Raw genomic sequence first — 576,716 nt, 5'->3', positions numbered from 1 at the left:
CTCTTTTTCTGAGGTCTGTGTACATTTTCGGTATCGCCTGCCTAGAGAAATGGAACCTAGATGGTTCAGTCTTAGTTCTATAGTTTTGCTGAGGTGCGCTCCCTGGGTTACTACGGGTGATGTCTCTTTGTTCAGATAGGGAAATTTTCATCTACAGATGGCTTATCGGCAGTACTTCCTTGTTCCAATGTTATACGATATCCTCAAAAAAGAATTAGTATATAGTGAAGTACCGTAGGGATCAAATGGGTTCACAAAAATTTCAATCGCATATATAATGTAATAGACAGCAGAAAATATTTTTCTATCCACCTGAATACGGTGGACCTACGTACCAGATTTAGTGGGGTGTCAATAGTGCCCACCCGATCGCGCATGTATTATCACTTCCTTTATCCTTGCAAACTCCGATAGCAATGCTTTTCTAACGCTCCTTCACCTCTCTGTCCAGAGATAATATGTCCGGAAATAGGAGGAAAATAGCAATATATAGTGAAGTACTGCTTATTGTGAAGTGCAAAATTGATTTATTTATAAAATGCAAAAGTAACATGAAACACTGGACGTCTTTTTTACGCCCCCTCTTTTCCCCCTTTTGGTAGTCTTTAAACGTGTATCATTCCCTCCTTGGGGATCGCCGGCCCCTTCCTAAAAAATACCGGCTATCCCTTGGGGTGGATGGATTCTCTTGTCTTAAGTTTTCCTCAATATATTTCCCTTCTGTGTTGGTATTACCCATATTTTTGTATATATCTTTCCTTCTTGTTGTATATTTTGGAGATTGATGATAATCCCTTCCCCCATCAGGTCTATCATATCTCCTTCTTGTATCAAAACTGGGGGGAGGTTTATCTAATGGTTGCCTCCTATCCCAATTCCGATAATGATTCCTTTGAGTAAACCCACTATTCCTATTGGTGGGGGAACCATGAAATTTTCTTCTGGAACCAATAGCTTTACCCCGCCATACTGGAGTAGAAACAGCTTGTTGTGCTACCTTCTGTTTCTTAGTGTTTGGTCTGATGGGCTCAGATAAAGTTCCCTCTTTAGGTTCATTGCAATCTCTCTGAAGTTTGCGTTTCTTCCTATATTTTAACTCCTTTGTTTCTTTTTCCAGTTGATAGAGTATCTCTTTCTCTTTCTCTCTTTCACTTCTTTTGATTCGATAAAGGGATCAACTAGTACCTTTAAAGATTCAATTTCCTTATTAGTCTCTATGAGAGTTTTCTTTCTCTCCTTTATAATTAGTTCTATTAGAGATAAACTACAGTGTGTTAGAATTTTTTCCCATTCCTTGGTGAATCCTTCATTTTCATTAGTGAATGATGATTTTTTTGATATTAGCAGGCCTTTGGGTACTAATTGATTAGCCAGATAGTACTCAAGTGTGGTCACCTCCCACCACAGCCTGTTTTCCTTAATCATATATTTTTCTAATTTGTTCAAAATGGTGGAGAGATCTTCATCCTCCAAAATCATTTCACTACAGGATTCATCTAGAAATCCTTTAGATAAATTCCTTCTAGTTTCTCTATACGAAAACATCCCTGCTGCTCGTCTTACTGATACAGTGTGTTTGAAACAATCCAAGTAAACAACAAAATGGTAGTACTTTCAAATGAGCGCAGTAAGTAATAGAGTGCTGCCCAGGTCCAAAAACAAAGGAGACAAACACAAATCTCCAGCAGTAGATACAAGAATAAAGTGATATTGGACCCCTGGCGCACTGTAATAGTAGATGCTATTTCTTACTCCTATTACTAAATAATGGAGTCAACATGTGCTGATTATCACACAACACTAGCAATATTTATTAAAACACAATCCCCAGCTGGGAATGGACAATGGTATTAAAACAAACAGGTAATAAAACAAATTTACAGAAATGCGGTGAATGGAAGGGAACCCAGTGCTTTCATAAAGTGCTTTCCGTGCTCAAAGTCCTTCTTAAATTGAGGAAAAATCTCTCACCATATTGCATAGCCGCGGTGGGCTAGCTTTAAAGAGATAGCTGGGGTCCTAGGCTGAATTGCCCAGCACCACCGCAGCAGGCGTATCAGCTTACAGTCACCGGTTCCCGAATCACCACCACGTCTGTCCTTATCCAATTAACGCGTTTCGGTCTTGTATTGGCTAATTACTGTATAACGAACAGTAATTCATTCCTCCTGTTACTTCCGGGATCGTCCACCGGAAGTGAGGCACATGCGTTCCAAATACCGGGGAAGATGTTGTTTTGCGTTCCACCGGCGATTCTGCTATTCTTCCCCGGTATTTGGAACGCATGTGCCTCACTTCCGGTGGACGATCCCGGAAGTAACAGGAGGAATGAATTACTGTTCGTTATACAGTAATTAGGAATGGAATAAAAAGCCAGCATAGAGGACATCCCTTATCCAACTTTGAGAAAGGCCAATACAAGACCGAAACGCGTTAATTGGATAAGGACAGACGTGGTGGTGATTCGGGAACCGGTGACTGTAAGCTGATATGCCTGCTGCGGTGGTGCTGGGCAATTCAGCCTAGGACCCCAGCTATCTCTTTAAAGCTAGCCCACCGCGGCTATGCAATATGGTGAGAGATTTTTCCTCAATTTAAGAAGGACTTTGAGCACGGAAAGCACTTTATGAAAGCACTGGGTTCCCTTCCATTCACCGCATTTCTGTAAATTTGTTTTATTACCTGTTTGTTTTAATACCATTGTCCATTCCCAGCTGGGGATTGTGTTTTAATAAATATTGCTAGTGTTGTGTGATAATCAGCACATGTTGACTCCATTATTTAGTAATAGGAGTAAGAAATAGCATCTACTATTACAGTGCGCCAGGGGTCCAATATCACTTTTTTCTTGTATCTACTGCTGGAGATTTGTGTTTGTCTCCTTTGTTTTTGGACCTGGGCAGCACTCTATTACTTACTGCGCTCATTTGAAAGTACTACCATTTTGTTGTTTACTTGGATTGTTTCAAACACACTGTATCAGTAAGACGAGCAGCAGGGATGTTTTCGTATAGAGAAACTAGAAGGAATTTATCTAAAGGATTTCTAGATGAATCCTGTAGTGAAATGATTTTGGAGGATGAAGATCTCTCCACCATTTTGAACAAATTAGAAAAATATATGATTAAGGAAAACAGGCTGTGGTGGGAGGTGACCACACTTGAGTACTATCTGGCTAATCAATTAGTACCCAAAGGCCTGCTAATATCAAAAAAATCATCATTCACTAATGAAAATGAAGGATTCACCAAAGAATGGGAAAAAATTCTAACACACTGTAGTTTATCTCTAATAGAACTAATTATAAAGGAGAGAAAGAAAACTCTCATAGAGACTAATAAGGAAATTGAATCTTTAAAGGTACTAGTTGATCCCTTTATCGAATCAAAAGAAGTGAAAGAGAGAGAGAAAGAGATACTCTATCAACTGGAAAAAGAAACAAAGGAGTTAAAAAATAGGAAGAAACGCAAACTTCAGAGAGATTGCAATGAACCTAAAGAGGGAACTTTATCTGAGCCCATCAGACCAAACACTAAGAAACAGAAGGTAGCACAACAAGCTGTTTCTACTCCAGTATGGCGGGGTAAAGCTATTGGTTCCAGAAGAAAATTTCATGGTTCCCCCACCAATAGGAATAGTGGGTTTACTCAAAGGAATCATTATCGGAATTGGGATAGGAGGCAACCATTAGATAAACCTCCCCCCAGTTTTGATACAAGAAGGAGATATGATAGACCTGATGGGGGAAGGGATTATCATCAATCTCCAAAATATACAACAAGAAGGAAAGATATATACAAAAATATGGGTAATACCAACACAGAAGGGAAATATATTGAGGAAAACTTAAGACAAGAGAATCCATCCACCCCGAGGGATAGCCGGTATTTTTTAGGAAGGGGCCGGCGATCCCCAAGGAGGGAATGATCATTACACGTTTAAAGACTACCAAAAGGGGGAAAAGAGGGGGCGTAAAAAAACCCCCAAAAAAACCCACAAAAAAGTGTAAGAAGCAAGTAGCTATTGACATTGTGAATACACAGATAGGAAATACTGAGTGTACTACTGAAACTGAGAGTAAAATATTTAATCTCAGTGGTCATGTCTTGACCCCTCATGAGCAAAGTGTACTTTTAAAGGGACTTAAATTTGCCCCATCTAGTGACCCCAATCCATTTGATCTTTTTATTGATCTCCAAAAATACATTAGGAAGATCACCCTTAAAAAATTCTTCTTGAGTAAGGAGCCGTCGGATAAGGAGGAAACTGCTGAGGTTTCAAAATTTAAGAAAAAGTCCAGCTTCTATCCTCAGCATATAAAAGGTGGAAGCATTAATTGTTTTAATTCCATTGTATCTAAGGAGCTGAGGACTATACCACGGTCAAAGAGAAAGAACCTTACAAAAAAGGAATTCCAGGCGATAGAGTCATTACAATCTAATGATGAAATTATAATAAAGCCAGCTGATAAGGGGGGAGGAGTTGTAGTAATGACAAAAGAATATTACCTAAAGGAAGTGTACAGACAGCTGGGAGATCAGGACACATATAAGAAACTGAAATCTGACCCAGAAAAAAGCATAATTGAAAAATTGAAGATGTTGACGAAAAGGGCAGTGGATAGTGGAGCCATCACAGAGATGCAGCAGGAGTTCATTAATGTGAGTGATCCCTCCACTCCTACCATCTACGTGTTACCTAAGGTACACAAGGATGCAAAAAATCCTCCAGGACGCCCGATAATTACCAGAACCAATAGTGTAACGTCCAATATCTCTGCAATGGTAGATTCTTTTTTACAGACTTTGGTAGTAACAACCAGTGCCTATTTGAAGGATACAGGAGACATATTGAGGAAACTAGAAGAGATACCTTGGGAAACGAATAGCACTTTAATGAGCGCAGATGTAAGCACTTTATATACAATCATTGATTGGGACAAAGGGAAAATAGCCATTGAGTATTTTTTAAACAAGAGTGATTTTAAAGAAGAAACCAAGTCTTTTTTAATGGAAGCGATTGACTTTATTCTTCGCAATAATTATTTTTATTTCGATGGCTCCTATTACTTACAAATAAGGGGGACCGCCATGGGCACCAGGTTCGCTCCCAGCTATGCAAATCTCTACATGGCCTATTGGGAGAGTCTCACCATAGATCAGGTTAGGGGGCAGGGAGCGGGCCTGGTTTGCTGGTGGCGGTTCATTGATGATATTTTTGCATTTGGAATGGAGATGATGAATCTTTGGGAGCTTTTAAAGAAATTTTAAACAACAACCAGTTTAATATTGTTTTAACATACACCCAGAGTAAAGAAGAATTGGTGTTCTTGGATCTAAGGGTATATATTCAAGATCAGACCATTTGCACAAAGACGCATCGTAAACCCACAGATTCAAATGCTTACCTTCACATAAATAGCGAACATCATTTTAGATGGCTAAATAACATTCCGGTGGGTCAATACAAACGACTAAAGAGGAACTGCACAGACCCTGTCATCTTAAATTCACAAATGGATGAAATGTCTAATAGGTTCTTAGAAAAAGGATATGACCCATCATTATTAGAAGCAGCAAAGAAGAAAGTTGAAATAATTGAAAGAAAAGATCTTCTGAAAGTAAAGGAGCCACAACCCTGTGGGGATAATCCCTACCAATGGGCCTTTATTACTCAGTATGGTGGAAACTATAAAAAGATAGAAAAAATCTTTAAAAACAACTGGCGCATTTTATTAGATGATCCAGTTTTGGGAAGTTATCTTCCGCCCAAACCTGTTTTTATCTACAAGAAAGCCAAGTCTATTAAGGACCATGTAGTACAAAGTAGTCTACAAGAAAAAAACACAGTGAGATCGTGTAATAAAGGGTTCCATCGTTGTGGGTCTTGTATCATGTGTCGGTCTACCACAAAAAAAGACGTTACAAGAAAAACAACTGAATTTGAATATAAGGGCAAATTGTTTAAAATTAATGACTTCATAACATGCCATTCTAAAAATGTCATTTACCTGCTGGAATGTGGATGTGGGCACGTGTACATTGGAAAAACATCTAGACCATTGAAGATGAGAGTGGCAGAACACGTGTACAATATCCAGAAAGGCCTCGATACACACCCTTTATCAGAACATTTCAGGACCGTTCACGGGAAATGTGAACGCCAAATTAAGAGGTATTTGGGTATACAACAAATTAGACCAAATTGGAGAAGTAACAATATAGAAACTAGATTAGCGAAGAGTGAGATGAAGTGGATTTACATGTTAAATACCATTAAACCAAACGGCCTCAACGTTGATTTTGAGTTGAAATGGTTTTTATGATTTTTTATCTTATATTCTGCATTTAGTATGAATTTGTCCCTTTCTAGGAGTCAAGTCCAGTTCTATCTTTCCAGTAATTATATTTTCCCATAATATTTCCCTAATTTTTAAATAATTCCTACAGATTTTTTAAACATTTTTTAAACATCATCGATTATCCTTTTTAATAAAGTTTTAAAAGTTTTTATATAATATTTGACTGATCCTGTATTAATCTTTTGATTATTTATTTCTTCCTCCACTTTACATATGGATTGATCGAATGGATATAAATGTGAAAATGACTTTACCCCATCTTGGTAATAGGGATGGACAGGTTGGGAATCAAGTACCACCTAGTTTGGTAGAGATGGGGTAAGTCAGATTACCAATCTACACATGATGTAAGGTGGAACGCATTGAGATCCGCTGTGAAGGAAGAGAGGTTTTGAACCGCAAATACGTCACTTCCGGTGACGTCTGACCCGCAAACACATGATTTTGCAGCGTGGATATGCGGATGTCGTGTGAGGACATAGCAGAATCGCTGGTGGAACGCAAAACAACATCTTCCCCGGTATTTGGAACGCATGTGCCTCACTTCCGGTGGACGATCCCGGAAGTAACAGGAGGAATGAATTACTGTTCGTTATACAGTAATTAGGAATGGAATAAAAAGCCAGCATAGAGGACATCCCTTATCCAACTTTGAGAAAGGCCAATACAAGACCGAAACGCGTTAATTGGATAAGGACAGACGTGGTGGTGATTCGGGAACCGGTGACTGTAAGCTGATACGCCTGCTGCGGTGGTGCTGGGCAATTCAGCCTAGGACCCCAGCTATCTCTTTAAAGCTAGCCCTCCGCGGCTATGCAATATGGTGAGAGATTTTTCCTCAATTTAAGAAGGACTTTGAGCACGGAAAGCACTTTATGAAAGCACTGGGTTCCCTTCCATTCACCGCATTTCTGTAAATTTGTTTTATTACCTGTTTGTTTTAATACCATTGTCCATTCCCAGCTGGGGATTGTGTTTTAATAAATATTGCTAGTGTTGTGTGATAATCAGCACATGTCGACTCCATTATTTAGTAATAGGAGTAAGAAATAGCATCTACTATTGCAGTGCGCCAGGGGTCCAATATCACTTTTTTCTTGTATCTATCTGAACAAAGAGACATCACCCGTAGTAACCCAGGGAGCGCACCTCAGCAAAACTATAGAACTAAGACTGAACCTTTTGGGAAATTGATGACCTTCCCGGCTGGGGGATTGCAGCACCTTTGAACTGAAGCGCCATCTGTACACATTTTTTTCCTGTTTACAATTATTTGGTCATTAGTATAAGATTGGCAGCATCATGCTGGGTTATAGGGGGCAAAGAAATTTACTCGTCAATTCAGTATTTACGTTAAACGCAGTAGATGAAATTCCCACTAATAAAGAGAAAGAAAAATTGGATATGAAAGACATAGAGAGCAATATGAAAAAATTGGAATATATTCTTCTTAAAGAAAGCAGGGTATGGTGGGAGACTACAACCTTAGAAAGATACAACACAGAGAAACTCATACCAAGAGGTCTAAAAATAGATAAAAGACCATCTTCAGATCAGGAAAGTAGGGAATTCTATGATCAATGGGACACAATCTTAGAAGAATGTTCTTCTGCACTGATGAATTTAATAATAAACGAAAGGAAAAAGAACTTAGCTCAATTAGAAACTCAGATAGAACAATTCACAGAGTTACTAGCACCATACAGAGATTTGGATGAATATATCCGAATAGAGGGGGAAATGGAAAGAAGGATAGTCAGAAAAGAAAAAGAGACTATATTAAGAAAGAAAAGGAAGTTCATTAGGGATAAATATGACAAAAACAGTGAAAACAACAATAAAGAGGAAGGAACACGGGATTCAGTGGAAGTGGTAAGAGAATATAGAGAAGAAACACCGTGTAATTGCGAATATAATCCCACCCCAGAAAGACCCACTAAACTAAGGTTCGATAATAGGACACACTATAATAGAAACCAAAACCCTGAGAGACTTAGAACTCCGCAATCTAGAAGAAGAACCTACAATCCAGGCAATAATAGAAGAAGAAACTACCAGATGACCAGAAATGTCAACAGAGGAGAGAGAACACGATATAACACAGAAAAAGAACACAGGCGAGATCAATCGGATCGGAGGAGATTTTACATAAAAGACGAATGGAGAGGAAGTCAGGAAAGACGATATACCTCACCTTCGAAAATGGAGAATAGATACCAACCCCTCAACAGGATTGATTTTTTTAGGTGGGAGCAGGAGGAAGCAAAGAAGGTTTTAGTTTTCAAACGCACAACTAAGAAAAGGGGAAAAAGAGGGAAGGGTCTGACAAAGATTAAAGTCACAAATGACAAAAATCCGACCCCAGAAAAAATAACCATGTTCAATCTGAGTAAACATCAACTTTCTAAAGATGAGAAGGATGTTCTTGAAAAAGGCCTTAAGTTTGCTCCTAACAATAAACTCAATAAATTCCAAACTTATTTGGATCTACAGAAATTTGTTAGGAAAGTTTCACTGAAAAAATACTTCCTGACACAAAAAGGGGAAACTACATCGGGCCGAGACCCCTTCAGACCCAAATCCACGTTCAACCCCACATTCAACCGTGGTTGTTTTATAGAAAGCTTTAATAAAGCTGTGACAGCTGATTTGGAAGACACCAACTTTAAGATGAAAGTACAACACAATACAACTAAATCTCAAAAATTAGCCATAAATAATCTAAGTGAGAACAACAACATTGTGATAAAACCAGCAGATAAGGGGGGGGGCATAGTCATCATGGATGTGGAGAAGTACGATGAAGAAATCCGAAAACAGCTGGAAGACAAAGAGACCTATATGACATTAAGAGGAAATCCGAGTGAGAGAATAGAAAAGAATTTGGCGCATTTATTGTCGAAATATAAAGAAGAAAAAGTGATTACCGAGAAAGAGGAACAATATATGAAAATTACGGATCCCAGTCTTCCAGTTTTTTACGTACTTCCTAAAATACACAAGGATGTAAAGATCCCCCCAGGGAGACCTATAGTCGCAGGAACAAATTCAGTAACATCTAATCTGTCCCACTTTATTGACCACCACCTGCAACCAGAGGTGTTAAAAATTAAGTCACACATCAAGGACACCGGAGATGTTCTAAATAAACTAAAAACAGTACTGTGGAATGAAAATTCCTTCCTCTGTACTGCAGATGTCCGGAGTCTGTACACAATTATAGATCATGAGAAAGGCATCCAGGCAGTGAAATACCATCTTGAGAAAAATGAAAATACTAGCACTTTAATCCCCTTTTTAATAGAAAGTATTAACTTTATTCTAAAAAATAATTTTTTCTGGTATAATGGGAAATTTTTTCAACAAACAAGAGGGACCGCAATGGGAACTCGTTTTGCGCCATCGTATGCGAACCTCTTCATGAGCCTATGGGAGGACAGCCACATTTGGGACAATAACATGTTCCTCCCACACATTAAATTTTGGTATAGGTTCATTGACGATATTATATTTATTTGGGAAGGAGAAAAAGAGTCACTGGATGAATTCTGCCAATCACTGAATTCTAATAGTTTTAATATTGACCTAACCTTCAATATAAGTAAGGAAGAAATGAATTTTTTAGATCTGACAATATATATTAAAGAGGGACTTATGCATACAAAATCTTTCTTCAAGCCTACGGATACCAACTCTTACATTCCCACAGGAAGTAATCACCATCCCAACTGGATTAAAAACATTCCCAAGAGCCAGTTTAGACGTATGAGGAGAAACTGTACGGAAATAGAAATATATAAAAAACAGGCGGATGATGTGAAAAATAAATTCCTTGCTAAAGGGTACCAGAAAGAATCTATGGATATACATATTGAAGAAATAGCAAGAATAGATAGGGAGGATATCTTGAGACCCAAAACACAGAGAGAAGAAGAGGGGGTCATGTTACCATTTATCACTACTTTTAATAGTCAATATAGAGAGATGGAAAATATCATTAGGAAACACTGGCACTTGTTATCTAGGGACCCCGTTTTAAAACCCCTAATAAAGCCACAACCAAAATTTATTTATCGAAGAGCCTCAAATCTGAGGCAGAGGATTGTGAAAAGTGCAATTCCTCCAAAGAAATCCAACAGAATAAAGACCAAGGGTTTTCACAGGTGTGGCTTATGTAAAATGTGCCAGACTCATAGAACGCAGGCATCAAAAACTGAACAATATCATTCTACATCTACAGGAATCAAATATGATATAAAAGAGTTCATCACTTGCAATACAAAAAATTGCATATATTTGATGGAATGCAGGTGTGGCTTGCAGTACATTGGACGTACTTCTAGATCATTAAAAACAAGATGGGCGGAGCACGTCAGAAATATAGAAAAGGGGCTAGTCACCCATTCTGTATCCAACCACTTTAAGGAAGTCCACAATAGTAAATGCGAGGGTTTAACCAATGTGATAGGAATTAGAGCTGTGCAAAACCATTGGAGAAGGAACAATGGAGAAGAGATACTAGCACAAACAGAAATGAAACTTATATATGAAATGGGTACCCTCAATCCAAAAGGGTTAAATATGGACTTTGAATTAAAATGGTTTTTATAAATATTCCTCATATATGTATTTTATAATGTAGTTTATTTATAATCTCACTTTGTATGTTAATTGCACTGTACATGTATTTCTATGTTTAGTAATGTGATTTTAATATTGGGCAATGAAGAAACCAACTCACAAGGAGAATAGTAATACTTCCACCTTGTGTATAATATATGTATGTTTCCCCTTTGTATATATGTCCATATCGTAAGGGAACAGGGATACACTGTGGAACGCAGGTTGCCCATGCGCTCCAGAATATACTACACAGAGACCTCGATCACGGAGACCCGCAGCGCTACACGCGGCGCTTCCTGTAAAAGGTCTAAACAGGAACCGGAAGCGGCGTGCGTTCCACGGACTGTGGAACGCACGCGCCCGGAAGTACAGTACAGCGTGCGCTCCACTGGCCGTGGAGCACACGCGACTGAATAAAACTTTAAAATCCCCAACCTCCCTTTTAAATAGTATAGTTATCAACCAAAGGGCACTGTTCTTTTAAGTCATTTTATCAGGATATTAACCAGGAAGTACATTTTAATAACATTTTAAATTGATTTGTACCTGTAAGGATCCCTCCAATCAGGACACACTGTGGGGTTTAAAAAGACCTACCACACACACACACCACACACCTTGACAAAGGCTCCTAGAGGGCAGAAACGCGTTGGTGACTGATTGGAGGTACCTGCAGAAACCAGAGGGAACACGCTGATTGCTGCTATATACCCCGGGGAGCAATACTGCGAGCACTTTCGGGTGGGCCACTGTGACACCCCAAAACCTCTGGTACGTGGGTCCACCAATCTGTGGTGGATTACAGTTTTTTATCTTTTGTGAATTTGCACTTTGTGATTCAGACGTCCAGTGTTTCATGTTACTTTTGCATTTTATAAATAAATCAATTTTGCACTTCACAATAAGCAGTACTTCACTATATATTGCTATTTTCCTCCTATTTCCGGACATATTATCTCTGGACGGAGAGGTGAAGGAGCGTTAGAAAAGCATTGCTATCGGAGTTTGCAAGGATAAAGGAAGTGATAATACATGCGTGATCGGGTGGGCACTATTGACACCCCACTAAATCTGGTACGTAGGTCCACCGTATTCAGGTGGATAGAAAAATATTTTCTGCTGTCTATTACTTTATATATGCGATTGAAATTTTTGTGAACCCATTTGATCCCTACGGTACTTCACTATATACTAATTCTTTTTTGAGGATATCGTATAACATTGGAACAAGAAAGTACTGCCGATAAGCCATCTGTAGATTAAAATTTCCCTATCTGAACAAAGAGACATCACCCGTAGTAACCCAGGGAGCGCACCTCAGCAAAACTATAGAACTAAGACTGAACCTTTTGGGAAATTGATGACCTTCCCGGCTGGGGGATTGCAGCACCTTTGAACTGAAGCGCCATCTGTACACATTTTTTTCCTGAACCTAGATGGTATTTGGTACCGGGGACACAGTACCTCAATCAAGTCTCTAGTTGCCTCTGAATTAACGGTGGATAACGGAACCACGTTTCTCACCGCCAAGGCTGCCAAGGCCTGAGTTATCTGCTTTGCAGCAGGGTGACTGCTGTGATATTTCATCTTCCTCGCAAAGGACTGTTGGACAGTCAATTGCTTACTGGAAGTAGTACAAGTGGTCTTCCGACTTCCCCTCTGGGATGACGATAGACTCCCAGCAGCAACAACAGCAGCGCCAGCAGCAGTAGGCGTTACACTCAAGGATGCATCGGAGGAATCCCAGGCAGGAGAAGACTCGTCAGACTTGACAGTGACATGGCCTGCAGGACTATTGGCTTTCCTGGGTAAGGAGGAAATTGACACTGAGGGAGTTGGTGGTGTGGTTTGCAGGAGCTTGGTTACAAGAGGAAGGGATTTAGTTGTCAGTGGACTCCTTCCGCTGTCACCCAAAGTTTTTGAACTTATCACTGACTTCTGATGAATGCGGTCCAGGTGACGTATAAGGGAGGATGTTCCTAGGTGGTTAACGTCCTTACCCCTACTTATTACAGCTTGACAAAGGCAACACACGGCTTGACACCTGTTGTCCGCATTTGTGTTGAAATAATTCCACACCGAAGAGCTGATTTTTTTTGTATTTTGACCAGGCATGTCAATGGCCATATTCGTCCCACGGACAACAGGTGTCTCCCCGGGTGCCTGACTTAAACAAACCACCTCACCATCAGAATCCTCCTTGTCAATTTCCTCCCCAGCGCCAGCAACACCCATATCCTCATCCTGGTGTACTTCAACAGTGACATCTTCAATTTGACTATCAGGAACTGGACTGCGGGTGCTCCTTCCAGCACTTGCAGGGGGTGTGCAAATGGTGGAAGGCGCAAGCTCTTCCCGTCCAGTGTTGGGAAGGTCAGGCATCGCAACCGACACAATTGGACTCTCCTTGGGGATTTGTGATTTAGAAGAACGCACAGTTCTTTGCTATGCTTTTGCCAGCTTAAGTCTTTTCATTTTTCTAGCGAGAGGATGAGTGCTTCAATCCTCATGTGAATCTGAACCACTAGCCATGAACATATGCCAGGGCCTCAGCCGTTCCTTGCCACTCCGTGTCGTAAATGGCATATTGGCAAGTTTACGCTTCTCCTCAGACGCTTTCAATTTTGATTTTTGGGTCATTTTACTGAACTTTTGTTTTTTGGATTTTACATGCTCTCTACTATGACATTGGGCATCGGACTTGGCAGACGACGTTGATGGCATTTCATCGTCTCGGCCATGACTAGTGGCAGCAGCTTCAGCACGAGGTGGAAGTGGATCTTGATCTTTCCCTATTTTAACCTCCACATTTTTGTTCTCCATTTTTTAATGTGTGGAATTATATGCCAGTATCAATAGCAATGGCCTACTACTATATATACTGCGCACAACTGAAATGCACCACAGGTATGGATGGATAGTATACTTGACGACACAGAGGTAGGTACAGCAGTGGCCTACTGTACCGTACTGCTATATATTATATACTGGTGGTCAGCAAACTGTGCAAAAATGAAATGCACCACAGGTATGGATGGATAGTATACTTGACGACACAGAGGTAGGTACAGCAGTGGCCTACTGTACCGTAATGCTATATATTATATACTGGTGGTCAGCAAACTGTGCAAAAATGAAATGCACCACAGGTATGGATGGATAGTATACTTGACGACACAGAGGTAGGTACAGCAGTGGCCTACTGTACCGTAATGCTATATATTATATACTGGTGGTCAGCAAACAGTGCAAAACTGAAATGCACCACAGGTATGGATGGATAGTATACTTGACGACACAGAGGTAGGTACAGCAGTGGCCTACTGTACCGTACTGCTATATATTATATACGGTCAGCAAACTGTGCAAAAATGAAATGCACCACAGGTATGGATGGATAGTATACTTGACGACACAGAGGTAGGTACAGCAGTGGCCTTCTGTACCGTACTCCTATATATTATATACTGGTGGTCAGCAAAATTATGCACTGTACTCCTACTATATACTGTCTACAATGCAGCACAGATATGGAGTGTTTTTCAGGCAGACAGCGTATACTGGTGGTCACTGGTCAGCAAAACTCTGCACTGTACTACTCCTCCTATATAATATTATACTGGTGGTCCCCAGTCCCCACAATAAAGCAGCACACTGAGCACAGATATGGAGTGTTTTTCAGGCAGACAACGTATACTGGTGGTCACTGTCAGCAAAACTCTGCACCGTACTCCTCCTATATAATACAGCTGCTCCCCAGTCCCCACAATAAAGCAGTGTGAGCACAGATATATGCAGCACACTGAGCACAGATAAGGAGCATTTTTTTCAGGCAGAGAACGGATAAAACTGGTGGTCACTGATCAGCAAAACTCTGCACTGTACTCCTCCTATATTATACAGCTGCTCCCCAGTCCTCCCCACAATTAAGCAATAAAGCACAATCAATCAAGTTCAACAATAAATGGAGAGGACGCCAGCCACGTCCTCTCCCTAACATTTCCAATGCACGAGTGAAAATGGCGGCGACGCGCGGCTGCTTATATAGAATCCGAATCTCGCGAGAATCCGACAGCAGGATGATGACGTTCGGGCGCGCTCGGGTTAACCAAGCCATACGGGAGAATCCGAGTATGCCTCGGACCCGTGTAAAATGGGTAAAGTTCGGGTGGGTTCGGTTTCCGAGTAACCGAACCCGCTCATCACTAATTAGAAGGACTTCCTATGTGGCCGTTTTAGTTCCATATACACTATACATATTTTATCTTATGTTACATTTTTAATAAATGATAATTTGTTTTAACTGAACCACAGTTTACATGTTTGTTCTATCCGAATAATCCCAAGCGCTTCCTTTCTTTTTGATTATTGTTTTATACTTAAAGAGATCCACAGAATCCTTTGGTGGCAGCTGGTAGTTGCGCCGTGACAGCCTTTGTTCTGTGTTTATGTTGCCTATAGTAAGTAGCAACCAATCAGATTCTACTTATTTATCTACCACCTTCTATAAGATAATATCAAGAATCTGATTGGTTACTATGGGCAACACCTCCACTTCTAGCAACCCGCACTTTAGTAAATATACCTATAAGAGTGCTGTAGACCTACTGTGGACAAATCTGGCCATCGTGGAAACCATTTCGGAGGACCAGCAGTGTTAACCGTACAATGGAGGGGACTATTACATACTGCGTTGCCTTTCATCGCTAAGGACCATAAATAGCTGGATACAGACTACTACAAGATATTTTACATCTGTCTGATTCCATAGTGATTTACCAAAAATGGACTTGTGAACTTATAGGGGGTAATTCTGAGTTGATCGCAGCAGGATTTTTGTTAGCAGTTGGGCAAAACCATGTGCACTGCAGGGGAGGTAGATATAACATGTGCAGAGAGAGTAAAGGGCCCTACAGACATGCCGATCCGCCACCGAGCTGCCCGACGGCGGATACGTCCGACGGGCGACCCGGCGGCGGGGGGGCAGTGACGGGGGGAGTGAAGTTTCTTCACTCCCCCGTCACGCGGCTCCATTGAAGTGCAGGCAAATATGGACGAGATCGTCCATATTGGCATGCATGCACAGCCGACGGGGGACCAGCGATGAACGAGTGCGGGGCCGCGCATCGTTCATCGCTGGAGCCTCCACACTGAAAGATATGAACGAGTTCTCGTTCATTTATGACGAGATCGTTCATATCTTTCAAACAAATCGGCATGTGTGTAGGGCCTATTAGATTTGGTTGTGGTGTGTTCAATCTGCAATCTAAATTGCAGTGTAAAAATAAAGCAGCCAGTATTTACCCTGCACAGAAACAAAATAACCCAACTCTCTCTGCACATGTTATATCTGCCTCCCCTGCAGTGCACATGGGCCCTCATTCCGAGTTGTTCGCTCGGTAATTTCTTCGCATCGCAGCGATTTTCCGCTAATTGCGCATGCGCAATGTTCGCACTGCGACTGCGCCAAGTAAATTTGCTAAGAAGGAGGTTTTTTCTTCGTTCTGGTGATCGTAATGTGATTGACAGGAAGTGGGTGTTTCTGGGCGGAAACTGGCCGTTTTATGGGAGTGTGTGAAAAAATGCTGCCGTTTCTGGGAAAAACACGGGAGTGGCTGGAGAAACGGGGGAGTGTCTGGGCGAACGCTGGGTGTGTTTGTGACGTCAAACCAGGAACGAAACTGACTGAACTGATCGCAGTGGCAGAGTAAGTGTCGAGCTACTCAGAAACTGCTAAGAAATTTCTATTTGCAATTTAGAGAATCTTTCGTTCGCAATTTTGCTAAGCTAAGATTCACTCCCAGTAGGCAGCGGCCTAGCGTGTGCAATGCTGCTAAAAGCAGCTTGCGAGCGAACAACTCGGAATGAGGGCCATGGTTTTGCCCAACTGCTAACAAAAATCCTGCTGCGATCAACTCAGAATTACCCCCATTATCAGTAATCCACATGCATTTGGTCCCTATACAGCACCTAATAAGAGCAATGGGAATAAGAGTGTGTCTTTTTAATACCTGTATATGTTTGTTTTAACTGAACTATTTTATTTGATTAAATTATTTTTAAATTGCATCCATATGTACTATGGTGTTAGAACTATCAGAATAGCGCTCTTATTTTATTATTTGCAAGGAATGAATATAAAAGACTGAAACATATGATTCAAAAGCACAAAGATAATTGAGCCTTAGTCTCTCGTCCTTAGCAGTAAAAGGGGATCCTAGCAGGACCTCATGGGTAATCAAGAAAATCCTAATATTTTTGGAGCCAGGGGCATTTTAAGAGAGGAGGGGGCCCATGTGCAGACTCCAGGTGGGCCCCCTCCTCTCCACGGAAAGGTGAGTATTAAAACAATATGGGTGCAATGTGTGCACACATTGCACCCATGATAGAAACGCCTATGGCCCTCATTCCGAGTTGATCGCTAGCTGCCGTTATTCGCAGCGCAGCAATCAGGATAAAAATCGGCACTTCTGCGCATGCGTACGGGCCGCAGTGCGCACGCGCAACGTACTTTCACACAAACCTATGCAGTTTCACACAAGGCCAAGCGACGCTTTTCAGTCGCTCTGCTGATCGTAGAGTGATTGACAGGAATGGGGTGTTTCTGGGTGGTATCTGGCCGTTTTTCGGGAGTGTGCTAAAAAAACACAGGCGTGTCAGGTAAAAACGCAGGCGTGCCTGGGGAAACGGGGAGTGGCTGGCCAAACGCTGGGCGTGTTTGTGACATCAAAGCAGGAACTAAACAGACTGAAGTGATCACATGGAAGGAGTAGGTCTGATGCTACTCTGAAACTGCTTGAAAAAATGTCAGCACTATTCTGCTAATCTTTCGTTCGCACTTCTGCTAAGCTAAGATACACTCCCAGAGGAAGGCGGTTTAGCGTTTCCACTGCTGCTAAAAGCAGCTAGCGAGCGATCAACTCGGAATGAGGGCCAATGTTTGGAGCTGTTATAAAGGAGTAATATTGCACATAAGTCCATGTAAAGGGCAGACCCTCATCAGTAGTGCAGAACCTATAATGAAAGGTAGGCCTTCCAAAACTGAGGTGACCTTCTTCTGCAGGTACTTTATATTGTTGTTGTTGTTGTTGTTGTTGTTGTTACATTCATAATTATAATAATACAGTATATGATACTAACAAACTTTTAGGGGTTTCCAATTACCTGCGATAGTGCCGCGGGCGCGAAAAAAATGAATGTGTTTCCCTTTTTCATCATCCTATACAATTAGGTCTAATGATGTGCACCGGACATTTTTCGGGTTTTGTGTTTTGGTTTTGGATTCGGTTCCGCGGCCATGTTTTGGATTCGGACGCGTTTTGGCAAAACCTCACCGAAAATTTTTTGTCGGATTCGGGTGTGTTTTGGATTCGGGTGTTTTTTAAAAAAAAAACCTAAAAAAACAGCTTAAATCATAGAATTTGGGGGTCATTTTGATCCCATAGTATTATTAACCTCAATAACCATAATTTCCACTCATTTCCAGTCTATTCTGAACACCTCACACCTCACAATATTATTTTTAGTCCTAAAATTTGTACCGAGGTCGCTAAATGGCTAAGCTAAGCGACACAAGTGGCCGACACAAAGACCTGGCCCATCTAGGAGTGGCACTGCAGTGTCAGGCATGATGGCACTTCAAAAAAATAGTCCCCAAACAGCACATGATGCAAAGAAAAAAAGAGGCGCACCAAGGTCGCTGTGTGACTAAGCTAAGCGACACAAGTGGCCGACACAAACACCTGGCCCATCTAGGAGTGGCACTGCAGTGTCAGGAAGGATGGCACTTCAAAACAATTGTCCCCAAACAGCAGATGATGCAAAGAAAAAAAGAGGTGCACCAAGGTCGCTGTGTGACTAAGCTAAGCGACACAAGTGGCTGACACAAAGACCTGGCCCATCTAGGAGTGGCACTGCAGTGTCAGGCAGGATGGCACTTCAAAAAAATTGTCCACAAACAGCACATGATGCAAAGAAAAATGAAAGAAAAAAGAGGTGCAAGATGGAATTGTCCTTGAGCCCTCCCACCCACCCTTATGTTGTATAAACAGGACATGCACACTTTAACGAACCCATCATTTCAGCGACAGGGTCTGCCACACGACTGTGACTGAAATGACTAGTTGGTTTGGGCCCCCACCAAAAAAAGAAGCAATCAATCTCTCCTTGCACAAACTGGCTCTACAGAGGCAAGATGTCCACCTCATCATCATCCTTCGATTCCTCACCCCTTTAACTGTGTACATCCCCCTCCTCACAGATTATTAATTCGTCCCCACTGGAATCCACCATCTCAGGTCCCTGTGTACTTTGTGGAGGCAATTGTGCTGCTGGTGAATGTCTCCACGGAGGAATTGATTATAATTCATTTTGATGAACATCATCTTCTCCACATTTTCTGGAAGTAACCTCGTACGCCGATTGCTGACAAGGTGAGCGGCTGCACTAAACACTCTTTCGGAGTACACACTGGAGGGAGGGCAACTTAGGTAGAATAAAGCCAGTTTGTGCAAGGGCCTCCAAATTGCCTCTTTTTCCTGCCAGTATACGTGCGGACTGTCTGACGTGCCTACTTGGATGCAGTCACTCATATAATCCTCCACCATTCTTTCAATGGTGAGAGAATCATTTGAAGTGACAGTAGACGACATGTCAGTAATCATTGGCAGGTCCTTCAGTCCGGACCAGATGCCAGCGGGTGGGCTCGGAATTCTTAGCCTTTTCCTCGCACCCCCAGTTGCGGGAGAATGTGAAGGAGGAGATGTTGACGGGTCACGTTCCGCTTGACTTGACAATTTTCTCACCAGCAGGTCTTTGAACCTCTGCAGACTTGTGTCTGCCGGAAAGAGAGATACAACGTAGGTTTTAAATCTAGGATCGAGCACGGTGGCCAAAATGTAGTGCTCTGATTTCAACAGATTGACCACCCGTGAATCCTGGTTAAGCGAATTAAGGGCTCCATCCACAAGTCCCACATGCCTAGCGGAATCGCTCTGTTTTAGCTCCTCCTTCAATGTCTCCAGCTTCTTCTGCAAAAGCCTGATGAGGGGAATGACCTGACTCAGGCTGGCAGTGTCTGAACTGACTTCACGTGTGGCAAGTTCAAAGGGTTGCAGAACCTTGCACAACGTTGAAATCATTCTCCACTGCGCTTGAGTCAGGTGCATTACCCTCCTTTGCCTATATCGTGGCCAGATGTATAGGCTTGAATGGCCTTTTGCTGCTCCTCCATCCTCTGAAGCATATAGAGGGTTGAATTCCACCTCGTTACCACCTCTTGCTTCAGATGATGGCAGGGCAGGTTCAGGATTGTTTGGTGGTGCTCCAGTCTTCTGTACGCGGTGGCTGAATGCCGAAAGTGGCCCGCAATTCTTCGGGCCACCGACAGCATCTCTTGCACGCCCCTGTCGTTTTTTAAATAATTCTGCACTACCAAATTCAATGTATGTGCAAAACATGGGACGTGCTGGAATTTGCCCAGATGTAATGCACGCACAATATTGGTGGCGTTGTCCGATGTCACAAATCCCCAGGAGAGTCCAATTGGGGTAAGCCATTCTGCGATGATCTTCCTCAGTTTCCGTAAGAGGTTGTCAGCTGTGTGCCTCTTCTGGAAAGCGGTGATACAAAGCGTAGCCTGCCTAGGAACGAGTTGGCGAGATGCTGCTACTGGTGCCGCCGCTGCTGTTCTTGCTGCGGGAGGCAATACATCTACCCAGTGGGCTGTCACAGTCATATAGTCCTGAGTCTGCCCTGCTCCACTTGTCCACATGTCCGTGGTTAAGGATATAACTACATTTTTTAGGACACTGGTGACTCTTTTTCTGAGGTCTGTGTACATTTTCGGTATCGCCTGCCTAGAGAAATGGAACCTAGATGGTATTTGGTACCGGGGACACAGTACCTCAATCAAGTCTCTAGTTGCCTCTGAATAAACGGTGGATACCGGAACCACGTTTCTCACCGCCCAGGCTGCCAAGGCCTGAGTTATCTGCTTTGCAGCAGGATGACTGCTGTGATATTTCATCTTCCTCGCAAAGGACTGTTGGACAGTCAATTGCTTACTGGAAGTAGTACAAGTGGTCTTCCGACTTCCCCTCTGGGATGACGATCGACTCCCAGCAGCTACAACAGCAGTGCCAGCAGCAGTAGTCGTTACACTCAAGGATGCATCGGAGGAATCCCAGGCAGGAGAGGACTCGTCAGACTTGCCAGTGACATGGCCTGCAGGACTATTGGCTTTCCTGGGTAAGGAGGAAATTGACACTGAGGGAGTTGGTGGTGTGGTTTGCAGGAGCTTGGTTACAAGAGGAAGGGATTTAGTGGTCAGTGGACTCCTTCCGCTGTCACCCAAAGTTTTTGAACTTGTCACTGACTTATGATGAATGCACTGCAGGTGACGTATAAGGGAGGATGTTCCGAGGTGGTTAATGTCCTTACCCCTACTTATTACAGCTTGACAAAGGCAACACACGGCTTGACACCTGCTGTCCGCATTTGTGTTGAAATAATTCCACACCGAAGAGCTGATTTTTTTTTTATTTTGACCAGGCATGTCAATGGCCATATTCGTCCCACGGACAACAGGTGTCTCCCTGGGTGCCTGACTTAAACAAACCACCTCACCATCAGAATCCTCCTTGTCAATTTCCTCCCCAGCGACAGCAACACCCATATCCTCATCCTGGTGTACTTCATCTTCAATTTGACTATCAGGAACTGGACTGCGGGTGCTCCTTCCAGCACTTGCAGGGGGCGTGCAAATGGTGGAAGGCGCAAGCTCTTCCCGTCCAGTGTTGGGAAGGTCAGGCATCATAACCGACACAATTGGACTCTCCTTGGGTATTTGTGATTTAGAAGAACGCACAGTTCTTTGCTGTGCTTTTGCCAGCTTAAGTCTTTTCATTTTTCTAGCGAGAGGATGAGTGCTTCCATCCTCATGTGAAGCTGAACCACTAGCCATGAGCATAGGCCAGGGCCTCAGCCGTTCCTTGCCACTCCGTGTCGTAAATGGCATATTGGCAAGTTTACGCTTCTCCTCAGACGCTTTTAATTTTGATTTTTGGGTCATTTTACTGAACTTTCGTTTTTTGGATTTTACATGCTCTCTACTATGACATTGGGCATCGGCCTTGGCAGACGACGTTGATGGCATTTCATCGTCTCGGCCATGACTAGTGGCAGCAGCTTCAGCACGAGGTGGAAGTGGATCTTGATCTTTCCCTATTTTAACCTCCACATTTTTGTTCTCCATATTTTAATGTGTGGAATTATATGCCAGTATCAATAGCAATGGCCTACTACTATATATACTGCGCACAACTAAAATGCACCACAGGTATAGAATGTAGATGGATAGTATACTTAATGACGACACAGAGGTAGGTACAGCAGTGGCCTTCCGTACCGTACTGCTATATATAGTATACTGGTGGTCACTGTGTCAGCAAACTGCAAAACTAAAATGCACCACAGGTATAGAATGTAGATGGATAGTATACTTAATGACGACACAGAGGTAGGTACAGCAGTGGCCTTCCGTACCGTACTGCTATATATAGTATACTGGTGGTCACTGTGTCAGCAAAACTCTGCACTGTACTCCTCCTATATAATATTATACTGGTGGTCCCGACTCCCCAGTCCCCACAATAAAGCAGCACGCTGAGCACAGATATGGAGTGTTTTTCAGGCAGACAACGTATAATGGTGGTCACTGTCAGCAAAACTCTGCACTGTACTCCTCCTATATAATATTAATTATACTTGTGGTCCCCAGTCCCCACATTAAAATAAAGCAGCACACTGAGGACAGATATGGAGTGTTTTTCAGGCAGACAACGTATACTGGTGGTCACTGTCAGCAAAACTCTGCACTGTACTCCTGCTATATAATACAGCTGCTCCCCAGTCCCCACAATTAAGCAGTGTGAGCACAGATATATATGCAGCACACTGAGCACAGATATGGAGCGTTTTTTTCAGGCAGAGAACGGATAACTGGTGGTCACTAATCAGCAAAACTCTGCACTGTACACCTCCTATATTATACAGCTGCTCCCCAGTCCTCCCCACAATGAATTAAGCAATAATGCACAATCAAATTCAACAATAACGGAGAGGACGCCAGCCACGTCCTCTCCATAACATTTGCAATGCACGAGTGAAAATGGCGGCGACGCGCGGCTGCTTATATAGAATCCGAATCTCGCGAGAATCCGACAGCGGGATGATGACATTCGGGCGTGCTCGGTTTACCCGAGCCATACGGGAGAATCCGAGTATGGCTCGGACCCGTGTAAAAAGGGTGAAGTTCGGGGGGGGGGGGTTCGGTTTCCGAGAAACCGAACCCGCTCATCACTAATTAGGTCCCACGAAGACCTACTGTATGTATTTTTGTGGCACTTATTGCGGGTCTAGGGGGCAATTATCGCAGATTATGCTTCGCATGCCTGAGGATTATGCTTTGCATGCCGATAAATGTGGGGTTGAGCGTGCCATATCGGGGCTAAATGGATGGCCCCGGCAAACCAATTAGCCGTGGTAAGTTATGGCGGCTAATTGGATACCCCCTTTGACTGGATCACAGATGTAAGAACTTCAACGTTTTAATTTAGCAATTGCTTGGGAGAGAAATGTTTATGAGTTGTTTTATCCATCTGTACACATTGATTTGCCACAATAATAATAAGTAGCAGCAAATAGTAAGCACTTTGCCATCAGATTAGCTAAAATGTAGTATAGCATGAATTATACAAAACATCTGACCAGAAGGGTACATTGCCTCATGCTACTTTCCCCATTCCTTGGTCCTGTCACTAGTGTTAAATAGTAACCAGGTATTTATCAGATTCGGTGGCACATTCCTTAGCTGCCCATTATTGCTTTTCTCTATCTCACTGTGACCTTTGCTTTTGAAGCAATAGAAGTGTAACCTAAAATAATTGTGTTGCTATACTGCATAAACCATATAAATTATATATGTTTGGAATAATGTACACCTCACGAGAAGTCTTTCAGGAGTCCCTTAGTTCTTTTATTATGCATGATGTACAAGGCCACAGGTACGCTTTTATGTTGTCAGAAATGTCAGGTAACTTCTATATATTAAAGGTTTTTAAGCTGCAACAAAATAAATTGCTCTGCATTTTCTAATAGAATATGGCAGTACAGAACTAGTTGCTTACCAACGTAGTAAAAAACTGGAATATATTCAAATGTGATATTTTTTTGTGAAGAAACAGATTGCAAAATGTAATTATAAACTTCTTGCCTCATGCTTAGATTGATTCAGGCAATACATGATCAACTACTGTAGCTTGGCAGAGTCCGAGGATGTCTATGTGTTTGGAACAAGGGGATTATAAATATGTCAGGGGAATTCCCTGTCCTATCTAACACTGAAATACTATCATTACTAGGAGTGTTTGAAAAACATGTTTGTTAGAGTTAATTATTATCTTTAAACAGCTTGTGTACATACATTTCCTTTCTGATCCCATTCTCCTAGCATTTTTCATTTCATTCATGGCAATCATATGTATTCCATTGATCACAGTATTTTTATTTTGGTTTTCAAAAAGTTCATCTTTTAGTCTTATAGGCCCTACACACTGGCCGATTTTTTGAAAGATATGAACGATCTCGTTCATAAATGAACGAGAACTCGTTCATATCTTTCAGTGTGGAGGCTCCAGCGATGAACGATGCGCGGTCCCGCGCTCGTTCATCGCTGGTCTCCCGTCGGCTGTGCATGCAGGCCAATATGGACGATCTCGTCCATATTTGCCTGCAGTTCTATGGAGCCGCGTGACGGGGGGAGTGAAGAAACTTCACTCCCCCCCGTCACTGCCCCCCCGCCGCCGGGTCGCTCGTCGGCCGTATCCGCCGTCGGGCAGCTCGGCGGCGGGTCGGCCAGTGTGTAGGGCCCCTTAATCTCTGATTAATTTTCAATGCTATATAAATTATGAATATAATGTACTTCTGGCTTTATTTTCTTTGTACAGAGGGGGTGACAACATGTACTGGTCATATCCTACATACATGTAGGAATGCACAACATCATCTGATCTGTCACATATGTGCACATGGCATGAACTGACATGGAGAATCAGGCATGAAGCTATTGGGTGCTGGTCTTCCAGGTCATGATGTGGTATCACAGCCAACTTTTGCCTGCCAAGATAAGAAACAGGGAGGGGGGGTACAGCTACCAAATGGGAGGCAGTGATAGTGTATTTGTAGAATAGTTACTATTGAAATATACATACAGCTCAGAGGCGTCGGAACTGGGGGGGCAAGGGGGCAGCTCGCCCCCCCCAAACATAGAGAGGCGCCGATCAGGATAGAGGAGGAGCGGAGGAGCGATGTGCGGTCAGGTGAAAGACCGCACATTACATCCTCCGCTCCGTGTAGTGAACATCCCGCGCCCAGTGTGGACCCCTCCCCCGTCATTTTCAGGCATTTTTTTGTTTGTTATAGCTGCCGCTGCGCTGCAAGTCACACAGCAGCAGCAGCAGCAGCAGCATCCCTGCAGCCAGAGGAGCTCCGCCTCCTTGAGTTCCGCTCTGCGAGGTGCGAGCATCCCGGCCGTCAGCTTGAGGGAGGAGGGGATCTCTCCGCGCGCGATGGATGCAGCCGATGGCGGATCTACTGAGCCTGGAGCTGGACAGGTGAGCGGGAACGGAGAGGGTGAGGAGGCTGGCTGTGGACTGTGCGGCTGGAGGCATCCCCGGGGACAGCGTGGGGGAGAGAGGGAAGAGACGGCTGGAGGCATCATCCCCTGTGACAGCGGGGGAGGGGGAGGAAGCTGCCTTAGACGCCGCTGGAAGCATCCCCTGTGACTAGGGGTAGAGGAGGCTGGCTGTGCCACTGGAGGCATCCTCTGTGCTCTGTGAAAGGGGGGGTGGGGGAGGAGGCTGTCAGTGCTGCTGGGAGGCATCCCCTGCCCCTGTCACCGTGCAGTGGGGGGGGGGGGTTAGGAGGCTGGCTGTGCCCTATCATTCACTATCCCCCTGTCACCCTCACCATGTCACCCACTATCCACCTGTCACCCTCACTATGTCACCCGCTATCCACCTGTCACCCTCACTATGTCACCCACTATCCACCTGTCACCCTCACCATGTCACCCACTATCGCCCTGTCGCCCTCACCATGTCACCCACTATCCCCCCGTCACCCTCACCATGTCACCCACTATCCCCCCCGTCACCCTCACCATGTCACCCACTATCCCCCGTCACCCTCACCATGTCACCCACTATCCACCTCTCACCATCACCATGTCACCCACTATTCCCGTCACCCTCACCATGTCACCCACTATCCCCCGTAACCCTCATGTCACCCACTATCCCCGTCACCCTCATTTCACCCACTATCCCCGTCACCCTCACCATGTCACCCACTATCCCCCCATCACCCTCACCATGTCACCCACTGTCACCCTCACCATGTCACCCACTATCCCCCCGTCACCCTCACCATGTCACCCATTATCCCCCGTCACCCTCATGTCACCCACTATCCCCGTCACCCTCACCATGTCACCCACTATCCCCCCATCACCCTCACCATGTCACCGACTATCCCCCTGTCACCCTCACCATGTCACCTACTAACCACCTCTCACCCTCACCTTGTCACCCACTATCCACCTGTCACCCTCACCATGTCACCCACTATCCCCCTGTCACCCTCACCATGTCACCCACTATCCCCCTGTCACCCACTATCCACCTGCCACCCTCACTATGTCACCCACTATCCACCTGTCACCCACACCATGTCACCCACTATCCACCTGTCACCCTCACCATATCACCCACTATCCCCCTGTCACCCTCACCATGTCACCCATTATCTCCCTGTAGCTCTCTCTCCCTGTCACCCTCTCTACCTTTCACCCAGTGTCTCCATCACCTAGTATCTCCCTGTCTCCCTCACCGTCACCCACTATTTTTCTGTCACCCAATGTCTTTTTGTAAGCCACTATTTCCCTGACACTTTCTATTTCCCTGTCACACCTCCTTGCTGAGAAATGCCTCATGAAAAGCAGCTCCCCCCTCTCTGCCTCCTTACTGAGGGAGCCGCACAGTTCTGCCTGTTGCTGCCGCTGCTGCCAGAGCCTGTCTCACTTACCACAGGCAGAGCAGCAGTGGCGATGGCGGCATGAAGAGATGTGCCGCTCACCCGCCCAGGAAGACCACACTATCTCAGGCAGCTCTAGGTACTCTCCGAGTCCCGAGCTCCGCCTCCCCAGTGGGCTGCTCTAAATCAAAGTGATAGCCGTAGCACACAGACAGAATCCCATGTGTGACAGGCTGCTGTCTCTTCCTAAAGAAAAGAGGAGGCGCTACTTACACTCCAAATATATGGTAATCAGCAGTCGGGGGGGGGGGGGGGGGGGGGTAGTGGCTCTCCGTATGTTATAATCTGTATGTGAATGTTTAATCCACACTTGGATTTAGAGTATTTCATTTGTTCTAATAAAGCTATTTTTATATGCCCCTTCCCTCACTCCCTGTAAGTCCATCCTCGGTGCCCCTGCCCTTACCCTCCCTGTAACTCCCCCCTCAGTGCCCCTGCCTTGACCCTCCCTTTAACACCCCATCAGCACCCATTCCCTCACCCTCCCTGTAACTCCCCGTCAGCATCCCTGCCCTCACCCTCCATGTTGCTCCCCCCTCAGTGTGCACTCATCCTCCTTCTAACTCCCCCCTCAGCATCCCTACTCTCACCCTCCCTGTAACTCTCCCCTCAGCGTCCCAGTCCTCATCCTTCCTGTAACTCGACCCTCAGTGCTCCTCATGCTCCTTCGAACTCCCTGTCAGCACCCATGCCCTCACCCTCCCTGTAACTCCCCGTCTGTGTCCCTGCCCTCACCCGCCATGTAACTACCCATCAGTGTCCCTGCCTCACCCGCCATGTAACGCCCCGTCAGCATCTCTGCCCTCACCCTCCCTGTAACTCCCCCCTCAGTGCTCCTCACGCTCCTTCTAACTCCCTGTCAGCACCCATGCCCTCACCCTCCCTGTAACTCCCCGTCTATGTCCCTGCCTTCACCCTCCCTGTAACTCCCATGGCCACTACTATCAGTCACCATGACGCCAGCACTGCACTGGTCACTGCTAGTGCTTGACCTACTCTCCCTGCTACATGGGGCACATGGTGGGAAACTAGAGTGGCATGGGAGAGCTGAGCTGCTTATTTTGCTGTTCTGTGTTCAAATAGTCGCCACCTCCAGGGGTAGTGTATATTTGCCGTGCAAGTGTTCGACTGCATGTGTACGCCGAGCTGCTAAAATCCACTAAAATCCACTTTGTGCAGTCTCTGCGCAGCCTACGACTTACTCCTATAGTGCGATCACATCAGGCTGATCGGGCCGGAGCTGACACCAGACACCCTCCCTGAAAACGCTTGGGCACACCTGCGGTTTTCCGGACACTCCCAGTAAACGGTCAGTTTCCACCCACAAACTGCCACTTCCTGTCAATCACCTTGCAAACGCCCGTGCCAACGGATTTTTCGCATCATCCCCTCGATGACCAGCGACACCCTTTGTTGCTGTCCAACGCCACTGCGCCGTTGATACCTGATTGCCCACTGTGTGAAAACATACAGCAGCGATCAGATCTGAATGACCCCCTTAGTGTGGATCTGGCCTTCTCAGTGTATTTCAGGTGGATCTGGCCTTTAGCGATTCAGCAATTTAGGGGCGCCAAAATGAGACTATATCTTGCCCCCCCCAACCTAAAAACGTTCTGACGCCCCTGATACAGCTAATACCCTACTCATGGGGACGTAACCTGCATGCTGGGTGCAGCAAAAGACCAAATCCTCTTGCAGGAGTCCCTGGTGAAAACCACCAGTGCATTAACTGAATAGAAAGAACCAACAATCTGACCACAAATCATATACTCCGACCATGCACTATATTTAGCCAGTGAGCCATCTCTTAAGGACCTGTTACATTAATTGATCACTTGTGCTGATAAACAAGAAACATACATAATCAAATAACGCATTGTCTACAATCAGTAATTCAGCACATTGATGCCGCTCCTTAATCCAGCAAGCCCACACCCAAATGCTGATAAGGGTTGAATTTCTCCGCACCCAAGTATGATTGAGATCCCAATACCTGCAGAGGATTCTTGATCCAATGTTCAATTTAGTTTGAACTTCAACCATGAAAGTTTTCAGTGGAAATGTATCAAAGCTTTGAGAGAGATAAACTGGAGAGAGATAAAGTACTAATCAATCCAAGCTTTTATAAATCTCTATCTTCCACTGAAAATCCAAGGTCGCTTTTATAATTACTTTGTTATCGGGTCAAGCTATGGCATGGTACTCAAAACTCTGTGAAAGGTATGTTTCTCTGTTACTTGATGTGTAGGATGGTTTTCCATGAACCAGGTCAGGTTAACTGCTGCTTCCAGTTTTCTCCATGTAAGACAAGGTAACCAAATGGCAAGGCAATAAACCATTTAGTTTCGAACTCATGCATCTGAACTCCAGTAGAACAATAAAGTTTTGGTGGTGACTTTCTAGCAAGGTTTGTCCTCAGCTTTAAGGGTGGATTGTCCCCCTGTTATTTGCCCAAAACCCTGAAATAACTCATTTTTCTTTGTAATAAAGTTGATTTACAGTTCAGAGACAGACGAAAGGAAAAGGAACATCTACACTTTTCCAGCTTCAGATTTGTTTCTCATAGCATTACACCAGTTACACATGTTGACAAGCCTATACAAGTTGGTAGAGCTTGAATTTCACCCAGACAATGTGAAATAAAATGTAGGGGCAACCTATGCCTCTAGAAATATGGACATCTCATCGGTTCTTCAAGAATATGGAATGCCTGGGTAACAAGAAAAGCTTAACGGTTTTGAGGAGGCTATGTGGGTCATTCTGACCTGTTCGCGCGCTGCCGTTTTTCGCAGCACAGGGATCAGGTCACTACTGCGCATGCATATGCACCGCAATGCGCAGGCGCGTCATACGGGTACAAAGCGGATCGTTGCTGAGCGATGGATTTAACAAAGACTCCATTCGCACGGCCGATTGCAAGTAGATTTACAGGAAGAGGAAGAAGGCGTTTATGGGTGTCAACTGACCATTTTCTTGGCGTGTTTGGAAAAACGCAGGCGTGTTCAAGCGTTTGCAGGGCGAGTATCTGACGTCAATTCCGGGACCAGACAGGCTGAAGTGATCGCAAGGGCTGACTAAGTTCAGACCTACTCAGAAACTGCACAAAATGTTTTTGCAGAGCTCGGTTGCACAGGTGTTCGCACACTTGCAAAGCGAAAATACACTCCCATATAGGAGTAGACTATTTGATCGCAGCACTGCAAAAAGTTGCTAGCAAGTGATCAACTCGGAATGACCCCCTATGTTAGGTACCATTCGTCCTCCTCATAATAACACTTCTACTCATCTAACTATGGGGGTCATTCCGAGTTGATCGTAGCTGTGCTAAATTTAGCACAGTTACGATCATGAACACAGACATGCGGGGGGACCAGAGCCGGCCATAGGCATAGGCAAACTAGGCAATGTCCTAGGGCATTTGGTATGCCTAGGGGCATCAGCAGCTTCTGCTGATTAAAATGATATGTGGCATGCCTATATTCTGTGTGTAGCATTTCATATGCAGATACAGCCACAGTCTCACACAGTATATAGGCATGCTGCATATCATTTTAATCAGTAGAAGCTGCTTGTGCATCCTAGCCACATAACAATGCAAATAAGATGCATTTTCATTAAAAAAAGGTGCCAGATATTAGCATTGAGGCAATATTTATGAGGACACATCTGTATCCAAGCAGAGGCAGAGGTCACAGTGTTAGTGGCAGTGGGAGTGCTGTGTGCATGTGAGTGGGTTGGTTGTGCAGTAGTGTTTGGAATATGTGTAAGGAGCATTATGTGTGTCATGTAAAAATGCATTAATAATGTGCAACATACGTGTAAGAGACACTATGCATGTCATTATGTGTATAAGGGCATTAATAATGTGCGGCATATGTGTAAAAGGGTACTACTGTATATGTGTCATTATGTGTATAGGGGCACTAATAATGTGCAGCAAATGTGTAGGGGGCACTATGTGTGTCATTATGTGTATAAGGGCATTAATAATGTGCAGCTTATGTGTAAGGGACATTATGTGAAAAAGGGCATTAATAAATGTTGTCATAATGTGTAAGGCGCATTATGTTTAAAAGGACATTAGTAATGTGTCTCATATGTGTAAAGGGCATTACTGTGTGGAATTATGTGTATAAATGCATTACTAACGTGTGGCATTATGTGTATAAGGTGCTCTACTAAGTGGCGTTGCATATTGAAAGGGCACTACTGTGTCGTTTAATGTGACTAAAGAGCAATAGGGTGTGATGTAATGTGAATAAGGAGCAATTCAGTGTGATGCAATGTGAATAAGGGGCTCTACTGTGAGGAGTAACGTTTATAAGGTAAAGTGATACTACTGTGGGATGTAATATGAATTATGAACACTATCGCATGATCAAATGTGAATGAAGTTGCAGTACTGTGTGGCGTAATTGGAATTGGAGTTACCATTGTGTGGCCATGCCCCTTGTCAGCAAAAACACACCCCTTTTTGGGCTGTGCGTCAAATGTGCGAACTGTTCCTATTTAAAATATAGGGGGTACAAACACCAATATAAGGACTGCTATGGGTGAGGGGTGATGATGCTGGGAAAGAGGTGCAAGGTCAGAGGCGGAACCAGCGGTGGTGCTAGGGGGCACCAGCCAAAATCTTGCCTAGGGCATCATATTGGTTAGGGCCGGCTCTGGGGGGGACGCCCAGCAGAGGGCTAGCCTGCCCTGCATGTCAGTCCCTGCCGCATCACTGAAGTACAAAAGCATCGCACAGTGGCGATGCTTTTGTACTTTAGGAGTAGCTCCCGGCAAGCGCAGCTTTTGCGTCCAGGCCGGGAGCTACTCGTCACTGCCTGACTCGCAGCGGCCGCATGTGACATCACGCAGCCACTGCGGTCCACCCCCTGCATGGTTCGGCCACGCCTGCGTTTGCCGGACCGTGCCCACACAACGGTGGGCAAACGCCACCGTGTCGCCCTCTCCCGCCCGGTGACCGTCTCTGCCTGTCAATCAGGCAGAGGCAATCGCTAGGCAACGACAGCCGTTGTCTGCCAGCCATGTGCCGGCGCACGGCGGCACCGGCGCATGTGCAGTTCAGACCTGAATGCTGCGCTGAGCAGAACTGCAGTGAGCGATCAGGTCAGAATGACTCCCTGTGAACTTAAGGGTCTATTTCCTTGTCAGTATTTATTGATAAAGCTGCCTATTAAGCCACTATCTAATAATATGTTTCTTACAGCTGTAAATGGGAGCAGAATCTCTGACAGAACCCTCTACCAAAACATCATAAAAAAATCTCAATAATCATTAAAATCTCAATAGTCTTTAGTAAACAGAAAACTGAGGAATTGACACCTCATTGCATAGAAGTGGTTAAGCTAGTAGGGATCCTGGCAGTCACAATGCCGATGCTGGAATCCTGACTAACGGTGAAATCCCGCCGCTGGAATACCGGCCCCACGCGCTATTCTGTTGTGGACACCCATAGAGGGAGAACATAACCTGTGTCGAGCGCAGCGAGCCACTGTGCCCGCAGTGTGGCGAGCACAGCAAGCCCACAAGGGGCTTTCTAGCCTTGCTGCCGGGATGGCTGGCATCCTGGTTGGCATCCCGGCTGCCAGTAATTCCTACTGAACCCTCATTGAGAATAGGACTTACCAATTAATTTTCTCCTGGGGACGATTCTGTTTGGTGGTAGAGTGATTCCATTATCATTGCTAGAATCTGAAGCCATTGCTGAATACATTAAAAATAACTTGCAAAAATCGAGCACACCACTGCATGTCATGCGGCCGCTGTCCCTGATTGTTTGACTCCCCCTTTGGGATGGATAGGCTGCACTGCACCGAGCTTCGACGGAGCTCCCTGGCCCAGCTTTGCCCACGCCTCTTTGCTGACCCCTCATGACCTTTCTCTAAACCTGCCACCCCACCGCCCCTGGTCCAGAGCTAAACTGTTGGAGCACTCTCCCTACCCTCTATTTTGTCGATTGCCCCCATTTCCACCTATTCAAGATGCCTAGAGGTGGTAAAAAGTCACAGGGGTCTGACCTCACACCTTTCCTTACTAAAAAAGCACCCCGGCCAAGAGCAGATCCGAAGTTTCTGAACACTCTCATGATCTCTTCGACTCCGACCCTGAAGACGATGATCTCACACCCCTTACCTGCTGAGACTTTCTCTCCCTACTTAAGGAGGTCAGTGATGTTAAGACCTCTGTAGAAGCTCGCCACTCCCTGAAGTCCGATATTGCGGAAATTAGCTCCAGAACTGATCACCTTGAATGATTGGTGGAAGAGGTGGTGACGTTCCAACAATCGGTTGAGACCGACCTCCATCAGATCCGCCAAGATGTTGCCCAATTGCGGGAGGAGCATGAAGACCAGGACAATAGGGCAAGGAGAAATAATTTGAGGATTCGGGGTATTCCTGAAGAGATTGAACCAGCCCACCTCGATCTTTACCTCAAGCGCCTCTTTACCCAGTTATCACCTGGTACCCCTGAAGATCATCTCCTTCTAGACCATGCTCATCGAGCCCTCCGGCATCGCTCCCAAGATTCTTCCCAACCTCGGGACGTCATTCTTAGAATGCATTATTTCACAGCGAAAGAGGCCATTATGAGAGAAGTTCACCGACTGTGATCTATAACCTTTCATGATGTCTCCCTACAGGTCTTCCAAGATCTCTCCCTGCTCACCCTGGCCAAACGTAGAGACTTTAAACCTATCACCTATCTGCTCTCCCAACATAACATCAAATACCACTAGGGTTTCCCCCTTCGCATCTTGGTATGGCATCAAGGAAAGCTACTCACGGCTAGGAACCCATCTGAGGCCCAATCGTTGTTATCCAAATTAGGCATTCATTCCAATGATCAGGACTTTTCTACTACACGCCTACCTCTGCGGTCACAGCGGAAGCCACCTCCCCCTCCGCGGTCGGAGTGGTTTACGGTTCTAGCATCTACGACCTCTCCAGCTCTGCCTCCAGTTCCTTGAGTTCACTTCAAGTTTTCTGACTTGATACTTTGTATTTTTATTTCTGTTGACCTATGTCGGTCATACTCCCTATTTGGGGAGTTGTTTCAACGAAGAGTTACCTTGTTCTGATTTTCCGAACCCTTGGTCGATTTTCAACTGTTATGTTATTGACCGTTATTGCAATGTGACATTCCGTCTCTTCTATGTTCTTCTTTTCTCTTCTTCTATTCTTCTCTGGCACTAGCGCTCCTTCTGCACTTCGATCTTGTTGTTTTTTTTCTAGCTTTTTCCCTCAGGCTCTTCAGGGAGGGTCTGTCTCCCAGCCGCTGCTGCGCGCTTTGTGATGCTCCGCCTGGATGCCTTGCTGCGCCCCGTTGGGGCTCATAGCCCCCTAGCTGACCTAGGTGCCCTTCCGACACCTAGTATCCCTTCCCCCTGTCAGCATCACCGGTCCTGGCCTCCACAGCCGGATGACCAGTTACACCTCTCTCCCGGTCCCCCCCCCTCCTCCCTTCCTTCTGACCACACAGTTTTATGCCTTTAATCCTTCTTACCTACTTCTTTACTTCCTTATGCTGCCACTACAGGTGTATATCTCTTCTATCCTGCCTGCTTCTCCACTGTTTGCCCATGGGTCTCCGGGTCCTTTCTTTTAATGTGAAGGGGCTCAATAGCCCCCAAAAATGGGGAAAGCTTTTTGCGTCTCTTAAACTCCATACGGGCGACTTGGTCTTTCTCCAGGAGACTTATTTCCTACATAATTCACACCCTGCACTCCAATGTAAACCTTATCCTGACTCCTTTTACGCATGCGACCATACAGCCAAAAAACGGGGAATCGCGATCCTGATTGCCCGTCACCTCACTTTTGAGCTTTTTGATACCCACGTCAACAAGGAGGGTCGGTTTCTTATTTTGGTGGGGAAACTTAACAACAAACTATGCACCTTAGCTAACGTATATGCCCCTAACCAGCAAGAGCTGTTTTTTGCCAAATTAGATACTCTCCTTACTCAAGTCCGATAGGGGGAACACATACTCGCCGGGGATTTTAACTCTGTTCTGAACCCTACCTTGGACCGCTCTCCCTCTCTGCCCTCTTCCTCAGCCACAAATTCGCTCTGAACCTCCATTCTGCCCATATTCGTCCGCTTATCTGGTCAGGCCATGCCCCTATATCCTGTGATCTCTCCGGCCTACTCTCTCGCCCTCGCCCCATGACATGGCATCTTAACTAGAGATGAGCGCCTGAAATTTTTCGGGTTTTGTGTTTTGGTTTTGGGTTCGGTTCCGCGGCCGTGTTTTGGGTTCGACCGCGTTTTGGCAAAACCTCACCGAATTTTTTTTGTCGGATTCGGGTGTGTTTTGGATTCGGGTGTTTTTTTCAAAAAACCCTAAAAAACAGCTTAAATCATAGAATTTGGGGGTCATTTTGATCCCATATTATTATTAACCTCAAAAACCATAATTTCCACTCATATTCAGTCTATTCTGAATACCTCACACCTCACAATATTATTTTTAGTCCTAAAATTTGCACCGAGGTCGCTGGATGACTAAGCTAAGCGACCCTAGTGGCCGACACAAACACCTGGCCCATCTAGGAGTGGCACTGCAGTGTCACGCAGGATGGCCCTTCCAAAAAACCCTCCCCAAACAGCACATGACGCAAAGAAAAAGAAAAGAAAAAAGAGGTGCAAGATGGAATTGTCCTCCCACCCACCCTTATGTTGTATAAACAGGACATGCACACTTTAACCAACCCATCATTTCAGTGACAGGGTCTGCCACACGACTGTGACTGATATGACGGGTTGGTTTGGACCCCCACCAAAAAAGAAGCAATTAATCTCTCCTTGCACAAACTGGCTCTACAGAGGCAAGATGTCCACCTCATCATCATCCTCCGATATATCACCGTGTACATCCCCCTCCTCACAGATTATCAATTCGTCCCCACTGGAATCCACCATCTCAGCTCCCTGTGTACTTTGTGGAGGCAATTGCTGCTGGTCAATGTCTCCGCGGAGGAATTGATTATAATTCATTTTAATGAACATCATCTTCTCCACATTTTCTGGATATAACCTCGTACGCCGATTGCTGACAAGGTGAGCGGCGGCACTAAACACTCTTTCGGAGTACACACTTGTGGGAGGGCAACTTAGGTATAATAAAGCCAGTTTGTGCAAGGGCCTCCAAATTGCCTCTTTTTCCTGCCAGTATAAGTACGGACTGTGTGACGTGCCTACTTGGATGCGGTCACTCATATAATCCTCCACCATTCTTTCAATGTTGAGAGAATCATATGCAGTGACAGTAGACGACATGTCCGTAATCGTTGTCAGGTCCTTCAGTCCGGACCAGATGTCAGCATCAGCAGTCGCTCCAGACTGCCCTGCATCACCGCCAGCGGGTGGGCTCGGAATTCTGAGCCTTTTCCTCGCACCCCCAGTTGCGGGAGAATGTGAAGGAGGAGATGTTGACAGGTCGCGTTCCGCTTGACTTGACAATTTTGTCACCAGCAGGTCTTTGCACCCCAGCAGACTTGTGTCTGCCGGAAAGAGAGATCCAAGGTAGGTTTTAAATCTAGGATCGAGCACGGTGGCCAAAATGTAGTGCTCTGATTTCAACAGATTGACCACCCGTGAATCCTTGTTAAGCGAATTAAGGGCTGCATCCACAAGTCCCACATGCCTAGCGGAATCGCTCCCTTTTAGCTCCTTCTTCAATGCCTCCAGCTTCTTCTGCAAAAGCCTGATGAGGGGAATGACCTGACTCAGGCTGGCAGTGTCTGAACTGACTTCACGTGTGGCAAGTTCAAAGGGCATCAGAACCTTGCACAACGTTGAAATCATTCTCCACTGCACTTGAGACAGGTGCATTCCACCTCCTATATCGTGCTCAATTGTATAGGCTTGAATGGCCTTTTGCTGCTCCTCCAACCTCTGAAGCATATAGAGGGTTGAATTCCACCTCGTTACCACTTCTTGCTTCAGATGATGGCAGGGCAGGTTCAGTAGTTTTTGGTGGTGCTCCAGTCTTCTGTACGTGGTGCCTGTACGCCGAAAGTGTCCCGCAATTCTTCTGGCCACCGACAGCATCTTTTGCACGCCCCTGTCGTTTTTAAAAAAATTCTGCACCACCAAATTCAAGGTATGTGCAAAACATGGGACGTGCTGGAATTTGCCCATATTTAATGCACACACAATATTGCTGGCGTTGTCCGATGCCACAAATCCACAGGAGAGTCCAATTGGGGTAAGCCATTCTGCGATGATCTTCCTCAGTTGCCGTAAGAGGATTTCAGCTGTGTGCGTATTCTGGAAAGCGGTGATACAAAGCGTAGCCTGCCTAGGAAAGAGTTGGCGTTTGCGAGATGCTGCTACTGGTGCCGCCGCTGCTGTTCTTGCGGCGGGAGTCCATACATCTACCCAGTGGGCTGTCACAGTCATATAGTCCTGACCCTGCCCTGCTCCACTTGTCCACATGTCCGTGGTTAAGTGGACATTGGGTACAACTGCATTTTTTAGGACACTGGTGAGTCTTTTTCTGACGTCCGTGTACATTCTCGGTATCGCCTGCCTACAGAAGTGGAACCTAGATGGTATTTGGTAACGGGGGCACACTGCCTCAATAAATTGTCTAGTTCCCTGTGAACTAACGGCGGATACCGGACGCACGTCTAACACCAACATAGTTGTCAAGGACTCAGTTATCCGCTTTGCAACAGGATGACTGCTGTGATATTTCATCTTCCTCGCAAAGGACTGTTGGACAGTCAATTGCTTACTGGAAGTAGTACAAGTGGGCTTACGACTTCCCCTCTGGGATGACCATCGACTCCCAGCAGCAACAACAGCAGCGCCAGCAGCAGTAGGCGTTACACGCAAGGATGCATCGGAGGAATCCCAGGCAGGAGAGGACTCGTCAGAATTGCCAGTGACATGGCCTGCAGGACTATTGGCATTCCTGGGGAAGGAGGAAATTGACACTGAGGGAGTTGGTGGGGTGGTTTGCGTGAGCTTGGTTACAAGAGGAAGGGATTTACTGGTCAGTGGACTGCTTCTGCTGTCGGCCCAAGTTTTTGAACTTGTCACTGACTTATTATGAATGCGCTGCAGGTGACGTATAAGGGAGGATGTTCCGAGGTGGTTAACGTCCTTACCCCTACTTATTACAGCTTGACAAAGGGAACACACGGCTTGACACCTGTTGTCCGCATTTCTGGTGAAATACTTCCACACCGAAGAGCTGATTTTTTTGGTATTTTCACCAGGCATGTCAACGGCCCTATTCCTCCCACGGACAACAGGTGTCTCCCCGGGTGCCTGACTTAAACAAACCACCTCACCATCAGAATCCTCCTGGTCAATTTCCTCCCCAGCGCCAGCAACACCCATATCCTCCTCATCCTGGTGTACTTCAACACTGACATCTTCAATCTGACTATCAGGAACTGGACTGCGGGTGCTCCTTCCAGCACTTGCAGGGGGCGTGCAAATGGTGGAAGGCGCATGCTCTTCACGTCCAGTGTTGGGAAGGTCAGGCATCGCAACCGACACAATTGGACTCTCCTTGTGGATTTGGGATTTCGAAAAACGCACAGTTCTTTGCGGTGCTACTGCTTTTGCCAGCTTGAGTCTTTTCATTTTTCTAGCGAGAGGCTGAGTGCCTCCATCCTCATGTGAAGCTGAACCACTAGCCATGAACATAGGCCAGGGCCTCAGCCGTTCCTTGCCACTCCGTGTGGTAAATGGCATATTGGCAAGTTTACGCTTCTCCGACGACAATTTTATTTTAGGTTTTGGAGTCCTTTTTTTACTGATATTTGGTGTTTTGGATTTGACATGCTCTGTACTATGACATTGGGCATCGGCCTTGGCAGACGACGTTGCTGGCATTTCATCGTCTCGGCCATGACTAGTGGCAGCAGCTTCAGCACGAGGTGGAAGTGGATCTTGATCTTTCCCTAATTTTGGAACCTCAACATTTTTGTTCTCCATATTTTAATAGGCACAACTAAAAGGCACCTCAGGTAAACAATGGAGATGGATGGATACTAGTATACAATTATGGATGGACTGCCGAGTGCCGACACAGAGGTAGCTACAGCCGTGGACTACCGTACTGTACTGTGTCTGCTGCTAATATAGACTGGTTGATAAAGAGATGTAGTAGTAGTATGTATGTATAAAGAAGAAAGAAAAAAAAACCACGGGTAGGTGGTATACAATTATGGACGGACTGCCGAGTGCCGACACAGAGGTAGCTACAGCCGTGGACTACCGTACTGTACTGTGTCTGCTGCTAATATAGACTGGTTGATAAAGAGATGTAGTAGTAGTATGTATGTATAAAGAAGAAAGAAAAAAAAACCACGGGTAGGTGGTATACAATTATGGACGGACTGCCCAGTGCCGACACAGAGGTAGCTACAGCCGTGGACTACCGTACTGTACTGTGTCTGCTGCTAATATAGACTGGTTGATAAAGAGATGTAGTAGTAGTATGTATGTATAAAGAAGAAAGAAAAAAAAAACACGGGTAGGTGGTATACAATTATGGACGGACTGCCGAGTGCCGACACAGAGGTAGCTACAGCCGTGGACTACCGTACTGTACTGTGTCTGCTGCTAATATAGACTGGTTGATAAAGAGATGTAGTAGTAGTATGTATGTATAAAGAAGAAAGAAAAAAAACCACGGGTAGGTGGTATACAATTATGGACGGACTGCCCAGTGCCGACACAGAGGTAGCTACAGCCGTGGACTACCGTACTGTACTGTGTCTGCTGCTAATATAGACTGGTTGATAAAGAGATGTAGTAGTAGTATGTATGTATAAAGAAGAAAGAAAAAAAAACCACGGGTAGGTGGTATACAATTATGGACGGACTGCCCAGTGCCGACACAGAGGTAGCTACAGCCGTGGACTACCGTACTGTACTGTGTCTGCTGCTAATATAGACTGGTTGATAAAGAGATGTAGTAGTAGTATGTATGTATAAAGAAGAAAGAAAAAAAAACCACGGGTAGGTGGTATACAATTATGGACGGACTGCCCAGTGCCGACACAGAGGTAGCTACAGCCGTGGACTACCGTACTGTACTGTGTCTGCTGCTAATATAGACTGGTTGATAAAGAGATGTAGTAGTAGTAGTATGTATGTATAAAGAAGAAAGAAAAAAAAACCACGGGTAGGTGGTATACAATTATGGATGGACTGCCCAGTGCCGACACAGAGGTAGCTACAGCCGTGGACTACCGTACTGTACTGTGTCTGCTGCTAATATAGACTGGTTGATAAAGAGATGTAGTAGTAGTATGTATGTATAAAGAAGAAAGAAAAAAAAACCACGGGTAGGTGGTATACAATTATGGACGGACTGCCCAGTGCCGACACAGAGGTAGCTACAGCCGTGGACTACCGTACTGTACTGTGTCTGCTGCTAATATAGACTGGTTGATAAAGAGATGTAGTAGTAGTAGTAGTATGTATGTATAAAGAAGAAAGAAAAAAAAACCACGGGTAGGTGGTATACAATTATGGACGGACTGCCGAGTGCCGACACAGAGGTAGCTACAGCCGTGGACTACCGTACTGTACTGTGTCTGCTGCTAATAAAGACTGGTTGATAAAGAGATGTAGTAGTAGTATGTATGTATGTATAAAGAAGAAAGAAAAAAAAACCACGGGTAGGTGGTATACAATTATGGACGGACTGCCGTGTGCCGACACAGAGGTAGCTACAGCCGTGAACTACCGTACTGTGTCTGCTGCGACTGGATGATAAATAATGATATAAAAAATATATATATATCACTACTGCAGCCGGACAGGTATATGTTATATAATGACGGACCTGCTGGACACTGTCTGTCAGCAGAATGAGTTTTTTATAGAATAAAAAAAAAAACACCACACAAGTGAAGTCACACGACGAGTGTTTAACTTTTTCAGGCAATCACAATATAGTATACTATACTACTAACTATACTGGTGGTCAGTGTGGTCAGGTCACTGGTCAGTCACACTGGCAGTGGCACTCCTGCAGCAAAAGTGTGCACTGTTTAATTTTAATAATAATATGTACTCCTGGCTCCTGCTATAACCTATAACTGGCACTGCAGTGCTCCCCAGTCTCCCCCACAATTATAAGATGTGTGAGCTGAGCACACTGGGCTGAGCAGTGCACACAGATATGGTATGTGACTGAGTCACTGTGTATCGTTTTTTTCAGGCAGAGAACGGATATATTAAATAAAACTGCACTGTCTGGTGGTCACTGTGGTCAGTCACTAGTAAACTCTGCACTCTCTACAGTTCTACAGTACTCCTAAGCTCCAGTAAATCAGGTCAATCTCTCTCTCTCTTCTAATCTAAATGGAGAGGACGCCAGCCACGTCCTCTCCCTATCAATCTCAATGCACGTGTGAAAATGGCGGCGACGCGCGGCTCCTTATATAGAATCCGAGTCTCGCGAGAATCCGACAGCGTCATGATGACGTTCGGGCGCGCTCGGGTTAACCGAGCAAGGCGGGAAGATCCGAGTCGCTCGGACCCGTGAAAAAAAACATGAAGTTCGTGCGGGTTCGGATTCAGAGAAACCGAACCCGCTCATCTCTAATCTTAACAACTCCCTACTTCAGTGGTTCCCAAACTTTTTTAGTCCAAGGCACCCTTTGGGTCTCCCTGACTTTTTCAAGGCACCCTTACGCCAAAATAATTACGATGTATAGTGATAAGTATCAATTTATTTTCCGTAGTGTACATGAATACTCCCCTATGGGGGTCATTCCGAGTTGGTCGCTCGCTAGCAGTTTTTTGCTGCCGTGCAAACGCTAAGCCACCGCCTTATGGGAGTGTATATTAGCTTTGCAGAAGTGCGAACGCTTTCATCTCAGAACGGCTACAAAAATAATTTGTGCAGTCTTATAGCAGCTCAAAACCTACTCAGCGCTTGCGATCACTTCAGACCATTCAGTTTCCGGATTTGACGTCACAAACATGCCCTGCGTTCACCCAGCCACGCCTGCGTTTTCCCTGACACGCCTGCGTATTTCCGAACACTCCCTGAAAACGGTCAGTTGCCACCCAGAAACGCCCACATCATGTCAATCACTCTGCGGCAGCCATTGCGACTGAAATGCATCGCTAGACCGTGTGAAACTACATCGGTCGTTGTACTAGTACGTCGCGCGTGCGTATTGCGACGCATACGCAGAAGTGCCGTTTTTTTAGCCTCATCGCCGCGCAGCGAACACCTGCATCCATTAAAAAAATAAAACCCAGGCTTTGTATAAAATAACAGTTTTTTTTGCAGTCAAATAAATCAATCTAAAAAGGCTCCTGTGCATCCATGCACCAAGACCAGCCCCCCAGCTGCTTACCAGCGTGTCGTCATGTAAAGGGGCCCTACATACACACTTAAAGATTTTACTGAACGATATGAACGTTCTCGTTCATTAATGAATGAGAACTCGTTCATATCTTTCAGTGTGTAGGCACCACCGATGAACGATGTGCGGCCCGGCGCTTGTCCATCGTTGGTGCCGGCTCGTTCATACCTGCAGGCCAATATGGACAATCTTGTCCATATTAGCATGCAGGGCTATGGAGCCGGGTCACGGGGGGAGTGAAGAAACTTCACTCCCCCCATCACCTCCCCCTCCACCGCCGGGTCGTTTGACGGCCATATCGGCCGTCAGGCAGCTCGGCGGCGGGTCGCCGAGTGTGTAGGGCCCTTAAGTCACTTACAGCAGGCACCCCCCTCCTATAGATTTCCTAATGCAGCATTACTCACTTTTTCAGCCAGCTCCTTGGCCACTGCAGCGCACTCCTTCGCCACTCCAGCCTGCTTGCAGCCGCACTCTCCACTGATTATTACACTCACAGGTTCCCCCTGCACACAAGCACATCCCGCATAACCACCCCTTACCTGCCAGGTGACTCCAGTCACCGGTTACCCCCCCTGTACCTGAGAGCACATCCTCCCCCCCCCCTGCACCTGAGAGCACAACATCCTCCCCCCTTCCCCTGCACCTGAGAGCACAACATCCCCCCCTGCAGCCGATCAACTGGCTGACTTCGGCTGTACCTAGCCGCAGACATCCCACACTCTCCTTCCCCCCCCCCCCCCCCCGGCGCCAGCTGATTACACATTGCTTACTAGACGGGCGCTCTAGCCGCCCGCACTCCCCCTTCCCCCGCTGATTACTTAATAGACGGCCGCTCCAGCCGCCCGTGCCCTGCCCCCACGCTGATTATTTACTTGTTGCTGCACCCCCCCCCCGGCTAACTACATACTGGACAGCCGCCCGCACTCCCCCCCCCCCCCGGCGGACTATTCACTGCCCGCCCGCCGCTCCTGCAGCACACAGTCTCCCCTTCCATCCTCCCTGTCAACGGCTAACTTCAGGCTGCGGCACCCCTGTGACAGCGCTGCGGCACCCCAGGGAGCCGCGGCGCACAGTTTAGGAAACCATGCCCTACTTCATAACCCGGAGATTCGGTCCAATCTTCGAGACAAGCTCTCCGACTACTTTGCCTTGAATGACTCCCCAGATATCTCTAGATCCACTCTCTGGTTAGCACATAAGGCAGTTCTTCGGGGATACATTATTAGCCTAGCCTCTAAGGCCAAAAACAGTCTCTTACCCAACTCCACACCCTTAAAGCTCAGCATAAGGCATCTTCCAACCAGGCTATTTTGTCTGAACTCCATAAAGTTAAAGCGGAACTTGATCTCCTTCTCTCCAGTCGAGTGGCCAAACGCCTTAAATGGCTTCGCCAGTCTTTCTATGAGAAGGAAGATAAAGCGGACAAACTCCTGGCGGCACACCTCCAATCCGCTAGGGCCAAAACAAATATTATCTCTATTAGAGAGCCCCGCAATCTTTTCGTTCATGATCCGCTTGCCATCAGGGCCGCCTTCCAATCCTACTACGATGGCTTGTACAATCTACCGTCCCCTTCGACTGCTTCATCTTCTCCATCTCATTCGGACCTGATCACTCACTTTCTCTCTGCTTCTAACCTGCCCAAACTTCCTCAGAATGCCATGGACCATTTTAACAGTGAGATCTCGGTGGAAGAAATTGGCCAGACTATACTCGCGCAGAAAATTGGCAAGTCTCCTGAACCGGATGGGTTTACGGCTTTGTACTATAGACATTTTTCCGACCTTCTCTCTCCCCACCTTCAGTCCCTGTTTAACAAGATTGTCCATGGCGACTCTTTTCCTCCTGAGATGTTAGATGCTAGAATTGTGGTGATCCCTAAGGAAGGCAAGGATGCCCTTAACTGTGCTAGTTATTGGCCTATCTCCTTTTGAACTTAGACTTAAAAATATTTGCTAAAATATTGGCTAACCGTCTAAACCCATATCTCCCTTCTCTCGTTCACTATGATCAAGTGGGGTTTATTCCAGGCCGCCAGGCGAGGGACAACACCAGACGTGCTATTGATCTTATCCACATCTCCAACTCCAGGAGATCCCCTACTATCATGGTCTCCTTAGATGCTGAAAAAGCTTTTGACTGGATCTCCTGGGGTTTCCTCAGAGCTGCCCTGGAGGCCTATGGCCTATCTGGTGTCTTTCTCACTGGTGTCCTGGCACTTTACTCCACCCCTACCACTACAGTCTTGATCAATGGCGTCCCGTCTGCCCCAGTCCGCATCTCTAATGGCACCCGTCAGGGATGCCCTCTGTTCCCATTAATATTTGCCCTTATTATTGAACCGCTTGCATCTCAAATTAGATCCCATCAGGGTATACATGGAATATGCGTGGGCCGTGCCAATCCCCAAATCTTCTCTTTGCGGATGACATCCTACTTTCTTTGACTCAGCCGCATATTTCACTCCCGAATTTATTCTCGGTACTCCACTCTTATAGTCTTATTTCGGGCAATAAGATCAACTACTCCAAATCAGAGGCTATGCTGCTTCATGTCCCCCCTAGGGAAGCTGACTCCCTTTGCACCAACTTCAACTTTAGATGGCAGCCTACAGTGATCAAATATCTGGGGATTTATTTGACCTCCCGCTATGACTCTCTTTTTCGCGAAAATTTTCCACCTCTTCTCACTAAAACTCAGGCTGATTTAACGTCATGGAATAGTCTGTTCATTTCGTGGCTGGGTAGGATTATAGCGGTTAAAATGAATATAATTCCCAAATGGCTCTATCTTTCCAGACCCTCCCTGTGGCTGTCCCTGCTTCCTTCCTTCGCAACATTCAGAAAACCCTTGTTCGTTTTATTTAGAATCACAGCCCCCCCCCCCGCATTGCCGCCAACACTCTGAAAAGACTGACCTCCGCCGGCGGTAGAGGTCTCCCCGATATCAAACTCTATTATCTGGCCTCCCATTTCTCTCATATTGTCACCTCTTACGCTCCTCCTGGCTCTGTCTCCTAGTTGGATATTGAGTCAACCTTTGTTAACCTCCCTGACCTGACCCCCTTGTGGGGTTTATCCTCCACTTCTCGACCCCCAACGTCCAAACTACTCCCACTATTAAATGTAATCTTAAAATTTGTGGCTTTCACTCTCTGAAGCTGAACCTCACCTCCACTCCCTCACCCTTGACACCTATTTGGCAGAACCCTCTGTTCCCTCCTGGTTTCTCGATTACAAGGTTCCGTGCATGGTCACAGTTGGGCTTTAAATTCCCAGTTGATCTTGCCGATCGGTGCCAATGGTTGTCCCTACCTGATCTTCAACAGAAGGTCCCTTCACACACACTTAATCCCTTTCAATTCCTGCAATTTCTGCACTTTTTATGTTCCTTGCCCTCTTCCGCTTTACTCCATGACCTCACTCCCTTTGAAAATATATGTAAAAACTCCCATCTCTCCAAAGGCTTGATATCCCAACTTTATTCTCTCTAGATTCTACCCTTTCCCCTACCAGATCCCACGAACTCGCTTGGGAGTGTGATCTTGGACCACCCCCGGAAAGTGAGGACTGGGACGACATGAGACTGTGGATAGCTGAGAGCTCTATTGCAACTGCTTTCAAAGAGACGGCATACAAGATTTACTATCGTTGGTACTATACCCCTGATAGACTCAATAAACTCTTCCCGTCTTCCTCCCCAAACTGTTGGAGGAATTGTGGATGTAGAGGCACTATGCTCCATATATGGTGGACTTGCCCAGTCATTGTTCCCTTCTGGAACCTAGTCCACTCCCTACTGAATTCCATTCTGGAATCTCCCGGTGTTGAAAGATCCCTGGACCTTTCTGCTATGTTATCCTCCCCCGATCCTTGATAAATTCTCCAAAAAACTGGCTACACACATCCTAACCACGGCCAAATCGCTGATTGCTCTCAATTGGAAAAACCATTCTCCCCCTTCTCTCCCCTCTCTTAAAGCCAACATTTGGCATATTGCATGTATGGAGAGGATTACGTACTACCTCCATGATCGGGATTATGCTTTTGAGCAGGCCTGGACTCCCTGGCTCCTTGCGGAGTGTAGATCACCCCCCCCCCCCCCCCAGTCCTTAGCTCTATCCGCAGACCCATGGGCGACAGCTACTATTTCTTCTCCATCCTTTCTCCTCTCTTCTTTCTTTCTTTTCTAGTCTGGCAGCTCTTAAAGGATCTACTGATATATGATTACATTGTGGTCCCCCCCTTTCTCCCCATCCCCCCTTCTTCCTCCCTCTCCCCCCTCCCCCCCTTCATTTGATACTTTATTGTCAATGTTTCCTTTTCATTTGTTCTTGTTCTTCATTTCAAAATTATGGTTCCTGTTGGAAGATGGTTATTTGGCGATCTGTCCCCTTTCATTGTTTTACCACTATGTTTGACCATACAAAAATAAAGAATTATAAAAAAAATAAAACTTGCAAAGAGGTTTTATTAGAGGGTCCAGTTTACCAGCTGGAGCAGCATTTTTCTTTGTGTAGAAAAAGCAGGGGGCCACCATCCTTGTATTGATTATCATGGTCCCGAAAGTGATAACTATTAAGGAATGCTATCTTTTATCACTCACCCCAAAACTGTTTGATAGAATAAATATTTTCACAAAACTGGATCTCAGAGAGGCTTACAGTTTAATCAAGATCAGAAAGGTCCATGAATGAAAGACTAGAAGTGTGCACTTTGAATAACTTCATTTCAGCCCCAATTGTGTGACAACCTGATGTTAGTGCTCCATTCTACGTGCAAGTTGAATGGGAGTGGTTCTCTCTCAAATGTATTTCACAGGCAAGTTTCATCCATGGCGATAAGGAACTACATTAGTGGCAATCAGGACTGCCATCAGAAATGGTGGGGCCCGGAGCTGACACTCACAAGACAGGGCCCCACCACCACCACCACACACCTGTCAGCTCTCCCCCCCCCCCCCTGCATTCTCCAACTTTACCTTTTGAGCGGGCCCGGAGATGGTTGTAGTCAGGATCGGGGGGGCGGGCAGCCACAGAGGGACAGAGCGCATCGGAAGGGCAACCATGGAGGGACAGAAGCAGAGCCGCGCCCCGCGCCCATATTCTTAATACAGAGCCGGCCGTGAGCCAATCGGAGCTCACAAACCGGTAGCTAATCAGGAGCTGCCGAATGGCAGCTACTGATTGGCTGCCGGCCCGTGAGCTCCGATTGGCTCACGGCCAGCTATGTATTAAGAACATGGCCGCGGTCCACGTCTTTGCCTCTCTGTCCGTGGCTGCCTGCCGATGCGCAGGCAGGCAGCTGACGTGCGTCCCTGAACCTGACTACAAGCACCCGGGCCCCATCTCAGTCCGGGCCCGGGCATAGAGTACCCACCGTCCCCCCTTGATGGCGGACCTGGTGGCACTTAAGGTTGCATTACCAAAATGGTGACATCTTCTGAAAAATGCAAAATATTCAGTTATGGTCTATACAGGCCATTAAAATTTACTTTCTCTCCAAACTGCTCAGTGTGTCAATCCACTTTAAATTCGTAATTCTCTTGTATTTACCCATTTTAGTCTCTTTATTACCTTCTGGCCTGGACAGAGCAACAAAAAGGCTGATTCTTAATCGCAGTCTTTTTAATTCTCTGAATAAAGAACCTTCAGTTAAAATCTACCCAATTTATGATCAATCCTGTTTCATATTTATAACCCAAAAGATACAGTGGGTAAAACGTTAGTGCCTCCCAAATATACTGTAGCACCAATATTGTGCAGTGGGGACATTTTTCCCAATTCTCGGATCATTCTGGAATTACAGTAAGAAGACATTAGAGATCATTCTTTGCATCATGGTGGCCATTCATATGATCCGATGTGAAGTACTATCGGGATATTTATTAAATCTTTGAGACAGATAAAGTGGAGAGAGATAAAGTACCAACAAATCAAACTGTCATTTTTCAAACACAGGCCACCACTTATCAACATTCATTTTATGTTATGTTAATTAACGTTACCATTGATGGGGATCCCAGCAGTTGGAATACCGTTGCCAGAACCCGACACTGGTTAGAAGTAGAGATGTGCGCTGACCCCGTGTTTTGGTTTTGAATTTGGTGTTGGATCTGTATCTTCATTGGGTTTTGGATCTGTATTTGGCTTTGCCAAAATCGCCCTTCTGTGTTTTAGTTTGGTTTGGATCTGTATTTCTGTAAAATAAAATCATAAAAACAGCAAAAATCACATAATTTGGGCCTGTTTTTGTTCCTACAGTATTATTAACGTCAATAACATTCATTTCCAGTCATGTCCAGTCAAATATGACCACCTCACAACTCACAATATTGTTTTCATCCATTTTAGGCCAAAGGCTGCAGCGAGCTGGCTGGTTACTAACTGGCAGAGCAATGGCACAAACACACGACAGTTTATAGCACATCTATGAAGCATTGCCATACAGCAGTGGCAGAAAAGAAAAGTGGTACAAGATGGAATTGTCCTTGGGCCTTCCCACCCACCTGCCCACATGATATTAAAAAGGACATCAACATTTTAACAAATCATGCACTTCAGTGACAGGGCTTGACACTTTTGTGTCTGAAGTGCTTGCTTCTTTTGGGCTCCCACAAAACTATTTTTTGGAAGGACTACCTCCAATCACTAATGAGGTTGATGATGAAGGTGTTAATTACATTATAATCTTGTACAATAAATCTCATTAACTCCCCGCAAATGATGTAACATGGAGGAGGTGCCTAGATGGCTAACGTCCCTACCTTTACTAACTTTGGCCTCACAAATGGAGCAGATGTCTTCACAAACATTGTAAGAATTTGGGTAAATATAATTCCACACCCAAGAGGTGGCTTTTTTGATCTTATGCCCAGGCATCACAATGACTTTTTTTTATCATGAGCAAGAACTGCAGCCACTGGTGGCTGACTTACACAAACAACATCATCATCAACATCCTTAGTGTCAGGTAGTAATACACACATATCCCCCTCATCCTATTCCACTTCCACACACGAATCCTCTATTTCTATTATGCCCTATTAATCACCATCTTTACTTTTACTACTCCCCACATGTGCAGATAGTGCAGAAATGGTGAAAGGAGGTGAAAGAGGCTTCTCTATGAGGACAGTGTGATAAATGTCAGACTCACACATAGTTGATGTGGACACGCCTTTCCACAGGAATGTGTGACGGTTCTGAATACACAGTGTGTTCAACTGCCTTAGTGGGATGTTGTTTTTTGACACCTCTTCTAGATTCTGGGTGAAAAGTTCTTGCATCATTATGAGATGCAGAAGAAGATGCCTCACTGACAGTTGCAGAACCACCACTTAAAGACCAAGACCTGAGTCTTTCTTTGCCACTTTCATGTTTCTCTGCAGCTAACTTTAATTTTGATGTTTTTTTATTTACCATTGTAAAATTAAATGCTTTTTTTTCATTTGACATGCCCTGTCTTAAATCCTCTATGCCCTTGGGCATCGGAATTAGTAGATGACACGGACATACTTGTAACGTCATGGCTGGTGGCAGCACCTGAAGCACTAGTATGTGCATCCTGCTCTCCTCTCAGTTGTTAGTCCTTTATATCTATCAACAAAAACAAACCAAGTGGGGTACAGCACACACCACAATTTGTACAAAAAATGTACCACCTCCAGTGTCACACAATACGTTAAAGAGTCAGAATTTATATTACACTGAGGTTTAATTTTACCAACAGTGTCACACAATAAGTGTATGAGTCAAAAATAGTAATCTAAAACTGCGGGTTAATTTCACCTACAGCGTCACACAATACGTGTATGGGTCAGAAATAGTAATTTAACACTGTGATTTAATTTCACCTACAGTATCACACAATATGTGCATGAGTCAGAAATAATAACACTGCGGTTCACTTTCACTTACAGTGTCACACAATACGTTTATGAGTCAGAAGTAGTATTCTAACACTGCTTTTTGATTTCACGTACAGCAGTGGTTCTCAAACTGTGTGCCTAGACACACTGGGGTGCCTCGGGGCGCTTTCACGGGTGCCTTTGATTGGTTGTCCAGGACCAAATCAAATTATTTACAATCAATGTATCAGGCAAAACCAGTGCTGGTGGCTATCAGTCATAAAATATGTGAACAAACAAAAGCAAATATTGTCCCTCACCACACAACTGAACCTAAGCATGACATATGAACAAAATTTACTTAATTTAATATTTCTTTCTACATTTCTCAGTAAGAAACTTTTGGCCTAGGAGTGCCATGAAAAAAAATCTGATACTCTAGGGATTAAAAAAAGTTTGGGAACCACCGACCTACAGTGTCACAAATTCACTACATATATGATTAAACACTGCAGTCTGACCAGCAGTGTCACAGAAATATGATAGTATAGTACACTGTGGTTTAGCACCAAAATAAATATATATATATATATATATATATATATATTAGCTTTGCACCCCTAGAATGGCAGAGGACCCTTTTATATAGCACGCACCACCTACAGTGTCACAATACATGTATGATTGATTATATACTGTGGTCTGATCGGCAGTGTCACAGAAAAATTATAGTATAGTACACTGGAGTTTAACAACAACAAAAATAAGAATTTACTTACCGATAATTCTATTTCTCATAGTCCGTAGTGGATGCTGGGACTCCGTAAGGACCATGGGGAATAGCGGCTCCGCAGGAGACTGGGCACAAAAGTAAAAGCTTGAACTAGCTGGTGTGCACTGGCTCCTCCCCCTATGACCCTCCTCCAAGCCTCAGTTAGGATACTGTGCCCGGATGAGCGTACATAATAAGGAAGGATCTTGAATCCCGGGTAAGACTCATACCAGCCACACCAATCACACCGTACAACCTGTGATCTGAACCCAGTTAACAGTATGATAAACGAAGGAGCCTCTGAAAAGATGGCTCACAACAATAATAACCCGAATTTTGTAACAATAACTATATACAAGTATTGCAGACAATCCGCACTTGGGATGGGCGCCCAGCATCCACTACGGACTATGAGAAATAGAATTATCGGTAAGTAAATTCTTATTTTCTCTAACGTCCTAAGTGGATGCTGGGACTCCGTAAGGACCATGGGGATTATACCAAAGCTCCCAAACGGGCGGGAGAGTGCGGATGACTCTGCAGCACCGAATGAGAGAACTCCAGGTCCTCCTCAGCCAGGGTATCAAATTTGTAGAATTTAGCAAACGTGTTTGCCCCTGACCAAGTAGCTGCTCGGCAAAGTTGTAAAGCCGAGACCCCTCGGGCAGCCGCCCAAGATGAGCCCACCTTCCTTGTGGAATGGGCTTTTACAGATTTTGGCTGTGGCAGGCCTGCCACAGAATGTGCAAGCTGAATTGTACTACAAATCCAACGAGCAATCGTCTGCTTAGAAGCAGGAGCACCCAGCTTGTTGGGTGCATACAGGATAAACAGCGAGTCAGATTTCCTGACTCCAGCCGTCCTGGAAATATATATTTTCAGGGCCCTGACTACGTCCAGTAACTTGGAGTCCTCCAAGTCCCTAGTAGCCGCAGGCACCACAATAGGCTGGTTCACGTGAAACGCCGAAACCACCTTTGGGAGAAATTGAGGACGAGTCCTCAATTCTGCCCTATCCGTGTGAAAAATCAGGTAAGGGCTTTTATAAGATAAAGCCGCCAATTCTGAGACACGCCTGGCTGAAGCCAGGGCTAACAGCATTACCACCTTCCATGTGAGATATTTTAATTCCACAGTGGTGAGTGGTTCAAACCAATGTGATTTTAGGAACCCCAAAACCACATTGAGATCCCAAGGTGCCACCGGGGGCACAAAAGGAGGCTGTATATGCAGAACCCCTTTGACAAACGTCTGGACTTCAGGCACTGAAGCCAGTTCTTTTTGGAAGAAAATCGACAGGGCCGAAATTTGAACCTTAATGGACCCTAATTTTAGGCCCATAGACAGTCCTGTTTGCAGGAAATGTAGGAAGCGACCCAGTTGAAATTCCTCTGTAGGGGCCTCTTTGGCCTCACACCACGCAACATATTTTCGCCAAATGCGGTGATAATGTTTTGCGGTTACATCCTTCCTGGCCTTTATCAGGGTAGGGATGACTTCTTCTGGAATGCCTTTTTCCTTCAGGATCCGGCGTTCAACCGCCATGCCGTCAAACGCAGCCGCGGTAAGTCTTGGAACAGACAAGGCCCCTGCTGGAGCAGGTCCTTTCTTAGAGGTAGAGGCCACGGTTCCTCCGTGAGCATCTCTTGAAGTTCCGGGTACCAAGTCCTTCTTGGCCAATCCGGAACCACGAGTATAGTTCTTACTCCTCTCCTTTTTATGATTCTCAGTACTTTTGGTATGAGAGGCAGAGGAGGGAACACATACACTGACTGGTACACCCATGGTGTTACCAGAGCGTCCACCGCTATTGCCTGAGGGTCCCTTGACCTGGCGCAATATCTGTCTAGTTTTTTGTTGAGACGGGACGCCATCATGTCCACCTTTGGTTTTTCCCAACGGTTTACCATCTCTTGGAAGACTTCTGGATGAAGTCCCCACTCCCCCGGGTGAAGGTCGTGTCTGCTGAGGAAGTCCGCTTCCCAGTTGTCCACTCCCGGAATGAACACTGCTGACAGTGCTATCACATGATTCTCCGCCCAGCGAAGAATCCTTGCAGCTTCTGCCATCGCCCTCCTGCTTCTCGTGCCGCCCTGTCTGTTTACGTGGGCGACTGACGTGATGTTGTCCGATTGGATCAATACCGCCTGACCCTGAAGCAGGGGTTTTGCTTGACTTAGGGCATTGTAAATGGCCCTTAGTTCCAGAATGTTTATATGAAGAGATGTTTCCATGCTTGACCACAAGCCCTGGAAATTTCGTCCCTGTGTGACTGCTCCCCAGCCTCTCAGGCTGGCATCCGTGGTCACCAGGATCCAATCCTGAATGCCGAATCTGCGGCCCTCTAGTAGATGAGCACTCTGCAGCCACCACAGAAGAGACACCCTTGTCCTTGGCGACAGGGTTATCCGCTGATGCATCTGAAGATGCGATCCGGACCATTTGTCCAGAAGATCCCACTGAAACGTTCTTGCATGGAATCTTCCGAATGGAATCGCTTCGTAAGAAGCCACCATTTTTCCCAGGACCCTCGTGCACTGATGCACTGACACCTGGCCTGGTTTTAGGAGATTCCTGACTAGCTCGGATTACTCCCTGGCCTTCTCCTCTGGGAGAAACACCTTTTTCTGGACTGTGTCCAGAATCATTCCTAGGAACAGGAGACGTGTTGTTGGAATCAGCTGCGATTTTGGAATATTTAGAATCCACCCGTGCTGACGTAACACTAACTGAGATAGTGCTACTCCGACTTCTAACTGTTCCCTGGACCTTGCCCTTATCAGGAGATCGTCCAAGTAAGGGATAATTAAAACGCCTTTTCTTCGAAGAAGAATCATCATTTCGGCCATTACCTTGGTAAAGACCCGAGGTGCCGTGGACAACCCAAACGGCAGCGTCTGAAACTGATAATGACAGTTTTGTACTACAAACCTGAGGTACCCTTGGTGAGAAGGGTAGATTGGGACGTGGAGATAAGCATCTTTGATGTCCAGAGACACCATATAGTCCCCTTCTTCCAGGTTTGCTATCACTGCTCTGAGTGACTCCATCTTGAATTTGAACCTCTTTATGTAAGTGTTCAAGGATTTTAGATTTAAAATTGGTCTCACCGAGCCGTCCGGCTTCGGTACCACAAACAGCGTGGAATAATACCCCTTTCCCTGTTGTAGGAGAGGTACCTTGATTATCACCTGCTGGGAATACAGCTTGTGAATGGCTTCCAAAACTGCCTCCCTGTCGGAGGGAGACTTTGGTAGAGCAGACTTCAGGAACCGGCGAGGGGGAGACGTCTCGAATTCCAGTTTGTACCCCTGTGATACTACCTGCAGAATCCAGGGGTCCACTTGCGAGTAAGCCCACTGCGCGCTGAAATTTTTGAGACGGGCCCCCACCGTGTCCGAGTCCGCTTGTAAAGCCCCAGCGTCATGCTGAAGAATTGGCAGAAGCAGAGGAGGGCTTCTGCTCCTGGGAAGAGGCTGCCTGGTGCAGTCTTTTTCCTCTTCCTCTGCCCCGGGGCAGAAATGAGTGGCCTTTTGCCCGCTTGTACTTATGGGAACGAAAGGACTGAGTTTGAAAAGACGGTGTCTTTTTCTGCTGAGAGGTGACCTGGGGTAAAAAGGTGGACTTTCCGGCCGTTGCCGTGGCCACCAGGTCCGATAGACCGGCCCCAAATAACCCCTCCCCTTTATACGGCAATACTTCCATATGTCGTTTGGAATCCGCATCCCCTGACCACTGTCGCGTCCATAACGCTCTTCTGGCAGAAATGGACATAGCACTCACTCTTGATGCCAGGGTGCAAATATCCCTCTGTGCATCACGCATATATAGTAATGCATCCTTCAAATGCTCTATAGTTAGTAATATACTGTCCCTATCCAGGGTATCAATATTTCCAGTCAGGGAATCCGACCACGCCACTCCAGCACTGCACATCCAGGCTGAGGCGATTGCTGGTCGCAGTATAACACCAGTATGTGTGTATATACCCTTCAGGATATTTTCCAGCCTTCTATCCGCTGGTTCTTTGAGGGCGGCCGTATCAGGAGACGGTAACGCTACTTGTTTAGATAAACGTGTGAGCGCTTTATCTACTCTAGGGGGTGTTTCCCAACGCGCCCTAACCTCTGGCGGGAAAGGGTATAGTGCCAATAATTTATTAGAAATTAGCACTTTTTTATCGGGGGAAACCCACGCTTTATCACACACCTCATTTAATTCATCTGACTCAGGAAAAGCTACTGGTAGTTTTTTTACTCCCCACATAATACCCTTCTTTGTGGTACTTGTAGTGTCAGAAATGTTCAATGCCTCCTTCATTGCCGTGATCATGTAACGTGTGGCCCTACTGGACATTACGTTTGTCTCCTCACCGTCGACACTGGACTCAGTATCTGTGTCTGGGTCTGTGTCGACCCACTGAGGTAACGGGCGTTTTATCGCCCCTGACGGTGTCTGAGACGCCTGGACAGGCACTAATTGATTTGTCGGCTGTCTCATGTCGTCAACAGTTTTTTGTAAAGTGCTGACATTGTCACGTAGTTCTTTAAATACAACCATCCAGTCAGGTGTCGACTCCCTAGGGGGTGACATCACTAACACAGGCAATTGCTCTGCTTCCACATCATTTTCCTCCTCATACATGTCGACACAATCGTACCGACACCCAGCACACACACAGGGAATGCTCTGATAGAGGACAGGACCCCACTAGCCCTTTGGGGAGACAGAGGGAGAGTTTGCCAGCACACACCAGAGCGCTATATATATATATATAGGGATAACCTTATATAAGTGTTACTCCCTTTTATAGCTGCTGTTTATAATTTAGCTGCCAATAGTGCCCCCCCTCTCTCGTTTTTACCATGATTCTGTAGGGACTGCAGGGGAGAGTCCAGCGGAACTGTGAGGGAAAATGGCGCTTGTGTGCTGAGGAGATAGGCTCCGCCCCTTCACGACGGCCTTATCTCCCGCTTTTTTCTGGAAAACTGGCAGGGGTTAAATACATCCATATAGCCCAGGAGCTATATGTGATGTATTTCTTTTGCCATCCTAAGGTATTTCAGTTTTTATTGCGTCTCAGGGCGCTCCCCCCCAGCGCCCTGCACCCTCAGTGACCGGAGTGTGAAGTGTGCTGAGAGCAATGGCGCACAGCTGCAGTGCTGTGCGCTACCTTAGTTGAAGACAGGAACGTCTTCTGCCACCGATTTCACCGGACCTCTTTGTTCTTCTGGCTCTGTAAGGGGGCCGGCGGCGCGGCTCCGGGACCCATCCAGGCTGAACCTGTGATCGTCCCTCTGGAGCTAATGTCCAGTAGCCTAAGAAGCCCAATCCACTCTGCACGCAGGTGAGTTCGCTTCTTCTCCCCTTAGTCCCACGATGCAGTGAGCCTGTTGCCAGCAGGACTCACTGAAAATAAAAAACCTAAAATAAACTTTTACTCTAAGCAGCTCAGGAGAGCCACCTAGCATGCACCCTTCTCGTTCGGGCACAAGAATCTAACTGAGGCTTGGAGGAGGGTCATAGGGGGAGGAGCCAGTGCACACCAGCTAATTCAAGCTTTTACTTTTGTGCCCAGTCTCCTGCGGAGCCGCTATTCCCCATGGTCCTTACGGAGTCCCAGCATCCACTTAGGACGTTAGAGAAATTAAAAGATAGATAGATAGATAGATATTTTTTTTATTATATATTTAGCTGTTAGAATTGGTGCAGAGCAACCCTAGATTGGCAGAAGACCTCTAGATTGACACAGCACCCCTTTATGTAAAATAAAGCATGGACCACCTATAGTGTCACAATATGTGTATGATTAATTATACACTGTATATTATACAGCAGCCCCTTTATAGACAGAGAGAGTACCCCTGGAGGGCACAGGAACACCTTTAGAAGCCCCAGCCCCTTGATGGACAAAACTGGGCAACTGAGCACCCCTGTAGCACCTCTGGATGGACACAGCATGGACCTGTCCATTCAATACAAGCTCCACAGCCGGAGTAAAATGACAGATCACCGGGGGCCTTATATAGAATCCAAAACCCGCAAGAATTCAACAGCGGGAAGATTACATTTTACCTCGATTTGGGATCCAAGTCAGGCAGGAAAACCCTAGCTGTGCTCGGATCACAGCTCCAATCGCAATGTTCGGGTTGGATCGGATCTCAGAGAACTGGATCCACCCATGTCTAGTCAGAAGACTTATGCCAGGATTCCGATCGCAAGTATGCCAGGGAGGTTTAGGGTTAGGCTGCGGGGGGTTTAGGCACTAGTGGGAGGGTTAGGGTAATGCTGCAGAGGTAAAGTTTAGGTTTAGGCACTAGAGGGAGGGTCAGGCTGCAGCTAGGGGGGCTTAGGTAGGGTAGTGAGGGAGGGTTAGCATACTAATGGTGTGTAGATCCTGAACATCGGGATGCTGCTGTCTGTCTTCTGTCCGCCGGCATCCTAAGCATCGGACTCCTTATACCATCCCATCTGCTTCATGATGCTACTTCTCCTTGTCTATTTAGTAAAAGAAGGATCTCTTAAAAGCAAAAGTACAATTTCTTTACAAATTAAAAAAGAAAAATTGTCCCACACTTTTACATGGTAACCATGTCTGGCTATCAGCCCAAAATTTACGCCTTTGAATACAGAGTTTGAAGTTTGCGCCTATGTTCTTTGGGCATTGAGGCATTGATAATATCATAAATAATCCTGTGGTTTATCATTTCTATTATCCTTTATTTATATGGTGCCACAAGGGTTCCACAGCGCACAACAAAGTACATAAACAATTGAACAAAAGAAGAAAAACAGCGACATACAGTAAAGACAATGTACATGGTATATAAACATTGCTGCATCAGTGGGCATGACACTGAAATAAGCATCAGGATGGCAGAAACTGAGGGTTAGGTGCTATTGTAGGGAATATGGCATAGGAGATAGTCTAAGTAAGAGAAGAAAATGCACATGAGTGGAGAGGCCCCTGCTCGTGAGAACTTACATTCTAAAGGGGAGGGGCAGACAGACAAAGATGACACAAATGGAGTAGACAGTGAACGTGGAACAGAGAGTTAGGATGAGACATGGCTAAGTTTGAAGACGAAGTTGGTCTTGAGAGCCCATTTGAAGCTTTGTAGAGAGGTGGAGAGTCTGATGGGGAAAGGTAGGGAACTCCAGAGTAATCAGTAGGCCAGACAGGCTGAAAGCATATATGGAGTGAAGAGGACAGCCAGGAGCGTAAAGGGAGATTAGGTCAGAGATGTAAATGGGAGAGGAATGGGTGAGGTCCTTATACAGTAAGTGAGTGTGAGCTTCAATTGAATTCTGAAGGGGAAGAGGAGCCAGTGTAGGGCTTGTAAGAGAGGGGAGGGACACGTAGTTTGGAGAGGAAGATGATCCGAGCAACAGCACTGAAGATAGAATGGAGTGAAGAGAGGTGGTTATCAGGGAGGCCATATAGAAAGAGATTACAGTACTCCAATCTAGAGATGATCACTCAGTGGATGAGGGTCTTAGTAGCATTCAGAGTGAGAAAGGGTCTGATCCTGGAAATATTTTTGAGATTAAAATGGCAGGAATGCAAAAGGTACTGAATGTGTGGTTTGAAGGAGAGGGAGGAGTCAAGGATAATTCCAAGACAGAGGAGGCAGGAGGAGATAGGTGTGCCATCAAAAGATAATGAAATTGTGGGAGGTGAGGTTCTGTGGGAAGGTGACAAGTTTATCAGAATAGTCATAGACATGTTAAGTTTAAGAAAGTGCTGGGACATACAAGCAGAGGCTGCAGAGAGACAGTTTGAGATACAGTATGACTGAGAAGAGAGAGGGAGCGGTCAGGAGAGGAAAGGTAGATTTGAGTATTATTAGCATAGAGATGATAATGGAAGTTAAAACATCTAATGAACTTACCTAAAGAGGACGAATAGCAAGAGAAAAGGAGAGGTCCAAGAAAAGAACCATGGGGGACACCTACCTAGTGGAAGTGGGGGAGTCATGAGAGAAGAATGAGAAGGAATGGTCAGAAAGGTAGGAGGACTGCCAGGAGAGGGCAGTATCATGCAGGCCAAGAAAGTGAAGGATTTCCAGGAGGAGAGGGTGGTCCACAGTGTCAAAAGCAGTACGAAGCCAGACTTAAATGGTTCAAGTAGGGATTGGGAGGAAAGAAAAGGAAGTAAGGCAATTGTAGATAATATTCTCAAGTAGTTTGGAGGCAAAAGGGAGGAGAGAGATGGATAGGTAGTTGAAGAGAGTCATACAATCAAGGGTAGGGTTTTTTTAGTGATGTGCACCGGAAATTTTTTGGGTTTTGTGGTTTGGTTTTGGATTCAGTTCCACGGCCGTGTTTTGGATTCGGACGCGTTTTGGCAAAACCTCCCTGAAAATTTTTTGACGGTTTCGGGTGTTTTTTTTTACAAAAAACCCTCAAAAACAGCTTAAATCATAGAATTTGGGGGTCATTTTGATCCCATAGTATTATTAGCCTCAATAACCATAATTTCCACTCATTTCCAGTCTATTCTGAACACCTCACACCTCACAATATTATTTTTAGTCCTAAAATTTGCACCGAGGTCGCTGGATGGCTAAGCTAAGTGACCCAAGTGGACGACACAAACACCTGGCCCATCTAGGAGTGGCACTGCAGTGTCAGACAGGATGGCCGATTTAAAAAATAGTCCCCAAACAGCACATTATGCAAAGAAATAAAGAGGTGCAATGAGGTAGCTGTGTGACTAAGCTAAGCGACCCAAGTGGCCGACACAAACACCTGGCCCATCTAGGAGTGGCACTGCAGTGTCAGACAGGATGGCCAATTTACAAAAATAGTCCCCAAACAGCACATGATGCAAAGAAAAAAAGAGGTGCGCCAAGGTCGCTGGATGGCTAAGCTAAGCGACCCAAGTGGCCGACACAAACACCTGGGCCATCTAGGAGTGGCATTGCAGTGTCAGACAGGATGGCAGATTTAAAAAATAGTCCCCAAACAGCACATGATGCAAAGAAAAAAAGAGTTGCAATGAGGTAGCTGTGTGACTAAGCTAAGCGACCCAAGTGGCCGACACAAACACCTGGGCCATCTAGGAGTGGCACTGCAGTGTCAGACAGGATGGCAGATTTAAAAAATAGTCCCCAAACAGCACATGATGCAAAGAAAAAAAGAGGTGCACCAAGGTCGCTGGATGGCTAAGCTAAGCGACCCAAGTGGCCGACACAAACACCTGGCCCATCTAGGAGTGGCACTGCAGTGTCAGACAGGATGGCAGATTTAAAAAATAGTCCCCAAATAGCACATGATGCAAAGAAATAAAGAGGTGCAATGAGGTAGCTGTGTGACTAAGCTAAGCGACCCAAGTGGCCGACACAAACACCTGGCCCATCTAGGAGTTGCACTGCAGTGTCAGACAGGATGGTAGATTTAAAAAATAGTCCCCAAACAGCACATGATGCAAAGAAAAAAAGAGGTGCAATGAGGTAGCTGTGCGGCTAAGCTAAGCGACCCAAGTGGCCGACACAAACACCTGGCTCATCTAGGAGTGGCACTGCAGTTTTCTAGCGAGAGGATGAGTGCTTCCATCCTCATGTGAATCTGAACCACTAGCCATGAACATAGGCCAGGGCCTCAGCCATTCCTTGCCACTCCGTGTCGTAAATGGCATATTGGCAAGTTTACGCTTCTCATCAGACGCTTTTAATTTTGATTTTTGGGTCATTTTACTGAACTTTTGTAGTATACTTGACGACACAGAGGTAGAGCAGTGGACTACTGTACCGTACTGCTATATATATATACTGGTGGTCACAGCAACATTCTGCACTGTCCACTCCTACTATATACTGCGCACAACTAAAATGCAGCACAGGTATGGATGCACAGTATACTTGACGACACAGAGGTAAAGCAGTGGACTACTGTACCGTACTGCTATATATATATACTGGTCAGAGCAACATTCTGCACTGTCCCCTCCTACTATATACTGCGCACAACTAAAATGCAGCACAGATATGGATGGATAGTATACTTGATGACACAGAGGTAGAGCAGTGGACTACTGTACCGTACTGCTATATATATTGGTGGTCACAGCAACATTCTGCACTGTCCCCTCCTACTATATACTGCGCACAACTAAAATGCAGCACAGGTATGGATGCATAGTATACTTGACGACACAGAGGTAGATCAATGGACTACTGTACCGTACTGCTATATATATACTGGTGGTCACAGCAACATTCTGCACTGTCCCCTCCTACTATATACTGCGCACAACTAAAATGCAGCACAGGTATGGATGCATAGTATACTTGACGACACAGAGGTAGGTAGAGCAGTGGACTACTGTATTGTACTGCTATATATATACTGGTGGTCACAGCAACATTCTGCACTGTCCTCCTACTATATACTACAATGCAGCACAGATATGGAGCATTTTTCAGGCAGAGAACGTTAGTGATGAGCGGGTTCGGTTTCTGGGAAACCGAACCCCCCCGAACTTCACCCTTTTTACACGGGTCCGAGGCATACTCGGATTCTCCCGTATGGCTCGGGTAACCCGAGCGCGCCCGAACGTCATCATCCCGCTGTCGGATTCTCGCGAGATTCGGATACTATATAAGCAGCTGCGCGTCGCCGCCATTTTCACTCGTGCATTGGAAATGTTAGGGAGAGGACGTGGCTGGCATCCTCTCCGTTATTGTTGAACTTGATTGTGCTGTGCACTATTGCTTAATTGTGGGGAGGGCTGGGGAGCAGCTGTATATAGGAGGAGTACAGTGCAGAGTTTTGCTGATCAGTGACCACCAGTTATCCGTTCTCTGCCTGAAAAAAACGCTCCATATCTGTGCTCACAGTGTGCTGCATATATCTGTGCTCACACTGCTTAATTGTGGGGACTGGGGAGCAGCTGTATTATATAGCAGGAGTACAGTGCAGAGTTTTGCTGACAGTGACCACCAGTATACGTTGTCTGCCTGAAAAACACTCCATATCTGTGCTCAGTGTGCTGCTTTATTGTGGGGACTGGGGACCACCAGTATAATATTATATAGGAGGAGTACAGTGCAGAGTTTTGCTGACCAGTGACCACCAGTATATAATATATAGCATTACGGTACAGTAGGCCACTGCTGTACCTACCTCTGTGTCGTCATTAAGTATACTATCCATCTACATTCTATACCTGTGGTGCATTTTAGTTTTGCAGTTTGCTGACACAGTGACCACCAGTATACTATATATAGCAGTACGGAAGGCCACTGCTGTACCTACCTCTGTGTCGTCATTAAGTATACTATCCATCTACATTCTATACCTGTGGTGCATTTTAGTTTTGCAGTTTGCTGACACAGTGACCACCAGTATACTATATATAGCAGTACGGAAGGCCACTGCTGTACCTACCTCTGTGTCGTCATTCATTAAGTATACTATCCATCTACATTCTATACATGTGGTGCATTTTAGTTTTGCAGTTTGCTGACACAGTGACCACCAGTATACTATAGCAGTACGGAAGGCCACTGCTGTACCTACCTCTGTGTCATCATTCATTAAGTATACTATCCATCTACATTCTATACCTGTGGTGCATTTTAGTTTTGCAGTTTGCTGACACAGTGACCACCAGTATACTATATATAGCAGTACGGTACGGAAGGCCACTGCTGTACCTACCTCTGTGTCGTCATTCATTAACTGTACTATCCATCTACATTCTATACCTGTGGTGCATTTTAGTTTTGCAGTTTGCGGACACAGTGACCACCAGTATACTATAGCAGTACGGAAGGCCACTGCTGTACCTACCTCTGTGTCGTCATTCATTATGTATACTATCCATCTACATTCTATACCTGTGGTGCATTTTAGTTTTGCAGTTTGCTGACACAGTGACCACCAGTATACTATATATAGCAGTACGGAAGGCCACTGCTGTACCTACCTCTGTGTCGTCATTCATTAAGTATACTATCCATCTCTTTTATCCGCCTCTTTTTTTCTTTGCATCATGTGCTGTTTGGGGACTATTTTTTTGAAGTGCCATCCTGCCTGACACTGCAGTGCCACTCCTAGATGGGCCAGGTGTTTGTGTCGGCCACTTGTGTCGCTTAGCTTAGTCTCACAGCCACCTTGGTGCGCCTCTTTTTTTCTTTGCATCATGTGCTGTTTGGGGACTATTTTTTTGAAGTGCCATCCTGCCTGACACTGCAGTGCCACTCCTAGATGGGCCAGGTGTTTGTGTCGGCCACTTGTGTCGCTTAGCTTAGTCTCACAGCGACCTTGGTGCGCCTCTTTTTTTCTTTGCATCATGTGCTGTTTGGGGACTATTTTTTTGAAGTGCCATCCTGTCTGACACTGCAGTGCCACTCCTAGATGGGCCAGGTGTTTGTGTCGGCCACTTGGGTCGCTTAGCTTAGCCATCCAAAACGCGTCCAAATCCAAAACACGGCCGCGGAACCGAATCCAAAACCAAAACACAAAACCCGAAAAATGTCCGGTGCACATCACAAGAGAACGTAGATATTTTCAGCACACTGAGCACAGATATTTGCAGCACACTGAGCAGATATTTGCAGCACACTGAACACAGAAACTGAGAGAACGCAGCCACGTCCTCTCGCTATCATCACCAAAGCACGAGTATAAATGGCGGCGACGCGCGGCTCCTTATATAGAATACGAATCTCGCGAGAATCCGACAGCGGGATGATGATGTTCGGGCGCGCTCGGGTTAACCGAGCAAGGCGGAAAGATTCGAGTCTGCCTCGGAACCGTGTAAAATGGGTGAAGTTCAGGGGGGTTCGGATCCCGAGGAACCGAACCCGCTCATCACTAATTTTTTTAAGAATAGTGCAGACAAGGGTATGCTTGAATGCAGAGGGGACCATGCCTGATGAGAGGGAGAGATTGAGGAGATGGGTTTATCATATGGATCATCCTCCATCTTTACAGTCTCTAATGCATTTCATGTGTCCCCACTCAAAACATTAGTAATCATCAGGTGCACATCTAATAAGACAATTTCTTCTAATGTCAGTGCCCACCAGCAAGAATAATATGAGGTGAAGCTAACTGCAGATTCAAGAATTGTTAGAAGTTCTGTATAATTTATAGTTTAGTTGAAGGGAAAGGCCAATTATATAGATGTTGGATTTTGATGCCCATGCCCCTCGTCTGTGCCTGTTTCACAAGATGTTTTCTCTCAAACTTTTTAAGGGGGGTTCAGATTCCACCGCTAGGAGGAGGGGTAATTTCTTAGGCACCGTGGGACTTGCTGAAACCTACCAGGTCAATGTTGTGGTCTTCCGGATGCTTTTGTTTGAAGGGGTCAATGGTCTACTGCAGCTCCTGCTTTGCTCTATTTGCTTCTTATACAGTACCTGTGTTAAGTTAAATGCTGGCTTCACCGGGGTAACAGGTTGGAACACCCGACACTATTTAAGATAGTTGCCAGAGTATTAGGACTTCATGCCCCTAGACTACAGCATACGAGAGAAGTACTTGTGATTACTGTGTCCAAACTTGCTTTTAACATCTCTCCTGTATTATATACGTTGGAGAGCGACAGCAGGAGAGTCCGATATCTGAACACGTCACTCAACCTGTGCCGACGGGTGTAAGTGCAGAGAAACGATGGGTTTTACAAAGAATCCATTCGCACAGCCGATCGCAAGAAAATTGACAGAAAGAAGGCATTTGTGGGTGTCAACTGACCGTTGGAAAAACGCAGGCGTGTCCAAGCATTTGCAGGGCGGGTGCAGAGCTTGCCTACGATGGACAGGGTCATGCTTTTATCAGAGCTCATGTCCCTACAAAAGTGTTTTTGATACATACCACTGAAAATGTTTTCTTCAAGTACAGTATATCATTCTATTACATTTCTTAGAAGAGTTGTCTGCAAATATATTTACTAATATAATGCAGTCATCCACACCTTGCCAATTACATTTGTCTAGTTAACTTCAGGTAAGTGGTTGCTGTGGGTAAATACACATTTGAATTTGTTAATAAATAAATATACATTTCTAGCTCTTCTCCTTAGATTATATGAACTTCGAACAGTACCTTTTAAATTGTGGATTTTGTAAATTGTAAAGAAATAGGATATTTATTACAGTTTATTTGTATAGTAGCACCATAATATGCAGCACTTTCCACAGAATACCGGAAAATTCATATCAGTCAATTACAGTCTAACAGTCCATTCTGCCAGCGACTTATTAGCCTACTAGTCTTATTTTTGACCGTGAGTTTAAATTAGACCATCCAAAGGAAGCTATGCAAACACAGGGTGAACATAGTGTTAGGAACTTGGACTTGCATGAAGAAGAGATTCTTGGTTTTGCAGAGAATAGGAATACTTGGACTTGAATAATATGGGAATTCCTTGGACTAGATGAATGTGAAGATCCTTGGACTTGATGACATTGTGGGGAACTCCAGAACTATTGGGGTGAGACTCCTAGAGCCCTCAAGAGGGTCTTCCGCCAATAACAACCCCCCGCTGTTCCCTTAGTACTTGTTACGTATACCGGTCCTTAGGGGCTGTCTGGGCTTAATACCTCCAGCAGTAGGAGCTCACGCAATAGTCTGGAGACCCTGAGTATCACTGAGTGACTGCTTAAGAATGAGGCACACTACCGCCGAGGTATGAGGCACTAGCTAGATAAGCCTACATCTAGGCAAGTGTACAGATGGTGTGTTAGCTCCGAGTCAAGGAGCTATGGTCGGCAGATGACAAACACCACTCCAAGTCTGGGTATGATAGGCAGGGCGGGATGCAGGACACCAACAGATGCAGATTCCGGCAGAGTATCAACAGGAAAAGGATTACTAAGAGTGACAGGGACCAGTGGTTTACATGGCAAGGGTAAACTTTAACCAGCACAGAAGGAGAGGTCAGCAAGGTATATAAAGGGTAACTGACCAATCAGCAAGCAGGCAGTGAGGGAAGCAGTAATTCTCTTAATGACATGCAGCTGCACTGCTGCACGTCCACTAAAACTAGGATGAGATCTGGAAGCTGCTTTAACCTGCATTGCCTAGCAACCGAGAACGCCATCTGCGCCTGGAGTCCCAGTTGCACTAGGTGGAGACTGTATGGCCAGGTGGCTGGAAAAGACGCAGCGTCCCGATTGCCTGGTAATGACAGGGACCTGCGTCTAACACAGCCCGGTAGGCTGTAACACATGCAAACTCACATATAGTGCCCTAATTGGAATTTGACTTTAGGCCCATACACACTAGAATACTTGAAAGATGAACAATTTGGAATATGAGCGATTTCTCTTGAACTCCCTGACAAGCAATATTGAGTGTACACACTGAGCGTTTTTACAAATGATCTGAAAGACAAACGATCTGCTCTGCTTGGATTAAAAGGATTGAACTGCATGCATGGAAGACTGACGACCTGCTTCAAACGAGCACGGGTGCTCGTATTGTTCATCGCTTGCTGTGTACACGCTAGACGTTTTGAATGGTAGAGCATTCAAAACTGTCGTTATCGCTCAAATTGATGGAAAAAATCTTCTAGTATGCATGGGCCTTTACAGTATGGTCCGAGAGCACAGAGGACAATGTAGTAGACATGCTAACCACTATGCCACTGTCTCTTATTTATCTAAGTGTTGCTATTGCTATCCAGCACCTGATTAGCCATTAGGCTTATCATGCTGCATTCTAGGGTGCAGGGGTGTCTCCCAGCCTGCCTTCTCTCTGAGTGGTTAGGTTAGGCGTCTTCTAAAAACTACTAAGAAGTGTAGGAGCAGCCAATACTGAGGCATTCAATGATCAGATTGGAACCAAACTACACAGTAGCCTCTGCTGCTCTCTGATTGGTTGAGTGACATCACATTTTACTCAGACAGTTGGAGCAAAGACCTACCCCCATCCTTCTCTGCTTGAGATATGGAAGAGCTGCAAATCAGGAAGAGAACAGTGTGTGTTTGTATATTAGGGGTCTATTTGTAGTAATAAAGAGCTTTTCCTCTACATATTAGCAGGAGAAAAGGTTTCATTTTATTTAAAAAGTAAAGAAATAGCACATACACAGATTGATGACCCCATAGGTGATAATGGGGTCCAGACACTTCCACAATTTAAAAAAGAAACAGTATTGTGATGTACTGTAGATGGCGCTCTATGTACTAACTTACCAGCACTGTGGAGAGAAGCAAGGAAAAGAATGATCTATTCTAGCTTCCTTCCCCAGTGGATGGATTGTCTTGTGAAATCACAAGAAATGCATTTACAGGACCACACTACGCAGGTGTGTCATCGGCGCCTGCACAGTAATATTAGTGATGTCTTTCACAAATGTAAAAGACATCAGCTGCTAATTGATACAGAGCTCGCTGGGACAGACTGTTAGCGCTTGGTCTATCCTGGTATTATAAATAAAACAATGTTTTTGAGAGAAATTTTTATTGAACATATTTAACAAGTTTTTAAATAGACTCCTTAGAGAGAGAAATGCTACGTATACACCTCAATGATCCGCTGCAGAATATCGTACAACAGATCCCATCTAATCAGATCCACACATGATTATCGGGCCTGGGTACTGCATTGGGTGCTGCATCGGCTCAGACAGACCAGCAGAGAATCAGCTGACCAGCCCGCTTATTGCACTATATCTAGCCCATTTATGAGACAGTCTTTTGAGAAAGGCAGTGTGTGCTAGTCTGTGTGTGTATGTTTATGAGAGAGTAAGCATGTGGTTAGTGCAGTGGTTTCCAAACTTTTTTGAATCACGACGCCCCAGAATATCAGAATTTTTTTCATGGCACCCCCAGGCCAAAAATGTCTTATTGACAAATTTAGAAAGAAATATTACATTAAGTAGATTGTGTTATGTCATCCTTAGGGTCAGTTGTGTGGTGACAGGGACAAGATTTGCTTCTGTTTGGCCACATATTTTATGACTGGCAGCCACCAGCACTGGTTTTGTCTATTATATTGACCATGAATAATTTGAATTGGTCCTGGACCACCAACCCAGGGCACCCCTGCAAGTGTCCTGAGCAGAGCCGGTGCAAGGTTTCTCGGCACCCTAGGCAAAACTTCTGCCTACTGCCCTTTCCCCCTACCTGATCTTCAGGAGAAAGGCCTACTGCTGCTCTCCCCCACCCCATCTGTTGTATGGCTGCTCTCTTCCCATCTCGCCAGTCTGTGTGGTCTCCTGCTGCCCCACCCCCCCAACCCCACTCTTTTAAATGTCTTCTGTTCTATCCCCTCCACCATCTGTGTGCATGCCAGCTGCTAATCTCCACCCCCCCCCCCACCCCCCAGACTGCTGCTCTCCCCCTGTTTTCTCTGCACTGTGCAGCCACCTTACCTGCAGGCTGCGATGAGGAGTTGGGACTGAGTAGTCTGTGAAAGAGCCTGGAATGAAGAGCAGCGCCGCATGTCACCCCCAGCCAAGACTCCAGGAGCTGTCAAAGCTACTGCCTGTGCCAGGTGGAGCTGGATGCTGCAATACAGGAGCTTGGCAGTCGCGGCTACTGTAGATACGAGTGCCAGGGAGATTGCGGCGGCTATGAGATGTAGGACCACACTACCTTTTTCATGCAGCTGTAGCAGACCGCCCCTTCAGGTCCCGGCGCTCCTAGGCAGCTGCCTAAAGCTGCCTAGTGAAAGCTCCAGCCCTGGTCCTGAGGCACCCCAGGGAGCCACGGCACACAGTTTGGGAACCTCTGGGTTAGGGGATTTAAAAAATTGACTCAGTCGGGCATATTGTTTAAATGCTGGGTATATATCACTGTTAAATAGCTGGTAGGTTCTTAATTTGATCATGTAAAAAATCTACAATTGTGGGGACTGTTTAAAAAAAATAAAAAATTATAGATTAAAAAAAAATGTACATTCCTATCAGAATCGCCAATGTAGCTGCTCCCCTCAGCAGTATCTGTACCTCTGAGCTCGGACTGCAGGACTACTTTTTAGGATCACCCTTCTCCTTATACCCTGGCCTGGAGGAGGAGAGAGTCAGTGCAACTGAGGATCTAGACTGCATGCATAGAGCCTGGCAGCTGCCAGAAGAGTAGCTTCCAGTAGCGAATGGCAGGCTTCTTTAACATGATCACATCAGATGCGACAATGCCAGAGAAAGCCCAGCTTGTTACTACTTGTATATAAGCTTTATAGTATCCACAAAGTGCAGGGCCGGCGCTACCATTAGGCAGCTTTAGGCTGCTCCCTAAGAGCAGCGGCCCTGGAGGGTGCCGCTGAGTCCACACGAAAAAAAATAATAAGGATTTCCCTTTCAGTACTGGCAAGCCCCAGGCGGCGGCACTGCACTCTTTCAGACCCTCCAACATTTTACATATGAAAATCGGTACAAATTTGGAAAGGGGGCGTGGCCACGGGTAACTTTTCCTATGCTTTCAATGGAAAAATGGAGAGTCAAAAATCGGTACAGACCATAGAAAAAAGATACTGTATCTGCCAAAAAGGTACAGTTGGAGGGTATGTTCTTACCTGTGAGTGCGGTAGACTAAAGTCATCAGCTGCGGCGGCCACCCCTTCACTCTCCTGCAATCCTCCTCTTCCCTCCAGGTGCTGCCAGCCTGTCACTCACAGTCACATAGGAAGCTCTGCCCTCTAAGCAACAAGAGGAGTTGCTGCTGCTGCATGGAGCCGACTAATTCATGTCTGTTATGCTTTTTTAGGAGAAAGGATTAATTGGGGTTAATGTGTCCTGGCAGTGTGAGTGTGTGTGTGGGGGTTGTGATGTTAGTGTATTAGAATGCTTACTATTTGTAGACACTCCCTTACTAACATGTGTAAGCCTGAATCATCAGTGATGGTCCCTAGGACCAGGGGGATGCTGGGAAGTGGGTGGTCCAGTGTGCAGTGTGCCTGGAGTTGGTGATGTAATAAAACAGCACAGCAGTGAACTCACATGTCTCTGTGTCCTGATGACTGGATTTACAAACTTATGAACAAAACATGGTGTCAGAAGAAGTTTAACTTGGACTGCTAGTGCTCTCAGAGTGTAAAAGAATCCTGCAGCAGTCTGTAAGGCAGTGATACTCTGTGTCTGCAAAGACTGCCGTGTGCTCCTCTCTTCAAACAGTGAGTAACCATGGATAAACTAGCTCCCCCAACCGGCATGCTGATGTCTGGTAACTTGTCTGAAAACTGGAAAAGATTTAAGCAAAGGCTTAATATATATCTTGCTGCATGTGGAGCTGATACAGAGGCTGACAAAACGAAGGCATCCATTTTCCTCCATGTGATAGGAGAGGATGTGCTGGACATTTATAATAGTTTTCAGTTTGATGAGGGGGCAGAATATGGTGCTATCTTCTATAATGCAAAAGTTTGAAGATTACTTTGTGCCAAGGAAAAATGTGACATATGAAAGATATAAGTTTTTCACATGTGATCAGAAGTCTGTAGATGGATTTGATCAGTATGTTACAGTGCTGCAATCACTCAGTAAAACCTGTGAGTTTGGTGATTTAAAGGATTCACTGATTAGAGATCGTATTGTCTGTGGAATACCTGATAATGGACTCAGAGAGAGATTGCTGAGATTGCAAGACCTAACACTAGAAAAGGCAGTGACTATGTGCAGATCTGCAGAAATAACTAGATTTCAAGCCAAAAACGTTACACAAGGAAGCTGATGCTGATGTACATGTAGTGCAGAAAACAGCGCCAAGCAAACCTCCATTCTCAAGAATGAAGCATTCTAAGCCACAGTCTAATAAGGAAATGTGTAGTAGATGTGGAAATGCTCACAATCCTAAAATGTGCCCTGCTTATGGTAAAACATGCATGAAATGTGGTAGACTTAATCACTTTGCCAAATGCTGTAAACTGAAAAGGGAAACAACCAATGTGCATGCTGTTAAACAAACAGAGGAATTCTTTGTGGATTGCATTGAACTTTGCAGTGCAGATAAGAAAGAATGGATTGTCCCTTTAACTGTGAACGAGATTGTCATTCCCTTTAAGCTTGATACTGGCGCGCAGGTGAATTTAATATCGTTTCAAGACTATAAGACTTTTAGAGTAAAACCTAAAATTCATCCAGCCAAAGTGAAAGTTACAGGGTACACTGGGGAGGAAATTCCTATGAAAGGTACATGCTTAGTGACACTGAAATATAAGGGACAACAGTTTAAAACATCTCTACTGACTGTGGATAAAAATGTGCAACCGATTCTAAGATTAAGTTCCTGTGAGAAACTAAGCTTGCTAAAGAAAGTTTTTATGGTGACATCACAAGTAGAAGATGACTGTAAATCAATGTTTACAGAATACAGAGACTTGTTTGAAGGTCTAGGTTGTTTGCCTGGAGAGCATAAAATAAATATAGACACGCAAGTTTCTTCAGTGATACACCCCTGTAGAAAAGTGCCGTTTGCGCTGAGAGAAAAACTGAAACAAGAGTTAAATCGCATGGAAGCCTTGGGTGTGATACAGAAAGTTGATGAGCCTACTGAATGGGTAAGCTTCTTAGTAATTGTTGAAAAGAAAAATGGACAACTCAGAATATGTCTAGACCCCAGAGATTTAAACAAAGCTATTAAACGAGAACATTTCAAACTACCAACCAGAGATGAAATCATGTTGCAATTTGCGGGAGCAAAAATGTTCAGTAAATTGGACGCATCTTCAGGATTCTGGCAAATGAAGCTAGATGAGGCCAGCTCAAAGCTTTGTACATTTAATACACCAGAAGGTCGATACAGATTTCTTTGACTGCCATATGGAATATTGTCTGCATCAGAAGTATATCACAAATAAATACACATGATTTTTGAACATATTCCAGGTGTTGAAACAATGATGGATGACATTATTGTCTGGGGATCTACAAAGGAAGAACATGATTCTAGATTGAGACAAGTAATGGAACTTGTCAAGAAAGTGAACAAGGACAAATGTGAATTTGGCGTGAATACACTTACCTTTATGGGCGACGTGGTCTCGGATCAAGGTGTTAAACCAGACTCAAGGAAAATATCAGCCATAGTGAACATGGAACGTCCTAACAACAAAAGACGACGTCAGAAGATTCCTAGGAATGATTACTTACTTAGGAAAGTTTATTTCTCAACTCTCTGAATGAACAGCCTCTCTTAGATGGTTGTTGGACAAAGATAACGAGTGGATGTGGTCACATGAACAAGAAGAAAGTTGGCAAACCTTGAAACAGATCATTACAGAGCAACCAGTGCTAAAATTCTTTGATCCTGTGAAAAGAATAAGAATTTCAGCAGATGCTTCGCAATTTGGCCTAGGCTCAGTGCTGTTACAAGAACATGAGGATACATGGCAACCAGTAATCTATGCATCAAGAGCACTGACAAGTGCTGAAACAAGGTATGCTCAGATAGAAAAAGAACTTGTAGCGATCACATATGCATGTGAGCGATTTCATCAGTTTGTGTATGGTCAAACATTTACAGTGGAAACTGACCACAAGCCATTGGTAGCCATCATGACTAAATCATTACATGACTGTCCCATGAGAATTCAACGAATGCTTATCAGACTACAGAAATATGATGTACACTTGCTGTACTGTCCCGGCAAATACATGTACATTGCTGATACACTTTCTCATGCTGTGGACAAAAGTGAAGGTTCCAAAAGTCTGATGGATGAAGAGATAGAAGCCTATGTTAATTTGATCGTAGCTTCTCTACCAGTGTCTCTTGCAATACAAGAACAGATTAGGAAAGAAACTGAGACAGATGACACAATGAAAGTGTTGAAAGATATCATTCTGAAAGGTTGGCCAGCAGAAAAACATGCGTGCCCGCTGTCTATCCATGATTATTGGATGTACCGCAGTGACCTTACAGTTGTCGATGGTATTATTTACAAAGGCAATAGGTTTGTCAAACCTGCACGACTAAGAAAAACTATGCTGTGCAAGATACATGAAGGCCACTTAGGAGAAGAAAAATGTAAGCGGAGAGCGCGTGAAGTTATGTATTGGCCAAGAATGAACCAAGACATAGCACAGACTACAACTACATGTGAATTATGTCTTACGTATAGACCGAAACAACAAGTCGAGCCACTGAGTCCTCACGCAGTGCCAGAGAGACCGTACCAGAAAGTTGGCGCAGATTTGTTTGATTGTAATGGGGAAAACGTACATTGTTGTGACTGTTTATTACTCTAACTACCCTGATGTGAAGACACTACATACAACTACTAGTATAGTCGTAATCAATTGCATGAAGTCAATCTTTGCAAGGCATGGTGTTCCTATGGAAGTGTTCACTGACAATGGTCCTCAGTTTTCCAGTGCTGAATTTAGACAATTTGCTGATAAGTGGGAATTTGTCCATACTACGTCAAGTCCCCACTATCCACGCTCAAATGGGTTGGTGGAAAGTTCAGTAAAAACCATAAAGAGTCTCATGAAAAAAGCTCAAGAAGGTAAAGAAGATTTCTACAAAAGTCTTTTAATCTACCGCAGTACACCTTTACAGAATGAACTTTCTCCTGCACAAATGCTGATGGGAAGGAGGATTAGAGCAAATCTCCCGATACATGATGAACTGCTTAATACACATTACTCAGCATTGATCAGACTGAGTAAGGAACATCAACAGGCGAAACAGAAACTGTTCCATGACAGGCGAGCAAAACGCTTATCTGATCTAAAATCGGGTGACCAAGTCCGTCTCAGAGATCACGAGAAAGGCATTTGGGTGCAGAAAGGTATTGTGCAAGCACAAGTAGCACCAAGATCTTATACTATACGTACAGAGCGTGGAACGGAAGTAAGAAGAAATCGGGTGGATTTAAGATCTCAACCTAACCATAATGAAGACAACATGACTGAAGAATACCCTTCATCTGACATGTATGATGATTCTGATAATGGTGAACAAACCACAATTCTAGAAAGGTCCAACATGGTCAATGAAACACAGACTGTGTATGAAAGACCCAAAAGGGAAATACAAAGACCTGAGAGACTCATTGAAACGTGTTAGATGATGTTCTTAATATGACATTGTTAATTGTTGCATTGAAGCGTATAGGGCTTATCTTTAAAGAAAAGAGGATGTGATGTTAGTGTATTAGAATGCTTAATATTTGTAGACACTCCCTTACTAACATGTGTAAGCCTGAATCTTCAGTGATGGTCCCTAGGACCAGGGGGATGCTGGGAAGTGGGTGGTCCAGTGTGCAGTGTGCCTGGAGTTGGTGATGGAATAAAAAGCACAGCAGTGAACTCACATGTCTCTGTGTCCTGATGACTGGATTTACAAACTTATTAACAAAACAGGGGTGGATTAATTAAGTGATTCTCCAGAAAGTGAACATAGTCATGTGTATCACACACTTTTAATTTTGTTTTCCTTTTTAACTGGTCTGTTAAGAAATTGTTCTTATATGAAAACTTAATTGCTTAGTAGCAATGCCTTACCCTATATCTTAAGCCCCACTAAAACCTTAGGATTTTGGAGGAGTATGTCTTTTAAATGTGTGTAGTTCATCACGGAGAATCTCCCTATTGAGTGCTGACAGGATGAGTGTGTGTGTAAAGTTTATGGTAAGGCTGGCAGGGTTTGTGGGTGTGGGTGTGGGCGAATGAGTGCTGGCAATGTGTGTGTTAATGAGTCCTATCAGGGTTAGTGTGTGTGCTGACATTTATTGGGGCACAGATGTGTAGCATAATAAATAAGTATTGGGGCACTGTATGACATAAATCACACTATGTGGCGTACAATAAACTTGGGGCACAAATATGTAGCCACTGGCGTATTTGTAATGGGTGCAGTGTGTGCGGTGCAAACGGGCCCCGCACCATATTCCCGGTGTTTTGCGAATGCACAGTAAGGAAATCACTGGGAAAATGTCCGCTGATCCAATTTCCCGGAGACCTGCGCATGCAGCGCTAGGCTTGCATAGTGACCTAGTGACCTAGTGCCCTGAGCTACGTTGCTGCCGGCTAGAGAGAAGGAGGCCCAGTCGGAGCCTGCATACGGGTATCCCCCTCTCTAGATGTGCCCCTGCGTGTGGCTTATTATGAATTGGAGGGAGCAGTAGCGGTTGGTAAAAAATTGCCAAGGGCGTCCAGAAACCTTGCACCGGCCCTGTCAGAGTGTATTAGAAAACACTGGCTGGGTCGCTGGCCCCAGGGATCAGCAGTGCCACTGTGTGTAAGACGGCCACCGCTGCATTGGCTGGGACACAGCACTCAGCTTCCCCTTCCTCTATAGCCTGCCCCCAGACTCCTCTGTAACTAACCAATGGAAGTCTGGGAGTTTTATAACACACTTTAAAAGGTACTAAACACTTATATACATAACTCCCAACATGACCCTCTCCAGGAGGGACACAATGCTCTGCTTCTGGACTTTTTTCTTAATTTATGAATGCCGGCACCTATGTTGAACTGGTTAATGGATAAGAAGGGTGTTTCAGCACAGGTGATGGCAATCATAAATTAAGAGAAAAGTCCAGGAGCAGAGCATTCTGTCCCTCCTGGAGAGGGTCATGTTGGGAGGTATGTATATATGAGTATTAACCTGCCCCTCCCCGCTACTGTATTTGTAGTCAGAGCTGCCGTCCATGGGCAGCAGTTAGATTTAGATTATTAGTGTTAGAGTATTAGTGTGTGGAGTTAGGAATAATAATAATAATAATAATAATAATAAAGGTTGAGTCTTCCATATCCAATATTCCAAAATACAGAATATTCTGAAATACAGATTTTTTTTTGTGTGATTGATACTCCTTTCACACATGCAGCTAAATCCTAAATTTTTGCATATAAACACGCATCAACCCGGGATTTCTGTATGTGTGAATGCAAACTACCAGGAATGACCCTGCTCTGAACCAGGGTCACGGAGCTGAGACCCGGGAATTTTCCAGCTTGCTAGACCCGGCAAATTCTTGAACCACATGTTTGAAAGTAGAAAGCGATAGTGAAATAGTGACACTTTGTTTTCTGATAGTTCAGTATACACAGACTTTGGGCTTTATTCAGACCTGATCGCAGCAGCAAATTTGTTCTCTAATGGGCAAAACCATTAGGGGGTAATTCAGATCTGAAGCTGTGATTTTGCTGCCCTGCGATCAGATAGTCACCGCCTACATGGGGAGGGTATAAGGTCTGTGCATTTGCTTTTGTAGCAGAGCTGCACAAACATCAGTTTGTGCAGTCTCTGCGCAGCCCAGGACTTACTCAGCCACTGCGATTGTTTCCTGATGATTGAGGCTGGAGCTGATGTCAGACACCCTCCCTGAAAACACCTGATCCCGCCTGCATATTTTCCGGACACTTCTGGAAAACGATCAGTTGCCACCCACAAACGGCCTCTTCCTATCAATCACCTTGCGAACGCACATGCGTTCGGATTTTTCACCCTTCCCATCGCTAGGCGCTGAAGACTGTCGCTGTTGAGCGACGCGCCGGCGCATTACAGCTCACATGCATGCGCAGTTCTGAATTACCACCCATGTGCACTACAGGTGGGGCAGATATAACATGTGCAGAGAGAGTTTGATTTGGGTGGGTTCTATTGTTTCTGTGCAGGGTAAATACTGGCTGCTTTATTTTTATACTGCAATTTAGATTTCAGTTTGAACACACCCCACCCAAATCTGTCTCTGCACATGTTATATCTGCCTCCCCTGCAGTGCACATGGTTTTGCCCATTGGAGAACAAATTTGCTGCTATGATCAGGTCTGAATTAGGCCCTTTGTTTCATACACAAAATTATTACAAATATTTAGCAAAATTATCTTCAGGCTTTGGGTTGTATCCTATTAGCCCAGATGCGATTTTGGCCTGTAAAAACCGCCGGATATCGCAATTAATGACCGATGGTCATTATTACGATATCCAATTAGAGGCCGTTTGTATCAGTGTTTTTCATATCAAAAAATATGGGATCTGAGATAAATCCCTAATCCCATCCCATGTGTTATCGTGGCTCTGGCAGTTGTTTATCGATTTCTGATAAATGCTGGCATCGCATGATAACAGAGCCAGCATCAGGGCTAATAGGATAGTGATCCTATTAGCAGCAGTAAACTACCGCTGCTAATAGGAAACCGCCGTATGTGCATAAGGTGGAATTGAAACATGAATGCATTCTATGTTCACACTTGGTTCAAATCCCCAAGATCAGTGCCGTAACTAGACATTTTATCGCTGTGTGCAAGAAACAGCATCAGCGCACCCCCCCCATATTTAAAATAGTGCCAGTGTGCGTCATAGACGCGTGCCAAAATTATAGGGGTGTGTCTTCATGGGGAAGGGGCGTGGTCACAAAATAATGCCAATTCATATTATGCTGTACAGTACTCTCCATTATTCATATTACACTTCACAGTTACACACATTGCACCAGGTAGAGCCCCTTTTACACATTATGCCAGATAGAGCCCTTGTCACACATTACACCAAGTAGAGCCCCATTTTACATATTACTGCAGGTAGAGCCCCTATCACACATTACTGCAGGTAGAGCCCCTATCACACTATATGACAGGTAGAGCCCCCTTTTAAACATTACGCCAGGTAGAGCACATGACTCATATTACGCCAGGTAGAGCTCCCATATACACATTACGCCAGGTAGAGCATGTTATATACATTATGCCAGGTAGAGCACATCATACATATGCCAGGTAGAGCCTCCTTAACACACACACATAAATATATATATATATATATATATATACAAAAAAGAATTTACCCTTCTCACGCGCTTCACAAGAGCAGCACCTCACGGTAGAACCCCTGTTAGCGGGAACGAAAACAATGTAGAAAAAGAATAACCCAGAGGGCGCTATAATATCACAGCCAATTGTCCATAAAACAAGTCCATATAGGTTGGTGAATCCGTTTTTTTCGTATTTCGATTGGACTCAATTGGGAAATCCAATCCGGTATCAAACTCCTGATCTCTTTCAAATCCAATGCTTTATTATGCTCAACCAATTGTTTCTCCTAGAAAATAGCATCTCACCAGAGAAGTATAAACAACCAAAAAATTAAATAAATCCTTAGATTAATACAATTCTAATGTTTATTAACAACATCCATAAAATAGTATGAATTTTCAACATTACATACAAGGTGTATTCAAAAGAACGACCAGGTTACATAGAGTGAATGTAAACATAAGTGCCACCAACCACCACAGGATGTGAGCTCAGTGGTGGAGACTTGTTAATGTATACCCAGGTGTCCTAATCACCTTGTTAGTTTAAAACACTACACGTTTCGGCCTTTCGGACTTCCTCAGGGGTATTTATACCCTTTAAGAAAAAATAAAAAGGGTGTCATAAAAGCTACAGATGATGATCATGGTGGAGGACTTCTAATATAAATTAAATGGTACATACCTAATTGCATATATTGCAATAGTAATTACCACCTGCTAGCCAGTTTATCAAAAAGGCAAGAAATAATATTACTTAGAATGGAAGAATCACATAAATTATGTAATATTTATTCCATCATCATATATAAATAATTATAATTTTAGTTTAAATAATGGTACATACCAGTAATGGTGCACAAGATGTGACACCTTCAATGGTAAAAAAATATGGCACCTTCACTGGCCCAATAGAATCTATAAATGTACATATTATAAGCGTAAAAATTAATCAACAATTGGTGTATCAAATAATTATTTTTCAAAAAGGCTGACTCTCATTTTGTACATACCCCAAATTTGCATTAGTTTTTTTACACTGGGAACAAACGTAGTTCCTTTCTAAAAACACTGATCAAACACATCTCAAGGGACCAGGAGGCACCTATATACAAAGGTATATAGTAAGAATGGTTATCTGATTACAAAAATTCTACCATCATAAATCTCCCTAAAGGCAGGACTATTCAAATTACTTTTCATAATAATATTCCTGTTATATAATTACAATATCCTAAATATATAATGGTTATAATTTATTCCTTTAAACCATATTGCAACACAATTTTCAAAACAGTTTTCAGAACAGTGGGGACTAATTCTTGAAAACTTCCATAATAGTATATACTTACAGAGCGCAAAATGATCCTATCTCCTCAGTGTCTGCAGTGCAAGTGAAAACCTGTTACCTGTGGCTGCTACTTATAGTGCCTAAATTCTGACATAATTTCCTATTGACATCAAAATAACTCAATTAAGCAAATTATGCTATTGCTAACAGAATATAAAGATTTAATGTATAAAGGTGACCTAAAATAAAATTAATGAAGATATAAATAGACAATCTGTTAATATGGATTTCTAAAAGTGAATCCTCCGTTTGTATTATTATTGATACCAAACTGCCCAGGTGGGTGGAGTGCAAATTGCACTTCACCTTCACCTGTAAGGTCCTTATGTTTATTAAATGGAAGTCCACGCTCCCAATTGCGGGACTTCCTGACTTCTTGTCTAGGTGGAACGCACTGCGCTCCACCCGACACTACCGCTAACATCACTTCCAGGAGCGGCATCCCCATGGAGCGCTAGGCACTACACATACTACTAATACTAGCGTTACTTCCGGAAACGATGCCCCGCTGGAACGCACGCTGCGCTCCACCCGATGTCTCTCTGTGTAAAACTTCTGGGTTCGGCCTCTTAGTGAGAGGGCCCTCCACTTCTGCCACTTTCAGACATATGGTTGCTGCTGAACCCACCAGGATCCATTTGTGAACTTTATTGAGGAAGTTTCAGTGCACATACCCTTTTGATTGTTAAATCAGCTATACTATCTTGACTCATATATCTTTGTGCCAGAACCTGAACTAGAACAGTTTTGGTCACAAGAGTTGGGTATTATATTCAGGTGGTTTTGTTAAAACACTGGCATACGTTGTCAGCATTCCTAAGAGGAGCTGCAATTAAGGCTTGCATAAGGAGCCATATAAGAAATGAATTTATTTCTAAGGTTGTGATCCTCTGTGTATAAACCTACTAGTTTCAAATAGGCATGATTTTTATATTGGTAGGTATTTACCTTAATTAAAATCCCTCATACCATATTCGGTGTTGGTCCTCGATTAAGGAAATTATCCTCATTTTGAATCATTTTTTCATTTATTCCCAAACAAGCTACTCCTGATGAAGTCATTTAGACGAAACGCGTTGGATCTGTCAGTCAAAAGCTATGAACCCTGTTTGTGAAGATACTCCCTTTGAGCTCACACCTTGAAAAAGCTGAGGGAGTATCTAGAGTTAACATCTTATATGAAACATACTGGACATAACTTTCTGGCATATTTATTTTATACAATTTTATATGCAAATATTATGTAATGAAGTATTTGGAACATCTATTTGTTCAAATCTGTGATATTAAAATAATATTTTACTAATTGGCCTTGGGCCTCTTGTATGGGTGACTATCTGGTGAGGGGTTGTCTGTTACAGGTCCCCAGATATAAGTATTCTCCAGTATACAATTTATATCCATGTGGGTTTCCTTGGAAGAATCATCGTAAATACGTTTCATATAGCGCACTTGGGAATTGTGTTTTATTTTGTATGTTATTGAGATCTGCCAACAGGGATCTCTCCCATAGTGCTGCTTTTGTTTAGATAAGATAAGGATACTGTTGTGTTTTACATATATTATATATATATATATATATATATACAAGATAACCCAGAACCTAAACTTAACCCTAAATACAGCGCCAGCCTTACTGTTTTTTTCACTCTGCTGGCAGGCTGCACACATATAACAAGAGAGCGAGAGTTCCTTCTCTGTCTCTACTCCACGCTGCAAAATACCTCCGCAGGGCGCTGGCTGGCTCCACAAGCCGTCCTCCTTGTTCCCTGCCAATGACTGAGCCACAGGCTGCTGTTCCGCATATTATTGGACAGTGCATTTGTGCTGTGGGCAAGGCGTTATTGGCACATACCTAGTTACGGCCCTGCCCAAGATATCTTATTGTGCTATGTAAATATTCCAAAAAACATAAAAATCTGATATCCAAAGTACTTCTGGTCGTAAGTCTTTTGGATATTGGAAACTCAATCAGTAAAAATTATTTTAATTGTTTAGCACAAGCGCACTTTCTCCAACAGGTCTTAAAGTGCCTGAGGTTGAGGGTTAAGGTATCAATGCTAGGGTATTAGGATTAAGGGTGAGGGTTAGGTATTAGCGTAAAGGTATAAGGATTAAGGTGTATACATTACCTGTTATAGGTATAGCTTGAAGCATTTAATATTATTTCAATATTGTTTTGTCATAATTGTTTTTATTGACTGCCCCAAACCCTAAAAACAGGATGCGGTTATGATTTCGGCAGTCAGCATACCAACGCCGGGATCCTGGCCATCACAATGCCGGCAGGGGGCCCTGGGCTATTCCCAATCGTGGGTGTCCACGACACCCATAGAGTGGAAATAGAACCTGTGGCGGGTGCAGCGAGCCACAGAGCCCACAAGGGACTTCATTGCACTCGCCCCCCTGCCAGCATTCTGGCGACTGGGATCCCGGCATCGTTATGCTGACCGGCGGGATACCGACTGCTGGTAAAGCATACCCAACACCTAAAAACTCATACAATGAATGCATCCCACGATGTGTACACACAAAGGCATATCTGAGATTGAGACACACGGTGTCGGAAATGTAATGTAAATGTGCTGGGTGTTCCTGGGCGGTGATTGGGATATGGTCATTCACATGCACGTAATGGTAGGTGTTATGGTAGTGTTGCAGATCTGTCACTGAAGAGGTTATGCACAGTGACGTTTCAGGTGAGATAATATATTAGAAATATCTTCTCGGTATTATTCTAATAATTTTTATTGTCAAAACTCTGAAGTAAAAAGTCTGTGGCACATGTGGCAGTGCCTCCCCTGCCTAACTTTTCTGCACATCTCTGATCAAAATTAACCAAATTTCCAGCGGTATATACTCCTGCACTTATGTATAATGCCAACATAAAACCTTTGGTTCATACATTATGTGGAAATCTGGCTCTGGTACTAGTTAGTGCCTCCTGAGCCATTTAACTCACTGCATGTCCCTGATGCACACAGACACTTAACTGCTCACACTGGAGTCACATTGCCATAGGACCGGTGCAAGTTTCAATGGTGCGAATGATGGTGGCGTTCCAAGCAGTATTACATTGTTTAGAATTAGTCACTTATCAATCAGACAACTGCCTGAGTGTCTTTGCCTCAACATCTCCTTTCTTAAATCCAGCAGGCGGATTGCCTGATAGATTGTTGGAATAGAAAGCCCATGCACGTCGTACCTCTATATAAAAACCTCCGTGATCCTCTCTGAAGGTAGTTCAAATAAATTATTTACTTTTCTCTTCTTGGGTGATTAACCTAAAAATAACTGGCTTCCTTTCTTAAATCCAGCAGGCGGATTGCCTGACAGATTGCTGGAATAGAAAGCCCATGCACCTTATACTTCTATTAAAACCTCTATGACCCTCTTTGAAGGTAGTTTAAATAAATTTATTTTTCTTTCCTTGGGTGTTTAACCTATAAATAACTAGGATAGAATACACGGGGCAATTTGGTTATGACACGGGTGCCTTGTATTCTTTCATCCTTGACGTAGGTGATTCAACACAAACCCTAACTCCTTGTCTTTTTATACAGGTGGTACCACTACTTCTGTCCTACTGACGACATGTTGTGACTTCTCATGTCTTGAAAGAAACCACTACATAGATACTCTCTCTACGTTCACTGGGCCACACGTTGATACATTAGTGTCCCAACTCAAAACAAACCCTCCAGTGACCTATGATTCAAAACTACTGCCCTGAGTATCTGTATATGGGCACATATATGATTAAGATGATGGTCACACTATCAAAATTTTGATTGATTATTTATTATATTCATGAGTAGGGAATCATTATACAGACGGACTCAAATAGAATCATCTGTCTTTGACTGAGGTCATTTAGATTAGATTACACATTTTTTTACATATTTTTGCAAGAAGATCACACATTTACTAGTTCACTCACATATGTTATATAAATTATTTTTAAGGCATACCAATAAAAATTTGAAATCTTAATATTTATAATAATTTCACATCAGTATCCTTTTTTCAAATATATTTTTGTATTGTTACCTCAGATAAGAGTGCTTCCAACCAGGGGTTTTTTTTGGTCTTCTTTGTGGTCAATTTTTATAATTTGTATCTCTATACCCTTGGGAGCACCACTGACCGTCATAATTCATTGTAACCATTATACCAATAGGTTAGAGGTATACAATTGATTAATAAAAGGGAAAGTAATATCCCAATAGTGTCAGTTTCTCTGAGGTAATTATAATTTGTTAAATAATTATTTTTCCTGTGCGGCCTATATCCCCAGTCCCCTTTTCCGTTTGTTTTTTACAATTGTCTAAAGACGTTCAGTCCTTGCACATTCAGACACACACCTGTACACTAGGGAAGGTCTAATACCAGCACCAGCATATAGTCACAGACAAACATCTGTACTCTGAGGTAACAGTCAATACCAGCACCCGCATATAGTCATATGATTTTACATCAACCATGAGAAAAATACATTGAGTATCTACAATATTATGTCCCAAACTTTACTTTCTTTAGATTTTTTTTATTTTACCTGCTCTGCTATCTTTGAGTAAACATACTTTACATTTTTGTAAATCTCTGATGTGCTCAGTGTTGCTGAACTTTTCTTTGACATTTTAGTTTGGCCTTATTGTTTTTAAAGGAACTAAAAACTGCCACTAGGTGTCATAGCTTCTAATTTTGGTAGAGGTCCTAAGAAGAGGACACAATGCTCTAGCAATGCCAAAAGATTTTTTCTATAGGAGATAATGACTTAAAAACAGCTGTCCAATGTTGTGATCACTATGCAGTGTCGGGAGATCGCGGGGCGATATTCTATTGACCCCCGTTATCGGGCTGATCGCGCCCATAAGAGACGGGTTTAGCCTCGTAAATCAGCTAAACCAGACTAAAGTCATGGGCGCGATCATGGAAAGTCCTGTTTGGGCATCCAAACGGGTCACTTTCCGCGCATTTCAGCTCACCACCCCTGGGGGTGGCGAGCTGAAATGCTGATATCGCACCCATTGGCAGCAACATTTGAATACTGCCGGCGAGCACAATGGGGGCAGGAGGGACAGATTTGAATCCTGCCCATTATATGGGTCATTCCATGAAATATAGGCAGTGGCAATTTTCCCATAAGGTACTTGAGGCACGTGCCTAGGGGTGGCACTTGTTTAGTTGCGGCACTTGGATGCTTCTGTTGGTAAAGTCAGCCCATAAAATACCAGTAACTGCAACATATTTCCACTGTGCTGTACCATATACCATCTTAAAAGGAGTGTAGAACTAGGTGGATGTGCCTGGAAAAATATCTGCCAGACTCTGGGACTCTAACCCTTTTTTCCCCTGCTCGGGGCCGTCTATGGGCCCCTGAAAAGCTGCCCCAGACTTACCTGCTCACCTTGTATAGGTGGGATTGCGCTGCGGAGCTGGGGGACGGGAATCCCATCCTTGCAGTTTGTGGCCTTCCCGCCTCTGTGAAGCTGGGACCTCAATTTCCCCAGCTTCCGTGTTGGCACCCTGGGGGTCTGAGGACAATCACCTGCCTCTCACCAACTGCCCTTGATCGTCCCAGGTCTGCTCTCCCCGCCGTGCCTGCTTGTCTGGGGTCCGGGCGGCGCTAGTGCAGTGCTGGCTTCTGTGTGCCGGGAGCCCTGACGTGCGGCGTGCGGAGAGGGTCCTCGCCGGAGATCGTGGGTGGCAGCCATCTGAGGAAGCGGACCGCTGACAGCGGCGGACTCTGTGGGCTGCGGCTCGCCAGCAGGACACCCTGTGTGGAAGACCTCGATCAGGCCTCCATCCTCCCTGGGGAGTTCCGTGGGTCCAGGGGGTGGTGAGTACAGGAGGGGAATCACTGCTCTCCTAGTGCTCCCCCCTCTCTTCTCTCTTGCCTTTTTATATATAAAAACCTCCATAGTGAAGGGGTTCTGAGCCTGTTGACTCCTCTGGGCTACAGTGGTGCTCCGTAATTAATCGGGGAGTTTTGATACTGAAGATACCTCTGGTGGTGGCCCCTTGCATTGCATCCTCCTTTTCCTATCCAACTTCAACCACAGCGTTTTTACACTAAGTGAGAAACAAAATTGTACAAAATCAATTAAAAAAAACAAGCCTTACAGGCATACCGACATCCACCACTTACTGTGGCTTTGCCTCTTCTTCCTGCCCCTTCTCACGGAGGGATACCGGAGACTACCCTCTGCCACTGTGGCCCCTTGAGGAACACAGCTTTGCACCTGGGTTTCGTGATCACCCTGAGGAGAACCCTGATGCCACAGACCTTACTCTCCAGAGATTATATGTAATGGTTCCTCGTCCGCCATGCCTTGCCACTAACAGGGGAATGTTCCCCTTGCCATCTTCTACTGATGTCGGTGCAGACTACTAAAATGGACTGTTTCACTACACTCTTCTAATGGTCAGGGACAAGAGACGTTCACAAGGGAAGAGCTCCCGATCATCGCGTCATAAAACCTCACAACCCAATCTTCGTTTCTGAGTCCCCCACGTCTGTGTCTGACGCCCCTGACTCCCCAAAAAAGGCTCAGTCCCCCTCTCCCGGTGACTTTCAAGCTCAAATGTCTCAACTGCAGGGGGAAATTGGGTAAATCCTGAGACATGTCCTTTCACTCCCTTCTAAGCAAGATATGCAGGCACTTGAATCTCGCTTTCAAGACTTTCTTCATACCCAGATAGCCTCAGTGCAATCAGATATTAAACACCTGGGGGCTAGAGTTGTTACGCTTGAAGAGGAGAAGGAGTCCGTGGATGACCAACTATCCCATCTCCACGAAGTCATCGCCCAAAATGCCCTTGAAACGAGGGCCATCCAAAACAAGCTAGACGACCTAAATAATAGAGTCGTCGTAATAATTTAAGGATTCGGTGCCTCCCAGAGATGGTTTCTCCAGCTGACCTCATCGATGCTCTAACTAAAATATTCAGGGAGATCCTGGGGCTCAGCCCTAATGAGTCCATTGAATTTGACCGTGCCCATAGAGCTCTCCGGCCTAGAGGTCCTGCTTCTGACCGACCAAGAGACGTTATTTGTAGGCTTCACTACTTCTCCCAAAAACAAGGGATCCTTCGAAAGATACGCGAGTTGGAGGGCGTGGAATGCAATGGAGTCCGTGTTCAGATTTTCCGGGATCTCTCGTGGCACACTCTCCAACAGAGACAACTGCTGAAACCCTTGACAGAAGCGCTTCGTAAAGTGAATCTGAAGTACAGATGGGGCTTCCCGTTCTCCTTACAGGTTATGCATGCTGGCAAGCTCCGGTCTCTCCAGCCTCTTGCAGACCTCCCTGAATTCTGTTCAGCATTGGGTTTAGAAGCCATCTCTCTCCCTGATTGGCAAGCTTTTCATCTGCCTACCTCTGTCCCTTTTACTCCAACCAAAAATGACAGGTAGCGACAAGGTCAGAATCCTAAAAAGAAATCCAAAAGTGATGGTCCTGTTCAGATGCCAGACCCTCCCTGACCGTATTGATGGGACTTCCCATATGCGTATACAGTTCAATTGCCGTCCTTTGGAATTTGCGGTCTTTAGTCCTCTGAGGCCGTCACTGACTTGATTTATTCCTCTGGCCATTTTCTACTAATTCGAGTTATACTTTTGTAATTGCTACTGTATTTAACAGTGATAGCTAATGTTACCTATATTATGTTGCTCTTTGTCGTACAGTTCTTTATGCATGTTCAGTATGAGTAGCTATGTTATATATTCCTTGTGACGGGCAGCATTGTCTTTCCTTTGCTGCGCCCACTCTGTCCCAGTTGACCCCTAGTCTGCATCTTATCCCTATTCAATATATTTCATTTGTTGTACTTTTTCTCTAGAAGATGGCGGGGCCGCGGCCCCCTAGTGTGCCCCGAAGTTTTAATTTTTTTCTCATCTCCAAGACATGGGATCCTGTAGGGTCCCCTTTTTGTCCGGATGCGGGTTTTTTTCTATCTTATTGGTATGCTTATATTGCATATTTTTGTTTCTTTCCTCTCTTTTTTTCTGCTGTATCTGACTAGGTTGTGTTTCCGTGACACTATGTTTCTTTCTTCCTTTCTTTCTATTCCTCTTTATTTCTATCCTGATCCGATCTCTCTTATTATCTGCTATACCTGACTGCCTTAACGTATGGCCCTTGTGCTTCGTGTAATATCAATTAATGCGAGGGGGCTGAATGTCCCTGAAAAAAGGTCCCAAGCCCTACGCTCCTTCTGGGCAGGTAAGGCAGACATTGTGTTAGTCCAAGAGACTCATTTCCGCCATTCCTCGGTCACACCTCAGTTTAGGAATCATTATTACCCCACTGCCTATTATTGTAATTATACTCAATCCAAGTCTAAGGGTGTAGCGATCCTGTTTGCCAAACATTTACCGGTCACTAATGTTAGGATACACCATTTGGGGAGGGGAGATGTCTTTTACTAATTTGCTCCATTTTTAATACCAGTTTTACAATCGTTAACATCTACGCGCCAAACCAAGGCCAACACCCATTCCTTGAGAAGATCTTAGACGAGACTGATTCTCTAAACAGGGAATTTTCATAGTGGGCGGTGACTTCAACTGGGCTCTAGACCATCACTTAGATGTCTCCTCGGGTTCTGCTTCCATTTCAGATCGCTCAGCGAGAAAATTGATGCACTTGCTCCATGCCCACCAGCTGTCTGATGCTTGGAGAATACTCCATCCTACTAACCGTGACTTCACACATTACTCTATCCCACATCACTCGTACTCTCGGATCGATTATATCCTAATAGGTCATAGACATCTGCAGATGGTTCAAGATGCATCCATAGGTCTCACGATTTGGTCTGACCACTCTCCGATCTCTCTTGACTTGGCGCTCGGTGCTCTGGATTCTATCCATCGCTCCTGGCGACTTAATGAATCGTTGCTAAATGACCCTTATTATAAGTCTCAGTTAGAGGACACTATAGATATGTACATAGACTGTAATGTCCCCTCTGAAGTCTCGAGCCTTACCATTTGGGAAGCTCATAAATGCGTTATTCGGGGCAAATGCATTCAATTGTGGTCCTTCCTTAAGAAACAACGACAGGGACAGATTGAGGGGTTGTTACAGAAATTGCACTTACTAGAATCCTCTCATAAAACTACCCTCTCCTCTGACACATATGCAGAACTTGTTTCCACGCGTTCTTCGCTCAACAAATTGCTCTTAGACAAAGTTAAATTCTCCTTTAGGAAATGCCATCATAGGTACTATCACTGGGGGAACAAACCGGGTAAGATGTTAGCTAGAGCCATACGTTCTCAGAGAACCCTCTCATTCATTCTCTCTATTAAAGATAAGCAAGGTCGTACTTTTCACGATACGGAGAAAATAGCTTAGACGTTTTGTTCTTACTATTCTTCCTTATACAACTTGCCCCACCCCCCTGTGACGTATGCAGGTATTGACGAGAAACAAAGAGTTATCCACTCCTATATTGCAAGGATTGGGTTCCGCAAGCTCTCGAAAGATGACAGTGATGACCTAGAGAACCCTTTTACCTCTCTGGAACTTGAAGAGGCTATTAAAACTACTCCTTCTGGAAAAAGTCCAGGCCCTGACGGCTTTGGTAGCTCTTATTATAAAGCCTTCAGAGACAAATTAATTCTCCTATTTTTGGAAGTCTGCAACACAGTCTCAGACAATAGCCCTTTTTCTCATCAATCCCTGGAAGCCCATATCACGGTCATCCCCAAAACTGGTAAGGACCCCTCCCTATGCCATAGCTACCGGCCTATCTCCCTCCTCAACACTGATGTAAAGCTCTTCGCAAAATTACTTGCAAATAGATTAAAATATCTCTTGCCTTCCCTTATACATAATGACCAAGTGGGGTTTGTCCCGGGCCACGAGGCTAAAGATAGTACTTCCAAAATGATAGCACTTATCCATCACATATCCTCTTCGGACTCCCCTGCAATCCTACTCTCTACAGATGCTGAATAGGCATTCAATAGAGTTGGTTGGGGTTTTATGGCCGGAATGCTGGGGCATTGCATGTCTCTAGCGCATATTAGCCCTTTATGGCTCCCCAATCGCAAAAATTCAGATTAATGGCTCACTGTTGGGTTAGTTTGTTATTAATAATGGTACCCAACAGGGTTGCCCACTCTCCCCCTTAATATTTATTCTTTGTATGGCGAGGGCAATTAGGCTTAATCCCAATATATCGAGTTTCACAATACAAAACACCGAATACAAGCTTGCTCTCTTTGCCGACGACTTGTTAGCCACTATTACAAATCCTGTAGTCTCTCTGCCTAACCTGATGGAAGAGTTCAAGACCTTCTGGCATCTCTCCAATTTTAAAATAAATTATTCTAAATCAGTAGCCCCGAACATAATGGCGTCTCCTGCTATGATATCAGGGCTTAAAATAGTATTCCCCTTTTCTTGGCACACTTCTCAACTTAAGTATCTGGGTGTTATCCTTACTAGAGACCTCTCGCGCCTGTTTGAGTTTAATTTTATTCCACTGCTAACACGTTTGCAAGCTGAGCTTCAGTCCTGGAAATCGAGGTCATTTTCCTGGTTTGGGAGACTGGGCATCCTTAAAATGAATTCCCTTCCAAAATGTATTTATTTACTACAGACTTTACCCATTAAAATCCCTCCAAAGTGGTTCCAAGATATCCAATCACTGATTAGAGATTTCAACTGGGGTGGTAAGAGACCACGTCTACGACTTAGTTTGATGTTCAGACAGAAAGACAGGGGTGGGGTACGCCTCCCTAATTTTCAGGGATACTATCAGGCCTGTCATTTGCACAGGATTCTGGAATGTCCCGGCCAGACCCTTCCAAACAATGGGTACACATAGACAAACATGCATTGCCGATTCCCATTGCTATAGTCCCATGGCTTCCCACCCTCATCCACCCTCCCCACCCCACTGTTGGTCCCAACTTAGCGTGTTGGAAAGTGCTAAGGAAAATGTCTTCCATCTCCTCCTTGACATCTTCTCACATGTCCTTTTTATTCAACGACAGCTTCCCCCCTGGTACCAACGCAAAGGCATTCCACTCTTGGTTTGCTATGGGTCTCTTCAGTATTGGTCAGCTGGTGGGTGGGGATGGAATTGTCCCTTTCTCTGACTTGCAGAATACATGGGGTCTGCCGTCAAGAGATTTCTTGTGCTATCTACAAGTGCTTCATTTCCTACAATCCCTCGGCTCCCTAAAAACTTGGTATACAGTGTTGACACCATTTGAACGTCTTTGTGCTAGTTCAGAGGTTCCATCACATTCTATTTCCAAGATTTATAATCTCTTGCTGGCAGACTCCAGCCGGGTTGTTCCCACCTTCACTAAGACGTGGAATAATGAGCTTGGTACAGATCTGGACGAGGACAAATGGGGGAAAATATTTAAACTAGCCCACGCTTGTTCAGCTAGCACATTAGTGATTGAGACTCAATACAAACTAATTTCAAGGTGGTATAGATATCCAGACACTCTCTCCAAAATGGGACTTGGTGTCCCTAATACTTGCTGGCGATGCTCTAACGCACCCGAAAATCCGTTTCACACTTGGTGGCTCTGCCCAGTTCTCCAACCCTACCGGAAAGAGGTTACTTCTCTCTCTGCGACGATTCTGGGGGAAGAAGTCCCCATAGACCCTGTTTTGACTCTTTCACTTCTCGTCTGGATCTATCTCCAGTTATAAAAAATCATTACTATGTAATTTAAGCAATGTTGCAAAGTTTGTGATCCCTGTACACTGGCGTTCTTCTCCCCCCCCCCAACGGTTGTAGATTGGTTTAATAGAATTGACCGGTACATGGAAATGGATGACATAACGTCTTCGGTTGAAGATGTCTACACTTCTTTCAGAGACACGTGGTTTAGATGGCTGAATTTTAAAGACTCCCCTATTTTCGGGAAGATCCTCACACCTTGGCCCTCATTCCGAGTCGTTCGCTCGGTAATTTTCTTCGCATCGCAGCGTTTTTCTGCTTAGTACGCATGCGCAATGTTCGCACTGCGACTGCGCCAAGTAATTTTGCTATGAAGATAGTTTTTTTACTCACGGCTTTTTCTTCGCTCCGGCGATCATAATGTGATTGACAGGAAATGGGTGTTACTGGGCGGAAACACTGCGTTTTATGGGCGTGTGGATAAAAACGCTACCGTTTCCGGAAAAAACGCGGGAGTGGCTGGAGAAACGGAGGAGTGTCTGGGCGAACGCTGGGTGTGTTTATGACGTCAAACCAGGAACGACAAGCAGTGAACTGATCGCAGATGCCGAGTAAGTCTGAAGCTACTCTGAAACTGCTAAGTAGTTTGTAATCGCAATATTGCGAATACATCGTTCGCAATTTTAAGAAGCTAAGATACACTCCCAGTAGGCGGCGGCTTAGCGTGTGTAACTCTGCTAAAATCGCCTTGCGAGCGAACAACTCGGAATGAGGGCCCTAGTACACCTTCGATCCCCTAGACATTCCTATAACTGGACGTTTTTCCTTTTGGCTCTCCTCTCTTTACTTTGTTATTTTCTTTTGTATATTAGATCAGGTTCTTTCTACTTTTCTTCTTTTTTTCTATTCTCTTTCCTCTTTATTTCTTCCCTTTCTTTTCCTTCTTATTGTCTTGGATTTCGGTCTCCTGTGTTTTCGTCATTTGTTTTACGGAAACAAAAACAAAAAATTCTATTGTTTATCTACATTTCTGTACTGTTCCATTTACTTCTCTGATGATTTATATGTATTTGAATGCGGTTACAGCAAAGTGTTAAGCTGTGTTTTCTTTGTCCTTTATTGATGACTATCTTGACGATTGTTGTTTACTATATTCACTATGTATTTTATAGTTTTGATTTGTCTATTTTATTGTGATGTTCCGAATTCAATCCAATAAAAATAATTTGCACTAAAAGGAGTGTAAATGGTAGGACATGCACATACTGCCTCTTTAAGCTGTCCCAGTTATATACATACAGTATATATACGTAATTAAAAATGATTCTATTAAATTGACTATCATCATATGAGGGCTTATAACTAATCAATAAAAATAAGGCAATTATGCAGGCGGGTTGTGACTGTTACTGTTGTGCGTAGGGGTGCCCTCACCCCTAAATCGACCCCTGAATATAGGACATAATACATGCAAATTTCACATAACCGCAAACATTTTAGTATATTTATGCTGCTAAAAGACTGTAGTATATTGTGTGTTATTTGAGAATCAATGGCCCTCATTCCGAGTTGATCGGTCGCAAGGCGAATTTAGCAGAGTTACACACGCTAAGCCGCCGCCTACTGGGAGTGTATCTTAGCATCTTAAAATTGCGACCGATGTATTCGCAATATTGCGATCACAAACTACTTAGCAGTTTTAGAGTAGCTCCACACTTACTCTGCCTGTGCGATCAGTTCAGTGCTTGTCGTTCCTGGTTTGACGTCACAAACACACCCAGCGTTCGCCCAACCACTCCCCCGTTTCTCCGGCCACTCCTGCGTTTTTTCCGGAAACGGTAGCGTTTTCATCCACACGCCCATAAAACGCCGTGTTTCCGCCCAGTAACACCCATTTCCTGTCAATCACATTACGATCGCCGGAGCGAGGAAAAAGCCGTGAGTAAAAATACTATCTTCATAGCAAAGATACTTGGCGCAGTCGCAGTGCGAATATTGCGCATGCGCACTATGCGGAATTTCACTGCGATGCGATGAAAAATACCGAGCGAACGACTCGGAATGAGGGCCAAAATACACTGCTCAAAAAAATAAAGGGAACACTAAAATAACACATCCTAGATCTGAATGAATGAAATATTCTTATTAAATACTTTGTTCTTTACATAGTTGAATGTGCTGACAACAAAATCAAACAAAAACTATCAATGGAAATCAAATTTATTAACCCATGGAGGTCTGGATTTGGAGTCACACTCAAAATTAAAGTGGAAAAACACACTACATGCTGATCCAACTTTAATGTAATGTCCTTAAAACAAGTCAAAATGAGGCTCAGTAGAGTGTGTGGCCTCCACGTGCCTATATGACCTCCCTACAACGCCTGGGCATGCTCCTGATGAGGTGGCGGATGGTCTCCTGAGGGATCTCCTCCCAGACCTGGACTAAAGCATCCGCCAACTTCTGGACAGTCTATGGTGCAACGTGGCGTTGGTGGATGGAGCGAGACATGATGTCCCAGATGTGCTCAACTGGATTCAGGTCTTAGGGAACGGGCGGGCCAGTCCATAGCATCAATGCCTTCGTCTTGCACGAACTGCTGAAACACTCCAGCCACATGAGGTCTAGCATTGTCTTGCATTAGGAGGAACCCAGGGCCAACCGCACCAACATATGGTCTCACAAGGGGTCTGAGGATTTCATCTCGGTACCTAATGGCAGTCAGGCTACCTCTGGCAAGCACATGGAGGGCTGTGCGGCCCCCCAAAGAAATGCCACCCCACACCATTACTGACCCATTGCCAAACCGGTCATGCTGGAGGATGTTGCAGGCAGCAGAATGTTCTCCTTGGCGTCTCCAGACTCTGTCACGTCTGTCACATGTGCTCAGTGAGAACCTGCTTTCATCTGTGAAGAGCACACGGCGCCAGTGGCAAATTTGCCAATCTTGGTGTTCTCTGGCAAATGCCAAACGTCCTGCACGGTGTTGGGCTGTAAGCACAACCCCCACCTGTGGACGTCGGGCCCTCATACCACCCTCATGGAGTCTGTTTCTGATCATTTGAGTAGACACATGCACATTTGTGGCTTGCTGGAGGTCATTTTGTAGGGCTCCGGCAGTGCTCCTCCTGTTTCTTCTTGCACAAAGGCGGAGGTAGCGGTCCTGTTGCTGGGTTGTTGCCCTCCTACGGCCTCCTTTCACGTCTCCTGATGTACTGGCCTGTCTCCTGGTAGCGTCTCCATGCTCTGGACACTACGCTGACAGACACAGCAAACCTTCTTGCCACAGTTCGCATTGATGTGCCATCCTGGATGAGCTGCACTACCTGAGCCACTTGTGTGGGTTGTAGACTCCGTCTCATGCTACCACTAGAGTGAAAGCACCGCCAGCTTTCAAAAGTGACCAAAACATCAGCCAGAAAGCATAGGAGCTGAGAAGTGGTCGGTGGTCACCACCTGCAGTTAAACTCCTTTATTGGGGGTGTCTTGCTAATTGCCTATAATTTCCACCTGTTGTCTATTCCATTTGCACAACAGCATGTGAAATTGATTGTCAATCAGTGTTGCTTCCTAAGTGGACAGTTTGATTTCACAGAAGTGTGATTGACTTGGAGTTACATTGTGTTGTTTAAGAGTTCCCTTTATTTTTTTGAGCAGTGTATTTATCACATATCTATTTCCCATGTGTGTAAATATTGAACATATAGTATATGGAATTTGTTGAAATGGATGCAAAACAGCTAATTTCCACGTATCATCACCATATGAAATATTTTATACATATTCACAATTAATTAGGAAGATAAACAGGCCTACATTGATTAAATCACGTGGATTCTATAGGTTTAAAGTAATTTGTATCAGAGCCCTTTGACTGGGGACAGAAATGTAATGTGAGTCACATTCGTACGTAACTTGAGTCACATGTCAAAACTGATTTTAAGTATAGCTTGGTTAACATTCAGTTTTTCTTTTGTGTGTCAATCATAAGTTTAGGGTCTTATAGTGCATAGTATAACAATCATATTGTAAAAATAATTAGGAGAGCAGGTTTAAATAAATATATACAGTAAGTCCCTTCAGTTCCTATGTCCATTCTGTTGTAACATGAGTCACATGCAGGGCCGGTTCTAGGGCATGGGGTGCCTGCGGACAGTTTTTCTGCAGAATTCCATGCGGTCTGGCCATCTGCATGAAGTACTGCTGTAAATGTCCCTCTCAGAATGACCGCCACCATAGAAGAGACAGATGCTAGAGTTCCTTCTGAACCTCAAGCGTCTGTAAAGTCACAGTGTGAACACTGTGTCGCTGATCCAGCCGGAGAAGCGGGGGCAGGTACAGCAGCATGAAACCCCTGACAATGAGCATGAAACCCCTGACCACGAGCAGGTAATTTAAAAAGAAATTTGCAGCCTTACTGTAGGGCATAATTTGTAAGGGGCATTATTATGTGTGGGGCAGAAAATGGTGTCCGGGGTTTAACTGTGTGGCATATTATGGTGTGTGGCATGATGTGTAATGGGTATTAGTGTGTGGCATATTGTTTAAGGGCATTATAGTGTGGCATAATGAGTAATGGGCATTGTGGTGTGTGGTATAATGTGTAAGGGGCATTGCGGTGTGTGGCACATTGTGTATAGGGCATTACAGTGTATGGCATAATGTGTAAAGGGCATTACAGTGTGTGGCACAATGTATAATGGGCATTACGATGTGTGGCATAAAGTGTAATGGGCATTTTTACGATGTGTGGCATAATGTGTAAAGGGCATTATTGTGTGTGGCACAATGTGTCATGGGCAGTACGGTATGTGGCAAAATGTGTCATGGGCATTACGGTGTGTGGCATAATGTGTAAAGGGCATCATGGTGTGTGTCATAACATGTAATGGGCATTACTATAAGGAGGAAAAATAACAAATAATGTAAGGGGCATGAATCAGGATTTTTTTTTCCGTGTGGGGGCCAATGTCTGAGCGTGCAGGTTGCAAAATTGGGTTTTAATGTAGTCTTTTTCTGCACGATCACACTCCTTGTAGTGAGTCCACACCCCTTACAGCGATGCTATACCGCCATTTCGAGATCGTGCTCGCCCTGAGGCAACTGTTCGCACTGGAGGCCAAATTGTCCCTGGTCAGATGGAATGATCCATATGTATTCTGCAAGTACACGGGCATTTCACAGTGCATAATACATAGACAAGCACTCCAACAAATCATCACTAAAAGTATTTATTGCATATTGGGACAAGATTTTATTTTGTTTTGTTCTGTCCCCATACCCTCTAGATACCATCATTTGCACCTGGGCAGAAGTGAATCCTGGGCAGTTCCTTTCTACATCTGAACTACAACTTCGCTAGTCAGTCAGGTTAGAGTTATCGTTTTTATTTTACAAAAGTGTGCGAGGGTCTAATACGTAAGGGTGTAAGATGGGTGGTAGGCTACATCTTTGCATAATAACACACACACATACACTGACCCATAGACACACACACACTGCCCAATAGACACACACAGTCACAGTCCCATAGACACACACACACACACGCACCTGTCTCTCCTTCTGCTCCCCCTGACCACTCGATAGCTCCTGATTAGCTGCTGGTCCGTGAGCTCCGATTGGCACATGGTTGGCTCTATAATCATACCACCATACCACCATGGCTCTGTCCCTTCTTGACTGCATGCCGGTGCACAGCAGGCCCGGCCTCTGATCCACACTGCTGCTACCCGGGCCCCATCTCGGTCTGCCCCCAGGTATCACCATGTATGAATGTCACCTTATCACCTCCACCTTCCCAGGGCCACAGTGTGTCTCCATGTCCCCTCTAGTCCCCAGCATATGTGTATCCATGCCCCCAGACCACAGTGTTTCTGTCTCCATGTCCCCTCCCCAGTGTGTCTCTTATAGTCCTTATGTGCGTCTGGTCTTCCGATTTCCTTTTTTGCCTGTGTCTCCCATTACTCCCCTTATTATATCTCTCCCCCCCAACCTACCTACTTTTACCATTTACCGACAAACATCTAGCCTGCTTTCTTCACAAACCACTGTTCCTCTTGTCCTGAAACTTCTTCAACCTCCCCATTTCTTCTTTCACTTCTGACCACTTCATCCCTTACCTTCATTAACCTCCTCTTCTGCTGAACGTGATAGAGATGGCGTCCTGCTGGCAGCCGTTAAGAAGCGATATGGATACACGTGACGATGGAAGGTATGCACAATCTTACAATCTTATAGCAGTGCTTCTTACCTAGTGTTAAAAGCTGGAAACGGTTTACATTCAATCGTGGGGTGTGGGTGTGGGGAGGGCATCAACATCTATCTTGCCTCCGGGCACCTGTGATGAAGTTACGCCACTGAGTGACTTGACCCTAAAGTTCGAACCTGTTTTCGGAAATGGGGAGAGAATTGTTAAAATATGAAAAAATGCTACCACTAGAGGGAGCAATGCAAAACCCAATGTCTGTTTGTCTTGCTGGGGAACTCCACTGATGTTGCCAGCAGGGTTATTGCCGACCTTGAAAATGAGATCTATATCACAGTTCAGAGGTCACATAGAGATTTGTAAACCTATATCATGAGGAAAATTGTATTGTTCAGAAGGATCTCCCTGTACATGAAGCAAGTTTTTCTCAGGTTCAGTGAAGATCTTATCCATCGCCAATGGTTACTACTAAGAATACTTACACTGGAGCTGCTACCTGTTTTAATAATTGCAGAAATGCCATTATAATTGTGGTACACAAAGGGTTAAAGGATCACTAAATTTAAAATACAAGATGTCTTATATAAAATCTATTGATAGCATTTTGAAATTTTTCAGACATGGACATATCTAAAACTGGATGCAAAGTATGTTGTGCACATGGACCCTCACCAGACACCCAATCACAGGCTGCGTTTCCCAAAGATCTGTACATGCACAGTAAGGAAATCACCAGGAGAATGGTGCGGGCACAGTAGATTCTGGCACAGAGACAGAGGGGGTAATTCAGAGTTGATCGCAGCAGCAAATTGCCCAATAGCAGTTGGGCAAAACCATGCAGAGCCGGCCTTAGGCATAGGCAAACTAGGTAAATGCCTAGGGCATTTGGTATGCTTAGCGGCACCAGCAGCTTCTGCTGATTAAAATGATATGTGGCATGCCTATATTCTGTGTGTGACTGCGGCTGTATCTGCATACGAAATGCTATATTGCAGTGTATTCCTGGAAATCACTGTAATGTAGCATTTCGTATGCAGATACAGCCGCAGTCGCACACAGAATATAGGCATGCTGCATATTATTTTAATCAGCAGAAGCTGCTTGTGCATATCCTAGCCACATAGTAATGCAAATAAGATGCATTTTCAGATACAAAAGGCACCAGACGTTAGCAGAGCTGCCAGATAACTCATGCCAGGAATCTCCTGCAGAACTAGTGGTGGTGCTAGGGGGCACCAGCCAAAATCTTGCCTAGGGCATCATATGTGTTAGGGCCGGCTCTGAAACCATGTGTACTGCAGGTGTGGCAGATATAACATTTGCAGAGAGTTAGATTTGGGTGGGTTAGTTTGTTTCTGTGCAGGGTAAATACTGTCTGCTTTATTTTTACACTGCAATTTAGATTTCAGTTTGAACACACCCCACCCAAATCTAACTCTCTCTGCACGTTATATCTGCCTCCCCTGCAGTGCACATGCTTTTGCCCATCTGCTAACAAATTTGCTGCTACGATCAGGTCTGAATTAGGCCCCATGGCGGTCATTCCGACCCGTTCGCACGCAGCGGTTTATTGCTGCGGTGCGAACAGGTACGGAATGCGCATGCGCGGCGGCCGCAGTGCACGTCGCGGCTAACGAAGGAAGCGGTCGCAGAGCCGACCGCAAAGAAGATTGACAGGAAGAACGCGTTCCAGGGCGGATCCGGACCGTTGCCTGCCGTTTTCAGGGAGTGGTGAGGAAAATGCAGGCGTGTCCAGGAGAACAAAGGGCGAATGTCTGACGTCAAAGCCGGCTCCAGCATCGCAGGGATCGTCGCACAGAGTAAGTAGGTATAGGCCTAGTTTTCTGTTGCTTGAATTTTTTTTAGCTTAGCAGGGCTGCACAAGTGATCGCAGCCCTGCTAAGCTAAAATACACTCCCCCATAGGCGTGTACTAGTTGATTGCAGCAGCAGCAAAAAGTTGCTGGCTGCGATCAACTCGGAATGACTACCCATGTGCACTGCAGGGGGGGGTAGATATAATATGTGCAGAGAGAGTTAGATTTGGGTGTGGTGTGTTCAAACTGAAGTCTAAATTGCAGTGCAAAAATAAAGCAGCCAGTATTTACCCTGCACAGAAACACTATAACCCACCCAAATCTAACTCTCTCTGCAAATGTTATATCTACCCCACCTGCAGTGCACATGGTTTTGCCCATTACAGAACTATTTTGCTGCTGCGATCAGGTCTGACTTAGGCCCAATGTTTAGGGCAATGCAGTGCAACAAGCATATAGAAGAAAGGAAAAGAAAGGAAAAATACCTGAAGCTCTGTCAAAATAAAAAGGCATGTATAGTTGTGTATGTAATTAACTGTTCTTTCTCTTACGTCCTAGGGGATACTGGGAATCCATTTAGTACTATGGGGTATAGGTGGTCATTCCGAGTTGTTCGCTCGTTATTTTTTTTTTGCAACGGAGCGATTAGTCGCTAATGCGCATGCGCAATGTCCGCAGTGCGACTGCGCCAAGTAAATTTGCTATGCAGTTAGGTTTTTTACTCACGGCATTACAAGGTTTTTTCTTCGTTCTGGTGATCGTAATGTGATTGACAGGAAGTGGGTGTTTCTGGGCGGAAACTGGCCGTTTTATGGGAGTGTGTGAAAAAACGCTACCGTTTCTGGGAAAAACTCGGGAGTGGCTGGAGAAACGGGGGAGTGTCTGGGCGAACGCTGGGTGTGTTTGTGACGTCAAACCAGGAACGAAACTGACTGAACTGATCGCAGTTGCCGAGTAAGTGTGGAGCTACTCAGAAACTGCTAAGAAGTGTCTATTCGCAATTCTGCTAATCTTTCGTTCGCAATTTTGATAAGCTAAGATTCACTCCCAGTAGGCGGCGGCTTAGCGTGTGCAAAGCTGCTAAAAGCAGCTTTCGAGCGAACAACTCGGAATGACCACCATAGATGGGTCTACTAGGAGCCTTGGGCACTTTAAGAATTTGATAGTGTGCGCTGGCTCCTCACTCTATGCCCCTCCTACCAGACTCATTTTAGAAAATGTGCCCGGAGGAGCCGGTCACGTCTCTGGAAGCTCCTGAAGAGGTTTCTGCATTTATTTTCTAAGTTTGTTATTTTCAGGCAGGACTGGATGGCATCAGCCTGCCTGCTTCATGGGACTTGGGGGGTTAATGGGCCCGTTCCCCGCTGACAGGACACTAGTTCCTGAGTGAACTATTCGCAAGCCACACCACGGCGAGCATACATTCCCGCAGCACGCCGCCACCCCTAACAGAGCCAGAAGAAAGAAGAGTGGTGAGTACTAAGCCGGCATCCCGGTTGGTGGGTCGCCGGCCATTATGGCGACATGAGGATACAGAGACGCAAGGTGTCTGATGGGGCGGACTGCGCCTCCCGCTGTGTAAGGACACAGACACTGAACAGCGGACACAGTACCCACTCTGGCCATAAAAGGAGTCTGTCTCCATTTTATGCACTCAGACACAAACAGCCAGTATAAAAAAGAGCGGGAAGACAGCGCGCCATTGGAGGGGCGGGGCTTTACTATGATCGGATCCAGCAGCTCACCAGCACCATTTTCCCTCTGCAGCTGACACAGACGCTGACTGACAGGGATGCACAGCTCCTCCGGAGAGACTCCAGATTACCTCAGCAGTACCAGGGGGTAATAGCAGGGGAGGAGTGGTTATTAGTGTGCTAAGTCTCTAATCTAGGTACTTAGTCTGCGACCCAGCTAAACTTGGCATTAGCGGTAAGTGTGCCATGTGCTGGCTCCATACTCTCTCTGTGTCTCCCTGGAAGGGCTCTTTGTGGGTTAATTGTGCATTTAACCTGTTCGTGTGTGTGTGTGTGTGTGTGTTTTCACTGTTCCAGTATATCAGGCAAAGAGTGTGTTTCATGTAAGGCACAGTGTTCCTCTTCTCCAGGGGCTTCACTAGTGTGTACTCAATGTAGTGTCCCTTCCCAGGCTAGCGGGGCAGAACCAGCATGGCTGGTCTCCATTAGGGGAATAATTTCCAACATTCTACTAAATTGTGCCGCAATGAGAAAGAGACACAATACTTAAGGCAATCTATGACTGAGTTTCTGAAAAGGGACTCAGTACCCAAACCAGCGTCTCAGAACCCTGCCATTTGTCCGCAAAAACTTTCTTTGGCCCATATCCCGCAGTCTGACTCTGAAGATGAGGGGTCAGACATGGAGGAGGAGGTGGACTCAGAGGTGGGGGAGGGTACTCTGTCACAGGGAATAGAGGCTCTCATGGAGGCTATCAGAGAAGTTCTGCATATCCCTGATAAGGTGACATAGGAGAGTGAGGAATATTATTTTAATATAAAAAATAAATCTTCAGCCACTTTTCCTATGTCAAAGGAACTAATACCCTGTTTGAAGAACCGTGGTTAATCCTGATAGGACATTTCAGATCCCTAAAAGGTTGCTATCATCTTATCCTCCTGAGGATAGGAAAAAATGAGAAAATCAACCGATAGTGGATGCATCAGTATCCAGACTGTCAGTGACGGACTGGGGCCTTAATTCGGCCCTGGCATTTGTGAACGCGCGCGCATCACAGGGGGCATGCATATGTCACAGGGGGCGTGCCGCACAATGTAAGGGGGTGTGCTGTGAGTCAAGGGGGCGTGGACTTGTGGCACACCCCCATTACCATGGCGACGGTTGCTGGGGGGGGGGGGGGCACCGCGAGTCTGGTGCCATGGACTCACGGCATGCCCCCATTTCCATGGAGACCATGGAACCAAAGAGCCGGAGGCCGCGCTGCGCGCAGCCTTCCAGCCTCTCTGAATGACCGGTTCGACCCACCTGTCCTTCTGGCTTGTGCCAGAAATGCCAGATGGCCAGTCCGGCCATGCAGACTGTCAAGAAAAACTCTATTGCCTGACCCGGGTGCAGCCTCCCTGAAAGAGGTGCTGATCGTAAAATTGAGACCACACTCAAATTAGAGATGAGCGGGTTCGGTTTCTCTGAATCCGAACCCGCCCGAACTTCATGTTTTTTTTCACGGGTCCGAGCGACTCGGATCTTCCCGCCTTGCTCGGTTAACCCGAGCGCGCCCGAACGTCATCATGACGCTGTCGGATTCTCGCGAGGCTCGGATTCTATCGCGAGACTCGGATTCTATATAAGGAGCCGCGCGTCGCCGCCATTTTCACACGTGCATTGAGATTGATAGGGAGAGGACGTGGCTGGCGTCCTCTCCATTTAGATTAGGGTTGAGAGAGAGAGAGAGAGATTGACCTGAGGCTGTGATACTGTAGAAGAGAGTGCAGAGTTTAGTGACTGACGACCACAGTGACCACCAGACAGTGCAGTTGTTTGTTTTATTTAATATATCCGTTCTCTGCCTGAAAAAAACGATACACACAGTGACTCAGTCACATACCATATCTGTGTGCACTGCTCAGCCCAGTGTGCTGCATCAATGTATATATATATCTGACTGTGCTCAGCTCACACAGCTTATAATTGTGGGGGAGACTGGGGAGCACTGCAGTGCCAGTTATAGGTTATAGCAGGAGCCAGGAGTACATAATATTATATTAAAATTAAACAGTGCACACTTTTGCTGCAGGAGTGCCACTGCCAGTGTGACTAGTGACCAGTGACCTGACCACCAGTATATATAATATTAGTAGTATACTATCTCTTTATCAACCAGTCTATATTAGCAGCAGACACAGTACAGTGCGGTAGTTCACGGCTGTGGCTACCTCTGTGTCGGCACTCGGCAGCCCGTCCATAATTGTATATACCACCTAACCGTGTTTTTTTTTTCTTTCTTTATAGTCATACTAGTTACGAGTATACTATCTCTTTATCAACCAGTCTATATTAGCAGCAGACACAGTACAGTGCGGTAGTTCACGGCTGTGGCTACCTCTGTGTCGGCACTCGGCAGCCCGTCCATAATTGTATATACCACCTAACCGTGGTTTTTTTTTCTTTCTTTATACATACATACTAGTTACGAGTATACTATCTCTTTATCAACCAGTCTATATATTAGCAGCAGACACAGTACAGTGCGGTAGTTCACGGCTGTGGCTACCTCTGTGTAGGCACTCGGCAGCCCGTCCATAATTGTATATACCACCTAACCGTGGTTTTTTTTTCTTTCTTTATAGTCATACTAGTTACGAGTATACTATCTCTTTATCAACCAGTCTATATTAGCAGCAGACACAGTACAGTGCGGTAGTTCACGGCTGTGGCTACCTCTGTGTCGGCACTCGGCAGCCCGTCCATAATTGTATATACCACCTAACCGTGGTTTTTTTTTCTTTCTTTATACATACATACTAGTTACGAGTATACTATCTCTTTATCAACCAGTCTATATTAGCAGCAGACACAGTACAGTGCGGTAGTTCACGGCTGTGGCTACCTCTGTGTCGGCACTCGGCAGCCCGTCCATAATTGTATATACCACCTAACCGTGGTTTTTTTTTCTTTCTTTATACATACATACTAGTTACGAGTATACTATCTCTTTATCAACCAGTCTATATATTAGCAGCAGACACAGTACAGTGCGGTAGTTCACGGCTGTGGCTACCTCTGTGTCGGCACTCGGCAGCCCGTCCATAATTGTATATACCACCTAACCGTGGTTTTTTTTTCTTTCTTTATACATACATACTAGTTACGAGTATACTATCTCTTTATCAACCAGTCTATATATTAGCAGCAGACACAGTACAGTGCGGTAGTTCACGGCTGTGGCTACCTCTGTGTCGGCACTCGGCAGCCCGTCCATAATTGTATACTAGTATCCAATCCATCCATCTCCATTGTTTACCTGAGGTGCCTTTTAGTTGTGCCTATTAAAATATGGAGAACAAAAATGTTGAGGTTCCAAAATTAGGGAAAGATCAAGATCCACTTCCACCTCGTGCTGAAGCTGCTGCCACTAGTCATGGCCGAGACGATGAAATGCCAGCAACGTCGTCTGCCAAGGCCGATGCCCAATGTCATAGTACAGAGCATGTCAAATCCAAAACACCAAATATCAGTAAAAAAAGGACTCCAAAACCTAAAATAAAATTGTCAGAGGAGAAGCGTAAACTTGCCAATATGCCATTTACCACACGGAGTGGCAAGGAACGGCTGAGGCCCTGACCTATGTTCATGGCTAGTGGTTCAGCTTCACATGAGGATGGAAGCACTCAGCCTCTCGCTAGAAAAATGAAAAGACTAAAGCTGGCAAAAGCAGTAGCACCGCAAAGAACTGTGCGTTCTTCGAAATCCCAAATCCACAAGGAGAGTCCGACTCCAATTGTGTCGGTTGCGATGCCTGACCTTCCCAACACTGGACGTGAAGAGCATGCGCCTTCCACCATTTGCACGCCCCCTGCAAGTGATGGAAGGAGCACCCGCAGTCCAGTTCCTGATAGTCAGATTGAAGATGTCAGTGTTGAAGTACACCAGGATGAGGAGGATATGGGTGTTGCTGGCGCTGGGGAGGAAATTGACCAGGAGGATTCTGATGGTGAGGTGGTTTGTTTAAGTCAGGCACCCGGGGAGACACCTGTTGTCCGTGGTAGGAATATGGCCGTTGACATGCCTGGTGAAAATACCAAAAAAATCAGCTCTTCGGTGTGGAAGTATTTCACCAGAAATGCGGACAACAGGTGTCAAGCCGTGTGTTCCCTTTGTCAAGCTGTAATAAGTAGGGGTAAGGACGTTAACCACCTCGGAACATCCTCCCTTATACGTCACCTGCAGCGCATTCATAATAAGTCAGTGACAAGTTCAAAAACTTTGGGTGACAGCGGAAGCAGTCCACTGACCAGTAAATCCCTTCCTCTTGTAACCAAGCTCACGCAAACCACCCCACCAACTCCCTCAGTGTCAATTTCCTCCTTCCCCAGGAATGCCAATAGTCCTGCAGGCAATGTCACTGGCAATTCTGACGAGTCCTCTCCTGCCTGGGATTCCTCCGATGCATCCTTGCGTGTAACGCCTACTGCTGCTGGCGCTGCTGTTGTTGCTGCTGGGAGTCGATGGTCATCCCAGAGGGGAAGTCGTAAGCCCACTTGTACTACTTCCAGTAAGCAATTGACTGTTCAACAGTCCTTTGCGAGGAAGATGAAATATCACAGCAGTCATCCTGCTGCAAAGCGGATAACTGAGGCCTTGACAACTATGTTGGTGTTAGACGTGCGTCCGGTATCCGCCGTTAGTTCACAGGGAACTAGACAATTTATTGAGGCAGTGTGCCCCCGTTACCAAATACCATCTAGGTTCCACTTCTCTAGGCAGGCGATACCGAGAATGTACACGGACGTCAGAAAAAGACTCACCAGTGTCCTAAAAAATGCAGTTGTACCCAATGTCCACTTAACCACGGACATGTGGACAAGTGGAGCAGGGCAGGGTCAGGACTATATGACTGTGACAGCCCACTGGGTAGATGTATGGACTCCCGCCGCAAGAACAGCAGCGGCGGCACCAGTAGCAGCATCTCGCAAACGCCAACTCTTTCCTAGGCAGGCTACGCTTTGTATCACCGCTTTCCAGAATACGCACACAGCTGAAAACCTCTTACGGCAACTGAGGAAGATCATCGCGGAATGGCTTACCCCAATTGGACTCTCCTGTGGATTTGTGGCATCGGACAACGCCAGCAATATTGTGTGTGCATTAAATATGGGCAAATTCCAGCACGTCCCATGTTTTGCACATACCTTGAATTTGGTGGTGCAGAATTTTTTAAAAAACGACAGGGGCGTGCAAGAGATGCTGTCGGTGGCCAGAAGAATTGCGGGACACTTTCGGCGTACAGGCACCACGTACAGAAGACTGGAGCACCACCAAAAACTACTGAACCTGCCCTGCCATCATCTGAAGCAAGAAGTGGTAACGAGGTGGAATTCAACCCTCTATATGCTTCAGAGGTTGGAGGAGCAGCAAAAGGCCATTCAAGCCTATACAATTGAGCACGATATAGTAGGTGGAATGCACCTGTCTCAAGCGCAGTGGAGAATGATTTCAACGTTGTGCAAGGTTCTGATACCCTTTGAACTTGCCACACGTGAAGTCAGTTCAGACACTGCCAGCCTGAGTCAGGTCATTCCCCTCATCAGGCTTTTGCAGAAGAAGCTGGAGACATTGAAGGAGGAGCTAACACGGAGCGATTCCGCTAGGCATGTGGGACTTGTGGATGGAGCCCTTAATTCGCTTAACAAGGATTCACGGGTGGTCAATCTGTTGAAATCAGAGCACTACATTTTGGCCACCGTGCTCGATCCTAGATTTAAAGCCTACCTTGGATCTCTCTTTCCGGCAGACACAAGTCTGCTGGGGTTGAAAGACCTGCTGGTGACAAAATTGTCAAGTCAAGCGGAACGCGACCTGTCAACATCTCCTCCTTCACATTCTCCCGCAACTGGGGGTGCGAGGAAAAGGCTCAGAATTCCGAGCCCACCCGCTGGCGGTGATGCAGGGCAGTCTGGAGCGACTGCTGATGCTGACATCTGGTCCGGACTGAAGGACCTGACAACGATTACGGACATGTCGTCTACTGTCACTGCATATGATTCTCTCAACATTGATAGAATGGTGGAGGATTATATGAGTGACCGCATCCAAGTAGGCACGTCACACAGTCCGTACTTATACTGGCAGGAAAAAGAGGCAATTTGGAGGCCCTTGCACAAACTGGCTTTATTCTACCTAAGTTGCCCTCCCACAAGTGTGTACTCCGAAAGAGTGTTTAGTGCCGCCGCTCACCTTGTCAGCAATCGGCGTACGAGGTTACATCCAGAAAATGTGGAGAAGATGATGTTCATTAAAATGAATTATAATCAATTCCTCCGCGGAGACATTGACCAGCAGCAATTGCCTCCACAAAGTACACAGGGAGCTGAGATGGTGGATTCCAGTGGGGACGAATTGATAATCTGTGAGGAGGGGGATGTACACGGTGATATATCGGAGGGTGATGATGAGGTGGACATCTTGCCTCTGTAGAGCCAGTTTGTGCAAGGAGAGATTAATTGCTTCTTTTTTGGGGGGGGTCCAAACCAACCCGTCATATCAGTCACAGTCGTGTGGCAGACCCTGTCACTGAAATGATGGGTTGGTTAAAGTGTGCATGTCCTGTTTTGTTTATACAACATAAGGGTGGGTGGGAGGGCCCAAGGACAATTCCATCTTGCACCTCTTTTTTCTTTTCTTTTTCTTTGCGTCATGTGCTGTTTGGGGAGGGTTTTTTGGAAGGGACATCCTGCGTGACACTGCAGTGCCACTCCTAGATGGGCCCGGTGTTTGTGTCGGCCACTAGGGTCGCTTATCTTACTCACACAGCTACCTCATTGCGCCTCTTTTTTTCTTTGCGTCATGTGCTGTTTGGGGAGGGTTTTTTGGAAGGGACATCCTGCGTGACACTGCAGTGACACTCCTAGATGGGCCCGGTGTTTGTGTCGGCCACTAGGGTCCCTTATCTTACTCACACAGCTACCTCATTGCGCCTCTTTTTTTCTTTGCGTCATGTGCTGTTTGGGGAGGGTTTTTTGGAAGGGCCATCCTGCGTGACACTGCAGTGCCACTCCTAGATGGGCCCGGTGTTTGTGTCGGCCACTAGGGTCGCTTATCTTACTCACACAGCGACCTCGGTGCAAATTTTAGGACTAAAAATAATATTGTGAGGTGTGAGGTATTCAGAATAGACTGAAAATGAGTGGAAATTATGGTTTTTGAGGTTAATAATACTTTGGGATCAAAATGACCGCCAAATTCTATGATTTAAGCTGTTTTTTAGGTTTTTTGGAAAAAAACACCCGAATCCAAAACACACCCGAATCCGACAAAAAAAATTCGGTGAGGTTTTGCCAAAACGCGGTCGAACCCAAAACACGGCCGCGGAACCGAACCCAAAACCAAAACACAAAACCCGAAAAATTTCCGGCGCTCATCTCTAACTCAAATCCTTGTATACATCTGCTGGGTTGGTCCAGAGACCCACTATAGAATGTGGGTGGATTACAAGAGCCATTGCCAAATGGTTCGGTAACCTAAATGAGGGGTTAGATACCTTAACTCAAGGGGAGATTGTTTTGCTCCTGCAACATATACAGGACTTTGCAAACTTTATGGTGGAAGCTATGGCATTGTCTGCACGCAGGGGTCTATGGCTACGCCAGTGGACTGCGGATGCGGACTCCAGAAAAGGCATGGAAGGCCTACCTTTCACAGGCGAGGCCTTATTTGGAGATTAACTATACAAATGGATCTCCAAAGCTATGGCGGGTAAGTCCACATATCTTCCTTCTGCAGCTCCCCCAGCTAGGAAGATTTACTCAGGTCACACTTTACAGTCCTTTCGGATGGCCAAGTTTAGGGGCAAACCCAGAGGTTCTTTTACAGCCACCAGAGACACTAGAGGTAAACCACGCAAACCAGCAACTGCCGCTTCACAGGAACAGAGCTCAAGCTCTGCTTCCTCAAAACCTTCAGCATGACAGTGGACCGTGATGCCTGGAAGACTGGCAGGTGGGAGCCCGACTAAAATTCTTCAGTCACATCTGGACAAGTTCATTCCAGGATCCCTGGGTCATAGATCTTATTTCCCAGGGCTACAGACTGGAGTTCCAGGAGCTCCCACCTCACAGATTCTTCAAATCAGGCTTACCAGTTTCACAAGAGGCAAGTATAACTTTACAGGACACCATTCAAAAACTGGTAAAGACTCAGGTCATTGTTCCAGTTCCACCTCATCTGCAAAACAATGGGTACTATTTCAACTTGTGTCAGGAATCGACTTACTGCAGCTGCACCTACCCGCCGGTGCAACCTCCGTCTGAGGCTCCCAAGTCTCGCTGCCACTGGTCACCTTGTTGCTAAATGCCATTCTGGGCCTAAGGACACTGCTGTTGTCAGCCGGCGTGCACGCAGGCCGCATTCCCGCCAAACCACAGCATGGGTGCCCCCATGACAGTCCCCGTCAGCTCTTCCGCATCATCCAATCCAGAGCCTGGCCGCACCTCCCGTGCACTCCCACCTATACCTGCAGACCAGGGGGTATATCAGGAGCAGCAGGGTGAGTCAGTCTTTGCCTTGGACTTTGTGTCATTCCTCTGACCTGTGTCTCTGGCTCCGTTCTCCAGTTCCTCTTGGTACCTGCACTGCTTTCCAGTCTGATCCTACACAGCCGTGGAACCACAAGCACCAGCAACCCGGGTACCTGTGATCAGCTTCACACCTTATCCAGCTACAGTGTGCTCCAGCCCTCTGCAGTAGGCAGGAGACTCTCCTCCAGGTGCATCTCGTTATCTACACCTGTTCGTCAGCCTGCAAGCTGCCAGTGTTATTCCAACCTGCACTGAGGATTTAAACCACTTATTCCTGTCTCCTGCAACAGTTACCTGGCTCTCTATTCCCACCATCATCCCTGCTGTGCTCCACGATCCAGGAACCATCGGTTCCCATACCGATACATCGGTCCCCTGATCGATTGTTACCCACGTCACAGACTTTGCCATAGACTTTCAGCTTCCACGCTGTTCCACCCACAATTGCATATCTTCTGTTGTCATCAGTTCTCCTGCTGCCATATTGTTTGTATCAATTGCTAAATAAACAACACAGTGCACATGCTCAGGAATCTTATCCAGCCTCCTCATTTTCTCCATCCCATCTCCACTGACCCACTAGTGCCCTCTCCGAGAACACAAACTAGACAGAGCCTGACAACTTGTTTGTAGTACAGAAACCGGACGGTTCGGTAAGACCGATTCTGAACCTCAAGTCGTTGAACCCATACTTACGAGTGTTAAAATTCAAGATGGAGTCTCTGAGAGCGGTGATCTCAAGTCTGGAGGAGGGGGAATTCCTAGTGTCTCTGGACATCAAGGATGCGTACCTTCACATTCTGATCTGGCTGCCTCATCAGGCTTATCTACGGTTTGTCACTACCAGTTCAAAGCCCTGCCATTTGGTCTCTCTACGGCACCGAGAGTGTTCACCAAAGTTATGGCAGAGATGATGTTTCTACTCCGCAAACTGGGAGTGAACATAATTCCGTACCTGGACGATCTTATGGTAAAGGCACCGTCCAGGGAGCGGTTGTTGGACAGCATTGGCCTCTCAACCAGACTACTCCTGTATCACGGGTGGATTCTGAACTTACCAAAATCTCACCTGGAACCGACTCAGGTCGGTTTCTTTCCTGGGAACGATATTGGACACAGAGTCTCAGAGAGTGTTCCTTCCCTTGGAGAAGGCTATTGTAATCCAGTCAATGGTTCGGGCTGTCCTGAAGCCAACCCAGATCTCAGTGTATCTGTGCATTCACCTTCTGGGGAAAATGGTGGCCTCTTACGTGGCGCTTCAGTACGGAAGGTTTCATGCGAGGCCCTTCCAGATAGATCTATTGGATAAATGGTCCAGATCACATCTTCACCAGAGGATCCGTCTGTCGCCAAGAGCCAGGATCTCCCTTCTGTGGTGGCTACAGACTTCTCACCTCGTCGAGGGTTGGAGGTTCGAGATTCAGAATGGATTCTGCTAACCACAGACGCAAGCCTCAGAGGTTGGAGTGCAGTTTCATGGAAGATGGTCAAATCAGGAAGTCGTCCTTCCAATAAACATCCTGGAACTCAGGGCTCTCTACAATGCCATTCTGCAGGCCTCCTCTCTAATTCAGAATCAGGTCATTCAAGTCCAGTCAGACAATGTGATGGCGGTAACGTACATAAACCGACAAGGCGGAACGAAAAGGAGAGCAGCAATGCACTCGGGAGGTGGGGCCTTCACCCGGAGGTGTTCCAGTGGTTGACACGTCGGTGGGTATATCCACAGATCGACATGATGGCCTCTCGACGCAAGAAGAAGCTCAAGCGGTATTGTTCCAGGTCGAGAGACCCACAAGCAGTGGCGGTAGACGCTCTGACAACTCCATGGATCTACCAGCTGGTGTACGTGTGTCCTCCACTTCCTCTGATCCCAAGAATTCTAAAGAGAATAAAAAGGGAAAAGGTTCAAGCAATACTCACTGCTCCAGACTGGCCATGAAGGGCCTGGTACGTGGATCTTCTCAAAATGCTGATTGAAGATCCATGGCCTTTACCTCTTCACAAGGATCTTCTGCAACAGGGTTCGTTCATCTATCAAGACTTACCGCGGCTACATTTAACGGCATGGAAGTTGAACGGCTGATTCTAGCCAAGAGAGGGATTCCTGACAAGGTCATCCTGACTATGATCCAAGCCAGGAAGGGGGTAACGTCTAAACATTACCACCATGTTTGGAAGAAGTATGTTTCTTAGGGTGAAAGCAGACAATATTCTGCAGTGGAATTTCATCTTTTCCACCGCAGAATATTATTTCCTGCTTTTTCTGCAGTCAGGAGTGGATGTGGGCCTACATCTAGGCTCCATTAAAGTCCAGATTTCGGCCTTGTCTGTTTACTTTCAAAAACAATTGGCTTCTCTCCCTGAGGTCCAGACGTTCTTGAAGGGTGTTTTGCACATCCAACCTACCTTTGTGCCTCCCATGGCACCTTGGGATCTCAATCTGGTTCTGCACTTCCTCCAATCGGACTGGTTTGAACCGTTACAGGAGGTTGACGTAAAGTACCTTACGAGGAAGACCGTCACACTGCTGGCTTTGGCTTCAGCAAGACATGTGTCGTAGCTGGGGGCATTGTCTTACAAGAGCCCCTATTTAATTTTCCATGAGGACAGAGCTGAATTCAGGACTCGTCAGCAAATTCTTCCTAAGGTGGTGGTGGCATTTCACATCAACCAACATATTGTGGTTCTGGTTGTTATGGACACCTCTGCTACTTCAAAGTCTTTGGATGTTGTGACGGCTTTGAAGGTATATTTAAAGAGGACAGCTTATCACAGGAAATCGGATTTGCTGTTTGTTCTTTATGATCAAAATAAAATTGGGTGTCCTGCTTCAAAGCAGTCAATTGCACACTGGATCAGGCTCACTAACCAGCATGCTTATTCCACGGCAGGCTTGCCAGTTCCAAAATCTGTACAGGCCCACTCTACTAGGTTGGTGGGTTCTTCATGGGCGGCTGCCCGGGGTGTCTCGGCTTTTCAGCTCTGCCGAGCAGCTACTTGGTCAGGTTCGAACATGTTTTACAAGTTCGATACTTTGGCCTCTGAGGACCTTCAGTTTGGTCAATCAGTTCTGCAGGAACCTCAGCACTCTCCCACCTGGTTTGGGAGCTTTGGTACTTCCCCATGGTACTAAATGGATTCCCAGTATCCCCTAAGACGTAAAAAAAAAAAATTGGATTTTAATTACCTACCGGTAAATCCTTTTCTCGTAGTCCGTAGGGGATACTGTGCGCCCGCCCGGTCCTTCGTTCTTCCTGCACTGTTGTGTGGTTCAGCTGTTGCTGTTCCTGGTTTCAAGTTTGGTTAGCATTGCTTTCCTCTTGTTTTGTGTGTGCTGGTTCGTAATCTCACCACTTTCCTTATCTATCCTTCTCTCAAAGTATGTCCGTCTCCTCAGGCACAGTTTCCTAGACTGAATCTGGTAGGAGGGGCATAGAGGGAGGAGCCAGCGCACACTATCAAATTCTTAAAGTGCCCAAGGCTCCTAGTGGACCCATCTATACCCCATGGTAGTAAATGGATTCCCAGTATCCCCTACGATCTATTAGAAAAGGATTTACCGGTAGGTAATTAAAATCCTATTTCTTTTTTTACGTCCTAGGGAATACTGGTAATCCATTTAGTACCATGGGGAAGTACCAAAGCTACCAAACCAAGTGGGAGAGTGCTGAGGTTCCTGCAGAACTGATTGACCAAACTGAAGGTCCTCAGAGGCCAAAGTATCGAACTTGTAAAACATTTTATATACATTTGCCTGGCTAATAGAGATCCTATCTACTGGAGGATCTGGCCAATGAATATGACGTGCAGATTTGTACCACGACCTTGTGTACATAGTAACATAGTAACATAGTATCTAAGGTTGAAAAAAGACAATTGTCCATGGGTTCAACCTATTTGTGTTCTCCTATGCACGATTATTTTGTATAAAATTTTGACTGAAGTTGCTGACTGCCGTTCCGATTATCCCCTCTTTTTTATAATAACCATAGTGCGTAACTATGCCCCGTAACCCTGGATATCCTTTTCCATTAGGAATTTATCTAACCCATTCTTAAAGGTGTTGACTGAGTCGGCCATTACAACTCCCTCAGGCAGGGAATTCCAAACACGTATCGTCCTTACCGTAAAAAAGCCTTTACGCCATATTGTGTGGAATCTCCTCTCCTCTAACCTGAGCGAGTGTCCACGAGTTCTCTGTGTTGATCTAACCAAAAACAGGTCCTGCGCAAGATCTGTATATTGTCCCCTTATATATTTGTAAATGTTGATCATGTCCCCTCTTAATTTCCTCTTTTCCAGTGTAAACATGCCTAGTCTTGCAAGCCTTTCCTCGTATTCCAGCGTCTCCATACCCTTAATTAGTTTGGTCGACCGCCTTTGAACCTTTTCTAGCTCCAGGATATCCTTTTTGTAGTAAGGTGCCCAGAATTGTACACAGTATTCAAGGTGTGGCCTCACAAGTGATTTATATAACGGGAGTATAATACTCTCGTCCTTAGCATCAATTCCCCGTTTTATGCATGCTAATATCTTATTAGCCTTCTTTGCTGCAGTCCTACTTTGGGTACTACTGCTTAGTTTGCTATCATGAGGACACCTAAGTCCTTTTCCAGTACAGAATCCCCTAATTTTACCCCATTTAGTAAGTAGGTGTTATTTTTGTTCTTGTTACCACAGTGCATTACCTTACACTTGTCTGTATTGAAGCGCATTCTCCATTTCGCTGCCCAAGCTTCTAATTTAACTAAGTCATTCTGAAGCGAATCAGCATCTCCCTCCGCATTTATAACTTTACACAATTTGGTATCATCTGCAAAAATTGACACCATGCTCTCTAGACCTTCTGTTAGGTCGTTAATGAAAATATTGAGCAATAGCGGTCCTAATACTGAGCCTTGCGGCACACCACTTAGCACTTCAGTCCAAGTTGAAAAAGATCCATTAACTACAACGCGCTGCTCCCTATTATGTAACCAGTTTTTGACCCAAGTGCATATTGTGCTTCCTAGCCCTGATTCTTGTAGCTTGTAGATAAGTCTCATGTGTGGTACAGTGTCGAACGCTTTGGCAAAATCTAAAAAGATTACATCCACCTCTTTACCCTGATCTAGGTTTGCGCTTACTGTTTCATAAAAGCCAAGTAAGTTGGTTTGACAGGATCTGTCCTTCATGAACCCATGTTGATTCCATTTAATGACCTTATTGACTTCAAGGAACTTCTGAATACTATCTCTTAGAATACCTTCCAATACTTTCCCCACTATAGATGTAAGACTAACTGGTCTACCTGGTTCAGCTTTACTTCCCTTTTTGAATATAGGCACTACTTCAACTATACGCCAGTCTTTGGGAACCATACCTGATATTACTGAATCCTTAAAGATCAAAAATAGCGGTTTTGCAAGTTCAGAGTGAAGCTCCATTAGAACCCTTGGGTGAATACCATCGGGACCTGGTGACTTATTAATCTTTAAATGTTTTAATCGGTCACAGACTACTTCCTCGCTTAAATAAGTACCTATCAGTGGGATATTCTCATTATTGAGATTATGTGTTAGTCCCTGATTTGGGTCCTCTCTAGTAAATACTGTTGAAAAAAACTCATTTAGTGTTTCCGCTATGTCATTATCATTTTTGCTTAAGACTCCCAACTTGTCTTTTAAAGGGCCTATACTCTCCTTCTTTAATCTCTTGCTATTAATGTATTTAAAGATTTTTTTGGGATTCACTTTGCTTTCCTTTGCTACTAGTTTTTCAGTTTCTACTTTAGCCGCTCTTATTTCCTTTTTGCATATTTTGTTACATTCCTTATAGTGCTGAAATGACTCTGCTTCCCCGTCAGATTTGTATTTTTTAAATGCTCGCCTACGGTGAGATTTATCCTGTCTCCCCTGCTATGGCATTATCCCCCCTGGCAGGTTCTGCTGGTGCTGGTTTTAGCAATGTATGGGGGACCACACTTTTTTCCCCCCAGATTGTATGGGGGGGGGGATGGTTAGCTGCCATTGCCTCCCCAGCTACTGACCCCACCACATGCCACTGGGCAATACTACACAGGGGCATTACCATTCAGGGCCTTACTACTGGGGGCACTACCAATGAGGGCATTGTAAAGAGGGCACTTCATAAGGGACCTCACTCCTGGGGACATAAGGGGCACTACTATTGCGTGCATTGCATAAGGGGAACCACTGCTATGGGCTCTATATAAGGGGCACTACCACTGTGGGCACTACCAATACAGTGGACATTGCATAAGGAGCACTACTACTGTGGGCATTGTATAAGGGGAGCTACTGCTGTGGGTATTATGGGGTGCTACCACTGTGGGCATTATTACTATTGTGTGACCACACCCCTTTCTTTTGAGTCCACGCCCCTTTTTTACGGAGCGCGCAATATCTTTATTACATGGGCACCGTGGGGAGGGGGGTGAGTTCCACCACCTCTCTAGGACCTCTTTCAGCACTGCCTGTGTGTATGCAGCTGCTTCCTGCGTATACTGAGACTCTGTGTTACCGCTGTACTGCTTCACATGTATACTGTGAGTTCCTGCTGCTGCAGAACATCTCCTATATACTACAAGCTGTTATCGCTGTTATCTTAATAAACCAATCATCCTGGTTGTGTGGACTAACATCCCTATCCGACATCACAACATTCTGCTAACAACAAAGCCCCAATGAGTGGAAAAGGGAATCTTTGGTCCCCCTTTGCCAAAGCTACGAGGGACCCATTGAATCTCTGACTTTCGGTGTCAAAAGGGGGCAAGAGTCTTCGGGCTTTCCTCCGCAGCAAGGCTCGGGGTTGTCCCTTTCTCCCCTGGGCTGGCCGAAGCTTCCCTCAGGGCAACAGATTCGTCTGCTCTCCCCTAGAAGGAGACAGCCTCAGGTGACTTGGGAACAGTGTCTTAAAAATGTTTTTACACTGCACTATGAGGTTGGGTAGGGATCCCGACTGTCAGGATGCTGACATTCAAAATACTGATAGCAGCATCCCGACTGTTAAAATCCCAACACATTTTGGTAAGTGCTATAACCCTAACAATAAAACACCCCTCCTGCAGCCTAACCCTAACTCCTTTGCTTCACTATGCATTGCAGATACACCAATCCACTATAATGTGTTTCATTTGTGTACTGCTATTTTCCACTGGTACTGGTTTCACTGGTTTTCGCTGAAACTACACCTCTGCACAACTCATTCTCATCTCAAACGTGCAACAAGGGGGCAGAGCCGGATGACTGGGGAGTACAGGGGGTGACTGCACCCTCTCTCATGCCCCCTCAAGACTCACTCTGAATAAGTTGCAAATATGCAAATAGAGTTGCGATCACATTTTGTGATTCTGGATGTAACTAACAATAAGGCCCTTTATGCTGCCAAGACTTCTCTTACTGTTTCCATAATATTTTTTTAAACAAAATATATAAAATGAGGACAGCACAAATATTTTTGTTTTTCTGTAATTACAGTTAAAGTGTCTAAAGGGGTTATTGAGCAAAGCTTTTATAGAGAAAAAATTGTGAGCGATAAAGTACAGACCAATCAGCTCCTGTCATTTTTCAAACACTGAGGCAGAAGCTGATTGGCTGGTACTTTATCTCTCATACCAAGGATATATTTACTATAACAGACATGAGTTACTGTACCATGCCTTACCTATTTATTACTTTCAAAAATGTGTATAAATGTCTCTAATATACATTTTTTAATATATCTTTATTTGATTGTGTGTTTAGTGCTACTTTATGCCTTTGTAAGTGCCTCTGCTGTGACACAATTTAGCTGATTTCTTTCTGTATCTTTCTTTTTCACCTACAGCAGAAATACACTAGACACTGTGAGCTAAGTTCTATGTGACTGACAAGGCTGGGGGTGGATTTATATGTGACAGCTACATCCTGATTGGCTGCACGGCTCTCCCACTGAATCAGCAACAGTTTCACACTGCTGCTGCCCGTGGTTCTCTGACAAGCTGTCAGCTGACAGGCATACTGACAAAATACAACCATGACTAGTGTGGAAGGGGTGGGACAAAACATTTTTGATGATGTCATAAATGAAGACGGCCAAGAATATAAACAAAACTGTGCAAAGTAGGGAAGGTAAAGTATAAACCTTGTAAAACCTTTCGCATAACTTTAAAAAAAAGGATCACTCTCGTCTACAATATTTCCACATAATAGTTGTTGGTTTTTTTTTTAACTGGCAATAGACGCCTTCTAGGAGTACAGTTACTGGAGACAGGAGACTTGAAATATGCTTCCACAGTATTGCTGGCCAGGATCATTGTTTAGCCAGAAAGTTGTACATAAATTTCCTTCTGTTTACCCTCCTATTATATCCCAGAATCGGCCAACACATTCCATTGCAATTCAATAGAAAAACACAAGAAGTCAATCTTGATAATGTAATACCATAACTAGACGTGCTGCTAAACCCATCATGAATAAAAGGGTCAGTTATAGGTTATAGTTACTGCATTGTGTGTAATATAGCATCTCTGTATCACACCAGGAGGAAGGTCAAATTAAGTTGTGTTTTTTTTACACACAGGTAACAAGTATTATTTTCACTTTCACAGCAGTTTCCTTTCCTAACTTTAATTATCCAAATAATTGCAAAAGTAATTCAACACAAACGCATACAGGCCCAAAATAAAACATTACTCATTTTCACTTGCCATCCATTTAGATGCAGATCTGTAATAGTCTTATAATAATGACAGCTGTGTATATGGCAGTACTGTAGGTGGTAAAAAGCAACAACACCACCACGGTGACTTGGAGATACAGTACATGTATCTTTAAACAGGGTTATCTGTCATTGCCGTTGTTTATGGTGCAATTCTTCGTCTGACCTCACTGGCCTCAAAACGGTTAAACTCATTGCGATTTCCTAAATGACGCTGACACGCACTATTCATCCCTGTGGACATTGAGCTTGGCTTGTACTCACAATTCCTACTCTATAACTCTCCTCCACCCCTCTCTTTCCAACAGAAGCACACACCCTGCTGTAATCAAATACATGCTCTTCCAAACTTTCTTTATTTGAACTCTTTTTCTCTTCCCTGTTCAACTTCATTCCTGATATATATATATATATATATATATATATATATATATATATAATGTATATGTGTGTGTATATGTGTGTATGTATGTATATATGTATATATATATATATATATATATATATGATTAACTCCAAGATAGATTTCTCTGAAGTAGTTACTATTCAATGAGGCGAGGACTTTAAACAACTCTATGCCATACTAGTGAAGAGTGCTAAAGAAAGGGTTAAGTGAGACCGCCCCAGCTCTGTTGTGCGTATGCAATAATCTGTGTGGCTGCCTTGGCTGTCTGCCAAAGTGTTGCCTTGCCTCCACACACTCCCCCCCCCCCCTTCTTCCCTTTTGCATGAAGTAGGATCCTTGAGCTGTTGCAGAGGCAGCCAACTGCTCCATATTTGGCTTCTATTACACATTTACATACTGGAGAGAGAGAGGAGAGAGCTGTACTGCAGACATCATTTCTACTACAGTACAGGAGACATACAAGACCTATCGTACTGAGAGGGAGGGGGGCAGAGTAAAAAAACGCAACAGCTCAGACACCCTCTTCCAGCAACAACCTCGCTACTGCACTTTACAGTAAGTCGATTTTATTTTCCTCTTTGCTGTTCTTTGTCGATGGTGGAAATCGCAGCAGACAAGACGTATACATGCATACGTATTCATGTGGATATTTATATACAGTACAACCTAAGGGAGCATAAGCTGGGCTTTCCCTTCCTGCTCTGAAAGACAAGCAGCAGCAGCAGCAGCAAATTGTGATCAGCCGGAGGTTCAGACATATTTTCTTTTTTTCTGCTCATTCTCCAAGATTGATTAAGAATTGTGTTTAACAAGGGTGGACGAGCAGATCTTGTTAATTAGGTAATTATGTGTATTCTTTTTGTGGATGTGATGGGCCCTGTCACTGCAAATTAACCCCTTCTGCGCTGTAGGTACCTGTAGTATTGTGGAGTAAAAGAGCAATTGAACGTTGACTAGTAGTAAGGGCACGATGCGTGCTTTCCCCATGGGGTGCTGAAAAGACTCTGCAAGGGGAGAGACTACGTGTGTATGTGTACGAGGTAGGAGACTGCACGTTTATGTCACCTCTGTCAATCCCCTCCTCCTGCCGTCTCATCTATCAGTCTGCTTCTCCTGTACAGAGACCACCTGGTTCCAGACCACAGGGGACAGGCAGCTTCAGTCTTCATGGTGTCCCACTATTAACGTTGGGTCGTGTCATTGTTGATGGTCACTGAAAGTAAAAGCTGAATCTAATCATTTATCAGTTCAGAAACAGCAAAGAGAGAAACTGAAACATCCATGTTTTGTGTGCCTGGCTTCATACTTACTTACCAGTCTTTATACTGTATGAACAGTAAATATACTATCTAGCTAACAAGCAGGATCTCTGATTAACCTGTCATCAAAAATGAGTCTTTCATCTAAGAATATTTGAGAGACTGAGACAAGTTTGGTATCACACACAGTATCGCCATTTTACAGATTATCAGCAACAAGAGTCTGCAGCCTATATTTAATATTTTGAAACTGTTTATAAGTGACCACTCAAAGCCACGTAGGCCCAAATTGTCAGTGCTCTGAGATACTGCTTGTGACTCCTATGAGGAAAATATATTATCTAGTATAAATGTGAGAGATGAGGAAGGTTATAACCAGTTAATGGTGTATTTGAGATTAGAAATCACTGTCCCTTTTATATAAACTAAGAGTATAATAATTCCAATTGATAAAACGGCCGGCCTGGAACAGTTGGAAGACTTAGTGCTCCACCCCACTATGCTGGCCTCTGCATTCAGTGCACCCAACCTGCCCTCCTGGAGAACAGTACGATCCTTCTCCGTTCCCCCAGAGTCACTTTTTAGATGGAGTCACTGACCTGTGTGAAATATATATATGAATGATTCCAAAATGGTTTTAATTAAGTCGATGCACTGGTTTTTTTTGTTTTTTTTGTGTGGAACCGTGCTAGAGTGAATTATGCATATACACAATATATACTGTAGCCTAATATTTGTACAAGCATGTGTCGCTTCAATGGCCACATGACTGATTTTCATGGTTAACTCTTAAAAGCTAAAATGAAAAACATGGGTGGACATTATTGTGGGTTAACATAATAATGTGTGCATAGATGTCGCCTGTATATAGAACAGGAAGAAATCGGTGACATCATTATAGAAATGAATAAAATAAGTGTCTGGAGACTTGTACAGACTATGGATGCTATATAAATCTTGAATCAACTTGTAACTTTAGGTGAGTACCTGCATCCCTTTTCATAGAAAAAAAATATTACTTTTATCAGATGGATATAGATCAAGGCAAAGAGTAAATTGATAACTGAAACTCAATAACCTTTGTGTGTTGACAAATATACATCAGTACAGAGTATAAACAATGCAAATGTAAAAGGCCCTAATTCTGAAAGTAAAGCAGAACCATTAGCTTAATGATACATTTGTATGTGGGAGTTCAAGCTACATGCAAGGTGTCTGTGTAGAATGTCAATCTGGTTTTACAACTGTCTGTATAGTACGTACGTGAAGCTGAGTGAGTAAGCATAGTGAAAGAGCTGTGTGTGTGTGTAGTGTAGTGTAGTGTAAAGATCCCTCCTCCCAGTGGGTGAGTACAGTGAGCCAGGCGTAGCTGGGAGGAGGATGCGGTGTGTGTGAAAGGAGACAGGGCCTCGGGGAAGGCTCAGCTAGGGGAAACGCTGCCTAGCTTTGCAAGGACAGACGTGCAACAGAATAAGCAGATTTCGTAAAACAAGAGTGTGGATGAAGTTGTCAAGCCCATTTTCAATCCCTAAAGTGCTTCTGTTAGCCATTGACTAAACGACAAGTGTCTTAAATGTAACCTATTTTCCAAGGTAAATATTTTCATTTTGCTAGCTGCTTGCACATCTCTTTGCTATAAAGCATTAAAGGGTTAAAACATACCTCTAATCTTTATAAAACCAAATTCAATATAGCTATACTAATAAACATAAATAATATATATTGCACAATATAATGAAATGTTTCTCGCTGAGTTTGCAAAATGTGCAAGAATGTGCACTGATTTATGCATAGGGTTATCTCATTAGCATGATAAGATGTGCTATTGTGTTTATGTATATGATTTCTTCCTCCAGTGACTAATAAATAGTGCAGTTTAAAAGCTCCTGCTTCGAAAGCTGCTGAACCTTGCTCATATCACAGTGTCACTGCCAACACTATGGGGGGTTTCCATGGTTTCCCAGGAAACAGGCCGTGCTGTAGTGTGGGCCCAAAGCCTTCTACAAAGAAAAAGGAGTTCTTGTATACAGAAACCTGTTCCTAGAAATGAGACAGGGGTCCACTGCAATGTGAGGCAGAATCGGTTGGTCCTGCCCAATCACCTCTTGCTGTGTGGTTCAATCACTGGTTAACTGTACATCTGCCAGTTCCTACGGCTCGGAGATTACTTACTGTATGTGTATAACTGGGTTTTATAAAATGCATGTTGTGCGATTATTCTGTTACAGTATGGAAACATATGCCTTTTTGCAGTAATCAGCAAATGTACAACTTACCTTCCGCCACAAGGGGCCGTAGCAAATGATATATTTCTGTATTACATTATTACATCATCAGTGCAAGCTGTATGGGCATGAAATACGTTACATGATGAATGTGAAGAAAAAAAAAGAATTTGTATGCTGAATTTTTTTTGCAATGAGGTGCTATAAACCAGTTGGAATACTTAGTTTTTTCTTTATCCCTTGATGTTGCTGATCAGAAAAGCTGCATTATTGTCAAATAGACTGTATAGAAGCCTGGTTTCTATAATGTGTCACAGTAGCTCTTTATAGAGGTCCAGGGAGATTCTATAGCCCCTTAAATTCCTCAGAAACCTGAATTTAACTCTCATGAACAATTTCTTAATTATAAACTAAAAGCTCATTACTTGTTAGTATAATTTAATATATACTTCTACAATGCTATATATACTGTACGTACAACGATATACATATATACAGTATGTATATAATAGCTAAAAAGAAACGGAGGGTATTACCACTGTATTCTCTCAAACTATAGCTATGATTTCATAAGATGAGTTATAAATGAGAGTATATGAATTTATAAAATGGGTTATTTAAAAAAACAAAAATACACTAAAGACCATTAGCCAATACCCAGATAGTACATGCTGTTGTACATAGTTACTATTAAATATTAGGCCCCAAAAACTTTGGAATGTCATGCGGTATCCTCACTGTGAGGAAGTGTTATCTGCATCTGAAAAGTGAAAATGATTTCTCTATAATCAAAGTCCTATTTCAAATATCTTTATCTATGATCCATTTTGAAACATTTAAATATTGTTTAGATGTAAATAATTCTAGGACTTTGGTGTTATTGCCAGGTGCATAAATATTACAGTACAGTTACAGAAAAAGAAATGCATTCATGTTAAGTTTCATACACACGGTGATACAGTATATTGACTAGCTCCGATTTTGACTATGCGATTTCCCCTGAAATCCCCAAAGCCCTGAACCACCGATACTGACTATCTTTTCTTGAGATTTTTGCTATGTGCCAATTTTGACTATACTACTGTATGTACTAGATTGTATACAATATAGTCAAGATTGACTTGCGATACCGACCCCACAGGAGCGCGCATCGGTATTGCAAGGTGTGTACACACGTGTGTATGCACCTTTACACTTTCTAATGACACACAATACAAACAATAGTGTTCCATGGCATTTGGGAAACTCATTCATCTCATAGCTAAAGATGGAGTAAAAGCTGCACAGCCCTAGCTGATGTAGTTACTTTGTCATCTAGAGCAGGGTAGACCAAGGGGTATATTAGCATCTTGTATCTTACTATCCTCCTCATTTCTGTAACCCAGGTGATATAACTGTGGGACCTGTTCTGCACCATTGTAAGGTCTGCTGGTTACTGCATAGTGTCATTGGAACCACCATGATTTGTGGTCTAAGCCAGGCCAAAAGTTTCCTATTGAGAACTTCAGAAAAAAATTAAAGTAAGGAAATTGTGTTTATATGTCAGCCTTCGGTTTGTTATGTGGTAAGGGTCAGAATTCACTTCTGCTTGTACACATATTTTATTACTGGAAGCCACAAGCACTGGTTTTGTCTATTACATTGACCATAAAAATAATTTGAATTGGTCTTGGACCACCAACCCAGGGCACTCCTCCAAGTGCCTTGAGCCACTCCTAGGTACCACGGCATCTAGTTTGGGAACCAGTGGTTTAAGTAGATTAAAGTGCAGTGCAGAAACATGGAAAATTATGCTATTGGACATAAAAACAAAACAAAATGTAATATTGAGGACACAAAACCACATAGGAAGGAAAGGAGCTCTGAATCTCTATTTCAGGTTGCTAGGTTGTATGGGAAGAGAAATTAATAGCAGAAAGATCAAAGTGGAGATGTCACTACTATATAGGTCATTGGTGAGACTACACCTAGACCTCACCTAGAATACTGTGTTCAGTTCTGGAGGACATACTTAAGTTAGAGATTGTGCAACAAGTGCTTACAATATTTTTGGATTATATTTATCAGAAACCTTAACAGTAAAGCCTTAGGGACTTTAGTGTGTATAGCTTAGAGAAGGAGGATATGACACGTGTTTTCAAATATAGCAAGGATTTTAACAAAGCACAGGAGGAAAGCAAACATGCAGTGAAACCATATGCTTTCAGGCTTTTTATTGAAGGGGTATTAGGGGGATGGAGTACCCTATTAGTAGTGGTGGTATTGGCTAATACAGTAGGTAGGCTTAAAAAGACATAAAGCTATATCTGTAAAAAAAAGCTGATGATCAAATAGGGTTTGAGGTTGGGCCCAACAGATGGGCCATGTGGTTCTTATCGGCTGTCAGATTCTATGTGCCAAAGTGCAGTGCTGCATATTCCTGCCCAAGATTGATGTGCTCAAATAAGGGATTACCACAATTCCCCAAAAAATATTGTGGGCAAGAAAATTCCTTGAAATATATAATGGATTCAAAGAGAAACATAGAAAGTTCTCTTCATATTTTATATATGTAAACTATTGTTAGCCTCAGAGGAAAGGTTCTGTCTGGCAGTAAAAACTAGCTGGAAGTTTGTTACATAACAAAAGTAAACTATGGTGCTAAAGCAATGGGTGAAGTCTATTTTCGCTAACATTCCTTCTATGTGTTTAATTCAATATGATCTTGTCTCACTGGTTGTACATGGAGAATTTAGAAAATACCATCATTCAAAAATATTGGCCTAGTGTTGTGGAGCTATAAGTCCCAGCATTCCAGGCGGTTGCTTGCAGTGCCCAGTACCACTAGAGGGCCCCTAGGTGGGTACTTCTATCTTTAGTACAAAATAAAGAGTGAAATGTACTAAGCAGTGATAACAGTGGAGAAGTGAGCCAGTGGAGAAGTTGCCCATGGCAACCAATCAGCTGCTCTGTATGCTTCTGTATACTTTTATAGTATGCAAATTATAAATGTTATGTCAATTCTGATTGGTTGCCATGGGCAGCTTCTCCACTGGCTCACATCTCCACTTTTATCACTGCTTAGTACATGTCCCCCAAAGTGCATTATAGGGGTATATTCAATTGAAGTCGGATCCATTGCGACATTCATTTGTCGGAATGGATCCGACCTGGGCAATGCATTATCAATTCGACTTTAAAAAAAGTCAAATTGAGATGCAGGAGAGGGGGAGACGGGGGAGAGCCGCGGGCAGACTGAGGAGAGCAGCGCTACAGCAGCAGCTATATAGCCGCCGCTGTAGCGCTGCTCTCCCCCGTCTGCCCGGGGCTCTCCCCCGTCTCCCCCCCTTGTATCTCTGCCTCTCCCCGTCCCTCCTCTCCCCATCCTCGCATCACAGCCACCGCTCACGGCAGCGTCCACCCGGCTCCCGCAAGCGAGGTCTCGTTTGCTGGAGCCGGGTGGACACTGCTGTGAGCGGCGGCTGTGACATCCTCCTGCTCTCCCCGTCTGGCTGCCCGCGGCTCTCCCTGTCACTGCTCCCACGTCCCACTCACTTCGACTTTTTAAAGTCGAAGTGAGATGGTCGAAAAGGGGGCCAAAACCGTTTTCGACACAAGCACGTGGATTGGCAGCTATTCCGCCGATCCACATGCTTTTCGACGAGTCGAATTCCTCGACTTGTTGAATATATTGAATAGGTCGGAACCCCTTCCGACCTAAAAAAGTCGAAAACTGCCGTCTGACAGACGCCAGCTTTCGACTTCAATTGAATATATCCCATAAACTCTTTAAGCAGATTTCTCTGACGTCCTAGTGGATGCTGGGACTCCGTAAGGACCATGGGGAATAGCGGCTCCGCAGGAGACAGGGCACAAAATAAAAGCTTAAGGATCAGGTGGTGTGCACTGGCTCCTCCCCCTATGACCCTCCTCCAAGCCTCAGTTAGATTTTTGTGCCCGGCCGAGAAGGGTGCAATCTAGGTGGCTCTCCTGAGCTGCTTAGAATAAAAGTTTAGTTTAGGTTTTTTTATTTTCAGTGAGTCCTGCTGGCAACAGGCTCACTGCATCGTGGGACTAAGGGGAGAAGAAACGGACTCACCTGAGTGCAGAGTGGATCGGGTTTCTTAGGCTACTGGACATTAGCTCCAGAGGGACGATCACAGGTTCAGCCTGGATGGGTCACCGGAGCCGCGCCGCCGTCCCCCTTACAGAGCCAGAAGAGACGAAGAGGTCCGGTGAAATCGGCGGCAGAAGACATCCTGTCTTCAGTCTAAGGTAGCGCACAGCACCGCAGCTGTGCGCCATTGCTCTCAGCACACTTCACACTCCGGTCACTGAGGGTGCAGGGCGCTGGGGGGGAGCGCCCTGAGACGCAATATAACAATATACCTTAGGTGGCAAAAAGAATACATCACATATAGCTCCTGGGCTATATGGATGTATTTTAATCCCCTGCCATTTTTACACAAAAAAGCGGGAGATAAGGACGTCGTGAAGGGGCGGAGCCTATCTCCTCAGCACACAAGCGCCATTTTCCCTCACAGCTCCGCTGGAAGGACGGCTCCCTGACTCTCCCCTGCAGTCCTGCTTCAGAATCAGGGTAAAAAAGAGAAGGGGGGGCATTTTTGGCAGCAAATAACGATAATAACAGCAGCTATAAGGGAATAACACTTTTATAAGGTTATCCCTGTATATATATATAGCGCTGGGTGTGTGCTGGCAGACTCTCCCTCTGTCTCTCCAAAGGGCTAAGTGGGGTCCTGTCCTCTATCAGAGCATTCCCGGTGTGTGTGCTGTGTGTCGGTACGCGTGTGTCGACATGTATGAGGAGGAAAATGATGTGGAGGCGGAGCAGTTGCCTGTGTTGGTGATGTCACCCCCTAGGGAGTCGACACCTGACTGGATGATTGTATTTAAACAATTAAGTGATAATGTCAGCAATTTGCAAAAAAACTGTTGACGACATGAGACAGCCGGCAAATCAATTAGTGCCTGTCCAGGCGTCTCAGACACCGTCAGGGGCGCTAAAACGCCCGTTACCTCAGTGGGTCGACACAGACCCTGACACAGATACTGAGTCTAGTGTCGACGGTGACGAGACAAACGTAATGTCCAGTAGGGCCACACGTTACATGATCACGGCAATGAAAGAGGCATTGAACCTTTCTGACACTACAAGTACCACAAAGAAGGGTATTATGTGGGGTGAGAAAAAACTACCAATAGTTTTTCCTGAGTCAGAGGAAATAAATGAGGTGTGTGAAAAAGCGTGGGTTTCCCCCGATAAAAAACAGCTAATTTCTAAAAAATTATTAGCATTATATCCCTTCCCGCCAGAGGTTAGGGCGCGTTGGGAAACACCCCCTAGGGTAGATAAGGCGCTCACACGTTTATCTAAACAAGTAGCGTTACCGTCTCCTGATACGGCCACCCTCAAAGAACCAGCTGATAGAAGGCTGGAAAATATCCTAAAAAGTATATACACACATACTGGTGTTATACTGCGACCAGCAATCGTCTCAGCCTGGATGTGCAGTGCTGGAGTCGCATGGTCGGATTCCCTGACTGAGAATATTGATACCCTGGATAGGGACAATATTTTGTTAACTATAGAACATTTAAAGGATGCATTACTATATATGCGTGATGCACAGAGGGATATTTGCACCCTGGCATCAAGAGTAAGTGCTATGTCCATCTCTGCCAGAAGAGCGTTATGGACGCGACAGTGGTCAGGGGATGCGGATTCCAAACGGCACATGGAAGTATTGCCGTATAAAGGGGAGGAGTTATTTGGGGCTGGTCTATCGGACCTGGTGGCCACGGCAACGGCTGGAAAATCCACCTTTTTACCCCAGGTCACTCCACATCAGCAGAAAAAGACACCGTCTTTTCAAACTCAGTCCTTTCGTTCCCATAAGTACAAGCGAGCAAAAGGCCACTCTTTTCTGCCCCGGGGCAGAGGAAGAGGAAAAAGACTGCACCATGCAGCCGCTTCACAGGAGCAGAAGCCCTCCCCTGCTTCTGCCAAGTCTTCAGCATGACGCTGGGGCTTTACAAGCAGACTCAGATATGGTGGGGGCCCGTCTCAAGAATTTCAACGCGCAGTGGGCTCACTCGCAAGTGGATCCCTGGATTCTACAGGTAGTATCGCAAGGGTACAAACTGGAATTCGAGGCGTTTCCCCCTCGTCGGTTCCTGAAGTCTGCTTTACCAAAGTCTCCCTCCGACAGGGAGGCAGTTTTGGAAGCCATTCACAAGCTGTATTCCCAGCAGGTGATAATCAAGGTACCCCTCCTGCAACAAGGAAAGGGGTATTATTCCACGCTGTTTGTGGTACCGAAGCCGGACGGCTCGGTGAGACCAATTTTAAATCTGAAATCCTTGAACACTTACATAAAAAGGTTCAAATTCAAGATGGAGTCACTCAGAGCAGTGATAGCGAACCTGGAAGAAGGGGACTATATGGTGTCTCTGGACATCAAAGATGCTTATCTCCACGTCCCAATATACCCTTCTCACCAAGGGTACCTCAGGTTTGTAGTACAAAACTGTCATTATCAGTTTCAGACGCTGCCGTTTGGATTGTCCACGGCACCTCGGGTCTTTACCAAGGTAATGGCCGAAATGATGATTCTTCTACGAAGAAAAGGCATTTTAATTATCCCTTACTTGGACGATCTCCTGATAAGGGCAAGATCCAGGGAACAGTTAGAAGTCGGAGTAGCACTATCTCAGGTAGTGTTACGTCAGCACGGGTGGATTCTAAATATTCCAAAATCGCAGCTGATTCCAACGACACGTCTACTGTTCCTAGGAATGATTCTGGACACAGTCCAGAAGAAGGTGTTTCTCCCGGAGGAGAAGGCCAGGGAGTTATCCGAGCTAGTCAGGAACCTCCTAAAACCAGGCCAGGTCTCAGTGCATCAGTGCACGAGGGTCCTGGGAAAAATGGTGGCTTCTTACGAAGCGATTCCATTCGGAAGATTCCATGCAAGAACATTTCAGTGGGATCTACTGGACAAATGGTCCGGATCGCATCTGCAGATGCATCAGCGGATAACCCTGTCGCCAAGGACAAGGGTGTCTCTCCTGTGGTGGCTGCAGAGTGCTCATCTACTAGAGGGCCGCAGATTTGGCATTCAGGATTGGATCCTGGTAACCACGGATGCCAGCCTGAGAGGCTGGGGAGCAGTCACACAGGGAAGGAATTTCCAGGGCTTGTGGTCAAGCATGGAAACATCTCTTCATATAAACATTCTGGAACTAAGGGCCATTTACAATGCCCTAAGTCAAGCAAAACCTCTGCTTCAGGGTCAGGCGGTGTTGATCCAATCAGTCGCCCACGTAAACAGACAGGGCGGCACGAGAAGCAGGAGGGCAATGGCAGAAGCTGCAAGGATTCTTCGCTGGGCGGAAAATCATGTGATAGCACTGTCAGCAGTGTTCATTCCGGGAGTGGACAACTGGGAAGCAGACTTCCTCAGCAGACACGACCTTCACCCGGGAGAGTGGGGACTTCACCCAGAAGTCTTCCACCTGATTGTAAACCGTTGGGAAAAACCAAAGGTGGACATGATGGCGTCACGTCTAAACAAAAAACTGGACAGATATTGCGCCAGGTCAAGGGACCCTCAGGCAATAGCAGTGGACGCTCTGGTAACGCCGTGGGTGTACCAGTCAGTGTATGTGTTCCCTCCTCGGCCTCTCATACCAAAAGTACTGAGAATCATAAGAAGGAGAGGAGTAAGAACTATACTCGTGGTCCCGGATTGGCCAAGAAGGACTTGGTACCCGGAACTTCAAGAGATGCTCACGGACGAACCGTGGCCTCTACCTCTAAGACAGGACCTGCTACTGCAGGGGCCTTGTCTGTTTCAAGACTTACCGCGGCTGCGTTTGACGGCATGGCGGTTGAACGCCGGATCCTGAGGGAAAAAGGCATTCCAGAAGAAGTCATTCCTACTCTGGTCAAAGCCAGGAAGGACGTAACCGCAAAACATTATCACCGCATTTGGCGTAAATATGTTGCGTGGTGTGAGGCCAAGAGGGCCCCTACAGAGGAATTTCAACTGGGTCGTTTCCTTCATTTCCTGCAAACAGGACTGTCTATGGGCCTAAAATTAGGGTCCATTAAGGTTCAAATTTCGGCCCTGTCGATTTTCTTCCAAAAAGAACTGGCTTCAGTACCTGAAGTTCAGACATTTGTAAAAGGGGTGCTGCACATACAGCCTCCTATTGTGCCTCCAGTGGCACCTTGGGATCTCAATGTGGTGTTGAGTTTTCTAAAGTCACATTGGTTTGAACCACTTTCCACTGTGGACTTAAAATATCTCACATGGAAGGTGTCGATGCTGTTAGCCTTGGCTTCAGCCAGGCGTGTGTCAGAATTGGCGGCTTTATCATATAAAAGCCCTTACTTAATTTTTCATTCTGACAGGGCGGAATTGAGGACTCGTCCTCAATTTCTACCTAAGGTGGTTTCTGCATTTCACATGAACCAACCTATTGTGGTACCTGCGGCTACCAGGGACTTAGAGGACTCTAAGTTGCTTGACGTTGTCAGGGCCTTGAAAATATATGTTTCCAGGACGGCTGGAGTCAGAAAATCTGACTCGCTGTTTATCCTGTTTGCACCTAACAAACTGGGTGCTCCTGCTTCTAAGCAGACGATTGCTCGTTGGATTTGTAGTACAATTCAGCTTGCACATTCTGTGGCAGGATTGCCACAGCCAAAATCAGTAAAAGCCCATTCCACAAGGAAAGTGGGCTCATCTTGGGCGGCTGCCCGAGGGGTCTCGGCTTTACAACTTTGCCGAGCAGCTACTTGGTCAGGGGCAAACACGTTTGCTAAATTCTACAAATTTGATACCCTGGCTGAGGAGGACCTGGAGTTCTCTCATTCGGTGCTGCAGAGTCATCCGCACTCTCCCGCCCGTTTGGGAGCTTTGGTATAATCCCCATGGTCCTTACGGAGTCCCAGCATCCACTAGGACGTCAGAGAAAATAAGATTTTACTTACCGATAAATCTATTTCTCATAGTCCGTAGTGGATGCTGGGCGCCCATCCCTAGTGCGGATTGTCTGCTATACTTGTATATAGTTATTGTTACAAAAATTCGGGTTATTATTGTTGTGAGCCATCTTTTCAGAGGCTCCCTTGCGTTTATCATACTGTTAACTGGGTTCAGATCACAAGTTGTACGGTGTGATTGGTGTGGCTGGTATGAGTCTTACCCGGGATTCAATATCCTTCCTTATTATGTACGCTCGTCCGGGCACAGTATCCTAACTGAGGCTTGGAGGAGGGTCATAGGGGGAGGAGCCAGTGCACACCACCTGATCCTTAAGCTTTTATTTTGTGCCCTGTCTCCTGCGGAGCCGCTATTCCCCATGGTCCTTACGGAGTCCCAGCATCCACTACGGACTATGAGAAATAGATTTATCGGTAAGTAAAATCTTATTTTTTTCTGCATAACACATATGCGCAGTACACTGGAAGGACGACCTTGGCCTAAAAATAATCTAGAACTTAAACTTTTTTTATTTCCTGTATTGTGCCTCTGTTATTGGCATGCCATCCTAAGATGGCGATAGTGGTAGGAGGACAATCTGCTGTAATTATCCCACCTCTGTCCTGTGATTTCTGTAAGACAATGTTTAGTACAGTAGTTTTCAAATTGTGTGCCGTGCCACCCTGGGGTGCCACAAGGCTCTTGCAGGGGTGCCTTGGATTGGTGATGCAATTCAAAATAGTTTATGGACAATGTAATAGGCAAAACCAGTGCTTGTGGCTGCCAATCATAAAATAGGTGGACAAACAGAAGCAATGCCTGTCCCTCACCACATAACTGTACCTACTAATGACATATAAACAACATGTACTTAATTTTATATTCTGTACAACATTTTTCAATAAGAAACTTTTGGCCTAGGGGTGCCGTGAAAAAAATTCTAATACTCTAAGGCGCCGTGACTCAAAAATGTTTGGTAACCACTGGTTTAGCAGTAGATGATTTTTTTTTACTACTTTCATCTGTAATTTTCATTTTCAAGACTGAGAGATTCATAATAACTTTGTAAGTATTACCGGCCAACTGGTGGTCTCTCTGGCAGATGTCATAGGTTAGGTGGATTCAAGCCATAATAAGTTAATTCTAATGTAGTATGAGATAATTTTAAGAACAGGATCTGGCTTATGAATCTATACTTGCAGTAAGCATACAGGAAGCTATTTGGCTGCACGGCTGTACAGAACTTGTGATTACATACTTCTGTAAGCCTATGGCACACTATTTCAATACTAATCCTGCAACAGTAAAGTGCATCATATGATTTCTTTAGTTTTCACATTTGTTTTCTGCTTTAACTGGTCAGATTTTAGTCCCAAATTTTTGTTTAGTTTAAAAGTATGAACATGCCACACTGATAAAATCCTCATTACTCCTGGCTTTTCTTATTAGCAGAGAATCTGTGCTGTTAAGTTTGGCTGACGCCACATGATGCAACTCCCTCAGGCCGATGGGAACAGGCACATGGTACAGTAGTTCTCCTGACATGCTGGAAGTGCACCATGTCGTCTGAAAGAATAAGTATAGTGTTCTAGTTATTTTAGCACTTTAATTGGTCATCGGGGTGTAATGAGAGTATTGATTAATCTCACACACACACTTGCACACACAATATTTATACGGAGGGGTTCTATTTAGTAATCTGCAGTGATATATAGATGATTTGCTATTGAGAAATCAGTTATTGATACAATACAATTTACAAGTGCAGTGGGCTAGAAGCTCAGACTTTCAAATAAAAGGCAATAAAAAAATGCAAAAAGTAATAATTTGCTTTAGAAAAAGTCTTTATTTACTTCAAGTATTTAGTCTTTGCCCTGCCCCCTCTTTTGCCATCTTGACATGGCTTTGGTGCCTATTTATCACCAGAATAAGGGCCCTTGCTGGCCAGGGTACTGTATGAATAAACCCTATATTTGGTTAAAAAAAAAATACTCTTTTGGCAATTGGGCTTACCTCTCTTTAATGTATAGTTAATATAATTTCTATTATTTTTCTGTACATTCGTATATACCATTCACCCAGGATTCATCTATGCTTTAAGACTAACAAATATTTCAGAGCACACTCATTTGCGTATCTATAATGGGGGAAGGGTGTGTGGTGCACACGGGCGCCTGTGTCCAGGGGGCCTCACATCACACAGGTTGGAAACGGTAAGTTTGGGAGATGAACTAGATGTGGGGGAGAGAAGATAGGGATAACACTCACAAATTAGACTTGGGGAAAGATGGAGAAGGGGAAAGAGAGGGGACCTTGGGTGGAGAAAAGATGACTACGGTTCTGAAAATGTTGCATTTTAGGTAGCATTGTGACATCCATACAGGAGGCGACACTGAAAAAGACACAAGGGGAGAGATCAAGGGAAGTAAGGTAAATTTGCGTATTACCGGTATTGAATGGATATTGGTGGTCAAAGGAACGGACGGAACCACGGGCATACTGCAGAAATGATTGCAGCGTTCCTAAAGCGTATTAAGTGTTAGTGTGATAGAAACCTAGCGTTTACATTATCTGTCATGTGCAGTCTAGATGAGGAGATAAAGGGTGCATTCCCGGTGCTAATATATACCAAGAGGCAATTGTGAGACTGCCTTTACATTGGTTAATTAATAATACCTAAAAATAACTGAAACAATAGAAGCAAGATCTGAATGTTTTAATAGTTATTATTACCATGTAAATGAATTAATAATTTATCTTCTGTAGCTTCCAAGAAAGGTAAAGATTAATGACTAATAAAAGAAATAAACGTGTAGCAATCTGGAGGTCAAGGTCAAATCTACCCTATTTGTAAGACTATTAAAAAGAGGTCTGATTTAGATTTCCACGCTGCTTCATTTAGCAGGCATATCCTGCAACTGTGACAAAGTGTATGCACCAATGGGTGAGTCATGGTTGTACATAACTCAGTGGAATCTCCACTAGCAGCTGAATGGGTGTAAGTGAGCACCAACAGGGCATTTGCATTTTTTTGCACATGGGCAAAGTATTCTGAGGGTGAGTCTTGAGCTTGCAGGCCAAGTGCGGGCTATGCTGAGAGCCATCTGATTTTGGACAGATCTCTTGCACCAGGTATATTGTGGAAATAAGTGCTGATAGTTATGACAGCTACATTCACAGGGCATAAAAGTCTGCATACAGGTGAATATCCGCATTTATTTCCATGTACACAATTAGCATATAATAGAGTATATTTACAGTTTGACTTGTGCTCTCAGCTGCTCTACATTCAGGATAACATAATGGTATTTTGCCCACAGAAATCTGTTTCCTCTGTGTATTTACAACTATACACATATGTAGATGCCTTTGATAGCAGCTGTATTTGGAACAGACCGGCTTATAAGAGCCAAATATGAATATTTCTCTATAGATAACTATACCAGCAGCTACACAGCAAAGGCAATATACAGAGTAAGTATCAGATTCTCTTTTATAAGCAAATACAGTTTTGGAATCGCCATATTGACAGTTATTTGTCTGCAGTGCTTTGGGTTGTTCTCTCTCTCCCTGCATTGAGTAATGGCTATTGTGATTCTTATTATATAATATTGAAATTGTTTTGAACTTTGCACGCTACTTTTTGACTGGACTTTCTTACTATTCAAAGACAAAAAGGTCCTTTTATGAACTGTGAAGAATGGACCCGCTCTGAGAAATCCAACCAATTAGAAGTAAAGAGCAAGATTTGGTGAAAAGGTGGCGGACAAATCAGGTTATTTTACCTAAACTTCTGTGCTTACTCTTGGATAATCCACCCTAAGGGGCTGATAGAGTTGCATGCAAGTTACCGTACAGTAATTACTTACACATTGCCTGCATAGAACCAAGTACCTACTTTAGCCCGTAAGCAGCCATACACAGCTCTATGCTTTGTTTGATAGCTGTTCTCATCATCATCATCAACAAAGTGTACTTGTACCAGCAGAAGGGTGCAAAAGATACGCATGGAAAAAAGGTTTATTTACACTGCGCCTGATTCAGGGATGGGCGGTATTTGCATCATGGCTGCATCCAAAGACCGCAAAAGTATGCTAATGCACATATGTTGTCTGAGCATAAAAGACGTCCTCTGCCAACATTGCAGATCCAAGTGCTGCATCTGAAGATGCAGCGTTGGATGACCATCGCGACCATCAGTCATGGCATTGTCCGTCTCTGCTCCATAGGCGAGGTCAGTATATCTGTGTCTGAAGATGCTGACAGTGGCTTTGCCACTCACAGAAAACGGAGGGGTGGCAAACACCCTCCCCATTTTTGGGAATGTTAGTTATCATTGGCCATTCCTTGTGACTAAACGGCGACAGGCACTGTGTCCGATGATGCAGGACCCGATGTGCGATTATGCAAAAAGGGTTCTTTGCATGCGCAGTTAGAAAACATTGGGGATGCAGTGGCGCACATAGGTGGGGTTTCCGAGTACCTGGAAACCCCACCTGACCAGCCAAACTTTTTATTTTTGAGACGGAGACAGCAGTGTCTCCGTATTAGTAAAAGCTGCGATCGCGACTGCGGAACTGCTCCTGCAGCAGAGAGCTACGTAGAGTAGCTCTCTGCATATAGAATGTCCGGGGGGAGCTGCTGGCTGCACATGCTCAGCCATAGCAGCGCCCTCTGTCCTCACAGTGACTGCCGCTAGTGTGCTCCTGCCTCCCAGACCCTGGTGCCTGGTGGTATGTATAACATATACAGTATGTATACTGTATATGAAGTTTGCGTGTTTGTATGTATTTGTAGGTATGTATTTATGTAAGTATGTGTTCTTGTGTATGTCTGTGTATTTGTGTATGTATGTATGCACGAATTTGTGTTCTATATATATAATTCTATCTATATCAGGCATGTCCAAACTGCGGCCCTCCAGCTGTTGAAAAACGACACATCCCAGCATACCCTGACACAGCTTTAGCATTCTCTGACAGCAAAACTGTGTCAGGGCATGCTGGTATATGTAGTTTCACAACAGCTGGAGGGCCGCAGTTTGGACATGCCTGATCTATATATATATACATAAACATACAGTGTACATATATATAAGTACATACAAACACGGAAACCCCCCTGACTAAATCCTGCGTTTGCCCCTGGGATGTATATAAACTAGTGGCATATCTAAACTGGTTGCAAGGTATGCGGTGCACACAGGTCCAGGGGGCCCATACCGCACACCCTGCACCCATATTCTTCAATACTGACCTCTCCAGAGTCTCGTGCTGACAGCAGCAGCTCTACAAAATCACCGGGTAAGTGGACCATTTTTTCGGCATTTTGTGGATGTGCAGTAGGGAAATTCCAGGGAAAGTGGCTGACCGGAACATACACAGTAGTCTATAGCACATTGCTAGCATCTAGTAGTGCTAGTCAGCACTGTCGGCAGCCGGGTAGAGATGAGGGGTCCCAGATGGAGGCTTCATATGGCCCCTGACTCTTTTAATATGCCTCTGACATAAACTGTTGGTTTGTTTACATCTCTGAATCAGGCTTATTGAATTCATATGACTAATACTAATATAGAGCCATATTTGTGTATGATTCTAAACATGTACACTAACAAAATATGCAAGATAAGCTCTGCAAACAGGTGTACGCTTCACTGTGTGTGTGTGTGTGTGTGTGTGTGTGTGTGTGTGTGTGTGTGTGTGTGTGTGTGTGTGTGTATGTGTGTGAATCTTCAAAGAAGGTTACCTGAGAAACCATTCATGGAAAGAGCTTATAGTGTAGTATGTGTATACAGTTTTCATTGTATGGTTCTGTCGTAGTCTGGTGTTGCTGCTGTATTCTCTTTAGTTTAGCTCTGCAGTAGTTCTGTAGATGGGCAATGACTTTTTTTTTTTCTACTTCATTATTCTTTTGCATTGAGACATTTTCCTTAAATGTAAGCTCAAATCAGAATAGGCTTGTACAATGAAGGCTTTAACCACTTAACTGACTAATTATTTTTCCAAAAACTGCTCAGAAATTGTTTTTTTATTTTAATGATTGAATTAGGCTAAGACAGAGCCGAAACTAGGATTTTTGGCACCCGGGGCAAGGCAGTAAATTGGCGTCCCCCATACACACACACACACACACACACACACACACACACACACACACACACACACACACACACACACACACACACACACACACACACACATTATGGAACCATGTAAAAAACACAGTAATAAATAGTTGGCAAAGTGACAACCAGCACTGCCAGGGTGCATCCAGCACACATTCCCTATGAAAATGGATAGGAACACAAGAAAACTAACATGCACCTCAGATAGAGTATTGTGGGGGACTCTGACTGGCCAACTGCTGTAGGAATACAAAACCCAGTATGCCAATCAAGACCTAGGACCAATTAAGGAGGAGTACCAACTTTCTGGGGAGAGGGGACACAATGTGGGTTATCCTGGTTGCAGAGAGGAGTCCCTAGGACTGGCTGGTGTTATAAACCTGATATAAGCCATGCAATTACTGTATCACATACATAGGAGGGGGAGGGAGATATGACTCCAACTGGCCAACTGCTGTATGACTACAAAGCCCTGTATGCCAGTTGGGACCTTGGACCATACTTTGGGGGGCAGCAGCTGTTTTGGCGTATAGAGACCTCAATTCACAGCGAGCACACTTTACGGAGTCCATTCAATTAGGGTCGCCCCGCGAGTACGTGCACAAATAGCCCATAGGGCTGGGTACAAAAATCAGCAAGTCTGTGGTGAGGAAAGGGTGAAAGTGCTGTTGATGGCTCACACCTAACTGAATCAGGATCCAGTCAGGATCCCGGCAGTCGAAATACCAACGGTGAAATCCCGATCTTACTCGGAATGCAGACACCACCATCACAAACAGGGTTAAAAGTCTGGTGACGGAACTCCGACTGCTGGGATCCCGAACAAGCATGTGGCGGACTGCAGGACAGGTAAGCCGCGGGGGATGTGGGGAGGATAGGTTTAGGTGGTGGGCAGGGCCGGATTAAGCCTTGGGGGTGCCCGGGGCACTTTATACAGGGAGGCCCCGGTGGAAGGGGGGGGACGGGGCTGTGTATACAATTCGGCATACCTCCCATCATGACCCATTCCAGGATGGACAAAATGCTCTTTACATTGACACTCCTCTTAATATATCATTGTAGTCACCTGTGTTGAACTATTTAATTGATAAGAAAGGTGATTGTAATCATACATTAAGAAGGAAGTCCAGGTAAAGAACATTTTGTCCCTCCTGGAATGGGTCATGTTGGGATGTATGGATTGTGTATATTAAATTTAGCCCAATGGTGTGTACTAGATTTAAACTAATAGTTTAACAATGCCTGGGTACTGTTTATAGCTCCACCTAATTGAAAGACAACTATTTTATAACGTTTTCCTGTTGTGGAACAAAGACAACTTGAACAACCTTAAAATACACATAGAAAAATAAAATCTATAATTTATATTGTCACATGCAAAAATAGCAGCAGCCTCTGTACTACTTACACCTGGGACAGGACTCAGGAGGACTGTGTGTGTGTGTGTGTGTGTGTGTGTGTGTGTGTGTGTGTGTGTGTGTGTGTGTCTCTTTCTCTTTCTTTCTTTCTTTCTTTCTCTCTCTCTCTCTCTCTCTCTCTCCACTGGCTCACTTCTCCGCTCTTATCACTGCTTAGTAAATGTACCCCTCAGACACCCAGGTGTGGAGAGAACCGAAAGTGACACAGGGATCCGACCCTGTGTCACTTACAGCCCTCTCCACCCTCCTTTCTCTCCTCTGGTTGGGAAGCTCCGTCGATAGTTCATGAAATCTGATACTCTCTGCCTGCACTGCATACTGTCCTGCTCGCATTATGCTGTCTGGTTCTGCTGCTGCATAAGTGGGAAAGCTAGTGATGTCAGTGTGCTCTGGTCAGGGGCCCCCTGACAGACGGGGGCCCGGGGTACAGTATACCCTGCTTTCCCCCCCTTAATCTGGCTATGGTGGTGGGGGGTGTTAGGGTTAGGCTGTGGTGGTGGGGGGAGCATAGTTTAGGCACCCGAGTGGAGTCAGGATGGGACGGGGTTAGGCTGCAGGAGGGGGAGGATTAGGTTTAGGCTGCTACAAGGGAGGATTAGGGGGCCATTGGATTCTCAATAGCGGGATGTTACGGTCGATACTCTGACTGCCAGCATCTCACCCGCCGGCATTTCAATCCCAAACCACTGAATCAACCATGCTCTGTTACAGGGGAAGACGGTGTATAAGGATTTGTCTTCACTTAACAGGTATCCTTGTGGGAGAGCCTGGATGTAGTCATCTATTCAGTCAAATAATCAATTCCTTGCAATATTTATGAACATCATTGGCAGAGCCCCACTTTCACTTGAAGGTCTGTAACATACAGGGTAGATGGCATAATTAAATTCTAAGACTGTTGGATCTTCAATGATTCACATGTACTGTAAGATCGGTGCAGTGAGTTTTTTTGAAGATCCATTTCTTTGTGTATCCATTTTTTAAGCAACAATTTTGTAGATCTCAATTACCCCACTTTGGAATAATGGACTGTGGGGGTCATTTCGAGTTGATCGGTAGCTGCCGTTGCTCGCAGCGCAGCGATCAGGCTAAAAATCGGCACTTCTGCGTATGGTGCGCACTGCCCATGCGCGGCATACTTTCACAAAAGCTGATGCAGTTTTACACAAGGTGATTGACAGGAAGTGGGTGTTTCTGGGTGGTAACTGACCGTTTTCGGGGAGTGTGTAAATAAACACAGATAAAAACGCAGGAGTGGCTGGAGAAACGGGGGAGTGGCTGGCCGAACGCAGGGCGTGTTTGTGACGTCAAAACAGGAACTAAATAGTCTGAAGTGATCGCAAGGTAGGAGTAGGTCTGCAGCTACTCTGAAACTGCACATTTTTTTTTTGTAGCAGCGCTGCGATCCTTTCGTTCGCACTTCTGCTAAGCTAAGATACACTCCCAGAGGGTGGCGGCTTAGCGTTTGCACTGCTGCTAAAAGCAGCTAGCGAGCGATGTATTCCAAGCACTGTTTTCACTATAGAAGTTTCCAAATTTGCATGAACAACTCCCGTAATATACTACGTGCATGTCACACCTAGCTAAACTGGTCCAGCAGGTAACGTGCGGTAATATAAAGTGGCCAATCATACATTTGCTTCCATTGTGTAACTTGTACTATACTAAGTTATATACTTTGTAGTAAATCATTTAGTAACTTGTGCTAGATTTAATGTAAGCTATGCATTCTGTAACACTCTCTACATACTCTCTGATACATTTTGCATGAACCTATGTGTGAAACATTTGCACTGACATATCATATGTAATCAGTTTTGGTTGGGTTTGTTTATGTAAAATATCTATTCCAAGTATAACATTCAAAACACACTACAATGTAATGCATATCATTTAAAAAACACATCTGAAATATGCTGCAATAATCTTCATGCAAAAACGGCATAAAATATTGGGGGTTATTCCGAGTTGATCGCTCGCTAGCTAGTTTTAGCAGCCGTGTAAACGCTATGCCGCCGCCCACTGGGGAATGTATTTTAACTTAGCAGAAGTGCGAACGCATGTGCAGTAGAGATCTGCAAAACCAGTTTGTGCAGCTCTGAACCTACTCAGCGCTTGCGATCACTTCAGCCTATTCTTGTCCGGATTTGACGTCATACACACGCCCAGCGAACGCCCAACCACGCCTGCGTTTTTTCAGACATGCCTGCATTTTTGCAAACACTCCCTGAAAACGGTCAGTTGACACCCAGAAACGCCCCCTTCCTGTCAATCTTCTTGCGGCCATCAGTGCGACTGAAAACTTCACTAGAACCTGTGCACAACCACAAAGGGATTTATACCCATACAACGCGCATGCGCATTGCGGAGCATACGTATGCGCAGAAATGCCGATTTGTAGCCTGATTGCTGCGCTGTGAACAACGGCAGCTAGCGATCAACTCTGAATGACCCCCATTGTTTTTCTCTTTTAGGGAGAATTCAATTCTCTTCACATGGATGTAGCTCCCAGGTTAAGAGCCTGGAGCCAAGGGTGTAGCTACCATAGGTGCAGGGAGTGCAGCTGCTATGGGGCCCAGAGCTGAGTGGGACCCACATTCCGTGTCACAGTTACGTGTTATATATATTTTTCACCATTGGGTGCTACATTTAGCCCTCACAAACTTTGGGACCTGCAATATATTTAGCTATGCCCTTAGACCGGGATGTAGTCAGGATCCCGGTGCTCAGACTACCCATTCCGGGATCCCGACCGCCAGAATGCCGGCAGCGCTGCCACAGCTATTCCCACTCCTGGGAATAGAACCTGTGATGAGTGCAGTGAGCCACTTAGCCCACAGCATGCAAGGGGCTTTGTTGTGATCGCTCCCCTGCCGGCATTCTGGCGGTCGGGATCTTGGCATCTGTATTCTGGCCACCGGGATCCCAGCCTGCTGGGATTCCCGTACCCAAACCTATGGACCTGCTCATTGTAATGTGGTATAAAATGAACTGGAGGGTTATAATGTTACAGAGGCCAAATTGATCAAACCTTGGAGACTGATAAATTGCACGGTGATAAAGTACAAACCAATCAGCTCATAACTGTCATTTTTCAAACAGTCTGTAACATGACAATTAGAAGCTGATTGATTGGTACTTTATCAGTCTGTAACATGACAATTAGAAGCTGATTGGTACTTTATCAGTCTGTAACATGAGAATTATGAGCTGATTGGTTGGTACTTTATTAGTCTGTAACATGACAATAAGAAACTGATTGGTTGGTACTTTATCACCGTGCAATTTATCACTCTCCAAGGCTTGATAAATCTGGACAATAATATGAACTGGGGACACTGTGTATGTCATAATGTGAATTGGGGATACTGTGTTGCATAATGTGTGCTAGCAGTCGTACAATCTGCAATAATGTTAGCTAGGGCACTAGGCTGGTTTCTAAAATAAACTAGGGCACTATTATGGTGCATAGCATTAACTAAGGCAAAACTATGGTGCACAACATGAACTAGGGCACTATAATGGGGCATTAAATTAATAACTGCGCAGATAGGTGTCTCTCTAGAAGCATTGGGACAGGGACCATTCAAAATTATGCTATGGGGCCCACAAAGTTCTGGCTACGTCCCTGCCTGGAGCTATTCAATTGACTGCATCGAATGCAGGAGATAGGCCTAACCAGGACTAATGCCCCAATCCTTAGTCCCAAGTAAAGTGCTTGGCACGATGCAGTTACTGTATACAAAATGTATGTGACTAGCCTTGAGGCACTAGTTAGTGCTGATTTCTGCTGACATCCACAGGAGTGTGCGAGCAAAAACCCACTAGTTATGGGTTTACAGTGCAAGGAATTAAATAGCTTCTGAGCACTTAAACTGGGAGCTACATCAGCACATACAGCACAGCCTTAATTTCTTATTAAATATGATGAATTGTCTTCAGTGTTGGCTAGGCCTTCCTAAGGCCAAGGAACTGATGAGAAATATATTTCAGCCTTATGAGTATTTCAAAGTTTTACCCATTGACTGTTCAAATCCAATAAACCTTTAAGACTATTTGGACTCCTTTGAAGAATTAAGCGCGGAAATAAGAATTTACTTACCGATAATTCTATTTCTCGTAGTCCGTAGTGGATGCTGGGGACTCCGTAAGGACCATGGGGAATAGCGGCTCCGCAGGAGACTGGGCACATCTAAAGAAAGCTTTAGGACTATCTGGTGTGCACTGGCTCCTCCCCCTATGACCCTCCTCCAAGCCTCAGTTAGGATACTGTGCCCGGACGAGCGTACACAATAAGGAAGGATCTTGAATCCCGGGTAAGACTCATACCAGCCACACCAATCACACCGTACAACTTGTGATCTGAACCCAGTTAACAGCATGATAACAGAGGAGCCTCTAGAAAAGATGGCTCACTACAGCAATAACCCGATTTTTTGGTAACAATAACTATGTACCAGTATTGCAGACAATCCGCACTTGGGATGGGCGCCCAGCATCCACTACGGACTACGAGAAATAGAATTATCGGTAAGTAAATTCTTATTTTCTCTAACGTCCTAAGTGGATGCTGGGGACTCCGTAAGGACCATGGGGATTATACCAAAGCTCCCAAACGGGCGGGAGAGTGCGGATGACTGCAGCACCAAATGAGAGAACTCCAGGTCCTCCTCAGCCAGGGTATCCATTTTGTAGAATTAAACAAACGTATTTGCTCCTGACCAAGTAGCTGCTCGGCAAAGTTGTAAAGCCGAGACCCCTCGGGCAGCCGCCCAAGATGAGCCCACCTTCCTTGTGGAGTGGGCATTTACAGATTTTTGGCTGTGGCAGGCCTGCCACAGAATGTGCAAGCTGAATTGTACTACAAATCCAACGAGCAATAGACTGCTTAGAAGCAGGAGCACCCAGCTTGTTTGGTGCATACAGGATAAACAGCGAGTCAGTTTTCCTGACTCCAGCCGTCCTGGAAACATATATTTTCAGGGCCCTGACAACGTCTAGCAACTTGGAGTCCTCCAAGTCCCTATTAGCCGCAGGCACCACAATAGGTTGGTTCAGGTGAAACGCTGAAACCACCTTAGGGAGAAACTGAGGACGAGTCCTCAATTCCGCCCTGTCCGAATGGAAAATCAGATAAGGGCTTTTACAGGATAAAGCCGCCAATTCTGACACGCGCCTGGCCCAGGCCAGGGCCAACAGCATGACCACTTTCCATGTGAGATATTTTAACTCCACAGATTTAAGTGGTTCAAACCAATGTGACTTTTGGAACCCAAAAACTACATTGAGATCCCAAAGTGCCACTGGAGGCACAAAAGGAGGCTGTATATGCAGTACCCCTTTTACAAACGTCTGAACTTCAGGGACTGAAGCTAGTTCTTTTTGGAAGAAAATTGACAGGGCCGAAATTTGAACCTTAATGGACCCCAATTTCAGGCCCATAGACACTCCTGTTTGCAGGAAATGTAGGAATCGACCCAGTTGAATTTCCTCCGTCGGGCCTTACTGGCCTCGCACCACGCAACATATTTTCGCCAAATGCGGTGATAATGTTTTGCGGTTACATCCTTCCTGGCTTTGATCAGGATAGGGATGACTTCATCCGGAATGCCTTTTTTCCTTCAGGATCCGGCGTTCAACCACCATGCCGTCAAACGCAGCCGCGGTAAGTCTTGGAATAGACAGGGTCCTTGCTGGAGCAGGTCCCTTCTTAGAGGTAGAGGCCACGGATCCTCCGTGAGCATCTCTTGAAGTTCCGGTTACCAAGTCCTTCTTGGCCAATCCGGAGCCACGAATATAGTGCTTACTCCTCTCCATCTTATCAATCTCAGTACCTTGGGTATGAGAGGCAGAGGAGGGAACACATACACTGACTGGTACACCCACGGTGTTACCAGAGCGTCTACAGCTATTGCCTGAGGGTCCCTTGACCTGGCGCAATACCTGTCGAGTTTTTCCCAACGGTTTATAATCATGTGGAAGACTTCTGGGTGAAGTCCCCACTCTCCCGGGTGGAGGTCGTGCTGAGGAAGTCTGCTTCCCAGTTGTCCACTCCCGGAATGAATACTGCTGACAGTGCTATCACATGATTTTCCGCCCAGCGAAGAATCCTTGCAGCTTCTGCCATTGCCCTCCTGCTTCTTGTGCCACCCTGTCTGTTTACGTGGGTGACTGCCGTGATGTTGTCCGACTGGATCAACACCGGCTGACCTTGAAGCAGAGGTCTTGCTAAGCTTAGAGCATTGTAAATGGTCCTTAGCTTCATGATATTTATGTGAAGTGATGTCTCCAGGCTTGACCATAAGCCCTGGATATTCCTGCCCTGTGTGACTGCTCCCCAGCCTCGCAGGCTGGCATCCGTGGTCACCAGGACCCAGTCCTGAATGCCGAATCTGCGGCCCTCTAGAAGATGAGCACTCTGCAACCACCACAGGAGGGACACCCTTGTCCTTGGTGACAGGGTTATCCGCTGATGCATCTGAAGATGCGACCCGGACCATTTGTCCAGCAGGTCCCACTGGAAAGTTCTTGCGTGGAATCTGCCGAATGGGATTGCTTCGTAGGAAGCCACCATTTTACCCAGAACCCTTGTGCATTGATGCACTGAGACTTGGCTCGGTTTTAGGAGGTTCCTGACTAGCTCGGATAACTCCCTGGCTTTCTCCTCCGGGAGAAACACCTTTTTCTGGACTGTGTCCAGGATCATCCCTAGGAACAGAAGACAAGTCGTCGGAACCAGCTGCGATTTTGGAATATTGAGAATCCAATCGTGCTGCCGCAACACTACCTGAGATAGTGCTACACCGACCTCCAACTGTTCCCTGGATCTTACCCTTATCAGGGAATCGTCCAAGTAAGGGATAACTAAAATTCCCTTCCTTCGAAGGAATATCATCATTTCGGCCATTACCTTGGTAAAGACCCGGGGTGCCATGGACCATCCATACGGCAGCGTCTGAACTGATAGTGACAGTTCTGTACCATAAACCTGAGGTATCCTTGATGAGAAGGGTAAATTTTGACATGAAGGTAAGCATCCTTGATGTCCCGAGACATCATGTAGTCCCCTTCTTCCAGGTTCGCAATCACTGCTCTGAGTGACTCAATCTTGAATTTGAACCTCTGTATGTAAGTGTTCAAAGATTTTAGATTTAGAATCGGTCTCACCGAGCCGTCCGGCTTCGGTACCACAACAGTGTGGAATAATACCCCGTTCCCTGTTGCAGGAGGGGTACCTTGATTATCACCTGCTGGGAATACAGCTTGTGAATGGCTTCCAAAACTGTCTCCCTGTCAGAAGGAGACATCGGTAAAGCCGACTTTAGGAAACGGCGAGGGGGAGACGTCTCGAATTCTAATTTGTACCCCTGAGATATCACCTGAAGGATCCAGGGGTCTACTTGCGAGTGAGCCCACTGCGCGCTGAAATTCATTGAGACGGGCCCCCCACCGTGCCTGATTCTGCTTGTAAAGCCCCAGCGTCATACTGAGGGCTTGGCAGAGGCGGGAGAGGGTTTCTGTTCCTGGGAACTGGCTGATTTCTGCAGCCTTTTTCCTCTCCCTCTGTCACGGGGCAGAAATGAGGAACCTTTTGCCCGCTTGTCCACGAAAAGACTGCGCCTGATAATACGGCGTCTTTTCATGTTGAGAGGCGACCTGGGGTACAAACGTGGATTTCCCAGCTGTTGCCGTGGCCACCAGGTCTGAAAGACCGACCCCAAATAACTCCTCCCTTTAATAAGGCAATATTTCCAAATGCCGTTTGGAATACGCATCACCTGACCACTGACGTGTCCATAACCTTCTACTGGTAGAAATGGACAACGCACTTAGACTTGATGCCAGTCGGCAAATATTCCGCTGTGCATCACGCATATATAGAAATGCATCTTTTAAATGCTCTATAGGCAAAAATATACTGTCCCTATCTAGGGTATCAATATTTTTAGTCAGGGAATCCGACCACGCCAACCCAGCACTGCACATCCAGGCTGAGGCGATTGCTGGTCGCAGTATAACACCAGTATGTGTGTAAATACATTTTAGGATACCCTCCTGCTTTCTATCAGCAGGATCCTTAAGGGCGGCCATCTCAGGAGAGGGTAGAGCCCTTACAAGCGTGTGAGCGCTTTATCCACCCTAGGAGGTGTTTCCCAACGCACCCTAACCTCTGGCGGGAAAGGATATAATGCCAATAACATTTTAGAAATTATCAGTTGTTATCGGGGGAAAACCACGCATCATCACACACCTCATTTAATTTCTCAGATTCAGGAAAACTACAGGTAGTTTTTCCTCACCGAACATAATACCCCTTTTTGGTGGTACTCGTATTATCAGAAATGTGTAAAACATTTTTCATTGCCTCAATCATGTAACGTGTGGCCCTACTGGAAGTCACATTTGTCTCTTCACCGTCGACACTGGAGTCAGTATCCGTGTCGGCGTCTATATCTGCCATCTGAGGTAACGGGCGCTTTAGAGCCCCTGACGGCCTATGAGACGTCTGGACAGGCCCAAGCTGAGTAGCCGGCTGTCTCATGTCAACCACTGTCTTTTATACAGAGCTGACACTGTCACGTAATTCCTTCCAACAGTTCATCCACTCAGGTGTCGACCCCCTAGGGGGTGACATCACTATTACAGGCAATCTGCTCCGTCTCCACATCATTTTTCTCCTCATATATGTCGACACAAACGTACCGACATACAGCACACACACAGGGAATGCTCTGATGGAGGACAGGACCCCACTAGCCCTTTGGGGAGACAGAGGGAGAGTTTGCCAGCACACACCAGAGCGCTATATATATACAGGGATAACCTTATAAGTGTTTTTCCCCTTATAGCTGCTGTATCTTTAATACTGCGCGTAATTAGTGCCCCCCCCCCCCCTCTCTTTTTTAACCCTTTCTGTAGTGTAGTGACTGCAGGGGAGAGACAGGGAGCTTCCCTCCAACGGAGCTGTGAGGGAAAATGGCGCCAGTGTGCTGAGGAGATAGGCTCCGCCCCCTTATCGGCGGCCTTATCTCCCGTTTTTCTATGTATTCTGGCAGGGGTTAAATGCATCCATATAGCCCAGGAGCTATATGTGATGCATTTTTTGCCATCCAAGGTGTTTTTTATTGCGTCTCAGGGCGCCCCCCCCCCCCAGCGCCCTGCACCCTCAGTGACCGGAGTGTGAAGTGTGCTGAGAGCAATGGCGCACAGCTGCAGTGCTGTGCGCTACCTTGTTGAAGACAGGACGTCTTCTGCCGCCGATTTTCCGGACCTCTTCAGTCTTCTGGCTATGTAAGGGGGCCGGCGGCGCGGCTCTGGGACCCATCCATGGCTGGGCCTGTGATCGTCCCTCTGGAGCTAATGTCCAGTAGCCTAAGAAGCCCAATCCACTCTGCACGCAGGTGAGTTCGCTTCTTCTCCCCTTAGTCCCTCGATGCAGTGAGCTTGTTGCCAGCAGGTCTCACTGAAAATAAAAAACCTAAACTAAAACTTTCACTAAGAAGCTCAGGAGAGCCCCTAGTGTGCACCCTTCTCGTTCGGGCACAAAGATCTAACTGAGGCTTGGAGGAGGGTCATAGGGGGAGGAGCCAGTGCACACCAGATAGTCCTAAAGCTTTCTTTAGATGTGCCCAGTCTCCTGCGGAGCCGCTATTCCCCATGGTCCTTACGGAGTCCCCAGCATCCACTTAGGACGTTAGAGAAATTGCAGACAACCAGGGCAAATCCCAAATCTACTTTTACTTGTGGCCAATTTAATAATAGGGAAGATATGACAACAGTTTCTGGCCTCAATATAAATATAAGCCTGTCATCTTGGCAGCATGATGATAAACCAGCCACCCAGCTACCATGTACTTTCTTCACTACGTCCTCTCTTGTGTCTGTTGGGTGAGTGGCAAGGCTGCCCCAGGTGTACTGGCGTGCGACTGAGTGTGCAGGTACTCAGAATCCCACTTTTTGCATTCCTGCGTGCATTAACACAGCCTTGAGACTCCACCATTGCGTGCACCATCAATTCTTGCAGCTGCCCTACAGCAAGTGCAGTTTTCCATCTGGCCACTATATAGGTAGCTGGGCATTGGAGAACGCAGCCACTGTCACTGGAATGCCTGCAACATACCCATGAGATGGGCTGTTTTTGTGTTCTCTTCAGGCCTCCAGGTAACCACCCAGAAATGTCCATCACTTCTCCACCACCTTTCCGATACCCTCTGAATAGAAAAGCACCTTTGTGTGTACACTCAGGGCCACTCATGCACCACTAGTGTTTCCAGAATATTCTGTGCGTGCACAGTAACAAATAATCGCTCAGTTACATAAATATGAATGCGTGTAGTTTGTGTACATCTATGGAACAGTCCCAAAGTCTAGAAGTTGCCCATAGCAACCAATCCGATTTTAGTTATAATGTACCTAGCACAGTCTATGAGGTGGCAGAAGCTGATTGGTTGCTATGGGAAACTTCCCTGCTTTTTCTCTCTTGAAGATTTGTACATCTGCCCATTGGATGGATGTTGATGTCCCCTCATCATGCAGATGATCCTGTCATTAGGCTCCACCCCCATTGCATCAAAACTGGGCTCCACCCAGTTTGTGGAGTGGGTGGCTCTCCCACAATAATTAATCAGGGAACTGTGGGGTCAACTGGGCAGACTTTTTTCATGAACACCTGTAATATAGTTCTAATACTATTATTAGTGTATAGTGTAAATTTGCTTACCAATCTGTGTTATAGTATGAGTTGGTAGTATACTGTTACTGTGACTCAATCTCCACTAAGTCATGGGATATTCAAATCTTTTTGTGAGGCTATAGATGCTTTGAGGTTCCCCACTAAACAGGGAATGTGCCCTCTCTACCCCTTGAAATTCAGCTAAATATTGTGTCTTCTAAAAAATATAGGGGCAGATGTATTAAGCCTGGAGAAGTGATAAAGCAGTGATAAGTGCAAGGTGATAACGCACCAGCCAATCAGTAAATTGACAGTTAGGAGCTGACTGGCTGGTGCATTATCACCTTGCACTTATCACACTGCTTTATCACTGCTTTATCTCTTCTCCATGCTTAATACATCTGCCCCTAAATCTTGTTGACTTTAAACATATATTTTAACGTGTACATCCATGAACTTCTCACAGTTGGACAAAATTTATGCTATATATTCTAGTAACAGAGAAACAGAGAATTTGACGGCAGATAAGAACCACATGGCCCATCCAGTCTGCCCTTTAGGGTGTTATTTTAAGGACTAAAGTATTATGGTTAATTCTGAGGTTTATACTGAACCAAATGTAAAATCATCTCCACATGATATACAAATATATTTGTATGACTTCATGAAATGTTGCACTTCTGATTTGTTGCTTTTGCTGGTTTGAGCTGTCATTCCATAGAAAGAATTTACCTAATAGGGGCCATATTTGGGATTGTGGGCCTTATGTAGACCCTGTCGCAGAATCTGTGACCAACTGTAAATGATGCTCTGTGGGCCTAATTCAGGTTGGATCGCAGCAAGCAATCCAATCGCAAATATTGAGAAAAAGATGCATGCGCAGTCGTGTGCGCCCGCATTTTCTGGAGCGGGACGCAGAAAATGCGATCGCCTCTGCCTGTCAATCAGGCAGAGGCAGTCGTGGGGGTCATTTCCAGGGAGAATTGCGGGGGTGGTGCGGCGCGAACGGGGGCGGAGGCGGCCAAATGGGGTTGTGATCATGGCGGCTGCATAACGTCACACACAGCTGCCGCTATCAGGAAGATGACGGCAGGCCTCCTGGGGGCGCCCCGCCGGAAGGAGGCTACCTTAGTTTCTGCTAACAAGCAGAAATTGCGATGCGTTCTGCTTGTTCAACGGTGGGAGGCTCTGGTCAGCATGCTGGGCGGCCTTGCCCAACGATGGGCGGCCCCCAGCATGTAATCCAAAGGATTGCAAATTCTGCTAATTAGCAGAATTTGCAATCCTTACTGATTTAGACTTTGTGTCTGCAAAGCTGTTAAACTCCTATATTACATGGGTTCAGTACGAAATACTGGCAGTAAGAAACCTACCAGTCAGGATGCTGACTGTGGCACCCCAACAGTCAAAATCCTGCGAGTATTTAAGCCCTACCTCTAATCATAGCCGCTCCCTGCTGCAGCCTAACCCTAACTGAACTCCCCATTATCCTGTAGCCTAACCATGGCCTTCATTCTGAGTTGATCGCTAGCTGCTTTCGGTCGCAGCGAAGAGATTAGGTGTAAAAGCGGCACTTCTGCGCATGCGTAGTACGCACGCGCGAAGTACTTTCACACAAAACTATGCAGTTTCACACAAGGTCGAGCAACGCTTTTCTGTCGCTCTGTTGATCGGTGAGTGAATGACAGGAAGTGGGTGTTTCTGGTTGGTAACTGAGTGTTTTCCGGGAGTGTGCTAAAGACGCAGGCGTGACAAGTAAAAACGCAGGCGTGCCTGGGGAAACGGGGGAGTGGCTGGTCGAACGCAGGGCGTGTTTGTGACGTCAAAGCAGGAACTAAACTGAGTGAAGTGATCGCAAGGAAGGAGTAGGTTTGGAGCTGCTCAGAAACTGCATGAAAATTTTTACGAGCAGTTCTGCTAACCTTTCGTTCGCACTTCTGCTAAGCTAAGATACGCTCCCAGAGGGCGGCGGCCTAGCGTGTGCACTGCTGCTAAAAGCAGCTAGCGAGCGATCAACTCGGAATGAGGGTCCATAAGCGCCCCAGGCCCATGCAGCAGGCTAACCCTAACCAGGAGGCCCTTTTTCACCCCTAATAATAGGTTTGGATTTGGATTTTGAATTTCTTGTGAAATAGAGTGGCAGATACACTGCAACGTTTGCATTTGTAGTACTATATTATGTATTATTTTTATTTATTTTGTGAATAAAATTAACACTTAAGGGGTATTCAATTAGTGTTGAAATCGCATTTTCACGGCAAAAAAATGTGAATTTACAGCAAATCACTGTAAGCTTGCGAATGTGCCTATTCAGTTGTCTGCAAAAAACGTTTTTGCTGTAATTTTAACGCAAATTTCAATTCACCAACTCTGAACAGGCGATAAACTTGGGGAAAATCCCTATTTTAAGTAAACAATGTCTGGATTTGGTTCTGAACACCTGGGACAACCCCCTGAATGACTAATTAGGCACTTAAAGGTTTTTATTTATTTTTAATTGGCCAGTAATGACATATAATTTTTGGGGTGAAAAAGTGTAAAGTGATGGAAATTAGGGTACAAGGTATGGGACAGGTATATCGGGGTGCTATGAGTGGGACAAGTGTTTTTAAACTTGCAGGTGGGAGTAATTGGTCTGTTTCCACTTTTTTTTTTTTTTTAAGTCCCCTAAAATTACCGAAATATATACTTATACCCAAGTTTAATTTTAGCACTTACCTTACAGGAAAAAAAACAGCTTTCTATAATTGTTTTCCCATTTAAAAAAAAGGCAAATAAACAGCCATTTGACCCAATTTATGTACCAGAAATACGTTTATTATAACCAATGATAAACCTTTATATCGTTATCTGAGGGTATGGACAGATTTACCTATTTTTCACTTTTCACTTTCGGCACCAATTTTCACGGCAATCCCATTTTCTCTAACGTCCTAGTGGATGCTGGGGACTCCGTAAGGACCATGGGGAATAGACGGGCTCCGCAGGAGACTGGGCACTCTAAAGAAAGATTAGGTACTATCTGGTGTGCATTGGCTCCTCCCTCTATGCCCCTCCTCCAGACCTCAGTTAGAATCTGTGCCCGGCCAGAGCTGGGTGCTCCTAGTGGGCTCTCCTGAGCCTGCTAGTAAAAGAAAGTATTTGTTAGGTTTTTTATTTTCAGTGAGCTTCTGCTGGCAACAGACTCACTGCTACGAGGGACTGAGGGGAGAGAAGCAAACCTACCTGTCTACAGCTAGGTTGCGCTTCTTAGGCTACTGGACACCATTAGCTCCAGAGGGTTCGAACACAGGCATCTGTCCTCGATCGTCCGTTCCCGGAGCCGCGCCGCCGTCCCCCTCGCAGAGCCAGAAGAACAGAATCTTGAAGACGGCGAAAACGGCGGCTGAAGACTCCTGTCTTCATTTAAGGTAGCGCACAGCACCGCAGCTGTGCGCCATTGCTCCCAGCACACTTTCACACTCCGGTCACTGTAGGGTGCAGGGCGCTGGGGGGGAGCACCCTGGGCAGCAATTGCAGTACCTTTTTGGCATAAAATACATATATACAGTCAGGCACTGTATATATGTAAAAACCCCCGCCATTTTTTCACACAGAAAGCGGGACAGAAGCCCGCCGCTGAGGGGGCGGGGCCTTCTTCCTCAGCACACCAGCACCATTTTCTATTCACAGCTCCGCTGGAAAGAAGCTCCCCCGGCTCTCCCCTGCAGTATCCAGATACACAAAGGGTGAAAAGAGGGGGGGGGGCACATAAATTTAGGCGCAAATTTGTATATACAGCAGCTACTGGGTAAACACTGAGTTGTAGTGTAATCCCTGGGTTATATAGCGCTGGGGTGTGTGCTGGCATACTCTCTCTCTGTCTTTCCAAAGGGCCTTGTGGGGGAACTGTCTTCAAATAGAGCATCCCCTGTGTGTGTGGTGTGTCGGTACGCGTATGTCGACATGTCTGAGGTAAAAGGCTCCCCTAAGGAGGAGATAGAGAAAATATGTGTGTGAGAGGGTGTCTCCGTCGACAACGCCGACACCTGTTTGGATATGTGTAAGTGCTGAGGTGAATTTATTGCACAAAAGATTAGAGAACAGACAGGAAATCTACCCATGTCTGTCCCTATGTCACAGAGACCTTCAGAGTCTCACAATGCTCACTATCCAAAATAATAAACACTGATATCGACACGGAGTTTGACTCCAGTGTCGACTACGATAATGCAAAGTTACAGCCAAAATAGCTGAAAGGTATTCAATATATGATTATTGTAATAAAAGATGATTTACATATCACTGATGACTCATTTGTCCCTGACACAAGGGTACACATGTTAAGGGGAAGAAAGTTGAGGTAAATTTCCCTCCTCTCATGAGGAAAAAGGGCGGGAATCTCCAGACAAGAAACTGCAGCTTCCCACAAGGAATTCTCAGGCAGTATCCTTTCCCCACTAGGGCCAGGATGTGATGGGAATCTTCCCCTAGGGCAGTGGTTCTCAATCTCTGTCCTCAGGACCCCACACGGTTCATGTTTTGCAGGTGACCTGTAGATTTTTTAAATGTGACAGTTGGTGATGCACAGTGCAGCTGCTGGGTGACATGGAAAACGTGAACTGTGTGGGGTCCTGAGGACCGAGTTTGAGAATCACTGCCCTAGGGTGTCACGTTTGCCCAGACGGTAGCACTAGCTGTTATCAGGGATCCTGCAGATAGCGTGCACATTCTAGTACACTACTCAGACCGGCGATTGTGTCGGCATGGGTTTATAGCGCTGTGGCAGCGTGGACAGGTACCTTATCAGCAGAGATTGAGACCCTAGTATGCATATAGATATTAGAGATGAGCGCCGGAAATTTTTCGGGTTTTGTGTTTTGGTTTTGGGTTCGGTTCCGCGGCCGTGTTTTGGGTTCGACCGCGTTTTGGCAAAACCTCACCGAATTTTTTTTGTCGGATTCGGGTGTGTTTTGGATTCGGGTGTTTTTTTCCAAAAAACCTAAAAAACAGCTTAAATCATAGAATTTGGCGGTCATTTTGATCCCAAAGTATTATTAACCTCAAAAACCATAATTTCCACTCATTTTCAGTCTATTCTGAATACCTCACACCTCACAATATTATTTTTAGTCCTAAAATTTGCACCGAGGTCGCTGTGTGAGTAAGATAAGCGACCCTAGTGGCCGACACAAACACCGGGCCCATCTAGGAGTGGCACTGCAGTGTCACGCAGGATGTCCCTTCCAAAAAACCCTCCCCAAACAGCACATGACGCAAAGAAAAAAAGAGGCGCAATGAGGTAGCTGTGTGAGTAAGATTAGCGACCCTAGTGGCCGACACAAACACCGGGCCCATCTAGGAGTGGCACTGCAGTGTCACGCAGGATGTCCCTTCCAAAAAACCCTCCCCAAACAGCACATGACGCAAAGAAAAAAAGAGGCGCAATGAGGTAGCTGTGTGAGTAAGATAAGCGACCCTAGTGGCCGACACAAACACCGGGCCCATCTAGGAGTGTCACTGCAGTGTCACGCAGGATGTCCCTTCCAAAAAACCCTCCCCAAACAGCACATGACGCAAAGAAAAAAAGAGGCGCAATGAGGTAGCTGTGTGAGTAAGATAAGCGACCCTAGTGGCCGACACAAACACCGGGCCCATCTAGGAGTGGCACTGCAGTGTCACGCAGGATGTCCCTTCCAAAAAACCCTCCCCAAACAGCACATGACGCAAAGAAAAAGAAAAGAAAAAAGAGGTGCAAGATGGAATTGTCCTTGGGCCCTCCCACCCACCCTTATGTTGTATAAACAAAACAGGACATGCACACTTTAACCAACCCATCATTTCAGTGACAGGGTCTGCCACACGACTGTGACTGATATGACGGGTTGGTTTGGACCCCCCCCAAAAAAGAAGCAATTAATCTCTCCTTGCACAAACTGGCTCTACAGAGGCAAGATGTCCACCTCATCATCACCCTCCGATATATCACCGTGTACATCCCCCTCCTCACAGATTATCAATTCGTCCCCACTGGAATCCACCATCTCAGCTCCCTGTGTACTTTGTGGAGGCAATTGCTGCTGGTCAATGTCTCCGCGGAGGAATTGATTATAATTCATTTTAATGAACATCATCTTCTCCACATTTTCTGGATGTAACCTCGTACGCCGATTGCTGACAAGGTGAGCGGCGGCACTAAACACTCTTTCGGAGTACACACTTGTGGGAGGGCAACTTAGGTAGAATAAAGCCAGTTTGTGCAAGGGCCTCCAAATTGCCTCTTTTTCCTGCCAGTATAAGTACGGACTGTGTGACGTGCCTACTTGGATGCGGTCACTCATATAATCCTCCACCATTCTATCAATGTTGAGAGAATCATATGCAGTGACAGTAGACGACATGTCCGTAATCGTTGTCAGGTCCTTCAGTCCGGACCAGATGTCAGCATCAGCAGTCGCTCCAGACTGCCCTGCATCACCGCCAGCGGGTGGGCTCGGAATTCTGAGCCTTTTCCTCGCACCCCCAGTTGCGGGAGAATGTGAAGGAGGAGATGTTGACAGGTCGCGTTCCGCTTGACTTGACAATTTTGTCACCAGCAGGTCTTTCAACCCCAGCAGACTTGTGTCTGCCGGAAAGAGAGATCCAAGGTAGGCTTTAAATCTAGGATCGAGCACGGTGGCCAAAATGTAGTGCTCTGATTTCAACAGATTGACCACCCGTGAATCCTTGTTAAGCGAATTAAGGGCTCCATCCACAAGTCCCACATGCCTAGCGGAATCGCTCCGTGTTAGCTCCTCCTTCAATGTCTCCAGCTTCTTCTGCAAAAGCCTGATGAGGGGAATGACCTGACTCAGGCTGGCAGTGTCTGAACTGACTTCACGTGTGGCAAGTTCAAAGGGCATCAGAACCTTGCACAACGTTGAAATCATTCTCCACTGCGCTTGAGACAGGTGCATTCCACCTACTATATCGTGCTCAATTGTATAGGCTTGAATGGCCTTTTGCTGCTCCTCCAACCTCTGAAGCATATAGAGGGTTGAATTCCACCTCGTTACCACTTCTTGCTTCAGATGATGGCAGGGCAGGTTCAGTAGTTTTTGGTGGTGCTCCAGTCTTCTGTACGTGGTGCCTGTACGCCGAAAGTGTCCCGCAATTCTTCTGGCCACCGACAGCATCTCTTGCACGCCCCTGTCGTTTTTTAAAAAATTCTGCACCACCAAATTCAAGGTATGTGCAAAACATGGGACGTGCTGGAATTTGCCCATATTTAATGCACACACAATATTGCTGGCGTTGTCCGATGCCACAAATCCACAGGAGAGTCCAATTGGGGTAAGCCATTCCGCGATGATCTTCCTCAGTTGCCGTAAGAGGTTTTCAGCTGTGTGCGTATTCTGGAAAGCGGTGATGCAAAGCGTAGCCTGCCTAGGAAAGAGTTGGCGTTTGCGAGATGCTGCTACTGGTGCCGCCGCTGCTGTTCTTGCGGCGGGAGTCCATACATCTACCCAGTGGGCTGTCACAGTCATATAGTCCTGACCCTGCCCTGCTCCACTTGTCCACATGTCCGTGGTTAAGTGGACATTGGGTACAACTGCATTTTTTAGGACACTGGTGAGTCTTTTTCTGACGTCCGTGTACATTCTCGGTATCGCCTGCCTAGAGAAGTGGAACCTAGATGGTATTTGGTAACGGGGGCACACTGCCTCAATAAATTGTCTAGTTCCCTGTGGACTAACGGCGGATACCGGACGCACGTCTAACACCAACATAGTTGTCAAGGCCTCAGTTATCCGCTTTGCAGCAGGATGACTGCTGTGATATTTCATCTTCCTCGCAAAGGACTGTTGAACAGTCAATTGCTTGCTGGAAGTAGTACAAGTGGGCTTACGACTTCCCCTCTGGGATGACGATCGACTCCCAGCAGCAACAACAGCAGCGCCAGCAGCAGTAGGCGTTACACGCAAGGATGCATCGGAGAAATCCCAGGCAGGAGAGGACTCGTCAGAATTGCCAGTGACATTGCCTGCAGGACTATTGGCATTCCTGGGGAAGGAGGAAATTGACACTGAGGGAGTTGGTGGGGTGGTTTGCGTGAGCTTGGTTACAAGAGGAAGGGATTTACTGGTCAGTGGACTGCTTCCGCTGTCACCCAAAGTTTTTGAACTTGTCACTGACTTATTATGAATGCGCTGCAGGTGACGTATAAGGGAGGATGTTCCGAGGTGGTTAACGTCCTTACCCCTACTTATTACAGCTTGACAAAGGGAACACATGGCTTGACACCTGTTGTCCGCATTTCTGGTGAAATACTTCCACACCGAAGAGCTGATTTTTTTGGTATTTTCACCAGGCATGTCAACGGCCATATTCCTACCACGGACAACAGGTGTCTCCCCGGGTGCCTGACTTAAACAAACCACCTCACCATCAGAATCCTCCTGGTCAATTTCCTCCCCAGCGCCAGCAACACCCATATCCTCCTCTTCCTGGTGTACTTCAACACTGACATCTTCAATCTGACTATCAGGAACTGGACTGCGGGTGCTCCTTCCATCACTTGCAGGGGGCGTGCAAATGGTGGAAGGCGCATGCTCTTCACGTCCAGTGTTGGGAAGGTCAGGCATCGCAACCGACACAATTGGAGTCGGACTCTCCTTGTGGATTTGGGATTTCGAAGAACGCACAGTTCTTTGCGGTGCTACTGCTTTTGCCAGCTTTAGTCTTTTCATTTTTCTAGCGAGAGGCTGAGTGCTTCCATCCTCATGTGAAGCTGAACCACTAGCCATGAACATAGGCCAGGGCCTCAGCCGTTCCTTGCCACTCCGTGTGGTAAATGGCTATTGGCAAGTTTACGCTTCTCCGACAATTTTATTTTAGGTTTTGGAGTCCTTTTTTTACTGATATTTGGTGTTTTGGATTTGACATGCTCTGTACTATGACATTGGGCATCGGCCTTGGCAGACGACGTTGCTGGCATTTCATCGTCTCGGCCATGACTAGTGGCAGCAGCTTCAGCACGAGGTGGAAGTGGATCTTGATCTTTCCCTAATTTTGGAACCTCAACATTTTTGTTCTCCATATTTTAATAGGCACAACTAAAAGGCACCTCAGGTAAACAATGGAGATGGATGGATTGGATACCAGTATACAATTATGGACGGGCTGCCGAGTGCCGACACAGAGGTAGCCACAGCCGTGAACTACCGCACTGTACTGTGTCTGCTGCTAATATATAGACTGGTTGATAAAGAGATAGTATACTCGTAACTAGTATGTATGTATAAAGAAAGAAAAAAAAACCACGGTTAGGTGGTATATACAATTATGGACGGGCTGCCGAGTGCCGACACAGACGTAGCCACAGCCGTGAACTACCGCACTGTACTGTGTCTGCTGCTAATATAGACTGGTTGATAAAGAGATAGTATACTCGTAACTAGTATGTATGTATAAAGAAAGAAAAAAAAACCACGGTTAGGTGGTATATACAATTATGGACGGGCTGCCGAGTGCCGACACAGAGGTAGCCACAGCCGTGAACTACCGCACTGTACTGTGTCTGCTGCTAATATATAGACTGGTTGATAAAGAGATAGTATACTCGTAACTAGTATGTATGTATAAAGAAAGAAAAAAAAACCACGGTTAGGTGGTATATACAATTATGGACGGGCTGCCGAGTGCCGACACAGAGGTAGCCACAGCCGTGAACTACCGCACTGTACTGTGTCTGCTGCTAATATATAGACTGGTTGATAAAGAGATAGTATACTCGTAACTAGTATGTATGTATAAAGAAAGAAAAAAAAACCACGGTTAGGTGGTATATACAATTATGGACGGGCTGCCGAGTGGCGACACAGAGGTAGCCACAGCCGTGAACTACCGCACTGTACTGTGTCTGCTGCTAATATATAGACTGGTTGATAAAGAGATAGTATACTCGTAACTAGTATGTATGTATAAAGAAAGAAAAAAAAACCACGGTTAGGTGGTATATACAATTATGGACGGGCTGCCGAGTGCCGACACAGAGGTAGCCACAGCCGTGAACTACCGCACTGTACTGTGTCTGCTGCTAATATATAGACTGGTTGATAAAGAGATAGTATACTCGTAACTAGTATGTATGTATAAAGAAAGAAAAAAAAACCACGGTTAGGTGGTATATACAATTATGGACGGGCTGCCGAGTGCCGACACAGAGGTAGCCACAGCCGTGAACTACCGCACTGTACTGTGTCTGCTGCTAATATAGACTGGTTGATAAAGAGATAGTATACTCGTAACTAGTATGTATGTATAAAGAAAGAAAAAAAAACCACGGTTAGGTGGTATATACAATTATGGACGGGCTGCCGAGTGCCGACACAGAGGTAGCCACAGCCGTGAACTACCGCACTGTACTGTGTCTGCTGCTAATATAGACTGGTTGATAAAGAGATAGTATACTCGTAACTAGTATGACTATAAAGAAAGAAAAAAAAACCACGGTTAGGTGGTATATACAATTATGGACGGGCTGCCGAGTGCCGACACAGAGGTAGCCACAGCCGCGAACTACCGCACTGTACTGTGTCTGCTGCTAATATAGACTGGTTGATAAAGAGATAGTATACTACTAATATTATATATACTGGTGGTCAGGTCACTGGTCACTAGTCACACTGGCAGTGGCACTCCTGCAGCAAAAGTGTGCACTGTTTAATTTTAATATAATATTATGTACTCCTGGCTCCTGCTATAACCTATAACTGGCACTGCAGTGCTCCCCAGTCTCCCCCACAATTATAAGCTGTGTGAGCTGAGCACAGTCAGATATATATATACATTGATGCAGCACACTGGGCTGAGCAGTGCACACAGATATGGTATGTGACTGAGTCACTGTGTGTATCGTTTTTTTCAGGCAGAGAACGGATATATTAAATAAAACAAACAACTGCACTGTCTGGTGGTCACTGTGGTCGTCAGTCACTAAACTCTGCACTCTCTTCTACAGTATCACAGCCTCAGGTCAATCTCTCTCTCTCTCTCTCAACCCTAATCTAAATGGAGAGGACGCCAGCCACGTCCTCTCCCTATCAATCTCAATGCACGTGTGAAAATGGCGGCGACGCGCGGCTCCTTATATAGAATCCGAGTCTCGCGATAGAATCCGAGCCTCGCGAGAATCCGACAGCGTCATGATGACGTTCGGGCGCGCTCGGGTTAACCGAGCAAGGCGGGAAGATCCGAGTCGCTCGGACCCGTGAAAAAAAACATGAAGTTCGGGCGGGTTCGGATTCAGAGAAACCAAACCCGCTCATCTCTAATAGATATATATATATATATATATATATATGTATATATATAGATATATACATATTGAAGATGCTGTCTTAAGAGATAGAGATATATATATATATATATATATATATATAAAACATGCCCAAAGAGACATGAGTATACTGGGTCCTGGAGTCAAAGCTATGTCGATTTCTGCTTGACGTGTCCTGTAGAATATGCAATGTACAGATGATGCCAACTTAAGAGGCATATGGAAGGCTGAGGATTGTGTGGAGAAGGGTTCTCGGACCTGGTCTCCTCAGCTTTAGCTGGTAAATTCTAATATTTTGCCTTATATTCCTGCACAGCCTAGGAAAGCACGACATTATCAAATGCAGCCTTTCGAATAAAGAAACAAGAAAGTCCGAGGTGCGTCCTTTCTTGCCAGAGGCGGCGGCAGAGGGAAGAAGCTGCACAACACAGCTAGTTCCCAGGAACAGAAGTCCTCCCCGGCCTCTACAAAAATCCACTGCATGTCGCTGGGGCTCCACAGGCGGAGCTAGGCCCGGTGGGGGCACGCCTTCGTAAGTTCAGCCACAAGTGGGTTCACTCCCTGTTAGATCCCTGGGCGATCGATATTGTGTCTCAGGGATATAAGCTGGACTTTGAGAAGATGCCCCCTCACCGACGGCCCTGCCGGCTTTCCCCCACGAGAGGGAAACAGTGTTAACTGCAATTCACAAATTGTATCTTCAACAGGCGGTGGTCAAGGTTCCCCTCCTTCAACAAGGAGGGGGTTATTATTCGACCATGTTGTAGTCCCGTAACCTGACGGTTCGGTCGGACCCATATTGAATTTAAAATCCCTGAACATATACCTGAAAAGGTTCAAGTTCAAGTTGGAATCGCTAAGAGCGGTTATTGCAAGCCTGAAAGGTGACTCGGGACATAAAGGATGCATACCTTCAGGTCCCCATTTATCCACCTCATCAGGCGTACCTCAGAATTACGGTACGGGATTGTCATTACCAATTTCAGAGGTTGCCGTTTGGTCTCTCCACGGCCTTGAGAATGTTCACCAAGGTAATGGCGGAAATGATGGTGCTCCTGCGGAAGCAAGGTGTCACTATTATCACGTACTTGGACGATCTCCTCATAAAAGCGAGATCAAGAGAGCAGTTGCTGAACAGCGTATCACTTTCTCTGGAAGTGTAACGGCAACACGGCTGGATTCTATATATTCCAAAGTCGCAGTGGGTTCTTACAGCTCATCTGCTTCTCCTAGGCATGATCCTAAACACAGACCAGAAAAGGGTTATCTCCCGATAGAGAGAGCTCAGGAGCTCGTGACATTGGTCAGGAATCTATTAAAACCAAAACAGGGGTCAGTGCATCACTGCACTCGAGTCCTGGGAAGGAGGGTGGCCTCATACGAGGCCATTCCCTTCGGCAGGTTCCATACGAGGTCCTTCCAATGGGACTTACTGGACAAATGGTCCGGATCACATCTTCAGATGCATCGGTTAATCACCCTATCCCCCAGGGCCAGGGTGTCTCTCCTGTGGTGGCGGCAGAGTGCTCACCTTCTCGAAGGTCGCAGATTCGGCATTCAGCACTGGGTCCTGGTGACCACGGATGCAAGCCTCCGAGGGTGGGGGGCAGTCACACAGGGACGAAATTTCCAGGGGCTATGGTCAAGTCAGGGGACTTGCCTTCACATCAACTAAGGGCCATATACAACGCCCTAAGTCAAGTGGAGATCCTGCTTCGCGACCAACTGGTTCTGATCCAGTCAGACCGCAGTGGCTCATGTAAACCGCCAAGGCGGCACAAGGAGCAGGGTGGCGATGGTAGAAGCCACCAGAATTCTTCGCTGGGCGGAGAATCACGTAAGCGCACTGTCAGCAGTGTTCATTCCGGGAGTGGACAACTGGAAAGCGGACTTCCTCAGCAGGCACGACCTCCACCCGGGAGAGTGGGGACTTCATCAGGAAGTCTTCACGCAGATTGCAAATTGGTGGGAACTGCCACAGGTGGACATGATGGCGTCCCGCCTCAACAAAGAGCTAAAAAGGTATTACTCAAGGTCAAGGGACCCTCAGGCGATAGCTGTGGACACACTAGTAACACCGTGGTGTTCCAGTCGGTCTATGTGTTTCTTCCTCTTCCTCTCATACCAAAGGTGCTGAGAATTGTAAGAAAAAGAGGAGTGAGAACAATACTCATCGTTCCGGATTGGCCAAGAAGGACTTGGTACCCAGAACTACAAGAGATGATCACAGAGGACCCATGGCCTCTGCCTCTCAGACAGGACCTGTTGCAACAGGGGGCCTGTCTGTTCCAAGACTTACCGCGGCTGCGTTTGACGGCATGGCGGTTGAACGCCGTATCCTAATGGAAAAGGGCATCCCGGATGAAGTGATTCCTATGCTGATAAAAGCTAGTAAGGATGTAACAGCTAAGCATTATCAACGTATATGGCGAATATATGTTGCTTGGTGTGAGGCCAGGATGGCCCCTACAGAGGAATTCCAGCTGGGTCGATTTCTGCACTTCCTACAGTCAGATGTGACTATGGGCCTGAAATTAGGGTCCATAAAGGTCCAGATTTCGGCCCTATCCATTTTCTTTCAAAAAGAACTGGCTTCACTGCCTGAGGTTCAGACGTTTGTAAAGGGAGTGCTGCATATTCAGCCCCCTTTTGTGCCACCAGTGGCACCTTGGGATCTTAACGTTTTGTTGGATTTCCTGAAATCCCACTGGTTTGAACCACTTAAGACCGTGGAACTAAAGTATCTCACGTGGAAAGTGGTCATGCTTTTGGCCTTAGCATCGGCGAGGCGTGTATCAGAATTGGCGGCTTTGTCATGTAAAAGCCCTTATTTGATATTCCATATGGACAGGGCAGAATTGCGGACTCGTCCCCAATTTCTCCCAAAGGTGGTATCATCGTTTCATTTGAACCAACCTATTGTGGTCCCTGCGGCTACTCGGGACTTGGAGGACTCCAAGTTGCTGGACGTAGTCCGGGCTTTGAAAATATATGTTTCCAGAACGGCTGGAGTCAGGAAGACTGACACGCTGTTTATTCTTTTATTCTGTATGCACCCAATAAGCTGGGTGCTCCTGCTTCAAAGCAAACTATTGCTCGCTGGATCTGTAGCACGATTCAGCTGGCTCATTCTGCGGCTGGATTGCCGCATCCAAAATCAGTGAAAGCCATTCCACAAGGAAGGTGGGCTCTTCTTGGGCGGCTGCCCGAGGGGTCTCGGCTTTACAGCTTTGCCGAGCGGCTACTTGGTCGGGTTCAAACACTTTTGCAAAGTTCTACAAGTTTGATACCCTGGCTGAGGAGGACCTTGTGTTTGCTCAATCGGTGCTGCAGAGTCATCCGCACTCTCCCGCCCGTTTGGGAGCTTTGGTATAATCCCCATGGTTCTTACGGAGTCCCCAGCATCCACTAGGACGTTAGAGAAAATAAGAATTTACTCACCGGTAATTCTATTTCTCGTAGTCCGTAGTGGATGCTGGGCGCCAGTCCGAAGTGCGGACTTTCTGCAATACGTGTATATAGTTATTGCTTAATAAAGGGTTATTGTTATGAGCCATCCGTTGAGTGATGCTCAGTTGTTGTTCATACTGTTAACTGGGTAAGGTTATCACGAGTTGTACGGTGTGATTGGTGTGGCTGGTATGAGTCTTACCCTGGATTCCAAAATCCTTTCCTTGTAGTGTCAGCTCTTCCGGGCACAGTTTCCCTAACTGAGGTCTGGAGGAGGGGCATAGAGGGAGGAGCCAGTGCACACCAGATAGTACCTAATCTTTCTTTAGAGTGCCCAGTCTCCTGCGGAGCCGTCTATTCCCCATGGTCCTTACGGAGTCCCCAGCATCCACTACGGACTACGAGAAATAGAATTACCGGTGAGTAAATTCTTATTTTCGCTAATTTGCATTTGAATTGTGCAAATCATGGGAACACACATACCCGTGAAAAGTCAGTTTTCGCCGGAAAAAAAAATACACAAAAATGGCAGTCACGGTAGTTTGCTGTGATTTTGCTGCTAATTGAATACCCCCCTTATAGTTCTAGGGGTATATTCAATAACTGTCGGAAGCTGCCGTCTTGTCGGAAAGACGGCAGCTTCCGACAGTTTTAGACCGGAAGGGGTTCCGACCTATTCATTACAGCCCCGTTTTTTCCGACAAGTCGGGAAACCCGACTTGTCGGAATGCACGCTGATCGGCGGCTTCAGCCACAGATCAGCGTGCATGGTCAGAAGCAGGGCCAAACTGACAGGTTTTAGCCCCGTTTCCGACAATCTCAATCCGACTTTAAAAAAAGTCGGATTGAGATGAGGGAGCTGAGACCAGGAGATGGGGGTAGCAGCGGGGAGAGCAGGAACCCAGCAGCAGCATCCACCCGGCTCCAGCAAGCAAGGTCCCGCTTGCTGGAGCCGGGTGGACGCTGCTGTGAGCCTCCGCTGCTGCAGCCGCTGCTCCCCCGTCTCCTCCCCCCGTCCGCTCCATCTCCTCCGCTGCTCTCCCCACTGCCGCAAACATCTCCTCACCCCCGGCGCCGCTGACAGATTCCCCTCACCCCCGGCGCCGCTGACAGATCCCCCTCACCCCCGGCACCGCTGACAGATCCCCCCTCACCGCCGGAACCGCTGACACCTCCCTCTGCCGCTGCTGTCAGCGCACCCGCAGGAAACCGGGAACGGCCAAATCCGACAGTCGGATTTGGCCACTCTTTTGAATAGGGGTTGTCGGGTCCATTCCGACAATTGCATGTCGGAATGGACCCGACTCTTATTGAATATACCCCCTAGGGAGAATAATCAGTACCTTGGCTGTTGGATCCTTCTCAGCATTCTCAGCTTGCCCTCTTTTACTAACCTGGTTATGACAAACAAAATACATTTATGAAACCAGCTTAGACTTTTATTTTGCTTACCCTCTAGAAGCTTAATCGTCTGGCTGCCATAGCAATAGACAGAATTTATCAGCTATTCAGGTGTCTTTTCTTGTTCCACAGACTACATCGGAAAATGCTTTACATTGTACAGCAAATAGATGTTACTATATTTTCAGTAATTATTTTTCAGTCCTTGGTAGTAATTTATTTCATCTTAAGACTCCATTACAGACAGCTGAAACTTCTCTCCCGTTATAGAATAGTGCCTGGATGGAATCTGAGACAGTTCAAGAACGTAACTGAGTTGCCCTGACATCCCTGACCCTGCCCTGTATATGAATCAACCCATCCACGCTATCCTCAAAGTAAAGCTGTGTCCTTGTCTTTCTGATTAGTTAGAAAAGCCACTCCCTCCCAAAAATGTCCTCCTGCGAAAGAGGGGTGATAGACAGTACAGTGAACAGATTTTTTTTTTTTTTAATTGTGTACTTTTTTATTGAAGTTTTCCAAGGTTTCAACATTTATAAGTACATAACAATACAAACGTGTACATGTCCAGTGTCCAGAAAAAATAAATAAATAAACAAATATTGCTTTAGGTATACAAATAATTAGTTTTTGTGTCCGAGCATCTTGTTACGTCTCAAATAAAGTTTGTATACGCATCTTACATACCTTTATACAATACAGATACATACGTACATTGGCCCTCATTCCGAGTTGTTCGCTCGTTGCCGAGTTTCGCTATATTGCGATTAGTCACTTACTGCGCATGCGCAAGGTTCGCAGAGCGCATGCGCTTAGTTATTTTACACAAAAGTTTGGTATTTTACTCACGGCATAACGAGGATTTTTCATCGTTCTGGATCATCGGAGTGTGATTGACAGGAAGGGGGTGTTTCTGGGCGGAAACTGACCGTTTTCTGGGCGTGTGCGAAAAAACGCTGGCGTTTCTGGGAAAAACGCGGGAGTGTCTGAAGAAACGGGGGAGTGTCTGGGCGAACGCTGGGTGTGTTTGTGACGTCAAACCAGGAACGAAACTGACTGAACTGATCGCAGTGGCAGAGTAAGTCTGGAGCTATATAGAGCCTCTATAGCCAGTCTCTGACCACCGACATTTTGATGTAAATGTGCACACCTCTTGGTATTAATAATGTCCCTGTGACCGGTCACAATATCAACAGGATCCTTAGTTTTATATATGCAGATGTATCCAATCTTGTGGTATAGTTACCAAAATTGCAGTGGATTGGCCGGGTATCCCACCTAGCGAGGGTCCAGAGGCTGTCTCCGATCCGACGCAGATGTATTTGGTGGTTTTCCCTCTGTTAATTTTCCACGTCCATAGATTGAAAATGTCCAAGATAGTAATATCTGCAATGGTATCCTGAAGGTGGCTATAGGGTGTCTGGGTCAGGGCTGGTTCGCTTACGCGTTTCGCTGGCGTTTGGCAGCTTTATCCGAGTTGTTCGCTCGCTAGCTGCTTTTAGCAGCATTGCACACGCTAAGCCGCCGCTCTCTGGGAGTGTATCTTAGCTTAGCAGAATTGCGAACGAAAGATTAGCAGAATTGCGAATAGAAATTTCTTAGCAGTTTCTGAGTAGCTCCAGACTTACTCAGCCATTGCGATCAGTTCAGTCAGTTTCGTTCCTGGTTTGACGTCACAAACACACCCAGCGTTCGCCCAGACACTCCCCCATTTCTTCAGACACTCCCGCATTTTTCCCAGAAACGCCAGCGTTTTTTCACACACGCCCAGAAAACGGCCAGTTTCCGCCCAGAAACACCCACTTCCTGTTAATCACACTGCGATCACCAGAACGATGAAAAATCCTCGTTATGCCGTGAGTAAAATACCTAACTTTTGTGTAAAATAACTAAGCGCATGCGCTCTGCGAACCTTGCGCATGCGCAGTAAGCGACTAATCGCAATATAGCAACGGCAACGAGCGAACAACTCGGAATGACAACCCATGTTCTTGTCCTGCATTGTCTTGTACTGTAAGTCACTTTTTTTCTTTTTTCTTGTTTTGCTCATTTGGTTATGTACTTTGTAAGGTGCTGTGGAACCCTTTGTGGCGCCATATAAATAAATAAATAAAATAATAATAATAATAATAATAATAATTTATTATTATTATTATGATGATGATGTAAGATAGTGGTTTTAACCATTTAAGATTTTCTGTCAGTAAAACTAATTAATAGCCAACAGATTTGTGATCAATTTCTGTTTTGGCATATTTGTATTAAATAAACTAGCACTTGGCATTCTGTGAGTATTTATTTTTATGCCAGCTGGTAATGGGGGTTTATTTTTCTTCTCAGTCCCTGTTTGATCTTTCATTTAAATGGCATTTTCTCCTATGAGTATCTAGAGACCGGCATACGAAAGAAGATTGCCACTTCTATGATGTAGGGCTTACTGATGAATACAGAAGATTAATTAACAGTTGAGATGACCTAATCAATTCATCATAGTTTAAGATTTTTTGATTTTTCAGGGTATAGGTACCACTATGCCACTATGTGACTTGGTAATTTATTGTTATTGTTGTGACACTACTTTACCAGGACCAGGAAGTTAATTGTGTTTAACTGAATGTGGTATGATGTGTTTTCACCAGGATTGGCTGGTTTAAACCGTGGTTTAAACCAAGTTTAAACCGTGGTTTAAACCAAATGTTTTTAGTTTTTTTTTAAATTACTGTTTTTTTTTAATTATGCTGTGACTGCTTAAAAAAAGCCTATATACTAAAACACTAGTTTTTATAAAAAAAAATTTCATTCCAGTGACATGCCCAGTGTTAATGCTTAACTTAGTGTGTGTGTGTGTGTGTGTGTGTGTGTGTGTGTGTGTGTGTGTGTGTGTGTGTGTGTGTGTGTGTGTGTGTGTGTCTGAAAAGTGATTTTGCATTTTCCATTTTGTATTAATATCACATTTATTTAATTATGATAAGTAATAAGTAGGACTAATGCTTAACATTAACTTGTTCTTATTTGAAATCTTTCTCTAATGGGCAAAAACCATGTGCACTGCAGGGGGGGGGACAGATATCACATGTGCAGAGAGAGTTAGATTTGGGTGGGGTGTGTTCAAACTGAAATCTAAATTGAAGTGTACAAATAAAGCAGCCAGTATTTAGTCTGCACAGAGACAATATAACCCACCCAAATCTAACTCTCTCTGCACATGTTACATCTGCCCCACCTGCAGTGCACATGGTTTTGCCTATTAGAGAAAGATTTAGCTTTTGCGATCCATGCGGATTTAGGCCCAAATGCAGAATATGATGAAAATATTGAAACTTGTACAAATGCATTAATAATGTGCACTTTTTTTGGTGTATATAGATCTGCTAAATGTAAAATATATCATTTGTCTGTAAATAGCATATGAAGTTCTAAGTCCTTAGGGAGTGGTTTCCACACTGGAAATGTTTGCATAACTATTCATGTGAAACAGATTCTTTCTATGAAGTGCTCCTATTATAAAGGCACACTCTTCTATTGTGGATATTAAGAATAAACTGAATGTTGGCTTTAAAGCAAAGGCTGTATTTATGGCTCAGTTACAGTGAATAACATTTGCCCAGAGGGGTTGGGTATGGGACGCCGGCGGTTAGATGACTGATGGCAGCATCCCAACGCGTAAATTTCCGACACTTGCTAGGTAAGTATTCTAATCCTCTTCCCCTACCTCCCTAACCCTCCTTACATCCCAGGTACCTGCAGCCTCAACCTAACCCACCCCTCCGCAGCCTAACCACTCCCTTAGTGCTTAACCCTCCCCTCCACGCAGCGTAACCCTAACCGTACCCCCTTATTGCCTAACCCTAATCCTCCCACCCTGCAGCCTAACCCTAACCACCCCCTTAGTGTCTAACCCTCCCCCACAGTCTTCCTCTAACCAGCCCTGGCATACTTACGTTCAGGATGCCGGCATTGGCATTGTTCCAGCGCCGGTCTTCTGGCCGGTGTCTGGATCCCAACTGCCGGCATCCCGAACGCCAGTATGCCGAACAAATCCTGCCCAAAGGACACCTGAATTTGCTATTGTATAGATTTTCCCACATGTCTATGTGGAACATTTTTACAGTACCACAGACATACTGGGACTTGATAAATAACCTGATGCAAAAACGAAAGATGTTCTTGTAAGGCATAGTCCTACCAATTAGATATTCACTCTAGCAGTCTTGTAATCACGCTAATTAAACATGGTATCTGACTGGTTGTTTTGGATTACAATCGTTGCCCCAATCTAATTTTTCTCTTTAACTGGCACATCTACATGATAAGACCTTTATTTTGATGCCTCAATCTTATGTTTACGTTCAGCCATTCTCTCAAAATTCTCTTTCACAGTAAAAAACCTTATAGAATGAATATAGAGATATAGATATAACATTTTCTGCAGCGGGTACACTGGTATTCCACAGGGAATAACATCGGGGTGTAGGGTTGGATCTTGATCCGAGGCACCAACAGGCTAAAGCTTTGACTGTTCCCAGGATGCACTGCACCGTCTCCTCTATAGCCCCGCCTCCAGGCACTGGAGCTCAGTTTGTAAATTGTAGACAGCCCTGAAAAGAGCTTTTTTAGAAGACTTCAAGGGCCGCAGCACTTTCTATGTATTTATGACATGCTGTGCTGCGACTCCATCACCTCCCTCAGCGGCGCTGCATACTCCCATTGCCTGGTTCCCGGGTACTTGCAGCGGAGACACACCGGTTTTCTTCAGGCACACCACCGCTGTTATTCTCCAGGATCGCGTGGCTGCACTTGAAGGGGTGAGGTAAGGTAAATCGCGATCCAGTTGTGGTCCCAGGAGATGGACCGCGCCGCTGGCGTGGACACTGTGTCGCACAGGGACCCCACTATATCCACCAGGGCAAGGAGCACAGGTCGGATTTATTAAAATCCATTTGCAAAAGGCTCAACAGTACCTGGTGGTGAAGTCCAGCAGAGCGAATAAGGTGCTGACCTGTAGCCTATCCCCCAGCTCCGGGCGCCATCAACTGCTGGTGTTCCCGCCCTGGAGCTGCATCTCTCTCTCTTCCTCACTCCCTGAAGAGATTTTGGCGCCATTACATAGCTGGGCACTGTCTCCTCTGTAAAGCCGCCAGTATCATCAGCGCTGTGCATTTACAGACACTTAAGTATTCTACATGTCATTTTAGACAGTGTTAGTTAGTGTACTGCTATCTGAATATTTAGTACAAGTAATCTGTGATATACATGCAGTGTTTACTGTGCATTGTTATATCTGTATACATACATATCTATGTGTAATTACTAGTCCAGTGCAGTTTTATTGTTATATGTGATCATTCCTGCATTGTACCTGGGACTGAGTGTGCCTAAAGCTGCTGTGTGGATTCCACTCTTGTGTATCACACGTTTGCAATCACTATTTCTCTAACGTCCTAGTGGATGCTGGGGACTCCGAAAGGACCATGGGGAATAGCGGCTCCGCAGGAGACTGGGCACAAAAGTAAAAAGCTTTAGGACTACCTGGTGTGCACTGGCTCCTCCCCCCATGACCCTCCTCCAAGCCCCAGTTAGATTTTTGTGCCCGAACGAGACGGGTGCAGGCTAAGGGGCTCTCCTGAGCTGCTTAGTGTAAAAGTTAGAGGTCGGAGTAGCACTATCTCAAGTAGTACTACGACAGCACGGATGGATTCTAAATATTCCAAAATCGCAGCTGATTCCGACGACACGTCTGCTGTTCCTAGGGATGATTCTGGACACAGTACAGAAAAAGGTGTTTCTCCCGGAGGAGAAAGCCAAGGAGTTATCCGACCTAGTCAGGAACCTCCTAAGACCAGGCCAAGTGTCAGTACACCAATGCACAAGGGTCCTGGGAAAGATGGTGGCTTCTTACGAAGCGATTCCATTTGGCAGATTCCACGCAAGAACTTTTCAGTGGGATCTGCTGGACAAATGGTCTGGATCGCATCTTCAAATGCATCAGCGGATAACCCTGTCTCCAAGGACAAGGGTGTCTCTCCTGTGGTGGTTACAGAGTGCTCATCTCCTAGATGGCCGCAGATTCGGCATTCAGGATTGGGTCCTGGTGACCACGGATGCCAGCCTGAGAGGCTGGGGAGCAGTCACACAGGGAAGAAATTTCCAGGGCTTGTGGTCAAGCATGGAAACGTCACTTCACATAAATATCCTGGAACTAAGGGCCATTTACAATGCCCTAAGTCAGGCAAGACCTCTGCTTCAGGGTCAGCCGGTGTTGATCCAGTCGGACAACATCACGGCAGTCGCCCACGTAAACAGACAGGGCGGCACAAGAAGCAGGAGGGCAATGATGGAAGTGGCAAGGATTCTTCGCTGGGCGGAGAATCATGTGATAGCACTGTCAGCAGTGTTCATTCCGGGAGTGGACAACTGGGAAGCAGACTTCCTCAGCAGACACGATCTTCACCCGGGGGAGTGGGGACTTCACCCAGAAGTCTTCCACATGATTGTGAACCGTTGGGAAAAACCAAAGGTGGACATGATGGCGTCCCGCCTCAACAAAAAACTGGACAGATATTGCGCCAGGTCAAGGGACCCTCAGGCAATAGCTGTGGACGCTCTGGTAACACCGTGGGTGTACCAGTCAGTGTATGTGTTCCCTCCTCTTCCTCTCATACCAAAAGTACTGAGAATCATAAGAAGGAGAGGAGTAAAGACTATACTCGTGGCTCCGGATTGGCCAAGAAGGACTTGGTACCCGGAAATTCAAGAGATGCTCACGGAAGACCCGTGGCCTCTACCTCTAAGAAAGGACCTGCTCCAGCAGGGACCATGTCTGTTCCAAGACTTACCGCGGCTGCGTTTGACGGCATGGCGGTTGAACGCCGGATCCTGAAGGAAAAAGGCATTCCGGATGAAGTCATCCCTACCCTGATCAAAGCCAGGAAGGATGTAACCGTACAACATTATCACCGTATTTGGCGTAAATATGTTGCGTGGTGCGAGGCCAGGAAGGCCCCTACAGAGGAATTTCAACTGGGTCGTTTCCTGCATTTCCTGCAAACAGGACTGTCTATGGGCCTCAAATTAGGGTCCATTAAGGTTCAAATTTCGGCCCTGTCAATATTCTTCCAAAAAGAACTGGCTTCTGTTCCTGAAGTTCAGACGTTTGTCAAGGGAGTACTGCATATACAGCCTCCTTTTGTGCCTCCAGTGGCACCTTGGGATCTCAATGTAGTTTTGGGATTCCTAAAATCACATTGGTTTGAACCACTCACCACTGTGGACTTAAAATATCTCACATGGAAAGTGGTAATGCTGTTAGCCCTGGCTTCAGCCAGGCATGTCTCAGAATTGGCGGCTTTATCCTATAAAAGCCCTTACCTAATTTTTCATACGGACAGGGCAGAATTGAGGACTCGTCCTCAATTTCTCCCTAAGGTGGTTTCAGCTTTTCACTTGAACCAGCCTATTGTGGTGCCTGCGGCTACTAGGGACTTGGAGGATTCCAAGTTGATGGACGTAGTCAGGGCCCTGAAAATGTATGTTTCCAGGACGGCTGGAGTCAGAAAATCTGATTCGCTGTTTATCCTGTATGCACCCAATAAGCTGGGTGCTCCTGCTTCTAAGCAGACGATTGCTCGTTGGATTTGTAGTACAATTCAGCTTGCACATTCTGTGGCAGGCCTGCCACAGACAAAATCTGTAAAAGCCCATTCCACACGGAAAGTGGGCTCATCTTGGGCGGCTGCCCGAGGGGTCTCGGCTTTACAACTTTGCCGAGCAGCTACTTGGTCAGGGGCAAACACGTTTGCTAAATTCTACAAATTTGATACCCTGGCTGAGGAGGACCTGGAGTTCTCTCATTCGGTGCTGCAGAGTCATCCGCACTCTCCCGCCCGTTTGGGAGCTTTGGTATAATCCCCATGGTCCTTTCGGAGTCCCCAGCATCCACTAGGACGTTAGAGAAAATAAGAATTTACTTACCGATAATTCTATTTCTCATAGTCCGTAGTGGATGCTGGGCGCCCATCCCAAGTGCGGATTGTCTGCATTACTTGTACATAGTTATTGTTACAAAATCGGGTTATTGTTGTTGTGAGCCATCTTTTCAGAGGCTCCTTCTGTTATCATGCTGTTAACTGGGTTCAGATCACAAGTTGTACGGTGTGATTGGTGTGGCTGGTATGAGTCTTACCCGGGATTCAAAATCCTTCCTTATTGTGTACGCTCGTCCGGGCACAGTATCCTAACTGAGGCTTGGAGGAGGGTCATGGGGGGAGGAGCCAGTGCACACCAGGTAGTCCTAAAGCTTTTTACTTTTGTGCCCAGTCTCCTGCGGAGCCGCTATTCCCCATGGTCCTTTCGGAGTCCCCAGCATCCACTACGTACTATGAGAAATAGAATTATCGGTAAGTAAATTCTTATTATTCTGCATACCCGCCAACATTTTACGGTAGAAACCCGGTACAAATTAGGAAAAGGGACGTGGCCACGTCCCCTTTCCTATACTCTTAATAGAGATTTAGTGAGTCAAAAATCGGTACAAAGCCCTTTTTGTCCGGTACAGACCATTAAAAAACGGTACTGTACCGGCCAAAAATGTACAGTTGGAGGGTATGTATTCTGTACCCTGGGGAACTAGGTGCTCCAGGGTTTCATATAATATACTGTATAGTGCTACACAGGGTATACTGTTTGTATTTCTTACTGTGTTTTTCAGTCACCCCACACCACTTATATCCTCTGTCACAAAACACAGGGGATTATTTGCAGATTTTTCTTGTGTTTGTCTGGCTATATTGTACTATTACATCCTAAGGCTACATCCCACATGGTGTCTGCTACACAGGGTGGGACATCCACGGACGCTCCTGCAGCATGCAGTGCTGTCGTCACGGATTCACCAGTGGGGGAAGTGTTAGCTGCTGGTTCAGGCGCTGGGGGTCATACACCTCCAAGTCCATCTGTGGCACCTGTGGTCAATTACCCCTCCCTTTCAAGCACCTGAAGTATATTGTCAAATTGATATGAGCAACTTGCATTCTGTTTGGAGGGCATGCTGGTTCCTACAGTGCCATATGGAGATCCCAGGGGTGGCTCCAGGTAAGTTAGCTCTCAATTTGGGTATATCTGTTAGGTGCCATTATCATGTGGCACTATATTTAGTATGACCCAGAAGGGCTATTATTATTATTATTATTATTATTATTATTAGTACTGGAAATGGGTCTGGGGTGCAGTTCCCCCTGATTGGAGTGGCTGGGCTGCTGTGGGGTAGCACACTATTATATTTATTTAGCACCCCCCTTAACACTGTTATTAATCCTTTAGGTCTTTTAATTACACCGTCACTAGTGTATCACTTTTTGTATACGGATTTTGCGTTCCCTTTAATTAACACATACTAACACTTTACCTTCTCACATGTGTGCTGCCCTGGGGTGGCTGGCCTGTGCCGGTCTGTGGGGTTCTGCACCCCAGGCCCAGATATAGTATTAGGTTTAGGACCACCAGCATCAGAGGAGCCTTGTCGAGGCCTGGTGGCTTTGCCATATTTCTGCAGATATATGTAACGAAGACCTCTGGATTTCTATTATATGTAGGTTTTCAAGTCATGTTACCCATATAGTTTGGTGTGCTGGGGGACACCAGGGGTTAATCCCCATCCTGTCTCGCACCTGTGGTCAATCAAGACCCACCTTGGGTAGCTTTTTTAAATATGCTGACTACGCTTGTAACACATCTCACGCCCCCTGTGCCACTGCAGCCACATATAGTCCCTGTGTTAATCCGCCTTGGGCGGATACTTTGTCTAGCCAGTCACAGCAATTAAATCAGACTTTGCTTAGACAAAAGTCCACCTCGCGTCCCTCTGGGGCCAAGGGGTCATCTAAGCGGGCCATTTCTTCCTCACAATCCACTAATATTTCGGATAATTCTTCTGATGAAGATGGGGAATATACTGATCCGTTAGACACTGATACAGTTGCTTCTGATTAGGAATCTACAACCCAGGTTGATGTTCCTGACCTTGTGGAGGCTATCAAGCTGATTCTCCAAATTGATGATGACATTGAGACTACTGTTACATCTAAGAAACCTGATAAGTTTAAACGTCAGAAGGTTGCTAAAGTAGTTTTAGCACATTCTGACCTCTTAATTGACATACATCAGGAATCCTGGTTATCTCCAGGAAATAAGTTTTCCCTGTCTAAAAAGATGCTAGCTCGTTATCCTATCCCTGCAGAGTTGAGCAACAAGTGGGAAACTCCACCGCCGGTGGACTCTCATGTTGCCCGTCTTGTGGTGTCCTGTACTCTGCCTGTCACCACTGTCACCTCACTGAAGGAACCGACAGATAAGCCTGTGGAGGGATGGCTGAAGTCTATTTACACTCTTACCGGTGCTGTACATAGACCCACTATGGCTGCCTCTTGGGCGGCAAAATGAATTGAAGCATGGGTTCAGGCAATTGAGGAGGAGCTACCTCAGGATTTTTCTGACACTGCCAGACAATATCTGTCATATATTACCACAGCCTCTCACTATATTCAGGAGGCGGCCTCTGATGCAGTGGTCATGGCGGCCAAGGCTTCTACTACGTCTATCCTGGCTCGCCGGATTCTGTGGTTGAGGTCCTGGAAAGTGGACCTGGACTCTAAAAAGATCTTGGAGGTACTCCCTTTCAAGGGAGACATCCTATTTGGGGAAGATCTGAAAAAGATTGTGACTGACTTGGCGATGGCCAGGACTGCATTTCTCCCAATTACTAATCCTTCTGCTCAGAAGGCTAAGAGTACCACTTTTCGTTCCTTTCAACCTCCAAGTAAAGCAAAAGGTCAGGCGTTCCCGAGACAGGCTCGTACTTCCAAAACCACTTAGCCCAAATCTAAACAATCCTGGTACCCCAGGGTGAGAGGCCGACTTCTGCAGTTCACCCAGGCCTGGTTAAATACCACTTCAGACGCCTGGGTACAGGAAGTTGTGTCTCACGGGTACACAATCTCTTTCAAGAGACGTCCCCTCGCCAGTTCTGTTCAACGGTTATCCCCTCGGATCTATTGAAAGCGCAACACTTGGTTGTACAATCCCTCCTGGAAACAGGAGTGGTAGTGCCGATACCTCTGTCCCAGAGAGGCACGGGATACTATTCAACCCTGTTTCTAGTTCCGAAACCAAATGGGTCTTTCCGGCCTATCCTCAACCTCAAATCATTGTTTGTAAGAGTGTCCAAATTCCGTATAGAAACTCTGCGCTCTATTCTGCTGGCCATGGAACCCGAGGACTATATGGTGTCCCTGGACATACAGGATGCTTACCTGCACATACCTATTGCCATTTTGCGTCAGCAATATCTGCGGTTTGCTATTTGCAACCTTCATTTTCAATTCCAGGCTCTGCCATTTGGGATGGCCATGGCACCTCTGATTTTCACCAAGGTCCATGATGGTGGCTTTTCTCCGTCGTCAGGGAATCAGAATCCTGCCATATCTGGACAACTTGCTGATTCTGGCGAACTGCAAAGATGTCCTCCTCAGTCAACTGGAGATGTCAGTCAAATTCCTTCAACCCCACGGGTGGCTCATCAATTGGAAGAAGTCCTTTCTGGTCCCTGCTCGGAGCATGGTGCACCTGGGGGCGCTGCTGGACACACACAGCCAAAGACTGTTTCTGTCTCCGGAGAAGGTCCTGAATCTTCAGGACAAGATCAGATGCTTCCTCTCTCACCAGAGAGTGTCGATACACTCGGCGATGCAAGTACTAGGCCTCATAGTGTCGGCTTTTGACATGGTAGAGTACGCTCAATTTCATTCCCGCCCTCTGCAGAAGTTAATCCTTTCCAAATGGGATGGCCTGCCTAATCGGATCAGGTCTCAAATGATCTCCTGGACTCCGGAGGTTCGTCTGTCACTGAGCTGGTGGCTACAGGACCAACAGTTGAGCAGGGGCCGTCCCTTCTGGATCTCCAACTGGGTCCTCCAGACAACGGATGCCAGTCTGAGAGGTTGTGGCGCGGTATTGGAGCAACACTCTCTCCAGGGTCGGCGGACCAGGGAGGAATCTCTCCTCCTGATAAATATTCTGGAATTGCGGGCAGTGTTCAATGCGTTGACACTGGCCCTGCCTCTGGTACAGAACAGGCCTGTTCAAGTACAATCAGATAACGCCACCATGGTGGTGTACATAAATCATCAAGGTGGCACTCGAAGCCGTATGGCAATGATGGAAGTGTCAAAAATTCTCCAATGGGTGGAACGCCATCTGCCAGCCATATCGGCAGTGTTCATTCCGGGAGTCCTCAACTGGGAAGCGGACTTCCTCAGTCATCAGGACGTGCACGCCGGAGAGTGGAGTCTTCATCCCAAAGTCTTTCAACTCTTAGTGGACAAGTGGGGCCTGCCAGATGTAGACATGATGGCATCTCGACATAATCACAAGGTTCCGGTCTTCGGAGCAAGGACAAGGGATTCTCAAGCAGCGTTCGTGGATGCACTGGCAATTCCATGGAACTTTTGGCTGCTATACGTGTTCCCTCCAGTGTCACTCCTGCCCAGGGTAATACGGAAGTTCAAGCAAGAAGGAGGAATACTGCTTCTAGTCGCTCCAGCATGGCCCAGACAACATTGGTTCTCAGACCTGCAGGGTCTCTTGATTGAGCGTCCTCTTCTACTTCCTCAACGCCCAGACCTCCTCGTTCAGGGCCCTTGTGTCTACTCGGACCTGGCCATATTAGCTTTGACGGCGTGGCTCTTAAAGCATCACTCCTGAGACCAAAAGGATTTTCTGAGGCGGTTATTCAAACTATGGTGAAAGCCCGTAAACCAGCTTCGGTTCGGATTTATTATAGGGTCTGGAATTCTTACTTCACATGGTGTGCTGCTAAGAATTATGATGCATATATGTTCAAAACTTCTAGACTTTTGGCTTTTCTACAACAAGGCCTGGACTTGGGCCTTCGTCTGGCCTCCAACAAGGTTCATATTTCTGCCTTGTCGGTGTGGTTTCAGAGAAAAATTGCATCTCTTCCTGACATTCACATTTTCACTCAGGGTGTTCTACGGATTCAGCCTCCCTATGTCTCTCCTGTGGGATCTGTCTGTCATCTTAAATGCCCTGCAAGAGTCTCCATTTGAACCTCTTGAGTCTGTGGACCTTAAATGCCTTACGCTTAAGGTCGTATTTCTGTTGACAATTGCCTCTGCTAGGAGGGTGTCGGACTTAGGCGCTTTGTCCTGTCACCCACCCTTTCTGATTTCTCACTGTGACCGGGCGGTTCTTCGAACTCGCCATGGTTATTTGCCTAAGGATGTATCATCTTTTCACCTTAACCAAGAGATTGTGGTTCCGGCCTTCAACTCTTCTGGTCTATCTTCCAAAGAAAATTCTTTGGATGTGGTACGGGCTCTCCGTGATTATGTGGAGAGGACTGCCTCCATCAGGTGGTCAGATTCCCTTTTTGTACTTTTTGTTTTTTTATAAACGTGGCTGGCCTGCGAATAAGCAGACCTTGGCCAGATGGATTAGAATGGTGATTGCACAAGCTTATGCACAGGCAACCAGCTCCTGCTGCTATCAAGTCCCATTCTACTCGGTTTGTTGGACCTTCTTGGGCGGCCCGCCGTGGCGCTGTCCGCTGAACAATTGTGCAAGGCGGCTACGTGGTCCTCTGTGAACATGTTCATCAGGTTCTATGCCTTTGATACTTCCGCCTCCCAGGATGCTTCCTTTGGATGCCGGGTTATTGTGCCTGCTACAGTGCGTCCCCTCCCATGAGGAACTACTTTAGGACATCCCCGATGTTATTTCCTGTGGAATATCAGTGTACCCCACTGCAGAAAAGGAGATTTATGGTAGACTTACCATTGTTAAATATTTTTCTGCGAGGTACACTGGATTCCACAGGGCGCCCACCCTGACGCACTTAGCTTCTTTTGGGCTTGTATGCCATTAGCCGCTAGTCCCTTCTCCTGTCGTGAGAATGTGGTTCTATGTGACTAACATCTACCGTCTCTCTTACCTCCTACTGCATTGGACTGGTTAACAAAACAAGTGCCTGGAGGCAGGGCTATAGAGGAGGCAGTGCAGTGCATACTGGGAACAGTTAAAGCATTAGCCTGTTGGTGCCTCGGATCAAGATCCAACTCTACACCCCGATGTTATTCCCTGTGGAATCCAGTGTACCTCGCAGAAAGAAATTTAACAATGGTAAGTCTACCATGAATCTCCTTTTTTATCAACAAATATTATGTATTTTTATTATTATGTTTTAGTAAAATGGAGTTTACATCCCAAATCTGACAGCTGGTATCACTCAGTGGCTCACTGCAATATATGTTATAGAAATTGCAACAATAAGGGATTTTTTTTTCAATGCTGATAGGATAAATAATTAGTAATTACAAATCTTACGCAAGCCCAAATCCCATTACAAATCTTATGAAAGCCCTCTGTCTGCTTGAATAACCTCTTTATTTTTTTTTAAATGGCAGTCTAGCTGGTGCTGCCACATCTGTGGTTTTATATAGGTTTGTATGTGGCAATGTATATGGCAGCTCCAACGTTTAATGTTGCTTTACATTTGCTGAAAGAAATGTTATCAGGCCACATGTATTGAAGGTCATGTTTGTTTCTTTTATGCATTTGTTTTTTGGGACATGGTGGAGGTGTGGTCGGGAGGGAGAATTACAGTATTTTTAGAGCTGTATTTTAGAGTTACGTGAAAAAGTACAACATTTTCTGTAAATCAATAAGCTGTTTCGTTGAGGTGCAAAGTTGCAGCAGTAAGATGATTTTGGTCTTGCTGTGACGTTGCATGGAATGCCACTTTGCACTGCATTTGTTAAAAAAAACAATGGCAGATAATTCGTTCTGCTGTGTTGCTGGGGTAGAGTTGGCCGTAGAGACAAGCAACATTTTGCAGCAGTGTAAGACAGATATGCTGCAGAAAATGTTGATAATCTCTTCACAGCATTCCTTTGTATTTCAAGGTATTGTGTCTTGGTGGTTAAGAAAACAATATCTGTCCTCATGTAGGAGGCACGCGGCTGTTTCCACACATAATGTGTAGACTTGTGAGTATTCTGTTGACTACCTGATTTCTGAAGGTTAGATATGTACTTGCAATACTTGTTTTACTAGCTCTGGAAAGAATTTGTGAACAAAGGACAAGGTTGCTATTTTATTTAAAGTGTATTATCAGCTGTTTGACATGAGAAAACTACAAGATAAGAAGCTATGGTCTCTTTTGTAACCTCTTTTCTCTTCTTATGAAGAGTGGGCCTGTGTTTGACATGTCTCTCTGTGTGATCATCCCTTCTTCTCGAGCTGTCTTGTCTTTCTGTGTCATAGGCAGAATAGAAAGTAAAAATTGGGGTAAACTTTTCAAAACACACAGCAACTGCAATTGCAACACATTTTGCACCTCTTTTCTATAAATATTCTACATTCTCTAAATGTTTTACATTGTTTACAATATAACACCGCTGCAAAACTTAAGACACAAAAGAAATTAGAATCCCGCCCCCCAAAAAAGTTTCAAGTGTTAAATGTATTCTTGAACAATTAGTAGAGAGAGCCCCATGGTCTAATGATGTAACATTTGGAAGCCCTTGAGTAAACATTTTAGAGTCTTCGTTAGGGCAGGAGGCATGTGAATACTAAGGAAACCAGATGCCGCCTGCAGGACGTTTACAAAGGGTTGTGCTTCATGTCCATAACCGTCGTGCTGGGTTTCGATGAGTGTGTATACATCTTTTTATTCCCCATTTATTGAGAAATAATGTAAACAGTTTGAGAAGAGAAATACACAGTAACATGAGTTACATTCGTAGCTGTTCCATTAGTTGTTTCACTTTGATTAGCAACATAAAAAGATATACTGCATTCAGGGTGCCAAATTCACAAGTTAATGGAACTAAGGCATACCTTACCTCCAGGGGTTCCGTAGCAGAGCTTAAGAGCATAGGACATAGGGAAGCTAGATATACACAAACACGTGTTTTGGTTATGAGGTGAATATTATTGGTAAACTGACCTGTCAGGAATCTCTTCATCCTTGTATCACATTAGAACTCTGTTTTTGTTCTGTTTGTCCTGTTAGAACAAATTCTGTATTTAATATGTTCCAGAGGGATGCAGTTAATATACCGGCTGTCGGGCTCCCGGCATTCAGGAGGCCGACGCCAGAATCCCGACAGCTGGTCAAATACCAATAGACGGAATCCCAACTAACGCAGGTTATTCCCACTCGGTTGGTGGGTCCACGGCACCGAAGGAGTGGGAATATAACCTGCAGCAAGCAAAGCGAGCCACTGTGCCTGAGGCAAGGTGAGTGCTGCGAACCTGCGACGGGACTCACTGCCTCACTGCCAGGATTCCGACAGACGGGATGCCGCTGTTTGCATACTGACAGCCGGCATCTCATCTGCCGGTAACACATACCGATCCCGTTCCAGATCAGTAGACATTTTATATAGAGATGAGCGGGTTCGGTTCCTCGGAATCCGAACCCGCCCGAACTTCATGTTTTTTTTCACGGGTCCGAGCGACTCGGATCTTCCCGCCTTGCTCGGTTAACCCGAGCGCGCCCGAACGTCATCATGACGCTGTCGGATTCTCGCGAGGCTCGGATTCTATCGCGAGACTCGGATTCTATATAAGGAGCCGCGCGTCGCCGCCATTTTCACTCGTGCATTGAGATTGATAGGGAGAGGACGTGTCTGGCGTCCTCTCCATTAGAATAGAGATAGATTAGATAGAGAGAGAGAGATTGTGCAGAGTCGCAGACAGAGTTAGTTTACCACAGTCAGTGACCAGTGCAGTTGCTAGTTAACTTTTATTTAATATAATATATCCGTTCACTTCTCTCTGCTATATCCGTTCTCTGCCTGAAAAAAAAAACGATACACAGCACAGTCAGTCACACAGTGTGACTCAGTCTGTGTGCACTCAGCTCAGCCCAGTGTGCTGCACAGTCATCAATGTATAAATTAAAAGCTTATAATTAATTGTGGGGGAGACTGGGGAGCACTGCAGGTTGTTAGCAGGAGCCAGGAGTACAATTATATTAATTAACAGTGCACACTTTTGCTGCAGGAGTGGTGACCAGTGCCTGACCACCAGTATAGTATTGTTGTATACTACTAATATCTCTTTAAATATCAACCAGTCTATATTAGCAGCAGACACAGTACAGTGCGGTAGTTCACGGCTGTGGCTACCTCTGTGTCGGCACACGGCAGGCAGTCCGTCCGACCAGAATTGTATTATTTATTATTATATACCTACCACCTAACCGTGGTTTTTTTTTCATTCTTTATACCGTCATAGTGTCATCCTAATTGTTACGAGTATACTACTATCTCTTTATCAACCAGTGTACAGTGCGGTAGTTCACGGCTGTGGCTACCTCTGTGTCGGCACACGGCAGGCAGTCCGTCCGACCAGAATTGTATTATTTATTATTATATACCTACCACCTAACCGTGGTTTTTTTTTTCATTCTTTATACCGTCATAGTGTCATCCTAATTGTTACGAGTATACTACTATCTCTTTATCAACCAGTGTACAGTGCGGTAGTTCACGGCTGTGGCTACCTCTGTGTCGGCACACGGCAGGCAGTCCGTCCGACCAGAATTGTATTATTTATTATTATATACCTACCACCTAACCGTGGTTTTTTTTTCCATTCTTTATACCGTCATAGTGTCATCCTAATTGTTACGAGTATACTACTATCTCTTTATCAACCAGTGTACAGTGCGGTAGTTCACGGCTGTGGCTACCTCTGTGTCGGCACACGGCAGGCAGTCCGTCCGACCAGAATTGTATTATTTATTATTATATACCTACCACCTAACCGTGGTTTTTTTTTCATTCTTTATACCGTCATAGTGTCATCCTAATTGTTACGAGTATACTACTATCTCTTTATCAACCAGTGTACAGTGCGGTAGTTCACGGCTGTGGCTACCTCTGTGTCGGCACACGGCAGGCAGTCCGTCCGACCAGAATTGTATTATTTATTATTATATACCTACCACCTAACCGTGGTTTTTTTTTCATTCTTTATACCGTCATAGTGTCATCCTAATTGTTACGAGTATACTACTATCTCTTTATCAACCAGTGTACAGTGCGGTAGTTCACGGCTGTGGCTACCTCTGTGTCGGCACACGGCAGGCAGTCCGTCCGACCAGAATTGTATTATTTATTATTATATACCTACCACCTAACCGTGGTTTTTTTTTTCATTCTTTATACCGTCATAGTGTCATCCTAATTGTTACGAGTATACTACTATCTCTTTATCAACCAGTGTACAGTGCGGTAGTTCACGGCTGTGGCTACCTCTGTGTCGGCACACGGCAGGCAGTCCGTCCGACCAGAATTGTATTATTTATTATTATATACCTACCACCTAACCGTGGTTTTTTTTTTCATTCTTTATATCGTCATAGTGTCATCCTAATTGTTACGAGTATACTACTATCTCTTTATCAACCAGTGTACAGTGCGGTAGTTCACGGCTGTGGCTACCTCTGTGTCGGCACACGGCAGGCAGTCCGTCCGACCAGAATTGTATTATTTATTATTATATACCTACCACCTAACCGTGGGTTTTTTTTTCATTCTTTATACCGTCATAGTGTCATCCTAATTGTTACGAGTATACTACTATCTCTTTATCAACCAGTGTACAGTGCGGTAGTTCACGGCTGTGGCTACCTCTGTGTCGGCACACGGCAGGCAGTCCGTCCGACCAGAATTGTATTATTTATTATTATATACCTACCACCTAACCGTGGTTTTTTTTTTCATTCTTTATACCGTCATAGTGTCATCCTAATTGTTACGAGTATACTACTATCTCTTTATCAACCAGTGTACAGTGCGGTAGTTCACGGCTGTGGCTACCTCTGTGTCGGCAGTCGGCAGGCAGTCCGTCCATCCATAATTGTATTATTATTATAATATATACCACCTAACCGTGGTTTTTTTTTCATTCTTTATACCGTCGTCATAGTGTCATACTAGTTGTTACGAGTATACTACTATCTCTTTATCAACCAGTGTACAGTGCGGTAGTTCACGGCTGTGGCTACCTCTGTGTCGGCAGTCGGCAGGCAGTCCGTCCATCCATAATTGTATTATTATTATAATATATACCACCTAACCGTGGTTTTTTTTTCATTCTTTATACCGTCGTCATAGTGTCATACTAGTTGTTACGAGTATACTACTATCTCTTTATCAACCAGTGTACAGTGCGGTAGTTCACGGCTGTGGCTACCTCTGTGTCGGCAGTCGGCAGGCAGTCCGTCCATCCATAATTGTATTATTATTATAATATATACCACCTAACCGTGGTTTTTTTTCCATTCTTTATACCGTCGTCATAGTGTCATACTAGTTGTTACGAGTATACTACTATCTCTTTATCAACCAGTGTACAGTGCGGTAGTTCACGGCTGTGGCTACCTCTGTGTCGGCAGTCGGCAGGCAGTCCGTCCATCCATAATTGTATTATTATTATAATATATACCACCTAACCGTGGTTTTTTTATACCACCTAACCGTGGCAGTCCGTCCATAATTGTATACTAGTATCCAATCCATCCATCTCCATTGTTTACCTGAGGTGCCTTTTAGTTCTGCCTATAAAATATGGAGAACAAAAAAGTTGAGGTTCCAAAATTAGGGAAAGATCAAGATCCACTTCCACCTCGTGCTGAAGCTGCTGCCACTAGTCATGGCCGAGACGATGAAATGCCAGCAACGTCGTCTGCCAAGGCCGATGCCCAATGTCATAGTACAGAGCATGTCAAATCCAAAACACCAAATATCAGAAAAAAAAGGACTCCAAAACCTAAAATAAAATTGTCGGAGGAGAAGCGTAAACTTGCCAATATGCCATTTACCACACGGAGTGGCAAGGAACGGCTGAGGCCCTGGCCTATGTTCATGGCTAGTGGTTCAGCTTCACATGAGGATGGAAGCACTCAGCCTCTCGCTAGAAAACTGAAAAGACTCAAGCTGGCAAAAGCACCGCAAAGAACTGTGCGTTCTTTGAAATCCCAAATCCACAAGGAGAGTCCAATTGTGTCATTTGCGATGCCTGACCTTCCCAACACTGGACGTGAAGAGCATGCGCCTTCCACTATTTGCATGCCCCCTGCAAGTGCTGGAAGGAGCACCCGCAGTCCAGTTCCTGATAGTCAGATTGAAGATGTCAGTGTTGAAGTACACCAGGATGAGGAGGATATGGGTGTTGCTGGCGCTGGGGAGGAAATTGACCAGGAGGATTCTGATGGTGAGGTGGTTTGTTTAAGTCAGGCACCCGGGGAGACACCTGTTGTCCGTGGGAGGAATATGGCCGTTGACATGCCAGGTGAAAATACCAAAAAAATCAGCTCTTCGGTGTGGAGGTATTTCACCAGAAATGCGGACAACAGGTGTCAAGCCGTGTGTTCCCTTTGTCAAGCTGTAATAAGTAGGGGTAAGGACGTTAACCACCTCGGAACATCCTCCCTTATACGTCACCTGCAGCGCATTCATAATAAGTCAGTGACAAGTTCAAAAACTTTGGGTGACAGCGGAAGCAGTCCACTGACCAGTAAATCCCTTCCTCTTGTAACCAAGCTCACGCAAACCACCCCACCAACTCCCTCAGTGTCAATTTCCTCCTTCCCCAGGAATGCCAATAGTCCTGCAGGCCATGTCACTGGCAAGTCTGACGAGTCCTTTCCTGCCTGGGATTCCTCCGATGCATCCTTGCGTGTAACGCCTACTGCTGCTGGCGCTGCTGTTGTTGCCGCTGGGAGTCGATGGTCATCCCAGAGGGGAAGTCGTAAGCCCACTTGTACTACTTCCAGTAAGCAATTGACTGTTCAACAGTCCTTTGCGAGGAAGATGAAATATCACAGCAGTCATCCTACTGCAAAGCGGATAACTGAGTCCTTGACAACTATGTTGGTGTTAGACGTGCGTCCGGTATCCGCCGTTAGTTCACAGGGAACTAGACAATTTATTGAGGCAGTGTGCCCCCGTTACCAAATACCATCTAGGTTCCACTTCTCTAGGCAGGCGATACCGAGAATGTACACGGACGTCAGAAAAAGAGTCACCAGTGTCCTAAAAAATGCAGTTGTACCCAATGTCCACTTAACCACGGACATGTGGACAAGTGGAGCAGGGCAGGGTCAGGACTATATGACTGTGACAGCCCACTGGGTAGATGTATGGACTCCCGCCGCAAGAACAGCAGCGGCGGCACCAGTAGCAGCATCTCGCAAACGCCAACTCTTTCCTAGGCAGGCTACGCTTTGTATCACCGCTTTCCAGAATACGCACACAGCTGAAAACCTCTTACGGCAACTGAGGAAGATCATCGCGGAATGGCTTACCCCAATTGGACTCTCCTGTGGATTTGTGGCATCGGACAACGCCAGCAATATTGTGTGTGCATTAAATATGGGCAAATTCCAGCACGTCCCATGTTTTGCACATACCTTGAATTTGGTGGTGCAGAATTTTTTAAAAAACGACAGGGGCGTGCAAGAGATGCTGTCGGTGGCCAGAAAAATTGCGGGACACTTTCGGCGTACAGGCACCACGTACAGAAGACTGGAGCACCACCAAAAACTACTGAACCTGCCCTGCCATCATCTGAAGCAAGAAGTGGTAACGAGGTGGAATTCAACCCTCTATATGCTTCAGAGGTTGGAGGAGCAGCAAAAGGCCATTCAAGCCTATACAATTGAGCACGATATAGGAGATGGAATGCACCTGTCTCAAGTGCAGTGGAGAATGATTTCAACGTTGTGCAAGGTTCTGATGCCCTTTGAACTTGCCACACGTGAAGTCAGTTCAGACACTGCCAGCCTGAGTCAGGTCATTCCCCTCATCAGGCTTTTGCAGAAGAAGCTGGAGGCATTGAAGAAGGAGCTAACACGGAGCGATTCCGCTAGGCATGTGGGACTTGTGGATGCAGCCCTTAATTCGCTTAACAAGGATTCACGGGTGGTCAATCTGTTGAAATCAGAGCACTACATTTTGGCCACCGTGCTCGATCCTAGATTTAAAGCCTACCTTGGATCTCTCTTTCCGGCAGACACAGGTCTGCTGGGGTTGAAAGACCTGCTGGTGACAAAATTGTCAAGTCAAGCGGAACGCGACCTGTCAACATCTCCTCCTTCACATTCTCCCGCAACTGGGGGTGCGAGGAAAAGGCTCAGAATTCCGAGCCCACCCGCTGGCGGTGATGCAGGGCAGTCTGGAGCGACTGCTGATGCTGACATCTGGTCCGGACTGAAGGACCTGACAACGATTACGGACATGTCGTCTACTGTCACTGCATATGATTCTCTCAACATTGATAGAATGGTGGAGGATTATATGAGTGACCGCATCCAAGTAGGCACGTCACACAGTCCGTACTTATACTGGCAGGAAAAAGAGGCAATTTGGAGGCCCTTGCACAAACTGGCTTTATTCTACCTAAGTTGCCCTCCCACAAGTGTGTACTCCGAAAGAGTGTTTAGTGCCGCCGCTCACCTTGTCAGCAATCGGCGTACGAGGTTACATCCAGAAAATGTGGAGAAGATGATGTTCATTAAAATGAATTATAATCAATTCCTCCGCGGAGACATTGACCAGCAGCAATTGCCTCCACAAAGTACACAGGGAGCTGAGATGGTGGATTCCAGTGGGGACGAATTGATAATCTGTGAGGAGGGGGATGTACACGGTGATATATCGGAGGGTGAAGATGAGGTGGACATCTTGCCTCTGTAGAGCCAGTTTGTGCAAGGAGAGATTAATTGCTTCTTTTTTGGGGGGGGTCCAAACCAACCCGTCATATCAGTCACAGTCGTGTGGCAGACCCTGTCACTGAAATGATGGGTTGGTTAAAGTGTGCATGTCCTGTTTTGTTTATACAACATAAGGGTGGGTGGGAGGGCCCAAGGATAATTCCATCTTGCACCTCTTTTTTCTTTTCTTTTTCTTTGCATCATGTGCTGATTGGGGAGGGTTTTTTGGAAGGGACATCCTGCGTGACACTGCAGTGCCACTCCTAGATGGGCCCGGTGTTTGTGTCGGCCACTAGGGTCGCTAATCTTACTCACACAGTCAGCTACCTCATTGCGCCTCTTTTTTTCTTTGCGTCATGTGCTGTTTGGGGAGGGTTTTTTGGAAGGGACATCCTGCGTGACACTGCAGTGCCACTCCTAGATGTGCCCGGTGTTTGTGTCGGCCACTAGGGTCGCTAATCTTACTCACACAGTCAGCTACCTCATTGCGCCTCTTTTTTTCTTTGCGTCATGTGCTGTTTGGGGAGGGTTTTTTGGAAGGGCCATCCTGCGTGACACTGCAGTGCCACTCCTAGATGGGCCCGGTGTTTGTGTCGGCCACTAGGGTCGCTTATCTTACTCACACAGCGACCTCGGTGCAAATTTTAGGACTAAAAATAATATTGTGAGGTGTGATGTGTTCAGAATAGGCTGAAAATGAGTGTAAATTATGTTTTTTGAGGTTAATAATACTTTGGGATCAAAATTACCCCCAAATTCTATGATTTAAGCTGTTTTTTAGGGTTTTTTGAAAAAAACACCCGAATCCAAAACACACCCGAATCCGACAAAAAAAATTCGGTGAGGTTTTGCCAAAACGCGGTCGAACCCAAAACACGGCCGCGGAACCGAACCCAAAACCAAAACACAAAACCCGAAAAATTTCCGGCGCTCATCTCTAATTTTATACTATCTTGCCCATTGGCATCCTGCTGCTTGAACATTATTTTACAGCATGTTTCCAAGCCTTAACTGTGAGTCAAGTTTGATTGTTGTGAGTTAGAAGTTGTGCCCCTTACACATATGTCCACAGGAGGGGCGAGAGTGCGGTACATACATGGGAGATCAACTTGAAGCTGCCGTCACCGCTGCTTGTCATAGAGCGTGACAGGTGCAGCGGGGAGGAGAGAGGAGGGAGCAGGAGGGACCTGACACTGAGAGCCACACTTCCCGATGCCGGCGCCGCTGCCTGTTTATACAGTGTGACAGGCGCAGCGGCAGCCAACAGCAGGGTAGCAAAGCAGGGAGAGCCCCTCCTCAGCCTGGTGCCTCCCTGCATGGCATACCTCTATGTGGCGGTATGCCAACTGCTTACAAAAAGCTGTGAATTTACACTTTCTAATATTAAGTGGAAAAATAAGATTTTACTTACCGGTAAATCTATTTCTCGTAGCCTGTAGAGGATGCTGGGGACTCCGTAAGGACCATGGGGATAGACGGGCTCCACAGGAGACATGGGCACTTTAAGAAAGAATTTAGTTCCTGGTGTGCACTGGCTCCTCCCTCTATGCCCCTCCTCCAGACCTCAGTTAGAGAAACTGTGCCCAGAGGAGATGGACAGTACAAGGAAAGGATTTTGTTAATCCAAGGGCAAGATTCATACCAGCCACACCAATCACACCGTATAACTTGTGATAACTACCCAGTTAACAGTATGAAAACAGCATATCATCAGTGCAAGACCGATGCAACTATAACGTAACCCTTATTGAAGCAATAACTATATACAAGTATTGCAGAAGAAGTCTGCACTTGGGACGGGCGCTCAGCATCCTCTGCGGACTACGAGAAATAGATTTACCGGTAAGTAGAATCTTATTTTCTCTAACGTCCTAGAGGATGCTGGGGACTCCGTAAGGACCATGGGGATTATACCAAAGCTCCCAAACGGGCGGGAGAGTGCGGATGACTCTGCAGCACCGATTGAGCAAACATGAGGTCCTCCTCAGCCAGGGTATCAAACCTATAGAATTTTGCAAAAGTGTTTGAACCCGACCAAGTAGCAGCTCGACACAGCTGTAGTGCCGAGACCCCCCGGGCAGCCGCCCAAGAAGAGCCCACCTTCCTAGTGGAATGGGCCTTGACCGATTTTGGTAACGGCAATCCAGCCGTAGAATGCGTTTGCTGAATCGTGTTACAAATACAGCGAGCAATAGTTTGCTTTGAAGCAGGGGCACCAATCTTGTTGGATGCATACAGGACAAACAGCGCTTCAGTTTTCCTGACTCTAGCCGTTCTGGCCACATAAATTTTCAAAGCCCTGACCACATCAAGTAACTCGGAATCCTCCAAGTCACGTGTAGCCACAGGCACCACAATAGGTTGGTTCATATGAAAAGATGAAACCACTGTCGGCAGAAATTGCGAACGGGTCCGCAATTCTGCTCTATCCATATAGAAAACCAGATAGGGGCTTTTATGTGACAAAGCCGCCAATTCTGACACACGTCTAGCCGAAGCCAAGGCTAATAACATGACCATCTTCCACGTGAGATATTTTAACTCCGCCGTTCTAAGTGGTTCAAACCAGTGTGACTTTAGGAAACTTAACACCACGTTAAGATCCCAAGGTGCCACCGGAGGCACAAAAAGAGGCTGAATACTCAGCACTCCTTTTACAAACGTCTGAACTTCTGGTAGAGAAGCCAACTCTTTTTGAAAAAAAAATGGATAGGGCCGAAATCTGAACCTTAATGGAGCCTAAGTTTTAGGCCCAAATTCACTCCAGTTTGTAGGAAGTGAAGGAAAGGGCCCAGATGGAATTCTTCCGTAGGAGCATTCCTGGCCTCACACCAAGAAACATATTTTCGCCATATACGGTGATAATGTTAAGATGTCACGTCCTTCCTAGCCTTTATCAGTGTAGGAATGACCTCATCTGGAATGCCTTTTTCCGCTAGGATCCAGCGTTCAACCGCCATGCCGTCAAACGCAGCCGCGGTAAGTCTTGGAACAGACATGGGCCCTGTTGCAACAGGTCCTGCCTTAGAGGAAGAGGCCACGGATTTTCTGTAAGCATTTCCTGCAGATCCGGATACCAGATCCTTCGTGGCCAATCTGGAACAATGAGGATTGTTCTCACTCATCCTTTTTCTTATTATTCTCAACCCTTGGGTATGAGAGGAAGAGGAGGAAATACATAGACTGACTGGAGCACCCACGGTGTCACTAGGGCATCTACCGCTACTGCCTGAGGGTCTCTTGACCAGGCGCAATAACTCTGCAGCTTTTTGTTGAGGCGGGACGCCATCCTGTCTATCTGTGGCAGTTCCCACCGAACTGCAATCTGTGCGAAGACTTCCTGATGAAGTCTCCACTCCAGGACGTATGTCTGGTGAGGAAGTCTGCTTCCCAGTTGTTCACTTCCGGAATGAACACTGTTGACAGTGCTCTTACATGATTCTCCGCCCAGCGAAGAATTCTGGTGGCTTTCGCCATCGCCACTCTGCTCCTTGTGCCGCCTTGGCGGTTTACATGAGCTACTGCAGTGACGTCTGACTGGATCAGAACCGGTTGGTCGCAAAGAAAGGTCTCCGCTTGACGTAGGGCGTTGTATATGGCCCTTAGTTCCAATATGTTGATGTGAAGACAAGTCTCTTGACTTGACCAAAGACCTTGGAAATTTCTTCCCTGTGTGACTGCTCCCCAGCCTCGGAGGCTCGCGTCCGTGGTCACCAGGATCTAGTCCTGAATGCCAAATCTGCGGCCCTCTAGAAGGTGAGCACTCTGCAGCCACCACAGGAGAGATACCCTGGCCCTGGGGGATAGGGTGATCAACTGATGAATCTGTAGATGTGACCCGGACCACTTGTCCAGTAGGTCCCGTTGGAAAATCCTCGCATGGAACCTGCTGAAGGGAATGTTTTTCCCAGGACTCGAGTGCAGTGATGCACTGACACCTGTCTTGGTTTCAATAGGTCCCTGACCAGAGTCATGAGTTCCTGGGCCTTCTCTATCTGAAGGTAAACCCATTTCTGGTCTGTATCCAGAATCATACCCAAGAAGGGCAGACGAGTTATAGGAACCAACTGTGACCTCGGGAAATTGAGAATCCAGCCGTGTTGCTGTGACACCTTCAGCGAAAGTGACACGCTGTTCAACAACTGCTCTTTTGATCTCGCCCTTATTAGGAGATCGTCCAAATATGGGACAACTGTGACTCCTTGCTTGCGTAGGAGCACCATTATTTCCGCCAATTACCCTGAAATTGGTAATGACAATCCTGTACCGCAATTGTCAGGTACGCCTGATGGGGTGGATAAATGGGAACATGAAGGTATGCAGCCTTTATGTTTAGATACACCATCAAATCCCCCCCTTCCAGGCTGGCGATGATCGCTCTGGGCGATTCCACTTTAAATTTGAACCTTTTCCCGTATAGGTTCAGAGATTTTAATTTTAAAAATAGGTCTGACCGAACCGTACGGTTTCGGGACTACAGCCAAGGTTGAGTCATATCGCCTTCCTTGTTGCAGGAGGGGAACCTTGAGCACCACCTGTTGGAGATACAATGTGTGAATTGTATTTAATATTATCTCCCTTCCTGGGGGAGAAGCCGGTAGGTCCGATAAGGAAAAACCGGCGAGGAGGCACCTTTCGAATTCCAGCTTGTAACCCTGAGAAACAATTTTTTATTGCCCCGGGAACCACCTGTGAGTGAACTCAGATGTGGCTGAAGAGTCGAAGACGTGCTCCCACTGGGGCGGACTCCCTTAACGGAGCTCCAGCGTCATGCGTTGGATGTAGTAGAGGCCGGGGAGGACTTCTGTTCCTGGGAACTAGCTGTGCCCTGTACCCTTACCTCTGGTAAGAAAGGACGCTCCTCGTACTTTCTTGTTATTCTGCGACCGAAAGGACTGCATTTGATAATGTCGTGCTTTCTTAGGCTGTGAGGGAATATAAGGCAAAAGATCAAAATTACCAGCTATAGCTGTGGAGACCAGGTCCGAGAGCCCTTCTCCACACAATTCCTCAGCCTTGTAAGGTAAACCTTCCATATGCCTCTTTTAGTCGGCATCACCTGTCCATTGCATGTTCCACAGGACACTTCTAGCAGAAATCGACATAGCGTTGACTCTAGAACCCAGTAGACTAATGTTTCTTAGAGCATGTTTTATATATATATAAGACAGCATCTTTTATATATATATATATATATATATATATATATACATATACCAGGGTCAATACCATGGTATCCTTATCTAGGGTTTCAATCTCCGCTGATAAGGTATCTGTCCACGCTGCTACAGTGCTATAAACCCATGCCGACACAATCGCCGGTCTGAGTAGTGTACCAGAATGTGTGTAAATGGACTTCAAAGTACTTTTACTGCAAGCTATCTGCAGGATCCCTGAGGATAGCTGTTAAGTCAGCGCTACCTTTTGGGTAAACGTGACAAAGCTTTGTCCACCCTAGGGGAAGATTCCCATCGTATCCTGGCCCTAGTAGGGAAAGGATACTCCCTAAGAATTCTTTTTGGGAAGCTGCACCTTCTTGTCTGGAGATTCCCGCTCTTTTTCTTCATGAGAGGAGGGAAATTACCTCAGCTTTCTTCCCCTTAAACATGTGTACCCTCGTGTCAGGGACAGATGAGTAATCAGTGATATGCAAAACATCTTTTATTACAATAATCATATATTGAATACTTTTCTGCCAGTTTTGGCTGTAACTTTGCATTATCGTAGTCGACACTGGAGTCAGACTCCGTGTCGATATCAGTGTCTATTATTTTGGATAGTGAGCATTGTGAGACTCTGAAGGTCTCTGCGACATAGGGACAGACCTGTTTAGATTCACTGTCTGTTCTCTAATCTTTTGTGCAATAAATTTATCTCAGCACTTTATTTCACATATCCAATCAGGTGTCGGCGTTGTCGACGGAGACACCACTTACACACACATTTTCTCCATCTCCTCCTTAGGGGAGCCTTTTACCTCAGACATGTCGACACACATGTACCGACACACCACACACTCAGGGAATGCTCATCTGAAGATAATTCCCCCACAAGGCCCTTTGGAGAGACAGAGAGAGAGTATGCCAGCACACACCCCAGCGCTATATGACCCAGGAAAAAACACAGCAATTTAATGTTTACCCAGTAGCGCTGTTATTATCTGCGCCGAATTATGTGCCCCCCCCCTCTTCTTTAAAACCCTCTCCTACCGTGGTATAAGCAGGGGAGAGTCCGGGGAGCTTCCTCTCAGCGGTGCTGTGGAGAAAAACATGGCGCTGGTGAGTGCTGAGGGAGAAGCCCCGCCCCCTCGACGGCGGGCTTCTGTCCCGCTAAAAGTGTAGAATTGGCGGGGGCTCATGCGTATATACAGTGTCCAGCTGTATATATGCTCCTTTTGCCAAATAAGAGGTTTATATTGCTGCCGAGGGCGCCCCCCCCCTGCGCCCTGCACCCTTACAGTGACCGGAGTATGTGAGGTGTGTGGGAGCAATGGCGCACAGCTGCAGTGCTGTGCGTTACCTCAGTGAAGATCATGAAGTCTTCTGCCGCCTCTGAAGTCTTCTTTACTTCTCATACTCACCCGGCTTCTATCTTCCGGCTCTGCGAGGGGGACGGCGGCGCGGCACCGGGACGGACGGCGAGGGTGAGATCCTGCGTACCAATCCCTCTGGAGCTAATGGTGTCCAGTAGCCTAAGAAGCAGGACCTAGCTTCAGAGAGTAGGGCTGCTTCTCTCCCCTCAGTCCCACGATGCAGGGAGTCTGTTGCCAGCAGAGCTCCCTGAAAATAAAAAAACTAACAAAATACTTTCTATCAGTAAACTCAGGAGAGCTCACTGAAAAGCACCCAGCTCGTCAGGGCACAGTATCAAACTGAGGTCTGGAGGAGGGGCATAGAGGGAGGAGCCAGTGCACACCAGGAACTAAATTCTTTCTTAAAGTGCCCATGTCTCCTGCGGAGCCCGTCTATCCCCCTGGTCCTTACGGAGTCCCCAGCATCCTCTAGGACGTTAGAGAAAGGTGGCTGTATTCTGCTAGTGACCTTATCAATACTAATAAGAGGAAGCTAAAACAATTACTTGCTTGTTATTCAACAATATTACTGCTTTCTTAGCAATTCTCATTGTATTGAAAGGATTTTAAAATAAATGTTATTTATCTATTTTATTAACCTTTCTGCTTATGGCAATGGCATGTACTTTTATTCCCCTGATATGTGCAGTGTTGTACAACTCTGAGATCATTTTAGAAACCAGCAAATACCGATGTAATGATGAGTACTCAAAAATAATAAAATATTAAATAAAATAAAAAACATGATACATATGTTCAAACCTGGGATTGTTCCTGCTGTGTACAATTCAGTTGTAATGCTGGCACAAAGCTAACAAAATTGGTATTCTGTAGTTATTAGTTATGTATCCCATGATGGTGTGCTATGATTAGTCGACATGAGAATGTCAACAGGGTCAGACTTTCAACATGCAGCAGGTTGGCATTCATTGTGACTATCTGTGTGATATGTCGACATGATGATCTGTTGACAAACCGTCCCTGGTGGTCCCTACATTATCCCGGGGGTAGCGGCAGCTCCCACGTCTACTTCTGGGTCCTGGTGGCCATGTGACAGCCACTTCAGTTGCGAACCTCTAATGTTTCAGAATTCTGATATTTCTCCCTCTATCCTTATTTCCTACCCCTAACCCTAACACTCCCCCTAGTGCCTAACCGTAACCCTCCCGGCGGCTTCTTACCCTAACTGTCAACATCCTGAAACTGCCGACATTTCACTTGGTGACATTTTGGATGTTGACATTGTGAACCTCTCAACAGTGTGTGAGGATGTCAACCTGGTGCCTATCAACAGTTTGAACCATGGTGATCTGTTAAACTTAGCTTAACTGCTCATTGTATCATAGGTATTTGGTATTGTGTGGTGGTTTCCACATTGTCTTATACTTACATTGTTTCTGCTATGGGAAAAAACACACATTTATAATTGTTTTAAGGATATGTCACTTTTTTTAATGACCATCTTGTTTTCCTTACTGCAATATCTTACACAGCAACAGGACACATGAGGTGTAGGCTAAAATTACTTTAGTGTCAATTGCAGTGTGTGACTTTGATTATGTACATAAAATAAATATACTGCTTTCACGGTGCCAAACTCAATAGTTACTGAACTAGGTGAAACCCCATTTTCTAGAGCACATCCTGTATTAATGATCAGTGTAGTGCTGTTTACTGACTGGTGAAGATAGGAAAGGTGCCACAGAGCAAAGAGCAATATTCAACCTTAACGTGTTTGAATTTAAAAAAATTTAGCGGTAGAATTATAATTATTTTTTTATATTATTGTTTTTTGGGGGGGCGGGGGGAGGGTTTGGTCCACTTACCTTATTTAAAGTGCACCCATATGCTTACACACATAGGTAAGACATGTGCACTAACCAATATTTAATCAACTATCAATGATTAGTAAAATAATAATGACACCTGACAAGTTGTCAGCTTGTGAGATTCCCAAGCTCCTCCTTAATATACACATCCAATTCCAGCCAGAATGCTGAGTAAATGGTACGGCCTGTACCTATGTGCTGGGGCAATCATTGCTGGCAAGTTCAGCTGACTGGAGCTAGGAAGATAAGAGCGTTTTATGTTTTGGGTATGGGCTGTCAGAGAAAGCCAAGGTCTTGTCACTCCTCTGATCTGTGTTGAACAGAAGAAGCTCAAAGAAAAGCCTGTTGACAGCATTCAGGGGAGTGACAAAGACCAGTTAGGAACAGAAAAGTTTGCATCATTGTTTCTATGATGATATGTTACAGTTCATTATGTTAGTAGTACTTGTGTTTGTGATAGTGAAACCACACATGCCTACTGAGAATTAACTTGTTGCTAGATTTCTCTGTAAACGTAAACCTGACATCATTTGTACTTTACCTGCGAGCTGCAACTATTTTCTTTTTAGTTGTTTAGCCGAGTAACAGATACTACACAGGTACAGGTAGTTTACAATCCATAGACAGTACATAATGTAAATAAAACTATAAAACCAGCAAGAAATTATAGAGGGAGGGAGGGAAACAACAGATTTTTAAAAAACACTTTTTGCAGCTGTAAAGCATATTTATAATTTGGTTTACATTTGGTACTGGTTTGTTATTACTCTCCACTGAATTGAGAGTAACATGTATGGACTAGACCAGACATGTCAAACTCACGGCCTGTAGGCAACATGCGGCCCACAATGCATACTTATGTGGCCCAAGTTTACTCTTTTAAAAATAATGGAATGCGGCCCACCACCACCGGATGAGTTACTTTTGGTACGTCTGTCGTGATCGGAGCTTTACTCCGATCGGGCAGCATTCACTGCTCTGCGCAAGAAGATAGTGATAGAGATGGGGAAATGTACAAAGCTCTGCCCCTGCCACAGCCCGCCTGCTCAGCGCCATTAGCACTGAAGCCGTCACACCCTGTACTTTTGTGTGTGCCCGTCTGCCCTGTGTACCCAGCTGCCCTAATTGCAGGAGGATTCTTCTGGAATCTGGATAGAAAAATGTCTCTCAGTGAAGAAGGTAAATTGGAGGGGGGCAGGTACAGGAGGCACAGAGGGCTTGTGGCTGGAGGGGACACAAGGAGCAAGAGGGGGGGTTCAGTATGATATCCCGATGGTCAGGAGACCGACGCCGGGTTTCCGACAGCCAGAATACTGGCGGCGAGTGCAGTGTGTCCCCTCGCGGGCTCGTTGCACTCACCAAGCTTCGGTCACCTTTGGTCGCCACAGGATTATAGTCCCCCTCGGGTGGTGGCATGGACCACCACCCAAGTGGGGATTCTGGCCGGCAGTCAGTATTCCAACCGCCAGTATTTCACCAGGTGTTGGGATTCTGCTATCGGTATCCTGAGAGCCGGTAAAATGATTGCCTCCCCATGAGGGGATACCAGGGGGCATGTGGCTGGACTGGAGGGATAGAGGGGGGCTGGAAGTGACACCTTTTACTAGCTCACTCTGATATGTATTATACAGAAGAGGGGTTCGCACAGTGATATGAGGGGGAATAACACAGCTCCCAGCTCACACTATTAAAGTTGCTTTCGTCCCGATAGTTGACATCTCTTTCATTATACTTTATTGCTGTTTTTTATTGCATATAAGACATTTTCTTTTCTTGTGGTCCATACAAGAATTAGACCATGATTAATTAGCCCAGTTGGGATTTTGAGTTTGACATGCCTGGGCTAGACTGTGCACAATTCTGCTTCACGGTAATCAAATTCAACCCTATGCTTAATATAATTGTTAGTTGTTAATTGGGTGCCAACCGATAAGTGTATATCATTTCACTCCTGTGGCATTGATACATATGCTGTAGGTACATATAATGCAGTGTAGATAATAAGAATTACATGGTTTGTTTTATATTTATTCATACAATAAAACATTAATATATCTTACTAGCTGCTGAGGTGCTATAGCTTGAATAATCTATTTGTGTTTGTACTATTGTATGTAGACCAAGTCAGATTGAATACTGAAATGGTATGTCCAAACTATTGATGTCCTCTGTAATGTAATTCCCAGGTGGCAAGAAATCTTTAAGGCAACAAGTATCTGTCTTATACCAAGACTGCACACTGTATAAACTGAATGAAAAATCCTCAATGGCATTAGTCACCTGAACAAGGCCCCATCTCACTCAAGTGGATTACTCCAAGTAATCTTACATATAAAAACATGGATTAATCCGCGGAGCATTTAGCTGTGTTACAGCCTGTACCTCCAATTTAAGGACTAATCCTATCTTTCCTATTACAGGTTGAGTATCCCTTATCCAAAATGCTTGGGACCAGGGGTATTTTGGATATCGGATTTTTCCGTATTTTGGAATAATTGCATACTATAATGAGATATCATGGCAATGGGACCTAAATCTAAGCACAGAATGCATTTATGTTACATATACACCTTATACACACAGCCTGAAGGTCATTTAATACAATATTATTAATAATTTTGTGTATTAAACAAAGTGTGTGTACATTCACACAATTAATTTATGTTTCATATACACCTTATACACACAGCCTGAAGGTCATTTAATACAATACTATTAATAACTTTGTGTATTAAACAAAGTTTGAGTACATTGAGCCACAGAAAACAAAGATTTCAGTATCTCACTCTCACTCAAAAAAGTCAGTATTTCGGAATATTTGGATATGGGATACTCGACCTGTAATTTGATGGCCTCAGTGCATAACAGAGTCAAAACTATTAATGAGGAGTATAATTTGCATGTTCCCAAAGTATAGTTTCTAAAGAGCCCATAAGCATAATTCCAATAGGTTGTAAAAGATTTATACACATTTACTGTGAAATTAACAAATGGAAGATTCTGCAAATACAGTATGTGCCTATTAACAGATTGAGAGATACTTCTAGTTATGGAACTAGGGGCCTGATTCAGATATGATGTATGTTTTAGTATTCCCACAGTTGGCGGTAGTACTGCACATGTGCAGGAGCCGCAGTGAGCATGTGCTGCTGTGCAGCTGTGCCCACGGTCGCAGTGTTGGGAAACCGATTGGGTTTGGGGAGGTTGTCGGCTCTGTATTCTGGTCATGACGATGCCAGAGACTGCGTATTCTGACACAGGTTTTCTAGCCTCAGCAGCGCAGTTCGAGCGGCCATTCTGGGTAAACTTAGGTTTACTCACATGGCTTATCGATGGTGCTCCGATGTTGCATGTTCGGATGCAGCAGAGGATCAGAGAAGCCGGCAGTGGGTGTCTTTTTCCTTAAGATGCCTCTGCAGCATTAGCATCATTTTGCACAGCCACTGCATACAAAGACGCAGCAGCTGTGTTAAGAACGTCCATATCTGAATCAGGCCTCAAGTCAGTGACTGAGTGTAAGGAGAGTGAAATTCAAATTTGTTGGTGCAAGCCTATATCTCTATATTACACCCAAGGCTGCTTGCTCACTCTTCTAGTGTTATGGAGCATTTATATGCCACGAGACAAATGTTCACACTAGCACCCTGCACCCTATCAGCAAGGAGGGCAACTTTTCATTTTTAAGGCCAGAATTGTATAGGTGGTGTATCACTATAGTAGCTGTAGCGATGCATCACATCTAAAATTTTGCCCTTCAAAATTAAAATCCTCACTGATTAGGTTATTTAGATCTAGGTATTGGGTGATTGGGCTGAGAAGGCGGGTTACACAGTGGACTTTTAGCGTAGTCTAAAATCGGCTATTTGGCGAGTGTATATGAACAGCAAAAATTTTCCTTATGCTGTTCTCAGGAATGAAAGCTTATATTGGGACCACTCTGATATTTATTTACCTATTGTGGTGATCAGGTTGCCACATATGTGAACGACATATGTCTTTCATTGCAAATTTTATTTTTAAATATTGAGAGAAGTATTAGTCAACCAATCATAGTCTTGTGAGACTCAGTACCGCATCAGCTTTTATTGATCAGAGTGCGATGTTCAGAAAGCTAAATGAGTAGGGTACGTTTATAAGTATTTGCACCTGCCTTTTTCTTTCTTTGCTTAAAATGAAACTGAAAATGTTAAGTACAGTCACAATCATTCTACAACTCAGCTTTCAAAATAGTCTTGTATTAGTATGAGTACGTGCAATAGGCTAATTAGGATAAGGAGGGAGCCTGTGGTGTGAGGAGTACGTGCAATAGGCAAATTAGGATAAGGAGGGAGCCTGTGGTGTGAGGAGTATATGCAATAGGCAAATTAGGATAAGGAGGGAGCCTGTGGTGTGAGGAGTACATGCAATAGGCTAATTAGGATAAGGAGGGAGCCTGTGGTGTGAGGAGTACGTGCAATAGGCAAATTAGGATAAGGAGGGAGCCTGTGGTGTGAGGAGTATATGCAATAGGCAAATTAGGATAAGGAGGGAGCCTGTGGTGTGAGGAGTACGTGCAATAGGCTAATTAGGATAAGGAGGGAGCCTGTGGTGTGAGGAGTACGTGCAATAGGCAAATTAGGATAAGGAGGGAGCCTGTGGTGTGAGGAGTATATGCAATAGGCTAATTAGGATAAGGAGGGAGCCTGTGGTGTGAGGAGTACATGCAATAGGCAAATTAGGATAAGGAGGGAGCCTGTGGTGTGAGGAGTACATGCAATAGGCAAATTAGGATAAGGAGGGAGCCTGTGGTGTGAGGAGTACATGCAATAGGCAAATTAGGATAAGGTGGGAGCCTGTGGTGTGAGGAGTACATGCAATAGGCTAATTAGGATAAGGAGGGAGCCTGTGGTGTGAGGAGTACATGCAATAGGCAAATTAGGATAAGGAGGGAGCCTGTGGTGTGAGGAGTACATGCAATAGGCTAATTAGGATAAGGAGGGAGCCTGTGGTGTGAGGAGTACATGCAATAGGCAAATTAGGATAAGGAGGGAGCCTGTGGTGTGAGGAGTACATGCAATAGGCAAATTAGGATAAGGAGGGAGCCTGTGGTGTGAGGAGTACGTGCAATAGGCAAATTAGGATAAGGAGGGAGCCTGTGGTGTGAGGAGTACATGCAATAGGCAAATTAGGATAAGGAGGGAGCCTGTGGTGTGAGGAGTACATGCAATAGGCAAATTAGGATAAGGAGGGAGCCTGTGGTGTGAGGAGTACATGTAATCAGGGCTGCCATCAGAAATTGTGGGGCCCGGGACTGACAAAATAGGCAGGGCCCCAGTCCCCCGAAAAATGAAATGCCCCTGACACCATATTATGCCCCCACAGTAATGCTCCTGTGTCACCATACTATACCCCCACAGTTATGCCCCTGTCATCAACAACATATTATGCCCACATAGTAAAAATGCCCCAATAGACACTACCTGCTCTCAGGGGGGTACTGCTTGTTGTCAGGAGTTTTGCTCGTTGTCAGGGGAACCCCTACCCTGCCGCCACCGCTGGTCCACAGTCCCGGCATGTGCTGTTGTACACACCTGCCCCTTTAAACCTTTTGAAAATGTCCCTCCCAAAATTACCTCTAGCATTTAAAATAACTGTGTCCTCTGAGGCAGTGGCCATTTTGAAAGGGACATTTTCAATACTTCCAACCGTGGCCCTCTCAGCAGTGGGCAGCGGTGGCAGGAGGCTGGCAGCCTGGGCCCTCCACTCTCCAGGGCCCCGGACAGTTGTGCCCCCTGCATACAGTAGGCAAATTAGGACAAAGAGGGAGCCTGTGGTAGGAGAAGTACATGCAATAGGCAAATTAGGACATGGAAGGGGCCTGTGGTATGAGGATGAAATGATCATGAAATGGACACAGTTTCCTAAGAGACAGCACCTTCCCAGCCATGGTATATGCTATCAAATGAACATTACACTGAATCATTAATTTACAAGTAAAAAAAAAAAAACCCAATGTATTTGTAGAAACACAATCCTAATTTGGTGACATTCTGGTTGTGAGATCAAACTACAGATGGGTCTGAATAGGGGAAATGTAATTTTGGGCATTCTGTATATGCAATTAGGATTCATTGTGGAAGTTACCCCTCTTCTCCTGTGTTGGATTTACATTTGTCCTCTTTGAAAAATATACTTCATTTCATCACACCACACCACACTACATATCAGCAGGATATTGGGGGTCATTCAGACCCGTTCGCACGTTGCATTTTCTCACAGCCGTGTGAACGGGTCTGAACTGCGCAGGAGTGTGGGCCGCAATGCGCAGGTGTGTTGTTGCCCGGCGACGGGGGGCGCCAGAGAGTGACGGCTTCTACAAAGATAGCGATCAGAGGGGCATTCGCAAGAAGGTTGACAGGCAGAAAGCATTCCTGGGTCGCAACTCACCGTTTTCTGGGAGTGTCGGAAGAAATGCAGGCGTGTCTGGCTGTTGCAGAGGAGGATCCCTGACATCAGCTGCTTCCTGGATCATCGCAGTGGGTGAGTTAGTCCTGGGCTGTGCAGAAACTGCACAAACTTTTGTTTGTGCAGCTCACTGCACAGCCCATCGCACCCCTGCAAAGCCCTTACCCCCTCCCCGTGTAGGTGGCGATTACCTGGTCGCAGCAGTACAAAAAATAGCCTGCGTGCGACCAGGACTGAATTACCCCCATTGACCAGGTCCAAATTCAATTAAGGATACAGCAAAGTCCGAGTTTGGTAACTTTTTGCACAAAGAGTATGAAACTGAGTATACACAAGTTTTGTATTCTATTTTGTGTCCTATACGTATGCCAGCTTTGCTTATAGATTTCCACTGTTATGTTCAGTGGGTTTATTTTGATGATATTAATTGGTTAGAACTTGAAGTCTGAAGCTGCAATGTGGCTGATCGCCTCGAGATGGTGGTCCCCCTTTCTGTGATTACATTTAACTTACTTATGACGAATGTACAGGACTATGTGGAGATTGTGCTTCTCATGCAGATTAATGAAAATTCATCTTAAAAATCTTCTTAAAAAACTTTTTTCTGTATCGCTGCTTAATGACTTATATTTTCACTGCTCCATCTAGATTCCTGTTCAATATAAGTTCTCTTGACAAGCCCTTGCATGTTTCATCCACAGTATTCCAGTTCTGCAATTTAAACCTAAACATTTGTTCTTCTGATTATGTGTAAACCAGTATCATCTTGTATGCCTTTTAAAAGCACAGAACACAAAGAACTGTCCAGGTATGTGTAGTTTGAAGTCACTCATCTGTTACTTGTCTCACAAGCCACTATATAGGGGTATATTCAATCACAGTCGGAAACTGCCATCTTGTCGGAAAGACGGCAGTTTCTGACTGGAATAGGTTGAAAGGAGTTCCAACCTATTCAATCCGGCCTCAATCTTTCTGACAAGTCAGGAAATCCGACTTGTTGGAAAGCACGTGGATCGGCGGAATGCCTGCCGAACTGCGTGCTTCTGTCGGGAAGGGGACCAAATCTGACAGGTTTTGGTCCCGTTTCCGACAATGTCAATCCGGCTTTGGGGAGCAGCGCCGGGGTGAGGGGAGCGGCGCGGGTGGGGGAAGCTGCGCCGGGGTTTAATGGAGCGGCGCCGGAGAGAGGGGAGGTGAGCAGCAGCCAAATCCGACAGTCGAATTTGGTCACTCTTTGAATAGGGGTTGTCGAATCCATTCCGACAAATGCGTGTCGGAATGGATCCGACTCTTATTGAATATACCCCTATGTCACTCATTTGTGATTCTCTGAGATAAATGAGTATTTACTACTCATTGTATTTGCATGATGCTGGAAGTGTGTGATGTAAGCCCACTGTCTTTACCAGGGCCGGATTAACAATGGGGCGGATGGAGCTGCAGCTTCGGCGAGCACAGAGCGCGCGCACGGGGCTCCGTTGCTCCTGTATGGTGCCTGGGCGTAGAAAAGTGAATTACTAAAGAGAGGCCAATGTTAATGTATTTACCTAATTTGTATTTCCAGGGTGGACTTATTTAATAACCAGTATAAACATTCTGGCAGACTTTGAAATAATAGTTTTCAAGGAGCTCCATTTTCTTATATCCCTTACTTTTCCTACTGGCTGCGCAGCCTGCAGAGGTAGAGGGGGCGGGCATGGAAACATGTGAGGAGCGGCTGCAATGCTGTAGACCTGTACTCTCTGACCTTTACTGAGCACCACGGCTGTAAAGTAAGGTGGGTAATGGAGGAGAGGACGGGCCAGAAAGTGAGGGATGGAGCAGAGTTATGGAGGAGAGGAAGGGCCAGAATGTGAGGGAAGTAGCAGAGTGATGGAGGAGAGGAGGGGCTGAAGTGTGAGGGAAGTAGCAGAGTTATGGAGGAGAAGAGGAGTCAGAGTGTGAGGAATGGAGCAGAGTGATGGCGGAGAAGATGGGGCCAGAGTGTGAGGGAAGGAGCAGTTGATGGAGGAGAGGAGGGGCCAGTGGGTGAGGGATGGAGCTGTGTTATGGAGGAGAGGAGGGTCTGGAGTGTGAGGGAAGTAGCAGAGTGATGGAGGAGAGGAGGGGCCGGAGTGTGAGGGATGGAGCAGAATTATGGTGGAGAGGAGGAGCTAGAGTGTGAGGGAAGGAGCAGAGTGATGGACGAAAAGAGGTGCCGGACTGTGAGGGTTGGAGCAGAGTGATGGAGGAGAGGAGGTACCAGAGTGTGAGGGAAGGAGCAGAGTGATGGAGTAGAGGAAGGGCTGGAGTGTGAGGGATGGAGGAGAGAAGGGGCTGGAGTGTGAGGGATGGAGCAGAGTGATGGAGGAGAAGAAGGGGCCGGGGTGTGAGGGAAGGAGCAGAGTGATGGAGGAGAGGAGGGGCCAGAGGATGAGGGATGGAGCTGAGTTATGGGGAAGAGGAGGGGCCGGAGTGTTAGGGAAGAAGCAGTTGATGGAAAATAGGAGGGGTCAAAGTCTGAGGGAAGGACCTGGTGATGGAGGAGAGGATGGGCCAGAGCGTGAGAGACAGAGCAGGGTGAAGTAGGAGATTGTGGGATAGGAGTATGAGGGAAGGAGCAGAGGGATGGAGGAGAGGAGGGGCCGGAGTATGAGGGAAGAAGCAGAGTGATTGAGGAGAGGATGGGCTGGAGTGTGAGGGATGGAGGAGAGGAGGGGCTGGAGTGTGATGGAAGGAGCAGGTGATGGAGGAGAGGACGAGCCAGAGCGTGAGGGAAGGAGCAGGATACTGTAGGAGAGTGTGAGGAATGTCCGTGTAGAGGAGCTAGAAGGGAGCAGTCACCAGGACTGTAAAGAAGATGTAGAGCACAGTTTGAAGTTAAGTAGTTAATGCTAATAATAATATGTATGATCCTGTATTGGTTTTGAGAGTTGCTGTTTTGGAGTATATTGGAGTTGGGTGTACGTGGGTCACGAGGAAAAGTCTCAGCTTGGAACCCCCTACCCCGCCTTTAGTACGTTTTATATGTGATCAGACCATCCAGATGCCCCTTATATGCCTTCAACTAGATACGCCCCCTCATAGACTCCACCCTCTATTTAGGGCTGCTTCAGAGATTTCCCTGGCTGGTTTTCCATCCCAATCTTCCCCTGCCTTCATGGATGTCAGAGCAGAGCTGGCGTGTAAAACCTGGCAAGTTGCAGCACACACTAGGCCCAGGGGTCTCCTCTCCTATATTTAAGTGGTGTCTGTGTCAGTAAGTTTATCTGTGTTGTCTGTGTCTTTAAGTAGCAGCTGTCATTAAGTGTGTGTGTCAGTAAGGGGTATCGATCATTAAGTGGTGTCTGTGTTAGTAAATTGTATATGTGTCAGTAAGTGGTGTCTGTCGTGTGTGCGTGTGTGTGTGTCATTAAGGGGTATCTATGTCAGTAAGAGTATCTGTCAGTAAGGGGTATCTGTGTCAATAAGTGTGTGTTTCAGGAAGTATGTCAGTGTCTGTGTCAAGAAGTGTGAATGTCTGTATGTTTGTCAGTGAGTAAGGGGTGTCTGTGTTAGTAAGTGGTATCTGTAAGGGTTGTTTGTGTCAGTAAATGTGTTTGTGTCAGCAAGGGGTGTCTGTGTCAGTAACAGGTGTTTGTTTATGTAAGTGTGTTTGTGTCATTAAGGGGTGTCTGTTTTGTTAAGTGTGTTTGTGTCAGTAAGGGTGTCTGTGTCAGAAAGGAGTGTCTGTGTCAGTAAATTGTATCTGTCAGTAAAGGCTGTTTGTGTCAGTAAATTGTATCTGTGGCAGTGAGGGGTGTCTGTCAATAAAATATGTATGTGCCAATAAGTGATGTCTGTGTCCGTATATTAGAAAATGGTGTCTGGGTCAATAAATGTGTGTCAGTAAGTCTGTGACAATGGTGTGTGTGTGTGTGTGTGTGTGTGTGTGTGTGTGTGTGTGTGTGTGTGTGTGTGTGTGTGTGTGTGTGTCGGTGTGTTTGTGTCAGTAAGTGAAATCTGTCAGTAAATGTATCTGTCAGTAAGTGGTGTTTGTGTCGGTAAGTGTGTCCCAGGAGCCCTCAGTTCCCGGTCTTCTCTGTATTGCCCCATCTTTTCTAATCTTTCCACATCTGCTCTGTTTTGCCCCTCATTGCTTCCCTTTCCACCTTCTTTGCATGTTGATACAGCTCTCTGTATTATATGGCGGTCACTGATGCTCTGTGTTATATGGTGGTCACAATCGTTTTCTTGTTATAGTTAACTATTAAGTGGTTGAAGGTAAGCACTAGCCATGACCTCCACGGTGATAGCCACACTTATGGCACAGGTCACACCCTCTATTTAGACCACACCCACATCAAACTGGTCAAATCACTACTCACACCACCAAAGCGCTTGTCACACCTCCTTCCAAGGCACACAATATGCCCTTCATAAATTTCAGCTCCAGGCCCATGTGGACCTTAATCTGGCACTCGTCTTTACCACCAATTGTCAAGTTTATTTGCCACATTCACAAACTGACTTCTTGTCATATTCATATATACTATTTATTAATGAGTTTAAATGTTTTATTTACTTGTAAGTAGAATGAGTGTGACAAAGGTTAATGACTGTTTGCAGGTTTTCCAAACATTAGCTGGACAGAAAGTAATCTGCTGAAAATATTATGAAGTGAACTGCTGTATAAAGTGAGCTTTTCCTTTCAATATACTGGGGAGATGTACTAAGCTGTGGAGAGAGAGAAAATACCAACCAGCTCCTCACTGTTAGATTACAGGCTGAGTTTGAAAAATGACAGTTAGGAGCTGATTGGTTGGTAGCTTATCTCTCTGAACTTTATCACTGTCCAAGGTTTGGGCTGGGTTCACACTTGGCAATATGCACCCGATATATTGTCCGGTGGATTGGACGATATATAATTCACATCGTCCATTGTGTATTCAGTATATCGTTAACAATGCATGCTCCCGCGGGTCGTTAACGATGTACAATATTGTTAGTTTTTAACTTGAAATCTATAGATATTGTACAAGACAGCATGCAGCTGGATGTGGGTGCATGCCGTCACTGACGAGAAGCAGACGATATCGTTCAGTGTGTATGAACGATATCATTTGTGGGGGGGATCTTGCACGAAGTGTGTACCCAGTACATCTTCCCCATTAATGGTTAATCAGTCTGTCTCAACTTTGTTTAAAAAAAGACAAGAATAAATTTGTGTCCATTTTAAAGATTTGTTGGATCAAATAGTGACTTGTAACTTCAAATAGTTTATTTGATATAATTTGATTTAGGTATAGTAGGGTATGCCGGCGGCCGGGCTCCCGGCGGCCAGCATACCGGCGCCGGAATCCCGACCGCCGGCATTCCAACAGCTGGGCAAGCGCAAATGAGCCCTTTGTGGGCTCGCTGCGCTCTCCACGCTGCGGGCGCGCGCCAAGCTATCCATTCTCCCTCCAGGGGGTTATCTATTCTCCCTCCAGGGGGATCGTGGACCCCCAAGAGGCAGAAAATGTGTCGGTATGCCGGCTGTCGGGATTCCGACGCCGGTATACTGTGCGCCGGGATCTTGACAGCCGGCAAACTGAAGACCACCCTTTTGATTGCACTACAAAGTTTCAAGCCAATATCTGATTGGTTTCTACTTAGATGGAGTGGCTTTCTGTTAGACAAGTGGTGTGATTGGTTGACTGTCACAGTGCACACAGAGAGCGCCACCTACTAATAGCCATGCCACATTCTCATAACAGTTTGTGAGTGCACAAAGCTAATGCAGGTCAATATGTCACATACACAGGAATCATATTACATACCTCCTAAGTATCCTGATTTCATCTTGTCAGTCGCAGTTTGGGGGAATGCCATTGTAACATTCATCTCCGAGTTATGTGGGTGTCATTGCAAGGTGTCATCTTGCCTTAGGCACTTCAGGTAGATGCCTCTAGTATTGCAGCTATAAAATAGCAGTTTCCTTATGCAGACCGGGGGCCGTGGCACACCCACTATTATGCAGCCACGTTTCCAGCTTGATGCAGCCACGACCCCTCCATTCTGATTTCAAAAGCCTAATGATTGGCAAGTATGTGATCACGTATCTTCTCTAAAAAAAAAAAAAGTTGTTTCTGTTGTAGTATAGAATTATTTTACCTTTATATGTCAAGTGTTCCCCAAAGCTATTTAATTGTATTTTCATTTGGGCATGTCCGGACCATATACACTACCTGTTTCATGTAATTGTAAATAATTTATGTCATGATCTCCATCAATGTACAGTGCTGTGTAAATTGTTTGCACTTTGTAAATAAAGGATAATTATAACAACAATTTTAGTGATTTTCTGTTACACCTGAAGGTGTAATGTATTATTTTTTTCCTTTTCTCTATTTTTAAGGGGTCCATTCATGAAGAAATGGAAAACAGACTTGTTACTTTTCACTATATACCGGCAGCTGAGCTGAGGGAGTCTGCAGTGGCTGCTGGGATATCAAGGGGGCAGAGCCAGAACGGATGCTGAGCAGAAGACAGGGAAGTAAGCAACTTCCCTGCCCATTATGCACCATACTTGCCGATATTGCTGCCCCCTCTTCCGGGAGGGGGCAGCCTGGTCAGCGAACAGGGGGGCGTGTCCGGTAGTGAGGGGGCATGTCCTGGGCGTGATGGCATAAAATACGTCATTGTGCTCCACCCCCCGCTATCCAGTGCCGAGGAAACAGGCGCTGGAGAGCGTGGGACGGAGCTATGATGACACAATTCAGCGCGAATCGCGTCATCGGGTCCTCCTCAGACCGCCCACTGGTGCTCCGTTGTGGGCAAGCAAGGGGGGGTGCAGGAGCAGCGGCGGATGTGGGACACTTTGCCTACTTTTCCGGGGGGCCGGGAGCGCCACCTGATTTTGGGGAGCCTCCCGGCCATTCCTGTTTTGCACTGATGTTCAGATTACGCTGTCCTGAGATGGTGAATCTGAACACACTGGAGAACCGGAAAGCAGAGCTTTTCTTTCTTTTATGAATCACAATCACGATACAAAAGTATGGTGATGCGATCCAGCCACGGAGCAGGGGTTCCGCTACAGAGGTCAAGAATTCTAAACAATAACCCACTCTGTGAATAGCACTAAGCAGAGTTCAGTCCTGTTTGACACAAAACAGGGCTGTTCTCTGCTCTATGAATAGACCCCTAAATGTGTTATTTGCTACATTAGAACTTTTTCAGTAATGTTTATACATTTCTTAAATATTTATTCAAACTTAAGCAGCATGTAAAATGCATTGTGAAGCACTGCCACTAGGTGAGCAAGTGTTAAGTAAAAACCAATGTTAGATAATAGAGCGTTAGAAGTGTGCTTCACAATGCTTCCCCATGTAGAGTGCTATATGTTTAGTGGGTGCTCCCATATTCTATTGTATTTGGCAAGGTTGAAATAGGCTCAAAGCAAATGCTTACGAGAAACTATATATCTACAGGTCCATTCACTTACATTATTGTTTTTTGGTCTGTCAGTGTTAAAGTGCATTTGATTGGCTTCAAACACATACATAGTGGCTGATGCAGAGTGAGACCTACTGTATGCCAGATTGTGTACCCTAAAATATGTAAAATGCCCTACGCATGCATACATGCCCATACAGATTTGTGTGAAACTGACACCTATGCCCTCTTAAGACTGCAAAGTTGGTAAAGGAGAGAGAGATAGCGTAGAAAAAAGACATGCGGGTCATCCCATGTCAAGTGGACTAGAGGACCCCAGTTGACCATGTAAGATGTTGATGTATATACTGTATAAATAACTAACTTTAGTATTATATATATACACACACACAAATAGAAAACCACAGCACTCACCTCAACCACCCCAGAAGTGGGGTACAGCAATGCACTTACCACTCATAGGTGGGGTGCACGTAACACAGCACTCGCCACCCCAGAAGCGGGGTACACAGCTGCACTTACCACTTATAGGGTGGGGTGCATGTAGCCTGTGACCACATCACTTAGTTTTATATATATATATATATATATATATATATATATATAAAACTAACTTTAGTATAATATATAATAATATAATAACTTTAATATATATTTATATTTAGTTATACATATCAGTGGTGTGCAGTTAGGTGAGGCAGAGCCTTTCCTATCATACTAATGTATACACCATAGTTTTGATTATTTAAAGTATATGAAAAATACAAAAATATATTATATTATTAACATATTATTAATATAATATTATTGTATTATTTATATAATTTTTATAGTCAAAACTCGGAAACAAAACATCTATGGCAGGTGAGGCAGTGCCGTGCCTATCTTTTTCACATACTCAAAACTCACCTAATTTACACAGTATGTACTGCTGACTCTTTATATGATGCCCACATTTACCCTTGGGCTCATATATTGTGTGTAAATGTAAATCTGGCTCTGGTACCAGTCAGTGCCTCCTCAGCCATTTACCTCACCGCATGTCCCTGAAATATACCAACCTTCATGCAAAATTTCATAAAAATCGGAGATGGTCAAGTGGGAACGATTTTCAAAATTGGTCCACTTGGCATGGAATGACTCGTGCATGTAATTGCAGACAGGTAAAAGATGCATATATTCCTGTCGAAGATGTATTTTTCTGGGTGCATGCAGGCAGGTGCAAGTGTATGCAAATGATGGTCACAACTTCTAGCAAACCTCTGACAGTAATAGGTGCGTTCTATGGGGGTCATTCCGAGTTGTTCGCTCGTTATTTTTTTCTCGCAACGGAGCGATTAGTTGCTAATGCGCATGCGCAATGTCCGCAGTGCGACTGCGCCAAGTAAATTTGCTATGGAGTTAGGTATTTTACTCACGGCATTACGAGGTTTTTTTCTTCGTTCTGGTGATCATAATGTGATTGACAGGAAGTGGGTGTTTCTGGGCGGAAACTGGCCGTTTTATGGGTGTGTGCGAAAAAACGCTACAGTTTCTGGGAAAAACGCGGGAGTGGCTGGAGAAACAGAGGAGTGTCTGGGCGAACGCTGGGTGTGTTTGTGACGTCAAACCAGGAACGAAACTGACTGAACTGATCGCAGATGCCGAGTAAGTCTGGAGCTACTCAGAAACTGCTAAGAAGTGTCTATTTGCAATTCTGCTAATCTTTTGTTCGCAATTTTGATAAGCTAAGATTCACTCCCAGTAGGCGGCGGCTTAGCGTGTGCAAAGCTGCTAAAAGCAGCTTGCGAGCGAACAACTCGGAATGACCCCAATGTTACTTGTTCATATATTGGGCTGGATATAATGCCATCCGAGTTGGCCAGAGGTGCACGCTGCCAGCCGAACTCAAAGGTTTTTTTAAAGAGGTAATCGTTTACACAAGCAAAACCATGCCTTGTAAAATTATTGTAGCTTTAAAAAAAGTCTGCCGGCAAACCGCACCTCTGGCCAACTCAACGGCATTACATCCCGCCTATTGTGTTCGTTTTAATACATTTTATTTTTGGAGAGTTGTTTATGCTATATTGGATTAGGTTTATTTTAAGTGTTCTTGAAGCCTAACAGCGAATGTGTAGTTTGGGAGCAAAACTATGTAATGTGGCGGGCAAACATTTGGCGCATATGCTACTGGTACAGACCCGCTTGCTACTTTGCATATGATCACATTTGTGGCTTTTTAGTTAACACGTTTTATGCATGCAGTTTGTTGCACTATTGCATTCAGATGATTCATCAGCCCTACAAAGTGCTGCAAATTAGCATGTATATCAATTAACATTTGGTGCTTTTATCAAAACACACAAAATTGTGAATGGAACCATGCTTCCCAAGCTTGTCTTTTGTATTTCTCTTGCGGTTTTGCCTTTTCTTACCACATAGGGGCATGTTGATGCATATTAGCACTAGTTTCTGTGGGGGAGATTCAGTTGTTTTTGACGTCCATTTTTACCCTGTAAACAGGACTGCTTAGATTCCCAAACAATTGTCAGGATTCAATTGTGTTTGGGCAGCTATGCATATCACGCATGTCATGCTCAAATAAGACAGGGTTTATCTGCGTAAGGCGTCTGAGGTGCGAGAAGAAATATCATGCCCGGGAAAACAAGTGACTTGGCCACTATGTGTTACATGAAGATTCTGAAACAAATTGAAGAGTTGCAGTAATATGGAGGTGATAGTTTAGCATTGTTTTCAAAGTGGGTTTTATTTTAATATTTTTAGCTTGGTGTTATTCACATACAGTGTTATTAAAACACACAAAGAATTGGTCTTGCCATCCTTGTACCATCTGAAGACAGGCGATTATCTGCTGCATACTTTTGTCTATTGCCACCCAGTTACGCCAATTCTGTCCTAGTGGAGATTTGTCTGATATGTGTACACCTGTGTACACCTGGAAATTGTATGTAAATGTAGCCTGCTATGGTGCAAAATTACTACACAAAATGAACTTGGATGACCCCAATAAAGCAGCAAGAAGGTAATGTGCTTAGTTCTACGAATGCTATTAATCATCTGGTATCCAATGAGTGTGCATACCAAGGAAGTGCACACATAAAAATGTGTCCACATCTTTGCTATATCCCACCATGTATGGCACGATTTTGCATGCAATAGACTAAGAGACAGGCCCGGTTCTACACCTTGTGGCGCCCAGTGCGAAAGTTACCACTGGCGCCCCCCCCTGCGGCAAAACAGTTAGTGTGCACAAAAAATAGGGGCGTGGCTTCATAGGGGAGGGGCGTGGCCACAGTTATGCTCCCAGTAGCTTTGCCCCAAGTAGTTGTGCCCCCCAGTTGACTTGCCCCCAGTAGATATGCCCCCTGTACAGTGGCGTAAGTTCGTCCCAGTTGCCCGGAGGCAAGATAAATATTGGTGACCCCCCCAATATTTAATATATGTATGTATGTGGGTGTAAATAAATAAATATATATATATATATATATATATATGTATATATTATAACTGTACAGTATGTGTGTGGAGTGTTCTGAGAAAAAAAATGTATATACATTTCATTGTCTTTTATTTTAAATCACACATTTCTTAGCAGTAATACCCAGGATTAGAACCCATGACCTGTTACACTGACAGCAGACGATTTACTGATGGAGCTATTTGCTCCTGTAAAGGAAGCATAAGAATTCTAACTATATGAAGTTATGTGTAATTGTCATTTCCTATACAGGAGCTTCATAAGTAAGGTGTCGGCTTCCAGTGTAATAGGTCGTGGTTTCTAATCCTGGGTATGACAAAATGTGTATCTACAGTATAATAAAAAGGGTGTGATTTGTAAGGTGCAAGGACCAGGGAGTAAGTCGCCCACTGAAGAGATGGCGGCAATTAACTTAATTGAATGGTGTCACAGAATGGGAGGAGAGGTGCCCCCCTTCAGAGCAGGAGCCCGGCGGCAGATGACTCCGTTGCCTCCCAGAGTTACGCCTCTGCCCCTGTAGCTGTTCCCCCCTGTAGCTATGCACCCTGTAGATGTGCCCCCAGTAGATATGCCCCCTGTAGCTATGCACCCTGTAGATATGCCCCCTGTAGCTGTGCCCCCAGTAGATATGCCCCCTGTAGCTGTGCCCCCAGTAGACTTGCCCCAGTAGTTGTGCCACCTGTAGCTGTGCTCCCAGTAGATTTGCCCCAGTAGTTGTGCCCCCTATAGCTATGCCCCCAGTAGTTGTGCCCCCTGTTGTTTTGACCCCAGTAGTTGTGCCCCCTGTTGCTTTGCCCCCAGTAGTTGTGCCCCCTCTTTCTTTGCCCCCAGTAGTTGTGCCTCCTGTTGCTTTGCCCCCAGTAGTTGTGCCCCATTTCTTTGCCCCCAGTAGTTGTGCCCCCTCTTTCTTTGCCCCCAGTAGTTGTGCCCCATTTCTTTGCCCCCAGTAGTTGTGCCCCCTCTTTCTTTGCCCCAGTAGTTGTGCCCCGTTTCTTTGCCCCCAGTAGTTGTGACCCCTCTTTCTTTGCCCCCAGTAGTTGTGCCCCATTTCTTTGCCCCCAGTAGTTGTGCCCCCTCTTTCTTTGCCCCCAGTAGTTGTGCCCCCTGTCGCCGCTTACAAACACACACACACAAAAATAAAAAAACAATACTTACCACTGCCCCGCTCCTGCTTCCCGACCGCTGCTGCTGCTCCGTCTCTGGCCGCCGGCTCCTCTCTATGGGAGAGACGTCATGACGTCTCTTCCATAGCAGCGCCGCACAGACACTAGAGGTCAATACTGACCTCTAGTGTCTGTCCCTGGATCCGGCTGCAGCGGACGCCCACACAGCCTACGGGGAGCGGGGTGCGGATAGGCGGCGGTGCCTGCGGGGTGACCGCGGCTGCGCCCCCAGGCCGCAGCGCCCCGGGCGAAAGGCACTGCTTGCCCGCACCAAGAACCGCTCCTGCTTAGAGATTTAGCCATGCCTTGTGATTTTTCTTCATTTGCTTCTTTAATATGTTACTTTATACATATTTTATTATGGCAAACAAAAATTTTAAAATCCATCCACTCGCTACTTGTGAAAAACAGCTTAGCCATTTTTTGCATGTTGTGCAAAATAGCAAAGATCTAAGTGGACACATCTGTATAGATGTATCCTCTTATACTTTTTGTGCCATACGGCGTGAGAAACATGACATGACTTTTACCCCTTTCAGACTAAATTTATAACCCAGGTTATTGCTAGGGCAGCCCGGGTTCAGGTTTGGTATGAAAGGGTCTTCCAGAGTTGTGTTACCCAGGAGTCTGACCCTGGTAGCTACAGGGTTGAACCTGGCACCAACCGTGTAACCTGTGGTGTGAACGGCGTGCCCTGTGTTATCCGACACGAGTCGCGCTAAAAGCATACAGAGAGCCAGATCACCAGCGCTTGGAGATAATGCCATCTCCAAGTGTTGGCAAAGGGAAGACCTGGCAATAACCATCCTGCGGTGTGACAGTGGTGTTAGACACTCCACAATGGGTAGCGATAACCAGACTTTTGTACTGTTTTCTGCATTTAGCATATTGGCCCTCATTCCAAATTGTTCGCTCGCAAGCTGCTTTTAGCAGCTTTGCACACGCTAAGCCGCCGCCTACTGGGAGTGAATCTTAGCATAGTAAAATTGCGAACGAAAGATTATCAGAATTGCGAATAGACACTTCTTAGCAGTTTCTGAGTAGCTCCCCACTTACTCGGCAACTGCGATCAGTTCAGTCAGTTTCGTTCCTGGTTTGACGTCACAAACACTCCCAGCGTTCGCCCAGACACTCCCCCGTTTCTTCAGACACTCCCGCGTTTTTCCCAGAAACGGCAGCGTTTTTTCACACACACCCATAAAACGGCCAGTTTCCGCCCAGAAACACCCACTTCCTGTCAATCACATTATGATCACCAGAACGAAGAAAAAACCTCGTAATGCCGTGAGTAAAATTCCTAACTGCATAGCAAATTTACTTGGCGTAGTCGCAATGCGAACATTGCGCATGCGCAATTAGTGGAAAATCGATGCGATGCGAAGAAAATTACCGAGCGAACAACTCGGAATGACCACCATTGTTCGCATTATAGCTACACGCAAAGTTGCTTATATTGTGCTAGGCACTTAGGATTAGTATTTTTGTCACAAAGGAATTAGTTTACGTTTCAGATTAAGCATGAAGTGTGGGGCATGGCATAACATGGCTCACTTGTATCGGTCCTCAGACTTTTGATTGTTTACCCAGGCTAGCATCTGAGTCGCACACAGTAACTGCGTGTAATGCCAGCCCAAGGGTACAGGGTACCCATGCATTGTACATTTGTCACATTAGTGATGCAAATAAGGATCATATTTTGTAAAAAAATAAAATACATTTTTTTTAAAGATATATTTAACATTGAAATGTGTCTAGACACTAGTGGGAGCTTGGCAGCAGACTACTTCAGGACAAAGAAGAGGAAGCAGAGAAACGGTGTGGTGAAGCGAGGACTGACACTACCTTTTGTTGTGCTTTGCTCTTGACTAGTGTTCCTTCTGCTAGGAGAGCAATCCATGAGGAAATCGTATTTTTTATGTAATATGCTACATTTTAATATGTAAGTGCAATACCTTAAAAGAAATGCCACTTTTATCTTAAAAGTGTTGTACTAGATTTCATCGGGTTGGTATCGCGTGACCGGTCACCATACCGATGCCGGGATCCCGGTATTGAGATGCCTGGCGAGGGAGCAAGTGCAACGAAGCCCCTTGCGGGCTCGGTGGCGAGCTGTGCTCTCCATAGGTTCTATTCCCGCGGACAGTCCCTGTTAGTCGGCATGCCGACTGTAGGGATTGTGAGGGGGCGGAATGTAGGTGCCGATATTGTGACAGCTGGTCACATAACTACATCCCATTTCATCATATATATGAGTATTTCGGAAGAGAGAAGGCTATTATCCATTTGTAGAATGACTTCATTAAGAATATTTAATTATCCACTATGGTGGGACCTGGTGAAACTACTGGACTAAAAGGCAATTCAATTGTGTAAACAGTCAGGATAATTAATGGGCGTCCATTCATTATCATACTTGTCATGACCAATCAGTCAAAACTCCTGGTTAGGGTGCCCAAACCACAGAGATTTTACGCATTTCTGTACGCCAGGTTGCAAGCAACAATATGTTGTCGTGTCGTTCCCCCTCCCCCGCACACCATCCTAGGCCCATGGCACTGCACTCACGCCCAAATGGAGCAACAATTCAATTACTCCATCAGGCGCCAGCTAGTGGCTACTGCGGAATAGATATTTTTATTTAGTTTAATTGTATTAATGGGGGTTATATGAAATTTTTTATAGTAGGGTAATATAGTATTTATATATTTTTCATTTAAGTTCATTCAAGTTTTTATGAGAAGAAATTTGTATTCCCAGTTCTTTAAATGTCTGAAGTGTCACTATTACTTGTTATCTGCAGTGTTTTATGGTATACACAAGTCTTATATAAATATTTTACATCATGAGAATGTAGTGCAGTTGATCAGTCAATATAGCTAGTGATAAATTTACTAAGATAGGGGTTCTCTTTAGGATGGCATGTTGCCCATAGCAATCAACCTGCTGGCGCATAAAACAATTGAATTACCCCCATATACTATCATTGAATTTATGAACAAATATAAGGTTGCCAAATCTGTATACATAGAGAACAAGTAGACAACAACAACAAAAAAATATTTGTCTCAAAAAAATGTGGCAGGTTTTTCATTACACTTTGTTTCACCCTGTTTGGGCCCTGGAAGCCCCCCCCCCCCCCAAAAAAAAAAAGTACCAGCGCTTCAACCTGTATTGCCTTGTATAATTGCACCACTAGTTTTGCTAACGTGTTTCACATTAAAAATTATATTCAGAACACTGTGGAATAGGCGTGTTGTGTAGTTTTCTGCGAACTTGTTGCTCTCCAACTGTTGTGAAACTACAAGTCCCAGCATGCCCTGTCACAGTTTTGCTGTTAAGGAATGCTAAAACTGTGGTAGGGCATGCTGAGATGTGTAGTTTCACAACAGCTGGAGAGTTCTTGTTTAGACATTTAAAAAAAATGATTAAGCCATTAGAGTCCAATGATGCTTGGTTTATACCCAAAGTAGATAATTCAGATGTTTCTTGCAGTACCACAGAATTTTACTTAAATAACAAATAATCTGGTTGTCCCTATTCTCTGCCTTTATTGTTTCTAACAACAAAACATTCCCCATATCAACAGGAAAGTCATTGTTATTGCAGGAAAGGCTTTCTTGTTGAATAGAGGGCATGGTGCAAAATATTTTTCACTATGTGCAATACACTGTGAAAGTGATTAAAGGTTACTGTTTGGCCTGTAGTAACTAATGTGATTCACTAGTACAAACTTACAGTATGTGAATAGGTTTTCTGTACCAATAGGTGTTTCAGTGAGTTTCTAATTAGAGACTGAGAATATATTTGCCTTGGCAATTTTGAAGTTCTATTTTCCTCATTGTTACCTCTTTTCATTTCAGCTGTTTTAATATTTTACTAACATCTTCATTGTTTGTATGAAACCACAAAACTGTACAGCCCTGGATAGGTGCAATAATGTATCATTCAATATACAAATCGGGTGTGGTATGTTAGGTAGATTAGATTTAGGTCGACAGTGTCTAGGTCGACTACTATTGGTCGACACAGACTCTAGATCGACATGAGAAAAGGCCGACATGAGGGGTTTTTTTTACTTTTTTTTACCCCAGTTAGTGCACCATGCCCCCTCGCATGGCTTCGAGCAAGGTGCCTTGCTGCGCTCGGCACAGGTTACCGTTTCCAATTGTAGTCCACGTGGATCGTAAAGTATGAAAAAGTTCAAAAAATAAAAAAAAAGTGAAAAACTCCTGTTGACCTTTTGTCATGTCAACCTAGAACATATCGACCTAGAGTCTGTCGACCTAGAAACCACGTCGACCTACTTACTGTCGACCAATAGGGGTCGACCTAGACAGTGTCGACCTACTTACTGTCGACCTAAAGACCATATCCCATACAAATCATACCGTACATAAAAACAGTACAAGTTCATATGAGGTTGAGGTGCAGCCATAAATCAGGGTAGAGAGGGCCCTGCTCATAAGAGCTGTTATATGCGTATTTATACATTATTTCCACCCAGAAATAATGCAAGAAGCAATATATCATATGCATCATCATAAATAAAAATTAAAAAAAGGTTGAGAAAGGTAAAATATTTCTTTTAGGTTTGCTTTACTGAGGTGGGTGTGTAAGTGAGCATAGCTAGATCCAACCAGCCACGTATACCCCTTTGGGTCTGAGACCCCCCCTTTTCACACTACACCAAAAACCTAGGAAATTCCCAGATCTTATGTGTTCATATTTAACCCGGGTCTGCCTCGGCATTTGTTGTGGATTTAAAGGGGACACGTTCACAGAAATGACATAGTCTCCCTGCAGATAAGTGCTGTGGCTGGAGAGTGGCTGGAGAATTCTGACTCTTCATACTGACTGGCAGCTCCCACTATCTCAAGAGATTGACGTTGTGTACAAACATCGCTACGATCAGTTCCCAACATGTCCCTGATGCATAAGATTACTACTCACAGGCAAAATGTGAAAACTGCAGCAAGCATGCGAGTGCCCCAATATACCATATGGATACATACTTCAGAGACTACAACATTTAAAGGGGATATTCCACCTTAAGGGTAGTTTTGCAATTAAAAAAAAAAGCTGTTTTCTAAAGAGCCGCAGTATAAAGCGATGTTACTTACATTGTGAGCTGCAGTTGATGTCTTCTGCAGGCACTGAACAGCCAATGAGAACGTTTTCTTAAAAGTCGGGTCTAAAAACCTGGGTTGGATGCGTTAACACTAGAAGCAACGTGGGTCGCACCCAGAACAAACCCTGGTAGAGAGCAGGGTCATAGACCCGGGACTTTGACCTGGGTAATTTCTACTCACACATAGCAAAACCCGGGCCAATGCACGTTCACGTGCAAAAACCCGGAGTATTTCTGTGTGTCTTATAACCCTTTCTGATATGTGACCCGGAATTTGTTGGGTCTAGTAAGCCGGCAAATTCCTGGGTCTCAGTCCCGACCATGGTAAAGAGCAGGGTCAGGTCCCCGGGGCTTAGTCCCAGGTAGTTTGCATTCACACATGCAGAGATCCCAGGTTAATGCGCATATATGTGTAACAACCCGGGATTTAGATGTATGTGTGAAAGAGGGGTAACAGACAACATAATGACAAAACTGTACCACCCTGAATTCAGTCACACAATAACATTTCACAGAATAATCACAAAAAGACCAACAGGCTTAGTACATTCAACAGGCCTAGGTCAACCTATAACCCATCAAGTAAGTAAAATGTTCACCTATCTGTAGCCAATTAAAGCTTTTTTTACAGATTAAAGGTTTTCAACTTCAATAGAAACAGAAATTGACATTTCTAAAACATTTATAAACCGCACCAATTTGATTTGGACAAATTACACAGCCTGCAAAGTGTTGAACTTGCTGTGATGGATGGATCCTGGTCACAACTTGTATATAAAATGAGACACTGTTTGAATAGACTGAACTAATTAACCTTTTATTACTAGATTTGTTGTAGCTCTGTTTATACAGTCTCTTAGGACGGTAGTCAATTGTTTGTTTCTGCTGGCAGATGGTAGATGGCACCCACAGAGATATTCAATTGTAGCTCCATTTGGGCATGAGTTCGCACCCACTTGCGGGTGGCAAGCTGAAATAAGCAAAAATTGACCCGTTAAGTGTTCAAACTGAACTTTTTGCATAGCGCCCATTACTTTGGTCAGGTTTAGCTGCTTTACGTGGCTAAACCCGACCTCTCTGGGCATGATAAAAATAAACAATTGAATAACGCCACCCCTGATCTCCTGTCACAATAAACAATTAAATATCGCCGTTATCGTGTTACATACTTATCCTGTGTATTGGGAAAACAGTTGTCCTGTATATAGTAATGAAAGTAATATACATTTATGGCTCTGAGCTATCATCGCCATGAGCATAAATGCAATCAGTTTAGTTTCATATGTTAAAAGAATATTATAGCTCTGTTGTTGCTAAGAGTGGTGACCTCTGGTACTGCATCCTGCTGCTGATTTGCCCAGCTGCATGAGACATATTTACTTTAATATATTGAGGTCAAGTTGAAGGTCACAGTTTGTAAAAAAAACATGTATTTGTGTGCTGGAATCATGTAATGGTCTGATTTGTCACAGTTCAAGGTTCATTTTGAACAGATGATTCAGTCATTATTTTAATGAGGATTTGCAGATTTAGAACAAGGGTGCTCAGAGAAAAATAAAATCTGAGCCACCTAAGCATTCAGTTAATTACAAAGGAAAACCCTGTCACTTACAAACGCATTCTCAAATGGAGTAATCAAACAAAAAATAAACAGTATAAGTGGCTGAAAGCATAGTAAACATTACCCCACGAATATGAAATGTACTCATTCGAGGTGTCAGGGACCATTAACACAAATATAAATACATAAAATGACGAAATACTTTTGACTTATAATCCACAGGATTCGAGAAACATCACACGTCTTATTACAGGATGTAACATCAATATGTGTAATAATGTCTACACAAGCAGATCAGCTTGTAGGTTTCGATGCTTAGGAAAATGTCAGGGGCACAGATTTTCCCAAAGACCAGAAACAGCACATTTTAATCAGCTCGTTTTTATGATGTCAGCTGGATCAATAGCCCAGTACATCATCTGTTTTTGCCCCAAGTCACCTCAGTTATTGATTTTTAAGTAATATACCTTAAATTAATAAACACCTCCACAATGTAAAGGATATCTAATTTAGAGATGAGCGCCTGAAATTTTTCGGGTTTTGTGTTTTGGTTTTGGGTTCGGTTCCGCGGCCGTGTTTTGGGTTCGAACGCGTTTTGGCAAAACCTCACCGAATTTTTTTTGTCGGATTCGGGTGTGTTTTGGATTCGGGTGTTTTTTTCAAAAAACACTAAAAAACAGCTTAAATCATAGAATTTGGGGGTCATTTTGATCCCAAAGTATTATTAACCTCAAAAACCATAATTTACACTCATTTTCAGTCTATTCTGAATACCTCACACCTCACAATATTATTTTTAGTCCTAAAATTTGCACCGAGGTCGCTGTGTGAGTAAGATAAGCGACCCTAGTGGCCGACACAAACACCGGGCCCATCTAGGAGTGGCACTGCAGTGTCACGCAGGATGTCCCTTCCAAAAAACCCTCCCCAAACAGCACATGACGCAAAGAAAAAAAGAGGCGCAATGAGGTAGCTGTGTGAGTAAGATTAGCGACCCTAGTGGCCGACACAAACACCGGGCCCATCTAGGAGTGGCACTGCAGTGTCACGCAGGATGGCCCTTCCAAAAAACCCTCCCCAAACAGCACATGACGCAAAGAAAAAAAGAGGCGCAATGAGGTAGCTGTGTGAGTAAGATTAGCGACCCTAGTGGCCGACACAAACACCGGGCCCATCTAGGAGTGGCACTGCAGTGTCACGCAGGATGTCCCTTCCAAAAAACCCTCCCCAAACAGCACATGACGCAAAGAAAAAAAGAGGCGCAATGAGGTAGCTGTGTGAGTAAGATTAGCGACCCTAGTGGCCGACACAAACACCGGGCCCATCTAGGAGTGGCACTGCAGTGTCACGCAGGATGTCCCTTCCAAAAAACCCTCCCCAATCAGCACATGATGCAAAGAAAAAGAAAAGAAAAAAGAGGTGCAAGATGGAATTGTCCTTGGGCCCTCCCACCCACCCTTATGTTGTATAAACAAAACAGGACATGCACACTTTAACCAACCCATCATTTCAGTGACAGGGTCTGCCACACGACTGTGACTGATATGACGGGTTGGTTTGGACCCCCCCCAAAAAAGAAGCAATTAATCTCTCCTTGCACAAACTGGCTCTACAGAGGCAAGATGTCCACCTCATCTTCACCCTCCGATATATCACCGTGTACATCCCCCTCCTCACAGATTATCAATTCGTCCCCACTGGAATCCACCATCTCAGCTCCCTGTGTACTTTGTGGAGGCAATTGCTGCTGGTCAATGTCTCCGCGGAGGAATTGATTATAATTCATTTTAATGAACATCATCTTCTCCACATTTTCTGGATGTAACCTCGTACGCCGATTGCTGACAAGGTGAGCGGCGGCACTAAACACTCTTTCGGAGTACACACTTGTGGGAGGGCAACTTAGGTAGAATAAAGCCAGTTTGTGCAAGGGCCTCCAAATTGCCTCTTTTTCCTGCCAGTATAAGTACGGACTGTGTGACGTGCCTACTTGGATGCGGTCACTCATATAATCCTCCACCATTCTATCAATGTTGAGAGAATCATATGCAGTGACAGTAGACGACATGTCCGTAATCGTTGTCAGGTCCTTCAGTCCGGACCAGATGTCAGCATCAGCAGTCGCTCCAGACTGCCCTGCATCACCGCCAGCGGGTGGGCTCGGAATTCTGAGCCTTTTCCTCGCACCCCCAGTTGCGGGAGAATGTGAAGGAGGAGATGTTGACAGGTCGCGTTCCGCTTGACTTGACAATTTTGTCACCAGCAGGTCTTTCAACCCCAGCAGACCTGTGTCTGCCGGAAAGAGAGATCCAAGGTAGGCTTTAAATCTAGGATCGAGCACGGTGGCCAAAATGTAGTGCTCTGATTTCAACAGATTGACCACCCGTGAATCCTTGTTAAGCGAATTAAGGGCTGCATCCACAAGTCCCACATGCCTAGCGGAATCGCTCCCTTTTAGCTCCTTCTTCAATGCCTCCAGCTTCTTCTGCAAAAGCCTGATGAGGGGAATGACCTGACTCAGGCTGGCAGTGTCTGAACTGACTTCACGTGTGGCAAGTTCAAAGGGCATCAGAACCTTGCACAACGTTGAAATCATTCTCCACTGCACTTGAGACAGGTGCATTCCACCTCCTATATCGTGCTCAATTGTATAGGCTTGAATGGCCTTTTGCTGCTCCTCCAACCTCTGAAGCATATAGAGGGTTGAATTCCACCTCGTTACCACTTCTTGCTTCAGATGATGGCAGGGCAGGTTCAGTAGTTTTTGGTGGTGCTCCAGTCTTCTGTACGTGGTGCCTGTACGCCGAAAGTGTCCCGCAATTTTTCTGGCCACCGACAGCATCTCTTGCACGCCCCTGTCGTTTTTTAAAAAATTCTGCACCACCAAATTCAAGGTATGTGCAAAACATGGGACGTGCTGGAATTTGCCCATATTTAATGCACACACAATATTGCTGGCGTTGTCCGATGCCACAAATCCACAGGAGAGTCCAATTGGGGTAAGCCATTCCGCGATGATCTTCCTCAGTTGCCGTAAGAGGTTTTCAGCTGTGTGCGTATTCTGGAAAGCGGTGATACAAAGCGTAGCCTGCCTAGGAAAGAGTTGGCGTTTGCGAGATGCTGCTACTGGTGCCGCCGCTGCTGTTCTTGCGGCGGGAGTCCATACATCTACCCAGTGGGCTGTCACAGTCATATAGTCCTGACCCTGCCCTGCTCCACTTGTCCACATGTCCGTGGTTAAGTGGACATTGGGTACAGCTGCATTTTTTAGGACACTGGTGACTCTTTTTCTGAGGTCTGTGTACATTTTCGGTATCGCCTGCCTAGAGAAATGGAACCTAGATGGTATTTGGTACCGGGGACACAGTACCTCCAACAAGTCTCTAGTTGGCTCTGCAGTAATGATGGATACCGGAACCACGTTTCTCACCACCCAGGATGCCAAGGCCTCAGTTATCCGCTTTGCAGTAGGATGACTGCTGTGATATTTCATCTTCCTCGCAAAGGACTGTTGAACAGTCAATTGCTTACTGGAAGTAGTACAAGTGGGCTTACGACTTCCCCTCTGGGATGACCATCGACTCCCAGCGGCAACAACAGCAGCGCCAGCAGCAGTAGGCGTTACACGCAAGGATGCATCGGAGGAATCCCAGGCAGGAGAGGACTCGTCAGAATTGCCAGTGACATGGCCTGCAGGACTATTGGCATTCCTGGGGAAGGAGGAAATTGACACTGAGGGAGTTGGTGGGGTGGTTTGCGTGAGCTTGGTTACAAGAGGAAGGGATTTACTGGTCAGTGGACTGCTTCCGCTGTCACCCAAAGTTTTTGAACTTGTCACTGACTTATTATGAATGCGCTGCAGGTGACGTATAAGGGAGGATGTTCCGAGGTGGTTAACGTCCTTACCCCTACTTATTACAGCTTGACAAAGGGAACACACGGCTTGACACCTGTTGTCCGCATTTCTGGTGAAATACCTCCACACCGAAGAGCTGATTTTTTTGGTATTTTCACCTGGCATGTCAACGGCCATATTCCTCCCACGGACAACAGGTGTCTCCCCGGGTGCCTGACTTAAACAAACCACCTCACCATCAGAATCCTCCTGGTCAATTTCCTCCCCAGCGCCAGCAACACCCATATCCTCCTCATCCTGGTGTACTTCAACACTGACATCTTCAATCTGACTATCAGGAACTGGACTGCGGGTGCTCCTTCCAGCACTTGCAGGGGGCGTGCAAATGGTGGAAGGCGCATGCTCTTCACGTCCAGTGTTGGGAAGGTCAGGCATCGCAACCGACACAATTGGACTCTCCTTGTGGATTTGGGATTTCGAAGAATGCACAGTTCTTTGCTGTGCTGCTTTTGCCAGCTTGAGTCTTTTCATTTTTCTAGCGAGAGGCTGAGTGCTTCCATCCTCATGTGAAGCTGAACCACTAGCCATGAACATAGGCCAGGGCCTCAGCCGTTCCTTGCCACTCCGTGTGGTAAATGGCATATTGGCAAGTTTACGCTTCTCCTCCGACAATTTTATTTTAGGTTTTGGAGTCCTTTTTTTACTGATATTTGGTGTTTTGGATTTGACATGCTCTGTACTATGACATTGGGCATCGGCCTTGGCAGACGACGTTGCTGGCATTTCATCGTCTCGGCCATGACTAGTGGCAGCAGCTTCAGCACGAGGTGGAAGTGGATCTTGATCTTTCCCTAATTTTGGAACCTCAACATTTTTGTTCTCCATATTTTAATAGGCACAACTAAAAGGCACCTCAGGTAAACAATGGAGATGGATGGATTGGATACTAGTATACAATTATGGACGGGCTGCCGAGTGCCGACACAGAGGTAGCCACAGCCGTGAACTACCGCACTGTACTGTGTCTGCTGCTAATATATAGACTGGTTGATAAAGAGATAGTATACTCGTAACTAGTATGTATGTATAAAGAAAGAAAAAAAAACCACGGTTAGGTGGTATATACAATTATGGACGGGCTGCCGAGTGCCGACACAGAGGTAGCCACAGCCGTGAACTACCACACTGTACTGTGTCTGCTGCTAATATATAGACTGGTTGATAAAGAGATAGTATACTCGTAACTAGTATGTATGTATAAAGAAAGAAAAAAAAACCACGGTTAGGTGGTATATACAATTATGGACGGGCTGCCGAGTGCCGACACAGAGGTAGCCACAGCCGTGAACTACCGCACTGTACTGTGTCTGCTGCTAATATATAGACTGGTTGATAAAGAGATAGTATACTCGTAACTAGTATGTATGTATAAAGAAAGAAAAAAAAACCACGGTTAGGTGGTATATACAATTATGGACGGGCTGCCGAGTGCCGACACAGAGGTAGCCACAGCCGTGAACTACCGCACTGTACTGTGTCTGCTGCTAATATATAGACTGGTTGATAAAGAGATAGTATACTCGTAACTAGTATGTATGTATAAAGAAAGAAAAAAAAACCACGGTTAGGTGGTATATACAATTATGGACGGGCTGCCGAGTGCCGACACAGAGGTAGCCACAGCCGTGAACTACCGCACTGTACTGTGTCTGCTGCTAATATATAGACTGGTTGATAAAGAGATAGTATACTCGTAACTAGTATGTATGTATAAAGAAAGGAAAAAAAACCACGGTTAGGTGGTATATACAATTATGGACGGGCTGCCGAGTGCCGACACAGAGGTAGCCACAGCCGTGAACTACCGCACTGTACTGTGTCTGCTGCTAATATAGACTGGTTGATAAAGAGATAGTATACTACTAATATTATATATACTGGTGGTCAGGTCACTGGTCACTAGTCACACTGGCAGTGGCACTCCTGCAGCAAAAGTGTGCACTGTTTAATTTTAATATAATATTATGTACTCCTGGCTCCTGCTATAACCTATAACTGGCACTGCAGTAGTGCTCCCCAGTCTCCCCCACAATTATAAGCTGTGTGAGCTGAGCAGTCAGACAGATATATAATATATATAGATGATGCAGCACACTGGCCTGAGCCTGAGCAGTGCACACAGATATGGTATGTGACTGACTGAGTCACTGTGTGTATCGCTTTTTTCAGGCAGAGAACGGATATATTAAATAAACTGCACTGTGTGTCTGGTGGTCACTCACTATATAATATATTATGTACTCCTGGCTCCTGCTATAACCTATAACTGGCACTGCAGTAGTGCTCCCCAGTCTCCCCCACAATTATAAGCTGTGTGAGCTGAGCAGTCAGACAGATATATATAATATTATATATAGATAATAGATGATGCAGCACACTGGCCTGAGCCTGAGCAGTGCACACAGATATGGTATGTGACTGAGTCACTGTGTGCTGTGTATCGCTTTTTTCAGGCAGAGAACGGATTATAAAGTAAACTGCACTGTCCTCACTAGTAAACTCTCTACTCAGTCTCTACACTTCTACAGTAACAGTACTCCTCCTAGTCAGCTCCAGTAAATCTCTCTCAGTCTCTTATAATCTAAATGGAGAGGACGCCAGCCACGTCCTCTCCCTATCAATCTCAATGCACGTGTGAAAATGGCGGCGACGCGCGGCTCCTTATATAGAATCCGAGTCTCGCGATAGAATCCGAGCCTCGCGAGAATCCGACAGCGTCATGATGACGTTCGGGCGCGCTCGGGTTAACCGAGCAAGGCGGGAAGATCCGAGTCGCTCGGACCCGTGAAAAAAAACATGAAGTTCTGGCGGGTTCGGATTCAGAGAAACCGAACCCGCTCATCTCTAATATCTATTTGACCTTTATTGTTAAGTATTCGGCAACCTTGCTCTTTCTACACTGAAGCTCTGTTACTGTTAATCTTAGATCTTAGGGTAATATTTTAGCGTAGAAAGAGCAAATAGACATGGCCTGAAGGTGACAGAGGAAGCTATTTCAGGAATACGATAGTTGTGGTGTGGATTATAGATTGTGTGTCAACTGTCTCTGATTTGCAGCATCAGCCTCTGTTCTTCATATTAATCTCTATGAAGGTTTTATTGCATATGCACTATATGGTCAGATTTATTTCAAATGCTAGATCATATTTTATGGACATGTTGGGAGCTGCCTGTACACATACACTTCAGTGATTTGCATAGATGTGTCTGTACATCAGCAAGTGTTCCTGGAATTTACAGTCACATTATGGTTACTATAGCAGATGACCTCGTAAACAATAAATGTAAGGCTATTGTAAATATTAAAAGGTGATCGTAGGAAATTACAATGCATGTAGTATGTGTATTAATAACTATGCTTGCACCAATGTTATATTCTGTAAAATATAGTAGTAATAATAGTAAATAATAATTACATCTGTGACTAGAACCTATTTGAATAAGAAAGGTCCCTTACTGTGGGGCTGTATTCTCTTCCAAGTATCTCCTGCTTTCCTGCACCTGCCAGCTGTGAGTCAGCTGGAATACACAGGATACCAGCAGAGGGCTGCAGCTTGCAGCACATACCCATCACTCGCCCTTTTTACAGCTGTAAAACTGGAAGCCTGCTAACAGCACAGATAATTCAGCAGGTGACTGTCAGATCGGGAACACACAGTCACTTTAGGCCCAGTCTGATAGGCCTATACAACACTAAGGTGTGAGCAAACTGTAAAGGGGGGTACACACGGAGGGATGGTCTTCAGTATGCCGACTGTCTGGATCCCGGCGCACAGTATACCGGCGCCGGAATCCCGACAGCCGGCATACCGACACTTTTTCTCCCTCGTGGGGGTCCACGACCCCCCTGGAGGGAGAATAAAATAGCGCGGCGCGCATAGCGCGCCACCATGCCCGCAGCGTGGCGAGCGCAGCGTGGCGAGCGCAGCGAGCCCGCAAGGGGCTCATTTGCGCTTGCCACGCTGTCGGTATGCCGGCGGTCGGGCTCCCGGCGCCGGTATGCTGGTCGCCGGGAGCCCGCCCGCCGGCATACCATACTACACCCCACACGGAGCGTTGTTCAACTAATTTCTAAGCAATCTGAAATCTCCCCGTCAGTACGACCCTTAAGACATCTTTAAAATCATATGGTTGTCATCTGTTAGCACCTTCACTTGTCTTACAAGCATGCTCCCAATAGGGGACCACCACCGTTGAAGTAAATGGAACAAATTCTGATTGTGTCCATGGGAAAACTACAATTTTTTTAATTTTCAATTAACAGAATTATTTTTAGGATAGTTTTATCTTTTAAATAGAAATATCTAGTATAAATTAAGACATACAGTACTTTGATTTTCTGCCATAGCCTCCATCACAGAAGGAAGAATAGGCATCTTTAGTCCTATAAATGCTAGCTAGGCATAATCAAGTGTCCTGTACGCTGCCACATAAAGAAGCTGATCTTTACGCGCTATAAAAATGCAGGCACATTCACTTGTTCTATTTGAATTTTACTTATTGAGGGAGATTTATCAAAGCTTGGAGACGGATAAAGTGGAGAAAGATAAAGTACCAACCAGTCAGCTCCTAACTGTCATTTTACTAATACAGCCTGCAAAGATTAGATAGTACTTTATCTCTTCACTTTATCACTGGCATCACTAGGGGTGGGGGGTGGGGTGGGGGGTCGGGGTTGTTGGCTACACCTGTGGAAGGGTGACACCAAAATGCTGGCTCCTCCTCAGTGACAGGAGCCAGGTCCTGCACTGTGACATTATTGTGCAGTGCCCGGCTTCTGTCACAAGTTGGCAGTGAGTGCAGAGTCTCCAGCAGCAGACCAGAATCTCCGGGAATGCTGGTCACGCTCCTAAAGCGTGCGCAAGGCCATTCTCCTTGACCCCAATGTCATGTCCCCCTTTTGGGCACGTGTCACCGACCCAAGTGATGCTACTGACTTTATCTTGCTATACTGTAAAGGCCCATACACACTGGGCGATTTTGAGCTGAAAGCAGGTCACTTTTGGTGTGTTGAGCTGCTTTCAGCTCAAAGCCGCCCAGTGTGTATGTACAAGCGATGAGCGGTGAGCGCTTCCGCTTCATCCCTGGCGGCTGCCGTTCATCTACTGGTATTACCTTTGAACGGCAGGGTGAGCGGCTTTCCATAGCGTCTCCTATGGAAAGCTGCTCACCCCCGCTACATCGCTGGCGGCCGCCGTTCATCTACTGGTATTACCTTTGAACGGCGGGGTGAGCGGCTTTCCATAGCATCGCCTATGGAAAGCTGCTCACCCCCGCTGACATCGCTGGGCAGGGGTGAAAAGCGCTCAGTGCATACACACTTTTCAGCCCAGCGATGTCAGCGATCATCGCTATGCATACACGCTGGGCAAAAACGTCTAGTGTGTGTATGCACCTTAAGCTTTGATATATCTCACAGATTTTCAGATGAATGTGATAATCAAAATATGCACCTAAACGGTTTTTCTCTGACGTCCTAGTGGATGCTGGGACTCCGTCAGGACCATGGGGATTAGCGGCTCCGCCGGAGACAGGGCACAAAAATAAAAGCTTTAGGACTAGGTGGTGTGCACTGGCTCCTCCCCCTATGACCCTCCTCCAAGCCTCAGTTAGGTTTTTGTGCCCGTCCGAGCAGGGTGCAATCTAGGTGGCTCTCCTAAAGAGCTGCTTAGAAAAAGTTATTAGGTTTTTTATTTTCAGTGAGTCCTGCTGGCAACAGGCTCACTGCAACGAGGGACTTAGGGGAGAAGAAGTGAACTCACCTGCGTGCAGGATGGATTGGCTTCTTAGGCTACTGGACACCATTAGCTCCAGAGGGATCGAACACAGGCCCAGCCATGGAGTCCGGTCCCGGAGCCGCGCCGCCGACCCCCTTGCAGATGCCGAAAAGTGAAGAGGTCCAGAAACCGGCGGCAGAAGACTTTTCAGTCTTCATGAGGTAGCGCACAGCACTGCAGCTGTGCGCCATTGTTGTCAGCACACTTCACACCAGCGGTCACTGAGGGTGCAGGGCGCTGGGGGGGGGCGCCCTGGGCAGCAATGATAATACCTTGTTCTGGCTAAAAATACATCACATATAGCCCCTGGGGCTATATGGATGTATTTAACCCCTGCCAGGTCTCACAAACACCGGGAGAAGAGCCCGCCGAAATAGGGGGCGGGGCCTATCTCCTCAGCACACAGCGCCATTTTCCTGCACAGCTCCGCTGCGAGGAAGGCTCCCAGGACTCTCCCCTGCACTGCACTACAGAAACAGGGTAAAAAAACAGAGAGGGGGGGCACTTTTTTGGCGATATTGATATATTAAGCTGCTATAAAGGAAACAACACTTCTGTAGGGTTGTTCCTATATATTTATAGCGCTTGGGTGTGTGCTGGCAAACTCTCCCTCTGTCTCCCCAAAGGGCTAGTGGGGTCCTGTCTTCGATAAGAGCATTCCCTGTGTGTCTGCTGTGTGTCGGTACGTGTGTGTCGACATGTATGAGGACGATGTTGGTGTGGAGGCGGAGCAATTGCCGGTAATGGTGATGTCACCCCCTAGGGAGTCGACACCGGAATGGATGGCTTTGTTTATGGAATTACGTGATAATGTCAGCACGTTACAAAAATCAGTTGACGACATGAGACGGCCGGCAAACCAGTTAGTACCTGTCCAGGCGTCTCAGACACCGTCAGGGGCTGTAAAACGCCCTTTACCTCAGTCGGTCGACACAGACCCAGACACGGACACCGAATCTAGTGTCGACGGTGAAGAAACAAACGTATTTTCCAGTAGGGCCACACGTTATATGATCACGGCAATGAAGGAGGCTTTGCATATCTCTGATACTGCAAGTACCACAAAAAGGGGTATTATGTGGGGTCTGAAAAAACTACCTGTAGTTTTTCCTGAATCAGAGGAATTGAATGAAGTGTGTGATGAAGCGTGGGTTAACCCCGATAGAAAACTGCTAATTTCAAAGAAGTTATTGGCATTATATCCTTTCCCGCCAGAGGTTAGGGCGCGCTGGGAAACACCCCCTAGGGTGGATAAGGCACTCACACGCTTATCAAAACAAGTGGCGTTACCGTCTCCTGAAACGGCCGCCCTCAAGGATCCAGCTGATAGGAGGCTGGAAACTACCCTGAAAAGTATATACACTCATACTGGTGTTATACTGCGACCAGCCATCGCCTCTGCATGGATGTGCAGTGCTGGGGTGGTTTGGTCGGATTCCCTGACTGAAAATATTGATACCCTGGATAGGGACAGTATTTTATTGACTATAGAGCAATTAAAGGATGCTTTTCTTTATATGCGAGATGCTCAGAGGGATATTTGCACTCTGGCATCGAGAGTAAGTGCGATGTCCATATCTGCCAGAAGAAGTTTATGGACGCGACAGTGGTCAGGTGATGCGGATTCCAAACGGCATATGGAAGTATTGCCGTATAAAGGGGAGGAATTATTTGGGGTCGGTCTATCGGATTTGGTGGCCACGGCAACAGCCGGGAAATCCACCTTTTTACCTCAGGTCCCCTCCCAACAGAAAAAGACACCGTCTTTTCAGTCGCAGTCCTTTCGTTCCTATAAGAACAAGCGGGCAAAAGGACAGTCATATCTGCCCCGAGGCAAAGGAAAGGGTAAGAGAGTGCACCAAGCAGCTCCCTCCCAGGAGCAGAAGCCCTCCCCGGCTTCTGCAAAGCCCTCAGCATGACGTTGGGGCTTTACAAGCGGACTCAGGGGCGGTGGGGGGTCGACTCAAGAATTTCAGCGCACAGTGGGCTCACTCACAGGTGGACCCCTGGATCCTGCAGGTAGTATCTCAGGGTTACAGGTTGGAATTCGAGAAGTCTCCCCCTCGCCGGTTCCTAAAGTTTGCTCTGCCAACGTCTCCCTCAGACAGGGCGACGGTATTGGAAGCCATTCACAAGCTGTATTCTCAGCAGGTGATAGTCAAGGTACCCCTCCTACAACAGGGAAAGGGGTATTATTCCACACTATTTGTGGTACCGAAGCCGGACGGCTCGGTAAGACCTATTCTAAATCTGAAATCTTTGAACCCGTACATACAAAAATTCAAGTTCAAGATGGTGTCACTCAGAGCAGTGATAGCGAATCTGGAAGAAGGGGACTTTATGGTGTCCCTGGACATCAAGGATGCTTACCTGCATGTCCCAATTTGCCCTTCACATCAAGGGTACCTCAGGTTCGTGGTGCAAAACTGTCATTATCAGTTTCAGACGCTGCCGTTTGGATTGTCCACGGCACCTCGGGTCTTTACCAAGGTAATGGCCGAAATGATGTTTCTTCTGCGAAGAAAAGGCGTATTAATTATCCCTTACTTGGACGATCTCCTGATAAGGGCAAGGTCCAGAGAACAGCTGGGGGACGTAATAGCACTAACCCAAGTAGTGCTGCAACAGCACGGGTGGATTCTGAATTTTCCAAAATCTCAATTGACCCCGACGACACGTCTGCTGTTCCTGGGAATGATTCTGGACACGGTTCAGAAAAAGGTGTTTCTTCCGGAGGAGAAAGCCAGGGAGTTATCCGAACTTGTCAGGAACCTCCTAAAACCAGGAAAAGTGTCTGTGCATCAATGCACAAGAGTCCTGGGAAAAATGGTGGCTTCTTACGAAGCGATTCCATTCGGCAGATTCCACGCACGAACTTTTCAGTGGGATCTGCTGGACAAATGGTCCGGATCGCATCTGCAGATGCATCAGCGGATAACTTTGTCTCCACGGACAAGGGTGTCTCTTCTGTGGTGGTTGCAGAGTGCTCATCTGTTAGAGGGCCGCAGATTCGGCATACAGGACTGGGTCCTGGTGACCACGGATGCCAGTCTGAGAGGCTGGGGAGCGGTCACACAGGGAAGAAACTTCCAGGGAGTGTGGTCAAGCCTGGAGATGTCTCTTCACATAAATATACTGGAGCTAAGAGCGATTTACAATGCTCTAAGCCTGGCAAAACCCCTGCTTCAGGGTCAGCCGGTGTTGATCCAGTCGGACAACATCACGGCAGTCGCCCATGTAAACAGACAGGGCGGCACAAGAAGCAGGAGGGCAATGGCAGAAGCTGCAAGGATTCTTCGCTGGGCGGAAGATCATGTGATAGCACTGTCAGCAGTGTTCATTCCGGGAGTGGACAACTGGGAAGCGGACTTCCTCAGCAGACACGATCTACACCCGGGAGAGTGGGGACTTCATCCAGAAGTCTTCCACATGATTGTGAACCGTTGGGAAAAACCAAAGGTGGATATGATGGCGTCCCGCCTCAACAAAAAACTGGACAGGTATTGCGCCAGGTCAAGAGACCCTCAGGCAATAGCTGTGGACGCTCTGGTAACACCGTGGGTGTTCCAGTCAGTGTATGTGTTTCCTCCTCTGCCTCTCATACCAAAAGTACTGAGAATTATACGGCAAAGGGGAGTAAGAACGATACTCGTGGCTCCGGATTGGCCAAGAAGAACTTGGTACCCGGAACTTCAGGAGATGCTCACGGAAGATCCGTGGCCTCTACCTCTAAGACGGGACCTGCTTCAGCAGGGACCGTGTCTATTCCAAGACTTACCGCGGCTGCGTTTGACGGCATGGCGGTTGAACGCCGAATTCTAAGGGAAAAAGGCATTCCGGAAGAGGTCATCCCTACCCTGGTAAAAGCCAGGAAGGAGGTGACTGCACAACATTATCACCGCATTTGGAGAAAATATGTTGCGTGGTGTGAGGCCAGGAAGGCCCCGACGGAGGAATTTCAACTGGGTCGATTCCTACATTTCCTGCAAACAGGATTGTCTATGGGCCTCAAATTAGAGTCCATTAAGGTTCAAATTTCGGCCCTGTCGATTTTCTTCCAGAAAGAATTGGCTTCAGTTCCTGAAGTCCAGACTTTTGTAAAAGGAGTACTACATATACAGCCCCCGGTTGTGCCCCCAGTGGCTCCGTGGGATCTTACTGTAGTTTTGGATTTTCTCAAATCCCATTGGTTTGAGCCACTCAAATCGGTGGATTTGAAATATCTTACATGGAAAGTAACCATGCTACTGGCCCTGGCTTCAGCCAGGAGAGTGTCAGAATTGGCGGCTTTATCGTATAAAAGCCCATATCTGATTTTCCATTCGGACAGGGCAGAACTGCGGACGCGTCCTCAGTTTCTGCCTAAGGTGGTTTCAGCGTTTCACCTGAACCAGCCTATTGTGGTGCCTGCGGCTACTAGCGATTTGGAGGATTCCAAGTTGCTGGACGTTGTCAGGGCATTGAAAATATATATTTCAAGGACGGCTGGAGTCAGAAAATCTGACTCGCTGTTTATACTGTATGCACCCAACAAGCTGGGTGCTCCTGCTTCTAAGCAGACGATTGCTCGTTGGATTTGTAGCACAATTCAACTTGCACATTCTGTGGCAGGCCTGCCACAGCCTAAATCTATCAAAGCCCATTCCACAAGGAAGGTGGGCTCATCTTGGGCGGCTGCCCGAGGGGTCTCGGCATTACAACTCTGCCGAGCAGCTACGTGGTCGGGGGAGAACACGTTTGTAAAATTCTACAAATTTGATACCCTGGCTAAAGAGGACCTGGAGTTCTCTCATTCGGTGCTGCAGAGTCATCCGCACTCTCCCGCCCATTTGGGAGCTTTGGTATAATCCCCATGGTCCTGACGGAGTCCCAGCATCCACTAGGACGTCAGAGAAAATAAGATTTTACTTACCGATAAATCTATTTCTCGTAGTCCGTAGTGGATGCTGGGCGCCCATCCCAAGTGCGTATTGTCTGCAATACTTGTACATAGTTATTGTTACAAAAAAAATCGGGTTGTTATTGTTGTGAGCCGTCTGTTCAGAGGCTCCTACGTTTGTCATACTGTTAACTGGGTTCAGATCAAAAGTTGTACGGTGTGATTGGTGTGGCTGGTATGAGTCTTACCCGGGATTCAAAATCCTTCCTTATTGTGTACGCTCGTCCGGGCACAGTATCCTAACTGAGGCTTGGAGGAGGGTCATAGGGGGAGGAGCCAGTGCACACCACCTAGTCCTAAAGCTTTTATTTTTGTGCCCTGTCTCCTGCGGAGCCGCTAATCCCCATGGTCCTGACGGAGTCCCAGCATCCACTACGGACTACGAGAAATAGATTTATCGGTAAGTAAAATCTTATTTATTATGGCATGTATTTCTTACTTGTGGTTTTTGCATTAATGTGGTTTACTCTAAATGAGCCTCATAATGTGTAAACATGAATTAATAGTTTGTATCATGTAATCAGGGAATGAGTACTCTTAAATTGATAGTTTAGGCATAGGTTGCATTTGACTCTACAGCACTCACTGACTAAAAACTCCAGATAGCTGTCAGAAAAGGATGAAAGAAATGGTACAACAGCTGCATAATCATGGTTTCATTAAGCAATTTTTACATGTAATTCTGATCAGTCTTTTTGTTCCTCAAGATTTTATAATAATATAACCCGGGGCTGGAAAAATCCCAGAAACCAAATAGCCAATATACTTTTATCACTAAACTGATGACATATTATAATTTTCTTATTTTTTTTTTAACTACATAAAAAAAAATATTTTTTAATTATTTAATTAAGTTCATGAAAAGAATATTAAAATATTTTAATGACAAAAAATACTCCTAGTGGGGTCCAGCACCACCCCAATGTCCATAGGTCCCCCCAATGTAACATTAACTCTACACCCGCCCCCCGCGCCTGCCCCCCGCCTAATCCACCCTTCCCTAGTAGTCATAGATTCCCATGTGACAATAGTTCATTGGCTTTTACCACCCAGTGGTAATAGATACATACCTCCCAACATTCATAAATTGGTGACTCCTGCAGTATGATGCAGTGTGATGTCTCACAACTCTGTTTCACATCACACTGAGGACGAGCCTGTCACAAGCCTTCATGCACGAGGCATCCTGATGGCTTGACAACAGGATCCTATGGCCCACGGGTAGTACCCGAAAAGCAAGACTGTCACGCTACAATTGGGTCTATTGAGAGCTATGTATATATCCTACTGCCCCAGCGAATTTGCCCCTTCCCTGCTCCCACTCCAGCCTTTTCTTGGTGCAAAATCTTTGAGGTCAGTGGTCCTAGGACCACGGCATGCAGTAGAAAATCAGTTCAGTGCAGATTTTCTATTTAAAGCGCTGGCGTCATAGACGGAGGGCACGGTTGCATGGGATGTAACTATGTCAGAGAAAGATGACTGTGGTTACATCCCATGCAATGTTCCCAGTAAAGTGGTAAAAAAAAATGCTGGTAAATAACTTTTCCTTGTTTTTTTGTTTTTTTCTATTAGTGTCTTACCCGACTCCTTAGAAAAGATTACAGCCAGCTCCAGTATTATCTTTTCACTGGCTTCTGAAATGTGAATTATGTTGTGCAGCACTGATGTAACCTTTCTCCTCCTTAGTCACTACATCTTGTTATTATGAAACTTTTTCAAGTTCCTCTTTCTCAAGTAATTTTATGATGTGTTCAGGTTTTCATGGCCTGTTTGAGCCTCCCACTTACACTGAAAAGTTTCTCCGTGAACGCTATCCTTTTTGACCCACACAGTGACAGATTATTTCAAATTTCAATCATCTTTTTTTTTTATTAATGAATTAAGTCTCTCACATCAACAATGAAAACAGATGACTAATGTACAATTGTGTATGAAATTATTGTATAAAATATTACTCAGCACCTAAAACCTAAAATGAGGACCCTAATGTAAATGGCATCCTTGAAGAAATTGCTTTTTAAAGGTGGAACAACTGGAAGATTAAATGGATGTTTCCAAAGACTGAGATACCCAGCACCCTGGGTAACATCTTGTACGCTGCCTTGTAGGCCTCTTCCAAATAGATTGGTTGCAGTATGAACAAAATGGATCTTTATACCTCACCCTTCTGAAAGAAATAGAAATCTAATAAGACATTAGTATTTGTCTAGCTATTGACAGTCAGTGATCGCTGTAAATGCTGAGTTAGGTGTTGTGTTCTTCGCCAGTAGCAAGTTGCCTAGGAATTCCTTGCTGTAGTCCTGGGTTCTGAATGAACCATGTGTCTGAGCCTATTTTTGTGAGTAGAACGTAACGAGGATTTGGTTTTAAGGATTTATGGACTAATCTGTGTGTGCGTATTTGGGTACTCAGTCTCATTTACATGACAATGATTACAAATGAGCCTAAAACAAAGTGTATAGGTAATGTTATGACTGAGTGGGTGGGTTTCTAATAATGAGGTGATGGTCATAGCTCTCAGCAGTTTCGAACACTTCCATTTATTTTGTAGTGTAACCTAATAACCAACTATTGTTACTATAGATGATAATTGCACATGAATACGTAGTTTTACATTTTCCATAGATATCTGTAATTGCATTGTTGTATTTCTTCTGCTGCTCTATCATGCTAATCCATGCTTTACCTCTATTTTCTTGTGTGGAGAGGAATGTGGCTCTCCTGTGTTCTTGGATTGCATGCAATATGTATACAGGGGAGGGGTCCTGGGGTGCACACCGGTAATGAGAGGTGCGACCCTGCGGAGACCTTTCAGTACTGCATACAAAGACAAGGTTAAAGGTGCACAATTCAAACATTACCAATTTATTAATAATAATCATTGCAATCAAATTTAGCATTTTGAGCGGGGTTCTTCACATAGTTATGGCCATAAGTAACCGCTTGCCCACCGCCTCCAGGTGACCTCATTAGTCGGGCAAGTCCCTAACATTTTGGGGGGTACAAATCTAGGTCGGACACCCCAAAATGAAGCAGCTGAGTGACCCCAGGGCAACACTAAAGTGAAAAAATCTATAGTGAAAAAGTGAAAATAGGTTAGTGAGAGAGGCTGCTGAAAAGAGCAGGGGTAAATTAGTGAGAGGTAACGAAGTGAGAAATAAAGTAGTGAGAGGTAAAGTAATGAAAAAGTGAAGGTAGGAAATGAGTTACATTGTAACAAAACACACAATAGGGATGAAAGTAAATATGAAAATAAGTGTTAATATGTGTTGCTCCTGAGGCCAAACAGCCACAGCAGTCCAGGGGGACCCACACCCCGGAAATCCACCCCCCATCTGATAATCCGATACACATTTGTGCAGGACTCACCTCATACTTACCGACTTTTCAGCTGCTCTCTCCGGGAGAGAGCAGCCAGGTCGGATCAGCAGGGGGCGGGGAAGGGTAGTGATGAGTAGAGAGGGCGGAGCAGAGGCGGAACGGGGGCGTGGTGGAGGTGGGTGGGGGCGTGGCTGAGGCATCACAACATTTAAGCCACGCCCCCACTGCATTATGCCGCTATTACCAGCATTATACTGCAGGGGGCGTGGCTATGATGACGCGATTCAACAAGAATCGCGTCATCGACTGCCCGGACCACCCACTTTACTCACTAAGTGGGCGGCCGGGCAGGGGGGGAGCACAGGAATCGTGAGACTTGCCTGCTTTTCCGGGGGGCCGGGAGGGTCACCCGATTTTCGGGAGCCTCCCGGCCATTCCGGGAGAGTAGACAAGTATGACTCAACTTGCTCTGCATGCAGTCTAAGAAATTTCAGGAACCTAATTAAAACCAATATATAGGACAGGTGGGCGTGGGTACTACCACCAGGCAGAAGGGGTCTCTGGCCTTCTATTGTGTATGTAATGCCCTGATTCTGAATTGTGTGCTACAAGCCAATGTTATGGGAGTTGTAGTGACTGTGTGATGACAGCCAATAAGATGGCTTGATCAGAGATGTTCGCTTATGCCTGCGCAGCTGTGTGTCAGTACACAGTGGGTGTGTGAAAATATGCAATTGTCGCAGTACCGGGATATGTACTGAGACACCCACTGGCGGCGTCTGAGATCTGCCATTTGTGTACCAAGGTCGATAATTGACCTTAAGAATAATACTGTGGGTGTACAGCATGGCTATCTGAAGTAACACGCAGACATGTCTGTGTTTGAGTGTCCACTCCACCGTTACTGCCCACAAATGGTCTCGGATTGTAAATCACTTTGCAAAAAAAATCCACTCTGCGACCGCCGCTGCAAGACTGTAACGTGCAGAGCGACTCCAGCACATGCACAATGGCAAAGAATCACTCCAGAGTGTACAACATCGACATTGTGTCCATCTCTGAATTAGGCTCCAGAGTCACACACTGCATTTTTATCACTGTTCTGTATTCGGCTTTTGTACAACAGTGCACATCTTTACTGTTCTACAACTACATGACAAGAGACTGAGGTGGTTTGAAGTGGATTGCAGTTTTTTTTTGGGGGGGGGTTTAAGTTAATTTTTTCTATCTTTCTCCAATAAACATGTCTAATTTAGTACTATGTTCCGGGACACACTCTGCTTCTATAGAAGACATGTAAACATTTAGAGTAAACTTGTGGTCAATAAGTCCTCCGAGGGGTTACTTAAGTATAATATAAGTGCATTTATCCTAGGAGAAAATCAATGATATTCATAAGGATCCAGAAATAAATGTAAGTCAATATGTGAGTATGAGCACTAATTCTAATGCACATGGTGGCATTCATTTCTCTAATGTACAGTAGTACTCACAAGTGGCTCGTATACGTTACCTCAAAGATTGGCTGCATGAGCGGGAAGTCTATTCCAATACATCCCTGGAGAGGGGAGAATTGTAACGTTTCTACACCTTCATGATCAGGAAGTCTGGTCTGGAATCTCGTTATGGAGAACCCGTGCTCTGGCCTCCTAGGAAATTGTGGCACACAATGCCCCACAAGCACAATATAAATTTGCATACATTGCTTTATCTCCCTTTTTATGCCCAACCCTGGTTTTCGGGAGGGCCAGGGTAGGCACCCTTTTAATATCTGGAGAGTTGGTGGGGCAATTAGTATCAGATGTTTGGTCAACACATCAACTCAATTGCCTTTCATGTTCTAGGAGGCACTGAGAATTTCCCTGTATTGACTGTATACCCTGTGGTTTTCTCTTGGCTGAACTTTATGTCAGTTTGACTATTCGACACTTTTCTCAAGTCGAACCCTGTAGACACCTTTCTCCAGTACTCACCAGACAGTAGAGGGGAGATTTGGGCATTAGGGCGACATGCACTAGGTCGACATGTACTAGGTCGACAGGTGAAAATGTCGACATGAGTTTTTGGACTTTTTTTGGTGTTGTCTTCTTCGTAAAGTGACGGGGAACCCCAATTAGTGTACCGTGTCCCCTCACATGGCTCGCTTTGCTCACCATGCTTTGGGCAAGGTGCCTCGCTCCACTACCGCTGCGCGTGGCACAGGTTACCGTTCCCAATTGTAGTCCACGTGGATCGTAAAGTATGAAAAAGTCCAAAAATTGATAATTAAAAAAAAACAAAACTAATGTCGACCTTTTGACCTGTCGACCTAGTGCATGTCGACCTAAAGCCCATGTCGACCTTCAGTGGTCGACCTAATGACTGTCAACCTAACGACCTCATCCCATAGTGATTGATATACAATATAGAGGCTATGTTAATGATCACATTACAATACAGAGAGTGTCCTAGTGACATACAGTATGTACATGTACGGTAGACAGAAATTGGGCTTAATCGCACAGCATAAGAGCTAATAAAATGTAAACTAACAGTATAATTTGATTTTTTACAAAACATTTACATTATGGTGCCCTACACAAGCACACACTAATCTGAAGGTTAGCTGCTGCATGTGTTACAGAGCTGTCAGCAGATTCAAGTATTTCTTCTAATGCTGCACTTGCTCTGCAGGCCTGCTCCCACTGTAATCTCTTCACCAGGACACCCGTCACTAGCGTTGGGGAGGGACAGAACCAAACCGCTTACTCCCCTCAGCTCACTGATTTCTCCCCAGCTCTGTCGTTTGGGGGTCATTCCGAGTTGATCGCTCGCTAGCTACTTTTTGCAGCAGTACAAAAACAGTTTATGCAGTTTCTGTGTAGGTCTGAACTTACTCAGCCGCTGTGAACACTTCAGCCTGTCCGGTCCCGGAATTGACGTCAGACACCCGCCCTGCAAAAGCTTGGACACTCCTGCGTTTTTCCAACCACTCCCTGGAAATGGTCAGTTGACACCCATAAACGCCTTCTTCCGGGGGGGAAGGGGGGGGGGAGGGGTGTTGTGGGGGAACGTGTGTGATTGGACACAGATTAAAGTCTACGTCCAGTCTGTCATAGAGCCATACCCTATTTCCTGCATGAAGACAGTTACCCGTAAAACACGTGTTCTTAACAAGTTAGGTTGTAGATACAGTTTTACAACAAACCTAAACATTCAACAATGTACATGTCAGTGTAGAAATAGCTTTAATTAGTCATGGTGCTACAGATAGCTAATGGATTTCTATAGGCTTTCTAGTGATTGTCAATGTAAGTGTTCAGTGAAATAGTGAAGCAGGTTGAGCATAGTGAGAAAGGTGGTTCACCAACAGCTTTTGGTGCTTGGTGACATGAATTAAAACATTTATAAGTCAGAAAATAATTTTGCTACTATGGCTCTTATAGTAAATGGGAAATAAGTGAATGATAGTAGCTATAGGGGCATATTTATCAATAACTCTTTTTTTTTTTTATTCTTTTTTATTTCAATTGAAGCATAACAAAGATTCACATCAAAGTACAGTGAAGTATACAATCAATAAGATCTATAGCATGAACACTGGTCTATCAAACAATAAAGACAAAGTAGCATTGTGATCCAATATGAGGACCAGTATACATATATAAGTCACGACAAAGTGTCTTTCAAGTAATCAATAACTCTTTTAATAAAATAATGTGAAAATGTGTTTTCACACTATTTTGAAATTATTTAAGCTTTATTTAGATTTATCAAGGGGCTTTTGAAGACGATTTCATAAAAATCCCCTCCATGCACTTTTAGAATGCTATTCGCATTTCCCATAACTCTAATGCAGTACAGATGGTGTAATGGTTGGCATTACTGCCTCACAGCACTGAGGTCATGGGTTTGATTCCCACCATGGCCCTAACTGTGTGGAGTTTGTATATTCTCCCCGTACTTGCGTGGGTTTCCTCCGGGTGCTCCAGTTTCCTCCCACATTCCAAAAATATACTGATAGGTTAATTGGCTGTCAACAAAATTAACCCTAGTGTGAATGTGTGTGTGCATGTACATGTGGTAGCGAATATAGATTGTAAGCTCCACTAGGGCAGGGACTGATGTGAATGGCCAAATATTCTCTGTGAAGCGCTGCGGGTTATGTGTGTGCTATATAAATAACCATTATTCAATTGCGAAAACATTTCAGAGGTAGCCAAGCCTCACTAAATTAATGCCATCCTCAGAGAGGCTTTTCCTCCGTTCTTCACCTGGGAGAGAGATCTTTGAAATCTCTTCCTCATTCTCCTCCCCTTCCCTCCTCTGCCATGATGACAGGCACAGGTGGAACCGGAGATTAGAGAGAGAAATAGAAATATATAAATTCTACTTACCTTGGATGGAGCAATGTTTTCTGTCTTCAGCCCATCCCAGTCATACGACAGATGCTGGTTGGCTCCCTCTGACTGCGCATGCCCTGTGTGAAAACCAGACTGATCCCTGAGTATTGAAGGTTTTATATTTACGAAAGTCAATGCCGAACTCTAAATTGTGCGAGAGCCGCCTGCTGCTTATTCGCCGGGACAGAACTTTCTCGCAAGCTCTGTTCCAGCAGCTTATCCTATATCATAAAAGGCTAACAATGCAACTCACCTCTATAGGGGGAATTCAAGTGTTTTGCGCGTGTTTTGGTGTCCAACAAAGTAGTTCACGTGTTGCTTTGTTTGGACTTACACAGCTGCCGGTGCTGACATTACTGTTATGTTGTTCTGTCATTTTGACAGGATGGAAACTAGTTTTTAATAAATTCTTGTGATATGTTCTAATTTCACAGTTTAAATTATAGCGAGAAATTTTCATCACAAACTCATATGAAGTGTGGATTATGATATAGGCCCCACAGACACAGATGTTAGCTAGGCATGTAAAGGGAAACAAATGATGTAATAAACTTTATTGATTAAAGAATTATATACATAACAACTGGTATCTAAATAGGCACTTTTAAACCAGTTGTACAGTTTGACAAGATAGAACAAACTGACAGGTTGCTGGAAAAGATAATGGAGAAGACATGAGCTAAGAGATGCCTGCATGATTAGACAACAGGCTATTGCCACTGAAAGGACCAGGCGGGTAGATTTGTGTGGGGTGTACTTTCAATATGTGTTCTTGTACCTTAATGCTTCATTTCATCTATCACTATTGCTAGTTACCACTGAAGAGGGATATTGGTGATACATTACATGCTGCTTCAGCTATTCAAATAAAATGAAATGTATTTTTTATTTTTTAATTGCTGCAGTTAAAGCAAACAGCCCATACTGTACATCAGGAGTGGACGGACTTTTGGGACCTGGGATCTACTTTTTGTTCACTTACTGGTGATCTACAGGCATGAAATAACACCAATAATAATGCTCACATTTAAAAATAGCATTAATAATGATTCCATCAAATAACTACACCAATAATAAGATAGCATTTAGAATGATATCAAATAACCCCTTTCTGAGCAAATCCCCCCCTTTGCAGATCCCCCCACTTGTGCAGATACCCCCCTTCCACTCTCCTGCATAATAGCCCCCTATACAATACCCTCCTCCGTGCAAATACCCAACTTTGCAGATACCCCCCTTCCAGTCCCCTGCATTATAGCCCCCTGTACAATAATCCCCTCTGTGCAGATCCTCCACCATTTGCAGATCCCCCTCCTTGTGTAAAAACAAAAAAAAACCTTTGTGAAGATACCACGCTCTGTGCAGATCCCCCCTTTGCATAAGATCGTTCCTCCCCTTGTGAATAAACCTCCCTTTGCATAACTTACCTGATGGGTTGTCACGCTGCCTAGCTTCAGTCCTCACTCTCCCCGCAGTCACGGCTCCCGCTTTCACGCTGCATGGCCTCCCGCTGGCTGCTTCTCCTGACATCGCCACCGCGGGCTGGATCAAACTGGATCCAACTAGCACCCAGGCTCCTCACATCGCACCTGGACACTGCACCCCTGGGAACTGTGAAGAGAAGCAGTGGTGGCTGCTTACCTTACAGTTATTTTCTATTAAGTCTGTCGCGATCTACCGGCGGATGCTCCGCGAGCTACCGGTAGATTGCGATCTACATTTTGGCCACCTCTGCTGTACATCAATTTAGTTTGTGTTTGGATTTGTATGAGCTTCTGTTTTATATGGGACATTTCAAAGTACAGTATTATATTGTCTCAAAGCCATAAAAATGACCAATAACTCAAATTTTTTTTTTTTTAAATCATCTGATCATCTACTGAATCCCATTCACTGTGTTATACATGTTTGGCAAAATAAGCATGTTATACCATTAAAGGTGCTAATACAAAAGGGATTATTGATACTGTGATGCAGCTGTAGGGTGGGGTCAGCATGTTGTTTCATGTTTCTTGCAGACTGCACAATACAGTCAGCTTCCAGAGCTATTTATAAACAGATGGTTAGAAGTTGAACACACTTTGAATGTATACCTTCTACTAACTGCGTGGCATGTTAAAAATGATTAGTGTTCACAAATATAGCATTTATCCTATGTAATGATAATTGCATTGTTTTACAATGGGGCATAATAAACTAATTGGCATGATTTTACAATGCAGGGACCATAGTGGCCATCAGGAGTTTACAGTACTATTTTTAGTGCCCTATTTACAGAAAGAAGAATTCAGTTGCCCCGGGTCTGCCGTATAACATGTTAGGCATTACACTACTTTATAAATAAAAACAGTGACTTAGTTATACTAGCAACCTACATTAAAATGTGAATTTTACAGCTAATAAATGTAAGAAGTGTGTGTGTGACATACAGTATACTGACTAAATTTTATATGGAGCAATTGATTAAATCTACCTCAAAGTGTCTGAAGAATAGGATTGTGTCTCACATCTTACAGTATGCAATGTGCTCATTTCTGTGATCTGTTTGCTAACATAATATTAAGATTTTTGAGCCATTAATATGATTCTGCGCAGCTGATGGACATAAAATTCAGTGTTATGGCTCTAAAGACATGAAGAGAGGAGGGAGGGGAGTGGTAAGAATCGGGATATAGGAGGAAATATGTGTTACCCAGACATTCCTGTAGAGAAGGCGAGTATGACCCAAACCCACAGTCTGCAATCTCAGCAGCTCAGCAGAGTTTTCCATTATGCCCAATCAGATGTGATTTTCTTTTTGTTTTTACACCTGACAGATGAGAGACAAACTGAGAAATTTGGGTTTTGCAATAAGTCCTAAACGTCAGTTCGGCCCCTTTCACACTTAGCAAAAAGTCTGGGGGAAGCCTGAGAAACCTGTCTCCTGTCTCTGTGAAATGTTCTACCTGGATCCAAATTGCCAGGGCCTCGACAGTGGTCGCTTCCAGAGTTATTCCCGGAACTGGCCCGGGTAGGCTGCGGTTCGAATGGTTAAGCGTCCCAGGCTACCTTTCAAAGCTGATGATTGGCAGTGTTTCTGGAGGCCTGCCTCAAGAGAGTATACACAGTGACATGCAGTGTAGACACAGGTGCAGGCACGGGTTTAAAATTAAACGGATATAGGCGCTAAGACCTGGGTCTAACCCATGTTCAGTACCCTGGGAAAAAGCAGGGTTGAAGCTCTAGAACTGTTCAGAAAGTTGTATAAATCATGCATCCAATAATGGAGCTTGGGCTGCCTGGTGTTGCTGCTGGTGTCTTAAGCTCAGTTGTTGTTTGCATGGATCCAAGAATATCGGGGTCTGTTTGGAAAAGAGATTCGTAGTATTTAATTCTTGGAATACTGGGCAATGAGCCAACACACTAGGCCATCCCCCCACCATACCAACAAGAAATCAATGTTGTTTGTTTATTTCACGAATTAAGGTTTATCCTGCACCAGACTAAATGTAAATAATTAATTAATTAATGATAACCAACTAGACAAAGAAAAATTAGGTCCCAATAGGCAACTGTTCTTATGTTGGAGGTGCTCCAGGAATTATGTAACAGATACACATTTATTTGGTGGGTGTGGAAAAACCCACAACTCACCAAAAGAGAAGAAATTCCTTTGTTAGGAGCACTCTTTTTTATGATATGTATGTAGATTATTTATTTAAAACATAACTTTTATTATTCAGTACTTGACTAAAAAATGAAAGGGGTATACTTTGAATATCATTTGGTGAATCCCTTTATGAACAGTGGTAAAAATATATGAGCAGATACTGTCGTCTTGAAATTCTGTATCTTGCTCAAAAAATAATAAAAATGTTTTTGAGCAAGATACAGAATTTCAAGACGACAGTATCTGCTCATATATATATTTTTACCACTGATCATAAGGGGATTCACCAAATGATATTCAAAGTATACCCCTTTCATTTTTTAGTCAAGTACTGAATAATAAAAGTTATGTTTTAAATAAATAATCTACGAATACATACATATCATAAAAAAAGAGTGCTCCAAACAAAGGAATTTCTTCTGTTTTGGTGAGTTGTGGGTTTTTCCACACCCACCAAATAAATGTGTACTTGTTTGTTTATTTTTAAATCATGTATTTTTTTTATAACGTTTTCGGAGTAACAATAAAGAACAGAGTAGCAGTAAACAAAAAAACAAAGAACACATAATAATTTACATCAAAATAGTACTTATGTTTAATTAATTATGCCTCTTTCCCACCAGCCAGGCCAAAAGTTAAATTAATTGTTTTATAAATATGCCAATTTCTCAGCAGCCAGTCCAAAAACTAAATAGCACCAAGTTCCAACGGTACCAACTTAAGGCATTCACATTTAGTAAAACTACCTCTTCTCTACTGCTGAGCCTGATATTACATTAATAACATTTACATTTAATAAACAGACCAAACCCCTTACATTAAAAAGACTTTAATAATTTGTATAAACAACCCTATTTCCCCTGCAAATACCAACATTAAATTACTAGGATTCCTCTTTTAATACGTAGATCTATGCTTATAACACTTAGGGGGACATGTACTAAGCAGTAATAAAAGTGAAGTGAGCCAGTGGAGAAGTTGCCTATGGCAACCAATCAGCTGCTCTGTATACTTGAATAGTATGCAAATTATAAATGTTACATCAATGCTGATTGGATGCCATGGGCAACTTGTCCACTGGCTCACTTCTCCACTTTTATCACTGCTCATGTCCCTTTTGAGAGAGAGAGAGAGAGAGAGAGAGAGAGAGAGAGAGAGAGAGAGATGGGAGGAGACAGATGCATGGGAGGAGAAAAAAGAGGAGCACTAATAAATGTAAATTTTAAGTTTGATCAGCGTTTTGCTAGAATGTCTTTCCATTGAGTAACTACTTACATCTTTTGGGGAGGCAGCCATTTTTGGTGGTGGATAGCTCTATAACATTTTAATTTCCTGCAGCTTTTGTGTTATTGTAAATTTTGGGTAGAGGAAGGGGTAGGAGAGAGGGGATGAGCGATGAGTGTCTTAGACTGTCGCTGTAAAGCAACTGTTACAATCAGAATGGCCCGCATCGTTCCTCACTGCCACCTGAGTCTAGTCGCATATGAAGCACAGCCTTATTTATGTCCTCGCATGTAAATGAAAACAAGATACAGGCTTGATACACACTGTTGTTCATCTTAATTTCTAATACAGTGATTGGACCTGTACACAGGAACTGTTTCTAGAAAAGCAGCCTCCTTGCATCAATTCCAGTATTGCCTGCATTGTGTTCCAAAGTGCTAACACTTAGAGCCTTTTTCAGAGTTGAAGTAACCCACCAAATTCTGGTCGTTATACAGCAATGGGACTTGGGAATTGCAGTGCAAACTATTTTAAGTATTTATATGTATGTATGTTTTATACTATTCAGTGATAGATTCAAATGTATTTTATATACTACACATACTGTATGTATATTGTACATGGAATTTCAATAAGGAATTATATGTATAGCACTGTTGCTATATTTTATCGTAGGGTGTGGTTCATCAAATCGACAGTGTCTAGGTCGACAATGTTTAGGTCGACCACTATAGGTCGACAGTCACTAGGTCGACATGGATGGAAGGTCGACAGGGTTTCTAGGTCGACGTGCTAGGTCGACAGGTCTAAAGGTCGACATGAGGATTTTTTTTGGTGTAGTTTTCTTCGTAGAGTGACCGGGATCCCAAATTAGTGCACCGCGTCCCCTCGCATGGCTCGCTTTGCTCGCCATGCTTCAGGCATGGTGCCTTCGCTCCGCTACCGCTTCGATCGGCACACTTTACCGTTCCAATCGTAGTCCACGTGGATCGTTAAGTACGAAAAAATAAAAAAAAAGTTTTTTTTTTTAAAAACTCATGTCGACCTTTAGACCTGTCGACCTAGCACATGTCGACCTTGAAACCCTGTCGACCTTCCATCCATGTCGACCTAGTGACTGTCGACCTATAGTGGTTGACCTAAACATTGTCGACCTAGACACTGTCGATCTTCAGACCGGATCCCTTTATCGTACTGTTTTCATTTATTGGAGAGGGACTTACAGCTACTTTTAGAACTACTGTACAGCCCTAAGTAGTTCACTTGGGTACTTATTACCTGCACTATACAGCCAGTTACTATAATGTGTATGTGACATTTAACATCTTGTGTACTCATACTGCAACCGCACCTCCTGTTGTGTTTCTGGCGCATCTAATAAGTACATGAAGAGGAGGGAGCCGCAGCTGCTGACTTGTGAATGCGACCTACTCTGTATAAGTCACAAATGCTAATTTTTTTACAACCATATTATGTGATTACATTTGCAACCAACTCTGTGTCAGGCCCTTAGTAAGCATGCCATTATAACACTATTGTAATCTACCTAGTAAGAGTGCACCTCGCTGCAGAGAAACATAGAGAATACAGTTTTATATACAGTTATAACAAGCATTATTTCTCAATGCAATGTGTGTGAGGCCACCAGAGATCAAGATCAACAGATTTATAAAACCTGTTCACTGGATAACTCTATTAGACCTGTATGTTTCATACAAGACTATTTTTTACACAACTGAAAGTAGAAACACCCACTTAATTTTCTGAAAACTATGTCATCAGCTACCTACTTATCACCAAATACGAAGCATCAAAGTAAAATATATTCTTCAGTCTTAACTTTTATTTAACAATTTATAATGCATATCGCAAGGTAAATAAATCACTAGACAGCTCAAAAAGATCAAATAACTGAGGTAGCAGGTCAGTCATCTCCCTTCAAACTCTAAAATATATCACAAGTTGTATCCTGTGGTTTTTGTGCCCTGTAAAAGTGGACCAATCAACAATTTAGAGAATAACAGGTTTCAAATGAAAAGGCTCAAGGCTTGCGGTGTATTAGTGTAACTCTCTTTGTGGTGTGTGATCAGTGTTATAACTGAGGATAAAAAGGCCTGGTTCAGAGGTTACAGTCCTAAGTGGCAGGGGATAAGAAGACATGGATAAGTAGTTATTGGCTAGTGACTAAACATAATTTATGAACCACTAGCGCCTTCAATACTACGCTGACTGCAATGTCCCAGCTATGTATGATACCATCAGTTGGTCCTCTGTGTTGGTAAGGATGAGAAACCTTCAAAAATTGTATCTGTATTCTCACGAATTGATGTCTATAGTACTGAAGAGAGCTCTGCCTGTTGAGTATCAGTGTATAGTGACATCTATGTACAGAGTACATCTGACAAAATTATTCACCATTCCCCGCAGCCCCATAAATTGGGCCAAATGCAGCTGGGATGGGGTTACGATCTAGTGCAGCGTGATCGCAGTGAGTATTAAAGAAATATGAGGTCCATTAGGGAGGGTTTCTGGGTACTCAGACCCCCCCCCCAGTGTGCGCTACCAACACTAGTACTCACCATGAGCAGACTGCTCCCCCAACACCTTTTTTTGCCTGTAACAAAAGATCTGTCATCAGCTGATTTTCTAGTGACCTACAACATGCAATCAGAGATAATTTACATAGTGCAATCTAAAGGTGCATACACACGGTGAGATATGGACTTATATGCGATTTTGACTATACAATATTGACTATGTGTGCTTGCAATTATGGCTATGGCCGATTTTAACTATACTTTGAACTAGATAGTCAAAATTGACTTGCCTGCACAGTCTATCTAATCTTGCGGGAGTGAGCATCGGGATCGAATCGGGATCGCAAGCTGGCTAACACCTTGCGATATGCACTAACTTTCCTTGCAATTTTGACTATATAGTCAAAATGCAAGGTAATATCGCACCGTATGTACATAGCATAATAGGCTGTACCGAACAAAATTGCTTATATATGTATACTGGAAATAATGGGGTCTACCGTGTTTTTAAGCATGGGGGCTGTATTATATATTTATAATGGATACAAAATTTGCAGAAAGAAAAACAGAAGCAGTCATTGAAAAATAATTGACATGGATAAAGAGATTTTCCTTTATGCATTTGGCCTTTGGTCCACATGACTTTTCTTTGCTTGTGCTTGCATTAAGCTGTTTATGAGTTTCACAGTAGTCTTCAACCGATTACAGTTGTCCCCTATGTAGTTTTGCTATGAGAGCAGAGAGGTTCAGTGTAATTCCTTAATGCTTTGTATTGCAGCAGAGTTGTGTTTTGGCTGGCAGTTTGTAAGGTATTCTGTTTCTGTTGCAATGGAGTTGATATTTTGGATTTAGAAATATGAAATGATTGCCCTGTAGTAGCATGCTTACTATTGTGGGAAACTCTAGTTATAGTTACCACTGAGGGAGCCACTATAAGGAGTGTTGTTTCTGCTTGTAGTGTTTGCTCCGTGATTGGAGCTGCGGCAGTTCTTGCTTGACACTTCATTATCACAAAGAAGTTCCGATATCTCGTTCATAGACTCGCCTGTTATTTTCCTTTTTATACCTACATTGTGTGAAAGCTGTCACAAGTCACACATAGTGCAGCAGTGAATAACTGGCTTTTTCTTTATTGTAACATTCATTTTTGGAAAACAACAAATTGGACCATACGCCACCATACACACAGTACTCACATAATTCAGGAGGGCTAATAAAATAAAGACTTCAGTGAAATGTAAGGGTGCTTGCTGTTATATGTAAAGTGTCATATTTGTATCCATAATATCTTTTTGCATTCTGCAGTGTTTATAGTTCATAAAAAAAATCAGGAAATGCTTGGATGCTCCTTTTTAACTATACGATTAGCTTCCTCAAATAACACAAAATAACAAGAAGGGTTGCTATAGAAACCTGTGTTTGATTGTATGTGTGGCATTTCCTGTCTTTCATGGGCTGGTCAGTGAAAAAACTATGTAAAGTCTGTGGAAATTGTCAAATATTCAGAACTACCAATTTTATATGAGACATAGTCCTGAGATTAGCTGCAATCCTAGTCTTTATTTTTATTAGTTGACTAAATATCTCTCCTTACATTGTTCCCAAATTAGCTGTGTTCGTAGTAAACTTGTTACATAAAGTATTTTAATAATAGTTACAATTAATATTAGATTCTCAATGCAGCCTCCAGTTGTGGTTCTTATTATTATATGTTGCATTACATTTCCACATGTACGTTTCCATGAAGGTTAATTTGAAAACTCCACCTGTCTGAAGTCACTTTGAGAGATTTTTGTAGTAGCCCAGAGTTACTCAAACCCCAGCAATATGGATTTAAGGATATCCATGCTTTAGTCCAGATGGTTAAATCAAATCAACTGAGGTAATAATTAAGGGCCTAATTCAGCATGAATTGTAGTTCTGAGAGAAATCGCAAAACTACAACTCATGTCTCTAGCATGCGGGGGACCGCCCTAGCACACAGGGCTAGGTCGCCCCACATGCAGGGTCCAAGTCCCCCCCCCCCATCGCTATACAGCGATGCGCTCACATCTTGAGGGTTGGCCCCTGCCTACGCAGCCTAGCTGTGAAGCCAGTCACTGGGCAGCCATGTTTTGGGTTGCAGCGGCTGCGTGTGCATGTGCAGAGCTGCTGAAATCACCAAATAGCGATTTCAGCACTTCTGCCATCCATGCTAAGGCCCTAAGTCACCTGTCCTCAAGCATAATGGTGGAGTTTGGGAAATTCTGTAGCTAGCCTTACAGTGAATACATCAGATAATAGATTAAGAACAGTGGTGGCTGCTGCCCCTGGGCTGCAGGGCCAGTGTCGGACTGGGACATGAAGGGCCCACTGGAGGAATGCAGTAGTAGCATACTTGCCTACCCTGCCGGGATGGCCGGGAGGCCCCCGAAAATCGGTTCACCCTCCCGGCCCCCTGGAAAGGTGGGCAAGTCTCCCGTTTTCCCTGTCAGGCCCTCCGCACCCCACCTCGGTCGCCCACAGGAGGAACAGGTGGGCAGTCCGAGGGGATCTGATGACACGATTCGGGTTGATCGGCACTGTATAGCGGGGGGCGGAGCCACGATGACGTGATCGTGATACCATGCCCCCGGACTGCCCACTTCCCAGTAATCATGCCCCCGGACAGCCCACATTGACTGACCACACCCCCTGGACAGCCCATCATGCCGTCGGCCACGCCCCCATGCACCTACAATGCTGGGGTTGTGGCCGACGGCAGCAAAGTAGGCAAGTATGAGTAGTATGGGCCCATGCTTAGGGGTGTAGCCAGTCTCCAGAGGGGGTGTGGCCTGTCACCGCAGAGGCTTGGCTAACCATTAGTGAGCGTATGGCCTTGGCCCCTTAATAAATATATACAGTAAATACTGCTAGTGCATGCTCAGTAATGTTTGTATCAGATTAATAGCAGCAATACACTGTACAAAATACATCAAAGTCTTGTGCAGTATATTGTATGCATAATGTATAATTAGTGTATAGTCTGGAACCTGATTCCTGCAGGAAAATAAGCTTTTTCTGACACAGCAATCTAGTCTCACGGACAAATGAACTTTAGGCTTTTGTGCACTGTTCACTATATTTCCCCACTCATGTTTTTCTAAAACTGTCTGCTTAGTTTCATCAAAGTAGATGGACAAATAGTATAGTGGACAGTTTTACTTAAATACAAGGCAACATCTAACATTATCCAGGAGTAGAAGGAGCTTTTAGTTGCGTGTCTTTGCCTTATTTTTCTCCACACATTCCTGTGTGACCAACACTCATGGGAAGACGTTTGGAAGTGGTCTAACATTTCAGGTCTTTTATTTAACTCCATAAGTCCTAAATACTGTAGACTACAATTATTGCACTAGGATGGGGTATTGCCTTTATTTTTTAGCGTTTATGAGTCTTATTGAGTATGGATTGCATCAGAGATGCGAATGCATACTGCTGATTTCCTGCCCAGTGCGCACGCGCAAGGCCCGTTCTACGAGGGCATGGCAGTGCGATTGCATTGATGCCAACGCCTCTGCCTGATTGACAGACAATCAGGCAGAGGCGTTCGCGGGGCAGTTGGGGGCGGAAACACAGCATTGCGGGCGCATGGTGTCAAAAGCAGGCGCATGGTGTCCGTCACAATTTCAAAGAAAATGGCGACGGCCTGACAGCCAGGCTGCACAGGCAGGGGGGCTTCCCTTATTCAGCAGCGATGCAATTGAATTGAGATTGCATCATTTGTGGGCATTAGCATGCTGGGCTGCCTTGCCCTCCAGCATGTGACTAATAGCAGTTGCAGTTTTGATAAATTAGTAAAACTGCAACTGAAGCTGAATAGGGTCCAATGTGTGTAAATTGTTCTGCACACCCAGGCATCTGTATTACACCTGAATATAGGTATGAGCACAATTTTCAAAATTTGCCTGTGAATTTTAACCTCCTTCTACGTTTGGGCAATTTTTGATGTTTCTTAGGTTACATGTTGTATTAAGTGTTTCACTGACAAATCACCTATCAAGATTATTATTATTATTATTATTATTATTATTATTATTAGGATCTCTTATTCCCCAGCCTAACTAATAAGCAGAATGTATTAACACAAGCTCTACATATAGACTATGAATAAATCAGAATGCAAATTGTACAAATGTAGTGCGAAAAGTCAAAGCAAAACCCAAACTGATTGATTGCTGAAACTTCTCTCCTCTGTGAAATGACCTGTTCTACCAGAGAATAGTGTGGGGTCTTCCTGCCATAATATGTACAGGCCCCTTCTGAATCCCCTGGTCTGTGGGGCCAGGGTGTGTGAAAGATAGAAAATGTCTGAAACGAGAAGCACCAAGTATGGCTGCTAAGAAACGTGTAGTTCCACAAACCAACAAATTGTAATAGAGAAACCGATTTGGTACAATTCTTTTTTCGTCTTCTATAAATACTCAAAAAACATGTTTTTAATTTATTGTATACTTATATCCATCATTCTGTATATCCCATTTTCTTCTGTCCTGTTGAAATTCAAGACTGTTCCAAGGAGGATTAGTTTATTAAAATGTAAATTATCTCAAAACTACTATTCTTGTAGGCTGTAGCTGCAAGTTTTACAATTCCTGGAAAGGCCATTGACTCTAAATAGACTGCGTGTCTTTACAGTAAGTAGTTTGAACTTAAAATACACCAATTCACATATGGTAGGACTGCATTATAATCATGTCCTCATCAAGGGATGATGGGAGTTGTGCTGAACTATTTAGACTTAATGTACACGAGGCCTAATTCAGAGTTGATTGCAGCAGCAAATTTGTTAGCATTTGGGCAAAACCTTGGGGGTCATTCCGAGTTGTTCGCTCGTTGCCGATTTTCGCAACAGAGCGATTAAGGCAAAAATGCGCATGCGCATGGTACGCAATGCGCATGGTACGCAATGCGCATGGTACGCAGTGCGCATGCAGCAAGTATTTTAGCACAAAACTTAGTAGATTTACTCACGTCCGAACGAAGAATTTTCATCGTTGAAGTGATCGGAGTGTGATTGACAGGAAGTGGGTGTTTCTGGGCGGAAAATGTCAGTTTTCTGGGAGTGGCTGGCCGAACGCAGGTCATGTTTGTGACGTCAAACCAGGAACGAAATGGCCTGAGCTGATCGCAGTCTGTGAGTAGGTCTGGAGCTACTCAGAAACTGCTAAGAATTTTCTATTCGCAATTCTGCTAATCTTTCGTTGGCTATTCTGCTAAGCTAAGATACACTCCCAGAGGGCGGCGGCCTAGCGTGTGCAATGCTGCTAAAATCTGCTAGCGAGCGAACAACTCGGAATGACCCCCCATGTGCACAGCAGGAGGGTTCAGATATAACATGTGCAGAGAGAGTTAGATTTGGGTGGGGTGTGTTCAAACTGAAATCTAAATTGCAGTGTAAAAATAAAGTAGCCAGTATTTACCCTGCACAGAAACATTATAACCCACCCAAGTCTAACGCCTGCTAATGTTATATCTACCTCCCCTGCAGTGCACATGGTTTTGCCTAACTGCTAACAAATTTGCTGCTGCGATAAACTCTGAATTACCCCCACTGTGTATTACATAATAATGGTCTGCAATTGTTTTAAATAAAATATGTTATCATATACATAACTTGTGTATTCAGCTACACAATGCAATAAAAAAAAACACTAATTTAGCAGCTGAGCCAAGTTTATATATTTGATATTATGCCAGACAGCATGCATTTTTTCCAGTGCCATGACATTGCATATTCTAGAATTCACTCAACAATGGGTGGAGAGTTGCAGGATATGTTTATAAGACATACGCCCAGCTTCTTACTGTATCTGTTTAGCATATCAGCTTTCTACATAGTTTATGTGACAATTATAATTGTTTTACCACATAAGGAACTCTTATGAATTGTGCACTATGTAAAATTAAGAATTGATATGTGACAGTCACAAACATAAAATAATCAGTGAAAAATCTACTATAGCATAGCTGTCATTTCTCTTACGTCCTAGAGGATGCTGAGGACTCCAAAAGGACCATGGGGTATAGACGGGATCCGCAGGAGCTTGGGCACACTGAAAAGACTTAAACTGGGTGTGAACTGGCTCCTCCCTCTATGCCCCTCCTCCAGACCCCAGTTAGACTTTGTGCCCAGGACTGCCTGGACACTCACTAGGGGAGCTCTCCTGAGTTTCTCTGGAAAAGACTTTTGGTAGGTTTTTTATTTTCAGGTAGACCTGCTGGCTACAGGCTCCCTGCATCGTGGGAGTGAGGGGAGAGAAGCAGACCTACTTCTTCTTAGTTTAAGGGCTCTGCTTCTCGGCTACTGGACACCATTAGCTCCAGAGGGTTCGATCACTTGGTGCGCCTAGCTGCTTGTTCCTGGAGCCACGCTGTCACTCCCCTCACAGAAGCCAGAAGACAGAAGTCGGGTGAGTATGAGAAGAACAGAAGACTTCAGGACGGCACAAGACTTCAGTAACCAGGTACAGCGCAGCGGTAACGCTGCGCTCCATACTCCCACACACACACTTCCTCCAGCACTCACAGGGTGCAGGGCGCCCTGGGCAGCATGTTACTGAGGTTTGTAGGGCCGGCAGATGCTTGTTCGGTGCCTCGGCACCTCGGCACCGTTTTCGGGACCCCCGCCGTCATTTTCACGATTTTGAATTTGGCGTACTGAAGCGCGCTGGGAGGGGGCGGAGCTTAGCCGCGCGGCTCACAGGCGCCATTTTCTCCTCACACGCGGCGTGCAGGAGACGCTGGTCCGGTTCCTCCACAAGCTCCATTGTAGTAACGGGGAGCTTATCGGGGGGGGGGGGGGGGGGGGGCACAGTAGCTGGTGCAGTTTGGTATTATTGAGGCAGCGCTAGTACATATATTCGTTGGGGGGATATATGGGCGCTGGGGTGTGAGCTGGCATACTCCCTCTGTGTTTCTCTATCCAGGCTTCCTTGTGGGCCTGTCCCCTGGCTGAGGCATTGTATGTGTGTGTCGGTGGGTCGATACTAGGTGTCGACAGGTCTGAGGCTGAATGTTATTCACTGGAGGAGGTTATTGGGGGGGCAGATGCGGGTCTGGAGTTGGCTCTGTCGGCGCAGCCGACACCTGATTTACTTGCACTGTTGAATACAATTAATTCTAATGTGACTTCTTTATCAAAGAGATTAGATAAATCTGAATCACAGACACAGGTGTGGAAAAAATCCATGGAGGATGCTTTGTCGCAGGTACAGACCCCTTCGGGGTCGACAAAGCGGCCGTTTACTCAAGAGGTAGATACTGATACCGAAACGGATTCGGAGTCCGATGTCGACTTCACTGAGGCTCCTTTACATCCAAGATTAGTTAAGAGTATTCAGTACATGATTGTGGCTATAAAAGATGTGTTACGCATTTCTGAGGAACCTGCCGTACAGGAAACAAGGATTTGCTTGTTTAAAGAGAAAAAACCTGAGGTGCAGTTTCCCCCCTCTCATGAGATGAATACTCTTTGTGAAAAGGCTTGGGAGTCGCCGGGCAAGAGGTGGCAGATTCCCAAGAGGATTTACATGGCGTATCCTTTCCCCTCTATTGATAGGGGAAAATGGGAGGCGTCTCCTAATGTTGATAAAGCTTTATCTCGTTTGTCTAAGAGGGTGGCGCTTCCGTCTCCTGACACGGCAGCTCTCAAGGATCCGGCGTATCGCAAGCTGGAGACGTCTCTGAAGTCCATTTTCACTAATACGGGTGCATTGCTCAGACCTGCGGTGGCGTCGGTATGGGTGTGTAGTGCTATTGCTAAATGGGCTGAGAATTTAGCTGCTGATATGGAAACCCTTGATAAAGATACTGTTCTTTTGACTCTTGGTTATATCAAGGACGCTGCAGATTACCTGAAGGATGCGGTGAGGGATGTTGGTCTCTTGGGGTCGAGAGCCAATGCCATGTCGATTTCGGCCAGGAGGGCGCTGTGGATCCATCAATGGAATGCTGATGCCGATTCCAAGAGAGCTATGGAAGCGTTACCCTTCAAAGGTAATGTCCTGTTTGGGGAAGGCTTGGCGGACCTGGTTTCTACCGCGACTGCGGGTAAGTCGTCTTTTCTTCCCTATGTTCCCACACAACACAAAAAGCCACCACATCAGCAGATGCAGTCCTTTCGTCCAAATAAATACAGGCGAGGAAAAGGTTCGTCCTTTCTCGCTTCAAAAGGTAGAGGAAGGGGAAAGAAGTCGCCTGCAGTGTCAGGCGCCCAGGACCAGAAGTCCGCCCCTGCCGCTACCAAGTCCACCGCATGACGCTGGGGCTTCCCTTGGTGAGTCCGAACCGGTGGGGGGCCGTCTGCAGTTCTTCAGTCGGGTCTGGGTCCTGTCGGACTTGGATCCGTGGGTTCTAGAGATTGTATCTCAGGGTTACAGGCTGGAGTTTCAGGAGACGCCCCCTCACCGGTTTTTCATGTCGGCCCTGCCAGTGTCTCTTCCGGACAGGGAGGTGGTGCTGGCAGCAATACAAAAGTTGTGTCATCAGAGGGTCATTGTTCCCGTTCCCCCGTCTCAACGGGGGGAGGGGTTCTACTCTAGCCTTTTTGTGGTGCCGAAACCGGACGGTTCGGTCAGACCGATTCTGAACCTAAAGTCCCTCAATCCATACTTGAAAGTTTTCAAGTTCAAGATGGAATCTCTTCGAGCGGTGATTGCCAGTCTAGAAGGGGGGGACTTTATGGCGTCAGTCGACATAAAGGATGCCTACTTACACGTCCCGATATATCCTCCGCATCAAGCTTTCCTAAGGTTTGCGGTACAGGATTCTCATTACCAATTTCAGACGTTGCCGTTTGGGCTTTTCACGGCCCCGAGGATTTTCACCAAGGTCAGGGCAGAAATGATGGTTCTCCTTCGCAGGCAAGGGGGTTACGATTATCCCGTACTTGGACGATCTCCTGATAAAGGCGAGGTCCAAGGAACGCTTGCTGAGGAGTGTGAATTTGGTACTGTTGGTGCTGCGACAGCACGGTTGGGTGCTAAATTTGCTGAAATCTCAGTTGATTCCGGCCTCTCGGCTGTCTTTTCTGGGCATGATTCTGGACACGGAGTTACGAAGAGTATTTCTTCCAGAAGAAAAAGCTCTAGAACTGCAGTCGATGGTCAGGGAACTTCTGCGGCCGAAGAGTGTGTCCATCCATCACTGTACTCGGGTTCTGGGGAAAATGGTTGCGGCGTACGAAGCCATTCCGTTTGGCAGGTTTCATGCCGGGTGTTTCAGTGGGATTTGCTGAGCAAATGGTCCGGGTCTCACCTGCACATTCCCGGGAAGATAAGTTTATCTCCCAGAGCCAGAATTTCTCTTCTGTGGTGGCTACAAAGTGCTCACCTCCTAGAAGGACGCCGTTTCGGTATCCTGGATTGGGTGCTTCTGACAACAGATGCAAGTCTCCGGGGCTGGGGTGCTGTCACCCAAGGAAGAAACTTCCAGGGGAGATGGTCGCTCCAGGAAGCGTCTCTCCACATAAATGTTCTCGAGTTGAAAGCCATTTACAACGGCCTGCTACAAGCAAGAAGCCTTCTTCAGGGTCGATCTGTCCTGGTACAGTCAGACAACATCACAGCGGTGGCACATATAAACCGTCAAGGCGGAACAAGGAGCAGGGCGGCTATGGCGGAGGCCACAAGAATCCTTCGCTGGGCGGAACAACATGCGAGCGCCCTGTCAGCAGTCTTCCTACCGGGAGTGGACAACTGGGAAGCAGATTTCCTCAGCAGACACGATCTCCATCCGGGAGAGTGGGCTCTTCACCAAGAGGTTTTTGCGGAAGTGACGAAGCGTTGGGGAATTCCGTTGATCGACATGATGGCGTCTCGTCTCAACAAGAAGCTCCCGAGGTATTGTTCCAGGTCAAGAGACCCCCAAGCCAGCGCGGTGGACGCCCTGGTGTCTCCGTGGGTGTTCAAGTCGGTGTTTGTGTTCCCTCCACTTCCTCTAATTCCAAAGGTACTGGGGATCATTCGTCGAGCAAGGGTTCAGGCGATTCTCGTCATTCCAGATTGGCCAAAAAGGGCCTGTTATCCGGATCTTCAGGAATTACTTGTGGAAGATCCTTGGCCGCTTCGTCTAAGAGAGGACCTGTTGTTGCAGGGTCCGTGTGTGTTTCCAGACTTACCGTGGCTGCGTTTGACGGCATGGAAGTTGAGCGCCAGATTTTAGCTCGTAAGGGTATTCCTGGGGAGGTCATTCCTACTCTCATTAAGGCTAGGAAGGAGGTTACGGCGAAACATTATCACCGTATTTGGAAGAAGTATGTTTCCTGGTGTGAGACTAAAATGGCTCCTGCGGAAGATTTTCATTTGGGTCGTGTTCTCCACTTTTTGCAGGCAGGTGTAGATGCAGGCCTGAAATTGGGCTCCATCAAAGTACAGATTTCGGCATTGTCTATTTTCTTTCAAAAGGACTTAGCTGTCCTCCCTGAGGTTCAGACGTTTGTGAAAGGAGTATTGCATATCAATCCTCCGTTTGTGCCTCCTGTGGCTCCAGGGGATCTTGACGTGGTCTTACAGTTTCTCATGTCTCCCTGGTTTGAACCTTCGCGTAAGGTTGAGTTGAAGTTTCTCACCTGGAAGGTAGTAATGTTGTTGGCGCTGGCGTCTGCCAGGCGGGTGTCTGAGTTGGCGGCCTTATCTCATAAGAGCCCGTACTTGATTTTTCATTCAGATAGGGCAGAATTGAGGACTCGTCAACAATTTTTACCGAAGGTGGTGTCTTCGTTTCACATTAACCAAACTATTGTGGTGCCGGTGGCTACAGATGCTGTGGCAGTTCCAAAGTCTCTGGATGTGGTGAAAGCTTTGAAGATCTACGTCGCCAGAACGGCTGTTGCCAGGAAAACGGAGGCGCTGTTTGTCCTGTATGCCTCTAACAAGATTGGTCATCCTGCTTCAAAACAGACTATTGCACGCTGGATTTGTAGTACGATTCAGCAGGCTCATTCTTCGGCCGGGCTACCCGTGCCGAAGTCGGTAAAAGCCCATTCCACCAGGAAAGTGGGCTCGTCTTGTGCGGCTGCCCGAGGCGTCTCGGCTTTACAGCTTTGCCGAGCGGCCACCTGGTCAGGTTCAAACACTTTTGTTAAGTTCTATAAGTTTGATACCCTGGCTGATGAGGACCTTGCGTTTGCTCAGTCGGTGCTGCAGAGTCGTCCGCACTCTCCCGCCCGGTCTGGAGCTTTGGTATAAACCCCATGGTCCTTTTGGAGTCCCCAGCATCCTCTAGGACGTAAGAGAAAATAGGATTTTGGTACTTACCGGTAAATCCTTTTCTCCTAGTCCGTAGAGGATGCTGGGCGCCCATCCCAGTGCGGACTGTTACTTGCAGTGTATTCTTGTAGGTTAACTTGGTTTATACACGGGTTGTGTATGTTTGGTTTTCAGCTTGTTGCTGTTGTTATTTCATACTGTTATCTGGTTTACTGTTACTCCGGTTGTACGGTATGTTTGTGGTGTGGGCTGGCATGTTTGTAGCCCTTAGTTTACACAAGAAAAATCCTTTCCTCGAAATGTCCGTCTCTCCTGGGCACAGTTCCTGTAACTGGGGTCTGGAGGAGGGGCATAGAGGGAGGAGCCAGTTCACACCCAGTTTAAGTCTTTTCAGCGTGCCCAAGCTCCTGCGGATCCCATCTATACCCCATGGTCCTTTTGGAGTCCCCAGCATCCTCTACGGACTAGGAGAAAAGGATTTACCGGTAAGTACCAAAATCCTATTTTTTGGTGTGCTTTCAGTTCTTAGGCTAAATTATGAAAATCAGACTTCCAGTCTTTGCATCTTACCCACAAAAAAAAAATTGTTTCCCGTTTTAAGTAAAAAGGTTGTCTATAATCAAAAACACCTCCTTCACAGAAGCTAAACTAATGGTGGTACAGCCGGTGCATTGCTCCGTGGCCTGCCACAGTGAAGGGGCCTGCAGTTGCTGGCTTTACAATGAGTTACACTGACTCATTATATACCACCACCCACTGCTAGTGCCACAGATTCAGTAATGCAGTGGCTGCCTGTTCCTTAAAATGAATATTGCTGACAGCGGCCCGAGCCTTTCTGGAGGGGAGAAGGGGCTGCTCTCCCCTCTCCTCTCAGCTCTTTCCCTTTACTCCTGGTAAAGACCCCAGTTTCCTCTGAAAATTTAGCTTCATACTCTTTCCTTAGCCTGCTGGTTAACTGCTCTCAGCAGCATCAGGCAGCTGGATCCCATCTGGAATAATGTGTAAGGGGCACTACTACTGTGTGGGCATAATGTGTAAGGGGCAATATTACTGTGTGGGCATAATGTGCAATGGGCAATACTACTGTGTGGCATAATGTGTAAGGGGCAATACTACTCTGTGGGAATAATGTGTAAGGGGCACTACTACTGTGTGAGCATAATGTGTAAAGGTCAAGCTACTACTCTGTGGGCATAATGTGTAAGGGGCACTTCTACTCTATAGGCATACTGTGTAAGGGACACTACTACTGTGTGGCATAAGGTGTATAAGGAGTAATACTGTGTGGCATAAAGTGTATAAGGAGTACTATTGTATGGTGTGACTGGGTAAGAGACACTACAGTGTGTGTGCCTATCCATACATAAATAAAGAGAAACCTATGTGCTAAGCAGTGGAGGGGCATATGTGTTAAGCCATGGAAAGTGATAAAGTAGAGAGAGATAAACTACCCACAATTCAGCTCCTGTCATTTTTCAAACACAGCCTTGTAACATGGCAATTAGTAGCTGAATGGCTGGTACTTCATCTCTCTCCTCCAAAGGCTTAGTACATCTGCCTAAATATGTTCATGTGTTGATTCAGACTTTTCCATAAATCAATATCTATTTGCAATATTACCCCACACATGTAAATTAAATGTGAACCAAACATACTTGACTAAGAGATAAGAGCATTCTTTTTCATGCTGACATGGACATGTCTAGTTGCAACTTTCTGCAAGAGGGCCATTCAGTTTTACATTTTCTTATGTGTATATGTACCGATAATACCATACTTGCTGAATTTGAAAAGCTCTCCTCAGGGAAAATCCAAAGGGGAGCTGCAAGTGGGATGTGTAGGAGTCGTGGACCTGCTAATCCAGTGGTTCACAAACACAGTCCTAAAGGCACCTCAACAGCCTAGGTTTTAAAAATATTCATGCTTGTGTACAGATGGTATAATGAAACTGATTGAGGTACTAATTAAGTCACCTGTGCTTTAGCATTGGTAGCTTTAAAACCTGGACTGTTGGGGTGCTTTGAGGACCAATTTGGGAACTACTGTGCTAATCACATCACTGCTGCCCCGCCCCCTACTGTGCAACACACCATTTGTGTAATCTGGCAGTGGGGGCGGTGCCATAAAGATGCAAACTGCATCATCAAGCCCCTGGACTGCCCACTTCTTTGGAAAATTAAGCAGGATTCAGGAGGCTGGTTTGCTCTGTCTTGTATATGTACAGAATTTCCTGTACATCCTTGGAGAGTAGGCAAGTAGGCCCGCCATCGGGGGAGCTAGGGGAAAACTGTCCCGGACCTGGCTACTCTGACAGAGAGTGGAGGGTCCGGACCGCATACTGCCCGTCGCCACTGCCCGTTACTGAGAGGGCCCCCACTCTGTGTTGAAAATGTCCCTCCCAAAATGGCCACAGCCTGAGATAAGACTATAATTTTAAATGCCAGAGGAGGCAGCGGGCATTTTGGGAGAGACATTTTCAAAAGATTGAAGGGGGCCAACGCGAACAGCGCCCCCCCCCCCTTCCCCAAGACCACAGACATGTGGCCGCGGCTGGGGGTGCCCCTGACAATGCGCAGAACCCCTGAGAGCAGGGCATTTTTACTATGTAGGCATAATATGGTGACAAGGGCATAACTGTGGGGGCATAGTGTGGTGACAAGGGCATTACTGTAGGGACTCAGTATGGTGTCAGGGGAATTACTATGGGGGCTCATTATGGTGCAAGGGGCATTACTTTGTGGGGCATAATATAGTGTTGCTCAGAGCATGTGCACAGTAATTTAGATAGATAGATAGATAGATAACTTTTAATTTTTCTCCTGCAGGGTCCACAGGTTATCCACAGCATAACGTTGGGATATGAGATAGCGACAATCGATTAGCACTAAATGATCAAAGCTTTCGGCCTCCCAGAATGCAACGGGCCCGTCCCCATATCCCCGCCTCTTGGCTCAGGCAATTCAGTTTTTGAGGCAGGAGCTGGACCATGGTCAATGGGCTGCTGGTTTTTAACAGCCAAAAGCTTTTTTTTATTTTTATGGAATGGTTTTCATCACACAATAAAAACACAGACTATGGTCCTTCCTCTGGAAGTAAGGAGGTAATTAGCCTGGTGGCTGCAGACATCCCATCTGGACAAAGGGAGACCCTTTTGGATATCAGATTGGGAAATTCTGACAACGGATGCCAGCCTTCAGGGCTGGGGAGCGGGGTCAGGAAGGAGTTGCTTACAGGGACAGTGGACTAAGGAAGAGAGTTGCCTTCGGGCTGTATATCTGGCAGTTATTCAGGCAAAGGACATCCTTCAGGGAAAACCAGTCCAAATCCGCTCGGACAATGCAACAGCAGTAGCGTACCTCAACCATCAGGGAGGAACTCACAGCCAAAATGCAATGAAGGAGGTAAGTCACGCGTTAAAGTGGGCAGAACTTCATCATCCAGCCTTGTCTGCAGTGTTCATTCCGGGAGTCCTAAACTGGGAAACAGATTTTCTCAGTCGACACTCCATTCATGCAAACGAATGGGCTTTACACCCCGAGGTCTTCCAAATTCTGGTAGACAAGGGGGGGTTACCGAAGATAGATCTCATGGCGCCCTGTCAGAACAACAAAGTTCCCGCATATGGTTCAAGAACAAAGGATCCCAAAGCTATCTTTGTGGATGCCCTGTCAGTGAGATGGGACTATCATCTGGCCTATGTGTTTCCACCAATCGCCCTGTTACCCAGGGTGATGCAAAAGGCAAAGCAAGGAAGGGGCGCCGTGATACTAATAGCTCCGGCTTGACCCAGAAGACATTGGTACACAGATCTGCAGAGGTTGCCGATGGATGCTCCATTCCTACTCCCTCAACATCCAGATCTACTGTCTCAGGGTCCTTGCTATCACAAGCACCTGGATCGACTGTCATTGACGACGTGTCTCTTGAGACTTCCATCCTGAAAGCAAGAGGATTCTCACAACAGGTAATTCAAAAAAATGCTCAGAGCAAGGAAACCTTCCTCAGCTTGCATTTATCACTGAATATGGCAAGCCTATATTCAGTGGTGCAGTGATCGAAAATTTGATACTAGGTCTTTCAGAGTTTCCAGAGTCCTAGCATTCCTTCAGTTAGGAATGGACAAAGGTCTAAGGGTGGCTTCCTTGAGAGTGCAAGTGTCTGCATTGACTGTATGGTTCCAAAAGAAAATTGCTAACCTACATGATGTGTGCACTTTTCTCCAGGGAATTCAGCATATTCAACCTCCTTTTGTTCCTCCTACAGTGCCTTGGGACTTAAGTTTAGTCCTAAAGGCCCAGCAAGTTGCCCCATTTGAACCACTAAAATGAGTGTAGTTTAAATGGTTGACAGCTAAAGTTCTCTTTCTACTGGCTATTGCTTCAGCTAGAAGAGTTTCAGATTTAGGGGCATTGTATGTCGCCCTCCTTTTCTGATTTTTTTATTCAGATAGAGCGGTTCTCAGAACCAAATCTGTGTATCTTTCTAAGGTGGTGTTTAAATTCCACCTTAACAAAGAAATTGTAGTCCCGGCCTTCCAAGGGCCATACCTTTCTGCAGGAGATGCATTGTTGGACGTAGTCCGTGCTTTAAGGATCTACGTGGATTGTACCAGTGCCATCAGAAAAACAGACACTCTCTTTGTTCTTTACGGTTTTCACAAGAGAGGATGGCCTGCTGACAAGCAGACACTGGCGTGGTGGCTTCGAATGACCATTTCAGAAGCGTATTCTCAAGCTGATTTCCCTATTCCGGGTAATGTCTCTGCTCACTGTACTCGTAAGGTAGGTCTGTCATGGGCAGCACAACGTGGTGCTTCAGCAGAACAGATATGTAAGGCAGCCACATGGTCTTCCATTAACACATTCATTAGACATTATGCTTTTGATACCTTTGCCTCTCAGGACGCTGAATTCGGGCAAAGGATTCTCCTGTCCAATCAGGAGCGTCCCCACCACTAAATTGCTTTGAGACATCCGAATGTTATCCTGTGGATAACCTGTGGACCCTGCAGGAGAAATAATCGTTATGGTAGACTTACAGTTGATAACTGTGTTTCTCCTAAGTCCACAGGATCCATAGGGATCCCACCCTGACGTACCTGATTTGAGGATCCTTTCACTTACTAACCTCATCCTGCTTGTACGGAATATTTTGTAAATATAATTATAATTATAACTATATAAGAGAGCGCAAGGTGCTGAATAGATAAATACAATTTATTAAAATGTTTTAAAAAAAATACATATAATCAATAAACAAGAAAATTGCTGATTAGGGAGCATAAGATCGACTGACCATCGCTAGTAATTAATAAGAATGTCCCATCTTTTGTGAAGCATAGAGTATCCAATAAATATTAATGGAACTAATACAGAGTGTTAATGAAGAGACGTCTCACTTCAAACTGTTTAGAGAACAAAGTCCACCGTGGATTATAAATGCCTCCGTATATGTTGTGCTGGAAAGGGTAGGTTTTGAAAGGAAATTTAGACGCCACCCTTATTGAGAATGATATTGTTATCTCCAAGCCAACGTACTGCTTCACTTTTCAACCCCCACACATAACAACTAGAGGCTCACCGCAGATGTAATGATGAACAGAAGCCGTGTCCTGTAGCACTCAGGAGGCCAGGCAATGCGGGAGCAGCGGTGTGGAGACGATGGCAGGTCTCAGGTGTCTATAGCACCGCAAGTGTGGAGACGATGGCAGGTCTCAGGTGTCTGCAACACCGCAAGTGTGATGATAGACAGAAGCCGTATCCTGTAGCACTCAGGAGGCCAGACAATGCGGGATATGTGGTGTGGAGACGATGGCAGGTCTCAGGTGTGGCAATGAGCGGACGTTGGCAGGTCCCGGGGGTGAAGCAGACGCGGCTGTAGGTGGCGGAGATGGTCGACAGTCAGCCCAGTAGCAAATGTGAAGATGGTCAGGACCATAAAGTTGTAGCTCCAGCCCTAATTAACGCGTTTCTCCGACTTAAGGGCAGTCGGTTTCATCAGAATAAGTTCCTGTGCTTTGGGAATAGCTGATATTTAAAGGGATCATTATCCAATGAAGACGCCTCCTAAGCACTTACTTTCTATTGAAAGCACCTGAATCAATCAATACCAGTGTGAACCTAGTGTGAACCTTAATACATATAATCTGATATACAGACCATAACAATTGTACTTTCAAATATATGGCAAAACCATTAACATTTATTAGATAATATCTTATACTTTCTAACTAAACAAATGCCTTTAAATATCAGCTATTCCCAAAGCACAGGAACTTATTCTGATGAAACCGACTGCCCTTAAGTCGTCTCCACACTTGCGGTGCTACAGACACCTGAGACCTGCCATCGTCTCCACACCGCTGCTCCCGCATTGCCTGGCCTCCTGAGTGCTACAGGACACGGCTTCTGTTCATCATTACATCTGCGGTGAGCCTCTAGTTGTTATGTGTGGGGGTTGAAAAGTGAAGCAGTACGTTGGCTTGGAGATAATAATATCATTCTCAATAAGGGTGGCGTCTAAATTTCCTTTCAAAACCTACCCTTTCCAGCACAACATATACGGAGGCATTTATAATCCACGGTGGACTTTGTTCTCTAAACAGAGTTTGAATTGAGACGTCTCTTCATTAACACTCTGTATTAGTTCCATTAATATTTATTGGATACTCTATGCTTCACAAAAGATGGGACATTTTTATTAATTACTAGCGATGGTCAGTCGATCTTATGCTCCCTAATCAGCAATTTTCTTGTTTATTGATTATATGTATTTTTAAAAAAACATTTTAATAAATTGTATTTATCTATTCAGCACCTTGCGCTCTCTTATATAGTTATAATTATAATTATATTTACAAAATATACTGTGTTTTTAGGTGTTGCAGACACCTTATATGGGAGCTGCAGTTTACATACTAATTTATTAGTGTGAACACATTTATTATTCCTATTTTATTATAGCGCCTGTATTGATTTTGCTTTATTAGTAACATCAATTTTAGTTGTTCCTTGTACGGAAGGATGTGCATGTGTGTTCTTCTCGCCTGATTAGGGCTCTCTATGATGCTCCTTCCTTGAGCTTTGGAAAACAACTGAATTGCCTGAGCCAGGAGGCGGGGATATAGGGATGGGCCCGTTGCATTCTGGGAGTCCAAAAGCTTTAATCGTTTGGTGCTAATACGCTGTCGCTATCTCATAGGTGTTAGTTGCACCTTATTATAGAGTATCTAACACATGTTTAGATACTTAAGTCCAGAAATGCACGTGAATTGGTAATATGAATCATATTAGCAGTGCCAATGATTATACTTGTATGTGTCTGATGGAGTATGGCGGTACTCTATACACTGCTAAATATTACTTTTAAATATGAATGTCACAGTATTTTAGGGTTATGCTTATGATAATGCAACATTTTGTTAAATGAGGAATGGGTAGACGTAGAAACTGTCCTGGAAAACACACATGGCACATACAGATAAATGTGTTCACAGGAATAAACACTAAAGTCATGGCAATCATGGCATACTTGATTACTTTTTTCTTGGGTTTAACGGAATGGTCAGACAGGTTGGCAGTGTGAGCAGGGGGGTGCAGCTAAGTGTATATGTGTGTGTTTTTGGGGTAGAGGTAGGGTAGGTGGTGTGATGCTACGATCAATGTTGCCTACTTTTCCAGGTGTCCGGGAGAGCCACCCAAGATTCAGTAGTTTCCTGGACATTCCAGGCGATTAGGCAAGTATGAGTCATGGGTGTAAAAATCTTTCACATTTTCTTGCTAGCGAGGAAACTTTCTCAATCCTCAAAGAACTTGACATACTCATTTACTTGTATATATATAAAAAAAAAAAAAACTTGAATGACAGAATATATTTTTAGTATCAGCAGCCATTGTTTTCCCAGCAAATTTGTTAGCAAATTGACAAATCCATGTGCACTGCAGGTGGGGCAGATGTAACATGCAGAGAGAGTTAAGGGCCCTATAGACTGGGCAACCCGCCACCAAGCTGCCCGACCGCCGATACGGCAGACGGGTGACCCGGCGGCATGGGGGAGGTGACGGGGGAGTGAAGTTTCTTCACTCCCCCTGTCACCCGGCTCCATAGCAATGCATGCTAATATGGACAATCTCGTCCATATTGGCCTGCATGCATAAGCGACGGGGCACCAACGATTAACAAGCGCGAGGCCACGCATCGTTAATTGTTGGTGCCTACACACTGCACTATATGAACGAGTTTTCTCGTTCATTAATGAATGAGAACGTTCATATCGTGCAGTGAGATCTGCCAGTGTGTAGGGCCCTTTAGATTTGGGTGGGGTATATTGTTTCTGTGCAGGGTAAATATTGGCTGCTTTATTATTACACTGCAATTTAGATTTCAGTTTGAACGCACCCCATCCAAATCTCTCTGAAAATGTTATACCTGCCCCACCCTGCAGTGCACATGGGGGGTAATTCCAAGTTGATCGCAGCAGGAATTTTGCGCAAAACCATGTGCACTGCAGGTGTGGCAGATATAATATGTGCAGATAGAGTTAGATTTGGCTGCTTTATTTTTACACTGCAATTTAGATTTCAGTTTGAATACACCCCACCCAATCTAACTCTCTCTGCACATGTTATATCTGCCCCTCCTGCAGTGCACATGGGGGGTAATTTCAAGTTGATCGCAGCAGCAAATTTGTTAGCAGTTGGGCAAAACCATGTGCACTGCAGGGGGGGCAGATATAACATTTGCAGAGAGAGTTAGATTTGGGTGGGTTATTTTGTTTCTGTGCAGGGTAAATACTGGCTGCTTTATTTTTACACTGCAATTTAGATTGCAGATTGAACACCCCCCACCCAAATCTAACTCTCTCTGCACATGTTATATCTGCCCCCCCTGCAGTGCACATGGTTTTGCCCAACTGCAAAAAAATTCCTGCTGCGATCAACTTGGAATTACCCCCATGGTTTTGCCCAACTGCTAACAAATATGCTGCTGCGATCAACTCAGAATTAGGCCCATGGTTTTGCCCATTAGCTAACAAATTTGCTGCTGCGATCAGGTCTGAATTAAGCCCTTGTGTTATAGTGTTTTTAATGTATACATTTATTTGAAAATGGCAAACTATGTCTTACAGTACATTGCACTTTACGCAGATGTGCCTAATTATGTGTTTCACGTATAAGAAACTAAAGTTCCACAGCACAGCAACATTCCGGGTTTTGTAATTGCCCTGTCAAATATAATGTTACTGGTGACCTTTTGCAGGTTTAGGGATGTGGCCGGAAATAAGCATAGTGGAAAGAGTAAAAATGTAACTTCAAAGTTGATCCTAGTGCGCATACTGCCAACGGATGGCGGTCGTTAGGTCGACAAGGATTAGGTCGACATACATTGGGTCGACCACTGAAGGTTGACATGCATTAGGTCGACATGATCACTATGTCGACATGTACTATGTCAACATGCAAAAAGGTTGACATGAGTTTTTCACAGTTTTGTTCATTTTTTGACCTTTTTCATACTTAACGATCCACGTGGACTACAATTGGGAACGGTAACCTGTGCTGGGCGCAGCTGTAGCGGAGCGAGGCGCCTTGCCTAAAGCTGCGAGGGGACACGGTGCAGTAATTGGGGTTCCCCGTCACTTTTAGAAGAAAACGACACCAAAAACAGTAAAAAAAAACTCATGTTGACCTTGTACATGTTGACCTAATGACCATGTCTACCTAATGATCATGTCGACCTAATGCATGTCGACCTTCAGTGGTCGACCCAATGTATGTTGACCTAATGCATGTCGACCTAATGAACCACAACCCCTGCCAACTACCTTTTATTCATTTCCAAATATTTTTTTTTTAATACTTACTGAAGTCTTAAAACAATCATGGAAGGCGGAAACATCAGGACTGTATCACATCAGATTAATTTAAATGTTACCTTTAATCACATTAATAAAATAAAGCATAGAAATGTATTAACCTATACAAAGTGAAAGGTGCTGAAAGCATCCCTGTGAAAGTATAGGACAAAGCATGGTTTCTTTCTACTACCATAACTTATTATTTGTCTGAATAACTTGCAACAAGGCAGTTCAGTTTTGTTTTAGGAGGGAGCTAGCGCCCCCTATTGGACAGTTTTATTTTGGTATTATGAAGCCTTTTACCCTTACTTGTATAGTAAGGAGCAATGACACAGACAATGTTACAGTGTCTATGTAAGACATAAGAACACAGACACAGGATTATTAAACACAAAGTTCCAAAATGAGTTATTTTAACAGGCAATAGGCTTTCTTTTTGTGGTACAGCCAGGGTTAGATAACTGTAGGCGAGAGGGTGTGAAATGATGCATTGCAATTGTACGGCCACATGATGTGTTTTGTGTGTCCACGTATTTACCCTTGTGAACTTGGCATGTGTAAGCTATATTTAGCTGCACACAGCAAGCAGGCAGGCTCAGATACACACGGAATACTGCAAGTAGCCTTTTGTACAGTGACTCATTGATTATATGACAATCACTTTGTGCTTATACTGCTGTCTATATATGAGACCTTATAGCATCAGTACACCAGCACTTTTGTACCTTTAGCCTAAAGCAGACAATCTTCACAAAACATCTACAGTAAAAGTCCCAGTCATTAATGCCAGGTTTGAAAGAGATATCTGTTTGGTATTTTATATTTACATTATTTAATCCATGAGCTGGATTGCCACGTCAGCCATTCAAAAATGGTTACATATGAACTATAGATGGTTATTAGGCTATAAGTAGACAGCATGCACCTGAAACAATTTCCATATAACTATTTATTGTGCATCTTACAAAGACAGGCATTGATGGAACTATTATCTTTCCAGAAAAGAGTTAATTTTAGAGAAGCCACAAGTATAAAATGGTGATGTTTCTTTTTTTAGCCATTGATTTTTCACAAGACTTACCAACACTCTGTCAGGCATTCTGGAGTATCAATAGAACCATTGATAACCCTTCCTGCTCAGTTTGTATATTATAGAGTTCAGACAGTTTCTTAGCATCAGACTAAACTTCTAGCTAAAACCAAGGAAACTTCACTTGTTTCAAGACACGCAGACTTATCCTGCCTCCATTCAGGTGGCTGATGTTTAAAGCAAACCTCAATCTGAGGACTGCTACATTGCAGCACATACGCTCCTATTGTACTGTAGTTCACTAGTCACGACAAGGATGGCACTGTAATCACTCCTAAGGGGAAGGTGTGACAGATGGAGAATGGCCAGCATTTTATAGGAGACCACAACATTTCTGATGTCAGTATGAGAGAAGCACATTTTTAACTTCCATGCTGCAAAATCTAGATTGGCAGTATCTACATATTGATAAATGTAATAATGATTAATCGTATTTTATAAACCTTTTTTGGATAAACTGAACATTGTTTTCATCTAAGGACAGATTAGACAGTGTACATGAATACGAAACATACACAAATATATGAAACAATAATTTTCAGCTTCTGAGGAATCCGTACATATTTACCCTAGGAAATGTATAAATGTTAACTGAGAATGTCAACTTAGGTTTTCTAACTACATATTGCCGCAAAAGTTATAGTATGCATTGCGTGATCATGACAAGAGAGAGGATCCTTAAAGCTGCATGTACACTGTCAAATCCATTCGCAGAACATCTCAGTAATAACATTGTAGGTCACTTTTGCCCATTTTGTCCTAAAATGAACAAAATTGGTCTTCCAAATCATTGCATGTATGGGCAGCTCTGTGTTTCAGAAATAAAGATTTTACTGCACTATTCCAGGTAGAGATGAGCGCCGGAAATTTTTCGGGTTTTGTGTTTTGGTTTTGGGTTCGGTTCCGCGGCCGTGTTTTGGGTTCGACCGCGTTTTGGCAAAACCTCACCGAATTTTTTTTGTCGGATTCGGGTGTGTTTTGGATTCGGGTGTTTTTTTCAAAAAACCCTAAAAAACAGCTTAAATCATAGAATTTGGGGGTAATTTTGATCCCAAAGTATTATTAACCTCAAAAAACATAATTTACACTCATTTTCAGCCTATTCTGAACACATCACACCTCACAATATTATTTTTAGTCCTAAAATTTGCACCGAGGTCGCTGTGTGAGTAAGATAAGCGACCCTAGTGGCCGACACAAACACCGGGCCCATCTAGGAGTGGCACTGCAGTGTCACGCAGGATGTCCCTTCCAAAAAACCCTCCCCAAACAGCACATGACGCAAAGAAAAAAAGAGGCGCAATGAGGTAGCTGTGTGAGTAAGATTAGCGACCCTAGTGGCCGACACAAACACCGGGCCCATCTAGGAGTGGCACTGCAGTGTCACGCAGGATGTCCCTTCCAAAAAACCCTCCCCAAACAGCACATGACGCAAAGAAAAAAAGAGGCGCAATGAGGTAGCTGACTGTGTGAGAAAGATAAGCGACCCTAGTGGCCGACACAAACACCGGGCCCATCTAGGAGTGGCACTGCAGTGTCACGCAGGATGTCCCTTCCAAAAAACCCTCCCCAAACAGCACATGACGCAAAGAAAAAAAGAGGCGCAATGAGGTAGCTGTGTGAGAAAGATAAGCGACCCTAGTGGCCGACACAAACACCGGGCCCATCTAGGAGTGGCACTGCAGTGTCACGCAGGATGTCCCTTCCAAAAAACCCTCCCCAAACAGCACATGACGCAAAGAAAAATAAAAGAAAAAAGAGGTGCAAGATGGAATTGTCCTTGGGCCCTTCCCACCCACCCTTATGTTGTATAAACAAAACAGGACATGCACACTTTAACCAACCCATCATTTCAGTGACAGGGTCTGCCACACGACTGTGACTGAAATGACGGGTTGGTTTGGACCCCCACCAAAAAAGAAGCAATTAATCTCTCCTTGCACAAACTGGCTCTACAGAGGCAAGATGTCCACCTCATCATCATCCTCCGATATATCACCGTGTACATCCCCCTCCTCACAGATTATCAATTCGTCCCCACTGGAATCCACCATGTCAGCTCCCTGTGTACTTTGTGGAGGCAATTGCTGCTGGTCAATGTCTCCGCGGAGGAATTGATTATAATTCATTTTAATGAACATCATCTTCTCCACATTTTCTGGATGTAACCTCGTACGCCGATTGCTGACAAGGTGAGCGGCGGCACTAAACACTCTTTCGGAGTACACACTTGTGGGAGGGCAACTTAGGTAGAATAAAGCCAGTTTGTGCAAGGGCCTCCAAATTGCCTCTTTTTCCTGCCAGTATAAGTACGGACTGTGTGACGTGCCTACTTGGATGCGGTCACTCATATAATCCTCCACCATTCTATCAATGGTGATAGAATCATATGCAGTGACAGTAGACGACATGTCCGTAATGGTTGTCAGGTCCTTCAGTCCGGACCAGATGTCAGCATCAGCAGTCGCTCCAGACTGCCCTGCATCACCGCCAGCGGGTGGGCTCGGAATTCTGAGCCTTTTCCTCGCACCCCCAGTTGCGGGAGAATGTGAAGGAGGAGATGTTGACAGGTCGCGTTCCGCTTGACTTGACAATTTTCTCACCAGCAGGTCTTTGAAACCCAGCAGACTTGTGTGCGCCGGAAAGAGAGATCCAAGGTAGGTTTTAAATCTAGGATCGAGCACGGTGGCCAAAATGTAGTGCTCTGATTTCAACAGATTGACCACCCGTGAATCCTTGTTAAGCGAATTAAGGGCTCCATCCACAAGTCCCACATGCCTAGCGGAATCGCTCTGTCTTAGCTCCTCCTTCAATGTCTCCAGCTTCTTCTGCAAAAGCCTGATGAGGGGAATGACCTGACTCAGGCTGGCAGTGTCTGAACTGACTTCACGTGTGGCAAGTTCAAAAGGTTGCAGAACCTTGCACAACGTTGAAATCATTCTCCACTGCGCTTGAGACAGGTGCATTCCACCTCCTATATCGTGGTCAGTTGTATAGGCTTGAATGGCCTTTTGCTGCTCCTCCAACCTCTGAAGCATATAGAGGGTTGAATTCCACCTCGTTACCACCTCCTGCTTCAGATGATGGCAGGGCAGGTTCAGGCGTTTTTGGTGGTGCTCCAGTCTTCTGTACGTGCTGCCTGTACGCCGAAAGTGTCCCGCAATTTTTCTGGCCACCGACAGCATCTCTTGCACGCCCCTGTCGTTTTTTAAAAAATTCTGCACCACCAAATTCAAGGTATGTGCAAAACATGGGACGTGCTGGAATTTGCCCAGATGTAATGCACGCACAATATTGCTGGCGTTGTCCGATGCCACAAATCCACAGGAGAGTCCAATTGGGGTAAGCCATTCCGCGATGATCTTCCTCAGTTGCCGTAAGAGGTTTTCAGCTGTGTGCGTATTCTGGAAACCGGTGATACAAAGCGTAGCCTGCCTAGGAACGAGTTGGCGTTTGCGAGATGCTGCTACTGGTGCCGCCGCTGCTGTTCTTGCGGCGGGAGTCCATACATCTACCCAGTGGGCTGTCACAGTCATATAGTCCTGACCCTGCCCTGCTCCACTTGTCCACATGTCCGTGGTTAAGTGGACATTGGGTACAGCTGCATTTTTTAGGACACTGGTGACTCTTTTTCTGAGGTCTGTGTACATTTTCGGTATCGCAACCCTAGAGAAATGGAACCTAGATGGTATTTGGTACCGGGGACACAGTACCTCCAACAAGTCTCTAGTTGGCTCTGCAGTAATGATGGATACCGGAACCACGTTTCTCACCACCCAGGATGTCAAGGCCTCAGTTATCCGCTTTGCAGTAGGATGACTGCTGTGATATTTAATCTTCCTCGCAAATGACTGTTGGACAGTCAATTGCTTGGTGGAAGTAGTAAAAGTGGTCTTACGACTTCCTCTCTGGGATGACCATCGACTCCCAGCAGCAACAACAGCAGCGCCAGCAGCAGTAGGCGTTACACGCAAGGATGCATCGGAGGAATCCCAGGCAGGAGAGGACTCGTCAGACTTGCCAGTGACATGGCCTGCAGGACTATTGGCATTCCTGGGGAAGGAGGAAATTGACACTGAGGGAGTTGGTGGGGTGGTTTGCGTGAGCTTGGTTACAAGAGGAAGGGATTTACTGGTCAGTGGAGTGCTTCCGCTGTCACCCAAAGTTTTTGAACTTGTCACTGACTTATTATGAATGCGCTGCAGGTGACGTATAAGGGAGGATGTTCCGAGGTGGTTAACGTCCTTACCCCTACTTATTACAGCTTGACAAAGGGAACACACGGCTTGACACCTGTTGTCCGCATTTCTGGTGAAATACCTCCACACCGAAGAGCTGATTTTTTTGGTATTTTCACCTGGCATGTCAACGGCCATATTCGTCCCACGGACAACAGGTGTCTCCCCGGGTGCCTGACTTAAACAAACCACCTCACCATCAGAATCCTCCTTGTCAATTTCCTCCCCAGCGCCAGCAACACCCATATCCTCCTCATCCTGGTGGACTTCAACACTGACATCTTCAATCTCACTATCAGGAACTGGACTGCAGGTGCTCCTTCCAGCACTTGCAGGGGGCGTGCAAATGGTGGAAGGCGCATGCTCTTCACATCCAGTGTTGGGAAGGTCAGGCATCGCAACCGACACAATTGGACTCTCCTTGTGGATTTGGGATTTCGAAGAACGCACAGTTCTTTGCTGTGCTTTTGCCAGCTTGAGTCGTTTCATTTTTCTAGCGAGAGGCTGAGTGCTTCCATCCTCATGTGAAGCTGAACCACTAGCCATGAACATAGGCCAGGGCCTCAGCCGTTCCTTGCCACTCCGTGTGGTAAATGGCATATTGGCAAGTTTACGCTTCTCCTCCGACAATTTTAGTTTAGGTTTTGGAGTCCTTTTTTTTCTGATATTTGGTGTTTTGGATTTGACATGCTCTGTACTATGACATTGGGCATCGGCCTTGGCAGACGACGTTGCTGGCATTTCATCGTCTCGGCCATGACTAGTGGCAGCAGCTTCAGCACGAGGTGGAAGTGGATCTTGATCTTTCCCTAATTTTGGAACCTCAACTTTTTTGTTCTCCATATTTTATAGGCAGAACTAAAAGGCACCTCAGGTAAACAATGGAGATGGATGGATTGGATACTAGTATACAATTATGGACGGACTGCCACGGTTAGGTGGTATAAAAAAACCACGGTTAGGTGGTATATATTATAATAATAATACAATTATGGATGGACGGACTGCCTGCCGACTGCCGACACAGAGGTAGCCACAGCCGTGAACTACCGCACTGTACACTGGTTGATAAAGAGATAGTAGTATACTCGTAACAACTAGTATGACACTATGACGACGGTATAAAGAATGAAAAAAAAACCACGGTTAGGTGGTATATATTATAATAATAATACAATTATGGATGGACGGACTGCCTGCCGACTGCCGACACAGAGGTAGCCACAGCCGTGAACTACCGCACTGTACACTGGTTGATAAAGAGATAGTAGTATACTCGTAACAACTAGTATGACACTATGACGACGGTATAAAGAAAGAAAAAAAAATACCACAGTTAGGTGGTATATATTATAATAATAATACAATTATGGATGGACGGACTGCCTGCCGACTGCCGACACAGAGGTAGCCACAGCCGTGAACTACCGCACTGTACACTGGTTGATAAAGAGATAGTAGTATACTCGTAACAACTAGTATGACACTATGACGACGGTATAAAGAATGAAAAAAAAACCACGGTTAGGTGGTATATATTATAATAATAATACAATTATGGATGGACGGACTGCCTGCCGACTGCCGACACAGAGGTAGCCACAGCCGTGAACTACCGCACTGTACACTGGTTGATAAAGAGATAGTAGTATACTCGTAACAACTAGTATGACACTATGACGACGGTATAAAGAAAGAAAAAAAAATACCACAGTTAGGTGGTATATATTATAATAATAATACAATTATGGATGGACGGACTGCCTGCCGACTGCCGACACAGAGGTAGCCACAGCCGTGAACTACCGCACTGTACACTGGTTGATAAAGAGATAGTAGTATACTCGTAACAACTAGTATGACACTATGACGACGGTATAAAGAATGAAAAAAAAACCACGGTTAGGTGGTATATATTATAATAATAATACAATTATGGATGGACGGACTGCCTGCCGACTGCCGACACAGAGGTAGCCACAGCCGTGAACTACCGCACTGTACACTGGTTGATAAAGAGATAGTAGTATACTCGTAACAACTAGTATGACACTATGACGACGGTATAAAGAATGAAAAAAAAACCACGGTTAGGTGGTATATATTATAATAATAATACAATTATGGATGGACGGACTGCCTGCCGACTGCCGACACAGAGGTAGCCACAGCCGTGAACTACCGCACTGTACACTGGTTGATAAAGAGATAGTAGTATACTCGTAACAACTAGTATGACACTATGACGACGGTATAAAGAATGAAAAAAAAACCACGGTTAGGTGGTATATATTATAATAATAATACAATTATGGATGGACGGACTGCCTGCCGACTGCCGACACAGAGGTAGCCACAGCCGTGAACTACCGCACTGTACACTGGTTGATAAAGAGATAGTAGTATACTCGTAACAACTAGTATGACACTATGACGGTATAAAGAATGAAAAAAAAACCACGGTTAGGTGGTATATATTATAATAATAATACAATTATGGATGGACGGACTGCCTGCCGACTGCCGACACAGAGGTAGCCACAGCCGTGAACTACCGCACTGTACACTGGTTGATAAAGAGATAGTAGTATACTCGTAACAACTAGTATGACACTATGACGACGGTATAAAGAAAGAAAAAAAAATACCACGGTTAGGTGGTATATATTGTAATACAATTATGGATGGACGGACTGCCTGCCGAGTTCCGACTGCCGACACAGAGGTAGCCACAGCCGTGAACTACCGCACTGTACTGTGTCTGCTGCTAATATAGACTGGTTGATAAAGAGATAGTATACAATACATACAACAATATACTACTATACTGGTGGTCAGGCACTGGTCACCACTAGTCACACTGGCAGTGGCACTCCTGCAGCAAAAGTGTGCACTGTTTAATTTTAAATTAATATAATATTATGTACTCCTGGGGGCTCCTGCTATAACAACCTGCAGTGCTCCCCAGTCTCCCCCACAATTATTATAAGCTTTGCCTTTTATACATTGATGTGCAGCACACTGGGCTGAGCTGAGTGCACACAGACTGAGTCACACTGTGTGACTGGCTGCTGCTGTGTATCGTTTTTTTTCAGGCAGAGAACGGATATAGCAGAGAACGGACGGATATATTATATTAAAATAAATAAAAGTTAACTAACAACAACTGCACTGGTCACTGTGGTAAACTCTGTCTGACTCTGCACAATCTCTCTCTCTCTTCTAATCTAATTTCTAATGGAGAGGACGCCAGCCACGTCCTCTCCCTATCAATCTCAATGCACGTGTGAAAATGGCGGCGACGCGCGGCTCCTTATATAGAATCCGAGTCTCGCGAGAATCCGACAGCGTCATGATGACGTTCGGGCGCGCTCGGGTTAACCGAGCAAGGCGGGAGGATCCGAGTCTGCTCGGACCCGTGAAAAAAAACATGAAGTTCGTGCGGGTTCGGTTTCAGAGAAACCGAACCCGCTCATCTCTAATTCCAGGTAATGTAACAGAAATAATGAATACAGACTAAATACATCTGTCTTTCAGAACTGAACTAATTACTTTAGCAATTCCCTCTTGGCAATTCCTCTATTACTTTCTAATGAGTTATTTAACATAGGTGTTGATTTTTTTCCCATTTATTTTTTTAAACACCAAGTTCATTATTTCACTGTGCCTCTTTGCTGAAAACCCCTATATTAAATGCTTTGACCATGGCATACATGGGAGTTGTTCACTGGGGAGGCAGTCAATTGACCGCCTGTTGGAAACCTGGCGGTCAGGATACCAAATGCCGGAATCCCGACACCAGCTGAAATACCGGCGGTCGGAGTCCTGACCGCCGGCTGGTTACCCCTCTTGGGTGGTGGTCCATGCCGCCACCCGGAGGGGAATAGTAACCTGTGGTGACCAAAGTGAGCCCACGAGGGGACACGCTGCGCACGCCGCCGGGATCCCAGCGTCTGTCTCCTGACCGCTGGGAACCTGACCGCCGGGATCTTGTACTGATCCCGTTCACTGTAAGGTTATATAGTGTCCACACTAGGCTGTTTTAGCAGAGCACCACGTCCTGCCCAATTTTTAAATGGCAAAATGCGCGGCGCCATGCCCTTTTAGCGTTGCCTTGCTGCTTTGCTAAAACAGCCTGCCCAGTGCTGTTCTGCCGTCGTGTGAGGCGGTGCGCATGGCATCTATTCACATCAAGGCAAGAGCTTGGGTTAAACCAAGCGCCTCTGTAAGTGCTGGTCACTCCCCTAAGATGTGACGCCAATGGCTGGGCATGCCCCCAATAGTGACACTGATGGGACTGTACCGCCCCTAGCAGTGACACCGGTGGGGCCAACCCCCTCCTTAGCCAACCATGCTCCCTTTTTAGGCACGCATGGCGATACTGTGCCCTCACCTCAGCGCCCTACCCGCATCCTAGCAGGAATATTATTTTACGTATTTATCCTTTAGTTAGTAGCACTTATATGCTATACATTGGATTGCCATACTCCTTATGGATCCTACTCCATCACCAAGGACTGCCATAATATCCCAGGCAGACTGCTACTATGCTAACGAGAGTAACTAGAAATTTTTGGGCATAAAAGCTAAATTTGAAGGGGCATCTGAAGTTTCTTGGGAGGAACAACCTCCTTTCACCTAAATGTAATATTGGAGCCCTAGAATATTGGCTTGTACACACAGCATCCTAGGTCTTCTAATGCTTTGCGGTATTCATGGTCACACTATAGAAAACTCACTAGGCTGTTTGTGGACGCTGAGCTTTAGGACAGGGCCAACAGCTGTACGAGTTCATTGTTATGGGTAAAGTTTTCCTTTTGTCTATTGTTTACCTGTGGTAAGCAAAATTTAAGATGATTAATCAGTTGTTAGGTAACATGTGGTGCTGTCTAGAAAATAAAATAAATCATGACATTTCCAGTTACACCCATTCAGCTAAAAGTACGGCTGAGACGCATAGGTGCGTAAGCTCAGCTGCCAACTATGCGCAGTACTAAAAAATGCAAGATCCATACGAAAAATGGACTTGGGAGCAAGTCTGAATCAGCTCCTAATTGTTGCGTGTATTGAAAACTTTACTGAAAAGGTTGAGGAAATAGTGATTGTGGAGTCTCAGATAGGTGTGCTGCAAGGAATATGTATGTACAGCCCCTAGGCAGATGGATCTCATACATTTTAGAGTTATGAGATGAAATAAAACTCAAATTGGAAATTCATGGGATAGTTGCATCAACACTATCTGATTTGTTTCAAACAAGCCAACCATGGAGGCATGGAACTATCACACAGCCTGGGGACAGAGTAATACAGTATAAGGTTAAGTTTGTTTTAGTTTTATGCCATCAGTCTATGGGGGAAATGTACTGCAAGATGCAGACATCATCAAGATTCCTGCATTTTTTTTTAGATTTCAGTACAGTTATCCTTTAACTTGAAGAGAAACCAGTGGCAAACGCAGGATTTGCATGTTTTTTTTTTTCCAGAACTGGGTGGAGCCAATCACGGGGGTTGGGACTGAGGTGACCCAGTATATGTTGGGTCCGTAAAACTAGTGTGTCTGTGTGTATATATATATATATATATATATATATATATATATAAATACACACATTTCTCTATCGTCCTAGTGGATGCTGGGGTTCCTGAAAGGACCATGGGGAATAGCGGCTCCGCAGGAGACAGGGCACAAAAGTAAAGCTTTCCGATCAGGTGGTGTGCACTGGCTCCTCCCCCTATGACCCTCCTCCAAGCCAGTTAGATTTTTGTGCCCGGCCGAGAAGGGTGCAATCTAGGTGGCTCTCCTAAAGAGCTGCTTAGAAAAGTTTAGCTTAGGTTTTTTTATTTTACAGTGAGTCCTGCTGGCAACAGGATCACTGCAACGAGGGACTTAGGGGAGAAGAAGTGAACTCACCTGCGTGCAGGATGGATTGGCTTCTTGGCTACTGGACATCAGCTCCAGAGGGACGATCACAGGTACAGCCTGGATGGTCACCGGAGCCTTGCCGCCGGCCCCCTTGCAGATGCTGAAGTAAGAAGAGGTCCAGAATCGGCGGCAGAAGACTCCTCAGTCTTCTAAAGGTAGCGCACAGCACTGCAGCTGTGCGCCATTTTCCTCTCAGCACACTTCACACGGCAGTCACTGAGGGTGCAGGGCGCTGGGAGGGGGGCGCCCTGGGAGGCAAAATGAATACCTATTTTGGCTAAAAATACCTCACATATAGCCTCCGGAGGCTATATGGAGATATTTAACCCCTGCCAGAATCCGTTAAGAGCGGGAGACGAGGCCGCCGAAAAAGGGGCGGGGCCTATCTACTCAGCACACAGCGCCATTTTCCCTCACAGAAAGGCTGGAGGGAAGGCTCCCAGGCTCTCCCCTGCACTGCACTACAGAAACAGGGTTAAAACAGAGAGGGGGGGCACTAATTTGGCGTTAGAAATATATAAAAAAGATGCTATAAGGGAAAACACTTATATAAGGTTGTCCCTATATAATTATAGCGTTTTTGGTGTGTGCTGGCAAACTCTCCCTCTGTCTCTCCAAAGGGCTAGTGGGTCCTGTCCTCTATCAGAGCATTCCCTGTGTGTGTGCTGTGTGTCGGTACGTGTGTGTCGACATGTAGGAGGACGATGTTGGTGAGGAGGCGGAGCAATTGCCTGTAATGGTGATGTCACTCTCTAGGGAGTCGACACCGGAATGGATGGCTTATTTAGGGAATTACGTGATAATGTCAACACGCTGCAAGGTCGGTTGACGACATGAGACGGCCGACAAACAATTAGTACCGGTCCAGACGTCTCAAAAACACCGTCAGGGGTTTTAAAACGCCCGTTTACTTTAGTCGGTCGACACAGACACAGACAGGGACACTGAATCCAGTGTCGACGGTGAATAAACAAACGTATTCCTTATTAGGGCCACACGTTAAAGGCAATGAAGGAGGTGTTACATATTTCTGATACTACAAGTACCACAAAAGAGGGTATTATGTGGGATGTGAAAAAACTACCATAGTTTTTCCTGAATCAGATAAATTAAATAAAGTGTGTGATGATGCGTGGGTTCCCCCCGATAGAAAATTATGGGCGGTATACCCTTTCCCGCCAGAAGTTAGGGCGCGTTGGGAAACACCCCTTAGGGTGGATAAGGCGCTCACACGCTTATCAAAACAAGTGGCGGTACCGTCTATAGATAGGGCCGTCCTCAAGGACCAGCTGACAGGAGGCTGGAAATTATCATAAAAAGTATATACACACATACTGGTGTTATACTGAGACCAGCGATCGCCTCAGCCTGGATGTGCAGAGCTGGGGTGGCTTGGTCGGATTCCCTGACTAAAAATATTGATACCCTTGACAGGGACAGTATTTTATTGACTATAGAGCATTTAAAGGATGCATTTCTATATATGCGAGATGCACAGAGGGATATTTGCACTCTGGCATCAAGAGTAAATGCGATGTCCATAACTGCCAGAAGATGTTATGGACACGACAGTGGTCAGGTGATGCAGATTCCAAACGGCACAAAGGTGTATTGCCGTATAAAGGAAGAGGAGTTATTTGGGGTCGGTCCATCGGACCTGGTGGCCACGGCAACTGCTGGAAAATCCACCGTTTTTACCCTAAGTCACATCTCTGCAGAAAAAGACACCGTCTTTTCAGCCTCAGTCCTTTCGTCCCTATAAGATCATATCTGCCCAGGGATAGAGGAAAGGGAAGAAGACTGCAGCAGGCAGCCCATTCCCAGGAACAGAAGCGTTCCACCGCTTCTGACAAGTTCTCAGCATGGCGCTGAGACCGTACAGGACCCCTGGATCCTACAAGTAGTATCCCAGGGGTACAGATTGGAATGTCGAGACGTTTCCCCTTCGCAGGCTCCTGAAGTCTGCTTTACCAAGGTCTCCCTCCGACAAGGAGGCAGTATGGGAAAAAATTCACAAGCTGTATTCCCAGCAGGTGATAATTAAATTACCCCTCCTACTACAAGAAAAGGGGTATTATTCCACACTATATTGTGGTACTGAAGCCAGAAGGCTAGGTGAGACTTATTCTAAAAAATTTTTTGAACACTTACAAAGGTTCAAATCAAGATGGAGTCACTCAGAGCAGTGATAACGAACCAGGAAGAAGGGGACTATATAGTGTCCCGGGACATCAGGGATGCTTACCTATATGTCCCAAATTTGCCCTTCTCACTAAGGGTACCTCAGGTTCGTGGTGCAGAACTGTCACTATCAGTTTCAGACGCTGCCGTTTGGATTGTCCACGGCACCCCGGGTCTTTACCAAGGTAATGGCCGAAATGATGATTCTTCTTCGAAGAAAAGGCGTCTTAATTATCCCTTACTTGGACGATCTCCTGATAAGGGCATAGTCCAGGGAACAGTTGGAGGTCGGAGTAGCACTATCTAGGATACTGCTACAACAGCACGGGTGGATTCTAAATATTCCAAAATCGCAGCTGATCCCGACGACACGTCTGCTGTGCCTAGGGATGATTCTGGACACAGTCCAGAAAAAGGTGTTTCTCCCGGAAGAGAAAGCCAGGGAGTTATCCGAGCTAGTCGGGAACCTCCTAAAAACAGTGCATCATTGCACAAGGGTCCTGGTAAAAATGGTGGCTTCCTACGAAGCAATTCCATTCGGCAGATTTCACGCAAGAACTTTTCAGTGGGATCTGCTGGACAAATGGTCCGGATCGCATCTTCAGATGCATCAGCGGATAACCCTATATCCAAGGACAAGGGTGTCTCTCCTGTGGTGGTTATAGAGTGCTCATCTTCTAGAGGGCCGCAGATTCGGCATTCAGGATTGGATGCTGGTGACCACGGAGCCCAGCCCGAGAGGCTGGGGAGCAGTCACACAAGGAAAAAAATTTCCAGGGAGTGTGATCAAGTCTGGAGACTTTTCTCCACATAAATATACTGGAGCTAAGGGTAAATTTATAATGCTCTAAGCTTAGCAAGACCTCTGCTTCAAGGTCAGCCGGTATTGTTCCAGTGGGAAAAACATCACGGCAGTCGCCCACGTAAACAGACAGGGCGACACAAGAAGCAGGAGGGCAATGGCAAAAACTGCAAGGACTTTTCGCTGGGCGGAAAATCATGTGATAGCACTGTCAGCAGTGTTTCATCCCGGGAATGGAAACTGGGAAGCAGACTTCCTCAGCAGGCACGACCTCCACCCGGGAGAGTGGAAACTTCATCGGGAAGTTTTTTCCACATGATTGTAAACCGTTGGGAAATACCAAAGGTGGACATGATGGCGTCCCGTCTGAACAAAAAACGGGACAGGTATTGCGCCAGGTCAAGAGACCCTCATGCAATAGCTGTGGACGTTCTGGTAACACCGTGGGTGTACCAGTCGGTGTATGTGTTCCCTCCTCTGCTTCTCATACCTAAGGTGCTGAGAATTATAAGACGTAGAGGAGTAAGAACTATACTCATGGCTCCGGATTGGCCAAGAAGGACTTGGTACCCGGAACTTCAAGAGATGCTTACAGAGGTCTTATGGCCTCTGCCGCTAAGAAGGGACTTGCTTCAGCAAGTACCATGTCTGTTCCAAGACTTACCGCAGCTGCGTTTGTCGGCATGGCGGTGGAAAGCCGGATCCTAAGGGAAAAAGGCATTCCGGAAGAGGTCATTCCTACCCTGGTCAAAGCCAGAAAGGAGGTGACCGCACAACATTATCACCACATGTGGCGAAAAAAATGTTGCGTGGTGTGAGGCCAGGAAGGGCCCACAAAGAAATTTCAACTCGGTCGTTTCCTGCATTTCCTGCAAACAGGAGTGTCTATGGGCCTCAGATTGGGGTCCATTAAGGTTCAAATTTCGGCCCTGTCGATTTTCTTCCAGAAAGAATTGGCTTCAGTTCCTGAAGTCCAGAAGTTTTGTAAAGGGAGTATTGCATATACAACCCCCTTTTGTGCCTCCAGTGGCACTGTGGGATCTCAACGTAGTTTTGGGATTCCTCAAATCACATTGGTTTAAAACCAGTCAAATCTGTGGATTTGAAGCATCTCACATGAAAAGTGACCATGCTCTTGGCCCTGGCCTGGACCAGGCGAGTGTCAAATTGGTGGTTTTTTCTCAAAAAAAGCCCATATCTGTTTGTCCATTCGGACAGGGCAGAGCTGCGGACTCGTCCCCAGTTCTCTCCCTAAGGTGGTGTCAGTGTTTCACCTGAACCAGCTTATTGTGGTGCCTTGCACCTACTAGGGACTTGGAGGACTCCAAGTTGCTAGATGTTGTCAGGGCCCTGAAAATATGTTCCAGGACGGCTGGAGTCAGGAAAACTGACTTGCTGTTATCCTGTATGCACCCAACAAACTGGGTGCTCTTGCTTCTAAGCAGACTATTGCTAGCTGGATGTGTAATACAATTCAGCTTGCACATTCTGTGGCAGGCCTGCCACAGCCAAAATATGTAAATGCCCATTCCACAAGGAAGGTGGGCTCATCTTGGGCGGCTGCCCGAGGGGTCTCGGCTTTACAACTTTGCCGAGCAGCTACTTGGTCAGGGGCAAACACGTTTGCTAAATTCTACAAATTTGATACCCTGGCTAAGGAGGACCTGGAGTTCTCTCATTCGGTGCTGCAGAGTCATCCGCACTCTCCCGCCCGTTTGGGAGCTTTGGTATAATCCCCATGGTCCTTTCAGGAACCCCAGCATCCACTAGGACGATAGAGAAAATAAGAATTTACTTACCGATAATTCTATTTCTCGGAGTCCGTAGTGGATGCTGGGCGCCCATCCCAAGTGCGGATTATCTGCAATACTTGTACATAGTTACAAAAATCGGGTTATTATTGTTGTGAGCCATCTTTTCAGAGGCTCCGCTGTTATCATACTGTTAACTGGGTTTAGATCACAAGTTGTACGGTGTGATTGGTGTGGCTGGTATGAGTCTTACCCGGGATTCAAAATTCCTCCCTTATTGTGTACGCTCGTCCGGGCACAGTACCTAACTGGCTTGGAGGAGGGTCATAGGGGGAGGAGCCAGTGCACACCACCTGATCGGAAAGCTTTACTTTTGTGCCCTGTCTCCTGCGGAGCCGCTATTCCCTATGGTCCTTTCAGGAACCCCAGCATCCACTACGGACTCCGAGAAATAGAATTATCGGTAAGTAAATTCTTATTATCTACACATATATATTCCGTATATACACATATATATATATATATATATATATATATATATACACACATACATATATACATAGCATTTTAAACATGCATATATATATATATATATATATACATACAGTACACGTATATATACACATGTGTATATATATCATATATGTGTGTGTTTATATGTATGTATATACTTGTGTATATATGTATGCACATGGATATATATGTACTATAATTAAAATAAAGTAAACTTTTATTAAGCACTTACAAGTGCCACCAGGAAGAGAGCAGGCTGCAGAGGACGCTAGACAGCCATTAATAATACTCATGCAGCCAAAAAAATAATTATATATATATATATATTATTATTATTATTATTTTTTTGGTGGAGGGGGGTTTCTGGGTGCTCGGAAACCCCCCCTGGGTACGCCACTGAGAAACAGTCACTGTAAGACTTTGGTTCCACCTTCTCCTATTTGATAACACTTACCAGTATTTATGACTTACTTATAATCTACACATTTTAGAACTGGGCCAGTACTGAAGCTGAATATAGTAGGAGCTTTATTGTTAGCTTACACCACAGTGTATCAAGCGTTCCTATTACCTTGTGTAAGATGGGAGACCTTCATTAAAGTTTCTAAAAACTGTTTAGGTCATTGATGGACATCTTCATGCATTCAAGGACCAGATATGTTGCTTTCCAACTTTCACAACAACTGCACATTAACCATAATTTCAGTATTAAAAAACAGCACCAAAACTACCCTGGCAGCCCCCCCACCCCACCCCTCATCATCACCACACAATTCCACCACATGCCAGCCAGACACCACATTTGCTCCAAAAATACCCCACAAAATACCACTTGCTCTAAATTTCCCTCAGTTCCAAATAGGGCCTGAGTCAGAGATGTAAGCAAATGCTGTTGCAGCTGCGATTCAGTACGTAGCAGCTGTGCGAAAATATGGAAATGTCGCAGCCGCCAGGACTTGTATTGAGACGCCCAGTGGAGGCGTATGAGATCCGAAGCTTGAGTGCAAAGACGCATCCAGCGAACAAACATCGTAGCTTATTTACCTTCTAAGTAATCCTGTTGTCACACAGCATGGAGTCATGTTATATGCATACGGGATCACAGTCGCAAGCAGTGATCAGGACACACCTGCATTTAAGAGGCCATCCCCTGTTACCACCCACACACTCCCTGTCTGTCGCTCACTTTGCAAATAAATCCTCACTGTAGATGCCATAACAGCATATGCGCAGTGCAACTTATACACAATGACGTGTCCATCTCTTAATCAGGCCCATAGACCCAGACTTGCCACAGAATGGTACCACATGTCCCCTGACAGCCATTGCCATAAAAGCCCTTCAAACAGACCTGTAGCCCTCACATGCAACTCAGACCTAATTCTCCTCATAAATTACCTAACATGCCCTCAAAGCAGTTGTGTGCTCTACAACATCCAGTGAAGAGGCCGCCTGTCACTCGCTGAATAGACGCTGTTCACAGAGACCAGAAGGACTGTGGCATGCCCAGCAGCTCACAGTGCTGGCCATGCCCCCACAGTGACAGAAGACGGGGGCATGGCTCGCAATCGCGAAGCCATGCCCCCTTTTACTCTGACCCCTTTTCCGAGGTGTGGTCTCAGTAAAAGGAGACTCGCTTCTTTCCTCCTGATAGTTGGGAGGTATGTCAGTATACATACATTTTATTAATAGCATCCTACAGTAAATATTGCTTACCTGCTGTCCAGAGCCTGCAGAAGAAGGAGGGAGAACATACTAACCTCTCCTCCTCCTCCTCTAGTGTGCTCTCCATGCAGTATATGGCAGTGGTCACATGATATGGAAGCCTGTTGCTCTTATTCAGGTTTGTCCTCTGGTTTATGAGCTGGAACTGATAATATTTTACAATGGTGGCATAGCGCTTGGTGTCACTAGTGAAGTCTTGTCACCATCATTAGATTAGGTTCTGAATTGTATCACACTGGCGGCAGAAACATATTGGACAATGCTGCAAATGAGCATAGCAGTGCAGTGACATTTCAGTACCACAAATAGTTTCATGACTATGACATGACTTGATGTAAGTTAGCTACTTTGTAAACTTCAGTAAACAAACTATTCTGGCTGAACAGCCCAGTCCTAACAATACCAGAACATCCTTGTAATTGTAGCTTTTGTATGTCACAAATATAATTCAGCTGTATATGTTACAGCACATGGACATGAAGCAACAATGTGATGAAAATCATGCCAAGAGGCTCAGACACTGGATTACGTATGTACAAAAAAGCTTGAAAGCAGTGTTGTGAAATGATTTTGGTCTCTGTTGTGACCTTTGTCTCAGGTATACCTTTGTACAATTAACCAGTCTTACAGTACAAATTGCAGTTGTTGTTAGGTACATAATTGTAGCTGCAAATTCTGTATTGGAGCCAAGTGTCTCTTACATCAACATTCCTGTCTATACTATACTACACATACAGGAATGTTCTGTATTCAAGTATTATAGTAATTATGTGTAGGCATTTATCACACTTATCATTGACTATCAAATCACATTTAGGTTTCTCTTCTGTGAGTGAAAATTAAAATTATTTTGTGGTAAAGACTTTTTTTTTTACATGCTTTTATCAGTAAAGCAGTTATCTCTGAAACATCTGGTAACATCTATTCTCTGGAATTGTGTATTTCAAGCATTAATGACCTCCTGAATTAGAACCATTACAATTCATGGTAGGTTTCATAGTCCACACTTACTTACTTACATACATACATACATACATACATACATACATACATATATACATACATACAAACACACATGCATACATACGTAGATCTCTTGAGTGACTTTTCTGAAGAATTTATCTGTCTTCAATATCAATTCTATATACATTGTCTTTGAAAATGTCAGTGTGTGTGACCGAAACTCCAGTTTGGAATAAAATTATATTTTTTACTTTACAATTTGGAAAGTACTAATTTTCTGTAATCAATAGATACTTGAGTGATGCTTGGTCCCCTCACCATGCACCATGCACCCCACCCTGAACTCCTGGAAGTGAGGAGCTACAACTGTTGTTTGTTTGTTTGTTTATATAATAGATGTACTATTATATATACTATTATATATATATAGATATATATATATATATATAGATATATATAGATATATATATAGATAGATAGATAGATACTGTATACATATATATATACTGTGTATATATATATATATATATATATATATATGTACTGTATCCTTCTGTCTCGTCTTGTAATCCCAGACAGACTCGATGATGTTGAGATCAGGGTTCTGTGGGGGCCATATTATCACTTCCAGGACTCTTTGTTCTTCTTTATGCTGAAGATAGTTCTTAATGACATTGGCTGTATGCTTGGGGTCATTGTCCTGCTACAGAATACATTTGGAGCCAATCAGATGCCTCCCTGATGGTACTGCATGATGGATAAGTACCTACTTGTATTTCTCTGCATTGAAGACACCATTAATCCTGACCAAATCCCCTACTGCATTTGCTGAAATGCAGACCCAAATTTGCAATGAACCTCCAACATGGGTCACTGTTGCCTGCAGACACTCATTATTGTCCCGCTCTCTAGTCCTTCAGCAAACAAACTGCCTTCTGTTATAGCCACATATTTAAAATTTTGACTTATCAGTCGAGAGCACCTACTGCCATTTTTCTGCACCCCAGTTTGTATGTTTTCGTGCGTAGTTGAGTCGCTTGGCCTTGTTTTCACATTGAAGGTATGGCTTTTTGGCCGCAATTCTTTCATAAAGACCACTTCTGGCCAGACTTCTCCAAACAGTAGATGGGTGTACCTGGGTCCCACTGGTTTCTGCCATTTAAAAAAACTAACTTATATTCAAGATGGCCGATTTCAAGATGGCGCCCATCTTCAGTACATACCCTAAAAGATAGCTCACCTCACCCATACCTTACTGGAGTATTCAGTTTTCCCAGTTCCTGCACAGTTTTTGAAACAAAAGGGTGTACTGCGACTCTTGAATCACCTTGCATGTAACCATACAGTGTGTGTGTGTGTATATATATATATATATATATATATATATATATATAGATAGATAGATAGATAGATAGCACAGCAGTCAGCAGCACTCAAAAATCAGACAGAGAATTGGTCTTAAATGTCAATGTTTCGATGTTGGTTTACAACATTTTCCTCAGGACACTAGCCGTAAGTGCTGCCAACTGCTATGTTACATCTCTAGTAACTATTATTAGTAATACTAGTGGAAGGCATTGGCTTTTTACTATCTATATTGCTTATGGAATGGAGTCCTGCTGACAGCTGTCATTTTGGGGGATACAACAACATTTCCTCGGGATACGACAAACAACAGTGCAGTGTGAACATAACATACATACTTTAAATAGCTTACCCAGCCATGAAACAGCTGCCACAGGTACACCGATCCAGGGTCTGGACCCCGCACTTCCGGTTACAGCCACCTCCCTTTCCTGCTGAATAAAATAGTTTTAAAAGGTTGAAATAACCTTATAAAGCCGTTTAGAGTGCCGCCCTGGGTCCACATATTTATATGCATCTTCTACACTATGTGTTGAAAGACACAAAGACACAGGTGAAGTGGTGTAGCATTGGCGTGTCGGCTCTGGGATATGCTATACATACAGAGTGTGTGTATGTGTTTTTATATATATATATATATATATATATTTATAGATATATAGATATACAAATTAAATAGTATGTGTTTGTGGTGAGGTGTGCACCTGTCACAAAAAAGAATCAAAAGCAACTGTGATAGTGAATTATCTGTATATCTATATATATATATATATATATATATATATATATGCGTACATAATTTTAATCATATTCAAATATACTCTTATCATTACTATAAAATATATAATGTGCATAGTATATACAATAAACATTGTGTTTTTTGTGGGGCCTAATTGGATATGGCGATAAATAAACATGAAAAACACAGTTTTTTCAGGGCCGCAGCACTATTGCAGGTAACTGGATACCCCCCTATGTATATTTTCTGATTATGTCATATTAGCCCATTAAATGTTAATTTTTAAAGCATTCCTTTTTTTTTGGTTCCAAACACAGAAGGTGTGTGTAATTAATAAATATGCTTATTTGCTTAGTAACCAGAATGTACTTCAATCAGTACTGAGCTGGACTTTCTGGACAGGACTAGTAGGATATATTTATTATTATTATTATTATTATTATTAGCATCATCGTTATTATTATTATTATTATTATTATTATTAATTTCTCTTTAATCTGCTAAACAAACAATGTGTAGTCACAATGCAGTTTAATTATATACATTTTCCAGCATTTTACACTTTCTTGCAATATACAACAATTTCTCTAGGGTTCACTGAAAATAAGGATTTATGCTGTTCCTCTAAAATGTGCAGTGCACAACTATCATGATTAAATATGTCTCCTCGAGGCCAGGATTCACCAGTCTGCACATTGCCTACACTAATACATGAAACAAGAAAATCTAAATTCTAACATCTCTTAAGAATTGTATTTCAGAGTAACAAACGCAACCTAGTTTCTAATGCTGTAATGGGCCAGATTCCTTCTAATATTTTTTATGAATGATCAATTACAGAGCTGTCTCTTCTGTTTCATATTAGTTACAATTTCCTTACAAAACCTTGTAGTATGCCCATACAATTGCAGGTTACCATGGTTTATCCTTAACTCATAAAGAAAGTGAAAGGCATGTTTTCAAGATTGTACAGATTCTTAAGGGTCACCTGGGTCTTAGCGATTGTTTCATCAACTTTTATTAAAAAGAGTAAATATATTTATGTATATTTGTAACTTTTTTTTTTGCAGTCACTACTGTAGACATTACAGTTCACTGGGATGCTATGTATGGGAGGCATTTGATATGCCGGCTGTCGGGATCCCGGCGCTCACCATACAGGCGCCAGGATCCCGACAGCCAGTATACTGACAACTAGTCACCCTCTTGGGGTGTCCACGACACCCCTGAAGGGAGCGCGCCACCGAGCCCGCTAGGGGCTCTTTTGCGCTCACCCAGCTGCCTGCATGCCGGCGGTCGGGATCCTGACGCCGGTATGCTGGGCGCCGGGATCCCAAGCGCCAGAAAAACGTAGTAGACCCCTATGTATGGCTTAATGCAATGCGTTATCAGAAGCATCCTAGGTCATAGGTGACTGTTTGATAAATGACAGTAAGGAGCTTTGCTAATACTCCCCCAATATCTTACTAAAAAGTTTGACAATAGGAAAATAAACCGGTAGCTTATAACTGCCTTTTACTCTTCTGAATAGCTTTGTGCTCTTCCTCCATTCATGAAGTGTGCAGCACCTTTAGCAGTTAACATTGTGGGGATTCTGATTGTGCACTTTAGGCTGCTTACCCAATAGTAAAATGCCTGTCACAAGCACAGTTGGGATGGTATCAGGACCCTGGAGCTTGGGATCTCGACACCTACTAGGTAAGTATGCTGTCCCTAATGCTCAAACCCCCTAACCCTCCCTCCCCCATAGCCTAACCCTAATCCTCCCTGGTGGTACCTGAACCTAACCCACCCACCTTCCAGCAGCCTAAACCTAACCCTCCCAATCCCGTAGCCTAACCCTAACCCTCCCACTGCAGCCTTAACCTAACCTCCCCCCAATCCCCCGGGGGCTGACCCTATGCAGCCCTGCATACTTTTATTTGGGATCCCAGGGTCTGGGATTCCGTCACTGGCATTGCGATCCATGACGCCATTCCAGTGCAGATATTCTGAGCAGTGTTGGGAATGCCGACTGCCGGGATTCCAAATGCGGGATCTTGACTGGATGCTGCACAATTGCATTTTATGTGGAGTAGTAACATGCACCTGCACATGTATTGGTAGAAGGTATTCATGCAGCACATGATTTTTGACCCCCCTTGCGCTCGCTTGCAGGGAACACAAATAGAGTAAGCACTATACAACATATGCTACTGCTACCTGTCATAGGATAAGCATTAGTTCTTAATAGAATTTAAAAAGTTATTGTACTAGAATTAAAAATCGGGATCCTGACCGCCGGAATGCCGGCAGCGTGGCGATGGCAAAAGAGCCCCTTGTGGGCTTGCAGTGCTCGCCACGCTGTGGGCACGGTGGCGCGCTCGCGCCATGCTATTTATTCTCCCTTCAGGGGTGTTGTGGACACCCCAAGAGGGAAAATAGTTGTCGGAATCCCGGCGCCGGTATGCTGAGCGCCGGGATCCCGACAGCTGGGAGATCGAGTGCCACACGTTGCTGACCACCTTTGCCAAACATCTTTGTAACAAAATCATCCTTTTAGTCTTCCCCCTTACAACATCTCATTATGTAATGCAAAACAATGCTTCCAATTATAGTAGGCAGTAATTCCCAAATGACATTTACTATATCGCAGCTGGACAATTCCTAAATTCTTACACATGTGCCCATTTTTTTTTTATTTTTTTTTTTAGCAAAGAATCAAAAGTAGAGTACAACTCAACATTTGTCGTCTTTGTGTGGTTATTTGCTAGACTGCAAACAGACGTCTGAGGACCGTACACTACCATTAGGAGCTATTAAGATTTCAAAGAACCGAGAATTCCAGGCTTAGTATTGTGAAAAATTATACATAATTACTTTATCACCTCAATGGGTCAGAAATGGTATGAAATTGTATGCGGCACTTGACATTTTCTCTTTTCAAGTTGTTCCTGCTGGGTTTTTAACCACACAAACAATTGTGTTTGATAGTGTGACAGCGAGACATTTTTAAATAATCCTTTGGTCAATTTGTAAAGTAAAGAAAATGTTTAGTGAGAGCTGTGACAAATGGCTTTTAGAATGAAAGGGGGGTAAAAATCTCAGAACTTGCTACTATACCCAAACTTTGTGATATGCTGTAAGTTTAGTAAAGTGCTTGTAATTCTGTGTTTATTGTAGAAAAAGGACAAATCCTTCTGTGCGCTGCAATTTTTTTTTTTAAAGAGAAACTCTATTCAAGGCTAAAAATGTTAGGAGTTCAAAAGGTTTCTGAGGAGTGTATTGTCCTCAAGTTTCTGGGATGAGCAATGGCTTTAATGGTTCCACACTGCTCTGTTCTCCTCTTTTGCACAGAGCATGCTTCTTAAGGTGGGTACACACTAATAGATATATCTCCAGATCAATTGATCTGCAGATATATCTATGGACCGATCGAGCAGTGTGTTCAGCATACACACTGCCTGATCCGTCGGGGACTGACGTCATGAACTGGGCGGGCGTGTACACACACCCGCCCAGTTCAGCTGTCAATCACCGCCGGTCGCCGCAGCATGTGTACGGGCGGTCGGCCGACCTCCCCGTACACACACAGCGACGCGCCAATATATCGGTAGATATATTGGCCGTCGGCTGTGCTGCGCGGTCGACGCGATACGTCTGTGAACGACGGAGTTCACAGACGTATCGGCCGTACACACTGGCCGACGGTCCCGCGATATATCGGCCCTTCAAGAGAACGGCCGATATATCGACCAGTGTGTACGGGCCTTAACAGGCCAAGCCAGTATCAATGCCCTTCTGGTGAACATTCCATGTGAATGCAGTTGCTGACAGGAAATTATGTCATAGACTGGCTCAATCAGAGAAGTCTAATGCAAATCTCTATAGGTTAACATGGTGGTTGTGTGCAAGCTGCATAACTAGCCATACAAACAATAATATAATATACTGGTAAATTGGCTTATTAAACAAAATGCTAAAAAGCAGCACCTGCACATCTGCCTCCTTGACAGGGACGTGCCTTCAGCCTACATGAAAGCAAGCTCTTGTCAGTCAGGCAGATGTGATTGTACCAGCAGATCAAATGCTGGATCTGCTGGGTAGTGGGCATATATGGGGGCAGGACACAGTGGAGGTTGTGGGCGTTACTGGTGGCGGGACCAGGTGGAGATAGTGTGCATGGCGGCAGACCTGGATCCTTGAGGATCCAGTCCCTTATGGCCATTCTGCAGAGTTCAGCAGCAGTTCCCATTTCAAAAATGGTTTCTCAGCGTAATTTTTTAAATTAAAGATGGCCACCGGGAGCTAATCATGGCTCGCTGCGTCATTGCCCCGCCCCCTATGGCTGGCTTATCTGAGTGGGGCTTAAATAGCCAGTGCCTCCCCAGCTATTGACTTCACTGCACGTCACTGCATTATGGAACTGCCTATAATGACCCAGCTGCTGTAAGGGAGGGTGATAACCTCCTGTGCTATAAGCAATATATAGGAAAAAATAAGTTCACAGCACTATGGGTACAGAGAAAATATATATGTAAACTTATTTTTAAATAACACAGTCCGGCTTGATGAAAAATACCAATACTGTATATCAATTTATTAATAAAAATGTTTGTCCTTTGATTTTGCTATAAAGGGCTAGTTGTGAAACTGTGGGGGAGACTTAGCAAAGATTGGAGACAGAGATATAGTATCAGTCAACCACTCCTGTCATTTTTCAAATACAGCCTGTGAAATGGCAGTTCGATTGGCTGGTACTTTATCTCTCTCCAAGGTTTAATACATCTACCCCCATGAGTAATAAATAAGTTATCTTTAAAAACTTTAAAAAATCTTTACAACTTTATTTACTTTTGTTTTCCAATTCTCGCACACATCCATACAATTGCTTACATAAAAAAATCTGTATAATATATAAGAGACATTAAAGAAATATGTCTATTTTATTAGAAACACAATAGCACTATTTCGCAAGACTGGTTGGTTTAAAAAATAAATAAATAGTATTTTTAAGATATAGTGCTCTATTCCAGCGACCTTGAACACACTAGATTCAACATTTTTCTATAATGTATTATATAATCATGAATTATGGTTTCTTGATGCAAGACATTAGGTTGTCACTTTGATGTTTTCCATGCTTAAAAGATTTACATTTCTTTTTTTGTACATTGTAACTGTCAAAAACTGAAAAAGAATAAGTACATTAGTAGCATGTCTCAAATCCAATTGGTGCTTAATGCATGTACAGCGATTAAAGTGGTACAAATGTATTCACAGTGTAACCAGTGAGGGTTGGATAGAAGTCTTTGCGGTGTTCAGCGCTAGCGATACAGACTCAGACACAATGGGAAATCACTCCAGACACAAAAAGGGCTTTAATGCACTTTATGTCTGGTACCGCAATACAGTATATGTGAAAATGCTTGCTCTTCTGATATTGGTGGTCATTACGAGTTGTTAGCTCGCTAGCAGTTTTTAGCAGCTGTGCAAATGCATTGTCGCCGCCCACTGGGAAGTGTATTTTCGCTTTGCAGAAGTGTGAACGCCTGTGCAGCAGAGCGCCTGCAAAAAAATTTTGTGCAAAACAAGACCAGCCCTGAACTTACTCTTCAAGTATGCGTTGATTCTAACGTTGGGGGGTTGGCTTTTGACATCACACGGCCGCCCAGCGTTCGACCAGCCACGCCTTTGTTATTCTAAGCACTCCTTGAAAACGGTCAGTTGACACCCAGAAACGCCCCTTTCCTGTCAATCTTTTTGCGGCCACCAGTTTGAAAGAAAATGTCGCTAGAACCTGTGCAAGACCACAAAAGCCTTTGTACACGTACGACGCGCGTGCGCTTTACGGTGCATACGCATGCGCAGAAATGACATTTTTTAGCCTAATCGCTGTGCTGCGTACAACGGCAGCTAGCGATCAACTCGGAATGACCCCCATTGTCCTCTTAATGTTTTATAGCTATAGAGATACAACAAAACATTAAATATCATAATGCTAGAAACTGAATAATAGTCTTTAAACTTGTGCAATTAGTTAATCCTGCATAGTCTTTAAACTTGTGCAATTAGTTAATACTTTACATGCAAGACACAAAGGCCCAAATGTATTAGGTCTTAAAAGGAGATTTATGGTAGACTTACCATGGTTAAATCTCTTTCTGCGAGGTACATTGGTTCCACAGGGAAACATCGGGGTGTAGAGATGGATCTTGATCCAGGCACCAACAGGCTAAAGCTTTAGAGTGTCCCAGGATGCATTGGAGCCTCCACTATATCCCCGCCTCCAGGCACTGTGAGCTCAGTTTTGTTAACCAGTCCAATGCAGGAGCAGGTAAAAGAGAAGGTAGATGTTAGTCACATAGAACCACGTTCTCACGACAGGAGAAGGGACTAGCTGCTAATGCCATACAAACCCATAGAAGCTAGGTGCGTCAGGGTGGGAGCCCTGTGGAACCAATGTACCTCGCAGAAAGAGATTTTACCATGGTAAGTCTGCCATAAATCTCCTTTTCTGCAGCGGAGTACATTGGTTTCCACAAGGAAACATTGGGGATGTCCTAAAGCAGTTCCTCATGGGAGGGGATGCACCATCGCGGGTATGAGAACACGGCGTCCAAAGGAAGCATCCTGGGAGGCGGAAGTATCGAAGGCATAGAACCTAATGAATGTGTTCACTGAGGACCACGAAGCCGCCTTGCACAACTGTTCAGCAGACGTGCCTCGGCGGGCCGCTCAGGGAGATCCAACAGACTGAGTAGAATGGGCTTTGATAGCAGCAGGAGCTGGGAGTCCAGCTAGCGCATAGGCTTGTGCAATCCCCATTCTAATCCATCTGGCCAAGGTTTGCCTATTCGCAGGCCAGCCATGTTTGTGAAAACCAAAAAGTACAAAAAGGGAATCTGACCTCTTGATAGAGGCAGTCCTCTCCACATAAATATGGAGAGCCCTTACCATATCCAAAGACCGCTCTTTGGAGGACAAATCAGAAGAGATAAAGGCCGTAACCACAATGTCTTGGTTAAGGTGAAAAGATGACACCACCTTAGGCAAATAACCAGGGCGAGTTCTAAGAACTGCCCGGTCACGGTGAAATATCAAAAAGGGTGGACGTCAGGACAGAGCGCCTAGGTCTGACACCCTTCTAGCATCGGCAATAGCCAGTAGGAACAGGACCTTGACCGTGAGCCATTTAAGGTCCGCTGACTCAAGAGGTTCAAATGGAGACTCTTGCAGGGCATTCAGGACAACAGGCAGATCCCATGGAGCCACAGGAGGGACATAAGGAGGCTGAATCCGTAAAACACCCTGAGTGAAAGTATGAACGTCAGGAATAGACGCAACTTTTCTCTGAAACTACACCGACAAGGCAGAGATATGAACCTTGTGGGAGGCCAGAAGAAGGCCTAAATCCAGGCCTTGTTGTAGAAAAGCCAAAAGTCTAGAAGTACTAAATTTGTAAGCATTGTAATTCTTAACAGCACACCAGGTGAAGTAAGAATTCCAGACCCTGTAATAAATCTGCGCAGATGTCGGTTTGTAGTCCTTCAGCATAGTTTGGATAACCACCACAGAGAATCCTTTGGCCCTCAGAAGTGAAGCTTCAAGAGCCACGCTGTCAAAGCCAGTCTGGCCAGGTCCGGGTAGACACAGGGGCCCTGAACCAGGAGGTCTGGGCATTGAGGAAGTAGAAGAGGATGCTCTATCGATAGACCCTAGAGGTCTGAGAACCAATGCCGTCTTGGCCACGCTGGAGCGACTAGAAGTAGTATTCCTCCTTCTTGTTTGAACTTCCGCAGTAGTGACACTAGAGGGAACACGTATGACAGCCGAAAGTTCCATGGAATTGCCAGTGCATCCACGAATGCTGCTTGAGGATCCCTGGTTCTTGATCCGAAGACCGGAACCTTGTGATTGTGTCGAGACGCCATCAGGTCTACATCTGGTATGCCCCACTTGTCCACTAGGAGTTAATAGACTTCCTGATGAAGACTCCACTTTCCGGCGTGCACGTCCTGATGACTGAGGAAATCCGCTTCCCAGTTGAGGACTCCCGGAATGAACACTGCCGATATTGCTGGCAGATGGCGTTCTGCCCAATGAAGGATTTTTGACACTTCCCTCATTGCCATGCGGCTTAGAGTGCCGCCTTGGTGGTTTATGTATTCCACCGTGGTGGCGTTGGCTGACCGTACTTGAACAGGCCTGTTCTGTATCAGAGGCAGGGCGAGAGACAAAGCATTGAACACTGCCCGCAATTCCAGAATGTTTATCGGGAGCAGTGGTTCCTCCATGATCCACTGACCCTGGAAAGAGTGTTGCTCCAACACCACGCCCCAACCCCTCAGACTGGCGTCCGTAGTCAGTAGGACCTAGTTGGGGATCCATAAGGGACGGCCCCTGCTCAACTGCTTGTCCTGTAGCCACCAGGTCAGCAACAGACGAACCTCCGGAGTCAAGGAGATCATGTGAGACCTGATCCGAGGAGGTAGGCTATCTCACTGGGAAAGGATTAACCTCTGCAGAGGGCGGGAATGAAACTGAGCGTACTCTACCATGTCGAACGCCGACACCATGAGGCCTAGTACTTGCATCGCTGAGTGTATCGACACTCTTGGGCAAGAGAGGAAGTATCTGATCCTGTCCTGAAGTTTGAGGACCTTCTCTGGAGACAGAAACAGCCGTTGACTGTGTGTGTCCAGCAGTGCCCCAGGTGCACCATGCTCCGAGCAGGGACCAGCGAGGACTTCTTCCAGTTGATGAGCCACCCGTAGGAAGTTTACCGTCAGTTGTAGATAACTGAGAGGGACATCATGGGAGTTTGCCAGAATCAGTAAGTTGTCCAGATACGGCAGGATCCTGAATCCCTGGCGATGGAGATGAGCCGTCATCACGGCCATAACCTTGGTGAAGATCCGAAGGGCAGTGGCCAGTCCAAACGGCAGAGCCTGAAATTGATAGTGAAGGTTGCCAATAGCAAACTGCAGATATTGCTGATGCGATTTGGCAATAGGTATATGCAGGTAAGCATCTTGTATATCCAGGGGTACCATATAGTCTTTAAAGAAGAAGAAGTATTGTCGCACAGACGGAAATTTCTTTCAAATTAATCGTGTGTATTTGTTCTTTCCCCGCTTATCATTAAGTGGATATCACAATGTTATCACCGGGGGGTGCTCCTGGAATAAAGTTCAGCATGTAGTATAACAAAAAAGAGAGAAGGTATTCCTTGCTAGGGCACACTCAGAAACAAATGTACTATTATTTACTTATAGTCAACACCCCTCCAAAGGGGGGGTGACCAATAATAGATTAAAATATAATTTTTATTGATATACGTTAAAGCTCACGAAATATGTGCAGGTGAAACAATAATGATAAATACAACAAAAAATAAATAAAAATAAAGTGTACAAAATGTCTGTGAATTAAAAAGCTAAACCACTGTAAATGTGTCTAGTGTCTAGTATTGTATCACTTATTTCTGTGGTTCCATCAGATGTTACTGCGGTTGTTACAATATTATTGCAACTTATGTTAGGGAGAAAAAGAATTTGTTACAATGTACTATGATGACCTCGTTCCTTTATGCCTGACTCTCCTCACATAGTGGCATGGAATATATGCGGTATCTAAATGTTATTGAGTCATAGCACATGTCCATCTCCCAACATGACTTTTTATATCTCAATTGTGTATTTCAATTATTTAATAAATATTTCGGGATGTACACACAGAAAAAGTAATAAATAAATAGATAAATAAATAGATAAACTGCTGCAGTCAATTAGTCAATATTGGATAGTGAGATTTCACTTATAGTACACAGTGGTCCTATATATTTTCAATATTGAGCATCCCCATCAACATTATATATCCTTAGTTGATTGAATGGGATACATATGGAAAATAACCTAATGGGTACACTTTCCATTGGACTAAACAGTGTAATGAGAATATATTGCCGAGTGGCTGAGATAACACATATAATATCTGGTCTATATTGGGAAAATATTCAAATAGTGGGCAGCAAAATTCTCACTAGGCACTGCAAATCTTTAACCTGCGCCCACGTTTTGGAGAGCAGGCTAGTTAATATACCCTAATAATAGTGATCAAATGATAAAGTGGCAGAGATCAGTATCCGCTGCCTCCAATATATAGTATATGATGTACTATACCCTGACGTATGATGCAAAGCTAATAGCAGCGGCGTCTCCCAGTGCTGACAGTTTAAATGTAATTATAAATATACACTTATAGTTTGACCTTATAAGTTGCAGCCGGCATTCCCCGGCTGCCACTATAAAGATATATAGAGAGATGTATTATGTATTAGCAGTAATCCGGCTGGCCGCAGCCGGCGTCTCCCGGATCTCGTGGTCAGACCAGATATGCCCAGGCTGTGTTGTATTCAATAAGCGTAATCCACACCCATATAGATCACAGGATCCGGCCAGCCGGATTACTGCTAATACATAATACATCTCTCTATATATCTTTATAGTGGCAGCCGGGGAATGCCGGCTGCAACTTATAAGGTCAAACTATAAGTGTATATTTATAATTACATTTAAACTGTCAGCACTGGGAGACGCCGCTGCTATTAGCTTTGCATCATACGTCAGGGTATAGTACATCATATACTATATATTGGAGGCAGCGGATACTGATCTCTGCCACTTTATCATTTGATCACTATTATTAGGGTATATTAACTAGCCTGCTCTCCAAAACGTGGGCGCAGGTTAAAGATTTGCAGTGCCTAGTGAGAATTTTGCTGCCCACTATTTGAATATTTTCCCAATATAGACCAGATATTATATGTGTTATCTCAGCCACTCGGCAATATATTCTCATTACACTGTTTAGTCCAATGGAAAGTGTACCCATTAGGTTATTTTCCATATGTATCCCATTCAATCAACTAAGGATATATAATGTTGATGGGGATGCTCAATATTGAAAATATATAGGACCACTGTGTACTATAAGTGAAATCTCACTATCCAATATTGACTAATTGACTGCAGCAGTTTATCTATTTATTTATCTATTTATTTATTACTTTTTCTGTGTGTACATCCCAAAATATTTATTAAATAATTGAAATACACAATTGAGATATAAAAAGTCATGTTGGGAGATGGACATGTGCTATGCCTCAATAACATTTAGATACCGCATATATTCCATGCCACTATGTGAGGAGAGTCAGGCATAAAGGAACGAGGTCATCATAGTACATTGTAACAAATTCTTTTTCTCCCTAACATAAGTTGCAATAATATTGTAACAACCGCAGTAACATCTGATGGAACCACAGAAATAAGTGATACAATACTAGACACTAGACACATTTACAGTGGTTTAGCTTTTTAATTCACAGACATTTTGTACACTTTATTTTTATTTATTTTTTGTTGTATTTATCATTATTGTTTCACCTGCACATATTTCGTGAGCTTTAACGTATATCAATAAAAGTTATATTTTAATCTATTATTGGTCACCCCCCCCCTTTGGAGGGGTGTTGACTATAAGTAAATAATAGTACATTTGTTTCTGAGTGTGCCCTAGCAAGGAATACCTTCTCTCTTTTTTGTTATACTACGTACCATATAGTCTCCAGGGTTCCATGGCCAGTACAGTAGAGTGCAGTGTTTCCATATGGAACTTGGACACTCTCACAAACTTGTTCAGTGATTTGAGGTTGAGTATAGGCCGGAAAGACCCATTGGGTTTTCGGGACTAGAAACAGGGTCGATTAGTATCCTCTGCCTCTCTGGGACAGAGGTACCAGCACCACCAATCCTGTATCCAGGAGAGAACGCACAACCAGTTGGAGAGCTTGCGCCTTCAACGTATCCGAAGGGATTACCGTTGTGCAGAACTGGTGAGGGGGACATCTCTTGAAAGAGACTGCGTACCCGTGAGAGACAACTTCTCGCACCCATGCGTCTGAAGTGGTCTTCAACCAGACCTGGGTGAATCGCAGAAGTCGGCCTCCCACCCTGGGATACCTCAGCGGGAGGCCTGCCACGTCATGCAGCAGGCTTGTCATGTTTAGGAGCAGGCTGACTGGCTGCCCAGGATTGTTTTGCCTTGGGCTTAGTGGTTTTGGGAGCACGAGATTGTCTCGGGTATGCCTGACCTTTTGCTTTCCCTTATAGTCGAAAGGAGCGAAAAGTAGTACCTTTTGCCTTCTGTGCAGAAGGATTAGTATTTGGGAGAAAAGAAGTCTTAGCAGCCGCTAAGTCAGTCATAATTTTATTGAGATCTTCCCCAAATAGGATGTCCACCTTTAAAAGAGAGTACCTCCAAGGTCTTTTTGGAGTCCAGGTCCACCTTCCATGACCTCAACCACAGAATACGGCGAGCCAGGATGGACGTAGTCGATGCCTTGGCCGCCAACACACCCGCCTCAGAGGACACCTCCTGAATGTAATAGGGTGCGGTAGTAATATGAGAGAGGTATTGTCTGGCAGTGTAAGAGATATCCTGAGGCAGCTCTTCCTCTCATGCCTGAACCATGCTTCAATTGCTTTTGCAGCCCAGGAGGCTGCTATAGTGGATCTATGTACAGCACCTGTAAGGGAGTAAATAGACTTCAGGCATCCCTCCACACGCTTATCTGTCGGTTCCATCAGTGAGCTGACAGTGGTGACAGGCAGAGTAGATGACACCACGAGACGGGTGACATGGAAATCCACCGGCGGTGAGTTTTCCCACTTGTTACATAACTCCGAAGGGAGAGGATAGCGAGCTACCATAGTTTTAGACAGGGAGAATTTATATCCTGGAGAAGACCAGCGTTCTTTACGTATATCTACTAAATGGTCAGAATGCGGTAATAAAGTTTTAGTTTCCTTCTGACGTTTAAACTTATCATGTTTCTTAGACACCGTAGTGGAATCCTCCTCATCATCAGTGATCTGTAGTATCTGCTTAATAGCAACCACTAAGTCAGGGACATCAACCTGAGTAGTAGATTCCTTGTCAGAAGCAGTTGTGTCAGTGTCTGACGGGACAGTATACTCCCCATCCTCATCAGAAGAATCTTCTGAGAGATTAGTGGATTGTGAGGAGGAAGTAGCCCGCTTAGATGACCCCGTGACACGAGAGTGACTTGGGGCAGTTTTATGTCTAACCAAGGATTGATTCAATTGCTGCAACTGGGTAGACAAATTATCCGCTCAAGGTGGATATACCATAGGGACAATATGTGGCTACAGTGGCACAGAAGGTCAGATAGGGGGCGTAAGGCGTGTCACAAGCATATTTAACATAGACGAGAATGCCGCTCAAGGTGGCTCCTGATATGTTACAGGAGCTGCGTACTGACTGGGAAATGTATGGCATATAGTACACAGGCCATCATTCAAAACTTCCCCCTCAGCAAATCCTTGGCACATGCTCTGCATGATACAGGAGCGTCCCCGGATTTCCTACCCTTTGTGTTAGACATTTTCAGTGAATTCAACCGGAGAGTGTATGAGTATGATACAGCCAGACAGAGTACAATATTTGCAAATAAATCCCCTAGTATGTGACAGCGCACACAGTACACAACACCTGCGAATAAATCCGGTACAATGTACACAGTACAGAGTACACAGTAATGCGTACACAGTACACAACACCTGCGAATAAGTCCGGTACAGTGTACACAGTACACAGTAATGCGTACACAGTACACATACACTAGCGAATATATCTGGCATGGAGTACACAGTAGAATACACTTAATGGTAAATACTGTGATGCACTATATATGGACCCAGACGCACCTAGGGCCTAATTCAGAGTTGATTGCAGCGGCAAATTTGTTAGCAGTTGGGCAGAACCATGTGCACTGCAGGGGGGCAGATATAACATGTGCAGAGAGAGTTAAATTTGTGTGTGGTGTGTTAAACCTGAAATCTCAATTGCACTGTAAAAATAAAGCAGTCAGTATTTATCCTGCACAGAAAAAAAATTACCCACCCAAATCTAACTCTCTCTGCAAATGTTATATCTGCCACACCTGCAGTTCACATGGTTTTGCCCAACTGCTAACAAATTTGCTGCTGCAATCAACTCTGAATTAGGCCCTAGGTGCGTCTGGGTCCATATATAGTCCATATATAGTGCTGCGATCAACTCTGATTTACCCCCCTAGTCCATTAGGGTACAGAATACATTGATAGCTTAGGCTGGGATATACTGAAAGTGAAAGCCACACAGCAGATACAGGCACACACAGTCACAGTGACAATGCAGATAATTATTTTAGTCAGACAATAAAACTGCACTGGACTAATAAATGTGTGCATGTATATGTGTATATATATATATATATATATATATATGTGTATATATATATATATATATATATATATATATATATATATACACAGTATACATATATATATATATATATATATATATATAAAACAATGCACAGTCTGAGACTGGGTGTATATATCAGAATACTTGTACCATATATTCTGGCACAGGTACACTTGTTCTTAACTAACGCTGTCTTAATATAGACATGTAGAATACTTAAATGTGTGTAAAATCATGGCGCTGATATACAGGCCGATTTACAGAGGAGACCTTGCCCTGCAGTCCCGGAGACCAGTCGCAGCTATTCTTAGAAGATGGCGCCAAGCGTATCAGTCAGGGAGTGAGGGAGAGTGTGAGGCAGCTCCAGGGTGAGAACACCAGCAGTAGATGGCGCCCGGAACTAAGGGAGAGGCTACAGGTCAAGCGCCTTCTCCCCAATGCTAGTCCTCACCACATGGTACTACGGAATCTTAATAAAGTGGGCATTAGTACACCCGACCTGTACTCCTATGTCCTGGTGGATATAGTGGGGTCCCTGCTCGGTTACAGTGTCCATGCTAGCGTCGCAGTCCATCTCCTTAGACTGCAATCAGAATGCTATTTAATGGGTCCCGTCTTGGGACCCTCTTACCTCCTCCCTTCTGTAGCAGCCACGCAAACCAGGAGAGCGTCTGCGACCGTGTGCCTAAGCCGGAGCGTCTCCGCCGTAAGTACCCGGTAACAGAGCCAGCGGGAGTATGTGATGCCACTGGGGAAGTGACGGAGCCACAGCACAGAATGTCACCCTGACATGTAAGTGCTGCAGCTCTTTGAAGTCTTCTAAAAGCTTTTTCAGGGCTGCCCAGTGCAGCCCCCTGTTGAAGTGACCTGGTCTGCAGGGCACCAACTCGAAACTGAGCTCACAGTGCCTGGAGGCGGGGTTATAGAGGAGGCCCCAATGCATCCTAGGACAGTCTAAAGCTTTAGCCTGTTGGTGCCTGAATCAAGATCCATCTCTACACCCCGATGTTTCCCTGCGGAAACCAATGTACCCCGCTGCAGAAAAAGTGATAAAGTGGAGATGGATAAATAGTAATAAATGACTAATAGTAATAAATAGTAATAATCAGCTTCCTATTTGCCATGTAACAGGCTGTGTTTGAAAAATAACTGGAGCTGATTGGCTGGTCTTTCATAAATCTTTATCCATCTCCACCTTATGACTTTTTAAAGCTTAATACATTTGAGCCAAAAGGTCCTACATAGCAGAGTTCTGTGGAATGTGTGGAATGTTTTCTAGTGTATGGTAAATTGCATTGAACTTCAAGAATTGGTTATACTACTTATAAATCTGCTACATTTATTAGAGTACCTAGAAGATGGACACGGGTTACATGTTTGGGCACCCACCTGTAGTGTTCCAGTTATACTTTAGGAACTACAGGAAAACTTTTTATTATTTTTTTCTTGTTTTTTTTTTAACAGATCAGCCTGATGGTCCAGTTAAGGGTTATTTCTAGTTAAGGTACTCAGGTTCTGCTCATTTCAACAGCCATAGGTAAAAGCAACCACTTGCTACCTAAGGGTAGCATATCTTTATACAACTAAGTTGACTTTAGTGCATATCTGAAAGAAATATTGAAGTACTTAAAATACAGTGGGCTCAAACCAATAAGGTGCAAGTGCGAGTTTGTTTCATGAAACTCGCAGACTTCACATGAATATGGACACCCGAGAATTCTCCAATCCAATTAAAAATTCCTATTTGCAGCAGGGGTGTGTGAATTTTCTACAATTTGCGATGTGGGAGACGTGCATGAAAAGTAGAGATATCTTTGTGGACCCCAGAAAAGTGACAATTTAGTTAGCAGAATCATATAGAAGGATGTTAGCGGGCAAATGGAAAATACTAGACACATTTAAAAGGTGTCCAATGGCTGATTTGTTGTTTGTTTTTGTTTGTTTGTTTGTTTGTTTGTTTTAAAGTAAAACAATGTAAAAGTTTAGGAATTTAATTTAATTACAAAGGAATTACTCAAAAAATGCCAAACAATTAGAACACATTGCTTTTGGAGTAATTTGCAACGATTTAAAGTAAAATATACAAAAATGGATCCAAAGCAATCATTTCGGGCTGAAATAAATGCTTTAATTAAATCTGGGGTGCATAATCTAATGAAAAAGTTGATTTGGGGGTAATTTGAGGCCATTTATTTTTTTAACCCCAAAAATGTCAAATGATTGACCCAATTAAGCTAATTAAAAACTTCCAAATGCAGATTCGCCCGTTAAAACATTGCTCACCACTCTAAATCAGAGGGAAAATATCTACCATGTATTCTGTTTTAAATGATAGATTTAGCCCGGATCAATTGCGTAATCTTCGTTCTAAGTGGGAAATTGATTTGGGACCTTTGTCTGATGAACAGTGGCTCCAAATTCTTGGATCCCTTAAATACACTACGCCTTGTATTAGATATAAGCAGGTGTTTTTTTTATGTATTGCATGGAGTATATCGCACTCCTCTAGCTATGCAAAGGGCTGGTCTCAGAGATAACTCTTTTTGCCCCAAATGCCAGACTGCTGATGCCGGGTGCTGGCACTAAATTTGGGATTGTCCTGTAGTTTCCCTTTTTTGGAGAGAGGTGTGGCAAGATCTAACTATGACAGCCCTTTCCCTTCCTGCACTGAATCCTAGTATTTGTATGTTTGGGTTAGACCTTGAAGAAACACACTCAGTCATAGTATATAAATATGTCCTCTGTCTTACTACCCTGGCAAAAGTTGTTATAGCGAGGGTGTGGTTTTCAGCTGACTCACGTAATATAAGCCAGTGGACAGCATTGGTGAACGATGTGGCCAGGCACGAGAGGCACGTGTACAAAATATGTGGATCTACTTCTCAGTTTATGGAAAAATGGGACCACTGGTGTAGCTCTAGGCTGGGCAGGCCTGAATTGTGCATGTAGATAATTTGATTTTACTGCCTATAATAGCGATGTCTATAAATGATAACTCAACACACACTCGCATTGGATACAATAAGTCTATTTATTGATGGCAAATGTTACAGTTAATGTTTCTGTTTGTTTCTTGTAATGTCTTGTTTGTTACAAAACTCAATAGAAAACTACTTGATTTAAAAAAACAACAACTTCCAAATGCATAGTTAGTCATTAGGTAGGCGAGGGGGCGTGTTCAAGGAGTTCTGAAGCAAGTTTTTATTACTTTGACTACTACAATGTGAGTTTGTAATTGGATTGCAAATTTTCGGTGAACATGGCAACTTGCAGCTTGCACCTAATTGGATTGACCCCAGTATCTCAAAAGGGAAATATCATATCCATTTCATTGCCTTGGCTTCTCTTTGTTGCTATAGTTTGCTGAAAAGGTTGGAATTACATATAGTATTTTTGGTTGTACCCTTTATGAGTTGCTTTTGGTTTATTGTAATATATATTTAATATGGTTAATAATATTTAATTTATTGTTATAGGTTCATCATTTTGATGGCCATCTCCATCTCTGCGATGGACAGAGACATTTACAGCATTGTATAATACATAAGGCACATCATTCACTTGTTAGTCGTTTTGCTCTGAAAACAGAATTATCTCATTTTTGGTTTATTGACATTTTCCCAGTTCTGTATGATATTTATAACAAAGCCATAATCTAATGTATAATATTTCTATTGGTGCTGTTACTTCACTGAGTTTTATATGCCGATATTAATATCATCATTCTATAATAATTATATAGCATTTACTTAACAAAATATATTATATAATGAGCAAATTGTACTATTTTTTTTTTTCAGTGTAAAAAAAAAAAAAAAAAGGTCAAGAAATTGAAGCAATGTTGCTGGATTAACCAGACATGATCATATTGTGGAGAAGAACCATGCTGGTGTTAAGAAGAATAAACAACCAGGTAAGTTATACAATTCTATTAACAATCACCTATCATTGCAGGATAATTACTATGTTGCCAGTCCGTTAAATACATATGTAGATACATATGTAGAGCATACGGTTGTGTCTGTGGCCTGCACAATACACATAGTGAAGCAAGAGAAATATAAATGCATACTGTTTATTAACAAGAAAGTCACAAAATTGCAGTAAAGAGCACGTTTCCAGTTACATGATCCAGGAAAGCATCTTGGAGTGAGTTGAGCATATACAGTATAATGTGTTGTAAAATTGCAGACATTACCAGAAAGAACAGTAGAAAGTATGTTAGGTATATAAGTGAGTTAGGGGCAGAGTAGAGAATGATTACTCTGTACTGTATCTGGGTGGCCCATTAAAAAGCTTTGAGAGATATGTGATGCTGAAAGCTGTGACAGTATCTTTATTATGGTATACGTTGGGCAGCTTAACAGCTGCATTCTTGTCATTGTTTCTCTTTATTGAAAATACCAGCTTGCTGCAGAAGTGTCTTTTGTAGAACGATCAGTGTTCCTGGAGAGCTCTTGTCTTGGAAATACTGTATATTATGCAGAAAGTCAAGTTACTGGATGCGCCTCTAAAAATACAAGAGCTTCAACTACCTATTCAAAAATGAAAGTGTAGTTGGTATCAAAATTACACAATATTCTTTTTAGAAGCATCCAGTACTTGTAGGATGCAGCACCAATTGTTCTAGAAATACCTATCAGTAATGCCAGTGTTGCTTGGCTTTTTTTAAATGTATTTTTTCTGTGTCTATACTGTTCGTTCTCTTGCTCTCCATCTCTCTCCTTCTCTTCCCCTGACACTTTCTCCCTATCTTACTCCCACCCCCCCCCCCGTCTCATCCTCTACCAAAGCTCTTTCTCCCTCCCCCAATATCTCTTTACCACCTTCTACTCACTCTGTCTAGTGTACAGTACCTCTGACACAGGTGGGTGGGGTCGGAGGTCATACCAATTGTCACTACATTCCATCTATGGTGGCCAATCCCGGGATCGGTGGGATCCCGGAATTTAGGGCCAAAAATGGCCGGGAAGCTCCAATCCCAGGGAATGAGGGATCAGCGTTGAGCGTCCACAGGATGCTCAGACACTGCCCGGCTTCCTCCTTCCGGGTCCCCAGCGCAGCGTGAGAGGTCATGCTGCGCTGTCAGCCGCTGCTGGGAGCCGCCAGCAGCGATCACAGGATGTTCCCCTCCCGCCCGCCCGCCCGCGGTATATGGCGGGGTGGGGTGGGGTGGGGCGGGGCGAGGGGGCGGCCAACTAGCTAAAAGCCAATCCCGGGTATCCCGATAATCCCGGGATTGGCCATTTTTCAATCCCGATACCCGGGATTGAAAAAATGGCCCGGGATTAGCTTCCCTAATTACAACATGATATTTTATCAGCAGTCAGTTTTATTATATACTGTAGATTAACTGTGTGTGACTTTATCAGATGTATACAGTACAGTATGAGTCATTTCTCCTGATCTGTGATTGCAGAGACATGTCCTTACTGTACTTGGTCTACATTTAGAATGCCCCCACTCCACATACCAAGGTGTAAATTACATAATCACGTCCATCTGCATGGGTGCATATGCATGAGCCCACTCTTGTGAGTGAATTCATACAAGATGTTACTCCAACTGCCATACAGCTCACTCCACATCAGCAACTTTGTTTTTATATGTTTGGCAGGTATTGTTACTAAACTGTGGTAATCTTCCATATAAACAATGCATTATCTGTAATTTTGTTTAGTTGATCCCATTTACAGGACAAAGGAAGGGGTGAAAGAAATAGTACCACTTTTACCCAGTATTTGCTTGTATGAGTGCATTTTTTGTTAGTAAACGTTTTCTTTAGTTTTGCTTCACATTTAGGACTGTTCAGGTTAGTGGTGGACAATAAACAGCCCTAGAATGGGTTACATGCAGCTTTCTTGACCAGTTATTTGCTTTCTTTGGCACTCTTCCCTATGTGTCTGATCCCCAAGAGTGATCACAGTGCATCCACACAGTCTGTGCAGCAGTTAGTGTGGGACGGTGATGTCTCTCAGCCAGTCTATTCAGTCATAGTTTAACCTACTATGTGAACTGTGAAAGCACTTCCTGCAGATGCTCTGATCTCATAATAGGGTTGAATTCCAGGAATCAAGTAAAAAATATAATGTTGCCTGTCACGATTCCAGCTTGATACCACAATCTAAGACAGCTGGATCATGGCAGTGCACTCACTTATAGAAACAGATGGTCACTTTGACCATGAAAGATCTTAAGGCATCTTTACGTTCTGCGCACAAATATTAATCGCTCATTAGGGGACACTGGAACTTAAGACACTGGGGGTATATAGACGGTGGATGAGTAAAGCTTGGCAATTTAAATTTATTAGAAGTGTGACTGGTTCTTCCCCCTCTAGCTGCTGCTATCTGCCGGCACCGCAGGAGCCGCTGAGTAAGGGACCTGCCACGGTTTGCTAAGGCCATTGCCCGAGTCCATGTCCTTACAGTCATCAATTTGGAAACCCGCCAAAGGCTTACTGCAGCTTGTGCCCGGACACCCATGTCCCCCTCCACCCCCCACCCCCCAACGGGCACACCCGGATGACTGCAGTGGTGAGTATGTCCCAGCCCCCTTGACTAGCAAGGAGGGGTGGACTGTTTGCTATACTAGACATGGGGACCCCCAGCCCTATCTCTGTGCAGCTGCTAGAAATGCTAGTGACAAACTATATAAATTGCAAAGTGTTACCTTAATAAGATAAGACCTATAAATTTATATAGTATGTCAGTTGTAGGATGATTTTTTGGGGGTATGGAGCTCCCTGAATGGCAAAGCTGGGCTGCTTCAGGGCATCACAGTATAACACTTATTTTAGCAATGTATAGCACTCCAATTGTTTTATACAGTATGTTACATTTTTCACACCATTATTTTTCACTCCTAACACATGCAGTAGCTGATCTTATCTATCTAACACTCACTTGCTCTACTTGTGTGATGCCCTGGGGTGGTTGGCTGGGCTCGTTTGGGGGTGTCCCATGCCCTAGACTTGAACCCATAGAATGTTAGGGACTTACCTGTACATGGTGGGTAAGCCCATAACCTTGGCCATGATTTTTCTAAAAACTTGTATTTATTGCACAATTTTAATTTAATTGTTCTGGTTTAATTTAATTGTTCTGGGCTGGGGGGAGGGGGGAGCTTCAGTGGCTGCACATCCAATCCCACATTGCTGCTTATTGCATGCGCATGTTCTGTATATGGTACGCAGCTCCTTATTCGCAGTCACTCAGCTCCGGGACTGCCTCCACCTGTAGGGCTGGCACATGTGCAGCGGTGCCATCTTCTCCTGTGTGTATGACCTGCGATCGGCACTGAACTTCATCAAAGCTGTTGCAGCTTTTTCAGCTACAGACCTCATGCCAGCATCTCCAGGAGCTGAACAATCAAAGGGCCATAAGCTGCACTGCGTGGTCTGGTTGGGAGTGAGACATAGCTATATTTGACTGTGCCATCTGAGGCCGACTACGTAACACTTCTCTATCGGATAACAAGCAATTGCTCTATGTGTGCTGTCCAGTTTTCTTAGTGTTTGTTTTGTGTATGTGAGATGCCTCTAACCAGGCTGCTGACTACCAGATCCTACCTGAGTACACTATGGCAGGAAAAGGCTCGGCACCAGACAAGAGTGCTTCTTAGAAGGCGGTTACTTGCACTAGGTGCAAGACAAAATTGCCACAGGCCAGCTTCGACAGAGTGTCCCTCTATGATTCCTATGAGTCTGATTGTTCAGCCCGTGGGGGGGCTCAGTTCGACACACCATACTCCATGAGCTGATCTGATCACTCTAGCTGAGCATATCCAAGAGTCAGCTGTTTACCTGGGATATGCCTCTGGGGATATTGGCCAGGTAGGTTCCAAAATCTTAGCCTCAGCGGTTGCAGCTCACAGTGCCCTATGGTTTCATGCCTGACAGGCCAATGCAGAATCAGCAGAATGTGGAGCCCCTCTGCCATTCATTGGGGATATCTTATGTGGTCCATAACTGGACAAATGGATTTCTCTGGTCATGGGTGGCAAGAGTACTTTTTTGCCTTCAACTACAACGGATCCGCACCGGTCCTATGCAGGAATTTCCTTTCAATCCTTTTGGGCCCCCACCAGATTTCAAGAGAAAAGCTAGAGGTGCCTCATCTGCAGTTAGAGGAGGCAGGGCCAGAGGTCTACAACCCAGTCCTTACGGTCATCAGGACCCTAAGCCTGCCAACAAACCAGTGGAATGATAGGCTCCTGTCCCACCTGTGGGCTCCCATGGTGGGTGCTAGTCTATTTTATTTCAAGGGGTCTTAGTCCCAGACTTGTTCTGAAGTTTGGGTTTGCAGTCTTGTATCTCACAGATATAAGATAGAGATTGTTCCTCCTCCCCCCATTACATTTTTCATCACAGATCTGCTCGTGGCAAAGCAAAAACAGGTAGTGTTGCAGCAGGCTTGCCTCCTGGGCAAGATGTGGCCTCTTTTAGTCTGGTTTTATTCAAGGCATTCCAGATGGATCTACTGTCTCATTGGTGGGGGTCGCATCTTCAGGTGCACCATCTGGTGTGTCTGTCCACTTGTGCCCGTATGTCTCTGCTCTGGTATCTTCAGTCCACTCATCTCTTGGAGGGTCACAGTTTCGGCATCTGGGATTGGATTCTTCTGACTACGGACACCAGCTTATGTGGAAAGGGGATGGTAGTACTGGTCAGCCAATTCAAAAGTTTATGGTTGTGTCAGGAGGTGCTTGTGCCCATCAATGTACTGGAACTCATGTCGGTGTACAATGTCCTACTTGCAGTGTCTCCCCACCTGAGAGGGGACTGCCAAATCAAGTGCAGTCAGACAATGCCACGACATACATCGACATATGGCGGCTGCATTTAAGAGTGTGGCTGTTGAGGCTGCAATCTTAAGACACCAGGGTATCCCAGAAGCAGTGATTTCCATCATCGTATTGGGAAGTCTTACGTGGCATAGTGTTAGGGGTGTGGGTTTCCCACTTCTCCGTACTGACTACCTTGCCTGCTACTCTTCCTACGGAACTATGGGGTTCGGTTGGGATCGCTGAAGGTTCAGTTGTCTGTCTGCCTTGTCATTCTCTTTTTTAAATTCTGATTGGTCCTGCATCCAGAAATTCAGACCTTTCTTCAGGGCATCCTTCGTGTCCACCCACCTTTTATTCTGCTACGGCTCCTTGGGATCTCAACCTAGTGTTGCCCTTACTCCAATCTGCTTTGAAATTGGTGTTTGAGCTTTTGAAAGAGGTTGACCTCAAGTACCTGTCCTGGAAGATGGTTCTCCTATCGGTTTTGGCTTCAGCTTGGAGGGGTGTGAGCTTAGGGTGTCATCTTGTCGCTCTCTCTACCTTATCTTCCATGATGATCAGGAAGATCTTTGCACAAAGCAAGCTTTCTTGCTGGAGGTGGTCTCCACTTTCCACATCAGCGAGCCTATCTTGGTGGATGGCTCTCCGTTTTCACACTCATTGGATTTGGCTTGGGCTCTCTACATCTATGGGGCCTGAATGGCAGCATTGCACAAATTGGAATCCCTGTTTTTGCTCTATGATGATGCATGGCATGATTGGCCTGCTTCCAAGCAGATGTTGGGCAGATGGATCCGTCTGGCTCTTTGTCTGGCTTATATAGCCACTACTCATCCTCTGTCTGTTCCATCTAGGCACACGATTCCACAGGGGACATTGGACAACCCAGCGCTGCCTTACCTGCCATTGTTCTGTTGTTCTGGTTATGTGACTGAATGTTGTTGTTGTTGTTGTCAACAGTGTGTTTGTTACCTTGTTTTCCTTTTTCCTTCTGTTCGGCCCTTGACGACTATAAATTTTGGATTCTCCTTTCACATTTTTCCTTCTAAGTGGTCTTGCTCTCTGTCTCCACTCAAGCTTGGTTTCTCTAACTGGAGCTGGTAAGGCATAGAGGGGGAGGATTTAAAGTGCCAGGTTTCACTTATCCACCATATATATCTCCAGTCTCTTAGCTTCGGTGTCCTCTGTGGAATTAGATTTATCGGTAGGTAACAAAATCCAGTTATTTCACATGTAATTACACATAGGTATGCAGCATTGGGCCTCACAGGCTTGCAAGTTCAACAAGAAACACAGGGAATACGCTAGATTAAAAGTATTTAATCTGAAACATAGTTCAAAGGTTTGGTTACAAAAAAATATTATAAACATGGACATGTATATTATTTTGCATTCATTTAAAGAAAAGAAAATAGGATGAAATGAGAAAAGAGTTCACTAACTTAAACAATCTGTTAGGACTCTGCTGTGAAATGAGTCATGTAAGAAAGGTTTGATTCATTACCAGTCTACAGACCCTCCTTTAGGTAATGGACACTTTGTGCTGGGAACATCTAACTCTTATCCTCCAGCAGCTGCACCTAGGCCCCCACCTTTAGGTTTAACTCTCCTAGCGACATATGTAAATAAATGAGTAACTTACTCCTAGTTAACGATCTCTTAGTAGTTGGGTGTATGGTTGGGACAACACAGATGGACACAAAATTATTCTAGAGGGAAACCATTGAATATTGGTACACCTCCCTAACCTCTTTCATAACCTCATTGAGATTTATAGTTATTGAACTGGCCTGAAAGATGATCTGGGTATTTGGGAGTAAAGTATATCTTTTAAATTTACAAACTTTTATGGCTAGTACAAGATTATTTTCTCGCCCCCATGTGCCTCAAAGAAGCCCATAAACTATCTTTTCTTCAGCCCTGCAAACAGGTCACATACAGGACACAGCATGTCAGTCATTTTGATACAAATAACTAGGTCACACCTAGGTCAAGAGAATACTATTTTTTTATACATACAAAATATGAAATATAATTTCTGGGGAATAACTTCTGAGTCTAACAACTACATTGCCCATCCTTGAATTACTTTAAGACTCTTTAGGTTCAGTGACTATTTTACTTTTACATGTATTTATATAGCCTCATACCTATTATATACATCAGTGACATAAAACCTCTGCTATGTTATAAGTCAGTGGTGGCCAACCAGTGGCTCTTGAGCCGCATGAGGCTCTTTCTTTATTTAAATGTGGCTCCCAACACTCTAAATCATGTGACCACAACAGATACAGAAACTGCTACACTCCAGCCAGACATGCAGCAGCACTACAGGGACTGAAAACTGAAGGAGCCAGATACTAGAGGCGAAACACCCACTGGCAAACAGAGAACACATTAGGGACTGCAACAATGGCACGACTTGGTGGGGGAACTTTAGTGACACATGAGGATGGGCTAAAGTGACACAAGGCGGAGCTGGCTGGAGTGACACAGAAGGGTCCTGGCAGGAGTGACACATGGAGGAGCTGGCTGGAGTGATGAAGGAGGGTGCTGGAAGTAGTGACACATGGGAAAGCTGGCTGGAGTGACATAGGAGGGTGCTAGCAGGAGTGTCACATGGGCAGCTGGCTGGAGTGACAGGGGGGTGCTAGCAGGAGTGTCACATGGGGAGCTGGCTGGAGTGACATAGGAGGGTGCTAGCAGGAGTGTCACATGGGCAGCTGGCTGGAGTGACATAGGAGGGTGCTAGCAGGAGTGTCACATGGGCAGCTGGATGGAGTGACATAGGAGGGTGCTAGCAGGAGTGTCACATGGGCAGCTGGATGGAGTGACATAGGAGGGTGCTAGCAGGAGTGTCACATGGGGAGCTGGCTGGAGTGACATAGGAGGGTTCTAGCAGGAGTGTCACATGGGGTGCTAGCTGGAGTGACAGGAGGGTGCAAGCAGGAGTGTCACATGGGCAGCTGGCTGGAGTGACATAGGAGGGTGCTAGCAGGAGTGTCACATGGGCAGCTGGCTGGAGTGACATAGGAGGGTGCTAGCAGGAGTGACACATGGGCAGCTGGCTGGAGTGACATAGGAGGGTGCTAGCAGGAGTGTCACATGGGCAGCTTGCTGGAGTGACATAGGAGGGTGCTAGCAGGAGTGACACATGGGCAGCTGGCTGGAGTGACATAGGAGGGTGCTAGCAGGAGTGTCACATGGGCAGCTGGCTGGAGTGACATAGGAGGGTGCTAGCAGGAGTGTCACATGGGCAGCTGGCTGGAGTGACATAGGAGGGTGCTAGCAGGAGTGACACATGGGGAGCTGGCTGGAGTGACATAGGAGGGTGCTAGCAGGAGTGACACATGGGCAGCTGGCTGGAGTGACATAGGAGGGTTCTAGCAGGAGTGTCACATGGGGAGCTGGCTGGAGTGAAACATGGGGGAACTTAAGTTTATTATGTGAATCTGGCTTTTTCAATTATTTTATGTGAAAGTGGCTTTTTCAATGGATCTGACTTTAAAATGTTTTATTTTATGTCGTTCTGGCTTTTTCAATGTATTTTATACCAGGGGCGTGGTCTAGCAGGCACAAGGCCACATTCCATTTTTGCATGCGCACCTTCGGCTCGATGTCGGCTCTTTGACGTACCTAACAAGGTTTTTTGGCTCTTTGTCACTGACTGGTTGGCCGCCCCTGTTATAAGTAATTACGATGACTATGATAAACCCCATATTTCTCTAGAACATGTTAATAACCATACATGAGTCCTTTCTGTGAGTTTAATGACCATCTTTTATATGTTGAGCTTTCCTTATATAAATAAATGCCTTCATTGTGCAAAAAAAAAGAAAAAGGGAACTGTGTCCTTGGCTTACTTTCTCAGAAATCTGTTAATCTATTTTTATTCCCCTATCTAAGACACCTGAGACACATAGTTCTGACTATCCTTTCACAGAGAAATGTCTGAAAATATAATAGCTCTTTAAATTATTCAACAGAAGTGCATATAGGATTACTAGAGTCTCTGCAACTGTCAGGACCTCAATGTCTCACATTAGACATCTCTGTCGTAAAGCTTCAGGAATTCCAGGGTAAGAGGATCTATTCTGTCCACCAACATCTTTTTTTCTGATAAAAAACAATTATTTTCATCCAGGCTTGTAAAGTCAGTATTATTTCAGAGATCACTCAAAAAAATATCTGGAAATAAAATACAGAGCTCTTTGCTAATATGAATTCTCTACACGAATTGGGAGTAACTCTGACAGAACTATTTTACCATGATGCTAATAGAATATCAGTCCAGCTCACTGCAGTAGTACTTGTAACCTGTTGTAAACTAATTATGCCTTACTATGCTCTGAGCCTAAGGCGATTACGCTATTTGCCTTTCGCAATCCTGAGTTACTTATAACATCATCTGTTTTCCCAGGCTAGTTCATCCAGTATTCTAAGCAGTATTTTTTGTTTTGATTGCTCCGCTTCTGGTTTCCCTCCACTGCAGAACATTAAGGGCATTGGCAGTGCAGATTTATTTGAGAGAGGTTAGTTCTGGGGAATCCACGTTGTTCATTTTATTGGTACTGTAAGCAAGATATGCATAATTAGGGATAGCAGAGTTCCTCCTGCACCAACCTTCTTCCTGTATGTCCGCTCTTTCAGCACTTCTTACTGGCCAAAAGGGCTGATACACAGAAGTTGGCTTGTTGAGCAGTGATGTGGTGAGGTGAGGCAGGTAATGCAGAGCCTTTCCTGTTATACTCCAGTATAATCCAGATTTTTTACTATATAAAGTACAATCGTGCCCAAAAGTTGTGAGAAAGACACAAGTTTTGGTTTTCACAAAGTTTGCTGCTTCGGTGTTTTTAGACCTTTTTGTCAGATGTTACTGTGGTATACTGAAATAAAATGACAAGCATTTCTTAAGTGTTAAAGGCTTTTATTGATAATTACCTTACGTTTATTGCAGTGTTGACCCTTCTTTTTCAAAACCTCTGCAATTCGCTCTGGCATACTGTCAATCAACTTCTGGGCCACACACTGACTGATGGCTGCCCACTCTTGCCTAATCAATTCTTGGAGTCTTCTTTTTATTTTCTTCTGTAATTCAATGTTTGGAGTTTGTCAGAATTTGTGGTTTTTTGTTTGTCCACACGCCTCTTGAGGATTGACCACAAGTTCTCTATGGGATAAAGATCTGGGGAGTTTCCTGGCCATGGACCCAAAACTTCAAAGTTTTGCTCACTGAGCCACATAGTTATCACTTTTACCTTATGGCAAGGTGCTCCATCATGCTGGAAAAGGCATTGTTCGTCACTAAACTGTTCTTTGATGGTTGGGAGAAGTTGCTCTTGGAGGATGTTTTGGTACCATTCTTTATTCATGGCTGTGTTCTTAGGCATAATTGTGAATGAGCCCACGCCCTTCGCTTAGAAGCAACCCCACACATGAATGGTCCCAGGATGCTTTACTGTTGGCATAACACAGGACTGATGGTGGTGCTCACCTTTCCTTCTCTGGACAAGTGTTTTTCCAGATACCCCAAACAATCTGAAAGGGGATTCATCAGAGAAAATACCTTTACCTCAGAACCCAGCAGTCCAATCCCTGTACCTTTTGTAGAATAGTACCTTTTGTAGAATATCAGACTGTGAATGATGTTTTTCCTGAAGGGAATTGTCTTCTTTGCTGTCCTTGCCCGGGGTAAAGTGTACTGGACTTTAAGCAACGAGAGGGGGGTTGCCTGGGCCTGCCTCTGTGGCTTGGCATGATGGATTATTATGGGATAGATGAGGCAACTGCATGGAAACTAGTGGGACACAAGATTTTCTGCACCATCCTCCCATCCAAGGCTGCATTTCATGTTATACAGAAGGAGAGATTGGTATTATGTGGCGTAGCAGCAGCTATTGCTACCACTGCAAGGGATGCACTTGCGTTTTCAAGGCTTCTTGTATTGCACCTGCTTTTTTCAAGGATGTGTGTGCTTTTGCTGTGAATTATACACTGAGGACAATAATAGCACAGATATTTACTTTATTTCACCCACCCAAAAATACTTTAGTCATTTAGCATAAATATAATGAGGGATAAGTATATTAATCTAGTTCCCTTAGTTGTTTATGTGACACACAGAGAATATAGGCATGCTGCATATCAATCATCAGAGTCAGTGTGTGCGTCCTATTCGCATAGCGATGCAAATAAGGCGCATTTACAGAAAAAAAAGATGCCTGACGCTAACAGAGTTGCACGGGACCTGTCAGCTCACTCACGCCAGGCATCTCCCGCTATGTTGTGGGATTAGGACAAGATGGATGAGGACACATCTGTATGCTGCCAGGAAAGAGCTGAGGTAATACCCACTTACATAGATGTTATATACCAAGCATTGTCATGCTCTTCTGTTCAGTGGTGTTGTCATTAGGGAGCTGCTCTGCTATTTTTGGTGTCACCGAGCAGTGGTGACGATGCGAGAGAGGCTGGGTCAATAGATCAACAGTATTGGTTCACATGCACATGGTCAACCTGGTCAAAAGGTCAACAGTAACAAAAGTTCAACATGTATACGGTAGATAATGAAATAGGTTGACAAGGACAAAGGGTCGACATAACAATGGTCTACACCTTGTTTTATTTTTGGCATACATTTTGATTCTGCTCTCATCTGTGGCTACCATTTGTTGAAACGCATCCCCTCGCGGGTCTCATTGCGCTTGCCACGCTTTGGGCATTGTGTCTCGCTTCTCTCACCACCACTAAAGGTTATGATTTGTGACATGGATAGTCAGTGAAGCAAAAAATTGCTAAAAACATGGAACCCCCCAAAACAACATGCGTTGACCAGTGTTATGCCAACCATTTGAACTGGTCGACGTTTTGAACCTGTTGACCTTAAACACGGTCTACTTTTTACCTGTTGACCTTTTGACTTTGTCAACCCATTGTACCTGTTGACCTAGTGCACATCGACCATATGATGTTGACCTAGTGACTGTCTATCTAGACACTGTCTACCTATAGTCTGGATACAGTTGCAAAAGGCATATATATACTGCAAGACAACCTACTTCAGTCCACTAGACTAGAGAATGGTCACCATTTAGCATCACAATGATCCCAAGTACAAGGCCAAAGCAACACTTAAGTGGTTGAACAATAACAATTTGAATGTTCTACAATAGCCAAGTTACAGTAAAGTCCAGATTTCAAACCAACTGAGGATCTCTGGCAGTATTTGAAAATTTCAGTCCCCAAACATCATCTGACCAACCTGAAACAAATCAGCGAGGAGGAACAGGCAAAAATCACTCCATGACAGCGCGGATACCTTGTGGGAAATTAACCCAGCAGACTAAAGCTGTCAATGACTCAAGTGGTGAGTCTAGCAAGTACTCGTCTACGGGGGTTGAATATGTATGCAATCACCATTTATTATTTTAGTTATGTTTTTTAAAAAAACTGCAGGCACATAATGAATTATGAACATTTACTTCAAGAGCTTACTGGTTTGCCATTAAAATACTGTCTGGAACAATCTGTGTCATTTTTAATACAGGCAATCTGTTGATTTTTTAATGGCTTGAATACTTTTGCAAACAGCTGTTAATGTTAATCAGCTGTATTTTTATTATATTTGTTTTTTCCTGATGTAACATGAGAACCGTGGGTTTTCTTGCTTTGTAAAACTCTGCAGGGAGATAATTCCAGAGGTGGAAAATAATAGAATAATTATGAAAAGAAAAAACATTACAATCATTCTAAGTGCTCGAAATTGAAAAAAATACATCTGGGCATAGGGAGTCTAAAACCTTTTCAACAAAGAAGAGTCTCATAAATTGTCTTTATACATGTAAACAAATATTGGGCCTGATTCAGATGTGGTTAGAGTTGCATTCACTGCTGATTCCTTGGAAGCAGCAGTGATAACGCTATATTGTAATGCAACAGTAAGTGTCTATTACACGCAGATGCCTCCTCCTGCAGTAGTGATTCGACCTGGGTCCTAAGATGCAGCATTGGATCACTGACTTACCATGGTGCCGCTTAAGCTGCCTATCGCAGAGGGCAGGAAATCTGTGTCCAGTGACGGAGATCCCTGACCTCCTACCTCCCTTTAAAAGGCGGCGGCATGCCTCTTTTTTTGCACCTGTAGGCAGTCTCTACCCCCTACCCGCCCCTAAGACGGCAGCAGACTGTCAATCACTTACAGTCTGCTACCATCCTGTTTTACAGGACCCGCGCAAGGGTAAAAACTGTCATGTGCATGTGCAAAGAACCAATAATCAGTACTTTGCGCCGCGGCATAGGGCACAGCTCAAACCACATCTGAATTAGGCCTATTGTACCTGCTTCCAGAAACATAGAAAAGACATGTATGACTTTGGTACAATTGTTAAAATTATAAGTGTCAGGTAAACAGGGGTTTTCGCAACCGTTTTAGTGCAGAGAAGAATAAACTTAGGGTGTGTACACACGGTGAGATCCTTGCTATGCCCGATTTTCACTTGCGATTTCCCTTGAACTCCCTGGAGCCCAGATAGCACAGATTTTGACTAACTTTTCTTGAGATATGGACTATGTGTGCTTACGATTTTGGCTTATGTGAGATGTCATTGACATGTGAGATGAACTAGATAGTACACCAATCTAGCAAGGATTGACTTGCCTGCACAGTCTATCTTTTCTTGTGATGCCGACCTGGCGGGACCGCGCATCGGGATCGAATCGGGATCGCAAGGTGACTTTCACCTAGCCATCTGCACTAACTTTTCTTGCGATTTTGACTATACGTATAGTCAAAATCGAAAGAAAATATCTCACCGTGTGTACACACCCTTAGTTTGGATACAGTTTTGGTGTCTTTCATACAGTATATGCTATTGTATCTATCAGGTGTTCCCCATACTTCTAAGTTTGTTCATATATGTCATTTTTTATGTGATTGTGTGTCGTCACATTAGTGTCCAGTGCAATTTAATATACTGGTGCTTTATAAATAAGGATAATAACAATAATTATGTATTAAGCAGATTTTAGCAAATTTATGTATGAATGTATGAAAAGTAAGATTGTGGAGAGGACGAGGTCAGAGGTTTCCCCATTGGTACATTCAGCTTCTGTGAATAACCCCAATCCCAGTCAGCAATGGCAGAAAAACATTATGGGTCAAAAAGTGTCACCTAACACAGCTCTGTCTGAGGATGGTGCTAACTTACCAGTCCCACTGCTGCTTCCAGATGTCTTTGTGTATGTATAGTTCTGTCTCCTAGAGATCTTGCTGCTTTGCGAGTGCATAACATGGCTGCCGAGAGCCATTCCATATCTGTTAGGAAAGGCTAACAAAGAGTTTTAATGCTTTCAATATCTAGATAATATGTTAGGCAACGTATGTTATTGCAGAATTTTTAAGTGAGAAAACTTTATAGATGCCTATAGGGGATCCGGTCAGTATCCCGGCTGTCGGGATCCTGGCAATCAGAATAACGACGCCAGATCCCTGACACTATTTGGAATGCCGACACCAGCATGCAGAATAGGTTCACCATCCAAGCATCGGAATCCCCTCAGCCGGGATGCCAAACAAACTGACAATGTGCCGTACGTGAGGTATGTCCCGTGGGGGGGAGGGGGGGGTTGATTAGGTTTAGGCTGCGGGGGGAGGGTGGAGTTAGGCTGCAGCCCTGGGGTTTAGGGTTAGGCTGCGAGGAGGGGGAGTTAGGGTTAGGCACCACCAGTTAGGGTTAGGCTGTGGGGAGGGGAGGGTGGGTTAGGGTGCCAGGGGGCGGTGGTAAGAATGCTTACACTTGGACCATCGGGATGCTGCGGTTGCTGTTCTGACCACCGCCATCCCATACGTTGGCAAATCAAACCCAACCCGCTCATAGCTTTTTTTTAAAAAAATGGAAAAACACCATTTGAATACAGCCCAACGGGCTTTTGAAAGTGACCATATCCTTGATGCTATTAACATGGGTTGGGTACGGGATCCCAGCGGTCGGAATCCCGACGGTAATAATACCTGTCGCCGGAATCCCGACCATCACAATGCCGACAGGGGGGGCGAGCGTAATGACGCCCCTTGCAGGCTCGCAATGCCCCATAGGTTCTATTCCCACTCCATGGGTGTCGTGGACACCCAGGAGTGGGAATAGCTGTGGTAGCACTGCCGGCATTCTGACAGTCGGGATTCCGGCGTGTGTATTTTTGACCGTCAGGATTCCGACCGCCAGTATTCCAACTACATCTCATTAACACAGCTTGTGTTGGTTAGTATTTGTAACTATTGTTTAGATATTTTGCTTTCATTTTTTTTCCCATTCATTTTTAACATCTTACTATATAACCATATATATATATATATATATATATATATATATATATATATATTTTTTTTATTATTCTGATAAGACAGTATATTTCAATTGGATGGCAGGAGAACAGTAAGCAATTTACACTCTTCACTACTGTATTTTGCATTTCTTCAAAAATAATGTAAGCACAGTTACCATTTACTTTTCTTGCTGCTTGTGTGTAGACAAAATTAAAATCGTTAAGATCACTATCAGGGCATGACGGGATTTGCCGTTGGAAGATGGCTGATATTGAGCTGGGTGTTATCTCTCATATTTACAGGCCTACACGAATCTGAAAGCAGTCCAATCACTATGGGCAATAGACAAAGGGTCAAATCCATGTGACACCACCCTATAAATAAAGTAAAGCCAGTGCCACTATTACTTAATTAAATATGTCCTCCATGCTCTTACTCTCGTCTATTAGAAGAGCGGCGCATAAGCAGTATGACTTCAGCACAAACTTTGCGCAATACGCAGTGCAAATTAATGTATTCATACACCGGGCCTTTGTCAGTGATGTCACAGCAAATCAGTTTCAGCATCTTATAACATTACTATATTACCCTAAGGACATCATACAGCATCGAATGCTAAATTCCATTAAATCCTCCAGAAACCTCCTGCAGAATTCTAATTAGCACTACAGATCGCAGTCCACTTTATTAATAATGGGGACTACAATCTGACACCTATGTACTAAGGGCCTTATTCAGCACACATCACTAATGCATTTCTCTAACGTCCTAAGTGGATGCTGGGGACTCCGTAAGGACCATGGGGAATAGCGGCTCCGCAGGAGACTGGGCACAAAAGTAAAAGCTTTAGGACTACCTGGTGTGCACTGGCTCCTCCCCCTATGACCCTCCTCCAAGCCTCAGTTAGATTTTTGTGCCCGAACGAGAAGGGTGCACACTAGGTGGCTCTCCTGAGCTGCTTAGTGAAAAGTTTAGTTTTAGGTTTTTTATTTTCAGTGAGACCTGCTGGCAACAGGCTCACTGCACCGAGGGACTAAGGGGAGAAGAAGCGAACTCACCTGCGTGCAGAGTGGATTGGGCTTCTTAGGCTACTGGACATTAGCTCCAGAGGGACGATCACAGGCCCAGCCATGGATGGGTCCCAGAGCCGCGCCGCCGGCCCCCTTACAGAGCCAGAAGACTGAAGAGGTCCGGGAAATCGGCGGCAGAAGACGTCCTGTCTTCAATAAGGTAGCGCACAGCACCACAGCTGTGCGCCATTGCTCTCAGCACACTTCACACTCCGGTCACTGAGGGTGCAGGGCGCTGGGGGGGGGGGCGCCCTGAGACGCAATAAAAACACCTTAGATGGCTAAAAATACATCACATATAGCTCCTGGGCTATATGGATGCATTTAACCCCTGCCAGTTTTTCCTTAAAAAAGCGGGAGAAAGGCCGCCGAGAAGGGGGCGGAGCCTATCTCCTCAGCACACAAGCGCCATTTTCCCTCACAGCTCCGTTGGAGGGAAGCTCCCTGACTCTCCCCTGCAGTCCTGCACTACAGAAACAGGGTAAAACAAGAGAGGGGGGGCACTAAATTTAGCAGATTAATAATACAGCAGCTATATAAGGGAAAAACACTTATATAAGGTTATCCCTGTATATATATATAGCGCTCTGGTGTGTGCTGGCAAACTCTCCCTCTGTCTCCCCAAAGGGCTAGTGGGGTCCTGTCCTCTATCAGAGCATTCCCTGTGTGTGTGCTGTGTGTCGGTACGTTGTGTCGACATGTATGAGGAGGAAAATGGTATTGAGGCGGAGCAATTGCCTGTAATAGTGATGTCACCCCCTAGGGAGTCGAGTGTCGACGGTGAGGAAACAAACGTATTTTCCAGTAGGGCCACACGTTACATGATCACGGCAATGAAGGAGGTTTTGAACATTTCTGATACTACAAGTACCACAAAAAAGGGTATTATGTGGGGTGTGAAAAAACTACCCGTAGTTTTTCCTGAATCAGATGAATTAAATGAGGTGTGTGATGAAGCGTGGGTTTCCCCCGATAAAAAACTGCTAATTTCTAAAAAATTATTGGCATTTTACCCTTTCCCGCCAGAGGTTAGGGCGCGTTGGGAAACACCCCCTAGGGTAGATAAGGCGCTCACACGCTTATCAAAACAAGTGGCGTTACCGTCTCCGGATACGGCCGCCCTCAAGGAGCCAGCTGATAGAAAGCTGGAAAATATCCTAAAAAGTATATACACACATACTGGTGTTCTACTGAGACCAGCAATCGCCTCAGCCTGGATGTGCAGTGCTGGGGTGGCTTGGTCGAATTCCCTGACTGAAAATATTGATACCCTGGACAGGGACAGTATATTATTGACTATAGAGCATTTAAAGGATGCATTTCTATATATGCGAGATGCACAGAGGGATATTTGCACTCTGGCATCAAGAGTAAGTGCGCTGTCCATTTCTGCCAGAAGAGGGTTATGGACGCGACAGTGGTCAGGTGATGCGGATTCCAAACGGCATATGGAAGTATTGCCGTATAAAGGGGAGGAGTTATTTGGGGTCGGTCTATCGGACCTGGTGGCAACGGCTGGGAAATCCACCTTTTTACCCCAGGTCACCTCTCAGCAGAAAAAGACACCGTCTTTTCAGGCTCAATCCTTTCGTCCCCATAAGGGCAAGCGGGCAAAAGGCCACTCATATCTGCCCCGGGGCAGAGGAAGGGGAAAAAGACTACAGCAGGCAGCCTCTTCCCAGGAACAGAAGCCCTCCCCCGCTTCTGCCAAGTCCTCAGCATGACGCTGGGGCCTTACAAGCGGACTCAGGTACGGTGGGGGGTCGTCTCAAGAATTTCAGCGCGCAGTGGGCTCACTCGCAAGTGGACCCCTGGATCCTGCAGGTAGTATCTCAGAGGTACAAATTGGAGTTCGAGACGTCTCCCCCTCGCCGGTTCCTGAAGTCTGCTTTACCAACGTCTCCCTCCGACAGGGAGGCGGTATTGGAAGACATTCACAAGCTGTATTCCCAGCAGGTGATAATCAAGGTACCCCTCCTACAACAGGGAAAGGGGTATTATTCCACGCTGTTTGTGGTACCGAAGCCGGACGGCTCGGTGAGACCTATTTTAAATCTGAAATCTTTGAACACTTACATACAAAGGTTCAAATTCAAGATGGAGTCACTCAGAGCAGTGATAGCGAACCTGGAAGAAGGGGACTATATGGTGTGTCTTGACATCAAGGATGCTTACCTCCATGTCCCAATTTGCCCTTCTCACCAAGGGTACCTCAGGTTTGTGGTACAGAACTGTCACTATCAGTTTCAGACGCTGCCGTTTGGATTGTCCACGGCACCCCGGGTCTTTACCAAGGTAATGGCCGAAATGATGATTCTTCTTCGAAGAAAAGGCGTCTTAATTATCCCTTACTTGGACGATCTCCTGATAAGGGCAAGGTCCAGGGAACAGTTAGAGGTCGGAGTAGCACTATCTCAAGTAGTGCTACGACAGCACGGGTACATTCTAAATATTCCAAAATCGCAGCTGATTCCGACGACACGTCTGCTGTTCCTAGGGATGATTCTGGACACAGTCCAGAAAAAGGTGTTTCTCCCGGAGGAGAAAGCCAGGGAGTTATCCGAGCTAGTCAGGAACCTCCTAAAACCAGGCCAAGTGTCAGTGCATCAATGCACAAGGGTCCTGGGAAAAATGGTGGCTTCTTACGAAGCGATTCCATTCGGCAGATTCCACGCAAGAACTTTTCAGTGGGATCTGCTGGACAAATGGTCCGGATCGCATCTTCAGATGCATCAGCGGATAACCCTGTCTCCAAGGACAAGGGTGTCTCTCCTGTGGAGGTTGCAGAGTGCTCATCTTCTAGAGGGCCGCAGATTCGGCATTCAGGACTGGGTCCTGGGGACCACGGATGCCAGCCTGAGAGGCTGGGGAGCAGTCACACAGGGAAGAAATTTCCAGGGCTTGTGGTCAAGCCTGGAGACATCACTTCACATAAATATCCTGGAGCTAAGAGCCATCTACAATGCTCTGAGCCTAGCAAGACCTCTGCTTCAAGGTCAGCCGGTGCTGATCCAGTCGGACAACATCACGGCAGTCGCCCACGTAAACAGACAGGGCGGCACAAGAAGCAGGAGGGCAATGACAGAAGTTGCAAGGATTCTTCGCTGGGCAGAAAATCATGTGATAGCACTGTCAGCAGTGTTCATTCCGGGTGTGGACAACTGGGAAGCAGACTTCCTCAGCAGACACGACCTCCACCCGGGGGAGTGGGGACTTCACCCAGAAGTCTTCCACATGATTGTGAACCATTGGGAAAAACCAAAGGTGGACATGATGGCGTCCCACCTCAACAAAAAACTAGACAGATATTGCGCCAGGTCAAGGGACCCTCAGGCAATAGCTGTGGACGCTCTGGTAACACCATGGGTGTACCAGTCAGTGTATGTGTTCCCTCCTCTGCCTCTCATACCCAAGGTACTGAGGATCATAAGAAGGAGAGGAGTAAGGACTATACTCGTGGCTCCGGATTGGCCAAGAAGGACTTGGTACCCGGAACTTCAAGAGATGCTCACAGAGGACCCGTGGCCTCTACCTCTAAGAAAGGACCTGCTCCAGCAGGGACCCTGTCTCTTCCAAGACTTACCGCGGCTGCGTTTGACGGCATGGCGGTTGAACGCCGGATCCTGAAGGAAAAAGGCATTCCGGATGAAGTCATCCCTACCCTGATCAAAGCCAGGAAGGATGTAACCGTACAACATTATCACCGTATTTGGCGTAAATATGTTGCGTGGTGCGAGGCCAGGAAGGCCCCTACAGAGGAATTTCAACTGGGTCGTTTCCTGCATTTCCTACAAACAGGACTGTCTATGGGCCTAAAATTAGGGTCCATTAAGGTTCAGATTTCGGCCCTGTCGATTTTCTTCCAAAAAGAACTGGCTTCAGTTCCTGAAGTACAGACGTTTGTCAAGGGGGTACTGCATATACAACCTCCTTTTGTGCCTCCAGTGGCACCTTGGGATCTAAATGTAGTTTTGGGATTCCTAAAATCACATTGGTTTGAACCACTTTCCACTGTGGACTTAAAATATCCCACATGGAAGGTGGTAATGCTGTTAGCCCTGGCTTCAGCCAGGCGTGTCTCAGAATTGGCGGCTTTATCCTATAAAAGCCCTTACCTAATTTTTCATACGGACAGGGCAGAATTGAGGACTCGTCCTCAATTTCTCCCTAAGGTGGTTTCAGCATTTCACTTGAACCAGCCTATTGTGGTGCCTGCGGCTACTAGGGACTTGGAGGACTCCAAGTTGCTGGACGTAGTCAGGGCCCTGAAAATATATGTTTCCAGGACGGCTGGAGTCAGAAAATCTGACTCGCTATTTATCCTGTATGCACCCAACAAGCTGGGTGCTCCTGCTTCTAAGCAGAATATTGCTCGCTGGATTTGTAGTACAATTCAGCTTGCACATTCTGTGGCAGGCCTGCCACAGCCAAAATCTGTAAATGCCCATTCCACAAGGAAGGTGGGCTCATCTTGGGCGGCTGCCCGAGGGGTCTCGGCTTTACAACTTTGCCGAGTTGCTACTTGGTCAGGGGCAAACACGTTTGCTAAATTCTACAAATTTGATACCCTGGCTGAGGAGGACCTGGAGTTCTCTCATTCGGTGCTGCAGAGTCATCCGCACTCTCCCGCCCGTTTGGGAGCTTTGGTATAATCCCCATGGTCCTTACGGAGTCCCCAGCATCCACTTAGGACGTTAGAGAAAATAAGAATTTACTTACCGATAATTCTATTTCTCATAGTCCGTAGTGGATGCTGGGCGCCCATCCCAAGTGCGGATTGTCTGCAATACTTGTACATAGTTATTGTTACAAAAATCGGGTTATTATTGTTGTGAGCCATCTTTTCAGAGGCTCCTCTGTTATCATGCTGTTAACTGGGTTCAGATCACAGGTTGTACGGTGTGATTGGTGTGGCTGGTATGAGTCTTACCCGGGATTCAATATCCTTCCTTATTGTGTACGCTCGTCCGGGCACAGTATCCTAACTGAGGCTTGGAGGAGGGTCATAGGGGGAGGAGCCAGTGCACACCAGGTAGTCCTAAAGCTTTTACTTTTGTGCCCAGTCTCCTGCGGAGCTGCTATTCCCCATGGTCCTTACGGAGTCCCCAGCATCCACTACGGACTATGAGAAATAGAATTATCGGTAAGTAAATTCTTATTTTTGCTGACTTTCAGGCCAGAGCACATGTGCCGGGCCCATTCTTCATGTACCCAGCCCGTGAAACGCGTTATATTGCAAACACCTCTGCCTGATTGACAGGCATAGGTGTTAGCGGGGCGGCGACGCATCATTATGGGGGTACGGTGATGAAAATACAGGCAGGTCCGGGTCGTTTTCGAGGCGGCCATGTGATGTCATGTGAGGCTGCTGTGAAACAAAACATGGCGCCTTTCTGCAGCCTCCATCTTGTGCTGGCACAGATTCTGGAATCTGACACTGTGCATGTGTGCAGTGTCAGATTCCCCTAGAGTAAAAATCTCCTCCAAAGTGCTGGGGAAGTAACTCGCAGGATGTTATCACTACCGCTGTCCCTGCGGGTTCCCTAAGTACATAGAGGGGATATTTTATTAAAGATGAAAATATCCTACACAAAACAGAGTGTTAATAATCACAGCAGTTCCACGATCACTAATATATATGCACTGATGTTATTTAACAATCAAAGGTTAATATTATTCTTTGATGGTCACCACTATTACATTATAAAGTGAACAATAATATGCAAAACAAATATATAGACCTCCTGAACCTGTTTCATGTCTGCTGCTGACTCATATAGTGTGACCTAAATTATTATTCTCACCGTCTGCCTCTTCCTGACCTAAATTGACATTAAAAATGGAAACTGCATATTGGGAGGCTGCAATGGTTTCTGTATAGCAATACATGGAGCTAAATCTCTGAAATGATTACTGTTTAAAATGGATTATTTCTGAACAAAACTGACACAAAATGAATTAATTGGATTTTAGTGCCTGCAATTAATTATATTAACAGCAGGTTTGCATCAGTAGAAGTATGATATATAATATCTTCATCTGTGTTTTTTTGTTTTTTTTAATACAGAGTAAAAAAGAAACTACAAACAGTAGTAGATCTGCATTTTGTTACACTGGGTCTTAGGTGGACACAGTGTAAAGTTATCTTCCCTACAATCAGTAGACAAGCCCTTGGATTACCACTGACAGCCTCCAGTCGTCTTGTGCCCAGGAGGTATTTCATTTGGCTCAGGGAATACGCAGGGCCGGTTCTAGACCTTGTGGCGCCCAGGTTGAAAGTTTCCTTTGGTGCCCTGCGTGGCTTTATGGGGAAGGGGCGTGGTCCCAGTTATACCCCCTGTAGCTGTGCCCTCAGTAGGTGTGCCCTCAGTACTGTGCCCCCTGTAGCTGTGCCGCCAGCAGTTGTGCCCCCAATACTGGGCCCCCTGTAGCTGTGCCGCTTACCAAAAAAAATAAAAATACTCACCATCTCCGCTCCTGCTTCCTGACCGCTGCTGTCCTCCGTCTCCGGCCGCCGGCACCGCATAGACACTAGTAGGTCAATTATGACCTCTAGCGTCTATGACCGCGTGGAAGTGAACAAAGAAACAACTCCCTGGGCACGGCGGATCTTGCCACGGATACAGCGGATCTTGCCACGGCGGCGACCAGAGCCGGCCCTAACCAATATGATGCCCTAGGCAAGATTTTGGCTAGTGCCCCCTAGCACCACTGCTGGTTCTGCCTCTGACCTTGCACTTCTTTCCCAGAACCATCACCCCTCAGCCATAGCAGTCCTTATTTTGGTGTTTGTACCCCCTATATTTTAAATAGGAACAGTTCGCACATTTGGCGCACAGCCCAAAAAGGGGTGTGTTTTTGCTGGCAAGGGGCATGGCCACACAATAGTAACCCCAATTCCAAATACGCCACACAGTACTGCACTTTATTCACATTTGATCATGCGATAGTTTCCATAATTCATATTACATCGCACAGTAGTATCACTTTACCTTATAAACGTTACTCCTCACAGTAGAGCCCCTTATTCACATTACATCACACTGAATTGCTCCTTATTCACATTACACTACACCCTATTGCTCTTTATTCACATTAGACGACACAGTAGTGCCCTTTCTATACGCAACACCACATAGAAGAGCACCTTAAACACATAATTCCACACAGTAATGCCCCTAACACATATGAGACACATTATTAATGTCCTTCTAAACATAATGTGCTTACACATTATGATGACAACCTTTATTAATGCCCTTTTACACATAATGTCCCTTACACATATGCCACACATTATTAATGCCCTAATACACATAATGACACACATAGTGCCCCCTGCACATTTGCTGCACATTGTTAGTGCCCCTATACATATAATGACACATACAGTAGTACCCTGTTACACATACAGTATGCCACACATTATTAATGTCCTTAAACACATAATGACACACATAGTGCCCCTTATACATATGTTGCACATTATTAATGCATTTTTACATGACACACATAATGCTCCTTACACATATTCCGAACACTACTGCACAACCAACCCACTCACATGCACACAGCACTCACACTGCCGCTAACACTGTGACCTCTGCCTCTGCTTGGATACAGATGTGTCCTCATAAATATTGCCTCAGTGCTAACGTCGGGCAAATTTTTTAATGAAAATGCATCTTATTTGCATTGTTATGTGGCTAGGATGCACAAGCAGCTTCTGCTGATTAAAATTATATACAGCATGCCTTTATACTGTGTGAGACTGTGGCTGTATCTGCATATGAATTGCTACACACAGAATATAGGCATGCCGCATATCATTTTAATCAGCAGAAGCTGCTGATGCCCCTGGGCATATCAAATGCCCTAGGCAATTGCCTAGTTTGCCTATAGCTATGGCCGGCTCTGGCGGCGACCTATGGACAGCGGCGCCCCAGACAAAAATCCTGCTTGCCCGTGGCAAGATCTGCTACTGGGAATATGACTAGTACACAGCTATCAACAGGAGTGTTGTGCCTTCAGTGTGGTAGGGGGCTTTGTGATGTGGGAACATTGTGATGTCATCAGGGACCTCCAGCAAAAACATCTGCACTGATCTGTGTTACTCCTGCAAACCAGAAATGAGAGATCACTAGAAACATCTAAAAATAAATTAAATGTAGGTGTGCTTCCTTCTTTTACCTCTTCTGTACCATGAGGCTGTGTATCCGATATTAGTGATATATTTTGTATGGTGTCATGCACACACACTGCAGTCATTTTCAGATTAAGGGGGCTCAGGTTATACTGTACCCCGGGCCCCCCACTGTCACGTGTTGTAATACCTTTCTTATAAATAAATCAATCACATTAAGAGGGATGTCCAAGTAAAGAGCATTTTGTCCCTCCTAGAATGGGTCATGCTAAGAGGTACGCACAATCAAATATACCCCCACCCCCTTTCCCCCAGGGCCCCCCGTCTTAAGTGCCCTGGGCTCCCCCCAAGGGCTTAATCCAGCCCTGACTGTAATGAGGCAACTGGGATGAATTATGCAGTGCAGAAGGATGATTTGGTGGGGAAGGAGGGTGGGCAACACAGAGGGGTCCTCACTAGTCTAATGCGTGACTGGACGTAGGGGGTAAGGCTGGCCCAGAAGGGGATCCAGTCCCCATAGCAACTATAGACCTGGTAGTTACTTTCTTGGATACAAACATTTGAAACAGCCAACATTTACCCTGCATGCTAAAAAATGTATAAATATATTTGCACCATTGCAATATACTGTAATTTGTCCAGGTTTGAAGTCGCTTTTTGCTTTGCTCCCAACTCAGAACCATCCCTTTGATGTACACATGGTATTACACCATTTCTACAGCTATATATCACGGTTGATATTACATCTGTGTTATATTGTAATGCAATCAATGACAGTTTTGATCTAAACTGAAATGGTAGGTTTTATACAAAGTGAAACATTTACTCCCTGCACTGCATTTAATGAGTTAAATCCAGATGGTGTCTTCTGTACTGTCTACGTGTGTTAGACAGCCAATGGGCAATGCCATTCTTTGGACTTGAGAATTTAAACCAAAGTAGTTCATTAATAGTGTAATAACTTGTATGTGTTGGGTTTTCTCTGCTCAGTAGAATGCAGAAGCTGGGTGATGAATGTTTTCCTGTATTGTTGTCATTCTATATGCGGTCTGCCTGTAGGAAGTGGGTAGAAGCCAAAAGCCCCCATTAATTTAGCTTCAACAATTTGTATCTAAGTATATTGTGGTTAATTTGAAAAAAAAAAAAGAAAAATCTCTTTATCACTAGTTACCAGCCTGTCAAAATTACGGAACAACATAACAGTAATGTCAATGCCAGCGGCTGTGCGCACCCGACTGAAGCAATACTTGAATCGCTCCGTCGGGCACCATTTGGTGGCCGCTGGTGCGCAAAGCACTTTAATTCCGGCCTTAGAGGTGAGGAGCAGCATTACACTTTTATTATATAGGATAATAGTTGATACAAGATACAACAGCATATCATGCACATAGGATCACCAATAAAACATTGTTTCCAAAGAATAATGTGTACAGCACTGACAATGTTCAATTGTTTATCTTTAAATATATTTTATAAAAGCCAAAACCTCCCAAAATTATAGTAACAAAAAGAGTGATATTGTGTGTGTGTGTGTGTGTGTGTGTGTGTGTGTGTGTGTGTGTGTGTGTGTGTGTGTGTGTGTGTGTGTGTGTGTGTGTGTGTCTGTCTGTGAGGGGGGGGGGGGGGGTAACATACAGTGCCCTACTCAACCCTGAGAGGATTGGGATTCATTTTTTAATAACTCCTACACATTTTTATTTTTTTTCAAGCTTCCAGATGAGTCACCTTCTTCCATACTAGCAATTGGCTTTTACACTGTCAGGATACTCTCAGCAACATAGAAAATAAGTAATATCAAAGTGAAGGTTTAATGTAAAAATGAATATGGATTATGGCATGATCACTGCCAAATTCTACAGTACGCCTCTCTCTCTCCCTCTATACTGTATATACATATACATTGATTAGTGTATTGGCGCCTTTTACCTGATCTTTGTAGTTATGTATCAATGCCATGTCTCTATAAAGAAGAAACTGGTAGTTTCATTCCAGTCTTTCACATGCACAGATTACAGTTCTGGTACCTGCACAGGTATCGGCGAGGCCTAACACATTACACTGCTGGGTTTCCTCGTAGCAGTGTTACTGTGCCTGTGTCTACGGGTTTTTACTTGTTTTTTGTTTTTTTTTACTATCCACTTGACTGCGTATCATTAAGTCAGAATTATTGTAAAATCTAACTATTTCGATATCTCTGATCCCAACAGCGAAAGTATAGCTTTATTGGTTGTGCTCCCAAAACTAGAATATGGAATACATAAGTAAAAAGAAAAAAACAGAAGAATAAAAACATGCAGACAGGAAAAATAGTCAAAATGTCACAGCTTCAACCCTACTGAAATAGGCGTTTCTCTTTGCCTAGTCTTGATACCTCCATCCAGCCTGATGCCATACCCTCCAACATTTTACACAGAAAAATCGGTACAAATCCGGAAAAGGGGCGTGGCCGCGTGTAAAGGGGGCGTGGCCACGCCCCTTTTCCTATACTTTCAATGGAAGTTTGGAGAGGCAAAAATCGGTACAGACCATGGAAAAAAGGTACTGTACCTATTAAAAAGGTACAGTTGGAGGGTATGTGATGCCTGTGAATCATGCTCCAGTCCTTTCAGTTTTCTTGAATGAATACTGACCAGTTGCAGATTATAATTTAGTTTGTTTCCACAGGCGAATCTATAATGGGTTCAGTGTGTGCGGTGCACACGGGCTCTTGGGTCCAGAGGGAGCCCACACCGCACACACTGCACCCACTTCTATACTTACCTTTCCGGCATCCATCGGCGACTGTGTGTGTGGGCCCCCTCCTCTCCTGTAGCCGTCACCGCCGCTGATAGCGCAGTGAGTGCTAGAGACACTGGCACAGTGCCAGAGTCTACAGCGCATGCGCAGGACTCCGGAAAAATGGCGCCGCGGCCATTTTTTGGAGTCCTGCACATGCACTGTAGACTCTGGCACTGTGCCAGAGTCTGAGCGCTGAGAGCGCTAGCAGCGACGGTGACGGCTACAGGAGAGGAGGGGGCCCACACACGGTGTCTGCACATGGGTCCCCTCCTCTCTAGAAACGCTGCTGTTTGTTTAATTTGTATTTAGTAACTTTATATGCTTTACAAACGTATCAAGTATTGAATGGGAGTATTTAATAAAGTCTAACCATGTTCGGTTGGTATGTGTTCTGGGGATTGTGCTATTCCTGTGTCAGCCTAGACAGCCTATGCCAGATCTGCTTGGATGCACATACGCAGTAGCAGACAGTGACTGGAAATTGTTTTCAGGTTTTATCAGGTATTCTGTAGCATCAGAGTAGGCTTAGAGTAGAAGAGTTACTGAAATAGTGTCAATTTTACACCGTATCAGTTGAAAAACATTATTATTTTTTTAAGTAATCATTTTTGTAGTACAGGTATGTATAAAATGGTGGTAAATGTAACGTCATTCTGGAAAATGGTGTTGAGATGCTGATAATCATATTGCATAAATAGTATTTTAGAAAAAGGGTTGAAAATATAATTAAAATGTCATTATACCTCCATTGCAATTTCAATGAAGCATTTTTTAATTAAAGATACAGTTCTTTATTTAAACAGTTTTAAATCTACCTTCTAGTGCATTATTATGTGTTGTAAAGTTTTTTGTTTGTTTGTTTTGAATATATAATAAAACAGTGTTTCCTTTGATAACCTTTTGACTTTGTCTATAAGGTTATATGATGTGCCAAACTCATTAGAAGATTAATAATTGTTGGTCTTTTTGGATAAATACAAATAACACCTTTGTAGAAAATGGTCCCTTGATCAACTATGCGTTGAAGAGTTGTATGTCATTTGTATAAAGAGAACATATACACTATAATGGGTGGGTGTAAAAGTGGCTTCCTTGCAATATCAGTTACAATATTATGGCTTTTGCTATTTATTGTTACTGTGTAGGAAGATGGGTACAGTCCCTGACCTTGTATTAGTTTCAGCTGTTAGATGTTTCTTAGATTTCTGCCTTGCAACACTGCGCATACAGTATATATTGGGGAACTACAATAGAACAGCTGCTGTATGCCCTTGATATAAAACTATAACACAAGATAGGACCACAATAAATACTGGTGCAAATGACAAAGGTGGTTTTGACAAAATGTTGCTTTCATTTCAGTGCCATGGAAAAGTAATCATTAGAATCTTTGGTTTGCTGTGGGCTAAACAAGATTTTGTATATACTGTGTGGCAACATTTTCATGATGTGATATTAGTCAGTGTTTTATTAAATGTTTGGTTGTGTGATTGGTGACATTCTTGTATTTGCCAACGACCCTTTTAACATTACATATTAGCGTTACCTGGTAAAAAGTAAATAAATGACTATCGCTGGTTAATGTTCTGCTCTCAGTATACTGATTTAATGATTAATAACTTCATTCTGTTTTATATGGGGATGGATACAACAGTTTGAATCTAGGAAGAATGGTTGAAAGAGAACTGTAGTGTTTATGGCATTAAAGGAAAAAATAAGGATTATTCATCCAGAGCCGTTTTGTTTCATCTGTGTATATACGGGGCCAGATTAAGGGCCACATGGGTCTGAGGCTGAAAACAAAGGGGCCTGTTGTGAGAGGAGGAGCTGTGACCAGTGCATGTTGGCATTTACATGACCTACACTACAAGCTCTGATGTTTCACTAAATAGGTAAAAGTCAGTGTCAAACGCAGGATTTCTAGAGGAGGGTCTTCAAATGCAATCCACAATCTCCTGTTCTTGGAGCACGTGTGGGAATCTGGAGGAGCAGTAGAAGAAACTAGTACCAACCCTGGAACATATATTTGCACAGTAGTCTTTTCAAACACTAGATAGTGTATGGAATGCAGTGTTAATGATTAACACTGTAGATGGTCTATTGCAGTGGTCTCCAACCTCAATTGGGGTGTGAGCTACTCGAGAAAAATTAAACCACCTGAGGAGCTACTAAAGTTTTTGAAAAAAATGCTATACTTGAATTGTTGCTTGGACTCCCTCAGTGTTAAGAATAGACTTGTTGGCAGTGGTGCAGCTATAAATTTTGCACTCCCCTGCCCAAAAAGTTTCTGGTGCCCCTCCCATTGTCATATGAAAAGTAAAGAATTAGCGCTCCAAAAACAGGGAGTGGTCTCCCTGCAAGGGGCCTGGCATTGCAGAAATTGACTACCTTATACCCCAGTTTTGCAACCTGCACACCAAGACATTGGCCACCTCAAGGAAAAAAAATACAGATTCATGCCCCTTACATTATTTGTAATTTTTCCTCCTTATAGTAATGCCCATGACACATTATGCCACAGAACACAATGCCCCTGACACATTATTACAAACACCATAATGCCCCTGACACATGCCACACACTGCAATGCCCGTAATACATTATGCCACAAAACATAATGCCTGTGACACATTATGCCACCTACTGCAATGCCCTTGCTAAATTATGCCACACACTGCAATGCCCATGGTACATTATGCCATACACTGTAATGCCCATTACACATTATGCCCCACAGTAAGGCATAATAAGTAAGTAATTACTTATAAATGACCTGCTCATTGCTAGGGGTCTGATGCTCGTTGTCAGGGGTTTCATGCTCGTTGCCAGGGGTTTCATGCTCTGGGTGTCATGCTTGTTGCCAGGGGTGTAATACTCTGGGTGTCATGTTTATTGCCACGGGTGTCATGCTCGTTGCCAGGGGTCTTGTTGCCAGGAGTGTAATGCTCTGAGTGTCATGCTCATTACCAGGGGTCTTGTAGCCAGAGGTGTAATGTTCATTGCCAGGGGTCTTGTTGCCAAGGGTGTAATGTTCGTTGCCAGGGGTCTTGTTACCAGGGATGTAATGTTTATTGTCAGGGGTCTTGTTGCAAGGGGTGTAATACTCGTTGTCAGGGGTGTAATTGTGTTGCCAGAGGTCTTGTTGCCAGAGGTGTAATGCTCATTGTCAGGGTGTAATTGCGTTGCCAGGGGTCTTGTTGCCAGAGGTGTAATGCTCGTTGTCAGGGGTGTAATTTAATTGCCAGATGTCTTGTTGCCAGAGGTGTAATGCTCATTGTCAGGGATGTCATTTTATTGCCAGGGATCTTGATGCCAGAGGTGTAACGCTTGTTGTCAGGTGTGTAATTGCATTGCCAGGGGTATTGTTGCCAGAGGTGTAATGCTCACTGAGCGCTGCTGGCACTTCCAGGTAGCCATAGTGATGTGCTGCCTGACAGACGCTAGAGGTCACGTATGACCTGGTTGGCGACCGCTGGTCTATAGTATAGATTGTATCAAAGATATTTAACTAATATAAATAATATAAGTGGTCAGTAAAAGGTTAAACATCCCATAATAAATAAATAAATACACAAACATAATAGAACCAGTAGATATAAAACTGCACTTTTTCCAAGCTCACATTCTCCCACCTTATGGTGAGGCGCCTGCCTTTTCTTCCTAGCAGCTACTCTCTGGTCCAATGCACTGATTAAGCACTCACGTCCACACACACAACAAACCCTGTCGAAGACGCTTCTACCACTGGGCATGTGCAGAAGCTCTGCTCTGTCCCTTAAACTGCATGATGTGGCGGCAGCTCTTGTAATCGTTTTATATGCTATTGTTATAATTGGAGATGCTGGCCAATAGGAGGGGTGTTTCTGGACAACCAAAACCAGAACTTCCATTCTATACTTGCTACCCCTACCCCTTTTGGGTGATATTTTAACAATGAGTCACTCCAAACTTTTAGCAATATATATATATATATATATATATATATATATATATATATATCAGAGTTGATCGCAGCAACTCTCTCTGCAAATGTTATATCTTCCACACCTGCAGTGCACATAGTTTTGCCCAACTGCTAACAAATTTGCTGCTGCGATCATCTCTTTATTACCCCCCATGTGCACTGCAGGGGGGGTCAAATATAACATATGCAGAGAGAGTTAGATTTGGGTGGGCTATATTGTTTCTGTGCAGGGTAAGTACTGACTGATTTATTTTTACACTGCAATTTAAATTTCAGTTTGAGCACACCCCACTCAAATCTAACTCTCTCTGTTATATCTGCCTCCCCTGCAGTGCACATGGTTTTGCCCATTAGCTAATAAATTTGCTGCTGCGATCAGGTCTGAATTAGGCCCTAAGTGATGTAATTATGTGGCAGAAGGGAAATACAGGCCCACCTAGTCTAACCTTTCTGTCTGCATTTGGTTTTATTTAGTATTTTTGTCATTTTTCTTAAACAGTAAGATATGTGTATCAGCAGACTTTTACTGAATTACTCATGTATTGCTCAGTATAGTTTTCACCTAAATTTGCTACCAATACAAAAAAATGCAGATGATTGAGTCGCACGCAAAGTGACTGCAGTTGCAGGTGGCCCCCAGAAGTCAGATTTACTACCTTATACTAATGCAAGAATTCATACAGCTCATGCAGGAGTTATTGCGTTTTCAAGTGTAAGCCAGTACCGCTCATTGATTTTCTGCAAGCTGACTCAACTGTCATCATTAGTATCTGCTATGGCACCATGAAAGTTGCCAGATATCCGTCAGAAATACAAGACAGAATTGCATGGAGCTTTAGATACACTCCCATGACACGCCTAGGACACTCCTACAAGTTCAACATACTCATGACACTAGCCCGACACACCCATGACACTCCCACAACACGGCCATTACACACCCATGGTAGGGCTGTCTTTTCGTATTGCATAAGGACCCTGAGCTTATAGCTGAGGGTCCCCATTTCCAGGGGTACCAGAATTTTGAAAATCGGATCTGGGGAACCGGAGATATCCAATTTCAAAGCAGTGATCCCCATCCGAGCCTGTTAATTGCTACTTCCAGCCACATATCTTGGGTTCTGTCTGACTTAGAGAGTTTTTCTGAGGATATAGTTAAAAAGCTGGGACTCTCCCCTTTCGGTGGATACTGTCTGCTTGTCTCTACTATAAACAGAACAAGATATATCAGCCTTCCAGCAGCTGATCCCTGATCAAGCTCCACACGCCTGGTATGCAGTTTAATATTATCATTGGTGGATTGCTCTGGCTCCTGAACTTTGGTCCCAGTACCTCCTGAAAGGTGGGACTCTAGTTTTTTTATCACATTAAAAGCTAATAAATCTATTTCCGGGAACTGGAGATATCTGCACTCAAGCAAGTTGCCCTCCCAAAATTATGAATTATAAACCCACTCCACTATCCACCACTACCCTGCATATTACACCCCCTCTACCACCCTGGAAGTCATGTACCGGGGCCCCTTCATTCAGCCCAATACCCCTTTCTACAGTTTAGTGTTCTCTCTCCCACCCCATCTCCCACCATCTGTGCAGTAAAGGAGTAATTAGCATTAATTACTGCTCCAGGTCCTACATGCTGAGCTGAATATAGAACAAAACCTTCCGCCCGAGGGACATCAAAGCTGCCTCTGATAGCACCTCCCATCCCTACTGCTGGCGGATGGGTAGGAGTTAAGTGCAGTTTTCTTTGCCCAGGGGCCTACACTGCTGTTAAGACGTCCCTGTACCACAGGACACGGCGGTTCCATGCACTCACATTGTCAATGCCCAATTTCATGCAAAGACCAATCTGGCAGAGTTCCATACGACACAGAATAAAAAGGACATGTGCAAATATATGTACGTTTGCATCTGCACATGCGCTGTATGCAAATACTCTCCATTCGCACACGTGCACAGAGATCCGACCTTCTCAGAATCAGCTCCAGTGTGTTGTTTCGTTGTTTTAAGATTTTATTACTCAGTTAATAGACAAAATTTGTAAGCTGTAACTACTCATTTGCATACCATTACACATATCAGGCTTATATGGTTGCAAGGCTGAGTGATTCAGATTAAATATGTTGTAGCTATACCGAAATTAATATATTATAACTTTTTGTCCTTTTGTATCTTTTAGTCTGTCCCCACGACTGTCCCAGTTTGCATCCCCCCGCTTCCTCCTAGCTACACTTACCCCCACTACTGCCGTGGGAGCTGTTGAGGAAAGGGGGCTCTCTCACTGAGCATGGCTAAGACGGGAGAAACCTCGGTTGATTATTATATGATTATTATATGCTTTTTCTTTTATTAGTTCATCCTACACAAAACAAATTTTCAGTAATCTGCCCCTTTTATGCAGTTTGTGTTTTAAATGGCACATCCTTAAGCAAGCCTTAATACGAATGGCCATTGGTGCGCTCACCATCAATGGTTGCAAACTATGCAATAGAGGACCATCAATGGTTTTACCCACCGATGGTCATCCCTGCTCTTTCACTCACAAGCCTGTGGGCCAATCAGAACCTGAAGGCAGGGCTCCGTTAGTGCATCGGGGTGCGGGGCTAGGCTCCGTGTCCCGGCAGCAACTAAGGTGGTGGTGTGTGTGTGTGTGTGGGGGGATCTCTGTACCATCTATAGTTGATAAACATTGGCTCTATACCATCGATGGTGAAACTACCTAATATTGGCATTAAACCATCAATGGTTTGTAATAATCAATGGTCGAGGTCAACTCTAAGCCTTATGTATCTAACTGAATTCTTCATTCTGTCTATTCTTAATTCAATCTCACAATGTAACAGTTTTGAGCAAAATGGAAAGTCTGGTTTAGATGGGTATTGATTTAGAAATAGTCATACAAATAATATAAGGTGAAATGAAGGGCTTCAAATGAAAGTAAAAAAAAATATGTACAGACTAAATAAAACATATTCAAAAATCTACAGTTTATTTGTACTGGTTACTACTATATGATAGATTTCCTTATGAGAGTACGTTGCTCACTAACACTGCACAGCAAAGCAGTCTGCCAGTGGATAAGACTCTTGGCTTTGCATGTATGTGAGTGGAATCTGTTTATTTGCGGGATGATTGGTCATGTGTTGCTGAATCTCATCACTGAAATAAATGAATCATTCACATAGGATTTTCCTGTGTGGGCTACATTTTGGGCCCTAATCTTACAATTAAGTGAAAATATGGCTCATTCAGAAGCAAACTGTATTGTGTGTAGCTACAGTGTAGCTGTAGAAAATGTTATGTGTATGTACATGTCGTTGTGCTTGTTTTAAGGGTTGCAGTTATGTGGCCAGCAGTCAGGAGACCGCCGGTGACAATACCGGCCCCTGAATCCCGCCCGCTCACATTCACGATGGTCGGCATGCCGACCAACAGGGACTACTCCTACTTGTGGGTGTCCACGATACCCATAGAGCGGGAATAGAACCTGTGACGAGCGCAGCGAGCCCGCAAGGGGCTTGTTTTGCTTACCTTCCCCCACCCCCGTGCCAGCATTTCACTGCCTGGATACCGGTGTCGGTATACTGAGACCACCGGTCACGCATACCCAACCATGTTTTAATATATGATCTGGTACAGGTGACGTAAAACACTTAAAGGTCCTTGAAATTAAGCCTACATTGATATAAAATGGACTGTTTCTTGAACCGAATTAATTTTGTTAGAGAACAGAATAATCTATATTTTTTTCAATGTATATTCCTATATATTTCCCCAAATTCAAAATGTATTTCCCTGTAGTGCCAAAAAGAAAGTCTTTTCTCTCCTGCCTATAACTATTACATTTAGTAGAGTGATGAAAATACATTTTATTTCCGGCAAAATGGACCCAATTTGAAAAATTTAAAAAACCTTGAGGCATCCTGAGCTGTTGCTTTGGGATAAACCCCTGGAAGTAAAATGGTTAGTGGCATAGAATGGTATTAATGTAGGGATCAGACTTTGCAATGCCGGGCACTATAGAACAACCTTGTATTGCAATATATTGGAGAATGGTATCACAACAGTCTGCAGGGTTTTTCCCTCAAAGTAACAGCAAAAGTGATTTATTTCCATAATCATTTCAGTCTGTTCTGTACTGCGAAATCAAATTGTGAATATATAGAGAACAGCAAAGGCAGAAGACATTTATAATAATGGGGCAATAACGCAAGGCCTGACAGCTATAAGGTGGGAGCTTGATCTCCGCAGTTACACAAATTGCATTGCATGCTGTTGTTTTGCGATGACAAATCAAACAGATGATCTTTTAGTTAAGAGTAAAGGGCCTATATTCTAAGGTGAGGAAACAACTGCACGGTCGGTAAGATGTCCAAAATACTACAGTTTATCTGTTTGGCTGCAGTGTGTGGAAAAGTTGTAGCAACTACACTAAGGGGCCTATTTTGTAATCAATGATGCTATTAAATATGAGAAAACTGCTGATTCTGTATGATTAAGCGAAGAAGTGCTGTAAGTAGCTCTTAAATGTAACAATTTTCTAAGGGGACCGTATTTAACAAGATCCGCCAATTACCTGCAATGGAGCTGCTCTGCCATTTAGGGATCTTGGGAACACTCTTTGGTGGGCTGCAAAAAGCCCCGCTGTGCATTGTGGGGGTTTCCGCATTGGTCATGCACAGCTCAAAATTCACGCTTGTGCAGTTGCCACAAGGAGGGCTGTAAATAAAGTGATCACTTATGAACTTTGCTTCTTCCTGATCTATGGGACAGACTCTTATTGGAGCCAATGCCCCAGCAATTCAGATTGCCAGATCTCAGCAAAAAAAAGAGTCCTTATTGCCACAATCTGCGACAATAAGGATTCTTAATATTTGGGGCTAGCGACACATTTTAATAAATATGCCCACTTGCTCACAGACAGCTGAAAGGCAAAGGTTTGGAAAATGATGGACATAATGTGCCTGATTCAAATTGCTGTATTGTGGTCACACAAATCAATGTGTATATTCACCTGTTTTCAGAGTTGCATTTAGCTGTGCTGCCATCCAGGGGTGTAATTTCATCCCAGTTGCCCGGAGGCAAGTTGGAGTTTAGTGCTCTCCCCTAAAAAAACAACAAAAAAACACACACACAAGGGTCATTCCATGTCAGTTCAACCAGGCGTGTCCACCACCCATCTTGGATTTTCATGAACATTTTTTAGTTAAGAGAGGATGTCAAACAACTGTTTCTGCCAAATATCTCGACTGACAATTTGTTTATTAAATATTGATTTTTCAATTTATTAAGTTATTTACTAATCGCGGCTTCTTTATCCAATTTATTTGAAGTATCACGGGTGTTTATTAAGGAATCATCACAAAATTTGAACCCTAAGGTAACTCTTTCTCCTGAATCCATAAATCCAAACCAAATCACTTTATCTGCCTTACATTTTGAGTTACGGCAAAAACGCACATTTTTCGAAAATACTTAAAAACACTAGGTTCAATCAGCATTAGATATCCCAATTTTTTTTAGGTGCTTAATAAAGGTATACATTACTACCACACAAAAAATTAGCATGGTACTCTGTTTCATAGTGGAGAATAAAAATCATGAAGTTGACATTCAGTTACTGTTGTACCGCATACATAATTAACACAATAACCATGACATTTAAACATTTAAACATAACTTGAGTCCATAACTTAGGTTGAGTCAACAATGGCATTATCCTTCCCTTGTTTGGAACCTGTTGTAACGGTCTGTAATTTTCCTTAAAGTGTCAGCAGACAGTGGCTTCCAATACTTCCTTGAATATTGGGCACTTCCGTTACACAGGGGACATGAATAAAAGGAACAAAACACTGAAGGCCAGGGTAACACATTTGTTGATTGGTTTCGTTTCATGAAGTGTACCAACACATCTTGTTCCTCCTCATTACATTGAATAATATACCCAATGTACCATATGTTATTGTACACTGCTTCTATGTATGTTCCAAGTTGCAGATCACTTTTGTCTACATTTTTTGTGACTGTGGTCATAGTGACACTATTGGGGTTATGCAATTAGCCATGGTAAATGAACGCGGATAATTGTCTCGCCGGGGACTATCCAATTAGCCCCTTTAAAGTCGTGGCTCGCGACGGCTTATCAGGGATTTTGTTTCACCTGAACATGTGTGTTTTTGGGAGATAATGTATTTTTTTTACAGGCGACCACATTGGATAACCTGTAAAAAAATATGGGTGAAATATTGGGAAAAAGTATTTTCACCTGTAATTGGATAACCCCCAAACTGTGGTTCCTACTGTCTTTATGTCTTCTGATGACAATCAGAATATGTGTAGTTCATTTTAACTAATAGGCTGAAATTGATGATGAGCAAGTGTTCCTACCAGTCTTTGCTGTTTTTAGATGGCTATGCAGCTTGGATTTGCAGTCTTGTATTTCATTTTGTGACACGTACAAAAACTTTATGCCATGTATCTTTTCAGCCCAGCTACAGTATATAGGTCCAAAGGTGTCAAGATGTGATGAGTTTCCACTGCTTGCAGACTGGTGCGGGTGGCTATACATTTACTAGCACCATCACTAGTGAACATACTTCAATTTTAGTAATACTTCTGCTAAGTGTTTCATAATTACCGTAATGAAGGCATGCATAGTTATGGCTACATGGTCACAGGTATCACTTATAACACACAGACTCACAGTTTAAAGTGTCACACAATCATCTTGCCTAAAAAACAGATGTAGCCACGCTAAATGTTGCCTTGCGGCAAGTGTGCCCGCAAATGCACACGTATGCACATCAGTGGATGCCTATGGAGCGAACGCCGTCTGTGATCAGTCGTAGCATAGCGCATTTGCACTATGCTGCGATGCGTATGCCGTGAGCATGCATTGCAGCATAGATGTGCATGGCTCTATCTGTATACAGCAAATGGGTGAAGTGTTTCTTGTGAAGTGTCCCAGTGGAATCCTTGAATTGCATCCTGACAGAAATTAATAATTTTCAGCAAAATCTAGTAACACATAGTTTCTGTTTCTGGGCGAATGGTTTCCTTCAACTTGCATAGGTATTCAGCCTGGGACTTTGCTGTATACAGGTGGGCTGTTGTATCATCAACAGCACTACAAATAACTTCACGGAATTGTTCCATATTACTAGTGATTGTAACAATTTTACTTTGGTCAGTGTGGACCCACTGCTTATAAACAACTGTGTCCTCACCATCCATGTCACTATCATGAAAAAGTTTTTCAACTATTTTCTGAAGTGCTTCCAGTCCTGGGCACTTATATCACATCGATGAAGCATACAAGTTTTTGAGACTGAAGAACAAACAAGGATTTCAGTTAGGTCTTTGTGGTCCATCTTTAGTGGTAGAGCAGCAACCGATATATTTTTGCATATAAAGAAGCCACAATTTTTTGGATAAAGAAGCCGCAATTAGTAAATAATTTAATAAATTGAAAAATCAATATTTAATAAACAAATTGTCAGACAGTCAAGATATTTGGCCGAAGTAGTTGTTTTGACATCCTCTCATATCTAAAAAAAAAAAAATTGTACAAATCTGAGATGGGTGGAGGACATTTCACTTGTTTTTTGGGTGATTTGATGTGGAATGAAACATGACTTACATAATTAGATAGCGCTCCCAGCTGGTCTACAGGGACTGGAGCCTTAGGCATTTCTATAATGGGTGCAGTGTGTGCCTACACCACACTCCCTGCACCCATATATTATACTTATCACTCCAGAGTCCGGCGGCCACGGCCCTGCACTGTGGACACAAACCACTTGTAAAATGGCCACTGCAGCTATTTTCGAGTGATTTGCACATGCGCACTGGAGATGTGCCTGGGAACAAGGAGCAGACGCCATTTTCCTGGAGACCTGCATATGCGCAGTAGGTTTTGGCATTATGCCAGTCTACTCACTGCCGGAGAAGAGGGGACCTGCAATGAATGCTGCACGCGAGTCCTCTCCTCTCTTAAAACATCCCTGACTAGAGCACACAGTGGCATGGCTCCAGTTGCACTGTGAATCAGCCATTTGCAGCAGGCAAAGTCAGCGCTCACCGGTGGGTTCCATCTCACAGTCCAGCAGCAGTGGCGTGTGAACGATCACTTGCTGCAGCGCAGGCTGAGCAGTACCAAGTGGGAGCCGTCCTCTCCCCTATTGCAGGTGTTAGCAGGGCTCCTGGGACAGAGCCGATTAACTCTGCAGCAGTAGTAGCAGTGAGTGCATCGCAGAGCTCCATTGGAAGAGCAGCGGTCACATTTGGATCCCTCTGTGAACCACACAGGTGCTTCTGTACATGCAGGTGCCACTTCAGGGCTTAGAGCTTGGAGGCAGGCATCTTCATTGCCTCTGAGAGTTACGCCCCTGCTGCCATCACTATCAGTGCAGATGTACAAGAGATCAGTCTGCAGTCAGACGGATCTCTGTGTGTGCTCATATGTGCATAGACTGCAATTCTGTCACCACTTCCATTGTGAAAAATGGCCAGATCCTTCCACAAAACAGACTTGTGTCCAACTCTGAAACAGGACAAATGTCTTTTAGAGCTACTTATATGTGCACTGTGCTTCTTACAAAAATGCTTGTTTTAAACAACCTCTATGCAAAAGCAACTAAAGCCAATGTTTACTGTCTGTCTTGCAGTGTTTCAAGAATGGTGGTAGACAAGCCTCATAAATCACATATTCACAGTGATGCCAAGAATACAGAGACTGGTAAGGACAAAGCATGTGTAATTCTCATTGTTTTCAGATATTATTATGTGTTCACAAATAAGCTGACCATGTTCTAAGTGCAGAAAGAATCTGCAACAGGTTACAAGTACTTTTTGATGACTACTGATGGCTCATAGGAAGTTAGACAAGGTTCTCTTATTCTTTTCCTTTTCTTTTAATATTGAGCTCCACAGAGATGGATGAAGGCCTGCATGGGCCTGGGGTATGGAAATGAGTAATAGTCTATAGGGAGAAGCATAAGAGGTGTGGCCAATTCTGTGTGGGTGTGGCCAGTTCTATGTGGGCTTGTACACCTCCTATGCTATCAGCCCCAGTGTCTTCTAAATACTAGAGATGAGCGGGTTCGGTTTTACTCGGATTTACTCGGATTTACCCGAATCTCCTTATTGGCTATCGGACGTCACGTGGTTTGGTTAGCCAATAAGAAAAATCCAGAAAATATGAAATGGCGATAATGCTGGCGTAAAGAACCGAGTAAATCCGAACCCGCTCATCTCTACTAAATACGTAGGGAAAGAAGTAGAAAATTTGCATTTTGTGTGGAAAATATAAATACATTTTTAATATTTTGATTTATGCCCCACCATGGGTCAGCTGGGTGGCTGGTCATCATCTTGCTGTCATGATGATGGGCCTATTTTTATGTGAAGACCTGGAGATGTACAGTAGCTCCATCCATCCCATTGTTAATCTGGCTCCGGAGATCCTGATGAAGTATACCTCACTGTATTAATTCACCAGTATATTAGCTTCACAATCTTGCCTTAAATGTGATACTTTTATTATTGATGCTTAGTTGCTGAGTGATGGACAACTGTGTTTGCCCTGATAATGATGTGTCATTTATATTGCATACTGGGCACTATTGCTTAATATGCTATCCTGTTTCTTCTTTTATATATTTTGTTATAATGTGTCTGTATGTGTAAGATTTGGATTTATTTTCTTATTGTACCGAAACATAAAATAAATAAAAAAAATAAATAAGTGAAAGTTATAATTCTATCTTTATTACAAATTGTAGTGACATGAATAGCAGATTTTTTACATGGAATAATGTGCTTTTTAGCTGTTTATGGAAGTGATCGGTGTGATACTGTAATATTCTAGGTCAGCGGTACTGAAACACGGTCCTTAAGGCACCCTAACAGTCCAGGTTTTAAAGATATCCATGCTAAAGCACAGGTGACTTACAGTAATTTGTACCTCAGTTAGTTTGATTATAACATTTGTGCACAAGCATGGATATCTTTAAAACCTGGACTGTTATGGTGCCTTGAGGACCATGTTTGGGAAACACTGTTCTAGGTTATAGACTCATAGGATGACTTTTGTAATATTATTATCTTTATGTCTTTTTAACCTTGTTTAAATTACATTTTACATTCGGTTTTACAAATTTAGGCGGCATTGTTAAATTTAACTGACCTAAAAAATAGGGGCTTCTTTATAAGTTAACATTTCATGGCAATATGTACAATCCTTGAGTGTGTGAAAATGGACCATGTGCCACAAAGATAGAAAATAAAAGAACATAGAATACTGTATTGTACAATACCAGTAATTATTCTTATTCCAAGTTCACATTACATTTCCACATTCATGAAACGTTGTGTTTGGAATGTTCATTTCAAGCTACAATATTATGTTGAATATATTATTAGTGTAAGATTTTAGTTAACAGTGGATTTTCTGCACGTGGGATTTCATATGCAGCTTTTATAGCCGAGACCCACAACTACAATAATGAGTACTAGCAATATAAAGACTTCATAAATATGCCCCATATAAAGGCAAAATTAACACACTGACCACACTGGCTTCATTTCAAATGTAGCGCCATCCGCAAGCCAACTGGAGCTGGCGGACCGGCAGCCAATCAGGGAAGAAGCAGCGGCTCCTGATTGGCAACTGGACTGCCAGTTCTGACTAGCTGGCAGCCAGCGCTACATTTGAAATGCCGCTGTCAGTGTGACCATGGTTGCCCGCCTAATAGTAAGTACACTCCTGAGTCCCTACATCCACCCATTATCATTGCTCTCTATTCCTGCCCTTCCTCACTGCTACCTGCACCATTGCTCCTTGCTCCCTAAACCCACCTGCCTTCACTGCTCCCTACATCCTCCCTGCTCACCATACCCACCCGTCCCTCCCTGCTCATCACACCCACCCTCCCTCGCTGCTCCCTACACCCTCACTCCCTGCTCCCTACACCCACCCTCCCTCCCTGCTCCCTACACCCACACTCCCTCCCTGCTCCCTACACCCACACTCCCTGCTCCCTACACCCACCCTCCCTTCCTGCTCCTTGCACCCACCCTCCGCCCTGCTTCCTACATCCTCCTTGCTCACTACACCCACCCACCCTGCTCCCTACACCTACCCTTTCTACCTGCTCCCTACACCCACCCTCCCTCGCTACTCCCTACCTGCTTCCTCACTGCCCTCCACATCCACTCTACCTGCTCCCTACACCAATCCCTACTGCAATCCCAAATACCGGGATTGAAAATATGGCCCGAGATTGTCCTTCCTACTAGTAAACAATCAAACAACCACATGCAGTATGTGCTATATGCATTCTGTGCATTACTGCTTAATGCACAGAACTCCACTCTGATCTCAGCATCAGTCCTCATCTGTGACAATAAGGATAATGTCCCTTCTTCCCTTCTTGCCAGCCTTACTAGCAAGGCCCGGCTAGCCATCTGGCAATTCTGTCAAATTCCAGAAGGGTCGAAGGCCGGAAAGGCTGGTCCAGCTTTCTGGAGGCCTGTCCGAGCAGTTTATCACTCGGTACTATATTTGGTCAGCATGTTGAGCTGGGACATACTGTAACGCAAGACAACACTGTCACTACTCGTGGCCATGCCCTCTATTTCTGTGAATGACCACGCCATGGAAATGCCTGGGCCGATTCTCAGCCATGGTCCGCCCCTGTTTGCTAAAGTCTGTTTGTATTGTGAAATCACTTAGACTAAAGAAATACTAGATAACAGTCAGGGAGCCAACTTTTTATTCTGTTTCGGAGACTTCTGCTTGCTCAAGAGCACATTTAAATAACTAACTTAATTTACACCGATTGTGCTCCTTCACTGTGTTCTCATGGAAAATACATATTCCCATCTGATTCACTGTTTTAATTGGAACGATTTTCCTGATAGGGATGACAGAACATGTCAAAGTGGGAAAAATAAATTAAGCAACAACAAGCAATTTTCTTTTCAGCAGTTCAGTACAGTGTAGTATGGAATGGAACACAGTATTCCTTGTAGGGCTTTGTGTTCTATTATTGACTTCATCAAATTTTGGATTAAAGAAAGTAATAAAAATGGGGACCTAAGCAGATTGTTAGATCATTTACTCCTTTTTTCATTCTCTTAAATAGTATAGTATGCCGAGGCTTAGCCAGAACTTTATGGGCCCCATAGCAACATTTTGAAGGACCCCCCGTCCCAATGCTTCTAGAGAGACACTTCTCTGCAGCAGTTGTTAATTTTATTACCTATAATAGTGCCCTAGTTCATTTTCTGAACCATAGTAGAGACTTACTTAATGTCCCTCATTCCGAGTTGATCGCTCGCTTGCTGCTTTTAGCAGCAGTGCAAACGCTAAGCCGCCGCCCTCTGGGAGTGTATCTTAGCTTAGCAGAAGTGCGAATGAAAGGTTAGCAGAACAGTGCTGAATTTTTTTCAAGCAATTTCAGAGTAGCTGCAGACCTACTCCTACCTTGCGATCACTTCAGTCTGTTTAGTTCCTGCTTTGACGTCACAAACACGCCCTGCGTTCGGCCAGCCACTCCCCCGTTTCCTCAGGCACGCCTGCGTTTTTACCTGGCACGCCTGTGTTTTTTAGCACACTCCTGGAAAACGTCCAGTTACCACCCAGAAACACCCACTTCCTGTCAATCACTCACCGACCAACAGAGCAACGGAAAAGAGTCAGTAGACCTTGTGTAAAACTGCATAGTTTTGTGTGAAAGTACGTTGCGCGTGCGCACTGTGGCCCGTACGCATGCGCAGAAATGCCGAATTTTAGCCTGATTGCTACGCTGCGAACAACGGCAGCTAGCGATCAACTCGGAATGACCCCCAATGTTATGCCCCATAGTAGTTCCCTAGTTTATTTTAAGAATCGCAGTAGTGCTTACGTTCACCCTATGTCGCATTTCAGAGCTGCCAGTACACATTATGCCGCACAGTACCCTCAATTCACATTATGATATATAGCGCTCCCCGTTCATATTCTGCCTCATTACAGTGCTGTGGTTCATATGATATAACATTAAAATGCCATCCAGTTAATTTTATACCACACTACAATGAGCAGGTCCAGGGGCATACCTAGATATATTGCAGGCCCCAAGGAAAAAGTTTGGAAGGGCCCTTATGTACCACACAATGGTGAAAAATGTATATAACACATGTAACTTTGACAGGGAAGGTGGGCCCCTCTCAGCTCTGGGCCCTATAGCAGCTGCACTGCCTGCACCTATGGTAGCTATGCCCTTGATAGTATGCACTTCTTCCACTAGTGTCCGTCATTACTATGGCTGTGTATTGCACACTCATCAGGAAGGATTCTGTTCTATGAGTACAGTCATAACCATCAGCTTTACCAAATCACAAATCTATTACACTTAGGGGGTCATTCAGACCTGATCGCACGCTATGGTTTTTTTGCTGCGCTGCGATCAGGTCAGAACTGAGCATGCGTATGCTCCGCAATGTGCAGGCGCGTCTCCCACCGTCGACGGGGATCGCTGGAGAGCGACAGACTTACCGAAGAAAGCGATCGCAAGGGGATTGACAGGAAGAGGCTGTTTGTGGGTGTCAACTGACCGTTTCCAGGGAGTGTCAGAAGAAATGCAGGCGTGTCCAGACGTTTTAAGGGAGGTTTCCTGATGTCAGCTCCAGACAGGATCATCGCAGCGGCTGAGTAAGTCCTGAGCTGTGCAGAGACTGCACAAACTTTTATTTGTGCAGCTCTCTGCACATGCATTAGCACCCCTGCACAGCGATTACCCCCTCCCCCTGTAGGCGGCGACTACCTGGTTGCAGCAGTGCAAAAAATGCCTGCTTACGACCAGGTTTGAATTAGGCCCTTAATAAATTCCATAACAGTTTCCAGTTAGGGAATGAGGGCATGATCTTGTAACAGTTTTGCTTATAGTGTTGGACAATATTTTCTAAACATAAATAAAAATTGTTATGGGCTAGCAAGTATGAGGTTAACTGCTATTAGAAATAAAGGATGTGACAATAAAACATTAATAAGTCTTTTGCTATTAAATCTTTAACAGCGATAGTAAATTTGCTGTCACTAATGCTGGGCATATAAAATTATCTGGGCAATTCACCTAATATCTGCGGATTGCCCAGATAATTGTACTGTATATGTGCACGACCGTTCTGAAAATATTGATTAGTTGGGTATGCCGAATCGGGCAGCATGTCTGCAAATCAGCCGTATCGGACAATATATACACTGCCGCGGCCGACCAATTGACATTTCCCCTGTTTCTTCAAAATGGAGGGCGGAGGAACACAGATATGGGACAAAATGTAATAGCCTGTGAGCTGCCGGACATACGGGACTTTGTCCAAGAATGCCCGTATTTTTGAAGCTGCAATCATTTACATTGGTTTTGCCTTGTAAATGATTGCTGATTTAAAAATACGGGCATTCTTGCACAAAGTTCCGCACCTCTGGCAGCTCGCAGGCTATTACATGTAGCCCCTGGGTGTCCATACACTGAGATATCTCACAGTGGGCGGGATGTACTAAAGGGAAAATGCGGTAAAACCCCGTTTTACCGCATTTTCGTATGTACTAACCCCCGACCGCCGCGTTTTCGCCCCATAGGGTATCGCCATCTTTTTATGGCGATACCCTATAAAAGCCTATGGGATTCTTACCGCCGCATCCCGCCGCTCCCCCCCCCGCGCCGCACACGACGACCCTTCTCCCCCGGCATACCTGTGCTGCTGCGGGCCCCCTCCTCCTTCTCCCCCGCAGCACAGCCTTATCTCCTTCGGGCTACAGGGGGGAGGAGGAGGAGCCCGGGGACTCCCTGAACACGTCACCTCCCGGGTCTGGGAGGTGACGGAGACCCGTGCTGACCCCCGCCGACCCCTGCAAACATCATCGCGGGGACCTCCTATACCGCATTGCGATACTAATCGCATATGTTAGTACATATGCGATTAGTATCACTGCGGTAGGTGGCGAGGGGCGGCGATGACATATAGTACATCCCGCCCAGTGTATGCCCATAATATCTGCTAGGTGACAGGCTGTCAGATAAAATGTCTGTTGGTCTGACAGGCATTTAGTCTGGCCATGTATGCCCTTCATAAGATTTATTTAGAAAATAGCACTAGAGCAACTGAGTGATACTCAACCGTTCAGTGATACAGGCCCTAATTCAGACTTGTTCGTAGATATGCAAAAAAATGCAATCTATGATCAAAATCTTTGGCATGTGGTGGGACGCCCAGCACAGGGAAAGTCCGCCCTGCATGCCGCGTCCTGTGACCTCAAGAGGAAGTCTCTCCCCATAGGTGCTTACTGCTGTGCGAGGTGCCCTGCTCCTGCAGATCACATTCATTTCCACCACGCCACAGCACTGTGCCTGGGCTCCCTGCTTATTCCTACTCTGGGGCACATAATGCAGAGCCTGGAGTTTGCCCCCATCAAGGCTGGAGCCCGGAGGCAACTGTCTTCCATTGTCTCCTGTATTTACACCCCTGGTGTGAACAGGAGGGAGAATCACAAGCCACAATATTTAGTCATTTGTTTTTAAGCTTCTGTTTGTTCTTTCTGCTCACATTTCCTTTTCCTCAGTTTTCAGCCTGGGCTGTAAGAGAAATTGCTGCATAGATCAGCCTGTGGTACTCCAATCTGGGGTCACTTAGGATACATGTTTCCTTAGTAGTAGTGCAGAACATGGCCCTGGCAGGGTGCTTCAGTCTGAGTCCTTCCTTTCTCATTTGGTGCAAAAGGGACATGCTTTCCTGTGCATGTATCTGTTAACTGAGTGCAGGGTCGGATCAGGGGGTCTATTCATGAAGCAGTGAAAAGTGTGGAGAGGTGAGCCAGTGGAGAAGTTGCCCATGGCAACCAATCAGCTGCTACATATAATTTTATATAATTAATTTTATAAATGTTAACACAACACTGATTGGTTACCATGGGCAACTTCTCGGCTTTCTCACTTCCCCACACTTTTCATTGCTTCATGGATAGACCCCTAAGCCTTGTGGGGTGCCCGGGGCACTTGAGACAGGGGGGCCCAGGTCGAGGGGGGTATATTAGATTATGCATACCCCCCAACATGAGCCACTCCAGGAGTGACAAAATGCTCTCTACCCACTTAATATATGATTTGTGTCACCTGTGTTGAACTACTTAATTGTTAAAAAAAAAGGTGTTTAAACACAGGTGATTGCAATCATAACTTAAGAAGGAAGTCCAGGTAGAGAGCATTTTGTCCCTCCTGGAATGGGTCATGTTGGAAGGTGTGGATTGTGTATATTAAATTTAAACCAATGGTGTATATAAGATTTAAACTAATAGTTTAATAATGCCTGGGTACTGTTTATAGTGCCACCTAATTGAAAGATAACTATTTTATACAATTTTCTTGTAGTGGAACAAAGGCAGCTTAACCAACCTCAAAATACACATGAAAAATAAAATCTATAATTAATCTTGTCACATGCCTCTGTACTACTTACACATCGGGACAGGACTCAGGAAGTCTCTCTCTAGACCCTCAATAGATAACAGGTTACACAGGACCCAGGCAGGAGAGGCTGGGATCCCTGTGTCACTTGCAGCTCTCTCCACACTCATATGTCTCCTCTGGTCCGAAAGCTTCTAAGGTAGCTCATGAAACCTGACACTCCTCTGTCTCTGTACCTGCACGGCATACTGTCCTGCTCGCATTCTGGCTGCCTGGTTCCGCTGCTGCATAAGAGGGAAAGCTAGTGATGTCAGTGACCTTCGGCTGGTGGGCCCTCTGACCAACGGGTCCAGGGTACTGTACCTTTTGAGATTAATTTTCTTGTTAAATGTGCATGTAAGACAGGAAAGAGAATTTAGTCACTTCTGGAAATTTAGATGATAGTGTTTAAACTAGAGATAAGCGGGTTTGGTTCCTCGAGATCCGTACACCCCCCCCCCCCCCCCCCGAACTTCACATATTTTACACGGGTCCGAGGCAGCCTCGGATCTTCCCGCCTTGCGCGGTTTACCTGAACGAGGCCGAACGTCATCATCCCGCTGTCGGATTCTCACAAGATTTGTATTCTATATAAAGAGCCGGGCGTCGCCGCCATTTTCACTCGTGCATTGTCGATTGAGCAGAGAGGACGTGGCTATGTTCTCTGCCTGAAAAGCTCAATATCTGTGCTCAGTGTGCTGCAAATATCTGTGCTCAGTGTGCTGCAAATATCTACGTTCTCTGCCTGAAAAGCTCCATATCTGTGCTCAGTGTGCTGCAAATATCTGTGCTCAGTGTGCTTCATTTGGTGACCAACAGTATATAGTTGTACAGTACATTAGGCCATTGCTGTAGTATCTTGCAGCTCAGTGTCACTGCAAGTATCCATTCCATATCTGTGCTGCATTTTTGTGAGCAGTATATATAGTATTACAGTGCAGCATTTTGGTGACCAACAGTATATAGTTGTACAGTAGGCCATTGCTGTATCTTGCAGCTCTGTGTCACTGCAAGTATCCATTCCATATCTGTGCTGAATTTTTGTGAGCAGTATATATAGTATTACAGTGCAGCATTTTGGTGACCAACAGTATATAGTTGTACAGTACATTAGGCCATTGCTGTAGTATCTTGCAGCTCTGTGTCACTGCGAGTATCCATCCCATATCTGTGCTGCATTTTTGTGAGCAGTATATATAGTATTACAGTGCAAAATTTTGGTGACCAACAGTATATAGTTGTACAGTACAGTAGGCCATTGCTGTAGTATCTTGCAGCTCTATGTCACTGCAAGTATCCATTCCATATCTGTGCTGCATTTTTGTGAGCAGTATATATAGTATTACAGTGCAGCATTTTGGAGACCAACAGTATATAGTTGTACAGTAGGCCATTGCTGTATCTTGCAGCTCTGTGTCACTGCAAGTTTCCATTTCATATCTGTGCTGCATTTTTGTGAGCAGTATATATAGTATTACAGTGCAGCATTTTGGTGACCAACAGTATACATATATAGTACAGTACATTAGGCCATTGCTGTTGATATATTACTGGCATATAATTCCACACATTAAAAAATGGAGAACAAAAATGTGGAGGGTAAAATAGGGAAAGATCAAGATCCACTTCCACCTCGTGCTGAAGCTGCTGCTACTAGTTATGGCCGAGACGATGAAATGCCATCAACGTCGTCTGCCAAGGCCGATGCCTAATGTCATAGTAGAGAGCATGTAAAATACAAAAAACAAAAGTTCAGTAAAATGATCCAAAAATCTAAATTAAAAGCGTCTGAGGAGAAGAGTAAACTTGCCAATATGCCATTTAAGATACGGAGTGGCAAGGAACGGCTGAGGCCCTGGCCTATGTTCATGGCTAGTGGTTCAGCTTCACATGAGGATGGAAGCACTCATCCTCCCGCTAGAAAACTGAAAAGACTTAAGCTGGCAAAAGCACAGCAAAGAACTGTGCGTTCTTCTAAATCACAAATCCCCAAGGAGAGTCCAATTGTGTCAGTTGCGATGCCTGACCTTCCCAATACTGGACGGGAAGAGGTGGCGCCTTCCACCATTTGCACACCCCCTGCAAGTGCTGGAAGGAGCACCCACAGTCCAGTTCATAATAGTCAAATTGAAGATGTCACTGAGTACACCAGGATGAGGATATGGGTGTTGCTGGCGCTGAGGAGGAAATTGACAAGGAGGATTCTGATGGTGAGGTGGTTTGTTTAAGTCAGGCACCCGGGGAGACACCTGTTGTCCGTGGGATGAATATGGCCATTGACATGCCTGGTCAAATTACAAAAAAAATCACCTCTTCGGTGTGGAATTATTTTAACAGAAATGTGGACAACAGGTGTCAAGCCGTGTGTTGCCTTTGCCAAGCTGTAATAAGTAGGGGTAATGACGTTAACCACCTAGGAACATCCTCCCTTATACGTCACCTGCAGCGTATTCATCAGAAGTCATTGAAAAGTTCAAAAACTTTGGGTGACAGTGGAAGCAGTCCACTGACAACTAAATCCCTTCCTCTTGTACACAAGCTCCTGCAAACCACATTCCCAACTCCCTCAGTGTCAATTTCCTCCTTAGACAGGAAAGCCAATAGTCCTGCAGGCCATGTCACTGGCAAGTCTGACGAGTCCTCTCCTGTCTGGGATTCCTCCGATGGATTCTTGAGTGTAACGCTTACTGCTCCTGGCTCTGCTGTTGTTGCTGCTGGGAGTCGATCATCATCCCAGAGGGGAAGTCGGAAGACCACTTGTACTACTTCCAGTAAACAATTGACTGTCCAACAGTCCTTTGCGAGGAAGATGAAATATCACAGCAGTCATCCTGCTGCAAAGCGGATAACTCAGGCCTTGGCAGCTGAGTTGGTGTTAAACGTGTGTCCGGTATCCACCGTTAATTCACAGGGAATTAGAGAATTTCTTGAGGTAGTGTAACAAATACCATCTAGGTTCCACTTCTCTAGGCAGGCGATACCGAGAATGTACACAGATGTCAGAAAAAGAGTCACCAGTGTCCTAAAAAATGCAGTTGTACCCAATGTCCACTTAACCACGGACATGTGGACAAGTGGAGCAGGGCAGACTCAGGACTATATGACTATGACAGCCCACTGGGTAGATGTATTGCCTCCCGCAGCAAGAACAGCAGCGGCGGCACCAGTAACAGCATCTCGCAAACGCCAACTCGTTCCTAGGCAGGCTATGCCTTGTATCACCGCTTTCCATAATAGGCACACAGCTGACAACCTCTTACGGAAACTGAGGAACATCATCGCAGAATGGCTTACCCCAATTGGACTCTCCTGGGGATTTGTGACATCGGACAATGCCACCAATATTGTGCATGTATTACATGTGGGCAAATTCCAGCACGTCCCATGTTTTGCACATACATTGAATTTGGTGGTGCAGAATTTTTTATAAAACGACAGGGGCGTGCAAGAGATGCTGTCGGTGGCCCGAAGAATTGCGGGCCACTTTCGGCATTCAGCAACCGCGTGCCGAAGACTGGAGCACCAGCAAACAGTCCTGAACCTGCCCTGCCATCATCTGAAGCAAGAGGTGGTAACGAGGTGGAATTCAACCCTCTATATGCTTCAGAGGATGGAGGGGCAGCAAAAGGCCATTCAAGCCTATACATCTGCCTACAATATAGACAAAAGAGGGGGACTGCACCTGACTCAAGCGCAGTGGAGAATGATTTCAACGTTGTGCAAGGTTCTGCAACCCTTTGAACTTGCCACACGTGAAGTCAGTTCAGACACTGCCAGCCTGAGTCAGGTCATTCCCCTCATCAGGCTTTTGCAGAAGAAGCTGGAGAGATTGAAGGAGGAGCTAAAACGGAGCGATTCCGCTAAGCATGTGGGACTTGTGGATGGATCCCTTAATTCGCTTAACCAGGATTCACGGGTGGTCAATCTGTTGAAATCAGAGCACTACATTTTTTCCACCGTGCTCGATCCTAGGTTTAAAGCCTACGTTGTATCTCTCTTTCCGGCAGACACAAGTCTGCAGATGTTCAAAGACCTGCTGGTGAGACACTTGTCAAGTCAAGCGGAACGTGACCCGTCAATAGCTCCTCCTTCACATTCTCCCGCAACTGGGGCTGCGAGGAAAAGGCTAAGAATTCCGAGCCCACCCGCTGGCGGTGATGCAGGGCAGTCTGGAGCGAGTGCTGACATCTGGTCCGGACTGGAGGACCTGCCAACGATTACTGACATGTCGTCTGCTGTCACTGCATATGATTCTGTCACCATTGAAAGAGTGATGGAGGATTATATGAGTGACCGCATCCAGGTAGGCACATCAGGCAGCCCGTACGTATACTGGCAGGAAAAAGAGGCAATTTGGAGGCCCTTGCACAAACTGGCTTTATTTTACCTAAGTTGCCCCCCCCCCCCCCTCCAGTGTGTACTCCGAAAGAGTGTTTAGTGCAGCCGGTCACCTTGTCCGCAATCGGCGTACGAGGTAACTTCCAGAAAATGTGGAGAAGATGATGTTCATCAAAATGAATTATAATCAATTCCTCCGGAGAGACATTCACCAGCAATTGCCTCCAGAAAGTACACAGGGACCTGAGATGGTGGATTCCAGTGGGGACGAATTAATACTCTGTGAGGAGGGGGATGTACACAGTGAAAGGGGTGAGGAATCGGACGATGAGGAGGAGGTGGACATCTTGCCTCTGTAGAGCCAGTTTGTGCAAGGAGAGATTGAGTGCTTCTTTTTTGGTGGGGGCCCAAACCAACCAGTCATTTCAGCCACAGTCGTGTGGCAGACCCTGTGGCTGAAATGATGGGTTTGTTAAAGTGTGCATGTCCTGTTTATACAACATAAGGGTGGGTGGGAGGGCCCAAGGACAATTCCATCTTGCACCTCTTTTTTTTATCTCTGCATCATGTGATGTTTGGGGCTAATTTTTTTAAGTGCCATCCTGTCTGACACTGCAGTGCCACTCCTAGATGGGCCAGGTGTTTGTGCCGCCCACTTGGGTCGCTTAGCTTAGTCATCCAGCGGCCACGGTGCAAATTTTAGGACTAAAAATAATATTGTGATGTGTGAGGTGTTCAGAATAGACTGGAAATGAGTGGAAATTATGGTTATTGAGGTTAATAGTACTGTGGGATCAAAATTACCCCCAAATTCTATGATTTAAGCTGTTTTTGAGGGGTTTTTGCAAAAAAACACCCAAATCCAAAACACACCCGAATCCGACAAATAATTTTCAAAATGCGTCCGAATCCATAACATGGCCGCGGAACCGAATCCAAAACCAAAACCTGAAAAATTTCCGGTGCACATCTCTAGTTTTAACTGGTTGAACATTTGGAATCCTGTATGATTCTAGATATTGGCAACTTCAAAATACTGCTATAGTGTTTATGAAACCCATGCTTTTTCTACAAAATCCAGCCGTTATTACTAGAGATGAGCGGGTTCGGTTTCTCTGAAACCGAACCCGCACGAACTTCATGTTTTTTTCACGGGTCCGAGCAGACTCGGATCCTCCCGCCTTGCTCGGTTAACCCGAGCGCGCCCGAACGTCATCATGACGCTGTCGGATTCTCGCGAGACTCGGATTCTATATAAGGAGCCGCGCGTCGCCGCCATTTTCACACGTGCATTGAGATTGATAGGGAGAGGACGTGGCTGGCGTCCTCTCCATTAGAAATTAGATTAGAAGAGAGAGAGAGATTGTGCAGAGTCAGACAGAGTTTACCACAGTGACCAGTGCAGTTGTTGTTAGTTAACTTTTATTTATTTTAATATATCCGTTCTCTGCTATATCCGTTCTCTGCCTGAAAAAAAACGATACACAGCAGCAGCCAGTCACACAGTGTGACTCAGTCTGTGTGCACTCAGCTCAGCCCAGTGTGCTGCACATCAATGTATAAAAGGCAAAGCTTATAATAATTGTGGGGGAGACTGGGGAGCACTGCAGGTTGTTATAGCAGGAGCCCCCAGGAGTACATAATATTATATTAATTTAAAATTAAACAGTGCACACTTTTGCTGCAGGAGTGCCACTGCCAGTGTGACTAGTGGTGACCAGTGCCTGACCACCAGTATAGTAGTATATTGTTGTATGTATTGTATACTATCTCTTTATCAACCAGTCTATATTAGCAGCAGACACAGTACAGTGCGGTAGTTCACGGCTGTGGCTACCTCTGTGTCGGCAGTCGGAACTCGGCAGGCAGTCCGTCCATCCATAATTGTATTACAATATATACCACCTAACCGTGGTATTTTTTTTTCTTTCTTTATACCGTCGTCATAGTGTCATACTAGTTGTTACGAGTATACTACTATCTCTTTATCAACCAGTGTACAGTGCGGTAGTTCACGGCTGTGGCTACCTCTGTGTCGGCAGTCGGCAGGCAGTCCGTCCATCCATAATTGTATTATTATTATAATATATACCACCTAACCGTGGTTTTTTTTTCATTCTTTATACCGTCATAGTGTCATACTAGTTGTTACGAGTATACTACTATCTCTTTATCAACCAGTGTACAGTGCGGTAGTTCACGGCTGTGGCTACCTCTGTGTCGGCAGTCGGCAGGCAGTCCGTCCATCCATAATTGTATTATTATTATAATATATACCACCTAACCGTGGTTTTTTTTTCATTCTTTATACCGTCATAGTGTCATACTAGTTGTTACGAGTATACTACTATCTCTTTATCAACCAGTGTACAGTGCGGTAGTTCACGGCTGTGGCTACCTCTGTGTCGGCAGTCGGCAGGCAGTCCGTCCATCCATAATTGTATTATTATTATAATATATACCACCTAACCGTGGTTTTTTTTTCATTCTTTATACCGTCGTCATAGTGTCATACTAGTTGTTACGAGTATACTACTATCTCTTTATCAACCAGTGTACAGTGCGGTAGTTCACGGCTGTGGCTACCTCTGTGTCGGCAGTCGGCAGGCAGTCCGTCCATCCATAATTGTATTATTATTATAATATATACCACCTAACCGTGGTTTTTTTTCCATTCTTTATACCGTCGTCATAGTGTCATACTAGTTGTTACGAGTATACTACTATCTCTTTATCAACCAGTGTACAGTGCGGTAGTTCACGGCTGTGGCTACCTCTGTGTCGGCAGTCGGCAGGCAGTCCGTCCATCCATAATTGTATTATTATTATAATATATACCACCTAACCGTGGTTTTTTTTCCATTCTTTATACCGTCGTCATAGTGTCATACTAGTTGTTACGAGTATACTACTATCTCTTTATCAACCAGTGTACAGTGCGGTAGTTCACGGCTGTGGCTACCTCTGTGTCGGCAGTCGGCAGGCAGTCCGTCCATCCATAATTGTATTATTATTATAATATATACCACCTAACCGTGGTTTTTTTTCCATTCTTTATACCGTCGTCATAGTGTCATACTAGTTGTTACGAGTATACTACTATCTCTTTATCAACCAGTGTACAGTGCGGTAGTTCACGGCTGTGGCTACCTCTGTGTCGGCAGTCGGCAGGCAGTCCGTCCATCCATAATTGTATTATTATTATAATATATACCACCTAACCGTGGTTTTTTTTTCATTCTTTATACCGTCGTCATAGTGTCATACTAGTTGTTACGAGTATACTACTATCTCTTTATCAACCAGTGTACAGTGCGGTAGTTCACGGCTGTGGCTACCTCTGTGTCGGCAGTCGGCAGGCAGTCCGTCCATCCATAATTGTATTATTATTATAATATATACCACCTAACCGTGGTTTTTTTTCCATTCTTTATACCGTCGTCATAGTGTCATACTAGTTGTTACGAGTATACTACTATCTCTTTATCAACCAGTGTACAGTGCGGTAGTTCACGGCTGTGGCTACCTCTGTGTCGGCAGTCGGCAGGCAGTCCGTCCATCCATAATTGTATTATTATTATAATATATACCACCTAACCGTGGTTTTTTTTCCATTCTTTATACCGTCGTCATAGTGTCATACTAGTTGTTACGAGTATACTACTATCTCTTTATCAACCAGTGTACAGTGCGGTAGTTCACGGCTGTGGCTACCTCTGTGTCGGCAGTCGGCAGGCAGTCCGTCCATCCATAATTGTATTATTATTATAATATATACCACCTAACCGTGGTTTTTTTTGCATTCTTTATACCGTCGTCATAGTGTCATACTAGTTGTTACGAGTATACTACTATCTCTTTATCAACCAGTGTACAGTGCGGTAGTTCACGGCTGTGGCTACCTCTGTGTCGGCAGTCGGCAGGCAGTCCGTCCATCCATAATTGTATTATTATTATAATATATACCACCTAACCGTGGTTTTTTTTCCATTCTTTATACCGTCGTCATAGTGTCATACTAGTTGTTACGAGTATACTACTATCTCTTTATCAACCAGTGTACAGTGCGGTAGTTCACGGCTGTGGCTACCTCTGTGTCGGCAGTCGGCAGGCAGTCCGTCCATCCATAATTGTATTATTATTATAATATATACCACCTAACCGTGGTTTTTTTATACCACCTAACCGTGGCAGTCCGTCCATAATTGTATACTAGTATCCAATCCATCCATCTCCATTGTTTACCTGAGGTGCCTTTTAGTTCTGCCTATAAAATATGGAGAACAAAAAAGTTGAGGTTCCAAAATTAGGGAAAGATCAAGATCCACTTCCACCTCGTGCTGAAGCTGCTGCCACTAGTCATGGCCGAGACGATGAAATGCCAGCAACGTCGTCTGCCAAGGCCGATGCCCAATGTCATAGTACAGAGCATGTCAAATCCAAAACACCAAATATCAGAAAAAAAAGGACTCCAAAACCTAAAATAAAATTGTCGGAGGAGAAGCGTAAACTTGCCAATATGCCATTTACCACACGGAGTGGCAAGGAACGGCTGAGGCCCTGGCCTATGTTCATGGCTAGTGGTTCAGCTTCACATGAGGATGGAAGCACTCAGCCTCTCGCTAGAAAACTGAAAAGACTCAAGCTGGCAAAAGCACCGCAAAGAACTGTGCGTTCTTTGAAATCCCAAATCCACAAGGAGAGTCCAATTGTGTCGTTTGCGATGCCTGACCTTCCCAACACTGGACGTGAAGAGCATGCGCCTTCCACCATTTGCACGCCCCCTGCAAGTGCTGGAAGGAGCACCCGCAGTCCAGTTCCTGATAGTCAGATTGAAGATGTCAGTGTTGAAGTACACCAGGATGAGGAGGATATGGGTGTTGCTGGCGCTGGGGAGGAAATTGACCAGGAGGATTCTGATGGTGAGGTGGTTTGTTTAAGTCAGGCACCCGGGGAGACACCTGTTGTCCGTGGGAGGAATATGGCCGTTGACATGCCAGGTGAAAATACCAAAAAAATCAGCTCTTCGGTGTGGAGGTATTTCACCAGAAATGCGGACAACAGGTGTCAAGCCGTGTGTTCCCTTTGTCAAGCTGTAATAAGTAGGGGTAAGGACGTTAACCACCTCGGAACATCCTCCCTTATACGTCACCTGCAGCGCATTCATAATAAGTCAGTGACAAGTTCAAAAACTTTGGGTGACAGCGGAAGCAGTCCACTGACCAGTAAATCCCTTCCTCTTGTAACCAAGCTCACGCAAACCACCCCACCAACTCCCTCAGTGTCAATTTCCTCCTTCCCCAGGAATGCCAATAGTCCTGCAGGCCATGTCACTGGCAAGTCTGACGAGTCCTCTCCTGCCTGGGATTCCTCCGATGCATCCTTGCGTGTAACGCCTACTGCTGCTGGCGCTGCTGTTGTTGCCGCTGGGAGTCGATGGTCATCCCAGAGGGGAAGTCGTAAGCCCACTTGTACTACTTCCAGTAAGCAATTGACTGTTCAACAGTCCTTTGCGAGGAAGATGAAATATCACAGCAGTCATCCTACTGCAAAGCGGATAACTGAGGCCTTGGCATCCTGGGTGGTGAGAAACGTGGTTCCGGTATCCATCATTACTGCAGAGCCAACTAGAGACTTGTTGGAGGTACTGTGTCCCCGGTACCAAATACCATCTAGGTTCCATTTCTCTAGGCAGGCGATACCGAAAATGTACACAGACCTCAGAAAAAGAGTCACCAGTGTCCTAAAAAATGCAGCTGTACCCAATGTCCACTTAACCACGGACATGTGGACAAGTGGAGCAGGGCAGGGTCAGGACTATATGACTGTGACAGCCCACTGGGTAGATGTATGGACTCCCGCCGCAAGAACAGCAGCGGCGGCACCAGTAGCAGCATCTCGCAAACGCCAACTCTTTCCTAGGCAGGCTACGCTTTGTATCACCGCTTTCCAGAATACGCACACAGCTGAAAACCTCTTACGGCAACTGAGGAAGATCATCGCGGAATGGCTTACCCCAATTGGACTCTCCTGTGGATTTGTGGCATCGGACAACGCCAGCAATATTGTGTGTGCATTAAATCTGGGCCAATTCCAGCACGTCCCATGTTTTGCACATACCTTGAATTTGGTGGTGCAGAATTTTTTAAAAAACGACAGGGGCGTGCAAGAGATGCTGTCGGTGGCCAGAAGAATTGCGGGACACTTTCGGCGTACAGGCACCACGTACAGAAAACTGGAGCACCACCAAAAACTACTGAACCTGCCCTGCCATCATCTGAAGCAAGAAGTGGTAACGAGGTGGAATTCAACCCTCTATATGCTTCAGAGGTTGGAGGAGCAGCAAAAGGCCATTCAAGCCTATACAATTGAGCACGATATAGTAGGTGGAATGCACCTGTCTCAAGTGCAGTGGAGAATGATTTCAACGTTGTGCAAGGTTCTGATGCCCTTTGAACTTGCCACACGTGAAGTCAGTTCAGACACTGCCAGCCTGAGTCAGGTCATTCCCCTCATCAGGCTTTTGCAGAAGAAGCTGGAGGCATTGAAGAAGGAGCTAACACGGAGCGATTCCGCTAGGCATGTGGGACTTGTGGATGCAGCCCTTAATTCGCTTAACAAGGATTCACGGGTGGTCAATCTGTTGAAATCAGAGCACTACATTTTGGCCACCGTGCTCGATCCTAGATTTAAAGCCTACCTTGGATCTCTCTTTCCGGCAGACACAGGTCTGCTGGGGTTGAAAGACCTGCTGGTGACAAAATTGTCAAGTCAAGCGGAACGCGACCTGTCAACATCTCCTCCTTCACATTCTCCCGCAACTGGGGGTGCGAGGAAAAGGCTCAGAATTCCGAGCCCACCCGCTGGCGGTGATGCAGGGCAGTCTGGAGCGACTGCTGATGCTGACATCTGGTCCGGACTGAAGGACCTGACAACGATTACGGACATGTCGTCTACTGTCACTGCATATGATTCTCTCAACATTGATAGAATGGTGGAGGATTATATGAGTGACCGCATCCAAGTAGGCACGTCACACAGTCCGTACTTATACTGGCAGGAAAAAGAGGCAATTTGGAGGCCCTTGCACAAACTGGCTTTATTCTACCTAAGTTGCCCTCCCACAAGTGTGTACTCCGAAAGAGTGTTTAGTGCCGCCGCTCACCTTGTCAGCAATCGGCGTACGAGGTTACATCCAGAAAATGTGGAGAAGATGATGTTCATTAAAATGAATTATAATCAATTCCTCCGCGGAGACATTGACCAGCAGCAATTGCCTCCACAAAGTACACAGGGAGCTGAGATGGTGGATTCCAGTGGGGACGAATTGATAATCTGTGAGGAGGGGGATGTACACGGTGATATATCGGAGGGTGAAGATGAGGTGGACATCTTGCCTCTGTAGAGCCAGTTTGTGCAAGGAGAGATTAATTGCTTCTTTTTTGGGGGGGGTCCAAACCAACCCGTCATATCAGTCACAGTCGTGTGGCAGACCCTGTCACTGAAATGATGGGTTGGTTAAAGTGTGCATGTCCTGTTTTGTTTATACAACATAAGGGTGGGTGGGAGGGCCCAAGGATAATTCCATCTTGCACCTCTTTTTTCTTTTCTTTTTCTTTGCATCATGTGCTGATTGGGGAGGGTTTTTTGGAAGGGACATCCTGCGTGACACTGCAGTGCCACTCCTAGATGGGCCCGGTGTTTGTGTCGGCCACTAGGGTCGCTAATCTTACTCACACAGCTACCTCATTGCGCCTCTTTTTTTCTTTGCGTCATGTGCTGTTTGGGGAGGGTTTTTTGGAAGGGACATCCTGCGTGACACTGCAGTGCCACTCCTAGATGTGCCCGGTGTTTGTGTCGGCCACTAGGGTCGCTAATCTTACTCACACAGTCAGCTACCTCATTGCGCCTCTTTTTTTCTTTGCGTCATGTGCTGTTTGGGGAGGGTTTTTTGGAAGGGCCATCCTGCGTGACACTGCAGTGCCACTCCTAGATGGGCCCGGTGTTTGTGTCGGCCACTAGGGTCGCTTATCTTTCTCACACAGTCAGCTACCTCATTGCGCCTCTTTTTTTCTTTGCGTCATGTGCTGTTTGGGGAGGGTTTTTTGGAAGGGACATCCTGCGTGACACTGCAGTGCCACTCCTAGATGGGCCCGGTGTTTGTGTCGGCCACTAGGGTCGCTAATCTTACTCACACAGCTACCTCATTGCGCCTCTTTTTTTCTTTGCGTCATGTGCTGTTTGGGGAGGGTTTTTTGGAAGGGACATCCTGCGTGACACTGCAGTGCCACTCCTAGATGGGCCCGGTGTTTGTGTCGGCCACTAGGGTCGCTTATCTTACTCACACAGCGACCTCGGTGCAAATTTTAGGACTAAAAATAATATTGTGAGGTGTGATGTGTTCAGAATAGGCTGAAAATGAGTGTAAATTATGTTTTTTGAGGTTAATAATACTTTGGGATCAAAATTACCCCCAAATTCTATGATTTAAGCTGTTTTTTAGGGTTTTTTGAAAAAAACACCCGAATCCAAAACACACCCGAATCCGACAAAAAAAATTCGGTGAGGTTTTGCCAAAACGCGGTCGAACCCAAAACACGCCCGCGGAACCGAACCCAAAACCAAAACACAAAACCCGAAAAATTTCCGGCGCTCATCTCTATTACCGTATGAAACAACCAAAACAGTTTCCTACAGTATGTCCATTTTATTAATGTTATTCCTTCATTGGAGTAAAACTAATTCTGTTAAACAAAACTTTGGGACCATTCACCGGAAAGGAGACATGTTGTCTTATAAAGGTATTTTATAATATTATATAATATAAATTTATATTTTTTAATTATTAATATTAATTAAATTATTAATAATAATAATATATAATTTATAATATATATTTATAATAATAATAATAAATAAATAAAAATAATTATTAATATACATTAAATATTTTAAATTATTAATATAAATTTACATTTTTATTATATAATTACATAATATAAAATTTACAATATTTATAAAGGTAGTCAGGGATGTATAAAACATTCCGTCTAAGAGAAGCTCTGTGCAAATTTTCTGCCCTGAGGATTTTTGTAGTGAGGTATATAACACTGATATGATTTCAATAATGCTATACAAAAGCAAATCTAGCACTCGATCACTGTTGCACTGCATACTGAATACTGCACAGGTGACAGCAGCGTTCAGCGTGTGATTACTGCATAGCAGAGCAGTATCTTAATACTAAATAAAGTGTAGTCAGTGAGTCTGGGGGCAACCCGGTTGCTCTGGGAGCTCATATGTTGGGAGTGCCCCTTTTTTGATTACCTGTACCCATCATGCTCTGCCATGTAGTTGATAGCTGGTAGGGTATGCAGAGACTTGTATATACACAGCATCTGGAGAGTCACAGGTTGTGTAGGCCTTGTGTACAGTAGTCCTATAACCTACATTTCACATGCTAGATTATCCTTTATGGTACTAATATAATATATTTAAGGTAGTCCTATGTGCCCGGGAGTCCATCTGCACATGCATCAACTGACGCGTATGCTGCTTGGGGTGCTGGGAGGGATCTGATTGGATCCCCCTCTCTGAGGTCAATGCAGATATAAGTCCATAGGTGTAAAGATGGCATTACTCACCAGGTCCCAAGATGCCACACTGTGTGCCGCGGCTCACTCGTGCCAGGTGTTTTTCACCACATTGTGTATTGAGGCTAGGTGTATGAGGACAAATCAGTATCTGTATCTTATATAGCCAGAGAAATCTGTTTGGGATAACTATTACTTCATCTTTATGATTTTTATTGGATGTATTAAACCTTTGACAGCAGTAAAGTGGAGAAGTTAAACATAACAATCAATCAGGTTTGCCATTTTCTAGACTGTGCTACATAAATAACAGAAGCCAATGGTTGCTATGTTCAACTTCTCCACTGTATCGCTCTCAAAGGTTTGATACATTTCCCTTTATATGTATATTACACAAGTGGTGTTGTCCAAACACTGTAAAATATATTTGGATCTTTGTCACTCATTATGAAAGACAGCAATACATCATACAAGTGGCATGAGTGTATCTAAACGATTGCTTAAAATGCATTTTTCTGTTTGGCGAGTAGTGATGTCATATGACTTTAAAAGTGTTTCTTGGTGGAAAAAGTAACTCTTAGTGAAAGTAAAATTCAACCTGATATACAGTACAGTATGTCATTGGCTATATTTTAAATGTAAAGTTTTATCATGTAAGAAATATTATGCTCTTTCATTAAAATAAAATGGATATTAGAAATTACCTTGAAGTTCTGTGAGAATTCTTTAGCTACCTCATTATGATTATAAAATGCTATATTCTTTGCAATGACACTAGATATTAGCAATTGGCCTTGTGGTAAGTACTAGTTTTGCTGGGGGGTTTTTGGTCTGTTGGTATGAACCAAATGGAAGAATAAATGATTGCGCAATCTATCGACCTGACCAGCATGTTACAAATCTGGAAATGAATCGCTCTCCATTAAATTGTATAATTCCCATGGAATGCAGAGCCAGGGATAATCTCCGGGGCTGAATGTTCTTTTCACAGTAGACACATTTGGTAACAATTAGATCTCCATAGCATATACTGTATATGATTATAACATGTACATTGTAATTTGCTATTAACATGGTGGTTGCTAAAGCAAATAAATACTTCTTTAAATTGCAGTTGCTTTTGTTGGATATATACTGTATGTATGATAAATCCCTAAAGGAGGATGACCAATATCAGCAAAAATTATTTAAAGAACACCCTCTTTTATTTGACTCACTAAGATCTGCTGTGTAGCAAAGCTACTAGTACTGTATGTACGGGTATGTATGTATGCAGTATATAAAATGTAAGTTTTTAAAGCTATTTGAAGTAAGATTGTGATCATGGTTGGCCTTAAGGCAAGACCCCTACTAAGGATGCCGGCTGAGTAGAGCGATGGGAGTCAGAGCTGTTCGGTGATGGCACACCTGCCTATCGGCCCATCTGTCATTTTGCCAGAATTGCCAGGCCTGCCGTGGTACAGTTGAAGGAGTCTCTTAGGACCTAAATTTGCTGGCAACAGAAAAAAATAACGACTTGCTCTTATCTAAACAACAGGGGTAGCAATAGGGTGAGTTATATTTGTAATTATGGTAGCTTTTACATATATACATAGAGAGTCAAAATGGGGCATGAAGGGCCCACCGGGGGAATTTAGTGGTAGGGGGTTTTGCTTATGGCGTGTGGTTATCCACCATATGGGGTGTGGCCAGCCACCACAGAGGCTTGGACAACCGTTAGAGTGGATATGGCTTGAATAAAACATAGATACTACAGTGCATGGTCTGAGCCCCTTTATAAATAAATATATATACAGTAAATTAGTAGCAATAGATTAATCGCGCAACTTCAAGATAGTCCGTATATTTACAGGTAAGTTTTTCAAGCTCCTGATTGGTCCTTGTTCACTGAAAAGTTGTCCCCTGCAGCTTCCTCCAAGTAAAGCCGTACCACGGGCTTATTCGTGTACATGTAGAAAAAACAGATGAGGGGTGCAATGAATAAGTATATGATTGTAAGCTCTTGTAATAAAAGTATATGTATACATACATCTTAGTTAAAATATTGCGGCTCAGTAGATCGGCAATAGCGCTCCCGGACAACACCAGAACAGAACCGCTAGCCGTCGCTTATCAACCGATGCCAGTCTGGGACCACACACAGTCAGGACAGCAAAGGTAACGTGGATACGTCCAGTGTCTCGCTACCACGCCAACGCGTGTAGACTGCTTGGCTTTCTATTACAGCAGAGGTTGCCAAATTAAGTCTTTAAGATTCCCTTATGGTCCAGGATTTAAGAATATTCATGATTGATCACATGTGAATTAATTAGTACCTTAGTCAGTTTGATTTCATCATAAGCCCTCAGACATGGACATCCTTAAAACCTAGACTGTTAGGGTGCCTTGTGGACTGTGTCTGGGAACCACTGTACAACAACATTTACCATAAGCTAAAACAATAGCCCGCTAGGGATCTTAGGTTATAGACTAGTGGAAACAATATTTCCTCCTCTTTCTTTCTGTCAAAGCGCTGATGTTTACTGCAGATAAAAATATATTTTGTACTAATTAGATGTACTGTTCTTGTCAGATTTCATCCTTATTGCATGACTTAAAGTACAGCTGCTGGAAAACTGGCTGTAGTGTTCACTGCAAATTTGTGTATTTTATTATCTACAGTATATTGTGTGGCTTTTAATATACTGTACCCCTTGTTTTTTTGTTATGAATCCATTGTGTACATTGTTTGACATCAGCAGTAAAGTATTTAGGTAGAGAAACTGTATATAAAATGCTATAATGGATGAAAGCCATTCAGCACTCCACTTCTGGGTAAACTAGTGATGCAGATTTTGAACTAGAATATAATTAATAATTTACCCACAGTTGACTAAGGGACCCACGACTGTAATAGGTGGTCAACTCAATTATCTCACCCCCTCGATTCTGTGTAACCAGGGCTGTTTCTAGCCAATTTGGCTCCCAGTGCAGGATTTAAAAATGCACGCCTCCCCCCACCCCCACATTGACATAAAAAAATAAATGCGCGTGGCCTCGTTAAAATGGGCGTGACCTCGTCTGAAAAGACTACCTTACACCCCAGTTTTTGACCCTGCACCAACAGATCATGGCCACCATAGGAAAAAAAACTACCATATTAAGCCCCATATAGTAATGTCCCCTGCACCATATTATGCCACACACCGCAATGCCCTTGATACATTAAATCCCCACATTACAGCAGGCAAGAGTCCCCATTTTACACATTACGGCAGGCAACTGTCCCCATTTTACACATTACGGCAGGCAAGAGTCCCCATTTTACACATTACGGCAGGAAAGAGTCCCCATGTTACACATTACGGCAGGCAAGTGTCCCCATTTTACACATTATGGCAGGCAAAAGTCCCCATTTTACACATTACGGCAGGCAAATGTCCCCATTTTGCACATTATGGCAGGCAAGAGTCCCCATTTTACACATTACGGCAGGCAAGTGTCCCCATTTTAAACATTATGGCAGGCAAGTTTCCCCATGTTCCACATTACGCCAGGCAAGTGTCCCCATGTTACACATTACGGCAGGCAAGTGTCCCCATTTTACACATTATGGCAGGCAAGTGTCCCCATTTTACACATTATGGCAGGCAAGTGTCCCCATTTTACACATTATGGCAGGCAAGTGTCCCCATTTTACACATTGCGGCATGCAAGAGTCCCCATTTTACACATTACGGCAGGTAAGTGTCCCCTTTTTACACATTACGGCCGGCAAGAGTCCCCATTTTACACATTACGGCAGGCAAGTGTCCCCATTTGTGTCCCCATTTTACACATTACGGCAGGCAAGTGTCCTCATTTTACACATTACGGCCGGCAAGAGTCCCCATTTTACACATTACGGCAGGCAAGTGCCTCCATTTTACACATTACGGCAGGCAAGTGTCCTTATTTTACACATTATGGCCAGCAAAGTCCCCATCGAGAGAGAGAGATATCAATACTTACGTTTTGCAGAGGCGCTTCCCGCTCTTTGGCCCGCCTCTCCAGTCCCTCCTCGCGCCGGCCACCTCTCCCTCCTTGTAACTTGGAAGCCGCTCCCCCTCCTCCTCAGTACTCCGCTTGGGGTGGGAGGAGTTTCACGGAATGATGTCATTCCGCGAAACTCCGCCCCCCAAGCGGGTTACTCTGGAAGAGGGAGGAGGGGGAAGCAAGGAGTCACAGAAGTGCCGTGGTGGGCACCCCGTGCGATTGCACGGCTCGCCCACCGCAAGAAACGGCACTGTGTGTAACTAGCTGCACTTCTAATAGCTCCGGACTTGCTGATTTTTGTTCTCAGCACCATAGGGCTGTATACAAAAATCTGTGACTCCAGGACAAGATCAGGCTGTGAGGGGGGCGAGAGGAAGTGCCATTGCTGGGGTTTCTACTCTGTTGTCAATAATACAGACTTAACATCACTGCTGATAATCTGAAGATTTTGTGCTTACTAGTGGCCAATTGGAAGTCTGCCTTGTCTACTTTGTATCACGCCTAATGACAATGATAGTCAGTGTTGCTGGGCAATTTTGCCAATAGCTTATAACCATGAATACAGCTGAATGCCTGACTGCAGTAAGCAAAACTACCAATGGTGCAGATAAAGCTGAAATTTGCTTCTTGAGTTAGTGGTAGACGCTGCTGCTGCTGCTAATTTCTGGCTTCCCCTGTTGTATAATTGTGCATCTGAATGTGCAAGCAATGAGAAGCCCACAGTCCGCCTCTATGCACTATGTAACACAACCTCTGATTTTAGGCACACCATCACTACTTGTACATGCCCTATGGTAGGTGCAGTGTCTCCCCTGAACATGGCCACTGTGGAAACGGTTGTGCATCTGATAACGCAGCCTCTTTTACTGATACACACGCTACATTCCCCTAATACTCCCACCAGACTGACTTTTAAATTCACTTTAGACTACTGCCCAGGAATGCCCATCACTTGCTCTCCATTTTTGATACCATCTGACCCAATTGCATGGCACCTTTGTATATGTAACGCATGCGCCGTAGTAGGTTTCTGAATTTTTTGCTCAGTAGTGGATAATCGTTCAACTACGGGAACATTGGCATTACGTGCGTCTCAGAATCAGTGTCTGTATGCTTGTTACATCTGACAGACCTGTTATTTGTGTGATTTGCTAGTGAAGCCTGCAAAGAAAGGTTGAGAATCCAGGGGGTTTATTTACTAAGCGTTGGGCTCTAAAATATTGTGTTTCCAAAAAAAGTTTGTGCCTGAAATTCAAAAGGGTAATGCTTTCACTAGCACTTTTTTGGAAGAAAATGAATTGCCCTTTTTATTCATAAACACTATTGGAAGCACTGAGTTTTAAAAGAACCCAACTCTTGGTAATTAAACCCCCAAAACTAGAAAGTAAACTTGCTGGTCACTAAGTTTTTCAGCATATTTTCAGTTTGAGGTGGTAACATTTTTCACTGACTCAAACTATGTGCAGCCATGTACTGCGATGGTTACAAGCTAGGTGGCACTAGTTTACCACTTGTTCAGACCATGGAATTTGGTATCCTTTCATTCAAGATTAAAAAGGTATGCAACCACAAGTATCTGCAGGAGAATATATGTCTCACATAGAAGCTGTATATTTCTATGTGTGTCATGCAAAAGGCAGGAAACTAGGACCAGTTGGAGACCGACAAGACGGGTGTACATTTTTGAGTCCCACAGCAACATTTTTAATGTGCCTCCCTTTCAAATCCTTTAGAGAAATACTTCTCTTTACAGCAATTATTCATTTTATGCCCCATAGTCATGCATTAGTAAGTTTATTTTATGCTCCATAGTTGTGCCCTAGTTCATTTTATATCCCATAGCAGTGCCCCCAGTTCACACAATGCCCCATTGTAGTGCCCTCTGTTTCCATTATGCCAATTTTAGTTTCCTCGGTTCACATTATGGGTGCCCCACTACACATTATGCCTTACAGTGCCCTCAATTCATATTATACCACTACCCATTTCATATTATGCCAAATTGTAGTACCCCCAGTTCACATTATGTCCCATTGGTGTTGCCACCAAGTCACAGTATGCCACATTGTAGTTACCCCAGTTCACATTATGCTACAGTACATTGTATTGTTCCCAGTTCACAATATGACAGTACCACAGTTCACATTGCAACTTGCAAGGAGATTACAGTGTGCCAAATTGGAGTGCCCCTTGTTCACAATATGCCACATTGTAGTGTTCTCAATTTGCATTATCCCACACAGTACTTCCTGTTCACATATAATAGTCACATTGTATCCACAATTCACATTATGCCACTACCATGTTTATATTTTGCCACATTGCAGTGCCCACAGTTCATGTTAGGCCACAAACTGCCCCTGTTCAATGTAACATATAGTGACCACACTTCACATTGGCGGTCTCCTTACTGACAGCCTGTGATAGAGGGGAATTACTCTTCACCTTTTGGTTCCTCAGTCTGTATGCATCCTCTCAGAGCCCTAAGTTCACATTACAGATGTGTCCTCCTCATACGCTATGCAGCATAAGATGTCTTGCGTGAGTGTTTAATTTGATATATGACACTTGTATATTGTGTGTGACTGAGACTGTACACAGAGCAGAACAGAATGTGTATTGGAAAGAAGCTGCGGCTGCTATATTGTAGCACTCTATGCATGGATTCAGCGACTCAGTTGCACACAGATATAGAATTAATCAGCACAGTCTACTCATGTGTCCTAGTCACATTGCACTGCTACTAAGATGCATTTTCGGCAAAAAGATGCCTGACACTAGAAGATTCTCACGCGACCTGGCGTGCCAAGAGGGGCTTTTTGGTGTGACTGCAGCAAAGATGTATGAAAACACATCTGTATGCCACGCCCTATTTATTTTTATTATGCAGCATTCAAGGGCGTAGCTACAATAAGTGCAGGGGGTGCAGCTGTCTCTAAGGCCTGGCCCCCCCTCTGCACCGAGGTGGGCTTCCAGCAGATGGGCACTCCCCTCCAGAGCTCCATAGCTGCCTTTAGTAATGTGGCAACTTTTTAGGGGTTCCCGTCGACGATACCACAAAAAATATATTTCCCCCTATGTCTTTCAACCACCTTATTGTGTATATATTGTATACTTGAAGGTAGACTCCTTCACTCTGATATTACCACCCCTTCAATTTACCCTCAGGTGTTTTAATTAGCACAGGTTCCTATTTTCCAAACACACATTAATAAGGGCTATATTTGAAGGTAAGACCTAGATGAATTTATATAATGTGACAGTATAAGAGATGTTAGGGACCCATGTAATGAAGTCACGGTGCATGGGCCCTCATATTTGCGCAAATGTGTGCGAAGGACTTCACTTATACTCCATGTTAATTGTGAGGGTTTATCAAAATTATTTGTACGATCAGTGGGGCAGATGTATTAACCTGGAGAAGGCATAAGGAAGTGATAAACCAGTGATATGTGCAAGGTGATAAAGGCACCAGCCAATCAGATCCTAACTGTTAATTTACATATTGGAGCTGATTGGCTGGTGGCTTTATCACCTTGCACATATCACTGATTTATCACTTCCTTATGCCTTCTCCAGGTTAATACATCTGCCCCAGTGTTCTTAATGCTAATGAGTGTCTATCAGCATTTTTCTTCCTCCAAATAACATGTGTCCAGTAATCAATGTACAAACATAGTATACCCAGAAGACAGAAGTGAGCATACCTAAGCACACATTCGACCACCTCATGCTTGGCAGCTGCTTGTACCACTGTCTGGGAAGAAAGGGGATTTCTTGGCAACTAGAACTATTCCCCCTGCATTTGCCTATTATATGCTCATTCCATACCTTACATTTTACTCCTTATGCATATTTTATACCTATGAGGACTCATATAAGTTAGACCACTGAAAATTGCATTTACATTCATGATGAGCCCATTACTGATATATATACTTAAAAAAAAAAAGTATGTGGACACCCCTTCTAATCAGTGTGTTTGGCCATTTCACTGACACCCATTGCGACATGTTCATAAAACCAGGCATACAGCCATGCAATCTCCTTCGTCAGACATTAGCAGTAGAATGGGTTATACTGATGATGTGTGCTATCATATGATACTACCTTTCCAACTAGTCAGTTTATCACTTTTCTGCTCTGCTAGACCATCCCCACTCAGCTGTACATGCTATTGTTGTGAAGTGGAAACATCAAGAAGCAATAGCAGCTAATCCTGAAAAGCATTTGGCCAAACAAGCTGGCAGAATAGGACTAGCAAAGGCTAAAGCATGTAAAGATCACCTGTCCTAACACTCCCATGCAGACTCCCTGAAATAGTAGCAATCTCCCTCACTCCCTGAATAGACCACCAATCTCCCTGATTGCACCTTAACCCCATTATGCAGCTGTTACATTCTTGGGGGGGGGGGGGGAGGAATCAGAGATATATAAATTAAAATGGGCTCATCAGTGCCATTTACCTGCATTGGTTATAAGGCACAATGATCCCTATGGCTACATGCGTTTTAAATAAGGTTTCTCATGGCCAATTACAGTATATGGAACCTCTTTTAAAACACAATACACAAACAAATTCTGCAAAATATCAGTGAATTTTCTTCAACAATGTAGATTACTAACTTTGGGGCTCATTTACATTTGGATCTAAGTCGTTATTATGACACGCCTCTCACATGTAGCAGTACACGTTCGTGCTGATAGGTGTTACTTTCACAATCTCCCTGACAGGCTTTATCAAAAGTAGGCAAGTATGCTCCCATGTGGCTCCAAGCTGCCTTTGGAAGCTGCATCAGCAAAGGGGGGCACCAACACTCATACTGTATATGGGTGTATTGGTTGGGTGACCATATGCTTTATGGTCATCAAGTGTACGAATGTGTCAGGTTTACGTCAGGAGTAACAAGTGTTAATCCTTGGGCCCCATGATGGCATTCAGCTCTGTGCAGTGAATACTGTATGTAATCCTTCTCATCAGTCCCTGTCCCCTTGAGGCTTACAGTCTAATTCCTCTACAACTGTGACTGTATAATAGTTATATTACCTAGTTAATACAAGCTGTATTTAATGCTGTATTTGAACCAGCCATTTTGTTATAGCTTCTACAGTGATATAAGTAAACTTATGATGACAACTATTTGATTTATGACCCAATGAAAACTAAGTTTATTTTATTCGATAAATGTGGCATTTCTTTCCCAGCAATTAATTCCCAGGAGGTGAAGTACTGTATGCTTGACATCCCATAACAATATTTTGTTGATTGTGCATGTATCGAGGGCCGGATTAAGCCTTCAGGAGGCCTGGGGCACTGAAAACAGGTTGGCCCCTTCCCCCATGTCAGGATATAATAACCTTCTCTCACCCCCACTTTATAAAATGTTTATTTCCCTACCCTCCCATATCTTTATATACTCACTGATCTCTGCTGACAGGCAGCTTCAGAGTCCAGCAGCCACCCAAGTCTCGCTCCTCACTGCCTTCTTAGAGGATGAAACTTTATGATGTCTCCACCCCCAGTGTCTTTTGCGTAGCGCATCTACTCAAAACTAGCGCTACAGATGGGGGGAATCAAGCAAGCATGCGAGCACAGAGTTAAGGACAGGGCGGTTTCTTGACATTCCCAGTGCAAACAGTAAAAATGCGCCCCCGCTCCCCCACACTTGATATTTGAAAAATGCAGCAAACCAGCAGCCAGTGTCCCAAACACTTAACTATGCACTTGTTGCTGCCTGAGCTGGGTATGTGCCCTCCTGTGCTGCACTACAGCCTGCGCCCAGCACTCTCCCCCATCAGTCCCCTCTAGTCTAACCTGCTATTGCTCCTCAGAGTCCCTCAACTAATCCCTCACCTAAAAGCATGAGCTGCTGCTGCGGCGGGAGTTCGGGACTTGGGACAGATAGCAGGGCAATGAGGAGGCGGGTGCATTCCTAGCAATCCCCACTTCCACTCCAATGACTCCTGTGTGCTGGGGCAGGCCAAGACGCAGACAGCGGCCACGGCGTGCAGCTGAAAGTAGGCGCAATGTGCAACAGAGAACATTAATGGTGCAGGCGTCTGGGATGATTCTCTTTCTCTGCAGGCTCTGCCGCGGGCAGCAGCTCTCCCAGCAGCTGCTGCTGGAAGTGCTGCTATTGGCGGTGGAGCTCGGAGACAAGCAGGATCATCAGTGGACAGCAGCTTCGGCTGGGGGGCCCTTTGAGATTGGGGGGCCCGAGGTGTTTACTCCCTGGGCCCCCCCTTAATCCAGCACTGCATGTATCTATCTATCTATCATTCTTTCAGAAATATGATCTACACAGAACACTAAAGCCACTTAATATAGATAAAATATAATATAATTTTATTTCCAGATCTTTTGCAGTGTACTTACAAAACAAAACAGAAAAATAGTGCGCTGACCTACTCATGGAGATTTGGAAAAAGAGTTAATAGATATTTTCTTTTGTATACAACTGTATCTCCCCGTGGCATCAATTGCTGCTTCCCCGAATGGAGGTAATTGCAAACCCCCTTTTGAATAGACGAAATTATAATAATGGTGTTTGGGAGCACTGCTGACACCAATTGAAGACCCTATTCACCAATTATTACTCTATATGCGGTATCTCCTTATTGGCTTCCATCACTTTGTGCCATGCACGCCATTTGGAACATTGCATGATACAAAGTGATGCAAGCCAATAGGGAAATTAATGTGGCCTTTTTTTTCTATCTTTTTAAGATATTGGAAACTATATATTAATATTCGAAATCTGTGTATGAATTTTTGTATATTTGTTTTCTTTTTAGGTGATATTAAATGTCTCTTTTTATGGTAAACTACCGCAAAATAATTGGTGAATAGTGTCTCCAATTAATGTTTTGCAGTGTGACCACTTCCATGGTAAAAGTGCATGTTTTGTGAGTGTTACAGTATTCTGGGAGAGAAGTGGAGAGACAAAAAGGACTAACCAATCAGCTTCTAATGCTAGGCATACACGGCCAGATAAAGTGCAACAGACAGTTTATCTGGCAGCCTGATTCCCTGCAGTTATCATGGCCATACACTGTGAGATATCTCAATGGGGCGGGATGTAATAAACCTGATAATCTGGCCAAAACTGTAAAAGCGTAGTTTTCTGAGTTTTGACTGCATTCCCATATGTACCAAGCTCCAGAATGCGGTACATTCCAAAGCTTGGACCCCATGGGCAATGCGTTCTTTAGATGACGTTGCCCAGTAGAAGCCTTTGGGCTTCTTTTTGCATTCCTTTTGAAAGAGATCCAATTGGATCCATCTCCGTGTTACCTGCGGCACAATCTGCAGAAGGACTTCCGGGTCATAAACTCGGAAGTCCTTCTTTCTTTCTTTCTTTCTTTCTTTCTTTCTTTCTTTCTTTCTTTCTTTCTTTCTTTCTTTCTTTCTTTCTTTCTTTCCTTTGCAATTTTAATTGAATTTCTAGGTACATACTGACGTTATTAACGCCAGTATGCACCCGATAAGTGGCTGGGTGTATCGCATCTACAATGTGATGCATAGTACATCTCGTCCTGTGTATGGCACCCAATATCTGCTCTTCTCCCCTGGAGGAGAGACATTTCCCTGTCCCTTCTCTGTGAAGGAACAGGGGAACTGTCCGTAGGTTGGATGCGGCTGTGCATAATCTGCCCGATGGGGGACTATCAACTTTGAAATGATCACATCAGACGGACATGCTGCCCAAATAAACAATATTTTTGGATCAGTTGGCCATATGCAATGAATAATTATCTGGGCAATTTGCCAATATCGGGCGGAATGGCCAGATAATTGCGTGTATGCCTAGCATAACTGCCATGATATGGGCTATCTTTTAAAACGTACAGGAGCTGATTGCTTGGTACTTTATTTCCCTGCACTGTAGCTCTCTACAAGCTTTGCTAAATCTCCCCCTCAGTTCCATATGAGTGTTATAGCATTCTATTCCATATGCAGACCTATAGATAATTATAAATAATTGTCAGTGTAATTACCAGAAGTTATATTCCGCTATGTTGCATTTGTAATGGATTGCACACACAGACAGCTTGAACAGTGGGAAAAAAAAGAAGAGGAAAGAATATAAGCATAGTTATTTTTAAAATACGTATGAATGTGCCCTTTTTTTTAATGTTCAGAGACTCTATCGAACCCTAGTTCTGAAATATCCTCTCAAAAAGCAGACAGTGCTGCCTTGATTAACCTAGCTCAGAAACCAACACACAAACCTGCCTTGCATTCTGTCTCCCTGATAGGGTTCTCTCTCTGTCTGAGGCATAATCAGCTGGCAGAAGCAGATCGGGAAGGTGGGGGGGGGGGGGGGATTCAATTACTGTGGGCTAATTGATCCCCCGGGGGTATCCAATTAGCACCGAAGTTAGTCTGACGCCGGCAATTATTGGGGATTACCTGTTTCCATGATTACGGCAGTGAAAACACATAGGTCGGTGAACTTATCACAGATGTGTTTTTGCCTTAAAAATGATTGGGGCTAATTAAATTCCCCCCTCCATATTTCAAATTTTGAAGTGAAAGAGTTAATATAATTATATAGAAGGAGGTTTTCTTTTACCAAAACAGAAGGCCCATACTAGAGTCTGACCAGATGATAAATAAGTTATAAATGCCACTTTGGCATGTTCAAATTTTTTTTTACAGTGGGTGGATCATTGATTCTACAAGGCCTAGAAGCCTGTGGGTCTCCATAACAATGAGGAAGGAAATACGTTTGCAGGTTAGCTGCGCATGATACAGAACTGGTGTTGATGGGTGCAGAAACACCAGAGAAAGTGGCATGAAACGCAGCCCGGTGTCTAGAAAAACCTTGCAGAAATGGAATTATCTGGATCCATTCATTTCCTTTATACTCTGACAGCTGCTGCAATGGGATGGTATTGGGATCCCGACGCTTTGGATGCCAACAGCCAGAATACTGACAGCGGCATTCCGGTAGGTGTCAATGTCTGCCAAACAGCATTTTTGATCACCGATCGGCGTAATCAAAAGATGTATGGGCCCCATAACATACTGTAATTATAACATTGCTAAACACCTATCACATAATTAGAATACACACACTTTAAATAAATTGATTTGGATCACTTCCTATTAAATTATTCCACTTTTCCTATCAATTTGATTTAGACATTTAGGAATGATAGTGTGTAATAGATTGTGTTTTTACTGTACATGAAAATCTCATATTACATATGCTCAGCAGCAAAGTGTCCATATTACTAAAAAAAAGTTGGCAACTATATACGGTCTATGTATCTCCTAGTGCAGTGTGTACATACACACCTACTATTGTGGAGCTCTTCTCCTTAATTGTACACTGTCTCCCTGTATTGTACACTGTTGTCCGTGGCTAGCATGCAGCCTACAGCTCCCACATGGATAGGATACATATGTAGAGAATATTAGCCTTAGACAAAGAGAAAGGAAAGAGAGATACAGTGGTAGATGTATGAACAGTCGGTATGGAGAGGGAGAGAAGGTATCAGCGCACGTTATGTGAGCAGATATTGCTTCCTCCCCAAGTATGAATGCCACGGTGTGTGCTTAGTGACAGGGTGCTATGCGCCCCTGTCATTATCGGCGCTGCTATCTAAAAGTTAACACGCCGATATGCAGGGCAATGTAAGAACAGTCAGTTGCACTGATTGTTCTCACACCTGAAGCTATGGATTTCGACAGCTGCAGGTGTAGTTGCCCTATCTCCACAGCAGGGACAGCGCTGTCCCTGGCTGTGGAGGGTACTGTCTCCGGGCTACATGTAAGATCTTACCATAGTATAGAGCTCTCTCACATGCGCAGTGAAGCCGCAGAGCTGGGAGACACAGCGTGTCATCTCTAAGCTGATGACATGTGGGCTCAGTTGGGGTTCGCCAGATGGGGGATTTTTCACTCTTCCGCTTCGGCAGTCAAGCTATTCATACATCTTGTCGATGTAGCTTCCGGCTTCGCCTTGGTAATGAGGCAAAACAGGAAGTGCTATAGCGGCATGATCCGTGCTACTGTAATACATCTCTCCCCACAAATTGAGCATACTTGCCTATTTAAGTTTCCTGCCGAGGAGAAGCCCGGAGAGGAGATGAAGGTGGGTGGTGATGGGTGCAAGACCAGACAAGTCACGTCGTTAGACCCAGCCCACTCATGATGGATTTGTATTATTCTCCCCATTCTGCCCACTTCATTAGGAAGTGAACGGAATGCGGGAGGAGTACCTACTCTTCCGGGGGAGCAGGGTACTACCGGACCAATCGATGGTCTCCCGCAGGTACCGGGAGAATTGGCAAGTATGAGGTGAGTCCCCCATATCCAAATTACTTGGGAACAGAAGTATTTTGGATATTGGATTTTTCCTTATCTTATAATATTTGTGTACCATAATGAGATTTAGGAGATTAATATATTTCATATACACCATATACTGTATACACAGCCCGAAGATAAATTTATACAATATTTTTTTAAGATTTTATGTGTAATAAACAAAGAACCATTGAACCATCAAAAAGCAAATGTTTCACTTTCTCAGACATGCTCAAACAATAACGAATTTCGGATATGGAAGACTCATTCTGTACTAAGCTTTTGGGGTACTCTGTCTATGTAATAGTAATAATTCAAATGTAATTTTTATTTAATCATGTAAAAATTTCTATAACAGGACTTGGGGCCTATTTATCAATGCAATGTTTCATAAAATGATGCAGAAACTATAGTTTCTGCATAATTTAATGTATCACTGCTAGGTACGGATATCCTGATGTAGGAGATTTCACATACAGTAAATCTCTGCAAAAGGCTAAATTAGTGTTGCAGATTGCAGTCCCCATTAATATGAATGGAGACTACGATCTGACCCCATGTAGCAGATTTGTCCCCTTTGGTTTACGCCATCCTTAGATGGCATAAACTGCTTTATGCTTTCAACCAGCTTCAGAACATAACCCAGTGTGCATGTCAGTCTCAAATCCCCTGGAGGAGTCTATCTCAAATGTGAAAGACTCCTCTGATATGTCAGGGATGTAATTTACAGGTATAGCAGTTATCCCTACCGATGTCCCAGCACGTTAACTTTAGTACATAGAAGGGAAAATATCCATTGTGATACAGATTGTTATCAATAATCAATAGACCCCTAAAATAAGCACATCATAGGAGGTGTATATAATTTTACACAGGAAAGTTATGCAAAATAATAGTAGTCACATAGATCATAAAACAAGAGGAAGATACTGAAGCACGAACTTGAAAAAGATGATTATTACACTTCTAAGGTGTGGAGATTCTTTTTAGGTCAGGGAACTCAGAATGTGTTATGGTTCTAACCTCCCTTTGCTAAGTCTTTACATGCATAGATATCAGTGTGACTACATTATTAGCTAAACAGGTTGAGTCTCCACTATCTGAAATGCTTGGGGCCAGAATCATTTTAGATTTCTGTTTTTTTATTTTTTATTTTGGAGTACCTAGTAGGTGGCAGCTCGGGCTGAGAACGGAGGCAGCAACAGCAGAAGAGGGACTCGGGTCACTCCAGACAACAGGCCGCAGATGATCTGGCGGATGAGATGGCCAAGCAGGAATGTAGTTCCCCGAGTCTGCTGCCATTTAGAATGGCTACCAAGTCACGCTCATGCTCCGACCCTGGTCACTCCAGATGTGAGTCAGGCCATGGGATGGTCCAATGGGTGCGACGGAATAATCCAGCGAGGTGGAGTAGTTTAGGCACAAATGGAGCCAGAGTTTCCCGGTGTCTGCTGCCACTGAGAATGGCTGCCAAGCCATGCCCCCAGTCTTAGGTTACAGATATCAGATGACGTCATGACGCTGGGTCACTTGTCACGGCTATCCGAAAACGGAGGTTTTCTTAATATTTTGGATTTTAGTATATATAGATAAGGGAGACTCAACCTGTATGTAATTATATTATCAATAAAACAGACTTTGCTGCTTCAGATAGATGTTTTTATTTTTGCAACTTGACTAAAACTAAAGTTGTGAATGCCTTAGCGCGTATTCACTTTGAGAGATAAAATGATAAATGTATGTACTATTATAAGCTGTGAAATGAAATGAGATTCCAGAGCAGAGAGTGTGCAGGGTGGAAGGCCAGCCGATAACTTCACACAGTGACATACAAAGATAATGTGACCCAGTGGGTCTTTCTGTCTGCTGTCTTCATGCTCGTAGGACTGCTGTAATCGTCTCTCTGATAATATCACCAAAACAATACGTACATGCAGTTCAAGCATCTGTCACAGTCTTACACTTGACATTTTCAGTTGTGATAGCTGGAAATGCTACTTGTACAAAAATGCTGAGCCTATCGCTACCATACTGGCTTTAAAGTTGCCATAATACCATAATAATAAACCACATAATGCAGATTTATTTTATATTTTACGCAATGACTAGTTTTTTAGGGTTTGAATATGTACTGTCTTGAAGAGGACTGCTTAATATGTATTGCAGAATGGGATGTAGTTATGTGACCGGTGGTCGGGATCCCGCTGCTCACTATACCAACGCCGGAATCCCGATCTCTGCCCAACCCGTCAGTCGGCATGCCAACTAACAGGGACTATTCCCACTCGTGGGTATCCACGGACACCCATAGACTGGGAATAGAACCTGTGCCGAGCCCACAAGGGGCTTCCTTGCGCTCGCCAATCTGGTGACCTCCGGCATCCCGACCTCCGGTTTCCTGATAACAACCCTGCAGAACATGCACTAGTATTGCTTTTAATAATAAAACAGTTTTAATATGGCCCCAGGAAGTTTGGATTTAGGCATAATCATAGTGATGTCCGTGTTTGTGTTATGTTATTTAACAGTGGTGGATTTTACCTAGGGGCTGCAGAACTCCTCCCCCCACCTCCCCAGTAAAATCTGCCTCCTGCAGGGACCGCCAAGCAGTGGCAGTGACTTCCCATATAAATCACTCACTGCTAATCACAGCCAGACAGCCAATCCCATGGGGTTGTGTTCTCTGCCCCTGGGACTGCCATAGCATAGAGAGCACTTTCCATGCAAAGCCACTCCCCTGCCCTAACGTCAGCCCTATCTGACTTCTATGGGCTGCATCCGATGCAGTCCATAGAAGCCAGGCTGCTTAGCTTTACTTTCCCAGTGACTACAATGTTGTGAAGAGTGCCCTGCCTACAGCAATGTAGTGCGTATCAGTGGCGTAACTAGAAATTGTTCTCCCCCAAGCCAAAACATTCTCTGGCCTCCCCCCCCCATAATTGGCATTAGTAAAGTGCTGAATCTGCACGCACCACAAAAAGGGGCGTGGCCTTGCTGAAATGGGCGGAACTTTGCATAAAGGGGTGTGACATTGCAGGAAAAGACTACCTTATACCCCAGTTTTGCAACCTGCACACCCAGACGTTGGCCACCACAGGAAAAAAAATAATCCTGATTCATGCACCTTACATTATTTGTCATTTTTCCTCCTTATAGTAATGCCCAGTATACAGTATGCCACATACTGCAGTGGTCCTTAGACATTATGCCACACACAATAATGCCCATGACACAATATGCCACACACCATAATGCCCCCGACACATTGTGCCACACACCATAATGCCTGTGACACATTATGCCACACATCGTAATGCCCGTTATACATTATGTTACACACTGCAATGCCCCTGATACATTATAGCACATACAATGCCTGTGACACATTATGACACACACCGCAATGTCCATGATACATTATGCCACACACTGCAATGTCCATGATACATTATGCCACACACTGCAATGACCCTGAGACATTATACCACATACCACAATGCCCATGATATAGTATGCCACTCACCGTAATGCCTGTGACACATTATGACACACTGCAATGCCCATTACATATTAAGTCCTACAGTAAGGCTTCTAATTACTTTTAAATTACCTGCTTGTTGCCAGGGGTTTCATGCTGTTGGTTCCATGCACGGTGCCAGGGGTTTTCATGCTCAGGGTGTCATTCTCGTTGCCAGGGGTTTCATGTGGTAGGTGTTATGCTTGTTGCCAGAGGTATCATGTGCTGGGTTTCAAGCTTGCTTCCAGGAGGTAATATTCGTTGCCAGGGGTTTCATGCACTGGGTGTCATGCTCGTTGCTAGGAGGTAATGCTTGTTGCCAGGGATTTCATGAGCTGTGTGTTGTGCTTGTAACCAGGGGGTAATGCTTATTGCTAGGACTGTGCTCCCAGTGCCAGATATTCCCCCATAGTGCCAGGTACACATATGCCCCCAGTGCCCTATATGCCCCCCCCCCCCCAGTGCCAGGTACACGTATACCACCAGTGCCAAATACGCCCCCCGGTGCCAAATATGCCCCCCCAGTGCCAAATATGCTCCCCCAATGCCAAATATGCTTCCCCAGTGCCAAAGATGCCCCCCAGTGCCAAATATGCACCCCCAGTGCCAGGTACACCCCCCCCCCCCCCCCCCCCCGGGCTCCCACGCGGCTGTGCATTTTACGAAGGAGGACATGGAGGGCACAGTGCGCGCCTCTCCTGTGTGTCCCTCCTGTGTCTCCGGGGGCGTGTCTGTCAAATGAAGTGCCGGTTCGTGAGCCAATCAGAGCTCACGAACGGGCACTTCATTTAACGGACACGCCGCTAGCCGCCAAAAGCAGTCCTTCACAAATTGTACTAAAGTAGAGAAGTAGGAACATGTGACACTTCTTTGTAATCTCATTACTACGGGGTAAACTTGTGGTTTCATCAGCCATGAGCACTGAAAGTGACACTTCTTTTCCTGAATCATCTCTTCAACAAAATTGCTTTTGTTTTATGTCAGTAATCCCACACAATAACCTTTAGATTTATATATACATATGAAGGGTGACAGTTCTTTTTATGTTTTCTCTTCTTCCTAACTGAATGTTATTAACCTACTATTCTTTCATATCTCACAACAGGTCTGTTCATTTACAAAGTGGACCTGCAGTTCACAAACGCTTCTTGTTTGTACAACGTATAAAATAAAGTACAACGTATAAAATAAAGTAATGATAATGGGCCAGATTCAGATGTGGAGTATGCGTCTAACATACCACCCGTGGGGATCCCGGCGGTCGCAATACTGAAGCCAGGATCCCGATGGGGGTACAATGCCGCTGCCGGAATACCGGCGAGGTAGGTGATTCTCCCTCTGTGGGTGTCCACGACACCCATAGAGGGAGAATAGAACCTGTGGCGAGCGAAGTGACCCATCATGCCCGCAGCATGGCCCAGGGGCCTTCATATGCTCGCCCCGTTGCCAGCATTCTGGCAGATGGGATGCTGCTATCGGTATAGTGACATCTGTGCGCTGGGATCCCATACCAATCCCAGATGTGGTTGTTCTTGCTGTTGCTATCATTTGCCGTACACAATTGCGATTATATGCTACTATGGGCAGAAACTAGCCGGAGCATAGCACCCACTGCAGTCGCATCATTTCTGTCCAACAGCGTATATTTGCTGATTAATCGGTACCACTGTTGCAAATCAGGTTATGTCACAGAATCTGTGTGCCTCTGTAGATGTGCTGACTGAGCTGTTCTCCTGGTACGCAGAGGGTTGCGGCCATGAAACGCCTGCATTTAGCCGACCATTCCCCGATACCACCCCCAAACGCTGTTTTCCTATCACTAACTTTCCGACTAATTCTTCTGTGCAACCACTATAGCAATTCAATCGCTATGTGTGAGCACTGCGGCTCAGACGCATGCGCAGTAAGAAAACATTGGCTGATTTGCTTACAGTAGCAGCATTGCGACTGCATCTGAATGAGGCCCAATAATTGTACAAATAAAAATTGAATGTAGTATTGTAGAGAAAAAACAAAATATGGTAAAGTGCCAATAGTCTCTGGCATTTCAGAGGACAGAGTAGGATACAGTACATCAGCTGCTCAACCATGCACACAATGAGGCTCTGGGAACCTGTCAGTGCTGCTTTTGGGTTTCTGGGCCTCATGCTGAGATGAATGTACACCAGTTGGCAGCGTGTATCATGTGTGTTTTCACCAAATCACCTGCAGTTTTGGGTTCTGGGATGTTTTGGTTTGCTGTTAAGATATGGTGTAGCACATACTTGCCAAGCTTTTGGAGAAGGTAGCCAGGTCTGCACTGCGGAAAGGGAGGAGTTGTAGGGAGCTGGCGTGTCAAAAGTGGTGGTCAAAGTGATGGTGTGGGTGCATCAACACGATTGAACATGAATCACGTCATCAGCTGTTTGTACTGAGAAGATGGGTGGTTGCAGCCCACTTAGCCCCTGTAGGCAAGTATGGTGTAGTTTTACCTGTAATGTACCAGTATGTTTTTGTATTGTGGGAGAACACCGGAGCACCCAGAGAAAATCCACCCAAACATGTGGAGAATACATACACTCTGCACAGATAGGGCCATAGTGGGAACAGTAGCGGATCTTGCCACGGGCAAGCAGGACTTTTGCCTGGGGCGCCGCCTTCCGGAGGGCACCAGCGCCATCCGGAGGGCGCCGCACCACGGCAAGATCCGCTGCTGCTGTGCCCCCTGCTGCCGTTGTCCCCGCTGCCCGCTGTCCTGCTGTGAAGGGAAACTAGACGCTACGCGTCTAGTTTCCCTTCGTGGAGAGGACCTTTTCTGTAATGATGTGCGGTGCGCGTTGACGTCATCGCGCACCGCACAGCAAAGGTCCTCTCCACGAAGGGAACTAGACGCATAGCCTCTAGTTTTCCTTCGTGGAGAGGACCTTTGCTGTGCGGTGCGCGATGACGTCATCGCGCACCGCACATCGTTTCAGCGGCACTACTACTGTACAGGGGGCGTAACTGACCACGCCCCCTGTATGAAGCCACGCCCCCTATGGCCGCCCGGGGCGCTCAAAGACCCTGAGCCGGCCCTGAGTGGGAATGGAACTCATGACCTCAGTACTGTGAGGCCACAAGCTAATCATTGCTCCATCATGCTGCCCTGTATAGCCTCCTGTAACCTTGAAATTGTTATTAAATGCTAAACTTTTTTAAAGAGAAAAGAAATTACAATTACCAGCAGACGTTTTAAAAAGTTACAGTGACATACTGTATTAGTAAGAGTAAAATTATTGATGGATGAGGCAGACACTATACCATTTACCTGTACCAATTTCCCTGTCAGAAATGACAACATAAGATCAAACTCTGTCTGCGCAGGAACAATACTTTGAAGTCAAATTGCTATTTTATTCTATTTTTGGGGTATGAAATGGCTTTTATGAAGTATCATTTGTATTACTGAGACACCGTAACTTTAATTTGCAAGGAATGGGTATGGAATCTTTTTTAACAGAAATATGGAGATTTGGGATATTCTGGATATTTTTACATCATTTGCCTCACAATGATTAGTTTTTACTAAGACAAGTTTACATTTTAAAATGACCCCTTTATTTTTCCATACTAATGACTTTGCTTAGCATTGTTTCTCCAGATACAGGGCTGATGCAAATGCGCACTGATAGTGATGATGGCGTCTATCAAATGTGGATCATTAGAGAGTTGCTGTGGCCAACTCTAAACACAGGTGAAGATCTGCATTTATTTCCAAGCTGCATCTGCGACTCACTGACTCGGGTGCAGTAGCGTAACAGGGTGGCAATGCACCCTGTGCCGGCAACACCCCCCTGGGCACTTGACAACATTTAGCCGCACAGAGGGGGCCTGGCCACCAGCACAAGAAAGTGCAGCACTGTAGTTGTACAGACTGCAGTATGTACGCTTGGGGTGTTCAAAGAAAACTCTGGGTGGCAATGCAGCAGTGATTCTACTAGCCAGAAGCAAGGAACATGGGAACAGGGACAATGTCGCCACCAAAGCAACTCTGGATCAAGCACTTCATGTTTAAGAGAAAATACAGCTTAAGGGAACTTGTATAGTTCATTGCCAAATTATAATGCCAAATTTGCAGAAACAATTGTTGCAATGCAATACCAGTACAACATGTGTTTATCAAGGTGCATAATTTCACCTTTCAGCTGGAGTTAAGTTTTATGAGGCCCAGTGTCTGTAGGAGGCTGCACATGGTAATCATGCCTATGTGTATGAGGCCCATTGTATGTAGGAGGCTGCACATGGTAATCATGCCAACGTGTATGAGGCCCAGTGTATGTAGGAGGCTGCACATGGTAATCATGCTTACAGGTATGAGGCCCAGTGTCTGTAGGAGGCTGCACATGGTAATCATGCTTACAGGTATGAGGCCCATTGTATGTAGGAGGCTGCACATGGTAATCATGCTTACAGGTATGAGGCCCAGTGTATGTAGGAGACTGCACATGGTAATCATGCTTACAGGTATAAGGCCCAGTGTATGTAGGAGGCTGCACATGGTAATCATGCTTACAGGTATAAGGCCCAGTGTATGTAGGAGGCTGCGCATGGTAATCATGCTTACAGGTATAAGGCCCAGTGTATGTAGGAGGCTGTACACAGTGCCAGCAACACAAATCTTGGGTCCTGGTACAGTGATATTTCTGGGGCACCCTCAGATTATATATATTAAAGCGCAACAGAATTTGCTGAGCTATATAAGAAATTGATTGTGTATATATATATATATATATATATATATATATATACTGTATATCCCACAATCTGTCTCTCCCCAATGACTCCATGCTGCATTCCCAGCTCACCCACCCCATCCCAAAGCCCTGTATCCCCCACCAAGCCACTCTTACCCTGGGGAGAGACTCACCTGCGCTGCACTTCCCAGTATCTAGACCCAAACACTGCACAGCAGACCCCACCAGAAGAGGCTGGTGCAGTGCATGGGAATCCTGCCCAGTGGAGCTGCTGCCATGTCCCGTAACTACCTGCAACAGAGCTGAACCCAGAAGCGTGAGCACACACTGGCGATGCACAGTCACTGTGTGTGAGAGGCTCCAGTCACTCTGAGGCTGCACTCCCATCGCCAACAGCTCGCAGCCCTATTTGGACAAGAGGGCTCATATCCCTGCCGGGCACTAAGCAGCATATTCTTGGGGCCCCTTTAGCTCTTGGGCCCAATACAAGTGTCCCCTTTGACTCCCCCTGTCACCGGCCAAGGATGCACATGGTAATCATGCCTATGTGTAAGAGGCCCAGTCTCTGTAGGAGGCTGCACATGGTAATTATGCCTAGGTGTATGACATTATCACAGAGAAGTAGCAATTATTATTTATTTTTTTATTATTATTTTTTTCTTTTACTTCCTGGCTTTTACCATTTTTTAGATATTGGTCCTTGAATAAAAAAATCTATGCATGAATATGCAGTAATGTCCACTTGTAAGATGCAAGTCATGTGATGGCAGGGACATGGAGAGAGTTTTTATAGGGCTCAAGAGTTCGGAAAACCTGTCTGGAGGTGTGGATGATCATTTTTAGTTTAAGTCCATCCCAATCTGGTATGAGGCAATACAGAGTTTGGGGAATACCAAATGATCTCAACTGTTGGCATTAGTCTAATGTTACTGGTTGAGCAGTGCTCTGTTAATTCTAAGTATGCTTGAATCCCAAAGGATCCAGAGCGCCAAGAGATCACAACAGTTTATGACGGAGTGTGAGGTCAAAGCTGGAGACTGCTTTGACCTGAGAACTGAGAGGCACCTAACTCATTCAGAGACTGTATTTGCCTATACCCTAAGTGTAGCCTGGAACAATGCTAGGAGAGAGTTATTGTTGCCAAGGACTGTAAAGTTCTTCCGAGTTCACATGGGATAACTAATAGTGTGGTGGAGCAAGAAGATGTGTATTACCAAATATCTTACAGCAACTAACTGGTTTGTGATGGATAAAAGAAGGTAATAGGACTTCTAAGAAAGTAAAGCTGCTCATTTAATGTATTCAGTCAAGACGGCCTGGTGGCCACTTATTTTATAAATGGTGACTGTACACTGTTGTAGCTGCGTCAGCTACACTACAGTCTGAGGTGGTGAGAGACACCAAGTACATTGGGGCTCAAGATCGACACTATGTGTTGATGGTTACCTAGGGAGCAGCTAATACACTAATATTCAGTGTTTTCTAATGTCCATGGGTCACCCCCACATAGGACACTGACTGCTGTCATGAAGGGAAAGGCGCCAGCAGCTTCTTACATGGCGCCGTGGTGCTTTGCTATGATGTTGCAGCCAAGCGCCACAGAACAGATGATGACACCTTCACCTTTAGCCTGCTATGGTAAGATGCAGCGGGAGTGTTAGTGCAGTGCACTGGCAAATGGGCAGTTAGGTTCCTGTAAGGCAGTGATTTTCAACCTTTTTTTACTTGCGGCACACCGAACAGTATTTTATTATTGCCAAGGCACACCATCCGTTCCCCACAGAAATTAAGCAAAAAACACACATTGGCCCTCACAGTAAAAAAAAATCCACACATGCATTGGCCTACACAGAAAAAACAATCACATTGCTCCCCACATAAATCATATTGTTCCCCACATGAATTATTCACATTGTTCCCCCCATAAATCCTTATTCTACCCACATAAATCCTATTGTTTCCCACAGGAGAAATAAAATAACAAATATTAGCCCCTACCGGTCAGCTGTCCTCCTCCCTGTTCCTCAGTGGCGGGGGTTGTTCATAGTGGAGTGCTGCGAATACTGAGCAGCGGTCAGTCGGGCAGGTGTGGATGTGGGTGGGCAAGGAAAGCTGTGTATGCAGGCAGGAACTGGAAGATGTGTATGCAGGCAGGTGGGCTGGCTGGGTGGTGAGAAGTGGCGGCCGTGACCTAGGATATCACACGGCTGCGTCTTCAAGGCATAAGTCATGGCCGGAGCACGACTGCTCCTCTAAGAAGAGCCCGGGCCAGCAGTTCACTCTGAAGGTGCACGAAGCGGCTCTGGCTCCGCGGCACACCTTGCAACTGGTCGCGGCACACTAGTGTGCCATGGCACACTGGTTGAAAAAGCCTGCTGTAAGGCATGGATCACCCTTTTAAAGTTTGGGCTTGAACATGCCAGGAAGAAGCATCAGTACAAGCAGATGATTAGTAAATACAGTAAATTGATAAATGGCAAGTAAACATGGATCTTTATTAGCACCAAGGCCATTTTAATGCTAGGCAGCTTCCCAGGTCCCCACGATTTTAGGGGCATTTTGTGCCTAGTGCCTCCAGAGCTTCTTGTGAGGAAGTTAGAGAATGCTGACCAGATGCACCGATTGTGAGTTACACACCATCAGAGCGACTAGGCAGCATTCTCTACCTGCCTCCCAGCTTACAGCCAGATAGTGAATTGCTGTGAGCATGCTTATTGGTGGATGGCTGGAGCTATTCACCAATCAGAGTGCTGACAGCAATTTATTGTATGGAAGCATGTAGAGAGACAGCACACGACCGCAGGAGGGGTACATTTTTTTATTTTATTTTTTAAATGTATTCCCATGAATGGGTAGGCAGGGTTTCCAGGGGATTGCTTTGCCCTTAAGACGGCTGTGATTAGCCCCTTGCGAGAAATGTAATACCTTGTGACTGCATCAGCAACATCCTGCGGAGTCTGCCCAATGTTTTAAATATTTGCCACCGTAAAACATTGGGTAGACTCATCAGAATCTCGAGGCTATTACATTTCCCCCTTATGTGATTTTATTTTATTTTTCTACTGCATCACCATAATCAGGCGGTATGTTTATTACAGCACTCTGTAGTTTGCTGCCTAGAAACCCCCTCCAGTTTTATAGGCTCAGTAAATCTAAAGTAAATAAAGATGTTATTAACATTCCCAGATGTATATGTAGCCTATATGTATTCACAATAACAACGTTTTTTAGAAATGTTATTTTTGTAACCTTTTCAGATCCCAAACTGTATTTTCTGTCTCATAAGAGAAACACCCTGTATACTATTACATTATTGCAGGACTCATAAATTACTTGTAGACATGTCTGTCTACATTTGATAGTGCCAATGCTATGTTGAATATTATTTAATGTTACTATACAGATTTATAGTACTTACGGAAATGGCATTTCTAATTTATCTAGATGTATGGCTGCATCATAAGGAACATGATGTATTAAAACAAAGCTCATTTCCCTGTTAGCTTGTAATGCTGTTCAATTAACACTTGCTTTGGAAAGCTGGTTTAGCATGTAAAAATAGAAAAATATGAATAATTGTACACCATTACACAATTTACATAACACCCAAATGGAAGATTCTGCAGCAGCATGTACAAAGCATTTGCCTAATGTGCTTTGATAGAGAGCTAGAAGGTCATTGATGTATTTGGTATGACCTGGATGGGGTCAGTATGTATATTGCATGCAACTCTGATGGGGAGACGTATCAAACCTTGGTGACAGATAAAGTACAAGGCAGTCAGTGTCTGTAATTTACAGGCAGTGTTTGAAAAATGACAGGAGCTGATTGGTCGGTACTTTATCTCTCTCCCAGCTTTGATACATCTCATGCAACTCTGTTATTTGACCGGTCTTGCCATTTTTAGGACTGTGCTTGCTCTGTGGCTGAGCTTTACACAACTACGAGCAACTATAGAAGATTCTGAGTTATGCACATCTGAGGCATATCTCCAGCTGAATGAGTGTAACTGGGCAGCAACAGGGCATTTGGTTCTGAGGGTGCATTGTGGGCATGTAGGTGGCATTGCAGATGTACTGAGCTGAGTGTACTGAGATATCTGTATTCACACGGATCTCTTGCACCATGTATGGCTGCTGCAACGCACACTGGTAATGATGGCTACTTTCACAAGCCAATGTACAGTATGTGACCCAACTCTACATATATGCTATGATCTACACTTATTTCAGTGCACTCAAGGTGGACCACTTTCCTACAACTCTGAATCAGACCCTTAGGGGTAAATGTAATAGTTAATTAATTAATTATATTTACAGCCGTCTCACAAGCTACCTCTTTGACAACTCCATTCTCAATCCACTACAATCTGGCTTTCGCCCACTCCACTCCACTGAGACTGCCCTGGTGAAAGTCACCAATGACCTGCTTTCGGCCAAATCCAGGGGTCACTTCTCCCTGGTCATCCTTCTGGACCTCTCTGCTGCCTTTGAGATCATCTTCTCCTCCTCCGCACACTCCAAAACATTGGCCTCTCTAGCACTGTCCTTGACTGGTTTTCCTCTTACCTCACTAACCGCTCTTTCTCTGTGTCTGCTTCCGGCACCACCTCACACCCTTCCATCCTTCCTTTTGGTGTCCCTCAGGGTTCTGTCCTAGGCCCCCTTCTGTTCTCGCTGTACACCTCTTCCCTGGGTGCGCTCATTAACTCCTTTGACCTCTCCTCTACTGATCTGTCCCCCTCTGTCCTCTCTCAGGTTTCCAGCTGCCTCTCCGCAATCTCCTCCTGGATGTCTGAGCACTCTCTGAAGCTCAACATGGACAAAACTGAACTCATCATCTTTCACCCATCCAGAGCACCACCCCCTACCAATATCCCTATCAGGGTTGACAACACCTTCATCTCCCCCGTTCCCCAACTCTGCTGCTTGGGCATCACTCTTGACTCCTCCCTCTCCTTTGCATCCCACATCCAAGCTCTGGCACAATCCTGTCGGTTCCAGCTACGCAACATTGCTCGCATCAGGCCATTCCTCTCCCAGAGTGAAACTAAACTTATCATTTCACTGGTCATCTCACAACTCGACTACTGCAATGTTCTCCTCACTGGCCTTGCTTGCTCCCATCTTGCTCCTCTCCAATCTGTCCTGAACTCCGTAGCTAGGCTTAGCTCCTCTCCCGCCGCTACACATCTGCCACTCCCCTTCGACAAAATCTACACTGGCTCCCATTCTCCTACAGAATCCTCTTCAGACACCTCACCCTCACATACAAGGCCATCTATAATTCCACTGCTCCCTACATCTCCAACCTCCTCTCCCTTCATACACCCTCCTGCCCCCTACGGTCGGCCAATGACTGTCGCCTTTTCACTGCCCTGTTCACTGCTTCCCATGCGTGAGTTCAAGACTATGCCCGTGCTACACCCCTTCAGTGGAATGCTCTTCCCTGCTCCACTAGACTCTCTCCGACCTTGCAAAGCTTCAAACGGGCACTAAAAACCAACCTATTCATCAAAGCATACCCTCCTGATCCATAACCTAGTCCTGAGGCTGCTCCTCCATCCCCCTGCCTCATGCCTTGAACATCTCGGCTTTGCTTACATACTGCCATCAGGATACCTCCCGCTTGCTTGCACCTCATGTCATCTGGCTGTCGCCCCTTCCCACTAGATTGTTAGCTCTTCAGAGCAAGGCCCTCTTTCCTCTTGTTGTCTAAGTGCTCTTCTCGATACATTTCACTCGCAGCTCTCTCCTACTCAGCGACCATCTTTACCCGCTTTTTCTCCTGCTGGTAATGGCTCATCTCCATCTATGGCCACCAGGCCCAAGTAGTACAATGGTTACTCCCTTGCTACTTACACTTTAGCTGTTTTTATGTTTTGAGAATTGTGGTGCTCTTTGTTACCTGTACTCTATTTTTGTTATTTATTTACTGTAATGCTAAGTTTTGTCTCCCTGTACTGTCCTTTGTACGATGCAGCGAAACACTTGTGGTGCCTTATAAATAAAATGTAAATAATAATAATAATAATAAATGCTAAAAATAAATACTTTATCACCATTTTGTTAATTCAGCCCATAGTAGATATAGTGGAAGGTTGGACAGCTAGATATTTAATACCAGGTGATAAATGGTCTGTTGTATGTATGAAGTATTTAAAATGTTATCAATGTACTGTAGAAAGTATGTATTCAGCAAATGTGTGACAATCTGTGGTCTACTACATTTACCTCCACTTTCTCATTAGATAAAAATGCATTAATAATACCACAATCAGCACTTCAATGGTAATTACTTTTGAAACTGTAAGCATTTTATCAACATTGAATAGAATATGGCATTTCGTAATTGACAAATACTGACAACTTGTCCTCATTTGCACTGTCACAGCCTGCTATAGAACTCCTCTGCCTGTCTTAGGCAATGTCTTCTTTTAGTAGATCAAAACTATGAAACATCACTGAACATACTGCTCCTTCCTGAAGCCAAATTAATGATGGTGATATTGCCAGGATGACATAATATTAGTCACTGAGAGCAAGTCAGTGCATTATTAATCTGAATAATTTACTACTATCTTAGAGAGTTACCTATAACAGAACATAGGTTGATGGAGTAAGCTTGAATCTTTATACTGGGGTTTGAGTGTCTCATTGCTTTTAATGTATGCAATGCCGCTTGTGACATTCAGAGTACTTTAGAGAGATTTTGTGGGCATCATAGCCACAAATCTTTTGAAAGGGTCCTGGAAGTCGGGACTATACATTGTTTTCATGTATCTATTGTACTTAGACTCAAGTCTATTGTATCTATTGTACTTAGACTCAAGTCTATTATACTGCTGGTAAATTGTATTTTGCCATTGTCAGCTGTAGGACACATACAGGGGGTGTAGTATGGTATACCAGCGGCCGGGCTCCCGGCAGCCAGCATACCGGCGCCAGGATCCTGATCACCAGCATACCAACAGCTGGGCGAGCGCAAATGAGCCCCTTGCGGGCTCACTGCACTCGCCTCGCTGCGGGCGTGGTGGCGCGCTATCACGCTATTTATTCTCCCTCCAGGGGGGTCGTGGACCCTCAAGAGGGAGAATAGTTGTCGGCATGCCGGGTGTCGGGATTCCGGCGCTGGTATACTGAGCGCCGGGATCCCAACAGCCGGCATACTGAATACCACCCCATACAAGAAATGTCTGTTTTCTGTGCTAATCCTCATGCAAGGAACCTTGAACTTGGAGCACTGTGTGTGCACAAAGTCTTCCCACGGTATATTATCAAGCCTTAACCAATGCAGGTTGCTGAATTTGTTATAAGATAATACAAACATAACAAATAAAGAAGTATAAAGTTCAGCCATTGGATATTTATGTTGGCAGTTACTGTAGCGTAACCCAGTGGTTCACAAACTCTTTTGAATCACAGCACCCTAGAGTATCAGAATTGTTTTCACGGCATCCCTAGGCCAAAAGTTTTTATTGAGAAAAAAATAAAATTAATTTAAATGTTATCCTTAGATTCAAGTTTGTGGTGAGGGACAGGATTCACTTGTGTTTGTCCACATATTTTATGATTGGAAGCCACAAACACTGGTTTTGTTTATTACGTTGATTGTAAATAATATGAATTGGTTCAATAATATGCAAGTGCCCCAAGGTTCAGAAGGGTGCCTAGGCACTCAAAGATAAGTGGTTAAGCAGTGGTTCTCAGACAGGAGTTTTATACACATTCTGTAAATCAGTGTTTTGTACTGTTTGGCTGTATGTATTTATCCCAAACAATTGTTGAGCCACTGCTGTCAATGATAGCCTACTGTATATATCTAATAATTGATTTGGCTCATGGATCCCTGATTGCTGGCACACAGTGTTTTAAAGATAGAGGTGTCCAGTTACATCATCATAACTCTCAAAAGACCGCTGAGTGACTGCTGCACAATATTATTCAGACCAAACCAGCTGTAATATGATGTCGCACTGTAAAAAGAAAGTGTACCTGTAATATTGGTGGATGTGGTTTAATACAGTTGGAAGATGACTTTACATCTGGCGATTACACAAAAAGCCCCAGTCATGGCTGCATCTATTCTTGTTTGCACATACATATCCATGTTTGTGTTTGTATAGCTTAAAGTCTACACAACCTGGATATCATAGCTACGAGCATGATACAGGTATGTGCAGTCAGAATCAGATGACATTGGATCTTGTACAACTAATGAGAGTAAAGACCCTGTTACAAACTAGAATTAAATAAAATTATTTCATAGTATGAATGTCATGCAGAAAGGAGTCACCATAAAATGGTGACAGTTCCCCCAGCATTTGTCTGTCCAACCTCATCAGATATTTCACACGTTTAGGAGAAAAGTCTTTCAAAACTGAAATGTAATCTTTGTTAATGATGACAATTATAATAATGTTTATGTACATAGCACTTTCAGTGGCGCTAGCAGGAGGGGTTTCTGAGTACCCAGACCCCCATTATGGACCAAATGATGATTGAGCGGTCCCTTGGCCTGTGATTGGAGCCCGCAACCTCATGGCAATATGCCGCCATTTGTGGACCTGTGATACATGAAGAATCATGCTCCCTTCCCACAGGCCTGCAAATCACTACATTATGCCATGGGGATGGTACCTAATGATGAAAAGTTCCTGGCCCAGCCCTCCATCAGTGACCTACTGCTCATTTAGTAAGTGTATGTATGTATGTAAGTGTGTATGTATGTATGTATGTATATATATATATATATATATATAATGTATATATCAGGGACTTAAGGTGAGGTAAATGGCTCAGGAGGCGTGGCTAGTATTAGAGCCAGATTTACGCACAATATATGAGCCACAGGGTTCATGTGGACATTATACACATGTGCAGCAGTATAAACTCTTGAAAATCTGGTGAGCTTTGATCAGAGATGAGCGGAAAAGATTGGCAGGTACTGCCTGACCTGCCATAGACTTTTTACTCCAGAGTTCTGACTATAAAAATTATAAGAATAACACAAAGAAGACATTTCTAAGATATTCTTTGTATTTGTCATGTACATTATACAGTCAAAACTCTGGCGCAAACATTAGTATGTCAGGAAAGGCTCTGCCTCATCTGCATCACCCCACCACACATCACTGGTGTGTGTGTGTGTGTGTGTGTGTGTGTGTGTGTGTGTGTGTGTGTGTGTGTGTGTGTGTGTATATATATATATATATATACACACACACACTAGCTGAAGTACCTGGCATTGCCCATGTTTATATTTTCCAGTTATTAAGTTGTCATTGGGTTGGAATTAACTGTCAACATATTAAAAGTAATTAGTAGCTTAGTAGCTCTTCCAACACACCCTTGAGGTGGCTGCCCAGTGTCGTTTTTTTTGTTTTTGGGGTGTCGCCAGTAGCCCTGATTCCCAGCTTTTCATTCTGTTCATTTTTATAATCACTTTTCCATTGAGAGATGAGTTAATACATTTCCTTCTGTTACCAATGTTGCTATTACAAGGCTTTTGGGTACACAACATTTTTTGTCTTCCTACCTCCATTTCTGTCAGTTATTTTAGTTAATTGATTTATGGTTATTTCAGGTCATTGAATTATGGTTATTTTTGACAGTTATTACAGTTCATTAAAATTTTCATCCAAATCCATCCAGTGGAACACCCATAAGTTTCCCTGGGTCCCAGTTTACCATGAGGTTCGACCGATCCCAACCCCCTAGCATGTCTTCTGGGATGCAGTGCTTCTACTCTGTGAAGTTTTCTTCCAAATCCTTCCAGTGGCAGGTCCAGAACAGGTTCCTTGGGTCAAAGTTATGGACACCATACACTAACTGTCTGACCAGGACCCACACCCCCTAATATGTCTTCTGGGACCCAATGTTACCACCCTGCAAAGTTTTCTTCCAAATCCATCCAGTTGAAGGCTCAGAATAAGCTCCGTGGATCAAACTGCTTCCCAGCGCATTCCACTGTGAGGTCTGACCGGACCGACGCCTTTAAAACCTGTCCAGGATCCAACTGGACCACCTCACATTGGTTTTATCCTAATCGGTGCTGGGGTGTCCGAATGCATAACCTGACAGACAAACAAACAAACCATTGAATTTGATATATATATCAGCTATATGACCCTAGCCCCGAAAGCGGTGGATTTTCTTATTAGTTTAATACTCACTAGTATTTTAAGTTGAATAATGAAGAGTTTGTTCCAGATCCCTCATGTCATGTAGGAGCCTATGAAGAACAAATATATGTACTTTCACTTTCATATACAGTATAAATAAATAAATAAATAAATAAATATACACACACACACACACACACACACACACGCATAGTGGGAACCCCTCCATCCCTCATAAACCCCGCATTTGCCCATAACTTTTCTCTTAAGGGACCCAAAGCATTTTCCTTTTGCAGGAAATAAACCATAGTACAGAAAAGGTCATCTAGGGTGCAGTGGGCTCATTCAAAATATTAAATACAAAGTGTAAGATGAAAGGTGCCAAAAGAATCATTAGTTCCGTAGATTGTTTGTCCCACCCATTCATGTAACACTGGAGGCAGCCATCTTGTGAATATTACATAGGTCACAATTAATAAGATAAGCAGTACACAGAGATATGATTACACTTTGGGAAGATAGAAGGCACAAAATATAATATATAGACAACAGAGTCATCAGTTCGGCAAATTGTTCATCCTAGCCACAACCAGACCAGGTCAGTATTGGTTTTAGAATGTTGGATAAGCAATGCCTGAAAATGTGCTCCACACTAGTGGACTACAAAATACAGAAATTTAGAAACTAAAAAGCTGATACCCACGGACTAATCCATTCCACAGATTGTTCATCCTACACACAAGCATACCAGACCAGGCAGTTTTCTTGGATGCACTACTGTGTATGGGTTACAATGAGCAAGATAAGCAATACATGGAGATGTGATCCATAAAGGGGAAGTAGAAAAAATAAATACATAGTAAATGCAGAATACAATGAGTGCTATTGGAAAAACAAGTAACCCAAGAAACATCAGTTCCACATGCTTTTCATACTGCAGTGTGTGTGTGTGTGAATGTGGGTAGCTTTAACTTCTGTGCCACCGGAGCCCACTTCTTGCATTCACGGAAGCCTGTGACACTCCTCTAAATAATGTTACAAACCATATGCTCTATACATATATGTCCGCCTAGCCTCATCACATACTGTAGCTCTCTGCTAAATACAGTATATCACTGTGAACACTGATGCCAAGGTGGGGGAGCAGGTACTAATTACCCTGGCCTGGTATTGTTAAAGGGGCCAGTGTCTGCTACCCCACCCTCCGAGTATACTTACCTTGGTTCAGGAAGCGAGTTCCTCCTCTACGGCTCCATTTTCCCAGTGACATCTTTGGAAGATGGCGCCTCACAGTGAAAGCAACCAGAGTCTTTGCTCTCTAGTGCACATGCGCCATCTACCAAAATATCACTGGGAGGAGGTACCTGCTTCCCGGAGCAAGCAAGGTAAGATGACATCCCCCCACCGGATCTGCACGACCCCCCCCCAACCTTGCGGCCCTGCTCCCATTTTCTTGAAATCTTCCCCCTCCAGAGTGCTGCATTGGCGCTGCAGAAATCACTGTATAAATTGTGCGGCATCCATTTTCCTGGTGCTTGGAGCATGCGCAGTTTGAAAGTCACTGAGAAAATGGCCATTGTGCCATTTCCCTGGAGACCTGCGCATGTGCACTAGAGATCGCTAAGGTCTCCTAGTGACATTAATGCTCAGAGTCTGTACCTCGCTACCGGCTAGAGAATGGGTCCCAAACAGAGATTGCACATGGGACCCCTCCTTTCTTAATACACTGCTGAGTAGGGAAGCAGTTAAAGTAACCTTTAAAGTGTACACATTTGTAAAAGTAAAAAGGAATCATTGTAACTCATGTAAATATGTTATTAAATTGTTTAGCTTTAAACTATATTTTTATTGCACCTGGCTTTAATTTTTATTTATTTTTTAATTATTATACATTTATACAATACATACATTGTATATAAACAGTTTTCAGTTAGGTGGGGTTTTTTTTATTTCAACTGAGTATAACTGACTCATGATAGGATTTTAGATGACTTAGTATAAACAGTGCCCACTCTTGCATAACAATTGACAAATACATATGTAACAATTATGTAATGCTGTATCGTTGCTTCTCTTCTCTGTCTGACTAATTCTTCACACTATTTGCTCTGACCCACTTTTAGAACTATGAGTTATATAACTATTATTTGTCTTTTTATGGTATAGTTTGCTTTGATTCAACATTACAAGAAACAGTAGTGATAGTAAACCTGAAAAAAAGAAAAACAGCTGCATCAGATCCTCATCAACACAAAAAAAAGCAGGACAATATTTCTGAGAGGGCCAAAGAGAAACTGTGCCAGATTGAATCCACTCACCATAAATAGGTCACTATAGAAAATAGTGGATTGAGTACAGCCTTGTATAACTGTAATTACGTTTTAACCTTACCCCAAGCAATGCAAGACACATCTGCAAATTTGGAGCTTTTGTGCTGAGCATTTTCTTTGAAAAGCAAAATAAAATGATTCTTGCAGATTTACAGTGCAAACTGTTACCTTGATTGGAATCTTAAATTGTTCCTTTAAATACCAAATATTATTATTATCAAAAATAGGATTTTACTTACCGGTAAATCTATTTCTCGTAGTCCGTAGAGGATGCTGGGGACTCCGTAAGGACCATGGGGAATAGACGGGCTCCGTAGGAGATAGGGCACTTTAAGAAAGCTTTGGATTCTGGGTGTGCACTGGCTCCTCCCTCTATGTCCCTCCTCCAGACCGCAGTTAGAGAAACTGTGCCCAGAGGATATGAACAGTACGAGGAAAGGATTTATGTAACCTAAGGGCAAGATTAATACCAGCTACACCAATCACACCGTATAACTTGTGATAAACTACCCAGTTAACAGTATGAACAAGTAACATAGCCTCGGTTCAAGACCGACCAACTATAACATAACCCTTATGTAAGCAATAACTATATACAAGTATTGCAGAAGAAGTCCGCACTTGGGACGGGCGCCCAGCATCCTCTACGGACTACGAGAAATAGATTTACCGGTAAGTAAAATCCTATTTTCTCTAACGTCCTAGAGGATGCTGGGGACTCCGTAAGGACCATGGGGATTATACCAAAGCTCCCAAACGGGCGGGAGAGTGCGGATGACTCTGCAGCACCGATTGAGCAAACGGGAGGTCCTCCTCAGCCAGGGTATCAAACTTATAGAACTTTGCAAAGGTGTTTTACCCCGACCAAGTAGCAGCTCGGCACAGTTGTAGTGCCGAGACCCCTCGGGCAGCCGCCCAAGACGAGCCCACCTTCCTAGTGGAATGGGCCTTAACCGATTTAGGCAATGGCAATCCTGCCGTAGAATGCGCCTGCTAAATCGTGTTACAGATCCAGCGAGCAATTGTCTGCTTTGAAGCAGGAGCGCCAACCTTGTTGGCCACATACAGAACAAACAGAGTTTCAGTCTTCCTGATCCTAGCTGTTCTGGTCACATAAATCTTCAAAGCCCTGACCACATCCAGGGACTCGGAGTCCTCCAAGTCCCGTGTAGCCACAGGCACGACAATAGGTTGGTTCATATGAAAAGATGAGACCACTTTGGGCAGAAATTGAGGACGAGTCCTCAACTCTGCCCTATCCACGTGAAAAATCAGGTATGGGCTTTTATATATCCGAAACACGCCTTGCAGAAGCTAAGGCCAACAACATGACCACTTTCCAAGTGAGGTATTTCAACTCCACTGTTTTGAGTGGTTCAAACCAAGGTGACTTGAGGAAACTTAATACCACGTTAAGATCCCAAGGCGCCACCGGAGGTACAAAGGGAGGCTGAATATGCAGCACTCCCTTCACAAAAGTCTGTACTTCAGGAAGAGAAGCCAATTTTTTTTGAAAGAAAATGGATAAGGCCGAAATTTGGACCTATATGGACCCTAATTTTAGGCCCAAATTCACTCACGTTTGAAGGAAGTGAAGCAGACGGCCCAAATGGAACTCCTCCGTAGGAGCAGCTCTGGCCTCACACCAAGAAACATATTTCCGCCATATACGGTGATAATGTTTCGATGTCACATCCTTCCTAGCCTTGACCAGGATAGGAATGACCTCCTCCGGAATCCCTTTTTCAGCTAGGATCCGGCGTTCAACCGCCATGCCGTCAAACGCAGCCGCGGTAAGTCTTGGAACAGACAGGGCCCCTGCTGCAGCAGGTCCTGCCTTAGAGGAAGAGGCCACGGATCTTTTGTGAGCAACTCTTGCAGATCCGGATACCAAGTCCTCCTTGGCCAATCTGGAACAATGAGAATTGTTCTGACCCTTCTTAGTCTTATTAATCTCAACACCTTGGGTATGAGAGGCAGAGGAGGAAACACTTAGACCGATCTGAACAACCATGGTGTCACCAGAGCGTCTACCGCTACCGCCTGAGGGTCTCTTGACCTGGCGCAATACCTCTTTAGCTTTTTGTTGAGACGGGACGCCATCATGTCTATTTGAGGCAGTCCCCACCAATCCACGATCTGTGTGAAGACTTCTTGATGAAGTCCCCACTCTCCCGGATGCAGGTCGTGCCTGCTGAGGAAGTCCGCCTCCCAGTTGTCCACCCCCGGGATGAACACTGCTGATAGTGCGCTTACATGGCCTTCCGCCCAGCGCAGAATCCTGGTCGCCTCTGCCATGGCCACTCTGCTCCTTGTGCCGCCTTGGCGGTTTACATGAGCCACTGCCGTGATATTGTCCGACTGAATCAGAACCGGTTTGTTCTGAAGCCACTCCTCTGCCTGGCGTAGGGCATTGTAAATGGCCCCTAACTCCAGGACATTGATGTGGAGACAAATCTCTAGGCTTGACCAGAGACCTTGGAAATTTCTTCCCAGTGCGACAGCCCCCCAACCTCGGAGGCTCGCGTCCGTGGTCACCAGGATCCAGTCCTGAATGCCGAACCTGCGACCCTCTAGGAGGTGAGCACTGTGCAGCCACCACAGGAGAGATACCCTGGCCCTGGGAGACAGGGTGATCCGTTTCTGCATCTGTAGATGGGACCCGGCCCATTTGTCCTATAGGTCCCATTGGAAAGTCCTCGCATGGAACCTGCTGAAGGGGATGTCCTCGTATGAAGCCACCATCTTCCCCAGAACCTTTGTGCAATGAAGCACCAAAAGCTTTTTTGGCTTTAAAAGGTTCCTGACCAGGGCTATGAGCTCCTGAGCCTTCTCCACCGGAAGAAAAACTTTTTTGGTCTGTGTCTAGAATCAGGCCCAAAAAGGTCAGACGCGTTGCAGGTACTAGCTGGGATTTCGGTAAATTGAGAATCCAGCCGTGCATCTGCAACGTCTTCACGGACAGAGACACGCTGTCCAGCAACTTCTCCCGAGATCTCGGCTTTATAAGGAGATCGTCCAAGTACGGGATAATTGTGACTCCCTGCTTGCGCAGGAGCACCATCATTTCCGCCATTACCTTGGTGAAAATTCTCGGGGCCGTGGAAAGACCAAACGGCAACGTCTGAAATTGGTAGTGACAATCCTGTACTGCAAATCTCAGAAACGCCTGGTGAGGGGGGCAAATCGGAACATGAAGGTACGCATCCTTTATGTCCAGGGACACCATCCAATCCCCTCCCTCCAGGCTGGCGATGACCATTCTGAGCGATTCCATTTTGAACTTGAACCTCTTCAAGTACAGGTTCAGGGATTTTAGATTTAGAATGGGTCTGACCGAACCGTCCGGTTTCGGTACCACAAACAGGGATGAATAACAACCCTCTCCTTGCTGGAGATGAGGAACCTTGATTATCACCTGTTGAATGTACAATTTGTGAATTGCCGCTAACACTAGCTCCCTCTCTGACGGGGAAGCCGGCAGAGCCGATTTGAAAAACCGGCGAGGGGGCATGTCTTTGAATTCCAGTCTGTATCCCTGGGAAACAATCTCTATTGCCCAGGGATCCACCTGTGATTGAACCCAGACGTGGCTGAAAAGACGAAGATGTGCCCCCACTTGATCTGACCCCCCCCCCCCCCCCCCCCGGAAAGCCCCAGCATCTTCCTGTGGACTTTGCGGAAGTAGGGGAGGACTTCTGCTCCTGGGAACTAGCTGAGTGCAGCTTTTTTCCCTTGCCTTTACCTCTGGCAACGAAGGACGATCCTCGTACCTTCTTGTTTTTATTGGAACGAAAGGACTGCATTTGATAATGTGGTACCTTCTTAGAATGCTACGGGGGAACATAAGGTAAAAAATTTGATTTACCGGCCGTAGCAGTAGAGACTAGGTCCGAGAGGCCTTCTCCAAACAACTCCTCCCCCTTGTAAGGCAATGACTCCATATGCCGCTTTGAGTCGGCGTCTCCCATCCACTGTCGGGTCCACAAGAGCCGCCTAGCAGAAATAGACATAGCGTTTATTCTAGAGCTTAGTAAACAAATGTCTCTCTGAGCATCCCTCATATACAAGGCAGCATCTCTGATATGCTCCATGGTCATTAGAATGGTATCCCTATCTAAGGTGTCCATCTCCGTAGATAAGGAGTATGCCCATGCCACGACAGCACTACAAACCCAGGCCGACGCCATGGCCGGCCTAACTATAGTTCCTGAATGTGTGTAAATGTGCTTCATGGTAATTTCCTGCTTGCGATCAGCAGGATCCTTGAGGGAAGCAGTATCCGGAGAAGGCAGTGCCACCTTCTTGGATAAGCGTGTCAGCGCCTTGTCTACTTTAGGCGCAGATTCCCATCGTATCCGATCCTTCTGTGGAAAAGGATACGCCATGAGAATCCTTTTGGGAACATGGAGTCTCCTATCCGGAGATTCCCAAGCCTTTTCGCATAATTCGCTTAGCTCAAATGAGGACGGAAACGTGACCTCAGGCTTTTTCCCTTTATACATGTGAACCCTCGTGTCAGGGACAGGGGGTTCCTCCGTGATATGCAAAACCTCCTTTATGGCAATAATCATGTACCTAATACCTTTTGCCACCTTCGGCTGTAAGTTTGCATCCTCATAGTCGATACTAGAGTCAGTATCTGTGTCGGTATCTGTGTCAGCGACCTGGAATATGGGGCGCTTTTGAGACCCTGAAGGTCCTGGCACCACAGGGACAGGCACGGACTGGCTACCTGACTGATCCCTAGCTTCAGCTTTGTCTAATCTTTTATGCAGGAGATTTACATTTGCATTCAAGACATTCAGCATATCCACCCAGTCCGGTGTCGGCGTTGCCGACGGCGACCTGACATTCAAGCACTCCCCCTCCACATTAAGCGAGCCTTCCTCATCAAACATGTCGACACACACGTACCGACACACTGCACACACCCAGGGAAACTTTTTCTGAAGACAGTATCCCCTGAAAGGCCTTTTGGAGAGACAGAGAGAGAGTATGCCAGCACACACCCCAGCGCAACAACCTGGAGACCAACACAGAATGCTTTTCCCCAGCAGCGCTGTATTATACTTTATCCGCCAATTATGTGCCCCCCCCCCTCTCTTTTTAAACTCCCTTCACCGTGTGTAAGCAGGGGAGAGTCCGGGGAGCTTCCTCTCAGCGTTCTGTGGAGAGAGAAACGGCGCTGGTGAGTGCTGAGGGAGAAGCCCCGCCCCCTCGGCTGCAGGCTTCTGTCCCGCTCAAAATCGTGTAAAATGGCGGGGGCTCAATTATATACATGTACAGAGCCCAGCTGTACATGTATATACCTATTTGCCATCTAAGAGGTGTTATTATTGCTGCCCAGGGCGCCCCCCCCCCCCCCCTGCGCCCTGCTCCCATACAGTGACCGGAGTGTGTAAGGTGATGTGGAGCAATGACGCACAGCTGCAGTGCTGTGCGTTACCTCTGTGAAGCTGAAGGCTTCTGCCGCCTGAGACGTCTTCTTGCTGAGGTTCTTCTGGCTCTGTGAGGAGAACGGCGGCGTGGCTCCGGGGGTGGACGCCCAGGACGAACCTGTGTTCACCCCCTCTGAAGCTAATGGTGTCCAGTAGCCGGGGAAGCAGATCCTATCAGTTAAGTAGGTCTGCCCCTCTCTCCTCAGTCCCTCGATGCAGGGAGCCTGTTGCCAGCAGTGCTCCCTGTGAAAAAAGTAAAAATCCAAACAAAAATGCTTTCTGTAGCAAAGAACTCAAGAGAGCTCCTTGCAGTGCGCCGTTCATCCTCTGGGCACAGTGTAAAACTGAGGTCTGGAGGAGGGACATAGAGGGAGGAGCCAGTGCACACCCAGAATCCAAAGCTTTCTTAAAGTGCCCTATCTCCTGCGGAGCCCGTCTATTCCCCATGGTCCTTACGGAGTCCCCAGCATCCTCTAGAACGTTAGAGAAATATGTGTTATTAGTGTAGAAATTTCACTATTTTGAAAGTAAAATTTTATTACTACCATTTCATGCAGATGGTCTTGCTCTGCTGGCAGGTACATATTGGGGATGCGGTCAAGATGCCGCCGGACGGAATCCCGGCGGTCGAAATACCGACGCCGGAATCCCGACCGCCACAATCCCGACATATTCTCCCTCCGTGGGTGTCCACGACACCCATAGAGGAAGAATATAATAGTGTGCCGAGCGTAGCGAGGCACCGTGCCCGCAGCGTGGCGAGCGAAGCGAGCCCGCAAGGGGCTGCGTTCCGCTCACCACCCCTGTCGGGATTATGTGGTCGGGATTCTGGCGTCGGTATTTCGACCGTCGGGATTCCGACCGGCGGCATTTAGTACTGATCCCACATATTGCAGGGAAATTACGTTATTGCTTGAGCAATCTGAGTGGACTTACTTCACCAGGATGCCCTCGCACCATCAGTTACTGCCTATACTCCCACTGTATCATGGTCATGTCAGGAGATTATGCGTGTGCGTCGGCCATTGCCGTGAAGGTCTTCCGGTACATTTTGCAGAATGTAGCCCATAGACTACAGTTGCTAATACACTCTTCAGATAGGATTAACTGACAGCTTTACAGCCCCTATAGAAACCTATGGGAGCTGCGGCTGTTGTTGGAGAAGGTGGAACCGTGGCAGATATGGAGGTACTGTATCTGCTGCCGTCCATCCATGGTACATTGTGGTGAAATTTAATATTTGGGGATTGTTTTCGAGGGATATGCTGCAAATATTGAATGATAAATAGGCCTCAAAGACCTTCTTTTATACAGATTTTTGTTGGTGGGGGATAAACCAGACCCCCACATCTTTAAACCAGTTAGGACTAGTTTACAAATTTTGCATTTAAAATTAGCATCAGGAAAAAATGCCTTCTAAAATTATGTATAACTGTGAGTGACAGCTAACCTGTCAGCTGCGTCCATCCTCAATATTTACCTTATATTCAGTCCTCATTAGGCGCATAATGCTGTTTACACTGCAGCACTAAAGGTTATGCCATGGTGGCCATCTTGGCTGCATGGTTTAGGCCTCCAGCCACACTTGTGCTTACCTGCTTACTACAGATGTTTTCTTAAGTAAGAATGAATAACAAATATTTAAAAAGCAAACACATTTTTTTATCAATAATAGTGTAATACGATTGATATAATAAAGTATTTTCATGTAATGAAAGAATCAGCCAGCAATGAGTGGTATCAGCACTTGTGTTTTTTGGAAGGAGGAAAAGGAGCAAGGATCGATACACAGATAAGCGAGGACATTTTTAATTAAAATTCTGTGTGATGGATATGCATGAAATAGTCTAAGTTAGTGAAGTGAAATAAGAATAATTTATATAAAAAATAATTTTTATAAATAAAAATGTGAAAATTGGCATGTGCATATGTATTCACCTCCTTTGCTATGAAGCCCCTCAAAAGTTATAGTGCAACTAATTACCTTCAGAAGTCACATAATTAGTGAAATGAAGTCCACCTGTGTGCAATCTAAGTGTCACATGATCTGTCAGTATAAAAACACCTTTTCTGAAAGGCCCCATAGGCTGCAACAACACTAAGCAAGAGGCATCACACCATGAAGATCAAGGAGCTCTCCAAACAAGTCAGGGTCAAAGTTGTTGAGAAGTACAAGTCAGGGTCGGGTTATAAAAAAATATCCAAATCTTTGATGATCCGCCGGAGCACCATCAAATCCATCATCTTCAAGTGGAAAGAAAATGGTACCACAACACACCTGCCAAGAGAGGGCCAGCCACCAAAACTCACAGACCGGGCAAGGAGGGCATTAATCAGAGAGGCAGCACAGAGACCAAAGGTAACCCTGAAGGAGCTGCAGAGTTGCACAGCAGAGACTGGTGTATCTGCGTATGTGACCTTAATAAGCCGTACACTCTATAGAGCTGGCCTTTATGGAGGAGTAGCCAGATAAAAAAAACGTTACTTAGTGTAAAAAATAAGAAGGCACGTTTTGATTTTTCCAAAAGGCATGTGGACGACTCCCCAAATGTGTGGAAGAAGGTGCTCTTGTCAGATGAGACTAAAATTTAACTTTTCGGCCACTAAGGAAAACGTTATGTCTGGCGCAAACCCAACACATCCCATCACTCCAAGAACACCATCCCCACAGTGAAACATGGTGGTGGCCGCATCATCCTGTGGGGATGTTTTCAGCAGCAGGGACTGGGAAACTGTTTCGCATTGAAGGAAAGAAGGATGGTACTAAATACAGGGATATTCTTGAGCAAAACCTGTTTCAGTATGCCTGTGATTTGAGACTGGGACGGAGGTTCACCTTCCAGCAGGACAATGACCCGAAGCATACCGATAAAGCAACACTCGACTGGTTTAAGGGGAAACATTTAAATGTGTTGGAGTGGCCTAGTCAAAGCCCAGCTCTCAATCCAATTGAGAATCTGTGGTCAGACTTGAAGATTACTGTTCACAAGCGGAAACCATCCAACATGAATGAGCTGGAGCAGTTTTGCCTTGAGAATGGGCAAAAATCCCAGTGGCAAGATGTGGCAAGCTCATAGAGACTTATCCAAAGCGACTTGCAGCTGTAATTGCCGCAAAATGTTGCTCTACAAAGTACTGACTTTAGGAAGGTGAATAGTTATATACACGCTGACGTTTTCTGTTATTTTGTCCTATTTGTTTTCTTCACAATAAAACAAATGAAAAAATCTTCAAAGTTGTAGCCATGTTCTTTGAATGAAATGATGCAAGGTTTCAAACAATCCATTTTAATCCCAGGTTGTGATTCAACAAAACATCAAAAAAGCAAAGGGGGGTGAATACTTTAGCAATGCACTATATATATATATATATATATATATATATATATAAAGGAGGGGATGAGGGTAAATAGCGACCTCGGTGTCCGTAAAAGATATAAAATTGCCAGTATGTATAAAAGTATTAAAAGTCTATTTATTAACATAAAATTCAAACATAAAAGAGATACATAAAACTATGGGACAATATAAAACACAACTAAACTAAAAGCACCAAATAAAAGAGTTAAAGTATCCTTATCTTAGAGAGAGGTAGGTACAGGTCACCCAACGCGTTTCGTCTGATGAGACTTCTTCACATAGATGGATAGATAGATAGATAGATAGATAGATAGATAGATAGATAGATAGATAGATTTAATATAAGCCATAAGAGCCTTGACGCACAGTGTAATCTGGGGGAGAGTGGGCATAATAACACTGTGGTGCAAATGTGTGAACCTTCTGAAGAGTGGTGAAGTGGGTCTACTCTTTAGAACTTCTAAAGAGTAGACAAGTGCTGAAGTTGCTCATAGCATTTATTCTATAAAACAGGTCGAACCTGATGGGTTACTATTGGCAACCATAGGTTTGATACATTTGTCCATGTTTGTTGATCAATTATACGGTTTGTGTCAAGTTATTTGCAAACAGCTCTCTTCCATCAGGGCATAGTATAATTATTATTCTTTTTAAAGTGGCAAGTCCTTTTGTGACACTCAGCTGCCCATTGTTAAACCTACTAGCTGTACCTTAGACTGACCTTTATTGTATATTGTTTAGAATTGGGCAAGAGTTCTCCTATTACCAAAGCACTGTTGGCACACAAGTATGAGGCAAGCAGATACCCAGAAATGGTGACGTAAAAAATGATGGAGTGCTTTTGCAAGTACAAGTATGGATTTACGGAGAGAATGATGTGTCTTGTTGCTCATGGAAGTCTGCCGGCCAACAGTGACAACTGAGGTGACCATTATGTGTACTGTGGGTGTGCTATTGTTTCTCAAAGAGCGCCAGGTTTTTCTACATTGTCTGTTGGCCTTCACTACCCTGTTTCTTCCAGTCTCTCAAATGAATGTTGGCAGCTAAAAATAGTCTTGATTTTTGCTGTGCACATTCTTTAGTGAGGAGGAGAGCGTGCACATCAGAGTCAGTGAGTTCAGTTTGTTGTGTGTCTGTGTTTGCTGTTTAAACAGAGCTGCACACACTATGTAATAACTTTTTAATAATTTCTTTCCATGACCATGCATGCAAACACCCCACTTTCTGTGCTAAATTATTAGTTTCAGACATTCTTTATTCTGTGATCACCACAGCACATTCAGGTTAACTCTTTATGGAGTGTAAACTTACTGGAGCTAGATGGAAAAACAATCATTAAGTAATTAGCACAGTCAGCGTAACAGTAATTGTCTGATTCTGTATTTATTTATTTTTTATTGATCACAGAACTTTGTTTTCTACCACTTGGAAAATTGTTTATATATTATGGACCCTAAATGATCTTAGAAAGTGGGTAATGTAGCTGAGGAACACTGTGGCATCACAGGGTATACGCCCCTTACCTTTGGAGGGTACTTCCCGTGGACTGCAGTTATTATATTGGTCAGAGTTGTTCCACTAGTCCTAAAATGTTTTCAAAATATCCAAAGTTTAGGGAAGATTGAATAACTGGAACATGATTGCAAGGGTCATGCTTTGCAGAGGGTTGATGACGGGATGGCCATGAAGATATGATTTGTGTCATCCGACCTGCTCCCACACTTACACCCTTGGATTTCCCCTCCATAACGTAGGCAAGTATGGATGTGTGAATAGGGTTCCACAATTTCAGACAGAACTCACTATTAAAAGACCATTCTAATATTACTATGGTTGGCTGGCTCATATTGGCCCTACTGTGCTGTTAAAAGCTTATTACTTGTGATATTACAGTCCTCGTAAGTTTGGGAATAAACACTGCAATGCAATGTTTGTCAGCAGTAACCCAGAGAGAAATACTGTAGGTGCCACAAGTATCCATGCCATAGCTGTATATAGCATCTCATGTAGGAGGCTGGTTCTGCTTCAACATATTTCCGTCATTAATAGAATTGTACACAAATAACTGTAGGGCACTATCACACACACATCCTGTCAGCACACTGCCTGACATTCTGTAATCTAAGGTTTAGAAATCACTTTGCTGCAATTGCTTGACAGTCAGTCATCAGAATCACTCACAAGAGAAACTAAAGGAAATTGGAGAGTTCCACAGGTAATCAATGGACAAATGGGCAATTGCTCCTGGTCACTTGTTGTTTTTACAAATGAGGGTTTAGGTCAGGGCTTCTGTTCGTGATAGAGTTTGCTCACTAAGCACAGAACAGGAGTATTATATAACACTGCTTGCACCTGTTTATTATGTCTCACTGGCTAATACCTGCAGTCACACATCACACAAGGCTTTAGAAGAGGAAACAGATAAAACTATGATTATCCTGCAGGCTACCATGACTGCCAGCTCACTGTGTGATGCTAGCTCTACATTCCTTCCCATAGCAACCTGCTAGTACTATTAACGTGTGAGTGGGCGATGCTGTACCCCTGGTCACACACTTGTGGTTTCCCCCAAGGCCAGACATTCCCAGGCCTCTTGAGGAAAGCCTCATTGTTCACGTTTTTAGTAAAACACATTAAAACTAGAATGTTTACTCAGTAATTTCTACTATATGTACAATAAAAGTCAATTGATTACTTAATTATACTTTCCAGACAGAAAATAAAGGTCATATTTACTAATTATCTTGTGTTCGACCTTATAAGTAGAATTCTTTTCGCCAGTATTCATGGCAATAAGCACTTTAAATTGGCCCAAATTTATTAAAAAGTCACATGCAGGTACAGTTCGGAGCCTGTCCCTGCGATGTGTAAAGAAGTGAAATCGCAAAGGTATCATTTCACTTACTGGGGCTGTTCTGTGCATTTGCTACCTGCTGACCACACATGTGCACAGCCATTGCAGAGGAGAGTTCCGGTAAATTCTGCAGACTATAGCCCATAGGCTACTATGGATAACGCCATCCGGAGAGGACATTATCTATCGGGGCCAGCTGCAGAGCTTGTTGAGGTCCCTACATGGTACATTTGGGGGGATACTTAATATTTGAGGTTATACCCTGATAAATAAAATAATTACGTATGTTTGGAAAGTTGCTGGTAGATATAGATTTCTTACCTCGCCTTCTGTTTCACTTACTCTTTATTCCCCCGTCTCTCTCTATCTCTCTCTCTGTCTCTTCTTTTTCTTTTATACCCTTTTCCTGCAGACTCTCTCTCTCTCTCTCTCTCTCCTCTCTCTCTTTTATACCCTTTTCCTGCAGACTGTCTCTCCCTCTCTCTGTCTCTCTCTCTCTGTCTCTCATAGTCTAGAGTCACAGTCATGTTTATTATTTTTTTTTAATCCAAATTCCTGCTCTAAACTGTTTCTAAACTCACCCAGCCAAATGGAAAAACACAGGAATTTCCGCAGCCACATTAACTTGCCCACATTTGTTTTATCTGTAACTGTAAAGCATCACCAGGGATGATTTTACCGTGACTCTACAATAGTAAGCCTATTTAAGTATAGAAATAAAGATACATCAATGCAATAGAAACAGTTTGATAAATATGCCCTCTAAAGTTAAGATGCTGCATTTCCCTGCATCCCTCTAGTTGCTTCCACGCCTCATTGAAGTGTGCTGCTACCATAATGTGAACCTAGGGGGTTACATGAGCCCGGAGGTGTCTGGAAACATTGAATTAGTGATATGATATTACTTATCTTGTGTTGTTAATACCCCTGCTGCACCTCCACATGAAGCACCAGCTAATGATGTGAGGGAGATACATATATGATGGCACACAGCCCAGTGCTACACTCCCAGTTTGAGAATCAGAAGATGCATGCCTGCCTCCAATAGGGGCACGGATGCTGCCTCCTGTAGGGGAGGTATTACCCCTGAGTCCAAGAGGGGCACTGTAGCCAGGTGAGACAGGGGTATAGTTTCCAAATGGAGAAGACATGCTTCCCCAGAGGTCTAGGAGCAGTGACTAGGTCATCCAAAGCGTTTCCAGCCCTTACTACACCTACACCTGAAATGCACTATTGTTTGCAATCAAATATTTTCTTTAAGTTTCTGAAACAAATATTCTTTATCTATTTACAGATTAAACCTTTTCTCTTTGGGGACTTTTAAGAAAGCATTTAAATATTACTCTTATAAAATTAAATAAAAAATGTCCTTTTTAAACATTCATAGCCTAGATTCTTTTTATAGCAAGAGCTTTTTAAGTGACTCACTGTAAGGGGATGGTATCGAAATCCCAGCTGTTGAAATCCTGATGGGCAGAATGCTGACAGCAACATCTCAACTTTCCATATCCCGACGGATCCTGGTGAGTATTTAAACCCTAACCCACCTGTCCTGCAGACTAACCCTAACTGTACCCCCCACAGCCCTGCCCCTAGTGCTTAACCATAAGACCGAGTACACATAGTATGCACAGCTGGCAGTCTCACCAATGGTTGGGGTGATTTCCCTTCGGCTCAGAACATAGCACATTGCCGGTACACGTGCTGCACGGCCGACCAGAAGATGTCGCATGCAACCCGCTGGAGCTTCCAATCGGGCATACGAATTACACTATAAGCACAATTTCTCATTTATGATATGGCAAATCGTGCCGATATCAGACAAATTTGTACGTGGCCTAAACCTAACCTTATCCCCAGTACTTGCCGTCATGATCCGCCGGGATTCAACTTTCGGCATTCTGACCACTGGGAGTTCAACCACTGATATCCTGACCACATCCGAGAATAAGTTGTATCTTGTAGGTTACTATAAACCCTAACATGATATGAACATAAGATTTAATTAAAATCTAAGGATTAGTTACTTTGTTGATATTCTTGCACTTGACAGTCAATATCTCGACATTGTCCTATTTATATCAAGCTGTCGACATATTGACTGTTGAGAGCATGAACATCAACATTAAGTATAAATCCCATATTATAATAGTATTTAAATGATCCGTTTAAACTTGTACAAGACAAAAATTAATGATAGAAATTATGAATTTGACATTTTTTAGAACATGACATGTTAGTATACAGTCATCCATTTACTTAGTATTTAGTAAGAAAGGATGCCAGTACTTACATCCAGCGTACAAACTACTAATCATGCATACAAAATAGGGATGAGAACAAATTGTGAGAATGAACCTTCCATATAATATATGACAAGTGGTACTATGGGCCTGATTCTGTTTGATTCTGCCACAGCATCAATTGGGTGGCAGAGTAGTCACGGTAGCAGCTAGACCCCCTTCGGACAATGTAGACTCTGATGTCATGAGACCACGTGAACCATGGGACATACCATTACAACTATGATGGCACGAGGAAAAGCAAGGTCGGTGGGCTACCAGTTTTACTATCCACGTTAACATCTGTTCCCTTTAGTAGCCTGTGGCGAGCACAGTGAGCTACCAAGCCCGAAGCATGGCAAGCGGAGTGAGCCCACGAAGGTACACTTTGTGTCACCATGTTACAGTTTGGAACCCATGTTCTGAACCTTCTCCTCCCCCTGCCGTCAAAGTTCACATGGTATGTCCCATGGTTCAAGTGGTCTGATTCGGAATGCGGTAACATTTATTGTAGGGGAGATAGACATAACCGAACAGTAACAGCCTCAATATGTGTCACTCCTATGAGACTGCTGCTGATCTTCACGGGTCAGAGGAGTATGTGATGGGCTACTTTAATCAGCGCTCAGCACATGCTCCTCTGATCCCTCAGCACAGTCTCATGAGAGTTATTACCAGGTAGTGCATTGCCCCAGTAATTACCCCATTACCTGCCTGCAGCTGCTGCCGTGTCAGTCAAAACTCAAAACAGCCTTGATGACTGACCCTCCAAGCATCTGCCTTGTAGCATCGGATTGTGTATATATGGAGTGTGGCGTTGGCCCTTCTCCCAGCAGAGCCATTTTAATTGGGGGACTGTGAGAGGGTTCAGGGGGAGCAGCTGGCCCTGAAGTCTGTCCGGGCCCCATAGCAGCCACATCTCCTACACCAACAGTAGTTACATCACTGACTCACTGCACTCTAGGTGGTTGATGATTGTACAGACCAATCAGAGTTTATAATCTGCACAATCATGAATTGTGGGGTGAACACTTAATTGTGGGGTGAACACTTGTGGTTCCAGTGGCAGTTGTAGAGGTGGGGCTGCAGCACAGTCCAAAATTCAAACAGAGGAGCCACATCAACTGCCAGTGAGTCCCAGCTGGTTATGTGTGGCAGTTGGTATGGATCCACGATTTGAATTTAGAACTGTCTCTGGAGCTACTACAGTGGAATTATTTACAAGCTGATCAGTTTATTTCAGCCTTTAGTGTTATGTGACTACTTCACCTGCAGTGTGTCACTTTTACTGTAAGAGTACTAGTTGGTTACAAAATGTAGTCATATGAACTAAAAGTAAATTGAGGGGATTGATTTATTTTTCTTAAAAAGAACCATGATTGAAGCACATGAACTGCTGCAGAGATTGTATTGAGGATGTTGATGGTCCAGTCCTTTACACTCTTTAGGTGGGATGTATCAAGCCCTGGAGAGAAAAAAAGTAGAGTGGCTGTCCAAAGCAACCAATCACCATCTAACCGTCATTTTAAAGACTTCGAGATTAATAACAAAAGCTGATTGGTTGCTTTGGGGGATGATTTACGGGAGGGATGCCGGCTGTCCTTATCCTAATAGCGGCATCCAGCACGCCAGAATGCCGGCAGCAGGGCAAGCGCAAAGAGTCCCCTTGAGGGCTTGCTGCGTGCTCCGTGGTTTGCTGCGCTCGGCACAGGATCTAGTCCCGCTCTATGGGTGTCATGGGAATAGTCCTGTTTTGCCGGGATTCTGGCTGGCGGCATTGTCGGCTGATCCTGACAGCTGGCAAATTTAATGCATCCTGCTTTTGGGCAACTTCTCCACTTTATCTTTCTCTAAGACTTGATACAATATATCTCCCCCAAGGCTTGATACATCCCCCTTTATATTTGTATTGGTCAGACAGTGATAACTGGGCATCTAGCACACATTATTATTAGATAAGATAACAGTGACATTTCTTGGAAAGCCAGAAATTATTAACCTGCTTGCGAGTCCCTAATAATGCAAAAAAATTATAATTATCGTCAGTTATTCATTGATTTTTAGATACTAATTGTAAGTAGCTCATGTTTATTACTTGACCTCAGCCAGGTACTAACTGACTGTAGTGGAATGTGATGACCATTTACCAGTCATAAGCCATACTTAACTACTTTTATGGTCTCTTCTCTGGGAGAAGCCTGGAGGGGAGGCCCTACAGAACACATCCCAGGTATATTCTCCTCATTCGGCCCACTTCACTAGGAAGCGGGCGGGTTGCGGGACATTCGGCCACCCTTCAATGGATATGGGGGGGGGGGGGGGAGGATGAAAAATTGTGAGTATCCCGCAGTTTACTGGAGATTATGCAAGTATGGTTATAAGCTTTGCAATTGCAGAGCACTCACATGAAGCCACCCAATGCTGCCATCACAAATTGTGGGACCAAATACAAATGTAACAGGCAAGGGCCCTCGCACGCTCCTCCCTTTACCTGGCCCAATGGGCACTACTAATCAGTAGGTTAATTTACAGTATACTTGATGCACACGGATTGTTAATCAATCTGTGTCCAAATTCGCAACGTGACCGCCGTTGCAAGGCTGACGCATGCGCAGTAAGTACAAAAGAAAATTCTGATTTTAGACTTATCTCTTGCATAGGGCTGGTGCAGGCGAGGTAGAGGTGCCCTGCGTAGATCTCCCTTTGTAATGTGGATGCATCTGCAGCTGACTTGTGCACAGCTCTTATTCAGGCCCATTAATGTGTTCCTCTGACATTTGGCAGTTGCAGTGCACCCATTCTGTGCTGACAGGCCCAATCGCTGGCACATCAGCAGGGGGGCAAAATTCATAACTTTGTTAAATCAGTCAGTGCTAACAATTGCCAGAGCAGGCTTCACCAACCCTATTTATCAAGTGTAAATGCAATAGGTACTACCATAATATCTGTTGGCCATTACCATCTCAGGGAATGTAGTCAAGAGGTTGACAGTGCCTATGTAAAAATTCATAATGTACCACAGTGTCGACAGTTATAATGCCAACATTGTCAAATGTTGACTGGCAATGTGTTGATATTTCCAGAAACTTGACAGGTGTTTGGTGGCAGGGGGAGGTCAAGTTTAGGCTGCAGGGTGTAGTTAGGTGTAGGGATTAGGGTTACATATAAGAGACAGATACCTGAATTACGGAGGATCAGAGATCTGACCTTGAAGTCACAATCACATGAGTGCCGGTACCGGTAAGACACAGGTGGAGTTGCAGCAGCAGGGACTACATATCAACATTCTAATATGTTGACATTCCTATGTGACTATTAGACTGTTGACATATCATACCCAACCCCCATTTCAGCAAGATGGTAATAGACCAAAAGCATTTGTTAATTCATTAATGTTTAAAAAAAAAAAATTGTACAGTACATTTTCAAACCAATGCGTCTGAGTCGCACCGAGCATGTGTCTCAATGGGGTCAATTCAATTCACCGACAGTTGAATAGCTCCGGGAGTTAGCTCCCGTTGCTATTCAATTCAGCTCAAGTTAAGTTGGCCCGTTCTCCCGGACTTAACAGGTTGAATTGTCGGGAAAACAGGCATTCTCCGACTTAACTCCCAGCCGCGATGCTGATTCCCAACAGAATCAGCCTCGCGCCGGCCGCGCGGCAGCACTTTTGTCGGATTTCTTCTCTCATCCCCCTGGGGTGAGAGAAGAATTCCCGACAAATGAGGGTCACTTGTCTCTGTATTGAATAGCGCCAGGAGCTAATTCCCAGCGCTATTCAACTGTCGGTGAATTGAATCGACCCCAGTAGTTGAGAGATGGCGCCGCAGGAAGAATTTAGACACAGTGATATTGAGAGACAGGGAGCATATCTGGGAGGTATGGGTGTTTGGCTCCAAAAATGCAGGGATGTTATAACCGTTTTGTGGGCATGTCACAGCCATCAACTGCGTCCTTGTATGCAGTTTCACTGGTCCCAACGATGTGATGGTCATTCTGAGCAACTTGAGGTCTGATGGTGCGTACAATGCTGCATGTTTGTGCACAAGCGGTGGATCTGATACGCCGGTGGTGGGTGTCTCTGTATACAAGGCATCATTTCTCAGTTCCGCTGCATACAAAGATTCAATGAATTTTGGGTCTGACACTGAATCGGGTCCAGAACGAGTATCCTAAGAGCTGCTGGCTATGGCACCGCTGCCTCTGCAATATTGTGTTTGACAATTGGTGATGGTAACTGTTTGTTTGTTTTTTTGCACCATTTAAGCAAATCAAGTATAGCTATGCCCCAAAGCCTAATTTCTATTTTTCCAGAGTTCTCAGTTTATAATAATCTCCGGTAAGGAGAATTTTCTCTAACTGTCTCTTCTTCATTAAAGTATAGTTTAATAATTGCAGTACTGTATTTGAATAAATATTTATAAAGAAGGAGAAAGGGCTGGTACAGTCTGCCCCTACATATTCTAGCTCTTACAGTTTCCAAACTGGGTGTATCCTTGTTCTGGTCTAAACTGTAAATGGATATTATGCATTGTCAAACTAAAACAGTACTGGAAGAGTACTTAAAATTATGTCATCACTTTTATTTAGCGACCCAACCTGTACTGTACCTCTACCCTCTAGCATCCCAGGAGGGGTGTTACTTACTTTCCAGGAACAGGCCATTATAAGGTGATATGCATATTTCCACTTAATCCTACTTTTGACTGCAGAACTTAAATATTTCTGTGAATCGCAAAATGATAGAAACAGGCAATAGGGACTTTTCTTTATGTGCCTCTAATAGCTTTGCATTTAAATCTGAAATAAAGGTAATTTGTGAAAGTATCCAGTTCTAGGTAGGTTTTTGCAAACCGCAAAGTACCTTGGTGAACACTATATAATCGCCTTTTTTTTGGCACAGATTCTACGTGTCAGATCACATATTTATGAAACAGATGCTTTTCAAATTGCAGGAAGATTGCCTGTTTTTTCAAACCAAGTTCATAGTCTGGATACTGTCTTAAAACAAGCAAGACTTGTAATATGATTAGTAGCAATTTTGGACCTACATTTTCTACATGGAGCTCTATTTGCAGATTAAAATTATGTAATGAATGATTCCATAGAGATAGATGGCAAGGTCATCATCTAGAAAAACCTTCTTTCCTTGCACGCATGAATTGGATGAAGCAAATTTAGCCTTCTAAATAAACTCAGATTTACTTGAAAATGTTAAGGATTTTTAGTGCAGAGCCCTTAAAGGCCTGGAGAGTGTAGGAAATTTTTGTGGCGTAATCAATGAGATCGGTTAAGTTTAATAAACTTTTACAGTACATAATCGTTAATACAATATGAGTAGGTGTCTTGCAACATTTACATATGTTGGTAATGCACATTAAGAGTTCATACCTTTTACAGTTACTATAGCTATCTATTCACAAACATGTGCATGCCTACGTGCTACGCGCTAGTACTAAAACAAGACAGATTTCTAAAACAAGACTAGTTAACAGTATTGCTTGAAATTATTGTGTGTTTGACAATGCGTTTACATGCCAATGGGACCCGCTCAGTAAAGGGATGCAGTGCAGCTAGGCGCCAGGCAGGAGAGGCGCTCTCCCTACTCTGCATCCCTGTGCTGTGCGCTATTGCTGTCGGCTGCCGCTGTGCCTGTGGCAGACAGCGGAGCCGGCAGCATGAGGTACGGCTCTTCTAGACAACCCATGCCACTGATGTGTCAGTGCAGTTGCGACAGCGGGAGGATAGGGGGAGTTGGAAGGGTCTGTTGTAACAAAGAGCAAGTGATGGATCAGAGAGCTTCTGTTACTGCTAACTGCAGAACTGCCAGGGGCCTTCTCCATAGAGTCATCTCACCTGCCTGAAGGAACAATAGATAGAGTGAGATAGGGATGGCCATCTGTGTGTTTGCCATCGATGGTTTCCGTGATGGTGAAATTATGAGTGGCCATCGATGTTTATTAACTATGCTATGGGAGACCATCGATGGTTTCACTCATCGATGGCCATCCCTGTTATTTCTGTATATGGCCAATCACAGACCAGGGGCTGGACTTCACAGGTGCTGGGGCAGAGCTATGCTCCATGTCCCAGCATCTTTAAAAAAAATATTTGTTTAAGCTAAGCCATCGATGGAGAGAAACCATCTGGTTCTCTCCCATCGATGACAAAATTATTAGACATCGGCCTTAAACCATCGATGATTCTGTAGAGGAACTTCAACTAAGTGAGTTTGTTTTTCTGTGTGATTATCCCTCTCTCTCTCTCTCTCTCTCTCTCTCTCTCTCTCTCTCTCTCTCTCTCTATCTATCATCTGTACAGTTTCTATCTGTTTGTGTATCTAATCTATCTATAGCTGTCTGCCTATATCAAGCAATCTCAATATATGTGGGGGCGGATATATACATATATATACAGTGGTGTAACTGTTATGTATAATTTGTTTATATAGAAAAAATACATCCTTGTATCAAATTGTGCTGTATAAAAGTGCTGTTGTCACTGTGCGACAATTAATGTCAGTTCATGTGACTATTTTGCAACCAAATCTATACAAATTATACATAACAGTGTTTGCAATTGCTTGAATAATCAGTTATATTGTTACAGCTTCATTGCCACATATACATATATCATGTATTCAGTGATATAGCATTTACATTGTTTTTAATTAATTCTATTTTATAAATAGTTTTTGGACTTCTTTGGCTGATATACTTCAGGAGCTCAATATATAGAGTTTATGAGCGCTTCTATCTTCCTTTTTAACGGTGTCTGAAAAAACGCAGGCGTGGCTGGGCGTTCGCTGGGCATTCGCTGGGCGGGTTTATGACGTCTACTCCGGACACGAATAGGCTGAAGTGATCGCAAGCGCTGAGTAGGTTCAAAGCTACTCAGAAACTGCACAAACTGTTTTTGCAGATCTCGGCTGCACATGCGTTCGCACTTCTGCTAAGCTAAAATACACTCCCCAGTGGGCGGCGGAATAGCGTTTGCACGGCTGCTAAAACTAGGCAGCGAGCGATCAACTCGAAATGAGGGCCATTATGTGCGGGAGCCATCACCCACTAGTAGAGCACCAGAGCCAGTAATTGACTGACCGGAGTGCCAGGACTTATTGCATGTGTGTGTGTGTGTGTGTGTGTGTGTGTGTGTGTGTGTGTGTGTGTGTATATATTGTATGTCCGGCACTCCAAACTGTGTAGAAAAGTAGTTGCATGGTGCCCTTCAATGTAAATATTGAGTAGGTCGCAGTGGTGGCGGCACTCATGGTCATACAAGGAACATTTTATAAATTGCTTCTATGTTTCGGTTTTATTAAAAATCATTGTCAGGAATTGTGACTATTTTTAATGAAACCAAAACGTAGAAGCAATTTATAGCACTTTTCTTGTATGACAGTGAGTGCCGCCACCATTGCAACCTACTACAGTATATTGGTACTATTGTGTGGCCACGCTACACCTGTTTTTTGTCCCTTTGTTATGTATGGGAGGGAGGCTGCACATTTATAGTTTGCAGGGGGGTGCCAAACACCTTTGCACCGGCCCTGCGTTTACTGTATCCCAAAATGTAATTGTATCCCAAAATTTTAGTGTATCCCAAAAGTTTACTGTATACCGAAAGTGTTAGAAATAATTTATTATAGCAGCTGAATTTAGAGCAGAAAAATAATTGGCAAGGGCTTCGCTGCAATTTACAACCTAAAGGGAAAAAACGCTACCCCCTCTCAATGCTTTTTTTGCAGGAAAAAAATCACAACCTTGATGTATTATCCCTCAACAACCTGACTGCTTTTGCAACATTATTGCACATCTACATCACACACCCTATCGAATGACACCTAAACCATCAAAATCGGTGTTGAGATTGTGGAGTAATTGCTCTCACAAGAAAATAGCTTAGCCGATTAAATATATAGATTTCATACATTGGATATTAAAATAAGATACAAGGGTTTGAGAGAGTACAAACTTGCAAGCATTCACAATTTTGTTTTTTCACTGTGCAAAATTTCATTGTTGTGATGCACAATATTGTTACTCAGAGTCTGGTGGATAAGGGCATTCCTCAACCATAATTGAGGAGCATGTGCTGAGTGCCTCCAGTCCAAACAAGGCCCATCATGTGATCCTGTGACCCCTGGTGCTCAGTCTCACATGTCTGACAGGGGAAAGATAGAGTAGAGCAGCGGTCGCCAAGCGATGGGTAGCTCGCTGCTGTAATCAGCTTAGCTCGCCCGGCATATAGACATGAATGGGGACTTGATACTCGGCGGTGTGCATGCACTGCTATGCACAGCCGGGCGTAGCTGTATGCGGCTGTGCGTGACCGGGCGTGGCTGTACGCAGCTGTGCATGGCTGTACACTGGAGAGCTGGCGGCGCCATTACAGTACCTCCTCCATCTTTGCCCCTGAGCAGCCGCACGGAGCCCGCACCACATGCCATCCGAACCCTCCAAACGGGGAGTGCTAGCAGCATTTAGTCTGGGTTAGTCTGTCATAGTGATAATACATGGCTTCTGTGTGTGTGTGGTGTATATGTGGTGATAGCCGCAATAATCAGCAGAAATGCATTGTGTATATTGCTGATAAAGCATAATGTGGCTGTGCCACAAGCTCATTATGCTCCAATATGCTCCATCAGTATACACATGCATTGTGCTGATTTTTGCAGCCATCACCTCACTTTAAATAGGTGTGGTGATGGCGGCAAAAATCAGCACAATGCATGTGTATACTGATGGAGCATATTGGAGCATAATTTGGCTGTCGGTTTATTTGGCTCCTTCTAGGTGTGGTGATAACAGCAATAATCAGCACAATGCAGGTGTATATTACTGATGGAGCATATTGGAGCACAATGTAACTTTACAGTTTGTGTTGGCTCTAAATAGGTGCGGCTGTGCGCAGCCGTACACGGGAGAGCTGATGGCGCCAATACCTCCATCTTTGCCCCTGAGCAGCCGCACCCATTACCAGATTTTCGTTCCAACCATCCATATTGGAAGATAAATCTTTAGGTGTATGGGCACCTTGAGGCTGAGGTCCCTGCTGCAGCCATGCCACCCCCAGTGACAGTCTCTTCCCCCTCTTCCAGTCAACAGTAATGGGAATCCCTCATGAACGCCGACTCCATGCTACACTTGATGAAAAAAATATTGAAATCAATAATTTGGGGAGCAAAAAGTTGCTGTGTACACTAATCAGTTTGCTTGTACTGACACCCTGAAGTGACTGATAAACACTCCTCTGAGTCACTCAGCAACAACTGTCTGGTGGGTTCTGTTGAGCTGCAAAGATGAGGAAGTATGTGTCGGAGACACCACATAACGGGGTCATTTTACTATTATGCAGTGATAAAAAAAAAAAACCAGTTTTTGTCAAACTGTACCTAGAAACGATCATCAGAGCAGCTGAGTGATACTGGCTAGAAATTGTTACACAAGTCTTAGCACTTTGCCAACCAGTCTTTGCCAGTGATGTTGGCTGGCAGTGGTTACACAACTCTTAGTACTTTATTGACCAGACTTTACCAGTGATACTGGCTGGCAATGGTTACACAATTCTTAACACTTCGATGACCAGACAATACCAGTGATACTGGCTAGCACTGGTTAGAGAAATCTTAGCATTTCAACGATCAGGCTTTGCCAGTGATGTTGGCTGGCAGAGGTTACAGAAGTCTTAGCACTTTTCTGACCAGGCTTTACCAGCTCACACATGCAAAGTGGAACTGGAAACCCAGACTTGATCTACCAGTTCCACTTGTAAAATAAATATAAAATGTTTAAAAATATTACATTTATTAAACTAATAGTTTATATTTTAATAAATAACATTTAAATAAGCAAAGCATTTCTTTAATCATTATAGCCTGCTTTCTTCATCTTGAATTGTTAATAACAAAAGGAGGCAAATGCAGTGTACTTTGGGGGTGATTCAGACCTGATTGCTGGGCTGCAAACCTTGCTGTCCTGTGATCAGAAACCATGCAAGGGCGATCGCATGTGTATGCCGAGCTGCGAAAATCCACTGTGTGCAGTCTGTACGCAGCCCAGGACTTACTCCTACAGTGCGATGAGAACAGGCTGATCGGGTCCGGGGCTGACATCAGACACCCTCCCTGAAAACGCTTGGGAATGTCTGCGTTTTTCCGGACACTCCCAATAAACGTTCAGTTACCACCCACAAGGGGCTTCCTCCTGTCAATCGCCTTGTGAATGCCGTGAGATTGGATTTTTTGCACCATCCCGTCGCTGACCGGCGATGCCCTTTGTTGTTGTACGACGCACGTGCACATTGCGGTGCATACGCACGCGCAGTTAGTACCTGATCGCCCGCTGTGCAAAAACGCACAGCAGCGATCAGACCTGAATCACCCCCTTTGGTCAAAAGGCTATCAGAGGAGAGAGACAGCGAATGATTCAATCAGCAAATCTCCCATCAAGGCAGCCATGGCCCTTGGAAGATAGAGTGTAGCTTTCTCTGGAGTAAGGGCTTTTCTCTTATTTATAAATAGTCCCAAGTAGTAACCAGTAATGGTGACTAATAATGACACGTACCAATAATTACATACCATTCTATAGCTTTGTCAAATAGTAATGAGTACAGAACCGCCAACCTGGAGCACAAATGTTGTTTCTGATATATCATGCAGATATTTAAATGCTTCGGTTTTTGTGTAAGCACATGGAAACACGTTAGATGAGCTTTGGCTCTAGATTTGCATTTCACAATTTTATGCTATTAGCACATGAATGACTATATAATTGAATTTATAATACAATCATTAAGGGATTTCATGGCATACTGTACTTGAATGTAGTAATGTCTGCCGATACGCTTTATCTTCTTCTTGCTGGGACAGCTCACCAGTACCCAGCTGTCCCTGGGATGACCTGGCGTTCAGGTTTCTGGCCCAGCCAGGGGGTTGATATGCACACTCTACTTTAGGCTGCCATAGCCAATTCCATCTAATGATGATAGCTAGCTGGCACTAGAGACGTAAGGTTATGCTTTCTGGAGCTTGATGCATGCGACCACATCGTAGCCCAATAACACCCTGTGGGTACTGCTGTGCCGTAAAACCATAGCAGATATCTCGGATATCTACTGCCAACCATTTTCAAACATATGGGTAACACTAACTATATACTGTAGATGTGGTAAAACCTCAGAAAACTGCAATTTTCTGGAGGTTTTACACAGTGGTGCAAGTAGAAATATTTTCTTAGTGGTACTGAGTGCTTGAAAATGGGCGTGGTCATGTGTTGTGAGGGGGTGTGGCCACATGCTGCTAGTGGGAGTGGCTACATGACACTAGCGGCACACGCTAGCCCCCTTTTTTGGGGGGAATCTGGAGGCAATGCTAAAAATATATAGTTTTGCCTCCAGTATAATAGAAATATACAGTAATACCTCCAGTATAATAGAAATATATAGTAATGCCCCCAATTTAATAACAATATATAGTAATGCCTCCATTATAACAGGAAAATACAGCCACTGTCGCACTCCCAGTAACCCTGACAAAGTGGGAGGAGACGTCATGGTGCCAAGCACCATGGTCTTGTTGCTTTGTGGCACATTATAATTGTGGTAATGGCAAAGTGTGTGGCAGGTGGCACTGCGTACCCGCTGCCAAATTCTTAAGGGTACTCCATACCCGAGCATACCCACATACTTGCACCGCTGGTTTTACAGCAAAAAGTCTTTAATACAGCACTGATCCCTTCATTGCTAAATTTTAATGGGCAAATGTATTTGTCTCTTAAAGGGCTTAACATAGGCCCTCATTCCGAGTTGATCGCTCGCAAGGCGATTTTAGCAGAGTTACACACGCTAAGCCGCCGCCTACTGGGAGTGAATCTTAGCTTCTTAAAATTGCGACCGATGTATTCGCAATATTGCGATTACTAACTACTTAGCAGTTTCAGAGTAGCTTCAGACTTACTCTGCCTGTGCGATCAGTTCAGTGCTTGTCGTTCCTGTTTTGACGTCACAAACACACCCAGCGTTCGCCCAGACACTCCCCCGTTTCCCCGGCCACTCCTGCGTTTTTTCCGGAAACGGTAGCGTTTTTTCCCGCACGCCCATAAAACGGCCTGTTTCCGCCCAGTAACACCCATTTCCTGTCAATCACATTACGATCGCCGGAGCGATGAAAAAGCCGTGAGTAAAAATACTATCTCCATTGTAAAATTACTTGGCGCAGTCGCAGTGCGAATATTGCGCATGCGTACTAAGCGGAATTTCACTGCGATGCGATGAAAAATACCGAGCGATCAACTCGGAATGAGGGCCCTAGATCACTGGTAGAGATCCTGTACAGAGATCCTATACTCTATTCTGTACTCTGTTCTGTACGGTCTAGACGAGAGCTGCATTCAAACAAGTCAAACAAAACACTGTGCCAGTCAGCCTTATTTAAAGAAAAGAGGGAGCTCTTAGAGGGGAGATGTATCAAACCTTGGAGAGAGATAAAGTATCAACCAGTCAGCTTCTGTTTTTTTTTTTTTGTTGATGTTTTTTTCTCTCCCAACCACAGACTGTTACATGGCAGGAGCTGGTATTTTAATTCTCTCCACTCTCCCTGTTTTGATACATCTCACCCTTCAGTAGAAAAAGACATGGGTCTAAAACCATTCAATAAGTATAGATCTGGGGTGAAACTTAGGGTTTATAAAGGTGTTATTTTCCTGTGGATATGGCGATTGATGCTGAATAACAGCAAAGTGTATAGTATTAGCTAGAGATGAGCGCCTGAAATTTTTCGGGTTTTGTGTTTTGGTTTTGGGTTCGGTTCCGCGGCCGTGTTTTGGGTTCGAACGCGTTTTGGCAAAACCTCACCGAATTATTTTTGTCGGATTCGGGTGTGTTTTGGATTCGGGTGTTTTTTTCAAAAAACCCTAAAAAACAGCTTAAATCATAGAATTTGGGGGTAATTTTGATCCCAAAGTATTATTAACCTCAAAAAACATAATTTACACTCATTTTCAGCCTATTCTGAACACATCACACCTCACAATATTATTTTTAGTCCTAAAATTTGCACCGAGGTCGCTGTGTGAGTAAGATAAGCGACCCTAGTGGCCGACACAAACACCGGGCCCATCTAGGAGTGGCACTGCAGTGTCACGCAGGATGTCCCTTCCAAAAAACCCTCCCCAAACAGCACATGACGCAAAGAAAAAAGAGGCGCAATGAGGTAGCTGTGTGAGTAAGATTAGCGACCCTAGTGGCCGACACAAACACCGGGCCCATCTAGGAGTGGCACTGCAGTGTCACGCAGGATGGCCCTTCCAAAAAACCCTCCCCAAACAGCACATGACGCAAAGAAAAAAAGAGGCGCAATGAGGTAGCTGTGTGAGTAAGATTAGCGACCCTAGTGGCCGACACAAACACCGGGCCCATCTAGGAGTGGCACTGCAGTGTCACGCAGGATGGCCCTTCCAAAAAACCCTCCCCAAACAGCACATGACGCAAAGAAAAAAAGAGGCGCAATGAGGTAGCTGACTGTGTGAGTAAGATTAGCGACCCTAGTGGCCGACACAAACACCGGGCACATCTAGGAGTGGCACTGCAGTGTCACGCAGGATGTCCCTTCCAAAAAACCCTCCCCAAACAGCACATGACGCAAAGAAAAAAAGAGGCGCAATGAGGTAGCTGTGTGAGTAAGATTAGCGACCCTAGTGGCCGACACAAACACCGGGCCCATCTAGGAGTGGCACTGCAGTGTCACGCAGGATGTCCCTTCCAAAAAACCCTCCCCAATCAGCACATGATGCAAAGAAAAAGAAAAGAAAAAAGAGGTGCAAGATGGAATTATCCTTGGGCCCTCCCACCCACCCTTATGTTGTATAAACAAAACAGGACATGCACACTTTAACCAACCCATCATTTCAGTGACAGGGTCTGCCACACGACTGTGACTGATATGACGGGTTGGTTTGGACCCCCCCCAAAAAAGAAGCAATTAATCTCTCCTTGCACAAACTGGCTCTACAGAGGCAAGATGTCCACCTCATCTTCACCCTCCGATATATCACCGTGTACATCCCCCTCCTCACAGATTATCAATTCGTCCCCACTGGAATCCACCATCTCAGCTCCCTGTGTACTTTGTGGAGGCAATTGCTGCTGGTCAATGTCTCCGCGGAGGAATTGATTATAATTCATTTTAATGAACATCATCTTCTCCACATTTTCTGGATGTAACCTCGTACGCCGATTGCTGACAAGGTGAGCGGCGGCACTAAACACTCTTTCGGAGTACACACTTGTGGGAGGGCAACTTAGGTAGAATAAAGCCAGTTTGTGCAAGGGCCTCCAAATTGCCTCTTTTTCCTGCCAGTATAAGTACGGACTGTGTGACGTGCCTACTTGGATGCGGTCACTCATATAATCCTCCACCATTCTATCAATGTTGAGAGAATCATATGCAGTGACAGTAGACGACATGTCCGTAATCGTTGTCAGGTCCTTCAGTCCGGACCAGATGTCAGCATCAGCAGTCGCTCCAGACTGCCCTGCATCACCGCCAGCGGGTGGGCTCGGAATTCTGAGCCTTTTCCTCGCACCCCCAGTTGCGGGAGAATGTGAAGGAGGAGATGTTGACAGGTCGCATTCCGCTTGACTTGACAATTTTGTCACCAGCAGGTCTTTCAACCCCAGCAGACCTGTGTCTGCCGGAAAGAGAGATCCAAGGTAGGCTTTAAATCTAGGATCGAGCACGGTGGCCAAAATGTAGTGCTCTGATTTCAACAGATTGACCACCCGTGAATCCTTGTTAAGCGAATTAAGGGCTGCATCCACAAGTCCCACATGCCTAGCGGAATCGCTCCGTGTTAGCTCCTTCTTCAATGCCTCCAGCTTCTTCTGCAAAAGCCTGATGAGGGGAATGACCTGACTCAGGCTGGCAGTGTCTGAACTGACTTCACGTGTGGCAAGTTCAAAGGGCATCAGAACCTTGCACAACGTTGAAATCATTCTCCACTGCACTTGAGACAGGTGCATTCCATCTCCTATATCGTGCTCAATTGTATAGGCTTGAATGGCCTTTTGCTGCTCCTCCAACCTCTGAAGCATATAGAGGGTTGAATTCCACCTCGTTACCACTTCTTGCTTCAGATGATGGCAGGGCAGGTTCAGTAGTTTTTGGTGGTGCTCCAGTCTTCTGTACGTGGTGCCTGTACGCCGAAAGTGTCCCGCAATTTTTCTGGCCACCGACAGCATCTCTTGCACGCCCCTGTCGTTTTTTAAAAAATTCTGCACCACCAAATTCAAGGTATGTGCAAAACATGGGACGTGCTGGAATTTGCCCATATTTAATGCACACACAATATTGCTGGCGTTGTCCGATGCCACAAATCCACAGGAGAGTCCAATTGGGGTAAGCCATTCCGCGATGATCTTCCTCAGTTGCCGTAAGAGGTTTTCAGCTGTGTGCGTATTCTGGAAAGCGGTGATACAAAGCGTAGCCTGCCTAGGAAAGAGTTGGCGTTTGCGAGATGCTGCTACTGGTGCCGCCGCTGCTGTTCTTGCGGCGGGAGTCCATACATCTACCCAGTGGGCTGTCACAGTCATATAGTCCTGACCCTGACCTGCTCCACTTGTCCACATGTCCGTGGTTAAGTGGACATTGGGTACAACTGCATTTTTTAGGACACTGGTGAGTCTTTTTCTGACGTCCGTGTACATTCTCGGTATCGCCTGCCTAGAGAAGTGGAACCTAGATGGTATTTGGTAACGGGGGCACACTGCCTCAATAAATTGTCTAGTTCCCTGTGAACTAACGGCGGATACCGGACGCACGTCTAACACCAACATAGTTGTCAAGGACTCAGTTATCCGCTTTGCAGTAGGATGACTGCTGTGATATTTCATCTTCCTCGCAAAGGACTGTTGAACAGTCAATTGCTTACTGGAAGTAGTACAAGTGGGCTTACGACTTCCCCTCTGGGATGACCATCGACTCCCAGCGGCAACAACAGCAGCGCCAGCAGCAGTAGGCGTTACACGCAAGGATGCATCGGAGGAATCCCAGGCAGGAAAGGACTCGTCAGACTTGCCAGTGACATGGCCTGCAGGACTATTGGCATTCCTGGGGAAGGAGGAAATTGACACTGAGGGAGTTGGTGGGGTGGTTTGCGTGAGCTTGGTTACAAGAGGAAGGGATTTACTGGTCAGTGGACTGCTTCCGCTGTCACCCAAAGTTTTTGAACTTGTCACTGACTTATTATGAATGCGCTGCAGGTGACGTATAAGGGAGGATGTTCCGAGGTGGTTAACGTCCTTACCCCTACTTATTACAGCTTGACAAAGGGAACACACGGCTTGACACCTGTTGTCCGCATTTCTGGTGAAATACCTCCACACCGAAGAGCTGATTTTTTTGGTATTTTCACCTGGCATGTCAACGGCCATATTCCTCCCACGGACAACAGGTGTCTCCCCGGGTGCCTGACTTAAACAAACCACCTCACCATCAGAATCCTCCTGGTCAATTTCCTCCCCAGCGCCAGCAACACCCATATCCTCCTCATCCTGGTGTACTTCAACACTGACATCTTCAATCTGACTATCAGGAACTGGACTGCGGGTGCTCCTTCCAGCACTTGCAGGGGGCATGCAAATAGTGGAAGGCGCATGCTCTTCACGTCCAGTGTTGGGAAGGTCAGGCATCGCAAACGACACAATTGGACTCTCCTTGTGGATTTGGGATTTCAAAGAACGCACAGTTCTTTGCGGTGCTTTTGCCAGCTTGAGTCTTTTCAGTTTTCTAGCGAGAGGCTGAGTGCTTCCATCCTCATGTGAAGCTGAACCACTAGCCATGAACATAGGCCAGGGCCTCAGCCGTTCCTTGCCACTCCGTGTGGTAAATGGCATATTGGCAAGTTTACGCTTCTCCTCCGACAATTTTATTTTAGGTTTTGGAGTCCTTTTTTTTCTGATATTTGGTGTTTTGGATTTGACATGCTCTGTACTATGACATTGGGCATCGGCCTTGGCAGACGACGTTGCTGGCATTTCATCGTCTCGGCCATGACTAGTGGCAGCAGCTTCAGCACGAGGTGGAAGTGGATCTTGATCTTTCCCTAATTTTGGAACCTCAACTTTTTTGTTCTCCATATTTTATAGGCAGAACTAAAAGGCACCTCAGGTAAACAATGGAGATGGATGGATTGGATAGTTTACTAGTATACAATTATGGACGGACTGCCACGGTTAGGTGGTATAAAAAAACCACGGTTAGGTGGTATATATTATAATAATAATACAATTATGGATGGACGGACTGCCTGCCGACTGCCGACACAGAGGTAGCCACAGCCGTGAACTACCGCACTGTACACTGGTTGATAAAGAGATAGTAGTATACTCGTAACAACTAGTATGACACTATGACGACGGTATAAAGAATGGAAAAAAAACCACGGTTAGGTGGTATATATTATAATAATAATACAATTATGGATGGACGGACTGCCTGCCGACTGCCGACACAGAGGTAGCCACAGCCGTGAACTACCGCACTGTACACTGGTTGATAAAGAGATAGTAGTATACTCGTAACAACTAGTATGACACTATGACGACGGTATAAAGAATGCAAAAAAAACCACGGTTAGGTGGTATATATTATAATAATAATACAATTATGGATGGACGGACTGCCTGCCGACTGCCGACACAGAGGTAGCCACAGCCGTGAACTACCGCACTGTACACTGGTTGATAAAGAGATAGTAGTATACTCGTAACAACTAGTATGACACTATGACGACGGTATAAAGAATGGAAAAAAAACCACGGTTAGGTGGTATATATTATAATAATAATACAATTATGGATGGACGGACTGCCTGCCGACTGCCGACACAGAGGTAGCCACAGCCGTGAACTACCGCACTGTACACTGGTTGATAAAGAGATAGTAGTATACTCGTAACAACTAGTATGACACTATGACGACGGTATAAAGAATGCAAAAAAAACCACGGTTAGGTGGTATATATTATAATAATAATACAATTATGGATGGACGGACTGCCTGCCGACTGCCGACACAGAGGTAGCCACAGCCGTGAACTACCGCACTGTACACTGGTTGATAAAGAGATAGTAGTATACTCGTAACAACTAGTATGACACTATGACGACGGTATAAAGAATGAAAAAAAAACCACGGTTAGGTGGTATATATTATAATAATAATACAATTATGGATGGACGGACTGCCTGCCGACTGCCGACACAGAGGTAGCCACAGCCGTGAACTACCGCACTGTACACTGGTTGATAAAGAGATAGTAGTATACTCGTAACAATTAGGATGACACTATGACGGTATAAAGAATGAAAAAAAAACCACGGTTAGGTGGTAGGTATATAATAATAAATAATACAATTCTGGTCGGACGGACTGCCTGCCGTGTGCCGACACAGAGGTAGCCACAGCCGTGAACTACCGCACTGTACACTGGTTGATAAAGAGATAGTAGTATACTCGTAACAATTAGGATGACACTATGACGGTATAAAGAATGAAAAAAAAACCACGGTTAGGTGGTAGGTATATAATAATAAATAATACAATTCTGGTCGGACGGACTGCCTGCCGTGTGCCGACACAGAGGTAGCCACAGCCGTGAACTACCGCACTGTACACTGGTTGATAAAGAGATAGTAGTATACTCGTAACAATTAGGATGACACTATGACGGTATAAAGAATGAAAAAAAAACCACGGTTAGGTGGTAGGTATATAATAATAAATAATACAATTCTGGTCGGACGGACTGCCTGCCGTGTGCCGACACAGAGGTAGCCACAGCCGTGAACTACCGCACTGTACACTGGTTGATAAAGAGATAGTAGTATACTCGTAACAATTAGGATGACACTATGACGGTATAAAGAATGAAAAAAAAAACACGGTTAGGTGGTAGGTATATAATAATAAATAATACAATTCTGGTCGGACGGACTGCCTGCCGTGTGCCGACACAGAGGTAGCCACAGCCGTGAACTACCGCACTGTACACTGGTTGATAAAGAGATAGTAGTATACTCGTAACAATTAGGATGACACTATGACGGTATAAAGAATGAAAAAAAAACCACGGTTAGGTGGTAGGTATATAATAATAAATAATACAATTCTGGTCGGACGGACTGCCTGCCGTGTGCCGACACAGAGGTAGCCACAGCCGTGAACTACCGCACTGTACACTGGTTGATAAAGAGATAGTAGTATACTCGTAACAATTAGGATGACACTATGACGGTATAAAGAATGAAAAAAAAACCACGGTTAGGTGGTAGGTATATAATAATAAATAATACAATTCTGGTCGGACGGACTGCCTGCCGTGTGCCGACACAGAGGTAGCCACAGCCGTGAACTACCGCACTGTACACTGGTTGATAAAGAGATAGTAGTATACTCGTAACAATTAGGATGACACTATGACGGTATAAAGAATGAAAAAAAAACCACGGTTAGGTGGTAGGTATATAATAATAAATAATACAATTCTGGTCGGACGGACTGCCTGCCGTGTGCCGACACAGAGGTAGCCACAGCCGTGAACTACCGCACTGTACTGTGTCTGCTGCTAATATAGACTGGTTGATATTTAAAGAGATATTAGTAGTATACAACAATACTATACTGGTGGTCAGGCACTGGTCACCACTCCTGCAGCAAAAGTGTGCACTGTTAATTAATATAATTGTACTCCTGGCTCCTGCTAACAACCTGCAGTGCTCCCCAGTCTCCCCCACAATTAATTATAAGCTTTTAATTTATACATTGATGACTGTGCAGCACACTGGGCTGAGCTGAGTGCACACAGACTGAGTCACACTGTGTGACTGACTGTGCTGTGTATCGTTTTTTTTTTCAGGCAGAGAACGGATATAGCAGAGAGAACTGAACGGATATATTATATTAAATAAAAGTTAACTAGCAACTGCACTGGTCACTGACTGTGGTAAACTAACTCTGTCTGCGACTCTGCACAATCTCTCTCTATCTAATCTATCTATCTCTATTCTAATGGAGAGGACGCCAGACACGTCCTCTCCCTATCAATCTCAATGCACGAGTGAAAATGGCGGCGACGCGCGGCTCCTTATATAGAATCCGAGTCTCGCGATAGAATCCGAGCCTCGCGAGAATCCGACAGCGTCATGATGACGTTCGGGCGCGCTCGGGTTAACCGAGCAAGGCGGGAAGATCCGAGTCGCTCGGACCCGTGGAAAAAAAAGTGAAGTTCGTGCGGGTTCGGATTCAAAGAAACCGAACCCGCTCATCTCTAGTATTAGCTTGGTGCTAGGAATTGCCAAGATACTTGCCTACTCTCCTGGATCTTGCGGGAGACACCCAGTTTATTTTCGTGTAGTCCCCCGCCACCCCTCCCACATTCTGCTCACTTCCTAGGGGAAATAAACAGAGTTAATGTCTGGTTCCAGTGGAGAGGGCAGGGCCTAATGATGTGATTCTATGTTAATTGTGTCATTTTATCCCTGCCCCTATGCAAGTTCTCTCCAATCACGTCGGTTTCCCAGTGAGGGGCGATGACTAATGATGCAAAAGTTGGCAAGTATGTGTTATTATCTTCTCTCGAGAGAAGTGGCAGGTGATGATGATAGACAATTTATGTCATTAGGCCCCACCCTCTCATGGGTAAAATGCAGCAAATCATGCTAATATGAAAAAGGGTGGGGCCAAATTACATAATTATCATAGAAACACATCATATTAGCCTTGTCCACTACATACAGACCTGCAATTAACAATATTATTGTCCCTATCCTGGGATGTGGGAGAAAGAACCACTCTTCCGCAGATGTTGGGGACTACCCGAAAAATTGTCCGTCTCCAGCAGGTTTCAGGAGAGTAGGTAAGTATGAATGAGATATGTGATTGCATGTTGTGTGACTTCCTAATAATTCATTGTATCATTGTTTCAACAAAAATACATTGTGATCATCATCTTGAAGGTTCCAGTGCTAAGATTTTAGCAGGCCTTAAGATATTCAAGATGAAGGGGGCCGTTGTCCTACAAATGGCAGACTTCCTGTCCTCTTCCCAACCTAAACGGCTGATAAACAGCAATCAGTCACACATATATTAATGAGATGTGAAATACCTAAAGCTTCTTTTATGTAAGAGGAACTTATATTATACTATAAATAACTAGAGTATTTGTGAGTTATAACCTGCATCAACTAATGTTTAGGACACACATTGTACCTGGTGCATATAGTCAGTAAAATGTATAAAATACATAATCCCATTATGTAATTATACCACCTCTAACATGAGCAAGCTGACTATCTCTTAAATAGAAGTCAATAGCACTTTGCAATGTACTGACGTGTATTTCTGTAATAGGGCTCTCCATAAATATTAAAACATGTTACAATGAGGTAAAAAAACATGCAATCTGTATTTTTCAGAACTGTTATAGAGACAAATGTCAAAGATATATACAGGTTGAGTATCCCTTATCCAAAATGCTTGGGACCAGCAGTATTTTGGATATTGGATTTTTCCGTGTTTTGGAATAATTGCATACCATAATGAGATATCATGGCGATGGGACCCAAGTCTAAGCACAGCATGCATTTATGTTTCATATACACCTTATACACACAGCCTGAAGGTCATTTTAGCCAATATTTTAATAACTGTGTGTATTAAACAAAGTTTGTGTATATTGAGCCATCAGAAAACAAAGGTTTCACTATCTCACTTTCACTCAAAAAATTCTGTATTTCGGAATATTCCGTATTACGGAATATTTGGATATGGGATACTCAACATGTACTGTAAAAATTCTGTGTGTAGTACATTAGACTTGTTGGAACAGTGTAATATAATATGGTAATCTGTTTCACATGCTAGGCATAATTATCACACAAATACACTGCGGTGATGCTTATGCAGTGCTTTAAATGCCTGGTCTACAACCATTTTGTCTCTGCTAGATGATTGGAAGATTAAGGCTGGAATGAATAAGGTTCATTGGGCCTGGTTCAGAGATGGGCACTTTGCAAAAATGCTAAAGCCTGCAGGAGGTGCCTGAAGGAAAAGATACCTCCTGCCAGCATCTGAGGTATGAGGATCGGATCAACACAGCGGCCATCTGTGGCAATATTTGCGGCATTGGCCATCTGAGTAAACCTAACCTAACTCACAATGCCACCTCCTGCCCCATTGCTATTAAAACCTTCTCTAGTAGAGAATTCTCTATCTTTACTGCCCTCACTGTGAAGAAACCTTTTCTTCACTGGTTATGAAAATTCCTCTCCTCTAACCGTTGGGAGTGACCGCGTGTCCTGCGTACAGCTCTCTCGATAAACAAATAGTCTGATAATTCCATATTTGTCGATATCAATCATATCTCCTCTTAATCGCCTCTATTTGTAATGTAAACATATCTAACCTGTTGGAGAGGAGAGCACTCAGTAATCTGTCTCAGTCCCAGTTCTAGAGTCAGCTCCCCTGCTCTATTGTTTTCCCCCTAGTGTTGGCTAATGCAGTAGGATGTGCCTGATGGTACTGTCCGGGCGGGAGTTCTTCCTGGGAGAGTCTGACTGTACAGACATGCAGCTTATAGTCTTCCGCGTACAAAGAGAGACCTTACCTGAACACAACCTCACCCCGCATAGTTATAGCTGCTGTGTAACTACTGTGTCACCCTGTCATCTTGACGTAAGTTCCTGCTGCTGCAGAGCCTCTTCTGTGTATATCAAAGCGTTCCTATCGCTAAGCGTTTTGAAAAGTAACAGTTAAAAAAACAGTTGAACAAACATTGAACAACATCAAGAAAGAAATCCAGAACATTATGTGGACTCATCAAACCTCTGAAATGAAATCACCAGGACTATGCCCACTAACCCTCTGGCAGAGAACATCAGTAGTACCTTACAGGCCTACCCGTCAAGGATGGACTACTCCACCCAGGGTAATTCTACGCAGTGCGCCGAAGATGGTTGCCGCACCTGGTACCCTATGAGGGTGGAATACACAGCCCATGGAAGTTATTACCCAAAATGCCTACACCAATCATGCATTATTCTTTCTGTATCTTTTTTTTTTGTCTGTGTGGTTTATCTTTTGATGTGTAATACTTAAATCTTCTGTATTATGTGCATTGTTTGAGTTCTAGTTGGCGCCGCGGATGGCTGCCTCGGTGCTGCTCTGCCAAGCAGCCTTCGTTTTTAGTCTTACATATATAATATGTCGAGTCTATTGTACAGTTGCAATGTGCAGTATGAACTTATATGTGTAATGTTTGTAATGTATGCTATGTTTTTCCCCCTTCTTATGCCATGTATTCCCCTTTCATGTTGCTGCTTGGCGATGCATTGTACCACAAACAATTCCTAGTGTATGCGAGTACACCTGGCCAATAAAGCTGATTCTGATTCTGATCAAACTGTTACCTCCTGTTCTCTAAATAAACCAATAATCTGGTTAAGTGCATTTGAGTGGACTAACATCCCTATCCAACACCACAGCACTCTGCCAACTTAACCTAGTTAGCCTTTCTTCAGAAACCAATGACTTTTAAGTCCTTAATCAAATGTGTAGCCATTCTCTGCACTTTTTCAAGTTCCAATATGTCTTGTATATAGTGTGGTGCCCAAAACTGTATATTCTAGATGCGGCCGTACCAATGATTTATACAGTGGCAGGATTACACTTTCTTGTCTCTATACCCCGTTTTATGCATGCTTTTTGCCTTTGCTGCTGCACCCTGAAACTGGTCTACTGTCAATGAGCACTCCTAGATCTTTCTCCATTACCGATTCCCCTACATTTTCCCCATTTAATTTATAAAATGCATGTTTGTTCTTAGTCCCAAAATGCATAACTTTACATTTCTCTATATTGAACCTCATACTCCACTTTGCTGCCCAAACTTCCAGTTTGATTAAGTCATTCTGTAGACAGTCAATATCTCGATCTGATTTAATTATTTTACACAGTTTAATGTCTTCTGCGAAAATGGACACTTTGTTCTTAAGACCGTCTCCCAGTTCATTTATAAATATGTTTAACAGAAGTGTCCCTAGTAAAGACCCTTGAGGTACACCATTTAATACTTTAGCCCAGCTAGAATACTTTACATTGAGCACAATTCTCTGTTTCTTATTTTCCAACCAATTTTTGATCCAAGTACAAATTGTGCTTCCTAGACCAAGTTCTCTTAGTTTGTATATCAATCTCATGTGTAGCACAGTGTCAAAGGCTTTAGCAAAGTCTAAATAGACCACATCCACTGCATTCACTCTCACTTCCTCATAGACGCTAATTAAGCTTGTTTGACATGACCTATCCCTCACAAACCCATGCTGGATCCTGCTGATTATCCTGCAGGACCCCAAGTACTCCAGAATGCTATCCCTTAAAATACCTTCTAATATTTTCACCACTGTAGATGTCAGACTTACCGGTCTATAGTTTCCAGGATGTGTTTTGCTTCCCTTTTTTAATAATGGCACTACATATGCTATTCCCCAGTACCTCGGTACCAGTCCTGACGTAAATGAATCACTGAAAATTAAGTATAGAGGTCTGTGCTTAAATCCATTAAAACCTTTAGGTGAAGTCCATCTGGGCCAGGAGATATATTACTCTTAATTTTGCAAAGTCACTCACATACTTCTTCCTCACTAAAATGAGTTTTAAATAATGGGGCATTAACATTTCCATTTTTTATATAATATTCCCACCATTTTATAACCTCTAGTAAAATCCGACACTAAAAATTTGTTAAATTTCTCTGCTTATTCCTTGTCGTCAATAATCAAAACACCTAACTCACTTTTTAAAGGTCCTATATTGTCTGTTTTTTTTTTTTTTTTACCTTTTACCGTTGTTATAGACTTAAAGAAATTTTTTGAGTTGGTTTTGCTTTCCTTTGCAGTTTGCTTTTCATTATCAATTTTAGCAGTTCTGATTTCCTTTTTGCCATTTTTACTACATTCCTTGTAGGGGGGAATGATCCCATATTTCCATCTGACGTGAATGCTTTAAATGCACGCATCTTTTTTCCTACTTTCTCCCTTACCTTCTTGTTGAGCCACATTGATTTATACTTAGCACTCTTGCCTTTACTGCCCATGGCTATGAACTAATTTGTATATTTGTCTAGCAACATTTAAAAGCTTCCCACATTTCGACAGTGTTCTTACCTTTAAACAATTATTCCCAATATTACCTCCACATTAGTTGTTATTACTAGGTCCAGTATATTCCTACTTCTAGTTGGTTCCTCAATTATTTGGACAAGTAGTGATCTTTTAATGTGTTTAAAAACCTGTTACCTCTAGCTGTAGTTTATTTCTGCATAATTAAAATCCCCCATATTTAACACATCCCCCATTCCTGCAGCTGTTTCGAATTGCTGTAGAAGTTGCGCTTCCTCAGTCACACTAATATCTGACGGTTTATAGCATGTCCCTATTAGTAGCTTTTTTAAACATTTACTTCCACTTGATATTTCCACCCATAATTGCTCTATGTTATCCTCTCTCCTCCCCCATTGTTCTTACTACACCCCATTTTACTGCTTTTTTTGAACATCCTAAAACTTCTTGCTATTACCTCCCCCCGAATGCCTAGTTTAAAATCTCCTCCAACCTTCTAATCATCCTGTCCCCAAGCACTGCTGCCCCCTCCTCGTTCAGGTGCAATCCGTCATGACAAAAAAGACGGCGCCTGAGCGAGAAATCTGCCCAGTGTTCCAAGCAGTCAAATCCTGCCTTAAGTTTACGGCCTAGATCCCTGTAATCATTTTTGAGGACATACTATTGGATGATTTCCTCCATTGGAGTTTGGTAAACATTTTTGGAATATCCAGACCTTTCAAACCTTTTATTATTATAAGAATTATTATTATTATTATTATTATTATTAATGATAATAATAATATTATTATTATTATTATTTTTCTCTGGAGTTAATTTTTTATGATTCTCACACAGGCAATGTCTAGATGTCCCCATAGTAAAGAACATTTAAGTGCCAGGCCCATCACTGTAATTTGTGCAATAGCCGTAGGATGTATGTAGGCTTTATGTGAACTACACATTATGTGTCTATACATTTGCGTTTTATCTCTGAGTGAGAGGAAAATGTTTTTCATGTCACATAGTGCATCCGTTCCCGAAGAACAGAAACAACAAATAACAATTGAGACTTGTGTTCTGAGAGGATACACCAAAGCCTTTTATGAGAAAGATGCCCTCTAATGCATTTTGTGCCTGTAGAGAAGTAACCCAATTCTGAAGTACAAAGGGATGCTCCTGCAACGGCAGAGTCCTCCTTATCGATTGCTGATATAACCGGCCTGTTGTAGGGGATGATGTAATGCTCATCAAGTTACTAGGAAAAGTGACCTTGAAGGAGATCAAATGTCTGCACATCATAGGTAGATGAATGCTAACAAAGTTACCTTGTTTCTTGCTAAATTGGCAATATCCTTACACTCACATTGCAGAAACAGATTACAGAAGCAATCATGCTTAACCTAATAATAGAGGCTATCTATTAGTGAAACAGGAGATTCGACATAAAAGCATCTAAAAGCTGCATTACACAGCAGCTTTGCATTAAACGCCAATTCACACTAAGGCAAATATATGTCTCCCTTTGTAGAGTGAATTCTCATTTAATTTTCTGTTCTAACAGATATTTTTCTTATAACAGGTAACTGCTAAAATGACATTGACTTTTAGATGCAGCAACACTATTCCTGTGTGAGCCACAAGGCCTACGATACAATTTTTTATTTTTTATGGGGGGAAAAAAAAGGGAGAGAGGCAGGTTGGTGGTCTTCTGGATTGCCTGAGGGTTCTGTACTTTCACAAGGAAATAGTCTCTTATTGCCCAGGTGTTGGGCCTCCATGTTATGTTGTTCTCAGTAGTGGCTATATTCCACCTATATCGTCCTACAGTCCCGCCCCATGACAGGTACATACATTCTTATTGCTAACCCAAGCTATTATAGGGATGCGGTCAAGATGCCACTGGCCGGAATCCCGGCGGTCGAAATACCGACGCCGGAATCCCGACCGCCACAATCCCGACATATTCTCCCTCCGCGGGTGTCCACGACACCCATAGAGGGAGAATATAATAGTGTGCCGAGTGTAGCGAGACACCGTGCCCGCAAGGGGCTACGTTCCGCTCGCCACCCCTGTCGGGATTGTGTGGTCGGGATTCCGGCGTCGGTATTTCGACCGCCGGGATTCCGGCCGGCGGCATTTAGTACTGATCCCCTATTATAATATAGCTTGTGTGGGGAGTAATGGGGGTACTAATCACCTAGGCCTGGACCTGTTGGAGGGACCAGATCAGCTCCTGAGGGGGACCCCTTTGCTGTGCTTATTGGTGGCACACATAGTATTTTACTTTTTTTTTCCAGAGGGAGCACAGCAAGCTTTGAGCACGTTGGTTTCATCTTTTCCTGTCCTGGATTTGTCTAATAATAAAAATGTTTAATCCTTTTACACACCAGAGGAAGGGATTGTCAATTGTGTGATGATTGTTCCTTGTGTAATAAAGTACTGTAGTACGCATAGTGGGAGATTGTAGATTGTATTTGGAAACCTCCCTCTAGAATTCCTGCGTTTGCCACTGATTGGGCCTAATTCAGTTTGAGTTATAGCTCTTTTCTTTAACATGCGGTTGCCCGCCCAGCACTGGGATGATATTCTATTACTGTGTTAACTGGTAAATCATACCTACTTTTGTAGCCCTTTTAATTTGCTTCCAAACTTGAAATTGTTAGTACTGTAAGTAAATAAATATTCCCTGTATGAAAGCCCTGTAGTTGTGTGAGAAAATGTAATAGGTACATCAATAGGTACATTGTAGATTTTGTGTAGTAGAGACAAAAGCAGAATATTTGCTTTTTTTATTTGAATTTACTTCAAGAAACAAATATATTGTACTATAAATCTATATGTTGAAGGCAATTCCTGCTGATTAGGTCTCCGGCTACAGTATGCTAATAAGGCTTTAGTAAAAGGGTTAATCATTTGGTTGTTGTGGTTCTCAGGATATCCTGATTTTGCACTGTATACCATTCTAAGAAAATAGATTTTGTAGGAGTTAATGAATAATAAGTGTGTAGTGAAAACCGAGCAAGAAGGGCATTTAGTGTTTGTGTTAATATATAAACTGTAGTAGTGATGTAGAGGTTTGTGGTTTTGAGTTGTTAGGGAGGCATGTAACTGAATGTATTAATGTATACTTTTATACAGTAACTGTATAAAGCCTAGATGTGTTGGTAATTTCAGCTATTGCAGCAAGTCCAATTTGCAGTATTTAGCAGCACTTACCAACATCCCGAAGGTGAGTACCAGGGTATGGGTTAGGGCCCGGGCTGGGTGGGCTAGGGTTAGGCACTAGGGCTGTGGTTAGCCATAGCTGCCACCCCCCCAAGGGTTAGTGGTAGTCGCCACGCCCGAAGGATTATCCATAGCTGCCACCCCAGGAGGGTTAACGTAGGAGATGGGGGAGGGGTAGAGTACTTACCCTGTACATACCCCTCCTGGTGTCAGGATCATCACTGTGAGTATCCAGCTGTCGGTCATGTGACCACTGGCATCCCGACCACTGGGATAAAATACCCGACCTGCATTAGATGATGGTAATCTAAGTAGTCCAGTTCTATGATTGTACTCCACCAAGTACAGTGCATCCAGAAAGTATTCACAGCGCTTCACTTTTTCCACATTTTGTTGTGTTACATCCTTATCCCAAACTGGAATAAATAATTTTTTCCCCTCAAAATGTTACACACAATACCCCATAATGACAGTGTGAAAAAAGTTTTTTTGACATTTTTGCAAATTTATTAAAAATAAAAAAATAAAGAAATCACATGCACATAAGTATTCACCAGCGGGCGCCCGGCTTCCTCTTCACATCGGCAGCCGGAGCTCACTCCTGAGCTCCGGCTTCTGGCTTTTGCACTGCTGTGTGCGGCGTGCGCTATGGGAGAGACGTCATGACGTCTCTCCCATAGTTCCAAGGAGCGGGCGGCAAGGAAAAAGGACATCAGCGGTCGGACGCAGGAGTGGGGCTTCAGGTAAGTATATTGTTTTTGTTTTTTTGTGTGTAAGCGGCACTACTAAAGGGGGCATATCTACAGGGGGCAAAACTAAAGGGGTGCAAAACTAAAGGGGGCATACCTATAGGGGGTAAAACTAAAGGGGGCATATCTACAGGGGTGCACAACTAAAGGGGGTGTAACTACAGGTGGCAAAACTAAAGGGGGCATATCTAGAGGGGGCAAAAACTAAATGGGGCATATCTACAGGGGGCATAACTACTGGGGGCATATCTACAGGGGGCAAAACTAAAGGGACCATATCTACAGGGGCCATATCTTAAGGGGACATAACTACTGAGGGCATATCTACAGGGGGCAAAACTAAATGGGGCATATCTACAGGGGGCATAACTACTGGGGGCAAATCTACAGGGCGCATAACTAAAGGGGCCACATCTACAGGTGGAAAACTAAAGGGGGCATATCTACAGGGGACTAAACTAAAGGGGCAATATCTACAGGGGGCAAAATTAAAGGGGCATATCTACAGGGGGCAAAACTAAAGGGGGCATGTCTACAGGGGCCACATTTACAGGGGACAAAACTAAAGGGGGAATATCTGCTGGGGGCAAAGCTAAAGGGGGCATAACTAAAAGGGACATAACTAAAGGGGGCATATCTACAAGGGGCATATCTACAGCTAACATCTACAGGGGCAAAACTTAAGGGGGCATATCTACTGGGGGGAAAACTAAAGGGCATAGCTACTGGGAGCATAACTAAATGGGACATATCTACTGGGGGCAATACTACATGGGGGAATTACTACATGGGGGCACTACTAATTAGGGCATTGCATAGGGGGCACTTCATAAGAGGCATCACTTCTGGGGACATAAGGGGCACTACTACTGGGGGCATTGCGTAAGTAGCACCAATACTATGGGCTCTACATAAGGGGCACTACCACTACAGTGGCCATTGCATAAGGGGCACTACTACTGTGGGCATTATGTGTATTTGGGGTGCTGTGGGATTTCTGTATAAGAGGCACTAACTAATGTGTGTCATAACTTGAATAAGGGACACTACTATGTGGTGTAATATGAATAAGATTGCGCTACTGTGCATCGTAATTTGAATTGGGAATACTATTGGGTGACCACACCCCTTTCTATTTGAGACCATGCCCCTTTTTCGTGGCGCGCGTTGCAGGCGCACACGTGCTGGTGGGAAAGTGAGTTCCACCACCTCCCTAGGACCATTTTAAGCACTGGTATTCACAGACTTTGCTCAATACTTTGTTGATGCACCTTTAGCAGCAATTACAGCCTCAAGTCTTTTTGAATATGATGCCACAAGCTGGGCACCCCTATCTTTGGGCAGTTGCACCCATTCCTCTTTGCAGCACTTCTCAAGCACCATCAGGTTGGATGGGAAACGTCGGTGCACAGCCATTTTCAGATCTCTCCAGAGATGTTCAATCGGATTCAAGTCTGGGCTCTGGCTGGGCCACTCAAGGACATTCGCAGAGTTGTCCTGATGCCACTTCTTTGATATCTTGGCTGTGTGCTTAGGGCCGTTGTCCTGCTGAAAGATGAACCGTCGCCCCAGTCTGAGGTCAAGAGTGTTCTGGAGCAAGTTTTCATCCAGGATGTCTCTGTACATTGCTGCATTCATCTTTCCCTTTATCCTGACTAGTCTCCTAGTTCCTGCCCCTGAAAAACGTCCCCACAGCATGATGCCACCACCATGCTTCACTGTAGGGTTTCCGTCAAACAAGACGCCTGGCATTCATGCCAGAGTTCAAGCTTTTTCTCATCAGACCAGAGAATTTTGTTTCTCATGGTCTGAGAGTCCTTCTGGTGCATTTTGGCAAACTCCAGGCGGGCTGCCATGTGCTTTTTATTAAGGAGTGGCTTCCGTCTGGCCACTCTACCATACAGGCCTGATTGGTGGATTGCTGCAGAGATGGTTGTCCTTCTGGAAGGTTCTCCTCTCTCCACAGAGGAATGCTGTAGCTATGACAGAGTGACCATTGGGTTCTTGGTCACCTCCCTGACTAGGGCACTTCTCTCCCGATCGCTCAGTTTAGATGGCCGGCCAGCTCTAGGAAGAGTCCTGGTGGTTCCGAACTTCCATTTACGGATTATGGAGGTCACTGTGCTCATTGGGACCTTCAAAGCAGCAGATATTTTTCTGTACCCTTCCCCAGATTTGTGCCTCGAGACAATCATGTCTCGGAAGTCTTCTGACAATTCCTTTGACTTCATGCTTGGTTTGTGCTCAGACATGCACTGTCAAGTGTGGGACCTTATATAGACAGGTGTGTGCCTTTCCAAATCATGTCCAGTCAACTGAATTTACCACAGTTGGACTCTAATTTAGCTGTAGGAACATCTCAAGGATGATCAGTGGAAACAGGATACACCTGAGCTTAATTTTGCGCTTCATGGCAAAGGCTGTGAATGCTTATGTACATGTGATTTCTTAGGGGGTAATTCTGAGTTGATCGCAGCAGCAAGTTTGTTGGCAATTGAGCAAAACCATGTGCATTGCAGGGGGGCAGATATAACATGTGCAGAGAGATTTAGATTTGGGTGGGGTGTATTCAAACTGAAATCTAAATTGCATTGTAAAAATAAAGCAGCCAGTATTTACCCTGCACAGAAACAATATAACCCACCCAAATCTAACTCTCTCTGCACATGTTATATCTGCCCCACCTGCAGTGCACATGGTTTTGCCCAATTGCTCACAAACTTTCTGCTGCGATCAACTCAGAATTACCTCCTTAGTTTTTTATTTTTAATAAGTGCAAAAATCTCAAAAAATTTTTTTTAACGTTGTCATTATGGGGTATTGTGTGTAGAATTTTGAGGGAAAAAATTAATTTATTCCATTTTGGAATAAGGTTGTAACATTACAAAATGTGGAAAAAGTTAAGTGCTGTGAATACTTTCCGGATGCACTGTAAGTCCAAGTGAGTGGCATAAGTATAGATGTTTGGTTTAGATCTATGTGAGTATGCCCTAAAACAGTTCTGTGAGAATTGTTTATTACATGGTCTGAGACAGGTAATACATTTTAAGATCATTGTTTATATAAATGAAAATTTAAAAAAGAAATGTAGTTGTAAGAGGGTGGCGGTGGCGCGGTGCGTGTAGTGCCTGCTGCCGTGCAGGTGTAGGTTCACCACTTACCAGGCGCAGCACTCTCTCACCTTCAGGTACCGGAACCTTCAACGACCTGGAAGATCTTCGGTCGGACCCGGACACGATGACCTAGGAGGAAGGAGATTGCTGAGTGCCGTCCTCCTGACTGTGGACCGAAACGCCATCTGGAAACCAAGAAAAATAACGCTTTCGGGCTAGGTGAGGGTCATCCCAGGCGTACGCCTCAGAGCCCGAATTTCACCTATTGGCACTCTCGCACCAGGTGGAAATTCTACCTTGCACCGACGTGCAAGGCTCACCGTTCGCCCTGAAGGAAGGGAGACAGATAGGGACAAACACAGAAGGAACACACAGACAGATGTTACTCACCGTCCTACATCTTGTACTCCGATCTTCTCCACTTACAGGTCCCTGTAAGGAGGCAAAGAGAGAAACAGCCGTGCAGGGCCTATCTCTAACCTAGTGTGCATCCGCTACACTAGCTACATAAACAAAGCCCTCAAACTGGCTCAAGTGTGGGTGGTGCAACACAAACTATGCACAAACTCGAAAACAACACTTTGCCCTGCACGGTAACAACACACATATCAGAGTACAACATCAAATGGTGCTGTTCCTTTAAATCCCTACCTACCGCTGGAAGGGGGGTGGGCGCTGCACAGCCTGCCCACCTCCTGTACACTTCCTACTATGGGGCTCAGGTCAAGCGGACCTGCCTACCTAAACACCTCAGGGTGGCCTGGGCCTAGTGCCCAGTGCCACCTTTATTCACCTTGGGGGGGCACTTATTCACTGGGCCTAGCGCCCCCTGACTGCACACAGGCCGGAGGCCTGACTTCATCCCTCGGGCCTAGCGCCCGCCTAACTGGTCGCCCGTTGGGTGACCTGGGCCTAATGCCCGGGTCACCTTATATCCCTAACCTTCAAAATACACTAGGGCCTAATGCGCTCTAATGTCCCACACGCCTTTGCCTGAATTGCCCCTCGGGCCTAATGTCCGCCTATCTGGTACCACAGGCCTGTGGCCTGACTATTCCTACGGGCCTAGTGCCCAAACTGTTCCCCAGGCCTAGTGCCTGCCTATCAGGGACCACGAGCCGGGGGCCCCGACTAAACGTGCCCACGGGCAGAGAGGGCCCGACTAAATGTCCACAGGCCGGAAGGGCCTGACTGTGCCCACGGGCCTAATGCCCGAACACCCGGTGGTCTAGGGAGGAAAGGGGAGGGTGTGAAGGTAGCCTCACTGAGGCCTCACCTGATCCGGGGGTCTCCGGCGCCCTCTTCTGCCGCTGACCCGTCCTGGCTAGCGGCGCTGCCTCCGCTCTTCCGCGTCCAGCCGCCGCTGGACATCTTCTTTTCTCTGGAGCTCGACGTCTTCTGGCCTCTTCAACGGCCACCGGAGCTCTTCTTCCCGCGGCCGACGTCTTCTCTCCTGCGCCGATTTCCTTCTCCGGGTCCCGGCCGCTTCTTCTTCTTCCGCGCTCTTCTGCGCGCTTCTCGTCTCCTCTTCCCGCCCGGCGTCTGATGTCAGACGCCGTGGGCGGGGCCTGTGACGCGGCGAGCGCCGATTGGCTCGCCGCGCCCGCTTCTGATTGGACGGCGCCCCGCGATTGGCTCGCGAACGGCGCCGGATTTCAAATCCCGCCGCCGCTGTAAGTCTGGTGCAGGGAAAAGTCTAATCCCTGCACTGGACACCCGCCGCTGTTGGTTACTGACAGGCGCTAGGGACAGACACACTGTCCCAGCGCTGTCAGAGACGCCCTCCCGCAGGGGACACAGATCCCCTGCGTGTTGTAGCTGGGTTGTGTCCTGCGGAACAGGACACATCTCCACATAGTCACCAGTGTCTGGGCTCCCAGTTACATACGTACATACCAAGGGCTAATTGTAATAGCCTGCGAGAAGCAGGAAGTGCGGAATTTCGTCTCAGTCTGGCCGGAGTGTCAGTCTTTTGCACGGCCCTGATTTAAAAATCTGTCCATACTCACACGAAATCCTGCACTAACTGCTTCTCGCAGGCTATTACCTTTAGCCCCAATACTCCAAATGTTACAATCAAGACTTGCCTTTCTTCTACTCTGGCTACTGCATCTCATGCTTGAATCCAAGATTTCGCTCTTGTGACCCCCCTACACAGGAACGAGCTACCTCACTCTATCAGGCTTTCCCAGCCTTTCATAGCTTCAAACGTGCACTAAAAACCCACCTGTTGATCAAAGCTTACCATTCCACCACATACTGTAACCTTGTCTCACCAGGTCGCTCACTCCACCCACCTACCTCGGCCAGCACTACCCCGCCTATTTCCTGCCCTCAGGTCCCTATCCACATGCTCACTCCTCATGTCATTTGTCTGCCTCCCCTAGATTATAAATTCTTAGCATCAGGGTCATCCTCCCTGCTGTTCTCACAGCCCTCCTTTCTAGCATTTCATTGACAGCCTTCACCTACTTAGTGGCCATTTAGCCTGGAAATTCCTCTCGCTCATAGCCGTTTGTCTCTTCCAGTGGCTAGTTATACTGTCACTATTGGATACAGGTTCAACGCTTCACGATGACTCCCTCACTCAGCTTGCTTCCCAGCGGTATTAGTACGGAGAATTGTGGTGCTAGTTGTTACTTGTGCTCTGTTTACTGTAATGTAATGTTCTGTGCTACTGTCACCAGATGTACAGCGCTGCCGTCCAAGTGTGGTACCTTCTAAATAAAATGTAATAATAATATACAGTCACCCTAGCATTGAATCTGCCAGCTGTACACAAAGTGCACAACCTTTGCCTACAGTAGCTTAGCACATACCTGTAATTATTATTATTATTACTACCAGTCATTTATATAGTGCACACATATTCCGCCATTCACATCAGTCCCTGCCCCAGTGGAGCTTACAATCTATATTCCCTACCACATGTACACGCACACACATTCACATTAGGGTTAATTTTGTTGGGAGCCAATACAGTAATGAGGCATTTCCCATCAGGCAGCAACCATTTTGGAGTGTACATAGACTGCAAGATGTGCATAATATAATGTAACAAAAATGAAAATTTTCTTTCTGAAAAAGTGTCAGTAAGTGCCTTTTATTCAAATGTAACATTTATTAAAGTAACCATATGTTTGTGATCTTTAGTTCACACCACACTACTATACATGTTTGTAAGTATAAAGGTTGTTTATTTTTACTGTCTGCTTCAGGCAGCAATAGGTGTCAGTCTACTTCTACCTGGATCTGTTATGTCAATAATCACTGATTACAGTGTCATCACATTAGCTAGTATGGAGTGTGTACGGACACCGCATGTAACTGTGAGTGTTGTTCCCTCTGGTGGGTTGGAGTGGGATAAGCTGCATCAGAAGAGGCTGCTGAGAAAAATTCTTACACAATAAAATGCATTTATTATCCAAAGGAAGCTTTCACGAGCAGGGTCCCCTTCCCTCATGGTAGATGCTAGCAGGGGCGTATCTAGGGGTCTGAGCACCCCTGGCAAAGTAGGGGACTGGCGCCCCCCCCCCCCCCCCACACACACACACACATATTTGAAATAGGGGCGCAGCCACGCAATACTTACTGTCGTCAGATATATATTTCTAAAGACAAAGTTGAAAGGAAAATGCACTCATAGTGCAGATTATATTTATTATTATAAAAGCAATATTACAATATTTTCAGGACAGGCCAAAAGTATTAGTAAGTCTCGTACCATGAATACCCACATGGTGTTGAAACGTTGGGATCCTTGATGCTGTATTTGCACTATTATATTTATATACAAGTCTGTCGAATTCCGCATGTGTCTTTTTGTGTGTCAGGAAGGTGCAAACTTCACACAGCAAACCATACCAGGCTATATCATTATGCAAGGAGGGCACCCTGGCACCGGCAGCTAATCGTATTTTCACTGAGTGCAGAACATCCACACACAAAAAATATTTTTTTCTACAAATATATATATATATATATATATATAATATACATATACACAGTGGTCAAAGTGGAAATTTTGAAGTGGGGGTATGGAAAAGTTAAGGACACGTCACCCAAAAGGGGGCATGTCCAGTGTAGTAGAACCCCTTATACTATCTAGTACTGGTGCCCCTTTCATCTTATAGCACACAATACGAGCTGAAATTCACATTATAGCACACTGAATGAGCCGGAATTCACATTATAGCACACTGAATGAGCCGTAATTCACATTATAGCACACTGAATGAGCCGAAATTCACATTGTAGCACACTGAATGAGCCGAAATTCACATTGTAGCACACTGAATGAGCCAAAATTCACATTGTAGCACACTGAATGAGCCGACATTCACATTATAGCACACTGAATGAGCCGAAATTCACATTATAGCACACTGAATGAGCCGAAATTCACATTATAGCACACTGATTGAGCCGAAATTCACATTGTAGCACACTGAATGAGCCGAAATTCACATTGTAGCACACTGAATGAGCCAAAATTCACATTGTAGCACACTGAATGAGCCGACATTCACATTCTAGCACACTGAATGAGCCGAAATTCACATTATAGCACACTGAATGAGCCGAAATTCACATTATAGCACACTGAATGAGCCGGAATTCACATTATAGCACACTGAATGAGCCGAAATTCACATTATAGCACACTGAATGAGCCGAAATTCACATTATAGCCCACTGAATGAGCTGAAATTGTGACAACAGGGACAGCCAGAGTGACAGCAGGGACAGGTAGAGAGAGTGACAACAGGGAGAGAGAGAGTGACGACAGGGAGAGAGAGAGTGACGACAGTGACAGCAGGGAGAGAGAGAGTGACGACAGTGACAGCAGGGAGAGAGAGAGTGACGACAGTGACAGCAGGGAGAGAGAGAGTTACGACAGTGACAGCAGGGAGAGAGAGAGTGACGACAGTGACAGCAGGGAGAGTGAGAGTGACAACAGTGACAGCAGGGAGAGTGAAAGTGACGACAGGGAGAGAGGGTGACAGCAGGGGACCATTACCTGACTGTGGTCGGCAGAGACACCCATGGGCAGCGGTGGTGAAGTCCCTTTGACCGCCATTTGTTGCAGGTGGCGGCTGGTGGTGGTGAGCGGTGGGCGGCGGTGAGCTAGTACAGCGCTCTACACAGCCACCGAGCAGGGACGGGAGTACCATGTGCAGCAGAATGGCCACTTCCCTCACCTCCTGCTGCACTTTAATTTCCGGGTCAGTGGAAGAAGTGGCGGTATACCACACCGCCGTATACCACCCCACTTCGACCACTGTATATATATATATATATATATATATATACACACACACACATATATAATATATACATATATATACATACATATATATATATATATACACACACACATATATAATATATACATATATATATATATATATATATATATATACACACACATATATAATATATACATATATACAATATATATATATATATATATATATACATACACATTTGTTGTTGTTTTTTATTATTTTGTCTCTCCTGTCTTCCCCCACTCCCCTTCAGGCAGTTGCTCACCTACAGTGATGCACAGCAGGCAGCAGCGGCGGCATCCACTGTTCCGGTGTCCGTCCAACACTGCACCGCACTACAATCAAAAAGCTCTGCAAAAACTACAGCTCCCAGCAGCCTTTGCGGCTGGGAGCTCTCAGCAGGAAGGGCTGCTGGGAGCTGTAGTTTCTACACATGTTCTTGATTGTAGTGCGGTGCAAGTGCCGGACACCAGCATCAAGAACGGGGGCTGCGGCTGCTGTTGTCGCTAACTTCACTGCGGGTGAGGAGAGGTTGGGGAGCGGAAGGGGGGGGGGGGCGCGCGCGGCGTCAGACAGGTGATCCCGCAGCCTCTGCAATGGGAATCTACCCCATGGCCTCGGATGGCACCGCTGGGCGGCGCCCCTCCTTGGCTGGCGCCCCTGGCGAGTGCCATCCCGGCCAATGGGTAGATACGCCCCTGGATGCTAGAATCAAGTGGGCTAAGGGACCTTTTCCGTCTGGGGGAGGAGTCATTACACAAGGGGGAGGAGCTAGGCCAGCGGGATAGTTCCTCTACTATCCACGCCACCAACTATTACCTTTAGTAATCAGGTGGCGAGCGGAGCGAGCCACCGAGCCCGAAGCGCGGCGAGCGAAGCGAGCCCGCGAGGGTACTTTTCGGGTACCCTGTCGGCCGTAGCTCCTCCCCCTGGTGACGTGTCTCCTCCCCTAGGTACGTCAGAAGGTCCCTTCTCCCACTCCGATATAGAACCAACCCTTCCCTCATGTGCTTTTACATCTCTTACTTAACCTATCTTCTTTTCAATACTCTCTTTGATGGCACCAAATCCCTTGGTTTTCTGCCACCCTGATACAGCAGTCATATGTAGGGAAGCTTTTCTGTATGAGATATGCTGTGCGGTAGGCTGTGGGACCCTTTCACTGGGTGTTAGACATTTACAGAGAATGTAATAAGACATCTGTTAGGAAGTAACCAGCAATATAAGCAGTGACGTTCCTAGATCTATAAGGTACTTCAGTGGTCAAGTGACAAAAATTATTTTCTTTTTCATTTATTTATTTTTTTAAAGTCAGAAACGATTGACTACAACACTGTTTTCTTTATTGTAACAAAAAGAATAATATAGTTAATTTGTGTTTTATTTCAGTTTAATGAAGAAGCTGGAACTTCCTCTACCTGAGACCCAGAAACAATTTCCCCCAGTAGGTAAGTAATGTGGAGGTGCTGATTTGTGCCATTTGAAACTTCATCAACAACACACCAACATGTAAACTGCAACCAACAAATGCGGGGGTGGTTCAGTCAGATGCAGCGGCATTCATATGTGCATCTTTTACCTCAGTTACATCTGAAACTTTATGCTGAATACTGGCCCTCCATGATGTGCTTCCTTGTGTCTGACTGTGCAAGGCCTACGACGCCTAATTTTGTGTCTGGAGATGCTACAATATTGCTTGATTCGTCTTTAGACGCAATCATCGGACGCACCATCAATATTTGCACCTGCTCCATGCTAGGTGCAGAATGTCCATCACAACATGGCCTCCAATGTAGGTGATAAAGCATATGGGGGCCTGATTCATGTTTGTAAGTAAAGCAAAAAAGCACACAACTGGGCCAAACCATGCTGCATTGCAGGTGGGACAGATGTAACATGTGCAGAGTGATTTAGATTTGGGTGGGGTATGTTCATGCTGAAATCTAAATTGCAGTGTAAAAATAAAGCTGTCTAACTTGTGTGGGCTACGTGCAAATACAGCCAGTGTTTACCCTGCACAGAAACAAACAGTCAGTTTCAATCATTGTAAGATGCATGGTAAAAAATATTGACCATTACTGTGAATATTTGCAATGCGTCTCACTATGATCAGCGATTAAGAAAAATGTAAGTTATTATGAATAATATAATAATAATAAATATAATAATAATAATAATAATAATAATATAATAATGTCAAACTCTTATATCACTGATAATACGCTATATGAGTTACATTGTGTAATGTAGTTTAAAGAATCCTTAGCAAACACAAATATTCATTCTAAGAATGCAAATATGACTCAAATAACCAGCAGGTTATGTAGCTACAATGGCCGGTATACTGTATTATGCAACCAAATATAGTAAAAAATATAGAAGCAGAGTACAGATCGAACTAATAGCTGTATGCATAATACACAAGCAGATTATATATATATATGACATAACTGTTTAATGTAAAAGGTCTCAATAGCCCTCAGAAATGTAGTAAACTTATCACCGTCAACTTGTATAGAGGAGATGTGGTCTAGGAGAGTCACTTTGTGCAAGTTGTCCACCTGGAATTATGTTCTATGGCTTATCCCACCACCTACCATGTTTATGATTTTAAGCAAAAAAGCGAGGAGTGGCTATCCTTTTCCCTCAACTCCTTACATTTGATTTGATTGACTCTTCTCAAGAAAGGGATGGCCATTTCTTATTCTTATAAGCAGCCTTAACAACTCCACATGTACAATTGTTAATATTTAATGTTTATGCCCCTAACCAAGGCCAACATGCCTTTTTTACAAGATTGGATGCACTCCTTTCTCACCAGCAGTGGGGTGCCCTTGTTCTTTTGGGGAATTTAAATGCGGTGCTGAACCCTATACTGGATAGGTCTACTCAGGGTCAGGCTGGCCCACAGGGGTACAGGGGAAACCACCGGTGGGCCCCACTGCCTGGGGGCCCACTCCTTCCTCTAGGGATCAGGTTCCAGACTGTGCACTTGTATTATACATAGCAGATATGTTGCATTACACTGCACAAGTCTATTGTGTATTTCAAGCTTCTGTGGAGGCTGGTCACACCCCCTTTGTAGGCTGGCCACACACCCAAGTTTGGGCCCCTATAACTGCATTCCCCCGGTGGGCCCTTCATGACCCAGTCAGACACTGGGTCTACTCCAGGGGCCGCTACCCCAGGCAGAACATATCTCTACAACTCTAAAGCCTTCCTCAATCTCATGAAATCTTACCTTCATTATTACTCTTGGTAGGTTCATGAATACAACTCCTACTACCGTATAGATAGGATCCTGCTCGGTTATGACCTGAAGTAACTGCTTATTCTTCTCTAAATGTATGCACCATGCTTTCTTTCATTCATCTGCATAAGTTGGGGTTAGGGCCATGCTATTAGGGAGGGACTTTTCCAACAGCCTTGCGGATCCCATTAGGGAACTGTGGGGCAGATTTAACAAAGTTTGGAGAGAGATAAAATACCAGCCAATCAGCCCCTGTGATTTTACAGGCTGTATATGAAAAAATGATAGAAGCTGATTGGTTGGTACTTTAACTAGCTCTACTTTTTCTTTCTCCAAGCTTGATAAATCCTACCACTGTATTCCTAAAGATGGGCAGATCTTCTGCTGTCTGTTATGCAGTGGAGAGGTCATACTTTTTGTAAGTTTCTGCGCTACAAAGAGAAATAACTGCTGTACCTTGTTACGCACCTCAAAATGTCAGCACTGTTGTGCCTACCATCTTTTCTAGTGTTAATGGTATGGTGAAATCCCTAGCACGAAGTCTGTCCTTGTCAGTGTATTTGGGAGATACTCCCTTGTCACAATTCTAGTTTCGTTGAGAGATTTTGAACTTGCTGTTGTCATTTGTAGCCCCCACTGTCCCACTCCTAATTTCACTGTCTCCCAATATACCAACTACGTTTCCTACCTGAGCTGGAGCAGGAGCTTCTATTTTGGACATTGTTGGAAACTTCCACACCTCTGAGAGAAAAAAATAAGCGAATTGTGTATTGCCTAACTGTCGTTTCCTTTGAAATGTGCGATCCCCATTTACTTTGAAAGACCATATGCTGACAACTGGGACCTTTACGCTCCCAGATGTCCATACTTCTAGTGGCCTGGCAGTCTTTGCCTGCCAATGTCTTAAGCGGGCCCTACGCCCAGGAGCTTGCCCCACCCAACCTTTTTTATCTTTATAATTTTTTCAAGCTCCCTGCTCTGATCATGCGCCACCAGCTTGGTTCATATTGGGTGGTTTTGTCCCTATCATTACAGTTTTCCCTATGGTAAAGCAGCACAAGATGTGTTTGCAACAAACAGATACTGCATAAGAATATTCTTAAATGAAAGACCCTATATAACATGGACTTTCAGGTGTAATCAGACAGGGTTGACACTCTAACACCAGTTTCCTAACCTGCTTATACTGTTGAGGAGAACGCTCCGGCTCTCTCCTAGTAGCTGCTGTGGTTCCCATAGTAATGGAGGTGTGCTATTAAGCATGCGCTACCTCTAACCCAGTGCACCTACAGTGCTCCAGATAGTAAGAACATGCTCCTGCGTGTCTCCAAAGAGGAGATAGTGCTACTGACACTCCTGGGTACATCAAAGGCTACTGTGTCTCCACTGTTTACCATCCAGTGTGTTCTGCAACCAACACTGCATGTATCTCCAGGTACGTGTTCTCTTCCACCACCCGCCACCTGCATTAACCTGCTCCTGGCTGGATCTGTCTTATACTGCATGTTCCTGCATTGTGCTGCATTAACCCTGTGTTGTCTTACATCCTGCTGTTCTACCTGGTTAGTAAACCAGTCCCTGGTTAAGCCATTCATCATGTAGACTGACCTCAATCACACACCGCAGACATCCATCAACATAGGTTCTGCTGATGCATACGACAATATGGAGAGGCCAAGTTTTTATTTTACTTTAGTAATCCACTCCTGATCCAGAGACATTTTTTTTTTTTTACCAGAGAATTCAGTTGATTTCACAATTCACCGAGAAAGCTGCTAATCTTTGCTAGACCTGGGAAGTAATGATAGATCACCTTATAAGATCTACAGTAATTGGTAAATCTGTGCCTGGAGTCTTTTTGCTGGCTCTTCTAGAGCAAAAGAGACATGAATGTGAGGTTTATATTTCACCTAAGTAGACATTACATAAAGTAGAACTCAGTGGCAATATTTCTTCTTTAGAATTTCATCAGCCATGTAACTATGTTGTAAAAAGTGATATATATTGTAATATTTGTTTCAGTAAATTGCCAGCCTGGGGTATCTTAAACTGTGAATACAAGTGAGCTGGAAATGTATATAGATGAAGCATCAGCTATGTTCTCTCCAGGGGCGTAACTAGAGACTTTATGGGTCCCATAGCTACATTTGTCTGGGGCCGCCAATACTTATACAGACACACCTCTCTCACAGTGCTCCCCAAAGTGGACATGCCTGTTACTGCCTAGGGCAGTGGTTCTCAACTTTTTTGAGTCACGGCGCCCTAGAGTATCAGAATTTTTTTCATGGCACTCCTAGGCCAAAAGTTTCTTATTGAGAAATTTAGAAAGAAATATTAAATTAAGATAATTGTGTTTATATGTCCTTAGGTTCAATTGTGTGGTGAGGGACAAGATTTGCTTCTATTTGTCCACATATTTTATGATTGACAGCCACTAGCACTGGTTTTGCCTATTACATTAACCATAAATAATTTCAATTGGTCCCGGACCACAAACCCTGGGCACACCTGCAAGTGTCCTGAGGCACCACAGGGTGCCACGGCACACAGTTTGAGAACCACTGGCCCTTACTGGTGTCTATCAATGCAATATTTGGTGCTTTGGTCGGTGTTAGAGTGCAAACAAGTCTCTTATACTCCTTGTCCACTTACTTCAAAATCCCGGGGTTTTGTGCATGAACGCGCATCAACCCAGGATTTTGGTAAGTATAAAAGCAAACTAGACCCTGCTCTTTACCAATTTCCTGGCTAACAGACCCAGCAATTTCCCAGGTCCTAAGTGGAAGAGCGGTATTAGTGTGTTATTAGCTATATACTGGGTGTGCAGTGTAAAGTGCTCAATGCTTGTATTAAAATGTAATTAAGTGCAATGGGGAATGGCTAAGAATAAAGACATTTATTTATTGTAAAACATAGAATCAAAAAACATAGCATCATACTGTATATAATAGTTTAAAACAAACTGTTATACCAACAGAGGGCACTTTAGATTTTTACTTTGTTAAATGTGCAGAGAATATGTAAAACTAATTCATATACAGGTATACATAAACTTATGATGAAAGCAATAATTGATAAGTTTAAAATTGTGCCTTAAAGGATAATACATTTAATACAATCATTTACCATTTACTCTGTACTAAATACCAGGGTTGGCCGGTTTAAACCACATTTGTTTAAAGCATTGTTTACTCAAAATGGGTTTTTAAAAAAACAAACACAAAAAAAACTTTGTATTTTAATTTTGCGGTGTCTACAGGCACAGCATTGTGACTTCTTAAAAACTGCCTATTATAAGGGGCCCCCCTGGTATTATTCAACATACAACAGATATATAGGGGGGGTGAACCAGTACAGGTACGAAATCTGCTTAGCATCAGCTAAGACTCTTCAAACTCCTCCTAACAATCATATGGGACAGGAGAAAATCATTACTAACATTCTCAACCTTAAGGGGTAAACAACTCCAACACATTGAAGAGGCAATGCACATGACCTCATGGTTTAATCTCCTCCATGTTTATTTTATTCAAAACCTTCAGTACTATTGAGATGCATACCCTCCAATGTTTTACACATAAAACCCGGTACAATTTAGGAAAAGGGGCGTGACCACGGTCAAAAGGTTCCTATACTTTCAATGTTAATTTGGACAGTCAAAAATTGGTACAAAGCCCTTTTTGGCAGGTACAGACCATAAAAAAAAGGTACTGTACCTGCCTAAAAGGTACAGTTGGAGGGTGTGATTGTATGTTTTAATTTGCAGTCTATATTTATTCAGATGTGATAGGAATAATAAGCAGTAAAAAATTGCTTTATTGAAAGATGTAAAATAAATCATATCAAGCATAATAACTTTGGATTGTTAATGTTAGAAATCATTAAAGCATGGTTGATCAAGGCTTCTAATATATAGCAATATTTCACATTATCAATATAATTTGTAGGATTACATTTTTAAAACATTATTGCAAAAATAAAATGTTTTAAACCTAGAAAAAAAACGCTTTAAACAAATTTTTTTTTTAAAACCTGTTGTTTTTTCCCCCAACACTGCTACATACACATTACCCATTAGCGTATATAGCCAATTTAATGCACCAATTCGGACTGTAGAAATATTATAAAAATAATTGTTCAGTCATAGCCTAGGGCACATAGGGGGTCATTCCGAGTTGATCGCTCGCTAGGAACTTTTTGCAGCGCTGCGATCAGGTTAAATCTCTGCAAAACTGTGCATGCTTATGCACCGCAATGCGCAGGCAGGTTGTATGGGTACAAAGAGGATCGGTGCTGGGCGATGGATTTAACAAAGAATCCATTCGCACAGCCGATCTCAAGGTGATTGACAGAAAGAGGGCGTTTGTGGGTGCCAACTGACCGTTTTCTGGGAGTGTTTGCAAAAATGCAGGCGTGTCCAAGCGTTTGCAGGGCGGGTGTCTGACGTCAATTCCGGGACCAAAAATACTGAAGTGATCGCAGCAGCTGAGTAAGTCCAGATCTACAGTACTCTGAAACTGCAAAAATCTTTTTTTGTGCCGTCCGCTGCAAAAGCGTTCGCACACTTGCAAAGTGAAAATACACTCCCCCATGGGCGGCAACTATCTGATCACAGCGCTGCAAAAAGTTGCTAGCGAGCGACCAACTCGGAATGACCCTCCGTGATAATACATTGTTTGTGTTTTTAAAAATAGAAATCTGTAAATTACAATAATATTTTCTCAGAATGTCATCTTTTAACTTAATTGGAGCAATTAGATTAACAGATGTAGGGATTAGATTTTATAACATCCAATGAAATGTGGCTTTTATAGACAGATCATTTGATACAGTAAAACATACCTATGTAAGTTCAGTACCTAGAGGAGCCCATGCCCTACACTACTGAACTCTCTATACCTTACTCTACAGAACTCTCTATACCCGTTATTACATCACTGACCCCTCTGTATCATGTATTACATCACTGACCCCTATACCTGCCACTAAATCACTGACCCCTCTATACCATACAATTATTGACCTTTCTATACACTACACTCACTGGCATGGTGGCTATTTCCCCATTGTTTTACTCATGCGCAATAAGAAAATTTATGGGAAAATGTCCACCACACCATTTTTGGTAGACCTGCACATGTGCACTAGAATCTGGGACAGTGCAAGGACCCTAGTGCCCAAAGTCTACAGCCTAGCGCTGTGTTTTCTAGTCACTGACTATATTTACTGAAGATTTTTTTTCCACAAAAACCGCTCCAAAATTGTTGGGGGGGGTTTATGAGTGAATTAGGTGAGAAACATGAATTTAACCCTATCCAAAATTATTTTAGTTAAAAAAAAAAAAAAACTTTGTAAAAAATTTTTTTATTAAAAAAAAATATATATATTTTTTTAAACATTGAAACATCGATCGGGAACAACGCGACCTTCGGAACATCGCAACCATGGCGGCTTTGATTTTGGAAGCCTCCAGGTATACAAGGGGGGTCTGGGGGTGGCTTGGGGGGGTTAATTTACACTTCCCCAGTTGCTGCTATTTTCTGCAGCTGCTGGAGGGGGGTCCTGCCGTGCTGACCGATCAGCAGTGATCGGCAGCACGGCAATCAGTAGGGGAGAGTTCAGGGAGGCAGAGGGACCTTCTGGTCCCTCTGACAGCAGCAGCAGAGGGAAGTTTCCCTTCCCTGCCGCTGCTAACAGTTTATCTGACTGGTAGCATCCTATGCGACCAGGTCAGATAAAGCACTTGCAGGCATGGTCGCATCTGATGCAGGGCCGGATTAAGGCTCCACAGGGCCCGGGGTACTTAAGACAAGGGGGCCCCCTGAGGGCCATATATAGTGTATATAAGGGCAGGGGGGGGGGGGTGTTTATATATATATATATATATATATATATATATTACACACATATAAGCAGGAAGCTGTTAGAGGCAGTAAGTATATATTATTGAACAGAAAAATAGAAAGCACGTTTATCCATTGTAGAAAAAGAAAAACAATATCACACTGTCACATAGTAGGTGGTATAGTATGATGTAAGGGAACACTCTGCTAGCATGTAAGGGCACGCAAGCTACTGGTTACAATAGTACAGGTCTATATAATCTGCCTGTCCCAAAATGAATTTTCAGACAACCCTACTTCAATATGAAAACTTAATACACACGCACATAGCATACAGTACACACACACACGTGACACACCATACACACACCATACACACACACACACACACACACACACACACACACACACACACACACACACACACACACACACACACACACCATGCCTACAAATAAACACACATACTGTAGCATACACACACACACACACACACACACCATAAAGCACCAACCATACCAAGAGAGAAGAGGAGGAGATTGTCACTGCCGGAGTCTATAGGAGCGGAGCTTCTGCTGCACATACTCAGTAGCTCCCTCTGCTGTATACAATGTATCCAGTGCTGCAGAGAGGTTTGCTGATCACAGCTCTCTGTGAGGAGCAGCCGTGCTTGCGCGGCAGCTGAGATCGTGACTGCAGGTGTGCCCGGCCAGTGCAGAGATCTCTGGAAAACAAATTTGAATCGTGCGGGAGTGTGTGTGTGTGTGTGTGTGTGTGTGTGTGTGTGTGTGTGTGTGTGTGTGGGGGGGGATGTTCCTGCACCACTGCCACCAATGGCAGAACTTTACTTAAAAAAACATCATGTTAACACATCCAGTGCTTTATGGCAGGCAGGGGGCCCCCAAAATAAAGGGGGCCTGGGGTACTGTGCCCCCTGGGCACCCCCCTTAATCCGGCTCTGATCTGATGCGACCATGCCAGGCAAGTGGTTAAAGAACAACAGAACTTATTATGGAAAAAGCCTCAGCTGCTGTATCGGAGCAATTCGTATAGAGATTCAGAGACTCAGTCGCACACAGATTTACAAGTGTCATATATCAAATGAATCAGCACAGTCTCCTTGTGTGTCCTAGTCGCATTTGGCAAAAAAAGACGCATGACGCTAGCAGAGTTGCATGGGACCTTTCCGCTCACTTATGCCAGGCATCTTGCACTGTGTGTTCTAGTCACATCATGTTGCATCTAAGATTAATTTTTGGCAAAGCAGACACCTGGCGTTAGCAGAATTTTATGAGACGTGGCATGATGCAACAAAGATGTATGAGGACACATCTATAAACAGGATACACATATAACACTGCATATAGGGCCTGATAAGGAGATGTACATAAACCAGGTAGTTTACGCATGTCTTTGATGGTGGGGCACATGTGCAGTGCTGGTCCTGTGTACAGGCAGTGCCCCTAAGCTGCAACCTGATTGACATGACGGAATGGGGGGCGAGGGTGGGTGGAGCTGGGCAGCATTTCTAGAAAATAGTTTTTTTGGAGTGGCAGGGCAAGGGTCTGTATTTTCAGAGAAATATTGCATAGCCCCAGCAGCATGAGCAGCCTGGCCACCCTGTGTGACTTGAAGAACTTAGGTGGCCGGTGGTAACACAGAGTGATCCCATGCTATGACGCATCAGTGGATTACACAAGCTTGCAGGAAGCGTCTATGCACACAGGACACCTCCTGCTGCTTAATTCAGTTATCACTGCAATTTAACAAGAAAATATTTCTGAGTGATACCGTGCTGCTATAGTGACTGTGATACCGGCTGGAGCAGTAAACCATCTTACTGATACGCAGTGGTACTAAAAGCCCAGATTGGAGATTTCAATCCCATTAATGTGGAAAAGAGTTTAAAACTAGAATTTATTTTAATAATTACAAAAATAAAAAACCTACATGTATTAATAAAAACATAAGTGAAACTTAGCACCATCATCTTTCTTGTATTGGTAGACATGTAAAATGAGTTCTTATAAGTCTGTACCTTAGTACCTTCATATCTTCTTACTTTACCAATGTTTAATAACAGAAAATATAAATAACATTGAATAGATAACAATGAAACAGCATAAAATGAAAACATTCTAACCAATATAGAAATGGGAACAGTGCAATAAGTTGGTGGTTTACGTATTACATGTTAATTTTATCTGCACCACTTTAACTCATCAATGCCTTTTTGAGCCATGGTGCCCTAATGAAGTTCCAAGAGCCCAAAAACGCTGACATGATAATATATATACAGTAGTTATTTAAAGCAGAAGGATATTTGAAGACAGTAGTTCAAGCGGAAGAAGTGTGTTTCGCACATGATATAATTAACAAATACCATTAATTTTCCAAAAACAAATCAAATGTGGCCATCATAACATATTTGACAGCTAACCACTTTGGCGGAGGCGCCAGTCCCTTCACATCATTAGGTCTTGGCAAAATGCAGCAAATCGTGGGTCTGTGGTATAGGGGCGGGGCTAAAGCAACATGATTTGAGTGATTTCTTACACTTGGAACAGTGCCAGGGACTCTTCTCTGTTCTGCACATGCCCCAGGTGCCATATTGGTGCCTCTCTTGTCACTTTTGTCTGAATCTGTGGCGGAAAACCACCAATTTCATACTTCCCCAACTCCACCAAATATGATGGGGACTGTTTAAAAGGTTTTACACAATTTAGCCTAAAACGTATGTTCGCCAGTACTGTATGTTAAGTTGTACCAATATTTGTGGGTGCTGCTGGATTTTATCCATACGCATATTCTTATTGCCAATATGCATATCCTCACTGTCATCACGATGCACTGCAACCAGTCTATACTTAAGAGACAAAGGGGTATATGCAATTGCGGTCGAATTCGCGGCAATTTTCGCCGTTTTTTAATTCGACTCAATTCGACAGGTGAATCCCGGAAGGTGGCTTCCGGAATTCACCATATTCAATGAAAAACGGATTCGCCAGAGTCGCGGGCGAAAATCGGCCGATTTGGCGGATTTTGCCGCGATTTTAAAAAACGGTAAAAAAACGTGAAAAACCCGAAAAAAAAATGGCGTGGGGTCCCCCCTCCAAAGCATAACCAGCCTCGGGCTCATCGAGCTGGTCCTGGTTCTAAAAATGCAGGGGAAAAATTGGCCAGGGATCCCCCGTATTTTTAAAACCAGCACCGGGCTCTGCGCCTGGTGCTGGTGCCAAAAATACGGGGGACAAAAAGAGTAGGGGTCCCCCGTATTTTTAACACCAGCATCGGGCTCCACTAGCTGGACAGATAATGCCACAGCCGGGGGTCACTTTTATGCCGTGCCCTGCGGCCGTGGCATTAAATATCCAACTAGTCACCCCTGGCCGGGGTACCCTGGGGGAGTGGGGACCCCTTCAATCAAGGGGTCCCCCCCCCCCCAGCCACCCAAGGGCCAGGGGTGAAGCCCGAGGCTGTCCCCCCCCATCCAATGGGCTGCGGATGGGGGGGCTGATAGCCTTTTGTGATAATAAAAAGATATTGTTTTTTCCAGCAGTACTACAAGTCCCAGCAAGCCTCCCCCGCAAGCTGGTACTTGGAGAACCACAAGTACCAGCATGCGGGAGAAAAACGGGTCCGCTGGTACCTGTAGTACTACTGGGGAAAAAATACCCAAATAAAAACAGGACACACACACCTTGATAGTAAAACTTTATTACACACTACCGACACACACATACTTACCTATGTTGACACGCCGACTGCCACGGTCTCCGACGATCCGAGGGTACCTGTGAAAAAATTATACTCACCTTCCAGCGTCCAGAGATAAATCCACGTCCAGAGAGTAAAATCCACGTACTTGTTTAAAAAAAAACCCGCAAAAACCCGCTCCATACCGGACTAGAAAGGGGTCCAATGCTTTCACATCAGACCCCTTTCTCCCGAATGCCGGGAGTTCCCACCATTGAAAGTAATGGAGCGGCTTTGCGATGTGCTGTCACAGTACAGACAGCGCACAGCCAATCAGGTGAGCGCAACGAAGTTGCGCTTCCTGATTGGCTTAGAGACCTTTCTGTGACAGCTGTCACTGACAGGTCTCATTCGTGGAAAGGTGTCCCATGTGTCAGCATGGGACCCCTTTCAGTCCGGCATGGAGCGGGTGTTCGGTTTGTTTTTTTGCCAAGTACGTGGATTTATCTCTGGACCATGGCTGAGGTGAGTATATTGATCTTTTCTTTTCAGGTATCCGTGGATTCTACATGGAGAAGAGGACCGATGTCGGCGTGTGAACATAGGTAAGTATGTGTGTGTCGACGTATGAAATAAAGTTTTACTGTCGACGGTGTGTGTGTCCTGTTTTTATTTGGGTATTTTTTTCCCAGTAGTACTACAGGTACCAGCGGGCCCATTTTTCTCCCGCATGCTGGTACTTGTGGTTCTCCAAGTACCAGCTTGCGGGGGAGGCTGGCTGGGACTTGTAGTACTACTGGAAAAAACAATATCTTTTTATTATCACAAAAGGCTATCAGCCCCCCCATCCGCAGCCCATTGGATGGGGGGGGACAGCCTCGGGCTTCACCCCTGGCCCTTGGGTGGCTGGGGGGGGGGACCCCTTGATTGAAGGGGTCCCCACTCCCCCAGGGTACCCCGGCCAGGGGTGACTAGTTGGATATTTAATGCCACGGCCGCAGGGCACGGCATAAAAGTGACCCCCGGCTGTGGCATTATCTGTCCAGCTAGTGGAGCCCGATGCTGGTGTTAAAAATACGGGGGACCCCTACTCTTTTTGTCCCCCGTATTTTTGGCACCAGCACCAGGCGCAGAGCCCGGTGCTGGTTTTAAAAATACGGGGGATCCCCTGTCAATTTTTTCCCCGCATTTTTAGAACCAGGACCAGCTCGAAGAGCCCGAGGTTGGTTATGCTTTGGAGGGGGGACCCCACGCCATTTTTTTTTATGATTTCACCGTTCCAGCATAAAAAAAAAATAAAAAAAAATATTTTAAAAAATATATAAATAATATTTGTGCCTCCAAAAAAAAAAAAAAAAAAGTACCTAATCCCTTCTAATATAAATAGATCTGCTATTCCCCCCCAAAAAAACACAAAAAAAAACATGTTTAAATTTTTTTTATTTGTTTTCACCCTCCAAAGTGTGGCGGATTGAAAATGACGAATTTGCTGTCTAAAAGCACTGCTGTCGAATTTCCAAACTTGAATTGAATATGCTTTGGTCGAATTGCAGCACTTGTATCATTGCAGAAAAGTCGAATTTGCAAAAAGTCGAATTTCAAAAAGTCGAATTTTGAAAGTCCGTTTTTTGGTCGGAAAGCACTGAATTGCATAGGCGATTTTTTTTTTTTGGTCGAAAATGACACGAAATTCGACAATTTCGGGAATTCGACCGCAATTGCATATACCCCAAAGAGATGAATAGGCCCATTATAGATTGTTCTCTGAGAAAAGTTATAGAGTAGAAATATCTCTTTATAGCTTTTAAAAATAATAATTTTTGGAGTAAGCAAAAAGTGGTCACCATCTCTGAACCATTCTGCTTCTCAAATGTTTCTCCATTAGACAGCTGCCCAAAATCGAATACTGTATATAAGATTCAGTCTGACCAAATCCTTCTACAACAATCCAATGAGAAATTTTTAAATCTGGGAATAATTCCAATAAACGAGAGACAACTGGCAGCTATGATTTAAGGTTCGGTCCTTTTTGCCATGTTGAAAATATAATGTAGCTCATGATGTATGCTAAATAATGAGTAACTCAATTGTTGTAAATTTTAGATGAAAATGCACAGACAAAAAATCCCATAATGATTTTCAGTTCATGAAATACTGTAATATGAAAGAAAAAGCAGTGCATTTGTTCAGGGATTTAGAGAAATTACTTGTAATAACAAGATTCTTGGGAATAATGTGTAGAAATATATGGATTTACTGATTACAAGCAAAACCGCTTTTAAACATGCTTTTTTGTCATAGTATATTCATTTAATTTATCTCATCTGCCAGGCAGTGGCTAGATGTGAAATAAACTTGCTTTTTAAAACATTTATTGAACTGTTAGTTTTCAGTGTGCAATGTAAGAGAATATTATTAAATAAGTCATGTTTTAGTAATGGGAAAGCAATTGGAGCAGCATTAGACATGAGTGACAGCAAAGATGTGGATAACGTGGGATCCAGAGCATTGATTTCCATGGGGAAGCACATTGTTATCTCTAGTTGTATGGTGGTGTCACCAGAGATCTCAGTTGCATCTTGACACTTTTTACCCAATATGTGCAATATTTGTGCTTCAAGCAATTTCCATATGTACTCTACCATGCAAAACTGTGACTTCCGCAAGGCTTCACTGTGTAGTGAGATTCCTGTTCTGCAGAAAGCAAGGTTAGATGTACTGTACATAGAGGGCTTTTACCCATGAAGAACATGGTTTATAACAGCTTATACATTTTTAGTTGTACAGTATTTACTTGCGGTTTTGACCAATTATCCACTACTTTCAACAGAAAACTGCATCATTTTTGAGGAATCAGTAAATTGAATTGGATTTTAGTGGATTTGAAAAATGTGTGTTGGAGTAATGCTGTGGATGTGTGGTCACAGAGGTAGTTCCATTCGCTTGGCCTTCTCTTTTATCCCAGATGTCTCTCTGCCATCTCCATCTGGAAGTCTCAACCCTACCTAAAGTCCAGTAAGAAGGTCCCACACCATTGATCCTATCACACTTGTCCCGGTCCTCTATATACACTTGTTTGGGGTAATGCGTGTTTTAAATATCTCCTCAGTATTACAAATATGATAATTAGCAACCAGTGGATCTTTTAAAATGTATCTGCCAGTAACTAAGACACGTGTGTGCACCAGCTCAGGCAGGATGTCCCAACTGCCACATCTAATGGCTTACTGTGTGTGATCTCTGGTCCTGTATATGTCGGAATTATGACATACAGTACATTGCACTTTGTATGATGCATGTTTCAGCTGCTTCAGTGCTAATTACAGTATGACCTCTTCATGGACTGGCCATATGCATTCTAACATCAAGCCTTTGGGAACCCCCGTCGAAAAGTGCTGCGCTTGCCACTGTACTGTATACTAAAATGCAGCAACAGTGTGTTTTGAATTGAATTGTTGTTGTAGTGTGGGCTGTAGCCACATACAGTGTTGGTTTATATAGAACTGCATTATAACACTATTTATATCCGCATAAAAACTGTACATCTGTGGTATTAATGTCACATAGAAAACAGAGAAAATAGGATTGTTTTGCAAGGCGCACAAAATACATAAAAAATACAACTTTATCATTAAAAGTTATATTTTATACAGTATGTATTTTGTGCACCTTGCAGGACAATCCTGTTCTCTCTGTTGTGTGTTCTGAAATTAATTCCATTGATTGTCAGAGGCAGCAACCCTGATGTCTTATACCACTTTCAGACAGAAAAATCTCAAATTCACGGGTTTTTCCGGTTTTGTGAACCCGGGAAAAACCCGTGTTACAGTTCCTAACCCCCTTTCACACAGCACATTTAACCCGGATTATTCCCGGGTCGACTCCTTTCAGACAGAACCCGTGTCAGCCCTGCAGTAGACCAGGGGAAGCATCAACTACTGCAAGACCATCGAGTCGTGCAGGAGACTGGCGATTGTGTTGTGGTGGTATGCAACCCCGGGGGAATACAGCACCATCTCCTGCTTGTTCGGTGTTGGCATATCGACGGTGTATGTGCTAGTGAGGGAAGTGACCCAGGTAAAGAATACACATGAACATTTTCAAAAAGACAGAAGACGAAGAATAAAGATTATTTGCCACTGTAGGCACATAAATAGAGGGCATAATGCTTGTACATTTAGCCTAACGTACACCCGCAATCTGTAGAAGTGGCTGAGGTAATGGGCAGGTATGGGCAGGACACTTGACAGGCCTGTAAAGTGCTGAATACACATGAACACTTTCAAAAAGACAAAAAATGAAGAAAAAATATTATTTACATCTGTCTGCAAGAAGTGCTGGGCCAGTGGACGGTTGTGAGTAGTGCCATCTGGATAAGTATGCTCAGTGCCATGTGGAGGATTATTCCCTGTGCCACCTGGATAAGTACACTATACACAGTGCCATGTGGAGTATTATTCCCTGTGCCATCTGGATAAGTACACTATACACAGTGCCATGTGGAGGATTATTCCCTGTGCCACCTGGATAAGTACACTATACACAGTGCCATGTGGAGGATTATTCCCTGTGCCACCTGGATAAGTACACTATACACAGTGCCATGTGGAGTATTATTCCCTGTGCCATCTGGATAAGTACACTATACACAGTGCCATGTGGAGGATTATTCCCTGTGCCATCTGGATAAGTACACTATACACAGTGCCATGTGGAGTATTATTCCCTGTGCCATCTGGATAAGTACACTATACACAGTGCCATGTGGAGGATTATTCCCTGTGCCATCTTAATAAGTACACTATACACAGTGCCATGTGGAGTATTATTCCCTGTGCCATCTGGATAAGTACACTATACACAGTGCCATGTGGAGGATTATTCCCTGTGCCATCTGGATAAGTACACTATACACAGTGCCATGTGGAGGATTATTCCCTGTGCCATCTGGATAAGTACACTATACACAGTGCCATGTGGAGTATTATTCCCTGTGCCATCTGGACTATTATGCACAGTGGTATGTGGACTGCTATGCACTGTACCATCAGGATAAGCCAGTATAAACTTATAAGGACCGCGCGCCATTACGGGTGCGGGGCTTCCCGGAGAGCGGGACCAGAGGCGGGAAGGCGCCATTTCCTGCTGGGCCCTGTGAAAAATGATTCCTTGTGCCATCTAGATAACTATGCAGCCATAGTGAGTAGTATTCCCTGTGCCACCTGGACTATTATGCACAGTGCCTTGTGGAGTAGCATTAGGTGGATTTGAGGGGTTTGTTTCCATAAACTGCATGCCTCTGCTATGATACTGGTAGTTGGAACAATGTCTCTCAAAATAGTGAGGAGGATACACTGGATAAGGGTGTGGAGGGTGCGGATTGTGTAATGTAGACACCAGACCATTCAGAAAGGACATCTGTGCCTCTCTGTTTTCCCTAGAAATGTGTTCATGCATACCCACAAGTTGCGTGAGAAATGAATTTTGTAACTCTTTCTCGTTGTCAAAAACGTGTTGGAGTCATTTCAGCATTGGAATCTCGCAGCTGATTGACTAGGATTCTTGTCATTATGCGCGTAGCTTGCTCCATCTTTGAAGATTTTCTCTTCCGTTCAGGTACGTCAAAGACTAGAAATGGAGGTAAAAAAACAATGTTGGCATATGTGTGATGTCTGCATATATGTGCTTGAGGACTCCTACCTCTTGCGCACTAGCTACACACTGCAATATATACATTTTTAGTATCGGTCAAGTCAAAGATATCATGTGTGATGGAAGTGCGCAGTTGTACAAACAGTGCATGCTATGCACAATGTGTCCTTTCTAAAGGTTAATTTGTGCTATTCGTGCAGGTGTGTACAGGCCTATGATGTTGTTAGCAGTCGTTATTACTCATAAATGGTCCAACAGCTTATGTGGCCTTCTGATATTGATGAAATACATGACAGTCAGGAACTGAATGTGTAATGCAGCATTTAAAAATAATAACAAGTGCAAACAACATCATTGTGGAATATGGCCCATACTGTAATCTGGATTTTAAATAAAAATAAAATCTTAAGTGTATGTAAAGTAAAACAAAAACAACTTACCGTTCCTACGCAACTTTGGGGTCTCACTCTGCGCAGTAGTTGGTGTTCCAGCCGGAGTCCCTGTGCTACTTCCGCTGGCATCGACCTCAATAGTATTGGTGACTGGGTCCCCTATATCAGCCATCGGATCGGTGTTGCTGATCTCAGTGATGTCATCACAGAACATTGGTGGTGTCGGTGGAATGGATTGGCTGTTCTCCGGGGTAGCGCTTCGTGAGGACGCACAACTGGACAATGAAATGGCAATGGGATTAACCAGTGCAGAATTGCCAAAAACTTCATTGCACTGATCATAGTAAGCCCACTCCATTCTAGCAGCACCACTTTTCCTCCTGTTGTGGTCGTGAACTTTGTTGTAGTATTTTCTGAGTGCTTTAAATTTATTCACTACCTGCTGCTGTGTGCTCTCAATACCCCTTGAGGGTAAGTATCTTGGCAGTGTTGGTGTACACTGTGGCGTCCTTCACTGTCCCAGTGACTTGCTTCCGGATCGCCTCCTCCCCTCTAATAGCAAGCAGCTCCCTGATCTCTTCCTCCTTCCAGTGCGCCATGCTGTCTCTCTCATTCGTCTCCCCTGCAGCACAATTGTGACCTCACACGCCAGTGCCAGTGCCACGACCGCTCAGCCAATCAGAGAGACTCTGCTGCTCAGCCAATCGCCAGTGCCCCGCCAGCTCAGCCAATCAGCGCTGTTAACCATGACCCGTTTCTAAAATCCTGGGTCAGACCCTTTCAGACAGCCGGCAACCCGTGTACGATCCGGGAAAAACCCAGGTAGAAACCTGAGTTGAAGTCACGGGAATTCAGTCCCGTGTTGACCCTTTCAGACAGAAAAAAATCCCAGGTCGACCCTTCCAGAGCTGGGAAATGACCGGGTTCTTTTCTCTGTCTGAAAGGGGTATTAATGAACTACGCAGAGACAACCAGTGCAGAAGTATTTTTGTGTGTGCAGAATGGTGATCTGTGGTATGAAAATGCAATCTCATGTAGTATTAATATTAAACACAAAAGTACATGAATTAGTATATTTCAACCAAAGGTCAATCCAAAGGTAATTATTTTTCTGGGGTTTTTTTGTTTGTTTTTTAATACAATTTAATGTTGACATTCAGAATCGTTATGAATGTTTTAACTGTAGATGTTCAGTCCACAGCTGTCAACAGCTAAGGCACTTACAGTATATTGCTTTCCTTAAAACAGAATGATTATACTCAGATCTTACATTACAACTAATGTTCAGTGCCCATGTATTATATATATATTTTTTTTTTCATTTCTACCACACGGTAATTATAATTTGACACTATAAAAATAGAGGTGTGGTATTCAGTGTACCGGTTGTTGGGATCCCGGCGCACAGTATACCGGCGCCGGAATCCCGGCATACCGACACCTTTTCTCCCTCTTGGGAGTCCACGACCCCCGTGGAGGGAGAATAGATAGCGTGGCGTCCCGCAAGGGACTCATTTGCGCTCGCCCTGCTGTCAGCAAGCTGGCGGTCAGGATCCCGGTGCCGGTATGCTGGCCGCCGGCAACTCATACCACACCCAAATAGAGAACATACGGGGATCTGAATTGTTGACACATTCAGTTCTGTAAAAAAATTTCCCCAAGAACTATTAGATGTTTATTTGAAAAATCAGACTCTATAACCTTTATCATTTATCTGTTAACCGATTGATCCAACAATGGAAACACAAATAGTGAAACCAGACTATGAATGTATTAATCTAGTGCTCCTATTATTGCACTAATACAAACAGCAGTCTACATGACATCATGAGCCAAATGTAATAGAGTGAGAGTTTCAGAAAGTGAGAGATTTGGTAAGGTTTTGCAGTTTTTTTTTAAAGTGGCAATCATTTACACTGCAAAACCAGCTTGATCTTGCTGTGTAAATGATTGCCACTTTAAAAAAAACTGCAAAACCTTACCAAATCTCCCACTTTCTGAAACTCTCACTCTGTTACATTTGGCCCCATATGTTTTTCTTCACTTTTAACACGGTTATGTGTGTACCGATTGGTAATTGTAAGTTCTAGGCATACATCCTAAATAACATAAGTGACGATGTGTCTTGAGGGAAAGCAGTCAGGATTCCGGCTGTCGGGATCCCGAAAGTCAGAATACCGACACCAGAATCCCTACACTATTCTGAATACCGACACTGGCATCCAGAATGGGTCCACCATACCAGGGCCGAAATCCTAGGCTGCAGGGAGGGGGGGTTAGGCAGCGGGGACGGGGGGTTAGGTTTAGGCACCTTTGGGGGGTGGATAGGCTTAGGCACTTAGGGAGGAGGTTAGGGTTAGGCTGCGGGTAGGTAGGGTTAGGGGAGAGAGAACACTCCTTATTTACCCCTGTCGTCTTTTTACTCAGTGGGATCCTGGCTGTTCCCGTGTCTTGAGAGTCTTTTTATCTGCATCATGTCCTGGAGATTGTGCTGGAGATAATGTTTAATATGGTCATAATGCTACTGTATTCTGTGTGCTCCTTGACAGTACTCTTAAAGAAATGCTTTAGATGGCTTGTTTACTTACAGTATTTTATCTGGTATACATAGAGGAATGTCATTGGTAAACCTATTATTTGCTTGCCATACGCAATCAAATTCCAATGAAATATTTAAACCATACAAAATAACATATGCTCTCAATTGCCTGTGTATACACATCACACTTTCAAGATAAATCAAAATACCTATTTACGCTATCTTAGTGACAGTTGACATCATTCCATGATCAGGAAATAAGGACCTATAGGTAGTAGCAAAAGCTGGGGAGCGATCAGAAACCTCAAACTCTACTGTAGAACAAGATTTTGGAACAGATTCAACAACAAGTGATATTCTTGTTATCACTCGTTACGAATGATAAATGGTGCTCCAACTGTCATTTTTTCAAACACATGACTGGCGCTGATTGGCTGGAGCACCATTTATCATTTGTAACGTGTGATAACAAAAATATTGCTCGTTGTTAAATTTGCCCTTTAGTCTTTGTTTTGAACTGGTCAGTTTCAAATAGCAACCAGCACTTAATGGCTTCAGCAGTAAGGTAGGCATCTGGCTGACACGAAATAACAAAAATTATTGTACTGTATGTCATAAAAGTTGCCTGTTATAGATTCTGAAACATGGAACAGTATTCTTTATAGTACATAACTCAATAAGCTTGTGTTGTGTCATATGACCGCCTGATGAGAGACACAGTTTGCTTACATAACACTCAAATGCTGCTTTACTTAGAATTAAAGCATAACCGCACAATCAGTGATTCCAAATGATTTGGTACTTTTGTGCTATTTTTGCATAAGATATATCGCATGCGATTGATGAAGCCGCTATACATTTTATGCATTATATGGTACGGCATACAATTGTACCATGAGATATATCTGATGGGCTGGATAGAGGGCTACGGGGGCTGGGAGTGTCCTGAGAATGCCAGTCAAACTTCCCTGTGACACATCACATGCAATAAATCACATGCACAAAAAACACACTTTTTTCATCCGATTCCATCCAATTCCGATATATCATTAGTGCAGCACCAACGACCTAGGGGATCCTATCCGACAGCCACGGGGATGCGTCTCAGGTTGGATACGATCTAAAACACATATGATTGTACACAATTTCATACAATATATCAGACAGATATATCGGAATTGTATGAAATCGTGCAAAATCGTCCTAGTGTATGGGACCCTAAACAGACCATAAATATGCACTTGCACTTGAAAGGGCCACTGGGGGAATGCAGTGGTAGGGGCCCATGTTTAGCAGTGTGGCCAGCCAACATATTGGATTACCTAACCAGTAGAGAGTGCATGAGCTGGGCTCTTTGACAAATATATATAGAATATTTCTGATAGCACATGCACGATAATGTACCAGATTAAAACCAGAAATGCACTGTAGTAAATAGTCCATAGTCCCGTGCAGTATAGAGGATAGAGGGCTACGGGGGCTGGGAGTGCCCTGAGAATGCCAGTCAAACTTCCTTGTGATACATCACATGCAATAAATCACATGCACAAAAAACACACTTTTTTCATCCGATTCCAATGCAGTGGAAGGGGCCCATGTTTAGCAGTGTGGCCAGCCAACATATTGGATTACCTAACCAGTAGAGAGTGCATGAGCTGGGCTCTTTGACAAATATATATAGAATATTTCTGATAGCACATGCACGATAATGTACCAGATTAAAACCAGAAATGCACTGTAGTAAATAGTCCACAGTCCCGTGCAGTATAAGGAAACATATGTACAATTTATAAGTTAAGTACAAAGTCTGGAACCTGATCCCTAGAAGAGGAGTAGGGCCCCCAGGCAGTAGGGCCCACCCCTACTTCCCCCAAAGAAGCATGCCTGTATACTCCCAAGGGGGTGGGGATGGGATCCTGACAGTCAGGATGCTGGCAGCTGCATCCCAAAGGTCAGAGTCCAGACACATTTTAGTAAGTCTGCCAACCCTTCTCTTTACTGCCCCTAACCCTCCCTACCCACAGCCTAACCCTCTAGTCCCGCAGCCTAACCCTAACCCCCCCCCCCTCTAGTGCCTAACCTTAACCCCCTCTGCAGACTAACCCTAAAACTTTCTGGCATATCTAGGTTTAGGATGCTAACTGTCGTGATTCCGTCGTCGAGTTTCTGAGCGGTGTCGGGATTCCGGCGCCGTTCTTCTGACTGCTGGCATCTTTACTGTTGGGATGCCAACTACATTCCACCCTAAACACTGTGCAGTGAAGTGCACATATGTCATTGCCTATATGGTGTTAGCCTTGTTTAAAACATTTACAATTAAACATTCAAAGGGCCTGATTGTCAACCTTCTCCTGTCTGAGACTAGCCAACCTTTGAGGTGGCCACATACATATTACAGGTTGAGTATCCCTTATCCAAAATGCTTGGGGCCAGAAGTATTTTGGATATGGGATTTTTCCGTATTTTGGAATAATTAGATACCATAAAGAGATATCATGGTGATGGGACCTAAATCTAAGCACAGAATGCATTTATGTTACATATACACCCTATACACACAGCCTGAAGGTAATTTTAGCCAATATTTTTTATAACTTTGTGCATTAAACAAAGTGTGTGTACATTCACACAATTCATTTATGTTTCATATACACCTTATACACACAGCCTGAAGGTCATTTAATACAATATTATTAATAACTTTGTGTATTAAACAAAGTTTGTGTACATTGAGCCATCAAAAAACAAAGGTTTCACTATCTCACTCTCACTCAAAAAAGTCCGTATTTCGGAATATTCCGTATTTCGGAATATTTGGATATGGGATACTCAACCTGTACCAGTATTCGTGAAATTATGCCAGGTGACTGGATGGCAAGTCATAAGACAGATGATGCAAACTAAACATGTGTAAAGCCACCAGTTGATGTGTGTAACAAGTTCCCTGATGATACATTACTTCGGGGCATATCAAAGTAAACATAAGTTTTTTCCAACAAAACGTAACGCAGTTATCATGCCCAATTTTTCATTACCACAGCTAGGCAAAACATATAGGGAATTCGACTTGTACCCTAAAAAACTAATCTTCAAATAAGTATTGTGTAACAGTATAGTTGTCTGTTAATGTCTCAAAGAACAATATTTAGAGATTAAAAATGTTTAAAATGGCTGATTTTTTTGGAAGACTTGGGGTGCATGAAATGTAATTTAAAAATTGATTTTGTAGTAATTTGAGACCACTTAAAATAAAAACACAAAAAAACACAAAACATGTAAATCCCACCTGCAAAGTTTAGACCATCTGTCCCATCCACATGTAATTATTGGCTTAATTAAGCTAGCTGAAAACTTCCATTTGACTAATTAGTCCTTAGGAAGGGGGGTCAAAAGGGATATGAACCAAATCCCAATATTTCCTTACAATAATGATTTCTCCAAAATGTGCACCAGCTCTGAAGCTGCGAGATAAAAGCTGTGTTATTTCCTATAGAAAGTACCCCAGCTAAAATTCTCGTGTCTAATTGATCAGCAAAACCCTAGAGCTGCCCACAACATAAATAAAATGACTACATTCAGTATGCCCCTTTGGGTGATTTAGTATTAGAAAAAAACTTGATGTCTCCATATATCTGCCCATGTGTGTTCCCCGGTTCTGAAGAGTGACCTTATAATAGTTATGTAGCCTCCATGATATAGAAGTTACTAATCTCACTGGATGCTGAATGTTCCATGAATGCAGCAGATGGTCTGTCCACTGTGCATATTTATCATATTTTGCGGGGTCCGACTTAAGCTGAGTTCACATTCCGGTGATTACATTGCTGGGCATTGTAGCATGGCTAGATGATTAACCACCCTTGCATATAAAACCTCAAACTACAAGTGCAGTCTATAGGAAACTAAATCTATTCATTGAAGCAATAGCTTATGGGATAACTGTAGTCTGTGGTGGATTGTAATAGTCTAGATTTTTTGGGAATAATGTGCTGGAGAACCACTGTTTTGCTGATATAGACTACATATACAGCTGCAACACGGTTTGCTGCTAGCATGCCAGGGTGCGACTATTCACAGCCTGGCATTCCATATAGCATACCTTGATGCAGCATCCCGAATCGAAGTAAGATGAGCATGGCTACATCTGTATATATGTGTGTATATAGACCAACCTTTGGCTACAGAGTTATACAAGTATATAAAGGACAACAACGGTGACTTTAGCATTGAACACATAACATAATGGGTATTGGGGTGGGCGGGGGGGGGGGGGGGGTTTAGGGAGGAGTGCTGAGAGGGTCGACCTAGAGGAAAAGAAAAAGCAAGAATACAAGGCAATTAGGAAAAAAGAAAAAGGGAGAAGAACCAGGACAATCTGGGAGACCTGAGCAGATAGGAGGACAGAAAAATAATAAATTGTTCTAAGGGAAGGAAAGATGTTATATATATATATATATATATATATATATATCATTAGTTTGAGTGTATTGTAAATGTGGTCAGGATGCATAAGGTAAATAATATATATGGCAAATTAAATGACTGAAAAATAAACCAGTATAAAGTTGGAACACAGCTATTATGAAAACAAAATGATTAAACCAATAAATATAATGAAACATTGTCATATAAACTATTATGACTTGGGAAATGATTACAAAATTATGGATGTTAATCCGCTATTGCACGGAGCCCTCGAAATTCTATGCCACGGAACTCAGTTTGGGAACCACTACAGTAAAATATGTTCTACTTTTCAGTTATCTTCTCAAGCTGCAAATTGGAGAAGCAGAGGTGCAACGTCATTTGAGCTGATGTGTTTCTCTAATCATTATTTTATTATCATGAGTTCTATGTATGTACATGTTCAGGTAGTGTGGAATCAAACTAATTCACTAGATAGTCATTACTATTGATTCCAAACTACTAAATATTATTTCATTTCCTAGTGTAATTTTGATGGGATATCATTTGCGAAAGATCTGGTAATGAAAAGCTTATGTTGCCTGCGGTTGGGTACACAATGTGCTAGGTTAGAATGGAAGACCCAGTACAAGAGGACCCTTTATGTGTATTATCCCTCAGCTTTCATTGATAGATTGCATATGGCTGTGAACAGCACATTAGGTCCTGCATTCAAAACTCTCATCTAAAATGCATTTGGTACAACAATCATTTGGCGGCTGCCGCTAATATGTTAAGCAATTAAATGTAGTTATCTCCTCCTTTGTGTTCTTTGTTTAGGTATTTATTTATGTGAATAAAGAGGGCGCTGGAAACTGCTCTGAAAGTCTTAACCGTTGCTGTTACCGGCACTAGGAAGTATAGCCAAGGATAAAGACTACAGACCTGCCACAGTGAATGCTGTAAGTTGACTGAGTCACACTTTAATCATTGTTTAGATAATGTCTGCTTCCAATCTGGAATAAAACAATTAATATAGCTCTTTTGAGGTAAGTAGAAAGTTTAAAAAATTTTATATATTGTTTTTCTCTATTCTGAAATTACATCTGTTGTCTACTGAAAGTGGAGACACCACTCAATGGACTGAAGACACTATTCATGAGAATGTAATCATTCTATTCACTAGGAACTAGAGACATTGCAGAATCTTTAGATTCAACAGGATTATTAGGTCACACTTTGATTTACTCTAAAATGTGGCTCCATCCACTTTGTGGAGACAGCCGGGTGCTCTTTCAATGATGAATAATTACTTCAGAGATCAAACTGGTTTATTTTGTTTTCTTTTCCACCTCTTTCTCAGTGTTGTGTAGATTCCATATAACTTATGTTTCTCAATCAGATGCAGTTTACAGCCACCCGGTGTCATAATATAAAGCAAAGATGCTCGTCTTTATTTTAGTTGGGATCTTAAGTGTCAGTGTGAGATTTGTCTGGAACCCTAAATGTCAGAGGACTAGTGATCTGCGACCCTAAATGTCAGTGATACTTTGTGAAGTGAGCATGTAAGTGAGCCATTGGTCTGTGGGCCCTAATAAGTGGCAGTGTAACATTGGTCTTGTATCCTAAGTGTCAGTAAACCATTGATCTAGTATCCAAAGCATTAGGATCTGGAGGCGGGTCCGGCAACAACAAGTGCGCGCGCACATGCTGGGGTGGGCTGGGGGGTTGGCTATGTAGTTCATCAGGCCTACATGCAGGTCCAATGGAGGATGTCGCTGACAACATCCTAGATGAGATATACACACTAGACGATATCGATCAGGCACATCATCCATGATATTGTCTAGTGTGTACCCTGCTTAAGAAGAGGCTGCTGTGCGCTGGGCCGGAGAGAGAGGCTGCTGCAGAAGCAGTCAGTCCTCTCTTCCTGTATGGTGTGTGTGTGTGGGGGGGGGGGGGGGGGGGCTACTGCACTCCACCCCACCCACCAGATCTGCCAGTGGCAATTAAAGTGTATTTTTTTTATAAGGAGGGGGCCTGGCCACACCTCCTCGAGTTGACCATGCCCCCTCCCAATTCAGGGCCCAGCAGAACTGTCGGTGCTCCTGGGGAAGGCTATATAACAAGACCATATAACATAGACTGCTGCAGTACCTATCTCTCTCACAGGACCTTAATAGCAGGATATAGGCAAATAAAAATGTTACATTTAGTAAGGTTTTTCAGTTCCATTTCGCCTGTGTAAACTGACTAGCTAGATTCCACATGCACATATGCATTAATGCTAAACAAGTTTGTAAGGGCACATATGTACCACCCAAAGATGTATATAACACATGTAACTTTGATAGGAATGTTGGGCCCCTCTCAACTCTAGTCCCCCCAGCAGCTGCACTCCCTGCACCTATGGTAGCTACGCACTTGAACGTCAGTCCCTGAATATACAATGTATGACATTATTACATAAAGGTAAAGCAAGAACTGGAAGTTTGCATTAAATAGAAGTGTTGTCTGTGACAACTGGTACTGTACACTGGTGTCCCAGCAGTGTTATCACAAGTTTGGATTACTTTATAAACCCCTACATACACAGTTTGGTATGACAAATAGAAAATATACTGAACAAAAATGGAAGTTTGATAATAAATATGATTTGAAGTTGCTACCCTCTGCTGGAGAATAAATGAACTTCATCAAAATAAACTACTACAAAGTGTCTACAAACATGAAGACAAATGCTGCTCTTGTTCCCAGCTACTGTTCTGCAGTATACAGATCAGAGAATGCACATTTTTACAGTTTTATTGGCGTTGAGCTCAAGTCTATACATTTCATTATATATGAGTTAGATGGCTTGTGCTATAATTGTGTGTATGCAGCAGCCACACTGTTTGTATTAGTATTGTGCTACTGGCAGCAAACACGTGAAGCTGCTTTATGTCACCACATTTATGTTTATTTCTGGAGGCCTCACACAGTATATACTTTTTGTTATTTTATGGGAAGTTTTCCAGAACCCTGGAGCGGTTGCATGCACACACCTCCAATCCATTAACAAGAATGAATAATACATGTATTGTTGCTTGCCTTGTTTTGGAAGTAAGAGAACACCTTACAGACAAATGGATCTTTTATTATCAACCGTGTTGTAGGCCAGGGGTAGGCAACACTATAAGCCAATATATATTATAATAGCGCTCCCACCGTTACAGTATATACACACTTTTCCAAAAGCAATAGAAAGGCACTAATAATGTTAGTGGCTTCTTTGAAACTACTGTAGTTTGCTCATATTAGGGTGATAATTTGGGATCATGCTTCTGAGTTTTGTACTGTTACTTTATACAAGAGGACCGGACATCACTGGGTTTACAGACCATGCAGCGGTTTGCATACCTCCTGACATGACCCTCTCTAGGAGGGACAGAATGCTCTGCCCCTGGACTTCCCTCTTAATGTATGATTGCCATCACCTGTGCTGGAACACCTTTCTTATCCATTAACCTGTTTAAAACAGGTGCCAGTAATCATAAATTAGGAGAAAAGTGCAGAAGCAGAGCATTGTGTCCCTCCTGGAGAGGGTCATGTTGGGAGGTATGGGTTTGCTGGTTTGTAGAAGTTCCAAGCATTGCCTGTGCCTGCTCTAGTCCATGTTTATCTGTGATAGGTTTCTAAGTAGGGTGCCATCAGTAAGCAGATGGATTTACACAGTTGCATGTAAATTAATTCTATTGCTTTCAGAATGATGGATTGAATAGTATTAGGAGAAAGGAGAAAAAATGTGCACACTTATTCCCATTCAGTTTGTGTATTTCGACAACTGCTAATATAGTCCACCTTAAGAGATCAGAACTCTTTCAAAATGTTTCCCTGTATTGTATCCTTAGTATGCCCACCAGCTCCTTTCCTCTGTGTGTCTCTCTGCCTGACTGCTTATCTCTCAGACTTCCATCTGTAAATGGGTCAGAGGGTGGCAGAGTATTAGGTACTGCAGGCTGCACTGTAAGTACCCGGTTTCATTGCATATCAAGTGGGGTACACACAGAGAGATCTGTGCTTGATTTCTAAGCAATCTGACTAGATTGCTTAGAAATGAATGCCCTTATTTATCAATGAGTGATAAATTTCACAGTGAGTGATAAATTGCACCAGCCAATCAGCTCCTAACTTCCATGTCACAGGCTGGGTAAGGTTTGAAAAATGACAGTTGGGAGCGGATTGGCTGGTGCAATTTATCACTCACAGTGAAATGTATCACTCATTGATAAATAAATGCATAAGCACGGATCGCTCCATGTGTATGCCCCATAGCGATAGCGATGCGCGGCCCTGTATGTAGCTATCGCCGGTACTAGGTTGGCCTGCATCTAATTTTCTGAGATTTTGGATTTCGGGTTTTCTTAAGCTGTAAGCCACAATCAAAATTATAACAAATAAAGGCTTGAAATATCTCTCGTGCATTTAATGAGTCTATATAATATATTAGTTTCACCTCTTAAGTTGAATTACTGAAATAAATTAACTTTTGCACGATATGCTAATCTTCTGAGTTTAACCTGTATGTATGAGGGGCCATAGTGGATATCGAAAATGTCTGCTGCGATCCCCTGTTTTAGGGGTAATTCAGAGCTGATCGTAGATGTGCTAAATTTAGCACATCTACGATCAGATTCTCAGACATGCGGGGGGACGCCCAGCACAGGGCTAGTCCGCCCTGCATGTCTGGCCCTACCTCCCCCGCAAGGGTGCAAAGGCATCGCACAGCTGCGATGCTTTTGCACCCACAGAGTAGTTCCCTGCCAGCTCAGTTCCTGCGCTGGCAGGCGGCTGTCTGCCACATCTCGGGTTGCAGCAGCTGCAACGGTCTGGACACACCTGCGTTGTATGGATTGCGCCCTGCCAACCGCATTCCCGTGACCGCCTCTGCTTGTCAATCAAGTAGAGGCGATCGCAGCCCTGAGATGCTTTTAGCATCTCAATGGGCTCTCGGGGTGCGCATTCGCAGTGCGCCTGCTGCATGTGCGCACTCCGCAAAGGGCTTCAGACTGCGATCACTGCTGATGCAGCAATCCAGTCTGAATTAGGCCATTAATTTGCTATGCAAATTTATGAATGAAAACGGAGTGGAATTGCAGCAGATATTTATTGCTGAATGTATCAGTTTTTGGATTGTGTTAGAGTGGAATTAGCCACTGCAGCCTATAGTTAGTGGGAGAGGGACCTGTAGGATCCCTCCCTGACAATGACCACCTATGTGGCCGGCAGTCCGTGAATGCTCAGCAGCTTGCCAAAGTCCCGAAAAGGAGATCACATTAGCGATCCCTTCACTTCTTACACATCACAGTGACTGGCTTCTTTTGGTGTCCCTGCCCCTGGTGTAATTGTTGATACACATGGACAATCTTTACTTTCACATTGCTGATATAATTACAATAATAAGTTATAATTATTGGGTCTAAAACACAATAAATAATACATTTTCATGTAAAACGTAAATTCATGCTTATAACGCAAGCATGGAGTCACTGTGTAGGGTAACATGGTGGCACAGTGGTTTACATTGCTCACAGTCCTTTTATTTTAGGCTTCAATCTGTATTCGCATTTGGTTTCCCCTCGGTTATATTAAAAAGGGTCGACAGTCAATAGGTCAACCACTATTGGCCGACATTAACATGGTCAACATGGGAAAATGGTTGATACATGAAAATGGTTGACACATGGTATGTGGACACATGAAAATGTCGACATGGAATTTTTATTACTGTTTTTGGTGTAGTTTTTTTCCATAACATGACCAGGAACCCAATTATTGCACCGCATCCCCTCGCTTCACTCGCTGCAAGCAAGGTGGCTCGCTCCACTACCGATGTGTTTTTCACAGGTTACTATTCCCAGTCGCAGTCCACGTGGATGGTAAAGTATGAAAAAGTTGAAAATGTAATTAAAAAAAGCCATGTCGACCTTTCCATGTGTAAACAACTTTCATGTGTCAACCTTTTTCATATGTCGACCATGCCAATGTCGACTAATAGTGGTCTACCTAAGTAGTGCCAACCTACAATCCGGATACCCTTCCCATCACACTCTAATGACATAATGTTAAATGAAGTTGCTTCAAATTAAATGAATCCCATTGGTAGGAGATTTGGCTTGTAAAACTCCACTGGGACAGGAACATATACGAGTGATTAAATATTTTCTGTAAAATGCTGTTGAATATGTTTGCACTATATAAATATACTATGTAGACACTACAGTTATATAAAACTGAAATACTCCTATATCATTGAGATCTACTCAGGATTATTTTCTATTTCTAATTATGTAATGTTCCCCTTCTAGAGAGAAATAGAATTGCTATACAGATATGGTACATAGGTGAAATCCAGATACTGTATGAATCATTAGAAGATAGGCAGTGGGATATAGTGGCATCCAAGGTCGCGGGAGATGCGGGATGCCAGTCGATCTCAGACTTTTTTTAAAGGGGTAAACACGCCCTTTAAAAAAAACGCATCTTCGGCGATCTTGGATGCCATTACATCCTGATGACGATGCACATTGGAGCCTACAGCTACTCCAGTTATGCACCATGCAGATCCAGTATCACCAGGGTCGGACTGACCCACAGGGGAACGGGGGAAACCACCGGTGGGCCCTACTGCCTGTGGGCCCACCTCCTCCTGTTATTAATCTTCTACATTACCATGCACGCACAAGCAGTGTTTACTATATATATATATATATATATATATATATATATATATATATATTATCATGGTGGCCTATCCAATGCACTCTCTACTGGTTAGCCGGGACTCTGTGGTGGTTGGCCACACCTCCAGTATTGCCTGGCCACACCCTTAAGCATGGGCACCTACCACTGCATTTCCCCGGTGGGCCCTCCTTGCTCCAGTCCGACACTATCACCAATACACTGGTTTGTCTGGGGAGAGCTACTATTCCGTGGTGTTTCAAAACATTGAATGATCTATATTGTTCCAGAGTAGGAAAACCTGATCAGTATGTTGGCATATGGAGAATTTTGGTAGTGTATTACAGCACTGTACAATTCCTGCTGTCAGGACCTGATTAAGGGTTCCAGCCTCCCTAGTCTAATACTGAAGTGGCGCCCCTCTTCCCCCCCCCCCCCCCCACCAATTTTTTCACTCATATTCAGCTAAAAATCTGTAATTATGTGTCAAAATTTACCACAGATACAATTATTGTTTGCTAATACACAGTGTATTTTTTTTATTCTATAGAAACATAGACTAATGACAATAATATGAAATGATACATTAAAAATAGTTGTCAAACTCACCATTCAATCTTTCCTATAGCACATAAAGGGGCTACCAGGCTACAAAGGGCCCCCGGAGCTCCTCTTCGTTATTCAGTATCTTCTTTAGGTCTTCACAGCAGGCAGCCAGCAGCATAAGTGATGCAGTTAGCTGCAGGTGCAGTCTGTGTGCATAGCCTGATCTCGTGAGATGTGGTAATCACACGAGACCAAGCTGAGAGTAAAGGTGCATACACACGGTGCGATGCACTCAATGCCCAACTATGCGATGTGGCCGGAGCGCGGCGCAACCAACATAGTCAGTGTTGGGCTGCCAGCACAGTCTGTTTTTTTTTTGCAATGCCGATCCTGTGGGAGTGCGCATCGGCATCGCAAGCTGTGTACACACGGTGTGATATGCACTAACTTTCCTTACGATATAGAAAGTTAGTGCATATCGCACTTGGACAGTTAACAGCATCGGATTTGTTGGTTGCTTCCTGCATATCTTAGCCTGGGTGTTAGTGACAGATGGGACCCGCCCCCTTGAAACCAGGGGCTGGCCCAATGACAGCTTAGGGCAGATGAGCGGCGATGGTATAAATGAGCAGCGCCATTGATGCTTAGCGGTAAAGAAAAAGAGAAAGAAAAAAGAAGCCTAATGAATCTACTGCGACCCCCAGGACCCAGCGCTCCAGGCTGTAGTCTGATCAGTTGATTAGGCCCTGCCTGCTGTCTTTGTATTTGATCTAGAGCAGGTTCTTTCCTTCTATTCCAAAGATCTACAAATACTCTTCATTATTCTTTACACTCTGTACATTTACCCACCCTTTACCTCCAAGCTCTTATGTTGAGGTGGCATGCAGACTGAAATATGGCCATTTATGTACCAGTTTTGTAACATTTACCCACCATTCTTTTCCTCCTGTCTTGCCCTGTACTAAACCCTCTTCCCCTCACTCTTGCAATTGACCCAAGAGATCCTTGTTGGGAATAGAAACATACAGATGAGATAAATGCTTGTTAGGAAGTTTCTTCATATTTTATGTAGCAAGCAAACAGTATGTGATATTTTTTTAATTTTGTGATTGTTCAGTTTCTTTTCTACACCTATGAAACAGAAATGGCAACAATATGCTTATTAACTCCTGTAATTAATATCTATATAAAAAGTGAATTCTTATGGCATCACTTCAGTTTATTAGAAATTGTGTAATAAATGGAATAATGCACCCCGACTATAAATTATTAGGGATATTGGTGCTAATTTGTTAAGTGTATCCTCCTGTAAATAATATGTGATCAGTGGTATCCACATGATTTTATAATCAATGTTCCTTAACAAAAGCTGAACCTGGATGCTATCAGAGATCTTTGGACCTTCCCCTCTGGCACATGCACAACCCGATGGCCACACATTTGCATTAGGCAAGCCAGGAAGGCTGATGGGCCAGTCCTGCTCTGCTCAGACAGTTTACAGAGAGACTGGGCATGCCACAAGGCCACACACCCCCATGACTCATGCAACCCCCCCAGGGCATGGCCACAACCTGTGTGGTGTTGTCATTCACTTAATTATTTCCATTTAGTTAGGGTGGGCTCTCAGAGCCCCTGACCTGGCCAAAGGCTTTAATAAACATCCTATGCTGTATATGCAACAATAAGGAATGAACCTTACGGTGCTCCCACCAATGGTTAATAGACACCATTATCTTGGATTTTTTTTTTTTTTACCTATATAACAGTAGCAATAGTGCTATTTTATCTTCACAGAACCCTTCTGTAACTTGTAATATACATATAATTTACAATACTTAGCACATGATACATTTAAGCATTTGTTAAAATCCATTGTTAAGGAATTATATAATTTAGCACTTGTAAATCCCAGGATGTGTGCCCCTGATTTAGCATACAAAGGTTGATGTGCTATGTTTAATGCAGAGGTCATTTGACACCTTAATACTCCTGCATTAGTTTGAGGAACCTGATAGGAATACTCTCCTTCGATGCTCTATTGGTCTGTGGCTTCCTACTTACCTTCATTCCCCTCCTCACATTATGATACTGCCCGTGTCATCTACAACCCTGCACTCACTGTCATTATAAAATGAGTGGATCTGGTGCTGTCCCACAGGATCAGTCAGCTTACTCATCTCCTTCTCTCGTAATCAAGCATTGGTTAGTAAATAAAGGGGGACAGATATAACAATGAGTGATATTCCTGTTATCACTCTTTATAAATGATAAATGGTGCTCCAGCCAATCACCTCCTGACTGTCATATTTCAAAAACATGACAGGAGCTGATTGGCTGGAGCACCATTTATCATTCGTAACGAGTGAACACAAGAGCATAATTTGTTGTTAAATCTGCCCCAAACTCAGAAGAGAAGCAGATCAGATTGAAAATCACAAGGTGCTCAGATCCTAGTCATCTATAGCTTACAATTATTATATTAACACACATATCCTGCACACACTTTTATCTCAGCTTCCTGCTTTTTAGATCAGTCACGAATATCTGAAAATTACCATGTGTAATGCTTGGCAATAGTCAAACCTGATAATTGCAACAACAGATATTTGTAATAACAAATCTCTCTTGTGCCATGAAATGTGCTTATTTTCATATAAAAGTAAACAAAAATGTATTTATTTTTTTGTCACTTTCACTTTTCTGTTTTCATATTGTAGTCTCTGAACCCACACTCAAGCAGGGAAGCCGAGGTGCCTGGTAGAGTGGGGGCATGGGCAAACATTTGGGCATACTTGGGAAAAAGACTCACTGTAGCATAATCATGGAGTGCTTGCAACATATAAAATATATACAGCATGTAAGTCAAAGTACATACAAATTGTGCAATAATTGCGTTATTGTTTATTGTTCAGTTGTACGATTTGTATGTGCTTTGTCTTACATTTTAGACATATTTTAAATGTTGCAGCAACTCCATGATTATGCTACAGGTGCCTTTGCCTTACATGTTATAGACAACATGTTTTAGTTTTTGCAACCAGTCCATGGATATACTACAGGTACCACACCTAGTTATAAATGTTTGTCTTTACATAAATAAATAATTTTAAGGCAAACATAACTGACTATTTGGCTTATTAGTGTCTCGAGTGCTAGAGACAAGGATGGTTACATCTGTTCTCAAGCAGCACCCCATCCCCTACGTCAGAGGTTCCCAAACTGTGTGCCGTGGCTCCCTGGGGTGCCTCGAGACACTTGCAGGGGTGCCCTGGGTTGGTGGTCAAGGACCAATTAAAATTATTCATGGTCAATATAAAAGGCAAAACCAGTGCTGGTGGCTGCCAGTCATAAAATATGTGGCCAAACAGAAGCAAATCTTGTCCCTCACCATACAACTGACCCTAAGGATGACATATAAACACGATCTACTTAATGTAATATTTCTTTCTAAATTTCTCAATAAGACAGTTTTGGCCTCGGGGTGCCGTGAAAAAAATTCTGACATTCTAGGGCGCCGTGATTCAAAAAAGTTTGGAAACCACTGCCCTACGTGCATGCGCACTCAGTGGCCCCCCGCAGGCAGCCCAATACATTTTACTTATTCATTTAAACAGATCTGACCATGAAGCAAGCATTTGGGATGTAGTCTACTGTGCATTCTAGTCTGTATACATTTACAGCGGTCTTGTTATTTAAGTACATCTAGTTTGTAGTGTAATGTGAGCAGGTTGGAATTCTGCATTGTCAGTAGGGATATATAATATAAAATGATTATTATTAAACCAGCTGGGAGAAGTACAGAAGCCATTTAGTGAATACATATCTTCTTGTGCACAGTCATGGCTGTTTGGTTTTTCCAGAGTTCTGTTTCTTTGAAAAAGTATTTGCCTAACCTCAAATATCTAGAAGCAAGAATGTGTTGCTTGGGCACCAGCCCAATGATAAGAGTCTCAGGTTTTATATGCTTATAATTAGCCTGTAACAAGGGAGTGCTTAATGGCTGTCTAGCTGAGCCTCTGCAAAATACAGCAGTTAAAACAGATTACTTTCCTCTCAAGGAAGGCGTTATATGAGAACGCTAATCTAGGATGTAACATTTTACCCAAGCACTCTATTATAAAAGCAAACCTAGATCAAAGCGTGAGCTCACTGTGGGCTTCAACCTTAATACATACCTAGAAGACCAGTACTAATGTTGACTAGCTTGCCATGTTTATGCTGAACGAACTTGGACCACTTTTCCGTTTAATGAGTTTGGCCCAGATTTATCAAGCCTTGAAGAGTGATAAATTGCACGGTGATAAAGTACCAACCAATCAGCTCCTAACTGCCATGTTACAGGCTGTGTTTGGAAAATGACAGTTAGGAGCTGATTGGTTTGTACTTTATCACCGTTTTTATCTTTTAAACATGTATCATGCACAATTTTACACCTTTTAAATTGAGATTTACCAATCTATGGTCCATGTTATAAAAATGCATGCTAATGTAATGAAAATATCTTATTGATTGTACATTTCAACACAATCAGGAGAATCATTTAAATCTCTGCAAAACCATATTGAGAACCAAAATGTATAGGAACAGAAAATATAAATAACATACAGGAAATGCATACATTCCTTACTCTAAGAATGAGAAATTATACCCTGCTGGTTAACTCTCAAAACACCAGCTATCCAGCTCATGAAACTGTTATATAAAGCTTCTTTTTGTCCATGAACCAAGCCGCCATGGAGTCAAATATTTTTCTCATTCCTACAAATCAGCCAAAGTAATGTTTTACATTTCGGCACGTATCTGGACATTTCAGCGCCCATATTTATATACCAGTCTGAGAATTTATAACAAAGTTGGTGGGTCGGACATCAACTCAAAGATTGATAGTTCTAACTTCAATCTAATAGGGCCACACATTCTTTTAGTTTAATAGTAAATTAATCAGACAGCAAAATCACTGGCAGAAAATGCAGTGGGCAGCTTTACATTATAAATCAAAGCAGCATGTTCATTTGGTTGCCTTTGATCTTCCGTATATAGAATCTTAATTCAAAGTCTGCTTTTACTAAGTATAATGAGTCAGTGAAACACTGAACTAAACAAATTAACTTATGCTATAGCTGGATATAAACCAACAAGTATAATCAGACGGTTATACAGGTCAATGCCAGTTAGTGCTGATCCTTTTTTATAGTCTAACAAAGGCGAGTTTCTTCCAAGATTTCTAAAGGATAATTGGTCAGTGAATCTGATTTTATTTTCCTTATTAACCATTGTTACATTTTCCATATGTGCATCAAAGTGATGAGTGTGGACCAGACTACATTTTCCACTGTATTAGATTTAATAAAGCCATTTCAAGGAACACCACCACTTTATCATGTTCTGCTGCTGTCATAATGAAGAATGAGCTAAGGAAACTTTTATCAAATATTCATGTTAGTCTTCTAACATGTATGTGTTATAGTAAATGCAGGTAACTTTCTGCTGCTACTATTTTTGAAGTGCAGTTTAATAGCTCTTGAGATGGTTGAGACAGTGGACCTGAGGGAAAGATATCACTGTAATGGGCCCTACAGACTTGGCGATGTGCCACCGAGCTGCCCGACCGCCGATACGGCAGACGGGCGACCCGGCGGTGGGGGGGCAGTGACGGGGGAGTGAAGTTACTTCACTCCCCCCGTCACACGGCTCCATAGAACTGCAGGCAAAAATGGACGAGATCATCCATATTGGCCTGCATGCACAGCCGATGGGGCACCAGCGATGAACGAGCGTGGGGCCGTGCATCGTTCATCGCTGGTGCCTCCACACTGCACGATATGAACGTTATCTCGTTCATTAATGAACGAGATCGTTCATATCGTGCAGTGATGTCGGCCAGTGTGTAGGGCCCATTACTCTACCTTTCCACATATAGGCCCCGATTTATCAAGCCTTGGAGAGTGAGAAATTGCACGGTGATAAAGTACCAGCCAATCAGCTCCTAACTGCCATTTTTCAAACACAGCTTGTGACATGGAAGTTAGGAGCTGATTTGTTGGTACTTTATCACCATGCTATTTATCACTCTTCAAGGGTTGATAAATGGGGGCCTAGAGTGATTTCATGATTGCTGCATAGAGACTCCATTTTTTACCCATGCTACCCAGAAGGTGCTTAAGCAGGAGTTCCATTTGGGAGTTGTAAATTGTATAGTGCTAGTGTCGGACAGGGGCATTAAAAGGCCGACCAGGGAAATGCTATGGTAGGGGCTCACTGGAAGTATGAGACTAGCCATTGGTTTGGTGTAGTCATGAGCTAGAGGGGAGTGGTCATCTTACAAAGTACACTGCATAGTATTATGCAGCCTCTGATTCCCATGTCTGTGTCAAAATTAGTCAAATGCCTTTTATCTGTGCCCCGTTAAGTCTAAAAATAATAATCTGTGGCCGCTTTTATAGAATAATATTAATAATATTTACTACCTTTAATAATATTACGTGTGCCCATTTTTAGTCTACTACTACTAACGTCCCTTTCTGTTGAAAAAAAGTAATATGTGCCTCTCACACATACACTGATGCACACTCTTTGCTTCTCACACTTACACTGTCTTTCACACGCATGCTAGCACACACTCTGTACCTCCCACACATATGCTAACTCGCACTCTTTGCCTATCACACACATGCTGGCACACACTCTGACACATACACTAACGCACACTCTGTGCCTATCACACATATGCTGGCACACACTTTGCATCTCTCACAAACACTGACGCACACTCTGTGCCTATCACACGCATGCTGGCACACACTCTGACACATACACTGACGCACACTCTGTGCCTATCACACATATGCTGGCACACACTCTGCACCTCTCACACATATGCTAACCCACACTCTGTGCTACTCACACATATGCTGGCCCACGCTCTGTGCCTCTCACACATATGCTGGCACACACTCTGTGCCTCTCACATATACACTGGCCCACACTCTGTGCCTCTCACATATACACTGGCCCACGCTCTGTGCCTCTCACACATATGCTGGCACACACTCTGTGCCTCTCACATATACACTGGCCCACACTCTGTGCCTCTCACATATACACTGGCCCACGCTCTGTGCTACTCACACATATGCTGGCACACACTCTGTGCATTTCACACATACTGTATGCTGTCTATCACACATACACACATACACTGACACACACTCTGTGCCCAATCACACATATGCTGGAGCACACACTGTGCCTCTTGCACATATGCTGGCCCACACTTTGTGCCTATGAGTTGGTGAGCACTCCCACTCTGTGACAGGAGGGAGTGCTTAGTATCATACCCCTTATGTTTAGATCCCTGATGTGTAATCCCCTCGTGACTAAGAATTGCTTTTGTATAGCATGTGTAGACTTTAAAGCTTTTTTTTTTTTTTTTTTGGTTCTTAGAGGGGGTGGAGGAGGTCATGAGGATACATATGGCATATGCTAGCAATACTCAAATTCTATTCCCACAAGCCCATGTAGATCTGAAACACAGATCATAAATGCACAGCAGCATTAATCTGCTATGTGTACAGACAGCTCATTTTAATATTGAGTGCCATAGATACAGTATATACGGTAAATGTTTAATTTGCCGGCTGACGGAATCTCGGCATTCAGGATACCAACGCTGGAATCCCAACAGATGGCAATGCCGGCAGCCAGAATGGACTATTCCCACAAGGGGACTCTTTGCGCTTGCCCCGCTGCCGGCATACTGGCGGGCGGTCCTGGTATGAATGGTCGACCATGTTAAGGTCGACATTCATTCGGTCAACCACTATTTGTTGACATAGACATGGTCGACATGGACTAGTAGTTGACACATGAAAATGGTCGACACGGGACAGGTCGACACATGAAAAGATCGACATGGATTTTTTAACTGTTTAATTTTTTCCGTAACATGACCAGGAACCCCAATTAGTGTATTGCGTCCCCTTGCATGGCTCGCTTCGCTCGCCATGCAGCGGGCAAGGTGCCTCATGCAGGTTACCGTTCCCAATCGTAGTCCACGTGGATGGTAATGTATGAAAAAGTAAAAAATCTAATTTAAAAAAAAAAAGCTATGGCGACCTTTTCATTTGTCAACCTGTCCGGTGTCAACAATTTCTACTCATCGACCATTTGTCCATGTCGACCATGTCAATTTCGACCATATGGGTTGCCCTAATGACTGTCGACCTTAACATGGTCGACCATCCAAACGGATACCCTGGCGGACCAGATGCCGCTGTCAGTATATTGACAAGCAGCATCCCAGCCGCCGATAAAGCATACTGAACCTGTATATACCAGCATTTCCATTTCCTCCCACCAATGTCACATTTATGCATTGTTCTAGCATTTTTAACGCTAGTACAGCACTAAAAACACGTTTCAAATTGGAATCTTTTGTTTCCATTGACCACATACTGTACGCTCTTGTGATATTATTGTGTTTGGTTGCCTTGTGGTTTTCTGCACAGTTTCTGATCTATTCAAGGCTTTTAACACATGAAGGTCAATGTAAGTAAAACTGAATGGCATGTGATTTGGTGTTACATACAGTTTCAATAGCATTGGAACTTGCTTTGTTCAAACAATAATCGCCTAGTACTTTATTTTTTTAGCCCTAGAATGTTTTTATTGTTTTAATATTTTCTTTTGATCTTGTTTGGCCACTTGTGCTTTGAAAAGCAGTAATGGTGTACTGTAATAGCAGACCATGGAATCTCTATCTCAGATTGTTCATACACATGGCCTCTAGTTTTATGTCTGCTTTCTGACATCGGTGGACCCCAGGCTAAATATCTGTGGACCCCCAATTTACTTTGCTAACCATGAGGTGGAACTTGGAACTACCACTAGAATATGTCCACTGTTACAGGATAGATAGAGATAGGTGAATATTGATAGGCTTAGGTTTGAGCTAAATTTAGGTTTACTATGTAGTAAAGATCCAGATTAGGACTTGGGGAAATGTTAGTACAATGTGTAACCATCCATATTTTAATTATAAAAGGCCTAATTCAGACCTGATCGCAACAGCAAAATTGTTCTCTAATGGGCAAAACCATGTGCACTGCAGGGGCGCGGGGGGGCAGATATAACATGTGCAGAGAGAGTTATATTTTGGTGGGGTGTGTTCAAACTGAAATCTAAATTGCAGTCTAAAAATAAAGCAGCCAGTATTCAAACTGCACAGACACAATATAACCCACCCCAATCTAAATCTCTCTGCACATTTTACATCTGCCCCACCTGCAGTGCACATGGTTTTGCCCATTAGAGAACAATTTTGCTGCTGCAGTCAGGTGTGAATTAGGCCCAGAGTTCAGCTGTCTACTTATTTGTATTATTTAATTTTCAAAGGAACAGATTTAAAATAACAAAATGTGGCAACTGTTGCTTGTTTATAAATAATGAAATAGAAGAAAATAATACAAGAAAGCAGTATTTTGTGGGAATACATTAATTTGGTAGAGATGCTAAGAATATATTTATGCAAATAATATTGAAAAAGTACAGTGTAATAATTATGTGTTTCATATAGAATGATACCGAAAAATGTACACTGTAGTAATCTTCATACTTGCACAGTTGTGGTTATGGCTGACATATACTTCTGTAGTAGACAAAAATAGAAGCTATGAAACTCTGGTTTGTGCATTTTAATTTGAGCACTGATCTGAAAACTTTACAGCTTCTTAAGGTGCAGCGATCCATACCTCAGTCACTTAGCTAAGAATTGCATTTATTTTTGTACAGCAGAGCCAGAGAACTATTTTTCAGTTCAGCTTATGACAGACTTTTCAGATTCTTGACAGTATCTAATATAAGGGGATAGCAAACTGGCAGATGCAAGTAACATTTATCCATAATTACCAATTCTAGGTACGTCAAGCTAGAAACTAAACTGACATTATGTAATGCTGTGGATAACTCTGCATCTGTCACTGTATGCAGAGAGTAGCAACCTTGTGGAGACTGTCAGGGAATGCTGATTCTTCCAGTTCCACAGCTAGAGAGCCACGAGTTATATACATCTGCTATAGAGGATATAGGAAGGACACATTCACACTTGTAATACAATTTTTGGTGCACATTATGATATTTACATTACTAACTCAAAGATTCTGTTACCATTACAGAACAGTGGTCACTATGCTCACAGCTCAGATTACCAAAGGGAATACATACATGTATTCAGTGACATACCTATAATGGGTGCGGTGTACACGTGCTCCTGGGTCCAAGGGAACCCATTTATTCAATACTAATTTTTCCGGGGTCCTGCATCGGCAGCAGCACTGCAGCAAAATCACTTCGAAAATGGTGCTGAGGCCATTTTCCCAGCGGTTTGTGCATGCACAATAGGTTCAACTCTGGGAAAATGGCCACCGCATCATTTTTTTGGAGACCTGCTCAATAGATTACAGCACAGCGTTAGAATCTACTAGCGCTCAGCCTTACACAGTGATAGTCCACACACGGGGGAGACTACACACGGGCGCACTCCTCACTTCTAATGCTCTTGTATGTTTTACCAGCGAGAGTTGTGTTCCTAAATAGTTGAACTAGCCACTTCAAGTATGGCAGCTATAATGATTGTATAAAACACTCCAATTACCACTGACTAAGAGACCCTAATGACTAGTTTGTGTTAGTAAGTAATATACTGATTTGAAGAAGTGCCATTTGATCATGTGACGGTTATACTTCTAGTTTTTCAAGAAACAGACACTTAGGACTGAATGTGATGCCGCCCGAGTTTGGCCGACGTGCAGGTTTCCGGCGGAACTCTTTTTTTAAGGGGCAATCACTTACAAGGCATAGTTTTGCCTTGTAAGTGATTGCCCCTTAAAAAAAAGGTCAGAGTTTTGCTGGAATCCCGCACATCGGCCGAACTCGGTCGGGATTAGGGTTATATTTACTAAAGGACGATTTTCATTGTTTTTTATCGATTTTTGTTCAATGAAGATTGATCGAAAATTGATATTGTGTTTCAGGAGCTAAAACAAACATGTACAGTACTAACATTTATAAATGAGTATCAAAAATCATCTGTTAGTATTTGTATGTAATTGTATTTCAGGGGCTATAACACACGGGTTCACTACGATATGCCGGCGGTCGGTCAGGCTCCCGGCGACCAGCATACCGGCGCCGGGAGCTCGACCGCCGGCTTACCGACAGTGTGGCGAGTGCAAATGACCCCCTTGCGGGCTCGCTGCGCTCGCCACACTACGGGCACGGTGGCGCGCTACGCGCGCAACACAATTTTATTCTCCCTCCAGGGGGGTCGTGGACCCCCACGAGGGAGAATAAGTGTCGGTATGCCGGCGCCGCTATGCTGGTCACCGGAAGCCCGACCGCCGGCATACTGAAGACCACCCATAACACACATGTACTAACAGATGAGTTTTGATAGTCATTTTGTAAATGTTAGTACATTTAGCTCCTGAAACACAACATCGATTTAGATTGATTTCTCAACTGTTTTAGTTCTAAATCGACTTATGGTAAATATACCAACTTATATAGAAGGCGACCTTAATTGGACAGTGAGCCACTGCCAGCAATTCTTATATAACATGCAGCTGATGTCTACATTTCAACATTTAATTCACATGGTTCATGGGTTAGCATCAAATAAACTCATCCCACGCTTTCTGGTAAATGACATAGCCTGTGACATGTAAACCTTGGAAAGAAGTATACTCCATATGTAATTTGCTTTCACTAGTTCCCAGCCTGTCAAAATGACGGAACAACATAACAGTAATGTCAGCGCCGGCTGCTGTGTGCACCCGAAATGGAGCAACACTTGAAATGCTCCGCCAGGCACCATCTACTGGCCGCCGCACAAAACACTTGAATTCCCCCCCAGAGAGGTGAGGAGCAGCGTTAGCCTTTTTCTTCTAAAGGATTATTCATATGGAAAAAGATTGAGAACGTGAGTTTACACTGCATGTTCATATTCACTTTGCTGTGATTTTGTCACCACTGAGGCAATGACTGGCACAGACCAGTCCCTCTCGCTTGTTGCCTGCACCCTGTCACAGAATGTTTGAATATCATTAAGGGTCACTCATATCTGATCGCCGATTAGGTACTAACTGCGCATGCATATGTCAGACAGCAACAAAGGTCTTCGCTGGTCAGCGACAGGATGGTGCGAAAAATCCAATCGCACAGGCGTTCGCAAGGTGATTGAAAGGAGGAGGCCATTTGTGGGTGGAAACTGACCGTTTACCGGGAGTGTCTGGAAAAACGCAGGCGTGCCCAAACGTTTTCAGGGAGGGTGTGTGACGTCAGCTCCGGAACCGAACAGCTGTGTGTTCGCACTAGAGTAGTAAGTCCTGCACTGCGCAGGGACTGCACAAAGTGGATTTTAGCAGCTTGGTGTACACATGGGATGGCACACTTGCACGGCGAATATACACTCCCCCTGGAGGAGGCGACTATCTGAATGCAGGACAGTAAAATTAGCAGCCCAGCGATCAGATCTGAAAAACCTTCATTGTCAACTGAAAGCCCTTTGAAGGCCAATGGAAATTATGGGGGAGATGTATTAAGCAGTGAAAAGAGTGGATTAGACTAGTTTAGAAGCTGCCCATAACAACCAATCAGCATTGAGGTAGCATTTATAAAGTACATTGTATAAAATGATAGCTGATTGGTGGTTATGGCCAACTTCTCCACTAGTTCATTTCTCAACTTTATACTGCTTGATACATCGCCCCCATTGTTGCTGTCTGACTCCAGTTCCCAGAAATCATCGGTTCACATCAGAAGTGAGATGCTCAGGGACAGGTATATGTTGCAAAGCATAAAGTGAGAAACTGCAGTAACTGCACTCCTTTCTCTGCTCTTACAAAGGATAGGACATGGTGTTTTAATAGAAATACGAATTTCCTCTTGAATATACAAATCTGCATTTTACAGTCACCTGTCAGTTGACATTTTTAATATTTTCCATTTATGTTGTGTTTTCACTCGTTTTTATCAGAATCATTATGGACAGGTACATTGGCAAAATAGTATAACAGTCCAATGATTTTTCCTATAGGGGAATATCTGGAAGGGGAGCCTTTATATAATCTGGTGACTGAGAACACTGTATGTGTTGATGTCCTTTCCGGCGTCACAATCATGCACTTACTTCCTATTATTAAGCTGTACATACTGACTGTAAATGGCTGGATAGTTTCCCAGATAGAACCATTAATGCTGGGGGAATGGGAGGCTGTTCACTGCATGGCCTGCGTGTTCCACTGCCCTCTGCTGGTCCTAATGAATAACCACTGTGCAAGCAGATGAACTACAGTATGCATAAAGCCTGTGGTCAGTAAGAACAAAAACAAATACTGTATGTAGTAGAGTTGTGTGATCTTAATAAAGAAATGAGGAAAACGGAGGAAGACTAAAATATTTACATTGTTCTAATAAATTGAGTCAGTGCTAATTACATTGTAGGTTTCAATTATGATTAATGGACACATTGGGCCTTATGTAATAGTCTGTGATATGCAGGCATGGGTGCAATTCCGGCGTGTTATTATTAAAGCTGCAATAATTTAAAAGGCAAAACTAACCTGTTTTTTTTCTTTCTTTTAAATTACTGCTGCTTTACAAATACAGGCAAACTCTTCAAAATAGCACCTGTGTCTGCAGTTTGCAGGCTATTACATAAAGCGTGTAGTAGGGATTAATCTTCTGTGGGCGTTGTAGCACTTAAGGGCCCTACACACTGGGGGATTTTTGGTAAATTCAATCGTTTTTATTGGTGTTGTGAAGTAATACGAGCATGTACATTACAAAACTAAACAAAACAAACCATAAACAAAGAAATGAGTTGTGGGCAGACTTTGTTTTGACATACAGTAATCTCGGAGATAAATGGGAAATTGTATATTGAATAATAAGTCTTCATAATATACATCCATATATCTTACCATACAACAACATTGGTAATCAAACCTGGAAAATAGGAAAACGAGCAAGGCACTGTTGTAAAGGTCACAACTCGCATTTACTACAACCATGCGCACAAATATGCAGTTGGTAAACAAATATGTGCGCTTAATTAAGTGAGTGGCTGGTCACAGGCTGCCAACTACCCCCAAAGTGCAGGAGACTAACACTGGACGATATTGATGGCCAATTTGTACGATATGACAGTACATACATCTATATCGCCCAAATTGACTTGCATGTGTAAACGGGGATAGATCAACGATGAACGACTGCGGGGACGCACATCGTTCATTGTTGATGCATACACACTGGAAGATATGAACGATATCTTTCATATCGACCATCGTAATCGCTAAGTGTGTAGGGCCCATTAGACATCTTCCAGAAGTGGAATTCAATTATACTATTTATGCAGAGATTTTTATGTTTTATTTACTGTAGGAAATATTTGGGTAAGTTGTAAGGAAGGGTGAATATTGTCTCACTTGCCCCTGAATCTTTTAACAGCTTAGGTTAATCAGAAAAGTTGCACATTTCAAGCTGCCATATTATTACAGTAGTTACTGAGTTACACAATGATAACAAAAAACCCATGTAGGAATAATTCATGCTGCAAATAGTTTATTATTTGTGCTCTATGCGTATACATTATATCACATATACTGGTACCACTGGTAGGATAGATCACTATTATGGCAGTACTTAATCAGAAAACACATCTATTTCAAAATAAATAGATCAACACAAACCTCATACATAGAATTATAAATACTGTTGTTGTTGTTGTTGTTGTTGTTGTTGTTGTTATCATCATCATCATCATTATTAGCTTTTAAGTTTAAGATTAGCTTTAAGATTCAGCTGTGGAGTTTTGAAAATTCTGGCAGTAGTAGCACAGTTTAAAAGTCTCAATGCAAAGTATAGGTATTAATATACATGTCATTATTGGGAGGAAAGATATATAAAACTGTATCCCTCTCTCACGTCAAGCTTTGGATAGCAAAACTTTCCGTAGCTGGTACCTGATAGGCAACGCCATATACAGTACAGATGGTGGTGCCTATAGAAGCCGATGAGTTTCTTCACACAGAAGTCCCCTGAGAGGGGTCCTAAGGACCGCCCTCTGCCAAATCCACCCCACCCCTGGGGTATGTGCATGTGAAGGCTGACGATGATGCAAACTCGCAATAGGACTGCTCCCGGGTCATAAAACCAGAAGTCCTCACACAAAGTACCATTCTTATCGGAAAAGCTGTTATTTGTGTTTATATTCTAAACGCCGCTATGAATGCGATAAGTGGTGGGATGTATCACATGCAATATGTGATACATGATACATCCCGTCCACTGTGTCATAAATGCCTTGTACATTATTTAAATATGTTGTCGGTGTGTAGAAAGATGTTCCAATGACACTGATCTCGTGGTAATTTAGAACCAGCGTGCTGAAACCTGGTAGTTTCATGATGTCATAGGATATTTGTCAGTGTTCATGATTTTGCCAGTACTTCTGGATTGATACTCAATTGTCCTCTCTGGAAGAAGCCCGGGAAGGACAAGCAGGTGTGCTGTGATGGGGGTGAAGCCAGAACACTTGAGTCATTAGGCCCCACCTACTTGCTGCAAAGTGCCATGAACTGTGCATATTTGAATGGGGGCAGGCCTAAATGATGGAATTAGCATAGAATTGCATCACTAGGCCCTGCCCCCTCTGCATAGACCGTGGATTCCGGTTACTGTTCTCCCCGTTCTGTCAACTTAACTAGAAAGTGAGCAGAATGCAGGAGGGCTGCCCACTGTCCCGGGGGCACGGGGGACTGCCCCAAAAATCGTGAGTCCCCCGCAGGATCCAGGAGAGTAGGCAAGTATGTACTGTATGTTTGTTCAGATATCTGCAGTGCACAGGTGACAGATACTCCATAATTACCTTGTTTTCAATTCAGTAAATATATTGTTTGGAGAAACGAGGATCCATAGTGGTATGTGTGCTAAAAACAAGCAGCAAATAAGGTATACATAGGCTATGTAACTGCTAATGTTATACATAGGCTATGTAACTGCTAATGTTAGGAAGTGAAGTAACGACCCAGAAATAAAAAGAGCCGCCCACCAGAGCGACCGCAAACCCATTTGCAACTGCGTACACATTCACAGCCTATACGCAACAACGGGGAACATCAACCGCTCGAGTAGGTCTACGGCTCAGCAGACTGGCTGTGCCAGTAGCGATGCAGGCACCATGTTTCTCTGCATACATGATCGCAGCTGACTTCAGATACCCGACCCCTGAAAATGGCCATGACACGCCTGCGTTTTTGCCACCACTCCCCGTTAGCACCCCCGTATCGTCACTTCCTGTCAATCACTGCAAAGACATCCTAACTGCGAGCAGACTCACCACATGCGCAGTGCAGTTACAGTCTGCCAATAATCACCCAAGTGTGAAAACATGAAACTCTGAATTAGGCCCTATGTTCTATGCAGTAATATAAATGAATGGACAATTGATTTTTCTTTTTCTTTTTTTAAATACAATATAAAGTTACACACAATCCAGTTATAATTTGATAGTATTTACTGAATTTTTTAACTGTTAAATGCTCAAAACACTCCTGATCAAGTGAACAATATATTCTGCGCTGTGCATGCTATATCGTTCCCGAACTCCTGGTCTCATTTTAGAGATGAAAAGAAAGTACACCCTGAGCTCAGCATTTCCGGGTGCGCACAGATCCGATAATAGCTCAGTCAGATCGGAGCATTTATCGGATCGTCTCACACTTTTGCCTAGTATGTACCCGGCTCAACCCTCTCTGGCCATTATACAAAGCAATGATGCATCTGACGAGCAGTTTAGAATAGAATGCATAGTACAGTATGGTAACCAGTAAACAAAAGCACAGCCAAACCTGGTTAATACATTGCAATGCAGAGCTAGTAACAGTCATAAAAAACAGATGCAGTTCTGGTGTTACTGTCCAATGCAGAGCCTGTACATAGTAAAGTCTTTTCTGTGGAATAGTATGTAAAGCAGAGGCCACAAAATAGTGCATTATAGCTCCTTTCCTGAACATCTACATCTTGGCATCTTCAGTGGGCCATAGTGAGCGCTCTTTCTTCAACTCAACCATAGCACAACCCTGGTGTTATCACCATTATGCTATTAGTGTACTGCCTACCCACCAAATGCTTCAGTAGCTTCAGGGCATGTATGAGCTATATACACTCTGCTGGTGAGTATATATAGTGCTGGAGAGCAGTGTTTCTCAAAAAAATTTCTGTTGACACACTGATGCGAGACATTCTTATACGTGACACCCCAGTTTGAAAGGCATAAAAATAAATGTAAATGAACCGTATTGAAACCAAAATCTCTCATACTACTGAGATTGCGGTTGCCTTCCCAGCTACTTTCCGTAACAGGCGCCTTCCTGCTCCCGGCTTCTCTCTGATGTTGCAGGAAGCCAGAGGGCCCATGGAACTTTGTTTTGACAAGCCCAATATCCAGTGGAGCAGGGGGGAGACTGAGAAAGAACAGTCATCTCCTCTTGCTCTGTTGACTGGTCAGAGAACATCCTGAAGCAAAGGGGAGAGCGGGAATGATCAATCTTCTCCACTTTCTCTGCCGAAGCATGTCCCGCTGGACCCAACCTTTTTTTGTTTTGTCACCCACCCATCATTATGCATGACACGCCAGGGACCAACTTGTAACACACCAAGGTGTTGCAACAGACAGTTTGAGAAGTGCAGATGGAGAGCATATATAGGCAGGGAAGTGGCTATATTTCATAAAAATACTATCTTTTTTTTATAATTTAGCCTACCAGCCCTAAATTGAAAATCATGTCTGCAGTGGAGAAAATTATGCCAGCATGTGGGTCACCACTCCAGTTGCCACCACTAATTAAACTCCAGTAGTCAACCACTAATTATATTGATGCTTTGCTCATTGTGTTACAGTATCTGTGCTATTTTATGGGTGAATCAAGAGCTTTTATGCAATCTGTGCATTTACTAATAACCCTGCCTACTAGTAGTAGATACAAATCGATCTGATGTAAGGTTCTCTTTCCCCCTGTTAGGAGTGCTGAAAGCACAAAACAAGATTTGTGCATTTGCTTTATTCTGTGTTAATTAAATGTTCAGCTCTGCACAATATATAAAGACATCTTACAATTCTGGACTTGCCTGTAAGCAGATGGTAACATATGGCATGCACAAATCAATACATGCAGCACCTAAGCTATGCTTTTTATCTCGGAGACATGTGCAGTATGTGTAAAATATTCCACTTAAAGATAAAAATAACTTGTAAGAAGCTTTCTTTATACAGAGACCAGAGATGCTTTATCACTGTATTATCTACCATGGTACCCGAGAAACACATCATAGGAAATCTAAAGCTCATCTAGAAAGTGGATGCTACTTTGAGGTATTTAGGCTAATGCCATTGATGTTTGCCAATCTGAGAAGGCATCCATTGTAAAATAGCAACAACTCTACTTGTACATTAATGTTTTTGGTCTAATACAGAGTTGAACACAAATTTGACATATTGCACACATGAGCCAGGATGTAATGAAGTCCAAGTTGGGCGGATTTACGGGATGCCGTCTAACTCAGATGTTTTTTTAAAGAGGCAGTCATGTACAAGGCTAAATCATGCCTTGTACATGATTGCCCTTTAAAAAAAAAACGTCCGAGATCGTCCGGCATCCAACACGGCCACCAAACTTGGACTTCATTACATCTGATCCATGGAAATAAATTGATGTATTCTCACATATGTAGTGTGATACTGCCCCGTATTCGTATGCTTGCTTTGATACTCATAGTCATCATCAGTGCACACTTTCACCAGTGTGTACTCAGGAACGAATTAAGGATCAGGTCGCCCCTAGACACAACATTATTGTTTCCCCCCATCACATCATTGCTTGTCCTGATGCTTCCAGAATGCAAAAGCACCCCTACCTCACCCCCCTCCACCACCATAATTTACTGACCACACCACCATAATTTACTGACCATTGCTCCGGCCAGTTACAAAATCTAAAAATAAGTTGTAATGACAAAGAAAAAGAAAAATCACCTATCCTCATCTGGCCAGTGGCCTGGCGGGGCTCCCATGCAGGGAAGCATGCTGTGTCACCCCCCAGCATTTGTCACCCCTGCCTCATGTGCCTAGTGGGAAATCTACCACTGGTACAAGTGATATGCCTGGAAGAAAGCACAGTTGCAAGTATGCACAACTCTGCATAGCGTGCATTTCGTATACGTGTTCCTCACTTGTAAGTTTGAAGCTGTAACTCTGCCAACATGTGAAAGCGCCTTTACAGCCCAGTTACATCTTCTCAGTCACGGTTAGAGATTGCCCATACTTGGCACCAGGCTCATACTGGGCCACCAGGAAAATCCCTGGTGGACCCCACTGGTTATAGCAATGCACTATGTAGCGGGATGGCGGTGCCTACAGCACAGTTGGCCAAAGCAGGGTGCAGTGAAGCTGCTTGCCGGGTCAGTCATCAATGCTGTTTTTACTGACCCGACGGCTGTAGGCAGCGGGCAGGTTATGGGGCCAGGCAGCCACTGGGCCACTGCACTACTGGGTAAAAAATCCCATGTGGGGGCCAATGTGGGTTTGTTTGTTTTTTGTGTGAGGGTCATTGTGTTTTTTTCCTTTTGGGACCATTGTGTGTGTGTTGTTGTTTTTTTTGTGTTTTTTTTTTTTTTGGGGGGGGGGAGGGGTTCCTTGGGGACAATATATGTGTCTTTTTTACCCATGGGGGACTGATGGGACTGACTTTTAAGAATTTTTTTTCGCATGCACAGTTGCAAAGAATCACTCACCTACATGAGCATCAGCTTTGTGTGCAGATTGTGTGCTGTTCTGAATTAGGCCCTGAGCACCATGGGGCCAGTGTTAAGTTGGACGCATTTTGCACAAAATACTCAGGAATGAAATGCTCTTAAAAACAAATATGTAATGTATTAGCAGTTTGCTGAGCTAAGCGTATCTCTAACTCTGTAACAGCATATGTACCAGGTGTATGGATAGACCATAGTAGTATACAGTAAGTGCCAGGATGAAGACAGGAGAAAACACTAGTACAGTATACAGTATTTGCCTGGTTTACTGCAGGACCATCCTCTAGGGCAGTGATAGCCAACCTCATACACTTTGGAGACCCTCTAACCTTTATAAGAACTGAACATGGGGATACTGTATGATGCTATGTCCTACTAGTATGATAGGGATCAGTGATAACTGTCTATCTGACCTTATTTGAAAAGCAATTTTCTTTCATATACTCTACCATGGCACTTTTATAATGGCTGGCCACACTCCTTCCAGCAGCTGACCTTGCCCCTGCTTGGCACACTACGTTCCGGAACATGAGCAGTTCAGAGCACATAAAATCCGCTCTGCAAACTCGAATAAATTCAACTCTGCATCACCCCCTTTGTTGTTACAAAGCTTGTATAGTCCCCGGAAATCACTATTGTGGAATTCCTTATGCTAGAGTACATCTAGGATGGTTGTCTCCTATGTAACAGCTGTAGTCCCCATTGTATGGGCTAGCCGCTGCTGCTGTCCGGCATGTGGAGACATTTTCAAAGCATGATCAACTTAAGTTCAAGTCATGACCTGACCTGTTACACCCACAGAAAACATGCCATATTGAGTACTGTATTTATCTCTGTCGCTCATCTCCATACAAAAAAATCTCACCTTTGTCAGCTCCTTGTTCTGATAGTGCGCAAATTTGTGTAAACCTTCCAGCATTGGTTTAAACAGTGTAGCGCTGGGAATATTCTGTAAATCACCCCAAGGCAGGGGAATGAATGGGAATTGCTGACCACTTGCCAAACTATTACTGTGCCTACAGATTAAGGAGTGTAGAGATGCGGGGGTTCTATCATGTAATCTCTTTTTAAGAAGTGAATGTGAATGTTTACTGAGAGCAGAACATTTGAGGAAGCTGAGCATGTTTGAATGTTAGCCCAGACATTAATCTGGCAGTCTTCCACTGAGATATTGGCATGAATAAGATGTGTACGCGGTGCCAGTGTTTAGTTGCATCTCACTTGCTTTACTACTGTAGAAAATATTTCAGTTTTTTTTTCCAGACTGGAACAAAATTCTATTAAACGTTGAACGGTTCAGTTTCTGGTGTGGGGGCTCGGCTCTGTTCATAAGATATCATGGCACTGCACATCTGTGAATTTTGTTGTGTGACAAGTCATAACCCTCCTTTTTCTGCTGCTTAATTCCATATTGTGCACAGCTGTCTTTTCATAGTTGCAATACTCGTTCTTTAACCAGCTACAAACAGCTTAATCCCGAAACATATTAATCATGTATTATCTGACATCCACAATAAAATGTTCATCTTGTTGTAGGAGCTTACGTAAATATGTCCCGGCGAAACGCGCACCTACCTCCCACCTCAATGCACACATTGCACCCCCAGCACCACATATCTTGGTCACCTTCAATATACTGCTGATAGGTATCTTTTTTCTTTTACTATATGGCACCTTGCACTGCATATAAGGAGCATGATGACAGCAGTTGCTGTTCTAATCTTTCTTCCACTGTGCTTTGGGTGCTGTAACTCTCATCCCTTGTCCAATGCATTACTGCAAACTGGGGACAGCAGATTACAACCCACTTAAATGCAAAGATTGTAAGTTTCTGTCTCCTACAATTTTTTACTTATGGGGAACCTTGATATTTATATCACCAGTGTAATTTTGAAACTGCATGTGTTTCCATGTTTGTGATAATTTTCATATTGTATTATGCTATTTTTACATGTGAGAATTCACTGTTGGTTATACTGTTTCCCAGGCTGTAACCGTTATTTTACTACAATTATGCCAATTTTTCCAGGCGATAACTGCATGAAATACAGCATTATATGCTTACTAGTTACCAGCCCGTCAAAATGACGGAGCAACATAACAGTAATGGAGCAACATTTGAATTGCTTAGTCAGTCGCCATATAGTGGCTGCCGATGCGCAAACCACTTAAATTCCCCCCATAGAGGCGAGCAGCAGAATTGGTCTTTTATTATGTAGGGTGTAAATTGCTTTACATTTTGTCTGTTGTACCCAATTGCACTATGTATGTGTATATATATAATGTGCATATATATATATATATATATATACACACACAGTGGGGATTGAAAGTTTGGGCACCCCAGGCAAAAATTCATTTTAATGTGCAAAAAGAAGCCAAGGAAAGATGGAAAAATCTCCAAAAGGCATCAAATTACAGATTAGACATTCTTATAACATGTCAAAAAAAGTTTTATTTTATTTCCATCGTTTACACTTTCAAAAGAACAGAAAACAAAAAATGGCGTCTGCAAAAGTTTGGGCACCCTGCAGAGTTAATACCTTGTACTGCCCCCTTTGGACAGCTGAGACCTGGCAATGTCATGGATTGTTCTCAATCATCGTCTGGAAAGACCAGGTGATGTCAATCTCAAAGGTTTTAAAAGCCCAGACTCATCTGACCTTGCTCCAACAATCAGCACCATGGGTTCCTCTAAGCAGTTGTGTAGAACACTGAAACTGAGAATAGTTGACGCTCACAAAGCAGGAGAAGGCTATAAGAAGATAGCAAAGCATTATTAGATGCCCATATCCTCTGTTCGGAATGTAATTAAGAAATGGCAGTCATCAGGAACAGTGGAAGTTAAAGCAAGATCTGGAAGACCAAGAAAAATATCAGACATAACAGCTCGCAGAATTGTGAGAAAAGCAAGTCAAAATCCACGTTTGACTCCACGATCCCTCCAGGAAGATCTGGCAGACACTGGAGTTGTGGTACATTATTCCACTATAAAGAGATACTTGTACAAATATGGTCTTCATGGAAGATTCATCAGAAGAAAACCTCTTCTAAGTCCTCACCACAAAAATCAGTGTTTGAAGTTTGCAAATGAACATATAGACAAGCCTGATGCATTTTGGAATAAAGTTCTGTGGACCGATGAGGTTAAAATAGAACTTTTTGGCCGCAATGAGCAAAGGTACGTTTGGAGAAGGAAGGGCACATCATTTAATGAAAAGAACCTCTGTCCAACTGTTAAGCATGGGGGTGGATCAATCATGCTTTGGGGTTGTATTGCAGCCAGTGGCACAGGGAACATTTCACGAGTAGAAGGAAAAATGGATTCAATAAGATTCCAGTAAATTTTGGACGCTAACTTGATACCATCTGTGATAAAGCTGAAGTTAAAGAGAGGCTGGCTTCTACAAATGGATAATGATCCTAAACACACCTCAAAATCCACGGTGGATTACATCAAGAGGGGTAAACTGAAGGGTTTGCCATGGCCTTTACAATCTCCTGACCTCAACATAATTGAAAATCTATGGATAGACCTTAAAAGAGCAGTGCGTCACAGACAGCCCAGGAATCTCAAAGAAATGGAAGACTTTTGTAAGGAAGAATGGGCGAAGATACCTCAAACAAGAATTGAAAGACTCTTGGCTGGCTCCAAAAAGCGATTACAAGCTGTGATACTTGCCAAAGGGGGCAGTACAAGGTATTAACTCTGCAGGGTGCCCAAACTTTTGCAGACGCCATTTTTTGTTTTCTGTTCTTTTGAAAGTGTAAATGATGTAAATAAAATCAAACTTTTTTTGACATGTTATTAGAATGTCTAATCTGTAATTTGATGCCTTTTGGAGATTTTTCCATCTTTCCTTGGCTTCTTTTTGCACATTAAAATGAATTTTTGCCTGGGGTGCCCAAACTTTCAATCCCCACTGTATATATATATATATATTAGTGATGTGCACCGGAAATTTTTCGGGTTTTGTGTTTTGGTTTTGGATTCGGTTCCGCAGCCGTGTTTTGGATTCGGGCGCGTTTTGGAAAAACCTCCCTGAAATTTTTTTGTCGGATTCGGGTGTGTATTGGATTCAGGTTTTTTTTTTTTTACAAAAAAACCTCAAAAACAGCTTAAATCATAGAATTTGGGGGTCATTTTGATCCCATAGTATTATTAACCTCAATAACCATAATTTCCACTCATTTCCAGTCTATTCTGAACACCTCACACCTCACAATATTATTTTTAGTCCTAAAATTTGCACCAAGGTCACTGGATGATTAAGCTAAGCGACCCAATTGGCCGACACAAACACCTGGCCCATCTAGGAGTGGCACTGCGGTGTCAGACAGGATGGCCGATTTAAAAAATAGTCCCCAAACAGCACATGATGCAAAGGAAAAAAGAGGTGCACCAAGGTCGCTGGATGGCTAAGCTAAGCGACCCAAGTGGCCGACACAAACACTTGGCCCACCTAGGAGTGGCACTGCAGTTTTCTAGCGAGAGGATGAGTGCTTCCATCCTCATGTGAATCTGAACCACTAGCCATGAACATAGGCCAGGGCCTCAGCCGTTGCTTGCCACTCCGTGTCGTAAATGGCATATTGGCAAGTTTATGCTTCTAATCAGATGCTTTTAATTTAGATTTTTGGGTCATTTTACTGAACTTTTGTAGTATACTTGACGACACAGAGGTAGAGCAATGGACTACTGTACCGTACTGCTATATATATACTGGTGGGCAGAAAAATTCTCCACTCTATATAAGGAGCAGTGATGAGCGGGTTCGGTTCCTCGAAATCCGAACTCCCCCGAACGAATACGAATCTCGCGAGAATCCGACAGCGGGATGATGACGTTCGGGCGTGCTCGGGTTAACCGAGCAAGGTGGGAAGATCCGAGTCTGCCTCGGACCCGTGTAAAATGGGTGAAGTTCGGGGGGGTTCGGATTTCGAGGAACCGAACCCACTCATCACTAATATATATATATATATATATATATATAAAAAAGAAAAAAATATATATGAGGTTTGTGGTGCTATTTATAATACATTATATTTTCTTTCATTGGGGGTGATTCAGAGTTGATCGCAGCAGCAAATTTGTTAGCAGTTGGGCAAAACCAGAGCCGGCCCTAACCAATATGATGCCCTAGGCAAGATTTTGGCTGGTGCCCCCTAGCACCGCCACTAGTTCTGCAGGAGATGCCTGGCATGAGTCAGCTGGCAGCTCTGCTAACGCCCGGCGCCTTTTGTTTATGAAAATGCATCTTATTTGCATTACTATGTGGCTAGGCTGCACAAGTAGCTCCTGCTGATTAAAATGATATACAGCATGCCTATATTCTGTGTGCGACTGTGGCTGTATCTGCATACGAAATGCTACATTACAGTGATTTCCAGGAATACACTGCAACGTAGCATTTCGTATGCAGATACAGCCGCAGTCACACACAGAATATAGGCATGCCACATATCATTTTAATCAGCAGAAGCTGCTGGTGCCCCTAAGCATACCAAATGCCCTAGGCATTTGCCTAGTTTGCCTATGCCTAAGGCCGGCTCTGGGCAAAACCATGTGCACTGCAGGGAAGGGGGAGGCGCAGATACTGTATAACATGTGCAGAGAGAGTTAGATTTGGGTGGGGTGTTCAAACTGAAATCTAAATTGCAGTGTAAAAACAAAGCAGCCTGTATTTACCCTGCACAGAAACAATATAACCCACCCAAATCTAACTCTCTCTGCACATGTTATATCTGCCTCCCCTGAAGTGCACATGGTTTTGCCCATTAGCTAACAAATTTGCTGCTGCGATCAGATCTGAATTAGGCCCCAAGGCCACAAAGGCCCAAGTAAAGCAGTAAGAAAACCCAGCATTGAAACATTATTGTGAAATTTGTGATTGTTTATTAGCGCTCTATAGGACTTTCTTATGCAGCAGGTTATAAAAGCTTGCAAAACGTAGTTAATAAACAACTTATTACACAGAAGTAGCATTAGCATTCCTTCATTTAGATTTGCACATGGTTTATATCCCCAGGATAATCACACTATTTGTTACTGACATGTTAACTAAATACTTATTTTCCTAGAACTCATAGTTCATTGAATTAACAGAATTAGTTACTCTGCAACTGCTTTTGACTCATATAAGAATTGCTAAAGTGATTTGGATGAAAACCGAGTTTCAGGGCAGCACTCTCGGACTTTCAGACCATTTATAACTCTATCTGCGTATTTTAAATATGCCCCCCAACAATTTGCCGCCCACATGCAGTTTAACATTGCAAAATTCCACCTTCTTGCTAGATTTTCTCCTAATTCTAATGCCCAGATTTATCAAGCCTTAGAGCATGGCAAAGTACCAACCTATCAGCTCCTTACTGTCATTTTTCAAACACAGTCGATAACATGGCAGTTAAGAGCTGATTGGCTGATACTTTATCACCGTGCAATTTATCACTATCCAAGGCTTGATAAATCTGGGCCTAAGTTAGCTCCCCGATGTCTGAAGCCAACAATCAAATTTTACATTTTCACTGTCATGAGATTTGCCTTGCTCTAAAGATACAATAAACAGATCAATAATTCCAATAGTGTCTTAATTCTATCTGAATTGGCTCTTTTTAAAGATGGCAGCAGCAAATATATCAAACAGATAATCTAGGGCCCTAGGGAAGGACAAAATAAGGTGCCGCATCTACAGGCTGGAAGATATATATAAAAAAAAAAAAATAGTTTTCAGATTCATGGACAAAGACCCTCTCATGCCTTTCTGGAATGTACAAAAGAGGGAAAATTCTTTTAGATATTTAGATCATAACCTTGGAGATAAAAATCAATATTTTTTTTAAATAACTCTGAATCAAATGACTAAAGCAGATTGTGCATGACTTCTTAGTTCCCCTCTTATTAGTCTTTAAGTATCCCATATTAAAAGGCAGTGCTTATTATTGTTCTAGAAGTCTTCAAATTACAACATACTTTCCTGCTCTGCCAGAATGCAGCATAAGCCTCCCAAGAGAACATGCCACCCTCAAAGATTCTGCTGCTTTTTCTTGTGAAGTACAGATGTGTCCTCTTAATCTTTGCTCCGTGTGCTACAAGTTGCGTTACACATAACGCGTGAGTGCCGTGTGACTTGGTAGCGCAGATCCTCTTTTTTTTAAAAAATTTTCTGTGAACATGCATCTTAGACGCAAAATAATATAAAAGAACGCATAAGCAGAGACCTGGAAAACATGAACTGTTGGTAGCTCTCGAGGTCCAGGGTTGGCTACCCCTGGTTTAGCGTGACTGCAGCAAGGATGTAAGAGAACACATCTGTAGGGTGGAGTACGGTGTGGTTTAGACCATGACTACATGAAACACTTTATCGTGCCTCAGTCATTGCCCCTTGGCAGTCCAACTAATAGATTAGTATGATTTACAGTGATAGCGTTCTGACTTATCAAAAGAAAAACTATGGAGTCTACTACTGTAAATAAAAAATAACTTAAACTGCAAATCCTAATGTAACCGGTGCATGATCAAAATAAAATATTTTTACCTAGTTTGGAAGATATTATTCTATTGAAAATATTGGCTGATGGAAATTGTAATCTGTTCTGAAAGAAACATTTATAAGATTTGTCATGGAAGGCCATCTATACTGAAACAAGTCATACTGCGGTTTAAATTTCAACTACTTTTCCTCCTTATATATTTATTAGCAGATTTTGGGGTCTATTTACTGAGCCTTGGGTGGAGATAAAATCAACAGAGATAAAGTACCAGCCAATCAGCTCCTAACTGTCATTTTTCAAACCCAGCCTGTGACATGTCAGTTAGGAGCAGATTGGCTGGTACTTTATCTCCTTTGACTTTATCTCCATCTAGGCTTAGTAAATAGAACTTTTTGTCCTTTATTAACCTGTTTTTTTCTCCAAAGTGATGTCTATTTTTGTTTTATCTATAACCTCTAGTTAACATATGCAATAACATTATTATTCCTGAAAATAAACAGAATTCCAGAATGGCACTAACAAAAACGCAGTTACATTTATTAAAAGTCTAATTTGTTTTTCTTAAATATTTATAGATCCTCTTAATTCCAAAACATTTATTATCCACATCTCAAAATAATGACCTTGGTATTGCTGGTGGAACTGTATGAAACAGGGTTTAATATATATATATATATATATATGTATATATATATACGTAGCCAAAGAACGTGGCACTCCTGGTGACTTGTATAAGCAAAACTCGCAGGTAGGCAGTGTATAAATAACAACGTTTCAATTCAATGCCGTGTTTATTTAGGCATTTTCCTCAGGTATAACAACATACAATATGGTCTTGCCTTTAAAGGCTGTTAATCACCCTGTGCTTTTGCCGCATGTGAGCGGCGGGACACCATCCGCTCCGTCCGGCGCAACGGGAGTGACGTCATATTACGTCACCTCCCACAATCGTGCCCTCCGTCACCATAGAAACATACATCGTACTTACAGGTTGCTGTGGATATAAACAAGAGGTTGTACAACATACACATACAGGGACCAGTTATCTAAAATCTCGGCGCAGCTAGTATATAGCTGCACACAAGAGATGTTCGGCGGCATAGTAAGGAGATTGCAAAGCATGGATGTATACAGCTGTGCCGAGATTTTAGATAACTGGTGCCTGTATGTGTATGTTGTACAACCTCTTGTTTATATCCAAGATATACTGTACAGTGAAATTATGGATGCGCAGGAGGAGGCCAATAAACCAGATAGCTCTTATCGTGAGTTACTCCGCCTACACCGGAAAGAGATAGACTACTACTATCACTGTATCTCCCTGTCAGATTATTATTACAGAGCTAAAAAGATTCCCCGTGGTCTACGGGTTAGGAACTCACCGACTATAGGCTGCAATGATTTGGACTTTTGCAAAAAGTGGGTGGGTATCCTTAATAAATGTTCCATGGATTTAATGCTCTTAATAATAGAGCAATCCACCAAAGAAATGAATGCCATTAAAGTGAAAATTACTCAATTTGAGACTATACATAAACCTATTTTGCAGGCAGACACCAGCACAAACTGGTATGAGAAACTTAATGGGCAGCTCCAAATTCATAAGCGTGACTTAATTAAATTTAAGGCACAAAAATGCGCAAAAGTCGATGGTGACTATGATAACCATAATGTATATAAATGGACTGATTCTTCTACACGACATGACCAAAGGAAACCATTTTTTCGATGCAGACGATATCGTCAGAGAGATCTTGAATCCTCTAATGAACACACTGTATCTACTAGCGAATCGGATTCGGCCATCCAGCAGTACACGGGTAATCGCACTTTAGGGGTAGCTTCTCAGATTCAGCTACCAGACAAAAGAGAAGCAGGCGGCCCTACACCAGACGGGGCCAACAGTGGCAGAGGCAGAAACAGTGTAGGAAGACCTCCGAAAAATCAGAGACGCTAGTAGTTAATCTATCCGATTATGAGTTGTCTGCTACAGAACAAGTCCTGTCTAGGGGCCTATCATTTGTCCCGACCTCTAAGTGTGATCCATTTAACTGGCAGGTAGAAAAATATCGTCTGCAGCGACAACTTAAACTCAAGGAATATTTTATTAAACAAGTTACTACAGTGGAGAATTCTGAAATACCTATCAAATTACAGAAAATTCTGCCTAGATCTAAATTTGAGCCACAATCCCAAAATGCTTCAATCAGGACGTTTGGTCGACTTTTGGATGAACAGACAAATGAATATATATCTAGCATGCCGCGGGTACGTAATAACTTAACTAGAGTAGAGAATGAAGCCCTTCAACATCTTGCAGCTGAGAGTAACCTTATTTTCCGCCCCGCTGACAAAGGTGGGGCTCTTGTGATCCAGAATAAGCAGGACTACAAAGACGAAATCCAGTGACAACTTCAAGATACCGACACATATTGCCGACTCAATAAGGACCCCACCAATGAATTTAGACAACAGCTTGCTACATTGTTGGACAGAGCTGTACAGGAGGGCAGAATCTCTAGTACTATACGTAACGCTTTAATTCCAGCAAATCCTGTCATGCCAGTACTATATACGACACCTAAAATCCATAAGTCCCTTAATAAACCACCAGGACGTCCTATCATCTCTGCCAGATCCTCCTTATTCCAACCCGTTGCTTTAACCCTGGACTCCATATTGCAACCATGTATACAAATACACCCCCGGTTTTTGCTTGATACCACTTCCCTATTGTATAAATTACAGCAGTTACCCAGCTTTGAATCCAACGTTCTATTATGTAGTATAGATGTTCAAAATCTATATACAGTTATCCCTCATGGAATGGGCTTAGGGGCAGTGGAGCAATATTTAAGCAATTATGTCTTCAACTACTACAAATGACATTGCAAAAAAAAAAATTCTTGTATGATGGGCAGATTTTCCTGCAATTAAATGGGTGTGCTATGGGGTCCCCTGTGGCCCCGGCATACTCCAATATATTTATATTTTCAGTAGAGCAACAGATATTTTTTGCAGATCCCGATGTAGCGGACAATATACTTTTTTATTGCCGCTACATCGATGACCTGCTGTTAATCTGGCAGGGCCCTAAGGCGAGACTTGAAGAGGTGATACAGTCTCATAACATGCTGCAGCACCCCATTAAACTAACCTATACGATTAGTGATCAGGTGATTAATTATTTAGATGTACAAATTTCTCTTCAGCAGGGTAGGTTAATAACCTCCCTTTATTCTAAATCTACCGATAGGAATAAAGTGCTGCATTATAAGAGCTTTCACCTCCAACCACTCAAAAGGGGCTTGCCATTCTCTCAGCTTTTGAGGGTCAGACGGATTACCTCTGACCCAGTTACAGCTATTGTTCAAATGGACGAGATGATAGAACAGTTTGCTGTATGGGGTTATCCCATGCAGCTGTTAGTAGCTGCTAAAGAAAAGGCATTGAGTATAGATCCTAAGGTCCATATTGACGGAAATCCTATGATCCCCTAGGTAGTTCAATACCACGCTGCCAGTACAGGGATCAACCAAATTTCTAAGAAATTATGGCCAATAGTTCAGGGTGACCCAGAATTAAGATTGCAAAACACCAAGTTGATGTCTTGCTATAAACACAATAAAAATCTTAGAGACATCTTAGTTAAAACTGACGTCACTCAATATACACCTCCCCAACTTATGTCCAACAAAAAGGGATGTATCCGCTGTACCTGCACTTCATGCCAGTTCATGATCCCCGGGGACACATTCCAACATCCCCAGTCGGGCAAAACCATGTATATTTTCCATACACTCACATGCTCCTCAAGATTTGTGGTTTACCAGCTGATGTGCCCCTGTGGGCTGTCATATATTGGCAAAACCGAACGTATGTTCAAGGAGCGTATGGCAGCCCACAGGTCTGCAATCAAACAGGCCATTCTGAAGGGATCTAGTGAACAGCCTGTAGCAAGGCACTTTGCCCTTAATCGTCATCCATTGACAACGTTGAAATATCGTATGATCGACCATGTGCCAGCCTCCATCAGGGGTGGTGACCGTGGAGGTAAACTCCTGAGGTTGGAAGCACGGTGGATCTACCGGTTGGGCACCCTGCACCCGCGGGGACTTAATGAGTCCCAGGGGTTCAATAGTTTCTTATGATTAGTTTCTGACCTTTTTATGATTTTCATGGTAGTTCATGGTAGTATGGTTCTAGGCATGATCTGTTTTATTATCTGGTTTTGATACAAGTATTTGAGCTTGCTGAAAAAGAGTTTATGAATTTGTTACAATTTATTTGGTATATGTTCTGCTGTATCAGTTTGGGATGTGCATGAGGTTGTTACAATGCACCTACAGGTATAGTGATTAGTTCTTTACTAGATGTCCAGTGTACCTGACACATGATTGATATTTAAGAGTTAATAGTTTATTATGCTGTATTTCCAATATTTACCTATGTATATTATGACCAGCATGAATTAATTAGGGGTTTTTGCCAGTATGTATATATTCCGTTTAGGTGACAATTGCTGCATCTGTTTAAATCTAACCCGTGCGTAAGAGATTTGCTGTGGCACAGCTATAATTACTGTTAACAATGTGTATATATATATATATATATATATATATATATAGTAAAGTTGCCAGTATATATCACGGCACCTGGTTAGTATATAGCTGCACGCAAGAGATGTTCGGCAGCATAGTAAGGAGATTGCAAAGCATGAATGTATACAGCTGTGCCGAGATTTTAGATAACTGGTGCCTGTATGTGTATGTTGTACAACCTCTTGTTTATATCCACAGCAACCTGTAAGTACAATGCATGTTTCTATGGTGACGGGGAGCACGATTGTGGGAGGTGACGTAATATGACGTCACTCCCGTTGCGCCAGACGGAGCGGATGTCGTCCCGCCGCTCACATGCGGCAAGAGCACAGGGTGATTAACAGCCTTTAAAGGCAAGACATATTGTATGTTGTTATACCTGAGGAAAATGCCTAAATAAACACGGCATTGAAACGTTGTTATTTATACACTGCCTACCTGCGAGTTTTGCTTATACAAGTCACCAGGAGTGCCACGTTCTTTGGCTACGTATGTGATTCATCACGGAGGCACCCGGTGCAGTAAGTCCTTCAATGGAGAGCCGGATTATATGGACTGTATATATATATATATATATATATATATATGTGTATTCTAGGGGCATATCTACCAATGTGTTGCGGGAAATCTCCTGAAAGCAACTGATCTCCAATATTTGCTGCAGTCCTTCCATTTCCGATTGCAGTAGCAGCTCCTGTAGGTTTCCGTGGGGGCTGCTTAACTGGCAAACAGACCAAGCTTGGCCCGGCAGCTAACGTCATTTTCATTATGTAATGACTCCCCGCTCACACATAGGGGTTACAAAACTGCATCAGTTATCGCTTGTTCTTTGAAATATTGCAGGGATGGGCTCCTGACGGACACGCTTTGGTAAACCGGGCAATTTATAATTTCTTAAAGCCACAATAATCGTCAATAAGAAATAAGAAAACATAATGGGGTATATTCAACTGAAGTCGGATCCATTCCGACATTCATTTGTCGGAATGGATCCGACCTGGCCTATTCAATGGACATCTCATTTCGACTTTTACAAAAGTCGAATTGAGATGTGGGAGGGGGAGACGGGGGAGAGCCGCGGGCAGACGGGGTAGAGCAGCGCTACAGCAGCAGCAGCCGCTGCTGTAGCGCTGCTCTCCACCATCTGCCCGCGGCTCTCCCCTGTCCCTCCTGTCTCACAGCTGCCGCTCTGTCCCCGTCACAGCCGCCGCTCTGTCCCCCGTCACAGCCGCCGCTATATTCCGCTCCCCGTCTCCCCTTCTCTCACGGCAGCGTCCACCCGGCTCCAGCAAGCGAGGTCTCGCTTGCTGGTGCCGGGTGGACGCTGCTGTGAGCGGCGGCTGTCCTCCAGCGCTGCTCCCCTCGTCCCAGCCCTCGGCTCTACCCCTCTCCTGCTCTAATCCCTCATCTCAGTCCGACATTTTTTATGTCGGACTGAGATGGTCGAAAAGGGGACCAAAACCTGTCGCAACATGGATTGGCAGCTATCCCGCCGATCCATGTGCTTTTCGACAAGTCGAATTCATCGACATGTTGAAAATTTTTGGGATATATTGAATAGTTCAAATCACAATTCGACCTTAAAAAGTCGAAAACTGCCGTCTTTTCGACAGACGGCAGTTTTCGACTTCAATTGAGTATACCCCAATATTTTGTTGCGGTTCCGTATCCCTAGTATAGTTTGTTGTATTTCAGGTTCTAAGTGCACTGTACATGTGTAATTTTCCCTTAACTCGTTCGTAAACAGTTGATATTTTCCACTCTCCACTTTGACTGAACTCAGATTTTAGCTGAACACTTTGTGCAATGAAATGTATTCTGGCTGCATCGCTATGACCCTGAGCTGTCATCAGCAGCCTGGATTCATACACTGAACCATATTTACAGGGGCTCGGAAAGCAGCCCAGTTCCGTCTCCAGTAAATCAAGAGCGGATCTCAAGCTGTTAATATCAAACAAAAAAAGGGCATTATTTGTTTTCAGAAAGACAATAATATTTTGAAAGGAATATATTAGAATGACAAAACTGTTGTTAGAAATAAAAAGTGGTAAATAAATGCACTACTTACTCCTGTAACATTTCTGCCACCCAGATGGTTTTCATGTTGCTTTTCAATTTCTTCTTGAATTGGAAATAATTGAGTCCTTGCTAAGCTGCATCATGTACAATTTTAATACTGTGGTGTCTATTCAGGACGTTTCTTTTCATGATAAAAATGCGGAAACAAGTGTCTTCAGATTTTTTATTTAACCATGCTATTCAGCAAAGGGTTAACGGAGAAGATAACGTAATTATCTTCTGTGTTCATACCCATCTCGCTGAATATCGCACAGTAGGGATAACTCCATTGATCCCTACTGTGGTTTAACGTTTTATGCTATTCAGCAAGTATCGAAACGTTAAACTTAGATAAAAATCTTTATATAACACCATTTCAGAAGGGCGTTATATGAAGAATATCCCTAATGTTGATGAAAAATGCAGGGACAGAGGGAAATTTTCCCATCAGTCCCATCAGGAAAATGTGAGGAGCGGCAATTGTAAGCACAGCTCCAGCCTCTCAAGGCCTTTAAATTGATTAAAATGTGTATACAGTGCACCCAGAAAGTATTCACAGCGCTTCACTTTTTCCACATTTTGTTATGTTACAGCTTTATTCCCAAATGGAATAAATTCATTTTTTCCCCTCAAAATTCCACACACAATACCCCATAATGAAAACGTGAAAAAAGTTTTTTTAAAATTTTTGCTAATTTATTAAAAATAAAAAAAAGAAATCACATGTACATAAGTATTGGCAGCCTTTACTCAATACTTTGTTGATGCACCTTTGGCAGCAATTACAGCCTCAAGTATTTTTGAATATGATGCCACATGCTTGGCACACCTATCTTTTGGACAGTTTCGCCCATTCCTCTTTGCAGCACCTCTCAAGCTTCATCAGGTTGGATGGGAAGCATTGATGCACAGCCATTTTCAGATCTCTCCAGAGATGTTCAATTGGATTCAAGTCTGGGCTCTGGCTAGGCCACTCAAGGACATTCACAGAGTTGTCCTGAAGCCACATCTTTGCTATTTTGGCTGTGTGCTTAAGGTCGGTGTCCTGCTGAAAGATGAACCGCCACCCCAGTCTGAGGTCAAGAGCGCTCTGGAGCAGGTTTTCATCCAGGATGTCTCTGTACATTGCTGCATTCATCTTTCCATCTATCCTGACTAGTCTCCCAGTTCCTACTGCTGAAAAACATCCCCACAGCATGATGCTGCCATGACCATGCTTCACTGTAGGGATAGTATTGGCCTGGTGATGAGCAGTGCCTGGTTTCCTCCAAACATGATGCCTGGTATTCACGCCAAAGAGTTCAATCTTTGTCTCTTCAGATCAGCATATTTTGTTTCTCATTGTCTGAGAGTCCTTGAGTGCATTTTGGCAAACTTCAGGCAGGCTGCCATGTGCTTTTTACTAAGGAGTGGCTTCCGTCTGGCCACTTCCACCATACAGGCCTGATTGGTGGATTGCTGCAGAGATGGTTGTCCTTCTGGAAGGTTCTGCTCTCTCCACAGAGGAATGCTGTAGCTCTGACAGAGTGACCATCGGGTTCTTGGTCACCTCCCTGACTAGGGCACTTCTCTCCCGATTGCTCAGTTTAGACGGCCGGACAATTCTAGGAAGAGTCCTGGTTGTTCCTAACGTCTTCCATTTACGGATGATGGAGGCCACTGTGCTCATTGGGACCTTCAAAGCAGCAGATATTTTTCTGTACCCTTCCCCCCGGATTTGTGCCTCGAGACAATCCTGTCTCAGAGGTCTACAGACAATTCCTTTGACTTCATGCTTGGTTTGTGCTCAGACATGCACTGTCAAATGTGGGACCTTATATAGACAGGTGTGTGCCTTTCCAAATCATGTCCAACCAACTGAATTTACCACAGGTGGACTCTAATTAAGCTGTAGGAACATCTCAAGGATGATCAGTGGAAACAGGATGCACCTGAGCTAAATTTTGAGCTTCATGGCAAAGACTGTGAATACTTATGTAAATGTGATTTCTTCGTTTTTTATTTTTAATAAATTTGCAAATTTATTATTTATTCAAAAGTATTATTTACCGTATATACTCGAGTATAAGCCGACTTTTGCAGCACATTTTTTTGTGCTGAAAAAGCCACCTCGGCTTATACTCGAGTCAGCGTTAGGAGGGACACGGAGAGCACAGCATGCGGCTCTCCTGTGTCCCTCCTGCATCTCCGGCGGCAGCGGCGTGTGTGTGTGTTAAAGGAAGTGCATGAACCGGCACTTCCTTTAACACATGCCGCTGCCGCCGGAGAGCCGCGCGCTGTGCTCTCCGTGTCCCTCCTTCAGAAGACAGCACGGGAGCGATGGAGGGTAAGTATCTAGCACTGTGGGGCATATCTGGCACATCTGGCACATCTGGCACTGTGGGGCACATCTGGCACACCTGGCACTGTGGGGCACATCCGGCACTGTGGGGCACATCTGGCACTATGAGGTCTGTGTACGGGTAGAGCTGCATTTCCCACCCTAGGCTTATACTCGAGTCAATAAGTTTTCCCAGGTTTTTGTGGTAAAATTAGGTGCCTCGGCTTATATTCAGGTCGACTTATACTCGAGTATATACGGTATTCAAATTTATTCAAAAAAACTTTTTTTTTTACGTTGTCATTATGTGGTGTTGTGTGTAGAATTTTTAGGGAAAAAATGAATTTATTCAATTTTGGAACAAGGCTGTAACATAACAAAATGTGGAAAAAGTGAAGCGCTGTGAATACTTTCCAGATGCACTGTAGGCAAGTATGGGATATGATGTGGGTAAATTACATGTGTATGTCCTGTACAAAATAATTCCTTATTTGTATACATTTGTATCACTGGCGTATTTATAATGGGTGCAGTGTGTGCAGTGCACACGGGCCCCCAGGGTTCAGGGGGGCCCACTCCGCATAACCTGCACCCATTATTTTCAATACTTACCCTCCGAAGTCCTGCGGTGCAGCAGCACTGCTGCAGAAATCACTGGGAAAATGATGTGTCGCCACTTCCCCGGTGTTGTGCACGTGTGCAGTAGGAAAATAGCTGGGAAAATGGCCGCCGCACTATTTTTCTAGAGATCTGCGAATGCGCTGTAGGCTCTGGGACAACTACAGGGTTCCCTAGGGACCCTAGTACCCAGAGCTACAGCGTTGCCGGCTAGAAAAGAGGGGGCCCAGATGGAGCCTGCACATGGGCCTCCTCTTCTCTAGATACGCCGCTGGTTTGTATGTACTTCCCAACATACCAGAGTTTGTAAAAGGAATAAAAATGCCTTCTCTGAAACCATTCCAAGTTACTCCCAGAGCTGACTGAGCTATACCTATAACTGAGAATACCACATCCCCAATGGCTAAGCCGTTAAAATGGTTACTGCTGGGGATATGTGGTTTGTATATACAGACATTGTGTTCTGGTGTTTATATGTGTACAGTACCAGTTAATGGAACATCACTCCTGTCATCTGCTATAAATAAGCTGCATGTTAGAACCTTAACAGTATAAGAAAGATATGTCACATTGCAATGTATAATATAGATGCAGCCAAAATGTGCAGCTTTGAGACAGTTACATGTAGATGGTACCAGGGGACGTGCTCTGTGCTGAGTGGGGTTTCTGAGTCATTTCTAGAAATTGCACAGCAGTCAAGCAAAAAATATTCAAAAACCTTTCCAAAAATGCTTCTGAATGCAAAAAAATAATAATACTTAGACACCAATGCGGTACACTTATATGACATACATGTATGGAAATGATGGAGCCATAATTCAGTAATGCGCAAAGTGCTACCCATGCCCTGCTCCCAGGCCTGCGTACAAGGATGTAAGTGATCAGTAACAGAACACAGGTACTGGGACACATGCCTGTTGTGAAAGCTTTCATTGAAGGGAGCTTTACTCATCTGTGTCTACACCTGACTTGGCTGGCTTTGCCGCCTACCCTTGCCTTCCATCTGACCCCGCTCAGTATGTTCCCTGACAGCTCCAGCAGTATGACAGCTGCCATTTGGCCACTTACATCCTGCTAGCATCTTTTTGCAAGTAGAAATAATCTGTAAAACCTGACAGCTTGACAATTTCAGAAATATGTAGGCATGGCACAGCTTGTCCATATTAACTTGCAAAAGATACATCAAGCATGAAGAACAGCAATCAATGGGAGACACAATACAAGAACTGATATTTTTTACAATTGAAGCAAATGTTTACAAATGAATTTGTTCATTTCAAGTTAATACAGTATATATAGGTGCATACACACTTGACGAGATATTTCGCAATATAGCTCATTTTCACTGTCATGAGCGATATCATTAACTATATTGCCCAGTGTGTATGCTCCCAGCGACGTGCGAATGATGTGCGGCCCCGCGCATCGTTAACGAGGCTCGCTGTCACCTGTGCATGCAACTCAATTTTGGCTAGAACGTTAATGACACTGTGCACATCGTTCAGTGTGTACGCCGCGAACAACAAACAATGAAGTCTATTTAAATTAGCTGTTTAGCCTGGTGCCTGAACGTTGATCGTTCGCATATTGTTCAGTGTGTATGCTCAATATCGTTTGCTTAGGGGCACTCTTTCAGTTCAAGGGAAATCGTTAGCGACATCATTAGTGTAGGGAATCGTCAAGTATGTATGCACCTTAAGAGTAACAGACTGTCTTGTTTCTATGCCGCTGCCTGGCTTTATCTGTCTAGCTGACTTCTAGTTATCTCTGGTTGTGTATCTAATATCTATCTATCTATCATCTATCTATCTATCTATCTATCTATCTATGTCATCTATATATTCAGTCATGTGAAACAGAAAGTATCCGCTCTTTCAAATCTGTGTATTCATCATTGGAACACAATTAACATTCATTTAGTCCTCACAATGTCCCAAAATTTGGTAAATCTAGTCCAATGTGGCTAATAATGCATAACAGATTTTACATGGACATTATTTATTCAGCAACTCTATCAAGGCAATACACATTTTCAGCCAGCAACTCTCTCAAGGCAATACACGTTTTGAGCCAGTGACTCTCTATCAAGGCAATGTGCATTTCTGTATCAAGGCACAAACAGGTGCACTTTACTTTCAACTCTGCATCAGCCGCATAGGTTGTGAACTATGCATCCCACCAAAATCAAAACTAACAAATTCCTATTTAAAGTGGGTTAAAAAATCATAATCCTTGTGCGAGATGTACGAAAAGTTACTGTGTACTTAATGTAGTAATGTAATAATGCAGCAATGTGCTGTGTCTGATCTGTGTGCTGTGTCTGGTCTCCGTCATGTGTCGCCCTATGCTGCGTGCAGCTGTGTGGAGTGTAGTCGATGGAGGCACACGTGTTGAGTGATTACTCGTCTTGGCACAAGGTCAGTGATGATGACTGACCAGAGAGTATATGCTTTCAGTGCACAGTAACTTTTCAGACACATTGTAGTATACTACTTTTTAAAAACTTAAAGTACAATTGGCAGCTACAAATTTTAATTCCTTTATTTTGTTGACAGAATATAACCTAGTGGTATTTTAGCACTGTCTTCACAGCACTTGCTACTCTCACTTAGTTCTCTTTCACGTTTGCACTTCCGTCTCCTTTTCATGTGAAATTAAAGTATATTATTGAATAAAATTGCTACTGGATTCAGAACTAAGCAGAGTGATAAATATAAATCTTTAAAATCCAACCATATCGATGTAGCATATCTAGTTTTTACTAAGGCTTTTGGCACTGTCCCACATCTTAGACTACTAAATAAACTTGAACGGATGGGTTTGGCTTCTACGATGGTTAAATGTATTAAAACTTGGTTGCAGTATAGGAAACAGATGGTTGTAGTAAATGGAGTGCAGTGTGAACGGGTAAGCCAGGTCAATGCTTGGCGGTCACAGTCAGGTCACATCCAGGAAGGACCCGTGTACAAGTCCTGGGTGTGACTCGGCTTTAGCGGTCTGAAAGGGGTATTACTCATGTTATCCCACATGTCCCCATAAGTATAAACAAAGTAGCAACTTTAGCACCTGTGTTATCGCTGCAACTCAGCATTATCACAAAGTATTACCTATACTGGATCAATCCTTGAGTTTTGTTCCCGGAATCAATGCTGTAAATGATGTTGTAGTATGTGCATGTGTTTGAGTGTGGTGTTTGCAAGTATAAGGTCTCTGATGCTTCTGTTCTCCATCAGTTGTGTGACTGGAGAATTTTATTGTAGTATAAACATAATGAAAAAAATATTACTTTTGGTGTCAGAGTTGGTTATCCTCCACAGCAGAATTTAGATCTTTTCCTTAGGAGTTTAGAATTGAATGGTCTGCAAAGTAGGACATTTAATAATCACTGCAGGAGATACTAAACAGGTACAAGGACAAGCTGGCACTTAGAAACATAGAATTTGACGGCAGGTAAGAACCACTTAGCCCATCTAGTCTGCCCCTTTTTTTTAACCATATTTTTGTCTCAAACCTTATTTGATCCTTATTTATTTGTAAGGATATCCTTATGTCTATCCCATGCATGTTTAAATTGCTCTACTGTCTTAGCCTCTACCATCTCTGATGGGAGGCTATTCCACTTGTCCACTACCCTTTCTGTGAAGTAATTTTTCCTCAAATTTCCCCTGAACCTTCCCACCTCCAGTCTCAGTGCATGTCCTCGTCTCCTATTGCTTCTCTTCATTTGGAGAATGTTTCCCTCCTGGACATTGTTAAAACCCTTGATATATTTGAAAGTTTCTATCATGTCCCCCCTTTCCCTTCTCTGTTCCAAACTATACATATTGAGAATTTGTAGTCTTTCTGGGTATGTTTTGTGATGTAGGCCCGTGTTTCTCAAACTCGGTCCTCAGGACCCCACACAGTTCACGTTTTGCAGGTCACCCAGCAGGTGCACAGGTGTACTCATTACTCACTAACACATTTTAAAACATCCACAGGTGGAACTAATTATTTCAATATATTTTGAATCTTTGATGAGACCTGGAAAACATGAACTGTTTGGGGTTCCTGAGGACCGCGTTTGAGAACCTGTGATGTAGGCCATGCACCATTTTAGTTGCCCTTCTTTGTATAGTCTCTAATGTATTAATATCCTTTTGAAGATATGGGGCTAGATGCATCATCGCTTGGAGAGTGATAAAATGGAGAGTCAAAAAGTACCAGCCAATCAGCTCCTAACTGTCATTGTTCAAACACAGCCTGTGATATGGCAGTTAGGACCTGATTGGCTGGCACTTTTTCTTTCTCCATTTTATCACTTTCCAAGCGATGATGCATCTAGCCCATGGACTCCAGAATTGAACACAGTATTCTAGATGAGGCTGTACCAAAGACCACTTGTGGTTCTTCAAGTGCCAGCTTGCATTGGCAGCTGTACTATACTAGGACCTGTAGTTTATTATTAAAAAGGAAATAGAAAAGAAGCAGAGTTTCATAAATAAAAAAGTTAATACACATGGAATGTGTCTCAGTGTACATGTGATAGGGAATATAGAATGTAAGCTCCACTGGGGCAAGGACTGATGTGAATGGCCTAAATATTCTCTGTAAAGTGCTGCAGAATATGTGTGCAGTATATAAATAACTGGTAGTAGTAATAATAATAATAATAATAATATTTGCTTACTGATATACATCGGATACCAGAGATTTCCCTAGATCATTGTTTAACCAAAATGTTTATGGTCCATGTCATTTTTCTCTGCAAAAAGTGAGTGTTGGGGGTTACTGTACATACTGTGTTGATACTTAAGAGAAGATGACTGTCCTAGGCTTCATTAGCCAGATGTCCACTCAGTATAGTACAGGGGCCACTGCCCTGGCTACATATGGCACAGGGAAAATGGGGATCTTAGGACCTCGCTTTAGGTAAAATTTTGCGCTCAGACAGAAGCCAAGAAAAGTGCAAATTAATTTTCTGGCACTGTATAGCTAGAAGAAGTAAATGATAATCAGCCCCAGCAGATAAACAAAGGGCTACATATTAGCATACTTGGCCACACTCCTTTAAATGTGTGCATTACTTCAGGAATAGTGGTTTCCTTTGGTCTCTTGAGAGCGTATAGCAATCTCCCATGCCAGAACAATATAGATAGATGGAAGATGGTGTAAAGATGCAATATGTGTTTTCATATACCATCATTGCTGCATGAGCACACTATTGGAGTGATCATCTCCAGTCACCGCTGTGTTATGATGTGATCCATGTCATCATGTTGAGTATGGTGGAGCATGATGATATCACCCTTTGCTGATGGGACCTTGTCACTAAAGCATGTTCAAAGGGGTTTAGTGCCAACTCCAATTCTATGCTGTCATCTGCTCTGCGAAACCAAAACCCTAGGACATTGGTGCAGAGCTGTATATAAACTTGTCTTAAGAACTTAAAGTTAGCTCGCGAGAAGTTCCTTCCTGCCTCTATGGCTGTCTGTTATTACCCAGTTGTGTCTTATCATTGTGTCCAATTGTAAAGTGCAATGAAATTTGCTGAGCTAAATAAGAAACTGGTAATAAATAAATAATAATATAATATCCATAACACCTACATGGCCACAAGTAGTTTGGCTATGGAACAGAGAAAATCGTGCACATACACTGTAACAGCTGACACAATGTTCATACAACATAGCACATTTAAATAGTCAACAATATATTTAAAGAAAAAGTAAGTTGCCCCCTACTGACTAAAAAATCCTGTACTTTCTCAGGGCCATAAAAGGAAAAAAACCTTGACCTTTATTACTAGTGCTTGGTTTTCACTAACCTTACTACCTGACTTTCATACAGTGAGAAACAATCAACAATTCAATGTGATTGGCTTAGTACAATATATTCTAATCACAGTTCAGAGGTGGATGTGGTTTGGATTCTTTTGCAGCTGCCCAATGTTTTGTCTACTGTGCATGTGTCTGAGTCGCACTGCGTGTGTGCCATGACTGTCTTGCACCGGCGTCAACAGTGTAGATTTTGATGTGTTTGAATGACAGCCAGCAACCGTTTTGGGGAGGGAACGAGGGAGTAGTGGCTAAAACACAGGCATCATGACCTTTTGGGGGCGTCTTCGGATGCAGTACTTCTGGCTCTGATGTTTCAGTTGCAATGAACATTCTGAGCAAACGTAGTGTTGCTCAAAGGTCCGATGGTGCAATCAATGCTCCCAATGTGTGACCAATGCTGCATATTCTGGCACAAGCAGCGGATCTGTGAAGCCACCGGTGGGCATCTCTTTGTTAAAGACAGCTCCTGTGGCATTTGCAAATCTGCTCAGAGCTGGTGCAACTGAAGACGCTGCACAGACCCGATTTGCAACCACCTCTGAACTAGGCCCATTGTCACACTGGTTGGTATGGTTTTTGCATTGCGCATCTATAGTAAATAATGTCCTCTGCGCTCAATCAGAGTTTTGGCTTAGCATGTTGTTTTCAGTATTATAGATAGTCTACAATGTAGGATGTTCCATTCTTGTTGAGTTATTCTAAAGTACTGTATGATAGATTATAATTTATAATTTTCTTTAGAAGTACGGAACCAGAATGGGACATCCTACATTGTTCAATATCTAGGATACTGAAAATAACCTTGAAATATACATAGAAATAACTACAATGAGGGTAGGTACATTTCATGCTGAGTTCTAATAAGCACTAAAATCTTCTACTTCCTTTTCCCTCAGTATCATTATATAATTGTTGATGAGCTTTGTATGAGTCTATCTGCAATCTTTGGCAGTAAGAAACATGTGCTGCTCCCTGTGCCAGTGCATATTTTGCCATCATAATCAGACAGTGCATAGTGTTGTGTGCATCAGTTACTAGTCACTGATGTTCGGAGATTTGCTAGAGTAACTACTTTCTTAACACAGCATATAACAGGAGTCCTAGAGGCCAAATTGCAAGATTTGAGCCTTACTCCACCCTCCAACTAACAGTCACCATGCAATATTGTTAGTATGTCCACTTGTGGACTTTCCGCTTTGCTTTTTTTTTTTTTTTTTTAGCTATAAGGGACCTTTAAAGACTTTATACCTGCCTGACTTTTACTTCTCCTCTATGGGAGAGGCATGGAGAGCAAATCCAGCAAAGCACTGAAAATGGCTTCATTTGCATCATTTTATTCCCTCACCCTCTATACGGACTGGCGATTCCATGCTTTATCTCACCATCTTGCCCACTGTATTGGGAAGTGGGCAAGATATGGACCACTCTTGGGTGCAGGGGATTACCAGAAAAATTGTGAGTCTCCCGCAACTTCTTGGAGAGTACTGTAGGTACAGTATGTGTGCCCCAGAGTTATGGCCCTGAATAAAGACCTGAAATACAAGAGTACAGACTCATATTTGTGCGAATGCAAATGGACAACAATCAAGTGCTTTACCCAGACAGTAACTTCAAAGGATCCCACAGAGTGGCTAGTAAATTCTAGAGGCATGACTCCTGTTCTTACTTGTTTTTGTAGTATGATGCATATACAATAGCTCCACAGGTGTCAGGGGTTGCTGCATGTCATCCTAAAGTCTATTAATGCATCAGAACTTTCAAAAATGTTATCCAAATTCTGTGACTATTAGATCAACTTCAGGTTGTTAGAGTGGAAAAAAATGTCAAATCCTGTCTGGAAAAGATTTTTTTTTCTAGACATGCCTTAGGGAATATACACAGATGTATACAATTACGAGCCAACTAAAAATCTAGTACACATAAAAGTACTACTTCTGCTCTGAATTATGTAGACTTTTGTATTATTCATATTCTTATCATCGCCTGTGGTAAGATCATAAATCATTTGCAATTCCTTGGGGAGTTCTCATTCACAGTAAATAGAATTCTGTGTAATTTTGTAGAGCTGCAGGATCAGCCTCATGTATTGTAGTGCCTAGTGAGTCTACCATGAATCATTACCACACGTCTATCACAGGCAACGAATGAGTTCATTACATTGCTTGTCCAGGAATATTAGTAGACTCAATTAAATATTTCAATCTTTATTCTCCTGGGGCTGCTTAGAAATATGGAGTAGCGTAAACAGCTGCATGCAGCACACTTAAATATCTCTATTTTGAATAGTTTCCTTATTTTTGTGCATTTATCCAAATGTCTTAAAAATCCACTACTTCGTTATAGGCTGTCCTTCTCCACATGATAGTACTCGCTTTACATGTTGCTCCAGTCCAAGTAGCTCCCATTACGGTATATCAGGATTGCCCTCTCCCTCTAGGCTGCGCTCATTTTATGTGCATTGTGTTTTATTAGATTTGACTGGCGCTGAGAACTTTTTAGGCTCATTACAAGTAAACAGGGATGATGGATCCACAGCAATAACTATACAACAAAATAAACTGCCCAAACTATCAACACAGTTATTACATTTTGTACACTTCTATACCTCTAACTAGCAGAATGATAGATGACTAGCTGAATTACATCAATATTCCACCACAATAGCACAGGGGTGTCTAGTTGTCATTTCTGCCTAACAATGCGGGGTCCATGGTTTTGGCCATGAGAGGAGACATTATTAATATTTTTAAATACATTAAGGGACAATACAAGAATTTATCAAACGATTTGTTTATAAAAAAAACTACATAGGACACGAGGACATCCACTGAGGTTAGAAGAAGAAAAATTCCAACGGAGAAAAGGGTTCTTCACAGTAAGAGCAGTAAGGATTTGGAATTCTCTGCCAGAGAAGGTAGTAATGGTGAACTCAATCAATAAGTTTAAAAATGATTTAGATAAATTCCTAGCGGAAAAATATATCCAAGGATGCAGCATTTAATTAATATAAAAAAAATTAAAAAAATTATAAAACAGGTTGAACTTGATGTACATTTGTCTTTTTTCAACCTCAACAACTATGTAACTATGGGGGTCATTCAGAGATGATCGTAGCTGCGATCATTCACACTGACATGCAGGGGGACGCCCAGCACAGGGCTACCCCACCCCCTGCATGTCAGTGCCGGCTCCCCCCCCCATCCACCCCGCAGAAGTGCAAAGGCATCGCACAGCGGCGATGCCTTTGCACTTCAAGAGCAGCTCCCGACCAGTGCAGCTTTAGCGTGCTGGCCGGGAGCTACTCATCGCTCCTCGGCCCGCAGTTGCTGCTGGCCCGCCACCCCGTTCGATCCGGCTACGACTGCGTTGGCCAGAGCGCGCCCACGAAATGGCGGCCAAACGCCGCCGTTCTCCCCCGCCCAGCGACCGCTTCTGCCTGTCAATCAGGCAGAGGCGATCAGAGCGGACCGACGGCCTAAGGCCGTCTGTCATGCGCCGGCGCATGCGCAGTTCTGGCCCGATCGCACTGCAGCATGTGATCAGGTCAGAATGACCCCCTATGTTTTGAATCCCTCCAGGACACTAATTGGTGGGCTTCCTCTGGGTGCTTCTGTTTCCTCTCACAGTCCAAAGAAAAGTTATGGGTAGGTAAATTGGCTGCTGACAAAAATGGACCATAATGTGGTAGATAATGTAAAATCTAATCTTTAATAGGCAGGGACTGACGTGATCTGTTCATACAGATCTGTACATGCTGAGTAAAGGATCACTTCTGCAGGATGAAAGTTCTCCATCAACGGTTTCCAGGAAAGTTCAGAAATCTTGGTGCTGTGAAGGATTCTGGTTCCAGATGCAGTACCCATATTGTTATATTTGGGAGTATCCCAGAGTAAATAACAATTTTGGTTGTAGAAACTTATACATAAAGATTTAGGTCACATTTGGGCAATCTGATGCTTATGGAGGTCATTTATGAAGCACAAAACATCTTCTTTAGCAGAGCTGTGCGGAAACGAGAGTTTCTTTGTTGTTAGTGAGATTATCTCAAGGTTGCAGTGGGCACATGGTCATATTTGTAGAGTCACTCCTTGTTGCCCTATAATTTTAATGAGATGCAATATGGACACGCATCTAAATCCACGGGCTGCAACTCAGGATTTCTGCATGTGTGAATCCAAACTGCCCTAAGCCTTGGATGGAGGTTAAAGTGGATGGAGACAAAGTACCAGCCCATCAGCTCCCAAATGCCATTTTTCATACTCAGCCTGTGACATGGCAGCTAGGAGCTGATTGGCCGGTACTTTCTCTCCATCCAATTCTTAGTAAATAGACCCCTATGTCTCCGAACTCTGCTTTTTACCAGGGTTGGGCTGAGACCCAGGTATTTGCCGGCTTGCTAGACTGCAAATTCCCGTGTCTCATATCTGAAAGGGGAGCAAGTTGCACTTCAGAGAAGAAGCATTATCTGGACTCTGATCAGTTTAATCCAAAGCTATTTTACAAGCCCCCTACACATTAACTGCATGCGGAAACAGCAGTTTGTTTAGCCTTTAGGACATAAAACCCACCACATACTTCATTTTGGGATTGAATTTGAATGTGACGTTAATAGTTTTGCACAATGCATCTTTCCTTGTTTATCCTCCCTTCTGCACATCTAGTCACACTTCCAACTTACATACAGTAGGTACCTCCCTAGCGCAGAGATTAGGCATCTGCCTTCACTATGGGCAAACCATTCTAGTGTAACAGAGCAACTTGGTTTAATAGGACCTTATTCATAAATAGAACACCTATAGGTGGTGTGCTACTATATATTCAGAGTGCACAGCAGTAATGGTACCAGACAAGAGAGTGACTTAACTAAAGCAACATGAAGTTGCAGCTATACCCTTCCTTTTCTCCATGCCACTGACTTACACAGCTGACAAGGCTAATGATAATGATGTACTAAAAACAAAATGGGCATTGCAGCAATTTCCTGTGCTGTGAGGCAGATGTTCCCAGCGCAGTGAGAGAAAATGATCACAGGTTCTTCAACAGTTATCCTTTGTTCAACACAGTCTTCCCTCCACAGTTGTTTTCACACTTGTTTCAACACCCACCTACGCAATCCTAATAAAAGTCAGCACTTTGCACTACAGAGTGTTATGTTTGTTTGTTTTTCCCTTTCTGTACTTTCTATAAGCTTAACTTTCAAATAAATAGAAAAAAAAAACTGTTTAGGGAACAGAAAATACAATGAAGAACAATGTTGTATTCTGAAATTTTATTTCTCTTACGTCCTAGAGGATACTGGGGTTCCATTTAGTACCATGGGTATAGACGGGTCCACTAGGAGCCATGGGCACTTTAAGAATTTGATAGTGTGGGCTGGCACCTCCCTCTATGCCCTCCTACCAGACTCAGTTTAGAAAATGTGCCCGGAGGAGCCGGTCACGCTTATGAAAGCTCCTGAAGAGTTTTCTGCATTTATTTTATATGTTTGTTATTTTCAGGCAGGGCTGGTTGGCACCAGCCTGCCTCCTTCGTGGGACTTGGGGGGAAGGGGGGATGGCCCAACCTGCCAAAGGGTTAATGATCTCGTTCCCCGCTGACAGGACACTGAGCTCCTCATGGAACTATTTGCAAGCCCCACCACGGCAAGCGTACATTCCCGCAGCACACCCCTAGCAGAGCCAGAAGAAAGAAGAGTGGTGAGTACTAAGCCAGTGTCCCGACTAGCGGGTCGCCGCCCATTATCGCAGCATGAGGGTATGGAGACGCATGGCTTCTAACCGGGGCGGAATGCGTCTCCAGACACAGTACACAGCTGCGTCTCAGTACACTGTACATAGTACCCACACTGGCAAAAACAGCCTTAAAACGGTTTTCTCTCCATTTTAAGCAACAGATTACCTCAGGCAGTATAAAAAAAGCAGGAAGACTGCGCACCATTGAAGGGGCGGGCTACACTATGAGAGGATCCAGCAGCTCACCAGCGCCATTTTCCCTTTGCAGTGGACACAGACGCTGACTGACAGAGACTCAGTCCCCAATCCCCTCCCATTTGTCCGCAAAAATGATCTCTGGCCTATATCCTGCAGTATGGCTCTGATGCTGACGAGTCAGACATGGAGGAGGGTGAGGTGGATTTGGAGGTGGGGGTGCTACTCTGTCACAGGGAATAGAGGCTCTTATAGAGGCTATCAGAGATGTTCTGCAAATTCCTGATAAGGTGTCAGAGGAGTGTGAGGAATCTTATTTTAATGTAAAAAAGAAGTCCTCAGTCACTTTTCCTGCGTCAAAGGAATTGAATACCCTGTTCGAAGAACCGTGGGTTAATCCTGATAAAAAATTTCAAATCCCTAAAAGGTTGCTCTCATCTTTGCCTTTTCCTCTGGAGTATAGGAAAAAATGGGAATATCCACCGATAGTGTACGCATCAGTCTCTAGGCTGTCACGTAAAATTGTATTGCCTGTCCCTGGTGCAGCCTCCCTAAAAGATACGGCTGATCGTAAAATTGAGACTACACTCAAATCATTGTACACAGCTGCTGGGGTGGCCCAGAGATCCAGTATTGCATGTGTGTGGATCACAAAAGCCATTGCAAAATGGTCAGGTAACCTAATTGAGTGGTTAGATTCCTTGTCTAGGGGGGATGTTGTTTTACTCCTGCAGCATATACAGGACTCTGCAAACTTTATGGGGGTCATTCCGAGTTGATCGTAACTGTGCTAAATTTATGATCATTTACACTGACATGCGGGGGGACGCCCAGCACAGGGCTAGTCCGCCCCGCATGTCAGTGCCAGCCCTTCCGCAGAAGTGCAAAGGCATCGCACAGCGGCGATGCCTTTGCACTTCAAGAGTAGCTCCTGGCCAGTGCAGCTTTAGCGTGCTGGCCAGGAGCTACTCGTCACTCCCCGGCCCGCAGCGGCTGCATGTGACGTCACGCAGCCTCTGCGGCCCGCCCCCCGATCGGTCCGGCCACGCCTGCATTGGCCAGACTGCTCCCACGAAACGGCGGCCAAATGCCGCCGTTCTGCCCCCTCCCGCCCAGCGATCGCCTCTGCCTGTCAATTAGGCAGAGGCGAACGCAGCCCTGCTACGGCCTTCGGCCGTCTGGCATGCGCCGGCGCACTACGGCGCATATGCAGTAGGGACCGGTTCGCTCAGCTGCGACAAAAAGCAGCGAGCGAATGGGTCAGAATGACCACCTATGTTGGAAGCCATAAAAGAGATTGGTTTGATTAATGCACGCACCACCGCTATGGCAGTGTCAGCACGCAGGGGCTTGTGGCTACGCCAGTGGACTGCTGATGCGGACTCCAGGAAAAGAGTGGAAGGCCTACCATTCACAGAAGAGGCCTTGTTTGCAGACGAACTAGACAAATTGATCTCTAAAGCTACTGCGGGTCTACGTATCTTCCTTCAGCAGCCCCCCAGCCAGAAAAGCTTATTCAGCTTCAAATTTACAGTCCTTTCGGACAGCCAAGTTTAAGGGAAAAGCCAGAGGTGCTTCTACGGCCTCCAAAGGCGCAAGAGGTAAACCACGCAAACCAGCAACTGCAGGTGCTCAGGAACAGAGCTCAGGCTCTGCTTCCTCAAAGCCTTCAGCATGACGGTGGACCATGAGGCCTGGAGGTCTGTCAGGTGGGAGCACGACTACAATTCTTCAGTCACATCTGGTCAAGTTTGTGCCGGGATCTCTGGGTAATAGATCTTATTTCCCAGGGCTACAGACTGGAGTTCCAAGAGCTCCCACCTCACAGATTCTTCAAATCAGGCTTACCAGCTTCACAAGAGGCAAGTATAACTTTACAGCAGGCCATCCAAAAACTGGTACAGACGCAAGTCATTGTTCCAGTTCCATCTCATCTACACATCTACTTGTTTGTAGTACCGAAAGGGAACGGTTCGGTACAACCAATTCTGAACCTCAAGTCCTTGAACCCGTTCTTAAGAGTGTTCAAGGGGAATTCCTTGTGTCTCTGGATATCAAGGATGCGTACCTTCACATTCCGATCTGGCTGCCTCACCAGGCTTATCTACGGTTTGCACTACAGGACTGTCCCTACCAGTTCCAGGCCCTGCCATTTGGTTTCTTCACGACACTGAGGGTGTTCACCAAAGTGATGGCAGAGATGATGTTTATACTCCGCAAGCAGGGAGTGAACATAATTCCGTACCCGGACGATCTTCTGATAAAGGCGCTGTCCAGGGAGAGGTTGCTGGACAGCATTGGCCTCTCAACCAAACTTCTCCAGGATCACGGGTGGATTCTGAATCTTCCGAAATCTCACCTAGAGCCAACAAGGAGGCTCCCATTCCTGGGAATGATACTGGACACGGAGTCGCAGAAAGTGTTCCTTCCGTTGGAAAAGGCATTGGTAATCCAGTCGATGGTTAACCTTCCAGCTCGATCTGTTGGACAAATGGTCCGAATCGCATCTTCACATGCACCAGAGGATTCGTCTGTCGCCAAAAGCCAGGATCTCCCTTCTGGAGTGGCTACAGACCTCTCGCCTCGTCGAGGGTCGGTGGTTCGGAATTCAGGACTGGGTCCTGTTAACTATGGACGCAGGCCTCCGAGGTTGGGGAGCGGTCACCCAGGGGGTGCAGTTTTAAGGAAGATGGTCAAGTCAGGAAGTTGTCCTTCCAATCAACATTCTGGAATTAAGGGCCATATACAACACCCTTCTGCAGGCCTCTTGTCTTCTTCAGGATCGGGCCATTCAAGTCCAGTCGGACAATGTGACGGCAGTGACGTACATAAACCGACAGGGCGGAACCAAAAGCAGAGCAGCAATGTCAGAGGTGTCAAGAATTCTCCTCTGGGCAGAAAAAAATGCTGTGGCGTTGTCAACGGTCTTCATTCCAGGAGTAGACAACTGTGAAGCAGACTTCCTCAGCAGACAAGACCTGCACCCGGGGGAGTGGGACCTTCACCCGGAAGTGTTCAGGTGCTTGACACGTCAGTGGGGATATCCACAAATCAACATGATGGCCTCTCACCTCAACAAGAAGCTCAGGCGGTATTGTTCCAGGTCGAGAGACCCACAGCCAGTGGCGGTAGACGCTCTGACGACTCCATGGGTCTATCAGATGGTGTACGTGTTTCCTCCACTTCCTCTGATCCCAAGAATTCTCAAAAGAATAAAAAGGGAAAAGGTTCAAGCAATACTCATTGCTCCGGACTGCTCAAGAAGGGCCTGGTACATGGACCTTCTGGAGATGATACTCGAAGATCCGTGGCCTCTACCTCTTCGCGAGGATCTTCTGCAACAGGGCCCGTTTGTCTATCAGGACTAACCGTGGAAGTTGAACGGCTGATTCTAGCCAGAAGAGGGATCCCTAACAAAGTTTTTCCGATTATGATCCAAGCCAGGAAGGGGGTAACGTCTAAACATTATCACTGTATTCGGAAGAAATACGTCTCTTGGTGTGAGAGCAGAACTTATTCTGCGGTGGAATTTCACCTGGGACGTTTCCTGCTTTTTCTGCAAGCTGGTGGATGTGAGCCTACGTCTGGGCTCCAAAAAAAGTCCAGATTTCGGCCTTGTCCATTTTCTTTCAACAACAATTGGCTTCTCTCCCTGAGGTCCAGACGTTTTTGAAAGGTGTTCTGTGCATCCAACCTCCCTTTATGCCTCCCACGGCACCTTGGGATCTCAATTTGGTGCTGCAGTTCCTCCAATTGGACTGGTTTTAACCTTTGCAGGAGGTGTATGTCAAATAGCTTACGTGGAAGACCGTCACACTGTTGGCCTTGGCTTCAGCAAGACATGTGTCGGAGCTGGTGGCTTTGTCTCACAAGAGCCCCTATTTAATATTCCATGAGGACAGAGCTGAACTCAGAACTCGTCAGAAATTTCTTCCTAAAGTGGTGTCGGTGTTTCACATAAACCAACCTATTGTGGTTCCAGTTGTCACCAACACCTCTGCTACTTCAAAGTCTTTGGATGTTGTGAGGGCTTTGAAGGTGTATGTAAAACAAACAGTTCATTACAGAAAATTGGACTCGCTTTTTGTTTTTTATGATCTCAATAAAATTGGGTGTCCTGCTTCCAAGCAGTCTATTGCATGCATGCTGGATCAGGCTCACTATCCAGCATGCTTATTCCATGGCAGGCTTGCCGGTTCCGAAGTCTGTTCAAGCACAATCTACTAGGTCAGTGGGTTCTTCCTGGGCAGCTGCCCAGGGTGTCTCGGCTTTACAGCTCTGTCAAGCAGCTACTTGGTCTGGTACGAACATGTTTGCTAGGTTCTACAAGTTTGATACTTTGGCCTCATGAGGACCTTCAGTTTGGTCAATCAGTTCTGCAGGAACTTCAGCACTCTCCCACCCGGTTTGGGAGCTTTGGGACATCCCCATGGTACTAAATGGAACACCAGTATCCTCGAGGACGTAAGAGCAAATAGGATTTTAATTACCTACCAGTAAATCCTTTTCTCGTAGTCCGTAGAGGATACTGGGCACCCGCCCGATGCTTTGTTCTTCCTGCACTGTTACTTGGTTAAGTATTGTTGGTTCAGCTGTTGCTGTTCCTGTTTAAAGTTGGGTTAGCATAGCTTTCTTCTGTTTGTGTGTGCTGGTTCGGAATCTCACCACTATCTTTATCTGTCCTTCTCTCAAAGTATGTCCGTCTCCTTGGGCACAGTTTCCTAGACTGAGTCTGATAGGAGGGACATAGAGGGAGGAGCCAGCCCACACTATCAAATTCTTAAAGTGCCCATGGCTTCTAGTGGACCCGTCTATACCCCATGGTACTAAATGAAACCCCAGTATCCTCTACGGACAACGAGAAAAGAATTTACCGGTAGGCAATTAAAATCCTATTATCTTTCTGAAAGGTGTTTTGTATTATTGCTCTTTCACAGATTTTTATCATGTTTCCTTCCTATTCTGTGGTATTGTGTATATATCAATTATCAGCAGAATCAACTATAGCAATATTAACTTACAAGTGTAATATACTGTACGTATTACCTTTACCATACATCAGGCATGTAAGGCAGGAGCATAAATCTGTTTTCATCAAACTTTATTAGCTGAAACAGTAACATTTCATTCTGAAATTCAGCAAGGTTTTACAGAACTCCAACCGGGGCTGTGAAATACCTTTATAGTATTATCTTGCTAACCGGTATGGGTTTAGGCATTGCCTTAAGTATTCCTTTTGATTGGTTTCTGTGAATTATGTCCTCTCAAAAGAGCAGAGTGCGGCCTTTCTTGAGCATATGCGATGGAGCACGGTGCTTGCTTAGTAGAGGCCTCCGCTCTAATCTTTGGAGGGAAGTGCGAGGCCCATAGAGCGGTGACAACGTAATATTGCTGGGTCCTATAGCCGCCACCCCCAGTGTAATTTCACCGCTGCTTTCACAACCAATGTTTCTCTGGCTTTGATGGTGTTAAACCAGTTTATTAAAATCACTTTCTATTCTTGAAGTATGTTTCAAAGAGGAGAAAAAGACAAATCTGAATATATCTAGCTGCAGTGGTTACTTGTTGGTATTTGTACATAGATTCTTGTTCATATAGACCAATACTCCTTAGAATACTGTGAAGAGGTTATGATAATTGTGTTTTATTGCATAATATGATAGGCTCATTTTGATGTAGTATTGTTTTGTTCCCATTATACATGGGATAATGAAGTGAATTTGTAGTTACATATTTATACTACATATTTTAGTATTAGTCATACTACTATTATTATTATTATTATTATTATTATTATTATTAAACTAACGAGTAATTTGGACCTGGCATATGCTGAGTCACCCCAGACCAGCCCCCCAACCCCTGGACTGCTGCTGTACTTACCCTGTACTGTCTCTGCAACGTTCTCCTGTTTCTCCCAGCTGCAAACCAGCCCCTTCGCCGTTGTGACACTGGGAACCGTTGAGGGGGGCATCCAGGATTATTATATAGATGATTATGATTCTGCTATTTTGTGTTAGCTGTAGAAATACTGGTAAAAAGAAAAATTGAAAAGATGAATGTGTTGAGGTACATTTATTATATTTACAATATTTTTGTAGACTATTAGCCATTCAGTTTTGTCCACTAAGAGACAGCAAGCAAGCATTACTAAATAGTATTTGTTTTGCTTCACCTTTTTTCCTTTATGGTTTTTAAAATCTTGGAGCTAATGTAAAGTGAGTAGCGGCACTGGCGTGGAAATACTCTTCACATACTCATAAAACAGCCACACACTATACCTACAGTACCTATAGCTAAGCTTGGCACCATCAAACAATGGGGTAGATGTATTAACCTGTAGAAGGCATAAGGAAGTGATAAACCAGTGATAAAGCAGTGTTGAGTGCAAGGTCATAATGTACCAGCCAATCAGCTTCTAACTGTTAATTTACATATTGGAGCTGATTGGCTGGTATGTTTATCACCTTGCATTTATCACTGGTTTATCACTTCCTTATGCCTTCTCCAGGTTAATACATCTGCTCCAATGTACTTAATAACAAGGAAAAACTGTATATACAGTACAAGACATAAAGTAATCAAATTTCAATATTGTTGTAAAACCAAAGATCATATATGACAGCAAGCCCATTGGTCTGTACTATAATGATAGAGGGGCAAAAAAGTTTGAGCATAATTAAAATTATTTCAGGTTTGTGTATTTTTCTATTATGCAAATGATCCCCACTTATGGTGAGATATTAGTGCAGGCAAATTGATTTGTGCTAGCATTGTTCTCTAGGATCAATATCAGATTTCATTTTTTTATATATGCTGCTGGTTTTTATGTTTTCTGCCTATTTAAAAATATTTCACTGCTTGATTTTAAAATACTTTGAGTGAAAAATGCTTAATAGGTTTGTGTTCATTTTAAGGTTGTTTTATTTCCCCAAAGATAAATGACTTTGGAAACAGAGGAAAAGTTTTAATACGCTGCAGAGTCAGTAAACCACTGTGCTTTAGACATGTTTCACTAGGAAGGGAATTACTACTTAATTAATCACCGCAGTCGGAATCTTTTAGCTGGAAATTATTAATTCTTCTTGCTTTATGCTAATTTTTACTCCGAAAATTAGGACTCTTATTCAGTCTCTGAGACTTAAATAAAGCCACGTTTTAATTCATAATTTACTAAAGTACTAACCCATACCTGTGTATACTTTATAGTGACTATCATTTATATATTGTCTTTTTATGTTTGTACCTTTAGATTCCACATCCACCGTTGGAACATTGTGCTCACAGGGAGATGATTCCTCATGAAGTTGTTGGGTTCCCTTCAGGAATTAAATGTGATTTTCCTTTCACCAGACTGAAGTCCGCATCTGTCAGACAGTGAGTAGGCAGTGGTGGCTGGCGGGGGTGGCAGAAAGCAAAACATGAAATCTAATCAAGAAAGGAGCAATGAAAGTCTACCACCAAAGAAACGTGAGCTTCCCGCCACTAGTCGACCTTCTGAAGAGAAGACAGTCGGACTGACAAATGAAAACCACCGTACGGATAGTTTATCTTGGCTATCCACCGCAGCCAGCAGCCATGGTGGACGTCATCATGGGCCTGTAGGAACTTCAGTAGAAGCTGGTTTACAACAGGGGGTAGGTTTACATAAAACACTTTCAACTGGTATGGACTATTCCTCCCCTAGTGCTACAAGGTCTCTACCAGCTGCAACAACAGTTCCTGCCATTTATCAAACCGTGCAGTCTCATTCGGGTGCATCTGCATCTCCTGTGCAATATACTAATGTGCCCCAAACGTTCCAGTTTATTGGACCGCATTACAGTGGACCATCATATGCAGGATTCATCAATTCGCAGCTAATTTCACCTACATCGAGTTCTGCAACAAGTGTTGTGTCTTCAACAACAGCAGGAGTCACCACTCCATCGCAACGCTCCCAGATGGAGGCTTATTCCACTATGCTGGCCAGTGTAAGCGGCTTAAGCCAGCAGGGGCATAAAATTGAATCACATCTAGATCGGACTCCTGGATTGATTGCAGCTGGATCACCACCTACCCACCTAAGTCAATATGTCCATATTTCCAGCTCATCACAGAGTGGAGTCCGAACTCTTTCACCACCAACTATCCCAGTCCATTTACATACGCATGCCCCAGTGATTCCTCATACACTTACCCTGGGTACACCCTCCCAGGTGGTTGTGCAGTACTCAGATTCAGGAGCTCATTTTATTGCTAGGGATCCTACAAAGAAAGAAGAGAGTTTCAGGTCACAAGCCAAGGAATTATTAAATGGGGAGATTGAGAAAGTTAGGAGATTTGTAGTTCCTTCCTCCACAGATGCACATCTAATGAAAGCAGGCAATAATAAATCAGCTTCCCAACATTATGAGACAAGGCACGTAGTTGTGCACCCTAGTACTGAATTCAGTTCTCGGGATCCCTCAGGTGTTCGGACCTCTGTCATGGTAGTGCCCAACAGCAACACAGCTGCCACAGACATTGACGTTCAACAAACCATTAAGAGAGAAACCTCACCCTCAACAGCTCATAACAAGGGAAGCTTACACTTAGGAAAACCAGCCCACCGGTCCTATGCTTTATCCCCACAACAGACTTTATGCGCAGAAGGCGTAAAAACAATGGCCACTTTATCTCCTCACACAGTCATCCAGACAACTCACAGTGCAGCAGAGCAACTTTCTGTTGGGCTGCCTGCTGCAGCCTTTTATGCGGGTACACAACAGCCAGTTATTGGCTATCTCAGCAGTCAGCAGCAAACCATTGGCTACCCTGGAAATTTGCCACAGCACTTGGTGATTCCGGGAACCCAGCCCTTGCTTATACCAGTTGGCAATCCAGACATTGAATCATCTGCGGTGGGGGTAGCACCTGCTATTGTCACGTCATCTCCCCAATTTGCAGCAGTGCCTCATACATTTGTCACTACGCCCATTCCTAAAAGCGATAACTACAGTGCTGAATCCCTGGCAACTCAAACAGCCTACCAGACCGCATTGGTTCCAGCTCAAATTCACCTCCCAGTTGTACAGTCTGTTGCTTCTCCTATGGCAGCTGCTCCTACACTGCCCCCTTACTTCACAAAAGGGTCAATCATTCAGCTGGCCAATGGTGAGCTAAAGAAAGTAGAAGATTTGAAAACCGAAGACTTCATACAGAGTGCTGATATTAGCATTGACTTGAAAATAGACTCGAGCACAGTGGAGAGGATTGAGAACAGTCACAGTCCAGGCATTGCTGTGGTACAGTTTGCTGTGGGGGAGCATCGGGCACAGGTGAGTGAGAACATCACTTCATAAGAAAAACAGAAATCCTCTAGTAAGCATATTGTATTTTTAAACACTCAAATTCAGTCTGTTTTCCAACATTAATTTAGCTATTCTTATATACCAGATGTAAACACATTATGGACCACCATCTGTCATTAGTAGATAGATGAAGACTGAAGTTTATCCTGCCAACTCCTCTGTGTCCTTGTGTAAGCAAGTTTGAAGTGGGAGGGGCTAAATCGACATTTATTCCTTCCAAACAGTTAAATGATAACAAGTGTAAGAGGAGGCTCCAGACAAACTGGCAACTAGGATTGTTATATTCTGATGCCTTAGAAAGCTGGATGATTGCCTCTGTGTGGAAATCATTATTTTGGGTATACTTGATGTCAAACTTATATATACAGTTTGGTACCAATTAGACTTCTTATTAATTTATATAAGACATCTAGACACGGCATGCTCTTGATAAAAAATCAGACTAGTGATACACAGAATGGTGGTTGCTCAATCAATTTATTAGCTCATCATATGTACATGTAAGGGAGAGCTTGTGGACAACAAACAAGCAATCACATTCCCACAGCACACTGCAATGGACCAGCAAAAAAGAAGTACATCTTACATAATAATAGAAATGCAGAGGCCTCCATTACATACATTTGCAAACATGTGGTAATGGTAAGCCACCAGACATTGTAAGGCATCTCTGCTCTGGTGTCCCTACACTACATGATAATACCACTACTTTTGCGTAATACTTTTATGTATTTATAAATTGAGAGCCAACTCACCTGGAGGCTTCCCAGTGTCCTAAAATATGACACTGCAAGGATCATCATACCCCATTCAGGACCACCAGAGCAGAGATGCCTTGCTGTGGCCGTTAACTTACCATATATTTGTAAATGTATGTAACTGAGATCTCAATATTTCTGATTTTATGTACGATGTGTGTCTCTCTTGTTCAGTGCAGTGTGCTGGGTGAATTTGTGTTTTTAAAATTACCAGAATAGGCAAGAAAATGTTGGACTACAACATCTGACACTAAATCTTATTATTTGAAACCATTTGAATGGTTCTTGGAATAACATATTACGTATCCAGTAGCAGATCACTTCTGTATCCAGACAAATATGGAACCGTTAGTTTGGGAACTACTGAGTATAATATTAACAGACACACAGGGATTTACAGATCTTTAACTCCAGTGGTCAGAATGGGAACTTAGAAGTGTTGGTATCGAATACTGAAGTGAATGGCTGGAGGCCTGGGTATCACTTTAGGGATTTTTATAATGAGAAATACATTTTAGATGCATTTTATCGTATAATTCAAAACATATAAAGATGAAAAGCTGTCTTTCATATATCCTTGTTTCCAAATAGTTCTCATGTGCGTTCCTCCCCTATATTACTTCTCCTTTCCTTAATGTCTCTTTTGATCTTTCCTTTCTCTCATGTTTCCTTTGTGTACTTGCATTTGAACCAATAGCCCATTATTGTATTATTTCATTTTGTGGGCTGGTCTCACTGCAGCTAGGTTATAGCTCCCCCCGCCACCACCACCACCAATGCACACCCACCTCTTTTCTGCACTTACTGGGACAGATGTTGTTATACTGTACATTACATTGCATTTCCCCTAGTGTTTCATCTAGATAATGCTTGAATGTTCCTCATGTAATATATAACAGTTACAATCCGAGACAGATTTATCTAGAATGAAAAGATCTGTACTACAAGAAATTGAAAGGTCTGATGAGCATGTACAATAAGTGACATGTGGGCGGGTCTCATGGGCATTGGGGAACCTCTTATGTACATGCAAGGGGCATGTGAGTAGATTTAATAGGCTTCTAAATGGCCTGTAGGGAGGTCTGATGGCATGTTTGAAGCTCTGATGCCATGTCGGGAGGTCTGATGGCATTTAGGGAGGTTTGATGAGCATGTGAAGAGACCTTATGGAATGTTCTTTGGACTGATGGGCATATAAGGGGCATCTGAGGAGGGCTGGTGAGCATGTATGGGGGCAAGTGTGGAGGTTTGATAAGAAATGGAGAGGTCTTGTTTTTATTATTATCCATTATTTATATGGCACCAAAAGAGATCCGCAGCACCCAATTACATAAGTACATATATAGGACAAGTACAGGGCATATAAACTTAGCTGCTTCAGCAGAAAACACTTAAATAAGTATCAGGGTGGCAGAAAAACCAAGGGATTTGGTGCCATCGAAGAGAGTATGGAGTAGAAGATAGTGTAAGTAAGAGAAGGAAAAGCATGTGAGGGAAGAGGGCCCTGCTTGTGAGAGCTTACATTCTAAGGGGGAAGGCAGACAGACAGGGGTGACACAGATGGGGTAGACCGTAAGCGTGGGACAGAGGGCTTAGGATGAGGGTATGCCGAGTTTGGTAAAGAAGTGGGTCTTGAGAGCCTATTTGAAGTTTTGTAGAGCGGTGGAGAGTCTGAGGGGGAGAGGTAGAGAATTCTAGAGAAAGGGAGCAGCATGTGCAAAATCTTGGAGGTAGGAGTGCGAGGACGTAATCAGTGGGCAGGAGAGGCGGTGTGCATGAGTGGAGCGAAGATTACAGATGGGAGTGTTAGGGGAAAAAAGGTCAGAGATGTAAATGGGAGAGGAGTGGTTGAGGCTTTGTAAGTGAGTGTTAGAAGCTTGAATTGGATTCTGAAGGGGACGGGAAGCCAGGGAAGAGCTTGTAAGAGAGGGTAGGTGGATGTAGTACGTTTGGCGAGGAAGATGAGCTGGACTGCAGCATTGAGGATAGATTGGAGTGGACAGAGGCATTTGCCAGGGATGCCAGATAGGAGAAGATTACAGTAGTTCAGGCTGGAGATGACCAGTTTTTTTTTTTTTTGAATAGAGTATTTTTATTCAGCAAAATTATTATCGTTACAGACATTCAATTGTGTACGGGGAATCACAGTTGTCATTACACAATATACTGAACTATTTACCTCCCCAATCAGTAGATGCATACAGTAAACGTTGCTGATAAGTAAATCTATCTACTGCCAAACGCGCAGTATAAACATTTTCTGATGTCTGCAAACAGGTCATAATCCACATACATAACATTTTCAGTTTTCTCCCCAAACTACTTTAGTTTACAACCCAACTAGTAGGCTAAAGTATAGCCTATAAAACACCTAGAAATAATAAACAAAAAAAAACAAAACACAAACAAAACAAAAACAGAGAGATACGCAGTAATCAAATAACTAAAAACAGAATCTCCTAGATCGACACAATTATGTGAGGCGAGGTGCAATAGCATTGTAGTATAAATAAAAGAAGAAGAACTCGGCTCGGTACCGCAAGGCCCAGAAAACACACCGCCTCTAAGGTTCAATACACCCTATTCCTTAAGGGCAGGGGAAGAGTATGTAGAATTGATCCAAGGGGACCATATTTTCTCGTATTTAGAAAGACATTATTTTTCATGTATATATAGCGGTCCTTCAATAGAGTGTCGTTCACCAGAGCCTTAAATGCAGATACCGAAGGAGAATGTGGAGCCATCCACGTCCGTGCAACACACACCTTGGCAACGGCGCAGATATTTCGAGCGTACATACCCTCCCACCTAGACCCAGAGTCAAACCCTCCCACCCCCAGAATACAGAATCTCGGGGTCAGCATGCCTCCTGGTATCCCCGTGTGTTCTAGAATCGACCCGACCCCAGCCCAGAACGCCTGCAAGGATGGACACTCCCATACAAGGTGCCAGAAGGATCCTCCAGCAGCCCCGCATTTGGGACAAACGGCATTATTGCCAGCCCCAAACCTGGCCAGCCTGTTCGGCGTCATATATGATCTGTGCAAAATAAAAAGTTGTATTTGATGAAACCTTAGTGATTTAGTGACCATACTCGAGTTCCCCAGCGCAACCTCCCAATCCCCCACGTCTATGAGGCCGAGATCGCACTCCCAGCGCTCACGAAGGCTCGAGAGTGGGTCTGCATGAATTGTTTTAAGAAGGTACGAGTAGGTGAAGGAGATCACCCTAACTCGACCCAGTGAAAGTAAAAAGGTATTTATGGGGAAGGAGAGGAGCGCTGGGGGAGAGTCCCCGAACTGTGACTGCAAGGCGTGTCGGAGTTGTAAGAATCTATAAAAATAAGAGCTTGGAAGACCAAACTCCTCCTTTAGTTGCTGAAACGATTTCATTGTGCCATCACTATACAGCTGGGATATGGAAACTATGGAGTATGGTGCCCACACCGCCTCACCCTCCAGAGACCCCAGCTCAGGGAACGCAGCAGAGTGCCAGAGAGGAGTGTCCGGATCCATACTATCATACCTGAGCATACCCTTCAAAGCTAGCCAGATCTTCTTGGCCTGAAAAACAATAGGAGGAGAGAATCGAGAAGCACTCCCTCCCACCAAAGCTTGCGCTGGGGAGAGGTCCGGATAGTAACACCTGAGAAACTCCTAGTATAAACCACCATCGTCCCCTCCCCAGGGCCAAGTGCCAATATGTGACAACTGTGCCGCATAATAATATAATTGAAAGTGGGGGAGGGCCAAGCCGCCATCAGCTTTTTGTCTAGTGAGGGTATGAAGCTTTATTCTAGGCCTTTTATTAGCCCAGATCAGGGACGTTAATATACTATTCAATTTCCTAAAGAAGGCCGGGAAGATGTACACAGGGGATTGCGAAAGAACATACAATAGTTTGGGCAAAACTATCATTTTAATGAGGCTTACCCTACCCGTCGTTGTCAGCGGGAGTTTACGCCAAGCTCTCGACTTGCGTACAATCAGCTGTACGAGTGGATCAAGATTCAAGGGTATAAAATCCGAAGGGTCATTAGTAATTTGGATTCCAAGATATTTAAACTGGCCTGTCCAGCACAGCGGCAAGGAGAGCCTCGGGACCCGGGGAGGAGAGCCCATGATGGGCATAATAAATGATTTGGACCAGTTTATGCGGAGACCAGAAAAGCCGCCAAATTTCTCAATGACCTGCAGCACGATAGGCATATCCACAGCGTAATCATGTAGGAATAACAGCAGGTCATCCGCATAAAGGGCTGTGATCTAATCAAGCAAGCCAAGGGCTCGATGGCTATGGCAAACAAGGCAGGAGAAAGGGGGCAACCCTGTCTGGTGCCCCGAGTCAGAGTACAGGAGGAAGAAATGTAGCCGTTGACCAAGATCCTGGCGCATGGGCTTTGATATAGCAATCTGATCCATTGTATAAAATTAGGGCCGAAGCCCATACATTTCATAACTCCCCACAGGTAGGACCATTCGACGCTGTCGAACGCCTTAGCCGCATCCAGCGAGACCACAACTGCGTCCGAGGGGAAGTCATGAGGAGCCTGCAAAATAGTGTACAGTCTGCGCAGGTTGATGGACGTGGACTTTCCTGGCATAAAGCCAGATTGGTCCTGATGTATTATGGATGTAATGACCGAGTTGAGCCGGACCGCCAAAATTTTTGCCAGGATCTTGGCATCGGTAGGGATGAGAGAGATCGGCCTGTAGGACTCCAAGAGTTTGGGGTCCTTACCGGGCTTTGGCAGGACTATAATAACAGCCTCGGACATTGAGGAGGAGGTAATGATTAGTGGTAAATTATATCTGTATACATATCATATAACTTAGAACCGAAGAACTGTATGTACTGTTTGTATAGCTCAGTGGGTATGCCGTCGCTTCCCGGAGACTTGCCACTGGGAGACAAACCTACTGCCGCGGTCACCTCATCCAAAGTCAAAGGTGCGTCCAGAATGTCCCTAGCCTCGGGGGAAAGTTTGCAAAGGGGTATACTAGTCAAATATAGGTCTAGGTCCTCCATGGAGCACATCAGCTGAGAGTCATAAACCTCTTTAAAATAGGAGAGGAACATCTGCGCAATGTCGGGGGTGCTGTCTACAATGGAGCCGTCAGGGCCAGACATCTGCACTATCGTGGTCCCAGGTCGGTCATAATGCACTAAATGGACCAGTAAGCTACCCGGTCTGTCCGCCTGCATATATATGTTAGTGGCCCTGAACAAAAGGGAGCGTGCATTTTTATCCGAGAGGTGAGCCATCCATGCCTCCTGAGCTATCAGCCAATGTGCCTTTAGTGCAGAGGTGCCCTCTGCCAAATAGCGGGTCTCTAGGTCCCTATACTCGGATTCAAGTTGTCTCTCCGTCGCCCTGCATGCCATCTTGCGGACAGCAATTTTGCCAATCAGTGTACCACGTAAATAAGCTTTGAATGAATCCCATACAACAGGTGTCGGGGCCGAGCCCACATTATCTGCAAAAAAACCCTCCCACTTGGACGTCAAATCCGGGCAGTCGCCCAGCTGAGCCAACCAGGACGGATGTAATTTCCAATATGACTGTCCCCTCCGGCACTCCACATCTAGAGATAACATCAGGGGCGGATGTTCGTAATGAACATCCGTTATGCTAGGTAGGAGCTCGGGCGAGACCAGGGCCAGGTCGATTCTGGAGAATGAGCCATACGTGCTGGAGAAACATGAGAATTGCCTAAGTGTAGGATACCGAGCCCTCCAGACGTCCACCCACTGCATGCTATCCAAAAAATCTGCAAATTTAGATTTAGATATAAATGAGCCGCCCCCCACCCCTGAAGCCCGAGAAGACCTCCATCTATCCAGAGAAACATCAAGCACGTTATTAAAGTCCCCCAAACAAATAACAGGGGTATGAGGGGAAGAGGCAATAAATGAGGCGGCTTTCTGCAGGACATCATACGAGAATGGTGGAGGAACATATACAGACAAAAGGGAAAAATTACGGGAGTTCAGTTTGCATTCCAGAAACACAAACCTGCCATATGGGTCAGTATTGACCGTGATCAATTCAAACTGGACATTCCTCCGTATCATGACCGACACCCCTCGAGAAGAGGAGGAGTGAGAGGAATGATATGCCCAACCCACCCAAGGCCTGCGGAGCGACAGCAGTCTGTTTCCTTCTAAGTGAATTTCACTCAGGCAAATAATATCTGGGCCATATTTCTTAATCATTTTAAGTACCAAGGATCGCTTTACTTTATTATTAATGCCCCGGACATTCCATGCCAAAATTTTCAAGGCAGATGTGTCGACCATAATACAATCAGGGACACATCCCACAGAGACCCCACAGGGTGGAGAGGAAGCCCCATTACCAAAGTTAACCGGGCGTCTACCTGCCCGAGCATAGCTCTAACACCTGGACCATGTCGTCCGCAGGCCCCGGGCCCCGAGCCAAGTCCGCCACAGCAACACACCCTCGCCTCACAGTTTGATATACAGATATATAGAAAACAAAAAACTAAGAAAAAAAATAAAAAACCTACAGAAAACAAACAGCATCCCCCCTCCCCGTATACCTCCTCAAATTGTGGCATACACGTATAATAATATGACATCGCCGCATAGTCTAAGATGCAAAGATATAGAAAACAATAAACTGAAGAAAGAAAAAAGAAAAAAAAAAAACACATAAGAGCAAACAGCGCCCGTATAACATCCCCCCTCCCCGTATACCTCCCCGAACTCTGGCATACACATATCCCCAACAAAACCCTAACCCTGGAGATCCAAAAGCCTACGGCAAACCTATGCATAGCATAAAGACCTAAAGTCCCAATGCAAAAACCTAAGCGTATATAACACTACGCAGCAAAGTCCAGGACCACTAAAACAAGAGGACGCTCCCCGGACATATACTTGCATACTTTAGGCCCATGGAAGGAAGAAACTGGAAATCAGTCCGGAGCCAGCTGACGGACGCCCGGAGCGTATCTGTCCAGCCAGGCCGCCACCTCCCTCGGAGAGCTGAAGAAGAAGAATTTAGTTTCCCTGTCCGCCACCACACGCAGCCTGGAGGGGAACAACATCGAATAGGGGAGATTCAGGTCACGAAGACGCCGCTTGATGGGCAGGAATTGGGCCCGGTCTTTTTGGACATCCGCCGCAAAGTCTGGAAATGCCGACACCCTAACACCATTCCGAAGCAGGGGGCCCTTCGTGCGGCCCAGGTGCAGGACTGAGTCCCGGTCTTTATAATGCAAGAATTTGGCAATAAAGGTTCGTGGTGGGGCGCCTGGAGGTAGAGGCCGGAAAGGTACCCGGTGGGCCCGCTCCACCGCAAACTGGGATGTAAAGGAGTCTGCACCATACGCCTCCTTGAGCCAGGACTCCAGAAAGACCTCAGGATGTGCTCCCTCTTCCTTCTCAGGCAGGCCCACAAACCTCACATTGTTTCTGCGGAGCTTAGTTTGCATCGTCGACACTTGCTGAGAGACTGTAGACACAGACCGTTGCAGAGGGCCACAGAGGTCTTCTAGATTAGAGATCCGCGTCTCGGTTTCACCCACTCGCTCCCGGACACGCTGGACATCCTGACGTAGCAACGAAAAATCGCACTGCACCCTCTCCATTTTGTCCGACAAGCGTTGTTCGCTCGCCGCTATGGCCTCCAGTACCTGTTGAATGGCAGGGGCGGATGGCTGCATTTCCGCACCCGAGTCGTCCCCGGCCGGGGGATCGGGTCTAGTAGGAGGGGATGATTTAGGAGATGACTGCGTCGGCTGGGGAGTCGGTTGGCGGGCAAACTTCTCCAATTTAGCAGCAGCCGCGCTTTGGCCGCCTCTCATACCATGGTATCAAGGCGCAACCAGCACACAAGGTCCGGATGTTCAGTGTCAGGTAACACAGCAGCGATTAGGAGTAGCAGTATCCACAGCGCGCCAAATCCCAAAGCATCCAGCGGTGAAACAGGGGTGGGGGTGGGGCGCCAGGGGGACCCAAGGGCATATAATGTCAGGTTAATGTTATTGTAGGGCAGAGCAGCGCACCCAGGGTTACTCGGCCCAGCCCTGCAGCCCCCTCAGAGTCACAGTGCAGTGCAGTGGGGATATACCTAGAGGGCTGTCCCCAAGATGGCCACCGGGCCCACAGCCTCCCCTTTCCTCCCTCAGAATGTCAGAGCCCAGGGACCAGGAGCAGCCAGGTACGCATGTCAGGGGTTGCGGGGGGGGGGGGGGGGGGCACTCACCCCAGGTTATATCCGGCGGCAATCTTCACCGCGGGTTCGCGCCTGCGCGCCCGCGGCAGTCCGGCGGCTGTGCACTAATTGAGGCCGTGAATGCACGGACAGATCAGGCCCAAGTCACGGGCGGCAGCCGGCGCGGGCAGGAGACTCTCGGCGGGGATGTCCAGTGACGCCTGCTGCCGCCCCAGGGAGACAGGAGGCAGTAGCAGTGTAAGAGCGGCTGTAGCAAGGGCACCAGGAGGAATACAGGATTTATTGCCCGGGGAGCTCCTGCGTCCTGCTTCCTACCCGCTCGCCGCCGTGGCCACGCCCCGGAGATGACCAGTTTTAGTGGCATCCTGGGTGAGAAAGGGTCTGATACTGGAAATATTTTTTAAATGAAAATGGCAGGTTTGCGATAGGTTCTGAATGTGTGGTTTGAAGGAGAGGGAGGAGTCAAGGATTACACCAAGACAGCGCACTCGGGGGCTAGAGGAGATAGAAGTGCCAATAGATAATGAAATTGTGAGACGTGAGGCTGTGCGGGAATATGGGAAGATGATCAGCTCAGTCTTAAACATGTTAAGTTTAAGAAAACGCTAGGACATCCAAGAAGTGGAGGCACAGAGACGGCTGGTAGATTTGAGTATCATCAGCATAGAGATGATAAGCCTCTATATGGCATGTGAGGAGGTCTGATAGCATGTAAGAAGGTCTCATGTGTAGAGAACGTATGGAATGTTCTTTGGACTGACATATAATACAACTCATTGAAAATTTACTGAGTTGGCCAACCACATATCTGCATGAGTGAGGCCAGATTTGTAGTAAGTAGAGTTAGAAGATGACTGTACTTATAGGTAGGTAGAAGTCATTTGGTGACCGGATTGACAACTTTATCTGAAAATGGTCTCATCAATTGGATTGTTCTCAGGCATCTAACTAATTTTTGGTCCATATTTGATTTGTGATCAGGACAATTTAGTGATATAGCTGACATCTCTAAAGTTGTGTGACTAGGTTTAACCTTATGTACCTCTTTCTTTTTATTTCTGTCTGATTTTATTTCTGTCTGATACATGAAGTAATAAAACATTGTCCGTAACATATAGTAAGTACTGTGCATTCATACATTCATTCTAATAGGACAGTTGCTTGATGGCATGGGTTTCTAGAGACATATGACAGCATTGCAATTCACAATTTAAACTTTATTTACTCATGGTACAGAATGGCCCTTCTATTTCATGTAAATCAAGGCAGCGCAGGTCATATTCCTTGTTTTCTGTTGCCTTAAATAATGCCACCAAACACGGTTCAATAAATGTCAAGAAAATGTGACATGCTAACATTTATTTAATGAATATATAATGAATGTTACCTAAACCGCTTTTGTTTAGTTCTTAGTTATAGAAAATAAAACTGTGAAATGTATATGATAAAATCATGTACATATAGCAGTCTAAATTCCCCCACCCACGATCTTAAAGGGTAAGCCCAGCTCATGAATGACTAATATAAGTATCTCTGTGGTTTTACCTATTTGTTTCAGCATGTTGTGGTGTGGTATGGATAAATGCCATCAGATATGAAGCATTTATCTTCCTTTTGCTGTTTTAGACAATTTTCACCACAGTTTTTTCTGCCTTTCACCTAGAGAGAAAAGCCCTAGATACAAGTTTATTTCATCTATTTATTTATTTTTTATACTTTTTAATGTACATGCAATAAAAACTCACTGGGCTTCAGTCAAACCCTGGATAAGATACAGTAGATTGGTATATAGAAGAATAGTGAAGCATATGATGTAATGTACAGGTAGTGATACAAGCTGCAGTATCAATGGGTAAACCAACTTTGATAGCTTTAGCACAGGTATTGCAGACATGTTACAAGGGGCAGATGTATTAAGCCTGGAAAAGTGATAAAGCAGTGATAAGTGCAAGGTGATAACGCACCAACCAACCAGCTCCAATATGTAAATTGACAGGAGCTGACTGGCTGGTGCGTTATCACCTTGCACTTATCACTGCTTTATCACTTCTCCAGGCTTAGGGGGTCATTCCGAGTTGATCCCTAGCTGCATTAGTTCGCTGTGCAGCCATGAGGCAAAAAAACAGCACTTCTACGCATGCGACGTACTATTACAACGAACAATGTAGTTTCACACAGGGTCTAGCGAAGCTCTTCAGTCGCACTGCTGACCGCAGAGTGATTGACATGAAGTGGGCGTTTCACTTTCTAGGTGTCAACTAACCGTTTTCAGGGAGTGTTCTGAAAAACGCAAGCGTGCCAGGAAAAACGCAGGCGTGGCTGGGCGAACGCAGGGCGTGTTTGTGACGTCAAAACAGGAACTGAATAGTCTGAAGTGATCGCAAGCGCTGAGTAGGTTTAGAGCTACTCTGAAACTACACAAAAAAACTTTGTAGCCGCTCTGCGATCCTTTCGTTCGCACTTCTGCTAAGCTAAAATACACTCCCAGTGGGCGGCGGCATAGCGTTTGCACGGCTGCTAAAATCTGCTAGCGAGCGATCAACTCGAAATGACCCCCTTAATACATCTGTCCCCATATTACATCCAGTAACACACCTCTATTAGCTGTTTTAGTGCAAGTTTAGATAGTGAAAGCATGTTAGAATTTTATAAGATATAAAATGCTTCTGATTTATTACACCATATAATATTATGTCCGATTTCTCTGTATATTTGTTAAAGGGAGATAAGTCCTTTCTCCAGGTAGATGGCTGTTTTCAATAGTTTGGGCTTCCCCCTATATACTAAAGGTTGCCAGTGGTAGACCCCACCAGCAAAACTATATATATATATATATATATATAGCCATATAAGCAGAGGCACTCAGCAGACTGGTAAGTAGAACGTACAGCCTTTATTACGGTCCTACGCCGTTTCGGGGTGATACCCCGTCTTCAGGGACAAGCAATACAAACAACATACATGCAAACAAACAAACAATGTATGTTGTTTGTATTGCTTGTCCCTGAAGACGGGGTATCACCCCGAAACGGCGTAGGACCGTAATAAAGGCTGTACGTTCTACTTACCAGTCTGCTGAGTGCCTCTGCTTATATGGCTACACAAAGGACTTCACACATCCTGAGATGGCACCACAGCAAGTAATCTTTCCCTGCAAGGAGTGCCGAGCCTGACCGCTGCTTTTATATATATATATATATATATATTTTTTTTTTTTTATTTTTTTTTTTGAAAGTGGAAGGCCAAGCCGGGCTTCCAGTCAAATATGCGTGTGTGTTCACTCAGACACATATACATTCCAACTTGCCAAAGAAGCAGTGAGTAAAGTCGTACTGCTGCCAGCCACTATTACTATTGCTGGGGTGCTGAGTGCCATTCATTACCCACAGTATCGTAAATATCTGGTATTTCAACAACAGAAAATCAGACTTATTGCAACCGATTATAAGTTAGACCTGTTAATTCTTAAAAATCTAGTAACATTTTCTTTACCCAAACACATATACTTGCCGATGGTCACTGATGGAGCAGGGACAGGTGCTTAGCATCATTAGACCATGCCCCCTTGCAGTAAAATGATTTGTGGGTCTATCAACAAGGGGCAGGGCCAAAAAGACATGATCCTCATAGAACTGATTCACATTGGGCGGTATTCAATTCCTTTCACCCCCTTTCACACCTGTTCTGTTTCTGCTGACGGGCGTGGTATAATCAATTCAGCTTGCTACCCCTGGAGTAGCGAGGGCGCCCAACCCTTTACGCAGCTAAACTTGATTACTATGGGCGCGATATACGTGATATCCGGGATCACTTTAGAAAGGAGATTGGGCGTGATATATCATTTGAATACCGGCCATTGTGTCATATTAGTGCTGCCCCCTCCCCATAGACTTTACAGGAGAAGGTGATCACAGGCACGGCTACTGTAAAGACAATTATCTTCACCTCAAAAAACATATGTGGTCCTGTGTGCACCACTGCTATGGTTACAGCCTTGTAGAATAGAATAGGATGGTAATTGCCAGCCATGCCACAAATATTTTACATGTTATTAGGTATTAAAGAGTATTTCTTCCAAATAGCCTTTTTATCATGTTTTCTGTATGAGACAAATATATCATCTATAGTAAGTGTTTTATTTTAACTTGGTATATATTCCCTTCCCTTACAGATGGACTATTAGCACAGGTATAAAATGATAAATTGCAGAACCAGTCAATAGTTCAAGTGTGACCAGCTGCTACTAAGGAAGCACCACTACTGAGCCAAGACAATTTTCCACTATAGGCCACACTTTTGAGTTTACAGTATACTGTATGTCCCTGTAATCATGATGAAGTATAGCCCTGAAAGCTGCTGCATGTGTGAGTCATGACATTGTCATTCATATTTTGATGAATATTAATGTCACTGACCTACAGTACTTACTCTTGTTTACAGTTTGCCTAAAATACATCTCACTAATTTAATCACGTGCATATTTAGCTTTAGAGTTTATTATTAGTAAGTTCTGTCCCAACATGTCCAATTCTTTTTATTTTTCACACAGTTCTTGTACTGCTTCTTTTGTGGGTTTTAAAAAAATAACTATTTTTTTTTTCACAACTGATTCCTTTACTGTCAAAAAAAAAAAAAAAAGCACATCATCAAACTCTGTCTAGAGAGCCAGCCTAAGAGAATAGAAATATTAAGGGCTGATTCAGGCGTGAACATAATTGCTTGACCAGGAAAAAATTGTGAATCTTCGCCCATATTCAAAATAGGCCTCACCACTACTAACCATCAGCTATCAGTGCGCACATGCACTAGCCTGCGCTATCAGCACTTCCATCTGTAATAAGCTAGATCCAAGGCCAGCCTGAGCCTAATTTTTCTTGTAAGCGGATTTAGATTTTGGCGACCCTTAGTCACAATTGTGCACTCTTTATGACACAAACTCCCACACAATTAGTTTGGTCACCCACTTCTAGCAATCAAAAACAGTTATTGCGTAACCTTAGTGATCTAATAACTTCCTCAATTTATATGGTGATAATTTAATACTATACTCTGTGGTCTCACTAGGGTCGGTGTAATCCATTAAGGTAACTCGTGGTGTCAGCCCACATGGACGTTCTTCTTCGCAATAAAATACTATGGCCCCAATACAGGGGAAAAAAACACACACACACATTAGCCCTCACATGAAAAAAACAAAACTCATAGGGGGCGATTCAGAGCCAAATGCAGCCGTGCGTCTGTACACAGCGGCTGCATTTGTAGTGTCTGCATGCCGCTGGCTGCAGTGCACATGCGCGACCCTACACCTTGCGGAAATGCGGCCACTAGGTGATTGACCCCTGCGAACCTTCGGGGGGTGGCATTTCGGCTTTGTGGGGTATTGGCGGACGAAATGGGGGCATATCGTGTGCGTTTTTGGAGTGGCTGCGTGACGTCTGCGCTGGCAGGTGTCAAACTCTAATCAATGCTTCCACAATTACATTGCAGACACATCATGAGGTGGTGCCACACATGCTAGGCGGCCTTGTTATGTGCTGGGCGGCCCCCAGCATGTGAGGAGATGGACACAGATCTTGCTGCGGATGCAATGATTTACGTCCATCTCTGAATAACCCCCATAGACCCCCACATAAAAAATAAATAAATACATAGGCCCCCACATGAAAAAACCCACACAAAATTTACAGTTTACGAGGAAGAGGGAGTGGGGAGAGAGGTATGTGTGTATCTTTGTGTATATGTATATATGTATGTGTGTGTGTTGGTGGGCTACGGGTGAATTGAGTTTCTGTAGAACAGTATGTGTGTTTATGTATTGTGTAAGAACTGACTGTGTGTCGGTTCAAGTGTTTATTATGATACAACGGGATCCATTTATCAAACAATGGGGCAGATGTATTAAGCCTGGAGAAGTGATAAAGCAGTGATAAGTGCAAGGTGATAACGCACCAGCCAATCAGCTCCAATATGTAAATTGAAAGTTAGGAGCTGGTGCGTTATCACCTTGCACTTATCACTGCTTTATCACTTCTCCAGGCTTAATACATCTGCCCCAATATTTGCAGCTATTTCCCCCAAAACACCTCTTTTCAGGGGCCAGCCTCAAATATTAATTATCCCCTGAGTGTTTAATAGAGGATCCGTTAGGGGATTGGGCTGTAACCTTTCAGGGGTTTGGGTTTGGCATCCAGGACTGTTTTGTAGGACCCGGCTGCTCCAAAATGGTGATACAGCAAAGGATTGTTACTATTTCCCCCTCTTTATGTGACCAGAGCAATCCATAGACATGACTCAAGCACCATATCCAGGAGAGAACTGCGTGGGCCATTTATGCAGAGCTAGCAGAAGCAAAGGAGGCCTAAAACAAAATGCTGGAGAACAAGACAATTATGGCTTTTCGCATATGTAGAAACAGATATTTCCAGTGGGGTAATATACCAGGTGGGATATTATTGGGAGCTCTGAAGGCTTAAACTGACATTCACACCATTAATAATAATATTTAATAATAATAATAATAATTGTATTTATATAGCGCTGTTTCTCCAAACAGGATTCAAGGTGCTTTAAAGCCAAGGGAGAGAACTTTCTGTATCTCGATAAACACATAGCAAAGGCTTTGTATTACTACTTTCAATGCTATATAATATCTCTAAGCATGTGCCTCATGGGGGAAAATAGGCTAAAAAGGACAAGATACTGTATCTGATTACTGATTGCAATAATAGGCTTACTTAAGATTTCCAAAGAGTAACAGAAATGAGTCACTAGGGCACTTTACGAGCAGCACCCTAACTGGGCAATTTCTGCCCTTTGCCTGCCCCATTCTCCTCAACAAGTGACGTTATGCCAAGAGGGCAGGGCTACTGTCACCAGGAAGAAGAGCACTGCCTGGAGCATCCTAGGGATTATCCGGATGGCTCTATAGGCTGCAGAATTTACCTTCACGAGCTTCCCATCATTATACAAACATCCAGGGCCAGCATCAAGGGGTTACTGCGGGGACAACTGTCCCAGCCCGGACATGCTAACTCAGTCCTCCCTGCATCCGGTAGCTGCTGCCGCTACCAGGATCACAGCGCTCTGTGCTCCCTTCACCTGGTGCTCCTGGTGCCAGATTCTTGCTGACACTCTCCGAATTGGCAGCTCCTGCGGCTGGGCTGGCTGACCTCACACGATGAAGTGCTGGTCTCTGCTGCTGTGCCTGACGTGGGGAGGTGAGCACTGTGCACAGTACCCCCAATTCAAATTACGCCACACAGTAGTGGAACTTTATTCACAAGTTATCATGCGATAGTGTCCCTTATTCACGTTACATTACACAGTAGTATCACTTTACCTTATATATGTTACTCCTCACAGTAGTGCCCCTTATTCACACTACATCACACTGAATTACTCCTAATTACTCCTTATTCACATTAGTAATGCATTTATACACATAATACCACACAGTAATGTCCCTTACACATATGATACCCAGCAAGAACACGCCCCTTTTTGTGTGCACTGTTCCTATTTAAAATATAGAGGGTGGGAACACCAAAATGTGGACTGCTATGGGTGAAGGGTGATGGTGCTGGGAAAGGGGTGCAGGGTCAGAGGCAGAACTAGCGGCGGTGCTAGGGGGCCCCAGCCACAATCTTGCCTAGAGCATCATATTGGTTAGGGCCGGCTCTGGGTAGGACAACAATAATGGGGCAGGAGCCGACTACTTGGTTGAAACTGAAAGAAATGCCTACTTATAGATCTTACCTAGATAGTCAAAGTTCAATCTCTTAAATCCCTGATTTATCTAGATGTAGTCACCCTTACCTAGGCATTTCTCTCTGCATTCTCTTCACAGTTATTACTATACATTCCTCTTGAACTACCTTGACTGGGCATGTTTTCTTGTATCCTTTTATCCTCATTCCATCTTCTTGTCATCCTTCCCTTCACAGTTGTTGTTTTACCCTCTCTCCTAAATTCTCTCCTTGCCCCTCCCTATTAGGCTGTTTTTGCATTCTTCTGTTCATATTGGTTAAACTGTTCAATGAAAAAAATAAATGGAAAACACAACTGTTGTATGGAAATTTATAGCTTATTATATGTATTTATTCACTGCCTGATTCCAGTATCACTACTATAAAGGATAAATAAAAAGAAAAGAGACAGGTAGCAGAATATGCATGTTGGGGGTATTTCTGACCCGATCGCTCACTGCAGTTTATCGCAGCGCAGCGATCGGGTCAGATCTGCGCATGTGCCGGCACCGCAGTATGCTGGACGGACGAAGGCCGTTGTACCGTAGCGATCGCCTCTGCCTGATTGATATGCAGAGGCGGTCGCTGGACGGGAGGAAGCTGGACGGCAGCACCGAGCCACCATTTGGGGGGCACGGTCCAGCCAACGCAGGCGTGGCCGGACCGTTGTGGGGGCGGGCCCGCGGCGGCTGTGTGACATCACACGCAGCCCCTGCGACCTGGGCAGCGAAGAAGTTCTCCGGGCCAGCCGCAGAAGCTGCGCTGGACGGGAGTTACTCCTGTAATGCATAAGCATTGCCGCTGTGCGATGCTTTTGCATTTCTGTGGGGAGGGGTGCACTGACATGCGGGGCGGACTAGCCCTGTGCTGGGTGTCCCCCCGCATGTCTGAGTGCCTGATCGTAGCTGTGCTAAATTTAGCACAGCTACGATCAACTCGGAATGACCCCCATAGAGGATGCAATATATTTCTTCTTTCCTGGGTACACACACACACAAAAATATAGCTGTCTAATCTGGCAGTTTGGAATGAAAATCTGGCAATGTATGTGAGCAAATAACAATCAACCATTTGCTTTAAAATGCTGGAAAAAGGACAAAAGACTGTTATTTGGATAAATTGGTTTACCAATTTCTGCCTTTTTTCCAGTGTCTGGGTACAAATGGTCGATTGTCATTTGCTCCCATACATTACCAGATTTTCGTTTTATTCAGCCATATTGGACAATAAATCTGTGTCTTTAGGTGTGTACCCAGCTTTAGAGTGGCAGTGGTAAAGGGTGCATGCAAGAAGGATAGAAGTCCCTGCATTCCTTGTGTCTTGTGAATGCTCATAAGAAAAAGATTACAGGATTCCTGACAATCATGAGGCACCAAAATTTGTCTCCATCACCCACGGGTCGTGCATAAATGACCTAATGCATTAACTTCATACAGTAATAACCTCTTATATTTGCCTTAATATAACATACATTCTGCTAAATCTCATTTCAATACAGAATTGTGTGGGGCACATAGACAGAAACGTTATGCTTTATGCAATGAGACAGAAACGTTATGCTTTATACAATGAGACAGAAACGTTATGCTTTATGCAATGAGACAGAAACGTTATGCTTTATACAATGAGACAGAAACGTTATGCTTTATGCAATGAGACAGAAACGCTATGCTTTATGCAATGAGACAGAAACGTTATGCTTTATACAATGAGACAGAAACGTTATGCTTTATACAATGAGACAGAAACGTTATGCTTTATGCAATGAGACAGAAACGTTATGCTTTATACAATGAGATAACAGGCCCAAATGAAACGTAGTGGACCATCTTGTGGTCCTCTTTTTAATTTATTATTAACTACATTGTTCCATTATTTAAATAATAATCAGTCCCACATTTGTGACTACAATCTCAGTTAAGTTATGCAGTCTGTTATGTAAGTCCTGTTCGGGTTTATATCCTTAAATAAAATGCAAATGTGTGTTATGGAGCAATTTTATCATATTACTTTTTTTTTTTTTTATAATTACAAAGAGAAGTACCAGTGGAGGATAAAATGTGCTTATGGCACTCATTGTCTTTGTGTAATTATATTTATAAGGAATTATACATGACAAGGATACAGGTGGCTGATGATCGGACTCAATGAAACACTATATCCTTTCATGAAAAAATAACAAATAATTATTTTGATTTTTTTTTTAATCATTGTACATTTAAAAAAAACCACATGTATGATTGTATCTCTACAGGTCAGTGTGGAAGTCTTGATAGAATATCCATTTTTCGTATTTGGCCAAGGCTGGTCATCCTGCAGTCCTGAGAGAACAAGCCAGCTGTTTGATTTGCCATGTTCCAAGTTGTCAGTTGGAGATGTCTGCATATCGCTTACCCTCAAGAATCTGAAAAATGGCTCCATAAAGAAGGGGCAACCCATGGAATCAGCTAGCATCTTGCTGAAGCACCCAAAGAATGACAGTATGTCTGGAAATAAACATAGGTATGCAGAACAAGAGAATGGGATTAATCAGGGAAGCGTACAGGTGTCATCAGAGAATGGCGAACTAAGGTGCCCTGCTGGATTGAATGCCATGACCTTTGAAGCCAAAATAGAACCTGGCAAGCCTATGGCAACAAGGAAGAGGAGGTGGTCTGCCCCTGAATCAAGAAAACTAGAGAAGTCTGAAGATGAACCACCATTGACTCTTCCCAAGCCTTCTTTTATTCCTCAGGAGGTTAAGATTTGCATTGAAGGTCGATCTAATGTAGGCAAGTGAAACTTGTTTAGAGAAGACAAATTAGGCTTACCCTTGTCTTTTTTATTCAGATTACTGTACTGTAGAATAAATAACCCAGTATTTACATGTTATCATCTTATTTTAGGTTTATGTTATAACATTATTATAGTTGCGGCTGGTATCTTGCAGGAGGCTCTTAATGCATATGATCTTTCCACAAGTGTTCATTATTGTAGGAGTTAGGATTTGGGGAAGCTATTTAGGAGGCAGTCTAAGCTTTCTGCAGTCTTGGTGGAGAGGTTTGTATAAACATGGCTTCTGTGATGTAGCTGCAGGGTGCCAACTTCATGTTCAAGCGACTTCTTTTTCATCTTTCAGCGAGGATTACAAGGGAAATGAAGAATAGAAGTGTGAGCTGTCCCTTGTTAGAGGGTATAGCTTCATGACTGTGTTTATGTTGCGGGTCACTGGCACAAAGAAAAAGTAACAGTTTAAGGTCATTGTCATGTTGACAATGTTAAAAATGCAATTTCAATATATTGGAGTCATTATTCATGATCATGTTTCCTTTAATTGGTCTCATCATAGATTTGTGACTAGTGCCATGAATCATTTTGGTGTTGTGTAGTTTTAACATTTGTTGGTGATCCCTTTACCTGTAGACTGCCTAGATAATTTGAGTTTCTTGTCTAATGGCACTTGGTCTACAAATATAAATTCACCCTATGGAAACCTAACTGCACAATTCAACGTCAGGGGGGCAGAGGCCCCCTGTGCTCTAAAAAGTTTCTAATTTTTTTTGTGCTGTGAAAAAATTCAGTCATATGTGTCCTTTTAATTATTTTTTATTATTAATATTATAAAATTCCAATTGTGTAACTGCTGGAATAGCATTGCTTGCCTTAGTAACAAGGCAGGCAGCGTCTGACAGGACGCAGAGGCCAATATTAAGTTTCAAACCCCTCTAGCGGACTCCTGTTAGTTCAGGCATTTATTTTAGTATAGTAAGTAAATGTCTTGTAAACATGGCGTGTGCTTACCAAGGTTTAAGCACGCTGCCCATTTAGAGCATTAACTTAAATTGCTTGCATCCTAGGGGCAAACATTGTTTGTTCAACTTTTGTACTTTAGTAACAATTGGTGCCACTTTTTTGTTTTTAAAGTTCAGTGTGACACATTAAGGAATAAGAACTGGAGGAGTAATAAGAGATTGACTATTAGCACTTAAAATGCTGATCACACTTTATCGGCGAGCATCTTGCTCTAATGTTTGCTAAGTACTGTATCTCTCTTTTTATCTGTGTATTTGAAAAAATATATATAATTTTTTTACTTTTTATTTTATTTTTATTTTTTTGGAACACTGAAACCTACATGAAAATATGTAGAGCTTCTTAGAGCAAGATGTTGAAAGTTTTAATGTGGTTTCAAAGGGATGAATGTAAATCTTGACCTAGGATGTGACCGTTTATTGTCCCAAAGGACTACTTTACAGAAGGCACTTTTAGAAAAGAGTTGAAGTCATATTTGCGCTGACATTGCTTACGATAGGGAAATATTAAGCTAGATAGATAAATAAAAAAGTTGTCCAGTGTTTAAAAAAAAAAAAAGATGGACTTTAAACAAACAAAAAAAGAGAAAACCACAAAAAAAATCTTGCAGTTTGCACATCTTGAGTTTTGCATCTGAATGATATTCCTGCAAATGAAATGTAATAATGTTGTAGAGACAGGAAGGAACAGCTGAAAGAACATGGATACATGTAGCAATTACTTACTATTAACTTGCCTAATTTGTTAATGTAGTGTTTCTTTCACAGTTTCAATCTTTCTGTCACACTGAAACAAGTCTGAGAAGGAACACTGATAAATCACAGTGTAGTAGAGCCTGTTGTGTGTAGTATGTGTGTGTGCGTGTTATTGTTTTACCCCCCAACTTTTTATTAACCTCTACAACAAGCACCTATAGTCATGAGTACAAAAATATTTTGTGTAGATATGCATATTTTAACATTTTTTTATGTTAATGTAAAATAAAAGAGTAAATCATTAAAGAGAGGCTAGATTGCACACGTAAACATATACAATAAATGTGTAGTCCCACTTTGCTAGTCCAAAATGTAACGTATACAGTATACTATACTGCCTTTATTATCTCTTGTTCATCCTGTAGATGATGGTAACTTGCTCTTGTGTTTATCGCCCTCTTTTCAGTTGAGAATGTTGAGAAGTGTGTGACAAGTTTTCTCTGATTGTGGAATCACTGTTCTACAGAACTAGGTGTTGTGTGCTATGAGGTATTTGTTACTGGAGCCTCATATAAAGTAGCTTTCATGGCTCTGAGTTCCAAAGCTAGAAACATAACTTAGTCTATTGTGTTTTTTTTTCAATACTTCTTTATCTTTAACACAAATCCAATATCCATGTTCTAGTTTAAATGTAACTGTAAGAGATACTGTTTCATAGAAAATGAGTACAGTACTTGTGTCTAATGAAAGGAAATATTCACTGTTGTGTAGGGATTTCCAAACTTAGCATGTAGTAGCATTATAGTTCATTATAATTTGCCAATCATTTTGTGAATGAATTTGGTCTGTGTTCTATTTTTTTTCCCGTCTCTGTCATCAAAAATCACAAAATGTCTGCAGTGCCTCCATTTTACTGAAGTGTAAACCTCTGTTTGACCCTAATGCCACAGCACCTATTCTAATAACCCACAAGCTCTCAGGTACAGTTCTTTTATTGTTTATTAGTGCGGCAGGGACAGGCTATGGAGGGAAGAGAATAGGTTCCGTTTCTCTAAGGTAAGAGTGTCCAGACATTTCATTAGACAGTAACAACAACAAATAGGCTGAAATCCATTCATCAAGGTACACAAAATATTACACAGACATATGTACAGTATGCATTTATATCTTTACATGTGTGCAGGTATATATTCAACATGTAGATTTATAAGCAGAACATAGGTTTTCATTATTAAAATGGGAAAAGGACCAACATTTTGCGCAATAAGCATCTCTATAAAATGACATTAGAAATAACGATCATAATCTCTAGCCCAGAAAGCAATAACAAAACATAGTTAATGAGAAGGAAGATTGGCACATCTTGTGGCACTGACCCAATAACTTACTGTAACCCTCTGTAGCTTTAACCTTTCTTTTCTTTATTGATTCTATAGGCTATTACAGTGAGCACCGGACGGTGCTGCCTGAGCACCGGGCATGTGATGCCCGGTATATCAGTGCTGCCTGAGCACCGGGCATATGATGCCCAGTATATCAGTGCTGCCTGAGCTCCGGGCATATGATGCCCAGTATATCAGTGCTGCCTGAGCACCGGGCATGCAGTGCCCAGTATATCAGTGCTGCCTGAGCACCGGGGAATATGATGCCCAGTATATCAGTGCTGCCTGGGCACTGGGCATGTGATGCCCAGTATATCAGTGCTGCCTGAGCACCGGACATATGATGCCCAGTATATTAGTGCTGACCCTATCTGAATCCATCTCTCGCCCCATTGTGGACAACACATATATTGCAGTGCATTGATGTCCTCCATGGTTGTGGAGGGATTAATGTTCTACTTATTCTCCTCAGGGCACTTTTTCTCTTCTGTTTAATTTAGTATGGTTAGAGGAATGGGAATGTATAAGGAATTACAAGTACCATTGTACCACATGCAAAGGCAACAAAACGACACAGAAAATCTCAGTGTCAGATACACCTGAAAGCAAAGCCACAATTACTGTGGCTCTTCATGTGACACAATGTCAGTTTGGAGAATCCATAAGAGAAAGCTTCAGACAATGTAGTGCCAATCCTGGTTTAGAATTGATCTGATTGTAGAAAGGATTGATTCACTTTGGTGATACAGAGGTTAATCACCCCTGGAATCTATATGATCTGTCCCAACTGTAACAACATAATATCTGCCATTCCCCTAGCAGAGAAACAATGGGGAGGTGGAGCGGGGGGGGGGGGGGGGGGGTGTAACTGGGAAGAGGAACTATTACATGAGAAGACGAGGCAGTCTTATACATCTGGCAGAGCCTCCATGGTTTAGTCTATGCCTGTGACTGTTATTTAACTTATAGTACACCTTCATAAAATACATGGGGGAGTAGGCAGAGAAATTACTTATTTTTGTAAATAACAATAGATGAATGATTTAGTGTTGAGTGAGTTGTTGGCCATCTGATATACACTATATAAAACAGGTATCTCATTAGCCATGTCCCACTGTAGCATTCAACTGTTTCTTATGCTTGTATGTTGTGTATAATATAGTATACACAATCACGCTTAACAAATACGTCTCTCACCTATGCGTGCACAGTTGTCAGCAGCGGTAAAGAGAGAAAATACAACAGCTGCATGGAGACAAGGCAAAAATAACTTGGTTGCTATGCAACATCTCTATTATCTCATCCTCAGATGCAATATAGAAGCTCTATACATGATGGCATCACATTTCTTTTATGAATGCAGAACTTTGTATCCTGGTATAGGAATTTATACGATCAAGGTTTAGAATCCTAGTTCCGTGTTTGTGACATAGGAATGCTTGTTGATTGTCCCCAGTATTTTCTTGGGTACCAGTCATGTCTATTGAATGTCCAGGATGCTTCGTAACCTCACCGTTTTTGTTAAAGAGAGATCATTCACATATATGGCCACGTGAATAAAAATGAATGTAATATGAGCAATTCATGTACTTGTTCTTTCACTTGTTACAGATTTTTACTATCTTTAACTCTTGGCTCTGCCATTTGTTAATACATGTAATTCCAGGGTCAGGTATATATATAGCTATATGTATAGTGAGAAAAAATAGAGATAACAAAAGATAGAGCTCTAAGTGTATATAGACATCATATATATTTTTTACATTTCAAAGTATGCATACAGGTGAAGTGTTATTTTTCTACCCCTTACATTCAGTAAGTCCGAAAGGAAAACTGGCACCAATCATTATGGTGCCTCACCAATTAAGAATAGATATTTTTTAAGATGCTATACACACAACAATAAAGCAGCAGTCCATTGAGTTGTTTGTTACAGATATAGGGACTTTATTGCATGCTTGGGTGAGTAGAAAAGACTTTCCGTTAAGAAAATAGGTGTTGCAGTTGCTTTCTGTTCACTCTTCCATGTCTCTCAGAGGAGTTCCGGCTCTTTGCATATTGTATTTGTGTTTAGGTTTCCCTGCTGACTAGTGTTTTCAAAATTTTGCAACCAAATATCATGTGCTGGTCACTTACTGGGAGAGGTGGATAGGATGGAAAACGATGGACTGCTGCTGTTACTTCACGTGTGACTGTGGGTTGTTGGTATGATTCTGTTATTGTTCAGTGGTAGAATTAATCAGAATTGTGGGATGAGCTATCTTTTTCAGTGTATATCTCCCTAGGTCTCATCCTATCATTATATTCATACTTGGCGCACCTGCTTATTAAGTCTGATGCAACTAGTGATTGTCAACTATATGCGCTATTTTTGTTTGTTCAGTGTTTTTGTTATGGCATAGTCTGGATTCTTAGGTAGAAGTAACGGTACTCTTGTCTTTGTTTCTTGAGCTGGGTGGATTAAGAGGTGTAACTATAGTAGGCATAGATCTATCCAAATGACATTCAGCTTAAAGCAGACCAGGCTTGTTCTGTTCCCCATCCTTCTCTTTGCAATAGTATTTGACAACAGTCTTTTTTTTTGTTTTTCTTCTTCAATTTTATCACTTTTAGTGCCAGACATTGAGTTTACAATAGAATACACAATCATCTATAAATTAGTCAGGGAGACAATTAAGAAAAGAACCTCAATAAGGATTTGATTTACTTATGATGACTGTTGCTAACAGATTTTAACTGGGTAATCTCACCATTATGTGTGGGTCACGTTAGGGAGGGGAGATTTAATTGACAATATTTTTTTGCCTTATGTCTTTAAAATTCAATATGGGTCATATTTCCAGTTGTATATGTGATGCCCTAACCTCCATTAGTAATTGTGTATATTATACCATTTACACCAACCTGGATACTTCTAATTTTATCTTGTCCATCTGTAACATCACTGATTCACAGGAGCGACATAATTACTGTTTCCTGTCAAATAACTTAGAAACCTTTCACACCTCTTACTCAGGGATGGGGCTGGTGTATGTTTGGTACACTAATGTGACCAGAAGCAGCACTTTCACTACTCTGGAGTAGGGTTGTTCAATAATTCATGTTTGTTTTTTCGCTTTGGCTTACTACTACGCCATGTACTTATACTATATAAAATGCAATATACAAACACAACCCTGGATGACATGTCATTTCTATAACCTTAGCCTACGTTTTTAAACGTGCTGCCAAACTGTTTTCAGCAACAAAATGACTTTTACTTCAAACAT

General features: G+C 44.2%; 1 protein-coding gene and 1 long non-coding RNA gene across 2 annotated transcripts; both read left to right on the top strand.

Moving 5' to 3' along the window:
- The first annotated feature begins 25,555 nt into the window (after window positions 1-25,555).
- LOC134929199 (uncharacterized) lies at window positions 25,556-96,158 on the top strand. Its single transcript, XR_010178372.1, has 2 exons — window positions 25,556-25,656; window positions 96,077-96,158. It is a non-coding gene; the product is annotated as an uncharacterized LOC134929199 (long non-coding RNA).
- Window positions 96,159-118,508: 22,350 nt separating this feature from the next.
- ATXN1 (ataxin 1) lies at window positions 118,509-574,289 on the top strand. Its single transcript, XM_063923210.1, has 7 exons — window positions 118,509-118,743; window positions 311,632-311,744; window positions 351,563-351,633; window positions 461,182-461,240; window positions 486,409-486,530; window positions 548,793-550,839; window positions 569,833-574,289. Exons 6-7 carry the CDS (start codon window positions 548,962-548,964, stop codon window positions 570,355-570,357), a joined length of 2,403 nt encoding a protein of 800 aa, XP_063779280.1. The 5' UTR covers window positions 118,509-118,743; window positions 311,632-311,744; window positions 351,563-351,633; window positions 461,182-461,240; window positions 486,409-486,530; window positions 548,793-548,961; the 3' UTR covers window positions 570,358-574,289.
- The last annotated feature ends 2,427 nt before the right edge of the window (window positions 574,290-576,716 follow it).

This window comes from Pseudophryne corroboree, chromosome 5, assembly GCF_028390025.1.
Source record: "Pseudophryne corroboree isolate aPseCor3 chromosome 5, aPseCor3.hap2, whole genome shotgun sequence".
NCBI lineage: Eukaryota > Metazoa > Chordata > Amphibia > Anura > Myobatrachidae > Pseudophryne > Pseudophryne corroboree.
The sequence above is the reverse complement of the archived record's forward strand: the minus strand, read 5'-3'. Positions and strand labels throughout refer to the sequence as shown.

Bases quoted from the DNA above. Each gene is read 5' to 3' on its own strand.
- ATXN1 (XM_063923210.1), top strand. From the start codon at position 548,962: ATGAAATCTAATCAAGAAAGGAGCAATGAAAGTCTACCACCAAAGAAA. The intron at 550,840-569,832 runs GTGAGTGAGAAC...GTATCTCTACAG, and splicing joins TGGGGGAGCATCGGGCACAG to GTCAGTGTGGAAGTCTTGAT.